This window comes from Rhinopithecus roxellana, chromosome 15 (genome assembly GCF_007565055.1).
Source record: "Rhinopithecus roxellana isolate Shanxi Qingling chromosome 15, ASM756505v1, whole genome shotgun sequence".
Classification (NCBI taxonomy): Eukaryota; Metazoa; Chordata; class Mammalia; order Primates; family Cercopithecidae; genus Rhinopithecus; species Rhinopithecus roxellana.
Genome location: NC_044563.1, coordinates 75,411,369 through 75,988,084, shown reverse-complemented (window position 1 = coordinate 75,988,084; position 576,716 = coordinate 75,411,369). Strand labels below are relative to the sequence as shown.

At 41.5% G+C, this 576,716-nt stretch overlaps 1 protein-coding gene, 1 non-coding gene and 2 pseudogenes across 5 annotated transcripts; all 4 read right to left on the bottom strand.

Annotated features, from left to right (window-relative positions):
* Positions 1 to 90,002: 90,002 nt before the first annotated feature.
* CADM1 (cell adhesion molecule 1) lies at positions 90,003 to 428,765 on the bottom strand. Of its 3 annotated transcripts, XM_010371712.2 has the most exons (11): positions 428,507 to 428,765; positions 161,241 to 161,387; positions 159,466 to 159,618; positions 152,337 to 152,474; positions 150,097 to 150,255; positions 138,769 to 138,868; positions 135,465 to 135,637; positions 130,458 to 130,544; positions 119,367 to 119,399; positions 99,698 to 99,829; positions 94,709 to 97,678 (listed from the first exon to the last, which is right to left on the bottom strand). In XM_010371712.2, the coding sequence occupies exons 1-11, from the start codon at positions 428,634 to 428,636 to the stop codon at positions 97,560 to 97,562; spliced, it is 1,371 nt and encodes a 456-aa protein (XP_010370014.2). In that variant the 5' UTR covers positions 428,637 to 428,765; the 3' UTR covers positions 94,709 to 97,559. The 3 variants fall into 3 exon arrangements, with proteins under 3 accessions (XP_010370015.2, XP_010370014.2, XP_030773816.1); XM_030917956.1 differs by lacking the exon at positions 119,367 to 119,399; XM_010371713.2 differs by lacking the exons at positions 94,709 to 97,678; positions 119,367 to 119,399; positions 130,458 to 130,544 and adding an exon at positions 90,003 to 90,416.
* LOC104668912 lies at positions 280,160 to 281,430 on the bottom strand (annotated as a pseudogene). Its single transcript, XR_004053601.1, has one exon. The product of XR_004053601.1 is annotated as a 60S ribosomal protein L3 pseudogene (transcript).
* Positions 428,766 to 463,239: 34,474 nt separating the features above from the next.
* LOC104668915 lies at positions 463,240 to 464,527 on the bottom strand (annotated as a pseudogene).
* An 87,992-nt stretch (positions 464,528 to 552,519) lies between these two features.
* LOC115893782 lies at positions 552,520 to 552,623 on the bottom strand. Its single transcript, XR_004053836.1, has one exon. It is a non-coding gene; the product is annotated as a small nucleolar RNA U13 (small nucleolar RNA).
* Between the last annotated feature and the right edge of the window lie 24,093 nt (positions 552,624 to 576,716).

Below are 576,716 nucleotides of genomic sequence, written 5' to 3'. Positions count from 1 at the left end.
AGAGATATGAGCCTTAGAGACAGTCTGTGCAGCCCCCACTTGTATCACAAATCAAATTAGTTGAGGACTTGACCTGTTTCAGACATTGCATCACATACCTCATGTATGTTAACTCACTTAATCCCACTCACTGCACAAGGCAGTACTATTAGCATCCTCACACAACAGGTGAGAAGCTGAGGCTTAGGGAGATTAAGCAACTGCCCAGAGTACCACATCTAATTAGTGGCAGAGCTGGGACTCCAAACTTAGGTCTATCTGATGTCAAAACCAAATAGTAGATAGATAGATAGATAGATAGATAGATAGATAGATAGATAGATAGATAGATAGACAGACAGACAGATAGAGATGATAGATAAAATTAAATGAATCTGCTAACATTTCTTGAGAGCCTATTATGAACAAGGAGTGTCCCATGCTTCACGTGTGTTAACCCATGTTATGGGTTCCACCTATGTTATAGGTAGTTCATTGTCTTATTTTACAGATGAGAAAACTCAGGCACAGAGAGTTTAGGTAATTCTCCTAAGGCTTCACAGCTAGCAAAATCAGCATACCCTTGAATTTTGGGGCATCCCTAATATCTAAGAAGCTCAATCAGGGAGGAAAGAAGCAAAGATTCTGGCTGCTCAGATCCTTCTCCCCAGCATGGAAACCACTCTCCACTCAGGACCTAACATTAAAGCTCTGCTGTGCCCCCACCCTGCAAGGATAAGGGTCTGTGACTAACAAAGATCCATCATCTATGGAAAGAGTTTTGTTTTGTACTAACTACTACTACTACCAAGTTGAGTGATTATTTAGAGTTAACATCTTTACTTACCCATTACATCATTTTGTTTGAAAATGGCCATCCAGACCCTTTGTTGAGAGGGCTACAGGTGAATATAGAATTAGCTTAGGTATTGGGAGACTGACAAGTGAATACCTTGTTCCAGTCTATATCATGCAATCATCCCATAATAGTCCCACTATATGGAGAAGAAAGCTGGAGCGCAGAGAGATTAAGAACCTGGCCCAATGTCACGTGACTAGTAAGAAGCAAAGCTGAGATTTGAACTCATCCATGCCCTTTCCATTACATCCTCAGGTGTACAATGGCAAGTATCTCTGAGAGCTCTTAGCACGCTCACCTCAGGAGTAAAGGTATGATGAACTGGGTACAAAACACCAGGGATATGGGCTAGTTCCAAATGCCAGGGGAGACTGAGAAATCTTTAGCAGAACATATTCCTTGCAGAGAAGCATTGCCACTCCCTCTAGGGCAGTGTCTGCCTCCTCTAACGTGTGTGTATGTGTGCTTCTGTACACACACCACACACAGCAAACACAACTACTCCTCTGCAGCCCAGACAGAAAGAATCCACTCCCACGACTCCAAGGGCCCAGCACCTGCTAGCTGCCTCTCCCAGATGTCACCATCAGAGCCATCGATCACCCGCTCAGCTCTCATCCTCCCTGACAGCAGGGCAACACTCTTCACTCACCTCCAGGAGGCCTGTCTCTCTCAATGGACTCTGCTGGACAGATACAAAAAGTGAAGTCCACAGCGAGCCCTTATCCTACTCAAGGATTTCCACTTTCTAAAGAAAACATGTTTTTAATGCAAAAAAGAAGACCACATGGAGCACTGCCCAGGAGAAAATGCACCGCTCCCTAGGCAGGTTGCTGCACCATCCTTCTATCACTAAGGATGTTGTTCAGCCACAGTATCTGGTGAGACATAGGAACAAAGCCATGCATTTAGGACCTAGAGAGCTGGGTTCAAGTTCCAATTCTGCTGTGAGCCCTCAAACAGTCACTTCTCTCTGGGTGCTTTACGTTTCTGCAAAATCAACAGGTTGTACTAAATGTCCCTTTGGGCTATGAGTCTACACCCATGGTCTTCATCAGAGAAGGTCATTCCCCACTGCACTGCATGGAGTGCAAAGGAGCAGTCAGAGCTGATTAGAACAGTCTAGTTCTTTCCTGAAAGCTGGGGCACTGAGATCTTCCCATACTGCAACTCACATCTGCCAGCTCAGGTAACAATGTCAGGCAGCTGTCACACTGACTCGTGATAAATCCAGCCCCCGGCAAAAGCAGCTGGCTCAGAAAAGGTGTTTCATAAGGGTTTGCTGGATGAGTGGATGAGTAAATGAGTAAATGACCAGGCATCTTTGACTTTCTGTTTCCCTCCCTCCCCTATCTTCCGGTCTACTACAAGATGAACACCTCCCAAAGTCCATTTTAGTCCCCACCTGGCCTGGTGGCCCCCACTTGGGTGGTGATTTGCCTACAGTGCTCTGGTTCAGGCTTTGTCCATGCTCTGGTGGATGAATGTCCTCTGTACAATAAGTAACCCTTTATCTGACATGTCATTATCTATAGAGAAAGCCAATTAAAACAGAGACTGTATGAATAAAAGTGTGTAGGTGTGTGTGTGACTACAGAGGTACCATGAATTACGTTAATTTGCAAAGAAAACTCATCTGGTCTGAAGAGCTTGGTTTGCTGCCAGAGAGATGGACACCTCCAGAAAATCGGCCCCTACTCTTCAGGGGAGCCCAGTGGCAGGGAAAAGGCTTAGTGGGGGAAATGCTTGATGTACTTCTTTAATTGACATACCAGTAGGTGGAACATCTGTACAGCTGCCTGCATGATGCCCAAGCAGCCCCTGCAGCACCCATGGAAAGAGGAGACCCCGGCTGCTGTCACTAGGCATTGATTTCTTCAGGCAGGGAGTGAAGGGGAGGAAGTGAGCCTGGGAGAATCTTACCTGGGGATGGGAGGACGCCTGGGATTTTCATTCTGTGCACTGTGCTGAGTGTACCCAGCTGTGCTTTTGAGCTAGACAAGTCCAGTGTTTCTGGGGACTTAGCTAAAATGTCACTTCATCTGGAAATCTCCCCTGGCTGCCTAAGCCAGAGTGAGGAACTCAAAGCACCAATTCTATTTTTAGTTATTAGAAGTAGCTAGTGGTAAAACACAAGCCTGGAGTCAAAGGACCTGGGTTCAAATCCCTGCCTTATATAACTTTAGGCAAGTTACTCAGCAGCTTCACGCCTGGCTGCTGTCTTCTGTAAACTGGGCTGACAGTCTTTCCCTCATACAATTGTTATGAAGATCAAAGGAGATAATGCCTGTAAATCATCTAACAATAGTTTCTGACACACTCGTGCCTTTCATTGTCATCATCTACATTCTCTGTTTGCTTATTAATATCCAGTTTTGAGAAGGCAGGAACCACACACTCTCTGTCATAGCTCCATAAACATTTGCTTAGCGACAAAAGGAAGGACTGGGCAATGTGGCGCCTCCATATCAGCCTCCAGACAGGCTCTGGCAGCCCACACCTTGCAGGAGGTAGGGCCTGCTTCCTTAGCACCAGGCCCCCTTCCTGCCTGCCTCCATGCAGAGCAAGCTCCTTCCTCCCGCACAGGTTATATTTGATGCACTAAAACAAAGTCAGGATGAGAAAGAGAAAAGAATAAACAGCTAAGCATAAATGGCTGGGATTTCTCAGCCTCCCCTGGAGGGTGGGGCTTCTGGGGAGGGCGGCATCAACACCTCCATGTGAGACCCAGGAGGTGCTGGTGACATTAAATGCCGATTACCCCTGGGGCATGTGGTTACTGCGCTGCGGTAACCCACCCCCTGAAGCGCCTGATTGCTTAAGCATCTCTTTGCAAAATGTTTATTTTATTTATTTTTTCCCCATGAATGTTTAATCAGGTACCTTGACGAGGCGCACAGCAGCCCTCTCCAGAGAGCAGGCAGAGATGGCGTGATCAGCCCTATTTGTCACAGAGGGCAGCTTAGAGGGCAGCCACTGCGCATCCACACTCTGCCTCACTGTCCCCAGCCCATGCCCCCAGGATCCCCCACCCCACTGTGCCAAGCCCAGGGTGTCCGGCTCCCCTGGCTGGCAGAAGGACTCTAGATGTGGTCACATTTACCCCATACACTCATTCTGGTAGTGACTGGGGGTCCTCACCCCACCACCTCCATCTGCTGCCTGCAGAGCCAGGCCTCCCTTGCACAAAGGGGAAACAGAGGGCACCTCAGCCAGCCCCCAGCCGAACTCTCTGCTTGGACAACTCTGCTTTTCAGAGCTCAGACTGAAGCAGAAAAAACTCAAGGCTAGCCCATTTGGGAATCCTGGATCAGCTTCTTAATCCTCCTTCTTCCCTGGCCTCCCTTTGATTTTCTTTCTTTCTTCAAAGCCATCTGTATGAACTAAAGGACTCTGTCCTCTCCTCTCCTCCTCTCCTCACCCCACTTCTGGCAAATGCCTTCCCAGGTGATGGCCTCTACATCCGAGGGGTGGGCGGTTGCGGGAGTCTAGAACTCCTCTCCACAGGAGAGCAGCCGTTCCCCATTCCCTGAGCTCTGCGTCAGGCAGCCTGCTGCATTCCACCGCCCTTCACTGAGCCCCAGCCTCCTGGGATTATGGGGAAAGCCATTACCTCAGGATTAAGCTTCAGTTTGATTCTCATCAAAGACTCTGGTCACCGAGTATTTGCTTAACACCAGACCTTTCAGGCCCCATCAAATTTAACAAGGCCTGACAGATTTGGGATTAAACAGAGAAACCCAGACAAATCCATACTTTCATAGGAGCCCCCAGTGACTGCAGCAGGACAAGCCGGATCCTAGGGAAACAGCGACCCTGATGTTAGCTTCTGCGGAATGTGACCACCGCAGGGGCTTTGCCTCCCAGGCTGACACCCCTCACGACTGCCTGGCTGCCCCAAGATAGAATTTGATGCTTTCACGCTCTTGAGTGAGGAAGTTCAGCTCAGACATGGTCAATGAAGCATTGATTCAGGATGCGGAAGCTGTCAGGGGAGAACAAGGGGTGGGCAGTATAGGAAGAGCCCACCCCTCTGAGTTCCTGCTCATCTGCCCCCACCAGGCTTTGCGCTATGCTCAGAGCTTCTGTGATCTCCCCCAAGGCCTCCTTCTGGTTTTCCCACATCTTATCCCTCCAACTGTAGGTGCCCATCATCCCCAACCCAATTCCCAACTCTCAAACAGGCCAGGCATAGGGTAGCAGCAACTACAGCAAGTCTTGGACAGCAGACCCAGCACAGCCTTGCAAATCGATTTCAGAAATCACCGTGTTACCCGTGTAACTGAAGAGACAGCATGATGCGGTGGCAAGCTTGGAGGCTGCAAAGCAGGTGTCAGCTCTGACTTACTGCCATGGACTTGACTTCGGGCCAGCTCTGAAACTCTCAGTTTCCTCATCTGTAATATGGGAGCTGACAGTAACTGCCTTCCTCAGAGAATTGTTAGACAAATGAGAGAAGCTATGTACAATTTTCCAGTGCAGTGCTTGGGAAAGTTGGAAACAGATGCTTTCTTACTTTCTTATTTGTTTATGCAATTTGATTAATTTTAAAAATGATAATAAAATGTCTCTCCCTTCTGCTCCTCCATTTAGTATTTTATCAGAAGCAAGAGCAGTGCACTTTTCCCCTTCCAAGCTCCTAAAAAGTGCAGAGTTGAATGAAAATTATACACAATGAACACCAGAGAAGTAGCAATTGTTGCATTTCTTTGAGGTCTGTTGCCTGATTTCTCTCAGGCTCTCTGCCCAGTTCCTTTTGGCCCTGCCTGGCTGCTAATTTGCACAACTGTCTTTACGCTCCAAGAGCCTGGCTTGGGCTCAAACTTCATCTTTTAGAGCCGGAGAGTTGGGGGAAGGGGACGTGAGAGAGGCTTCACTTTAACTTTTATTATTGATACAAAGAAAAACAATGGCTTGTGTTTACTGAAAATTAATTTTTTGGAAATTACTTTGTCATTTGTTTTACTCTTCTTAATTAAAATTTACTTGGTGAAGAGAACACCCCATGAATTAACTCAAATGCAACAGCAAATTAATTAGCATTTAGTTACTAGACATTACTCACAGACCGGACAAATTGTTTCCAAGCTGTCATCTGCACTTGGCATCAGAGGATGGCGGTGGGGCTGGCAGGGCCCTGGGGGTTATTTTTGCTAGGGCTGTCCCGATAGTCCCTGCCCGGATCCCTGTGTCACCTGTACTTCCAGACAACTCAGGCCACCCTATCATAGGTGCCAGCCAGCCCTTTGTAGTTTCACATGGAAGATACTCACTCCCTCCCTGGAAACAATCAGAAAAAAAGGCGTCATCAGGACAGCAAGGCTGTGCCGAAGGGGATCTTGTCTGGAAGCCAGAAGATGGGCTCAGTGACTTCAGGAAGCCCCTTTTAGCCAAGGGCATCTTGGATTCTATGAAACACAGGCTTAGAGAAACCAATGCTGAGCCTTTTCCATTCTTATTCTTAAGTTATATATTGGACTCCTGTTGAACCCAAAGAAGAACTTCCCAAAGGAAAGAACTGGAATGGTGCAAGGGAGTTAATACAAGGAACAGGCTAGGTTGAACCATTTCTGTTGATGAATGATCCTTACATCTTGCAAAAAAGAGATAGGAGGCTTAGAGCGTGGTGGTGAAGGACCAAATCAGGGTGCCTAGATTTGAATCCCAGCTTGTTTTGTTGCTGTGTGACCTTGGACAAGCTGCTTAACTTCTCTCAGCCTTAGTTTCTTTGGATACCAATAGTTCCTATCCTCTGGGTATGCTGTAAGGATTAAATAAGACAGGCATGCAAAGCCTTGAGAGCGGTGGCAAGGGCTCAGGGTGCCCCAGTGACAGGTGAGCATGCAGCCTCCAGAGCCAGATGCTTGGGCATAAAGTCCAGTCTGGCCACTTACCAGTAACTGAACTTCTCCATCCCTCAGTTTCCTCATCTGCATAGTGGAGACAAAGAGTTCCTGTTTTGAGTAAATGATTTAATACCTGTAAAGTGTTTTGAATAGTGGATTAGTGGCCGGGACATAATAAATGCTCATTTTTAAAGTAGTTAGTTTTTGTTGTTATTTTATCAACATCCATTTGACGTGGTGACAAAGTCAGGGTCATAGAACCATAAATTCAAAAGGGGTCCAGTTCTCTGCAGCCATCCAAGGGGGAGCCAAGCTGCCAGTGCTGAGACAGGCTCTTCCTGGGAAGGTTGGGAAGGACTTATCTTCACAATACACCAGGCCCTGCAAATGAACAAACAAGTCAGCCCAGCCACGACAGCCCGACAGCAGCAATGCCACCGCTAACGCAGCCTGATTCCCTTCTAGCTATGCAAAGCGGCAGCCCATAAATAGTCCCCCTTCCTGACAAACAGGAGGGCCAGCCTGAAATGGACGCTCACTGATAAACGATGATGTATGGCAGGCTTCTTCGGTAAAACAAGTTCACTCCAGCATGCTGGGGCTTCTCAGGGAGGAAGGTGGACGTGGAAGTGACTTGAGTCTGTGATCAGTAGAAGGGTTATTATAAGGAGGCTAAGCCCAGTCTGACCTATCCTGTCCACTCCAGCCACCGAAAGAAGGTCCTCCAGAGGTTGCCCAGGAGCTCTTCCTACAGCCAGGCACCACAGGACGGGAGCAGGTGAAGGCAGGGGCAGCAGAGGCCTCTCGCCAGATAGGCAGTCCCTTCTTCAGTGGCCAGAGGACTGCTAGTGGCAGAGGACAAAGGCCAGGTTGAAGAAGGAGCTTTTCTGGGCACTGTAGTAAATGCAGGAATCTGAACGACAAGGGCTGATTCAAATGCCAGCCCCACCCACTTACACACCAGTGGAGCTCAAAGCAAGTTAGTTAACACCTCTGCGCCTCGGCTTTCTTGCCTGTAAAATAGGAATAATTGCAAAGCCTGACTCACATAATTACTGTGAGCATTATAAAAGTTAATACCTATAAAGTGCTTACATAACCCAACACCAGTAACAGAAGGAGCACTAGGTAAATATCTGCTATCATTATTAAAAGTCCAATTTCTCCTGTAAAATATGTGCCATTCATTCACTTAATGCATTTTTACGGAGCACTTATTATATGGAAAACAGTGTGTTCAGCGCTGGGAAGACGCAAACAAGTGAGAAACAGCCCTGGCACTCAGCAAGGGGTACCTATTACATAGTGAGATGCATCCAAGCATACTCATGTAAATGGTGTTGTCCTCATCAGATCTCTCATTCCTGTCATTTATTTCATTCAACAGATACTTGTGGAGCATCTACAATGTGCCAGGGACTGTAGGAGGCACTGGGGATATAAATGCGTCCACACAGAAATAGACTACAGTCTAATGATAACGATGACAATTACACCATTTGTAAAAGGTACTACTGTTGCCCACTGATCCAGTTGGAATATATGTCCCTGTCAAATCTCATGCTGAATTGTAATCCCCAGTGTTGGAGATGCAGGCTGGTGGGAAGTATTTTGGTTCTAGGGTCAGATCCTTCATGGCTTGGTGCTGTCCTCACCACAATGGTGAGTTCTCATAAGGTCTGCTTGTTTATTATTTATTTATTTATTTAGAGGCAGAGTTTTGCTCTCGTTGCCCAGGCTAGAATGCAACCTCTGCCTCCTAGGTTCAAGCAATTCTCCTGCCTCAGTCTCCCAAGTAGCTGGGATTACAGGTGTATACCACCAAGCCCAGCCAATTTTTTTTTTTTTTTTTTTTTGTATTTTTAGTAGAGATGGGGTTTCACCATGTTGGTCAGGCTGGTCTTGAACTTCTGATCTCAAGTGATCCACCTGCCTCGGCCTCCCAAAGTGCTGGGGTTACAGGTACGAACCACCACACCTGGCCTAGGTCTGGTTGTTTAAAAGTGTGCGGCAGCTCCCCTCACTCTCTCTTGTTTCTGCTCTTGCCATGTGATATGTCTGCTACCACTCCACCTTCCACCACAGTAAAAGCTCCCTGAGGCCGCCCCAGAAGCCGAGCAGATGTTGGTGTCATTCTTGTAGATCCTGCAAAACCATAAGCCAATTAAGCCTCTTTCCTTTATAAATTACCCAGACTCAGGTATTCCTTTATAGCAATGCAAGAATGGCCTAACACACCTACTCAGTGTCCATTCACCTGACTTCATGACAGAGCCTTCATATGAACCAATACCATCCATATGGTCTGGTACTAACCCTGCACCACACTCGTGGGTCTGATGGGTTCAAGGGTCCCTTGCTATTGATTTTTCCAGAAATAGGCCTATGAACCAATTCCTGTAGACTAAGACATGGGAAGAAGGCTGCTAGAGAGTCTGGGGAAAGCTTTTTCTCTCCCAAGAGAGAGCTACAGGGAGAAACAGCCTCTCCCCCTTGTCAGAAGAGTGTTGTGTCTGAGTGATGCCCGAATCTGCAGAGCCGTTTTATTCGACCAGGCTGAAGATAAATCTGATAGCCAGGACGGCAGGACAGAGAGACTAAAAGAGCCTAGGCCCGTGGCGACGCCCCTGAGACCCTGAACCGACCGACCCTGAAGCCTGATCTGCCTTTGGATCTCCAGCTACATGAGAGAATAAACTTCCCTCTTGTTAAGCCAGTTGGACTCCAGGTTTCTGTTCTTTGTTGCTGAAGCATCCTGTGGAATTGTAGGCTAATAATAATATATATTACTATTAATAGTGAACATTAAAACATGCCTGACATTTCAAAATACACTTTCAAGTTTATTATTTTATTTAATCTTCAAACCAATACAGTCAGAAAGGTGTTCTTTTTATCCTTATTTTACAGATGAAGAAGTGAAGGCTCCAGGGGTTAGGGTGACTTGCACAAGGTCGAAGCTGGTTCTGTCCATCCGAACGTGGGTGGGCTGAATCAATTTCTGTTTCCTTGCTCCTGTTCTGACAAGACTGCCATTGCTCCAGCATGTCTGGAACTTCTTTTCTGGAATGAACTGTAACCCATTTCAACAAATAATAAACATCTTCAGAAAGGGACCTCCTATTAACAGGAATCCAGGCAAACTGGCTGGAACCTTAGGAGTTTTCTTTCCACAAGGCTCCAATAAATCTCATCAGAAATATGAAACTTTGGAACTATCAAGAAGGAAGGCAAAGAATCTTAATCTCTTGGACAGCGACCTCCATTGACTTGGGAATTCTCCCAGTGGAAAGATGGAGTCTGATCCATTGGCACTAGTAGATTGTTGAAAAAGTGGGACAATTGGCTGTTGCCCTTAGCCATGATATTTATATTACCTCCCAAGATAGTTCCAGAGGGACTTGGGGCTTAGTGCAGGAAGGCAGACATAAAACAAGGAAGAAGGAGCCACATCAAAGACCTAATCACAGGCACACACTCAGAGAGAAACTGAGGACACAGTGGGGCCAGGGCTGGAGAGAGTCCTGGGGTGCTCATTGTCTGGAGCAGAACTGGATGAAAGGTGGACCAGGGCAGAGGCCAGCACACGACTGTGTCAGGGAGGAATGTGTCAAAAGAGCAAAGACCAAGGACGAGCTCAGAGAACAGGCCAGAGCTAAGATGGGTCTGATGTTGGGGAATCTTAGAATAGTGTAGCAGGTTCCACAGGCACAGCGGAGCTCAGACAAGATGCTGGGTAGCAAGGTGGTCTAACCTAATGTCTCTTGGTCCACACTCGCTACTTGCTTTCTTCCCTGCTTCTTAAAGGAGGTGTGCACAGGTTCTAAAAGTTTTAAAGCAAGGGATATTATAGTTTACCCTCGAATCATTCATCTTTTGGGTGGTTGGGGGAGCTGGAAAGAAGAGAAACTCCACTGTTGGAATGGAGGACTGCCCAGGAAACAGAAGAGCAAACAGAAATGACATTCTCTCAGGGAGAGGTACTGGACCCCCAAAGTAAGATGAAGAAGGGCCATGGCATGATAGCAACTGCAAACACCAAGAGGCTGGGGAGCAGGGAAATTGGCCCCATCACCTTTAAAACCAGCCTTAAATGGTCCCCGGAAAACACCACAGCTCAGTGACAGTGGGAAGAGTAGGAAGGAAAAGGGAAAGAAGGCTGCGAGGAAAGACCACTTTCTTTTAAGGCTGCTGGTGCCCTCCCCTCCATGCTGACGCCCGCTGTGGAGCCTAATCCCCATTCTTGGAGCACAGATTTGGGATCTGCAGAGTCCAAAGTCTTCTGGAGACAATAACAGTGAATAAAGTGGGCAACCAAGGTGGGTAATAGGATATTTTGATTGGTAACCATTTTTTCTTGTTAACTCTGGCCGTTTTCTTTTCTTTTTCTTTTTTTTTTTTTTTGGAGACAGGGTCTCACTCTGTTGCGCAGGCTGGAGTGCAGTGGTACAACCTTGGCTCCCTGCCACCTCTACCTCATGGGTTCCAGCAATTCTCCTGCCTCAGCCTCCTGAGTAGCTGGGATTACAGGTGCCTGCCATCGCTCTCAGCTAATTTCTGTATTTTTTGTAAAGACTGGATTTCACATGTTGACAAGGCTGGCCTTGAACGCGTGACCTCAAGTGATCCGTTTGCCTCAGCCTCCTAGAGTGCTGGGATTACAGGCATGAGCCACCCAGGCTCATTTCCTATAGTTGCCATTTTCTGATCAAAAAGCCTCTGAGACTCAGAAAGAATATGTGACTGCCCAAGATCACATGACAAGTGCACTCTTTACATAGGTTCTCTCAGTAAATCTTTACAGCAGTTGGCATGGTGGAGTGGTGGGCACAATCCTTGAGGTCAAACGATGCTTCTGTCACTTTCTATGTCTTTCTATGAAATAAAAGTATAGATTCCCAGCTCACAGCATTGCTCTGAGAGTATCATAAGATGATGTGTGCAAAGGGCTTGGTCCCAAAGAGACCATACCAATGGCACAAAAGAAATCTGTTCTGTCAACAGTAATGTATTGTACAACATAATGTATTTGTTAAGAGAGTAGATCCCATGTTAAGCGTTCCTACCACAATAGAATTTTTGAAAAATAAAGACAAAAAAAAAAAACAACAATAACCAAAAGAAACAGTAGTTCTCCCTTTTTCTCTATCCTAGAGACTTTCCAGAGCAAGGGGTCACATTTTACTCCTTTTTTACAGCACAAAGTCTCTCAAATGCTTCAGAATTTCTATATGGCAAGCCTGGTCAAGTGTTTGACCTTCTGGAATGAATTCTGAGTGAGTAACGTTACTGATGTCAAAGAAACAAGTCAACATTGTCTTCTGGTCTTGACTAATGCTTTCTGTGGTCTAGGAGATATGGAAATTCTCTGTGACATGCTTGGGCTCTTAGCTTCCAGCTCACAGCAGAAATGGCTACGACAGTGAACATTGACTAGGCACCTGTTCTATGACAGGTACTAAACTATTATTTGCATCTAATCTTATGTAACCCTCGTAGCAGGCCTATGCAATAAGAATTGTAATCTTCATTTTCTAGAGGAGGAAACCGAGGCTCAGGATGTAACTTATTCAAGGTTATCTGGCTAGTAGTGAAAGAGACCAGAGTTAATTCCAGCTCCCTCCGGTGCTAATGTCTATGCTTCTCTTCAATACCACATGCCATCCGAAGTTACCATTTTATTTCAAAATGTATTGTTTCATCTCTCATCCTCCAAAAAAAAAAATCAGACTAAATGCCCAGACTTCATTGTTTCTCTTTATCATTCAGAATGCACAGCGTAAGTTTAATTTAAAAAAAAAAAAAAAAGTACTTTCTGTTCGGATTTCATTCCAGAATGAATCTGTCCCTTTATCTAATTTTAACTCTTCAGTCATCTTTCTATCTGAATGTGTGAAATCTCTGACCTTTTCAATATCTCCACTGGGCCATTGGACAGCTGCTTCATGTATCACTGTGGACAGCTTGACTTTGGTCTCAAAAATGTGGGTGCCTTCCCACAGCCTTGCTTCTGGCATTCCTCCATCTGCATTTTCCACTTTTAACTTGCCAGGGTTCTCACCTGCAGATTTACGCAGCTCTATCTAAAATGCGATTTTAAATTTTTACTTGAAACATCAGCTACTCACTCTTAGCTTCACACAGGACAATACACAATTCTGGTCACCACAGTTATTTCTTTAAAACAGAATGACCTGCTGCTCTATGCCACATTTCAGTTACAACCAAGGATGCTTGGCTTCCACAAACCACTTGAAAACTTCATCTCCACATTCTAGATTCACATCACATAGTGATATTCAGATCTCTTCATAGAATAGTAAGACTCCACTCCCTATCAAAATGCAATCTAATAGTTACCCTTTGACCCAGTAATACCACTTCTAATAATCTACCTTAAAGAAATAATTGAAATACAGATAAAGATTTATGTGCTGCTCACTGCATATTATGTATAATAACCAAAAATTGGAAACCATCTCAATATCAACAATGAGAGGATGGTTAAATAAATTATAGGGCATAACTACAATGGAATATTATGAAGTCTTTAAAGATTATGTTTTCAAAGAATATTTAAAGACATGAAAAAATGTTCATGATATAGAGTTAGATTATTTTAAAAAAGAAAACAACTTTCAAATATGTGAAGGGTTGATGAGTGGAGGAGTGAGTCAACTTATTCCAAGTGGATTTGGGGGAAGAAACAGAAGGAGCACCTAGAAATAAGAGAAAGCTACCCTAGAAACATATTTAAGGAGAATATGAGAAGATGTTTCTAATGGTTACGGTTGCCCAAAATTGTAAAAGATTTCCTGGGTAGGTAATGATCTCCCTGATACATGGGGAATTCAAACCTAGGCTGGGCAGCCACTAAATGGGGATATAGTAAAAGAGACTCAGTCTCCAATATGATATTGAGCCCAAAAACCCTTATAACCCTGACATAATTTTGTGCCAGTAGCTGTTGCATTCTAACCAACTATCTGAGCGTGGCCAGTGTTGGAGAAGTCTGAAAGGAGAAGTATGAAGAATAAAGGCATGGCCAGGGCACGTAGGAAGTCTGACCAGCCATAAAATTACCCGAGTGACAGCAGATGGATCCCCCGAGGTGCTGTCCTGGGCCATGTTTTATTGATGGATGGCTGCCCCTCACTCAGCCCATGTAGGTAAGGCTCTGGCCTAATTTTCAAGTCTTCCAAATGAGATTTTTTTTTTTCTCTTCCTAAGTGGCCTGGGTTTTTGGTTTTATTGTTTTGTTTTTGTTTTTGAAATGGAGTCTCATACTGTCGCCCAGGCTGAGTGCAGTAGCGCAATCTCAGTTCACTGCAACCTCTGCCTCCCAGGTTCAAGAGATTCTCTTGTCTCAGCCTCCTGAGTAGCTGGGATTACAGGCACTCACCACCACACCCGGCTAATTTTTGTATTTTTAGTAGAAATGGGCTTTCATCATGCTGGCCAGGTTGGTCTCGAACTCCTGACCTCAAGTTATCCTCCCACCTCAGCCTCTCAATGTGGTAGGATTACAGGCATGAGCCACCACACCTGGCCCCTAAATGGCCTGTTTTGCATGGGTAATCCTTACACCCACACATCTCTTCCTGTTCACTTGGAGCCCCGTTCACCTTTTCAGTACATAGAGTTATGGTCTTTGGAGAGACATGAGACATAGAGTAAGAGGGACAGAGTGAGCTATGTTGACTGCTGCCCCTCCTCAAGACTAGAGCACAGTGCTGTACCTCATCATTAGCCATAGATCAGGGCTATTCTACCTATGGGAACTTCAGAAAACATTAGGTTGAGAGGCAACTTCAGTTTAATGACAAGCCGCTTGGGAAAGGATGGTGAAGTTACCTTGGAAATGGCTAATGAGAAGAGATTTGTGTGAGACAAAGAAGAACCTAAAGAGTTGAGCTTTCAGAAGGTCTAAGGAGGAATACGTAGTGCTCAGATCTTGGCACTAATCTTTCTAAAGCCATTCTCCAGTAAAAGGAAGCAGGTCTTTAGAGAAACGGCTGATTCTAGGGCTGGGGTAGTGAATACACGAGTCCGGCTCATCTTATAGTGGCAGCAGGTAAGGAAGTGCTCCAAAAATAAAAGGATGGGCATGTCAAAGGGACACAGGAGCCAACTGAAAGTGCCCGCAATGGACAAAGCTGGAACAATTTGAGCGACTGAATAAATACTGCAATATATTATTATAACTCAGAATATAAAAGTAAATATCTATGAATCCATATTAATATAAGTAAATGATTGGATAAATGAATAAATGGAAAAGAAGACACAAATCTCCTGGGCCAAAAAAAGAAATTCCTAATAATTTATGTAGCTATTTTGTCCTCAAGGGGGGGGGAGGGGGCGGGTAAATGTAACTCCTCACATCTTAAGTGTGTGCTGCAAATACTGACTTCCTTCCAAAGACTATAGTATGGGAAGGGAGAAGAGGAGTAACTGCACAGTGGAGAAGCCCAACAAACACTACCTCAGCCAGGCGTTCAAGGTCAGCACCAACTACTAAGTCACATTGATTGCATGTGCCCTTGATAAGACGCAGTGAAAATGGTCCTTTACCTCTGTGGTCTTCCTCCCCAAATCCCATCACCCCAGTCTAACCACAAGACAAATCATAAGATGAAAACATCAGACAAATCCTGAGGCACATTCTATGAAATCCCTGAACAGTGCTTCTCAGCACCGCCACAGTCATCAAAAATAAGGGAAGTCTGAGAAACTGTCACAGTGGTGAGGAGTCTAGGGAGACACCTGGACTCAATGCCATGGGGTGTCCTGAATGGGATTCTGGAACAGAGAAGAAACATGGATAAAAATGAAGGAAATCTGAATAAAGTGTCAACTTTAATTAATAATAATGTGTGAATATTATGGTGTTAATTATGACAAATGTAGCATACTGACATAAAATATTAACAATAGAGGAAATTGGGATGGAGCACGCGGGAACTCTCTGTACTATCTTCTGCTTTTTTCTGTAAATCTGAAACGATCTTATAATAAAAAGGTTTTTTGATTTGGTTTTTTTTTTTTTTTTTTTTTTTTTGAGACATAGTCTCACTCTCTCACTGAGACTGGAGTGCAATGGCACGATCTTGGCTCATTGCAACCTCTACCTCCTGGGTTCAAGCGATTCTCCTGCCTCAGCCTCCTGAGTAGCTGGAATTACAGGCACGCACCACCACACCTGGCTAATTTTTTTTGTATTTTTAGTAGAGATGGGGTTTCACCATGTTGGCCAGGCTGGTCTCAAATTCCTGACCTCAAATGATCTGCCCACCTTGGCCTCCCAAAGTGCTGGGATTACAGGTGTGAGCTCCTGCACCTGGCCTTCAAAGGTTTATTTAAAAAAAAAAAAAAAAAAAAGTCTAAGAAAGAAGCCAGAGAGGCTTTGACCTGCGTTGACCTGTGTAAGCATTTTGTAGAGTTGATTGAGGCTAAATGCTCTGAGAAAGAAGCAAATTGGATGAATTTTCAACATTGGGAAACCAGGAGCAACAACCCAGTAGGCCAGGAGAATTGGGTCTCTTTGGGGAGAGCTAGTTTCATCTTGAACCTGAGGTTCTTGCCGGTTCCTGCCAGAAATGCTCCTGCCAACTCAAGCCTCCAAATCGGAAAGGGATTGTCTGCCTGGTTGAGAGTAAAGCAAGCTGGAGCCAAGATCAGGAGGCTTTGCGTTACGCAAGGCAAAGCTAACCTCTGAAACCCTGCTGCATGCCCACCATTTGAAAGTCATGCTATTTTCTATAGTCTCCAACTCCTGGACTCACTCACCGGGAATAAAGCAGTTCTTTCATTTTTAACAAATAGCTGAGCAAGTTGATGGCTTGTACCCCTTCCAACAGAGTAAATGCAGATACAGACCAAGAGCTGGGAGCAAGGTTGCAGGTCCGTGAGGCCTCATCTGGAGTGCAAACAGGCACATCTTCTTTTCACAATCTTAAATTTGTGTTTCTTGGAAACAGAGCAAGTAGAAGTTAAAGAGGATGGTTTGATGGTGTTGCCGGCTTCTGCCATCTGAGAAAGAGGAGTCCCAGTGACAAACGCAAAGCTGGGAAGCCAAGCACATCCCTTTTTTGAGCAATCAGAAAATTGCACTTAAAAAGGGCAGAGCATTGCTTCTTGTGGCTCGGAACACAGTGTGCTTGGCCCCTGCCTCCTGGGTTCCTGTTGCTCAGGGGTCCAGTTCTGCTTTCCAGCTCTGTAATCTGCCAGGCCTTGGACTTAACTTCCATCCCAAACCTTACTCCTCCCATAGGCTTTTCTGGGGATGTCTGGCTCCTTCAGCCCAGAGGGCGTCCTCAAGCCGTGCCCACTCATTTCCCCCGCTTGCTCACAGCCCAAGGAAAAGTAGTAAAGGAAAAGTTTGGGGGGTCTTATGATTAAAAAATTGGCTGGGTGATGTTTTATGCATGCATCTGTTATGCTAAAATAACCATCCTTTCTAACCAGGCCCACCTGCTGTCTTTTTCAATTTTAAGTATTTCTAAGTAGCAATCAAATCAGTATAATTTGTTCTTTATCTCGGCAAAACCATTGTGAAAGAAAAATGTGACCATTATGTTACATCAGGGAAAAATACAAGCCCTTTATTTGCAGCCTTCTCTATAGTCTATCAGATCGCACAGTTGTCATTATGCCAGTTGTATTTAATGTTGTTCAAATGAACAGAGCTTTCTTTAATCACTACAGCCTTCTTTCCCCTAAATGCTTTTTCCAAGGTTATGGTTTTCAGAGATAAATACATAAATACCAATGTTATGAATACGTTAAGGGTATCCAAGAGACAGCTTTCAGGATTTGTAGCAAGAACCTGCTGTCATTGGAGTTACACAATAGCTGGCTGATGTTTTGAGTATGAAGTTACTGGGTATTAGGAGAAGGCCTGATACCCCGCAAAGAGGCGTAAGGCTATTTTGAGACGATCACAATAGAGCACTCAGCAAATGCTGACTTTATAAATTTGGTGTCTGGATCCTCACTGCTAATAACCAAAGCCAGCAAGTCCAGAGCTGCGGCCACCTGCCATGTGGAGTCAGGTCTTGGCGATCTGTCCTGCAGGTTTCCACACCACACCTGCCGGCAGGGTCTCTCACGCCCACCTGCCACCAAAGGCAGGCAGGCATGAAGACTAAGGTCAGGCTTTTAGAGCTAAGAGAAATCATCTCCTGCAAAATACTGTATTTGCAAATTAGAAACCAGAGGTATAAAGAGGTTAAATGACTTGCCCAAACGCATATGTCCAGTTAGCAGCAGAGCTAGAACAAGAACCTGAGTCTGCTAAAAGTATATTTTTGCTTCACTGCCAATTTGAGTACTCGAGCTCTCTAGCAAACATTACATGGGGTGATTTCAACTTAAAAGAATCCTACATTTATTCACTCAGATGTTCATTTAAGAAATGTTTACTCTTTGCTAAGATGATGAGAATAATAATTGTTGTTATCAACAGCTAATATTGTTGAGTACCTGCCACCATCCTAAGCAATTAATGTAAATTAACTTGTTTATCCCTCAGAGTAAGTCCAAGTTCTAGGCACTGCTAGGATCCCCATTTTACAGATGAGACAAGTAAGGCACAGAGAGGTTAAGTAATGTGCCTGAGGGCACACACTGAAGAAACTAAGATGCATACTCTGAAGTCTGAGTCCAGACTCAGCACTGTGAATCACTACAAAGGAAAAAATGTGCCTGTATCACTGTAAATTCTGAATAAATGTTCGTTGAAGAAAGTATTGTATTTTGCCCCGAGAAGCTTACAATACAGAGAGGAAACATTTATGTAAACAAATAACAGAAATGCAGGATATGATATAATCCATCAAAAGAGAAACATAAACAAGTACTAAGGAGAATGCAGAGGAGGGAGTGAGGAATACCAGCCAAGAGCCTGGGAAGCAAGAGCATAGCACAGGGAAGGGTCCCTGGGCTCGGGCAGAAGAACCGGGACCCCTCTGGCTCAGTCTGTCATCAAGGTGTCTCCGAAAATATCTCTGCCCCTTCTCATATCTAGTAGGAGAATTGCGGTTGTATTTTCTAACTTAAAGGGTATGTAAATGCCGGGCGCGGTGGCTCAACCCTGTAATCCCAGCACTTTGGGAGGCTGAGACGGGCGGATCACGAGGTCAGGAGATCGAGACCATCCTGGCTAACACGGTGAAACCCCGTCTCTACTAAAAAAAAATACAAAAACTAGCCGGGCGAGGTGGCGAGCGCCTGTAGTCCCAGCTACTCCGGAGGCTGAGGCAGGAGAATGGCGTGAACCTGGGAGGCGAAGCTTGCAGTGAGCTGAGATCCGTCCACTGCACTCCAGCCCGGGCGACAGGGCGAGACTCCGTCTCAAAAATAAATAAATAAATAAATAAATAAATAAATAAATAAATAAATAAATAAAGGGTATGTAAAGATTTAAAGGATAGCATAAAGGCAAAAGTAGTCTACAAATCCCCTTATTGTAGAATTACTGGACTGTAACCTCCTTGAGGGCAGAGAAAACATCTTATTCATTTATTGTATAGTCTTGGCTCAGTGCAGTATCTGACATGTAACAAGCACTGTTGGATCATAGAAAGGAGTAGGGGGTGGAGGGAAGAGAGAAAAGACAGAAGGAAGAGATGGGGGAAGAACAAGTCAAGAGGCAAGAAAGGATGCCAGATCAGTCAGGGCTCTCTAAAGAAACAAAACCCATAGGATACATATGTGCATAAAATCATACACACATATACTAAGAGATTTATTTTAAGGAGTTGGTTCATGCAATTGTAGGGGCTGGCAAGTCCCAAATTTGCAGAGCAGACCAGAAGACTAGAAACTTAGGCAAGGGTTAGTGCTGTGATCTTGAAGCAAAATGTCTTTTTGAGAAGGAAACCTTAGTGTTTGCTCTTAATACCTTCGACTGATTGGATGAGTCCCATCTATATTATCAAGTAGTTTCCTTGACTTAAAGCCTAATTGTAGATGTTAACCACAATTACAGAATACCTTCACAGCAACATCTAGATTACTGTCTAAGTAACTGAGTACTATAGCCTAGCCAAGTTGACACATAGAACTAACCATCACAGATGCCATTCCAAGATGGCATGAGAATTCAAAGATGCTGAAAATAATAACTACTCTTAATTAATTACTGTTCAGTAATTATTAATTACTAAAATTGATAGAATAAGGCACAGAGGCAAGGAACAGATCCCAAAGTTAGAAAATTAAACTTGACTTTGGAATTTGGCCAGGGGTCTGGGTGGCAAGAGATCTGACAGACATCACAGTCAGCTGAAGGCAGTTGAAGAAACACTGATGTTATGGGGTTATCTGTTCTTCCATGTGGGGTGGAGCCAAGGAGTTTGTTAAAACTGCTGATTCAGGGACCCCACTCCAAATCTATTTGAAGAGAATATCTAAGGCGGGTCCAGCAATAGGCAACTTTTAAACCTCCCAGGTGATGCTAATAAAACCAGTCAACACAGCTGTATAAATCAGAAATTGGGGAACCACAAGTGCTTTTCTGGAAGAAAAATGACTGAGGAATCTCAAAGACATACCTACAACTCATTAGCTGTGTGCCTTTGAGGAAGTTACTTTCCCATGTCTTGATTTTCCTATCTATAAAATGGGCCTCTTTGTAGTACATCTAGGACTGTTGTGTAAGTGAAATGATTTATGTAAGGACTTAAAATAGTAGCCTTGGGGCAGTTAGTACCTGGTGCTCAGATAAAGAGTGTTAGGAGGCCAAACTGGCCTGACCCAGAACCGCAGCCTGCCAGCTGTTAGCACAGAGAGCATTGGTAATGGGAAGGGATTTGGAGTCCACTGTCACCTTCCTTTGTGCCACTGCTGGTTCAATGGTATAATGTACACCTGGGAAGTGCCAACCCTGCCTTGTGGCTCAGAGATGCTACAGAATTCAGACGTGGTTTCTGAGCTTCCTGAAGGTCACTATTTCTACGGCTGATGTTTGCACGCAATGGTTGTACTTTGCTGCTTCTGCTTTTGCTGTTTTTTTTTTTTTTTTTATTGTACCAAATATGTCAATAATAAGCTTCCTCATCTTCACGCCCAGCATGTTCTGATAACAGCTGTGGGAACTATTGGTTTTTCTATGGCCACCAAGGCCTTGGACAACTAAACCCAAAACTCAAATCTGTCTCCCCCATATCACTTTGGGATTCTAAACAGTCCCTTTTATGTGACCTCCAGGTATTCAATGGCTTTTTAGAAAGTGGCAAAGTGGAATGCAAAAGTATAGCCTTGAGAAACAAAAAAGCTTAGCCTGGTCTTGCTGCTTCCCAGTTCTGATACAGGAAAGTTGCTGAGTCTCTCTGAGTCTCGGTTTTGCTGTACGTAAAATAGAGATGATAATATCTGAGTTAACGGGTTGCAGGGATCAAACGGAATAGCCTGGCACATGGAGGCGCTGGGGGTCCTCCCTTCGGCTCCTCTTTCCTCAGGCTAGTCAGATCCCTGTCTCTGCCGACCGCCCCACATCCTCCCTACTCTTTCTCTGGTCAACATCACTTAGATAGGACAAAACTCATTATACTTAAAAAGTTATTCTCACTCAGCTGTGAATAATCCAATATGTTTAAACATGATACATTTGCAACGTAAAAGAGATACAGCCAGCCGGGCGTGGTGGCTCATGCCTGTAATCCCAGTACTTTGGGAGGCTGAGGCGGGTGAATCACGAGGTCAGGAGTTTGAGACTATCCTGGCCAACATGGTGAAACCCTGTCTCTACTAAAAGTACAACAATTAGCTGGGCGCGGTGGCAGGCGCCTGTAGTCCCAGCTTCTTGGGAGGCTGAGACAGGAGAATGGCATGAACCTGGGAGGCAGAGCTTGCAGTGAGCTGAGATGGCACCACTGTACTCCATCCTGGGCAACAGAGTGACCCTCTATCTCAAAAAAAAAAAAAAAAAAAAAAAGAGAGAGAGAAATACAACCTTGAATACCCAGTCTTCTTTACATACCCCAAACTCAGCCCAACTCCAGCTGAGTCACCTTAGACAAGTCACTTAACATCTCTGAACTTCACATTCTTGATGTATAAAATGGATGTTGTCCTAAGAGAAGCAAACGGGATAATAAGGCATGTGAAACAGCAACCCGACAGCAAATGTTAGTGAAGCCAACTGACTCTTGGGCTGTGGGAGTGTGTGCCCCAAAGGGGCCTTCTCCAAGCTCCAGCCTTTTCTGCTCCTCTGTCCCCAGCAAACTGGGCTGCAAATTGGCACCACTCTTCTCAGAGGCTGGCCTGGCTGCAGGATCCCAGCATCGAGTCGGAGAGTGCTGCCACAGACAGACATCTCAAAGGCCCCTGTCCTGGTCTGTTTTCTGTTGCTATAACTGAATACCTGAGACTGCGGAATTTATAAAGAAAAGACGTTCATTTGGCTCACAATTCTGAAGGCTAGGAAGTATAAGAGCATAGTACCAACATCTGGTGAGGCCTTCATGCTATGCCATAACATAGTGGAGGGCGCCACATGGCAAGAAAGCAAGAGTGTGCGTGTCCACACACACACAAGAAGGTCTCTGTTCCTCTTCTTATAAAGCCACCAGTCCTACCATGGGGGAGCCACGCTGGTGGCCTCATCCGATCCCAGTTTTACCTCCCAGAAACTCCACCTCTAATCGACAGATGCATTTGGGGATTAAGTTTCCAACACATGAAATTTGGGGGATACATTCACACTCTAACGATTCCCAAGCTAAAAAATCCTCAAATAATCAAAACCAATTATCACGAACTAGAAATTATTAGTTTAATAATTCAGCTTGCACACTCCTCGTCCCACACACTCTTACCACACGTGTATATACCTTTTGATTCTCAATTTTCTCAAGGCAGAGGAAAACAGTGAGCTGACAGGTGAGTGCAGGTTTTATTCTGGAATCCATCTTCAAGGCCAGGGTATGCTCAGCTTCAAATCTTCTGCCCTTTCTATTAGCAGGACTGTGCAGTATTTGGAGAGGGGCACTGAGTCATCGAAGAGACAGATAGCCTATTTTGTTTCCAGCCCTACTTGCTAAGGCAGGAAAATGGATTGTACTCTATTTTACAAAGATGTGTGACTGCCCAGGTGAAGACAAAGGGGGTTTTCTCAGTAACACTCAGTTAATCAGAGAATTCAATTCACCACTACAGCCGTTGCCACAAACGTTGTATAATTGAGTTGTTAGGCCAAGTGATTAAACATTGTCTGGGGGTGAAAAAGGGGAGAGTAGTGGGATTTATCTAATTAGATGATTCTCAGGGCTGGGGTGGAATAGCAAAGTCTAATAATAGTTAAGAACAAGAGCCAGTCTTCCCTGAGTCCCTAACCATGGGCCAGGTAGCATGCAAACACTTCGTGGAGTATCACATTGACTTCTGGCAACACATCTAGTTAAGAACTCCCATTTTAAAAATAAGGAAACTGAGGCTCAGAAAGGTGATGTGATTTGTTAAAGTCCTGAAAATGGCAAAGTCGTCTGACCCCAAATTCCCATATTTTATCCATAAAAATGGCAATATCAAAGCAAAATAGCAAATTAAATCCACCTTTATTGGATACCAGTGTTATGTACGAATGAAAAGTTGAATTGCAACTCTTCTACAGTTTATCCTCAGATGCTGTTTCACTGTAAGAAAGCCAGTACCACTACAGCTAAGAGTCCTTTGTCCTAGTCCCTGAGAGAATGACTTGGTACCTGGTAGAGATTAAGGGGAGAAGAGCTAAAGAAGTCCAACTCAGGAATGAGGAGGACAGGGAAGTGGGCAGGTTGCAGAAGAATGGAGGGGACCCTCCTTCCTCTCTTGTTCCCCAATCCCCTACCACACTGCCTCATCCTGCCGCTCCTCCCCATATTATATCTCAGGCCACAGTTCTATGAAAACGCCATCAGAACACCCTGGCAGTAGACGAGGATCTAAGCCAGCTCTGGAGAAAATATAAATCACTAATAAACATACATAATAATGCCCAACTTCATCACTGATGCTGGGAAATGAGAATAAAAATAAAAACAAGAAGCTTTGGAGAGTTTTAAATGGAAGACGGTTATGATCAAAATGCTTTCTAAATAATATATCTTTGTTTGATTAGAAGTTTTAACACAGTGTATTTCTCCCAGTATGTCTCCAGATATGAAATCATTCAGATTTCACATTTTAATACTTTAGAAATAATAGTATTCAGCATTTATTAGAATATAATAGTAATGTACTTTAAATTGTATCTATATTATATAAACATTATACTAGTAGGTAATAGTATAGATAACATAAATTATAACAGTTAAATCCTATTATTTTACTATTATAAAAATAACAGTATTTTGTACCTACAACAATACCGGTACTTTTATACTTAAAAATAGCATAGCACCCATTATGCTGGAATTACCAAAACCAGTAACGCAATCATGAATTGAGTTCTTGTTCTGTGTTACCTCCCATGAGGCCAGCCAATCTTTGTATAGCTTTTCATAAAGACCTTTCTCTGCACATTGCATTTGCTCCTTGCCTCAATGGTGGGAAACAGGAATTATTTTTATACCCATTCTGCAGATAAAAAAAAAAAAAAAGAAAGAAAAACAGAGTCTCAGTGTGACAAGGTCTGGAAGTGTCTGTGCCAGGACCTGAACCCAGGTGCGGAGACTCCAAATCCCAAGTGCTGAAGCTATTTCCTGTGGTGTCTTGTCCTGGAGCTCTCTTCCTGCACATGCACTGAGCCTCGGTTGGAGATGTTTGTATACTAGCTCTTGCTATCCAAAGTGCTCCTTTCCCTCAGCCGAAGAGCTCTTCCTCTCTTGGTGGAAAGGAAAAGCAAGAAAGCAGCCAGCAGCCAGGCCTCGCAGGCACTAGCCCAGGCCTGGCTGGCGTTCCAAACCTGGAGGTTGCTTCCAGCCAAGGCAGAGGGAGATCGCGGTTGCTGCCACGATGGAAAAGTTACAGTCATTTTCCTGGGGAAGGGTAGGGTGATTAATCAAGTACCCAAGTCATCATTTTTCACTCTGGGAAACCTCATGACAAGAACTGGGGAGCAGGAGGCGCACACATGGAGAAGCAGCACATTCTCCCCTCTCTCCACACCCTGCTTCCCAGCTGCACCTGCTTTGAGGGCTGCACCAGTGCAGAAACAAAGCAGCTCTGACAGAGACTACTTCAAGAGGGGCAAGCAGAGGCAGGAGCAGCTGCAGTACCTGCCCCTAGGGATTTGGCCCAGGGGACTCAGGGATGGGAAGACTTGGAGGTCATAGGAAGCCAGGGCCAGGTGACAGTGGGGTCACAGAAGCAGTGCTTAGCAGAGCTGAAGGGCAGGGCCTATTTCATGGACATGTGACCACTGTGGTCACACGTGGTGAGGTCAGCTAACCTGTGGTCTTGACTTCCCACCTCCTGCCTCTCCCAGATGGGTTCTCAGCAGCCTGTTTCCCCAACCCTGCCCCATGACCATTGCCACCCTCCAACGGACTGGGGTGTGGGGGCAGGGGTGGGAGGGTGGCCCCTGGTGATGGTCTGTGCTTGCTGGTAAGGACTGTGATCCCAGGACAGCACACACTATATAGCAAACAAACAAACAAAAAAAAAAAAAAAAAAAGAAGAAGAAGAAGAGAAGAGCGAAAGAAAAGAAACACCATTTTTCCTCCTCCATTTGGACAAGAAGCCCCTCATTTTCATTTTGCACTTGTCCCTGGACATTATGCAGCCGACCCTGCTAAAAGAGGTAGAGATAAAATGGGGAAACTGAGACTCAGAGACACAACATCACTCCCACCAGCTACCTGCCACAGAAGGGAACCTTGTGAAGGATAAGTCATTTGTTCTAGACACCCCCAACTCCTCTGGCCACACACCCCCTCCTCTTTCCCAGGCTTCTCTTTTCTGTTTCTGTTTCTCCCCCTTTCCCCCCATCAAAGCCAGATCTCAGCTGATTCCACACTGAAAGAAAGATATAACAGGTTATTCACACAAAGATGTTGATTATGACTTCAGATTCTTACCCTCCCAGGGAAACTAGAGCATTTTAAAGTAAATGATGTCTTAACTCAAAGGAATGGTTTGCTAGTAAAGGGATTTCAAGTACTTTTAAAAGTGAGTTTGGTTAAAGCTACTAATGATAATCAACAGACATGATTTATTGAATGGCTGTATTTCCAGAAATAGGTAATAAACATTTTCTCTAATCTTTACATCAACTTTGAAAGGAAGATAATATTACCTCTATTTTGCAGAGAAAAAAACTTAGGCTTAGAGAGGCCCCTTGCCTAAAGTGCTACAACCAGCATATTATAAAATGGGATTTGAACATACATTTTTCTGACCCCTGACAGTAATTTTGGGGCAGCATCATTAGCATCCTACTGCCCCTGTGCATAAGGATGGCACTGGATTTCAGGACACCACCAGGGCCTTGATTAAGAGAAATGGCTCTCGTAGGCTTCCAAGCCCAGTGGTCTGTAGGCTGCAGCCCACATCCATTCAAACTGCTTAGGAAGTGAGGGAAGTCTTGGCATTGGAAATCCAAGCTGGCATCATTCATCAAGGGTAATGGGACTGAAAGAAAGCAGCCCGGACTTCCACCCTGGTTCTAAACAAAGTTGAAATTCTCAGGTGACAGAGAATTCATTCATAAAATAATTTTAAAATTATTTTGAAGTCATACTTCATGAAAGCCATGGTGCTAGGCACCAGTGGTCCAGGATAAACAAGATAGACCTGGTCCCAGACCCCATGATATTTACTGTCCTAAGAGGGCTGTGCCCTTCAAAGGCTTTTAACCACAAGCCAAATTAAGAAATACATTTTGCAAGTCATCCCAACACACAGGACTGATCTACACACATATCATGAAACAAAACTTTCACAAAGCATTGCTAGTCCTTACTACATATTAGGAGATCCATTACGGTCTGTTTCATTTTTTTATAATACTGGTCATGAATAACTGAATTGATTTTTAACACTAACTGATGGATCACCAGAAAACCTTGTATCAGGAGACAGAGTAAGTACTAACATGCTAAGAAGTACCAAGTTGATGGAAGCACATGGGATGAAGAATCCTTAACCCAGAAAGCTCAATCAGAGAGGGCTTCCTGGAAGAAATGACCTCTAAGCTGAGATGTGAGTCTGAGAGATAAGCAGGAGCCAGATCATGCAGAGATTTTTAAATCCAGCAGAGAAATTTGGACTTTATTCCACGAGCAATGGAAAGGCACTCACTGACAGCTCTTAAACTGGTATGGTAGTCATTAGAACCATTGGCATATGTGCCAGTTGTCCTTTTAGGAACAGGGTAGCAATGCATTTCCCTCTTCCTTTTCATGTTAGATGCAGCCGTGTGACTTGTTTGGTCCAATGAAATGTGAGTCAAAATATCGTGTGCTTCTTTCTGAGGAAGCTCTAAGTGCCAGTGGACACTGTGCCGTATTTATTTCCTCCTGCCAGAGTGGCTGTGAAGATGGAACAACTGATAGGGCAGAAAGAGACACAGTTTATTAAAGTTAGTGGTGAGTGTTAAAAAAGAAAAAAGGCATAGAAGGGGGATATAAAAGCGAAGAGAGAGACTTCATTCTTCAGCGAAGAATTGAAGATGAAGGGAGGCGCTTGCCACGCAGGTATCTGGAGGAAGAACATACCAACGACAGGGTGAAGCAGGCATGACGACTCCAGACAGGAACATGCCTATCATGTGTGAGGAAGAAGAGAGGGACCATCTTGGCTAGAGTGAGTGGGTAGTATTTCCAGGACCCTAACTTCTTAGTATTTTTTCAAGGAGCACAATTTCTGGGATCGTTGACCACAGAACACTCTTTGAGAAATAAGACCCTAGATTATCTCAGTTTGGAAAAGGGCTGATGAGTGGTTGAGGGACTCTTAGGGGCATATTTCAGAGAGGTTCCTGGAAGCTCACTTGCCAGGATCAAGGCTCTTGGTGACTTCTGCAAAAGTGGGATTACCTCCTATGGCCGGAGAGGACTGTTTTCAAACCTCCTCCTTCAGCTCTCTTCTGAAAAGCAACTGGGTTTAAGCAAGGAAGTGGCACTGAGTTGTGGGATTTTAAATCTTTTCTGGCTAAAAATAAATCTATTGTGGAAAAATCCCAAAAGATGAAGCACACCCCTAACCTCAGGGGGTCGAGCACCCTCCCGCACGTGCGTGGAGCTGGGCTTCCAGCTCTTATCATTAGCAGTAATCTGAGGTCAGGAGGGGTTGCCTGGCTGTTCTCAACTACGTGGGTTGCTTGCTGATTTCCTAGGGCCCTTGAGAGAAAACACAAATTCTGCTTTAGAGCAGTGTCTGTGTTTATTTATCGGTAATAATCCCCTCCTTAAGATTCTTGAATGCACGGTTCTCCCTGTAGTCCTAACACCACCACCTCGCCCTGATCACTCACAATGTCAGTGATGCAGAGCAGCTAGGAAATCACAGTCTTGTTCGCCCCCCTCCCAGCCAGGACCAAAGAAAAACAAAGCTCTTCTTCTCCAGTGTTTCTGGACCAAAAAAGGTCACGAAGCTTCATCTCCCAGAGGCAGTCTGCGGTGACAACGGGGCACAGACCACCAGGGACCACAAGTCATTCCACCCCTGCTCCTGCTGTCCTCCAGCTGAGTGGACATTCCCCATCACACACACACACCGCAGGACCTGCTACCCTGTGTCTGCTCTGCATCTGGCTCCATAGGAAGGGGTGGCATTGTTATCTCTCTCTGCTTCAGAGTCACACACTGATCCCCAGGTGATCCACCAGTCACAGCAGGGACTCGGAGCTGGAGTATAGATGGATTAGAACAACCCCAATCCCAGCACTAGAGAATGAACTCAAGGCACATGCACCACCAACCATTTTAGCCATTTTATCTTCATGTGTAACATCAATTGAGCAGCTGCTGGGTGCTGAAGACCAAATTATGAATAACACATAGTCTCTGCCCACTAGGACAGGTATATACATATAGATATAGATATGCCATATATAGTCCAGTCACGTGTCACTTAACAATGGGGATACGTTCTGAGAAATGTGTCATTGGACAATTTCATTGTCCTGTGAACATCCTAGAGTATACTTACACAAATCTAGATGGCACAGCCTACTACACACCAAGCTGCATGGTGTAGCCTCTTGCTCCTAGGAAACAAACCTGTATAGCATGTTACAGTACTCAATACTGTCAGCAGCTATAATATAACTGTATTTGTGTATCTAAACATAGACAAGGTAAAGTAAAAATATGAGATTACAATATTATAGGACCACTGTCATATATGCAGTCAGGTGTTCACTGAAACTTCATTATGTGTCACATGACTATATATGTGTATGTATGTGTACCTGTGTGTATATATGTGCGTATGTGTATATATATCTATGAATGAATGACTGATAAAGTATGGTTCATGCCATGTGATACATACATGAAAAGCGAAAGGAAGGAAGAGTGACAGGTAAGGGAATGTGCGATGGAGACAGGAAATCAGAAAGTACAAGGACAATAACATTTGATTAGGCCTCAAAGAATGAGTAGCGGAGGGCAGCTCAGATGGGGAGAGCAGCCTGTGCAAAGATGCTGAGATATACCAATCCTTGACCATGTCACTGGACAGCGTGCTCCACATTTCACATAGCCAATTTCAAAGTTCCTGGGAATCAGTTCATTACCTATGGGAATTAGCTCTAACTGCCTAAGTAAGGGTGGCTACTTATTCTGTTCCTGTTCCACAGGACCTCTGTCATCACCACTCAATCACATATACGTCTGATGCCAACCATGTTCAGAGCCTGTGTCAAGCAGAGGGCCTACTAATAGATATAATAATAATAATAACATCAAAAAGGATTTCTTGAACACCTATTATATGTAGGTACCAACGGGGCTCTTTATGCTTAGTCTCTAAGTTATTATCCCAATGAACCCATCGCATGATTGTTATTATTCCCATTTTACAGACGGAGGCACTGAAGCTCACAGACATCATCTCTACTGCAAGAAACTCACACTGAGTTGCAGAAACAGGACACGTGCTCAGAAAAATAAGCAGCAATTAACAGCAATGACTAACTTTCATTGAGCTCTTACTATGTGATAGACATGGTGCCAAGGGCTTTATATACTATGTGATAGACATGGTGCCAAGGGCTTTACATGCATTTTTTTTTTTCGTGAAGCTTTGCAACACCCCTGTGAGGTCAGCACTATTATTACATCAGTTTTACAGAGAAGGAAACTGAAACACAGAGAGATGAAGTATCTGGCCCAAAGTTACACAGCTAGTCCAACTTCAGAGCCCATAGTGTGTGCTATGCTCCATGGGGCAGCAAGGGCAGGTGCTAAGGAACTTAGATGAGGGAGCACACACTGTTGGCCTCACCAGTGACATTGGCTAAGCTGAGCCTCCTAAAAAAGGTAGGCTTTAGATAGGAGAAAGAAGGTGGGGCAGGCCAGGGTAGGGTGTAGACTGGTTTCACTCCAAACTGGCTGTCTCCAGGAGGCTGCTCAGAGAATATCATCCATTCCGTTGGAGAATTCACCCCATCCAGGGTTTAACTGTCAATTTTGCAGGCCAGAACACCTGATTTTCTCAGCTCACCCAGAAAAGAATCATATTACAGAGGCTCTCTGATGCTAACATTTAGCGTATGTAAATGTGGAATGCCAGTTTGTTTCTTTTCATCACGGACTGTGTTGTTCCTGGACAGAGTAGTTCTATTTATTTCACTAGTACATCTCTTCCCAACTCATAATCAAAACAATAAAAACAATAGCAAATATTTTATTGAGTATTACTCTGTGGTACACGCATGAAGCATTATCTGAGCAATGGAAACCAAACAAATGAGTGTAATATGTGCTGGCATCACACTAAGATGAACTGATGTGTCCGTCTTCCCAACAAGGATAGTGTGGCCAGTGAGGCTGAACTACCTGAAATCCATGCCATGATGCCCACTTCCATCACCATAACAGGGCTGGCCATAACATCACGGGTCCGTTGGCCCAAACAACCTCTACTTCATATGGCCACCGCCTCTGTGACTCTTTTCTTTCTGTGTTCTGGCTGAGCAGAGTCACTTCTGATTAACACATGCTTCCTGTAGGTGTGTTAATACATTCAATCAGGTTACTGTCAAATTGTGCCGCTGAGGGAACCATTCTGTCTTCTGAAGGTGACTTTGCATATCTCTGCTCTGTACAGATCTTTTTTTTTTTTTTTTTTTTTTTTTTTTTTTTTTTTTTGAGGCGGAGTCTTGCTCTGTCTCCCAGGCTGGAGTGCAGTGGCCGGATCTCAGCTCACTGCAAGCTCCGCCTCCTGGGTTCCCGCCATTCTCCTGCCTCAGCCTCCCAAGTAGCTGGGACTACAGGCGCCCGCCACCTCGCCCGGCTAGATTTTTGTATTTTTAGTAGAGACGGGGTTTCACTGTGTTCGCCAGGATGGTCTCGATCTCCTGATCTTGTGATCCGCCCGTCTCGGCCTCCCAAAGTGCTGGGATTACAGGCTTGATGTACAGATCTTAAAGTTTAATTCTTAACAGACAATACTAGTTCTCTTATCTACAGATTCTTGGAAGATGCCTCACTGTAGTGCTCTGTACAGGCAACATCAAGAAAAAGATACTAAGCATGCTAGAAAGCAATGAGATTTACTAGGGCAGAAAAAATTGTGCAGGGAAACTAAAAATTGGAGTGGTGGGTTGGACCATGGAGCACTAAATGCCAGAATCATCACTATCAAAATCATCCTGAATCAACTACTGCATTAGATACTGACTGGGGCAAAGCACATACACAAAAACAGTAAATCTATCTATCTATCTAGACACACACACACACGCGGACACACAATTTCCCACCTTTCATGAGCTTTCATTCCAGACCAGACATTACCACATTAGAGATAAGGTCGTAAGTTCATTTTTTTAAATTCATGCATTCATTCAATCATTCTACACATATTTATTCAATGCTTTCTGTGGGTAAAGTGCCATACTCAGAGAGGCATCATCATTCTAACAGTGGTTCTATCTCTTCTCCAAGCCTTACCATCAGACGGGAAAGAGAAGATGGAGGGAGAGGAATTTCTTAGCCCCTACCCAGACCAAGCCTCCCATCTTCACTCCAAAAATGGTACTGAAGAGGAAGGATTATGATAGACAAGACTGTACATTATTTCCCCTCAAAGCCAAAGCCCGGTTAGGATTGAGAAAAACTGATGAAGTTTGAATCTGATTCCGGGTTGGAAGTTTAAATTTGACTGTTTTTCAAGTAAATTAAATATTTCGCCTAAGTTCCAAAAGGCAGAGCATAGTTGAAAGCAGACATTGAAAGATAAGAAATTTAAACCAAGCCCACAGACATTGCGATGGTTTTTTTTAATTGACCCAAGTCTTCCCTACCCCACTGCCTCCACTGTGCTTTGATTCCCTACCGTTCCTCACCAGGACTCCTGCAAAGACCTCCTCACAGGCCCAGCTTCAGCCACTCCTGCCTGAAGCTGCATGATCCAATTCACCTTCCAGACAACAGTCAGTCTGATTTTTGAAAAACCTTCTGCTCATATTAACCCCCTGCTTAAAATCTTCTATTGCACTTCCATTGCTACCAATAAAGACAAATTTCAACAATAAAGTTTCTGGTTAAAAGGACATATTTGGGAACCAGACTCACTGAGTTTAATCCTGGCTTTGCCATTTACTAGTTGTTGGCTGGTAAGGTGTTGGTACTATCTTTGAACCTCAGTTTTCTCGGTAAAAGGGGTTTCTAGTGGAACCACTACCTCACCGGTGGCTGTAAAGATCAAGTGAATAGGTATGTGTGAAGCTCTCAGGATGGTGCCTGGCATGCAATGATCTCTGCCTGGTGCCCCTGTTGTTATTACTTTAGGGCGCTGGATAGCTAAAGCTTTGTTAACAAGGACTAGAGCAGGCTGCCAGGTAAGACTGGAGAGATGGGCTCACTCCTGATTCCTTATTTCCTGGCATAGAGTCCCACAGGTAGGAGTCTGGCACGTAGGAAGTTTTCAATAATTATTTGTTGGATGGATGGATGGATGGATGGATGGATGGATGGATGGATGGATGGATGAATGAGTGAGATAAAATTCTCCTCCTAAACAAAAGCTTTTGGCCTGAGGCCTTGAATACTGCTTGTACAGGACCATGATGCCATCTGTGCATCCCCTTCCTCAGCTCTAACAGCTGTGTGGAAGGGGTTGTGGTAACTTAGCAACAAGGGCTTCTATAGAGATGAAGCTGCAGACAATGAGAGCAGGCACCGGGGCCCACCCTACCTCTTGAGTGCAGAGCATGTGTAAACAGGAACCTGTACCTCTGCCCTGGGCCCCTGCAGGCCTTGACGTTGCTGTTAGGAGCAGGCGTGGCACACATTTACTCAGGGATAAGTGTAAGGAGTATCTTTTTTTTTTTTTTTTTTTTTTTTGGAGGCGGAGTCTCGCTCTGTTGCCCAGGCTGGAGTGCAGTGGCCGGATCTCAGCTCACTGCAAGCTCCGCCTCCCGGGTTCACGCCATTCTCCTGCCTCAGCCTCCCGAGTAGCTGGGACTACAGGCGCCTGCCACCTCGCCCGGCTAGTTTTTTGTATTTTTTTAGTAGAGACGGGGTTTCACCATGTTAGCCAGGATGGTCTCGATCTCCTGACCTCGTGATCCGCCCGTCTCAACCTCCCAAAGTGCTGAGATTACAGGCTTGAGCCACCGTGCCCAGCCAGGAGTATCTTTAATAGGCAAGCTTGGTCTTTCTGGATGCGTGGAAAAGCATAGCATGCTCAGGGAGGTCAGCGGCAGGGTGCCCTTTGGGATGTCCTGCCAGGCCAGGGAGGCCTTCGGTAGTCCCTGCTTAACAGTGAGAAAAAAGCTGAATGTAGGGGAATTATAGGGGTATCCTCAAAAAAACTGTATTCTAGCCACATGTGAGGTCCTAGGCTAGTGCCCAGAGGAGAGCTCAGTTCCTTCACAGACCACAGTGAGACAGACAAGATGAGCTCTTCTCCTGAGAGCTCCGGAGGAGAATGGGAGAGGCTTGTTAGGGTATGAAAGACAGGAACAAGCAAACAAAGACTTTGGACTGAAATACACATAAATGGTGCCCACCCCCAGAGGGCATCGCTCTGGACTAGATGGGAGGAGGCACACATTGCTCCAGGCCTTGAGCTTTCCTTTGTAAAATGAGGAGATACACAAGGTGATTCCCAAGGTCCCTCCCAGAGCTATTGGCCATAAATTCATGCCAATTTCCATCTCACCCGAAAAAGCGATTTGCTCATTTATATTCTGTAAAATCCCAAGTGCTTTTCTGCAGCTCCATTCTTCTCTGACCAACTCAATTTTACCTATAACTTGCTTGGAAGACACGGACATTGGCATATTCTGCCCCCGCTTATCCCAACCACCCGCCCCCCTAGACAGCAAATTCCTAAACTGCTCACCAGAGTGTGAGATGGGTGAAAAATTGGTCTTCTGGAGCACAGGGTGAGGATGTGAGACTGTTAGAACCAGCAGGCATCAAGGTGTCCGGAATCCAAAGGACACTAGGCGGGCCCTTTGAACCAAGTACCTGAAGCAACCATACATGTAAGAGGTGTGGGGATCAGGCTCCAGGAAGGGAATCAAATGTTAAGGAGACTCTTGGTGGCGCCTTGGCCATTGTGATGGAGACAGGAGAAATGAGATGGGGGTCTGTTAAACGGCAGGGCGCAGCTCTAGTGTGACCCACCCAGCCCAATTAGGCATTAGTAAAAGCAGAGATTCAGGGCTTGGTACAGGGCCAAGAGCAAGCAAGGGCAAGCTGGGGTGGGGTGAGGGTGCAGCAGGAAAGTGCAATTTGGCGCCGCTGCCACAGCGGCAGGGCCCAGCGGGCCTGCCTGCTCCCTTCCTGGTGTTAAGAAGCCTGTGCTGGAGAAGAGACCTTCCCAGGGAAAGGCCTGCCAAAAGGTGGTCACCCGTAATGAGGCAATAAATGGGGTAATTACTGGGTAATTGCTGGACCTCCAAGTGTCTGGGAAGCCGCGGGTGAGAGAACTTGGCCAACATAAGGCGTCATGTCTCCCGTGAGCTGGAAGCCCAGCTGAAAATTAGACAGTGTAGATGGACTAGGGAGAGGCTGCTTTGTGAACATGCACTTCACCTTTTCTTTCCTGCTTTTTTCTTTCCCCCTCCTTCTGGCACCAGTTCAAGGCTGTCGGAAAGTGCCCGAGGCCTGCATTTTGGCTGGGAAGCAGAGGCCACAGTGGTCTCCTGGTGTCTTTGAAGCTCACACCCAACCCTGCCACACCTTCATCTTCCCACTCCACCCTGCTCCACCCCACAGAGCCTAGACCTGCACCCGAGAGCTGTGATGGAGGCAACAGTTTACAACAATCCTAAATCTAGGACCAGCACTGAGACAGGCCCCGCACAGCCCAGTCTATACAAGATGTTGATTCCATTGTGCTGCCGCTAGCTAGTGACCTGGGGTCCACATGCAGTTTCTTTACATTGGCCTTCTTCTCCATTCCCCTTTGAACTCCAGGGGTCTAACCCCTTGTAGCTTCCTTCTTCTAGTTAGAGAATATGGACTAGTTAAAAATATGGGAGTGCTTAAACATGCAAAATGAAATAGTTGAATGGATCAAATAAAATGGGTTATTTTGCTTTGACTAAGGGCAGGGTGGAGATTTGGGTGGAATGTGAAAATGAACACAATATATTTTTTAGTATCTTTTATACACTGTATGTCATTTTGTTAGTTTAGGAGCATTAAAAATGTATAACATAGAGCTTGTTCTGCTCATAAAATGATCCACTTTGGCATATTAAAATTTAAAGTATAGTTTATTCAGGCAGTAATTACACTTTTACTAATTGAATTTACTCTTAAATATTTCAAAGTTTTGTAATAAATTGAGCTACAAGATACTGAGCCTCAAGGTATTTGCATTCAATGGTGTTTGACAAATAGGTAAAACCTCTAGAACAGAGGAAATCACCAGTGTTAGAGCAAAATGGAAAGAAGATTTTGTTTTTTGATGTATGCTAGTGCCAAGGAGGACAAGAAGCACAATGTTACCCACGTGATCATCTGCTATTTATAAGGCTCTTCACATACATTACTTTATTTCATTTTCACAATAAAAGTCTAAATAAAAAGAAAGATGTGTGCACTTAAGGAAAATAAAACTCAGAGAAACTAAGTGACTTGCCCAAGGTCACACAGCACCTTGCCCAAGGACACACAGAACTCAGGCATGTCTATGAATCCCAAACCCACTGTCAGAAGATTCCCTGACATTCAGTATGTATATACAATGGAATATAATTCATCCCTAAAAAGGAAGGAAATTCTGACACAGGCTACAACATGGATGCACCTTGAAAACATGATGCTTCGTGAAATAAGCCCAACACAAAAGGACAAATACAGGATGTGTCTACTTATATGAGGTATCTAGAATATGCAAATTCGTAGCAGTGGTTGACAGAGGGTGGGGGAAGGAAGGATGAGGAGTTATTCATGGGTACAAAGTTTCAGGTCTGGAAATGGATAGCACAGATGGTTGCACAGTATTGTGAATATAGTTCATGCCATTGAATTCTACACTTAACAATGATTATGTTGACAAATATTTCAAAGATTATTTGGATGTAATTCTTGCCCCAGGAATCTGTTTTATTTGCTGAGCTACTCCTTTCAGTACTTTCCACTTTTTCTAAATCTTTCATTTCTTTTTATTCACACACTTCTGAGAACCAAAACTCTGCCTTAGTTACTATAAGATTCTCTTCTGTTCTGTACCGACCTGCACCAGTTGGGTTCTTTCTGTAGACAGTTAAACGCGATGCTCTCATTCCCAGTTGGTATGTTACAATAAGAACGAGTTTCAGGCTGTACGCTCCCATGCATACAAATATTAGTAAGCTGGCCCCAAACACATAGCCTATCCAGAACACTCAATGAAATTCTAGCCTTCTGACCTTTTTAGACTATGTGATAGCACATTGCATGAAGATGTAGCAATATTCTAGTGGTGGGTTAGGAGTCAGGCTTTAAAATTCTCTGATTAGTGGCTATAAATAGGACTGGTTTAAAATCTTAGGGCACCATTGCAAAGAGCATCTGTTGCCACTGGACTTGCTAAATTTATATACTTTTCCCATGCAAGGGCAGGGAGAGCTCTTGTATCTGATACTTCTGGCCAATATACACATCTCAAACTACTTGTTTCACCCAAGAAAATTATTTCTAACATCCATTATGCTAATTAGCAAAGCTCTGGTATTGATAGGATATAAAAATAGCTGGAGGTCTTGCAGGAGCTGCCTAGGGAATGTATCTTCTGCTTCGAGTCTTACAAATGTTAACTAACCACCCCTGAAGTGTGTATTCCTGATTAGAATTCTTCACATGTTAACTAATCACTCCCTAGAATTTGGATCAAAAGAATATCTCACAGTTAGGGTTGCCAGATAAAATATATCTAATATTTGGGACATACTAAGAAATTATTTGGTATTTACCTGAAACTCACATTTAACTGTGTTCTGTTTTTTGTTTTTGTTTTTGTTTTGCTAAATTTGGCAAGTCTACTTATAGTCTGTACTGTACTAGGTATTTTAAAATGAACTACAGACAATATAACATATACCTTTTAGAGTAAAAAAAATATTTTTTAAATGGAAATGTCTTTTAGTACAACTTCTTTTTCATCATGTATTTCTTTTTAAATTTTTATTTTAAGTTCAAGGGTACATGTGCAGGATGTGCAGGTTTGTTACATATGTAAACATGTGCCATGGGGGTTTGTTGTATAGACCAGACGAAAATAATACTTTAATTCACTGTTTTCCTGATTTGACTGTGACCATTTCCAAGCATGACTTTTCTCCTGCTGCAGATTTGGACAGTTCTGAGCAGGTGTAACAATAAGCTAGTTGTTTTAACATCCACAGGGATGAATAGATGCTCCTGCCACAATCCATGGTCCATCACTTCCAAAGTTTAGATGCCTACCCACTGACATCGAAATCAGAACTCAGCAAGAGCAGACCCACAAGCAGAACAAGAAGTTCCTGAATCTCGTGTGTGTGTGTGTGTGTGTGTGTGTGTGTGTGTGTGTGTGTGTGAGAGAGAGAGAGAGAGAGAGAGAGAGAGAGAGAGAGAGAGAGAGAGAGAGAGAGAGAGAGAATGGTATTGCCCCTGGATTCAGAAATGTACTTTACTCTTGCATGTGAGAATAATACTGCACTGCTTGTTCCTGGTGGACAGGAATTACAATGATCTGATATTCTAGGTAGTTTCACATTAAAGTCTTTTCCTTGCATAGAGGGATTTAGAATTCACTGGTGGAGGGTGGGAAGAGAGAGGAATAATAAAGACAGGATAATAGCACCTTATCTGAAGGATTTTCGTCATCATCTTAAAATAAAATAAATTTTATTTTCCAGAATTTTTCTAATTTTAATTCTTAACATTGTTCAGAGAGGAAATTCTTAGGGCAAAACTAAAATAACATTGCCCTCCCTCCATTCCCATCCGTACGTATTTGAGGAGGGGAAAAAACAGGAGGGAAACCTTTTCTTTTCTATTTAGTTGGGGATTAAAGAGATCGTCTCAAATGTTCCAGAGAAGGTGAATAGTTAAAAAACATTAAATAAGAAAACAAAAAGGCGGTGTCTGGGACCCACCCCTGTACCCCAGAGCCTCCCAGGAAAGGTCACCAAGCAGGTCAGATCCCCTGCAGTGGGCCCAGGGAGTCCAGGCTCCTGCTGCCTCACTCCCCAGGCTACGGCTTAATAAAGCTTAATAAAAGGTGTGATTACCATGGCAACCTCAGAAACACTTTCAAATAGATGGCCAATTATTATTCACTCATTTACTGTTTATTGTAGCGATGCCAATCACAATGAACTCCAGGGGTACATTAATGGAGATGTGATCTGGGCTTGGGGCCCTTGGGGAATGACATTGTAATGCTTCATTCATTAGCATAGTACGTTCAAGGTGGGTGGGCACACAGTTTCTCCCTTTGGTGCCTTGCCACCCAGTACAGCCAGAGAGAAAAGTACACACATACACACACACACACACACACACGGTGCCCCCAGTACACACCCAGGTCCCCAGACAGGCAGAAGGATAGAAACCTTTGCTCAGCCCTGGCAGGCATTTTAATATTTCTCACCCTTCCCAGTGCACCCTTTCCCCATTTCAAATTCGATAAACAAATATACCGCCTCTTTAAACCTGGGCTCAGCTCCCAAGGGAAGATGTTCCAAGCCTGTTTCCCCTTCCGGAAGGCCTTTGAGGTAGGTGGTTTAGAAGACTGGGAGGGAAGAATATAGTGAGTGTTTCTCCTTTTATTAAAACTCTCAACCCCACTCCCAGCCCTGCCCCTGCTGTTCCTCAAGACCTGGCAACCTAAACACACATTCTCTTCATCCCAGAGAGGAGAGGCGCAGGTAGGATGGCTTATGGAGATGTTCCTGTGTGTCTTATTCCTAAATTTTCTCTCCCTCTTCAAGAAGGCAGCAGGTCACTTACTGAACTGTAAGTGATGGAAAGACAGCTTCCACCTTTGGCTTCTCGGATGGATTGTACCAGGCCTTCCCAGAGAAGCAGAGGAATGGGGACTTTCCAAAGTTAGATGGGGATGGGGGTTTGGGAAGTGGAGGGCTTCAGAGGGAGTCACTCATGGCTCTACCTGAGGAGCCTCAGCAGATTCTTTCCCATCTCCAAGTCTGATGCAAAAGCAACAAACCATCCACTGTCCGGGTTCACGCAGGATGGGAAATGATTATGTCATTGAGGACCAGTGAGGACCCAGGATCAAAGGACTTCTCCAGTGCTGGCTCTGTGCACAACCTGGCCCAAGGGAAGGGGGCGGGTGGGAAAGCATCCCTGACACCTTGGTGGGATGGAACCTCAACACCACATTTCATTTAATTTAATCAAGTAGCATGACATTTCTTGTGTACCAGAATGCATGGTAAAATCCAGACCAACTACTCAGACCAGCAGCTCCAGCTGCCAGGCAGACCCCACCCCAAAGTGGCCTGTTCTTTTGAGGGCAGCTAATTCTTGCCCTGCCCAGCTCATTCTGGGGTCCTGAGGCTCCAGGTCTCTACCCTGTTTCCTGTAGCAAATCCCACTCACTGGTACCAGTCAGGCCCAAAGACAGGTGGGAGTGGGAAGACGTAAGAGTGACTCACTTGTTTTTGCTTGTCTCTGCTGCTGCCCATGCTCAGGATGTGGGGGCAGTGTTAAAGAAAAGATTATCCTGACACTTGCTAAAATGGTAAGGAAGACTTTCTGCAGGACTGTCACCATAGGCAGCAAGACTATTGAAATAGGGGAGAAAGATAGGGCTTGATTGTGAATACAGCAAGGACAGATGGGGATTGATAGCCAGCGAGCAGAATGTGGGGGGTCAGTGGACCAGGGAGAGGAGAATTCTTGCTAAGTCAACTTAATGGGATTCTTGCTGAAGGCAGACCAGGGTGCTCAGATATCAAGGGTGGAAGGATTCCTCCTAAATTAGCTTTCTGGGAATTTTACTAATATTAGACTCTGCAGAGACAGACAAGGAAGACCGAGGCTGAAGACTAGTAGAAAAGAAGGCTCAGAGGAACCAGACTAAAGTTTGGTCAATGAGAGAAGCTTCATCAGTAGTCATTGGAAATGGGCTCTAGGGAAGGAAGAGCAGAACAAGAAATTGCTCTGGGAGGGGGTTGTCTTTGTTTTCTGGCAAAAATCAGACAGCACTCAATGGGCAGCCAGCTGGAAAAGAGTGTGCTTATCAAGCAGAGTTCAGCGAAGCCTGGGTAAGACTATCAGGGAACTGTTTTCCTGCACTGGGTTTAGGCTAGCTGCAGGGACCCTTGCAGCCAGCATGTTAAAAAGTCAAATCATTTGGATATCCAAGAGCTTTTTCTGCCCTAGACCTTTTCTCAGTAGTTAAGTGCTGGCGAGGGAGGGATTCAAATCTTGCCTTTACTAGTTTTGCTCTCTGTTGACCGTGGACACAGATGCAAGGTGTCTGTACACAACCACTTGGGACCTCAGTTTCTTCTCTGAGAAGGTGTGGATGATCATGTTTCCCCCCCCTATTCACTGTAACAATGTTTATAAAGCCCAGGAGAAATGCTCGATCAATGCCAGCTCCCCTGCCTCATTCAATCTGGGAGGACTAGTTGAGGCAAAGGCTCTTCTCCCCATCTCAGAGTCCCAGAGAGAGACCTACAGCTCTCCTAGAGGCACAAAGCCCTGCTCTGTGAATGATCTTCTTCCTCCTGACTTACATCCCACCTGTGAATGGTACTTATTCCATCTGGTCAATTCCTGCCTTATAGGAATTCCTGGGAGCTTAGTCTACCTTCTCCAGCTTTTCCCTTTAATGGTGGTGAGATGCTAGAAGTGGTGGCACTAGGGCCTGAATGTTAGTGCCACCTTCAAATTCATATGCTGAATCCTAAACCCCAAGGTGGCAGTATTAGGAGGTGGAGACTTTGGGAGGTGATGAGGTTATGAGAGTGGGGCCCTCATGAATGGGATGAGTGATTTTCTAAACAGGACCCAGAGAGCTAGCTTGACTTCACCATGCAAGGACATAGCAAGAAGGTGCTCTCTATGGATGAGGAAGCAAGCCCTCACCAGACACCAAATCTGCCGGCAACTTTATCTTGGACTTCCCCGTCTCCAGAACTATAAGAAATAAACATCTGTTGTTTATAAACCGCCCAGTCTGTGGCATTTTGCCATAGCAGCTCAAACTGGTGCAGATAGAGGGGGAGTGGCAGGGCAGCAGGGACCTCAGGAAGCCAGAAACCTGTCTGTGATCCCAGAGTGAGGTGATGGTGGTGCCAAGAGCATGGTATGACTCTTTACTCTCAGTACAAAGATTCTGAAGCCTTGAGACCCAAGAGAGGTTTTGAGGGGGCAGGGGTGGGCAGGGGTCCCACAAAGGACGGTTCTCAGAAAGCAAACCCAGGTGAGGAGCATGTAGGGGGTCGTCTCTGGCAGTTTGGTCTGACTTTCACCAATAACCCTAACTTTAACTCAGCTCAACAAACACTTCTAGAACATTATTTTATGTGCCATATACTGACTGTACAAGACATTAGGAATACGAAGATAAATAAGAGTCATTCTCTGCCTCAAGAAATTTACAGCCTAAGGAGAAATCAGGAATGCAAACAAATAAATTCTAATACTCTCTAGGATAGGTGCTGGAATGGCTGTCTGAGGCTGGTGCTGTGGGACCACAGGATAGGACTGTGGGGTCAGCCTGGAGGGTCAGGGGAGGCTTCACAGAGGAAGTGCAAGTTCATTTCCCCATTCAGAGAATGGAGTAAAAACTGTGTGCAGGGCACAGAGGTGTGGAAACACATGGCCTGCTTGGAGAGGCAAGTGTTTGGAAGGCAATTGTCAGAAGATGAGCTGGAGAGATAAGAGAAGGAAGCCTGAGAAGGTCTTTGAAGGGCCACCTAGGCTGTTGGAATTTTAGAAAGGCCATTTTGATGGTGGCCTAGAGGATGGCTTAGGTGGGGAAGGGTGAGGACGCCCCTGCAGTCGCCTTAGAAAGAGACAAAGTCAGCATGGAGAAGTACAGTTGAATCTTCTCAGCCAGGCTACCTGGGCTTCAGTTCCGGTTCCCACTCACTGTGTGATGCTGGGCAGGATCTTCAGTATCACTGGTCCCCAGGATGCCATGTGTAAAATGAAGATACTAGGGAACACACCTTTGTGATTCTGGTGAGGACTAACAGAGATAATATTATCAGCTGCCTGATATCAGGGGTCCTGGCTCACATTGCAGGCGTTCAATAAACAAAGGGTCACCCTAAGGCAAAATCGCAGGAGGGATGAGTTTGAAGTGAAGCACATAGAATAACGTCTAGCACATAGTAGGCACTCAAATCATATTTGTAGTCTAACAAATTGAATCTAGGAGAAGAGGAAAAAAGGAGTCTAAGATAATTCTGAAAGTTCTAGAATGATCTCTGGATGGTGCTCTGCCAGCCAGGGGGAGGTGCCCGCTCAGGGACGGGTAGATGTAGCTGCCTTAGGATCTTACTCTTCTGGCTCCCATCTTCCACCGCTCATTCTCCCGAGGTCCTGCAGGTGGTTTCATCCCTGATACCACAACCAGACGACTTTCTCCCTGGGGAAGGTGCTGCGTCTAGCTGTATTTAATTTTCTATCCTTTTTTTTTTCTTTTTTTTTTGAGACAGAGTGTCACCTTGTCGCCCAGGCTGGAGTGCAGTGGCGCGATCTGGGTTCACTGCAAGCTCCGCCTCCTGGGTTCACGCCATTCTCCTGCCTCAGCCTCCCCAGTAGCTGTGACTACAGGCACCTGCCACCACGCCCAGCTAATTTTTGTATTTTTAGTAGAGGCGGGGTTTCACTGTGTTAGTCAGGAAGGATGGTCTCGATCTCCTGACCTCGTGATCCGCCAGCCTCGGCCTTCCAAAGTACTGGAATTACAGGCGTAAGCCACCGCGCCCAGCCTCTATCCCATTTTTTAAAGGAAAGAAAAATAGATATTCTTAAAGGTGCAATCCTACAGCTTTCTGTGGGTGGGCAGCCATTCTGATATCTGGTGAAAAGGGATAGAAACAGGAGTCAAGCTCAATAGCAGAAAGGGAGCAAATCCATACTTATTGAGTACCTTCAATGTGCTGAGCTCACAGCATTATTTTATGTAATCCTAGCAATCAGCTTGTGGGTTTTGGAATTATCATCATCCACATTTCACTGAAGGGGAAAATGAGGCCCAGAAAAGTTAAGGAATTATTGTAAGGTCACACAGCTAGTGAGTAGGGAAAACAGTGTCCAACCATATCTACCAGGCTTCAAAAGCCAGGCTTTTTTCCACTGCTCCCCCTCCCTTTTTTTTTTTTTTTTTTTTTTTTTTTTTTTTTTTTTTTTTGAGATGGAGTCTTGCTCTGTTGCCCAGGCTGGAGTGCTGTGGCGCCATCTCAGCTCACTGTAACCTCTTCCTCCCAGGTTAACGCCATTTCCTGCTTCAGCCTCCCGAGTAGCTGGGACTACAGGCGCCCGCCACCACACCCGGCTAATTTTTTTGTATTTTTAGTAGAGACGGGGTCTCACCATGTTAGCCAGGATGGTCTAGATCTCCTGACCTCTGATCCACCCACCTCGGCCTCCCAGAGTGCTGGGATTACAGGCTTGAGCCACCACGCCCAGCCTCCACTGCCTCTTTCTAAAGACCCAGGGGCTGAGATAGTAAAAGGAAAGGATGGTAACACAGACACTAAAAGAAAGTATCAGAGTATGAAAGAATGAAGAGTGGATGGGGTGAGGGCGCCTTCCTGGTGGGTCCCACCCTCCAGCCTTGAATGGGGCAGCACCTCAGGGCTAAAGCTGAGGCACTCTTTCCTTGGATGGCAGCCACAGGCCCAGGTCCTACACTGGGCATCTACCTGGGTCACTCACTGCCCTCTCCTCTTGGATCTCTCTCTCCACCCTCCTCCCTGCCCCAGAGCTTACAGGAAGCTGGCTCTCTTCGCAGAGGCTCTCCTTGTTGCCAGCTCCTCACTTAGAGTCCTAGAGGGACTGAGAACAGCACACCAGGGACTAATCCCCAAAGACAGACTGGACGGTTTAACCCAGACCTCCTCATGCACAGATTTAAACACTGAATGAGCTCCTGGAACCTCAGAGGATAGATTAGGCCCAAAGAAACCCAGTGAAAGAGGCCCCTCTTCTGTGAGGCCCTCCCTGACTGCACCATCTGGAACAATGATTGTTGTTTTTATTGAGGGCTAACTGTGTTCCAGACAGTATGCAGAGTATGTTACATACATTTCCTCATTGGATACTCACAGCAATCAAGGTAGGTATTACTGATCCCATTTTAGAGGTTGGGTAACTGAGGCTTAGATGGGTTAAATAATTTGCCCAAAAGCCCACAGCTAGGAAAGGAGGCAATGACAACATCTGAACCCAGGCCTGCCTAACTCCAAAGCATTATTTATTCTTGTATATTATGATACTCTCCATCTTACAAATATCTCCGTTTCCCCCACAGTGATGAGCCATATGACAGATATTCAACATTATCTCATGAGTGACCAGCTGATGAATAGGGCATGAAGATACTGGAGCAGCACCACCCATAGGAAGGGTGATCGGGTCCCACTAAGGAGGACCTCCTGCGTGGACGGATCTGGGGAGTCCTGCCTGGCCCTGCCCTGCCTTGCCCTCATCTCATTCACTGCTGAGGATGTGAGGAGGAAGGGCAGGCCCTGGAAACAGAACCAGGTGATACCTTTGTTCTTTATCTCGATGGGCTCCCTCCAAGTGTCATCTGAAGCAAGTCACTTCCACTCTCCAAGCCTTACTTTGTTCATCTAAAAAATGAAAATGACAATTCTCTGCATAAGTCACAGGGCTTCCTGGGACTTAATGAAATGATGAATATGAAATGCTTTATAAACTGTAAAGCACCACACAAATGTGAGGCTTTGTGCTTAATTACAGGTGAGTGTGCACATGCCCACACACCCACATCTCTAGGCACCCATGCATTCATTCCCACTCACAGGCTTTTACTCCAAAGACAAATTAGCATCACGATGCAGCCCCTTTGAAAGTCCCATGCTGGGACCTCGCTGCAACCTCCCTCCTCCCTTTGCCATTACCCACTTAGACTGAGTGGGTTTGGGAAGATTGAGGAGGGGCTGAAGAGTTTCAAGGAGAAGCAGGTGGGTCGGGAACACAGACTGCTAGACCCACACCTGCCCGCTTTCCCTGCTGTTTGCGTTTGTTTGAATTTCCTTGACACACAGGCACCTGGGAACCACAGCGGCAGTCCGCTCCCTCAGAGGGTGCTCTGTAGGGCAGGACTAACTCTGCACAGGAGGTTCAAACTCAGCAGCTTCCTTTGGGCGCCTACAGTTCATTCACTCATCCTCCCATTCAACAAAATTTATTGAGCACCTACTATATAGGCACAGAACTGTGCTTCGTGCTGAGAATCCGAAGACAAGGTAGTCAGTCCCTGTCTTTGAAGCTCACAAAGGCAAACAAAGGAGCCGAGGCAATGAGGTGTGGAACAACAGGCACATCCCCAAATGGCAGGAGGCTCCATAGGTTATGGAGTAGATGGGCTAAGCACAGACAGATGATGTGAGACTGAAGAGGTCAAAGGTAGGGCCCCAATCCCAAAAGACCTTCATGCCGCACCCACGAGTTTGGACTTTATCCTTTGTGCAAGACTTTATCCTTTGAAGGAGATTGGGGAAGGGAGTGGCAGGAGCTAAGTGGATTTCCTTTCCTTTTTCATATAATTTTTTCCCTCTCTCTTACTATATTCCTCTCCAAAATTGATAGCAGTTATGTATATGTACTAAAGCCAGTGAAGTAATATAGTAAGTTTTATAAAGAAAACTTTCATAATTTCTCCCACCCTACTTCTAATTGCCCCAGTAACCTCTATGACAGTGGTTCTCAAAGTACGTTCCCTGGAAGAGCAGCATCAGTATCCTCCTGGAGCTTGTTAGAAAGGCAAGTTCTTGTGCCTCACTCCAAATCTATTAAACAGGAAACCTGGGGTGTTCCCAGCAATCTGCTACTGTCCTTCAGGTGATTCTGACGCTTATGAAAGCTTGAGAACCACTGTCCTAGAACACCCTAGGTGCCCAGTGATTCCTCAGGCAAATATGAACATGTAGACATATAGGCCATTTTTAAACTACTAGTTTCTTAGAAAATGGCATCATACCTTTTATTAAGCAATCTGCTTATCTCATGTTGTGATACTCCTAGTCAACAGACACAGAAATATTTTAAAATATATGTATAATTTCCCAGTGTACAGTTGTAGTAACATTTATTTAAACATTTACTGTTGAATATCAAGATTATTTACAATTATGTCAACATCTAAAATAATGCTACAATATCTCACATAACTCATGTAGTCTTACATACCGGTGCTTTTATTTCCATAGGATAGACCATCCCCAAAAAAAGTAGGACTGCTGAATCAAAGGTTATGGTGTTTTGAATTTTAATAGATTGCCATCTTACTATCCCCTAACATTGTAGGAATATACCGTCCCATCAGCAAAACAGAAGATGCCTGTTTCATCACATCCTCACCAACTCTTGATCTTGTAGCTCTTCATGTCTGCATTCTAGAAAGATCACTACAGCAATTCAGTGGAAAACAAATGTGATCCAATGGGGGAGAAGTACCATTGGAGGCCAAAAGACCAGTTAGAGGACTATTGGATTAGCCCAGGTGAGCGATGATGAAGGCCTGGATTAAGAGAGTGGCCGAGGGGATGGAGAGGAGGGGTCAGATCAAGGGAAGCACTTTCACTAACTGATTCATTTCATCTACCTGATAACATGCTTTACCGACGAGGAACCAGGAGAGTTTGTTGTGGAGATCTTGTGACTTGCCTACATGTCCTAGGATTGCTGATCATTTACTAACCCATCTAAAACTCATTCTAAGGGAATCCACCCCACTCCAAGCCCCCTGGGTAGCACATGACTCTGCTTTTCCAGCCACAGATGATTGATGAGGGGCGGGCATGAGACCTAAGAGTAACTGATCCATAGAGAGGCTAGTGACCTATGCTCTTGGAGGCCGAGGAGGAAGATCAGGTTCTTTCTGGTGTTGAACAAAAACATTTAGAGGAAAATGGCCACTGGTGGTTGTATTAGTCTGTTCTCACATTGTTAATAAAGACATGCCCGAGACTGGGTAATTATAAAGGAAAGAGGTTTAATTGACTTACAGTTCCACATGGCTGGGGAGGCCTCACAATCGTGGTGGAAGGCAAGGAGGAGCAAATCACATCTTACGTGGTGGCAGGCAAGCGTGAGCTTGGGCAAGGGAACTCCCTTTTATAAAACCATCAGATCTCATGAGACTTACTATCGTGAGAACAGTGTGGGGGAAATCTCCATGATTCGATTATCTCCAGCTGGCCCCAACCTTGAAACGTGGGGATTATTACAATTCAAAGTGAGATTTGAGTCAGGACACAGCCAAACCGTATCAGTGGTAGTGGATAGTAAAACAGAAAGTTTGTGCAAAGATACGGCTAAGGAGGCTCCTGCCTCCACTGAGACAGGAGCGCGAATAGGTTTAAAAACTAAAAATAACTAACATTTATTGAAATGTTAATAAAGTGAAATTATAAAGTGAAATGTTAATAGAGTGAAATAATTTCACAAATAAAGTGAAATTATTAGGTGAGTAGAAGTGATAAGTAAGCAATGTAAGCTGATAGAATGGAGAGAGAACAGAGCAGATGCACAGAAAAAAGGCCAAAATGCTGAGAGCAAAAACCCAGGCTGCCCAAGGGAGGCAGAGAAGCCGTTCACAGGGGCTACTGTGAAACTTGGCCCGCCTTCTCTTGTCTCCCACAAGGCTCCAGGAGCCACAGCCCTGCACACCAACGAGACTCCACGTCCTTGACAGCCCCTCCCCTCCCCTGACACACACGGGAACATCATTTTAGGGGTCTTTGCTCCTTACAACCCACAGCTCTGGCAAGAACAATAGGGCCACAGGGTTCTTGAGTATTAGAGTTCAGATTTACGAAACCTAAAGTTCTTTTGACTCAAGCTACCCAAAGAAAAAATAGTACCTTGGTATATCATTTACAAAGTGTTTTTATTTACATCATTTATTTTAATATTTTCCCCATGAGGAAACAGAAAGTCAGAGAAATTAAATAACTTCCGCAAGAGAACACAGCTAATAAATGGAGGGGGAAAGACTTGAATCCTGGTCATCTGATTCCACACCCCACCAGCATCCCACTCCCCCGTGTGAGATGGCACCAGGGCCACAGGCCTACTGCTCTCCTCCATGCCACTTCCCCCCTGTGTCCCCGTCATCCCATGTCTGTGGTTCCAAGACCCCCTGCTCTGTGCTTCCGCTGGGGGATGAGAGTTCCAGTTCACACAAGATTTTTCTTTTTTCTTTTTTTTTTTTGAGACGGAGTCTTGCTCTGTCACCCAGGCTGGAGTGCAGTGACACAATCTCAGCTCACTGCAACTTCTGCCTCCCAGGTTCAAGTGATTCTCCTGCCTCAGCCTCCCAAGTAACTGAGATTACAGGCACTCACCACCATGCCTGGCAAATTTTTTTTTTTTTTTTTAGTAGAAATGGGTTTTCACCATGTTGGCCAGGCTGCTCTCAAACTCCTGACCTCAAGCGATCCACCCATCTCAGCCTCCTAAAGTGCTGGGATTATAAGTGTGAGCCAACACACCTGGCTCCAGTTCACATGAAATCTTAACAGATCCAAATGTCCAACTCATGACCCATACCTGGAGCCTGAATGTGCTCTGAGGAGGTCAGAGGGACACCCCCACCACTCTAGGGGGTCCTCCCTAAGTGTGTGACTCAGGGACTAAAGTCTCCATACCTTTCTGTTAAGGCTTTTCCTCAATTAGATCTCTGTAAAAACACACCTATTTTCATGTTGGAGTGAGTCATTAGCCTCCACTGAGACAGGAGCGCGAATAGGTTTAAAAACTAAAAATAACTAACATTTATTGAAAGTTTATTATGCTTTGGGCATTGTGGTAAGTTCTTTACATAAATTCATTTAAAGCTCCCAATAACCCTATGAGGTAAGTATTACTATCCTCACTTCTCCGATAAGGAAACTGAAGCTAAGAGAGGTTAATTAACTTGCTCAGAGATACAGAGCTCATATGCAGTGGAACCCAGATTGGAACCTGAGCAGTGCGGCTTCCCTAAGCCTGGCAGATTAGCGGGATCTTCTTACAGAGTGGGGGCCCTAAGGAGATGGATCGCCATAGAGGGAAGTCTGCTGGTGAACAGCAAGGGATCGGGGACGCCCACAGTGTCTGGATCTCCTTAGGAGATAAGACATGGGCCAGGGTGTTAGGGGTCCTGAGCATCTGGGGGTAGGCCAAGGGCACTAGGTGACCAGCTTGGAGAGGTAGAGCAGAAAGAGGGATGAGATTCCACAAGGAGGAGAAGGAAAGGAAAAAATGGGTCCGATGAGGCAGAAACAACCCATCTCCACACACTATTAGCCGGGGGCCAATTGTCATCCCTCCCAGATCTCAGTCACTCTAAGGCTGCATCAGGACCAGTCTAAGGCACAAACAGGTACCACATCCCCAGCAAAGCCCAGGGGCAAAACAACGCACCTGGCCCCCACCAATTGCTACCCCAGCCCCTTCCCAGGGAAACCCAGCTGTAGGATTCCTGGTCTTTCTTCCCCAGGACTTTGCCAGCATGGCACTTCCTCCTGGCTTGCGGATCAGGAAACCCTGGGTCTTGACTGTTATCTACTACCCGTTTGGCCATATAGCCCGGTGGAAGTCAGTTCTCCTCTCTGGTCTTGAGATGCCCCTTCTGGGAAATGAATGCATTTAATGATGCTGTGATTTGGCTTCAAATGCCCTGAAAAGGGAGAAGATCCTTGGCTCTGGAGATAGGAGAACCTAGGTTCAAGTCTAACCTTGTCACTCACAAGCTGCATGACTTTGGGTGAGTTACAGACTAGCTTAGCACCTCACTTTCCTCTACTGTGCAATGGGGTAAGCTGCTCTGCCTGTATCCTAGGCTTGCTTATAGTGTTGAGAACGTGCTATGAAAACACTGTGAGATCGGTAAAGTTCTCTAGACACACAACCATGAGGACTAGATATCTGTGATTTCCTCCTTCCCCAGCCTCGCCTGAAGTTAGACCTGCCAGGATCTTATACCCCAGCTCCAAAGGAGGCAGAATCCAGAGGATGGGATGGAGCCAGTGTCACCCTGTCCCAGGCCAAGGTCCACTCAGAACTTCACCCAAGGGAGGTGTACTCCCAACACAAGAGGTGACTCTCCTTTGCCACAATTCCCAGAGGACTCTATCCCCCTCTTCATCCCAATGTCACCTCTGAAAGTCAATTCTGGTCCGTGGGCTGTAGTCACCTCCAAGTTGAACTCAGGGCCATGTGGGTTTGTGACAGGAGGTGCCCAGCCCCATCTGTTCTGGAAAGCAGAAAGAGCTCACTGCACAACCATCTCGCAGTTCATTTTTCAAAGTTTGACGTAAATTTGCAGCTTTAGATTGGTTTTTGTTTCTCCGTACTTTGTTTTCTTTTTCGTGATGAATGGTTATTGTCAAGCTGGCTTAGAAGAAGCGATAGGCAGAAGGTGGGGGCTGGGGTGGAGATAGCACAGTGGTGGGTTTCACGGTTGGGTTATTGTTTACATTTCTTTTTTAGGGAAGAAAATGGAGTGGGAGGTACCCGAGGTCACAGCTGGGTCACAAGAGATGGATACCAGGGTCGTGTTGTAGCTGTCTTTCTCCTTCGTCCAGGCCGGGAGACGCTGAGACCTCTGCCCCTTTCCGTCCCCACAAGTACATGCTGGTCTGGGAGACAGGCAGCATGTCACAGCTGCAGCGGCTGATGCTGTCAACTACAGATAAATACAACCAAAACAGACCCAGAAAATTATTTCCTCTTAATGGAAAAATTATCAGGCCCTGAGCAGCCTGATCTAAGGGCTTTTAGAAGTGCACAGAGAAATATACTTGGGCCTTCTCTCAGCACTCTCCTCCCCACTTCCCCTCTGGGTGGTGTCTGCAGACACCACCTCCTCCCAGACTTCTCTGCTGGGGCAGGGCATGCACCACTGGCTTGAAGACAACAGCCTCTCAAAGATCTTGGATTAGGATCATGAAGACTGGCTTTCTTAGAGTCTTCAGAGGTGTGAGTTTAAAAGGACATTGGAAATCTTCCTGTCCATCTCTCTCATGTCCCAGATAATTAAATTGAGGCCCAGAGAGAAGTGACTTGCCAAAGGCCACTTAGCAGCTGGACAAGAAATGAGATTTTTTATTCCCAGTTCTCCCTTTTCATTATCTAAAACAGCCTGGCCAATCCTCCTAGAAGCTCTATGAAGCCTCTGACACCACTCAAACAAACATAGGCCTACAGGGGCCCAGGGTATTGGCTTTTTAGGCAGGTAGTTGTCTTATTAGAGATGGTACCTGTGGCACATTATATGATTTTCCACAGTTCTCCCTTCCTTCTTACCCTGCCATGTCTCCTAGTATGCAGAGGAAACACCTCCACCCTACTGACTTTGGGCTTGTCACTTGCTTTGATTAATGCACTGTTAGTGAATGCACCATGAGCGGAAGCTCCAATGTGTTTGTGTGGCTTGGCTGGGTGGTGTGTGCTTCTGAAGCCTGCTATGAGGCTCCTGACCCCAGAATCAGCAGCACATGGAGCAGATTTGAACACAATTCTCAGTCTAAGTCAACACACAGATTTGTGAATGAGAAATATAAATGCTTGTTGTTCTAAGCCCTAGTTTTGTATCAGTGTTGAAGCAGAAATATAAATAATACAATATTCCAACCCTTCCCCTTGAGGCAGGGTCTGCCTAGGTTTCTTCTTCTAAGTGATTGGGATCTCCTTGGGGTTACAGAAGAAGAGGAAAGAAGGATCAAGAGATATTGGTAGGACTAGAAGTGGACTTACCCTGGAGGAACCTTCACATGCCTTCACTATAGGGGCTGAACGTGGTCCAGGTCTACCTGCTTCTTTTTCTCCTAGGTGTCACCATGACAGGATGCCTATTATATTAGTCACGACAGGCTAACTTCTGTGTCAGGCAATCCCAAAATCTTAGTGACTTGACACAGTACATGTTTTTCTCTCAGTCATGCCACAATCCAATATGGTGGTGGGGCTGGGAAGAAAGGCTGTGCTCCACAGAGTCATTCAGAGCCTGCAGATCCATCTATCTAATGTCTTTGTCATCATTTAGATCCTCCACTAGATCCACTCCATCCAGACAGGTATTGAGCAAAAAGAGATGACATAGAAGACCTCTTAGGGGATTTTGGCATGCATTCCTTTCACCCATATTTGCCAAAACTCAGTTAAATGGCCCCATCTATCAGAAAGGGAAGAGTGAAGTGAATGTAGTCTGTGTGACAGGACTAAGAGGAGAAACACTGGTATTGGTCAGCAACCAATCTTTGTCACATATATAGTGTAATTCAATCTATGGCCACATGTAATTCTATCCATGGTTTCTTTAACCACTTCCTCTTCTCTGCCCAGGGCAGCAGATTACACTATAACTATTCCCTGTGGCTTACTTCTCATCGGCTCATGGAATTCCTCTAGATTTCTCCTTCAATTGAAACTGCCTCTCTTCTAGTCTTCTCAGTGTCCACTGTCCGAAATCCAAATTCATCCTCTGTGCCTAGACTCTTCAAAGCAACTTGTGCAGCCGCAGCCTGACTGACTCTGGTCTAGTTTCCCCCTGGGGAGACTTCTTATTGGATCCACCCAATCTCACCTTCTTCTCCAGGCCCCATAGCCGCTCCTAATCTTGACTGGTCTTCTGAGATACCATACTCTGGCCATGCCAAGGGGAAAAACTTGCATTTAAACAGAAAATTGAAAGCTATTTTGAATTCTTGATCAGGGGAATGAAAGTAGGGTTTTAAGAAGTCATTTAGCTGGATGAACTAGAATGAACTGAAAGGGATTGAGACTGGAGAGTGGGAGAATAAGTCAGAGATCAATGTCATAATCCAGGAGACAGATGTTGAGGGCCTGAACTCAAACTAAGGTTGTGCGTTGGAGAGAAACGAGGCATTCAAGAGATGATTATGGAGCCAGAACCTATGGTTAGAGGTACATTTTGGCTTGGGGGATGGAGGGAGTTGGGAGGCAAGGACACATCCCAGGTTTCCAGCCCTGGGCTGGCTGTGCACTTCCAGCATCTCTAACTGCCTCAGCCCACCTGCTGGCCCCTCCCAACTCAGCTCCACCAACTAGCAAGACTGCCCAGCCCTTCCAATCTACTTGGAAGGAATGTGGAGTTACATTTAATTAAAAGTATCTACACAGAAACGAGATTAATTAAGTCTCTTTTACCCAGGAGCCCTCTCTTTGTGTTCACTTAAATGAGGTTTTAAATGTTGTCTCAATGTTATATCTGGGCAAGATTTCTCCAGACAACACTTCATGTGGTTCCGAGTCTCCTGCTTAGCTGGCTGGAAATTATTTAGTGATGAGAACAATCCAAGGACAGTCTTCTCCCACTCAGTCAGCAGAGCTCAGGCAGGTGGGGAACCTCAGGCCATGGCGAGTGGAATTCTGTAATGAAATGGAGGGAAGTTCTTTCAGACAAGAACTGCCTCCCAAGACCACCTCTCAATGCAGAACAGGTGGTCTGGGATGGTCTCTTGAGTCACGTTTCTGGAGCACTTACCTGATCAAAGTTGTTCTGAATACAAACATGGCCTCCTGTAGTCAAGTGGTGGAGGCAGCACCACCTACAGGCCAGATTCCTCTTGCAGTCAGTGTTTTGCTGGGACAGTGTAGTGCTGACGTTGGGAAAGAGGCTGAGAAAGTGGGAAGTGCCCCAACTACCCTCACCAACCCTTAGGCTCCCGACCTTCACCCTTCACCCATAGATAATTGCCACTATCTATGTGGCAATTCCCTAGAATCTTTTCTTAAAACTAGTTTTCCAGAAAAGTTCATGCAACTGGACCATTTTCAGAAGATTCCAGTGTGGTGCATTATGGAGATTTACCATCATGTAAGCCAAGTGTCAGAACCCACCGCAATGCTAACTGGGAGGGGTGGAGACAGGGCAGGCCCAGCTGCCATCATTACCTTACCCCTCAAGAAGTCTTAGCTAATGACCACCCCTAAGGCCAAAAGAAGCGTGGCAGCTCCCAAGCCTTGAATTCATCCTTGAACTTTTTCAGCCTAATTATGACAACAGTCTGTACATGCCCTTCCATTCCTGCCTGTGATGGTTAATTTTATGTATCTACTTGACTGGGCTGAGGAATGCTCAGATAGCTGGTAAAACACTATTTCTGCAGTGTCTGTGAGGGTATTTCTGAAAGATATTAGCATTTGAATCAGCAGACTGAGTAAGAAGATTGCCCTTACCAATGTGAGTGGGTGTCATCCAATTGGTTGATGGTGTGAATTGAACACAAAGGCAGAGAAAGGGCTAATTTGCTCTCCCGCTTGAGCGTGGACAGACACCCTCTCCTGCCCTTGAACAACAATGCTCCTGCTTCTTGAGCCTTTGGACACAGGGGAATTATACCACTGACTTTCCTGGTTTTCCAGCTTGCAGACAGCAGATCCTGGTACTTCTCGCCCTTCATAGTTTTGATTCCCATAATAATTCTTGTCATAGATAGGGACGTAGTTAGCTAGATAGAGTGACAGAGATATAGTTAGATAGATAGATAGATGGATAGATAGATAGATAGACAGATAGATAGACAGATAGATAATCTTATTGGTTCTGTTTCTCTGGAGAATCCTGACCAACAAACTGCCTCTGGGTTTATCATTAAAAAACAAAGGTAGCCAGGCACGGTGGCTGACACCTATTATCCCAGCACTTTGGAAGGCTGAGGCAGGTGGATCACTTGAGCCCAGGAGCTTGAGACCAGCCTGGGCAACAAGCAAAACCCCGTCTCTACAAAAACTTAGCCAGACATGATGGCACATATCTGTAATCCCAGCTACTTGGGATGCTGAGGGAGGAGAATCACTTGAACCAGGCAGGCGGAGATTGCAGTGAGCTGAGATCACACCACTGCACTCCTACCTGGGTGACAGAATGAAACTCCATCTCAAACACACACACACACACACACACACACACACACACAAAGGTGATCTTCTTTTTTGGATAAGACGGTCCCTTTTGTAGTGACAAACAAATATTCCACTTCATCTGTAGTGCCAAGACTTGAATCATTATTAATTTCATTTGCTAGGCATTTATTGAGCACCAAGAAGCACAAGGCATTGTCAGATGCTACAGTTATAAGGCCCCATGAGACAAAAGCCTCATTCTTGGCCTTAATAAACTTAGGGTCTCCAGAAAAGAAGATGACAACCAGGATGATGGAAGAACAGGATGGGCACTGGGAAAGACTTCCGCTCAGAAGAGATCTCCACACCATAAGAGTAGAGAGGAGGGGGCATAAGCTCAGCCCTGGGGGTGCGGGATCTTGGACAACTTCCCAGAAGAATTGTATGTCAAGCCTTAAAAGATGAGTGGAGATGATCTGGAGAAGGAGGTGCTCCACAAGGCAAAACCTATTCCGCTTCGCCAGAGCAACTGGAGCTGCGTGCTGCAGTGCAAGGCTCCAGACGCGGAGCGTGGCCACCTGCCACTTACAGACCAGCCAGCACTCTGAGCCCCAAGCTCCCTTAACTGCAAAGTGACGGGAATCATTCACAGGTCTTGTGAGTATCAAATGGCACAATTTCTGAGCCTAGCTCACACCAGGCTCTCCAGAAATATGAATTTCCTTCCTTTGCCTCCTGTTCCGTCTGGTAAAACATGTTGTTTAAGTCAGGTGTGTTCGCAATAGAAACCAACTCTGGCAGATCTAAGCAGAAAATGAGTTTATTTAAAAGGGGGCTGGGCGCAGTGGCTCACGCCTGTAATCCCAGCACTTTGGGAGGCTGAGACAGGTGGATCACCTGAGGTTGGGAGTTTGAGACCAGCCTGACCAACATGGAAAAACCCCGTCTCTAATAAAAATACAAAATTAGCCAGGCGTGGTGGGGCATGCCTGTAATCCCAGCTACTCAGGAGGCTGAGGCAGGAGAATTGCTTGAACCTGGGAGGCAGAGGTTGCAGCGAGGCAAGATCGTGCCATTGCACTCCAGCCTGGGCAACAAGAGCGAAACTCTGTCTCAAAAGAAAAAAAAGTGTCTGGTGGTCCCCATTTATGTGGAAGGTAATCAGCAAATCCAGACTTGGAAAACAGGTGGAAGTGAAGAGAGCCTATGAGACCAGGAGTGCACACTACACCTGCCCCCTTCAGATGGTGCCACCAGCCCTGCCAGCACCCATCACAGGGATGAGGCTCCCCCAACCACCAGCATCAGAGAAAACTCTCCCTGGTCCCTGCTGCTTTGCCTCCTGAGTGGGTCAGCTTAGAGTGGAAGGTCAGACTGGCCCAGTCTGGGGCATATGCCAGCCATGCTTGGAAAACAGTAGCGGAAATTTCCTGTTCCTTTAGAGGAAAAGCATGCTCTGCCTCCCACCAAGACTCAAATGATGGGGGAATCCCCATACACACTGGGGAGCTCAGATGCTGTAGATCCCACCCTACAAAAATAACCCAGCAGATGTCCACTGCAGCCCTCTACCCCATGTCCTCTCCTCCACAGCAGCCTTCCCTGTGTTGCCCACAGGACGGTCCGGTGGCAGGTGCTCCTTCCTCTTCCTGAACCTTCTCCCCTGCATTCACCATGGGCCCCTCCGACCCTAGGGTGGCCAAAGCATGGACTCCATGAGGATGAGATTCTCCAGCTCAGAGATTCTACAGCCATGTTGGTGGTGCTGTCCCTGTTTTCTGTTCCCCAGCACACTCCGGAGTCCAGGACCCCATTGATACGGTGAGCACGAGAGCTGCCTGTAACCAAAGATTAATTGGTGGGGGATTGAGAGATTTCTCTTCCTTAACAATGGGCTTTTCTGCTTGTATTAATAAGATGCCAATTAGGATATTTACATTTTGGGTTCAATCTCAAGTTCTGCCCAGTTTCCCAGAGGTGAGCCAGAGGGTGAGGCCCTCCTAACTGGGCTGTCATCAGTATGGACATCACAGTGGCCTCCAGCTGTGAGAGCCCAAGCCCCTCCCTGAGAAACTGGGAAGGCCGCTAGCTCTGGGAAGAAATTCAAATGAATCTGAGCCCCTCACCCCATTTTTTTAGTTAGGTTCCAATTCCTTGGAGTGGCTTCAGACAGTGTCTTATTACATATGCCAAATGTTGTTTCAAAAAATAAAAAGATACAGAGAAAATCTCTATTAGACATGAGAAATCAATTCTGTTTTAATTTATTTTCACTCTCCTCTGTATTTGCACCCCCTGCCCCATCCTTCTCGAGATCACATCTAATGTCATTCTCCCTTCTCCTCCAGTGGAAAATCCCAGCCCAGGAAGTCTGGATATCCTGGCACTCAGTCACTGGTCCTGCCTGGGCATGGCCACTTTCATTCTCAGGACAGGAGCTAAGTGCCTGAGTTATAGAGTACTTTCACACTAATAGTATGCATAAAAGGCAGGGGCTCAGAGGTGCTTGGGGAATACATTATGTCTGCAGTTAGGTCCTCCCCCTGGGCTACCTGCAGAGAAGCCAGAGCACGCTGCAGTCTGTGCTAGAAGACGGACGAACTCAGGAATTATGGTGCACATCTTGCAGGCAGGCACTTCATCACACACTGCGTTGTTCCACTTGCTAACTGAGTCACAGCCAGCCTGTGAGCCTCTTGAGGGCAAGGATCCAGCTTCTAATTCTCCCCTAAGTCCACTGCTTCAAACACCATAGTGAGGACTCAGTCAATACCAAATGGTTGGCTGAACCCAGCAACATCCCCGCCAACCTGATCCTCCTTAGAGGCAGAGGCCCTTCCCCAGGCTGGTAGCTCAGTGAGTTTTAGGGGTGGGGATCTGAGCTTGCTTCCCCACAAACATGGGCTCACTTCCCAGCTCCTGCTCCACTACCTGTGTGAGCTTCTGTGGCTATGGTAACAAAGGACCACCAACTGGGTGACCTACAACAACAGAAATGTATTCTCCTACCACTCTGGAGGACTGAAGTTTGAAACCAATCTTAGGCTGAAATCCCAGGTATCAGCGTGGGCCACATGCCCTCCCGAGGCTGTAGGGGGAACTTGTGCCTTGCTCCCTGCAGCGTCTGGGGGCTTCTGTGATTCATTGGCTGGTGGCAGCTTCATTCTAATCTTCAAGGCCAGCATCTTCACATCTCTCTCTGCTCTGTCCTCAACTCACCTTCGTGTGTGTGTGTGCATCTGTCTGTATGACCTCCCTCTGCCTCTCTTTTCTAAGGACACTCTGAATGTGATGACGTTGAGGCTCTACCTGGATGATTCTCCCCATCTGAATGTGATGACGTCGAGGCTCTACCTGGATGATTCTCCCCATCTGAATGTGATGGCATCGAGGCTCTACCTGGATGATTCTCCCCATCTGAATGTGATGGCATCGAGGCTCTACCTGGATGATTCTCCCCATCTGAATGTGATGGCATCGAGGCTCTACCTGGATGATTCTCCCCATCTGAATGTGATGACGTCGAGGCTCTACCTGGATGATTCTCCCCATCTGAATGTGATGGCGTCGAGGCTCTACCTGGATGATTCTCCCCGTCTGAATGTGATGACATCGAGGCTCTACCTGGATGATTCTCCCCATCTGAATGTGATGGCACTGAGGCTCTACCTGGATGATTCTCTCCATCTGAATGTGATGACGTTGAGGCTCTACCTGGATGATTCTCCCCATCTGAATGTGACGACATTGAGGGTTCACCTAGATAATGCTCCTCATCTGAAGGTCCTTAACTCAATCACATCAGCAAAGTCCCTTTTCCCAAATAAGGTCACTTTCCCAGGCTGCAAAGGCTAGGACCTGATCCCTTTGAAAGGGCGCTACTGAGTGTGCTGCACTGCTCCTCATTGGCTCATCCGATCCTGAACTTCCAGAGAAGCCAGCCCTTCTGCATCTCAGTTATCCCTTCTGTGGTACAGGAATGATCTTCCCTATCTTCCCACTTCTTCGAAGAGTAGCGGTGGAGAGAGGTTTTATATATATACGTATATTGAAAGCATTTTCTGAGCTGTAAAGCCACACTCACATGCATGAAAATATTATTGCACTGGGAGAGTGGCAAGTTCAGTACTTGAGAAAACTATCAGATTTTAAAACATGTGAGGGAATAGGAAAGCAATGTTATTCAAAAACCTCATTTGCACCCCACACCAAAGCCTCCCGCCCTCCCTGTCTCTACTCTCCCCTGTGGCTGGAGGGTTGTGACAAAGGCCTGTCTTGGGGGTGGCTTTGTGGCCTGAAAACAAATCATCCTTCACAGCTTGCTCCCAAGTCCAATAAGCCAGAAGGAATTGGTAGAGAGATTTAACGATATGTATTTCAAGAAAAAGATGAAAATGTGTCTACTTTTAGGAGATGCAGTAAAAATGCATCAGGCCCACAATAAACTTTTCAGTGAAGATGCATAGAGGGGAAACATATAATGCAGTCACGGCAATAAGGTCTCATTTATAGGGAAATCTTCTCGGAGATCTATTAGAATGTGCACCCCCAGCCCATACCTTTAGCACAGCCTCTGCAAACTGTGGGGGCTCACTCCTCTAGATGCCTTCACCCTCTGTGGGAAGCCTGTTGGCTCAAAGGCAGCTTGCCCTCTGACCTCCCTTTGAAGTTCCCATTTGATACATGGGCTCAAACAGTTTGCAGACCAATTACACTAGGTGTGGGCAACTACAGCCCCAAAGACCAAATCCAGACCACCCCCCGTTCTTATAAGTTTTATTGGAATGCAGCCGTATTCATTCTATCTATGGCTCCTTGGTGATACTACAGGAGAGTTCAGTAGTTGTGACTGAGACCACGTGACCTGCAAAGCGTAAGCTGTTTACTATCTGGCCTTTTACAGAAAAAGTTTGCTGGCACCTGAGTTAGACCATTAGATTACAGATTGTCTTTAGGCAAAACTGCTCATAAAATTCACAACAGAGTAATAGCTAACTTTGTTTAGCCTTACTGTGTGCCAGGCACTGTGTCATGCACCCCCTATGAATGCTAGTGGATGTAAGCCTCACAAGCAGGCCTGCAAAGTACTGCAGATGAGAAAACTGAGGCTTGGGGAAGTCAAGGAGCTTTCTCAAGGTCTCAATAGCTAGAAACCTATAGCACTGGGATTCAACCCTGTGTGTGCCTGGCTGCAAAGCCTCACTCTGACCACGGCTCTACTGCTCTAAGACCATCTTTCATGTTTCCAGGTGGGCAACTCCAAAATCCTCTTCCAGGTTTCAGCAGCTTCCGGTTGTCTGGAATATTATTTCCTCTACCCAATTCAGCACTTCCTACATCATAGCCCACATACTGTGTCCCCTCTGCTAAAATGTAGAGAAAGGGAATTCTTCCCCAGCCTGCTTTCTCATCCTTTCCCATCCTCTGCTCCCCACCCAGCTCCCGCCTGATCAGCTGCTGCTTGCTGGCCCAGCTGATTTTGTTGCACATCTCTGCACGATCCTGCGTCCCAGCTGGCCCCCCTGCTGGTCCCACTCCTGGATGCATTTCTGATTCTGTTCTGAAGTCTCCAGTCTGCCCAGAGTGGGCACCAGTAGGGCTGATGGGAAGCGAGGCATTTGCATTCCACTTCCCCAGGCTGTTCAGATCTTACCTGCAATTCTTCTGACAAATCCTTATCAGCGATGCCCATGGCGGAGTCTGTGGTGACTTTGTTCATTCTTATTAGCTCTGCACAGATTAGCTCTTCACAGCGCTTGGCTGGTTCATACCGATTCCTGATAAATGTTTTGACTGATTTTCCTGACTTGGGAACGATGGGGGACTGGGGCTGGGGTGGAGGTGGGGGATGTGAGGAGAGGGGTGCTGGACAGGGGAAGGAGAGGGAAGCTTGGACGGGATTACATCTGGGCTATGAAATATTCATCACATGCCCGCAAGGGCAGGGTCAACACTGCTTCCCAGGAACAGCTTCTCCATCCAGGCAGCGCTTTGAAATGTACCAACCCAGGCAGACTGGGAACACTGCAGTGCAACCCCCTGCCCCGCCTCGACCTGAGAGGCTTCTGAGAGAAGGGGCAGAGGAAGTTAAAAGGAAGAAGGAACAAACCAGCTCACTTGGGCTTTGCTGTCTTCCTTGGTTCCTCCTTTCTTACCTGCTCTTCAAGAAACAGCTTTTGATGGTGGACTGCTGATGTTCCAGGTAAACTGTTGCTTTTCTTTGTTGGGTCCTCTTCTCCCTCTCCACTCCACAAAGCCTCCCGGGAACTCCAGCCCACCTGTCCTCTTTTTTCCACGAGCTCCTCCAGCTCCCCAATTGTAGACAAGCCCTGAAAAGAGTGTTTTGTCGCAGTTTCCTGTATTTCCCCAATTTGACTGGACTCTGCTAACAGACTTACATTCACCACTACACCCAAGTTCCTAGCACAGAACAGGGCACATGGCAAAGATGTTCAAAGCATCTTTGCTGAATTAAATATGCTCTATTTCCTTGGCAGGGTTGGCTAGTAGATGTCACTATGTAAGCTGTACCAATGCAGGCATCAGGAAACGAGTTCTACACTTTCTTCCTAAGCCTAATTGAAGCTCTCTGTTTTGTGTTTCGTTTTTAACACAAGCCTCCAAGAGGCTACTTCCAATCAAATGGAATTGACTAGGAGGTTAAAACCTATTTGTCATCCTGGTTCTTTGGTGTCCCTCTGTAAAATTCCTTGAAAGCAGGGACCACCTTTAAATTCTAAGAGCCTGGTACCGTGCCCAGCAGAAAATCAGTGTTTGATACATATTTGGAGATAAAACAGATGACTATTTCCCTGCCTAAACATACTAGTATGCATTCTAAACTCTTCCTGGGTCTGCAAAGAAAAGCTCTTGCACAGCTTTCCATAAGTATCTGGTCAAGGCCTACTGCCTGAAAATTCCTTCAGCTGTCTACCCCAAATCCTTCCTGCTGCCATGTAGGTGAACTGCTGGGCTTTTCACACATGGCAGATAAAAGCCGTATGTTTTGAGAGGTGGAGATCTTCTTCCCTGTTTGTTCTCCACCGCCAGAAGTCTAAACTCCAGTGCTCAGCCGTCGTAATCTGGAAAAACCCAACTCGTGCCAACCATATGCCCTCTCACTCCAGTCCCCAGAAGATGACCCCCTCCGGGCAACTAGAAGGCCTGGAAAGTCTTGGAGGCCATCTCTTGCTGCAGTCACAGTTCACTCTTTAGCCTTTTGCCAGATTTATCTTCTCCCCGGTAGCCTGTGGGGCTTTGATTTGTCCTCTTGTCACCAGGACTAATGTTGATGGCAGCACCCCCCGGGGGCATCCGACTCTCCAGCCTACTACCAGAGGCCTCAAGGAAAATGGATGAGCAACTGACCTGCAAAATAAATACCAGGCTTCCCGGTTCTGATAAAGATTAAATATTGGAGTAGTCATTTCAAATGAATATTAAAAAGCAAATGGAAGAAGCCTCTTAGACACCACCAGAGTGGAATACAGGCGAACAAAGAGAGATGTCTTTGGAGAAGTTCGGTGGCAGGGAAGTTGGAGTCTCAGGATGCCATGTCTTAACAAATACCCCGGCTTCAGGAAAGGTTCCAGAACCACCATCCCTGCTTCCCTCCCGCGTCCCCACCCAGATCGTGAAGAAGAGAAAGTGCTAAGCTCCAAAAGCCTCGTGCCAGCCTGACGCTGAAGTCAGTTCTGCTGACGCTGGCCCATCCAACCGAGGGAGAAGCCCCATGACTCAACACCATCTGCCTTTAGTGCAGGGCAGCCAAGAGCCAGAATTATTGGCGGGGATGGGGTTCTGAGGCCCCTAAGGAGAGAGATGCTGGGGAAGCGCAAGGTCAGGCATTGCTGAGGCAGAACGGGGAGCGGGGAGAAGTCAGTGTTGGCAGACGGAGCCAGTGCTCCTTGGGCCTGGGGCAGAACTTGGTTCCTTTTCAGAAAGTTATGCGGATTGATTACATATCCAAGAACCCCAATTAACCAGAATGCCATCTCCAGAATCAAAGGATGTCTGAGTTGGAAGGGAACAAACGGGGAGACAGAGTACATGGGAGGAGGAAACCTCAAATTGCCTCCTGCCTGCTATGGGCCTGGCATGTGCTAGTGTCTCCTTTAGTACCCGTGACAGCCCTGGGAGATGGGTATTGTTACCTGCACGGAATGCCCAGGCTAATGGGATTAGTGGCCTCAAGGTGGGGCAGAGAGAGAAAAGAAAAACTACATTGACTGAGCTCTTACTACTGGCTAGGAGATGTGTAGACTCTTTATCCCTTTTTTTAATTTAAAATTGTTAAATTTTAATTTTAATTTCTCTTTAGAGACAAGGTCTCACTTTTCTGCCCAGGCTGGAGTACAGTGGTACAATCATGGCTCACTGTAGCCTCAAACTCCTATGGTCAAGTGATCCTCCCACATGAGCCTCCCAGGTAGCTGGGACTACAGGGGCTCACCACCACACTCTGCTAATTCATTTCTTTTTTTTTTTTTGTAGATACAGTGTCTTGTTTTGTTGCCCAGGTTGGTCTCGAACTCCTGGGCTCAAACCATCCTCCTGCCTCAGCCTCCACATGCTGGGACTACAGGCATGCTTTACCTGTACCTGGCCAGACTCTATTTCCTCTACTCCTTACAACCCTGTGTTGTGGGTAGAGTGACCCCATTTTACAATTAGGCAACTGGGACTCAACTGAGATTGACAGTATGCAGTTTCAAAGCAGTGGTCCCAACTGTGTCTGGTTCCAATTTCCATTCTCTAACAGGGATGATTTGTAGACAGCCTTAGGAAATGGGGAGATATATTAAGTGTCACTGAGTTTTATGTGGAACTTCCAAGTTGGTCTGAGCCATATAAACTAGCTTTAAACGGGTTTGTATATGGAGGAAAATTGTGGGGGGGAATCAAATCTCTTCATCCTCTTCCTCCAGCAATGGCAACAGTACAGCCAGCCTCCAGGGCCCTGACTCTCCTGGCCCAAGTGGTCACCAGGTGGTAGGTCTATAAGCCCAAAGTGTTTTGTAGGCGAGCTCCTCTCACCATAGTCTCCATGTCTTCTCTACTCCACCCAAAACTGGTCTGCCGGACATGCTGGTTGCACAACTCCAGGGACACTGTTCACATAGGACACAAGCTGCAGGGACCACCATGGCTGTCCAGACACAGCCCAGTCCCCTAATATTTCCCCTTCAAGGGTGCCACTCTTTCCTTGGATGTAGAAAAAGGGATCGGGGTTCCCAGTAACAAGGGGCCAGAAGGGCAACTTGCAGTGCATTTCCACCTTTGGGGCTCAGGTGAGACTGTGATGGGCTGGCAGGCAGCAGTCTTGGGGCATGCAGATCAACCAGTTTTGGAGAGCACCACACTCTGTGCTGGCCACTGAGCACACAGAGACCAGCAGGAAAGTCCCTGCCCTCAAGAAACCTCTCACTGTCTGGTGAGGGAGAAAGATGAAGAAAGATCATGGGCAGCATGGTCTGTAATGAAAATAACTTTGTTATCTCTGCAAATCAAATTGCCCTCCCCAGCACACTCTCCCACCCACTTTTCATTCCATTCTCCCAAAGAGTCGATGTTGTTTTTTCCATTTTGAGTCAAGGAAACAAGAAGAGCCTAGCAAGGTTGTGGGACCTGCCTAAAGCTAACTAGAAGCTGGTGACAGAGCTGGGTGAAATCTGGGGACAGTTCTTTCTGACCCTCTGTGGCTCCATCCACTGCACCGGCCATGCCTTTCTCTCTGGCAGACAGCAGGCCTGGTTCCTCCAGAGAGCCCAGAGCCCCCTCTCAGACCCCTGCTGGCCTTGCTGGCTCCAACAAACCAGGTCACTGGTCTGGCAATCACAGCAGAGAGGTTCTATTGAGTCAGGGAAGAATGAAGTGTCCAGACCAATTCCCATCTCCTGGCCTTCACTTCCCTTCATCTTACTGTGCAACTGTTTCCTTGGGCACCAGGGCAATTTAGCAAGTGTATTTTGCATCAGTCCAGCAATTTCTGATATTAACTCTCCCCAGACTTTCTCTGGGCTGCCTCTCCTGCTCTTACATTACCTCTCTTGACTGCAAGAGGCAATGGCGGCGCCACCTGGGGCCAACCCTGCTCTCCTGGGAGCCTGACCCACTTCAAGACGTCTCTTAGGGTGAAGCTGCATGGCTCTGATGGCTGGCTGGGACCCTTGGTAATACAATTGCATTGCTTCAAAGCACTGTTACAGCAGATACAAGCAGGCCCATTTTACAAAGGCAGAAACTGAGTTGCACAAACACTACGTGATCTGCCACACTGAGATGCTGTCTACTGATTTCCACATCCGGTTATGTATTTTTTCCCACTTTTCATTTTCCTGCAAAGGAAAAGCAACCTCCTCCTCCATTTTTCTCCACGCTTTGGCCCAAGGTGATATTCAAAACATTTAACATCTTCTAAGGCAAGGGCACCAACCAAGCAGAGCCAATGCCTTAGGACCCAGCATGGTTCTGAAAAACCCCCTGATGTGCCACGTTAAATCCTTTAGTGTCTACCTTTCCAGATCTATGGGGTCTCAGCAGAGGGACCGGGCAGATGGAGTGGGGGAACTTATGGAGGTGAGTCCATATGTATTTCGATATTTGATCAACTCACACAGTCCTACTGCTGCAATATCAGCTCTACTTGTGAATGCTAACACCACAGCATTCAATTTCAATCACTCTTTCCCTCTCCTTCCCTCCCTCATCTTCCCTGTCTCTCTCACTCTGTCCCGTTTTCTCTTTGGCCCTTTCTCTTTCTTTCCTTTTAATATAAAGACGAAAGTAAGAGGCGGGATCATTTTAATAATTTGTGATGAGGACACGCCAAGATTTTCCGACGAACAAAAGGGAAAGTGAGAAGAGGCTGGAAATTACCGCATGCCTATTAAAAATCAGCCATGCTGAAGTAGTCCTGACTAGCAGGCAGGGCCTGCAGCTCCAGGGAAGTGGTACTTCGGGGAATTTGCAATTAAGAGAAGCTTGGATCCTTGCCACAGATTGCTTCCCTTGCCTTTTTTTATTTAAAAAAGAATCACAAAGCAGGAACGTAAATGGAAGATGACAATAATGTAAGGTGACAGATGCTAGTTTGGCAGGGAACATCGGGAAGACCAAGTCACTTACCTGTAGCATCCATGCTACTGCCACGTGCCCAGCACTCCGTCTCAGTCTGGAAGGCAGCAGCTTGGTGGCTGTCCAGGGACAGCTGTCTAAATTCCTGAGAACCAGGCTCAGCATCCAGGTCCCTCCAGCTCACCCTGGACAAACACGGGCATCTGCAGGCGGGAGCCCCAGCCCCAGCAGGCATGCCTGCTCCAAGAATCCTGCCCACCACAGCTGTCCAGTGGGGTGGGGAGGATGCCACCACCCACGCCAGCCTTTCCAGGGACTTGGCAACCCAGTCTGTCAGGAGGCCCATACATCTTTGGAGAAGGCTCATTTCTGTTTTCAGGAGCAATTGACACCAGGTCCTGGGAGAGACCGTTTAGCACTAAGGGCTGGGACACTCGGCAGAAATAAATGGCCAGCTTTAGGAGCTGGCAGCTGCTCCGTGCGAGAGGCCAGGCCGAACTGGATATCAGCACCACTTGGGGTGCTCAACGAAGCATGGACTTCCAGGACTCACCTTCAGATATCCTGAAAGTCTGGGTGAGACCTGTGGATCTCGCACTCGTACATGAGTGTGCCGGGCAGGCAGGTCTGGGAACCAGGAAGGAGGATTTGGAGGCTTTTTCTTCCTAATGGCCACCCCATGGCTGCCACCACTGCCTCAGTGCCTGCTTCTCTGGTGTGCCACCCTCAGTCATGAATACAAGGGGGGCACTAGGAAACCTTAATTATCCTGGTGGCTCTCACCATGGCATGTGGTTATAACTGGTATTGTTGAGGAAGGGGTGTGTGTGTGTGTGTGTGTGTGGTATGTGTGTGGGATGTGGGGTATATGTGTGGGGTGTGTGCAGTATGGAGTGTGTGTGGGAAGGGTGTTGACATGGTTTGGCTCTGTATCCCCATCCAAATCTCAACGCTTTTTTTTTCTTTTTTTTTTTTGAGATGGAATTTCACTCTTGTCACCCAGACTGGGGTTCAGTGGCACGATCTCTGCTCACTGCAAGCTCCACCTCCCAGGTTCAAGGGATTCTCCTATCTCAGCCTCTGAGTAGGTGGTATTACAGGTGCCTGCCACCACTTATGGCTAATTTTTGTATTTTTAGTAGAGACAGGGTTTCACCATGTTGGCCAGGCTGGCCTCGAACTCCTGACCTCAGGTGATCCACCCTCCTCGGCCTCCCAAAGTGCTGGAATTACAGGTGTGAGCCACCATGCCTAGCCCCAAATCTCATCTCAAATTGTAATCCCTACATGTTGAGCAAGGGACCTGGTGGGAAGTGACCAGATTATGGGGGCAGTTACCCCCACGCTGTTCTCATAATAGTGAGGGAGTTCTCACGAGACTATGGTTTGAAAGTGTGGCACTTCCCCTTTGCTCACTCGCTCTCTCCTTGTAGCAGTGTAAGACATGCTTCATTTCCCCTTCGTCTTCCGCCATGATTGTAAGTTTCCTGAGGTCTCCCCAGCCTGTGGAACTGTGAGTCAATTAAACCTCTTTTCTTCATGAATTACTCAGTCTCAGGTAGTATCTTTATAGCATTGTGCAGACTACCACAGGTGTTAAGTGTGTTTATGTGCAAAGTGTATCCATGTCTCTGTGGTGTGTATATAATCTACGTTCATGTGTGGTGTATGTGAATGTCTGTGTAGTGTGTGTGTGGTCTGTGTGGGGTGTGGAGTGTATGTGTGAAGTGTGTGTATGTGCATGGAGGGAGGAGCGTGTGTGGTGTGCTGTGTGGAGTACATGGGTATGTGTGTGGAGTGTGTGTTTGGTGTGTGCGAAGGGTGGAGAGTGTGTGTGTGTGGTGTGCGTGTGGTATGTGCGGTATGTGTGGGAGGGTGTAGTATGTGTGGGGAGGTTGGTAGGTGGAGTCTGTGTGTGTGAGATGTGTTGGGTGTGGAGTATGGGTGGAAGGGTGGAGACTCTGTGTGTGTGTGATACGTTGTGTGATGTGTGGAGCATGTGTGTGAGCATGTGTATGGAGTTTGGAGTGTGTGTGTGGTGTGTGTCTGTGTGTGAGACAGAGAGAGATAGTGAGAGATGTGTGTGTGGGGTGTGGAGTGTGTATGGGAGAGTGAAGTGTGTGGGGGTGTGGAGTGTGTGTGGGAGGGTGGAGCATGTGTGGGGTGTGGAGTGTGTGTGAAGTGTGGAGTGTATGGGGGAGAGTGGAGTGTGTGTGGGGCGTGGTGTGTGGGGGACAGTGGAGTGTGTGAGGGGTGTGCAGTATGTGTGGGAGTGTGGAGGGTGTGGGAGGGTGGAGTGTGTGTTAGGGGTGTGGAGTGTGTGTGGGGTGTGGAGTATGTGTGGGAGGGTGGAGTGTGTGTGGGAGAGTGGAGTGTGTGGGGGGTGTGGAGTGTGTGTGTGAGGTGTGGAGTGTGTGTAGGAGGGTGGAGTATATGGTACGATATGGAGTGTGTGTGGGAGAGTGAAGTGTGTGTGTGGGTTGGGGAGTGGGAAGGGTGTGGAGTGTGTGGGGTGTGGAGTGTGTGTGGGAGGGTAGAGTGTGGCGGGTGTGGCGTGTGTCTGGGTTGTGGAGTATGTGTGGGGTGTGGAGTGAGTGTGAGGTGTGGAGTGTGTGTGGGTGAGGGTAAAGTGCGTGTGTGGGGTGTGGAGTGTGTGTGTGGGGTGTGGAGTGTGTGTGGGGTGGGAGTGTGTGTGGGGTGTGGAGTGTGTGCAAGGGAGAGTGAAGTGTATGTGGAGTGTGGAGTGTGTGTGTGGGAGGGTGAAGTGTGTGGGGGGTGTGGAGTGTTGGGGGGGGAGGTGGACTGTGTGTGGGAGGGTGGAGTGTGGGGGGGATGTGGAGTATGTGTGGGAGGGTGCAGTATGTGGGAGGTGTGGGGTGTGTGTGGGGGAAGGTGGAGTATATGTGGTAGGGTGGAGTGTGTGTGAGGTGTGGAGTGTTTGTGTGGGGTGTGGAGTGTGTGGGGGTTTGGAGTGTGGGGGGGTGTGCAAGTGTGTGGGGGAGGGTGGAGTGTGTGTGGGGTGTGGAGTATGTGTGAGGTGTGGAGTGTGTGGGGTGTGGAGTGTGTGTGGTAGGGTGGAGTGTGTGTGAGGTGTGGAGTGTGTGAGAGAGGGTGGAGTGTGTGTGGAGTGTGGAGTGTGTGTGGTAGGGTGGAGTGTGTGTGAGGTGTGGAGTGTGGGGGGGTGTGGCGTGTGGGGGTGTGTGAAGTGTGTGGGGGAGGGTGGAGTGTGTGTGATAGGTTGGAGTGTGTATGAGATGTGGAGTGTGCGTAGGAGCGTGGAGTGTGTGTGAGGTGTGGAGTGTGTGTGAGAGGGTGGAGTGTGTGTGGGGTGCGGAGTGTGTGTGAGAGGGTGGAGTGTGTGTGAGGTGTGGAGTGTGTGTGAGGTGTGGAGTGTGTGTGAGGTGTGGAGTGTGTGTGGTAGGGTGGAGTGTGTGTGGGGTGTGGAGTGTGTGTGGTAGGATGGAGTGTGTGTGAGGTGTGGAGTGTGTGTGGTAGGGTGGAGTGTGTGTGAGGTGTGGAGTGTGTGTGGGGTGTGTGTGTGTGTGGGCTGTGGTGTGTATGTAAGGTGTGGAGTATGTGAGGGGTGTGGAGTGTTTGTGGGGGAGGGTGGAGTGTGTGAGGGGAGTCGGGTGTGTGCGGGAGGGTGGAGTGTGTGAGGCGTGTGGGGTGTGTGTGGGAGGATAGTGTGTGCGGGAGGGTGGAGTGTATGAGGCGTGTGGGGTGTGTGTGGGAGGATAGTGTGTGTGGGAGGGTGGAGTGTGTGAGGCGTGTGGGGTGTGTGTGGGAGGATAGTTTTGTGGGGAGGGTGGAGTGTTGTGAGGGGTGTGGGTGTGTGTGGGCGGATAGTGTGTGTGGGAGGGTGGCGTGTGTGCGGGGAGTGGGGGTGTGTGTGGGAGGCTAGTGTGTGCGGGAGGGTGGAGTGTGTGAGGGGTGTGGGGTGTGTGTGGGAGGATAGTGTGTGTGGGAGGGTGGAGTGTGTGAGGGGTGTGGGGTGTGTGTGGGAGGATAGTGTGTGCGGGAGGGTGGAGTGTGTGAGGCGTGTGGGGTGTGTGTGGGAGGATAGTGTGTGTGGGAGGGTGGAGTGTGTGAGGGGAGTGGGGTGTGTGTGGGAGGATAGAGTGTGTGCGGGAGGGTGGAGTGTGTGAGGGGTGTGGGGTGTGTGTGGGAGGATAGTTTGTGTGGGAGGGTGGAGTGTGTGTGGGAGGGTGGAGTGTGTGTGTGGGGTACAGAGTTTGTGTGGGAGAGGTGTGTGTGTGTGACAGAGATATGCTGTGTGTGGGTTGTAGAGCATGTGTGCAAAGTTGGGCAGGGGAAGGGTACTGACCACAGGGATGGAGCCGGGCACCGACCCAAGCTTGCCTCCCACCTCTATGGGAAAGCCTGGCCTCCCTGACATCCTTCATCACCACTTTGTCAGCCTCAGCTGGTCGCCACCCAAGGCAGCTTCCCTGTAGAGCAGGCTTAGTTGTCTCTCTGGTCTTGATCTGTAATATCTAACGGCCTCATATAGCACTTTACGTTAATAAAGTTTAGAAACATCATTCATCTTTATGGCAGCTTGCATATCTTCATCTCCCAGATGAAGAAACAGGTTCAGAAAGGACAGACTTCCCCTGGGGCTCACAACTGGTCAAGATGAGGCAAGGCAGGGCCCCCAGCTTGATCTCAGACTCTAAATTCCACATCTTTTCCAAAGTCCTGTGTAGCATTGGGTGAGCAGGGCTGAGGGTGCCAGCTATGTGCAGGCTGTGGGAGCCTGGGTTTATCTGGGTCAGGCTTGGCATTTATCCCTTAAGTAACCGGAGTAAGATCCTATGCCCTCTTTCAAGAAGACTAAGACTCATAGAACCCTTCATCTCTTGCACTGCTCAGTGGGGAAGGGCTGTTTCTCAGGATCCGTAACCCTGAAAAATGTCCTCAACTTGCCTATTTGTGACCTGAAACCATGGGGGCACACACACCGTGAAAGTGGACACACACACAAGTGCACACAGGCCAGTCTTCTGGGTCACAGACACCAGGCCCCTTCCCTCACCATGCAAGAGCCTCTGCAAAAGCAAAGACACTCCTCCCAAGCAGATGCTCAAAGAGACTCAGGTCGCTGGATTCTCCATGTCCTGGGAACGGGGCCGCTGTCCTGGACAGGTGTAGGAGACTGGTTAAAACATAGTGCAGCTGGCTCCACTGGGAATTCGGGGTCCTGGATTCTGGCTCACTTTTTTTTTTTTTTTTTTTTTTTTTTTTTTTGAGACGGGTTCTCACTCTGTCACCAGGCTGGAGTGCAGTGGTGTCATCTCGGCTCACTGCAACCTCCACCTCCCGGGTTCAAGCGATTCTCCTGCCTCAGCCTCCTGAGTAGCTGGGACTACAGGCACGTGCCACCACATCCGGCTAATTTTTTGTATTTTTAGTAGAGATGGGATTTCACCATATTAGCCAGGATGGATGGTCTCGATCTCCTGACCTTATGATCCACCCGCCTCAGCCTCACAAAGTGCTGGGATTATAGGCGTGAGCCACAGTGCCTGGCCTCTGGCCCACTTTTATAACTAGTGAGCGGAGTGACTTCAGTGCAGCTGCTTAACCTCTTTTTGCTTCTGTTTTCTCAACTGAAAAGTGTCATGGCCACACCAAGTGTCCTTTCAGGTGCAACACTGTGAGTCTGTGATTTCTCCATAGCCTCCTTCTTAAAAGTAGCAGTGAATATTTCTTGAGCCTATACTACGTGCTAAGTGCTTTTTCAAATCATCTCATTTAATGTACATAATAAGAAGCTTTTATTAACCCTAGTTAGTAAACAGAATACAGGTTCAGAGAGGTTAAGCAATTTGCTCAATGTCAAATGCCTATCAAGTGGCAGAGTGTGGACTCCAGTGCCCAGGACTCTCTCAGCCACCTTGTCATACTTTTTTTAGAACCACTTAAGGAAAACATTTCTTTCTTTCTCTTTGAAACAATATTCCACTTCACAGAAATAAAATCATTTCGGGTAAGAAGCAGAAAGATTGTAACATAATGAAATTCAATGCTATCTTTCAACCAGGATTATTGTTGAAATACACAACCAGAATAGTGTCATAGGTGACATCTTGTTATACTTTTGTCCCACAGAGTCTTCTCCTGGAGTATGTAGTGGGTGTTTTTTGCTTTTACTAACGAGCAGCCATTTAGCATTTTGGGGGGTAACAGAACTCCAATTTCTCTCTGGGGAATCACTCTTCCCCCGGCTTTGGAAGCTGTGGGCCCCGTGAGGTGTGGGGGTGATGGGGTGTGTCCTGTGACCCAGGACTGGCCAGTCCTTTTCCTAGTATAGTGATGGCTTCAGGGATGCTCCTGTGATCTAGACAGATCCAAGGAGATGCACAGACATTATTTAAAAAAAAAAAGAAGCAAAAAAAAAAAAAAAAAAAAAAAACTCCTATAGGCCTGTTGAGAACTATTTTCTTTTTTGGTGACATTGGACTTAGCCCTGGCAGGTGTGGGCTTCCCGCTGAGTCAGCCATCTTGCTTCCACCTAAGCCCAGCCTGGGAAAGAAGCTGACTTAGAAGACAGCGGGGCTGGCAGATGAAAATGTCACATACCCTCCACCACCCCACCCACTGCACTCAGCCATTCCTGAAAATCAAGATCTACCCTCTGGAGTTTTCAGTTATATATGCCAGTAAAATCCTCCATTGATTTCAGCCTATTTGGATCCTACGGTCTGTCACTCACAATCAGAAAAGTCCTAATCGATTTATTTTTATTTTTATTTTTTTTTAGCAGAATGAAAAGAGTAAAAGTCCAATTATCTGACTTCAGCCACCCATCCTGGTGGGCGGGTGATTCAAGGTGAGATCTCCATTCAGGAGCAGACCACGCTCTCCTTAGCATTTCTGGAAATTCCTGCTCCTCTGAACTGAGTGGGCATGTGGATTTTATCTGAGAATAGAGGCTGCTTCTGGGGGCTGCCAGAACAAGCTGGCTGCAGAGTACAGAGCCCTGAGTTGGCTGTGGAGAGGTAGCCCTTCTCCCTCCCTTTCTCCCACCCTGGGAAGAGCCAGTGCATCTGCAGTAGTGCCCCCTCTCCCCAAGCCACTGCTCTTTAAGGCCAAGGGCTATGGAACCCTCTGGAAGGATATGTGAAATCAATCAGTACATTTATAAATGAATGCAAAATCATATATACTATGGGTTGAATTGTAACCCTCCAAAAATCTATATGTTGAAGTTCTACCCCTAGTCCTTCATAATGTGGCTGTATTTGGAGATAGACTGTGTTTTAAAGAGATAAAATGAGGTCATTAGGGTGGGTCTCAATCCAATATGACTGGCATCCTTATAAGAAGAGAACATTTGGGGCTGGGTGCGGTGGTTTATGCCTGTAATCCCAGCACTTTGGGAGGCCAAGGCGGGAGGATCACGAGGTCAGGAGATCGAGACCATCCTGACTAACACGGTGAAACCTCGTCTCTACTGAAAATACAAAAAATTAGCCAGGCATGGTGGCAGGCACCTGTAGTCCCAGCTACTTAGGAGGCTAAGGCAGGAGAATGGTGTGAACCCGGGAGGAGGAGCTTGCAGTGAGCCAAGATCACACCACTGCACTCCAGCCTGGGTGACAGAGCGAGACTCTGTCTCAAAAAAAAAAAAAAAAAAAAAGAAGGAAGAGGACATTTGGACAAACATATGCATACAGACAGAAAACGGTGTAAGGGCACATTGGGAAGGCAGCCATCTACAAGCCAAGGAGACAGGGCATGGAAGAAATCAACCCCAGTCGCATCTTGGTCTTCAACTTACGGTCTCCAGGAGCATGAGAAAATACATTTCTGTTGTTTAAGCCACCCAGTCTGTGGTACTTTGTTATGACAGGCTTAACAAATAAATATAATATATGAAATACATTGTACAAATGGCCATACAGGCTGGACATGCCTATGATTTCAGCACTCTGGGAGGCTGAGGCAGGAGGATTGATTGAGGCCAGGACTGATTGATCAGCCTGAGCAACATGGCATGACCCTATCTCTACAAAAGTTAAAAAATTAGCCAGTCATGTCATTGCTTGCCTATAGTCCTAGCTACTCAGGAAACTGGCGTGGGAAGATGGCTTGAGCCTAGGAGTTTGAGGCTGCAGTGAGCCATGATTGTGCCACCGCACTCCAGCCTAAGCAACTAAGCAAGGCCCTGCCTCTAAAAAAAAAAGCTTATATATACTCTTTTTTTTTTAGATAGGGTCTGGCTCTATCACCCAGGCTGGAGAGCAGTGGCATAATTATGGCTCACTGCAGCCTCTGCCTCCCGGGCTCACGCCATCCTCCCGCCTCAGCCTCCCAAGTAGCTGGGATTACAGGTGCACACCACCACACCCACCTAATGTTTTGTAGAGACAGAGTTTTGCCATGTTGCCCAGACTGGTCTCGAACTCCTGAACTCAACCAATCAACCCACCTTGGCCTCCCAAAGTGCTGGGATTACAGGTATGTGCCACTGAACCCAGCAAAACATGCTCTTTCAGTCTATCATATATGTATTTGTGTGAATATATATATGTGTGTGTGTGTGTATGTGTGTGTAGATCTATACCCATCAGATTCATCTATATTCCTACATCTCCATCTCTATCTCTATCTTTGCATGTATATTCTTGCCTGGAAACTTCCAGTGCTTCTTCATTGTCACAGAACAGGATGTGATGCCTGGCGTCTGAGGCCCTACTTTCCTCCTCAGTTCCCGCCACTCCAGTCCAGTACCCTCTTCCCCCAGCGACTGGGCTTCCTCAACACCTGCTCCTCCCCATTTTCCAAAGGGTCCCCTTCTTGGCACAAGCTGTTCCCAGCCAGGGTGCCTTCTCCACCACCCCACCTAATGAACTTCTGCTTACCTTGCAAGGCTGCAGAAACTGCACCCTGTCTGTAAAGCTTTCATCATCTTCCCAAGAGCAGATGAGTCACTTCCTTCTCTGTTCTCTCTGGCATTTTCTACACACCTCTATTAAGACGTTTATTTCATTGTGTGGTAATTATTCGTGTATGGGTTTGTCCCCCAAGCAGCCTGCCAGCTCCTTAAGGAAGGAAGTTGTTCCCCCTCATTTTTGCAGGGTCGGGCACAATGCCTGGCACACGGAGGCAGGATTTCAGGTTGGACGAAGAGGGTACAGAATCCAGGTGGGTGGGAGGGGCGCGGTGGGGGTGCCCGGGCTCCTGAGGCAGCCCGCTTGGGGGTGAAGGGTGCGCTGGGGGACTCAGCCGGCGATTGCCCGCTTCGGCTGTTTTCTCCCACCGCCTCCACCGCAAGGGGAGCCCGGCTGATTGGACAAACAAAATCCTCCAGTTAAACGTCGTTGGCGGGGAGAGAATTGCAGGAGCTCTCGAGAGCAAATTAGGCAGCTAAAGCCAAGCGCGGTGGCTTTCGGAGATTAAATGCATTATAGATTTGCTAAACCAGAGGCAAGCCAAAGAAAAGGTAGACAGATCATTGCTACCCTTCAGGCAGCCGGGGCGGACGGGCTGGGGACGCGCAGCGGCCGTCGTGCAATCACGCCGGCTTGAATGCGAGACACGCGGGCTTAATTTTTCATTTGCAATCAAGACCACAGCCCCCACCTCGGAGTCCCAGAAACACGGTGCTTCCTCGGGTTCCTTTCACAGGCCGCATTGCGGAGGAGAGGGAAAATTATCCAGAGATAATGGCGCTGATTATGGGATGGCAAATGGCCGGGAAGCGCCGCGGGCGCCTGTAGATGAGGAGCCGGGGAGGCCTCGGGCGTGCGCTGGGCAGGAGCATAAGCAAGGCCAGCCCAGTCCCGCGCTCCGTCCCGCGGATTGCAGCCCCTGCTCTGGTGCCTCAGCCCTGAACACTTGGGAGATGGCCCAGTTCGGGAGGCACGTTTAGACTTCTTTGGAAGTTCTTTTTCTTTATTTCAACCCCACCCTTCTTTTCATTCAAGAAAAAGAACAAAGAATTTCAGAATGCGGAGAATTCAGAGAAGGCTGTGGCCCAGAATGTCTAGGTACAGGAGATAGGATTATGGGAGCCAGATTCACACAATCTGAGGACCTGGGTCCTGGTCCCTGTCCCCGAGTCAGACTCTCTTTCTCGCGTCTGGGCCAGACAGGGCCCCTGACCTCTAAGGTCTGGACCTCAGAAGCAGGACCAAGTGAGCACGATCGTTCTCTCTGCTCCACAGCCTGGAGAGGAGAAGGTTAAAGTCCTCGTGCTCCTGAAGAAATACCAGAAGGGGACCGGGTGATTCTCAATCTCTTCTGAAAAGGAGACAAAAGAATATTAACTCCAGTTGCAGCTTGAGGGATTCAGATTCGACCTAAAAAAAGGAATTATCACAGAGGGGAGTTGTTAAAACATGAAATTGGATACAACAGGAGGTTTCAAAACCTCTTTTTCTCTAGAACTTTAAAGAATCACAGCAATGCCTGAGTCCGAGATGGACTATGCATGGGGCCTCCTCAGAGGGTGGATGGACCCCACCAGCTCCCAGCTTCCCGACCTGATTGAATTCTCTCCACTGTTGATGGAGTCCCTTCTGTGGTCCTGGCTCGCGTCCCAGTGCTCTGGGCATGATGTTCCACTTAACCCCTGATTCAGACCTAGCAGGTGGGTGTTGTAGCCTGAAAACGATGGCACAGACGAAGGTCACCAGGCGCTGCACAAGAGCGTTGAGAACAAACCGGAGCCTGGCTGGTTTCAAAAGACACACTCTGTGCAAGCAACACGTCCTCTCTCCTTGGAAAGAGGCAGAAGGGGAGGTGAGGGAGTGTTGTCTCTGAGGGCATTTCTACGCAGCCTCACAGGGGTGACACCCAAGAGGCGAGAGGCGTGATTCACGTGCTTCCTTTGCAGAGGTGGCTGCAGAGCCCCAGGCTGGGGCTATGGACATGAAGAGGGGCCTCATAGGACACTTAGCAGACAGGAAGCGCCCAGCCCTCAGGACTTCAGAGACTGCAGTGCTGACAGCAGCCACCTGTGATCAAATATTCCTTTTGCTCCTTTTTCGGGCTTGGAGATTCACTGCCAGAAGGCCACGTGCTTCCTGACAGCATGGTGGCACAGGTCGTTAAGTCCTGGGATTGAGAGGCAGGGCTGCCACCTCTCAAAGGACAAAGGGGAGGTGGCCTCAGAGCCCCAGTCACAGCCCTGGGAGCTTGAATACTTCAATGGCTTCAAGGACCCAGACCCACACCCTGGCCACTCAGCCCCTGACACAACAGAAGCCCTCCTGGTCATGTGGCTTTCTGAGAAAGGAGCCCAACTGCCTCTGCTTTTCCCAACCCACTGTCCCCATAGGAATAGGAGGCTGAGATGCTCCTGGGTGCTAAATGGGAACCCCAGGCTAAAGGCCTAGAGGCACGGCTGCAGGTAAGTAAGGAGAGAGGAGCCACTAGAACCAGGCACAGGGCGAGCAGCACCCACCAACTTGGGCACAGGGAGCCTTTTTTATCCTCGGTTTTCTCATCTGTAAATGGCAATACCTATGTCAAAGGTATTTAGGAAGGTTAAAGGAGTCAGGGTTTCTAGAGTGTTTGGAACTGTGCTTGCAACGTAAAAAGCACTCTATCGTGTTCACTGTTATTATTACCCCACTATCACTACTAAGACTACCACTATGCAAAGATAAGGAAGAAGCAGTATAAACACAGGAGCAGGAGAAACAAAGAACAGGTCTTCTTTTTTTTTCTTGGTAATATAATCTCTTATCAGAATCCTGTCCCTGGGCTCCTTCTGGGCTGTTAGAACACAGCCTTACTCTAAGGCACAGGCTGCAGGGAGTTGGGACTGAGCCCTCCATAGTCACCAACTGGGCCCAGCCCAGGTTTTAGCAGTGAAAGTCTCCGGTCCCAGGAGCCTCCTTATCCCTAGCAAACTGGGATTGTTGGTCATCCCACATCACCTCTGAGAAGACAGCACTGAGGCCCCACATTCAGTCACTTATGCAGTTGCTTAGTATGCACTGTGCTGGGTTGAACACACTCCCTCCCTCCCTCTCTTCCTCCCTCCTTCTGTCTTCCCCTCCTTCTCTCCTTCCTTCCTTCTCTTATTTTGTTTATTTAGCTTAGGTTCTACTCATCCCCTCTCCCCCTTCATTTGCTGACCAGCAGCACACACATCTACAAAAGCAGAAACCGTGGCCCACTGCTAAGGGATGGGGTTGCTTGGGGAGCCTGCCATATTACCAGGCAGAGTCCAATGTCTGGAAGGGGGCCCAGTCCAGCTCTATGGCTTATTGTCTTAGTCAGTTTGGGCTCCTTTAACAAACACCATGGACTGGCTGGCTTAAACAACAGACATTTATTTCTGACAGTTCTAGAGGCTGAGAAGTCCAAGATCAAGACAATGGCAGATTTTGTTGTTGGTGAGGGCCCTGGTTTAGAGACTGCTGCTTTCTTGCTGTACCCTCACAGGACAGAGAGAATGAGCTCCGTTCCCTTTATCCCCTTATAAGGGCACCACCTCATCATGGGTTCCCTATTCTCATGACCCCATCCAAGTTCAATTACCCACCAAAGTCTCCATCTCCAATGTCATCACACTGGGGATTATGACTTCGATGATGAATTGGGGTAGGGCGGCAAACATTTAGTCTGTAGCACTTATTAATACAAAGGCTTTTGAATATTTTCACCAAGTTCAAACTCTCTCAGGCTGGCCCTGGGGAACTAGCAACTGGATGCCCTTGGCTCCCTGAGGTGGCAGAGAGTAGAGAGTAGCTGCAGCTCCAAGCCTCCAGCCTCGCGTCCCGTTCCTTCCAATGTGGGCTTAAATGGTTGTGAATTTTCTAGGCTTCCTGGCAAGCTGGACAGACTGTGCCTTACTGTCCGGGTGTCTGTGTGTGTTTATTTAAGAGAAAGTGTGGAGGCCAGAGAGCAAGCAAAGGGCCAGAGTGTGGGAGAGAGCAGGCTTGTGTGTGCACAGGCAGGTGGGCAGTTCTGATTGACAAGATCGGAACAGAGCTCCTGGATTCAATCAGTCTCCCTCACCCTGGCAAACAATTCTGAGAGGCAATTAAGTGAGAGTGGAAGGGGGACTGGGGAGGGAAGCCAAGAAGGGGATGCTTGGGGAGGGCTCCCAAGAGATGGTGCCCAGGGCTCTGGCCATAACCCTTCCCTGCTATTCCTGAGATCAGAGATTAGCCTTAGGCTCTGGGGGAAGTTCTTCTGCTAGTGCTTACTCCCTGGAAGTTCTTCTGCTAGTCTGACTCGCTTCCTTCCTACTGCAAGCATGGCTCATTTCCACCAGTGAAGTTCGGCTGAGAAACACACTCATCTGGAGTCCCTTCGGGAAGTGAAGTGAACGTTCCCAGGTGAGGCTGCCGTCCTGGAGCGAGAGTCCTCACCCCTTACTGGAAAGTCGCTGGTAGTAACAAGAACTGCCTCCACTGTACATCTGTCTTGTTTTGCATGGAAGGGGAGGGCGCCTTTAGATTACTTTAGCTATAGATCTCACAATTACGTTCCCTCTCTCTAATTTGGATGTTAATGTATTAGCTGCAGCTTTGCCTTCTAGGCTAGAAATTGTTTTTCCCCCCACCCTGAAATTATACATCCAGATAGAGTAGTGTTCATTAAAGTAAGATTAGGAGAGGATAATATGTGAGAGGTATGTAATCTTTTGCAAATGGTTAGTAAATTGGAACTACCCCAATTACAATCTTGTTCATCACACAGGGCTGAATTATTCTGCCTGGGATGGGAGTCTCAGCCACAGCTCTGCTCAGCTCACATTTCATAAATATTGTATACACATGATATTCTCAGCCATCTGCTTCACTGGTCGCTGGGCACGTTTTCTGACTTTCTGGTTGACTGCAGAGAGTGACAGGGCAGGGCGGCCATCCTGTGTGTTTACCTCAAAGCCCAGTGAGGCTGGCCTTCCCCTGGGGCTCTCCTGACACCATATGCCTCAGGCTCAATGACATGGACACACGTCAGGCTCGATGGCATCCTCTTTGCCCCTACTAAGGCCTTGCTGCAGCCCCCAGGGTCTTCCCAAGCAGTGACCTGGGAGGTGTGCCTTGGGCTGTCCCTGAAGGGCCCATCTCTAGAAGGGACTTGGAGGCCAATAGAGATGACTTAGAGAACATGCATCACTCCCTGGCTCAGGGTGGCTGGAAACTGGGCGGTTCCCTGGGTTGGCTGTGAGGTCCAGCCTCTGCCTCTCATGGGCAGACGGTCTCAGGCAGGTGCGCCCTTCCTCTTACAGGTGTTCTGCTCAGCATCAGTGGCTGAGTCCATCTCTTTCTCCTCCTCCTTGGGTCTGACCAGAGCAGCTCCCTCTGACCACTTTGTTTCCCTAAAATCTCATTTCTTTCCAAGAGACAATGAAAGATAGTGATTAACAGCGAGGACTTTGGACTCAAAGTGTCTGGGTTTAAGTCTCACCCTGCTATTTTTTTTTTTTTTTTTTTTGAGATGGAGTCTTGCTCTGTCGCCCAGGCTGGAGTGCAGTGGCGGGATCTCAGCTCACTGCAAGCTCTGCCTCCCGGGTTCATGCCATTCTCCTGCCTCAGCCTCCTGAGTAGCTGGGACTACAGGCACTCGCCACCATACCCGGCTAATTTTTTGTATTTTTAGTAGAGACGGGGTTTCACCACATTAGCCAGGATGGTCTCAATCTCCTGACCTCGTGATCCACCTGCCTCGGCCTCCCGAAGTGCTGGGATTGCAGGCGTGAGCCCCACCGTGCTATTTACCAGTTGTGTGGTCCTGAGCAAATACCTTAGCTTGTGCTTGGGTTTTCCCATCTGTAAAATGGGTAATAATAGTATCTATCCAATAGGGTTGTGGTGAGTTAATACTTACAACTGTACCTGTCATACTGTAAATGCTCAGTAAAGGTTTGTCGTTATTTCATTACAAAGGTATCTTGGCTTTCTTCCTGCTGATTGCAGCATCCCCGAAAGAGAGCATGCCAGAGAACGCGTGCTAGATGTGAGCTCTAAGCAGGAGGGAACCAGACAAAGAGAAAGAGCTGGATCATTTTAAGTGTTAACCGTGTGCTCAGCACCATGTTTAACAGAGGTTATTTTATCCCATTCTCACAGTTTTTTGAAGCGTATATATTATTATGCCCGCTGCACAGATCAGGAAGGTAAGGCTCAAAGCTTTTTTGAAAAGCAGACTTGCTGCTGCTGCCTTGTTTGAAATTTCCAGTTTGCCATTTGTTTTAGGATAAAATCCCAAATCCTTAACCTGGCCCATAAAATCCTCCATAATCTGATTCTAGCCCACTTCTTGTTCACCCCTGCTCACTCTCGGCACTCCTATCTTATCGGCCTGTTCGTCCACATCCTACACCCTTCCACTTCCAGGCCTTCACAGAGGCTCTTTCTTCTCCTTGAACCTGACTTCTTCCCGTTTTACCTGAACAATTCGTATTCATCCCTCAGGTCTCAACTTAACACTTCTCCAGAGAAGTCTTCCTTGAACTGCCAACCTCCAACACCCCCATCCCCACCTCCTAGATAAGGCTTCACTCATATATGCTTTCACAGTAACCTATGCCTCTTTCATAGCACCTCTTACAACTGTAATGAAATGCTCAACTGTGTATGTTGTTTGTTTTACCAGAAATGCAAGCCCCATCAGGACAGGGTCTGCGTTGGTCAGGAGAGACTGGGCTCTGTGGTGGAAACATAAATCCCAAATATTATGTTTCTCCCCCAAGTAACGTGTCCCATGGGTTTGAGCAAAGGCCTCTGCTCCACCTTGTCACTCAGAGATCCAGGACAGGGGAGGCTTCAGCACCTTGTGGCTGTACCATATGGAACACTGGCATTTTTGGTGGCTGCAGCAAGGCAAGAGAAACATTGGAGAATCATGTATGCATAGGTAAAATGCAGCTACAGCACAGAAAGGAGGCACATACTCTGCCCAACTGCAAGGGGCCTGAGACCTACAGAGGAACAGGTGGATTTTTTGATCTGCCATAGGATTTTAACCAACGCGTTCCCTTGTGTGTTTTCCATGTCTGGCATATTGCTTGGCACATAGTAGGAGTCCCAGAATATCAGTCGAATGAATGAACATGCCAGTGTAAGTCTCTCAAGATCATGCACCCAGCACATGGTGATGGAGGTAGGCTTTGGACCACGAGCCTCCTATTTGCAAAATCTTTGGCCTTTGCACTCTACCTTGTCACACCTGCCTTTTTTTTTCTCCCCGTGTAGAGAACAGAATATCATGCATTTAGCCACTTAATAGATTTGTTTTTCCTGATGAAGGTGATGAAAGTTGCATGTCCTCCAATCAGCCTTGCAATCAGCCATTCATCCACTCACCCAAGACAAGTGGCAATTCAAAAGCAGCTAACATTTCTTAAGTGCCTACTGTGTGCCAAGTGTGTGATTCCAGCTAAGGCACACAAAAGCTCAGTGAGGTGAGTGCTGTGTTTCCTGCTTTGCAAATGAAGACACTGACACTGGGAGTGAAGCCTGGACGCAGATGCAGGTCTGCTGGCTGAAGTCCAGAACTCTTCCCCCAGAGTAGTCAGTGGCTCTTACAGTACAGCAGGCATCAGAATCACCTAGAGAACCAGAGGAAATGCAGATGGCTGGACCTCGCCCTAGTTTTCATTCAATAGAAGTGGGGGAAAGGGTGAGGGGGCTTGAGAATCTGCATTTTTAATGCAGTCTTAGGTGACACCAGGCGGCAGGTCCAGTGCCTCTGTTTGGAGAATGGCTTCCCTGCAGCATGCTGCCTGGAGAGGGTGAGGAGCGTTTCATCTGTTAACTTGGCTCTGGTGTTGTGACTGGAGGAGCTTGGGGGTCAGGAACATAACATCTCGGGTGGCTGGTATTTGGTCCTCCTCTGTGAGGCTGACTGCAATCGAAGTCTGTAAAATGAAGGGGTTGGATGGGATGAGCTCTGGGGTGCTCTGCAGATCTGACAGGCTGTGTTCTGTGATTGGATGAGCTAAACCAAACTACAGATTCCATTTAAGTCTCTTCTTAGGTGGGAAGTGCTACAGACTAAAAATTGTATAACAATAAATACCCAGGGAGGTCAAGGAGTTATCGAGTAGCCACTGTGTGCTCAGCATATTGGAGGGCTGTAGGGAATCCAAGACAAGTGTAAGATATGGACCTGCTACTCCAGGTACCAACAGCCTGGTTGTGGAGACAAAACACACACTTGAAACAATGAGAGAAAAATGCGTCAGTATATAACCAAGTACTAATTGGCGTGAATCTGGTTAGGAACTACCTACGGGGTTTAGGGAGTCCCAGGGGGAAGGTAAGACTCCTGGAACCTAAGAGTTTGAGAATCTATAACTAACATTTGTGTACAGCACAGTATTTTAACTGGTGTGAGCCCCACGGCAAGGCATGAGGTGGACATTTCAAAGAGGAAGAAACAGACTCAGGCACTTGCCCAAAGTCAACTTTTGTTAAGTAAAGAAATTGGGGTTTGAACCCCATCCTGCTGATAACAGAGCCTTTGCTCTGCAAAAGGTGTGGGAGGTGAAGCAAGGGAGAAGGGAGGGACAAGCAAAGACATGCCAGGTGCATCCCATCTAGGCCATGTGCAGAGCCTTGGATGAGATGAGTCGGCAGAGAGGCTGGGTGCGCAAAGTGAATGTCAACTTGGTAGATCTGAAAAGCCGCCCTGGGATCCTTGAGGACAATGAAAATACTAACAATCATGGAATGGGTACAAGGAGTGTTTTATTAGGTTGGTTCAAAAGTAATTGTGGTTTTTGTCATTTAAAAAAAGTAAGGGCAAAAACCGAAACTACTTTTGCATCTAATACATCGCTAACACTTTCGTCTCATCCAGGAATGTTTGTGGGGAGTGGTTAGGGCTCAGATACATCAGTGCACAGCAGCAGAGTTACTCCAGATCCTGGAGGCTCTGAGTCTCCACCACATCTCTCCAGGCACTGATAGTCCAGACATCTTTGTGTGAATTAAAAAAAAAAAAGATATCCCTTCCTCCAAGAAGTTGCAACTCCACGTCAGGACACAAAGCTTAGCTAGATGGTAGGCTGGATCCCTGTCCCCATCCATCCCTATGCACCCCTTTGATCCTACAGCCTGGTCACTTCCTAAGTCTGTACTGCTGTATCTTGTAGGCTTGTGTCCCTACCACCGTGTGTGCATGCACGTCCACACCACACACACACACACGAGTGTGCATAAACCAGTACCCTTTCCTCGCCCCAGGGAATTGTTTACTTGTGGGGTAGGGGATGCCAGAAACCTCTACAACTTCAAGCCGTTTCATTTCCTACTTCCCAGCAGGCTTTTTAACAGAATTTCTTCTAAGAGGGTTTGCTGGCGGGGCTGGAAGCAGCTACAGGAAGGAAATCCACAAGGTCAGGGAGAAGCAGAGCAGGTGATGCGATATCTATTTGACTCTCGGGATACAGTAACAAAGGAGATGGTGCAGGGAGGCACCAAGTCAAGGGCAGAGGAGACTTGGGAGGCTCTCTCCTCCCCCAGCAGACTGTTAACATGGAATACAAAGCTCAAGTCTTTATTACAAAAAAAAAAAAAAAAAAAAACCAAAAAAGTAGCAGCAGGAGGAGTTGGAAGAGTAGGAGCCAGTAAGAGGGGAGAGAAGAGGGAGCCACACGCTGAAATCAATACCGCCCAGGACAAGCATTATCCCATGTGGAACACCTCAAGCCTCTGCCTAGAAAATTTGATTGGATCTTCAGAAAAACCTATTAGTGTGTTGTCAGGACCTTCTGGTGATAACTGACCAGCTCTCGCCAATCGATGCTCTTCACTTGTGAAGCTCCTGATTTTTTAACAGCATAATTGTTTTTTTAATAACGGGCTGGCTCACCCACTCCAGCAAGCAGGGAGTCAAAGTCAGACTCCCAACTTAAAATATAGAGAAACGCGATGCTCCAGCCACTTCTTCCTAATTGCACAATTACTTGATGAAGCACCAGGGATGGAAGGCTGCAGTGGGCGGCGGTGTGGGGGAAGGGTGCAGGTGCGGCTTTTTTTTCAAGTGAAGCGAGGTTGTTAAGAAAAGTCACAGAAGTAATTACACAAGTCAAAATTATTTACTAAATGAAAGCCATTCTTCACCAAGGAGCCTTTATTTATTTTTTATAAAAGAAAAGGGCAAAAATTGGATGATCCCAAGACGGTGAGGACATCATAAAGCAACAATGGAATTAGTGGTCAATGATTACAGCTTTTTAATTTTCAACTCAAAAGAGGGCAACCCATATTTTCCTTAGGGTTTTAAATGCACTATAACAACAGCAGTATTTTTGCTCTTTACTGTGCCTTGGATCTGAGATGTCAAAGTACTTTACAAACAAATAACTCGAAACACTTTGGGATTGAGGCTCTTTACAGATGGAGAGCAGGGCCCAGGGAGGAAGCGATTTGCCCAAGGTCACGGCTGAATCAGAGGCACAGCTGGAAACACTACTCATGAATAATGGCTCCTGGAGTCGGAGCTCATCACCACCAGCCTGCCACCTCCCACACACACCGAGACAAAACCGCAAAGCCGGAAAACAGCGGCGGGAAGATAAGTCACCTGCCCTCCACAACCCAGGGTGTCCACACGGACAATTTGCTGTACACATTGGAAGCTGGGTGTGCAGGTCAGATATCTCTACAGGTTGCCGTTCCTGGTCCCAGGAGAATCAGTCACTAATGAAAGCTGAAAGTGCACTCTGCATATTTGGGCAGATCAGCTTTCCATCCTGAACTCCCACGTGTATGTGTCAGATTCTGGCCTTCCAGGAGGCGTTGATGGTTCATGCGACAGTTTGCTCTGCCCACCTGGCAGGTCTGGTTCTTTTCTGGGGTGGCTCCCTCCAGAGCTTGCTCTATGTGCTCAGAGTTGGAGTGCAAGATTCGGAGAAGAGGGAGTGAGCCAGAGAGAGAGAGAGAGAGAGGAAAAGAAAAGAAGGAAGACAGAAGAGAGACTGTTTTGAAACCCGTGCAGGCCCTAGAACCTCTTTTTATGAAGGCTCCATTCCACACTATGTCACATACATTACAGTCCCACCTTGAATACAGTTTCTGATTATTTACCAGTTACGTTAGGTTGCAGTTTGCTCATGACAACGTTATGGTTTTGTAGATATTTAATTAAACATTTAATACATTCACAGTTTTCTTGCCTTCCATGGATTTTAGAGCTCATATATATATATTTCTTTCCAGTTCTGAAATATGTTCACAGGCTCTTGAAATGTTTCTAGGGCATAGGCACTGTGCTTTCTGACCTTAATGGAGAAAACAGCTTAGAGAGATAGGAGAAAGGAGACGTGGGGAAAAAATGATGTTGACGATGACAGAGCAAGAAACAAAATTTTAAAAACCAAAACCCAAACAAAAATTTAATGAAGCATACAGAGGTAGTTCTCAAAACTTTAAAATTGCTGGTTAGAAAGAAAAAGGAGACCCAGGGCTTACCAAGATATTTCTAGGAAAGAGACAGACACTTGAAAGACCCATCCAACCACGGATGAAAAAATCTCTCTCTTATTATTCAATAATTTATTGAGCACAGGGCCAGATACTGCACTTGGCTTCGGAGATACACAGCTGGATCAGATACAGTCTCTACTCTCAAGAAATTTACTGTTTTTATTGAGGGAGACAGAAAGGTAAACAAACAGTTCAGATATGTGATAAGGACACACATTGAGGTAAGCATGAGGAATTGAAAAAGCACAGAAAAGCAACCCGAAGGATGCAGAGACATTCTTAAAAGGAGGACATCCCCTGAATATTCAAAGGCACAGAGGTGGGATAGGGTAGGGGTCAGGGACCAGGGGCCATGGCAGCAGGGGATCGCAGGGTGACGCTGAAAGGCCAAACTGAGTTGATGGCAGATTGTGAGGATTTGGATTTAGTCTGCAGTCAAAGGTTAACCAAGAGTGGTTTCCTGGCCAGGGAGGGACTGGTGATGGGGCTGGGGGAGGAGGAGGGGAAGCCAGTCCAGAGGCTGCCACATTCCTTTGTTTGAAGGTAAAGGGCCTGGACCAGGTAAGTGATATGGAAATGATGCATTCGGGTCAAGTTTGAGAAGCATTTAGAGGGCAATGGGCAGGAATTGGTAACCACTGGAGGCAAACAACCCAGGTTTCCAGTTTGGGAGACTGATCATGCTATTAACTGAGATGGAATATAAAGGAAGAAGTAGGTTTGGAGGAAGTTTTTCATTTCCCCAAGCCCCAGGATCCTAAAGTGGGTGCCATGCTGGGGGGGGGTGGGTGATGTCCCAAAGATTCCCTTGAAAAGTTGCTGGGGAAACCCAGCAAACATTTAAGGGGTGTAGGGACACAGAGTCCAGATAGGTTACAATTTTCCCTTCAGGTCCCTCTAGCCAAGACAGAAACACAGCTCTAGAGGCCCAACACTGGAAATCTGTTCATTCTGCCTCAGAAGAAAGGGACTTGAAGTGAATAGAGACAGAGAGGGGACGGGATAGATACCGCTAAGGCCACATGGAGCGCAGGGTGGAGGCTCTGCTGTGATTCATGGTTGAAGGGAGTTTATTGAAAGTTAGCTAATAAAAGCTCCCAGCTATACTCAAGCATCTGTGTTCTCCCTGGCTGGCAACACACCCTACATAATAGTTGGTGTGATGGCAGAGTCGAATGGAGACACAAATATCTATCCATCACACCAAATTCATTGGGTTAAACTCCCATCACCCAGAGCTGACCTTTCCTTCTGGAGGAAGTAATGAGCTAGAAATAAGTGCTATCGGAAGCTGAGTCTAAGTAAATCTGCAATCACGGACATTTCAAACGGTAGCTTCCTTCGGTTTGGGCTTTTCAAACAGATGGATACTCTACCATGAAATTGCCAAGATTAAAAAGAGAACGCTAGTTTAACACACATGGCTGGGGAAATGGCCGGGCCCATCTACAGAGCAGGATTCCCGCATCGTGGCCAGAGACTTGCTCGGCATTCATGGGAGGTAAACAGCCCCAAAGAAAAGCAACTGCATTTCTTTCTTGGTCTTCCATGTTGGCAGAGAGAAGACAAACGAGGACACTCTGGTTTGGGGATGGCATGAATGAACCACACATGTCCATAAATAAACCCAGAGCCCTCCAAACACGCTGCTTGTTTGTTCACACAAAAGCCAGCCTGGCAGCCCTCTTGCCGAGCCATGTTCACAGTTGGATCCTTAATGCATTGTGAGTGTTCAATCAAACTTTTAGTGGCGAAACTCTGGGAGCAGAAAGCCAGCTAAGCCCAAATGGTCCCTTTGCTTTTCCATCTTTTGTGGCTGCCTGGCTGTGCTCTTACGGGTTTTGTTGTCAACAAACTCGTGGCTTGCCTTTGAGCACTCCAAATTATTGAAAATGACTACAGCTTAAGACTGGCAGGATGATTGTTAAAAACAGCCCTGGCATTAATCATAGCTTAAGAGCTTTTGGAAAATGATTCTAATTCAGAAGGGGTGGCTTACAAAGAGGCTTGTCGAAAGCGAAGCAGACATCAAATTCTGAAAGGCAAAAAACCTCCTTGGTACCCACACCTGGCTTCTTCTGCAATCCAGCTGGCAGAACTGCATGGGGGGTACGGCTTACCCCACCAGCTAACCCCATCTGAGACCACCTTGGGTTTTCCCCATGAGTCCTGTATCACCCCTACCTCCGATATGGGGACCTTGAGATGGGAGAAACTTGAGGGAGCACCAGCAGTTACAGTCTTCCTGGCAGTCCTGGGACTTAGGAAGAGGTGGCCTTGTTTTCTGTCAACAGTTGGAATGCCTTAGACCAGTGCTAAAATAAGCTGTGTGCATAGAGGCAGCTGCGTAGGCAAACACATGGTCAGCATTTGCAAGGAGCCAGGCAGGGCAACGAGCTAATACTTCTCCCTTTTGCCTGCCTGGCACAACAAAGGAGAATGATTTTTGCCATCAGCATTCTCCCTATCGCAGAATCATTGCACAATTTAGTATGATTAATGGTTTCCATTTAGGAGAAGCTAAGAATGAAAACAGTGGGGGAGTGGTGGCACTCGCTGGGGGTGTCTGCGACTGATACTAGAGTGAAAGGGAGAGAGAACTGGCCGTTGCCTGCCAGCCCGTATCTTCCAACCTTTACTTCCAGGCACGACTGGGGAGACACGGTGGGGCAGAGATATATGGCTTTTGACATGCTTTTGCAGAAACAGTCTGAAAGCTGCAACCTTGTGAGGCACTGTTTGCCGTTTCATTCTTGCATCCTTCCCAATATTTGTGACTGGGAAGCCGCTCCCTTTTACCTGCCAAAGGGAGTGCCAATCCCAGAGGTTCCTAACTAAGGGTTGGGTCTGAGAGGGATCAGGGCACAGTGATGAGGCTAGAGGAACTAACTACACCACTTCTTGACATTCCTCATGGCCACGCGGGGATGCCACACAGGGAGGGAAGGACCCTGCCACCACTGTAGAGGTGGCCTTCAACATAGCCGTCTGTCTCTGGAGCACCCAGCTGATGGTAGACCTAGTCTCAGCTCTCATCGGGGGGCTTTCCTGGGAGCTCTTCTTCTCCCCTCAGTAGCATCCTTTTATTTCCACTTCTGTAGGCATGGCTTCTTTTCAGGTCTTACGGCTGCTGCAGGTGGGTGGTGAGACAAAGGGCGCCATAGCCAGAGACTTGTGGGTGCTGATGGAAACCAACCAGGAAAACACAGAGAATTCAAAAGGGCCTGCATTTTTTTTTTTTTTTTTTTTTTTTAAGCAATAGCCTTTGTAACTGAAGCCAGATAGAGAGAACATTGGTGATCTTGGCTGGGGCTAACGTGATTCAAGGCCCTGCTCGATGCATTGGTGTCTCTGCAAGGAAATCTATTATTTTCCATAAACTGTCTTAAGCATCTCCCGGGCTACATTTCTGGCTGTGTTAAGAATCAAGTCATCAAGAACAGCTGTGAATGTTATAACTTTCAGCAGCAGCAATGGGCTTTGGCAGGGAAGTAGGAGCAAAAAACCCAAGTAGGACATTTCAGTTGTCAGTAATGGCATTTTCCCTTCCTCGTCCAAACGATAAAAGATTCATGTTCCTAATTGCAACACTATAGCTGCCCTCATCACTTTATTCTGGGAGAGGAGGTTAGAGAAAACAGGCCTAGAGAGAGGGAGAGAAAGAGAAAGAGAGAGAGATGGATAGTAATTTCATCACTAGCTAACAGAGACTGATTAGCGCAGAAGATTCCCTTCCATAGCAATACTTTTTAATCAGGTCTGCTGTGTCTGGGCAAACAGCTTTTGTGGATTAGCTAGACTTGAGCTTGCCAGCATCCATTGCAAGTTTAAATGATGAAATACACAACTACAGAGAAAACAAACCAAAAAGAGTAATAAAGTCACACATTTCAATATTCAGCAACCATTAAGGGATTTAAATATTTGCTTGCTATTAAAGGCCTGCATTAGGCTTTTCCAACACCAGCTCTGGAAGACTGAAATATCAATTACGGATCAATTTTCCCCCTAAGTAAACACTAATGCAGGATAAACAGTATTAGAAGATGCAATCGTAACATTGCTGACTTCAGGATGGACTTCCTGCTGGTAACAGCAAGTTTAAGCCTGGTGATTAATTAACCTGAGAAGATAGCACTTAAGAAAGATTTGAGGCGGTCACGTCTGAAATATGACTGTGAACCTGTGCATGTCTGGAGGGCAGCTGAAGTCCCGGGCCCAGAGAACCGGTTGATTTGCCCCTCCGTAGTGGTTCTCACTTTCCCCAGATCAACACTTTGAAGGATTAGGAGGGAGTAAAATGGGAGGCGCAGGTAGGTGTGCGTGCATGAGAGAGAAAAGGCAGTAGACAATGTGAGGTTCCTTGTTGGAATTAATTCTGCATTTCAATAGGCAAGGCTCGAGTTGTATTTCCCAGCACTGACCACCAGGGGCAGTAGACATTTTATGTTTATTTGGTAATGAAAAAATAAAAAAACATAAAAAACAAAACAAAGTTTCCTGTATACCGAAGAGCCTGGAAGCTGAGGATTGGAAGACTTGAAAACAAAGAAGATTCTTGCTTTCAGGTCTCAGTTCAGGGATGCTCACGTGTAATGATGTGAGAGTGCTGGGGGGACACTGAATCCTGCAGTTCCTGTTAGAGGCACATTTCAACATTTTGAGATAAGCACAAATAAGGCAAGGACTATGGTCTGCATTTTAAAAATATGCCATATTGCATTCTGAAGGCTTCTCACAATATATTATAGCAATACTAAGGCTTTGCTTGGCCATTACCCAAAATGATATTCCCTGATACTGTTCCAGTGGGTCCTTGAGAGTGATGGGGCCAATAGGTCTAAACTCAGGACTGGCTGGCTTGTCTCTTCAAGGCCAACCTGAAAGCTACCTGTAATAAGGATGAACATGCAAACATCAAGGTTTGAAATACAGCATCAGTGGCCCATTCAGATTAAGTGTAACGTAAGTCTCACGCAGCCAGGTGCTGGACTATTCTCCCTTTAATCATCTGATACTTGCTGGGTGACTACTGCATGCCTGCCAGGGACTTTAATATGGTATTGACCCACAAGGTCATGGATGATGGCCAAGAGTCCCTTCTTTCTTCTCCTGTACAGGGGGCCAGGACATCCAAGTGGTTCAAAAACTATACATGTATGACTGTGAATACAGATTTCACCCTGAAGGAATTTGGCTGCCAGTTCTTCATGACAAAGGGCTGGGTATTTGGGATCCTGGCAAAATGGCGTGTTAATCTTGGGCATGATTTTATAATAAAACAAAGATACCCTCACTTAAGCAGGGTCTTTCTACTTGTAGCACGGTGGCTGCATGGTTTCTTTGAGGCTCTGGTTGACAGAATCAAAGGAGCATTTCTCCACGGAGTAAGTCCACAGCGGTACAAGAATTACATTTCAAGTAGACAGAGGACAGTGAAAGATTGCACCAATTAACACCCGCATATCACCTCAGGGTTCCAGTTGATGTATTTGGAGAATGCCAGGCCAAAACATTTGTGAAGACTCTCTGGAGGAAACGAGGGCCATTTTCACTCTCCTACACAGTCTTCTCAAATGAAGGAGCCGGCAGCTTATCAAGATCCTTTGAGCGGGGACTGCTTCTAGCACCTTTTCATTTGCATACCCTGTGGAGCTCGAAAGGTAAATGTGCAGCAGTCACCACCTCCTGTTTGCCTCAGCTCAAGGAACTTCTGGGACCCTTTTCTGTAGGGTGCAGCTAAACCTGGAGCCTCATGCTGCAGACAAGAGGGAGAGGGGTGGGGAGACTACACATACTGCATGCCACGTGGCTTGGAATAAGTCTGCTAATGAATGGTGAAGAGAAAAGGGTCATTAAACCTTCTTTTTTTTTTTTTTTGAGATGGAGTCTCGCTCTATCGCCCAGGCTGGAGTGCAGTGGCCGGATCTCAGCTCACTGCAAGCTCTGCCTCCCGGGTTTACGCCATTCTCCTGCCTCAGCCTCCCAAGTAGCTGGGACTACAGGCGCCCGCCACCTCACCCGGCTAGTTTTTTGTATTTTTTAGTAGAGACAGGGTTTCACGGTGTTAGCCAGGATGGTCTCAATCTCCTGACCTCGTGATCCACCTGTCTCGGCCTCCCAAAGTGCTGGGATTACAGGCTTGAGCCACTGCGCCCGGCCTCATTAAACCTTCTAAGTCGTGGTTCGCAAGGGCACGATGTGTCTATATGCACAGGAGCCCACAGAGCTCCCTCTGAGTAGTGACCACTTCTTCATAGTCCTGGGTAACCTTCTACCTTTTTAGTCACCATTTGCCTCTATCCTGTGACTGACATGTAATGAACGCGTAGCGTGTGCCTGCACCTTTTTGGCTGAGCGCTGACTGCGTATCTCACTGATCTCTCCCAACAACCTTCGAGGCTATGGTGATGTCCACCTTGCAGAGCAGGAGACCGAAGCCAGGTAGGCTGGGCTACTCACTGGAGGTTTCACTGCTACATGGTGGGACAGGGATCTGAATGCAGGCAGCCTCACTCTAGTGTGCACTTTTGATCCTTATTCTATCTCTCTGGGTCTTTTTATAGAGATGCAATGAATGAGTACACCCACTGCTCCCTGCCTTCCAGCAGAGGCTGGGAGAGGTCACTGAAGTCTCGACTCCTCTGCCTGGACTTTTTAGTGCAGCCACAAGAGCCATCCCACCCCGCACACAGAACTGCTTTCTTTCTTCTCCTCATACAAATCAGCAGGCTGGCTGGGCTTGTTGCCCTCTGTACTTTTGACTCACATTCCTTCTCCACGAAACCATCCTTTAAGATCCAGCTGGGGTCCCAGCTCCTGCGTGAACCTGTCTGGGGACTCACCAGCCTTCACTGATTTCCCTTCTCCAGAAAATTCCCATAGCACTCTCTGGGCTTCTCTGTGTTCGGTGCGGCACCCATGGCTCAGGGGCACTTCATGTTTTCAGGTGGTGTAGCTGATGCTCCGCTTTGGCCTCCAGAGACCGCCTTATATTTCTCTGCATCCCTCACCATGCTGGACATACAGCAGGTGCTCAATAACTGCATATCTGATTAACTGATTTTTTTTTTTTTTTTTTTTTACAGAGACCAGGCCAGGATGGAAGTGGCCCAAGGGGAGATGCACAGCCTTCAGCCTTTCTGGAGCTTACCTTTGCTTTTCCTATGGAACTTTCCCCATGACATGGCCAAGGGAGAAAAGGGGAACTCAACCATAGCTGGAGGGTGATGGGAAAAGGACACTTTGGGCCTGGCCAGACATTATCTGCGCATTTATAAGATCAGCCACCATGAAGTGTAAGTCATTGCTCACTTCAGCCTGCAAGGCAAGGACGATGACAACAGAGCAAATCCTACTGTCTACCCAGGCCTGGAAGTCTCAGCAACCTAAACAGCAAGTGAGAACAATCTTCTGCAGGCAGCCAAGCCAGTCCGCCACAGCTCACGTCTTCTTTTTATGAAAGGAGAGAGAACTTTAAATGAAGAAGGCAGAATGAATTGTTAAGACACAAACTCCCAAAGTAAGAGACAGGTGGAGCAGCCAACACAGGGAAGTTGGTGAGGGTGGGGGGCGGTGAGAGAGGGGATGAGTGCGGGAGACACATCCACGGGAGCGGCCTGTTCCGGCAGGCCCGCCACGACAGCTCGCACACCTGCACAAATCGCTGAGTTCACGTGGGAGCCCAGACTCAGCCACGACACGGCACCCGGCTCACCTGTCCACTGAGAGTGGGGAAGAGAACAAGGACAGGAAGGATGAGCGGAGAAGGAGAGAGAGTGCGGCCCCCAGCAACCCAGCTGGCAGCATGTCCTAGCATCTACTGCCAGCGTTCCCGGCCCCGCACACGGTCCTAAGGAGGAAGCTGGGACCAGAGGCCCATCTCTTCTCTCACTCGGCGTCCATAAGAAGTCCATAAAGAGATTAAAGGATCACTTTGTAACATTAATTTTTTTATTAAGAAGACAGATATTTTATAGTACTTCTTTTTTTTCTTTTTCTTTTTGTAAAAATGGTATACATGAACCAATACAAAATGCGAATGGGAACATATGGATATGGAGTTTCTTACACTGTAACATTGTCCATGTACACCTTAAAAACAGAACTGGCCTAAAGGGAAAAATAAGACGTCGGTGTGACTAAAGAACAAGCTTATTTGGCATCAATTATACATCCTTCATTATTTTATATTCCTTTAAAAAACACAAAAAACAAGTTTGTTCTTTCTTCACTCTAAAAAAAGTGATCAACCTGTACAAAGTAATACTCAACAATACATTTCAAACAGTGCACTGTATACTTAAGAAAAAAATACATAAACCAATATACAACTAAAATCCATAATTTCCTGTTTTTGCTTTGTTTTATTATTATTTTTTTCCAATGTGTGGGGCCTACACTTTGCAATCTACCTGAGACGGAAAACACCAATCGAAACACAGGAACCTGAGACATGTCAACATTGTAAGCCATAAAGTTACATCAGGAACACTGCACTACTGTACACTTTTCAAAACAGAAAGATGGGAGGTCCCAAAGATGAGATGCCAATTCTGTGAGCAATGGTGTGATTTTTGTTTTTTTTTTTTTTTCTTTTTCTTTTTTCTAAAAAGAACTGAAAAAAGCCTTTCAACAACATGCTAAATGATTCTCACCCTTTGATATGATTATACTATGGTCAGAATGGGTGCTAAGGGCTCGGAATAGAGCTGCAGATGATAAAATTCATTGAAAAAGGGATGTTCATTGTGGCTTTTTGTCTTGGTTAAGTACCTGGGGATAGGAGAGGGATAAATAAAATGCTGCTCGATAATGGATTTTCTTTTACATACCAGTCCGTTCCCAAAAGGCCCCCATATTGCAATGATTCTATCAAAGGTTAAAATAAAGACAAGAAAAATAAACATGTTTTCAAATAACAAAGAGTTGACACTTTTTCCCCCTTAAATAAATCAGCATAAGTTTTCCACATAATGTAACAATAGTAAAAATGCACCTTGCAAAATCCAAAATTACTCACTGAAAATGTAATAGAATATATATTTATATATATATATAGATCTATCTGTTTTGATGCCATCTTTCCATAGGGACTGTTATCTGGAGTCTGGAGCCTTACCAAACATATGGTAAGAGTTTAGTTTCTGTCCTTCAGGACTACTTCTAGATTTCCTAGACGTTTCAGTGAAAATCCCCATACTTCTTTCTTTAAAACATGTAAATGGTAACATGACTCCTCTACCTTTTCCCGAGGCTCCCCATCTAAGATATGTTCAAGGTCACTGATTTTAGTAGCTATGCACTATGGCTGCCATCATGCGAGGATCAGTAATTTTTGGCAGATGGTTCTTAAGGCTGAGGAAAGAGGCCAAGGCTAGTGTATGAAAGGTAAAAAGATAAAAACACTCACATTTGAGTTTTGATTAAGTAACTGAAAATCCGTACATGCTGTTTTTCCACCTCTGCTCTGACCTATCGAGAACTGAGAGCGACAGCAGACCAGTGTGAGAACAATACCGGCCCTTCTTTTGTACCCCCTGCCTTTGTCAAGCCAAATCTGAAGGAATGAAAGTTTCACACAGATTCGAGTTGGAAATCCCAGCATGACAAATATCTGTAATATACAGTACATGCAGGCCACATCCTACTGCCTTCCTAACTAAGCACAAAGGAAAAAAAAAAAAAAAATCAACCCTGTCCCATTCAGTCATTCGCACAACACACGGACTTGCTTTTTCCTACAAATTAGTGAGAAGTAAGGCCGATTGGGAAAGGTGGATGGAATCATTTGGAACAGAAACAACCAGAGCAGAACTATATTTCCCCCCTCCCTACTTCCCCTCCTGTGGCAACTCAAATTTGTCCACTTATATAAAAGGAACAGACCTCACCTGTCAGGTCTGTTTAGGGCATGGAAAAAGGAGGAATTCTTTCCGCCCCAAACCTTTCTGGACAGCGTGGGGTATCTATACTGAGCCGTCTACACATACAGAATTAAAGACAGTGAAATTCAATCTCATTGTGACACACCTCACTTGCAGATAACCCTGTACAGTAATGTAGTTCCACAGCAAACAGAACATTTTCTGAATCACAGTCTAATTTTCTAGTCTTCACTGCTCTAAGTATGTGAAACATGGGCAGCAGCAAAGAGTTTTCATTGTTTGTTCACCCAAATCTTTACGACAACAGAGAAGAATGCATTATGGATACACTAAATTCTGAACTATGAAATCTAAGCTGTGCTGGTTCTCCTTTTATGAAACTGAATTTGGAACAGAAAGCAGTTACCACAAAAATAAACAAAAGAAAGTAAAAACAAGAACAGAAAAGGGAAGGAAAAGAGTCTAAGGAATCCCAGCAGGCAAATTCCAAAATGGGAGATTTTGGAAAAAATCCAAAATTGGGGGGGAGAGGGAAGGAAATAAATGTGCACAAAGGGGGAAAGAAGGAAGGAACGCAACAAACAAACAAAAAACAAGGCACAGAATTTTCTGCAATCTACTGAAACTAAATCCAAGTATCCAAGTTTGACTTGGTAGGAAGAAATAAAAACTAAACAAACAAACAAACGAACAAAAAAAGAGGTGTCAAACAGCAGAATGTACTTTCCAAAGAACATTTTTTTTTTTTTTTTACACAGCAAATCCCAAGCCTTCCCAGTCTCACACCTTTCCACCCATTCATGAAAAAACACACGAATTTCTCGCAAGTTCCAGTATCACTGTCTCTTTATCATCTAAATAGGGCCAGTTGGACACCTCATTGAAACAAAAAGGCTGATCTAGATGAAGTACTCTTTCTTTTCTTCGGAGTTGTTCTGTCCTCCTTCTGCATTGATTATAGCTGTGTCTGCGTCTGCTGCGTCATCGGCTCCTTTGGCTTCATGAGTGAAGTATGTACCTGAAAGATGAAGGGGTAAAGCACCGTGACTGTCTGATGGCCTCTGTGTAAAGTGGTACAGAGATGGCAACTTGCTTTATGGCCATCATCAGCCGAAGTGGTGTGCAGGCAGCAGAGGGGAAAAAACAATTGGAAGAAGAGAGCGGGGCGGGTGAGACAAATGGGGATCCGGGGGTTCCAAAGGCACCACTCCAACTGAACCGCTGCGATATAATTCAGCAAATGAGACATTAGAGCAGTGATTATGACCAGAGGATGTCAGCAGAAGAAGACGTGAGTGGGAGCTAAAAATGCAGAAAGATGGAGAGCTGCTGACTAATGTATAAACAGTAAACACCAATGACCAATGACCAGATATGTGCACATACATGGTTAAAGACCAAAGCAAGGAAGAGCAATTAGCCAATAAATGAATTAGGGCCCTGATGATGCTTCTGTTGTCATCTCAACTCATTTATTTGAACCACAGTCCCCTGTCTATATGAATCGTTATTGCCTACCCATAGGTGAGAATGTGCTTGAACTTGCACAAGTATGTCTGATTTTCCTATGTCTTCCATTTCAGAGTGAGGTTCCAGATTGAGAAAGAATTTGACATTATAATGGCTGAGATCAAGGTTTCAGATCTGTCTTAATGAGCAAGGGAGTCTCTCTCATCATGTAACTCTAGCCTGGACCCGGATTCATGGATTTGCTAATTGGCACAGCCACTTTATAATGACAATAGACGTTACAAAGTTGGGGACACTCTTATCACCAAATCCCAACAGTTTACATGGAGAACGACAAAGACTGCACCTCAGTATGCTATATAGGTAGAACTTAAACTGCCTGCCATAATCAAATACTCTTCCTCCCGATACATACTGTATTCCTGAAGAGTCTTCTATTTAAAAAGATTGAGACATTTGCTATATTTTCAGGTTTTCAAAGTGACAAATCTGAGAAAGCAAGGGGTCAAATGCTTCTCGGTATCCTTTTATCTTGCTGTAGAGTGACACACATGTTCCCCTCCCCTGGTCCTTCACAGCTGCTGCTCAGATGCTGCCCTGCTCTCTGGCCTTACCTCCTGTCTCTATCAAGCTTACCACCGAGAGGCTGCGAGTTCTTGGCCAAACAGACTGCCTCCTGAGTGCGGGCAGAGGGCCGAAGTATGGACAGCTCTGATCGTCCTAAACTGTTTTATGCTTGAGACAGGCACTCTGTATCCTAAAGGTGCTTATGTACCTTAGACCTCCACTGCTGTGCTCAAGGGACCTTCCTGCAAACCCAAGTTCAACAGTCAAGCAGTATGCAAGCACCTAGAAAACCCTGTAAGCTCATTGCACAGTGCTTGAGAAAAATAACTGAGAGAGACAGGGGGCGGACAAAGAAAAGGAAGAATAAATTACCAAGAGGGGAGAAGAGGATCAGAGCAGCATGGGGCAGAGAGGAGGGGCATTGGAAAAGATGATTGCCCATCCAGACTGCACAGTTGATAAGTGTGATGATTAATGGCAATTTAAATCAATTGCACTGATAATTTTAAAAATACATATTTATGCGGCTTTTAAGGCAAAAAAATTGTCTTTTTTTTGGGCACATCAAACTAAGGCAGAGCCATTGTGACCAGCTTACACAGAGTCTGGGGACAGGGACAGGGGGAAATCCTCTGCCTCCCAGAAAACAGGTTATGGATGTGGTTTTTCCATGTTTATCCTATGGGGGTTCATGCCACATCTTGCACACCAGCCTCTACTTTATCATGTTTCATCTATCCCCAATTATGGATGGCAGAATAACAACTCTACAGAGCTTTATATTTAGAGAAAATCCGAATCAAGGAGTGCTACTCATCAACTCCCAGAGTCCTAATCAGCGGCTGCTAAGATTTCTGGTTTTTTTTCTCTTCCAGTTTCAGGAATCAGATAGGCCATGTGGCCACATACATCAAATTGCCTATCAAGGACAACCGTGTAAAGTCCCCAAAGGCAGAAGCTGTGGGGACACGCTGCTCCTGCCTGCTGAAGCCTTGCTTACCTTTATGTCTGGCAAAATAGCGCCCCAGAATGATGAGCAAGCACAGCATGGCAAACACCACCACCGCCACGACGCCACCGATCACGGCATGATCCACTGCCCTGATCGAGCCTTCTTCACCTGCTCGGGAATCTGTTGAAATCAGAAGAGGAATAGGGATGTAGAGTTTATTACAAGGCACCAGAAGCCCTGGCGACACTGTCTCCAGGGTCAGAGGGTCACCTTCTTTTTAATGGAGGAGTCAGAGAGAACAAGCGAGATGGATCAAGTTACACTGAAGTTACACTGAGGGAACAGGCTGACCTGTCCAGTGCTGAATTGATCTGTTCTCCCCACAAGGCAATTTCATGATAAGCAGCATAGGAGGGTTAATGCATGTGGAACAAGGCTTAGGGAGGCAGGGAAGGAAGAAATAGTCTATCCGGCCCTGACCTAGTCTTGGCATTCACTCCATCTGTATCCAGTTGCAGAGCCTAATTAAGGAGGCTGACCTGACTATTTGAGGGTGCTCTGAATGACACCTGTAGGCAACAGGAAGATAAAGCATCTTTCTATAGATGCCCAATGACTTTTATTCCCTGAAAGATCAGGGATATGCATAGGAAAAGTAAGGTGCTCAAAAGCCACAGCTGCCTAGAGATAAAACAAGGATTATAAGACTAAAGACAAATGACAGGCTTGCTACATTTAGGATGTATGAGGGAGTAAGCCTCAATTTAAAACCTAAAAACCTATTTCAAAAGAGACAGCAAGGAATAATTGTCCATTGCCACCAACGGTTTTTATTTTATTTATTTAACACCTTGCAATGCAATTAATTTTCCTTTATAAGCATCACTCCCTCAGGATGTCTTCTTCCGACTGAGGAACGACATGTTTGGCTGGGGAACAACTCCAAAATGAACCCAGAATGAGCTATGGCGATGCAGAATGGATGTATGGCAGTGTAAACAATTTTAATTTAGGAATGTGGCTACATCACCTCTTGCTGAAATCCTAATGGCATCCGAGATTTATAATGCAGTAAAAAACAATTATTCTCCTGTTGATTAATACATTAACATTTTGGAGTGGAAGCTAAACCATTGTCTTTTTTTTATTGAGTCAAGTACGACACCTCCATTAAAATGATTTACTAGCTGTACCTTACAATTTAAGCACAGCAGCAACAGAAACGGTAAAAATCTTTTAACTTTACATGATTTGTGAAGTCATATGTGAAGGATTTACCATTTGAATCTTTCAGTACAAGAAGCACATGGCCTATAAATCTGTCCCCCTTGCAGTTGCTGGACGCCTAAGAGAAATGCATTTCACCAGGAAGACTGAGAGTGCAAATTCAAGTCAATTTTTAAGAAAGATTTATCTCTGTCTCTCTCCAAAGAACAGAGCAAATCTCTGAAGCCTCCACCTCTAATAATATTTGAAGTTTATCGATCAAGTGTACAGATCCGTGACAGCTAAAGGTAATGGTGCTCTTTTGAGCCGAAACCTGATACAACGCTTTCAGCAGGAGGGCATGATTTACACTTTCTATCGATATTTCCAATTCTGCTCTGAGATTAAGTACTGAAGGATGTGGGGAAATAACTCGTGACTGAGGGTTCCATGAAAAGTGCTTTAATTAAAAGAGTTTAAATTTTAAAATGGAGTATTTAAAGTGTTTCATTAAGTTATCTTTGAAAGGACTACAGAAAAACCAAAACCCAAACCCAAACAGAAATGCCAAATCAGAGGCAGCAGCAGGTCGCCTAGGACAACAGGATGATGGGAGTTTAATTGGAGAAGGGAGCTGGGTTGGAGGCAGAGTGCACTGCAGCCAATTAGCCCGCTCCGAGCTGAGCGAGCCCCTCCAGCAACGTGTCTAATAAGCTCAACTTGAAACGTGGTGGAGAGGAATCTCCCTCCTCAGCCAAAAGTGTTGCCGACCGCAGATGCTACAGCCCCCATTGTCTTGAAAGTCATTTCAACAAGGCAGAACTCAGCCAAGGGAAGTTGGTTTTTTTTCTTTCTTTCTTTTTTTTCTTTTTTCTTTTTAGAAACGACAGAGCTCGTTGAAGGGGAGCATTCCCCGTAGGGTGCTGCTGGACACGGGGTGTCTGCTGGAGGAGGGCGCTTGACACACTGGAGATGTTCACTCCAACTGCACACGTGAAAAAGAGTAACAGAAAAGCCAGCAAGTTGTGTTTTTCTTAGGGAGCTGTCAAAATAGGGAATTTTGTGAGAATGAGAATTAACTCATCTCCAATGGCCATAAGCCTCAGACCTATTAAAATTTATGTCTTTCAATGAACTCTGTATGTCTTAAAATTGAAGTGAGACTAGACATTGAGGACAGGGGAATGTTAGGCACAAGAGGCAAGAGGTGAAGAGAGGTTCTAGGAAGACTGAGAACAGAGAAAAGCTTCGAGAAGCTGTCCAGGACAGTTCTAACCCATTTAGGGGAAGGCATGCTCTTGTCCACTCTTAATAAAAAACCACCTCCTCTCCATGCCTAGACAAAGGGATATTCTGGAAGCCTGAGGGAGGAGCGGGGAGGGGAGAGACAGAGAGAGAGAGAGGCTCTGTGACAAAGAAAAACAAAAACCTCCCTGTATCTGTGAGATTAATTTCTTGAGCCAAAACTCCTTACTTGACCTTTGCCCTCCATGAACTTTGAGCTAAATATGCTCAGTGTTGCTATTTTTCCCTGCACTTTGCCCAAATTAAACTAGAACCTTAGATCTTCTGGTTACCTTCCCCACCCTCAAGGACATACATATTTTACAGATACTTATTTATAAGGGTAATCTCTCCAGCTATCTCCTGATACTCACTTTGATCAGAAAGTTTACTACCACCAGTTAATCACCAAGACATTTCTCCTGCCTTCAATTACTGCAGATGGACACAGAAGGTAACTGATGTTTAATTTACAGGGAACACTGCCGGTTAGGAGTGCCTCACGCCTCTTCCCACCCCCACTCCCACCTCCTGGGTTTACGTGGGAGGTGTTAATAGAGTTGTGCCTGTTCACTGAGTGCCTCTGTCTTGGCCTTCCCTATGAAAAGCAAAGCTGTTTCTGGAGTCATCTCAGTCCGTTCTTTTATTTCCACGTGTGGGGAGGGTGGGTGAGTGTTCATAATGCTACGGATTGGCTCAAGGCAGCAGGGCCGGGGTTAGCTGCCTGCACCTGCGGGCTGTGCCTCACTCATGACATAAAGCAGCCCTGCAAGATGCTGCCCAGGAGGGCATTGGGCTACTGGAGTCACATGAAAACCAGAAACAGAAGGAAATACTGAGCACTAAGAGAAGCATGGCTCCGACAAAGTCTGTCAGCTGCTTGACCTTTTCTTCCATTCCCAAGGCAAAGACTCTGACCAATTCCATGATAAATGACTTCTAAGTGGGAAAGCTATGGGTTTCCCCATGAGCCACAGATCCTGGTCCTATAGGGTGCAGACCCCATCATTCAGGTCCCACGAAGTGCTGGCTTTCCTGGGGACATCCTCTTCAGATTCCCGGCTCATTTTCTGAATAGGTTGGGCAAGGAAACCAGAGGCAGATTCTACAGCTGCCCCCAGCTTGTCAATTGAAAAATAAATGTGGGAGTGGAAAGCACTTTTAAACACACCTGATGCTCAGGCACATGGACATCACTTCAGTTTAGAAAGTCATGTTTTCTTGTTCCCTAAGAGGCTACAAGTGTTCCTCTTACAGTAACAGGTGTTTCTGGGCCTAAGTTCTGCCTCATCATCCTGAAAAGTAAAGCCATGTTTTTGCTTGGTGAATGATTACAGCATAAAGGTTATTCCAGCCTCAAAGAACCAAGCATGATTACATAACACAGTTCAACTGGAGTTAAGAATCTCACCCAAATCATTTCACCTGTGACCTCAGGTGAATTAGGCCTAGTCCTTGAATGATTCTGACTTGCAGATGAACCCTGTAACAGTTATTGTGTATCACTCTGTCACCCTTCACTCCTCAGAGGTAGAAAACTTGGTGTCCTTTTGGCAAAGAGACTGAATTTGGACTCTGTGTAGCCGAGGGCTTCAGGGTGGGCAGGCAGCAGTTACAGGGAGGTGTTCCTGACAGCTCACAGTTGTGGTACAACCCTCCCTCCCTGTCCTGTCCCATCCTGCAGTCACTTCCATGGCTCTAAGTGTGACAGATAAATCATGAGCTGTTTAGTATTCGTGAGTTAGCTTTTCTTCTGGCAAAAAGCTGAAACAACTTGGCTCCAGGTGAGAGTTTACAAGCTGCTTGCAGAATGTTAAGTTGGCCACTACTGCTTGGGTCACAGCTTCAATAACCCTGGGCTTGCTTTAGCATCTTAGAAATTGTGGGACAGAAAAATTTCAAAGAAACTCCCAAGAGTGATGCCCCAAACTGCTCAGATTTCTTTACCTTGGGCCAGTTGACCTGGCCCGATCCATTCCTCATGGGCAATATGAAGGGGGAAGTTCTAAAGGCAGTAGTTCCCCAGGGCCTGACAAGAAAGGTGACTGCTAGTGAAACTTCAGTCTCCTTCCCCCTCCTTCTAGGAGACTTTTCTTTCTCTACTTGCTTTCACTCCTCAACCTCCTTGCCAGAGTCGTCTTAAATGCAGCACTCTGGCAGCCATGCTGCCTGTATTCAACAGGGCTCTGCAAGAGATCCTGGTTTCTATGGCTACTTTACCACCTGGCATGAGATGTGTGGCATAAACCGCCATGCAAATGCCATAATCATGGATCTGTGATAAGCCTAGAAGACTCTGCTGCCAAAGCAGGGATCCATGGATAACTGGAGAGTGGCTAGTACATCCTAGACAAGCTTCTGGCAAATAGGGACTTTGGCAGAAGGACTCACTGAGCGGAACCTTCACTGCAACTGCTGCCTGCCCATCCTGAAGTCCTTGGCTACACAGAGTCCAAGGTCAGTCTTTTTGCCAAAAGGACACCAAGCTTTCTGAGGAGGAGTGAAGGGTGACACAGTGATACACAATCAAGTATGCAGCATGAGGCATGACAGCCACACTGCACTGGGTCACCCTCACATCTCCAACATCCCTGGCTCAGACTGTAAGGCACATTTAGCAACATGGTGCTTAAACACACACTTGAACTCTTTTCATAGGTCATAAACTACCTTAGCTCTCATCTTTAACATTTAAGCCATGGGGAGGTTCTAATGATATTAGTCCTCCTACTTCTATTTAGGGACAGTTCAGATGCTTGGCGTTCTGTGCTTCCCCCGTCCGTGGATGACGGGAGGAAAAGAATTGTTGCTGACGTTTTGCAACAGTTTCGTTACGTGGCTCAGTTTTAGTTTCTTTCCTGGGCAGGGATCTTGCTGGGCAAGTCAGTTTAATTAAAAACTCTCAGAACCGGTGTTTGTAATGAAAATGCCGCCTCCAGCTCCTTAGGGTTGTAGGGATTAGTCTATCTCAGAGCTTAGCCACTATGATGTCATTTGTTACTTCTTGCTAGGAAGAAAGAAAAAGCCTGGTAATGGATTCCCCAAATCTGAAGCAAAACCATAATCTGACTTAAAAAAAAATTACACTCAAGAAAACCTGGCACCATCTGAAAAGTGTAGCTACCCATTCTCGTCATCTGTGGTAGCTCTGTCCACGGCAACAAAAATAAGTGTGCATTTTAAAAAGCACAACTTTATTACTGAAGGGGAACAAACTGAATGGCATGCGCTCACAAAATGCCACATTATTTGCTAATCCTAATATGTTATTCTTCTTTAAGATTTGCTTTTCTCAGCACCAATTCAATTATAGATGCTACAAATCCTTCTGACATTTAATTCCCTCTTGTCAGAGAGTAGTAAATGTATACAGTACATGCACAGCTTTCCCATTAAGATGTTAATATATACTGGAGCACACTAGCCTTTATGCAGCATAACCTTTCTTTTCTGTCTTCTTAGAAAGTGGACGAGAAGGAATAAACGTAAAGCAAGAAAATCATGAAGACTCCCATATAGCATCCCAGGCATCTAATACTACACGTCAGCTGCATTCAATTCTAGCAATGTAACTGCATCTATACTAACGTTTCAAAGGAGCTATGTTAAGCTACTTAAAGGAAAACTGCAGTGATCATCCTCATTGTGCCACCCAGAGCTCAGTATGTGTTCATTTAAATTAGAAGTACTGCACACAGACTTTGGCTGTACCTTGTCACTACTCAGTGATCAGGACTCAGGGCTCTCTTAGACTACCACTGGCTACATTGCTTTCCAGAAACAGGCCTGAACAGGGATCCAGCTAGGAGCTCATCTCCTGCATGGCCCACTGGAAAGAGCACTGGACTTGCTGTCATTTCTGGGACAGAACTTGAGATTCGTTACTTTTCTCTGTGACTTCAGGCAGGTCAATCAGGCACTCTGAGCCATTGAGTACAATTACTTACTTCACAGGGTCACTCTGAGAGGCCACTGTTTTCCTGAAAATGGAAGTGCCTATCTGGCTCAGGGCTTGGCATATCATAGGGACTCAGTGTTTGCCAAATTCAAATCTCCTGTATTAGAGCCTAAGGAGGGCTTTTCCAGTTCTTATCACTGACACAAGGCAAATAATTACCAGTTGGTTAGGGGTAAGCGTGGTACTGCATACTCAGCATTACCCACACATGGTAAGATGCCCAATAAACACTTACGGAGTTGAAGTTGCCAAGTTCTTTCATTTATACAGAATTGACAAACTGTGTAACTAACGGCTTAGCTGTCCTTTATGAAGGTCAAGGCTGTGGGCCTGGCAGCTGAAGGCCGTCTGATTCAAGTGGCGATTCAGGTGTACCATTTGAGTATCAGGATATTAAATACTATTGTCAGCTAAATATGAGAACAAGTGTTTTGGGTTTTTTCTTGTTGATTTTTTTCCCCTCTCATATTCCTTGATTTAGTTAATTTAACCATGAGTGGAAATGACTTGATCCAACAGGATGCAAGATTTCTCCCAAGGCATTTAGCATCACCAGAGACACCAAAAGTCATGCTTGAGTCCACTCTGTTCATCTCATGATAGCACAGATTTAGAAATGTGATCGTCTTTTCCACTTTAAGCAACAGGAAGGCACTGAGGATGACACTAGAGTTTCCCTTAAAGGAATATGCGCCTGATAAAGAGGACAATTGTCAAGTATTTCCAAACATACATTTCCCACTAGAATCTCTCTCTGGAGAAAGATGCTTCAGTGGACCTCAAGCATTTGGGGGTGTGAGGAGGATGGATTAATGAATATGGTGAAGTCACCCCAAAGCAGTGTCCAACCTGTAGAACTAGAATTCGCACTTTGCACCGTGGCCTGCCAACGTTTTAACTTTGGAGGAAAAGTTCCCATTGGATGGTCTCCTCCCTTCCCATGGTGGAAACAGGAGCATGTTGGATTATGGGGAAGATCAGCAGCAGAATGCAGTTCAAACACATCGTGGGGAAGTTGCGGGTGAGCTGGCGTGGACCCAATGTGATTTCTTCAGTCTACTGCCTTGTATGAAACTGAATTTTAAAAGGGAATTGACGTGGTTTAACCTTTTCCAGCCATCACTTTCCCATGGCACTTAGGGTCACCTCCCGGGGGAAACTGATCCCATAATTTAGGGGAATCAGTGGGACAATAGCACCGAAGTACCAGAGCAGAGTTCAGGTCTTCTTTAAGGAGAAAGAGCTTGATTTGATGCTGGGAAAAAAAATCTTCCCAGGTTAGGCAGCACATTGCTCTACGCCTGATGGGCTGTAGAGAACCTGACTTTTCCCTCATTTCCCGGATGCGCACACTGAATTCAAAAGGGTCAAGAGGATTACCAAAGGCCCCAGCACACAGCAAGCTGGGGATTTCACAGGGGGAAGGGCGGCCCCTGCAAACCAAACTCCTCTATTTCCTCCAGAGCCAGGAAGACCCATGCTACACTTCTCACCGTCTCCTAAGCAAACCGTTTAACCATTTGGGCCCCAGTTTCCTCATTTATAAATGGAGACAAAGAGCCCTTCCTTAACAGTCTCATGAGATTTTCATGAAAATCTTCTATAACTGCCTCATTCTCATCTATCTGGGTCTTCCTGTCCCAACGGTCTTTCCTGGAGAACTTTTCTAAACCGGCCTCCACCTTCTTCCAGCCCAGCCCTCACTTCCACTTTATCTGGTTTTATTGTTTCACAGAATTTGTCACTGTCCAAGATTAACTTGTGTTTTGAGTCTGTCTCCCTTAGTAATGTGTCGCCGTAGGAGAGCAGGGGCCCTGGCCCCTGGAAGCCACGGCAGCTCCAGCTCCTGTTGGTCTTGTTCACTGCTGCATCCCTGGTGCCCAGCCCAGAGCCCAGCGCAAGGAGCTCAAATAATTTTGTTGAATGAATAAAGAGCAAATGAAGTAATATGTGCAAAAGAGCTTTCTAAGTTACAAAGTATGATACAGATACAAGCCATATCATGCCACACTTTAGATTTATGGGCCATAACTTAAATATATCTATATAGCCCATCTGGTTTTTAGTATTTTATTATCATTATTGTTGTCATTACTCTACCAAGGGAATAAAATAGCCTGTTTGCCAAATCTGGGCCACTCTTTATGTGGGGGTTAGGAAAGAGTTCCCCCTAAATGGTACAGCTACTGACAGTTTCTCACACACATTTCAAGCAAGTTTAGCCAGGACTTAAGACACTCCCAGTAACTGGAAGGCCATATATCCCCACCCCCAGGACTGATAATCTAAATCAAAAGACCTTTAAGTGCTCCTATTATCAAAATGTAGATTTTGTTGTTGTTGTTGTTTGTTTGTTTTTGAGATGGAGTCTCTTTCTGTTGCCCAGGCTGGAGTGCAGTGGCCTCATCTCGGCTTACTGCAACCTCTGCCTCCTTGTTCAAGCAATTCTCCCGAGTCCACCACCCCCAAGTAGCTGGGACTACAGGTGCATGCCACTATGCCTGGCTAATTTTTGTGTTTTTAGTAGAGCTAGGGTTTCGCCATATTGGCCAGGCTGAACTCCTGACCTCAAGTGATCCACCCGCCTCAGCCTCCCAAAGTGCTGGGATTACAGGTGTGAGTCACCGTGCCCAGCTAAATGTAGGCTATATTTTGAAGTCATGTTTCTTGTATAATCCATTTAGGGGACTGGAGTTGGTTCAACTAGATTCCTACTAACACCTAGATGAGGGTTAGCAAAGCCATTTAGAATTGCCCTTTGAGGCTCATGCTTTTTTTTTTTTTTTGGATTGTGAGGGAGATGTTGCAGGAGTTTTCCAGATCACTTTGTTTGTAGGGGAAGAGCTGAAAACATGTTTTGAGAAATCATGACAGCTCTGGAATTTCTTGTCGGTGCCTTTGCTTCCAAAGCAGAAGACTGATGGACTTCTTGAACTGTGCTGGAAGGCCATTTTCTGGCACACTGTATATTTACCACCTCACTCCACTAAACAGTTCCCCAAGGCCCCTCCACTGCTGAAGGGAGAGAGGCAGTTGGAGACATTTTGAAAAAGTTTTAAAATAAAATAGAAGGATAAATATGCTTAAAGCTATTCTATTCCACATGGGTGGCAATCACCACCAGCTGTCACCAGGAAACAGCAGATGTAATTGATAAAACAATTCAAAACTCTTATGGATCCATCATCAATAAAGTTAACACCCAAAAAGTAAATGAACGGGTTCAAAGTAGAACTGGATAAGCTCCCCAGGCCTGCCAATAATTAAATCACTGAACTACACACGAGCATAATTTCTTTATGCAGATTAAAGAGGAGGATCAGCTGGGCAACTTGCTTTGCTGGGTGAGAATGGAGCACCATATGTTGCTTATGATTAACGAAGGTAGCACTGGTGTGTGGGGGAGGTCGGGGCAAAGTGGACAAAAGGAAGAGAGACCATCATTATTTGGATGGAAATTGAGTACATAACATTTATCCATAATATGGAAAGGATGAAATTTCTACCCCGATGCAGCAGGGAATGGATGATGATATTATTCATTACCACAGTTTAGCATTAAATGTGCAACACCTACTCTAATTTATTGATGGACTGTTTAAGACGGGTGTTAACCTGTTTGTCTTGTATTATAATTGAATTCAGTCTCTAGGCTACAGAAATTTGAGAAGTTCATCCTTTCTCAATCAATATGCTCCCCTTCAGTGACCCATTTCAAGACAGCTTCATAAAAATAATGTATTTTGTTTTAATAAATTTAAACACTATGACAGCTGCTCAATTTTTATTGGTTGTTTTTTTTCCCTTCAGATGTCTCTTGGCGGCTGAGTGAAGCCAAGCTCACAATCAATAGTAATTGATTAATCAGCATCCCCTTTGAACAAAGGTGCTAATCAGTTTTTGATTAGTTCATCAAACCAGATGCAAAGGCAGACCGGCCCAGCCTGATAGTTCATCAGTGTTCTACATGACTTACGGCTCCTGAGCAATATATGACTGCAATGTTCCTGGAGGGAGTGGGGGAGGGGACAACATAATTATTAATTTAACCGAATTATTATGAACACAAACAGTTGTTGGTTTATTGCTCCTGACTTGGGTGATTGATAGAACTGCAGCAGGGACCCATCTGACATGGTGCAGTGCTGAGGCCCAGAGTATTCCTAACTGATGATGCTAGTGGAAGGGGTGGATGGCTGATTCAGTCACATTTTCCTAAAGAGGAGAAAAATGACTTTTGCATATCTGAGTGATCCTTGTCTGGCTATTGTGCCAAAGAGGAATTAGGGCCAACACACCCAACAGCTTTCTCAGGATCTTTGAGAAGATCCAATTGCCAGGGCTACTGTGTCTAAGAGAGTTGTTTTCTTTACAATCAATCAGAACTGAGGCTGTCTGTCACCAGAAATGCAAGCAGAAATTGCTTACTTCCAGCATCACATTTTAAGCAGGGAGAAGGACTTATCCACCCTTATTTTAAAAGAAAACTAGGCAAATGTTTTTGCAGCTTCTCCAACTACACCACAAAGAAGTGGCAAAAGTGAAACACTCTCTTGATGGGCCAGCTGTCTTTCTAATCTATTTATTTATCTATACATTGGAATTTGGAAATTCATTCATTCACCCAATAAGTGTCAATTGGGTACTTAGTACATGACAGGTGTATAGCAGTGAACAAAACCAGCATGACCTCCTGGAGCTTCCAGTCTGTAGAAAAATAAATCCAACAGCTAAACTCAAACTACAGGCTACATAATAGCAAAGTGAAGATAAATCTGAAGTTTGTCAGAAGCACGTAGTTGGCAATAAATCTATGGCACTTTGAAAAATTGAGTAGTACTATCTTATTCTCTCACTGGGGTCAGACTTATAGTTAAGGACTGCACCTCAATAGCCAACTATTAAAGGGAGCTTCAGTAAAAGGGCCTCAGGAATCTTTCTTTCCAATAGGCTTGAGTAAGTGTCTACGGTCCTATGACTTAATTTCTCCACTGCAATAACAAGAAGGGGCTTGCTTACTAACTTATTAAGTGACGGATGGAAAGGTTTAAGCTATAGCTGATTGGCAGTTAAGCCCTACAACATCATGGAGGCTCATATAGTTGTTTAGCTCTGACCACTTTAAATCTCCCTCCCTCCCTCCCTCCCTTGTAGGATATGCTTCTTATTCTGGATTAGTAACACCTAAATCCTGGAATCAAGCATGAAACCTACTTTTGCAAGAGCTCAGTGTGCTGTGAAAGAGGTCTGAGGTGGATAATTAGTTTACATAGTGGTGTGTGACAAAACAATTGCTCCCCACTCCTCCCTGCCCTTCCCCACCCCTAACTTTGAAGATAACTACAACATGGCTATTCTAGTCCCCTCCACAGAAGCAGGCAGGCAATGAGTTGCTTGTTTTTTTAAAAAAAAGATCTTGTCACATAATCCAACATCCTTAAATTGCTTTGTAATGCAACAAAATTTCTCCCCACACATTATATATCTAGGACATAAACATTATTTGAAGCCACTGAACAGAGTGGCTTTAGTACAATCCCAAAGATAACTTGTCCTCTCCTGCATTAATTAAATTGTCCCCATTCTGAAATATAAATATCGCTACCACAGAGACAACAGGTGGGTGGGTGACCGGGGAGGAAGACAGTATTGATAAAAATTTGTTTTTTTGTTAGTCTCAAAATCCACACTGATTGCTCAGCAAACCAAATGGCCATTTTGTAGAAGTGGATAGAGCACCCACAGGTTGGACACTGCAGTGCCTTACCTAATGACTAGCCCTTACCTGAGAGGTCCTCACTGTCCAGTTCTTCTGCGGAATTGGGCAACTGAGTAAGGCCTTACAAGTAAAAACAAATCGTTTTTCTTTTCATTCCTCGAGGGACATAAACAAAACACTTAAGAACTGAGGATGAATTTCTTTAAAAACATGAGCCAAATCTCTTGCTATCTATGTTTTTGATAGCATGAATGTATTAATCCATAAGTACATTTCTTCAATTATGTAATTTTGTTATTAAAACACAATTGAGGCAGAAAGATTCCTCAGTCTCCACTGTTCAAAGGACATGAAACATGAAGATGAATGCTTAGAATCACTCGTTCATAACAGCATGCAAAAAGAAAAAGAAAATCAATAAAGCCGTGATTTTCAGCTGTCGGTGTTCTGATATCTCTTAAATACAAACGTATTTAGATGTTACATACTGATGTATGTACGTTTTATTTCGCATTTTACTGTAAATTGAAATCCGCTGCCAATACTGACAAACACAGTTCATTATCAATTTATGATGATCTTGGATCACGTATTTCAAAATGGTACAGCATCTGCTAACTGCAGATTGCAGGTTATGCCTTCATCAGAAAATCTGATTCGCAAAATGATTTCTTTAAAAAAGAGAATTTCATAAATCAATGGTATTCCTGAAAAATAAAACCCTCAAAGCTGAAAAAGCAGTTAGGTCAGGAGGCAATCAAATGGGGGCTTGAAATGCCTGTATCCGAGTCAATTCCAATGCTGGCCAGCTGAGATACTTCTCAGCTAGCTTTGATTTGAATTAAAAGCGGTGAAGAAGGAAGTAGATAAACAATGGGAGGCTCAGATAGGAGATGGTTTCCATTTCCTTTTGCTTTATTCGTGAGCTGATCCTTTAATGAAGTTTATTTAATAACACAGAAAGTTAGGCATTCAAGACGACTTTACTTGTTCTTTGCTGTTCTGCTCAAAGTCCGGTGTAACTGACTGCCTAGGTCCTCTAAGTTGCACAGCAGTTTGCTCATACTTCTCTGGTCAAATCTGTCCCTTTTAAAGATGTCTGTGGACCTCATAAACTGCAAGGTCTTTGAAGAAGCAAGTTGTGTTTATTTTTGCATCCTTCCCTTCTGCTACAGCCACCCCACAAAGTGTATTCTCAGTGAGTATTTGTTGAATTAATGATTTGGGAATAAGGCCCAATCAGCATAAAAGCAACCAAAACAAATGCTTTCGAAACAAGTAATGTCAAACTGATCAGTATTTTTAAAGGCTCAGATGAACCAAAACAGTCATGTGCAAACGATCACTGAAGCCTGCATTTTGTAAGTTGCTTTATAAAGAAGCCAAACGAACACTGATAGCCAGGTCGATTCTTAAAAGGAGGCTGTCACACCATCAGCCCTTGAGGAAGAAGAACTTCCATTATGACCCTTGGGTGCTAATACTCAACGGCAGGTGCTGAGTAAAAATGGGAATATTTTGAGCCCACAGGTATTCCCAGACTGTAGATCTAGGCAACTAAAGGGAAAGCAGTGAGCAATGCAATCAATTATAGAGGCAACTGAGTAGGGATGCTATCCATTTGTTCTGAAATCTGATTGGTTGATAGTATCCCTATTTCTAATTGGCTTGTACATTGTATAAAGACCGATGAATACAATCATTTAAATAACTGTTATAAATGGGCAACATAAAGTACTTCTTTGTAGTTAATTATAAATTTGCAGTTCTCAGAAGGCTAATCTCTCACTTCTACCTGGCTCAACAAATATCAAAGTGTCCTACATACGTGCTTGGTGCCCACTGAACCCCATTAAACAAGGATGTTTCAAGTAGGCAGCTTTACTGCTGAAGGCTTACTTCCTTGGGGAGGGCATTAGAAAGCTAATTAATAAAAACAAAAAGACAAATATGTTTATGAAATATCATTGATATGCAAAGGTTTCCATTAAAAGCAACAGACAGTTGATATACACCTCATTAAAGCAGAAACTGTCATTTTTAATGGCATAAACTTTAAAATAAATCAAGTTATCTGGAATCTACTGCTTGGATTATGTTCTAAAGCAGGAAGCCATTTAGGCTAGTGGCGTTAAATTTGTTCTTGTAGCACCATTATATTGTATGAATCTACAATACTCTGCCATAGCTGGATAATTTCTGAATAAATATAATTAAGAAGAGTTTACTGAAGCACTGGGTGTACAAGTGGGGACACGTAAAATTTATCTCCTAAAACTGATTTGGCTTAGGTATTTTTCTTTCATGCTAAAAATTATACACTTTTCATTTTCTCAAAGAAAAAGACAAAGACGTATTTTATGAAGCAGAGAGCATTCTTCAAAAGGAGACTTCACTCTTTAACAATAAGTGGGAAATTACTTCTTGTGTATTCTCTTGAAACTTTCATATCATCCATTAAAGCCCCTTTCTAGTCACTGCTAATTAAAATGTATTCAACATATGTCTTTAAACTTTGTTAAACAAATGAAAGTTTACTTTTTGTCCATATGGGATTATTTTTGAGCAATTAATAAAGTCCTAAGGATGCAAACATGGTAACTTAATATATGCATGATAGCCATGTCTTCTGCAGAGACGTGTATTTCACTTTTTTGTGGTGCTACAATGTGCTATAACATACCCTTGGCCCTCTCAGGTAATGCTTTTGCAGTTGTGATTCTTCCTTTTCAACAGTAATTGCTGGCTTCGAAAAGAGGTATGATGTGGCAATTTTAAACCAGGGTAAGGAAAACCTCAAAAAATTAGAAACAATAAGAAATTCTAGAGATACTTAAATCAATTCAAGGTCAAATACAATTTAAATGCTTATGGGCTCAGTTTTTCAGGGTATCATTTTTTTTCCAGAAAATTTTAAAATAGAATGATCGAATAAAACCTCCAGAAAACAAAACAGCCCACTGGCCCTAGTACCATTCCCATTATGAAAAACAAAGTAGGCGATGGTCTCTCTCTTACCTAAGCAGCATACATCTGATCACTTGGCCATATTATGGAAACTGTTACTTCCACCACCAGCCATGAGTTCAGACGCCCCCGGTAGTTTTAATCTAAAAACTCAGTCATCCTGTTCTTCCTGCTTTGTCAGCTTTTGTGGAGAGTTTTCCCTTCTTCCCATTAGCAGAAATTTGGTTCACGCCGTTAGACAGTAGCACATTGTTTCCAAACTGCATATCAAGGCTGAAACACAATCTTCAGGTCCTGCAGCCATTCGTAAACCTCTTGAGCTTTGCTCTTGTGTAGAACATACAATGTCTGCAGAGTCCCGTGACTGAATGACAGCCTTTGAATGCCATTGTTATGTGCTCATACAGAGAGATGTACATAGAGGCACATACACAGATGGTGGACATAGCGGTTGTAGTAATGCGCACTGCTGGCTATGTTTCTTTAAAATGGGCTTAAGAACTTCCCCACAACTGAATATAAAGTATAATAAGAAAATTTTATGTGCTTTTAGAATTCGACCATGGTTTGCATTATTTATAAATGAGTCGGGAAAAGGAAGAGCTGCGGGGGCAGTCTCCTAAGGGCAGGGCTCGTAGGGTATGAGCATGTAGCTAGCATAGGCCAAACATTCTGAAACCAAAACTGAAAATGAAAAATTATTCTTCAGAGGGGTTTCCAGTTTGTGTCTTACCACAATTATATACTGAATTAAGAACAATTTAAAAACTCATTGGGGATATGAAAATTCATGAGATCATCAGCCTCTACTGTATTAAGAGGTGAAAAAGCAAGAGGACAGGTAGACTTGAAAATAATATAATGGAGAGGGGAGAGAAGGGGCACAGAGAGAGAGAGAGAGAGAGAGAGACCTCAAACCCAGAGGAAGCCAGCTGACTGCAGTGCCGCAAAAGCACAAGCACTATTCCAGACCATGGGCATGCTGTCACCCGACCCCTCACGTGGGGGAGGAGGGTGGGGAAAGGGAGAGGGGACACACAGGGCAGAAGGAACAAGGCACAAGACACAAAAGCGCCCACATATGAACAAAAACCATCACACGCACCCACACATCAATAACATAAAGACTACATCATCCGTGCGTTAAATCACTCATGCATTTCTCAGACCATGTGGTATCAGGATTTGGCAGAGTGGTTTTCGCATTGCTCAACATGCACACATAACACAGGATTCTTCCTGTCCAGGCCTTAAGGATGAGCTCCAAAAACACAAATGCTCAAGATCCTTATTCAAAGAAGATCCCTTGTGTCAGCCTAGTCTAAAAATCCCACTCTTAACACTCGTTTATCTTTACTATCAATTAAATCCTTAAAAGCACATTGTGGCTAATTGTTGTTTGGTTTTCTTTTTGGAGAAAATCCACTTGATTTTGAATCATGCCCATGCACTTCTAACCTTCCAATACATGCTTATTCCAGTCAGATATTGGTAAGAACAAATGGTCAACATACATCAACAACTGGTATAAACTTCATACATACTCTAGCAACACAAGCTTGAATAAAATATTTTAATGAGTCTTCAAAGGGAAAGCTTTAAAAATTGTTATTTTTTTCTTTTCCTTTTTATGATAAAAACATGGAAATATAGAAGGAAATCCAGTATGAAAACTTTTAAGACCAAATAAGATGGCCATAGCTGATTGACCTAATGTCTTGTCATTTAAGTTGCTAAGTTATCAAACCATTCAACATTTCGAGGCCCAGATCACCATAACAAACATCTCAAGATTATTCTCAAATGAATCTAAGTCAAATGGTTGCTGTAATGAAGAAGTTGTGTTTTCAGCTACAATTCACTAGAATAAAATCACTTCTGTATCCTCATCTCTTTGGAAATCTCAGATGCTGCTCTGTAATTTCCACCATGTTCTATTACCTTTTCTATCCTGACAACTGACCTGGAAGTTCTTCCCCCACATCAAGTAAAATTTTAGATATTATTTGGCTTTCATTACAGCTTCCTTGCTGTGGGTTAAAGAGTATGCTGTTTAAAATAGTGGCTGGAGCCCTTTGTCAAGATGCCACAAGGATTTTGGACAAGGTAAAGAATGTATTTATAAGTGTATTATACAGGGATCAGCCTAGATTATCTATCACTTTTCTATCCCTCTGCCGTTAAGAAGTCAAATTCGAAGTATATATATAAAATACAATAAAACCCTTGGCTCTAGGTATATTCTTCATGCACTGCTAGTCAATAACATCTTACTGAGGTATCACTAACTTGAACATTGTCCCCAAATGAATAGGAAGGCAGTTGCTTCTCACAGTACACAAACATCTCTATTACCTGCCACAGAAATGCTATAATTAAAGTCCCATTCCAAGTGTCTCTTCCTTATGCCACAAAAAGAGATCACCTTCCCTTTCCCTCTCTCCAGGGAAGGACCTGATTAAAACTAGTACTCTAATATCAGGATCAGCCTGTAGGTTAACTTCTTATTTTTCAGATTAGGGGACAAATTTCCTACTTCGAATAGCCTATGCAACTCTGAGACCTACGTCCACTAGAGTCACGTAAGAACATGAATTTTATTGAAGGGACCTAGAAAATAGAATTCTGGAGCTTTAGGAGACAAATGATCAATATTTCTTCAAGGATCTCTCAGAATTTAGGAATCATATGGTTACATTACATCAGGGGTGTCCAATCTCTTGGCTTCCCTGGACCACATTGGAAGAAGAACTGTCTTGGGCCACACATTAAATACACTAACAATGATAGCTGATGAACTAAAAAAAAAAAAAAATCACAAAAAAACTCATACTGTTTTAAGAAAGTTTATGAATTTGTGTTGGGCCGCATTCAAAGTCGTCCTGGGCCGCATGTGGCCCATGGGCTGTGGGTTGGACGAGCTTGCATTTTATCTTGTAGTTAATTATAATAAGCTCAAAACTTAAAAGTATCTTAAAAAGAATACAATAAAATCTCTCTAACTACATTAAAATAACCCTTTGAGAATAATTGATAAAAGTCAGGAGGTGCTCAATTAATGATGAAACCTACAAATAACTGAGCTTAATGGAGTGCAATGCCTGAGATGTAGCAAGCACTATGGGGCATTACCTTAGAAAGTGGAAGTTTTATACCTAATTGATTTCTCATGACTGTCAGCGTACCTGGCCCCTTTAAGTTATTTTATGAACTTGTCCCTTTGCACCAACGACCACAAAGGGAGAAAGAAATAGGAATGGGGTGAGGAAGGATATATTGCTCAGTACCTACGCTTGTTTTGCTTTCTCAGAATAAGTCATAGGAAGTCAAAAGATGGGGTGACCTGCCAAGCATCAAGGCCTGACCTTCAAGGACAGGTCCTACAGAGCTTAGAGATTTTCCAACTGGTGAGTTATCAAATGTAGGACTCTAAGTGAGTCAGTGTGTGCCAGGAAATGTTTCTCTAAAAGTTGAATTAACTTGGCAGGGTTGGCTGATCACCTCTTGTCATTTAAATGATAGATTTCCACCCTGTACAACAACAGGCAAACCGATTAAAGTAGGCCCTTTACCAAATAATTCCCTTGGATTCAATTATTAAAATTCAGCCCAGTTTTAAACTAACATATCTTTTCTAAGCACAATCTTGTCAGGGTTAGATTTGAGCTAAGTAATAAAGTAATATACAGATGAAACATGATTCTCATTTTCTGATTGGAGAGAGAGAGAAAAGTTAATGGACTTATTCCAATCCAGTAAGTCATTGGTGAGATGGGGAAAAAGAGATCATATTTCCTGATGCCCCTCCTGAGCTTTACTCAGTTTTTATCACTTTGTGGTTAAAAACGTATTACTATTTTACCTGCAAGCCACACACACACCACTAACTTATTTAAAGTCCCATTTAATGCTGATAAAATCGACATATGGTATCATTCTTGGTTTGGAGGAGTTTTCTGCCAAATGTGAGCATAAAGTTATATGAACACATAGAGATTAGGAGTGAACCAGTGAGGGGTACTGGGGTAAATATGATTAGCAACATAATTAAAGTCATGACCTTTCTAAAGAAGAGCAATGACCTTCCTCATCATAAGCTCATGATTTTAAACAGGAATCTTCCTCCCTGGTCTACCCTTCCATCTCAACTTTACTAAGTGACACAAATGACTCCTCTTCAAGGTTTACTTGGGACTATGGCCTATATATAAGCAAAGCAACTGAGCCTTTAATTCAGATGTTACCGTTTTAATGCAAATACTCCTTTGTTTGAAGCCCCATGTATTTCAAGGTTTGGTGGAGTTTTGTAAGTAAGGAGGACTCTGTGCAACTGAAACTCCTACAAATTCCAGCCACCCAGTGGGGAGAAGGTCTCATCTCAGATTGCATTCATTGGCTACTGAACTCACAACAGAAATGACAAGACTCAACATCTTTTCAAACCTTAAAAAATTATAGTATATTTATGAGGTCAGTCTACTTGAAACATGATTTCCCTTGAAGACTACATTTCCCTTTTTCCCAGGCTTGCCTTGCCTCTCAGCAGCGCTGAGAAAGTAGATAAACAGTAATGTGATACCAACCGTGAACTGCTGGTTCTGTCGTCGCCGTTGTGTCTACAGACGGGAACAGAGGATTGGAGGAAGGGAAGAAACAGGAGGAACGGCATGCAAAAAAAGGGAAAATGGAAAAAAATGGAACAGATAATATATGAGCAAGCTTTCAAAGAACATCGCGTGACAAGCAATAATAAATGAAAAGCAAAAAGCATTTGAAGTGAGTTGCACTGTTTTAAGACATGCCTTGAGCTCAAAGCTGCGAGCCAGTGAGGAAAACAGTAAATTCTTTGGTTCTGGGGGTCTTGCCAGGACACATATATTTGCTAGTCAATAGTCAGGTGGACATGCAAAGTGATGAGAAACACCAGTGCAAACTCAGTGGCTGGTAGATGGCTCTTAACGCATCAAGGCTCAGGACTGCGACAGAAAAGCTCAGTCGAAAGGCTGGTTAAACAATGGATTCATAACATTCAAACATTGCCTTTGTTTTAACCCAACCCACCCAGGCACGTGGGCTTCTTGACCGCCAATTAGGCATCATTGAATCAATCACACTTTTAGGATCCTCTTACTGCTTATGCTCAGATGCCTGCAGATGAATAGACAGGTTTAAGTTTTCCATCCAGTGTATTATTGCAGCACAGTTTAGCTGGAAAGTTCAATTAACTGGGAGGCCATGGCAATGAACATGTCCAAGGTTTTCACAGATTAATTTCTACACACACACACACACACACACACACACACACACACACACAAAACCATTCTTCACTCTAAAGCTCTTAATGTTAAAATCCAAGAGCAGAAGTCTTTCATGAAAACATCCAAGTTCACACAATCTGCCAAATGCCACTTCTAATCATATGACATTCCAAAAATTTAAGTATCCAGCCACCCTTTCGCTCACAATTCAGAACCATGTTCACCGTTCTGAGGGGCCGGGAGTTCTGCTTTCATGGCTGGATTAGGAGAGAGTGCAGTTTTTTTTCCCCCATTGCTAGATGAACTTGCTGTGGAAGGAAATGTGTTTTGTCTCTTTCTTCTTCTATTTCTGATGCTGTTCAAGTTTTCTCCTTCTTCTACCAGGCTTCTAAGCCAGGCTTGCTGTACTTGCTTCTGTTCACAAGAAATTCCTCCAAGGAGCTCAAGGAATTTTCTTTTTATTTTTGGCTACAGGGGAAGTGGAATAAATATCTAACAAAAGGCAGGGTGACATTCTTTTTCCAGAGTCATTTTCTCACTCTTCTAGTCAACCTCACCCAGGCACGTTCCTTCTACGATTCACTGCTGGCGAAAAGAAATGGTGATACTGAGACACAAGCTAGTCATCTCTAGTCAAATGGTGATGGCTGAAGTAGGATTCTGGGTTAAACTGCAAGCAAGTAGTTCACTGTCCTTTTGTAGAATGCAGCTACTTAGCTGGTAATTGCTTTCATGAGCTGTGGAGACTCCAAAAGACTTTCTGATTCAACACAGGCAATGTTTAAATGCACTGGAACTTCATATGAAACTTTTCTGGGGGGTGCAAATGAGCCTGGTGCTTCTGATTTATCAGTATGACACATGAATTCACACCGGCGTTCCCCTTCAGTTGGCATGCCTTCCTCAGGATCCTACACCATCAAAAATTAGATCCCTTCTAAGGAGCCAGAATTAACCAGAAGTCTGAAAGGCCAATGCAGCTTAATATTACTGATAGCTTAGTTTCTGAAGAATAGATGAAGGAAAGAGAAACATACAATATACCGCATAAGAACAAAATACTTACAAGTCAAGTCTGTGTGCATAAAATAGCAGTAAAAAACAATACAGAACACTGTACAGTTGAAACACACTCTGTCACAGATTCTCCTGACACACATGACACATTTCCTTAGTTGAAACATCCAAGTGCAGCATTAGGTACTTTAAATTTGAGGGGCAGAATCAAATGCCCATTTGTACAGAAACATGGATATGCATGTTAATACATTTTATAGATAGGCATTGGCTCCTTTCCAAAATTACAAAAAAGTAATCAACACTCTGGCTCATTATTTTTGTAGTAGCTCTTCTAATACGCTTTCTTTTCTTTTTCTTTTGGGATGGAGTTTCGCTCTTGTTGCCCAGGCTGGAGTGCAATGGCGTGATCTCGGCTCACCGCAACCTCCGGCTCCTGTGTTCAAGCGATTCTCCTGCCTTAGCCTCTCAAGTAGCTGGGATTACAGGCATGCGCCACCACGCCTGGCTAATTTTGTATTTTTAGTAGAGATGGGGTTTCTCCATGTTGGTCAGGTGGGTCTCAAATTACCGACCTCAGGTGATTCACCCGCCTTGGCCTCCCAAAGTGCTGGGATTATAGGTGTGAGCCACTGCGCCCGGCATATGCTTTATTTTCACCAGGTAAATAATTAAGTACGAATGAAAGAAGGGTGGGGGGTGGAGTAAAACCTAAGGGTTAGAGTCATCAAAAATAATATCTGAGCATTAACCAATGACCCCAATTTACTGTCTTCCTACATCACAACATCATGTCAGCTTTAAGACGAAATTAAACCAAGTAAAGCCAGGCGTCTGCTCCTAGGTGGGTACTAGAAAATAAATGAAGGAAAATCCACAGTGCATCTTGCTTCCCCATTCTGGGGATGGGAAATCCATCAATTGCACCCAAAAGGGGAGGAAAGGGGGATGTTGAGAAGGAAAAACACATTCTGAAACGGTTAACAGCAAACACATGTTCAAGTCAAACACACAATTACTGCAGCTGGAAATGGCAAAACCATGATCAGCAATGGGGTAGGAGACTGCAGCAGAAACACAGGCCGGCTACAAAGTTCAGAGCAAGATTGACGGTGTGTCTGGGGAGTCACTGACTCCATTTCTCTAAGAGCATCTGGAATGCTACTTGAACAGAGGTTATTTTCAAGTAAAGAATTAAGAAAACATTCTTTAGAAGTAACTTTTTGCTCCCTGCAGGAGACCGCTATGACAGAATCTAATTCTCCTTCATAATTGCATTATGACTTCATGCAGAAACCAGACACCCTGGCTCTGAAGTGAGTGCAACTCTGTGAGGCAGGATTTATTAGGGTATCTTAATCAGAAAACCGGAGAAATGTGCAAACATGCCCTGTGAATCAACTTGTGCAGTTACCATATTGTTGGGTAACATTCTAAGTGTAGAGGCAAAATGCAAATAGTAAAATTTCAATATAAGTGATAAATGCTGCAATCAGCTTGAAAAATGAGAAAGTCTAATTGCCCTAACAAAGCCTTTTTAAAACCTCATCTTACTGCTGCCTAAAAAAAAAAAAAAAACCTTTGAGCTAGCTTATGAGAAAAACAGGTCACAAAAAATTGAGCTGGACTTATGGTGGTATTGGGTTATATAGACATTTAAAAGGCCTAGCTGAGCTACTGTCTCTTATTTTAATTTTAATTACAAAGAGAGCAAATTTATTGCATATTTATTTTATATGGCCAAGAAAAAACAATCCCATCTTCTTGAAAACCCAGTAAGTGTGTACGGTCTTAATAGTCACTCTCTGGCTATTTTATGAGTACAATCAAACAAGGTATCCAAGGAAGGGCCCAGCACTCTTATTTGAAAGATGCACATTCTACTCAATATTGACTTCTCTTCTTAGTCTCCTAGTCCTACAGTTTATCAGACCCCATCTTCAATAAATGAAACATCACATACATTTATTGTTGCAGTATATTTACAAAATAAAAAAAGCTCTGACAATGTGTGAAATTAGAGACACTAGCAATTTAAGTAGCAAAAAAAAAAAAAAAAAATTACTGCAGGAGAGGCAGCTGGGCAATATTTAGTTGAAACAGTCATGTGTAAGCTCCACTGTGGCACATTCTAATCCTTTCATATGGATTCTCTCCAACTTAGAATTGTTCATTGAGTGTGACAGACTGGGGGTTTAAAACTAATCCATAAATTGGTCCATGGTCTCAAACACAACGGGTGCCATAAATGAAAATGAAAATCCTAGAACTAAATTAAATTCACAACCTTAAATATTTTTTCCCCCCAATTGATCTGTGGTGCTCCTGCTTTACAATGCACAGACTTGCAAGCCTGCATTTTGGGGTGTGTTTGAGTAAGGTGTATATTAAAAAAAAATGCACAGTGTGATAACCCACAATCTACTCAAAACCAGAGCTTAATTGTAAAAAAATTAAATTCTCTCATTTTTGATTGTCATAAGCCTAAATGAAAGCATACTAAGCAGTTAGACATATTTTAATACACTTTCACCCAGTTTATTTTCTTAACTAAAGTCAATAAGAAGCCAATGGGTTTTCTTAATTGAATTCCCCTTCAGTTTGTGTTATGGAGGTGCTTTAAATCTAGACACTAGGATAGGCAAGGAATTCCCCTGACAATTTTATTTTCATGGTTGTGCTGTGCTGGCCAATATATATTAAATATATGTGTGTTTTTTTTTTTCTCTTTCAAGTTATTTGAACTCGATCGAAAACAAAAATAACTGCCAGAAAATTAAACTCTGGAATTTATTTTCTCCTAGTTTCCTGGCTAATTCTTTCCATCTATGTTATGTTTTAATCAAACTCCCCTGTCTTAGGGATGGGAGAAGTGGATAGGAACAGAACGAAAACTAAAAGGCCCAAATAGGAGAGCCAGGATAAAGCTCTCTTCCTTGTTAAAGTCACCTCCCCTGTGAGTGACGAGATTGTGTGCTACAGAACAGCAGGAACAGGGGACGATTTTTTTTTTTTGGATAAGCAATTTCAAGTTTTGTTAAAAGCTTCTTCAGAATTGTTCACTCGTGCTGTTGTGCCCCTGAGATCTTTTCATTTGCAAACCAGATGTTCTGCAAAATAATAGGAATCTGTATAGTGGTTTCATTTAACAAGAAAAACAATTCCTATATCATGTTGTGTCTGAATGCTCAGTGGAAGGGGGTACAGATAAGAGGAAGGCACAGGGGAGGGAAGGAAAAGAGGGTGTTGCCAGGAGGGTAGTGATGGGGAGAGGAAACAGACTGTCTATAAGCTGTAGCACATTTTTAAGTCTTGGCAAATTTTGTGTTAGGTATGGGAGGGCTGGGTCCTTCAGTCAAGTCTTTTATTTTTCACTACCAAGATAGCTCTAAATATTACTTTTTAATTCTGGGAAACCTGTATTCACAGTATTATTTGTTTGCATTGTTGATAGGTCTTTAGTATGAAAACATGTCACATCTTTATCTCCAGGATTATTTTTAAAATAAAGAGCATAAAATTATTGAAATTATGATAGAGGCATTAAAAACTTTTGTACTCGCATCATATTTCTCATTCATTTTTCTTAAAAATGTGGGGGTCAGGTGGCCTCCATCACTGTAGTATTCAAGTCGTTTCTCATTCCCTCCTAAATCAATATGGTCAAAAGCTGGTTAGCTATGTTGTTATTTGTAACAGGTTTACAATCATCAGAAAAAAAAAATGTAGACACTTAAGACAGTATGAAGAAAAATGGACATACACTTTTTGGAGTAAAAACTTGAAAAGGTGGCTTATTATATAAAAGGTGGCTCATGAGTATTTACTAGTGCTCCCAAAACATTCTTGTCACTAGGCATACTGGCATATCAATAACACTTGATGAATATTCAATAAATGCTGAATGAAAAATAATCTTAATGAAGTAGATGTCAACTCTAGAAAAAAAGGCAATTTAGTAAACATTCTGGGATGAAGATGTGTATTTCCTAGCAAGAGTGGCCTAATCTATGCCTGGAACATAAATACACGCAAAATAAACACACATTGAAGATAGATGCTTGAAGTAACATTGGACCTTCATGCATAACTTCCAAAATGCCATCCTTTCTTATCCACATTTTGTCCCTTCTTTGGTGGCACAGACCAAAGTCCACTGTGACACTCTCCTCAGCGTCTATGGCACCTTCTGCCTGTGCCACTGAATCGCCCCAATTGCACAGTATCTCTTACTGGGTTCCAATGTGTGTAACCTGTTCTCACAACCGTATTATAAGGGGTTTAGGGAGTATTTTGTCTCCATAAGCACTAGCATAGTGCTGTACATATTATGGGCATTCAATATTTGTTGAGTGCATAACTAAAAGCAGACCAGCTCTTGAACCATGCAAATATCAATAGCAAAGAGTAGGAATCATTAGGCTAAGACCCTGGCGAATAGCCAGCTCTATTTGGAGGAAAGCTCTCTATTATCATTTAGATGGTCAAGACATAGACTCAGTCTTAAGGACAGATGTGCTTCTTTGCTTTGTACCTAAGGAACTAAAAACATGTGCTCTGGTGTCAAGTTTCCCAATTGGGCATATTCTATAAATATCACTGAAGGATAAAGGCTATACCCACCTTCTTTATTTGTGTGATCTAATCCACATTACATATAACAAAAGCTCATGATTTCAGACTATGAAAGCCAAAAATAATAATGTGGGCCTGGGGGTAGGAATCATTTGCTACAAGGTATACTGGTTTTTGAGTACTTAGATACCAATAAGAAAAGCCTGGCTATTTTCTTTTCCTAGGAACACAGAATATTTAATTGGGTACATACTTTTAAAAAGAGGAAAACTCATTTAGAAATGACCTACTTCATTCTTATGAAAGGATTTTTTAATATGTTTCAGAATTTGGCCCTATAGCTATTCATTTCTTATTCTAAGGTGGTTTTAATTTTTTAATTTATGACAGTCACACGTATAGTGTGACCTCCAGGTTGAACTCCTCCCGGTCTGAATGTTCTCTGGAAGTTGCTAAGAGTATTTAAAACTGAGTGTGGAGTCCTTTCCATGATATTCCTCATCAAGCATCTAACTCAAGATGCAACCAGGCAGAAACAAAACAGCAGCCACGCTAACTAGGAAGGGAAACGCAACATGTTTTCCTGAGATGATCACAGGAAAAGGCTGATCCAGCTGGAAGACAGGGGCTAACACTATTATAGAAATGGGTAAGTTTATGGACACCTAACACACAAAGTCAACTAATTACAAAGAAAGTTAAAAACAAGACAGAACAAACACTTCCTACTCACCCACACTCCCCCCACCTCCCCCTGCCACCCCAGCATGGCAGTAAGTTTTTCTTCTCTTCCAGTTTTTGACAGGAATCTGTGTGAAGAACTCTTACCCGGGGTAATGGCTGGCTGTCTCCATCTTTTAACAAAGGATTCCAGGGGCAATTTAAATTATGCAATTTATGCTTCCATATGACAGCATATATCTTCATGAATGAAACCACATGGACAATTTGACACAATAAAAAAAAAAAAAAGGAACAGGAGCTTGCCAATAGCAATAGTTGAAACAGAAATATATGGTCAGAATATTAATATACAGGAAAGATAAGAGACTCCAGGGAACCTTGTGGCAAATCATAGTGAGGCTCTGAATGGCTCCCAATCTAAAACTGTTTTATAGTTGGAAAAAAATTTTAATGATACTATAATGGCTTCATGGTTTTAAAGCCACAACAAGTTGATATGGCAAGTTAACATTAAATACAGATGCTCCTTGACTTACGATGGGCCTATGTCCCAGTCAACCCACCCTAAGTTGAAAACATTGTAAGTTGGAAATCCATCTGATACACCTAACCTACCAAACGTCACAGCTTAGCAGAGCCTCCCTTAAACATGCACAGGACACTTACATTAGCCTACAGTTGGGTAAAACCATTTAACACAAAGCCTATTTTATAAGGTGCTGAAGATTTTATGGAATTTATTGAATACTGTACTGAAAGTGAAAGGCTGTATGGGTATGGTTTCTGTTGAATACGTACTGCTTTTGCACCATCCTAAAGTCAAACAATTGTAGGATGAACCATCATAAATCAGGGGCTGTTTGTATTCCTTTCAGTACTTTAGAGACTACAAAAATGTTTCCCTAGATAAGGCCACACTTAGATGCATGCCTTCATGTGTAACTCTCCAGACCTGCTCCGTATAGGGTAAGCAGGAGGCAGAAAACGCCCTGTGCTCCCACCCATGAGGGGTGTGATTCTGGGTGGGCAAAGCAGAGTCAGATTTGGCTTATAATTCTTCTCTTTGAAGGGTCTCCACGACGAAGCTTTAACATGTTTCAAGAAAGTCAGGTGACTCAGAACAGAATGCCAGTCTGCCTTCCTAACAAGGGGAACAATTTGATTATCCTGGTTACGGAAGATAAAAGATAACACTGGAACATTTCCTTTCAGAGAAATCAGAAATCAACTATGACTTCTCAAGTTTAAAAATATTTTTCTATTGCATGTGTACATTTTTCTTGTAATGAAACTCTGACCTAGGGAATGGGTTTCAGTTATTGCATTTGACTGGGAGAAAAGAAATAGATGACTGTGGACTTCTTCTTTTTTTTTTTTTTTTAAAGCTCAGGCTTTATGTTACTGTCACCGAATTTGGCTGTTGCAGCTTTGAAGGCTAATGGTGGCTGTAATGTACCAAACAGTGCAAGAGAGAAGAGGAGTGGACATTAATTTAGCTATCCATTTGTCAGGATTCAGTCTGGAAGATTTTTTAGGAACTAATCTAAATCTAGGGGATAGCCTGGACCTTTAAAATGGGACACAGAATCATTCAGCTGCATAACCTTTAATCTGTTTGGAGAAAGAAGCAAATGTTTAATTCTACAAGTGTACTTTCTGGGCAAGATAAATATATATAAGACTGCTTGTTAAGACACAGTAAGCCTAGAAGATCACATCCATTAAGGCAACGAATTCTACAATGTTGTGTTAGTAGCAATTTTAGTTTAACTACTCTTGGGTGTGCCAGTGAGATTCTGGGCATTCAGTACCACAAATGTATTTTATGTGCAGGGAGGATTCAACTGCTGACATCAAGAGGCTAAAGTGCATCTATGAGATCATCTTACGTTACCTTGAGCTGAGAGGCCAGTAGCAGAGAGACAGAAACAAAGACAAGTTTCTGTTAGCGGTACCTTTGATGTGGACAGAAATAGAGCATTGTTTATTTTTTAAATTTCCTCTTAAATGGAGTCTCTGCAGTTGGAACTGTGATAACAGTGAGTTGTAGCTGTTTGAGGACATAAGATTAGCTTTAGTCTGGAGTGAAGGATTAAGAGCTGTGAACTGAAGCGACTCTGCTGAGTTGCTGAGATTGATTGTGAGGGGGGAGGAGTTCAGCGAGTGTTAAGAAAGGTCTTAAAAAAAGGCATAAGCTAGTGAGAAGGCCAGCCGCAAATGAAAAGTGTTGTTCCATATAAAAGAGAAATGTGGTGTTTATATACAGCATGAATAAGGTCTCGACTGCCTTAAAATGTAAAACCTGGATAGCTACCTAGCTGGCACCTTCTAGAATGAGTGGTAATAAATGCTGGCTCATACCTGGGCAAGTTCTGCAAAGATAAAATAGACTGCTGATATGTTTTCTTAAAGGGTTAACATATGTAGGGCAATGGAGAATTAGGCAATACATTTTATACTAATATCTAAAGGGCCCTTCACAAGAGTACGAGTCTAATTTGGTTTATGAACTGGGTAAGAGGCAAGAAATCTGAAAAGGTAAAAATCTAGTTCTTAGTATGAAAAGCTGATAGCACGGTTACTCTGGAAATCAGAGTTAGGAAGAAGCATCTTTGATATGCTTATGAATGATATAGAAAATGGAAGGAATCAATTCGCTAGACCAACGAACTGAGTTTACTTAAGTTTACAGAGGGAATTAACAAAGAGCCAAAACAGAAACACACACAGACAAGAATCTAGGAAGCAGCCTGGTTGGAGCTGAGTTTAGAGTGAGACATGAAAACCAATTGATGGATTTTCAGAAGATTTTAAATTAAGTGCTGGCACTGATGGTTTTGTGACCAATGTTGAGAAGCACTGGCCTCCTCAAGGGTTCTCTTTGTTCCACTGTCATGGGCAGAAAAGTGAAGAAAACTGAGAGTAGACAATCTATTGTTATATTCCGTCAACTGATGAGGCCTCCTCTTTCTTCGAACACTTTGAATTTTCATCATCTCTATCTTATTGACTCCCACAAAAACTGGAAATGTCTCCAGCATGTCGATGAAAAGGATAGCAATGATATCTAGGGTGCTAAAAAGGAGCTGACCATGAAGGGTGGGGAGTCAAATACTCAGTGTTCATAAAGAAGTCCAGTCCTTGCAGTCTCACCAGTTAACAAAATGCAGTGGAAAAGTTACTCTTTCAAGAGATTTTTCTTTTTTTTCTCACAGAATAATTAATTTCACATGTTTTTGTGGTTAAGTCCCGGTAAACACAGGTGGGGAAGGCCTTATCTATGGAAATCCTTCATGTCAAGTGGACCTAGTATGGCTGGAAGCTTTCCTACTTAGGTAGGCAGAGGAAACCCCATGGCTCCCAGACAAGCCACATCAAGCAGTATGAGAGAGCCACTGGATGCCAGAAGGGCTGGATGGCATGCCACCTCCCTCAGTGACAGAAACAAGAGACAGTAAAACTCATGCTGAATAAGAGTTTCAGATAGTCCAAAAAGATAAAGCCGCAGAGTTAGAACCACAGTGGCTGCCTCTTCTACTCCTCCAATATGTGACCGAGGGCAGGGAGGGGCACGCGAGTGCTCAGCATGGAAAAGACAGTGACTCCCTCTGATCTCTTGTGACTACCTAGGCAACACAAACAGGTAGTAACACTGTCAGCGGGTACTCTCTGGAGCAGGAAGGATGACTATGCATTTAGTAGCATGGCCCAAATAGGCACATTGAAGTTAGGAGTGTGTATTTTCCCTTACAGGGACTGAGATGAAACTAAGACAGAGACAAGATTGAAAGCCACAGTACTTACCATTTCATCAAACATGGCTAAGCAGAAGCTATAGGCGTGTTCTCTAGCAGCCAGCTGCCATTTTCCCTAGCATTTTGCTTTGAATAGTGATGTTTCAAAAAGAATTCTTTTATGCATGAGCTGCAAAATATCTGACGTACTGTTAAATGCTTGGATGTTTCTGAGGTCCTTAAGATTCAACTTAAGAACGTAGTATCTAATGTCACTGGAGTTCCAAAATAAAGGAACAATTAAATTTCAAGGATTTAAAGGGAACTTTTTGGCTTCTTTTTATACATACCAGAAAGACAATATACATTCAGGACATTTTCAATGGTAATGAAGGTACCATACCTGTGATGATGGTAAGGATGGTGGTGGTGGTGGTGGTGGTGGTGGTGGTGGTGGTTGTTGTGGGAGGAGGGATAGTTGTGGGGGGATCTGGATAGAAAAAAAAAGGAAAATCAAACCCACAATGCTGAACACAACAATGACCAGTAATGACAAAACAAAGGCATGAGGACATTGAGATGTTTGTTTGATGGCTTCCCCCTTTAAAACCAAAAGTTCTTTCCCTGCAAGATTTATGTCTTGTAATTATATCCCAAAGCCTTAGTTGGAAGGGCTGAGAAAAGAAGAAAAGAGAATTTTCATTAACGAAGTGAATTAGGGATGAGGAGATGTGAAGAGAGGGGAGGAAAAATCAAAACACACAACACCCCTCTTCCCTACCAGATTTCAAAGGTGAGGTTAAATCAACTCAGTACCAAGAGGGTACAATGGCTGTCACTTCGTTTCAGCTTTTACAGATGGGAGGAAGGAGGAGGAGGCAGTGCTGTTCTATTAGGGGGCTCATACCAGCCAAGGATGAGTGTGCCCCTGCACACTTGCTCTCTGTGACTGTTAACTTCATTATTCTCCATCAATACATCCCAGCAGGAAGTAAAACTACTTCTACACTCATAATAAATACAAAGAAGAGAGAATGTCACCAGTAAATATCAAGTTCCAGGCATGTGAGATTTTACTGAGATTTTATTTTTTAAAAGTCAATAAATTTTACAACTTATAAATATTAATAAGTTGCCTTTGCTCATATTAAAAGCTTGACCTAAGTGGACTACAGTGATAAAACTGAAAGAACGTTTTCCATCTTGTAAACAAGAGAACTAAATATAAATGAGACTCGACCTTCAAAGCCAGGAACCTGATAGGGAACCCTCTGTCAGATATTTGATATACTGTATATTCTTCTATCGTCTCAAAAATTACTTGGAGACAAGGGAAGGGCAAATATGAAAGAGAAAAAAAATTCTAAGACCAAATGATCAAACTGAATGTGTTAAATTGTCAGCAAGACTTTGAACTAAGCAATCATTCTGCTATAATAGAGCATAAGATGATTTGAAAGCTTTTGATTTTAAATTTTATCTAAAGCACATCAACTTTTTCTCCCTGACACATCTGGTGTCCTTTTATCTTCAAGTGAGCTCTCAGATTGTCTAATTAATACATCAAAACTTTAATTATATACTGCACCTTTATTGCGCTTGGTGTAACTTCCCAAAAGTCTATAAAAATATTATTTTGGTGCTTGGTTGCAAAGTCTACTTAAAATGATTCCTACCATTGATCAACAATCTGAGGTTTTAATTTTCTTCACAAACTGCTTCTCTCACACAAACACACTTGGATGAAATTAACAGAGAAGAAGCTACTGTTCTATTCGATGGGAGGCTCCGTTCCTTTAAGTTGGGGATACAAGCAGTTTACATTTTTATTTTAAAGGAGCCTCACAGAAGTCCAAAAAAGGATGTTATTTAAAAATAATCTCATTCTCCTCCAAGAAGTAAAAATGATTAAGTTAGTAATTTTAAACTACCTGTTTAAAAGAAAAGCAGAATGAGAAATGCAGTGATTCAGGCCATATGTTCAGTCTTGCTCCTTCACACTTTTCACGGAGGCCACAGGTGGGGAAGCATTTTGTGAGCTGGAAACTCATTTGGATGCACCTACACACCTGCTGCAGGTGCCAGTGCAGATACAAATGAACCAAGTGCACTGACCCCTGAGCCCAGCACTAAAGACATCCTGCTGCCTCCACTACACAACTAAACTATATCCAGAGAGGTGCCTGCTGCCCTGCACGGGGTCAGTTAATGTGATTTTTCTGTTTTGCTTGAATTACTGTATCTACCACTGAAAAGGAACATTTGTTCCTGGGAGATTTTCCCTGATATACTATAATCCTATTTCTTTTTTTTTTAGATGGAGTCTTGCTCTGTCACCCAGGCTGGAGTGCAGTGGCATGATCTCAGCTCACTGCAACCTCCGCTTCCTGGGTTCAAGTAATTCTTCTGCCTCAGTCTCCTGAGTAGCTGAGACTACAGGCGTGCACCACCACACCCGGCTAATTTTTGTATATTTTTTAGTAGAGACGGGGTTTCACCATATTGGCCAGGCTGGTCTTGAACTCCTGACCTTGTGATCCGCCCACCTCGGCCTCCCAAAGTGCTGAGATTACAGGCATGAGCCACCATGCCTGGCCTATAATCCTATTTCTGCACCTATTCTAAAGTATTGACATAAAGTGTGTGATGTCCACAATACAATAAGAGTAGATCTGAAGGTGATTTGAAAATATGATTATGAACCAAGGGGTAGACCAGACTAATGAAGGCACAGACCTCAGAGAAAGGTCATCAGTCCCTCCCATTTTGTGCAAATCACACACTTTCAATTATCTTTATCACGACTGGGGCAACTGTTGTCCTTCACGTCTGGCTAAAGTGACCTGAAAGAATTAGAGTCCCTTAACAGGTTTAATAACCTCAGTGCCTAGATCATTTCTAGCAATAAGAGCAATGTGAGGCCACTATTTAAGAAAGTACAGAATTGGAGTTAATGAGCTGTGTTTGACATGTAGAGGCTAAAAGAATAAAACCAACTGGGGCTCGGGCACTAACCAGCTAGATTCTTCATGTGTAGAAGTTGCTTCCAGAGAGTTAAACTATATGGAGGCATGCCAACTTTTAGTTCATAAAAGATTTCCAAAATTACGGTAGTAATACAACAAATCAGCTTTGGAAAGAAAATCTACTCAACACCTTCCCAAAATGCTAGAGTATTTTGTTAATAGACTAGTAATACCTTAGGTGAATATTCTAACCTATCATCTCAAGAATTGTTACTAGGACTGACTAGGGGAGGTGGGTAGTATATTACGGATCTAGAAAGTCCTGAGACAAGGATAGGTGTACCATCTTGGATTAGGGAGACATGTATATGTAGCTGTGCCTGCCTTAAACAGGTGGATCCCTATATTTCTTGTCTTTCAAATTATGCACTGTGGCCCAGACAGTTAATTCTAAGGGGATCATCTCATATTGAAGGGGACTGTTCTATTGGAAAGCAGTGAGAATAAGAGAATATACAAAGAAACACAAACTTTGTTGTGGACTTTAGAGCCAAAGTATTTTGGTTCTAAAACACATTTAGAAACCTGGTGAAGTTGGGGAAAACTGTGGGACCTTTCTGAGCTTCAGTTTATCATCTGTAAAATGGGATCATGATAATGCCTGCCTCCTGGTGTTACCGTGGAGATTAAAGGAGACCATGCATGTGAAATCATTACCATAGGGCATGGAATAAAGTGAGCACTAAATAAATACTAGCTATAAACTACTATCCAAAATTATTCAAATATATCTGTCCATCAAACCCACAAAACGTTTCTTCTCTTGAAATGTAGGGGCGGTAAGTACAATAAATCAAACTGTTTTTTCCAGATAACTTAGGGTCTGAATCAAGGAAGCACATGACAGACTAATGGAAATTTGTCACTGCTTTTTATAATCTGCAGATTGTAAAGAGCTGGACTGAAAGCCAGTAAACCTGGGCAATAGCAATGTCGGGGACTCCCATGAGGCGCAGGCCCTTGTGTGAAGAGAGCACATGCAGAAAAAGGGAGGGATGTACTTTTCACCCCCACCGAGCAGTCTGTGGAAAGAGATGGCTCCGCATATCGCCAGCTGAAAACAGGCCATGCTGTGCCCCCTCTCACCTATGCAGAAAAGCTGTTCGCTTCACATGGATTTCCTTAACTACTGGGAGAATTAATGTTATCATGTGTGAACTACAGACAACATTGGTAGCGCATATAGAGAAAACATACTTCAGAAGTCTACAAATAAGGTGATTAGATGTGATCTTTTAATTTTGCATTATGCTAGGAAAAAAATCTCAGGTATAGGCTGAGGATTATATTTTAATATCCACGCAGATATGGTGTAAAGCATGCTTCTATTTGATTAAAAGGACTGCCACTCCTATTTTCTTCATAAGGAAAGTATCCTGGTTTTAAGACACTATGGTGTGGATATTTCATAGGTATAATTTATGTGTATCTAAACATTTATTCACATATACTTATACTTGTAAATTGGATTATTTACACTGCTAACATGAAGAAAAAAATGCCCCTTTCACACACACACCTATTCAAATATTTATAACACATTGAAATGTCGATGCCTCTGGTTACTCATTCTTTGTCATGTCAGTTCATGGCTATTTCTCGGCATATGAGGTTTCAATAGAAAAGAAGAGACTTAATTTGATATTATAAAACTAGAGAGGAGGTGCACACCTCAACTAAATAGAAAATATTCACCATTCGCAAAATCAACAGTAAGTTATAAACAGGAAGTAAGTTTAAGATGCCTGGAATGTAGTAGATGCTCAATAAATATCTGTTGACTAGAGAATAAAATTCATGAGGTTTTAATCATCCTGAAAATTGATATTAACAAAACAGACATTTTTTTTAAAAAGGCTTTTGTTCCGAAGCAGTAGCTACCGGTGGTTTATGTAGCTACAAAGGACCTTGTATTTGTCTGAGTATTTACTGGCTTGCAACATCTTTTCAAATTTAATAGCCTCATGGCTGAAAATAGAATAGTTCTGCTCATCAAAGCAGGAGAAAGGCTAGCCCAGGTATCATAGGAAAATACCACTGGGAGTAAACTTTCTGAGCCGAAAAGCCACTAATTGGTAAGGTTGAATGTTTCAGTTATTACTTCTAACATAATCTCCATGGCTTGTGCCTGAGGACACAGCTTTCCTTCTCAGCATGACCAAAGACTGTAATCTAGTAGAAACCCCCATGATTAGAGGGAGAGAAGAAAGTCACTATCCCAGGTGGAGACACTAGGGTCCACCTCAGGCCAGGCTTCTTTAAGTTCTAGAAGGAAACCAACTGGTTTTTGATTTTCAACTTGACCAAAAGCTTTGGGAGTAAATCACAAGTAGCAGCTCCATGTGACTGACTCTAGCAGAAGAGCATTTTATCTTCTCACGTACCGTATACATACAGCATATAATCCGAGTGAGCTTTCCCCACTATGTTTGAAGCTTCACAGCGGTATGTACCATTATCTGTTTTGTTTAGGTTATTGATGAACAGGTTGGGCCCAGACAGTACGGCGTGCTGAGGCATTTCATCATCGACTCTCACCCAAGTTACCATCACAGGCCTGCAGGGGGAAGGGGAGGAAGACAAGTCACATTATCATTACCCATTAAGATGTCTGCATCAAACTTCTCACCCACGCATTAAATGAATCGCATGCAGGGTGACACAATTAATGAGGACCTACTGGAGATATTTTAAGTTCACAGAATTACAACTGTGAAGTCTCCAAAAATCTGTTTGGTATACAATTTTTTCTTTTAAACATGATCAGGTGTTGAAAAACTTTGAACAGACCACAAGCAGGAGTCTCATTATTTCCAATTCATCTTCGACAAATCAGCAAATAAGTGTGCCCTAGTTTTATGCCCTGCTGTGTTGTTTCACACCAATTCAGGCAGGACAGAGCTCACCCATTGTTAACATCCCATTAATTAGGAAAGAAATCAAGTTCTTGGCTAGTGATACATGCATTCATCTGATGGTTACTAACACACCAAGACTTGCTTAGAAGCCTCTTGTGATATTTAAATGGATTTTGAGTTTCACCAAAAGGAACGGACTTTTATATCTGAATAGTGCTTTTCTTGGGCCTCTGTTTGAAAAACCACCTCTGATTCTGGAAAGACGTAATCATTTCCTCTTCTCCTTAACCTCTCCCCATAACCTGCCTCCCCCTACCCAGAATGCCACCCTGTCTTTGATGCCTTGGTCCACCATGTCTATCTGTTTCTTGGCAAATTGCCTTCTTTCCTGGCTCTCCAAGGCCTGCATATTGCAAGAACTTTCCCTGTGTGTGCACCTGCAGTGCCCCAAGCTTGTGGGTAGGGCTCTCAGGCTAATCACCATGGAATGCATTCCACATGGATCCCTTAGGGCCCAGGGCATCTGCTTACCAGAGACAAGTTTGTTTTAGTGATTTAAAGTACCACACTTGTATCCATCGGGAAAAAGCAAATTTCATAAGATTTGCCAAAGCTAAAAATGCATACACACCAAGTATCTTTTGAAAACTTCCATTCTTCAAGGCGTTTCCCTCAACATCCTATGAAGTTGAGGCTACATTTAGAATTGTGCCTGAAAACTTCCATTTTGAAGGAAGGACAGCAGAGATCCAGCTCAGAAGTTACTTCCTTCCAGTTCCTACGGCTGCCTCTAGGAGCAGCGACACGACAAGAGAACCATGCTTAATGAAGAACGGATCCTCAAGTTAGCCCTGTCAAGTAGCATTCCAGTTTTCAAATGGGATGTGAAGTTCCAATTTTTCTTTAATTACACATGGGTTTGTCATCACAACCCAGTAAATTATTTAAAAATTAGTACTGCATATGTCCTCCTTGTAGGCAATGGCAAATGGGCCTGCCTGGCAATCAGACCTAATGTCCTGCTGCTTGACAGCTGAAACAATCAGTAGGGGTAAGTGCTGAGAATATTCACAACATTTAATGGCAAGTTAAATTACCATTTTTATTGTATGCAATTTCTTGAGAAAATAAATAGGTAATATGCTAGAAGGGGTAGCAGTAGAGTAATGTGAGCTTGCTCACACAACCATATACTAGTTCCTATTTGAAAGGAACAAACAAATCCCTTCTCTGGCATAAATGTCCTGAAGGAAACATGTAATTTACTGTCCCCGTGGCACATTCAATTGAACGCAGTACCTTCTTCAGGGGAAAAAAACAAAAATAAAGTATAGGTTAGCAAGCCATATACAGTAACTGTGGTTAATGTGGCCGAACACAGGTATTGCAAGTGGCAAGAGGCCTCTGAGAATTTTTTTTTTCCTTCCTCTATTGGATTATTTTTCAAGAAAGCTGCTAATTAGGGAATAATTCAAACTGTTTACAAAAAGAAAGATCTGAATCTTTGGCAGTGCTCAAAAGAGAAAAAGATCACTCTGCTGAAGCTTGAAGCATTCAAAACCAAATAACTTGGGAACACCAGAGGGAAAGTGAAACAGAACCAAGACCACTTTCCACCTCCTAAAGGTCATTTAAAACTCCACACGGTTAGCACAGAGGGAAGGAAATTCCAGCACATGGAGCGCTAAGTACAAAGATAGGGAGGGTTGAAATGAGAAGAGAGAACCAACAACAGCTAGAGCCCTCTTTGGCTTTCTGATCTCTTATCATAGATGGTTCCTTAGTTAAAATAGGGAGGCTTCTTTCCAGAGATTTCTGGGGAAGCTTTGTTAAGATGCTCTGAATTCTTTATATGAAAACTGTGATGATGCTGGCTAGCAAAACTCTTTGAGGGAAAAAGAAAATCATACTACGGGGACAGCAGAGGGAGCTCAATGCTGTTTTTTGTTGGGTACCACTCAAGTTTGAGTGCCCTTAGTCCCAACACTGACCTATTAGTTCATTTCATGAATCCTCAACTTGCTTTTTCCCCTAAGAAACAGAAACAGTTAAAAACAATCTTTACTAGAAATACAAAAGAAGTGTCCCCTGCCCACTAAGTAAACTGAATAATAGTTAAAGTGGTACCACTGTGTGGCTTTTTTTGTTGTATTAGTGATGATACATGTAGTTCCTCTAATTCACTTTGGATCATTTCACAGGGCAACTCAAGTGGCTCCTTTATACTTTCAATAAAATAACAGTCTTAGTTGTTTCTTCTTTTTCTCTTATGAAGTGGCACATATGTCCTCCTTAAGAAAAGTTCCTGAGCTTTTCCTTACTAACAAAAATATTTCTGGGAGTCATGTATGAATGATACTTTTCTTTGAGGGAAGAAGATGCAAAATTAAAGGTAGGGCAAATTCATTTGCCTACAGCTGGCCCTAAACATAGCAGCTTAATGTAAGTCTTAAAAACCATCTTTGTAGCAGCTTAGATATTAACACAAAAGGTGGCAGATATATCATTAGATTGGGGGGACACCAAGAATTTATTAGGATTATTCTTGCATGTGAGAGAGAAAATAGTCCTGACAATCATGTTGATGATAATAAAATAGAATTAGCTGAGATTTCAATCTTAGCTGGCATTTAATTTTTCTCCCAGTCCTGACCATTAAGAACTATGGATATTTATTTCCCCTCTCACTGAATATTCTTTAGTTCCTGAAAAACCATCCATCCTTTGCAGCAGGAGACAGGTGACAGGCCAAGGACTGGTGAACGCATACGTCTGTGTTGTGGCATTTACTGTGCACGACCCTCTGCCAACCTTGTCCTTCAGAACTTACTGGGGCTTCCCGATGGCTTCACATGTTAACTCAAGCGCATCCCCTTCCCGGGTTAGGCCTTGTAGAGGATAAGTCATCTGAATATGCACTTGAGGCTTATCTGTGTGACAACAACACAAAGTATAATGTTTAGCAAATGATATCATCAGGCAAAATCAGACTCCCACACTGCCTCAAAACCCACAGTACCAGTCCAGCACTTACTCTCTCCCATCCGATGCCTTCAGTAACACCCTTCTAATTAGTTAGTAATCCTGGCATTTGCTCAAATTAAATTGACTAATAACTCTAAGGAGTGAACAGCAAATAGATAAGAGATTCACAAGCCAACTGCGCCACATCAAACGTTTCCTGTGAAATACAGTTTGTTACACTGAAGTTTATCTCGAAACTCACTCAAGCTAAAGGAAACTCATTTGCCTTCATGCTGAGGTGAAGCCATAGATATTTGTGGTGCTCAGAATTGATACATTTTATCATATATCATATATTACTATGTGACAATATGTTGTGACACTGCATGTTAATAAGTTTGCCTCTTCTATGTTCTTGTTTTCAAATGGGAAAGCAGAACTTCTGAATTCCACTCAAATGACTTTAAGGAAAAAGAACTGGGACATTTTGGGAGCCCTTCCAGGGAAAAGTCTTTGATATCTCATTGCAAACATTAAAAAGAAAAAATACTGACATTTACTCAGGATCTGCTCTCCTAGGACCATCACTGGTGGTAGAATAAGCCTAGTTTTAGGGATGGGAACTCTGGTACCCACAGACTGAAGTAGCTCATCCAAGATCATAGAGAGAGACAGCCCCAGAAGTCTATGTTGGGATAGATTTCTGATTCCCAAGTGCATTTCCAATGGTAATCCATAATTAAAGCCAGGTATAGCTTCCTAATGCATTGAGGTACTTCGGAAGGAGATGTAAGCATTCCTATTTCCACCAGCTACTTAAAACTGTGTTTGTCAGTGTGGGGATATGGCTATGAGAGATGAATAAGGGGAAGTTCAGGGAATAGGGAGGGAAGCTACAGAAGTTGGAATTAACATAGATACATATACAAATACATTAACAAATAAAACCTGAATGGAATTAGGAGATTGTTTTTTTCTGTGCTGAACTAACAAACTATTAATCCCTAAATCAGTTATCTCATTTAATTCTGTGACTCTGTAAATGCATATTTTTGGAAATGTACCCAAGAGTAATAAATGTGAGAGGGCAAGGCATCGGCTGGCTGAAAGGTCAAAACAATTACCATAGTTTTACTTCCTCAGACAATCATACCACCTAAACAACAGCCCCTTGGCCTTTTACAAGCTGTGGTTAGCTCATTAACGTTCATCCTATGGAATAAGGGAGAAGATAGAAATATTATGGCAAGGCTCAACCAATCTCATCCCGTACACAGCTATGTAAGCTGCACAAGGAAGTCCTCACTAGGGATGGCTGCTTTCTAGGTGCATTCTTATGGTCTCTTTCCTATCACGAATCTTTCTCTCATGTCTCTAAAAATTACATGGCATTCAAAACCTTTTCAGAGAGCCCCCTTGTTCACCCACCAGTGTGCACGGCATACTGTGAATTGGTAGTGCTTTCTGAGAAGCTAAGTCGCTTGCCAGAGAACGTAAAGTTAACAAGCCCAGAAACTCCAGCTGACCCTTGCAAGTTACACAGCTCTATTCTTGGACACGTTGGCGAAGAAAATGTTTAAGAGCAAAATGGTGTTGAGGTTTCCAGATACTGATAACTGGGTCGGGAAGGTAGTCATTAAAGAAAAGCAGAAATGCTTGTGAAGAATAAACAGGATGACCTTGAACTAGCACTGGGTGGTTCACGAGCTCCTGGGAACCCCCTTTTAGAGACAGAGGCCACATATTAGGCTAACTACAACTGCTAGGCATCAGGTGTGGGTTTATTGTTTGTGGTCGTGTAACACACACACACACACACACACACGTTGGTGAAGTTCAGTTTTTAAAAAAGATACAAAAAAAAAAAAATGAAAGAAGAAGGTTATGAGGTTATGACACTGGACACACAGAAAACAAAAGACCTGCTACCTCATAGTTCATACCCAGAAACAGCAGCACTTACTAGAGTTCCCAGTTAGGGGACCTCTAGCATTCTTACCCATGAACCATTCTGGGTGAGGCTAAATTTAAAGCCCCAAATTTGGACTGAAATGTAATATTTGCTTATGAGTTAATCTCTGATCTACAGAAAGGCTACATTTTTCATGCACTGCTGACTTTGGCCATTAATTAAGAAGAAGCAGAATGCTTGTTGGCCTGTGGAAGGATTTTGTTTTTCTTCTTTTTTCCTTCATGTAATTTACAAGCAAACAGAGAGGACATATTTTTCAGCACAGTGCACTAAGGATTTTACATGCTCAACTTCCATCAATAATAAAGACAGTGTTAAAAAACTTAACCCACTCTGCCTCTTCAGTCCCACTGAGTTTTAGTTAAATGCTTTTTTTATGTTCCTAATGAGCTGTTTATCAGTTGTCAATTATTCACATAAATTAGGAAGAACAAGCTAAGGATTTGTTATACCTGAAATTTATTTTAAAAACCACTTACTAAATCATAAAAAATACACCTTCAGTTTTGATAACTGATTTTCCCAATTTACTCTTTAAGTTCTGGAGAAATATCTACTATCTACTTATGGCTACAGCTGCCACAGTTACCGTAATAGCTGGCTGAAAAGGTAAGCATTAGTCTTGCTTGCATTATACAGAAAAATGTTCCCCTCTGTTGACACATGCAGTATTTATAGGCATATTATCTGACCATGGGCAGATGAGCTTTCCTCTCGCCCAGTCTAGGAATCAAATATTATAGAAGGTCTATGTGCCAAGATCTATCCCTGGGTGATGGAAACTTAAAAACAAATTCTGTTCCCCTTCCTTTGTCCTGAAAGAGAAACTTAAGCATTCTTAACAGGTGGAATAGAAACCCTGGGATTCCACTGGCACCTCTAGAACTAAGGGACATTAAATTTTCCATTGAAGAGCCTAACTACAATATGAATATGTCAAAATACCTAACAATCCAGATGGCTGACTGAATAGCCCAGAGCTCATCATTTATATTTTAATTATGTTCATAAATCAAATGTTATAACCCACCAAATCTTTTCTGAAACAGAACCAGCTTCCAAGATTTATTTTTAAGTAATGAGGTAAAGCCTAGTACATTTTCTGGGGGATCATTTTATGCCTCGGTTGGTGTCGTAAGGCACAAGGCCAAAAGCCAGATGATACTTTCTACCCAAGTGCAATAACTGCCCAGAAATGTATCACTCAGAATGGCTTAATGTCATTATAAAATGGAACTGCTATATAAAAATAAGAAAAATAGTTAGGTCTGTACACTTAAAGAACATTACAGTTAAAGACATGGCATCACCAACAGCCAATCAATTAGGTCGAGGGATCTGAGGTTTTCATAATACACTGTAAATTTTTTTAAACCCCATAAAAGACATTTAGCAAGACTGCTATAGCAGACAAAATTTGTTCATTAGTCAAAGTTGCACAGAGGGTTAAATACCAGGAGGCTTTAGGTCACACTATAGTAGCAACCAATTAAAAAAATAATATTAGAAAGACATTCTGATTTGATGAGACTTTCTTTAAATGTACTTTGCTCTCTCTATAAAGGGAAAAAACATATAAAAGGAAACTCTTAAAGAGGTTGGAATGGCTTGCTGGCAGATTACAATTGATTTCATGCCAGTCTGACCTTGCACCACATTCTGTGATCTTTTCAGAAGATGAAACTCAAGATTCTGTAATCTGTATTTCAGTTTCCTATGTAAATGAAAAGGCGCAGTCTCCTCTGTAGGTCCAAACACTAATATATCAGGTCTTTGCATTCCTTCTTTTAGTAAAAGGTACTTTGCAGTTTCTTCATGACTGGGATGTCACCCTTCCCGGGTAGCAGAGAGGAGCAGAGCTGAGTCAATGGAAAAGACATCCTCCTCCTGGCAGGAGACAAGCCAGTGGGAGACCTATTGTCCCGGAGATCCCATAACCTTCCCTGTCTTCCTGAGAATTTCTAAATCAGGAAACGCAGGTGTCATATTTTCTTTGATGTGCTCAATGCAACCAGGTCCAGGGACTTGAGTGCAAATCTGTTTCTGTAACTGCATTTGGGACACAGGCTCTTCTTCATGTTTCTTACTTAGATTTCACCCAATATTCTGAAACACCAGGGAGTATGGGATTTGATGTTTGTGGATCAAGTGCTAATTGTTTCAAGTCCTACCAGGGAGAACTCAAGGGCAGCATGAGCACAGATGATATCAGAATGTCTGGGTAGTGGGTCTGGGTCAGCCCCTGTACATTCAAGTGAGGAAGAATTGACTGAAGAGTCTTTGTCAATCATGGAGGATTACTGGAGTTTGGAGTAGAACGACAATGCAAAGATTAACCTGAGATTTGGTGAATGTTAGAGGCTGTCTGAGCTCAAAGCAAGAATCAACCCCTACCATATGGCTGTCTAAATTGTTGGGAGAGGATAGCTTTGCAACTAAAGAAGGACCATGTCTAGCAATGCCAGGTGACTGGGGACTGGTGAATGAACGGAGTCACGCAGAGCTCTCAGAGGAGGTAAAGAGAACATCTTGCAAAAGATTTGCTTTCTATTGTCATAATACATTCATGAATAATTTTCACTGCCATTTATTTTGTTTGTTTGCAAGGTGAAGAACCTCCTGCTGTCACATCTGTTGTTATGAATTGTAGTACTGAAACTGGGCTCTTGAAGAGGCCTGAACTATTGTGAGTGGGATGAGTCAAATCTGATGGGACTGACGTAAGACCAATACCACAGTAGAATGCAATCTTCTCTTGCTGCAACTTTCAGGTAGGTTTGTGGGTATTAGAATTACTGTTTACCCAGAAGAATCAAATTTGATTTCACGGTGTTGTGGCAGAAAGCTTTGTTCCCAGTGCTTTTTAAATGGGGGTACACACTCACAAAATATTCTTCAGTGTCTTGGAAGCAATTTTCATCATTTGTAAGCAAACACTGGGCAAGAAAATCCATATAGCAAGATTTTCTGTACAAGACTGTTCCCTCTGTAACAACAGAGGGTTTTTGTTTTGTTTTGTTTTGCTCTGTTTCTTGAAGTCTTGGTAACTAGAACAGTGCCAGGGACTGGCACACAGTAAGCATTCGAGACACAGTTACTGGATGAGTGAATGAAGGAATAAGTGAATGAGAAAGTGAAGAAATATTGGGGCATGGACTTCTCCTTCTACCTTTACTACTGATTAAAAAATACATACAATCAGATCACGAGTTCCTCTTAGTCCTCATCACAAAATATACTTGCGTTTTTCTTTTGGAAGGTCAATCCAGCTCCCCAAATCGGAGGTTCAGCCCAGGTGTTCTGCTTTACATATTTCCACCTCACTACACATTTATTTAGCACTTCTGGTGTGTGTCTAAGTGGTATCTTACAGGAAATCAGAAAGGATGTTGTTTGACTATTCCTTTTAGATTTTTAGAGGCCAGCTTCACAACTATTTAACCTTCCACAGAATCAAAATTTGACCTTGAGTTAAAAACCATTAAGTGAAGTATGTACATTAGAAGACTGGTTTCACTATGTAAGTATTCGATGTCCACAGCCACATAGACACATCTTTTACAAATACATTAAGGTCAGTGAGATGAGAGGAGGTGGTCCTTAGTAAAACAGGCCTCTTTCTGCAGGGTATGCATTCAAAGGCTTTACACTTAAGGGTTTTTCCAGTCTTGCTCAGGATGTATTTGCCCAACACTCACTCTTTGTATTTTGAATACTGGTTACTCAGCCTCTTGACACTTTTGGTACTGCAGATTGTATCACTATCAATCTATAGTCCTTATAATATCAGGAACTTGGAACCAACACTACTCTGTGTTAACACAAAGAAATAATAAGTTAAAAAATTAGCTTCAATTGGGGTTCTTCATTCCTTGATTATTTCTCATAAGGAATCATAAATACTAAAATAACTTCCCTGAAACTCAATTCACTGCTTTAAAAAAATAAATAAATAAAAGGGAGAGTGGGAGGAAGAGCATATTCTGTTAGAGCGAGAGCGAGAGCGAGAGCGAGAGCGAGAGCGAGAGCGAGAGCGAGAGCGAGACTGAGACTGAGACTGAGACTGGAGATCAGAGAGAAACAGGCCAAATCTGAAAACGCCAGCTATTATGCTTTGAAGAATACAACCTGGAAACAGAATTGATGAAGGAGAGGATTTGATATCGAAGCTGCTCTTGGAAGCTATGTGTTATCCTCCACTCCAAATAGGAAAGATTTTCTGATTTCCAGGTTTTCTTCTCTCCTTCACTGCAGGGCACTATCGATACCCAGAGAAACATTTATTTTGGCACAGATAAAGAACAGGTTTTGATCATCTCCTCAATGCCCAATTTTCCTCCAGTTGAGGGAATGAAAGAAAAAAAAATCTACTCTGGACCTTGGATGAACAGGGCTATGGATTTATAAAATACCTAGCTACACTCAGTCAATAAAACTCATTTTGAAAATGATGCCCACGTATACGATTAACTGTCAGATGATAATCAGAGCAGGCATGGCATTCAAACACCCATTTCTAGAGTCTTTGTTTTCATTCTTCCTTTCAAAACTCACCTCTGATTTTTTTTTCTTTTTTTCAAATATGCACAAACACAAAACCCTCACAAAATGAGGATTTTTGCCAAACATTTTAAAGAGCAAGGCTATGATAGGTGAAAGCAAAAGCCACACAGCAGTCATTCAAGAGCTTCATATTCACCCCAGTCCAGAGGAAGGCTTTCCTCCCTTGCGCAAAGCAATCTGAATTCCATACTGAGGGTCACAGCTTTTCTTTGAATTCCCAGCTTATGTCACTATGTGTTGCCACCTTGATGCTATTTAGACAGTTTTCCCTTAATGCTCAGACAGTGAACTGTTCCCGTTTAAACAGGTTTTTATTTGACAAGAGTACATTCCCTCAGATCTGAAGCTCTACTAACCGTGCTACAATTGTATCACGCTCTGCTATAATCAACCATGTTGTAAATTTGGGCAACACCACCTGTACAGACATTCGCAAGAAAAAAATGCACAGAAAGATTGTAGGGTCATGCAGCTCAGAACATTAAAAAGCAAAACTGTTCTCTGTTCTCTGCATAACATCTAAGGGAAGAGAGCTTTGAGCTCTTCCAGCTTGGGAGCATAATTATTTTCTGTTTTAAACATTTAACTGTGTGCTGCTGCTGTACCCTTGCTGAGTCTCAGAGTGAGAGCTAGAAAACTAAGAGCCCTACTGTATGTTCTTCATTCCCAGCAACGTTCCTATGAGAAAACCTTATTAATGAGCTTGCAAACGAGCACCCAACAGGGAAATGTCACAAACAAGAAGAGCGGCTAATGCCCCAGAAAATCAAATAACTGAACACTTGGCTGATTGTGGTGCCTTTCATATTTATAATAAAAACGGGGGGGCCTTTAATTCACTGATTCTGAAGGGGTCAACACCTTGCTGAACAAAACAACTCATTTATTTATGTTCAGAAATCTCCAGATGATAAATTACATTGATGTTAATCACTTCAATGCATACTACACAATTAATATCTGTACTCAACGAAAACTTAAGGATTATTAAAAGTATGACAGTATACACATCTGGCTGATTTTTCACATAATTGGGCACAACAGTTTCTTCTGGTATCACAAATAACGGTCCTAACAAACAAACACTGCAAAATCCTGGTTCAATTAATTAGGACTTAAATCCGCAAGACAAAAGCAATTCCAAGTTGTAGCTCAAGCTTTGTCTTCTACGCACTATGGTAGCACTCCATTTGAAGGAGAGAAGTGCAACACTTCCTTTCTTTTTATCCCTCCTCTCTTTTTTCCGTCATATTTAAAGTAAGATATTTAATGACATAAATGCAGGTTTTCATTATTTCATTTCCTTTTTAACAGTATTTTTTAAAAAATTACTTCCTGTAGAATTCAAATCCATGATCTGTCATTTAACCCTATTCATGTCCTGGTAAACATCCATTCCTCTTAGGTGGGGATAAAGAGAGGTTTCCATAAACCTTCATGGAGCAAAATCAGCCAGGCTTAAACAAGTGAGCATATTTAATACCAATGATATTAGATAAGATTTGCCCCCAAAGTAGCCTTATTTACTTGGAGCAGACTCTGAGGTCCATGAATGGGATCAATATTTCCTAGTGATAACCTATTGTTTCTCACTGAGAACATAAGAAATCTTTTTAGGTGGCAAAGGAAAGGACATTGAAAAAAATTAGTTGTACATTTATTTTAAAGTTTATTAGACACTATACATAACAAATGAAATGTATAATTTAATACATATTTTTACATAGGCCCTGGTTAGGTTAAAGCAATAAAGTGACTTAAAGAAAAATTCTAAATCAGGTAAAAATACAGATGACACATGAACATGGCAAATTTGTGCAAGTGGTCCTCAAATAACTGAATTTAGGAAAACCCTGAGGGGTGAATGGACTCCTTAGATTGTAAGTAGAATATGGTGAATATGTGATTGTATTCATCTTTTCCAGGTCCATAGCTATCAAAGGGTTTTTAAAGAGGCCAATGATCCCCAGAAGGTTAAGAACTGCTGACTTCAAGGGCATGAGTCAACATGAAAATACAGGTGCAATGTTACTCCTCATAGGCATCCAAAATAATTCAACCTCCCTGCAGACTGGCTACTGAATAAATTATTCTAGGAGTCTCATGTATTCAAGTTGATCTCTTCTTTCCTCATGGTCATCAAAATGTGGTGCTACTTGTCTGCAGAGAAAGGACGGCTGTGGGGGGCACTGGAGTTGAGCCATCAACAGCACTGGGCCATGACTGATCAGACTTCAGGGCCTAGTGACTGAGTGCTTCAGGCATTTGAGGAATGAAGCTTTTTGTTACTGCATAGCCGCTAGTGTTCAAGGAGAGTAAAGCTGGTAGGAAATGATGTAGAGAATTCCAATTGTGTTTGAAGAAGCTACAAAAGGAATTCCTGGCTGACTCTGTAAAGTTCTCAATAGTGCTCTAGGAGTGGAGGGCAGTGAATTTTCTTGAGCACAGAGAACCTTACTTAAGATTATCAAATCAGATGCAAAGTTCCATTCAGGTTAATATAATGCTTTGTAATTCTTAGCTTTCCTTTATATAAAAATGTTTTTTCCTTATGTATATTCCAAAAAGTGGAATAAAGGCTAAAATATTTGTATGATTTTCTTGGATAAAAAAACAGAGTCTCCCACAAAAAGGTGCCATATTAGAGTTTAAAATGATCAGCTGATGCATCCTTATTTTTGGATGGCATTAGAGTCACTTTCCCGCAATTAAAGGCTAGCAGTACTTTGTTAGATTGAAGCCAAATGGATTCAGACGTGGAACCTTATTCCTTTTTCTTAGAAGGACAAACCTCCAGAATCTACACATTATGGAAACCAAGGCTTACAAGGATCATTATCAAGTATTCCAAGGAGTAAGAGGTGTAATGCTTGAAATATTTCGCATTTGGGAGTGAGGGTAATTTGGTAGGTGGGTGGGACTATATTCTATTTAAAAGATATTCTGGGAAAATACTGAAAGAGTTTAGGGGTGGAAACTGGGTGAATATATACTCAGGACATACAAAGGAGCTAATGTATTATTAAAGCTAATGGGCCCCTACAAGGAGAGTTAATGGATATTAAGTTTGCTTAAATGAATTACATATTAACAAAATCACAAGAGATCTACTATCTGCTAATTTAGATAGTATCTGATCATTTCTGTTTTCCCATTATAGGGACATTATACCACAATAGTTTTGGTGATATGAAAATTATAAGCATGATGCCCATAATGAAGCTTTATAATGAAGCAGATGAAATGAATTAATGAGGAAACCCTGCATTATGTAATGTTAAATTGAGCCAAGTTCACAGAATTAAGAAAAGGTTGGAATGGGATGGCCTCTTAGAAGCAACTTTTTATAACTTTTCCTGCCTTCCCATTTTGCTCAGATCATTTAGATAAATAATAGGGCTTGTATGGAGTTGAATGGTGGCCCCCAAAGGTAAGTCCACATTCTAACCCTTGGAATCTGTGACTGTAGCTGAATTTGGAAAAAAAGGTCTTTACAGATGAAGTCAGCTTAAGGATCTCAAGATGAGGCCATTCTGGATTATCTGGGTGAGCCCTACATCCAATGACAAGTGTCCTCATAAAAACATACAGAGGAGAGACCCACAGAGGAGAGGAGAAGGTCATGTGAAAATGAAGGCAGAGAATGGAGTGGTGAAGCCACAAGTTAAGGAGCTCCTGGGACTCCCAGAGCTGGAAAAGTCAATGAATGATCCATCCCTAGATTCCTTTGAGGGGAGGGGGTGTGGTCCTGCCAAAACCTTGATTTTGGACTTCTGGCCTCCAGAGCTGTAAGGAAAGAAATTTCTGCTATTTTAAGCTACCAAGTTTGTGGCAATTTGTTATGGCAGCCCTAGGAAATTAATCCAATGATTCACAAAGGGTAAATAAAGCTTTTCCTTCATCAGACATCCAATCACTGCCATCCCAACCAAACTCTGGTAGCATTTCATTATGCATACTCAAAGATCACCTTGATTTTTCAGAAGCCAAATACAAAGTGAGAAGCTGGCTACTTAGCCACAACCTTGGCATAAGAATGGCTTTGTGCAGAAAAAGACTTTTTCAAACTCTCAAGTAGAAGGGTCCAGAGGAGAAGATGAGGAGACCATATTCAGTCTACAGGGCATGATAAGGAGAAAACCTCACTCACTACGATCTAGCTTTTATTGATAAAGCCATTGAGATTGTGGTAATGATCCCGAAGAGTAGACTTTTCAACTCAATGCTATAATTTAAGCTAAAATAGAGGAAGACATGCCATTTAAAACAAAATACTGACATAGAATGGGAATAAAATACCTGCTATAAAAACTTCGGTACTTATGATGGGATTGAAAAGGGGGGAAAATTGCCCTAGATTTTGCAGTTGGCATAGAAATGATGACAGTCTATATGCAAATAAATTAATTAAGTCATGTGTTAGAGCAGATTGAAATCATTTCAGTTTTACCTTTGGGTTCAATGTAGCATTTTCAAATCCTCGTTGGCACTTTGTAATACGGCAGTACAGTATTTCAATAAAATAATCCTTTATTTGTCTGCCAAAAATAAGAATTCTATGTATACTATATAAAATGAATGCATTGAATAAATGGCTTCTGAAGAGTTTCTATGGAATCGCAACTCTACACCCTCAGAATAAGATACTGGGGTACTCACACTGTACTTCTAGATACCGCTGGGTCTGCAGGTTTCCAGTGACCGCAGGGTGCTCCACCTGGCAGATCACTGGGACCCCATCGTCCTCCTTGTGAACTTTCAGCATCAGCTGACTGGTCACAGTGTACATGTCTGACCACTCTTCCACCTCCGATTTGCCTGGGGAACAGAAAATGTACCAAGACACCAGAGTTGGGTGAATTTCCATCAGTTTGTTTTTATGTCCTCTCCTCTGTCCTCTAACCCCAACATTGCTATTTTAACAAATATGATGGCAGTTACTTGGAATGAGAGTAATCTGTAAATAGTTACCTGATAAAATGTTTATTTCCTTAATTTCTGACTTTTCAACCTGGCAGCATAGTATTTAAGATATATTTCAAGTCCGAATAGCACACACTATTTTTACTGAAATATATTATGTATGGTTCTTCTATTTTAAAATCTCCTGGAAATAGGCAGCTGAAAGTTGAGCCATTTTGACATGTGGCTGCTCAAGGTATTCAGGAAGATAAAAAGAAAAATGTTTTTCACCCCTACAACCATCTGAACTTGAAATATCGACTAGGCTGTCATGCCATTCAGAAATTCTAGGATATTATCCAAATCCCCGAAGTAATTCAAAAAGCAGTAGAGTTACAAACAACCCCCTTTGCCTACTCTCATCATCAACAATTAAGAGAGAAAGTAACTAAATGGATTTACATAATTGAAATTGTAATTGAAATGTTTAAAATCTGAGACTTTTGGAAGACCACAAAAATGCAGTGGCAGTGGGCTAGAGCAAAGTAAGATACAGGGCTTGGGGCCAGATGGGAGACACGTCCAAGAACACCCAGAAAAGGAGGGAGGAGGCTTCCGGATGGAATGAATAGGCCAAGGCAGTCCCTTCCTGAACTCAGCACTCCCAGGAACATGCCACACCATTAACTTTCTTTTAATGTTTTGTACTTATCGGTACACATTTAATGGCTGAATTCACTTAGACAGAAAAGCAGAGAGGAAATGAGAAACTCCTTCCTTCCAAAACTATACCTAGGAAATAGGAGATTAAAACAGAACAAGCTTCTTGAAATTTAAGCTGTTATATATAGATTTATCTGCTTCCAGATATAGATTTCTATATCCTCTTTCTAAAAGGGCTGATTCTTTTCTTTCTCACGCTCTTTATTTATTTAACAAGTATATATACAGCACTTACTTTGGCCCAAGTATTAGCTAAATACTTTATAACTATTCACTCATTTCATCTTCATAAAAATTCCATAAAGTATGTAATATGATTATTCTTGTTTTAGAGGAAACTGAAGCATACCACTAGCATTTCTGTCAAACAATTAGAGGAATTCAGCCCCTAAGACCTTTGTGCAGAATACTACCTGCAGGGTAACTTTGAAAAGGAAGGAATCTGAATGCAGAAATACATGCAGAATTTAAGATAACTGGCAAAAAAATGGTCAAATAGGGTACAGGCTGTCTCCTTTATCTGATGCAACACCTGAGGTGGCAGGCATTTGTGGATCCAGGACCCAAACCCAGGATGGCCCAGTACAGAGGTAAAGATGATCAGAATGGGGCTAAAGGAGCTGCCTTGTACTGTCATCACAAAATCAAAGACTACACAAGAACAGGCTGGTGAACTGGGCAACTGAATCACAAATTTCACAAGACAGGTGGTCCCTGTAAATTCACAATTAAGATGAAATTGTTAGTCCACTTAGTGCAACCACTCTTGTAGGAAAGCATACAGTCAATACAGTTGATAGTGCAATAGATGTCAGAATGACTGGAATTTACCATAGGAAAGACTGTTCAACATTTTTTAAAATAAATACCCTAAAAATGTGGCGTTCTGATCTCCTCTAGGTCTCTGCAAAAGACAGGGCAAAAGCAATTAGAGTTGAAGGTACAGACAGAGACAGCCTGAGCTCAGGAGATAGCCCTCATGAAAATTTTTCCTAGCCTAAACAGTTCTAGTTTACAGTTTTAGTTCTTTCTGGGCATCTGAGTAGAGTGACAGCTATCACCATGAACCCTCAAACAGCAGAATGAGGACATGGATTAGAACAATAAAATGCTTTTATGCTTTGGCCTCAGACATATTTAGTAATTGATTATAAACCATATCTAAATGAATACTTTTGTTTCATGGGCATGTTTTGTATTTGTCCTTGATTTTCACAAAGGCATACCTGCTAGAATAAAGTAACTACTTCAGTGTGGGGCAATCTGCAGCTTACCTTTTAGCTCCGTGTTCCCTTTGAACCACCTGATGGTCGTGGCTGGCTTGCTGGCCATAGCAGTGCAGTTGACTTCAATCTCCTCACCTTCCACCGCAGTGTCTTTCTGGATATCGATCATCAGATTACGTGGTGGGACTACAAATTAAACATATGTGTTTTATAAACACAGAATGCATTTTTGCATTGTTGCTATCAAAAAGGAGAAAAATAGCAGACATTCCTGACGGGAATTTAAATCATTACAAGAAGGGAAAAAGAAATACAAAGTAATCATCAAATAAAGTGAGTTATGCAAAATCAGTTAATTTAGAATTTCTATCCTAAATTTATGTTATAAAATAACCAATGTGGCCGGGCATGATGGCTCACACTTATAATCCCAGAACTTTGGGAGGCCGAGGCGGGCAGATAACCTGAGGTCAGGAGTTTGGGAACAGCCTGACCAACATGGAGAAATCCCGTCGCTATTAAAAATATAAAATTAGCCGGGTATGGCAGCACATGCCTGTAATTCCAGCTACTTGGGAGGCTGAGGCAGGAGAATCGCTTGAACCCCGAAGGCAGAGGTTACAGTGAGCTGAGATTGTGCCGTTGCACTCCAGTCTGGGCAACAAAAGCGAAACTCCGTCTCAATAATAATAATAATAATAATAATAACCAATGTCTCACTCTTATCACTGAGCACATTATATCAATATAGATATTAGTCACCAGTCATTCACAAATTAACCAGAAAGTAGATATAAAAGAGGAGTATATACTATTGAAATGATCATCCTTACCAGAAACCCCCTGAAAGCAGTATTTCTCCTTGAACTCAACTCTTGAATTTCAATCTTCAAATGAAAGATTCCAAAGTCAACGGGGCAAAGAAAAAAATCTTTGAGTCCTTAAAAGAATCACTCACCATAAAATGCACAGAAAAACTGTGCCTCAAACCAGTTCCATGTAATTAAAATGATTCATAGAGATCCAGAATGTAATCATAACCTCTGATGGATAATGTAGTAATAAAATCCTTTGGATATGAAGATGCAGTAATATAAGAAATGCCAATTAGTTTGCAGCAATCTTCCATATTCTGAATTCCAGTGCTCCAGATTTTGGAACCCAAAGACGAAAGAGACTCTTAAGTGCTTATAAGTAGATTTACATATCAGAATTAAAACCACCCTTCTGTAAGCATATTAAATATATATGTGATAAAATGGTCAAAATAACGGATTGGGGAGTTAAAATACTGACTATCAAATCAAGAGTATGTAGTGTGATAGTGATGGGATAGTGACGACGATGATGATGATGACAAAATATGTTATCTTTTATGAAACTGAGTTGACAGTAAAACTTCATATGCAACCTTACCTCAGGACTGAGCCTGTGGAAATAAAATCAGTAAGAATACTGAATTCAGTACAGTGAATCTAAGAATATGTGTCCTGACCACCATGAATAAGCAAAGACTGTTCCGAGACTTATGATTAATAAGTTTCTCAACTCAGAAGAGAAACAAGAAATTAAATATGTATAAACATGCCATCCTGATGATCAAGTTGAATAATAAATTTCTGATACTGCTTCAATAAATTATGGGATTAAACCATGTATTTGGGATTTCCAACTGTTCTAGTCCACAATGTGAAAATTCTGCCCACAGGAAGACTTATCTGGAGCAGTTGAAAATTCCTGTAGAGAATGATAGAAAAGTAAAAGTAAAATGATTTGTTGCACATACTTCCTTAGCAAGATAGTGTTTGGTGCTGTTGGTGGTGGTGGGTGTAATGAGTAGACCCAAAAGATCCCTCTTCTTTGTTTCCTGTGTGCAAGGAAAACAACATATTTGCTCAAAGGGATGTGCTGCTAATATGATACGGCCCAAATGAGTAGTTAAACATGGCAAAGAACTACCCTAGTTTACATTTTAAGAAAAAATAAACAAAAAGATAATTTAACATCCAATTTAGAGTTTCACATCTGCTAGCATTTTATGAAACACAGAAAGGCTGTAACAAAAGAAATGGAATGACTTCAACTAGCTGTATCTTTCACATAGTTTATCCATGCCAGATGATAGTCAGGTAGGTTATAGATTTTCATCACACATACCTAGATGGTAGATAGGGGATACATGGAGAGACTAGATGTTTAGGATTAATAAATATTACTGCATTCTGAGTGCAGTATTATAGGAATTTTTTTACATGCTATTGTTAGATCAAGTGTCAGAGGAAAACCCTAAAGAAAATAAGACCTTAAAGAGTGGTATAAGAAAAAATGAAAACAAAACAACTAAGGTATAACAAATAGAGGAGTGTCTTCTCAACAAATGGAGGAATGAAAGTTAAAAAAAAAATACCTTTCAAGGTCCAGGAAAAAATAAGAGTGATGAAAATAATTTTTCATGTTGAAATATGCCGTGGTTCCTAATGAGAACTGTAATGGAGCAATGTAACTGATGGGATAGCACCTTAGGAAGGTGTCTCTCTTAGTAAATGACAAAGAGGGCAAATGGCTAAAGCCACCAGCAATCCTGGAAATCCCTAGGGAATGGGGCAGATGAGATCCTGCTTTATCTGTGTGACTTCGGGAGAAACACTTTGATGGTCCCTCTGTGGAAACATGGGAATCTTCTTGATGCGACAGTCCAGCAGTTGTTAAAAGACTCCTCTATGCATCTCTCTTGAGTCTTAGTGGAATTTAGCCTCAAACATACTCAGATAGTTGTTTCCTGTGTTCCTGGATATCTTTCCTTTATTATCTCGTTTTCATGCTAAGCCTGGAAACCCCCTGTCTCTGCTTACCCAAAGCTTCTCCTAACCTTCACTACCCGTTCATCTTCAATGGTATCTCTCGGTGGAAAGTCTTTATTGCCTCCATTTGGTTCATAAAGATGAGGGTGGGTTCCTTCCACATTATCAATAATGTCTGCTGGTCCAGAGTAAGGAAATGAAAAGGGGCAGGTACAGATAAGGATCGAGGAAAATTCACCAATGTCTCCTCCAGATTTCATTTGGGGGCTGACAGCCTGACAGGCAGCTAGGTCCTCATCTGGATTATCTGTTGTTTGGCATTATCCAAACAATTGCAACAGATACATTCTATTCTATAACACTTCAGAGTGAGTCCTGAACCAGTGCTAGTTCCTAGGATTATATGCCCAAAGAGCTGACATCATCTTCAACTTTATGGCTAAGGTAAAAATGTGGAAAACTTCAAAAGCACTAGAAAATGTGCCCAGTGTTGCAGTGGCTCATGCCTGTAATCCCAGCACTTTGGGAGGCAGAGGTGGGCGAATCACCTGAGGTCAGGAGTTTGAGACCAGCCTGGCCAACATAGTGAAACCCTGTCTCTACCAAAAATACAAAAATTAGCCAGGTGAGGTGGCAGGCACTTGTAGTTCCAGTTACTTAGGAGGCTGAAGGAGGAGAATCACTTGAACCCAGGAGGCGGAGGCTGCAGTGAGTCGAGATCACGCCACTGCACTCCAGCCTCAGCGACAGAGGTAGACTCCGTCTCAAAAAAGAAAAAAAAAAAATTTGCCCAGTGTAGAAAAATAAAGGGCTTATTTATTGTTGAGATCACCATCCTGTGAAATCACTGAATGATTTTTTTTTAAAGCCCATAAATAGTTTTCTCAAGATTGTGACCAGTATTTCTGATCTTTGCTAGGGTTAGAAGAAGAAATAGGCATTTATACTGGGAGTTGTTTGGGTTATAAAATAAAATCTGATAATGTGAATCGTAATAGTTTATTGATATGTTACAAAGTTGACTTTGCTCAGTTTTTTTTTTTTTTTTTTTTTTTTAAGAGCAGGAAAGCTTTCAAAAATATAAATGAGGTGATTTAAATCTGTTTTTCTGAAAAAAAGGGTTGGACAAGAAAATCTTAAAACTTATTTTGGTCTACTAATTCTACCCTGTTTTTCCCTTAGCTTCATAATGTCTACTCTAATACAAAAGGTTAGTAAAGTATTAAAATCCATTTATAAGAAAAATGAATTAAAACTGCTGCTAACCAGAGAATATACTTACGCATGGTCCACTAAACAAGCACATTTAGTAAAAACTGCCTGCAGCCATTAATGAAAATAACCAAAGCTATTTCTAAGGAGGTGCATATAGATGAAAACCGGAATGAAAATCACATAGCGGGAAATACTAGGAAACAGTAATGAACGTCAAGGTCCTTCTTAGCTACCTCAAATCTACAAGAGTGCTAATTATAAACATGACACCTGCAACATTTAACAAAATCAGCAATATCAAGATGAGTCACATTCATTACAACAAAAGAGGAGTCTTAGAGCTGATCAGCATGTGAAATCTCACTCTAAGACCCTTTAAAATAATTAGGTTCTCCTGTTCCTGGAATCTTAAGAATGAACACTAATCTTAGAAGGACAGGACTGTGATAATATTAGCTACTATTATCAGTAACTATATTAATCTTAAAGAAGTGTATTCTCTGTCTCATTCATCTGCTCTCATGAATAGGAGTATAAAGAGAGTCCTACAGTATGTTTGGAGAAAGAAACAAAATCGTCACAAGTGGAAGGCGTGAATGAATATCCTTAAAGGCACTAAATGCATGCAAACTATCATAGGAGAGTCTTCAGATTTTACATGGATAAGATCATAAGCATAATAGTAACTATAGAATAGCATAGACAACATTAACAAATACCCATCTCCATATCTTATAATTATGCTGAAGTTTTTACTGAATGCGTCAAATAACTAATAGACACATGCACTAAAATGAGCATCTTCAACCTATCAAGAAGTTTGACAGCTGTGTAAGTACACGCGGAGTCCTTTTCAGAGAACTGCAGATAGCAACGAAGATGCTAAAGTCATTCTTCATTCATTATAATATCTGAAAACTCTAAACCTTACGAGAATGGTTTGAATACACGAGTATCAGTGGAAATTGTCAGATTTTGGGAAATAAAAGACTCAAACACTGATGACAACAATTTTACTCTGTCAAGGAATCCTGGAGTAAATTAAATGGCAAGAATATTAAGTGAATGAATAATATCTGCAGAAAGAACATCTACTACTTTTTAGAGTGCTACTTTCGAGTATATTCAAGTTAATGCTTCTATAAAATACAAGTAGGAACCTATTACTTCTAGAATAATCAGACCTCCTAAAGGATTACAGGCACAATGCCTCTCAAAATTCTAGTGCTGGCACACTGGTTCCCAAGCACATGGTATATTCAGAGCCAAACTGATCCATGCAGTGGTTTTGAGAATAAATGTGTCAGGCACCAGAAAATGACAGGCAGTAGCAACTGCTTGCCAATGGCTAGATATGCTCCTAAAAACAGAAGATGTGCGCCTTTTGGGGAAAAAAAAAATCTTAAAACAAAAGCATTCGGTATTTAACTGAAAACAACCTAGACTGGAAGACACCAACGTTGTAATTGTAAGACAGAATTGTAAGGTTTATTCCGAATTCTAAGATTCCTGGTTCTTACTGAGTGCTGTGTAACCTGGGCAAGATGTCTAACGTCTGTTATTATCATTTTACTTCTGTGAAAAACAACATATAAATACGTAAAGGTATATGTAGTAAAATACTCTGAAAATTCAAAATGCCATAAATAGATTTTATTTTATGACTGTCACTTTTGTGGAAATGCCATAAACGATGATGAGTCAAAGGGTGGATGAGTGGATGGTCAATTTGAAGTCTGTGTTGCTAATGACTTACTCCAATAAGCAAAGAGCGTTTTCAAATACTCTGATACAAGTAGACAGACAGAAAACTTCAAATTTATGCTTGTGAATTTGGTACATCTGCAAAATACCAAAATAGTCATCCCAGCAAAACCTCCCATGCTTACTATTTCTACAGGTCTAATCTGGATTAAGACCACAATAGTGACAAATACAAATACCTGAAAGCCATCTATCATTAAACACAGACCAGATTAGAAATTGTATGGACAGGTTTTAAACACAACTTTCTAAAATCAATACTCCTCTTGTCAAAAACATATATGTGAGCATTAGGGTTATGTTTTAGCTTAATGAATAAAAAAATTTTCCCTTCTACAGCTGTGTTGAAGTAAAGTAATGAGGCAGCAGCTCAATATGTACATCCATAAATACATATATGTGCACACATACCAAGCAAAAATGTCCTTCATATTTATCTTTCCTCTTTAATCTTCATATCATTACACTGAAAAGCTGCAGTCTGCCGCCTCAAATAGACTTTGATTCATCATCTTCCCGAAGGTGTAAATCAGAGATCTTGCCTCATGCTATAGTGTATGTCCTTGAAAATTCAGTTTCAAGACTCCAAATCAGCTGGTGTTATGCAGTAGAGTAAGCTTGTCTAAAGGTGACTAATTCAGACCACCTTCAACATAGAAATATCTGCTGACTATATTAAAATATAAACATGGAAACTTGGCTACTGGGATTTTGCTGAAACTCACAATCTGGTGATCATAAATGAAGACACTCAGCTCACTGGAGTTACACCTAGCAGCCTGTCAACAGTTATTTGCTTATTATCAGTAAAAGCGCTCTTAACTCTTTTATGTCCAATGACAGCAATTTGTGGCAAAGTATATGTTCATGGGGTATGATTTTTTTTACAGCATAATCTAGAGTATAAGCAATAAACAAGGCCATAAGTCAAGCCAATGAAAAGGAGATCAACGATATTAAAACGAGGATGTAACTCAGAAGGAAAAATCATTATGTGGATTTCATAACTGAGTTCTGCCATGGGGTATAGATTTGGTAGCCCATCTCCCCTTCCCCTGCACAGAGGGAAGAAAAAAATCCCAGTAGTTAGAAGCAATAACATTTCATGGTGAGTGATTCATTTGAGGGCTCTAAATTCTCTTGATCTTTGCTTCTGAAGCTTGAGGTTTGAAACCCAAGAGCAGGTGGAATCTATAAAGACTGCTGATTGCCATTCCTGAGAGCATTTGGTAAAACAGGCTATTTTTAAAATTCAGCAAGATGGGCGGCGATTCTTCCTGAAACAAGTTTGAACAGGAGAATTCACCATTAACCTTTTCCTTGCTGCTGTAAGCTGTCTGGTAGTAAGGGCCATCCCCATTCCATTTCCCTGGGTAAGCCCCATATGCATTTCTTACCCAGGACTGTGATGGTGGTGTAACTTTCCTGTGGGGGGTCGGTGTAGAGCTGGCAAAAGTATCTTCCTTCATCAGAAATTGAGACGTTTGTCAATGATACTTTGAGTTCACTGCTAGAAAAATTCAGCAACTGAAACCTGCTGTCCTTCAAAGCTGTGAAACAAAACACAGAGTGAGTGATTGTGAGAAGGTGGACGGACAGTCTCTTTTCCTTAATTATGTATTAAATCTTGTTGTATCTGGTACTTCTTGACTTACTATTTTGGGTGTCTGCAGTAACTTCATGTAGACAAATAACCCTGTCCAAAGGAAACTTATGCATATGAGTGCACGTGTGAGTGTATATATACAATCCAAATCCAGCTGATTTGGCTTGCTGAATTTTAAAAATAAAAAAATACATATATGCACACACATCCAGATATGCACCCTTCTACCTTGGCACAATTTCAAATGCTGTCAGTTTTCAGCACTTACTCATACATGTTTTCAAGTTTTCTACCAGAGACAGACAAAAAGAAAACAAAAGGAAAAAGCAGGTCATGAGTTCCCTGAAGCAGGGAGTGCCAGGCCCCCCTAGCCTTTGGGCACTGGAAGTTCAGGGACTAGGGCCTACAGCCTTTTAAAATGCCTCAAAAAGTATAAGTAAGACCTTCAAAAAACAAGGATTTCAAATTATGAAACAGAACTAAAAAGGCCTTCATATTAATTACAAAAGCAAAAGGAAAATTATTTTAAAAACTTATAATCTAATAGCAAAATAAACCTAATTAACTTGGATTCACCTTAACATATTTGATGTGATTTGAGGTGGAGCTGCAAAAAGTGGATGAACTCGAGCCTACGGAGGCCTTAAACTAGTCCTGCGGTTTCCTAAGTACATTTGGCTTCACAGTATGAAACTGATTAGGCATTAAGCAGGAAATCAAAATCACTGCAAAATTCATATATGTGGGCCTCTTATTTATTTCAAATGTTCTCTTTCAAAATCCTTTTTTTAATTTTGGCAAAGACTAACTTAGTATATGACGAAAATTCACTTTAAGAAAAGAAGCTGGCTTATTTCCTTTTATCTTCCCTCAACCTTTTAAATGTTCCTTAGGTTTATCAACATTTTCCACAGGTCATGAATGACCCTGAGGTATTGGGGAGGAAGGGGACAAGCAGCTGGGAAGGGACATGCTTCGCTTTGGTTAGGCACCGACGCTCTCCAATAACAATTTTTTTCAAAAGATTTGATTCTTGCTCTTACTAAGCCCTGACACTCATATGAACCATTTGTATTCTACACAAGTTTGTTGCAATTTTGGTTTTTGTGATACTACATTTGGAAAGATTTCAGCATATGGACACTTCCATATGCCAAAGGCTATGATGAGAGAAGACTTGGTTTTATGCTTATAGGCATGCATTGCCTTGGAAACTTCAATCTTCAAACCAAAGGGATTACCTTTCAGAATGCTGTATTTTCCTTGCCTTACCCTGTTTGAGTTGTTTGTGTCAGCTAAGTATTTGGGACTCAATTGCAATTCACCTTGAATTACTACAATCAATTTCTATTGCAAAGTAAGACTGCCTTACTTTTAAAAGGGGCCATTCAAGGTTTCTATTAAGTAGAAAGATTATGATTGCCTGTCTCTTCTTCCCTCTAAAGAATTGACTAAACTTTAAGCATCTAACATTAAATTTTAAAAAGGTGGCCTTAGCAATCTCTTTATCAAGACTACATGTAGGAAAAAAAGTTGCCGTCTACAACTGTAGGGATGGAAACTTACGCCTGAAGTCCCTGAAATAAATGGTCTGCCTGTTGGGATTCAGTAGCTGAATCACAGAGTCGTCACTCTTATTGACTTGGCAGCTGATGGTCGCAACCTCTCCCTCGATCACTGTCACGTCTTTCGTAAACAGATTCTGTCCATCACCTTAAAAAAAGGGAAGAAAAGGTCAGAGGAAAATTTCCATCAATTAAAACGTTCAATGGGATCTACTAAAGTGGAAACTAGGCATATTAGAAAATGAACACAAGTAGCAACATTTAGCACGGCTCTAATACCTTTCTTTGTAGTCTACAAAACGAGTCTATTAATCCAAGACAGACCTAGGGACAAAATACTAAGCCTGGAATCACCATACTCTCAAAAGCTGTGATACAAAACGTTTCAGCCTCTAGTACTTTGTATAGTTGAGTAGTATACTGAGAAGGTATTGGAAAGGTCAGAGTACCGGCTTTTGTGAATGCTGAAGCTCTCGCAAATGGAGTAGGGAAGATAGATACAGCCAAATTTAGCTTACCCGCCCTTGAGCTAAGCTATTTGGTCAGCCTCACAGAAACTCAAGGAGCCACTTAATAGAAGTAGGTAGGAGGGTTCAATAAATAATCTCGTCTTGTTAGTTGATGTTGACAGTCCCAATGTATAGGCAGTTCATCGTGTGTGAGTGAGGCCTAACTGACTCTTTGGGATCGCAATAAAATCCTGGGAAGATTTAGGGTTCGGAGTTTGTTACTCTGTTCTCCGAAACTCACACCTTCATGACTCACCCAAAGCCCCAGGCATCTCTGAACGGACACCCTTATCTGCAGCTCACCCAGCACCCCCTGCCAGCCATTTAGAAAATCTCCCTTAGAACGTGTCAAAAAGTCCAGGCTTTCAGATTCACTGATATATAAGGCTTATCTCCAGATCTGCCCTAGTTTGTTGCTTCTGAGATTAGTGACAGCAGCCGGCCACCTCATAAATGTCCTAAATGATCCACAGCACAGGTAGGAGGAGAAGTGAGTTCAATTCAGAACCAAAGGATGAAGTAATTGTCCAGTGTTCCATGTCGCACCTGGCATAGTAGGGGATACAGAAGTATATGCTGTCCTGGCCTTTAAGAAGCTGCAATGTGGGTGAAAACCGATACCTTAACCCTACTTACAGAACAAAAAGTGTGGTATAGGCATTAGATGTAAAGATCAGTTGGGAAGGGGAGAGAGACTGCTTTTTAGCTGTGTGATCTCTGGAAAATTAATTAAAGTTCCTGAGCCAGTTTCTCATCTGAAAAATGGGGATAGTAATTAAAAGCTATCCCACAGGGCTGACAGGGGGAAGAAAATGGATAATAAATATATTTAGCACTGTGTCTAGTTTCTCATAAAACTGAATAAATGGCAGCTGCTGCTATCATCATCATCATCATAATCATCATTTCTCTAGACATCAAATACAAAGATTTATTAAGCCATTACGTATTGGGAGTGGTGTGGATCCAAGAATAAAGGCTCCTGCTCTCAAGGACCTCCCTACGTAGCTGTTTTAAACCAACTCAGGGCAGATTATTTGCTCCTTAAAAAATGTTCCCACATAATGAAACAAAGGTCAAAGATAAATACTCATCTAAAGAAAATTTGAGACAGTATAAATAGAGATGCAATTAGAATAAATGGAGGGTTTCCACCTGCTATCATATTTCTGTTGAAGGATCCCTTTTTTTTTTCTTTGCTAGGACACACTGGGAAAGTGTGAGAGGGGTGGCTAAGATAGCTCTAAGCCAAATCCACCTAGAAATAGACCAGCCCCTGGCAGAGGATTAGAAAAGAGGAAACTAAAAGGATAAGGAAAAAAAATTATTAGAACCACAGACAAACAAAAATTTCTGGTGCTTGAGGAGCAGACCAAAATGAAACCCAACCTTGAGCTCTATGATCCAGGGAATTAACCCGGGTGTGACAATGCAGGCCCACAGGGCTTGTGGTGAGTGAGAGGGTAAATTCCCCATAGCTAGATCCAGCAGTGGAAGCTTAGTACGCAGAACAGTGTTACAGAATAACAACAAAGAGAAAAGGTGATCAGAAAAAAAATGAATGGATGTTTTTTTTTCCTTAGTGGATTACTGTGACAAACACAGAATTCAGAACCCAGCTGGAGAGAGAAAGTTTATTTCCAGATTGGAGAAAAGAACAAGGAGAAGAAAATTTCTACCAATCAAGCAAGCTTTTCAAGGTGGTTTTGCTGGCCCTGACGAAAGTGTGTATAGAAAAGCCACCGCTCTCACAGCCTCAGGTAACACGCAATCTAGTAAAATTAAGAAAAAATTTAATTGTGTTATTCAAGTGCTATATCTGTCTTAAGGCGTAGGACTTGCTTTGAGTAGAGTAGAATACCAAACGGGGTCTTACTGGGTTATGGGAGGGATTTCTTCTATCAAAGGAAGTATATTAGCAACACAAATAATCTTCAGTTTACAAAAGGTACACGTGGAACAGCCTGGTGACAGACATTAATCCCTTCAACATAAACCAAGGCCTTACAAATCCTGACTACTATCTTGCAGCCACTGGGACTTAAAAGCAAGTTGCAATTCAATTATGCTTTAATAGAATAGTTCCTGTGGAAATAACTGTATGCTTTAATTTTAGCTCTTTATTGAAATCCTAAGGCTAGTATATTCTGAGAGTAGCATACTACATTCACATTAAGGCTACAAAACATGTATAAAGGGGATGGGAAAAGAGGCGTGTTGTCCATGATTTTGTCTTTTAAGCAATGACAACAATAAATCAGAGTGAGGTTTTGTTTGTTTTCTAGGAAAGTCTAAACATTCTTAATTATCACTTATAATTAAGTCAAACCATTTTAACATGTCACGACTGAGCGAATCATTCAGGTAAAATTTTTCCACCTGCAAATGTTTGCCCTTGCTGTGCTCTGGCACATCATACGCTCTGCAAATCTATGGTGGTATCATCATCATGACTGTATTATTTTCTAAAATTGCTGAGGCTAACCTAAAATCCAGTGTCTCAGGAAATGCCAGTTCCTAGCTATGTTAACATGGTTATAATACTAATGCCAAAAAATTATAAGTGATCATGAAATATTTTGCTGAAAGAGATCAAAGGGCCTTGGCTGATGGTGGTGGCCCACGGATGTCATTCTGTAAAAATCACCAATAAATTATATGGGTCAGCTGGACGGCAGTTATGTTCAACAGAGCTCCACGCTTTAAGGTGCCATAAGATGGCTGCAAAGGAATAATAATGACCTATTTATTTGAGGCAAAGGAAGTGAATGACAGTGATGAAAATACGGTATGTATGTCAGTACTCTTAACTGCCTGAAGCCTTTATGTAAAAATAATTTCTGCTCACATCCTCAAATATTTCTTCCAAACAGAAGGGTGCACTGTGACTTGATAAATTTCCCCTCGAAATAGATATCATGACAATTAGGTTGCTACAAAACACAATGTGATGTGTAGCAGAAGGGTACAAAAAGGCAACTTTAGTGCCCTTCTTCAAGAATCCATTTTTAAAACCTTTCTGATTTTCTAAAACTCAATTAGCAGATATAATGTCAAGGCAGAAACAGCACATGTTCTGGGCAAAAGAAAACAAATAGATACAATATCGTGTAGCCATTAAATAAGGCTGTTAACAGGAAGGTAATTTATTTTAAGGGTGGAACAATATCTGGCATGTATAGACATTTTTGACTGCTAATCGGTGTATATGGGTGAGATTTAGAGGACAAAATCAAACTGGATTTTTATTTGTATCAGCAACTATATTCCCTATAACTCCCTGATTTGCCAGACAATTCCTAAAAATAAAACTATGGCACTGGAGAGTCCCATTCGCTTACAAGCAAACCTCGTGTAGTAAACTAGAAGTTGTTAGGGCATTCATCACAATGAAGAGAAAGCTTATCGTCTAAAGAAAGATAAAATGTATTTTTATGATTAGTAACGACCATGACAGCAGAGTTGTTGGGGTGGGGGTGCAGGGGGCACATAAATCCCCTACTAATTCAATCTTCAATTAACATAGTTTACAGATTCTTTTCTAAAACCTCATTTTGTTATAAACTCCATTTCAGTGACATTACATAAAACACTTGCCTGGATTGGAATCTATTCAGTCAACAATATGGCCACTGTAGGGAGGTGACAGGGCAAATCTTAAACGAGACATGGGGAAGGGAACGAATGTTTATCCAGGGCTGGGCACTGTGCAGGATGCTTTACATACTTTTCTCTCTCAAACTCCTGGAGTTTTCAGTATCCCCGCTTTAGAGATGAAAAATCGGAGACAGAGAGATTTAAATAAGCTGCCTGATGTCATTCAGCTAAGTGGCCAAGCTGGTTCTTGAAGCAGGTTCTGTCAGATTCTCCAGCCCATACAGCTTGCACTTTTTACCAGCCAGCATCAGGCTTTGATGCCAAGGTTCATCCTGGCTCTGCCTTGGAAAATGTACTTGTTTTTAAAGAGGGCTATGTGCCTATGAGCAACTTCTGATTTTTTTATTTCCATATTTTATCCAGAACACAATTACACACTTTAAGATGAGAGAGAAACTGTTCTGAATGTAAAACACCTTGTTTACTACTGCTTCCTTCTTTCAGTGCTCGGCACTCTGCCCCTAGAGAAAGCCTTTATTACCAGTGCATGGCGGCCTTTTGCCAGCACCACAAGCTCTCGCCCCCGCTGCCTGGCTGTTCATAAATAAAGCACTTCATTTACACCGGGGGAGTCTCTCTAGTCAAGACTATAACAAAAGGGCAAGTCATAGTTAAAACAGAATTGAGTTTATACTATGGCAACTACGTAAACTGTTACTGACATAGAGAAGGAGCACCGGCAACTCTTCAAAGGGAAGACAGTTTGCCCAGAGAAAGAGCAAATAAAGTCCCTTGACCTACTCCTTTAGTAGCAAAATCATATTAGGAAAACTAATCATATTAGGAAAACCTTCTGCTCTGTGGAAGACTGAACCTAACATTAAATCAGCACAGTCATATTGTCTAAATAGGAGTCAAACCAAAACTATAGATTGTTAAAAAAAAAAAATCATTCTGCTGACGATCAATGTAGTAAAGTTATTACTTTAAAAACTCCACTATAGTTCTTGAAATTTTACACAAATGAGAGGCTCGGCTTATTAATAAATTCCTACCCTCCTAGGTTTGAAATTTTCAAAGAAGCACGTTTTGGAAATCTTATTTTCTTAGAAGTGTGAGCCTTCGCTGACTTAAACCTTCAAATGCCTTGTCAATTATGCTCATTTCTGTTGGCTACTATTTTTACAACCCTGTTCAGGATGTGCCCAGCTTGGAAGCAGAACCTCTCATCTCTACCCGAAAAAAAAACCGTCACTAGTAGAGGCACTTGCAATTCCTGCTAACGTTTCTGAAAGCTAGTACAGAGTTGAGTACGTTTCAGGAAAAGAATGAAAAAAATTAAGATTCTGCTGAAACCCAGAGGGAAAAATCTTTGTAACTACATATGTTCCCCCAAGTCAACGTAAACACAGTGTTCACTACAAATCATTAACAAAGCCATTAAGATTTGATTTCTATCTAAGCAATTATTGTCAGCATATTTTGTACATTTCCTTTAAAAGACTCAATCCTATCTTTCAATTCATTAAACTGTTCCCTGCATTTACAGAGTTTTATATCAAATCAGAAACCTATTTGAATTAATAAGAATTACAGTAAAAGTAATTTGAAAATAAATTATTCCAAGTTCAAGCCACGAAAGCGTTTGATGAAAGAATTTAGTTCTATTTAAATATTACAGTAACATTTTTAGGCATCCAATGTGCAGACAAGAGACAGTGAGAACCAGTGGCCGAAGAAAGGGGCTCATCAACTGTAGATTTAAGGTAAAAGGTGTGACCTCTTCAAAACAAATGCAATTCTTTATTTCTGAGACAGGCAAATTTCAACCTGCATGAATACTTTAGTATTTATCTAAAATCAAAAGCAATCAATCTGTCTGCTGTTTACAAAGCCCCTCTCGGCCGGGCGCGGTGGCTCAAGCCTGTAATCCCAGCACTTTGGGAGGCCGAGACGGGCGGATCACGAGGTCAGGAGATCGAGACCATCCTGGCTAACACGGTGAAACCCCCGTCTCTACTAAAAAATGCAAAAAAACTAGCCGGGCGAGGTGGTGGGCGCCTGTAGTCTCAGCTACTCGGGAGGCTGAGGCAGGAGAATGGCGTGAACCCGGGAGGCGGAGCTTGCAGTGAGCTGAGATCCGGCCACTGCACTCCAGCCTGGGCGACAGAGCAAGACTCCGTCTCAAAAAAAAAAAAAAAAAAACAAAGCCCCTCTTAACCTTTTTGATCCTCTCCATGTTTTATTACACCAAACAGTTAAGTCAAATATGTTGATTGTCTGCTCCAAAGACTGTCTACTTAATGGTGAAAATAATTATGAATGCCAACCATACAGTCCACAGGCTTAGAGAAAAAATAAACTAAACCAACTCAACAAATAATGGAGTGAACAAGAACATGTGACATTGACGCTTACACTTCATCTGTATCACCTTGTTTTTTATAGAACCCTATGGAATCCGGAATCAATAGAACTGAGTAGAAAGAAACTTGGAGATCAACTCTCTCACTTTAGGCCCAGGGAGGAGATAGGCCTGAAATCATACGGCAAGCATGAGGCCCAGCCACGAGTAGACGCCAGACCTTCTGACCAAGTCATCAAGATATTTCTATTCTTGACTCATTCTGGATAACACCTTCGATTTATTGCTAATTACAAAAGCAATATATATTCAAAGGCTTCTGTTGTTGTTGTTGTTTGGAAAGCTTTATTTTATGTAGCATTTAGAACACTGTATCCTATGGCATGGAGATGGTCAGGATCTCAAAATAATCTTCTGCTATATAATCACTGTTGTGTCACTTGAACTTATGAAAGGAAAAAATATTTTATTTAATTTAATCTCCTTTTGTAATCAGTAAAAGGTGAGGCAAATTTTTGAATGGCAAGTTAAAGAGTAATCCTCCTCTGTGCTGGTTTTTTCTTCAATTAAAATTGTTGATTTCCCCTGAATACAAAACAAAAAATATCATCTGACACAACATTAAGCTATTCATGAATATTCTGTATACACATTCTTGTTTAGTTGACTAATGGCAAATTAACGTTCTCTATTTTTGCTTAAACACATACTATAGGTATGTTTGATTAGCATTGAATTTCAAAAGCTGATTACTATGCATGCTTTGATTATGTAATTACATAATAGAGTATAATGGCTCCTTTGGAGTCATTATGATCTATACGGCAAATATGTTTCAGTTTTGCTATAGTTTAAATACATGTTGAAATGACAGCTCATAACAAGGTTCCACTTTTCAGTCTTATCGGGCATTTTCCCATTCATCCTAACATCTCCTTGACACCAATTAAGGTCTATTGTGTCAAGCTGCACACACTTTTGAGTAATTCCTTTTGTTTTCTTGGCATTCAAAAGAGGACATTAATTTTAAAAGCAGTATTAAGCAAAAGGCCTGGTTTTAAAAAAAGGCTGAAGTTCCATCCTTCATCCACCCTTTGAAAGGTCTGCTGGGAATCACATCTAGTTCATTAATCATTGTTCAGACAACCACAAGGGGGTTAAAGATGGAATTTCACCTTTAAGTCCAAAATGCACATGAAGGGAGAATAGTCAAGAATACTGATGCTTAGGGTGGTGGCTCACCACAAATGCATTCTGCTCAGGGTCTAACTCAACATCAACCACACCAAATAACACAAAGACCCATTTTCTCAACCCTCATGTCTCCTAGTGTCCCTTATATTCTGAAGTTCCTTTGGAGAGAGGCAGCTCTGAAACAGTACAGCAAGATTTCTCCTTCAGAGACCCCAGACTGGGTTTTCCACAGCTGTAAGGCCAACCAAACTTACCTAGTGAATAGATTTCCAACAATTCTACCCTCAACTTAACACACTGGAAAGTAGTCAGGTTTTTAAAAAGTTGTTAGAAAGAATTATGTAAAGTAGGAAAAAAGTTATTGGAAAGAATTATGTAAAGTTGCTTTTGTCCCCATGAAATTCTTTAACGTCAGCTGCAAGAAGAGTTCTTTCTGCTTTTCTCTCCCAAGAGAATGATCTCTTATACCATGCCAAACCAAAGGCGACCAGAGTCTTGATTTTAAAGACTAACATGCATCAAACCATTTCTACCTTTGTGTGTATTGGTTTTTGACATTAAGGCTGAAGAACGGAGGTCAAGCACAGTCCAACTTGTATTTACATACAGGATGGGTATCTCTTGTGAAAGAAAACATTGATTAGATGTGTGAAAACTCTTTTCAAGGAAGACTGTGACAAAAGAAAGTATTTATAGCATCCCTGCCTGTACTATTTCAATTTCAACCATCACATTAGCTGCCTTTCCTGTAAAAGACTGAGCTCAATACGACTTTTTAATCAGGGCCCACACCACTAAAAGGGCCAAACAATTATGATGCTTAAGGTCTGAGCTGTCTGATCCCATAAAAGGAGAGGTGCAATTCCCTCTATAGAATGTTTATGTGGAGTGACACCCATCCACTAAACCTGAAGATCTGAATTAGCTTTTCCATTAAAATTCACTTATCAAAGAAGCTCATGGCAATAAAAGAAATAGGAATATAAAAATAAACCATAAAATACAATAATAATCATTGAATCCTTTTGCTTTTCACACTGGAAGGTGAAAACCCGAGACTTTTTTTTTTTTCCTGTCACTCCTTTTCATAGCTGGATAGGTTGCATGGCCTTTTCGTTCACAAGCAAGATAGCATCTTTTTTGGAGGGAAGATAGGCTAACCCTGAAGAAAAATTCTCTCCAGTGGACAGGTTTTATGAGAATTAAAAGAGAGAGAGAAAAAAATAGAGCCCCCAAAGTAGAAAAGCCACTGTTCCATTTGTTTGTGGATGGCATTGAAATCACCTTGTGGAAGAGTCATTTTAAGCCTGCTAAATCTGCTTAGAGGCTCTTGGGAGAAGGGGGGGCTCTTTAAAAAATATTAATTAAAAAATAACTCCAGCCATCCAACAAACGTGGACTTTGGAGAAGAACAATCTGAAGGCAGAGGCTTCTTATAAAACTAATTGTGTTGGCAAAGCAAGCAGTTTCTTCTCAATGGATTTGATTCTGTGATGCTCATTTATGGCAAAAAAAAAAAAAAGAATAGTTTTAGATTGAGCTGCTTTAGTAGCAGTTCAAAGCTGGGTGGTATTCCAGCGTTTCAAAACATACGAAGTTTCTTTTAGACAAAATGGAGTTGTGCTGAAGGTCAATTGTTGATCTTCTGTATCAACCACTTTGCTAATGAACTTATGATATTATACTTGAGGAAATATTAAATGACTGCTTTCTAGAGTGAAAACCAGTCATACAAAATTCCACTGTCGACAAGCACAGACTATTGAGAAGGAAACTCACGTTCTTTTAAAGGGGATGAACTGTGTAAATAGCAGCTGATAGCTGATGAAGCACAAACCCTCACTTCATCTGGTGTGTTGGTTACAGGCCCCAAAGTTATCTGAAGTCTGGGATAACAGGAAGCGACTGATTTAATTCAATATAGAACTATCTACATTTCCCAAACCACAGGCTATTCACAACTAAAACAAAAGGTTTACTGGATTACAACTCAAAACACATATTTGAAAACCACAAAGGAAGATGCAAATATTAGGTTCTACTGTTCCTATAAAATCTAAGGGAACTTAGATTTCTCTTTTACCCCAGAAGAGATCTTAGTAGCCAAACTACTTATTATATATACTGCGGCAGCCTCTGGTGAGCTCTTATTCTGTAAGAAAATATAACATTGGCTTTCCCTAACCAAATTAAGGAAAAATTTAGGATTTCTAAGCCATGGGGATGGGTGACTCTACTGTGGTCTCTTCTACGTTAATGGATACTTCTCAATTCCCCTGAGTCATAAGTATATCAGAGATGTAGGCTGTTCACAATACTTGCCATTACCAGTTACACTTTTTTTTTTTTTTTTTTTTGAGACAGAGTCTCACTCTGTCACCCAGGCTGGAATGCAGTGGCAGGATCTCAGGTCACTGCAAGCTCTGCCTCCCGGGCTCACGCCATTCTCCTGCCTCAGCCTCCCGAGTAGCTGGGACTACAGGCACCCACCACCACGCCTGGTTAATTTTTTGTATTTTTAGTAGAGATGGGGTTTCACCGTGTTAGCCAGGATGGTCTCGATCTCCTGACCTCGTGATCTGCCTGCCTCGGCCTCCCAAAGTGCTGGGATTACAAGCATGAGCCATTGTGCCCAGCCTTACTAGTTTATTCTCTACAAAATTATTTAAATTGCATTTATTTACAACCCCATCCTCAAGTCTCAATGGAGATAACGCGTATTTCCCTTAGTTTATATACCCTAATTTTAAATACCCAATTTAATATGATTTTCTCTTTGATAAGAGGTACTGTGATTAAACTTGGGTCACTTTTCATTTCAGTTCACTAAAAGCTGGGTTTTTCCCCCTTTACATTTGCCTCCAGGGTGTTAAAAGATTAACAACTAGTGTAAGATGTTTAAAATCCTAAGACTGTAACAGGTAACAATAATTATTACATAAAGAGAAGAAAAGGAAAGCGGCTGCTATTCTTCATATGTATAGAGGCAAGAAAAACAAATTATTTATTTCCACAGCGCTTATTATTAATTTTTCTAATATTAAGAAAACTCTCAATGCTATCTGGAGGAGGGTATTCTTTTTGTCATCTGCATGATAACAATAGCTAATGTATTTTAAAAATGTTTCTCTGCAAGGTGCTATGCTTCTTTTTTTTCCCTTCTTCATATTATCTCATTTAAACCTCACAACAATCTTATATGGTTCAATATCCCATTATCATCCCCATTACACAGACAAGGAAACTAAGAGTTACATATGCTGAATGGAACCAATATTTGAACCTAGGTCTGTTTAATTCTAGATTGAGTGCTATTAACAGTTATACTATATTAATGAGGTAGCTGAAAGGACATTAAGCTTTACGATGCTAAAAGAAGGAAGGCCAACTAATGAAATGAATCTATAGTATCTCATTTTTATAACTTAGGAACAAAACTAAAGTAACATTCTCAGCATATAAAGGAATCTGAAGCCAAACAGCCAATCTATCAGCAACCAGCACGTTCCAATATGTGATACTGATAAAATAAGGTCTATAACAGGGTCTTTAGTATTTAGAGAGGGGATGTCTGTTCTGCCAAATGACCCAAACTTGAAAGGCAGCTCAACTCCAACTTAACGGCATTTACAGTACCTGCTTCAAGGGCATTCATTAGTATTGACAGTCTATGTGGCTGAAATTTGGCTGTAATAGCAGTCTCTCTGTACATCTCCTCGTTCATTTCTCCTGCCAACAAGAGTCATTGAAAACCTTCCAAATTTGAAGCTTAGAGCCGACAGGACAAGCAAGTAAGGATATCAGTTGGAACACATCAGATATGGACTCAGAGTGAATGTCAGTTTCAACTGACATTACTACAGAAACAGAAAATGGGGAAGTGGGAGGGGAGAGGTATTTTATATTCTTATTCTAGAGTGTATTCTGTGAGTGTGTGTAATATGGTTTGTTCAAGAAACAGCTGTAAATGCATGATAATCATCATGCTGAATAACGCTGCAACATTCAACTTATCCACATCTCCTACCAGGAAGCCATGTAGCTTTGGACTATTATATGAAATGACAATCTCTTAGCTGGAAAACTGGGCTCCATGACTAAGGCCCTTACTGCTGAGTTATTCACTCTATCATCTGTCAATCATAAAGCAAGTGCTAGTGGTTTTTTGTTTGTTTGATTATTAGTTTTTAAAACTGGTTGTCCTTGGTTGCTGGTACCATTTCAACCTGGGAAGACCTATACTAGAGGTAGAAAGCTCTTTTAAGCCAGAGTTTGATGAAGAAATTGCATATGGAGAGAAGTCAGTGGACCAAAGAGATTCCAGATTCTACTCTTATGCCTGCTGACTCCCCAGTGCAAAGCCTATGTCAGACAATTATCACAGTAACTATACAAACTGATGCCATTATAACAATAACTTGATTAGTATCATCCAAGTGTGGGTTGCTGATTAATCATCACTGAAATTAGAGATAAGTGAGAATACATTACCTGTGACTTATTTTTCACTAATAGGGGGCAGCTAAGAAGAAATGAGACAATCACACTTGGAAAACAGGAATTTTTGTTGTAGTTCTGAGCTTCCTGCTGGTGAACACAGGAAAAACTCTCAAATTCTGAATGTTTCTGTATTTTAAAATGGATGTTATCTCTCCAAAAGGATTATTATGAGAATTGAGTGGAGCAATGCCTATGAAAGTATTTAAGCTCCAAAAATGCTATAGAGAACTATGACCTTCTCTTCCATATTCTTCATCAGCATCATCACCATCTATGCACTCTCTATTTTATTAGGACCTTCTTATGATCTTCCATAATCTTCTGAAAATTTTTTTTAATTCAGAGGTTTAGCTATAATTGTTTTAATTCTAAGGCTAACTAAAAAGCAGAGAGCAAATTAAAATATCTTTATCAAACATTGATATTGAATTGTAAATTAAAAACCACAAGCATGAAACATATAAGGTAAATAGCAGATAAGCGGAGAGGACCAGACATTTGGAATTGCAATCTATAGCATTAAAAACACGACTTATCATCTGGGTTTCCTCCCTTTCTGTATAAGCCCACAAGTAGTTCAGAGAGCAATCACCATATTCAAAGGGTGTGAAGGGTGCCTAGTGTTAGGCTGATAATGCAATAAACCTTTCTCCCTGTAAAACCTAAAAAAAACTCAGTATTTCAGATACCAAACATCTTGAGGGAATATGGTGTTCCACAAAAGTCAGCTTTCCATATAACTAAACCTCTCTCTAAGACCAAATGAAATAAATGACAAATTGCACGAAAGCTTGCTGTCTTCCCATTTTCTCTGTTCTATGCTTCTATACAGGGAGGATGTCATGAGTTACTAAAATATGTAGGAATACTTGGCCTTCCTCTAAACCAGGAGTGTCCAGTCTTTTGGCTTCCCTCGGCCACACTGGAAAAAGAACTGTCTTGGGTCACACATAAAATACACTAACACTAATGACCTCTGACAAGGTTAAACACACACACACACACACACACACACACACACACACACACACACATCTCATAACGTTTTAAAAAAATTTACTAATTTATGTTAGGCCACATTCAAAGCCGTCCTGGGCTGTATACGGCCTGTGGGCTGCGGGTTGGACAAGCTGGCTCTAAACAGTCTTAGCCTGTTAGGCTTGCACGTGTCCACTGCTGTTTCCCTCGAATGCTGGCTGTCACATCTCACAGGTAATTCCTGCCTTTAGGACTAAGTGCATGAGCTTTGAGAAAGCTATCGGGTGTTGAGAGCTTTCCTGCTTCCTAATGAGTTACTGGGTGTGTCTAAGATGTTTGGGGTCTCTGGAAAGCTAACCTTCACTAAGTGGTTAGCTCCTATGGCATCACAGGACATAATTTTCCCCTTTCATTTGACACTGAACCAAGAAAAGTTGCACAAAATTTAATTAAATAATAATAATTGGTTTAGTTTGATAACTATACAATGACAATAATAGATACTCTTAGGTAAAAATATACCCTTGAATGTAGGAAGCAAATCAATATGTAATTGATACTGACAGTAGTTACTGACATAATTTCTTAATTTATTGCTTGATCAAACCCACCTAATACTAATCTACTCATCAAAGCAGGAAAACTGACCATGGAGGAACTCCTACTTGTCCTGCAGGATTGAGCTCAAAGCCATCAGCTTTCTCCATGAAGACAGCTCTAATGCCAAGTCAAGGTTTCTCGACGTCTAACTCACACAAATCGTATGTGTCTCAGTCTCAGTGCTCATTACATGGATAGTTCTGTGATTATTTGTTTATAGGGTTATTTCGTTCAGTTATTAGGCAGAGCTTGGGAAAGGTAAACTCGAAGTTAAACTCTCTTAAGCCTCAGGTTTCTCACACATAAAACGGGCATGAAATACCTCCCTTGCTAGGTTATCTTGAGAAGCAAATGGGATAATCCACGTATTTGTACAGCTTGTCTTGACACAAAAGCTGTGTGCCAAAAAATATATATTATTTTAATTATTTTTAGTTCCTTGAGAGCAGTCACATTATCTTAATCATCTTTGTATCTCGAAAGCATAATACAGTATTGGCTAAGAGGGCAAATGTTAATAAATGTTTGTTGAATAAAGTTACTAAATGATAGGCTGTTTTAAGACTTCACAGGTGCTAGGAGCTCCCACTTGTTGAAGTAGCTTGTCCAAATAACATCAAGACATATTAAGTAGCATCCATATTCCACACTAAATATAATTTTGAATTAATATTTTCAAAGGGCTTTTGTTTTCAAAATTATTTCCAATTGTATATTTTATTTTGAAGCCAATACTTTTCGACATCTCGGGGATTTTCACAAGGCTCTTGGAAAGAAACAGGCCTTCGTAGTGGACCTAGAGTGCTAATAGAGAAAACAGCCCTACTTTAAGAAGCTCCTAATGCTGCAAGGGAGACAAACACACACACACACAGAGACAACGAACACACACTTGTAAGTCACAAGTTACTAATATGCTATGGGTGCCATAGAAAAGGATGACCAGCTCAGTTGGGACGAGGGTGCAGCTTCTAGAGAGGGGGAAGAAGGAGGAGAAATCTGAATGGAGGATTGTGGCATATTTGAAACAATGTGAAGAATACAGTGTGCTCTGAATACTGAGAAGAAGGAATATTTTCTGGAAAGGTCATTAGGTCCAGATATTGAATGACATTGCATGCCAGGCTAGGGAATTTGCACTTTATCTTGTAATTAACAGGGAGCCATGAAGTGATTTTAATCCAGGGAATGATTATACCTGTATTTTGAAAGATAACTTCTATATAGAGAGGGATGGGAGGCTGAGGAGGAAAAGGGCTGGAGTCAGGCGGATCAGTTAAGAGACTGCCACAGAGTGCTCAGGAGCTGATAAGAGTCAGGGAAAAGAGTATAGAGAGGAGGAATCAGAACTCAGGAGAAGGAAAAAGAGAGTGAGCAGGAGTTGAGAATACTTCAGAGGTCAGGTGCACGGGCTTTGGCATCAGTGTTCCCCTTTTAAAGGAAGAAATGAGCATTACTTGCCTCTATAAACCTCACTTAATGTCTAGCAGCCTTCTAAGGAAAGACCAGCAAAGAGCTAATTTCAGAAGTTAGAAGGCAAAGGACACATACATTTTCCAGTGTGACTCAAGAGGGTTTTCAGTAGCACCCAATTGTACCAAAAATATAATTAGGACACCTGCCCACCGGTCGGTCCCCTCAGAGCTTTACTATGCAGTGTTGTTGACCAGCAATTTTGACAATCCCTGGGAGATTACTAAAAATGCAGAATCTCAAACACACTAGACCTACTAAGTCAAAAAGTGCATTTTAACAAGAGACTCAGATAATTCCTATGCATATTAATTTGAGGAGCGCTGGCCTGGAGTATATTAATTCTAATCACTCTTTTATATCACAGTCATAGACACAAGACTAACAGCTTAACCAAGGGAGATCCTAGAAAGAGAAATATTCCTAGATAACTTGTTTTGAGGAAACTGGTGAATCTCGGTGTGTCATGGGATTAAGAAGATCACGAATCCTAGTCACCAAATGAGGCCAGTTTCCCGGAATAAACATGTTTAAAAACAAATTTTTTAAAAATACAAGGTTGCATGTGGATAAAGTCAATAGGAAACTGGATGTATCGTTCTTCCTTAAGTTGCAAACAACAAGCAATACACAGATGAAAAATAACAACAACCAATGCACAAATTAAAAATCTTCTCCCAAAGCAGCTAGCTGACTGTGACCAATGCATAGATTATTTTGCACTTAGTTGCAAAAATGACTACTTCTAGCCAGTGCTTTCACACTTAGTGGGGTCTGTCGGTTCACAAGCTGTAGCACCCTAGTTAAATTTTTGCTTATTTGGTTTTATTGTTACTGTGTGTTTTGTGTTTGAGTGTTAGGCCAGTGAAGACAAAAACAGCAAATAGGGAAAGAAAGCAAGTGTTCCAAAATGAAAACTGAATCTTTTCAGCTGCAGAGGTTTGTTATAAAAGTGATGAAATTCAGCTACATGATTTGAAGGCAGGAAAAAAATAAAAGCTATCCTACCCATTACAACAGGCCTTTTCACTCTGGCTAGCAGATAAAATTTGCTGCAAAAATATAGGTAACAGCATAAACAGAAGTTTAAGAGAAACAGCAAAAGTCTTAAGCTTGAGGCAGAAAGAATCAGGCTTGGAATGAGCCTCATAGAATGTTCAGGGGAAGAAAAAGTAAACACCAGTTTCATTTCACACAGCCTCTTAATGAATAGCCATGGATCAGCGTGGACTGCTGGCCCTGTTCTCAGTCACTGGAGTCAGTGTGCCTTGTGCCATCCGGACACAGGCTAACAGCAGTGGCTCGCAGGAGGAAGTAACACTTACCTTGAAACCAGAGAATTCACCTCAGAGTGAAAGGCCAGTGTGTGGGAGGTTCCTTCCTATCACTGAAAATTTATATACCTAGGACTTCAATTTGTTTCAGTTTTCTAGTAAACTTTTTTCCTGGTTGGAGGTGGGCAGGGAGAGACAGGGAGCAGCAAAATGGCCACTGCCATGTTCTAGTTCCTATTCTTTGTGTTAACATATGGCAATTGCAATAGGTTCACACTTAACTCCTTCCTCTAAAAAATTGGTTCTTATATGAAAGCTGTTAGCTGTTCTTACCACTGGTATGTCCAGATGCCTTCACTGCAATGGCAGCAGACCTCTGAACAGTTTTCTGCTGGGTTACTGAAGTGCAGTTTCAGAGAGAATAACGTTCTGAATTTCGGTTTCTTTAAAAAGTCGTTAGGTTTATGGGCAGTCATGCTTGTCACATTTAGAGTGTGAATTACGTACTTCATGGAAACCCAGTTAAGCCCTCACAGTTGTGCACAGCCATAATTTCTGCAGAACAAGCACCAACAATTGAGGAACTTTATTACGACTACTTTTCATGTATAAGATGCCAAAATCAACCCTTCCAACATTACATGGTAGTTTTTCTTTTTTAAAAAGTGTTGTTGTTTTTTTTTTTTAATAAAGAAAAAAACAACCTAATGGGTTACTTGCTGTTCTATTCACTTTTTAGATTTGCCAATTTTTGAGTGACTGCCAGCACCAGGGACTCTTTGTAGCACCTTATACTTGGGATATAATAAAAACATGAAATGATTAAAAATACTGTGAGTGGAACTGCAGAAGGAACTATATATTCTGGGCCCCAAGGAAGGCCGTTTCTTTGCAGAATCAGACAGACTCCATTTATGTTATTAAATTGTAGCACTATTCACTGTCCAGGCTAGAAGCTTCCTGACATGTCAAAAGCACTAAATATGTCCAAAGCACACATTAGAACCTTAACCTTTAGAATGCTGGTATTCTCTAGCATTGTAACCAGAGGAGCATAGGAGTTGTGTATCCAGTTCTATGATATCTTTTAAATATCAAAAATGTTTACCTGTCAAAAAATGTTTATTTTTATCACTAATTCACCAGTGAATGAAAAAAGTATGAAGACTGGAGGGCTTGTACACAGAGTAAAGTATTGGTATAAATGACAGGACCAAGTAACATTAATGGTAATAAAAGCAGTAGTTAAATGCTGCTTCTTTGAACCTTAGTTCTATGCCAGGCCACCCCTTTAAGGGTGTTTGTTGGTTGTTTGGCACACATCTGCTTTCTCAAACATTGTCACATGCATCAGCATCACCTGGAGGGCTTGTCTGCTGGGCCCTTCCCAGAGTTTCAAATTCAGCAGGCGTGAGGTGGAGCCCAGGCGCTTCCATGCCTACTAAAGCTCACAGGTGATGCTGATGCTGCTGATCCAGGGTCTATGCTTTGAGAATTGGCATACATAATCTAATTGAACCCTCTACCATCCATCAAAGTATTTGCCCATTTTACAGATGAGGAAACTGAGGCTTACAGCAGGGCTCTTCCACTGACTAACTGGATAAACTTGGGCAGGTTACTGAACTTCTCAGGCCTTTGAGGGTGATCATTTCCATGAGGACTTTTCTCATGGCCAGACTGTGTCCTTTCCATGTAAACGACCCCCTGACTTTATCCGAATGTTAATCCATGTCCCTTTTTTTCTACTGCCCATTACTAGTACCGTATCAGCTCAGATTTATGATCTGCCAGCTGTGTTGTGATTAGATGCCATCCCTGTCTTTCTATTACTCCGATATTGATAGATAAAATTCTGTGGTGATGCATCGCCTGCCCTTTCAAAGGTTACTGCTAGCAGATGCTAGGGATCAATACGGTTCTTATCTGTCACAAACCACAAGAAAAGCATGGTAAACAAGGCTCAATGAAAGGCCTGTGAACAGGTCAAAGAAGGAACTCCGAGATGCACTCTGCCACCAGCTCTGTTTCCCGACCTACTCTAGAACCCAGCTTTGTTGGATCTCAACTGTCTAAGATTTGGGCTCTATAGCTTAGAGCCAGGCCCAGAGTCCAAAACCATCTTTGGTGAATCTTGTCGTGGACACTGGCAGCCAAAACCAACAAGCTAAAGCTCTACTTTTATTATAACGTGTTACCAAGATCAATAAGGTAACTGAGTTCTTTGGAGGCAAGTACCAAAGAAATCTAAGGTTTCCTTTTCTCCCTCTGTCTCTCAAATCTAAGGAGACGTAGTAGTTCACCTATACTTTTCCTTTCCTCCATCCATCTTTCAAATAGGAAGAGTCCTACTTTAGAGGAAAATGAAGATAAGAAGCACAATCATTTTTATTTTTATTTTTTAGATGATTGTAGCTCAAAGCATAAAGAAAAACAAATGGTAGTCATAGGTGCCCTAGAATGCTTTTAATTTTTCTTAAAGAACATGAAAAAAAAAAAAAAAAGAAAAAGAAAAATGTTAACTTTCCAACTGTGTGTTTTTTTTTTTTTTTTTTTTTCTCATGGAGTCTTGATCTGTCACCATGGCTGAAGTACAGTGGCGTGATCTTGGCTCACTGCAACCTCTGCCCCCGAGGCTCAAAGCGATTCTCCTACTTCAGCCTCCCAAGTACCTGGGACTATATGAGCATGCCACCATGCCCAGCTAATTTTTGTAGTTTTAGTGGAGACAGAGTTTCACAATGTTGGCCAGGCTGGTCTCAAACACCTGGCCTCAAGAGATCTGCCCACCTCAGCCTCCCAAAGTGCTGGAATTACAGGCGTGAGCCACCACACCCAGTCTTAACTTTTTTTTTTTTTTTTTTGAGACGGAGTCTTGCTCAACTGCCCAGGCTGGAGTGCAGTGGTGCCATCTTGGCTCACTGCAACCTCTGCCTCCCGGGTTTAAGCAATCCGAACTCCTGAGCTCAAGTGATCCACCTGCCTCGGCTTCCTGAAGTGCTGGGATTACAGGCGTGAGCCACTATGTCCAGCCAACTTTTTGTTTTTTTAAAGGAAAGAGTTGCTTTATCTATAGATCAAAGCAGAGCTAGGGACTCTCCCTATCTGTTAGGAGTCTACCTCCTTAAGGTTCAGTATAGCCCAAGAGGAGCTAAAGAAGGAGTATTCCTCCAAACACTGTCCAAGCAGACACCTTGCCATCTAAAGATCTCATCCCGAACTCTTCAGCATCGTTTCCTTCCTCTGCCACTCCTGGCTGTATGCCCTTCCCGCCTCATTTCACTTTAGTTCTAGCCTCTCCTTTGCTCAGTCCTGTCTCCATCTCTGAGATGATGGCTCTTAACTCTGTTTGTGTTTTTTGTGTTTTTGACAGCGTCTCACTGTATCACCCCAGGTGAAGTGCAGAGGTGCTATCATAGCTCACTGGAGCCTTGAACTCTCTGGGCTCAAGCAATCCTCCTGCCTCAGCCTCCTGAGTAGCTGGGACTATAGGCACATGCCACTATGCCTATTTTTTTTTTTTTCTTTTAATTTCGTTTAGAGACAGGGTCTCTCTATGTTGCCCAGGCTGGTCTCAAACTCCTGGGCTCCAGAGATCCTCCCAGCTTGGCTTCCTGAAGTGTTGGGATTACAGGTGTGAGCCACCATGCCTGGCCACCCTTCTGTTTTAATGTGCTTAGACTGACCTCTCTGGATTAGTCTCAGGACAGTCTCTAATGATCCAATGTGCAGAGAATTAGACAGGTAGAGCTCAACACTCTAAAAATGTTTCCCTTCCCTGGTTTGTATCAGGTAATATGTTGCATCATACATATTGGTTGTAGGCTGGATGTAACAGAAAGAATTCTCAATGGTTGTATCATACTGTATCAGGTAATATGTGGCCAGTGAGCCTCTATCTTTGTGCCTGATGGCCTGAATGGCCGAGGCCTGGTCAGTTTTCAGAATAATGAGGGGGTATAGTTGCTGATAAGACATTAGGTCAAACGGCTACATGAGAATGACCGACACTGATTGATGAGGGGCTGTGCTTGTTGACTGAATCATAACAGATTTTTAGAAAAAGATTTCCAAGTGCTTCTTTATTTTATTTTTATTTATTTATTTTTTTGAGACGGGGTCTTGCTCTGTTGCCCAGGCTGGAGTACAGTGGCACGATCTCAGCTCACTGCAACCTCCGCCTCCCGGGTTCACACCATTCTCCTGCCTCAGCCTCCCGAGTAGCTGGGACTATAGGTGCCTGCCACCACCCCCAGCTAATTTTTTGTGTTCTTTTAGTAGAGACAGGGTTTCACTGTGTTAACCAGGATGGTCTTAATCTTCTGACCTTGTGATCTGCCCGCCTTGGCCTCCCAAAGTGTTGGGATTACAGGCGTGAGCCACCATGCCTGGCCTACCTCCAAGTGCTTTTAATGAGACCATTGGTAGGTACCTTCTTGGGAATTTGCAATTTGCAATGTTTCCACTTGCTACATAGGCCAAGTGCTTCTCAATGCCTGAGACTTACAAGCTGTAAGAGAGAAACCATGACGTAGGCTAAATTTCATGAGGGTACACCTATTATGGGCACAATGTTTCTTCCTATATAAAACCATCAAAAAGTTATTTAAAAACATATTGAGAAATGGTACACAAAAATAATACTAATATGAAATTATTATTTAGCTACACAGGAGGACTTAGACTAGATTTCCTGAGCTCTGATTCTCATTTCAATTAGAACATCTGTTACTGAACCCATACATTAAGAGTCCCAGGACCTCTGCACCACTACTTTTTAGAATTAATACCTCTCTCAAAAATTAACACAAGACAATTTCATTCTAATTATAAAAATTATATACTCATGATAGAAAAAGTAAAACAAAGCAGTATAAACAAAATCCCACAATCCCACAACTCTGAGATATGTATTATTAATATTTTAGTGTATTCCTTTTTCATTTTCATATGTTGAGGGGGTGTATGTGTGTGATGTGCACATCTACATAAATTCTATAATTTTAATTACTGTCTTATGTGTCCATCATATAGGAATACGATTTCAGTGTCTCCTTTTTGTTATATATTTACATTGTTTCTAAGTTTCTTTTTCTGAAAATGTTCCATTGAAAATACTGTTGTAAAAATATTTGTTCTGGTTACAGCCTATTTAGAAAACATCTTTTTAACATCCACAATTTCATGCACTCCAATAAGTATTTTTATTTTTTATTTTTTGAGACGGAGTCTCGCTCTGTCGCCCAGGCTGGAGTTCAGTGGTGCGATCTCAGCTCACTGCAACCTCCGCTTCCCAGGTTCAAGCAATTCTCCTGCCTCAGCCTCCTGAGTAGCTGGGATTACAGACATGTGCCACCACGCCTGGCTAATTTTTTGTATTTTTAGTAGAGATGGGGTTTCACCATGTTAGCCAGGATGGTCTCAATCTCCTGACTTCGTGATCTGCCCACCTCGGCCTCCCAAATTGCTGGGATTACAGGCGTGAGCCACCGAAGATATATTTACTATTCAGTTTTTTAAAATCACAGCAGCATGTATACATTTTGTGTCACATTTTTTTTTTCTTTTTCTTTTCTTTTTTTATTTATTTTTTTGTTGTTGTTGCTAAGGAAAACTCAAAGTAACAAATGATTCCAACCCAAAGGAATTTGAGACCCCTTTACTCCTTATAAAAACTCTGTGTTACCAACTAGGATTTGATGGATACATATAAACAACTTACGCTATTCTTACTTTTAAAGCACTCACTTTTAAGGCATTTAGAATCTACAAGGATGAAATCAACTTCAAAATTTAAGTCACAAGTATGTTTGTCTCATAGAAAACACTGAACACACTTTAAATGAAAGACTAAACAATAGGCTTACTCATATTACAAAGGCTGATCAGGGAGCCTTTTGTGGTCTCCCACAACTAGGTTAAGTGCCTCTCCTGTGTGCTTCCATAAGCACCTCACTTGTCCTGTTTCAGCACTTGTTCAAACCTCTACATGCCACCCCAGGCTGTGATACAGTAAAAGCAAGTGATGAACAAATATCTCCTCTGAACCAGGCCTTGCGTACCAAGCTCTGCAAAGCCATAGTGGCTGCTATTTTCTTTGTTGGTACTGTGTCTGGCAACAAATACTTGTTGAGTGAACAGATGAATGAGTGCATGAACAAATGAATCAATAAATGAATAAGTCGATAAATGAGGATTCATTTTAGGGTTTCTTCACCTAAGCTTTTCTATGCCCTTGATGGGTCTTTTTTTTTTTTCTTTAAATATTTTATTTTGAAATACTTAAAGACTTACAGAAAAGTTGCAAAAAGAATGCAGAAAGTTATCATAAAGCCTTCTTCATCCACCTTCTCCTAATGTTAACATCTTATTTAGCTGTGGTACCATTATGAAAACTAAGAGACGAACGTTGGTACAACACTGCATGATTTTGACAGTTTGAAGAGTACTGGTCAGCTATTTTGTAGACTGTCCCTCAATCTGGGTTTGTTTCATGCTTTCACATGATTAGCTTGAGGTTATGAATTTGGGGAAGAATGCCACAGAGGTGACATGCCTCTTCCTTGCATCGTATCATGAAGTACATGACATCAAACTCTTACTATTGGTGACATTAACCTTGATCCATCGGTTAAGGTGATGTATGCCAGGTTTTTCCACTGAAAAATTAAGACTTTCACCTTTCCAGAGTCAGTTCATTGGAATCGGAGTCACTGAGGTCCAGCCCATCCTCACAAGGAGGGGAATTTAGCCCCATCTCCTAAGAGGGAGCAGTATTAAAGAATTTGTAGATATATGTGTATGTTAAAACCACCAGAGAAATTAATAAATATTTGGGGGAAAATACTTGGAGGCTATGAAACTATCAAGTTTCTCCTTAAACTTTCACTTGTTAATTTTAGCATCCACTAGTGGATCTTGTCTGTAGAAATTACTTCAGTGTTCGTTCAAGTGGTAATATTTTTATTTCTTTCACTCCTTAAATTGCAATTCTTCTGTAAGGAAGACATCTTTCTTTCCTCCTATTTATTTATTTAGTAATTTAATTATATCAGTATGGACTCATGGATATTTATTTTGTTCTCTGGTTTATAATCCAATACTATCATTATTAATATTTTTGTTCAAATTATTTCACCTTTAACCATCGTGAGTTCTTTCTGTTATAACCAGCGTAACAGAATTAGGGAGAACTTAAAACTAAGTTATCAGGAACCACTGTAAACAGAAACAGCAAACAACGAAAAGGGAAGAACAGAAAATGAGTTAACTGAACATTCTATGAACAGATTTTTAGGAAAATATAGAGGAATAGTAGTATGTTGTTTCAAAATAAGAACCACGATAGCAAAAGAGCTGAGAATCTGCTATAGTACTATGTCTATATATATCTTTTCTGATTCCATTGTGACAGTTTACATTCACAGAAGGCAGCTGGGTGGTGAGGTCCCTGTAATAAGGGGAGGAAGATGAGATCGAAAGTCAAATTCTAACAGACAAACAGACTCAGATGCTCCCTGCAGACTGCTGCCTCCACCCCATATGTTTAAATACTACTCAATTAGGATCAACATTCATTTTTTATTAATGCTCTTCTGAGACAACGGCTCTTTTATCTGCATTTTATCTTCCAGCTACATTAAGACCAAGGACACTCTCACAGAAGATCTAAAGGAGGAGACCCTGATGAATTGGGAGTTTAAAATACAAATGGAACTTCCTTTGTCAGTCTTGACTTGTTTTATTAACATCTGAAGGTTGATTTATAACAGATTACCAAGCAGGAGAGAACTGTTTGTCCAATCACTTTACTTAACACCCACAATTAGAAAAAACAAACATTCAAAAATGTTTCCTTTCTACGGGCTAATGGATGGCACATTCAGTTCTAAAATAGTCACTTCCATCTCTGTCATTTATTGTAGCAACCAAGGACAGGCGTACCCTATCTCAAGACTACAGAAAAACATTCTCTGCAAAATGAAGGTTTCAGAGACCTAGTTTTTCCATGAACACAACAAAAGCTCCTGTACAAGGTTTGTGGTAATTATGAGAGCTCTGATGGTGGAATCAGATGGAGCTCAAATCCTGTTTCAACTTGTATATGCTTTGTGACCTTGAGTAAGTTATTTAACCTAAGCCTCCATTTTGTCATCTATAAAAATGGAAATATTAAGAACCACTGGGACTGATGCGAGGATGAAATGAGACAATGAACGTGCTGACTGTCTGACATTATAAGGATTCAATAAACAGCAGCTGTTATATGACAATGATGATGATTTCTCTTACTATCCTTTCCACACCTACACATGAGAACAAGTTGGAATGGGGTGGGAATGGGGAAGGAGAGTCTATTGCCTGACCCCATTTACTAAACAAGGGTGCCATGAAGGTAAGTGAACGACACCACAGTATTTCTCCATCTCTTTGGAGGGACACACACACGCAAACCATTATATCAGGAATGAAAAGTCCGTTAGCATTAAGAAAAATGTAAGGCATTCATTAGACTGTGTTTGCTCTCGAAATACTGTTTACTAGACTGCCTCCCACCTACCACGTGCCCCTCCCCTTCTTGAATATACATACTTACATCAGGAAAACAGTTTTCTGCCTGCCTGTTTTTTTTAAAAAAGGAATCATAACATCTTCCTATTTTAGGAATTCAATACCAATACTGAAATTTCCTCTTTTCTCATGAGGAAAGGAAAGAAGTGACTTTAACCTCTAAGACAGAAGGAACCTGGGTGTTTTGTTTATGGTGCTTTCTCCAGTGCCTAGACCAGTGTCTGGCCCTAGTCTTCCTGGGCCTCTGGCTTCTGGTCTATAAGACATAGGGTATGCCAAATCTGGGAACCCTGGCCAGTGCATTCTTGCTGTTGTATTTCCTTTATGTTCCAGCTTTTCATTCCTCAGCCATTTAGCCCTGCCTCTATCCACACAGAAAATGCTTTTGGTATGTATTCCTTGTATTTTTACATGCTCCAGTGCTCATCTCTCATAAAATCATGGAAAAGTTTCCCTGTCTCCACCACTGAATACACCTACCTGTGTTGTAAACACAAACACTACTCCTACAATACAGGTTGTCTAATCTGTATTTGGGACCGGTAGTTCACTAGGTTAATCCAAAAGAATGACTTATGGGTGGGAAATCATAAGAAAAGATACATATATGCCATAAACATTTTGATTTGAAATGTATGGCTGTACATTCATTTAATCTTTTGGTGTAAAGTCCAGGTCTTTCCTCACCACCCCTCCTCTCTCAGGTCTTTTCTTTGAGGTGGTTTGTAAACCAATGAAATTGATTATTGGTAACCATATAACTCACTTAAGAGGACAGTAGTCCCCAAATGGTCATTCCTGGACCACAGCCTCACATCATGAGGAAGCTTGTTAGAAATGTAAATTCTTGGGTGTCCTTTTATAGATTGAATGCATCAGTAACTATAGAAGTGGGGTCCAACAATGTCTTAATAAGCCTTCCAGATGATTCTGAGGCCTCCTGAAGTTTAAGAACCATCGTGGTAAGAGACGAGTTATACAGATGTGCAAAGGCAGCCTTACCCGCCAGCATTCAGTGTGCTGTGGGCATCAGCCAGTAGGATTTCCAGAGGGGCCGGGCTGCACCAGTTATTCCAGAGAGCTGCTAATTGTGCTTAAAACAAAGATAATATTGCTCAGCCACGTCTTGGTATTAGGTGGCTTTGAACAGATGTTGCTCATAGCAGCGAAATGTAACATTTTGAAGCATAAACTAACATTTACAATGCTCAATTTTTCTAGAATTATATGACTTTTTCAGCTACAATCTCTGTGCAGGACTCCTGTGCTACTGTCTGAGGCCTCCTGGAGTGCCATGTCTGCATTATGTCAGTGAGAACCCCGTGGGAGTGGTGGGCTCACAGGCCATCAGCCACGTGGGACTGAGCCACAGAGGAGGTTCAGTACTTCTCCATGAAGCAATCCAAGATGTACACTGAGTGTTATCTTACACATTTACTAACTTAATGCTTGCTCTATGCCAGCCAACAAATAGCAGTCTTTCTTCTACTACTTAATTTATAGCCACATGAGTATAAGCATTTCCTGGGTTCTTTTATCATTCATAACTCTGTTCTGTCAGTAATATCTGTCATTCCGTATAGCTCAGTAAGTTCTTTCAAATCCAAGGTATCTATATTTCTAAATGGAATCTGAGATGAATTTTGATAAACATGCATCCTGTATCTTAATAAAAAAGGGATTTTCCCCCTTAACTACCTGCATATATAAATGTTTAAAAAGTTTCTGAAACCTGCCTTTGCATTAGGTGAAAATTCAATGTCAATATTAAAAATACACAAAACTAGGAAATTGTTTTAACCGTGATGTGATAAATAATAAATCAGAATACAAGCTACTCTGCGATTATGGGTTTTCTCCATTCTTTAAGCTTCTTGCCTGTTCCACATCAGTAGATCGACAGCCCTTTAACAATTATGCACAGCAGCAATCCTGTTAGGGCTTCATAAAACACTGTCACTGTCTTTGTGCCTGCCATGCAAAGATGCTAGAGTAAAAGCTATCACGTACCAAGTTGCCATGCACTGAGGTGATGTGCCCAAACATGAAAGTTCAAAGCAAAATTCCAATGGGTTGAATATAAGTTTGAGTGCTTGAGGGCAAATGTAGGAGGTACAACCCAAATATCACTTTGTTTGTAGGTGATGCTCCACAATTATAGCTCAGACTAACTTTCAGTTTGTTTGGCTGGCGAGCACACCATGCCCTCTTTTGGATGCTAATGTATTTCAGGTGCTGAGCCTTTTCCAAAAGCCAAGAGCTTCATTTTTAGCAGCTGTATTCTCAGACGAGGCCAGCCAGTGTGCTGTCTCCTTGAGGGATATTTACTTACATATTCAGTTCAAATTTACAGTGCCTGGCTTGCGAATGAAATGCCACTTAGGAAGAGAATGCCATACCATTGTGGGAGATAAATCAAACAACCACTTCTTATTTTAGCACACGCTGGAAATCACACATTTCTAAAGCAGTATGTAGGTTATCTGCACAACAGAAACACGGTCCACCCCTTTGAGTACATTTCCCTGGCTACTACACAAACTAACCTAAAATTGCTTTCTTCGGCAAAAGTCTCTTTACTGAAGAAACCAATTAACCCCTTCAGTTCCTTTAAAAAATATGACGAATATAAGGCAACATGTCTGGGTGGACAGCTTAACCTCTGAGAAGGACACTTGCAAAAGAACTAAGATTCAGGAACAGCCCCCTTGGAGGTCAGAATGATATTTATGACACAGTCACTGGGCTGAATTCAAACCTCAAGGGAATGAAAGTGAGTAAATAGGGTTTGTCTTGTTAGCAAAAGGATTATTTACTTCTGAGAATATATCGTTAGCACATCCGAAGCTCAGAGAAGCGGTGGTTTCACACAGCTGCTCGCTTCTGCTGATGATGGCACTGAATCATCTCCAGTAAGTCTTTACGAAGAATTGTTTTCCCAGTAGTGTTGACGGGTTTGCATTGAATCATTCACACCACTGGCCTTGCAGCCAACAGCCCACATATTTGTGATGCAGCTGGCTTGGGGTAAGAGAGTGCCCAGGATTATTAGCTACAGATAACTGCTAACAATTCAGAGATATTCTGTATCCTTAGAAGAACATTCTTGATTTTTTTACACTTGAGCTTCTCTGGTTTGGCCACTGTGCTAAAATATTTGCAGACTTTGGGATATGCATTTCAGCCTGTGAGGTGGAAAAGTTGCTGGACAATGCTAGAGGCTTGTTTTCGGGTCATCCTTTTCAGGCAAGGAAAAAGCAGTCCTCACCACCACAATCAAGTCTCTATCTATACTCTTCAGACTTCTCCTCACTAATTTGTACTAGGGAAAGGGCCACAAAAGTTCTCAGGCTCTGTGCTCAATAAAAAAAAGCCACAGGTCCTTGAAGCGGGGAAAGGACCGCAGCCCCAGCTCAGTGCTCTGGAAGTGCTATTGAGGGTAACCGGAGCAGGGCCCAGCACTGCCTCCATTTATTGTCTGCAGATTTTCTTCTTTGCTTTCTTGATGAAACTGTCAATCTTCATAATGGTGTTAGCAATCACAGGGATGTGCTGCGAAGCGGCTTTAAAGGCATCTGATAAAGAGAAAACCTGTGCTCTCCCGTTCTGAGCCCCTCTTTAGAGTCAGTTACCAGTGATAAGGTTGGGCATTCTGACTTGTACAGAGTATGAGGAATTTGACTTGGCAAGTCAAACTGCAACCACCTCAACAGAATGAGTGGGGCTGCAGAGCTGCAGTCTTTTCAGTTTCACACACAGGTGGAACTTGACATCACCATATTGCGCCCTTCTGGTTGGCTACGTGGCCAAGCAGGAAGTAAACATGCTTGGGTGTCAGATAGGGACCAATGGGCTTTTTGGATCCCATAGTTCAAAGTATTTCTCTCCTCAGCCATAGCTTCTAGACTGGACTCCCAGGAATAATGGTTTCTATACATGAGTGTGGCCTGGTGCAACTTCAGCGCTCTGCTCCAATCTACGTGTATTATCCACATGCTGGCATTCAAGCAAATCCAAACTAACCCAGTGGTCCACACTCGCTCTTGTGAAAACATGCATGGCAGGATAGAGGCCTCAAGGGGTCATCGGAGTTCCCCAACTCTCTAAATTCCCCCAAACCAACATCAGAGACAAGCTACCGACCTGAGAGGGTCTGCTGTTTCTTCCCAGGGCAATTCCACACCAGCAGCTTACCCAAGCCAAGCGGGCAAATTATCAAACTGCAGCACGCTTCGATGCCCTCTTTGTAGGCCCTCCATTTCCGTTATTCAGGACTCCTAAATTGCAAACCATTCAAGGACAAAGTGAGGTTTATGCTCCCAATTAGTTATTCTTGAAAACTAGGAGCTGTACTACACATTAAAAAAGGAAAACTGCTCAGTACATACTCTGTGGGGGCCTCCAAACGGCAGGTGATTCCATACACCATATGTGATTCAACATTGAAAGGCACTAAGGGGAGTAGAGGACAGGGTTGGAGCTTCAACTCTGACTCCCAACCAGAGAAGCCAGGACATTCAGATCAGAATTGCGAAGTTATATGAGATTTCATATACCATAATACTCATCAAGTCATGTGATGCAAAGCATCTGTCACTAGCCTGATATGCTTTCCCTCTGCAAACTGAAAGAACCTTTAGCCATGCCCATTTGTATACATTTGAATTGGAGCACCAAGAAGGAAAGCTACGTCCCTCTGGATTTGATGAGGCTTTTAAGGAACAACTTCTCTACTCCAGTGTCTTAGGAAGAAAGTTGACTGCACCAAAATAGGTCATTTGTCAAGCGGTTATTTACTGTATTTTTCCTGCTGGAAATTATGCTTCCTGCTGGAAGGTTTAGGCAACGAAGAGGATTTGTGTAAAAGTGTGCAGTCGTCAACTCCCACTATTTCCTTCTCTTCAAATACATCCCAAAAGGGACATGCATTTAAGTAGCACAGCAGGCCAGTATGACCAAAATGACAGTGCTCTTTCCAATTTATACTTCTAAAAGAGAATACGCAGACACACAATAACAAAAGCCTTTAGTCTAGATTTCATATCAGACACTTTGATGAATAGTAGCCTAAAGGGCAACATATTTATAAGTTTTAAGTCTCTCCTGCAACACAAACTGTCCTGATTTATCCCTATGATAAAGGCAGTTCTGAGAGCTACTTTACCATATTTATTATTTTACAGAGGGGGAAAAATGTTGATTCAGCCCTCAATCTGCTACTGTTGGAGTTACAAATGTTGGTAAGAGACCATTGCTGATGTCTATAAATATTAATCTATTCCCCATAAGTTCTGGGCACCCCCTGGTGCCGGAATGTTCTGGAAGAAGATTGTTCTTCTTCCAGAACATTCCCTTCTTATTCTTGCTGCAACTACAGGATTTGCTTTATTGGTGAAAACCTTAAAAGGAAGGAAAGGGTGGCTTCTTTGAAGCCCATTACTGACTGGATAGCTGATGGCCCAGCAAAGCTCCAATTCAATGTTTATTAAAAAGAAAGCTTTACAGACAAATGTTGATACCTCTTCTGTTAAATGATAAACAGGCATTCTTATCTCCCTGTACATATTCCCAATGCTCACCCCTACTCCCAATAAAAACCTTGGTATGGAATACTATCTAAGATTATTAAGTTCCTTTATTTAAAATATCCTTCTTACTTTGGCCCTTGAATTCAAGAGAACATTCCCACTTTCTCTAAAATCCAGTCCACTTGGTTTACAACATGGTTAATAAATCACTTTTGGGATATACCTCAAGTCACTGCTTATTTCAGCTAACTGTGAACCACTGGGAGTTTATTCATTAGCAGTATGAAACACATCTGAACACAACCACCAGATTGTGTTTGTGTACAGTGTCAAAGTGAACTGTTCATTAGCATTTGTAAGAAGCAATCAAGTCACCAAAGGGTATTAAGCCAACCTGGATGAGGGACAGAGGCTTAGGGACTGATGTGTTCATTCACTCTCCTGGATTCAACACCTGAGATAGGTCCTTAGTACAGCTGCATCTTTATCAGGCTAAGTATCAGGTTAGAAATGGATGCCCTCTCAGGAAGTAAAGGGTCAAGATCATTCTTACAGCTATTGCCAAATACTTAAATTGAAGCTCTGTATATAGGATTTTGATCAGTACAGTCAACTAGTACTCTATACTGCCATATAATATTTGTGCCCATTATAGATGAACACAGGTTATAATCTTTTCTATTCCAAGAAGCATTTATTGGAGGTAGAAATTCTCAAGAGACTTTATAATACAAAGAGACTAAGGATTCTCAGGGCAGTTTTCAGAAGTTTCACTGGTACCATTCTTGGCTAAATTTGAAAAATGCTTGGTATAAACACTACATGTGCTTGCTGGATTGGCTGCCAAAGATCCACTGAGATGTGGTATTCCATGTGGATATGCATCTTTAATTAGTCTCAATAGATTTTGTATGTATTCAACATTAATCTAGACCACCTGTCTCAGACTAAAAGCATGAAAATGATTCTTCCTAATCACTCTTACACAGAAAATTACTCTGTTCCTTCTTCCAATAAATTCTACAACCTCTCTGGAAGGTCTTAAATGTTAGTTTAACATTACATTTTCTGGTTCATTATAGTTTTCTTTTTTTTTTTTTAGGAACTTGCAAAGACTATTGCTCTACAATTTTGTTAAAGGCAAAAGAAAGCAGTTCACAAATGCATTATTAAAAGCCTGACCTCAGACACAAGCAAAAGTCTTACTTCTGCATTTTAATTGTGGTCAGTGCATTTCTTGTTTCTACTACGCCTCCTAGCCAAAGGATTATACTCAGCTGCAACATTTCTCCAAATTGTGCATTCAAGTTCAGAAATCAGTGAACACCCTACTCTTTATTTATGAGCTTACTAAGATGAACAGATTTTTTTTTTTTTTTTGCTTATTATCAAATAGTAATGAGTTCCATATTTATTCAGGTATATATAAAAACTGTTTTCATATTTTAAAAGAAAAAAAAATTAATCAGTTAGACCTAACTAGTATACAGCTAGATTATTATGAGTTTAACCTCAAACAAACAAACAAAAACAAACTTTTAACTCTCCACCATTCCATAAGGCTTAGAGTCTCAATAGGATCTAACATCAGCAATTTGAAGAGGACAAACTTCATGTTATTCACAAAAAATTCAGTATTTTTCAGAAGTATGGAGACTCAAAATAAGATTATTTCTATAACCAAACACTTGAGAAGAGACCTATTTCGATCTAGTTTTATTTCCTGTAAAAAGAGCAACGATGTGAAGTTTTTCACCGGGGAAAGGCAGACAGAGACAACAACTTTAACTTCAGATCATTGGTAGGCTGATCAGCGGCCGTCAATGTCAGGGCAGGTAGGGTCAATACCGGGTCAGAAAGATAAACCTACTGCTACAGCAGACTTGTTTCCGAGAAAGCTACTTAGTTGTCTACGCATGAGCACAGTAGATATCCTAACAAGATACTAAAAGCTATATTTCTGACATGAAGACTAAAGAACAAAACTGTTTTGATCTATTAAGTGACCTACTGTATGATGATAAACATTCCAAAATGTCTAAACGGCTAAAAATAAAACCTTGCTTGACCACAACCATGAGGCCTGAGACATCATCACTGTCTGGATAAAGTATGTCTATACTACAGTGGTGGTTTATTATTTTCCCATCATATTAAATTCAGAAACATCTCTTAAATGTTCCTCATTAACTGAACACATTATTCAATTCTGTGCTACCTTTCAAAATAGCTCTTTTAACTAGAAATGAGAAACAAGAAGTCATACTGGATATCAGTTCAATAATTAAATGAGTTCACCAATGTTTCAAAGACAGAGGGAAATAAATGAAACCCAGTGATCTTTGTCACTAGAAGCATCATGATTTTTATCACATATTTAACCAAAGAACTAACCAAAGAACTAGGTACCTTAAATGTCAGTTACAAAAATAAATTGTATTTGGTTCTTAATTAAGTCTTTATCTTTGTGTTAAAAAAAAAAATTAGGCCTGGGGGTTTAGATTGTCATATTATACAAAAGTAAATGGTAAATGCCTTTCTGCATGCAAAGCCATTAGATATAATTATGCAATGGGTAAAGTGTGTATCACACTATAAATGTCATTTGGTTTTACAGTTATAAACTCATCAACATTTATCAAAACATTGCCTGGAGAAAGAATGAGATGGCTATAGCTCATGACAAATTCAATGCCATCTTTGAAAATACATGACAAAGGGATGTCCCAGTAAACACATACTGACATTACATACTAGAGTGTTGGTCTTCATACCCATTAAATAGAAGTTCTGTTCTCTCCAGAAAAGTCCCCCAATCACAGTATATTTTGGTGGATTTCAAGATCTATTTTCCTCCCTGAAAATCACACTTCCTACCCCATGCTTTTCAATATTGACATAAGGTGTGCATAATTCCAGCCAACTTCTGCAGGTAAAGAAGCATGTGAATTCATCTAGATAAGCTTTAGGGTTTGATTTCAATTGCTTATTCAACCATAAATCTTAGTGCTTCTTAGTTAGTAATCTCTTAATGGAGTTCTGTTCAAATGGAAACGCAGAGACTATTCCTGCTAGGTTCTTTTTAGACAACAGGAGTTTGTTTCCTATTTCTTGCTCTGAATCACGGAATGGCACAGGTGCTTAAGCACGAGCACCAGGCTCTGCTAGCACACTGTGTTAACAGTTCTCCTTTCTGAGTGCCATTTCACTATCCCCATCAATCTGGTAGTTATCACCCAGGGAGATTTGTCCCTTGAAAAACAAAATGGCTGGGCTTTAAAAAAGTCTACTTTTTCCCTTGTCCGCATTTCAGTTTCATACAACTCGTTAATACAAAATCTTGACAATGGTCCAGGGTAATAATGCCATTGGCAATGTTTCTGTCAGAGCCACTCCTGGCCTTTGCAGCACAGTGCCTAAAAACTGGGGGAGACAAGATAACAGCAGTAACAAAAACCGGGAGAATGTGCAGTAAAGAGTAGAACCCCAGGGTGAGATTTTGATTTTAGAGAGTCCTCATAGGATTAATACCTTCATTATATCTTTCTTTACAGGCTAGATGCTTCAGACATCTATAAATACTGGTATTTCTTAGGTGGGGTGGCAGCCCAGTGACCCCGCAATGACATCAGAAGTTCAGATCTTGTGTCTTCCCCCAGATCCGTCCTGCTTTCACCATAAGCGCTCTCCTTTTGGCCTGGTCTTGACTCTTGCCCTGGGTCCTCTATGAAGTCCCTTCCCACGAATTTGTCTCAAGGCCCTTGCTGCCATGGTATGTTCAGTTGAGGTAACTGAGGTCTGCAATCAAGATTACATTTCAGCTACTCTAAATGGTCATGCCATTTTCTTAACCAGCACAAGAGAAAGAATGAGCGAGGAAAAACTTGGGGAAACCCACTCCTTGCAATTTCACAAAAAATCCTTCCCCATATTATGCCACTGCCCAGAATCAGGCCCAATAACATCACAGCATGGCCCCTCCCGGTGGGAGCCACATACAGTCATTTCTATATGCCTACCTCCTCTCGCTTACGTCCTCCCACCCATGTCCTCCTCTCGCCCACGTCTTTCTCACCCCTTGGCTGCCCAATCAATTCCAACTCATTTTTCGGATCTCAGCGCAGGTGCTATTTCCTTCAGGAGGCCTTACCTCACTCCAACCTCCCTAGACAGGCTGGGGACTCACGACATCCTGCCCTTCCCCATCTTAGGACACATGAGCTTGTAACATGCTTTACAACGTGACCTTAGGAGACAGATGCTTTAGTGTTTCCCATCTATGAAATAGAGAGAACAATTTCTGTCAATTCCATTTGTATGGCGTATAAGATTGAAGATAAAAGGTGTACACAGTTCTTTGATAGCACAGGGACATATGAATTCAAGGTATAACTGTTGGCTCTTTAATTCTACTCTTGTATTTTGCAAGTAATTTATTAAAGAACAAGTGAAGCATAACTAAAAATAAAGGTGTCTTTGAGAGATTTTAGAGGGGTTGGAGGGGAGGGAGTAGAAAAGTATCTTAGTTAAAGGTTCATTTTAACTACTCTAAGAGGACCCAGTGAGCCTTAATAAGGAGACAAATAAGAATGCATTAGGGGATAATGGTGCACTTGCTACTTAAGGTTCCACGTTTCCTGTTTTCCACTAACAGAGACATATTTTTTTTTTCTTTAAATTCAAGCTGATCCCATTAGCTGCAATTTTCAATTTACCAGTCTTTTCAAATAGCCACAGAACATCCAGAAAACACAAAAATGTGTCTATTCCATGACTAAGGTTAACAGAAGTTTAGTTATTTCCATTACTTGTATTTAATTTCAAGCTTGCCAACTCATAGCTTCAGAAAGAGCAAAGGAGAAAACAGGTTATTTAAAATTGATGTGTTTTATCATTACCCATCATTAAAAAATGATGCTGTTGTACCATTTCAGAAGTAGCAGGCAGTGAATATTTAATGCTTATACTAGTATTTATTAATTTCGCATCTCCACAATTCTTCATAGAATGACTATGTTAAATGACTATGATTTATATTTTTCACAGATGCTCTGGCATTTAATTTCCACTTGCAATGCATTTGTAGTTGTGCTTAAAAAGCTACCCAGTAACACCTATAAATCGAGGAACTGCTTAAAACAATAGGCGCCATCAGGATTAGGAGGGGAAAGTCACATGTGTGGGCATTTGTTAAAGAGACAGCATATGGGAGAAGGAAAAGAGGCTGCAGCATGCCACTCACAAATCTCTTTGTAGAATACATTAGATCAATGAAACAGAGCCAAGCCAACAGACAAAGCGGCGTGGAGACAGATAGAAAAATATACACAAGAATACCTGCATAGATCCTCACAGTGAAAAATAAAATATCGTGTGTAAAACCGTACATATTCGTGGTGAATTGGGGAGCATCAACGTTATTTTTGTGTTCTCATTACATCACAAACCTCTGGAGGGCAAGAACTGTCTTATACAATTAAGTTTCCTTATTTGTCATGTACCTAAAAACTAACTTACAAGTATTTTTATTGACAAATATCTTTCTTTGACAATTAGTTGTTGACTGGAATGCTGCCAAAAGCCCTGTGGGTACAAATAAGCTGTTTCTACCCTAGATGTTCCAATCATCTCTACACGAAGCCAGCATTCTGGTTCTCAGCACCCGAAAACTCTTATTTTCCTGCCCTCATACTGTCATCCGTCCCCTGTTTCTTCCCTGCACCAAGCATCCCACTAGCTCTGCAGAAGCGGAAAAAGAAAAGTCGATCTGTGCTGAACACTAATAAAGACCACATTTTCTCAACAAGATTGCATCCACTAAATTGCGAGCCCGAGGGCAAAATACAGAATGGGGGAGGCTTGTGAGCAACGAAATATCTCACAGTTGGTAGCCAAAAGCCAGCTTGAGTAGACAGGAACATATTGCTGACCAGCAACACAATGCCCCACCACAAAGTAAGCCATAGCAACATCTTTTGCTACTGCAAGTTTCTGTTTTGTTTTGTTTTGCCTATTAGTATTATTATGCAGCATGGACACCCTGAAAGCTCACATCAACCACCAAGCTCTAATGTTGTTACAGAGACTTGATGAAAGCCATGGCCTGACAAAATACACAGGGCTCACAGCTCCCTGAAATGCATGTTAAAGAGTAAGGTATGCTTTCTTCTTTAATAACAACAGAATGTGCAGAACACTATCATTAATAATAACAACAATAATCTACAGTCCACTGAAATTATGGTGGCTACTTCACTAAACGTCAAAATTAAAGCAGATCTTAACTAGCAGAAATGCTAGTTACAAATCCCTTCACTGAATTCAGAGATTAAAACAATACGATTACTAGGGTCGAGTAATTGTGAAAGATGAAAGAAGCTCTTCTATTCTTCCTAAAGTTCCTGCTCCATGAGGATGGTTTTGTATACCATCCTCATGCTTGATTCACATGAAGAAGGCTTCTATTAATGGAGGAGAGACTGCCTTTTGTAATATTTTTATTTTTTTCTCTCATACTCATCATCAAATGACACTGACCAGGCAATTACTATAGACTAAATGCTGAAACTACCAAAAAGAATAAACTGCATTCCCCTTCCTCAAGGACCTTAGGATCTAGCTGTATAGACAGAATAGACAAAAAGAAGAATATGAAGCCATTTGTGCTAAATACTGAGCAAGTGGTCTTTGCAGAACTCCTTTCTCTACTGCTTGCCAATGTACTTAATACAAGATTCATCCTCATCCTCAGTTTCTTCCATCCCTGGTATCATACTTCCAATGACCATGCCCCTCTCTACCTATCCTGTAATTCCCACCTCTCCTCAATCACATTTTCATCCCCTGTAGAGATGCCCATCTCTACAATAAATTCCCTCACCACTATATCCTGTGGATTGCCATGAAACCTTGTCTGATTATGTTGCACAGAAGTGATCATTTCTGCCTCTTTAAATTCCAAGTGCACTGTAATAAATGGAAAGGATAATAATACCTGCCCAGTGAACTAAGATGAGAAAAAAATATGTAAACTCTTAGAACAGTAACTAGCACATAGTAAATGTTCAATAAATGTTAGCTATCATTAGAATTGGTCACAGTTTGTTAGAATTGTATGTGGTGGATATAAGCAAGTAAAAGAAATAGAACTTAACCTCTAGCAACTCAGGATTTAGTAGGATACATAAGAAAGGTCTTCACATAACTAGGATAAGGAACAGGGCATAATAAAGATCATATGAATATTTCAGAAAGGACCGGTAGGAGTTAAGAGAGAGGAAGAAGGACCATATTTTGTCATTACGGTGGAGGGTTCTGAATGCCAGAGCCAGAAATAGAGACTTTATCCTATACATGTTGAAAAGTGACTGAAGGTAGTCAGAGGTTGATGAGTACAGAGACAACAGGGTAGAGAGGTATCACATTCCACACTGTATTCCAGGAAGAACAATTCTACAGAGGTTTGTAAGAAGGACTGAATGTTGTGTGTGTGATAAGGGTGGGAAGCGGGGACCACGCAAGTTAAAAGACTAGCGAAGAGGTTACTGGAGCATTGCCAGGCAAGTCAATGCTGGCCTGAACCAGAGAGGGAGGAGCAGCAGTCACCACAGGAAAGATCAGATCCTAGAATTACAAGGAAGGAGTTTATACAATGTGGTTGATCACAAAATGGTGGTGAGAGAGGATGGAGGGAATAAAGGAAAATGCCAAGATTGAGACTGGAGGGTTAGGACTTATTGATGAGGACGGGAAGCCTGGAGGATGTGGGCAGGGAAAAGCAGATAATGCATTCAACCAGCCGGATGGTGTGTAGAACTACATTTTCTAAGTGAGCTCAAGGGTGAAGCTGCAGATTTGGGAGTCACTCAAATCAAGATGACAGTTGAGTCAGACCTTCAGAGACCACTGGTAAGACGATCCTGTCCCTAAGAATGTCATCCCCTCCAATCCCACATTCCACTAGCCCTTTGTGGACAGACCCTTTAACAACCCACAAGTCAGAAAACTAGACTCACTAGCACTTATTTCTAATTGTAATATATTAAGTAGATATTTCAAGGTTGCAAACATGGATTTGGGGGTATAGTCAATGCCTGCCAATGGGTCGTCAAGTGAAATCAGATACTTAACATTTTTACCCACCTCTTCCCCAGCCAAATATTTCACAAAGACCACCTAAAAGCAAAGTTTCAGGCTAAGAAAGGGGGAGTATCCTGTACTCAGTCCCGATTTTCTCCTGAATATCCAAGATCTACTTTATGCTATAATTGCTTTTCTTTTCTAAATGAAAAACAGTTAAAACCTCAGAGATTTGTACAATAGATTCTGTATTAGATAATGCAAAGAGAATTTTGCTCTTTCATTTTACAAGTTACAGGTGAAAACTGAACTCTTCGCTTAAATAAGGGCCGGGGAAACTGTTACAACTCTTCAGATTGTATTGTGCTATGAAATATCTTTAACTACATAAATCCTCTATGTAACGATATTCAAAACAAAATTCCTCTACGTAATGATATCCAAAACAAAAGCCTTTTTGTCAAGAATGGGATGGGGACCAATTTATAAAAAATACATGTAATTTTTCACACATACCCAAATATATTAAGCACAGATCTTGCCATGGGCACCGAATTCAGTTTAATTAGAACAATATTCCTTCTTACATGTGAAATATTTAGCTCCTACCCAGCTCATCACACTGCAATGTTCCCCTGTCCCCAAATGAAATTACGGCAAGCCAGTACCCTTGGATGAGTGCGTGACTCGCATACTGCACAGTTGTAGAAAGCTAAGCCCCTTCTCATAAAAGGACAGCAGACATGGCCGCACTGCATGCTAACATCAAGCCACTGGATTTAATCCAGTTAAATACACGCCTCAATTAGTAAGACATTTGCTATCCAGTTAAGGATGTGAATCTTAAGTTGATAACCTCTACAGACTATCTTATTTCTGTGTTTCAAAAGTTATAAAGCAAGAGAAACAAAACTGACAGTGTGGTGTGTACAGGAAGTTCATGGATAGTGGAAATATCTTTAACAAATACATCATCTTTTCTTTGACTCTATTGGACAACAGAGACTCATCAGTCACAGCGGGTCATCTCATTCTCCCAGAACTTGGTTTAGGTAGTAGATGTAAACATGGCCACAAAATGGAATGCCTTTTTCACTCTAATGGAATCTGAGCAGTTTTCTTTCTAGAGGGGTTATAAAAATAAGCTTTTTATTGCTTGCATCTCCAAATTGCTTTATTTGGCACAATGATGAAAAACGCTGGAATTTGTATACAATGTAGACACCAGATAAGAACGCAGGAAACAAAAAGAACAGGGGATTAATTATTAGTCCCACCGAATGAACTTTACCCTGATAAGGCAATCCAGTCCCTGTAGGCACAGAAGAAGAAAAAATTACAGCACTCTGAATACACAGACAGCTATTCACATTGTATACAAATCAAAGCAGGCCTCCTGCAACAGCTACGACTCAGATCTTTACAGATCCGTGGTGATTCTCCATCATCAGAATTAAATAAGGCTGTCTGTTCCGAGTGGGCAGCAACATTGCTGACCAGGCTGGCAGACAGGAGGATGTCAAGAAGGTACATTTTCTATCAAGATGTAGCTTTATCAACGAGTTTACTTATTTACCTAGGAGTTTGGTCTTTCAGTGATTAATGATGAGGAATTCTGCCATGACAAGTGACCTATCCTTAATGCGTTCTGCTCAAAAACGGGCAGCTAGAAACTGCACATCTCCCTAGACAGTTTGTCAATTTCAGCTTCTCAATGGAATAGAAATAAGAGCTCACTAATGACAACTGTGAGGGCCATGGCCCCTCTGGCCTTGACCTAATGTTAGCTATAAATGGATTGAACTCCCAGTAGATTGGGAAAATCCACCCAACTACAAGACAGAATCCGTTTCTTTCATTATGGAAAAGGGCTACAGAAAGAACCACACTGTATCATTTTGCCTGAGCATTCCTAAAGCTGTGGGTCCTGGACGATGCCTGACCACAGTTGCGTCAAGCTGTTCTGAACAGACCTAACAAACTTATCCACAGCGTAGGAGGCAGGTTCTTTTGTAGCACAGGGAATGCCCAGGAACTCCCAATAAAAATAATAAATAATGGGAGTATTAATTCAGCCAAAACAGCTTAATTTTAGGGAATCGTCCCCCTCAAGACTTAAGCTTAAAGAGAACATTAAGATAAATGCTATTTTTACATCTTGCAGAAAAATAGATTTTTAGAAGGGGGGCAAAGCCACTTTCTAAACAATTCTCGATTTTTTAACCATTTTTCTATTATAAACTATGCATGAATTTATTTCAAAGTTGTTGAGCTTTTAAAAATTGTGTGATCCAGACTAAGATTCTGAATGGCCACCGCCAGTTTCATCTGCCAAATAATGAAACTTGTTCTTCAAGGAAATCATTTAGTTCTGTGAGAGTTTAAAATGAGTCTGCTAAAAAAAGATGGATCTTCAGATCCAGGGCAAATATGCAGTACAAGGTACACTTTAAGTGGAAATACACAAGCTGTCTATAACTACAGCAGTTTTCAATGAAAAAAAGCTTAGTTCCTAATACAAAAAAAAAAGAATTTACTTTTCAGCTAAACAACTGATGTGCAAATGGTAAGTTAAAAATCATAATACTATATTTAATAGCTAACTGAAAGAAAAAGAACATATGTCACTGACATTTAATCATGGGGTTAAATAAATAACTGGTTCATTTTTTGTTAGATGTCCTTCTGTTTACAACACAATTTAAACTAGCTTTAGAAAGTAAAACATGTATCAAAGACACAAAAGCCGTCCATCTTAGAGTTTTATTGAAAATGTTTGTCTAGATTTAGTAAGATCCTTCCAGTTCCTTGCTTTATTATTTTTTTTTGGTAGACTCTTAATAAAAAGAAGAATTACTGAATATGTCATACTGATTACCATGAACCAAGTACTATGGTGATGTCTTATATGGATTATCTTTTGCTATTGTCACCGTAATCCTATGGGATAGGTTCAGTGAGAAACCTTATTTTGCAGATGAAGAAACTGAGCGGTTATGTAACATACTTAAGGATGCACAGCCAAACTGGTACCCAAGCCAGGATTCAAACCCAGGTGCATCTACCCTATGGCTGGAGCCTTTAACTTCCAGGATATTATCTTGTACTTTTGAAAATATGATGTGATGACCTAGATACATGATTGTGAGTAAATGTAAAGGTCAGACCTCATTATTTAAATGTGAACACAACATAAGAGGCATCTTAAGTTTTGACGACATTATAGTTAGCAACTTGGGTTCACAATCCCCAGTGCATTCTCATCATAACACTATAAAAACAGAGCCCAGAATGCCCACAGCTTTGTTCCCTCATTCATTTCTAGGAAAGTGTTGGTAATTTGCTCTCTGGGGAGCTGTGACGAGAGGACCAATGGTTCTCCTAGGCTGTTGTTAGAGGAGACAGATGACCAAGGGAGCTCTCCATGGAGGCTGCATTTTGGGCTTCTAGTCAACACATCTTCATACACCAATCTCCTTCAATGGTCAAAGTAGCTGAGACAAGAAGGACTATGAATTAGGGAACAGTCAGAATCTTGGCAATTATTTACAGGGGATGGAAGAGGTTATAAATGGGGACACGTTTATATTAAAATGGAAAGGAAAACTAAGTGGGGTTAAGAAAAAATCCAGGGTTTATAGTAAAATAGAGTATTCTACAGAGCGTAGAAATTACTGGCCTTTAACGTACACCAAGGCAAATGGCCCCATGAATCTATCTTTAGCCTCTCTGTGGGCTGAATTATGCTCCACACGATATACTAAAGACAGCCATGAACAGCTTTTATAGCTCTGATGAATGGCTTTTTAGTTTAGGTTGCATTATGAGAACAAAACAAGTGGTTGTGAATCATAACATTTTATGGGTCTGCTGCTTCATATAGTTTTCTAAAATTAAGCCTCTAAATTATATTCCGCCCTCATTAGGAAAACAGTCCCAGAAAGAGGAAAGCATTTTAGAGGCTATGCAAAAAGAGGTGATAGTAGATCTGTGCCTGGAGAGCCTGAAGTATAATGAAATTGATGGGAGCTGAGGAAGAAAGGATAGTTTGGTAGAAGGAAGACATGTTGCTGCCCAAGAACCCAGGGTCAGAAGATGATGACTACTATCTGCTGGAGTTCACGGCCCATAAGCAAACAAGGTTCAGAGGCCAGCCATTTGCAAATTATAGAAGGTATCGGAAGGAATGCAGTGAGGGGAAATCATCCCTGTGTAAAGCCACAGGGGTGGAGGGAAGGGAAGAGGGTCTAAGCAAATCAGTGAGTGTTTACTGAGTATTTACCATCCATTGTGAGTGCTATGTAAGACCCTATAGGGTTTAAAAAGGCAGCATAAAAATAAAACGAAGTCTATTATCCTCAAGGTAGTTACCATCCAGCCAGGGAGATAACAGACAGAAAGAAGACAATGCCAGGCAGCATAAAATTAAGTGCCAACTTCCCTGGAAGCTACTAAAGCCAGGCCAGATATTCAGGGCAAAGTGGGATCGGTGCAGAAGACTAGGTAAGGTCTGGGCAAGGCTCCCACAGTGCCCTGTGCCCCACCTGTCGTAGTGTCTACCATGCTGCTGTAAAGGCCTGGCCTTGCTTACAAATCCCCACTTCACTGTGAGGTCTCTGAGTGCAGAGGCTTGCCCACTTTGTTCAGTGTGGTATCTCCAGTGCTTTACACTCAGCAAATGTCTCTTGAATAGGACTGGATGCAATGGACAAGTGAAGAAAAGCTTTAAGGGATCGGGTCTTAGACTAGCTCCCGAAAAATGATAGAATTATTGAGGCTGAAAGTGGAGTTCCAGGCAGGGGGGCCTGTAAGAACCAGGGTGAAGACCTACAAGCTCAGACTGTGTGTGTCTGTGTGTGTGTGTGTGTGTGTGTGTGTGTGTGTGTGTATGTGTGGTGAGGAGGAAGAGAAAGTGAAGCAGACGTGGGCAGACAGAGAAGTACTTGTAGTTTGAAGACTTTCTGCTCCTAGAAATGGGTCAATTATTTTGTGGCCTAGAGATGATCCAGTATTACATTATTACTAACAGAAATAGATGTGAATTATTTTAATACTACTACTGTCAATGTTGTCTGTTGCTAGCAGAAATAATTCCCACACACAGCACTAGGGAAGGGGACAATAGGCTGGCCAGTCCTTTACTAGAATAATGCTTCCAGCTTCTATTTCTTTTCAATAGATTTTCATGTCAGTTTCGCTGCTCCAGTTTACCAATTATTTAAAGGTTATAGTCAGACAAGATTTGTCTAAAAAAAAAACAGAAAGGAAAAACATAGAGGAAGATAGTTTTCAAAATGGAATAAAGCACATTCATGAAAGTTTAGATACTGTGACCAAACACAATTTGGAATGTCTAGTTTCTCCTTTTCTATTTTTTCTTCACCACTACAACCACCCCAGCATCCAATAAACATGGCCACTCTGATTAATTTTTTTTAAAAAGAAAGAAAACAAAAATTTTCTACTGCTTTAAAGTTACAATTTAGGCTGTGCATTGAAGTCAAAGGTTATGTACTATTTCATGCCCTAATATTTTTGATTTATTTTTAAAGGAGTTTAGCTCAGTAACTAATGTTCTCCTATTTTCAATACGTCTAAGTGGTCAATGCAGGATTTTCTAAGTTCGTTCTTATTAAATGAACTGACCAAAGTCTTTACTTCCTAGCTAAATGGACTCTATCCAAGAATGCCATGGAAGACAAAGAAATACAGCTGGTTGAGTAGCTCAATCCAATGAAGCATTCACCCTCAGCCTCTGACAGCTCAATCTCAATGCTTCCTGACAGTATGAAGGATTGCTAATTTCTTATGCTCTCACTGGTGGTTCTTAAATGCTCACCAATGAACCAAATGTTGATCAGTCAATGCCAAGGAATCAGAAACCAAACTGCCAACCCCCTAATTTATACAGTCGAAGGACTCAGAAGTATGACTTCACCTTTCAGGCTTAAAATCAGATCAAACATTTAGAACTTACTAAAACGTTTTAATAGACAAATTTACACTGAAAACAACTGTGAACACAATTTATAATCTAAAGGAGAAAAACTAACATTATAGCTCATAATACGTAACATTCATTGTGTACCTATTCTGTGTTACAAATTGTTCTAAGTACTTTAGATACATTAGCTCATTTACCCTCAATAAAATCCCAATGAAGTCGTAGTCTTATCCCCATTTTAAGTGAGGAAGCTGAGGCACAGAGAGTTGACTAACTTGCTCAAGGTCACCCGGCTAGTAAGGAGAGATGTCTGGAACCGCTGATGGAGTTTTACAAGTGTGGTGTCTATGATGCATGTTGGTATAAGGAAAGAAGAAAAGACCTGGGCTAGAAATATAAAGAAAAATTTAACACTCACTGAGTGACTGCTATGTGTTTTCACATATTTCATTTAATCTGAAAACAAATACAAAGAGGGTATTCAGTAGCCTAAGTTTGATAGATGAGGTAGAAGAGAAATTAATGTGTCTAAGAGCACACAGGCAGCTGAGGTTACACCTGGAGCTTCTGAGCTCTCAGTGAACCCCTCCCTCTGAGCCACTGTAGCTCTCTCATCACGTGGGTCCTGTTGGGCAGAGCTTGAATCTTAGCATGAATCCTCAGTGCCCAGCCAAGAGCCTGAAACCTTGGCACTCAATATCAGCTTTTTCAGAGTGATGTTACTTTACTTTTCTGAGCCTCAATATTTTCCATCCATAAAATTATCATAGACATGGTTGTTTTGAGGGGAAAAGGAACTAATTTAACAGAAAGCACCATCATACACTCTAAGGCCACAGACACCTGTCAATCGTAAGCGCATAAGTAACAAGAAACATAATCAGCTCTTAGTTCTTCAGTTCTTCTAAAGGAGGTGGTAGTTTAGATATGTGTAAATAAAATTAAATTTTAAAAATGTTTTTATATAATCTTTTTAAATTAGCAAACAAAATTGCTACTTGTTATATGCACACTGAAGTTTACTTTGCAACTACAGCAAATTTGTAGGGCCCATTATCATAAATATTCAACAAGGGCTAATATAATGCTACATTATAATCTTCTTTTCTCCCCCAGATCAACACTCACACACCCACACCCACACTCACACTCCAGAACAAATACACAAAGAGCACCAAAGGAAATTTCATTTTCTTTAGGCCAGGAAACACCTATTAGCCATTCTGTTAAAGCCCAGGGCATTCAGCTTATATACAAAACTGATTACTAGACGCATTTTTAAAGGAGTTTAAATGCAGTGAACTGACAGTGGACACAATAATGAAACAAAAATTCTCATTACCATGCTCTAAGTAATAATATTTTTAAAAATGTAGGCCGGGCGCAGTGGCTCACGCTGTAATCCCAGCAATTTGTGAGGCCAAGGTGGGCGGATCACGAGGTCAAGAGATCGAGACCATCCTGACCAATATAGTGAAACCCCGTCTCTACTAAAAATACAAAAATTAGCTGGGCGTGGTGGCACGTGCCTGTAATCCCAGCTACTCGGGAGGCTGAGGCAGGAGAATTGCTTGAACCCAGGAGGCAAAGGTTGCAGTGAGCTGAGATTACGCCACTGCACTCCAGCTTGGTGACAGAATGAGACGCCGTCTCAAAAAAAAAAAAAAAAAAGTAAGACTCAGTAATATTTTAATTTACAATAAGTGCCTGCTTCAAACCCAGTCCATGGCTGCTTAGGATTTCTAGTTGAAACAGAACCCAACTGGGGTAAAACATACATTCTGGTAGTTCAATTTGTTATGTTCTGGATAGTGCCTGTCTTTGCAGAACTACCTCTCCCCCCAATTAAGGAACAATTTTGCCAATCAGTTTTCCTGGCAACTCAGCCTCACAAAAGAGAGAGGGAAAGGAAGAAGCAGGGGTGTCAGGGAGGTTGCCGCACCTCCTGTCACATCACTACTGAGTAAAGAGGCTCCAAAAGAACAGAAGGAAAGTGCATTTCAAGAACAACAGAACCTTTCAGCAAAACTACATTCGCCTAATTGAAAAGCTACTCGAAGCTGTTATTTTTATACCCCAAAATGCTGAATCATTCTTCAAACAATTTCACAAAATCAATAAAAGAGAAGTAGTTTCTCCCGACCCCTTCTCCCAACTATTGCCTGTTTGAAACACTGCCTTTCCTTTTCTTTCCTGTTTAGATTTAGGGCCAAGCATCCAAGGAAAAGCAGGAACACACTGCATTCTCTCAATTAAGAATGACGTGCTATGCAAGAAAAGGAGCTTGTATATATTGCACTGAAGTTTTTCTTTTGAAGTTTATACACTGATATTCTACAGCACTGAAAACAAGGTTTTGGGGATGGAACTCTAACACCTGCCTCCATGGGGATGATTTCATTATTAGTTGCTGTTATTCTATTGAAAGGTATGATGGACGTAAGGAAGAAAGGGATGGAGGGTGAGGAGAGGGAGCCAGAGGGAGGGAGGCAGGAAAAAAGGCAAGCCCAGATTACCTGGTTTAAAATCAGAAAAACAAGATAGTCCTTTGAGAGCTCCACACTCCTGGCCTCACAGGCACACTGTGCTGCTTCTCCAGCGCACTCGAGTCATCTGCCAGAAGAAGTGTTCAAATACAGTGAATTGTATTTGAACACTACCACACTAGAGACAACCAGGCATCTGACAAACAGCACCAGAGCATCAGTTTTGCTTAACAGTTCTTTGGTGTGGTGAAGATGAGAGTAGCCTCTGAGATTAAGTTACTAAGAATTATTGCGTTACGGATTGCCACAAAACACCCAGTCTCAATTATCTTCACAAAAGGAATAGTGAAACAGATCATCAGAATGGTTAATGTAACCATTTCTTTTGGGATCCATAACATAAATCAAGATAGAAATGATTTGCTCAGTATCTATTTACTGAGAACTACTACATGCCAGGGACTCTTCTAGGTGTTGGGCACATGATGGTATACACGTCCAAGTCCCTGTCTTCAGGGAGCATATATCCTAAAGATGGGAGTCAGGCCATAAATAGACAATAACATCATTATGTCATGTGACGATCAGTGCTTTGAAAACTTCAGGAGAACTGGGGCCATGTGTGGGGAGGCTGATATTTCATACAGGGTGGTCAGCAAGGCCTTGTGATGAAATGACATTCTGTGTGATGAAATGACATTCTAGCAGAATCTGGAGCATGTGAAGGAGATAGCCAAGTGAGTATCTGTGAGGAAGTGTGTTTCATTCTAGGCAAATGGAGCAATAAAACAAGGGCCCTACAGGGAGAATGGGCTTGGTATGTTCCAGAAACAGCAAGGAAGCCAGCATGACCAGGAGTAAGAGACAATGCTGGGGAGAGAATGGGTCATCTAGAATTCTAATAGGACCTCACACTTCACTCCAAATAAAATGCTTTTCTTCCCGAAGACCAGGAGAAAAATTACATTTTACAGCAAATATTTCAAAGGAACGACAGGGTTTTGTTACTTGCAGAATTTTATGACTGCTGATTTTATGCAATCAACAATCACCTTCAGGATTAAAAAAAAAATACCATCACATTTAGGATTAAGAAAAAAAAAAAAATCACCAACCCCTGTTTCTATATAACTTGGCTTTCAAATTAGTTTATGCTAAAGAGGGCTACATCAAGACAAGCAAACTAAAACTACACTTCCCACACAACTTGTGGTCCTTCTCTGATGTACCTTCTCCTATTTCTCTCCCTCGTCCTCACTTCACAGAGCAGTCAGGTACAATGTCTTCCAAGTTCCCACAGTCTCTCATGCATTCCTATATCATGGCACTTATGCTACCCTGTCACTGTTTGATCCTTGTCTCCTTCCACTACAGATAAAAATATTTTATTTACTTCACTGCAATTGCCTCTCAACACCTAAGAGAAGTTTCTGGAAAAAAATGAATGAAAAAGTGAATTGGTACTCAGCTTTTCCACCTTGACCTTCCTCCTTAACCTTCCCATCTTGACCTTCTCCACACTGGAGGCAGATGACTCAGGTAGCTCAGAGGGAGCCTCAATTTCAGCTGCCCTCCTCCCTCCATGTCCTATTCCTGTAAACCTCACACTACCCCCAGGTTGGGATAAGGAACATGTTGATTTTGCTTAGCTGAATGTTCTCAGGAAGAACCAAAGAAGCCAAAAAAGCTTAAACATTTCTGGAGATGAAAAATAAGAGTTATTGCCGGGCTCAGTGACTCACGCCTGTAACCCCAGCACTTTGAGAGACCGAAGTGGGCAGATCACTTAAGGTCAGGAGTTTGAAACCAGCCTGGCCAACATGGTGAAAACCTGTCTCTACTAAAAACACAAAAATTAGCCAGGTGTGGTGGCGTGCGCCTGTAATCCCAGCTACTTGGGAGGCTGAGGCAGGAGAATCACCTCCACCCGCAGGGTGGAGGTTACACGGGTGGAGGTTGCATTGAGCAGAGATTGCACCACTGCACTGCTGCCTGGGCGACAGAGTGAGACTCTGTCTCAAAAAATAAATAAATAAAAATAAATGAATAAATATAGTTATTTATTTACAGACTTTCCTCTGTAATAATTGTTTACCTTTAAGAATGGCAGATGATCTACAGTGACACTGTTTAGTATACCTTTCTGTGATAATGAAAATGTTCTGTATCTGCACTGTCCAATATGGTAGTCACTGAACGTATGTGAGCACTTGAAGTATGGCTACAGCGACTAAGGAACTGATTTTTTTCTTTTTCTTTTTTTAGACGGAGTCTCGCTCTGTCGCCCAGGCTGGAGTGCAGTGGCGCAATCTCGGCTCACTGCAAGCTCCGCCTCCCGGGTTCACGCCATTCTCCTGCCTCAGGCTCCCAAGTAGCTGGGACTACAGGCGTCCGCCACCTCGCCGGGCTAATTTATTGTATTTTTAGTAGAGACGGGGTTTCACCACATTAGCCAGGATGGTCTCAATCTCCTGACCTCGTAATCTGCCCGCCTCGGCCTCCCAAAGTGCTGGGATTACAGGCATGAGCCGTCGCGCCCGGCCCTGAATTTTTAATTGTATTGAATTTTGCTTAACTTAAATTCAATAGTCATATTGGCTGCTTTCTGTGACACACAGTGTGGGTCTAGCGCCTCCTACAAAGGTATCCTCTGTTTCAGATAGGTCAAAATTGATTTGAATGTAGGTTCCACGAGCGCCAGGACCAGTCATGCTCAGAGCCTGGAACAGTGCCTGGGAGGACTTCAGTGAATGTGGAATTACACATGCACATGAAACGGATGGAGGGAAGGGCGGAAAGGTGAGGGCAGCGTTTGCAGAGGCCTGGTGGTTCTGCCTGCAGATAAGCTGGCATTTTCTATACATAGTGGCTCTGCAGTGTTGAGACACTTCTGATGGGAATGTTTATCTACGTGGTCTGTACAACATGCTGCTGGGTTAGTTTTTTTAAGCAGAATATTTTTAAATTAGAGAGGAATTTCTGGTATGTGAAAGCTGGCTCTACAGAGCTGATCACTCTTGCCATAGACAGTGGCAGGAAGTCTGATAGGATGAAGTCAGTCAGCTCACTCCTCTGCTTTCCCTAAACGTTTAAAAAGTCAGGCATACTGTGCGGGAGAAATGCATTTTTTTAACCTCATTTGTGATTTTGAATAGGAAATTAAAACCTGTATACAGGAAAAGAACGAAGGCCTGATGTATTTGATCAGGGGTGCTTTATGAAGAATTTCTTATCAGGTAGGAATATCAAATGAGAAACAGAAACAGCACAGAAGCCCCAATAAAACACCAGCATTTGACAAAATAAAACACACACTGATGGGCTTGAGCTGTTGATGGCCGAGGAGATAAGGAAAATAAAAGGAGGAAATTAGAACAAATAAGATGGATGATGTAATTATGAACAGAAAACAAGTGGAAAGGAAGAGAAATCTGAGCTTGTTGGCTGTGGAAAGGAAGCTATTTCAACCTGTTTAAATCCAAAGTAAGGCACAGTTTAGAGTTCACAAGTGTCATAAAAAACTCCATATTTAAATATCTAAACATCAAATTGGGCCCACAGTGGGCTAAGGGCTTGCGCTGACTGGCATCCCGTCTTCAGCATACCAAAACATCTCCAGATAGAATAGTGCAGATCACCTTCAGCTGCCTGACATTAACTCTATACTGCTCCCCACTCCTTGTTCCCATCTGATTGCCTTCAAGATAGCGCAGTGCCCAACATGAAAGGATTACTATAGCAACACAGGAAGCTCTTTCATCGGCACGGAGGAGGCTCTGTGGAGTGGCGCAGGAAATCCAGAGGCGAGAGCAACGAGGAGTGCCCACTGTCAAGCCTTCCTAGAGATTCTTAACTGGAGGATGTGTGTTCCAGAAAATGATTAATGCTTTGAGGGGAAAAAAAATGTTCTAATTGAACACACAGTAATTCTGAATTTTCTCTTTGTGTGACAGATAAGATATAATCATTGAATTTCTTTCTCCAGAGGCTTTGTAGAAAAAAAATCCTTTGTGGAAGCAATATCTTCAGTGTCTGAAAGATAGTCTTTTTATATGAAACAAATTCTGCATTGGGTTACTAAAAGCATCCACCTGCTTATCAATCTAAAAGCTGCATCTTTAAAGGTCACAAGTGAAGGAAAATCAGATAGACTCATTCTAATTCCTAGCAAACGGGAGCTCATTTCTCACCAATCCACCCCGCAGCGCTCAGTAGCATGACCTTTCACTTACAAAGGGAACAGCAGATTCTGTCTCTCATGTGCTAGCCTTCCTTCCTCTTCAGGAATTAAATGCAGTTTAGATATTATTATTACACACTTCCATAATATTCCACCAGCCAGGCCTATAAATTAGCATTGCTTTGCCAAAACGCCCAGCCAAATCTCTCTCACCCTCACTTGGGCCTGCAAGGGAATATTAATTAATACTATGAAAACAGGGTTTAGTATACAGTACTCTACACAGTCGGAGAAATCTTATAAAACCTGGGACCTGCAGCAATGAGTGACTAAAAAAAAAATTAAAAATGAATATTTAATTGCCTGTTGCTCTTTTAAATTTGGACTGACAAATTCAGCTGGGAAAATAATTCTGAGAGATTGCAGAGCAGCCTTTCTTTGGCATTTCTGAGAATATAGGTGTCTGCATGACATTAGGAAGTAATTGGTATATTGGGAACCTATGGAAACACAACTGGGAGAATTTTTCACACCTAAGAGTAATGAAGACTAGGGGCTTGTCTTCTGTTTCTTACCACCCACTGAAACAACAGCTGGAGGGATCATCCACCTGGTGTGATGGCAAAAACACTTACTTCTGCACAGTTGCTGACAACCTTGTTCAAGTCTAAAGTCAAGGGATTCCAAATACATACAAGTACACCAAGATGGGAGTATTAAATGGATCAGAGGCAGTCATGTTTACATTAAAACTGAAAGTACCTATAAGACTGTATCATTTCATTGTCAGAAGAAATTATTTTTTGTAGCTTCATGCAGTAATTTCAGGCAATGTGAATTTAATTTATACCAAGTATAGTAAGCTCATTAATAATATGCAAGAAGTGATTTCAATAGAAAACAAAAAGCAATCAATTTCATATCTACATACCTCAACTTCCCTAACATGAAAGGGGGGAAGCACAGCACATCCTTATCTGAGGCCAATTTAAATTCTATGTGGAAGCCAGAACAAATCGAGTGCTTAGAACATTTTAAATTGGTAATAATTAATAATTCAGAGATGATAAAGTTTCTCCTGAAATAATAATAATCTACACTTGTATAGCATGTTATGGTATACCAAGTCATTATTGCATTCAGTCCTCCAAGGGAGGACAGACATTAGCATGCCCATTTTGTAGATGAGAAAAATGAAACTAGGGGCGGTAGCTCAAATGACAGGCAGATCTGTCAGTGGGGGACCCAGAACTCAAATCCTATAAAAGTCCTATCAAACCTTGACATCCAGTGTCTTTTCCACTATGCTGAAGCAGGATTAACATTTGTTAGAGATATTGTTTTCTTTTTGAACATGTTGAATCAATATTGATATTCTAATTTAGGAGACAAGGACGCCCCTTGCTATTTGCATACTGTAATAGCCTTCAGGATAATTACTGGATAGATCTTTTGAAAAAAGATGTCATATGTTTACACTACTTCACTGCTTTTAGAAAAGTAGATATATGACGTTTACCAAATGCTGTAGCACAATTAGCCATCATTTAAACTGCTGTGAAGAAATGACATTAAAAGAGGGGAAGAGGCAGAAAACCAAAGTTTCCAATGATTTTTTTATAGCTAAAAGATCCAGTATAACTACTCTGCCCTCAAGAGACCCCAGAAACTCTTTTAAAGATCTCTGAGGTTTCTATCCCTTATTCCACAGCACATGAACCAAAAACCCAACTTGTAATTAAAGTTTCTATCCTACAGTCTCATCTAACCCAAAATCATAAATTTGAAGCAAACATACAAAATGTTATACTGTAAATGCCCTGGAGCCAGTATTATTGAAGGAGACAACCACTAGTTTTCGTCTCATTATTGCTTAATAATATTTATTACTATTGGCTATGATTAGTTGTGTTATTATGCTGCCTAAGCCAAGGATTTAGCAGACTTCTGTTAGTAATCAACATCTGTAATTTAAGTCCCAAATTCAAGCACAGGAACAGAATAAGAAGCAAACTTTTTATTTCTCAGTCATAAGGCCAGTTATTCTATGTAAATAATCTTCAGACTCTATGATTTAGAATCTGAAGGTACTCTAAGGTCTGAACTCATAGGGTTCAGACGCTATGATTTAGAGAGGTTAAGTAAGGAAATTAAAACAACATATCTTAAGCTATTTCACAAGCAAGAATAAGATATTGAGATTCATGATGGTTTCCTGACACCCACCGCTGTTCAGTATGGAGTATCAGGTGGGGAGAAGTATCTCAGCAGTACAGGTAATAAGCAGGGCAATGCTCAGATGGCTACTGGCCAGGAAACATGATCAGGATGAGTCTGCCTCGCCAGATGGAGCCTCTGGTGACCCCTACCACACCCCACTAGACTCTTCACAAGGAACCTAGGCTGCCTTCTCAAGTCATGCATTTGCCAGAGGAGGCCTCTGCTAGCACCACTGAGAAACACAGCCTGTTCTCCAGTGGTGGTGTTTATATACCTACTGCCTCCACTTCCTCACCAAATCCTCCTTCCTTCAGCTCCTACCATTTTAATGCAACTAAAATACTGAAACTACTCTCTTGAAACAACTTCTTCTTAAACATTACACTCAATAGCCCATTCTCATCTACCTCCACTTCTTCTAGTATTTAATACTGTGCTGACCCACTCCCACCGCAGCACTCTCCCCTCAACTGGGGGAAGGGCCTTCCTCCTTCCTCTGGCTTTTTTCATTTTTTTTTGTACCACACCCACCTCCAATTCCTCTTTTTCTTCCTGCCCACTAATGTGGCTATTCTTCTGAGGGTTCTTATAAGGTAATAAAATAGAGAGGGAAGCCTCAGGTGATTATAAAATTTTCACAAAAAATCTCAAAAAGCCGAAATAAAAATTGTACTTGTGATAAGCCTCCTCACTCATACATAGAATTACGTCAGCTCAGCTGGGTGCAGTGGCTCATGCCCGTAATCCCAGTACTTTAGGAGGCAGAGGTGGGCAGATCATCTGACGTTAGGAGTTCAAGACCAGCCTGGCTAACATGGTGAAACCCCGTCTCTACTAAAAAAATACAAAAATTAGCTGGGCATGGTGGCACGTACCTGTAATCCCAGCTACTCAGGAGGCTGAGGCAGGAGAATCGCTTGAACCTGGGAGGCGGAGGTTGCAGTGAGCCGAGATCACGCCACTGCACTCCAGCCTGGGCAACAAGAGTGAAACTCCGTCTTAACAACAACAACAAAAAGTATTATATCAGCTCAATGAGACAGCAATGCTTATTAGTTAATCTAGTTTGCTTGGAGATGTTTTATTAGATGCTATCAGTTCAACCATGCATTGTTTCTGCACTCTGACGCATTTCATCCACTCCCAACTCTATGTTGACAACAGAGTCCTGGGCACTTTCACTAGTATCAAGGAGCATTCAACAAGTCCACGGCAAAATCCATCACATCAGTACATCCACCTACCCTGCCTACTGGCCCCTCTCTAAGTTACTTTCACTCCCTCCTTTGTGATCAATTGCCCTGCCTTTGTACATTCTACATCCTTGAGGTTGGTCTTCATCTCTGTCTCCCATTGCTTCTGCCCTGGTTAAAGTACTCAATACTCCTTGTTGGACTATTACGATCTCTCAGGCTCCACTCTGCCTCTGCAATCCATACTGCATGCTTTGATCAATATAATATATATATATACACACACACACACATATATATATAAATCCTGCTATTTCCCTTCTTAAAGGCTTCAATTGCTTTTACTTCTTGCTTTCTACTGAAGAAAATCCAGTTCCTAACATAATATTCAAATCTCTGAAGGATCTACTATTATCTGCTTTTTCAGCATGATTTCTTGTGGAATTACTCTCTCCATGTTTTTGATCAAACTAGCCTACAACATACTGTTGTCTCACCATGACTTGGGGTTTCCTGTTTCCATGCTTTATCTAATGCTGGTCCTTCTATTCAGAATACCTTCAACTATTAATACTATATTCTTAAAATGCTACAAATCTTCCTCATTTGTCAATGCTCAACTTAAGGGCTCCTCCTTTCATAAAGGCATTTTCTTTCTTTTTTCACATATTTTTAAGAGACAGGGTCTCACTCTGTCACTCAGGCTGGAGTGCAGTGGTGCAACCACAGTTCACTATAACCTGGAACTCCCGGGTACAAGTGATCCTCCTGCCTCGGACTACAGGTGAGTGCAACCATGCCCAGCTAATATTTTTTTAACTTAGTAAGACAGGGTCTCACTACATTGCCCAGGCTGGTCTTAAACTCCTGGAATCAAGCAATCCTCCCACCTCAGACCCCCAAAATGCTGGGATTATAGGCATGAGCAACTGTGCCTGGCCCATAAAGCCATTTTCTATCAGCCCCACTGGAAGTGAGTTCTCCCTCCACTGGAGTACTGCTATGCTGTAAGTTTGTCCCCACCAAAACTCATGTTGAAATCTGATCCCCAGTGTGGTGGGTTTGCGAGGTGAGGCCTAGTAGGAGGTGTCTGGGCTATGCGGGCAGATCCCTCATGAACATCTTGGTGCTGGTTCTTGCTGCTCTTGCTTGCGGTAGTGAGTTCTCACTCTGGTGAGGCTGGATTAGCTCTTGTGGAAATGGATTATTTCCCTAGAGAACGTCTTGGTGCTGGTTCTTGCTGCTCTTGCGGTAGTGAGTTCTCACTCTGGTGAGACTGGATTAGCTCTTGCGGAAATGGATTATTTCCTTAGAGAGTGGGTTGCTATAAAGCCAGGACACTCTTCAGGTTTTCTCCTCTTTGCATGTGTCTGCGTCCCCTTTGATCTTCTCTACCATGTTATGACATAGCATGAAAGCCCTCTCCAGAAGTCAGGGACTTGCCCTTAAACTTCCTAGCCTGCAGAACCATGAACTACATAAATCCCTTTTCTTTATAAATTATCTCACTTCGGGTACTCTGTTTTAGCAAGACAAAACAGACTGAGACAAGTACTACACCACTTTTCGAGTATTTTCTTATAGAAATCAATGTATAATGTTTTTCTTATAATTAATCTACATGAATCTCATCTTTAGAGTGTGGACACTATCTCACTTTCGAATCACACACAGACCCACATAATGGGTTTGTCTTAATAAGTATTTGACAAGTGAATACCTAAATAAATCAGTGAATTAAATTCCTGACTTTCTACTGCCAATGTTTTAAAACAAATCAGTGTTTAGGAGATTGCAGCATCTGTGTAGAACAAGCTCCTTTTGTAACCAGTAAATATAATGCTTCAAGTACTCCTATGGTACATTCCCCACCTTGCTACACAGTATTTGGCTTTGAAGAATAAATTAGCGCAAGGGTTTCACTGGATATGCAACAGAAAATCAACTTCTCATAAAATGGTTCAGTTCAAGTTTATTAGAAAGCTCTCAGTTTTTCTGTTTTGCTTTGTGGGAAATTTTGTGTTAACTATGATCAGAAATGGTGGAAAGCAGAGCTGCATTGACAGACCGTCTAGGATCAGAGAGACCTGGATGATGCAATTAAAAGGTGGACAGACAGGTAGACAGATGTTCAGCTGCATGATCAGGAACAAGATTGTATAAAAAAGGCTTCTTTGATCATTAGAGATACTGCTATAATGAAGCCCTGGATACCTACTCGGTGTTTCTGCCGGCTCTCATCTCCAGCAGGTGTCTTATAGAGAAAATAAGGCAAACACAAACAGATCCACTGCCAGCTAGTCAAAGCTGCTTGGCATTTTTTCCTGTTGATTAAGCCACAAATAAAATCATACATGTTGTGCTTCTGACACAGGCAGAGTATGCAATTCCTGAATCGTTACAGAATACATCTTGCTGAAATATTTCAGCATCCATTACTCTACTGAGATCAAGAAACTAATATATGTTCAATAGATTATCCTATGTGATCCAATGCATCCCTAAGGGCCAAAAACATGACACAAACTGTAAGCACCAAAATGGATTTAAAAGCCAAACACACTACGGGATGGTGAATTTGAGAAATGCAGGTAAACTGTCCATGAGTAGGCAGAACACTGGGGTTTAAGAATAACTAACTCTTGGTTATGTAGAAGAATGGAGAGCTGCACTAATGTGGAACAGCCAAAACGGCAGAGCTAGATGTCATTCATATTTGCCTCTGGACTGCACTGCATGGTCCCTTAGAAGTAACGTTGGCCTCTTATTTCATTTCTGCATAGTGTAAAATTAGAGTGGATTCCCTCATCACACAGAGGCAGACTATGCAGTTTGTGAATTGTTACAGATTCACCACCAACTGACAGGGATGTAGGTGGTAATTAGGGATTCTCATGGGAATAATTGTTGCTGTGAATAATCCACAAAGTAGAGACTTAGACACAAGTCTCGGCAATGCTACTGACACCCTTCTGTGTTGGGCATGCCAATTCATCTCCTTGTCTTGGCTTCCTCATCTGAAACACAGAAACAATTGTAACACTTGTTATTTGTCTGGTAGGGATTTTAGGAACGTAAATAAGATGCTCTAAGAAGCTATGTGACTCACAGTAGCATCATTTCTTACTGAATCTCTTGACTGATTCTGGCTCCAAGGATAGAATGAGGAGAAGAAGAAAGGGAAGGAGGCAGGAAGAGAAAGGCGATGAGACCCAGTCACTAGATCCTGTCTTCATGGCTTGGGGCAGAGGTGAATGCCTCAGTAAATCACACTTTCAAAGACAGATGGTTCTCCTTAACAACTTCTCCTCCTAGTCACCACTTCATCTTGTAAGAGACTTCAGCTCTGTATGCTCATGAATCATTGATCCTGTTACAGTTGTAATGACACAAATCTGAAAGATATGATTACATTTCACCAGCATGGTGAGTTTTTGAGAAAGAGTTGGAAAGATACAACATTTTAAGTTACAGGTCGGAAAATCAGCGAAGACACCATTGTTTTCTGATTTCCTTCTCTACAGTTTACAGTTACAAAGCTCACTCTCAACACACTTTAATTAGCCACTCACTGTCACGTGGTATTTACTAACTATAGAAGGATGAGGAGAATGACTGGCTGCCCTCCTCAGTTACAGTGGTTCTCTCTGCACTAGCTTTCCGTGAGCAGCCCTTTGCACCACCACTTGAAATTTCAATATTATAGCCCAATCTGTGATGTTACCTGAACACTGTCAGGTCAGACTCTCTCGGAATACTAATACCAAGAAGATCACCATGACATCTGCCTACTGTAGGTAACAATGACCAACCATAAAGGTAATCTTAAATTGGGTTCTCTTTCAAGATATCACTAACTCAAATTGCTTTTGTCATAGTTCTTTTCAAAAAAATATTTTCAATTTAGAACTGGAAGGAAACATGAAAGAGTGGGCCTGACTGCGCGTGAAGTTCACCGCTATTGCAGTACTAAATGGGCGCAGACTGGGAAGACAAATGAAATAAGACAAATGCACACTCTCCCTTATGCTCAAGTACAGTATTTAATACAGCTGAACATGGCATTTATTTTTATCTTTGACAGGACCACAAATGGCCACTGACTTTATCTGCAGATGGAATATTCACAAAAATATTTTTTCCTGCCCCACAGGGAGAACAATTTTTTTTCAGTTTATCAGCAGTGAGAATTGGTGAACACAGTGTATGTACTTTTTCTCCTCTTCAACCATCATTCAAGATTAAACATCAGTAACTCAATAAATTCTAGAAATAATAGCTGAAAATGCATGAGAATGGCAAGACCAGACACCAATATGCATCCTGATGGAAAGATGTTTCAAAGGTATGTCCTCTAAATAAGGAGATACTTATACAGTATATGGAATCTCAAAGTTGCACGGCTTTATTATTTTGAAATCCCTTCTTATATTCCTGCAGAGTTCTGCAGTTTGACCTATTTGTCTTAAGGTTGGACTCCATTATACATTCTTAAGAAGCAGAAGCAAGATGGAGATGGCCTTGAAAATCACCATCAACATTGTAATCAGCCTCTTTGATAGAGGTGATACAGAGCACTGACACTTTAGCTGCCATTTTCTCTTAAAATGGTATTCTCATTCATTTGAAGACAGAAGCAGAGGCCCCTGCCTTGAATTTGCAATGTTTAAAAATGGGAGAAATACACTATTTGATTCAATGTTCAGACATTAACAAAGTGCATTCAAGGAATCTAAATCAGAAAAAACGGAAAGAAAACTTAGTTTGTAGTAATCTTTCCATAAAAGCCTCCAAAATTCCTTTCTGATTGAAAACTGTGATTTCAGATTATCTACTCTAAATGTATTATAAAAAGCAAATGCAACAGAACTTTTTTTAGTTGATCCAGCCTAAATTAGGCTACAAAAAGGGAAGTAAAACATTGAAACAAACACAAACATAGATATGTACAACTCTCAGTACTATTAGCTACTCGGTGATGATGTGAAGAACATTCCTAGAGACCTCCTGAAGATGAGAATTTTCAAGGGGCTCCTGCATCTAAATTATGGCAATGATTCCTACCCTCTTTATCATGAATGGTAACCACAAATAGAAGACAGAAACTCTTTTCTTGGCTTTTAGGCTTTAAATACAGCCTCACTTTAAAAATGGACCCCATCATCTGTCTTTAGACAGGAGCGTGTTTTATCACAGGACTGAAGGTCTAAGATGCTGCCTTGAGAAAGATAAAATTAAGGCATCAAAGAATCCAAAATACAATTTTATGTTAATATCGGGCTCCTTTTCTTTCTTTTACACCAATATACAGTGAATCTTACTTCTTAAGCATGTATATCACAGAAAACACGTACTATCCAAATTCTGTCCTGAAGAACTCTTGAAACAAAATTTGCTGGAGTAATATTTCTCAACCTACACAAAGGGAATGCTTGCATCCCTTGTTTACAATGTACCTTAACAGCCTGCGTCTAGCATCATTATAATTAAGAAGCAAAACTATGAGAAGGAAAGACAAGAAGAAAGCGAGCACATGGAGGGCTGCTTCCTCATAGCTTCACCATGATCATCACTGATTATGATCATCCGGAAGAGGTGAATACACTATTTAAAACTGTGAGATATACATGTAGGCTCTGGTCATAAAACTACATTTATCCTAGTAAAGCTCAATTTAAGGTTGGGCTCCAAATTGCAAAAGTTCTCAGGAGAAGGGAGCTTCTCTAACCATCTAGGAAGCACTAGCCTTTCCCTGAGCAAAGCATTTTGCCTTCGCCCCCAGTTCAAATAGAACTTTAGCACCTCCTTTATTGCTCATAGTTTCTTTTGCACTTCGGGGGATTTATACTGAGTGATGGCAGGAGAATCACTAGTCTAAAGCAAAATTCTGTATTGATATTTAGGATGATTTGAGCATCAGCACATTAGAGTGAAGGCGTGGATGAAAGATTGTGGTTATTATTCCTAAAGCTGACTCACCCTCACAGAGGAGCCCACAGCTACTGAAAAGGGTTTTATTTTTTTTTTCAAAAGAGGGATAGGATAGTGTGAGTTGGCCATGGCAAATGAAAAAGCCCAGCTTCCCTTTCTTTGTGTATGACATAGCCCAGGAGGGAAATAGGCATGACAGTAATGAGACTTGGTTGTTGGGAAGTTTAGTTTGAAGAGCAGAGCACTAATGGTTTCCAGTTGAGATGTTCAATTCAGTCCTCTTACTAGTCTTACTTGAAGTCAAAACAAAACAAAATGAACAAACAAAAAATAATCCTAGTCTTTCAGAGTCTTTTGAGAGTGTATCACATAAAAATATCTTGTGATCATCTACAAGGTGCAACATCACATTTATATCATATAAAACTAACATGTAGACCTTTGTACTTTACTGATCATATAGCCCCCAAGCCATGTTCTGTTAGCAGTAATGTGAAATAATGCATAAAAGCTGGAATTCTAGGCTTAGACAGAACTTAGTTCCAAGTTCCAATTCAGGCTTCACTGTTCATTTAGTGTGTGACTTTGGCTTAGTTATTCAATTTCTCTAAGTCTCACCTTCCTCAGCAAAAATTAAAAATAAAACAGTAAAAAAGAGATAACAGAACACACCCCATAACATTATAAGAATTAAACAGCAATCACTCAAAATGCTTATCACAGAGCATGAGGAAGATTTTTGTTGTGACAAAATTGTTCTGTGTCTTGAGAACATATACATTTGTTAAAACTTTAGAACTATACACACACAAAATAAAATGTTACTCTATAATTTTTAAAATGAAGTGAAAATATATATGTATATATAAAAATTATATCAGGTAAAACATTCAGTAAACACACACACACACACACACACACACACACACACACACATTACCACAGTGCCTAGTACATAATTTGAAAATGTTCATTACTACACACAGACACATAGAGGGGAACCACACAGACTGGTGTGGGAAGGGGAAGGGTAGAAGGAGGGAGAGGATCAGGAAAAATGACTAATGAGTATTAGGCTTAACACCGGGGTGATGAAATAGTTTGTACAACAAACCCCCATGACACAAGTCTTCCTGTGTAACAAACCTGCACATGTATTCCTGAACCTAAAGTTCAGAAAAAAGAGAAATGTTTTTTCTAGTAATTATGTGAAACAGAATTTCTCAGATTCCCATGTTTGTAACCCCAAACCTGTAAGAAACCTACAAATAGCAAGTGCATCTTTTAAACTGATATATCAAAGAAACCCGATGGGAGTTTTCCAGATTTTTCCTATAAAAATACAGCGGGAAAGGTATTATAGAGTTATATCAGGCAATTCAAACAATTATATTTTCTAGATTTTGTGAAGTTCATGGTATATGTTAGCTTTCTAAAGTTTGTACTTTGTTGTTATTTATTTTCTCATTCTAAATAAATATTCATTTTCTTATCTAAAAAAAGAAAAAAAGAAAATGTTCATTATTGATATAGTTTTTGCTATTGGGGCTATTGTTATTAGCAAACCTGATAGAACGTATGTAGCCAGGGTGACAAAAATAAAGGAGGCAACTGGTTGGCCCAGGAAAAGTTCTCAATGAAGAGAGATGGAGTGATAGACAAACGGTGATGCACTGGGTCACCACTGGTGACCCAACGGTAGCAGCATTGGATGATAGCCAGGAGCAAGGCTGTGTATGAGTGGGGAAATGTTGCCGTCTCTGTGCTGCTTCCAGGTTAGGAAGAAGACACATTACCGGATGCAATTACAAGATGCCAAAAGAAGAAAGGAAAGTAAAAGAGCAGCTATTTCTGCCGTTAGACATGAAAACAAACCAACTAAGAAAAGTGCTTTGATGAGCAGAGTGTATGCTGCTGGGTGTGTGGGCTGGATTCTACCTCATCCTCCAAAAGGGGAGCAACGAATAATCCCCCAGGTTCAGATGGGTGTGGTACAAAAAAGCTGGCCAGGTATACATTCTATTCTTAATAGCCTGAAATCCTGTTCTCCTTTCTAGTGTCAACATTCAGCATATGAAGCTGGAAAGGGGAACACTTTTAAGGAGGCAAAGTATAAGGGAAACAATTCAATACCAGATTCCAGTATGCATGTAATCACTGAGATTTTCTATGCCTGCATTTTAAAAAATGATGTTTTTTGCCCAAGAGCCAGTAAGCCATTGGCTGCCACAGACCATATAATGTGTTGACGCTCCCCGGTGGGCAAGCAGACAACAGGAAAACACTTATCTGGTTGCGAAAATGCATTCCTTCTCCATATGCAAGTCTATTTTTCTTCCTGCAATAAACGACATTTGTTTGATCCTGTATCTGATAGTTTTATAGTGTTTGTTCACATACTCACTAATTTGCAAGACTTGGTAATTTGCAATGGGTCTCATAGGTCATTAGTGCAAACTAACAGCATTCTGTAAAAGATAAAGCAAGAAAAACTGGCACTTTGTCATAGTGTACAGGTAAACGTCACATCTCAATTTAGGAACTTGACACCCCAAATCTATTCTTTCCTCGGAGAAAAAGCAGATTTTACCCCCCCTCCCCACAACCCTGTGCCCTACCAGGAGATAGGAAGCATTAGTGAAATAGGTTCTAAACTATCTCTTTAATCTCCAGGTTGTGATATATTTTGAGAATATACAACTGTATTAATATCCTGGCACTTGTCCACCCTAAACAGTTTGCCATTTACATTTAAACCTGAAAAGAAGGCACAAAGGCCTCCTTCCTATACAATCGCCTAGGCCTTCTTTTTGGCATGGAAAGCACACACATTTTTGCAAAATTACTCAATGTATACAACTGCATTCTACAGTTTTCATTAAGAATTCAAGAGATAAAAACTGTCGGCTTCCATAGGAAGGTGACCAAATCTACAGGGATATTATGTACAAATAGTCTGGTTAGAATAATAAATGCTGCATGTGCTTTATAATGTTAGACATGTGCAACATGGATTCATTTGTGATCTGAGTCTCAGATTTTAAAAAATGGATCTTCGCCTGCCTTGAGATAAACTTAAGTAAATAATGTTTGCCATCAACTCTAAATGAAGAATGACAGTTAAATTTTATAATCATCTTCACAGCTTCAGGACTTACTTTATATTTTCTCAGGCTCATGACCCAAAGGTTGCCATAGCAACTAGGAAATCCTACCTTATCAAGCGCTTACATTTACATTCCTTGCAGCAGCTCCCCGTTATGAATTAAATCCATCATGGTCTTCTATTCTCAAAATAAAAAGTTCTTAGGATTATCTTGCAGAAACAAGGATCAAATGCTTTGATAGAAAAACACTATGCAAAAGTTAATTCAATGGTAGGTTTTCTTTAGGAAGAGATAGATCTATGGCATAATAAACAGCTTATGTCCAAACTTCCTGGCTTCAAAGAAAACTTAAATAGAGATATTGTGCTAAAAATGACACATTTACTACCTATGCATTTCATCTTAGAATTATCAAAGAAATAATCTGATTGGATATCATACCTCAAACACGTATACACAGAATTAAAATGGTGTAAGATAAAACTCTGCTATATACACATATAAATATTAATAAAATGACAACAAATATGTTAAATTCACAACTCGAATTAAAAAAGGAAACAAATGACAAACTTCACTTTTATCAAGTGCCTATTGTCAGACAGTTTTTGTCCTTGATTTGGGAGTAAATTACCAGGTAATATGGGGTCACTGCCTTTGTGCTTATGGCTGTATGGAATCATTATGTAAACAACGGCAAAAACCTATCAACTGTCCGTCTCTGACAGAAATGAAGGGTAAATTATGACTACTCCTCTTAGTAAGAACTACAATTGAAGATTGCACAGACTGTCTAAACCATGCAAGAAATAGACACCTACACAGGAGACATACAAGCTCAGATGGTGAAATGAGAACTCACTCAACTAAGTGAGGAAACCAACTTCTGAGAGATATACCAAAAACCAAATCACCTGGAGCCCTCAAGTCAAAGCTTGACAAGTACTTAATGGAGATGATGTCGAGATGGAAAAAAATTAGATTCTAGCCTCACCTGCCATGCAACACCCAGAAGGTCACAAGATTATCTGGACTCCCGCCTATGGGCGCCTTCCAGCTCAGACAAGTCTCTGATTATATACACAGACCTCAACCCAGTTCGCATTATCAGAAAGAACTTTCCTCTCTCACTGGTTTTAATATGTATCTATCCAATTCTGTCTTTGAAATTCCTCTGCTTTTCTGTGTTTTCAGTCCTCTGCTTCCTCTAGTCAGTTTTTGCTTTTTTGTCCTTTTGGTCTCTACTGCTTATTCTCTGCACCTTGATTCTCAATCTTTTCTCTCCCCTCTTGCTTGGAGAGTCACAGCACAAGGAGGTAAGGGATAAATAGAGCATTGGCTGGCCACAATGAAAGAGGGATTCTTTAAAGTTCTATTAAAATTGAGTTTATTCTACCAGCACTAGCTCCCTCCTCCCCTTTGTGTTTTCTGCAGCTAATAGGGAAGTAGCATCTTGACTTTAGATTTTTTTTTTAGGATGGGCAACAGCCCAATTCTAAGGCATTCAAAAATGCGAAGCACCAAAATACTTTATTAGTGACTCACGTTAGAGCTAGAAACAGACCAGCCATTCATTCATTTCAGGATATTTAGTTCTGATCAAATTCTGCTACAGTGTAAAAAGAATATGCAATGTAAACTTTCAGGCAGTATAATACATAATTTTGATTATATAGAATTCCTACACATTTTTCTAGATATCAAACTAATTTCAGCAATAAACATTACTTAACTTCAAAATTTTAATTAAGGGATATTTGCAGAGGACATATAACACACACACACACACACACACACACACACACACACACACACACACACAGTCAAGTGCCATGTAACAATGTTTTGGTCAATGATGGACTGCATACAGGATAGTGGTCCCATAAGATTATAATACTGTATTTTTATTGTACCTTTTCTATGTTTAGGTACGTTTAGATACGCAAACACTTACTTACCATTGTGTTACAATTGTTTATAGTATTCAGTGCAGGGACATGTGTACAGGTTTGTAGCCTAGGAACAACAGGCCATACCATAGAGCCTAGGTGTGCAGTAGACTACACCATCTATGTTTATGTAAGTAGACTCAGTGACGTTCACACAATGACAAAATTGCCTAACAACACATTTCTTAGACTGCATCCCCCGTTGTTAAGCAATGCATGACTGTACATCAACTACTAAGATTAATGGTCATCTACTCACTTTTAGCAGTTCTATATTAAAGACATAGATATAACAGAATTCTTCTAAAACATTTTTTTCTTTTCTTTTTGAGACACAGTCTTGCTCTGTTGCCCAGGTTGGAGTGCAGTGGCACGATGGGTTCAACCGATTCTCTTGTCTCAGCCTCCCGAGTAGCTGGGATTACAGGCATGTGCCACCATGCCCGGCTAATTTTGTATTTTTAGTAGAGATAGGGTTTCATACCCCTGCCAGGTAAGTATCTAAAAATTTTCATAGTCATTGGTACAGAACAGAATCTGGGATAACATTTATTTAGTACTGAACACAGTATAAGAGAAAGGCCTTGTTTTCTATGTCTTAGATTTCTGGGTCATTGACAAGTAGGATTATCTAGGACTAGTCTTAAATTAGTAAGCAAGATGAAGTGTCACCGGATTATCTCCCCTGACTAACTTACAAGTTAACCAAAGCTTTAATACAAGGGAAATTTCTGGAAAGCTCTTTGATAAGCATGACTTCACTATCTAGTAAAGAAATTCACAGACATGTCAATGTCCAAACATATAGACATGCAACAGTTTTAATTTGCTTAATGCACTTTCTATTCATTACTGGGCCTCAGTAAAAACCTAGTGTCCAACTTATGGATGCATTGCTTAATTACCCATGCTTCATTATTCAAAATGAGAAGGATTTAAGTTGTCCATCAATATTCCATGCAGGGTAGCATGGAGTGAGTGAGTGATGTAGTCAGAATGTCAAAGAGAGAGCTGACATCATGCCATAGCATTCAAATAGTTACAGTATTTCAGGCCAATCAAATGTACATGATATTTATAACATATATTTAAATGTTTTCATTTCTACTTATCTCAATTTCCATATTTAAGGGCAAGCTTAATTTTCCACATTGCAGAGATACTTGTTATAGATATGCCTCTAACCCATTTAAAAGTATTTGTTAGCCATTCTTGGTAAAATACTTTAAGCAGAAGTCAGCATTTATGATTACAAGAGCCTAAATAATTTTTAGCAATTTTCCTTTGCAAAAAGTAACTTGAAAAATTTTAATGTCCCAGGTATCCAGATCTTGCAAATCAGAAAACATGTTCCTCAAAGGGCCCTATCCTCTCTCAGCAAGAACACCAAAAATGCAGTTACCCTGTTTCCAATGAGACAAGAAGACAAAAAATATAAATAGCAAATTTAAAAATCAGAAGAACATTTTAAAATGAATTTTCAACTAGTTAAGCCAGAAAACATATATATACATATATGTGTGTGTGTGTGTATGTATATATATATATATATATATATATATATATATATATATATACTGAGCCCAATTACTAAAATAGGCTAATGCCAAGGTTGACAGTGATCTTTATGTTTAGCTTCAGCTCTTGAGGATTAACTAGCTCCTAAGTATTCAGGTTATTCTTGTCCTACTGTCGCACATCAGTCTTTGAGTCTATGTAAGGTGAGACTTTAAAACTTTGAAGAAAAATCACTGGAATTTATAGATTTAAAATTTTAAGAGAGGATTACTCTTCATAATAGTTGCCTTTAAGGGTCATATGCTTATTCGAACAATACTGTCATTGGTCCTGCATAGTTTGAGCTACTCCTTATATCCTTCCCTTCGATGACAATTGATGTGTCACTCCTACACCCTAGTGTTTTACAGCTACAACTGGGCTTTCTTTTTTTAAATCCACAACTTCAGTGTCCACCTTAACAGCATGATTCCAAATAACTTTGGGCTGATTCCAAATAAATTATACTAAAAAATAAAGATCTGCTACCTCTGAGACTATTCAAATAATATCCAGATAAAATTCACAAGGAGAAGTAGACAAAGATATTGCTCAACAGCCTCAATAAAATAAGTCTACATGAACTTCTAAAACGATTCTTGTAAGAGACACAAACTATATATATATATGAGAAGGTTTTTGTCCTTAATTGGTGAAAGTTTCCAATATCACAACAGAGTATTTCAGTATTCTGGAGCAAAACACTCCACTGTCAATTGAAGAAACCCAATTCTGCTTTCTAGAAATAATTTTTTGAAAAACTCATGATTGAAGCTCAGACATAAGAAGCGTTAAGTCAAAGACAGTGGTAGATGCTTCATATATACAGAAATTGTAACCACTGTTAATTCCATATCTGTCTTTTTATTCAATAAATATACTAGAAAATATTTAAATGAAGACAATGCAAGATAATTTCCATGTTACGCAAAGCTGATCTATGGCACGTCTGCAAAACAGTAGTGTTAGTGTTTATTTTTCACAAAGTAACCTATTCTATTTTTCACATTTTAGTTTTCTCATAGAAAGGTGTAGATATCTATGGTACCAAAAACTTTTCTGTAAAGTGTAGGTGCTATTTCTGTTACACACAGTATAATAGTAACACAGCAATCTTTTACTTTTTCCTTCCTTCCTTCCCTCCCTCCCTTTTTCCTTTCCTTTTCTTTCCTTCTTTCCCTCCCTCCCTCCCTCCTTCCTCCCTTCCTTCCTTCCCTTTCTTCCTTTCCTTTCCTTCCTTCCTTCCATCCCTCCCTTTCCTTCCTTGATTTATTCATTTATTGAATCAACAAATATTTATTGAAGCACTATGCTAGATATGAATGATGATTTACCTCTCTTAATTTTAAATTATCTATATAGACAATGAGTATTCAGTTAAACTATGTGTCACACAAAAGGTAGAGATTTGCTTCTACAAACTGGCAAGAAACATTTAAGCAAGATGTAAACGGTATTCACAATTTAGAATTAAATCAGAAATGCTCTGCTGAAACCAATAATTTTGGGTTTCAATTTTCTTTTATATTCTTTATTCTCATACAAGCTATAAATCATATCACTACCCATTCATTCTTCCAAGATATGAGAACATTTAAATGAAAAGTTCTGTTTATTCTTTCTCCAAACCAGTGACTAAATTTAAATAAAATGTTCTTAGGGTTAAAGGAACATGCCATTTCTTTTAAAGTTGTCAACACTCCAAAAAAGTTTAGAAAAGGAAAACCAAAAGAAAGATTGTCAATGTATAATTTTAAACATATAAGATTAGCTTTAACCCATAGGCTTTTTAATATACAACCCAAGAATTCTGTCAAAGTAAAAATGAAAAGAATAGGTGAATTGGGGAAAAAAAGTATCACGAAATATTACTGCTTTTAAAATAGTTCATTTTCTTTGAGCTAGGCATTTATGCCAATTCAATCATTCAAAGAAGTTTAATAACGGATTTCAATCAGTCCTTTGTTTTTCTTTTACTTTTTGTCAGTTAGGAAACATGAATCTGTTTTTATGTTATGTAGAACTGAAATGGGAAATCCAGAAATGCTAAGCTTTTCTTGAAGCTAAGCAGTGAGCCTTGCAGCTAGGACAATCAGACACATGGACTAAAGGACCAGCTGGCAAGATATTATTTCTGGTTCTCTCCTCTGGCAGTGTGACTTAAGGCAAGTCACTCAATCTCTGTGAACCTCCACATCCTCACCTATAAATGGGGATAACAACAATATCTATCTCAAATAACTTGCTGTGAGAATTACTGAGCACTTTCTATGTGCATAGCATGGTGCTAAATTCCATTGATACTTGAGAATAATCCCTAGCCTCATGCTTATAAATCCAGTCCTGGAGGGAAAGCAGAGGCTGACACAGCTGGGTTTGCTGTTGTTGGGTATTTGGGATGGGGTAGTTAATGCAGAATGGCGTGCTAAAAACTAAAACTACAAACTTTGGCAAATGTACTATTCAAGACATCTTAAGCTTCTCTACTACCTAAATGTTTATTTTTATCCCTTCGATGGGAAAAAAATAAAGGTAGGAAAGAATCATACATGCACAATGGGGAAAGGCAAGTAAAGGAAACATATTCATAAGTAAAAGGCTATGCCCATGAAACTTCTTAAGTAGGCAGAAATAACAGAGAAAAGGGAAATTTCCAATTTATCTGGAATCATCATGACAGTTTTTAATTAAATTATATTGACGAAAATACTCCAGAAGTTTATAGAGTACCTGCCTTCTTAAACAGAGTGAAAATAAAAAAGGATTTTACCTTTATCGCTGATTCAGGTCAACACTTGCATCCTGCTAAGTGTTATCAATGAATTCTCCATGCTACTTGAGCCTACTTGTATCTAGCAGCACCCCCAACTCTGTACCTCTCAAACCTCACATTTTCTAGTTCCCATGTATGTATGGGGGGGTGGAGAAAAGATAAGTAACAGATAAGATTTTGTACAAGTTCTACAGGATTGTAAAATTAAGACAGATTTGCTGTTGGTGAAACCCTGGGGCTTTTCTTTGAGTAGTGTGCATAGGCCTTAATGCAAAGACTGTGTGACACCTATGGCAGCTCCAGGCCTTTCTGGTTTACTCCTAAGCCACAGTTGTGTTCCAGATAGCTGAGGTTATCTGATACATGGCCTCCAGATAAGTGAGGTGGCACTGCACCTCATCACTAGATCTTAGAAAGAATAGAAAATAAATACCTGCTTCAATAAAAGGTTAGCAGAGAAATGCTTAAATACATTTCAGTGTCTGACCCAGAAATATACACTTAAAAATGAAGGAAAAAGAAGAGTAATATTTGTGGGTAACATTAAAGTCTGTGGCATCTTATCATATCACTGTGTTCTGTGCAAGCTTTCAGAACCATCTGATACCAGGAGATTCTATTTGTTGTTACAGGCATTACATGCTGGATAAACAAACATGTACCACTTTACATAGTTCAGCTACTTCGTGATATGACATCCCTACAAAGAAAGAGAAAGATGATCTTATTATCTCCTGTTTTCCATGACTGTAGAGAGCTATCCTAACTTTCCCTGAGTTCTAGTCATGGTAATGAAAGACACTATTTGATGATTGCTGTCGAAATGAACTATTTAACAGTAAAATCAAGTATAAAAAAAAATCAAGTATAAAAAATAGGTAATAAAAAATTTAAAAGATTTAATAATCATGGAAGACGTCTCAGGAAATGAAAAAAACTACAACAATCCTCATGATTGTCATTACTAACATTTGTTGGGAGCTTACTATGGTGTGGGGCACTGGGCTAAGCCCGCCACAAAATATAATCATCCCTCAGTGTATTCAGGGGATCAGTTCCAGGACCTCTGCATATACCAAAACCCATGCATATTCAAGTGCTGCCGTTGGTCCTGCAGAATGTGAGGATAGGAAAATCTGCCCTTAGTGTAGACCGTGGGTTTCGCATCCCGTAAATACTATTTTTGCCATTCATGTTTGATTGAAAAAAATCCATGTATAAGTGGACCCCTGCAGTTCAAACACATGTTGTTCAAGGGTCAAATATATCTCATTCAGGTCTCCCAACAGTCCCAAAAAGCTAAGTCCCGTTATTCCCCCAGTTTGACAGATGGGAAAACAGGCTGAGCTTGCAGGAAGTCAGACACACCTCAGTGAGGAAAACTCTCTTTTTCATGTTATCATTTGTATCGTTTTAGACCAATATACATGGTGTTTATGTTTTCTTGATTTTTTAAGAAAACTAAGATTAATCAGATGAGCAGTGATGGGCAGCAAAAAGATTCCCTATATCCAGAAATCACAAATACCAAGCTGTTTGTACAAACTTTAAAGGAGTGTCATCAGATTAGTTTTCACCTATCGGCACAAGGATAAGATTTTCCTACTTAATGTATTTAATATGTTTCTTCATCTTTTTAATTTGTTCATCAGCTAGTGACTAGAAGTTCCATGCAAACATGAATACAACACATTCCCTTCCTGCAAGAAGCTCACAGTCTGGTACAGAAGACAGAAATGTAAACAGAGTATTACAGAACAATGTGACGGTGTAGTGACAGCCATAGGAGCTGCTATAATGTGAGCTGGGAAAGGTGGCAATTGGTTAACTATCAGAAAAAGAATGATTAGTTTCTTGCTCCAATGCCACTTTATTTAAATTTCAGGGACTCTATTTTTGGATAACTCAATTTAATATGCCCTAGACATTAAGCACATTCACAAGACAGTGAAAACAGATTAATATCACCACTAGAGAGGTGTGTTTTCTCTCCACCACCTCTAGCAAGCAGTTCTACACTGAAGCATCTCATGTTTTGATTACTGGAGGGTAGGATGCTAAATAAATACACTGCGGGAATGTACTAATCCATTAGTAGTAGCCTCAATATAGCTGAAGTCACAGGACTTACAGTAAATCATACTCAGGAAAAACATCTACTTCTACTTCATGCCATATCAATACTAGAGCAACAAGATAGATCAAGGAAGAGTATATTTAAAATAAAATTATTTTCTACATAAAATAAAGAGCTTAGAAAACACTTCATTTATTTCTTGTCCCCACCTTACCAAAAATAAAACTCCAGGTGATTTGCATTGGCACAAAACCAAAATTAAGTGTCTAGTTGTGCTAACACCCAAAACATCAGATGACTAATAATCTAAATCCTGCCTTAAAAATAGAATCTATTGCATAGCAAGAACTCTGACAACTCTTTGTTTGTGGGAAAGTAGCAGAAGAGACAAAAGCCAGTCCAACCACAGGTTAAAATGTCTCAAAGATGTTGATGTATTTCACCCAAAAGCAGCCAAGAGATGGTTGAGAGTATAATTTCTCTAAACAATGTGAGCAGAAAATCAGACAATGTTTCTGAAATCTAATCAAAGCAGAGGAAAGTATGCTGTAGATGATTTTTTAGATCCTTGGAGGAAAAAAAACTAGAAAAGCAGAAAGCAATAATACTGGTTACGATTTCTCATGTCACCTCAAGAACTACTTCTAAACAAAGATCCTGAAGGGAAACCTAATTTTACATTAGGCAGTGACCATCTGCATATACTATATAATAGTATTTGCAGACAATAGTGATTATGCCTTCTGGGTTTTCCTATAAAATGAATGACTAGCATACCAATAATACATATAATATATTCCCAAATGAAGAAGAAATCACAAATATACAAACATGTCCCTATTCTACCATGTGTCCCAGACATAAAAAAGTGGAAGGAAATGAAACAACCATTCAAATGTTAATTTATCACTTCAAAGGGTAAAAATATGTCTGTGCAAACTACTGAGCCCTTGACATTAACCAGAAGAAGGTAAGCTGTATGCTCTGCCACTTAGTACAATTTATAAATAGCTTGGACCCAAAGAAACCTAAAGGGGGAATAATTATCACAGATAGTACTAGCTATTACTTAAAGTCTAAGATCAACTAGCTTTACAATATAAAGCTGCTGGACAGCTAACTGACTGGGAAAAACCTGAAGTCCAAGAGACTGCTAACTGTCCACTAAATCCATTTTCCCCTTCTTCCATGCTGCCTGGCACAAGGCTGGCCTGCTCCTCTGCATTTCCTGGCCTTCCCTGCAGCGTGGTCAGCCAGGCAACTAAGTTCTTTTCCATGTGAGTGGAAGTGATGTGTGCCATTTCCAGCCTAGTGCCTGGGGTTGATCCTCCTGTACTTTCTTCTTTCTCCTTCTGGGAAGCTGAAACAGTATGACCAGAGTAACTCCAGAAGTGACATGCAAAAGGTGGCAGAGCCGCCATTAACCTAGGTCACCAAACAATTAGGTGGAGTCAACCCATCCATAGACCTGGACCACCCACCCTAGACTAGTAAATGAGGGAAAGAAAATTTCCAAACATTCAAGCTATTGCAAATGTGAAGCTCTCTGTCCTCACTAACACAATCCCAGAGAACTGCTGATAGAGATGCAAGATATTGATAACAATATTATGGATAATGTTCTCAACTGACTAGTCATGAATGACCATGCATCTTCAAGGTCAACAAGTGAGTCCACTGGGGAACTGGTCCCCCAGGATACACCTGTACAACCACCACCACTATGCTCGGTTGGCTGTAGACTTATTAGCAGAGGGAAAGGCCAGAGTAGTAGCCCTTCTCAGGATTCTTCACTCAAAATTCTCATGGGTAAATACTGTGCAAGGGCACTGGGGGAGAGAAGAACAGTCAGGAGCCACTAAACAATTAAGTTAATGAGCTCAGGTCCCTATTACACATCAACACAGTCGCTTTTTCTTCTCATCCCCAGTAAATTATTTCTTCTATGAATATAAAAAGTTCACACACACAAAATAATTGCCCCTGCCCTTCAACTTCAAAGGACATGCTTCACTATAAGTAATACAACTGAGCCTTACTAATTTCTGAGAAACATAAGTAGAGTAGATGAGTGAGCCCTCAGAATCAAGAGTCTATGACTAAGACTACGTAGTATGACTATGTAGAAAATGCTCATTCCCCATTTGTATATGAAAGATTTATTTTAGGTGCCTTTCCAAGGTACCATGCTGGATGTCATGGATACGGTAGTAAACAGAGTGCCCATAATTTCTGTGCTCAGACACTCTTAAAACTGGAATTCTCTGAGCCAGCTTGTATGATAGACATAGCACCAGTGGAAGGCAAATGGTAACAAAAACACCCACCAAGTGTTCGTTCACAAACCCTGCCAGCAGGAATAAAAACTGCAAAGATGATTTTGTTTCACAGGCAAAGTGACCATACAAAAACAAATAACTTCTCAAGCTAAGTCAATTTTGACCATGACATATTGGCATCTAGAACAAATGGTCACTTTCAGCAGAAGCTTGTTTCATAAATTAGGGGAGAAAGTTCATGAAATGTTAACAATTCCAACCAAGCAACTGGGATGTAAATTGTGATCGGATTTGGAGTTGACACGTTAAACAGTTTCATCTAGGTACAGCTCTCAGCAGTGCTAGGCATATGCAAGAGAAACAGATGCCTTGAATCATTTCAAAGCACATTCCTGTCAGAAATGTCCTTTGTGACACTAAAATCAATTTCCTACGCCTTTCCTAACTGTTCTACCAAAAGAAAAAGGGGGGAGGAAGATGAAAAAAAAAAAGGACTCTTTTAATGAAAACGTCTTCCCACTGAGGCAAAATTAAACCCAAACCTATTAAACAGCACAAATTTATGTTCAGTTTTTATAATTAGTGTTTCTTTGATAGAAAAGATGGCAAAAGGACAGGATGGGACACGACACATTTTCATTGTGGAGAACTATAAGGGTTTTGACTTGTCCTGAAGAAATTAGAGAAATCTGACAAGAGCTGTTAATGTATAAAAATGAGATGCCAGCTCCTGTCCAAACTAGCCCAGAAAGCTACATGAGAACAGACGCTGTTTTACTTGGGAATCTCAACTACTTACACAAACTCAGAAACTTTTTTTTCCCCTCTCATTGCAGACTGTGAAATTCACATGGCCACCTCTCCTGAAACCCTGCAGTGAATCTTCATACTTTTTGATGGGTGCCTGTATCACTGCCTTGGAAATTCAATTAAACACGCATCGCATATGTTTAGCCAAAAACAAACAAACAAAACAGGAAAAAAAAAATCAAAACACCACCAAACAAAACAAAAATGGGAACACAAACTGAGTATCTAAATACTACAGCGTGTCATAACTCTCCTGAAAAAGAAGAAAAGTTTCTCAGTCCCACTACCTGAAGCAACACCAATTAAAAACACAATTGTTTCTTTCTTTCCCATTTAGTTATCTTGACCTACCACAAAGCCCTTACTTTTGCTAAAGAGAGAATAAATCATAATACAGTGCAAATTTCATTCAACTGGGAGGGTGTTTTTCTAGTATGCTTCTCTCCTCTTGCTTCCCAATGTTGGTTTAATGTAGAGCATTCCAGCTCCTCCTGTACCCAGGCATCCTGTGAAGAGTCCCTAGAGTCATATCCCACCAAAACCCAAATAATTTGGCCAGCCATGGGCCAGGCGTGGTGGCTCAAGCCTGTAATCCCAGCACTTTGGGAGGCCGAGACGGGCGGATCTCGAGGTCAGGAGATCGAGACCATCCTGGCTAACACGGTGAAACCCCGTCTCTACTAAAAAATACAAAAAACTAGCCGGGCGAGGTGGCGGGCGCCTGTAGTCCCAGCTACTCGGGAGGCTGAGGCAGGAGAATGGCGTGAACCCGGGAGGCGGAGCTTTTAGTGAGCTGAGATCCGGCCACTGCACTCCAGCCTGGGCGACAGAGCGAGACTACGTCTCAAAAAAATAATAATAATAATTTGGTCAGTCATGAACATGCCTGAGAATAATGCCCATTTTCCAAAGGATTTTGTCATTTACTGGACTAAGATAAACAGATTTTTTAAAATGCTCAGTATGTTAGGTTTTTCAAGTTATTTGGCTTTGGGGGACTCACCCCTACTATTTAGGGTCAGCAAGTTACCTTGTATCCTATCATGTTTGATCACAGTCAAGTCTGCTAGAAACATCTCCACAGTGAGTCAGCTATGGCTAATGAGAAAAGTTCATCTTGGGAGAGTGAATGACTCAGTTGCAAAGGAAGCATTTAAACATCTGAACAAGGCTCTGTTCACCTCAGCTTGTTGATAGTATTCATTCTTTCCACAACGGCCAAAGAAGAGAAAAGGAAGGGGCAGAGGTTCGGGCTACAGTGTATGATAGTTCCGAGGTGGAATTCTGATCCTTCCATTTGGCACTTCCTCTTGCTAAAGTCAAGAGGAGACACGGGCACAAAAGTAACAGCAAATGCAGAGAATCGTATCCAGACACAAGCAGCAAAAAATTCATCCTTAAAATGTATAGTGATACCGTGAATAGTCATTTTGAGCTAAAACCCAGAAAACTGTTACGTTCCTTTAGTGAGGATATCTGGTCACCTCTGAGGCAATGATACAAACTCCAACAATCTCTCCTTAAGGCCCTGAGAAAAAGATTCAGCATATCAGACAGCAAGAGAAACCATACTTAAGGAAGAGTTCTACTAACATCTTTTACAAGGAATGAAACTGACTATATAGCAAGATAAACAGAGAAAATGCAACCTGCTATACTGACTTCCTAGTCAGCAAAAGTTAATGAATTGCAGATCACGAGCAACTCAATGTAAAACCACAGTGTGTGCATGTTATGAAATTACTCCACAAAAGATTGCTTAAGCAAATTTACAATGAAAAACAACATCAAAACACCAAGGAAGTGGAATGAATATAAATACGAAGCATACTTAAACACCTAGGATGTTTATTTTAAGAAGAAGGAGGAAAAACAGGCTCCCCAACCTTCAATGACTTTTGCAAACTATAAAGGAAGATCAGAGAAGCACTTAGGTCTTCTTCATAACAATATATATTTTACATAAGCAAGTAAGCCCAGATACAGAAAATTGATCTTCAATTGCCCCTGCAGCCTTGCAGACAGCATGCAAAAATCCATCTGTAGACAGTCTTCAAAGGGTCAGACTGAATACACAACACCTGGAGATGAACACGAAAAATTTAAATAGGGCCTGTGGGTCTCTAAAGAGCAGTTTTTAACTGGCCTATAAGCTAATAAGAGTGGTTATAAACTGTGAACAACCAATGCCCTACACGAAAGAACATTTATCACACTAACATGCCTGTAAAGTGGAGAGGTTCATCCACATGCTCTATGCAGTTTCTATTAGAATGTTAATTGTTCATACTGAAGAAAAGGAGACATAAGGAATGGCTTTTACCATCATGTGTTAAGTTTATTTTTGTTCCTCTGACCAGTTCCCAAGGGGCAGGAGGCTAATGACTGTTCTTCATCATCAACTGCAAAGGATATTTACATCCATCCTGTAACCATGACAGCTGTGTCACTAATTCCCTAACTACCTCCACCACATGAACCAATCATCTGGCATGAAGCTGCAAGACGGAGTGCCCTGCAGTCATTATTCACCAAGCACTTTCATTAACAAACTGCCCTTAATTACAGTGGTAATTGCAAAATTATTTCATAGCAGCAATTATTTTTCTCAGCCAATCCAGGCTATTTAAGTAGGACATTGCCTACGAAAATGGCATAAGGCCAAGTAATCTATGACCAAAGATATGTTTTAATTGTACTACCAACTTATTTCCAAAATACTGCATCAGAGGGCTTTGAAATTACATTATACATCCCATTACACGCTACACACACACACACACACACACACACACACACACAATAAAAGTAAAGCTAACCTTCCCTAGTTTTTAAATTTGAAAGCAAAATGCATACATAACATTCACATTAAGTACCTAAACTAATGCAAAGTAAAAACAATGAGTCTCTAGATCTAAACCTATACTTTCAGAACTGCTGAACAAACTAACCCATCCATTAGAAATGCATCAACTCCCTTCCATCCATTCCTTTTACTTAAAAGCCCTTTGTTCTTTCACATTTGTACATTTAGATACTCAGCTATGATAAGAAATACTGGAATACCTGTCCATCTGTTGTCCTCATAAATAAAATCACAAAGGAGTTTCCAGAAATCACATCCTAATGTTCAAAATTACAGGCTGAAACACATCTATGCTTAGTTGCCTCAAGTTTCAACTTGAAAATTCGTAAAAATTTACCCTGAAGATGAAACTAGAATCATAATGTCCTATTTGGGGAATAGTGAATTTTCAGTGAAGTTAAGAGTACAAGAAATGTGTGATCTGGAGACTAGGGAGATGTGGTGAAATCAAGATTAAGCTTTTAATACTGCAATCAGAGTATATGAAGACATGAACACTATTCTAAGGAGTTTGGATGTGATCCTGTAGATAGTGAAAACGTGTAGAAGGCAAGGAAAGATGGCGGCTTGAATTCAGATCCGGGAATGGAAATGGAGGGACAGATTTGAGAAATCCATGAAGAATTTTGCAGGCAGAATTACGCTTCATGACTTTTAGGTACAGACAGCAATAAAGACATATTCAAAGACTGCTCTGAGGTTTCCAGCCTGTTGGAATAGGTAGGTGGTGAGCTAGGTAATGCAGTAAGAATCTGTAATACACATGAGCATTTTAAGTATCTATAGGACATTAAACTAGAGATATTAAGGAAGTAGCAAGAATAATAATTAACATTTATTGCTTACTTATATGCCAGACACCGTGCTTAATGTATTAGATGCATTAACTCACTTGATACTCAAAACAATAGGATCTTGAATTAGATCCTGTTTTTACAACCATTTTTTATAGACAAGAATGCTGAGGCTCAGCGGGATGAAAGGATCCAAGGTCACTAGGGCAGAGAATGCCAGTTGCCTCGCAAACATCCATTCTTCTCTCTGTCCTTGGTAACAAAACCCCTCTTTCTAAGCTGTGCCTGGCAAAGATAACATTTCCTACCTCCCTCACATCTAGGTCATGAGCTTTAAGTGGAAGTGTTGCGTGGGTTGGAAAAGAAACTGGTTCTGCCAAAAGCAGCTCTTCTTTGTCTTTCCTGATGCCTAACAGGCAGCAGCACTGGCAAAAACTCCATCTTGGACCATGAGATGACCATCAGGAAAAAGTCACCAACTGAGGATGGTGAAGCAGAAAAAAAGAAGGCTGAATTCTTCGAGATTTTTGTGGAAGCACCATACCTGCCCTGGATTGCCTATCTCTCTACATCTTTCTACTTTAAATAATGTTTTTAAAAAACATTCCTATTTTGGTGATTTTGCAGGTAGAATTATATTCCCATTTACTCATTATATAGGTACCCTGCCAATTCTCTGGGAGCCAAGAAGTACTCCTAAAATAAACAGTCACACAGCTAATAAGTAGCATAGTCAGAAACGGAAGGCAATTCTTTGATTCTAAATTCTATGATCTTAACAAAAAGGGCCAGACTGCTCAAGGGAGCAATTGAGGTTACAGGTGCAGATTTTCAATTATTGGTTTATGTACATCCTGACAGATTTCGTTACTTCCTCTAATACAAAAATAATGCAAAATATGCATCATCATTCGAAAAGGAAGGTATTATCATTAGATAAACCATGTAGATGATGAAGAATTAACATCTTACCAATTTTAGAGAACTAAAATAAATAATCCTAACAACCCTAAAATTATCAAGCATAATTTTATCTTCCTGCTGGGGCCTTATTTGGGAATCCTGTAGTGTATTTTTATTAAACAGAGCCACCAAAAAATTGGCAAGTTACCTATATACTCAGTAAATAGGAAACAATCTAGTTCCATCTTTTCTAAATTTTATTTATTTATTCATTCATTCATGTATTTTTTAGAGACAGTATCTCGCTCTGTCACCCAAGCTGGAGTGTAGTAGTGCGATCACAGCTTATTGCAGCCCAAAATCCTGGCCTCAGGCGATCTTCTCACCTCAGGCTCCCGAGTAGCTGGGACTGCCAGTACATGCCACCATGACTGACTAATTTCTTTAAAACTATTTTTTGTAGAGACAAGGTCTCTCTATGTTGCCCAGGCTGGTCTGGAACTCCTGGACTCAAGCAATCCTCCATCTTGGCATCCCAAAGTGCTGGGATTACAGATGTGAGCTACCATGACGAGCGCTTTTCTGAATTTTAATTAGATGAAAATCTAGTTCTGTAAAGAAATGAAATACCAATGATTTTGCAGTAAAGCATGTTTCCATATAAATATAATTTGTAATTTCTTGTGCCAGAATCTTGAAAAATGTATAGGACAAAATCAGTTATTATTTTGAATTTCCTGTGCAGGTAGGTGTTATGGTATTTCCCTATACTGTATTATAAACTAGTATTAACTAAAAGGTTAATAATATTTTATTCCTACAAGAAGAATTGCAAAATTAGTGTTTAGACCTTCAGTTTTATCTTCAATGCTTGAGTATCCTGAAGTTGGTGGGAATCCAGAAAAAAAAAATGTTTCATTTAATTTAAATATAAGTCAGGTCTCCAAGCAGAAGGATGATGTAGTCACATGTTTTGTGATGAAAATTCCCCTAAAAATTGAAGGAAAGAAATTCTGTATGTAATACAGGGGGAAAATCAATATAAAATGTGGGCTTTTCCAAAGAGAATTTATATTCTCTTGTTAAAATATTATTTTTGAATTTCATTATTTTACTAGAATTCCAAATCTACTCTTCCTTTGTAGCAAAGATATGAGACAAATGATTATTCTATCTAAAGCAACCATTGCTATATTTTTTAAAATCCACATAGTTCATACTTTTAACAACATTACAGCCAGTAAGTGAATGTATTTCATTTTGATGATTTCATATATTGCATTAATGAGAAACATTGAGGCATATTATCCTAGGATCTAAAATATTGTGCAATTGTAAGTTTTATGCCAGCCTTCAAGTAATTCAGTTTTTCAACGATAGTAAAGGGAAAAGACTCTGACCTAGGCAGTCTCTCCCTTAACAATGAAAGTAATTCTACTTACCAAGTTGGTTTGCTTCCTAAAGAGTTGCAAGATTGGTAAGAAGTACTGGATTAATTCTACATTCTCTCTCCTTAGGTATGTTTTCAACATTCTATGGAGTAAATATGCTAGCGGTAAGAACACAGTTCTTGGGGAAAAATGCATTTTGTAGGACACTCTAGGCCCTCTGTAGTAACTAAAAGCAAACATAATAAAACAACCTGACACCAATTCAGTATTTCTCCATTTACCGAAACTTCTCTGAGCCCTTTAACACATGCAAATCATATTCTAATGCATTTTTAATGTTTGACCCAGATTACACAAAAGAATACTAGGGTAATAAAAATCTCCATATACTTTATTTGCAAATATTGAAAAGTAAAGATGGGTGGTAAACGGCTACAACCATTATGTCATGGATTCCTCTCCTTAATATCCTAGTTCCAGTAGCTGTTAACTACTAAAACTCCTGTGGTGTTCAGGTCCTTTTGTAAACTGTCCTCCAAGATTTTCTGACTACATTATTACAATGTGTTTGTCTTCCTGGTAATTTTGCAACAGTGGCGTGATACTCCAGGCAAAGCATTCCATAGGGTTAGAGTGCTGCTTGAGGGAACCAGTGGAATGCAATCATCACCCACAAATGCACCATCTGCTGTGTCTTACTGCTTAATTAAACTAAAACTGGTAGGTTCTTAATTCTCACAGCTCATAAAAATAAAGGTCACAACAGAGCACTGGCATCATGCATCATCCACATAACATACAGTTGCTAAAGTACATTTTGCCAACCTATCACTCAAAAGAAAAAAGAAATATACCATCTAGCTGGCATCAAAGCATAGAATGATTCTATCAGACTGACATCAGATCAATGACAGGAGAGCTGAACTGTCAGCCTAAGTGAACAGGAGGACAGAAGCTTTAATTCGTGGCCATTGTTCTTTACCTCTCTCTGGTAGCACTTGCCAAAAAAAATTCTTCCACACACTATAACAAGACCACTCGTGAATGTTTGTTCAATTATCCACTCATTCATTCTTCAACCATTTATCAAAGGCTTACATATGCGATGCATTGTGTTTAGTATTTTGGAAGACACAAAAATGAATCCGATGCAGGCTGTTAAGTATACACAGCTGCCAATGACTTCATAAGATACAGTCTTATGTCAAGTATATATAACACTTTTATTGGTTTTAATTCATATATCACAGAACTCACCTGTTTATAGTGTACAGTTCAATGGCTTTGAATATATTCATAGAGTTGTGCAACTATTACCACTATCTAATTTCAGAACATTGTCTTCATCCCAAAAAGAAACTTTATATCCACTGATAGTCACTTCTGGCTCGTCTTTTACCCCAACCCATGGCAACCACTAATCTACTTTTTGTCTCTACAGCTTTTGACCTTTTCTGGAGATTTCACATAAATGAAATCATATAATATGTGGTCTTTGGGGTTCTTCCACTTAGCATAATGTTTTCAAGGCTTATCTATGTCATAGAATATATCTGTACTTCATTCTGTTTAATGGTTGTGTAATATTCTGTTGTTTGGCTATACCACACATTGTTTGTTCATCATAAATGGATATTGGATATTGTTTCCATTTTTTTGGTTATTATGAATCATGCTGCTTAATAATATAATGCATTATGTTATAAATAATAATATAATATTCATGTACATATTTTGCACAGACACATGTTTTAATTCTCCTGGGTATATAACTAGGAGTGTAATTGTGTGTCATATTGGTAACTCTATGTTTGACACTTTGAGGAACTGTCAAGCTGTTTCCAAATTGGCTGCACCATATTACATTACCCCTAGCAATATATAAGAGCTCCAGTTACTCCATATCCTTGCCAACACTTATTATTGTCTTCTTGTTAAATTCTAGCTGTCCTAGTGGGTCTGAAGTGGTACCTCACTGTGGTTTTGATTTGCATTTCTCCAGTGACTAATGGCACTGAACATCTTTGCATGCTTATTGGTGATGTGTATATCTTCTTTGGATAAATGTACTATATATTTTGAGCAACTTTTAATCAACTATTTGTTAGAAATACATAAAATATTATATCTATAATCTTCCAGCACTGTGTAACATTTCCCAACAAGCCACTAATGTATTTTCTTACCCTAAGTTACTTTTGATGTTTAAATAAAAACTCTAAGATAATACCTAAAACCAGTCTTGAAATTACACAGCATAAACATGGAAGCATGGGGCAGGGAAGTAGGTGGGTGAAATTTCACTTGATTAGATAGCTTTTTCTAACCAACAGCCCATTTCCCAAATCTACTAAACGTCAACTAGTAAGAATTTGATGCGGAAGAGGCTGAGGTACAGAATATTCAAGATGATGAAATGATAATAAGAAGAATAAAGCAACAGATTCAGTTTCAGGTCATGGAAATTCATGAAATGTTACAAAGGTAAAGCAACTTATTTGGACTTAGTAGTAGACAGATGTTGAACTGAGAAAGATAAGTAAGAATTAGTTCCTAGGACAGTGGATGATTATAGTATCACTTGCCCAAAGGAAGAGGGAGGAGGAAAAGGAGAACAAAACAAAACATAAATATTCTGAAGGAGGATTCATTATGTGGCAGTGGTTTCTGTTGCTCTTTTAAGAGAAGAGATATGAAAAAGGAAAAAATAAAGTGGGATTAATCTGATTTGGACCACAATGAACTTGGTCTAGGATATGTAAGTTTCTGTTCCAGGAGAGAGAAGCAGATAGCCATACAAAGAACCCAGAGGGAGTTCAGGAGAGGGCGTGGGTTAAAGATGCTGTGGGAAAAGAAAGAGCCACAGTCATTCATATATCAAGGAGAAAAACCCTGCATTCTTCTTAACTCCTTTCAAGCCAACTCACTCTTGTTTCACACAATGGGGAACAACTTAACTCAGTGATATAGTTATGAGATGTTAATGAATGAAAAGAATTGATCCTAATTATCTCTTCAACATCCTTAATGCACTCATAAAAGTAATCACATGTCTTCCTTTAGACTTCTCTGAACTGCATCATGCATCTTGAACTTTCTTTGCTATGTAGATTTTTAACTACCTAACATTTTTCTCCAAATAATGCAAAAGAAAACAAATAAACAACATCAACAATAAAAATAATGATTTTGGTGCCACGCTCTCTCCAACAAACAAAAGAAGGCAAAATTGTGAACAAGTCAGCACTAGTACTTTTACATGCTATATACTACCGAGCCCCAATCGATAAGTCTGTTCTCTCTTGTTGGTGTGTTGGTGGAAAAGGTACATGACAGCAGAAACAGACAGAGACCTTAAAAAGCAATTAAGGGTGAGGAATCTCCTGCCAAACAGCTAGTGCAGATAGAACCTTTTCTTCCATAGAGCTTAGCCTCATTCCATAGCCAAGAAAAAAGCTTAATAAATACTATATGATGAACAAGTGATGAAATATAAAAACTGCGATGAGGAATGACCAATGGAAGAAACCAGGTGTCACTCAGAGACTGAGTGGGTTATTGTGCTTCCTGTTTCCTGTAGGTGGCGACAAACTCCTTGAAGAGGAAACAGAAAGCAAAGTTAAAAGGCTGGTGTGTGTCTAGATTGAAGCGCTAAAGAATTTGCTTGTGTGAGTTGGCAATTTCTCCTCCAAGGCAGCTCTTCTTCACTGGTGTTGGCAAGCTCTAGATTTCAGAAGTGATTCACCTGCGCCACGTTATTTATGAGCTGCTTTTTCCCCTTTAAGCACCCAGCTTCACATTAACAGTACGACCAGCTTCACTGCAGAGCTCAACCGTGCCTATCACCTAAATGGAAGTTCGTTAGAGCATCTATTAAAAGGATTTTCAAAGGCAAAGTAGCATTTTAAAGCCATTAGCATCCCTTAAGTTAAGTTCTATAGAAAAAATGTTAACCCACCGCTATATAAAACCATCAACCAGAAATGGCCATAGGTCACCAACAATCCCTTGGATTCTCTCCCTAGAGGGTTCTCACACCTCTGTATGCTCCCGATCTTTCAGGCCTTGTAGTGAGAGAGCATCAACGTGACCTCTAGGAGCACGTCCCAGACGTGCATCTCCTGGAGGCAGCCAGGGCTTGGACATCAGTCATCAATAAGGGTCTTTGCTGAAAAGAAGTGGTGGGGGGGAAGCGGTCAAACTGGAATAAAAGCAGGATGAAGAGAAGGGTGTGTCTTGGAGGGCATACACAAGCAAGCAAGAATTAGATCTTATGTCCTAGATTTTCACTATTATTCTCAAGATCCAATTTTTATAACAAATATTTTCTGCCAACCTCCTAAAATTTTTAAACAACAGCAGCCAGGACTGACTTCTACTCGGCACAATTACATAAGACCAAGCAGTGTGTTGCTCTCATTTTTGAAGCTTTGTTTTAAGCTCCCTCATTAATCTTTCAGTCTTTTCCCATCTCTGCCTGACTATAACTGCCCTGAATTTATCCAAGCCTGCAGAATGCCAGACTCACTGGAGTCTAAATCACCAAGAGCTGAATACACATTCTACTCATGGGACTCTACACTTCCATCAGAAAGAACCAATCACAGCTTAGGAGAGGTAAACCTCTTTTTAATTGTATTCTATGATACTAACAGGTATTCATTACACATGGACCTTAAAACAAGATTTGCTCTTGGCTGCTCATAATTGTATTTCTACAGCAGTTTAAACCGTTGGCACCTGCAATTGCTAGCAGGCCTAGGCTAAGAATTTCTATTATCCCAGTTTCAAGGGTTACATTTAAAATAAAACTCAGAGGGGCAAAACATTACATACACACATATTTACACAAATTAAATACTATGCACAAGTCAATACCTTCTGCACACAAAACTACATTAAACTCAATTAGCCCTAAGCAAAACTACAGGAAGCAGGTTTTCTGTGAACCAACAGAGCTGTTCTGTATAATAAAGAATATAAAAGCAGCTAGATTATAGAGTTCTGCCGAACTGTCAATAAATGCTTTTAAAGAAATCACTATCAACACTGATTTCTAAATTAATTAACTTAAAATTAACACAAAACAATCCAACCCAAGGTATTTATACACAAATAACCTCTGGCTTCTGGGTTCTAATAAAGAAGAACTTTTGAAGCATGTACGTATATCTGTGTGTCATTCAGGGCTTTTCCAGAAGGATATTCCTAACTGTAAGTCACAAAGCAGCCACCAGACTAAAGTACAATGTCCTTCTTGTTATGGTTTCCTACTTGATGATGACCAAAATTAAATTATACAAATATTTCACTAAATATCTTCTCAAACCTTATAAATATTAATATGAACTCAATCTCCTATGTGCCCAGCATTTAAAAATCCATTTAAAAATCTTGGAAACTAATTTAAGATTTCCATCTAGAATACAAAATAGCAAGTCCTCTTCCTAGCTCTGTTTTGCTCAGCACCCATATCTGCACATTTAGTACTGAATGTCAGTTGGTAGCACTTAAAGATGATGAATATTAAAAGCATGCTTTTGCCTGCTAACATATTAGAGCTTGGCAACCATTGAATTTGTCATAAGCTGCATTTTCAGTGAACAAACTACTGCCTTTAAAACACCAAAGCATTCGGTAAATTCCCAAATTGTGAAAAGGGTACACAGAGGGTGAAATTTTACTATTAAATATGTTATCTGAGAGGACTGCATAAAACTAAAATCTTTTTTAAAACTTACTACCTTAGGGTACCACTGGGCTATACTTTCTAAGGTACTTACTTGAAGACTGTATCTGGATAATAAATAATAATAATGCCAGCTACTATTAATCAAATATTCATTATGTGTCAGACTCTGAGCTAAGCATTTTACATACAAAGACATACATACTATTTTTATATACATGCTATCTTATCTACTTGCCATCTTTACATGCATACTACCTAGTTTGCATATGTGCAGGCTATCTTTACATATCATATCAGATTCTCTACTCCATGAGATAATAGTGTTGTTATTTTCAGAGGGGTTAGGTGACTTATTTGAGGTAATAAGCAAAGGAAAGGCAGATCGAGAATTTCAACCAAGCCTCTCTCTCCAATCCCCCATACACTACCATGCAGCCAACTTTCCAGCAGATCAAACCTCCTGCAAGGCTGGCACTTGCTGGATGCTGCTCACTCTATTGGGTCCAGGAGACTAATACTTGTTTATTTTAAATCTGCATTAAGAATGCCTTTTCATATACAAATCTTTTTTCTGCAAGGATTCATTCATCCAGAAGACTGAACAAAAGTACACTTTTGATTGGAATACATAAGAGATTATGTTTTTGAGTTAATTAAAATGGCTTGTTAGAATCACCTACTCAGCATTTGGAAAACCAGTTCGGTTATTCCGTCAAACCTCTGCACAACACACCTACTGAGACCCAACTTCATTATTAGAAGGCAGGAGAGTATAGTTGATGTAGGCTGAACTCCAGAACAAGAGTTCAAACTACGGCACTATCTCCTACCAGCCTCATGTGACCAAGCCTCAATGTCCTCATCTGTAAAGTGAAGATTGCATTAGTAACTACTTCACAGATTACTGCAAGATTAAATTAAATTATGCATACAGAGTACCAGATACATTGTAAGTACTCAATAAATGTTAGCACTTGTCTGTCTTTGGGGTGTCAGATTCTATCAAAACAACTTTACGCCTTTCTTTGGAATGCTATATGGTTCTTTAATTTGTCTGTCTATTAAGAACTGTCTTACACTCAGTAAGTATTTTTTTCTACTTAATTTTATGCCATCAGCTCCACAGCTCTACAAAGCATTCTAAATTATCCTTCTGTTTCTCTGGGTTTTGAGAGATTCAAATTCTTTTTTCCAAATTATATACTAAGATCTTCTTTCTGAGTTGATTTTCCTAGCTGCTTAATCACTTCTGTTGACCTCTGATTTTTTTTTTTTTTTTAAAGATTGGCCAAGTCTCTCTGTATGAAGACATCCAGAACAACAATCCGAATTAACCTTTTGAGAACCTAAAAATTAGGACTTATTTAAGTCTCTTCTGATTTCTGCCTTCCCCAGCATTTACTACCATGTTCATTACTGCATGCTAATCTCAACATTTCTTCCATGGCTTACATCATGACAGATGTTTGTCCAGATTTCACAGTAAATTTAATGGGCGAGAAACAGTTCAATTATTTATAAAGCTATTGTTTGTAGATGAAATTACATTTTCCAAGTATACAGCTAGTTAAGTTATATACGTCTTCATTCCTTCAACAGTATTTCTTTAGTGCCTACCATGCACCATGACAGGTGAATCACATACTTTTGCAAAAAGATAAGGCAACATCTTATGTGCTAAATTCTCGTCTGCCTATATCACACAGTTGTTTGAAAGGAATGTTATAATTTTTATGAGTCAAATTAATGATACACTATACACACACTATATATATATATATTTAAAACCCTATCTCTTTAGGGGGGACAAAAGAACTTTTAGTGGGCTAAAAAAGTCCCTATGAAAGTTATCAGTATATCTTATGGGATGTGCTAAGGAGATGTAAATGAGAGACAAAGAAAGGAGAACGATTCTGTTTCTCTGTAGCCGGATGAGATTATGGTGTTTTATTTGATTCTGTTTTCTGTATTAACTTTTATAGGCATCCTGTTTTTTACTTCTATTAGTTATTTTTATAACTTTAATAAACTTTCAATAAATTTTAATGAACTATTAAATTTAAATAAATAAATTTTAATAAACTTTCAACTGCTATTTAACTACTCTCAACATAATCCCAAAAGATCACTTTAGTCTCTTTTAAATGAAGGACAAATAATTTAGCACTTTTATACTTCCTTACTCTACCTGCAAGTTTTCTAGTTAAAAAAAAATCTGAATATTTTTCAGTGTTGATTTATAATGAGAAAGTGTACCTGGAATGTGGTATGGTATATCAGTACCCAAGGTCAGGTCTTTTAGAACTGAAAAATGTCCCTCCAACAGTTATCACAGTGGATTGTTTTGTTGTGTCTTCCACAGTAATCCCCATCAGTTCTAGGTTGGATCTGTGTCTTTCTGGGCTTCTTTGTTGCAGTCTGGGCAATTTTTTGAAGTCTATCCTTGATCAGTATGAAACAAAAGAGTTCCCTGAACCCCCGCACAAGACATGAAACAGGAGTGTGGCTCGTCTGTTGGGCTGCTGCATGCTCGAACACCTTATGGGAGGGGGAGCACACAGATGGGCAGGTGCAGGAGCTGGGTAGAGCACTTTTGGGAGCTGGTCCCACAGTAGCATCTAGGGCTGGGTGCCTGTGACTCCCAAAGCCCCAGTGGGTATGCTACAGTGTTCTTTTAGCTCTGCTGTCCACAGACGGTTTAAGTGTTAACCAGCTCAGTGCCCTCTCGGTACCTGAGATTTTGTCCTGTGTCCAGGAAGAATCAGGTCACACAGAAAAACTGAAGGATGGTAAATGCGGAGGATTTTATTGCTGGATGGAGATGGCTCTCAGCAGAATGGATGGGGAGCTGGAAAGGAGATGGAGCGGGTACATGATCTTCCTCTGGAGTTTGACCATCCCATGGCCCATCTCCTCTCCAGCCATCCCTAGCTGAACTCTTCTCAGTGTTTAGATGTTCCTTCTCTTCTCTCCTTCTCTGCCACGTCCCTCTGCTGCTCTTCTGCTCTTCTGCTCTTCTACTTGTGGAGCCTAGGGTCTGGGGTTTATATGGGTACAGGATAGAGGGGTGCACCAGGCCAAAAGAGAACATTTGGGTGTGAAAACAGGAATGCCTGTTCCCATTTAGGGCCATGGGTTTCTGGGCTTGAGAGCGGGGCCTTTGCCAGGGAACCACCCTCTTTTACCTAGTATTTCCCTGCCTCCTGTCCATATCAACTGGATGAATTTTCTAAGTACAGTCAGCTTTTTATTACAATGAAGACTCATTTTATCTACTATAATTTTCATTTCATTTTATTCTTTTTACAATTCTCATTTACTAGATGTAAACTCTTCAGGTATCTTACTGAGTTTACAAAGCAGAGCTTTTACAACTGTTTCATAAAGCAAAATTGTTTCAGAAAGATATTGCTATAGATCTCTACAATTTCTTTGCTTTGGAGCTGTAGAATTTTGTTTTAATTATTCATCTACAATATGTGATTCATTTCTTTTTTACATCCTTGGGCTTGGTTTGACTTTGGCCTTCAGTGCTTACCATGCTTGAGGACTGCTTTTAAGTCCTTCCCAATGATTGAGTTACATTAATGAGTTTGACGCGTGTCTTCAGTACCCAACATGTGCTAAGTACTATTCTGGGTGTTGCAGATTCAATGAGAAGGAAGCTACTCCCACCCCCATCTTTTCCTTCTCCACCCTCATGGAGCTCAGTCTAATGGAGGAGATAAGAAAATCCACACTAGTGACTGAATGTAGAGGTCTTTGCAGATGCCTTTGTGTTCAAAGTGGAGCCAAAGGATGATTGGAAGCAGGTGCAAATCCTGGTTCTTGACTTTCAAGCACCTAACGTCACAGACCAGCCCAGAACCTGAGTGGGAGCCAGGAGTCAGTTCAATGAGAACCACCTCCACCCCATCCAGAAGCTGCGTAAGTCAAAGAAGGAGCATGTTAGCAGCTGTTACAGAATCAACTAACACTCAGCAGCACTGGACATGAACAAAAGGGAAACGAGCCATATGTGTTGAGCAGGATTCCATGACTAGCGGCTGAAATAGGGAAGTGAGGAGGAGGCATCAGGTTGCAGGTTGGGGCGCCTGGTGAAGTAGCGGCAACTCCATCTGATTTCAACTACAGAAAAGAATGTAAAATTCCTTCCAGAAACTAGAATGGGCTCAATGCCTGACACTCATTGTAGTTACTTCTGGGGATTTGGGGTTTTTTTTAGACAATTTCCTGGGTATTTTAAAGGAAATAAGGAAGACATTGTTCACAGCACTTCCACTCACTGCTATATTCTTGGAAGTCAGTGGTTCAATCTCAAATGAAACTTCTCACTAGCATTATGTTCAGTTATTTATGCTCTCTAAACAATGAGGGTTTTTAGGCAAAGATTTCCTAGTCTTTCCAACTAAACAAAAGAGCCTCCCACACACAGAGATGCACATTTCCATTCTGAAAGCCCTGCAGGCAGATCTGTGAAGCTTGCCATCATAAGACTCATTTAATTTTAAATTAAATTAAGGGCCCAAAAGGTAAGCACATTGTTCAGGTTATTCCAACTAATGTCCTAAACTTACAATTTCAATGATTCTCCATCCAACTGATGACTCCTACTATAATAAAGAATTCATGAACCATGGAAACAACTGACAAAAATAAAATAAATAAATATCACTCATGGCTTAGAAGAAAAAGCATTCACACAGTTCAGTTCCTAACTCAAATAGAGTAAATATGTACAGAAAAATGTTATCAGGATTTTACCAAGTCTATACCTGTAAGGAAAAAAATGGGTACAGAGGCTGATTTTCTAATAGAAATAAAGGTATGAAGGACCCAAATTTCTGACCACTATCAGGTGACACACATACAAATATTCACATAGGCAGAGCTAGTTGAAATGTAATTAAAATGAAATATAGACCTTTTTTTTTTTTTTTTTTTTTTTTTTTTTTTTTTTGAGTTCAACACAGCCCTAGGGTTCCCCTCCCCTGGATGGGGAAAGATCTGATAGATTTCTTTATTCTACATACATTTATTGATCCAATTGTCCCAGTTTTTATGAAATTTACTAACAATGCCCAGGTGCCTGAACATAAGAGCAGGGGGGAAAAAAAAAAAAACAGGAAAAGAACCTGAGTTGGAAATTCTCAAAGAATACTGTGTGAGGAAGTCTGCAGGGTAAGCACAATCATTACTGAACCATCTGATTAGCTGTGGGCTGAGTACGGAAGCAGGGATTCGAAGAGAGTTGCCAGCCTCTTCCCTTCCCTATCTTCCCACACTGGAAAACAAGGACAGAACAAGAAATGGAACGGGAGAAGAGAAGACAGGTTGAGGAGAAACATGGATGGGGCAGGTAGAAGTTAGAAGGCTATTTCAAAGCGAAGACTAATAGAGTTTGAAATATTCAAAGTGGAGCAGATCTATTAGGTGTGGCATGTGTGTGCACAGCCAAAATGAAAGGAAGATGAAGGTCATTTTAGTTGAGGGATTTAAAGAACTATGAGATCTGGGTATTAGTAAAGCCATCAAAAGGAATGCTCTACTTACTGAGGATTCTGCATTGAATCACTGAGGAAAAAGTTAGCTGATCTTGAAGCAACCATGGTCCCAGAAGTGTTATTAGGGAGGTGAGGTGCGGCAGAGGTGGTGAGAGGTATGTAAAGTTGGAATGGTATGGCACTTACATATGCTTGACAATGTGTCAATTTCCACACCTAAGAATGGAGAAGATCATACTGGTTATAGGGGAGTACCCTTAACCCATCCTTTGCTTGATGCCTCCACTGAGTAGAAGGTAGATTAGAGTGGTATGACTGATTTATGTAAATTTCATAAATTTAAAGTCCTTGAGAAATAAAAATGGAAATAATCTGATAGTAAATGAACAAGGTTAAAAAATACATTTAATCCCTATTTGCCAACCCAGGAATAGAGAGAATGGAGTGAAAAAAGTGATGTTCCTTGGCCACTCCTGGATTTCCGTATGCTTCCCTAAGACCATCACTCCAGCCAAACACTAGTTGACATTTTCTCTCCAGAAACTCTTCACTTTTCACTCTATACACCCTGCGCAAGGTCCTCCTCACCTCACCAGTCCCAGACTAGAATTTCCAATTGCTTACTGGTCTTTTCTCCCTGAGGTTCCATCAGTTCTTCAAAATCAAAGCTGTTTAGCAAATTCCTCCCCTCTTTTCCAATCTGACTGCAACAAACTTAAGGCCAACCATCTTTTCTTACCTGATTTTCCCAATGATGTCCTAACTAGCCTCCTACTCCCCTAAAACATCCTCTACGCTACCACCAGAGCAATCTCTCTAAAGGACAATCTGATCAGATCACTTCCTCACTTAAAACCCTCAAAGGCTCCTAGTGCTTACAGGATGAAGCACAAAACCACTTAAGCTCTGAGTCATGCTCTTCTGTTGAGAGACAGAGAGAGAGAAAGGGAGAGAATGCCCAACATGCCTCCCTCAAAATCACTGGGAGGATCAAATAAAAATGTATGGAGAAGCACTTTCAAAACTGTAAAGCTTATCTGGTAGTTCTTAGTCTTTATGAGGTCACATCCCTTTGGAGAGTCTGATAAAAGCTGTGGTGTTTTCTCAAAAAAAAACATACATCCATCTACATGTAAAATTTGGCATTCAATTTCAGAGCATCCATGATTCCTCAAAGACAATCTTGACCAACAACCTTACTTAGGTATTTTATTATCTTCACACTGGTACATAGAATTGGAGTTGGTATCATCCTGATAGCATTTCCAGCCTTACAAACACGCAAGCAGTTCTCCTGTGGGCAGTCACATTATTCATGAAGATGTCTAAAATATTCATCATCGGGGTCACTGGGCACATAGTGAATATAGACAGAAAATTCGTACAGTAGTTAGCATATAGGCTCACAGTCATTTCATCAGAGTGCAGCTGTCCCTACACACAACTGTTAGAAAAGAACAGGTTATTCTGAAAACAATCAGCTGAATTGAGTCAAAAAACTGACCAGTGGGCCTTCATTCTAATTGAATGAAAATTAAGTGAGGTTCCTTCCTTTTCACACAGCTCATCGATGCAAAAACACAAGCTATGCCATAGCATAAATGTTCATTATGCATGAGCCTGTTTCTTGCAGCTGCATCTCTCATGACTTGGCTAAGGCTGTATTTGTCTATATGTCCTTCCACATGTTTGTGCATATTAACACTGTGTATTTTAGTGCTCAAGAAAGCAAAGGCAAGGAACAATGTTTACTCTGCATGTTTGTACAGGACACACATCACCCAGAACTACAGTGATGCAGTATTTAAGGGCAGCAAATTCAAACTCTTTACCAGAGTGTGGACTTAAACTCTACATCATAAAGAATTGATCACATTTCCCTTTAGAAAGAATATTATCAGCCAAGTTTGTGGTACCAACCAATGGCTAAACCTTAAGTCAATCACTAGTGATGTTACACTAATCCCCCCCTCATCTGCAGTTTCACTTTCTATGGTTTCAGTCACCCTAGGCCAGTGGGGGTCTGAAAATTGGTGAGTACAGTACAATAAGATATTTGGAGAGAGAAGCCACATTCATCTAACTTTTATTACAGTATATTGATACAATTGTTTTATTGTTGTTGTTAATCTCTTATTGTGCCTAATTTATAAGTTAAGTTTTATCGTAGGCATGTATGGATAGGGAAAATAGTCTGTATAGGGTTCAATACTATCCTCAGAATCAGACATCCACTGAGGATCTTGGAATACATTCCCTGAGGATAAAGGGGGACCACTGTATGCCACCAGAATATCACCACAAACATTTATCAGTGTTTTGAACAGTAAATACACATTCGAGCAGTCTATAACATCATATACAAAGGGGCTCTGTGTAATAGGAAATACACATACTGAACATAAAAACTAAACGTGTTCTTAACAGAAGACTGGCCCCAAACCAATGTCAGCCCTTTAAAAATACCCATTTAATTAACTGTTTTTTGCTTGCCTTCTGAAAATTAATATTTTTGGCACATATATTTTAAGACATAGCCCTTGGAAATCTGAACTTATATCTTTCTCTTGATACATTTCCAACAAGTAGTCATTAGAAATCACTCCAAGTCCTTAAGGCTGAGCTTTCCAAAAATACCTGCATTTCCCTATTTTGTCACGAGATGGCAATCTCATGCATTGGTAAACCATAAAAATTCATAGGAAAATTTAATTGTACGACATCAGAGGTGTGGTTCTCAAAGTTCATAATGTCAGAACCACTTTAAACTCTTAAAAATAAAACTGATAATTTTTTTAAAGAATCTTATGAATTCACTTAATAAATCCATCACATGTTAACATATTTTTGTGAAAATAACTACATTTTCCACAGCAAAAAATTTTGAAAAGAATTTTGCAAATCTAAAGTTTGGCTAAATAGAGAACAACTGGCTTCTCACATTTGCTTCTCCATTCAATCTGCTGTGATCCATTGTTTGTGTTGAAGTATATGGGAAATAAAATAGCCTCATGTAGATGTATTGTTGTAAAAGGAAAAGTATTTTAATAGTCTTTTCAGATAATTATGGTTATTCTCCTTTGATACTAGACCAAAACTCAACAAGTGGTGGTTTCTTAATGGTTAAATTGGATTGTGGAATCTGAAACCATATCAAAGAACTTCTCATACTCTGTTACATTAAAACTCATTAGTCAATCCTACACTTTGAATGGATCTTTTAGACACTCATGATTTTTTAAAATCATGCAATGGTCATTTGGAAAATATTCGTTCACTGAGTTATGCAGTGCTTTTCCAAATGCTGACACATTTCATTATTCAGTTTCAAAAAAGTCACATTCATTAGTATCACCACCAATATCATACGAAGAGTCAATGGTTCATTAGGAATTTGTCAAGTTCACAGAGGAAGATGCACGTTTTAAAAAAATTCATATTTTCACTTGAAATCTTTAATGTTATCACTGACAACACTGTGCATTGTTTCTCTTAAAATGACAGGCTCACTGCTTTCCAGAAAAAGGTCTGCCAAATACCCAAGTCTGAATAACTATAGTTTAACTCAATCTCCCCAGTCCTCTTCCTTGAGACAAGTAATCGTATGTAGCAAAAATGCTTTATTTGTAATTCCCCTTCACACAGACTATTTTTAAAAACATGTAACTCAAGGTCAAGCGTTCATAAAATTAGTAATTTTTACTGCTTCATCAGGGATATTCTTTTTTACTATATGTGGAGGTGAAGGATACAATGACTTCTAGGACAGCTGAGTGCCACTAACTCGATTCAGGCTAAGGCTCCCACAGCTTTCCCCACCATTGCTTCTGCACCATCAGAGCAAGTGTCAACACACCCAAAAAAGGTAATTACATCTTAGTGTTATGAGAATAGTTTTGATCTCATCGATCCCCCAAAAGGAACTTGGGAGCCTCCAAGGATCCATGGACTGCACTTTGAGAACCAGGCTTCAGAGGTTATAAAAGACTTTCAATTTATGTCAGCATTTAAAAATAAAACTGAGTGTCACATTTGCAGAAAAAGAACAAGTGGGAACTCCCCATACAGTAAAACCTCTATTACTAAAACACATGGTTAATGAGTACCCTTATTTAATTTTCTGATTAACTCTTCAATTGTACCTACTCTTGGTTTCTACCCTTTCTGAAAAAAATTTAATTAATCAGAACCAAAACAAGAAGTCAGGAAACACTAGATTTAAGTTCTTTCCTGATGTGTTTGTTCACAATTTAATCCTTTTAAAAGGATTACTAGTTTTCACAGCCAGAATTAGAAGCGTTGTCATTTCACAGTAGTAAGGTTAAAAATAAGTATGAGTGTGTTTCCAACTTCTTTCTAAAGAAGTGGAACATTAGTTCACATTTTACATGGCATCTCAATATGAAAAAAAATTAAATTGAACTTATTCTGTCTCATTGAAACATACTCTGCTGCTGTTAATATTAGTGACCCTTAAGTAAGTACTCACTATATGTTTTAATTGGTAAGAGCTTTACATAAATTACCCATTTCATTCAATCCTTACACATTTCAAAGGTGCCATCTTCAAATTAATCTTATCACCATTTTACAGATGAGGAAATTGAGGTACAGAGAATTAATTAATGTTTCCACTAATACAACTAGTAAGCAGCTAAACTGAGTTTAAAACCAAGTCTGTCTAAGTTTGGCTGAGTCCAAAGATGAAATTCTTAATTTCCGGCTCTTTCAGGGTTTTTCAGGGCCAGCAGCTCTGATATGCTTCTGCAGCTAGGTCCTCGATGTTCTCCAGTTCGTTAGCTTCTGACTGAGATTTAGCTGGTATTATCAGTGCTTAATACACGTATTAATTTGATAGGTTGTAGACATTAGTTGTTGCAGTTAACAGAATTTTTTTCTTTCCACATAATTGTCTGTCTTCCAAACTTACTACCTTGCTCTCCTATTAGTTCTCAACAGCACCTCTCTTTTCCACTGAGACCAGTTTGCTCATGGTTTCTCTGAAGGCACCACAGATATTCTTCCTCCACCATTCGGCCTGCACCGTTCCTTTCTGCATATTGAGATCCTGCCTTCTATATTTCTATTTCTGCCCCAAAACTCGGGGCAGGCATTCTGTTTCCTTACTCTAACCTCTCTTGGCTCTTTACTAGTGTTTTTTCTTAATGCTGTTTAACGTTTGATACACATTTGTTACGTCTTCCCCGCTAAGTTACATATTTTTTTTCCTTTTTGCCCTCTTTGTATTCCCCATGACTTCTATCACAATACTATAAACAAACTAGAGGGCCACAGATGTGGTTGAATTAATACACCATGGATAGTGATAATAATGCTGTTGTGATAATGGTTTATTAAAAATCCATTTCTCAGGAAACTTTTAATAGATAAAAATGTTATGAGAGGGTCATACTGATGTGTCTAGTAATAAATAAACCTTAGGGATGACCAGAGAAAAACAATGACCATTACTGAACTGAGGTTGAATTTTGAGTCCTGCTTTTAAGTGATTGGTTGGAAATAACCTAGGCACAAAGCTGGAAGCATATTGATTGGCCCTAAGTGGGTATCTCGGGTTGTAAAATACTGGTCAGGAAGACTGGCTCTTCTCAGATGAAGCGAGTAGATAAACTGAGAGATAGTTCACACTTCTACAAATGTTAGCAGAAGGAAAAGGAGAAAGAGGAGGAGGAGGAGAACATCATTATCACCGTCATAACAGCTAACACGTATATAGTGTTACTATATGCTAGAAACGATTCTACGTACTTCACATATGTTAACTCATTTAATATTCACAAAAACCCTAAGAGGTAGAAACCATTGTTAAACGTCTTTTATAGACAAGAAAATTAAGTCGCAAAAAATTCAAATAATTTGCCTAAGGTTACTTACACAGCTAGTAAGTAATAGAGCCAGGATGCAATAAACTCATTTAAACTGTTTAAATATTTGCCTAATACTAAATTACCTAGTGTTCATGTCTCAAATTCTAGAGAAACTACCATTTGGAGAAAGAAAGAACTAATATCTAAGGTACACACCAGTGCACTCTATTTAACCTTGAATTTACTGTCTTTTAAAAATAGATTATAAATCCTTGAACCCAACATGTTTTCAAGCATCATAATCACTTAAGCCTTTGGAAGGCCGCCACTGACCAACGGCAGTTACTCCCACATAGGAACCACACTGTGTCTCCGCCTGCATAACTGGTTATAGCATCCCTACTCTGGTGTGTGCTATGGCTCAACTCTCCTTCAGTATTGGGCAATTACATCTCACACTGCTTTGTCTCCAAATATTCAGATTTCTTAATCCTTCCCAGCATAAAAGTGATAAGAAGAAGGGAGGAGATTGCAAGTGCTATATGATTTGTAAGCTCTTGTACTTTCTATTTTAAAGAGGTCTATTCCACCTTCTTATAAATATCCATCTAAACATGTTGCAATTTAAAAAAAATCAAGCAAATGTAATCATATCTTCATGGAGCTTTTCTCATACCTGCTTCATAGAGGCCACCACTACCTTTTACCTCTTCACTAATTTTACTTAATGCAGAGTTTGGTTTTCATTTTTAACATGTATCCAATTATTTCACAATGTATAGTCATACAAGCAGCTATCTAATATCAAAGTATAGAAAATGAAGAAAAGAACATTAGATCCAAAGCTTAATTACAAATTGGGCAACTTTCAGCAAGTCTCTTCAGAATCACCAATTAAGAGAATGAATTCCCTTTTAATTTATAGCACAGAATAAGTACATCAAAGCTTTGACCAGAGAGCTCGGACACAAACCCTCTTCAATTCACTACCTCTCATGCCCAACTGAGATTCATAGTATTTTAGTTTAAAAGAGGTAGAAAAAAAAAAATTGATCCCTCCAGGTATTCTAAGTTATTCTGTGTTTCCAATAAGATCACTAAAGTACCTAGGATCAGATTTCAAGTCAGTCTGCTCATCAGGTCTACTCTACCATGCCAGACCAGGCATCCAAGTTATAAGGATGAGATTCCAAATTATCCAGCTGCCATAAAGCTAGTGTTCCCATATGTATCCTGAACACTGGCTGACTACATGGTTCATCTGGAGTCCACTCCAATCATGTGTTCCCTCAATGCCTGAAAAATTTGTTTGAGCATAATGACTACCTAAGATTCATATCTGTACATACCCAAAATATTTATTAAATAGAAATAAAGATAAAATAATATGTAGGTTTATGGCTGTATTTTTGCTTTTATGGCATTTGGGTCACTTCTATGATTATCTCTGTTCCATCTTTGATCACAAATGCAAGCTCTACTGTTCCTTTGAGGAAATACAAAATCTTTCATGACAATCAATCTCCTTTAGGATGTGTCTTTCTAGGAACATTCTGAAAAATAACTAGAACTGGCTATGCTAAGAGGTTTTAATAATGAAGCTGACTCAGTTACTGAAATCTATTAAGTGTTTTGGGGTGGGGTTGCGGAAAGAAAAAAAAAACAGGTCATAATATACATCAAATAATGGGATATATTTAAAATCAAATTTCCCCTGGTCTGAGAATGGAGTCACACAATATAATATGTTCTCTTTTCTTTTCTTTTTTTTTTTTTGTCTCGCTCTGTCACCTAGGCTGGAGCGTAGTGGCGTGATTTTGGCTCACTGCAAGCTCCGCCTCCCAGGTTCAAGATATTCTGGTGCCTCAACCTCCCCAGTAACTGGGATTACAAGTATGGGCCACCATGCCCAGCTAATTTTTGTACTTTTAGTAGAGACGGGGATTTCTCAGTGTTGGCTAGGCTGGTCTCCAACTCCTGACCTCAAGTGATCCCAGCCTCCCAAAGTGCTGGGATTACAGGCATGAGCCACTGTGACCAGCCAGAACATAAAAAAACTTTAAATACATGCAAATAGAAGACAATGTTGTTATAAAGTCTTTAAAATGTAATAGATTTCAAAAAGAATGAGTTCCCAGGCCTACTTAAGAACTGATGACATATCGCATTGTAAAAAATTAAATTCATACTAGCTCAAATAGAAAATGTTCAAAGTTACCAACTCAGACTGATGGTAAAATCTGCATATTCTGAACTACTTTGTAAGACTTGCATCCTCCTAGGTCATTATCAGTTTATTCACTTAACAAGTATTTCTTGAGTATATTGCTGTTGCTGGCACTAAGTATATTTCAGGGAGTAGGATAAGTTTATATTCTGATCAATTTAGGTGGGCTCCTCCTGAGCTACAATGAAGCAAAAATAAATAAAAGTTAGTAAACCATCAGTAATGACAACTAACTACCTTTAATTAATAAGATTTGAAAGCTTTAAGTAGGATATTTATTCCACCTGCAGAAATTTTAAAGTTAAGTAGAATATAAAATAAACCACAAGATAACCTCTATATAAACACTGTTCTCCAACAGGGAATGTGAGAACTGGAAAATTCTTTGTTTTGCAATTTTCAGTTTCAGTAAGATAACAGAGTTTACAAAGAAGCACTGTGTTTTTGCTCAGGAGATAAAACATTAATCTAACTGTTGACCTAGAAATAACATATAAAATTATAAATTTGTCACATGAAAGCTTTAGGGAAACAAGCAAACTAAGCAGCTCACAGCATTGGTTAATGGTGGATTTGGGAAGACTATGTATTTACCGGTGTGTGACAGAGAATAATATAAAGATTCTTTTTTTTCTCTGTTTTTGAACAGAAAATAAATAGCAGAACTTCCCCTTTACCTTCTGGAGTTCAAGACTAACACATGCTGAAATAACTGTCAACTCTTATATATGTAACTTAAGTCCCATAGCAATGCAAAATTACCAATACAAACTTTGTGAATTGGGTTGGTCACACATTATTATACAAACTGGATCAGAATACAATTTACTTCTCGCTTGTCAACATAAATGCTTTAACATCTAATCCAATGTCTTAGGCTAAAATTCTATAAATTCATAAAAAATGCATACCCAAAATATAAGATCTCTAGTTATGCCTATCTACAAAGCAAAAATAAATTATGCCAGCCATTTGTCATAACTGTCACTGAAAAATAAGTAACAATTGGAAAGGCTTTAACTTACCTTAAAAATTGCGACTACATTAAAACACATATACTTGTAAAGCCTTGCCATCGGATCATACCAACAGATTAACTTTTCTTCAGAGAAATCAGATTAAAGTAATCATGGAGAACCCAGCAACTGAATTCCAATTTGACCAACTCAAGAGTTGTATGTCTACTCTAGCCTGAATCTGTCTTAAGTAATACAGGATGTACTATCATGTTTCTGAGAGAAACTAGGAAATCCAAACATTGCCTGTGTCCTGAAGAAGATGGAAGGAAGATAAAGAGATTCTAGATGGAGGAACACAGTGAGTGGAGAGAAGAAGATAAGCTCCTTACCAGTCTCTAAGTCTCCAAAGCCAAGGGCTAGTATATGCACTTAAACCCTAAGGCTCCTAAGTGACAGAAATGGCCATATGACAAACCTTGCTATGCCAAGAATATGCTTACCTATCTTCATCTATCAAACACTATGCATCACAGATATCTAATTTTTTCGTCTCTTGGATGAAGTCTTTCCTGATTTCCCTCTGCCAAAATTTCTCTCTTCAATTGTTGTGTTTCCATAGTACTTTGTCCCTTTTCAAAGATATATCTCACATTGCATATTTTACCACAGTTAGTTTCATTTCTTAACTCTCACACTAAATTACAAAGTCAATATAGACAAAGAAATGTTCAACCTTATTTAACCTACTATGTGTTCAACAAAAGCTTGTCTTTTTCAATATACAAAACTTTTTAAAGATTAAAGACCTTGTAGAAAGTCAAGAGGAAGACAGTAATTTCACTTCTAAGAACTTACCCTAAGGAAACATTCATGAAGACATATAAGGGGTTATGTGCATGGATGTTCATTATCATATTATTCTTAATTATAAAGATTATGATGGTAATAATGAAAATGATTATCTTGTATTGTGTCCTTATTTTAAGTCAAGCATTGAGAATGTACTTTATCTGCATTATCTCACTGAGTTCTCAGAGCAGCCCTATAAGGTAGATACTATTATCTAAGCTTAGAAAAATTAAGGTAATTGTCCAAGGTCAAACAACTAGTAAAAGATGGAGTTAGAATTTGAATCCAAAAGGTCAACTCTCAAGGCTATGATCTTACATATATAGAGCTTGCCATGTGCCAAAGACTGTTCTAAGTACTTTACATATCCGCCCTCATTTAACCTTCACAGTAACCCAGTGGGGTAAGCATCATTATCATCCCCATCTTACAAATAAGAGAACTGGAACACAAAGGTAAGAAGCTTATCAAAGATCTCATAGGTAAGAAATGGAAGAGCTCAGATTTAAACCTAAACAGTCTGGTTCACTTACACAGTCTTTTCCCATTCATAAAAGCAAATGACTAGCACTGACCTAAATATTCAGAGACTAGTTTAAATATATTTATGAATATATAAATGAAGCAGCACAATAAAAGGGCAAAAAGCAGGGGACTATCAATATCTGCATTTCTCAAAATTATTCTGTCAGATTATGCACATCATTTATTCTTTATTTCTATAAATAATGTTCAAATCTGTATCATATAGATTCTTAAAAAAAAAAAATAGCATCGAATACAGAAAAAGCACTTAGAAGGAAAATTGCAAGACCTGAGTCTCAGGCCCAACCACGCTACCTATTATCTCTGTGATGTTGGGCAAAATTTTAACCTTTCTGAGTTCTTTTTCTTCTCTAACAGAAGGAGCTACGATTGAGTTTCTTCTTAGTGTCAATATTCTATATAATCTCAAAATATAGCAGAGGAGACACCTGTTGCTCAAGTCAATACTAAAATTTGGTAATTAATAAACAAGGTAATATTTAAGAGTTTAAATAGAGTATCGTGGAGTTTTGTTAAAACTTAAAACTTGTAGATAGAGAACCCCAAACACTCACCTACTTCCAAATGCTTACTATGCTCACTTCACTTCTTGGTCTCCTTACAATGTGACTCAAGCTGTAAAAATGTTCACAATCAGTTCAGCATTGATATGGACACATGAATTCAAGTTGACCTCTACTAATTTACCCCCAGCCCTCTCTGGTTTCCCACCCTCAATCCAAATTGCAAGAGTAAAATCAACTATCTGTTCTATACAAATCACTTTCGATCCAAATCTCTGGTACTAATCTCAGTCCTGAACTTCCATATCATATCTTTTTTGCTGGATATTTCTCCTTTAATTGTCATTTCTCTAAGTCCAGTCTGCCAGGCTTAAATATCAGTAGTCTTTTACATCTTTCATAATTTACTGATTCTCCACATTCAGTTTGTTACGATTCCTAATACTTCTCCCATTAAAATGTGGATTCTACCTACCAGAAGGAACATCTGCACAGAAAAGCTGTCCCCATTCTCCATTGTTTCAACCATGGCAGACATCACTAACTGTTCATAGAACTCCTCCCCTACCTCACCCTCCATTGAGGCCAGACAAAACTTTACAAAATCCTTCCTATCGCAGTGTACTCCAGGGAGCCACCACTGCCACTGACTGGAGTCAGGGTGTGAGATGAGACCCATCCCTCATTCCTGATCTATATATTTTTGCCATGACTACTCCCGACACTCTAATACAAACCATTTCTCATAGCCTGACTAGATTACTACAACAACCCTCTCTAATACAAGTCTCTGATACCCAGATTCTTTGATACACGTCTCCACTCAGTCCATCCTTCACATTGTCTCTCTCCAGCTCAGTCATCCTCAGTGTTTCCCCATTACGTATCTACAGACAAAATAAAAATATATTCCCCTTTGTGAGGTTTCAAGGCACTCTACAATTTGGCTTCAATCTTCCTTTCCAGGCCCATCTCTCACAATTCTCCAACATCACATAGGTTTACATGCATTCTTCAGTGTTAAAACTCACACATCAAACAAAATCTTCGGCAGAATCCCAATAAATTAAACTGACAAAAAGCACCATCTGGGCTGCAACAGGCCTAGGCTGTCCAGGGACAGCAAACAATTCGGTCCTCTTTGTCCCACAGCAGGGGCTGAGGCTCTTCTGCACAACCACAAAGGACTGCCACCACGCTGACCAGAGAACACGAGGAGAAGCTAAATTAGACTCTTAACCAGCACTGGTTTATAAGCACTTCTGAGACTACAAAATAAACCAAGGGCAGAACTAATCAAAAGAGCCCAAACACTTAAAACCAGAGTACAGCAATACACACAGACGTACCCCTTCTCATACATAAATTTAACATGATTTTCCTCTGCTCTGAAAATGTCAGTGCTCAGCAAGGGACAGGACAAGGTTAAGAGAATCTGACAGAAAGAATTGGATGGGGTTGAAAGCTGAAGTCCTGTAAGTTTATCTATACAAGCAGCACAAGTTCTCCTGGCATATTTCCAACTCAGCCCATTGCCCTCCAGCTGCATAATAGCAATAATTTTTTTAAACACCCTCATTCTGTCCTACCACATCTCATAATGTGTACAACTCAGCTGGATAGTGTGTAGGATTTTGTCAAGCTATCTTTAATCTTTAGCTTTACCTACTCCCAACAACTGAGCTGGCAAGTACTTAAGTTGCTGATGTTTACATCCTGCTTGTTTTATTACTCGTTTTCTGAGAAGCACTTTGGGTTGATAGAGGCCAATGGCTAGGGGGACGTTTGTCACAGCCTCACTGTGCTGCTCCACACCCTTCCAAGGACCCTCTTGCTTTACCTCCCAGATGCTCAAGCATTTCTTCACTCAAGTTATGTTTGTTTCAACTTGATTTTTTTAACTCTAAATTTAAAAGGAAAATGTACATGCATCTAAGCAATTATCTGAAAAAATAATAAAGTGAAGTCTTCATTAGGCTTCCAGGATGTCTTTTCTTTGTATCCTCACTATGCCTACCAATTCAGCACATTATCTGTTGATCATCTCTACTGAAACCAGACAACCTCTGATGGGCTCTTCTGCTCATGTGAATCCTATTACTTTAAGAAGCTCCTTTTTCCAGAGACCTTCAGTTTACAAGCTGGACAGGGAGCAAAGTCGGTGCAGCCACCTCTCAAATATCCACATGTGTTTCAGCATCATCCCTGACAGCCTTTTAATCCCAAATGGACTTACCTTGCCACCCACTGCATGGGTTGGCTTGTATTCAAAAGATACGTGCTTAAGGACTGCAAGTAAACGTCAAAGTCAGAATAAGCAAAACAGAATTGGATTAACCTACGAGGTAAAATTTCATAAAACATTACAAAATCAACTGTAAATAACTTCAGGAAGCCATTGTGGGTTTTTGGTTTTTGTTGGTTTGTTTCTATAGAGATGGGGTCTTGCTATGTTGCCCAGGCTGATCTTAAATTCCTGGCCTTAAGCTATCCTCCCCACCTCAGCCTCTCAAAGTGCTGGGAATACAGGCTTGAGCCACCACACCCTGCCTGCTTATTGTTTTGTTTTTTCTTATTTTTTTCTGTTGTTGAGAGACATTTCAAGAAACTTCTTTTCTGTTGGGGTGAATAACGGACAGCTAACGAGCACTTTTTGGATATCAACTTTTCCCAGGCTTCTTTAAAATGAATGAAAGCTGTCAGAGAGAGGCCCGGATGAAGCCAAAGGGTCACCGGCTAACCTCTGGAGTCCCCCAGAATCCATCACGCCTTATGTGGGCTTCCCACAATTCAGTTCCTAAGTTTTTTTTTTTTTTTTTTTTTTTTTTTGTGAGACGGAGTCTGGCTCTGTCGCCCAGGCTGGAGTGCGGTGGCCGGATCTCAGCTCACTGCAAGCTCCGCCTCCCAGGTTCACGCCATTCTCCTGCCTCCGCCTCCCAAGTAGCTGGGACTACAGGCGCCCACCTCGTCGCCCGGCTAGTTTTTTGTATTCTTTAGTAGAGACGGGGTTTCACCGTATTAGCCAGGATGGTCTCGATCTCCTGACCTTGTGATCCGCCCGTCTCGGCCTCCCAAAGTGCTGGGATTACAGGCTTGAGCCACCGCGCCCGGCCCTAAGTTTTTTTTTTGTCTGTTGTTAAATTGTTCTAGTTTAGAGGAGTGATCATTACTAGCAACAAGTGTTCACAAGCAGCCTGAATGACCTTCTTCTACCCAGATCAGACTATGTATAGCCCTACTTACCAAAGAATAATAACACCAAACATTGTCAGAAAAAAAAAAAAAAACCTATTGATTCATCATAAAGGTGAAAGAGACAGAACGAAATTTAAGAGTACCTGAACAAAATAAGCATATAAACACATACTCTCAATGCGACACCAAGAAACTAAGATGTGGGTACAAGCGAATAAAACAATCTTAATTGTCAATACAACTCCCCAGGACAGACTGCTATAAAGAATCTAAACTTCTTTTGCATCCTCAGGTCAAAGGTCATGGATGAACCACAGGGACAAGCAGGCTTCCTGAGCCAAGGACAATCCGTTTACTCATCATGTTGTGGGGTACTAGCCCCCACAACTGCTTCTTGGTGTACGTCTAACTTCCCTCCTTCACCATTATACTCACCCATTCAATAACTTAATGAGACTGACAGAAAGCTGACAGCAGGTGTGTTCAATATGTTGTTTTCATCTCCCCACTTGGAGTTATTAGCACCTCCCATCACTCAATTTGGCAGGTCCATTTTAATATTAGCATCACATACAAGCTGCATCCTTGAGAAAGGAGGCCATTTCAGACTTTTCTGGTGAACTATTGGAACTATTACTTAGATAATAGAACATTTATTTTATGTCATTATAAAATTAAACTTTACCTCTGGGTCTTTAAAGGCTAATAGTTCAACTTCCCTTTTTGACATGCAAGAAGATAAGATTCTCCTGACATGAAAATATAAAAGGGCATTTGTAACCACTGTGACAATTCTGCTAGGCTGCTTAGTACAATGGAATATTTTTTCAACTATATAAAAACATGTACATTAATATACTTTTGAAAACTACACCATGTTACTCATGTAAGGAAAAGTTTAATGCCCTCACTACACTGTCATGTTACAATAGTTTTACATCTCAGTTATGTACATTCGAAGTAGGATTCAGAATCATTCACAATGTCAATCATATATTATGGCACCGCTTTAGCCAACAGTATCCTCCATTACACAATTACAATCTGTTTGAAGAGAAAGAAAAACATGTGACAAAGTGGTGCATGAAAAATAAGGTGAATACATGATATAATGCTCTGCTCCCTTTTACACAATTTTATATATTTTGAGGGAGTGCAGGAAGGCATTCAAAAGAACAGATTATTCATTTTTGGAAGTTAATTACCTATTATTAAGTTCTAAGTACCATGGGAAATCAGTGTGAGCACTTGGGTAGTGCTTGCCTACTGAAAAGAGACACCACACCAAGATTTCTTTGTTAAAGGTAAGGTAGGTTCTTACTAAAGCCACACGCAGGGGTTACTTCTAGATAAACTTTAACTATCAGAATAGAGTTGACGTGAGTGAAAAGATTACTATAAGAAGTTTTCTAAGTTTGCTAATAAAGATGGTAAATTACTAGGCTGAAATCTGTCATTTGTTAATCAAATTTAATAGTAATTTCTTCCTGCAGACACATGCAGAAGACAAATTATCAATTTCTGTAAATCATAATTAGTTCAGAGGCAGATTCCAATTCTCCTAAAGATTAGCTCCGTGTAGTTTAAATTAAAGGCACTCACTTACCATACGAATTGTAGAAAACCTCACCCTTCACTGAGGTACTTGAAATCTTGGGTTATGACCACTTGAAGGTTTGTGGTAATAATTCAAAATGCTTTTACTTTGTTATATTCACCGGTGCCAATTTTCACGAAGTGCACAGGCAAGAGACTGTGTAGAGCAGTATCAAATGCAGCTCTTGTCTGCTATGTTTTCCCCCATGTAGATGGCTTTGCTGCCACTGAGACGCAAGGCCCTTTCCAATCTTTAATTTTCTTTAAGAGTGGATAAGTGCCGTGAGCAAAACTGCTCACCACTGCTCTTGAGGTGCTTATTTAAAAAGAAATAAAACATGATTAATTTCAAGTGCTTTACAATTAAAAATATATGACAGGAGGGTCATCTGGGCAATTTAACTACATCGGGAAGGGTCATGGGCCTCTGAAGTTTGAGAAACCCTGAGCTAGACTCAGTGCATGTATTTATTGTCACTGGTAGCATATTAGATTATTAAAAGGGACATGCTAATGTGACATTTTACTATTACAAAGGAAACTCAGTACTAAAATTAGAGCATAAATCAGGCAGATATGCTTCCAGACATGCAATCAACTCTGTCTTCCACTTATCTTCCTTTACGCATCAAGGGGTTATACTCGATTTCATTTTGTATTTATTTGTAAACTATATGTGTCGCTCCTTTCTAAGTTCAATGTGAGTAACAAAAATTTAGCTGCATCCCAGTAAAACAGATTTAACTTTAATGCAGATAAAGCAAGGTGGTTAGGATGTCAGAAAAATATACTTTAAAAATCAATACTAAAATATAAACCTATTAGTTTTGAATATTTAGCCAGATTACATTTCATATGCAAGATTCTCTTCAATAAAGCTTTCTTCTTTATTACAGGAAAGTATTTCTATGCATAAAATAGTAAGATTTGTCTTTGAAAAGACAACCCAACCAATTCTGTTCCCAAAACAATGGCTAGTTTGGGGGTGTAAAGAGCAGACAACATAAAGTAAATCACTGTCATGAAATAATAATTAGCATTGTAAAAGTAACCTCCACTGCCTCAGCTGACTAATGCACAATGCCTGTTCAAGCCCATATTTCAAATCTGAAAGTCACCAAATGAAATTAGCACTTTCATTCTGAAGTCAGATTCTGTTGGTATTTTTGCCTGGAAGGAAAGGGAAGCCATTTCATACTCTCGCTAATCCAAAATAGCAAAAACTTGTCATCTTTGTTGCTTAAAGGGAAAGCTGTTCAAGGGCTTGACAGACGAGAAGATCCCAGTTCAAATCAGCAGCATTCTCCTTCCTCTCCTCCCTACTTCATTGTTTTAGGTCCCTCCATCAGAGGGATTAATGACTCATATTTTGTTCAGGGTACACATGTCTATGGAACTGTGGGGGAGGTAGTTCATAATAAAAAAGGCCTAAGTCATGGGCTACACCACATGGACCAATTAGTCTTCATTTGTTTCATAGCCTTACCGTATTTTTTTTTTTTTTTTTGAGATGGAGTTTCGCTCTTATGGTCCAGGCTAGAATGCAGTGACACGATCTTGGCTTACTGGGCTTACTGCAACCTCCGCCTCCTGGGTTCAAGCGATTCTCCTACTTCAGCCACCCGAGTAGCTGGAATTACAGGCATGTGCCACAACAACTGGCTAATTTTGTATTTTTAGTAGAGATGGGGTTCTCCATGTTGGTCAGGCTGGTCTCAAACTCCAAATCTTAGGTGATGCACCCACCTCGGCCTCCCAAAGTTCTGGGATTAGAGGCGTGAGCCACCACACCCGGCCAGCCTTACCATCTTTAACACTAAAGATGTATAGCCTAGCCATGCCATGGCAAATGCATGCTATTGGTCAAAAGGGTGATTGAGGAAGTATGTGAAAATGGTTCAGTGGATACTCATTAAAGGGAAGGAGGGAAGAAGGTAGGGAAGGGGAGAGGCGGAAAGCCAGGGATAGAGGAGGTGCCCTGTAGAAATCCTAAAAGTGCTTTGCATCACTATCTGAGAGCCTATGACCATTCTTTTTTTTTTTTTTTTTCCTTTTTTTAAAATAAAAACCACAACCTATTCAGGTCATATATATTTAAACATCAAATAGGAATACATAATAATTAAGAAAATGGCTAGCTGGCTAATTTATTCTGAGTTTGTCCTATACTAACTAAAAAAAAATTAAATCTATATAAAACGAAACAATGCTTATGAATTAAACACAACATTTCATGCCTTAAAAGAACAGCGCATTAGCAATTAGCATTTTCTTTGTTTTGAATTCATTGAATTTATATCATCCTTCAACACTGTTTAGCTAAAGCAAACAAAAACAAGAAAATCACATTATTCTTTCTAAGCCATATAAAAGTGATCTGGAAAGTCACGTTTAAAATCACTATCATGGATTAGCTTAAGGCAATTATTTCACTTGCTGCATTCTTTTACGAGAAGTTAAAAAAAAAAAAAAAAAATCAAGCTTCTTGCCTAACAAGAAAAATGAAATCCCATTAGTTGTGTCTCCAGTGTATATTAACATTCCTTTTGTTTAGAAAGGTTAATATCCCCCAAATAAAGGAGCATACAGTGCCTGTTAAAATAATTACATCATGACATTTTAGAAAGGTTGGCAGATAGACGTGGTTGCAAGCAAGGAAACAAACAAAAGTAAAAGCGAGTAGTTTTTAAATTATCCGTGACTTCAAAAAATGAAAAAGACTGGAAATTCCACCATGTTTGCAATTTCCTGCCAGCTTGTCTGGTCTCTGGTATTTGGCTTTTCTCCCTCTTCTTCAATATCTTTCTGTCACAGAAACTTAGGGAGATGTACCTTCATGCTCTAAATCAGATGATCTACTATCTAAAAAGGAAACGACAAATCTGACAACAAAAGAATTTCACAACAGATAGGCAGTTGATAGCATGAGGCACTAACATTAAATCCAAGTCTTTCCATGGCCACTTGGAGTCCCAGAGTACAGAATTTGGTGTCACGATAAAAGAATAATTTTTGTATTCTAGCAAGCTGATCTAAGGGCCCAACATTAGTAAGACTGAAACCAGCGAGCAATGAAGTCTTCAGATTCTCCCCTATAAGACCTAGAGAAAACACTTCAAACTGTATGCAGACAAAATACAGAACTCTGGCCCTAATGCTTGAGGCAGAGAGAAGCAATTCTCTAGATATGTAAAATAAATTATTAATCTTTTAAACCTCTGGACACACAGCAAACATTTTCTTAATCAAAAATAGGCACAGTAGTAATATAAAACCTAACCAGCATGTTCTTTCTCATTCTCTAGGGCATAGGAGTCCCTCTGCAGCTCTGGAATTGGATGGCCTGTTCCTGCACTGCTCCCAAGAAAGTAGTGAATGAAGTACGCAAGACAAAGATGAGGAGAAAGACAGACAATGGTTTTCCTCACCACCACTTAAACGATAGGAAGCTTCCTCAATTAATGACAGCTCAACCTCTGAACAGCAGGTCAGAGAAGCTAATTGAACAAGTACTTTAGGAGTTTATTAATATTCCCAAAAGTCATAGACTGCTTTACATCAGCAATTCCCAATAATGCCAATAACAAATTGTGCAGATGTAGTGATGAAACCACCACTGCCTTAAGAGTCTAAAAAAAGAATGCAATAAAATCAAATTAAAAGCCCCCAAGTTACCATAACAAAATCTCCGAAATTGTATAAATCAACTAAAGGGAATTCAGTGCAACATCTCACCTGACAGTTTCATAACAAAATTGTGACGGAAAGCCTGTCCCAGTTCTATACAAAAGTGGAGTACTGATCCCTTTGGCAGAGGGCTTGTCAGCATGGAATGACGATTCTAAGTCCCCATCTCATGTAAATACAGCGCCCTGCATTTAAGAAGCAATCCTCACACACTTGTGCAAGAATGAATGAATGAACCAATGCACGGCTTACATGGAATAGTCTTCTAAAACAATCTCTAACACATCTAAACTGACATTTTCATGTAACTGTCACAGGCTATGCAGAGTGCTGGATAAAACAGAGGAAATATTTTCTTTTCCCAGAAGCCAGCTAAGAGCTCATCTCCAGGAAAAAAAAAAATTACAGGATAAGCAAAGTAAATTCCTTTCTCTTCCATATTCAAAGAATATGTGTTTCTTAGTTTAAAAAAAAAAAAAAAAAAAACAGAGAAGACTTAGAAGAGGAGGAGGACAAGGAGGAGGAAGACAAGACAGAAAAAACATAGCATTGCACAGTGCTGGGCACTGTTTTTAGTATTTTTGTGTATTTCATACTAATTAGCTTAATCCTCACCACTGCCATATGAAATAGATATTATTATTATCCCCATCTTGCAGTTGAGATAAGACAGAGATAAGTTTCATTCAGCTAGGCCTGGCACAGCCAGATTTCAAGGCCAGGCAGTACAGCTCCATAGTATTTCATGGTGTATATGTACCACATTTTCTTCATCCAATCTGCCACCGATGGGCATTCAGGCTGATTCCATGTCTTTGCTATTGTGAATAGTGCTGCAGTGAACATATGCATGCATACAAACTTGATTTCTCTTGAGGTAACTTTTGAATTATTTCCTTATCTTTGTGTTCTGGATTGAAAATGCTGAAGGCTTTTCAAGTTTGATAATTTCTATTTATGTCATTCTAGCAAAATAAGCTTCTACAAGATATAGAGGAGTGTTTTTGTTCAAGAAAAAGGGAAATGGGTACAGACAAGATTTCTTGTAACTGGCATGAGTGGACGTATTAGAGATGTTTAGGGAAATCTTCTCTGTAATGTATTGGTGATAAATGACCCACATTACTGTGTTTATAACAGCACTGTCCAATAGAACTTCCTGTGATGGGAATACTTGACATCTGCACTATCCAATACAGACACCACTAGCCACAGGCAGCGATTGAGAATTGCAATGTAGCAAGTGCAACTGCGGAAGTAAAGTTTTAATTTTACTTAATTAAATCTAAATAGCTGCATGTTGCTATTTAAACTTAAGTTTAATTAATTCTATAACATTTTGTTAAAGCTTTCTTTTGGTTCAGTTAATGGAATGCAAGACCTGTTATATATGCCACTCTTTGAAATAAACTCTTAGCAAGCTCCTTCTCTCATGTCCACTTCAATCTTTAGTGCAGTTGGCCAGAAACTAGTAAGATTCCAAGACTGAGATGGAATAGGCAGAGAAGTTGAAGGCATAACTTGAGTTCATACCTCAATCCATAATCCAGTCCAGCTTTTATCAGAGCTCTGACCTGGAGTTCAGGGAGTGGTATTCAGATTCTCATTCTGCTCCTCCTTGCTTTGGGAAAGAAGGGTGGTGAGTGGGTAGACGTGATTGGCAGGATGGGATTTGAGCCTTCCTGAGTCCCTGGATATCATCTCATCCCAATTCCTAACAACTGAGAACTATGAGTATTCAATTTGTAAGGATTGTTACGTATGTGAAAGGAATGGCACAAGATAAGGCTAGAAAAACTAGGTTATGGCCAGACTGACTGTCAACCGAAGCAGTGACAGGCTGTTTTTGTTTGTTTAAAATCATACAGAGGACAGAAAAAACCTAATGTCTAGCATACAGTATAAAATTAATAAATATTTAATCTGGCAGCAATGTCTCTGCTGATCTGGAAGCAGAAGAGACTAAAAAATAGGGAAAACAGTTAACAAGAATCTAACGTGGTGAAAGAGTTTCAAAAATGACTGAAGAAGGTGAACTGATTAAAAGATATGGGAATCTATCATTCACTAAGGACCTACTATGTGACAATCATGCTAGTCATTATTTTAATTAGTTCTCATGATTCTATAAATTAAGCATGATTATTCATGTTTTCAAATTGAGTAACTAAAGCACAAAGAATACGTAATGTTCCGAAGGTCACAGAGTTGATAAGAGACCAAGTGAATACGCAAGCCTAGATCTGTCTGCAGTAGAGGATGAAGCAAGTTCTTTCCACACACATAACCCTGATATTCTTACGACCTGGAAATAAACTGGACAAGGCAGGACAAGGAAGAAGGGTCAAGAAATAGTAGGAAGTTGCTGAGCCTTGATGATGGACTCTTCTAATAGGGTAGCCAACAACTGCTTAAAGCCCTGATGGGAGCATTGGAGATACAAACTTCAATAGGACACAGTCCTTTCCTTGAAGGGATTTACAGGTGGCCCAATAATTACAATATAAAGTGACCTAAGCCCTAAAGAGCAATAGGGAGGTCATTGGAAAAAGCAAGTTTATGTATATCACATGTATCTCTGAAAACTATAGGACTATAATAACTAGAAGTTTTCAAATAACACTGAAATTCAAGATAACCACCTTCAGAGTGATTCTAGATAACTGTCTCTGGAGTGTTTCTCCATATCATTAAAAAAGGACTCCCAACAAATTAGTAATCATTAACTTAATTATAAGATATTATACATTCATTTCATTCATCACCAATACATTATAGAGAGAATTTCCCTAAACATCTCTAACGCACCCACTCATGCCAGTTAAAAGAAATCCTGTCTGTAATCATTTCCCTTCTTCTAGAACAAAAACACTCCTCTACATCTTGTAGAAGCTTAATTTGCTAGAATGAGATTAATAGAAATTATCACTCTAAAAGCCTTTAGCATTTTCAATCCAGAACACAAAGATAAGGAAACCATTCAAAAGTCATCTCAAGAGAAATCAAGTTCACATGCACGCATATGTTCACTGCAGCATTATTCACAATAATAGCAAAGACATGGAATCAACCTAAATACCCATTACAACCTAATGGCAGATTGGATGAAGAAAATGTGGTATATATACATTGTAGAATACTATGCAACTATAAAAAAGAATGGATCATATCCTTGGCAGGAACAAGAATGGAGCTGGAGGTCATTATCCTTAGCAAACTAACACGGGAACAGAAAAAACAAATACTAATTGTTCTCACTTATGAGTGGGAGCAAAGTGATGAGAACACATGGATGCACCGCAAAGAGGAAAACAACAGACACTGGGGCCTACTTGAGGGTAGAGGCTGGGAGGAGGCCGAGGATCAGAAAAAATAACTATTGGGCACTAGGCTTAGTACCTGGGTGATGCAATAATATTTACAACAAATCGCTGTGGAATAAGTTTAACTGTATTACAAACCTGCATATGTACCTCTGACCCTAAAAAAAAAGGTATTAAAAAAAGAGAGCCAGATCAAGTTATAGGCAAACTACCCACAAATCAAAAACTACACAGATTTAGCTCCAGTTTAAATCACTAACACACACACACACACACACATGCACACACACACACAGGCACGAATTCAGAAAGCAAGCTAATTTTACTGAATAGTTCTCTTATATTTTATGCATTTTATTACTCTTTATCTGAGGTAGGTTTTGGGTTTTTTTTTGGTTTTTGTTTTTTGAGGTTTTTTTCGAGACAGAGTCTTGCCCTGTAGCCCAGGCTAGAGTACAAGTGGCATAATCTTGGCTCACTGCAACCTCCGCCTCCCAGGTTCAAGTGATTCTCCTGCCTCAGCTTCCTGAGTAGTTGGGATTACAGGCACGCGCCAACATGCCCAGTTAATTTTTGTATTATTAATAGAGACGGGGTTTCACCATATTGGCCAGGCTGGTCTCGAACTTATGACTTTGTGATCTGCCCACCTCGGCCTCCTAAAGTGCTGGGATTACAGGCGTGAGCCACCATGCCCGGCTGAGGTACATTATTTATAATATAACTCACATAGGATAAGAAGTTACTGACCCATTTTATGAAATTAATATTCTATATTTATTTTCTAAGTATTTCCCATATATTTTATACAAATATAATGAGGACAGTAAGGTCAAATAAGTTTATCTAAATAACCTGTGATTTTGGAAGAACTGAGAAGCAAATATAAAAGTATTAACAATTTGGATACCTCTAATATCTCCAAAAGCAAAACTATAGGAGGAAAGGGGAAGTACACTGCAGTAAAGCAGATGTCACTTATGAACATTTTTCATTGGCCCTCCAGCACCTGACACAGACCATGGCCTTGATAAATATTTTTTGAATGAATTAATAAACAAATAGGGGCATGCCAGTGAATGATGGGTCTAATGGAATCAATGGTATATTCCATATCTTCCATATCCCTATAAGGGATTTTTTTTAATGTGGCTATACAACATTCCAAGTATTTTTTTTTAAAATAGCCCTTTCAACAGGGAAAATAGCAGTCCATGTAAATCCCAGTGTGACCTCTACCTAATAATAAATGAGAAATAACTGTTTGGGAACTACTGCTTTTAAGCTAAACTAAAAAACTTTCATCAGTGTTTGTGTTTAATGTACTACTATAAAATATACACAGACACAAGATAAACTGATGTTGTAATGGCTTTTTTAAGAACACAAAAACACCAATTGCCTGAAAAATATAGATATTATTTTCAGAAATGTAACCATTCTTTGTATTCTACAATTCTTATAAGATAGCATTATAACCAAAAGGGAAGAATAAAGTGTATTCCAGCTGTGTTATAACATTACAATGCAAACATTTTTGTAATCCCTTTTTGGAATTTTAATACTGGCCTACAAAAATCAACTGTCTCTTAGAGGAATCTAACAAATAATACAACTGTGAAGAATATTTAAATACATGCTCTCTTCATCCCCCTCCTGGAACAAAATCTCCAATGTGAGGATGGAGAAGCAATGTCCCTCGGGCCTTTCAGGAACCCCAGCTACATGTGCTGGCAGAAGCCCAGGCTCCCCCAAAGGCCTTCGCTCCTGCTGTACCCCAGCCTGCTTCCCATTCAGGTTTCTGCCAGTATAAACAGAGCCACGTGTAGTAAGACAACGTTGCTCTATTAATACCGGGAAAGTAAACAAAAGGAAAAAGATTTTCCCAGACTTTCAGCACTGGGTTCATTCATTCAGTTTTAAATGTTTACTGAAGTTCCCATTGTGTTGAAAGTGTGGGGCTAGGAAGTGAGTCTTACATCCTTGCAAATTTCCCCGTCACAGCTTTAAAAATCTACACAGGCCATAAGGAGATGCCAAAAGGGTCCAAGTGGAGAGGTTACCACCACAGACTTAAAATCACTCAGCCTTGATTTTAGTGTTGTCCACTTATTAGCTAGTAGTCTAGGGCATGTTACTTAATTGTTCTAAGCTCTGTTTCCTTTTCTGTAAAACGGGGATAACAAAATTGCCTTTCTCAAAAATATGGTTTGTGACGATTCATAACATAATGTATTTTTAGCATAGCACCCAGCATATGGCAAGTGCTCAGCCAATAATAGCTGTCTGTGCTTTAGCTAAATAACATATCTATTTACTTACTCAACTTATTTAATGAGTACTTAATAGGAACATCTCACAGGTTAGACATTGAGAACACAGATAAAACAGAAAAGGCCTGTCTTTTGGGAGTTTACAGTCTAGTACAACAGACACTAGATAATTAGTTGATTATAATGTGGTAATTGCCATAAAATTACATTTTTTTCTAATAGCTTGATTAAGGTTTAATAAATGTATAATAAAGTCCACATATATGAAGTGTACAGTTTAATAAGTTCTGGCACAGCTGTACACAGCTGCAAAACATCACCACAATCAAGAGAAGAAACATATTCATCACTTCTAAAAATTCCCAGTACCCATCTGTCATCCTTCCTTCCTATACCAGCACCATCCACTACCTCTCAAGCAGTCATTGATCCTCCTTGTCTCACTCATAGTCATTTATTTTGAATCTTTAAAATAATTGTATAGAAAAAGAATCATAAAGTATTTATTAGCCCATTTTCACACTGCTGATAAAGACATACTGGAGACTGGGTAAATTATAAAGAAAAAGAGGTTTAATGGACTCACACTTCCACATAGCTGAGGAGGCCTTACAATCATGGCGGAAGGTGAAAGGCACATCTTACATGGCAGCAGACAAGAGAGAATAACAGAACTTGTGCAGGGAAACTCCCCTTTATAAAACCATCAGATCTTGTGAGACTTACTATCATGAGAACAGCACAGCAAAGATCTGCCCCCATGATTCAATTACCTCCTACCAGGTCCCGCCCATGACATGTGGGAATTCAAGATGAGATTTGGGTGTGGACACAGCTGAACCATATCAATTATTATACTCTTTTTATCCAGCTTATTTCACACAGCATAATTATTTTGAGATTAATGTATGTCACATCAGTAATTTTAAAACATATGGCACAATAAGATCACCTAATCTAGTCTACTGTAAGTAGACCTGTACCTCTTCCTTCAAATATCATCACTCCACCTAAATTCATCCCTGTGAACTCTAAGGAGTATAAGTAAATCTCAAGTTAGCCACTTTTCTAAGAGTTTCCTTTGCAAATGCAACATGCTAAATACTATTTCCCTTATCATTCACTGCTTCGCCCACTGAGTATTTCATACAACTACTATTTCTACTGTCAGAACATAAAGATAAATATTTTGTTCTTCCCATATCAAGCAAACAAAACCAAGATGAGGAGTGAGTTTTGAATCAACCCTCAAGGAGACTGTCAGGATAGATTTCTATACATACATGCATTACCATCTTGTTAATATACTACAAAATGAAGGCACATCTGTGTGGCTTCTCATAAGATGGTAGAAATTTTTGAGAAACGGTTCCATTGAGGTTCTAGGATTTAAAACATTGTATGAAGACTGACAATTTTCCAGCTCAGTGGCCAAGTATACGGCTCAAAGGCATGAGCTTCTGATGGGGAATCCATGTAGGGGGAAAGGAGAACTATTCCCTCTAGCAAATTATTAAGTAATTTGGGGACGTAAAAATTAAATTAAAAATTCTCTTTCATTTGAATACGAAATTTCTTGGAATTCTCTCTCTCTCTCTTTTTTTTTTTTCCAGTGGAAAATAACTTTTATTGAGACCCCACCAGCTGCAAAATCTGCTCCTGGCATTAAGCTCCTTCTTCCTTTGCAATTCGGTCTTTCTTGAGTGATCCCATGAATGATTTCTTCTCTTCCATGGTCTGGAAGCGGCCATGGCCAAACTTGGAGGTGGTGTCAATGAACTTAAGGTCAATCTTCTCCAGAGCCTGCCGCTTCGTCTGCACCAGCAAGGACTTGGGGAGGGTGAGCACCCGCTTCTTGGTTCCCACCACACAGCCTTTCAGCATGACAAAGTCATCGGTCACTTCACCATAGTGGACAAAGCCACCCAGAGGGTTGATGCTCTTGTCAGACAGGTCATAGTCAGTGGAGGCATTGTTCTTGATCAGCTTGCCGTCCTTGATAAGGTAGCCCTGGCCAATCTTATAGATCTTCTTATTGATCTCAGTGAGGTGATGGTAGCCTTTCTGCCCAGCATGTGCCACAGAGAAGGCCACAAGAGCAGGATGCCATGCCCCAATGCAGGCCACCTTGCGCAGGCCTCGGTGGGTCTTGCGGGGCAGCTTCTTGGTGTGCCAACGACTGGTGACCCCTTTGTAGCCTTTGCCCTTGGTCACCCCAATGACATCCTGCCCAAACACTTGGTTCACAGGTACCTGCTGCTCGAGCCTCTCGTGGGCCCAGTCCAGCTTCTCGGCCACGGTGCCTCCGTTCACCTGGATCTCCATCAGGTGGGCCTTCTTCTGGCGCAGAGGAAGCAGGCGCATCTGGGTGTGGGCAATGACACGGATGACTTGGCAGTACTTCTTCATGCTGCTGAAGTCCTTCTCCAGCTGCTTCTTGCCATCCTCATCCTGCCATTTCTTGCAGTACTTGGTAAAGGCCTTCTTCTTAGATTTATCCCAGTTCTTATAGAAACGCCTCTTGCATTCATCACTGATGTGCTCAGCGAAGACAGTCTTGAAGGTCCGGAGGCCTCGAGGGGTTTCCACGTAGCCCACAATGCCCACAACCACCATAGGTGGCGTCTCCACAATGGTTACAGCCTCCACCACCTCCTTCTTGTTCACCTTAGATCCTGGCCTGTCTACTTCCCGCACGATGTGGGTCATGGCAGCCTTGTATCCCAGGAAGGCTGTGAGGTGGACCGGCTTAGACGGATCATCCTTAGGGAAGCTCTTAACCTTCCCGCGATGGCTGCTGCTGTGCTTCCGGGGCAGGAAGCCGAGGGACCCATGTCTGGGAGCGGAGAACTTTCTGTGAGACATCACGCCATCAAATCCCACCGGTCTCTTGTAATTCTCACTAGTACAACGTATCAAGATAAGATGATATTGCTCGAGAACCAAGTATAATAGTTGGCATATAGTAGATACCCCAATAAAGCATAGACATGTCAGTAACAACCTTGATAAAAGACCAGCCCAAGGCAAAGAAATGGCACAGTCATATTAGAAACTTCCTTAGAGAAATGGGTCCCTCCGTGATTACAGTGACTCCTACATTCTCAATCGGTCATTCAACAAAATTGAACATGTCTTATATTCAGCACCAAGCTAGTGTGCCAACAAATGTTTACTGAGTGTCTACTATATGCCTGGCACCAAAGAAGGCTTTTTGTAAGGATGAATAAGATAAAATGCTCCTGACTCAGTCTTTGTTGAATGTTTTAAATGTATTTAGTTTAAATGTAAGAGAATGGCACATGCAAACACTCACATATTTGCTTTGTACTGTTCCAAAGACAGTTTCTCTCCTAGTAGGGCTAAGTTTGAGAGCTATGAAAATAATAAGGCGCGTGCTAAATCATGACATTACATAAGCTTCACCCGGTGGTCCTCAGTTACCCTCACAATTGCCTTGATATTTCAATTTCTGGGTATCTTCCTCCAGTCATACGTCGAGAGCCTTGAATAAAAACCACAACAATGGTTATAGCCATTCATTGTCCACCTACTACGTGCTGGGGCCCTGCCAGGTTAAATACTGCAGCCAACCGGCTAAGAGCATTAATCATGTAGCGGAGAAGATAAAGAAGCCTTTCTTTGGAAATAAAATAATACACCTGCTACTTTGACATTTGTATAAGTCACATATCCAAAAGCTGGCGCTGATATCATATTTGTTATTGAAGACACTTAAGAGCAGTGAGGTACAGTAAGTACAACTACAATACAACTGAGCCACCTAAAAACAACGTGCACTTCTGCTGACTTTGTTGGCTGCATCCTAACCAAAAATGCACAGTGAAATTAAATTATACTGCCGATAAGAGTTTTATGTTCCTCGGCATAGATGAAATGAAGCATTTGCCAAAACCTGCTAGCACTGCTTACGTGATTATTAATGAAAACAGGGCCTGTACATGAACAGCATCAAATGGGTTACTCGAGACAGTGACCGGGAAAACTATATACACACACGTTCCGATGAAATCCTAGAATTAAATGCTGACACCCAAAAGGCATGCAGGTTAAGCGACTGCGGCAGATGAAAATATATCAAAGCCAGATACATTTCCTGTTGAAAATTCCTTACATTCCATGACTAAATCCTAACGGCCACAAGCAGCATTGCAATCTCCGATCGTGCTGATGCACAGAAAGGAAACTGTACTCGTGCGGTCGTGCTGTCAGCAGAACCCCTAGACAGAACACAGTTGCAGTCTTAAGGCAAAATAGAAGTGTCTGGAAGGCAATTCACATGTTTTCACACAAGGAGTGACAACTGTGACCTTCAGCCCCTTCTAAAGGTTCTTCTGCCTTAAAATCTTACTAGGTTCTTGTAGCCTACTCATAAAATACAGCAAGAATTTTATTTTATGTTTTTTAAGATTTTCATTGAACACTACAATGAAACTGTCTTGATACACTCGTGGTCTTCATGGCAATCACTATTTACTGACTACAAAGGTACTCAAACTGTGCCTTCAGGGTATTCAAACTGTGTTTTGTTGTTTTGTGTTTTTTTTGTTTTTTTTTTTGAGACGGAGTCTCGCTCTGTCGCCCAGGCTGGAGAGCAGTGGCCAGATCTCAGCTCACTGCAAGCTCCACCTCCCGGGTTCATGCCATTCTCCTGCCTCAGCCTCCCGAGTAGCTGGGACTACAGGCCCCCGCCACCTAGCCCGACTAGTTTTTTGTATTTTTAGTAGAGACGGGGTTTCACCGTGTTAGCCAGGATGGTCTCGATCTCCTGACCTCGTGATCCACCCGTCTCGGCCTCCCAAAGTGCTGGGATTACAGGCTTGAGCCACCGCACCCCGGCCCCAAACTGTGTTTTAAACTATCATTTACATTTTGACTAAGAACCCCCAAAACATTCTATAATGTCTATATGTAATTAATGATAGCCTATTTCTTGATCTCAAATTCTGCAAGAGCGGAGTAGAGAAAGAGGTTGCTAAAGAAATGGAAAACAAAAACTACCCTGAAGCAAAACAACCACTCAGACAACAAACAACATTGAATCACCATCAATATCTAGTGCTTGTCTGTGAAATCTCATTAGCGAATCATCCTTTATAAACTAGAGCTACTGACAGGATTCAGGACATGCAGAGCTGGGTACCTGGCAATTCTCTTGCCAGAAAGAAGTCAGTAGGATTATAACGAAGTATTATCGGAGTTGCAGTTAATCTATAGTCCATAAAGGAAATCAGAATGCATAACTCAGATTCTAGCTATGACTATCCAGCTCTCACTTGAAACATTTTAAGAGTCCCACAGTAGATCCAGCACTGTGACTGCTGGATAAAATTGAGTGACCTGTATTTTGTTGAAGTTGACCCTGAATGGTGTATACAAGCCAGTATTTATGACTGCTTACGATTCTTCACCATATTTTGCATGTGACTGAGAAGAAAGCACTTCTAAGAGCCAAATTTATTTCAAGGAAAATTCATACTACGTCTTCAGATTGCGCATATGTCTGGGCATATGCATACCCCCAATACACCCGTGCATGCCAAAAACACTGCCCCAAATCACACACCCAAACCTTATCTTTTTTTTTTTTTTTTTTTTTTTTTTTTTGGAGACAGGGTCTTACTCTGTACCCCAGGCTGGAGTACAGTGGCACAATCATGCCTCACTGCAGCCTCGACCTTCCGGGCACAAGTGATTCTCTCAACTCACCTGCCCGAGTAGCTGGGACACAAGTGTGCACCACCACACCCGGGTATTTTTTTTTTTATTTTTGGTAGAGATAGAGTCTCTTTCTGTTGCCCAGGCTGATCTCAAACTCCTGGGCTCAAGTGATCCTCCCGCCTTGGCCTCTCAAAGTGCTGGGATTACAGGTGAGAGCCACAGCACCCAGGCCCTAAACCTTATTTTTCCATATTCTGAATAATTTTAAACTCTGTTGAGTTTGGGTACAGGTAGTTTGTTTCATTTAAATACTGGAGTAATATTATTCAAAAACAAGTCCTAACAGTGGCTTGTAATAAACTTTTCACCGAGGTTAATGATGCCTACATCTACAGAATATTGATGAGACAGAATTGCCTAAGAAGCACTTAGCATAAAATAAAATGAAATCAAACCAAGTACCAAAACACAGTCAATTTCCTTTTTCCTATCTTATACCACTGAGAGTTAACTAGATTAGCCATTGGAATGTTGATTCTCAAAAAAATGTCCCTTGGTATCAGAAAACTGACAGTTTGTATTTTACTTTTTAAACCCGACAAGGCATCCTGTTTTCTATCTTATCTTCAAGAGAAAAGGCAGCTAAGGATAATTTCCACAGGCCTCAAGAGCATTGAGACCTAGTCAACAAAACTAGTTTTAATTAACAGATAAGTTTGCAGTTTAAGGCAAGAAATTTACTTAAAACTGTTTTAGGGAAAAGCCTGGAGAATAATAGTATAAAGAGATTATTAGAGAGGTTTTTTTTTAGTATCTCTATTATACAGTCTTCCATATCGAGGCAAATCTTGGCAGAGACAGATGGCCTAAGCCTCTATTTAACAATGAATGATTAAAAGCAAAGGAAAAAAGGCAAGATACTATTTAATCCTTCTTCACAAACAAACATCAATAAAGCAATGAGGTTATTGAGTATTTTTATGCTTATAACCCCAAAGGAAGTACCCCTCACTAATTAAATGTGTACCGGTAACATCATTACTTTTACAAATCCAATGTACATACTAATTCTATTAGAAGTCTACCTAGAAAATGTGTTCAGTTGTTTCTTCGTTCAATAGTCAAGCACCTACTAGGTGCTAGGTGACAGGAATACAGAGCAAAGCTGTTGTCATCTGCTAAGGAATCTGAACTTCATGTTTATCTCATTCACCAATTTCAAGTCCCTACCAACAGAAAAATCACAGATTCGCCCAATCCAGATCAATCTTCCATTAAGAATCAATCTTATAAGCCAAGCGGCTCAGGCTCTTTAGCCTCTTGTCACTATACTCTAAGTTCCTTTGGCCCCACTGAGTGAACCTGGCACCAGTTCCATGACCAGCAGGACGTGGCATAGCTAGTGCCAAAATACCACAAGCATTCAAGCACCAGTGACCTTAAATCGAGGTCATTATTACCATCTCCTACCGTTTTTTTGACAGTTGGCTGCTGTTCTCTGAATGTCAGAATCCTCTAAATTCTACTGCATCATTCAACGTGTGGAACAAGGGTGATTAGGGGTGCTCCAGGTAATGTCTTTTCAATATTAAAGAAAATAGTTCCTTCTCTTCTTGTAAGAAATGGGTTAATGATTCAGAAACTCTGCACAGTGATAGATGTGTTTGTTTGCCCACTCCATTTTAGGCTAATTTTCCATTTTAAGCAGCAATCTGGATGACTAAGTTAAGAATAATAGAAAGAATAAGATGAACGCATACAAAAGCACAATTGAGAAGGCTTAAGATAAACAGAAATTTGTTTCCTTAGATTCAAGGTCCACTGATCATTGCATCAGTTCAACTAGGAAGGCTGAAGAATGCCTTCATTCACTAATGGGAAAGGGTAAGATTCTTGGACTATTTTAGTGTTTCATTGGGGCCTGAATCAAATGACCTTGGGATCGTATGTTCTTATAATTTTAAATACAGTCATACACCACATAACAACTTTCAGTCAACAACGTACAGCTTATACAACAGTGATCCCGTAAGATTATAATGCCATATTTTTACTGGACATTTTCTGTTTAGATATGTTTAGATCACAAATACCACTGTGTTACAATTGCTTACTGTATTCATTACGGTTACACGCTGTACAGGTCTGTAGCCTAAGAGCAATGAGCTGTAGCATACAGCCTAGGTGTGTCATAGGCGATACCATTCAGGTTTGTGTAAATCCACTCTATGATTTTTGCATTATGATGAAATTGCCTAACAACGCATTTCTCAGAACATATTCCCATCGTTAAGCAACACGTGACTGTATATCTGTGATCTTTCTCAGTGAAATTTCAGGCATGTTCATTCTTATTCTGTCTGGCAATGAGTGTGTCTCAGTTTCAAAACCTACAGTTCTTGAATTATTTGCTTCTATAAATCTCTTTTCTAAGGCCAAGTTCTTTCAAATGTGTTCCTAACATTTACATTTATGCCCATCCTTAAGTCTCCTTTACACTTGAAACCCTCCCAATTAACACTCTCTCCTATCCTTTTTCCACTTTTTTGTTTTTCCTTTTTAAGTAATCACTTGCTTAAATCAACTCCTTCCCTGTATTCGCAATGGAAACAACTGGACTTGGTCTTGTAGAAGCACACGTCTATCATGGCCATAAATATCACCATTTAAAAAGTCTTCATGCATTTTCTATAGTGGGGGAAACTATAAAGCACTAGGAAGAAAAAAAAAAAACGTTTTGTTTAACTTGTTTCACTCTGGTCATATTATAGTTGTGACAGCATATTGGTATCTATGATACTTCTTCAGTCCTGTCACTGTCAGTCAGTACTAACACTTAAGTTATTGACAGCTTCACCTCTCCAATTTTATTTCACATTTGGCACATTATCACTCTCTACTCTCGAAAAATTTTAAACAGCTTCACAAAGCAATCAATTAATATACCACATACATAATAAATGTAAAAGTAGTAAAATGAACAATTCAGAACTTATTAATGTTGGCATGTACCTCATTTAAAAACAGTTGCATTCGCATTTACTTAGCTATATCTGGCTTTTCATTTGATAAAGAGAACATAATATTAAAAATTATATTCTTTATCCATATTCACCTATAGCTATTTGTAGATGTTTATGGAAAAACGTGACAGGCTTAATGAAGCAATGATGATGCCCATTCCCTCTGTAGAAAATGCCCTGATGTAAAGGGCACTCTGCAGAGTCATCCTGGTGGACTTCTCTAGTGTACCCCCCGCCATGCATGGCTAGTCCCACCAGCGGAGTCACATATTCACCACAAGTGGACTGGGTTTGGTCCCAAGCCTCTTTACTCCAACTGTATTAATCAAATGGGATGGGAACAGATTATTCCGTATAAATCCATGAAATACGAGTGTAAACAGAAAGTGATTCACTGTTTCTATCAAAATTAAGCAGAATGTTTGAATGGACTTCATCAAGATGAGTCATTTAAAAATACTAAAGCTGATGTAGGTTAGATAACTGAGAAGTTGTGGGGAAATTTAGTAAAAATCTAGGAGGATTCCGTATTTAGATTGTTTCTTAATATCTTTAAATTACCATGCCAATTTAGAGAGACAGAGATTGAAAATCATAGAGATTAGCATTGTGGGTATTGTTTATACAAGGAAGATGTCAGGAAATTTTAACTAGGCCTTGACCTGATATCAAATGTTGGCAAATAAAAAAAGAAAAATACCTGTATATAGATGTAACATTAATATGAAAAGTAGAAGGTGTGTATTTATAATTTGTTATGACTTTTTTGATTAATCAACTACTAGCATCAATAAACCAGACAAGAAGACTTCTACAATAACTTTTTAATTACCTCATATATTAGCTAAGGTGTTCTGAGTGCGGCAAAAAATTCTTTGTTTAAACCCCAAATATATAAATATTTTCAGAAAATCAAACAAACAAAAAAGCTGAAAGGCCCACATTGCTAATCTTGCTTAAACTAAGACTCAATTTTTAGGATAAGAGCATTTAGAAATTCAGGATCATTAACATCGGAAGATTTTACCCAAGTGTCCCACACAGTCACAATTAACACTGGGGCAGTTGTCTACTGATTGGGCATTTGTGGGAACACAGAATAGGTTTTATATATGAGGGCCACTGCCATAAACTGCCAAGATTAATCTGCCCACTGTGTGGTAATATTTTCACTCAAATTAATGGCTCCTTTTTGCCAGGACACATTTATTTCTGTCACTCGGGTCACATGTTATCATCCAGCCTTCCACCGATAGCACTGGCATTTACTATACTCTGCTCTGACCATATAATGCATGCACATTTGGAATCATCAGAAGCAAACATCACATTTCTCCGCAGCACAAAAACAGGTGAACACAAAGACTTGCTAAGCAAATTGCCTGTCTCAGTGCCTCCTTGATAGGAAAAGTCAGGAACCTACTTAAATATTTATTTTTAATTCCTCTGGCTAAGATTCTGACATGCAAAAATACAAAATGCATAGCTTTTTAGTGTCAAGTGATATCCAAAGCAACAGGCAGTGCATTTTACACATAGGTCATCTGTACAGGATTTTGTAAGGTTGTAAAGAGGGTTAGTCTTCTAGTACCTGGGAGTTCATATCCCCTCGGAGATCCTGAAAGGTCTCTTTGTATATGCAGAGAGTTGCTAATATTTTCCTTTCTTCTACTCATCACACAACATGCAAAGAAATACGTCATTTTGTTTCCAAATCTGTGTGATGTAAAAAATGGCATTAGAGAAAGAAAGGAAGAGAAATAGCATCCCAAGGATACATTTGTGTTCAAATTTCTTAGAACATGTATTTCCTCCAAACAGGTCAAGGCAATTTACAAAAACAAAACCAAAAACTTGAGTAATACAGAGGAAATTTGATGTATATGACTTGAGTTACTCAAAGTCAGAGTAAGTCAACACCAAAAAACAGAACAAAAAAGGCCTAAATTACCTTTACCCCTAAAGTAATCTTTCTACATTATTTCACTAGGAATTAATGTGAAATAGTCTGAAAAGTGCTGAGCACATTTAAACAATTTTATGTGTGGTCAATTCTTCCTTTGAGTATCCTAACATCTTGTCAAGTTGGAATTTAAAATATTTCAGACTTTGGGATAGGCCATGCAATGTTACCCAGACATGCTGAACAAAACAAAACTCTTAATAGCTTTTGTAAAGCCGGGTGCAGTGGCCATGTGCCAGCGGTTCCGCTACTCCAGAGGCTGAGGCAGGAGGACAGCATGAGCCCAGGAGTTCGAGGCTGCAGTGAGCTATGACTGCGCCTGTGAATAGCCACCACAATTCAGCCTGGGCCACATAGCAAGGCCCCATCTCTAAAAATAATCATTATATATGTAAGAATTTCCAAGACTTCTATTTTGTATGATATCCTAAATGTTAGAGATTAAAAAACAAACAAGGCGTGCTGGTTAGACAACCCATTTTCTCTGAGAAAGGTACCCAATGCCCACATGGAATTAGTCTTTGTACAAAGAAGTTTTTTCCATTTGCTTAACCTATGAAGGATGAACCTATACATCAAATCAAGAGTTCTCTTTAACACGTGCTTTTTAAGTGTTCGTTTACATTTTCTTTTTATTCTAATTATTAAAATAATGCATATTCATTATAGAAAATGAAACAGAAAATAATAAAGGAGTAACGAGAATATGAATCCCACTGCCCAGTCAACCACTGTTAGCATTTTGTTGCATTTCTTCCACGTTTTTCTTTTCTGTATACTTTTAGCATACTTATATGCATATAAATTTTATATATTTTAACATGATTTTAAGAAATTATTCAGTAGTCTTCTGATTTCACTTTCTGTAGTTTAATAAATTTTAATCAATTCTCTGGAAATGCTTAGAATTTCTTAGAAAAAAAAACAGTAAGGTTATCTCCAGAAGTAGATACTTTATATATCCAAATTCAAGTTTAAGTGAATCCTGAATATAAGATGATCTCTCATTTTCCATATGAGATGATTTCCTCAAAAAATAAGTTTTTTTTTTTTTTTAACAACTTGTTTACATTAACTTTTAAGACTGAGATTGAAATGGTTAAATGTCTAGGTATAGTATTTCCTTCATTTAGTCGTATGCACATTCAAAATCACATGGCATATTATAGAGCATATTTAATTTAGAAAAGCTCCTTGTTTTCTTTCCTCTCACATTTCATTAAGAACTCCCCAGGCACAAAAATGTCTTTATTATCACCAGATTCTTTTTTTTTTTTTTTTTTTTTTTTTTTACTTTCCTGAGCAAATCGTCTTCCCTTCCAGATTGTATGAGATATAGCACTTTTTAAAATTCATGTATGGCACAGTTATCACAAGTACCAATTTGCTAAATAGCAGGACAGTTTGTCATAGATCCTGCAGGGGTATAATTGTGATCTCCATAGCAATGACACTTGTGGTGTTGCTTTATCTGTTCTTAAAAAGGGTTGTTTACAATAATGCGCAACACTTGTAGTTGTGAGGTCATGCCCAGATTACTAAATTTGTGTTAAATTTCTTTCTTCTTTTTAAATCTGATTTTACCACTAACTTCTTCAAGCACCATAAGCAAACATTCATGAAAGCCATTTTGATGTTCAAAATAAAGTACTGTAATTGAAAGATCAGTCAGTAATATGAGAGCCTTTGTAAGAACCTGAATATATATAATGACTTCTTTTTTGAATGATAATGTTCTGTGAGGAAAATCCTAATATTAGGGGCACATACAGTAACAAGAACACCTGAATAGCCCATAATAATTTTCCTTGTAGCGTATTTTTTTTCCTATCCATCCCTTGGTTAACATGACTCTAAGACTAAAAGCACTACTACAACAACTATATTTGTGGTTAAATAAATCTGAATAATAACTTCTAGTACAGTACTGTCCAACAGAAGTTTCTGCAATGTCAGGAATGCTCTATATCTATGCTGTCCAATATGATAGCCACTAGCCACATGTGGCTATTGAGCACTTGTCATGCATCTTGTACTACTAAGGAACTGAACTTTTATTTATTTATTTTTTTTTTTTATTTTTTTTATTCTTTTTTTTTTTTGAGACGGAGTCTTGCTCTTCCGCCCAGGCTGGAGTGCAGTGGCCGGATCTCAGCTCACTACAAGCTCCGCCTCCCGGGTTTACGCCATTCTCCTGCCTCAGCCTCCCGAGTAGCTGGGACTACAGGCGCCCGCCACCTCGCCCGGCTAGTTTTTTGTATTTTTAGTAGAGACGGGGTTTCAACGTGTTAGCCAGGATGGTCTCGATCTCCTGACCTCGTGATCCGCCCGTCTCGGCCTCCCAAAGTGCTGGGATTACAGGCTTGAGCCACCGCGCCCGGCCAGGAACTGAACTTTTAATTAACTTTAAATTGAAATAGCCAAGGTGGCTAGTGGCTACTGGCTACCGTACTAAATTGTAGTGTGGTTCTAGAGGGGAAGAGGTCCTCTTAGTCCTTACAGTTCCCCAGTGCCTAGCAGAGTGAAAAAAATCTTAAAAAAAAAAAAAAGTAAGCATAGGTAAGCAACAACACTTTGTTAGGTGAATCCTAAAAAGGGAAGTCTCTTTCCCTTAATAAAGGCATCAGGGATTCACTGTAAGCAGCAGATTGTTCTAGGTACAGGAAAACTAAAAGCAGCAGATTGTCCTAGGTACAGGAAAACTAAAATGCCCCTAATAACCCAATCTCACTGCAAAGATGCCACTAAAAGAAAGCTAATTTCCACGGCACCTTCTTTGCATATATTTCCAAGGGCACCTTCATATATTTCTTATGGCACCTTCTTTGAAACCTTCGGGCAAATGTGAGAAACACTAAGAAAGCTGTAATTTTATGTTTAAACTCTCCTAGGATTCTGTGGGAGTGGTTAATCGGTTGTTCAGAGCGAGTAATATGAACTGGGCATATAAGATTTTATAATCCTATTTGTCTTAAAAAGCCTGGCAGAGAGTATTGTTTAACTTAACAAAACATAGTCACAGTTTTATTTTTCAATTAAATTTTAAAGCCGGGAAGAAAACTCTCTCTCAGATGTTTAGAGAAAGAATAGCTAACAAATTATAAAGTAAATTAAAATATAAAAGTATAATCCCACATAAAATTCTGAATAAATTTAAAGGCATATTGGCATCCTGGAATCTCTGTAACAAGTAGATTTGCAATCACCTAACATTAACAACAGAAATAAAATTCAACCACCTCACTCATATGAAATTTCTCAATTCATTAATATCTTTACAGGTTTTACCTGTCCACAGCTTTGGTTAGGCTGAAAAAACAGCACCGTGTCTGATCAGGCTTCTGACTCTAATATTAACGGAAGGGAGAGGCAAAAGCAAAAATTGAGCTACAATACATAATTCTGAAATGCTGCCACGGAAAAAAAGACTTAGCACTTTTTCCTTTCATTTCCATTTTCTTTGCAACAAATCTGTCCTTTAAGACTAAGATGTTAAGATATGACTTATCCTTGCTGAAGCCATCTCCTTATAAATGCAGATCTCCCAACAGGCTTCATAGCCCTGATCTCTTCCTTCAAGTTGCTCCTGATTCAAGCTGATAATTTTGCTCTCTTTAAGCCAGTGAAACTAAATAAGTTCTTGACACTTCAAAAAGAATTACGGGAAGAAAAATTCTCTCTCCAGACAAGTACAGGTAAGGTTCTAATCTATTGATGGGTAAAGTGTTCCTTATATTACCATGGAGCTGCCTAGAGGGGTAAGAAAGAGATCAGAGCAGAGGTATGGCTCTGGTCCTTAACCACAAACTGCACAAGTTATAAGGAGAAAGCTTCAGGTTCACAGAACACTATAACTTGTGGCCGCTGATATACACCGAATGTTTGTATCCGCCCAAAATTCATGTTGAAGTCCTAAGCCCTGACGAGCAGGTATTTGGAGTCAGGCCCTTTGCAGGAAATTGGGGTTAGATGAGGTCATAAGGGTGAGGCCCTCATGATGGCATTAGTGCCCTTAAAAAAAGAGCCATCAGAGAGTTTGCTGTGTCTTCCCCTTTCACATGTGCATGTCCAAAGAAGAGGTCACGCAAACAGCCAAGAGAAGAGTCTCAGAATCAAACCAATCTTTCCAAGGCCTTCATCTTGGATGTTCCAGCCTCCAGACTTTGAGAAATACAGTTCCATTGTTTAAGCCACCCACACTATGGTATTTTGATATGGCAGCCCAAGCAGACTAATACAGCTGCACTATCTGGACAGAGGAATACAACCTGAGTTTTATAGTTACCCACCTTGATCCCTATATATCGACCTCTGAAAGAAGTCAGAGGCACCCACACCCACAGTGAAGACTGAATGTCACTACAACTCAGCTATTAAAGAATTCAGCATTAACTACCAACAATTTAACCTACATTTAAAACTAATGAAGACTTCTATTTCTCACCAAAATGAAGTTAACAGGGACAAGAGTTACTGTCCTGCCTGAACAATAACAATTATAAAAAAGGAGAGACGGGTGTAAAATAAAAGAAGCAATACTTCATCGCCAATAGACCCATATTTCAAGCAATGTTAAAGAAAGTTATTAGGCAGAAGGAAAATAATAGAAATATAGGTTGACAGGGAGGAATAAAGTGCACCCAAAAAATGCACTTTATATATAGAAAATATATAAGACTTTTCTGTTATTATTTAAAAGATATTTTAAATTATTTTTAATTTTTAAAAGATAAATGGAATAAACAATAATAACGTATTGTGGGGTTTATAGCATATGCATAAAAGTAAAATGTTTGACAAAAGTAGCAGAAAGGCTGAGAGAGGAAAATAAAAGTACACAGTCATAAGGCTCTTAGACTACATATAAAGTGGTATAACATCATTTGCATAGACTTTGATAAGTTACAGATACATACTATAAGCTCTAAAACAACCATTAAAACAAAGAATTACAACTGATAAACCAACAGAGGAGATAAACTGGAATAATAAACAATACTCAACACAAAATAAGAAAGAAAAAGAAGGAAAGGAGAACAAAGAGCAGATGATACAAATAAAAAAGAAATAGTAAGATAATTTAAAAATTAATCATGGCAGTAAGAACATTAATAGTAAATGATCTAAACACCCAATTAAAAGGCAGAGATTGTCAGATTGGATTTATTTATTTATTTATTTATTTATTTATTTATTTATTTATTTGAGACAGGGTCTCCCTGTTGCCCAGGCTGGAGTGCAGTGGTACGATCTGGGCTCACTATAAGCTCCGCCTCCCGGGTTCAAGTCATTCTCCTTCCTCAGCCTCCCGAGTAGCTGGGACTACAGGTGCCCACCACCACACCCGGCCAATGGATTTTTTTTAAGACCCAACTACATACTTATAATAAGAAAATCACTTTAAACATAAAGACTAACAGGTTAAAAGTAAAATAATGAGAAAAGATACATGGCATCAACACTAAAACCTAGTGTAAATGCTTCACTTAAGCATATATCTTGTACCTTTTTCATCTGACAGCATCATACCTAAAACCTTGGCAATAAGTTCATGTGATAATGGTTAAGAAGAGTATGAAAAATGCTCATTTGAAGTTTACTTTTACATCTTTTACAAAATCAGCAGTGAAGGTATAATTCATTGCTACAAATATCCCCTAGTAGGATCATATAATATATTCTTCAGAGAATTCAATGCCAAAAAAAGTCTGCATTCCATGCAAATTCATGTGCTTTCTTTAATCAGATAAGTATTCTATGAGCCAAAGTTTTCCCTTTATGTCTTGGCTAACAAACAGAAAGCTCAAAGCCAGACTAAATTAACAGAATTCTCACTTCCTTCTTCTAATCATTTTTGACCTTTCCTAAAATTATTTTTCTTACATTGTACTTTTGGAAGCAACTTTGAATTCTTTCTTTTTAAGAGTGTGCTTTATAACAGAAAAAATACCAGGAATCAGATTGAATAGTCGCTCCTCCACTTATAAGATGTGTGACCTAAATCACAGAGGTCAAATAATTGACCTAAAGTTCCATTTTGCACCATAAATTGAGAGTATCTTAGCCTCCCCCTCAAGAACATTGATAAAAATGTGAAAGTTTGCAAATTTAACATAAAACAAAGCTAATATTCAATGAATGTAGAAGATTATCAAAATTAATGTGGTTACATTTTTAACCAAAGTCTGATCTTACGATATAGTCATTTTCAGGCTAATTAACTTCTTTTTCACCTATTATCAATACAAATCAATTAAAAGTTAAATGTTCTGATATAGATCTATAGTCTATTCTAACAGAGAGAAGCGATAAAATGACCAGCTAGAGTCAAATTTTAGAACTCTGATTGCAGAAACAAGAACAAGGAAAACACTGGAACTCTCAGGTGAGCATGGATGAAAGAAGGCATAACCTAAACCAGGCCTAGATCTGCAGAAGTATTAAAGATGGGCCCCAAAGGCTTGTGAATTCAGGTATGCACTTGTTACTCCTTTGATTGTCAATTAACATTTCTGCATAAGAGGAAAGAAAAGGAACAAGGGTACAAGGACATAAATTGCTCTGATATTTTATCAAATGCAGAGTTGCCCTTAAGCAAATCTACTCCAGTACCAGGCATTCTGCTCAAAGCAAGGGGGGTGGGGGGGCGGGGAGGTTCTCTCTCTGGCCTCAGGCAGAGCCTTAGTTGCGAGGTTCACCTGTATTTTAGCATTCCAAGTGGTCAAAGATAACTGCAGCCTGGCTTTCACAGAAGTGAAATAACTAGTCTTTTCTATCAGATGCACAGAGCAACGAGTTAAACAAGAAAAGAATTCAGATTGTACACAGGTGGCTCATCAAGAATATCGTCAATCTTGGCCAGGCGCAGTGGCTCATGCCTGTAATCCCAGCACTTTGGGAGGCTGAGGCAGGTGGATTACTTGAGGTCAGGAGCTCTAGACCAGCCTGGCCAACGTGGCGAAACACCATCTCTTCTAAAAATAAAAAAATTAGCGAGGTGTGGTGGTGAACCCCTGTAGTCTCAGCTACTCAGGAGACTGAGGCATGAGAATTGCATGAACCTGGGAGGCAGAGGTTGCAGTGACCGAGATCATGCCACTGCACTCCAGCCTGGGTGACACAGGAAGACTCTGTCTCAAAAAAAAAAAAAAGAAAAAAGAAAAAAGAATGGACAATGAACAAAGAAAACAGGGTTTCTAAGAAGAAAACGGAGGTTCCATTTAAGTTTTTTTTTTTTTTTTTTGAGACGGAGTCTTGCTCTGTCACCCAGGCTGGAGTGCAGTGACCGGATCTCAGCTCACTGCAAGCTCCGCCTTCCCGGGTTTACGCCATTCTCCTGCCTCAGCCTCCCGAGTAGCTGGGACTACAGGCGCCCGCCACCTCGCCCGGCTAGTTTTTTGCATTTAGTAGAGACAGGGTTTCACCGTGTTAGCCAGGATGGTCTCGATCTCCTGACCTCGTGATCCGCCCGTCTCGGCCGCCCAAAGTGCAGGGATTACAGGCTTGAGCCACCGCGCCCGGCCCCATTTAAGTATCTATAACACAAAATAGTTCATAAAAAATAGATCGGTGGTTCTCATCCTTTGGTGAGTATCAGAATCACCTGTGGAACTTGTTAAAAATGCAGATGCCAAGCTTTACCTCCCAGAAACTACATTACGTGTGTATGATGTATCCCTATTTCAGAATCTCCAATGTTGGTGTCAGGATTTTTCACATGCATGAATGAAAACACAAATGCATGATTTTAAGTGAAAGCTATGTAGTCTTGAATTTGAATGGGAAGAGTCAAAATGGAGTCCTTATACATTTTATCTTTAAGACAACAGCAATACGTTTCCTGGTTCTGTACGCTAAAAAGATCTAAAAATGTGACCTACCCAGTAGGAATAAGCATACCCCAGGGACCAGAGTACAGTTTCTAAATCACACTTCCCACCAAAAGAAATGAGCTTCTAGGAGAAATAGCTGATTCCACGTCTGAGGCAAGAACAAAACAAAATAAAAAACTTTCTAAGATCAGCCTGGAATATCTTCTCACAATCAGAAAAAGATATTAGCAAAGGTTCTGGGATCACAATAAAAGAGTCTTCCACTGGCCAAAAGCAGGATAATTTGAATATCAATAAGAATAATAACTGAATGGATTGAAGCATAAGTATGTTTAATCCTATACATTCAAAATAACACTAAAGCAAAAGAAAACTTTCATAATTACCTTTGAAGGGTGCTGAGAACCAACTAATTATTGTGAAAATCAGTAAATAAAGATAAAGAATCAATCATTTGTCTTGCCATTCTATATATACTGCACCTTAAGTTAAATAAGGGGAAGCTTCTCCGTATGAAGGAATGGCAGAATAAGATCCTCACCATTTTGCGGCCCTCACTAAAAGAATAAATCTACACAATGATCTTCAAATGGTTACTGACACCACATGCATACAAAAAGGTACACTATGAAGTATTCTTGCCCTTTATACTCTCCCATCCCCGCAAAAAAGAAAAGTAAGCTTGAATGTGATAGACTTATTTGACTAACAAGAAATCAAAAAATTTTTAAAAAGCATGTTAAACAACATCAGGAAGACGTAATAAGCAAAATCAGACTGTGGGCAATTATGGGACAAGCAGTCCAGTTTCTGAAACTTCAAGGGAGAAAAAAGGGATGAAGAAGCTATAGGTTAAAAAAAACTTGGCATGCTAATCAAGTAGTTATAACCCATGGACTTTATTTGACTCTTGATTCAACAAATAAAAAATTTTTTTCAAAGTAATAATAATATAAGGCAATTATAGAATTTTAATACTGACTGGATATTGTTGGTATGAAAGTATTTAGGTAAGAAAATATTGTGGTTATCTTTTTTAAAAAGAATCCCTGTCTTTTAGAGATATATACCGAAATCTTTATGGAAAGATAATACAATGTCTATAATTTCCTTTAAAATGACCCATGGCAGGGCGAGTAGGTGAGATTGCAGGTGAAATAACCTTGGTCATGAGTCAATAATTGTTGAAGTTGAGTGATAAGAACATGATATTCAATACACTATGCCCTCTGCTTTTGTATGTTTGACATTTTCAACAATAAGAAGTTTTTAAAATGTCAAAAGCAAAAACAAACAAAAAATGCAAAACTATGGCATTAAAGTTCAAATCTTGGTTATCACTGGGGAGGAAGGAAGAGTAGTAATTTTGAGAGGCCATGAGGAAGACTTCCGAGGTGCTGCTGGCAAAGTTCTGGACCTCAGTAATGGTTACTCAGGTGTTCATTTTGTGACAATTTACTGAGCTGTACATTTACACTATGTGTACCTCCCTGGTGTTATACTTCAACTAAAAAATAGTTAAGAGTAGACTACTATTCATCAATATGAACAAAAAGATGTATTTGCTAGGATGACAGTATTTAATACTTTTTAATGTATAATACTTACATAGTGTTTAAGAAATGTATGGACATTAACCAAATGGAATAAAACAATGTGTTGTTAAAGGTGGAGTCTCTAATTATATTGGAACCAATCCTCAAACACAGACCCATGACAGAATCAAGATATATTACACTTAGGGAGTATGCTAATAATGATAATAATATTAATAGCAAATACTTATGAAGTACCTATCATATGCCACTTGAGTTAAAAGGTGGTTATAATTTCTCTTAATAAGTCTCTTGAATAAGCTATAAATACTCAACTTTGGCTTACAATATTAAATTCACATTTGCTGGTATGCTGTCCAGCATATATTTATTGGTATATTGAACAGCACAAACATGGAATAACAATTCTTTCTATTTAATTATTAAAGGTGGTTGTTATAATTATTAAATAATAAATAAATTGTAAGTTTGCTATACTTTCTCTTTCCAGATAGCAAATTTATAATTTATTTTGAAAAAACAAAAGTGAGTTGAGAAGACATGTTGCTTGGTGGTTACTAATAATATCTCTGGTGTCAGTCAGGATTTGAATCCTGGTTCATCTACAAGCTATGAGACAGTAAGCAAGTACTTAATCTTTCTGTGCTTCAGGTTTCAAATTTGTAAATGGGGAAATAGTGCTATAAGCTCTGGTTACCATGAGGATTAAATGAGATGGAACTCTTAGCTTAATGCCTGGCAAACAATATCTGCACATTAATGTTAATTACTATATATTTATTATTTTTATAATATAAAAGGATAGCCACCTGCAATATCTCCCTTGGTAGCATTTCAAGATAGTCCTCTAAAAGAAATATGATGAGAAAATTTTTAAAAATTAGAGGATGTTTCTATATGGTTTCTACAACAAATGAAAATTTCAAATACAGGGAGAAAACAAATAAAAATAGAGAGAGGTATGGCATAGCACAAACAGAGGGTTAAGAATTTAGAAAGCCAAGATACAAAAAAAGCTAAAATCAAAACATAATTGCTAAATGGTTTCAAGTTGAAAAAATAAAACTGCTTCTAAAGACTTGAAAGTTTACATATCAAAGCAGGTTTAGAAGAAATTATTCAATAGTCATAAAGCACTGATTGACAGAATCATGTCATGTGGTACAAAAACCCATGGGAAACCTACCTGAACCAGAGATCCATGAAAAGTACATTAAGCTCTTCTCTGAAGCAGGTACCACTTACCTGAGTACAAAGAAATAGTGCCAGACACCGGGGATTCTGTCAAGTAATTCCACAGGACACTGGTGGCCTTGGTCTCTCTCTGAGTCTCCATAGCTTCTCAGAGCCCACAGGACTTTTAAGGTACTTAAATATGTGGTATATTTTGACAACAGCATGTTTTATAAGTCATTTGTCATCAGCAAACTTTAGACAAGGTTAATGAAAGTTCTGTCACTTTAATGTCTAGCCGGCTTTAAATTACAAATGTCATGCGCCATGACTAAAGAAAGGGCACCGCAATAATACCATAAACCATCATCTCCAGGGACATACAGGTAATTGCATAGCTCATTAAAAAACTGTTTTAATTATTAATTGACCGTGTCAGAGTTGTCCTTTGAAGTCAATTTTAATTTTTTTTTTCCTTGCAAGCATTATGATTTCAAGCTGACCTACAGAACTTTGTGTATCACCTAAAACATTGGCAAGGGTGGTTAAGAAGAAAGCTCTCCAATACTTGAAATTATTCTCAAGTCACTTGCAAATAATTTGCTTACTGGGAGGAAGGAAACAGCAGAACACTTCTGAGAGGTCCGGTGTGTTCTAATCACCTCAGAGAGAAAAACCACAGGGCCAAAAATAAATGAATAAATAAAAATGCCCAGGAGTTAGAGCAAGTACGCATCTTTTTGTTAAATTTTCTTTCATGATGATGCAAAACAAGGACTAAAAATGTTTGCAAGAAACCACAAGGTGATCTGATCAGAGCTTAGCTAAAATTACAAATCTGACAATGAATAAAATTTCCTACTTAATAAATAATTCTAGAAATAAGCTGATAATAATCGCCAAAGCTCAGCAGCCATTGAAAATGGGCAACAGTAATAACTCATACACCTCGATCTATCTTTAAGTTCCACTATTCAAGAACGAAACTAGTATTCTCACTTTATTTCTTTCTGAATAAATCTAGAAAATACTTTATATATAAGAATATGTCCACTCTTGCAAAAGATGCCAGTGGCAAGCTTCAGTGTGAAACAGACAAGTATCCATAGTGTCAGAAGACAGAGTTGCCACTGATTTATTAGCAAATCGAACCTTTGCTTTAATCTGTATCTGATAAATTAACCCAGTCCGTCATGAACACCATTTCAAAAAGACACTGCCAACCTTAAGTTTGAATGATTCATTGTACTGTAAATATTTGAGGTGATTATGTCTGGCAGCAAGTGTCTGAAACAAGAACCCTCTTGCAACACAACCTAAAAATCAACGGACAATGTATGAGACAGTTAGGGTGCAGTAATGAAGCTGACCTCAGACTATTTCCATCAATACGAGCACTGACAGCAAGTTTGTTCACCAAGTTTTCAGGGCCAACAACTTACAATTCAAACCTGGGATCAATTTATGGACTCTGCTGTTGTTAATGACCACGCAGGGAGAGTAATACCAGAAAACTGACAGCATCCTCAGGATGAACAGATCATTTCCCAGAATGTGAAAATGAGATAAGTCAATTCCACCGCCTTGTCTGCACCTTGAGAATTAAACAGCAACTACCAACTGATATCAGAAATTACTCTCATTGGAGGTTGAACACCTGATTCTCCTTTGCCACATCAAGCAGAGACTGACAGATAAAAGAATGACAGGAAAATTCATTCCGTCCACGTTTCCTGCACTATGGAAAACTGCACGGATACAGAGCAAACCATCAAAGAAGTGTAAGTAAATAAGTACATAAACAAATAAATAAGAAAACAAAAATACAGTAAGAAAGGAAACTCTACAGAATAGGGGTCAGCAAACTAAGGCCTGTGATCAAAATCCAGTTCACCATGTGCTTTTGTAGAGACTGGAAGCTAGGAATAGTATTTGCCAATGGTTGAAAAATTCTTAACAATATATCACAACACCCGAAAAATACATAAAATTCAAATTTTAGTGTCCATAAATAAAGTTTTATTGGAACACAGCCATGCTCATTCGTTTACATATTGTCTACAGCAGCTTTCACACTACAACATCAGAGCTAAGTAGTTGTGAAAGAGACCGTATGGCCCACAAAACCTAACATATTTACTACCTTGCCCTTTACAGAAAAAGTTTGCCAATCTCTGCTATAATAGAATGAGACCTAAATTCCTAACCTTTGATGTCACATTAAGTGAGCTAGCCCCGGCTTCACCCCTTCAAGCAATCCTGATATTTAACAATTTGAAGAGTTTCCCATAATAGGAGATTTCACAATAAATGATAAATGCCTACAGCTAGAGGATGTAGCATGAGTGCTTGCAAACTGATTATAAAGTTTTGTCTCTGGTATACACATATAAGTGCAATGCAATGTATAATATTCTAATTAAATTGAAGAATGGCTGCACAAGCCATGTCTCTATTAGCCAGGTCTTATTTAATTTAGCAGCAGTAATGAATGCTGAATCAGGTTAGGGCTGTTAAGATTATCTGGCTTTGCCAATCTACTAAAATTAGGATAATAAAACTGAAGATATGTAATACTGAAGACATTTAAAAAGAAAACTCATTTATCTTCAATTAAAATATCCACAATACTGACAATAAACTTATTACTCTTCCCCATAGAAAGGTTGGGTTGAGGAAAACAGCACATTAAAAAGAAATCCAGTCCAGCATGGGGACAATGGAGTTACATTTTAGAAGACCAAATATAGTCTGATTTTCTTGTGATACCAACATTTTACACATTTGTGTAAAAAAGCAACAGGGAAAATAAAGAAGCTCAAAATAGTCACTAACTGACAAAGCACTGCACTAGATTTTTCGACTTCAATAAAGCTAAGCCCCTTACATTGAACAGCCAAGGGGTGGTGATTGTGTTTCTTGATATGAGCAAAACCCTGCGTTATGAAGACACGTTAAATTGTTTACTTGTTTGAGTCACTGGGAGGAACTACGTGGTCATGCTTCTGGTCAACTTCGTTTTTTGATAGTAAAAATGAGATTATGACTTATTTCATTCTGCAGATTTTATGAGTTTATTGACATAAACACAGAAAAACAAAAACTCCCTACAGAAATGGTATCAATCATCTAGGTATGTTATAAAATACAGTATCTTTAATAATATTTGTTTTAGCCACCAATTAATTTTATGAGGTAATAGTAAAACTGCAGCCTCTTCCTCCCCCTTCAGTATAGACTATATAATAAAAATCAACAGATATAGGTCAGATCAATGGAGTGAAATAAACTATTTGAAGTCAGTTCTGAAAACGTACTAGTTCCGGTCCTCAAAAGACATTGTATTCCTAGGGTTTACAGCCCCTTCGCGTTTAAAACCAGAGCGTCCAGATGCTATACTCAGAAAGGAAGAAATACAGTTCCTCTATTTCCTTATTTCCATAATTTCAAAGATGTAAAGTGAATTTGCAATATAAGTCAAACAGGAAACCAAGAAAAATATAATCGGGGGAAAGAAAAGAAGTATAAAATGGTCAGTTGGCAGCCAAAGAGAACTTACACAAAACTGCACTTACACTAGCTCTGATTTTGAACTCAAGCAATTCTCAGCCCTCACATGCCAGTCCTGATTATTCTCTTAAAAGTGCTACTGTGTGCTATCTTCAAAATATTAAACCATCCATCAGTGTAAGTGATCCCATTAAACAATCTCTGGGTACGCTATCCAGCTGAATGAAAATGAAACCCTAATGATTATCTGAGATGGAAACCAAGTGATTTAAGGGGAAATAGAAAATGTTTTCTGAATTTATCAAAAGGCAAACAATATTTTTACAACTTTTTCTATTCTCTACCACCAAAATAAATAAATTGATTAAGCAAACATTAGGCCCTCTTTCAACTTTTAAATACTAGGATATTAGTATTAAAAGACTATGGCTGTCGATGCCCTCTTTCATTTTTTAGTAATAGTTAAAGAGGAGACAGTGAGAACACCATAATTAGAGGTAATCAAGCAACAGTTAGATGATCATATGTGTAGGCTGCAAATGAAACTCAGGCACTCATTTTGGATGAGAATCAAATCATCTCCAGGTTTTATCTCTGATGATTTAGGTTACATAAAATGAAAAACAACTGCAGAGAGAGAAGCTACCTCTAACTTAAATAAGAAGCTTAATATTTGTCTAAACTCTTAATTAGCGATACTTTTTAAAAATCCAAAACAAACATATTCCTCTCAATAGTGCGAAGAGGCTCCCTTTCATACAAACCTTAAAAAGAAGGTGGTAACAGGCCAGGCAAGGTGGCTCACGCCTGAATCCCACTTTGGGATTCCGAGGCGGGTGGATCACAAGGTCAGGAGTTTGAGACCAGCCTGGCCAAGATGGTAAAACCCCCATCTCTACTAAAAATACAAAAAAATTAGGTGGGCACGGTGGCGGCCACCTGTAATCCCAGCTCGGGAGGCTGAGGCAGGAGAATCCCTTGAACCTAGGGGGTGGAGGTTGTAGTGAGATCGTGCCACTGCACTCTAGCCTGGGCAACAGAGTGAGACTCCATCTCAAAAAAAAAAAAAAAAAAAAAAGAAGGTGGTAACGACAACTTTCAAGACCATGCAAAATGCAATTCCAGAAGAAAATGACAAACCGTAAATACCATTCAGTGTCAACTCTATTCTAACCACAGAGGAGTAACAACAGGAAAGCAGACAGTAATGCACAAGGTTAACCCACTAATTACTGGGAGTCCACAACATATAGCAAAAACAGTACAAGCTTTGAAATCAGATAAACCTAGATTCATAGCTCAGCTCTAATTTTTACTAAACTATTTGACCTTGGGAAAGTCATTTAGCCTTTCTGAGCCTCACTTTCCTTATGTATAAAATGGAGACATCTTCTCATTTCGTTGTTATAGGGATTAACAGAGAAACCACAGGTAAACTATTGAAAGCAATATTTGACACACTAAATACATGAATCTTATTCCCTCCCCTCCACAATTAAACAAATAGTGACTGAACGTGAGAATGTGCAAGGCTACGCTAGGGCACCATTCCTCAAGTGTGATGCATGACATGACTTTAAGTGGTACACAAATAAAAATTTATAAGTTCTAATAATAGGATTTTTTTTATTTTATTTTATTTATTTATTTTTTTTGAGACAGAAGTCTTGCTCTGTCACCTATGTTTGAGTGCAGTAGCCCGATCAAGTGATCCACTCGCCTCAGCCTCCCAAAGTGCTGGGATTACAGGCGTGAGCTCGCGTGTGGCAATAATTAGGATTTTAATGTAAATATTAATATGTATTAAAAGAAGATACAGCCCAACAGACCTGTAATTTCATGGCTAATACTGATTTGGATGAGGTTGGGTAAAAAGGTAAACCAATTTAAAGAGAAATACTATGTAAATAATAATACTGTTAATATAAAGATACGGGGGAAAGTCATACAAGAAAAAAAAATACATTCTAGGAATATAAAATCCATGAGAGGTTTCCTGTCCTCAAAAAGCTTACAGCTTAAGGGCTGTGCAGATCAAGAATGAGCAAACAAATGAAATACCTCAAGTAAGAGTTCAGAAACGTATATGTTATATTCAAGAAGAACAGTGCTAAAAGTCCAGCTCTTGGCTCTTTTAACATGTATCACATACAAAAGCTCTTTAAAAATAAATGAGTTTACCAATTGTCATGCTGAGTTGTAACATAAGCTGATTTGCAAGTCCTTGTATAGTGGCATGTTAGGGATTTGTATGTTAAATCTTCTCTTTGAATTTTCCAGGAAATCATTATTTTCTCACCTTTATTTCCTTTATAGGAAACTAAGAAAACAAAGGTTTCTGCTGGCTTAATAGCCAAATCACTCAAGACACTTGGAGCAAAACAAGGAACAATCTACTTAAAACTGTGAGATCCAGGAACGCTAAATAGTTTTAGACTTCAGCAAGTACCATCCTTAGAGATGGTGATGTGACAAGAATAAGCTGAATTTGCATTTGAAAACAGAGTGACACAAACCAAGTCTCCCTTTAAAGGGAAATGGTAGCAAAATAGAGAAGAAAAAGAAAAGGACTTTACATGTATTCCCAAGGAAAATCACAGACTCTTTAAAAGCTCTCACAACAGGCTGGCCCTTTTTAAAACTCTGTCATATCTTAAAACAAAAGTCTTATTATCATCTCCTAATTCACGCAATGTATTAACTTTTGCTTCTTTAATCTATTTTAAAGTTGACTTCCTGCATGATTCCTCTATAACATTTTAACAGTAAACCTGCATCGTGTCAAAATTTATCTGTACCTAGTATTAGTTTAGATAAATAAACATGTAGATAGCTACAGGCAACTGAAGCTATGTTGAAAGGGATCCAATGCTATCCATGCCCAGGGAGCATACAGCTCTATTTCAGAAATGTACAAAAGGAGAATATTCAATGCGAAAGGAAATATATAAAACAGAATAAGTGAAAAGGTAACCAGCAGTTACATTCTCTGAAGTACAGTAAGATATGCTTCTATAGTTTGGACCATACAAGGTGAGAGCATGTTAATGGCTAATTAGGATCCTGTATTAGCTAATAGACAAGAAGAATAAAGCTTCAAGACCATATCACAAAAATCACTCTGTCATACTGACATTCATTCCAAGTGTCGCTACAGCATCGATTTTCTTAGAAGCTTTATGATTCAGCTGCCTTTGAACCACAGAGCAATGCCCACCTGCATCAGCGGCTAAGTACAGCTGTAGAACAGACAGACGTGGCAGACTTTAAAAATTACCTTTTTCCCCTATGACTTGCTTAGAAAATATGCACAGTGCAAAAAGTTTATAAAAATTGGGTTGGAATTTTAGAGTCTCTAATAGAGTTTCTTAGGAATTTTTGAAATATAGATTTTATTAAAATCCTCTGTTTTCTTTAAAAAGCAATATTAACCCAAACAGCTGATCCTTATTCTGGTTCTTTTGCATCTGAATTTTTAAGTTAATCATCCTTAATTACCTTTCATAGCAAGAGCCAATAGCAAAGGACTGAAAGAAACAGGTTGGAAGCTCAGTAGATCCCAAGGTTTCCCTAAGAGCTCCTGGAAAAAAAAAAAAAAAAATTGCAACTAATCTTCATCTATGTAGAGAAACACAAATCCCAGGGTCACTGCCACTAAATCGGCAGACCAATGTGATGAGCACTGCCGTCAATATGGCTATTCTACCTTGACTTTTGAATGTCAAAAATAATATGGACAGAATTGACTAAGCAGTCTCCGAGGTACTGCCTTTAAAATTTTTAACTTTATGGCCATTAAATATTGAACAGATAATTGGATTTATCCCCTTCAGTGCTTTATGGATGTACAAAGTACCTACCTTCTCCTGTTTTATTCAAATTAATGGTGCTCTTTTAAAGTGTCTGCCCTGAGTGCACACTATAGCCGACTCATTAAAAGGATCCTTCATCCTCTGCTTACCAACTCTTTTCTCCATTTGCAGTGAGAGGGCAAAAACCACACTCAAACCCACATTGACAGTCAAGGGCAAATCCATTGAGAGTCACCCTTAAACCTAGACTTTTCCCTCCCAAAACTCAAGTACACAGTGTGATTTGGCAGTCGATTGGCTGTTATCACAGAAAACCACAACACAGAATCCATTTATTCTGTTTTTAATTAAAACATTTACAAATGCTTCTTTGCAACCGGGTAGCTTACTGCTACATTTTAAAATCAAGTCTGAAGAACATAGGGATGCCAGTACCTCTCTAGAGGATTAGCCAAATGAAACCCTGGATTGTGTATTGGACAGGGAAAAAATACATACTCATGGAAAGGCTGTGTAATTCACACTTGTGATAAGGAATTTCTATCAAGTATGACTAACACCTAAAAACTACAGTCTGAAAATAACACTGGTGGAGGTGTTAGTGGAAAGGGGTTAATGGAAATAATGTTTTCATTTTAAACAATATAAATCCACAACTGGCATTCCGTTGGCCCGTGACCTCCCCTTACCCAATCCTTGTTCAAGTCATTTGCTAGTGTAATTGAAACCTTCTTTGAGAGTCTTTAGATTCCATTTCATGTTTTGGGGACAATGCAGCTAAAAGACATTTACCATCCATCTTTCTTAACATTCCTAATCTAAATAGAAGACTCAAATCTAAGACTGTGCTTTTGATGGATCACTCGCCTCCCTATACAGTAGAGCTTAAAGAGATCCTATTATTGCTTTCAGAACCCTTACAGAAAATATACATTCATACTCATTTTAGTTTTTACCACCTAGCCACCTAGCTGAACATCATATATTTATTTTTAAAATGTGCTTTCAAAAAAAAAAACAGATTTTCAATTAAAAATTTCAAAAGAACAAGTTAGAAACAACTGACCCATTAAATGCAGATGGGAAAAAAGGCTTAACAACATAACATGTTAACAAATACACAAAATTGTGGAAATAGGATTTGCTGCTCCTGAGTAAAATGCTAAAGATATTCCAAAGCTTTTCCTATGTGTGAGTACTTCTAATACAGGTCTCCATCTGTTCACTTCTGTCAGAGTTGAAACAGGCAATAAAACAATGCCTCCAGCCAGCCAGCCAGCAAATGCCTTTACTATGACTCTACTAAGGGACATGCATCTGAGAATCATCTCAATTATTCTATTATATACTTGAAAATATGATTTTTACTTTATGTTTGCCTTGGAATGTATACAAAGTCTATCTAATAAGAAGTGGACCAATTTGTAATTGTTTATAGCAAGAAAATGCAAAGGATTAAAGAAAACAAAAAAAGAGCCCACCTCAGGTACATACTAAACTGGAGCTAACTTAATCAAGATTTTGCAATCTGCCAGAAAATCCCTCCCAAATATAAGTAGATAAAGCCTTAATTTCATCACTCAAATTGACTGCCCAGACCAGCTAATTGACTGCACAAAGGCAGCCTCCCTTCATCTTCATTTCTAAGTTCCTTGACTTAACAAAAGTCACAACTGACCAGTATCAAAAATACAAGCAAAGCTTCCTGACAGCTCCCTAGACTCTACCTTTCTAGAGTATCTTTGGTGTTCAAGCTACTTTATTTCTTCCCTGCACTGGGATTTCCTATATAAGAACAGGATAAAACTGAACACATTCAGATATTAAGATTACATGAGTTACCTCCAACAAAATTACCTGCTGGAATGAAAGGAGCAATTTTGAAGTTTGTTGCCAGCCTTAATTCTACAAATCAAGATCTGTCCTGGAACAAACACCATTTCACCTTAACCTGTCTGGCAGTTCATTAAGTCATTCAGGATTAACTGTTGTGAGTCCACCATTCCACAAACTCCAGTTGTAATTTTGAAAAAGAAAAGGACATGAGACTATTGCATGGGCAAACATTAAAAAAGAAAGCCTATTTACCCGACCACAACCCTAAGTGGGAGGAACACTTATATCCTATGCAGAGCTGGAATATATGTCAGCCTTTATATTAAATGTATTTTTAAATCTTATTGTTTAAAAAAAAAGACATGTATCTTAGTCTATTTTCTGTTGTTTATAACAGAATACCAGAAACTGGGTAATTTATAAAGAAAAGAAATTAATTTCTTGTAGTTATGGAGGCTGAAAAGTACAGGGTCAAGGAGCCACATCTGGTGAGAGCCTTCTTGTTTGAAGGAACTCTCTGCAGAGTCTCAGGCTGGCACAGGGCATCACATGGTGAAGGGGCTGAGTCTGCTAGCTCAGATCTCTCTTCCGCTTCTTATAAAGCCCCCAGTCCGGCCGGGAGAGGTGGCTCACGCCTGTAATCCCAGCACTTTAGGAGGCTGAGGGGGGTGGATCACGAGGTCAGGAAATGGAGACCATCCTGGCTAACACGGTGAAACCCTGTCTCTACTAAAAATACAAAAAATTATCCGGGCGTGGTGGCGGGCACCTGTTGTCCCAGCTACTCAGGAGGCTGAGGCAGGAGAATGGCGTGAACCCGGGAGGTGGAGCTTGCAGTGAGCCGAGATCGCACCACTGCACTCCAGCCTGGGCGACAGAGCAAAACTCTGTCTCAAAAATAAATAAATAAAGCCACCAGTTCTACACTTCTATAACCCATTAATCTATAACTCGTTAATCCATTAACCCATGAATAGATTAATCCATTCATGGGGGCAGTCACCTCTTAAAGGCTCTACCTCTCAATACTGCCATACTGGGAACTAAATTTCAACATGAGTTTTAGAGGAGACAAATATCCAATCAAAGCAACATGTAATTAAGAGTTTAACCCTTGAAAAATGTACATACTTGATATATCCACCATTCAAAGATGTTTTCAAAGTTAAACTAGAACAGTGGGAACTAATTAAATTTATCACCAGTAAGCTAGCATCAAAGAGGTAAAATTTAAAAACAGCAACAACAACCAGGTAGCAACAGTGTATGGAAGCAGGGAACATAACCTATAGCACAAAGACAAAGGGGCTAAGCAAGCCTCCGTCATGAAGTGCCTGTCACTTGCCTTATCTGTGAACCAAACATTTCTTATTTTCTACTATACAAAAAGCTAAGGCTGGTCACAAGAACCAAGGGTTGCTTTTGTTCCCTTTGAATGTCTAATAAGTATGCTTGATTAAAAAATAAAAGAAAAGAATAAAGGTGATCATTTTAAGCTCGAAGAGATGAACCCCATTTGCTATAAATAAATGACCAACTTCTATCAGTAATACATGTCTCAGTATACCTTTATACAGAGTTTTGAATTTGGAAAGCACATTAGTGTTCCACATATTCAAAAAATAAAATTAATAAACAAAGATGGGAAAGATAAAAACCTAAAATTGAAAGCAAAATGAAGCAAAGGGAAATGGATGTACTTCAAATCAAAAACATAACCACTATGATGACAGGTGAGAAAAAGAATAATATAAGTTATGATCTCAAAATTTTACTATCTACCCTATTCTAAGAAAGTGTGGAGGGAAAACATGTCCTGAACTTTGTTAGTAGGTCTTTTTCTGTACTAGTATGGGTGACATAATTTGAGTCTATTTTTAGATGTATTAGAGGACTGAGTAAATGAACACATGTGTTTGGAGGCGGGGTTTTCACTGTGGAAGAATAATACATTATAGAATGGAGATAAGCATTCTCTGTGAAAATGGTTTGAATTTGGAAGTATTAGTGTGAACTCAGAATTCCTAAAATATGTGCTTGTGTATGCATACATGCATGTGTGTGTATATTATTTTTCCTGTCTCCTAAAAAAGGCCTAGAATCAAATCTACCCTGTTAGTAAGTAGCATACCTAGTACCCCAATATTGGTTTCTAATACCTTTCTCCTCTTAAAAAAAAAAAAAAAAAAAAAACAGAAGTCATCAGAGAAATGGTTGCTTACAGGGCTAGGGCAGAGAAAGGACAAGATAAAGCTAGCACATCTCACACCAGAAAAAGTTAGTGCTGAGAAATGATAGGAGCATATTAGAAGAACACAAGAGACAATCTAAAGGGGTCCCCACCAATTAAATCTAGGATAAATTTGAGCACCAAAATAATTAAGAAAAGTAATGAACTACATACACCATTTAAAAAGGGAGTCTATAAGTCAATATGACTGATAGGCAAACAGACAAGATAGATAGACAGATAGATAGATAGATAGATAGATAGATAGATAGATAGGATAATGAAAGGATGGATGGATGGATGGATGGATGGATGGATGGATGGATAGAAAAATTATTTATAGGAGAATGCTAACTACTAACTGGTAAAAGTTGATGAAGTGTTATAGTTGGAAAATCACCATAGAAAAGACTGGTTCAAGCAAGGATCATCAATAGATGTTAAATCTAAGGGGCGAGTTTTGAAGAGGAACAAGATATTTGCATGCGCTTAAAGTGCCTTCCCATGGATTGCTTATTAGTTGTAAGGGTTAATATAGTAACTATACAGTAGAAAAACAAGCAATGCCGTGATCAGATAACCAAAATTACTATCACCAACAAAGGGTAGAAGGACATTGGGTATTACATTGGATATCTCTGGATGTAATAGTGTAATCTCCAGAATAACACTGAAGGACATGTTACTTCAATATTATTCTGGTTGGGAATACACAGCCTTAATCTCCTCATGACAAAACATCAGACAAACTCAAATAAAAACTTTTTTACTTAAAAGATAAAAGAGGTGGGGGACTTCTGTATATTTTTTAATGTCAGTGTCACAAAAGACAAAGAAAGCCTGAAGAACTGTTCCCCATTAAAGGAGACTGAAGAGACATAACAGCTAGATTCAATATGTAATCCTGGACTGGATCTTGCACTGTAGGGAGGAAAACTGCTATAAAGTGTATCATTAGATCAATTGACCAAACTGAAATATGGAGAATGCTGACAGAAGATTAGATAAAAGTATTATGTCAATGTTAAATTTCCTGAAGCTAATAATTATACCATAATTACATAAGAAAATCTTATTCTTTGGAAATGTATTCTGATGTATTTTGAGGCAAAAGGACACGGAGTATGCAACTTACCCTAGAATGGTGCAGAAAAAAATGCACAGAGAAAGATGGAAGGGAAAAAGAAAAAGAAGGAAGGAGTGAAAAAGACAGTGTTCACAGACACAAATGATAAAGCAAATGGAATAAAATGTCAATAAGAGGTGAATCCATGTAAAATGAATACGGTGTACTTTGTACTATTTTTGCAAATTTTCAGGAAGTTTGAAACGATTTCCAAATAAGAAATGTAAACAACAACAAACAAAACAATGTCTTCACTCACACAGCCTTGTGAATTTAAAATAACATACACGGTGTTCCTAATCTCATAACTTTATTTCTGGAAATATCACCTCAATGTGGAAAAAGTCATATGTGCAAAGATATTTGTCAATGCATTGTTTATAAAAACAAACAACTTGAAAATACCACATGTAGTTTTCAAAAACAGAATGGTTAATTAAATTATGCTATGCAAATTCCAAAGAACACTATGCAGTATTTAAATGTTTACAAAAGTTTACAACAATTGGAAACACATGACATGATATTAAGTGCAAACAACAGGACTAAAGATGATACATATAGCACGATCACAACTAAGTAAAACAGGCAGATAAAAGGAAAAACCTTAGACAAAAATGCCTAGAAAGAAATCCAAGAAACTGTCAACACTGGTCATCTGTTCCTAGGAGATGGTTCATGGATGATTTTTTTCCTTTCTACTAATAATTAATTAGATATATAGCCTAATAATTATATAATACAAGAGAAGCTTTATTCTTTAAATAATTTAATAAAAGTTAATAGGAATAAGTTATATTTATGTAAGTTCTTCAGGAACACCTGTTATGTAAGTAAATGATACTGTGGATGTGCGACTATCAAAATTGAATCTGAGCTACTTGTAGTCTCAAAGATGGGAAATGAAACAGAGAAGTCATACTAGGAAGAGATGATCATACTAGGGATGACTAGTATGACAAGCAGTACTTTAGTTGTGCATCTACACATTCATGAGCCAGTGATGCCTCTTTTCTCCTTATTCTGAGCCATCAGAGGATTGTGGGATTACTGTCTACCCTCTCATCCCACCTCCCCCCATCTCACAGGAGAAAAAAGGAAAAGCAGTGGTGCTTACAAAGATGGAGCATGTGACAGTGGCTTCACTGATTTCCAGCTATTAATTTTTTAGCTAAACAGTCACATTTCTTACTACTCCTGCTCAGAGTATACGTTCAAGATGAAATTCTCCAATATTCTACAAGTAGAACTGGACAAGCCCAATTATATTGGGAAATGGTGATATTCACTGAGAGAGAGGGAGGGGGGAAAGGGTTGGGGGACAGGGAGGAGAGGGAGGAAGGGAGGTGAGAGAGAGAAGGAGAGAGGAAGTGTAGAGGAATAAAGGAAGGAGAGAAGTAGGGGACAGAGGGAGAGAAAAAGGAGAAAAGCAGGGCAGAGACTGAGGCAGAGAAAGAAGGGTAAGAGAAAACACCTGTGCTTTGAAATACTAGGTGACAATGATCAGATGTAAATGTTTAGTTAACTGAAACGCTGAAAGGAAAATTGAAACAGCACCACCATTCATTTTCTAATAGGTTCCTGGAGTCACCAGCAAAAGGTTAGGCTACTCTTTTAAAAAAAAAAAAAAAAAGGTTGGGAGAGCGGTTGGGAGTATTAAGAGAACAGTGTATGACAAAACAAAAGAGGAAGTTTCTACATTAAACAATTATTACAGCTCAGTTCCTGTTTAAGACCGTCACATTTGTGAGCATTTAATTATATTTATTTCTTAATGAACCCTGGTTTGAGTAATCTTGAACTATAAATCTCATAAACTCAGCCAATGAAATAATTAAAATTCTTTTGCCAAGTTGATGTGTATGAAAAAGTCAAACACTTCATTCAAAATTTATGTGAGGCACATTCATAAGAATACACTAATTTCTCATTCAGATTTCAAATTGAATCCATTTAATGACTGCCGATAGCAAAGCAATAGGAATGCATAAAAGAATAGTTATACAATCGACAATTACCCAAAGTTCCTCTCATGTTTTATGAATCAACAATTGTCTCCTAACTTGTCAAAGAAATCAGTGTGAATTAGCGTCTAGAATCTTATAACCTGTCTGCATTAAACTATAAAAAAAAAGTACAATTAGACATACAATTTAAAGAATTCATCAATTTAAATGAACAAAAATAAAGAACTTCTCTGTGATCCCATGTTCCTTTTCAAGACAACACACTCTCAGGGCTGTCTGGTTTACCACTATTTCTTCTTCACATTCATGCTCTTTATCAGCAAAACGATTACAATGGTCTTTCAGACTTGAGTGATGAATGACAAAACAACACAGTTCCATTCTAAAATATGAATGGCTTTGGAGCACAGCTCCAAAAATGAACTGCAATGGTTATGCCAGAGAATAAATAACACCCAGCAACAGAATCAAATTCTAAAATTAAGCAAGAAAAAGAAGTAGAAATAAAAGGAGAAGGAGGAAAAGGCAAAAGAGAAGCAGAGGAGGATGGGGGAGGGAGAGAGGGATCCAGAAATTTCAACACCTGCATCATGAAAATTGTTTTTTCCTTTTTCCCCTGAAACAAAACATAACACTAGCACTTACTGCAAGATAGATTAAATTATTTCTCACCAGGCGGTGAAGAAATCTCACTCCACCCTCAAATTCACATTGACAAAACTCCTCTTACAGCTATGCACATTCTGACACACAGCAGCCACAAACTCAGTGCTCTGGTGCTGCAGCAGGTGGAGCTTGATTAAAGGCAGAGTTCCTGCCCGTACATGGGGACAGGAAGATCAACTTACAAACCCCTTCAACAGTGTACAGCAGGGCTCTGGACCAAGGTGATTCATTTTAGCTACCCTAAAAAGGAGATCACCCACAGAGCACAGAATTAAACCGTGTTATTAAAAAACAAAATAGCAGGCCCACACTAACAATATCACCACAAAGAACAAATATTTCTAGACAAGAAAAACAACAAGTCAATTTTGTTCCTATGTCATATTCTCACTATGGCCAGTCCCAATCATTCCATTTAAAATTGTAACCCTTTCCCTAGTACTCCTACTCCTTCTTATCCTGATTATTTTTTTCCACAGTTGCTGTCATTCTTAAAATGCTACACAATTTGTTCATTTATTGTGTTAATTGTTTATTTCTTACTCCACACTCCAATATATGTTCCATACAGGGGGAGATATTTGTCTATTTACTCCAGTACCTGGCACATAATAGATACTAAATAAGTGTCTGTTAAATAAATGAGTCATTCATTAAGTTCAATGATTTCTTAAAGCTTTTCTTATTCAAGCAGAAAAGGCAAAAATTAGGCAGAGAATTTTTAAAGAGTTATAATAGGACATATAAGGGTTTATTATCTCTACTCTAAAAAGCCTATTTACATTGATTAAATACCACACAGACACACATATACATACACATTAAACACTGATTCAGAAATGGGCTAAAGAACCTAAAACACTACTGAAAAGAAAAGCAAATGGTTAATAAAATTTTGGAGGAAAACAACCTCACTGACAGCAAATAAACACAAATTAAAACAAAATTATATTTTTCCTCTGCATAATGTATCAGATACTTTAAAAACTTAACATTCACATTCCCAAACACAAGTGACCATGCAGTAAGATGGTCATTTCCAGCCAGGAGGAATGAAATCAAAACAACCATTATCTGACCCAGGAATTTCAATTGTGAAACCTGCAAAGAAACACTATAAAATATAGGCAAAGACCAAATACAAAGATGTTCATGAAAGCAGTATTTACAGTAGCAAAATTCCAGAAAAATCTAGAGGATTAAAAGTGGTGAAACAAGCCAGGCACAGTAGTACACCTGCAATCCCATCTGCTCAGGAGGCTGAGGCTCCTGGGCCCAGGGAGGATCTCTTGGGCCAGGAGCTCAGGACTGTAGTATGCTATGCTTGCACCTATGAATAGCCACTACAAACCAGCCTGGGCAACACAGTGAGACCCCAACTCTTCCAAAAAAAAAAAAAGGAGAAATAGCCCATTCAATTATGATACATCCACAAAATTAATTATTATATAGTCTTTAAAATGTATGCTTGAAGAATATTTATAAAGACAAAAGACTGCAAATAATAGTAAATAAATAAAAACAAGAAGAGTCTAATCTGAACGAGGCATGGCAATATGCATGGAAAGTGAAAAATATTAATATCAAGAATATTTTTCTCTGAGTGGTAGGATTATAGCTGAATTTTGTCCTCTCTACTTTTATGGATTCTCTTTTTTCATCAACATAAAGATTCTACCTTTAGAATTACAAAAAAAATTTTAAATGAAACAGATTTCATAGAAGACTGAAGGAAAGAAAGATTTAACAGAAAAGTTGGGATAAAATATACTTTTAAGGGTTGTCATTAAGCAAATAGAAGAATAAAGTCTTAGGAAATAAAGTATTAGAAAAACTGACCAAATGTTAACAGTATCTGAAAAAAAAAAATAGAGGTTGCATTTTAAAAAAATAGAATGCATTCTTATTTCCCTATTTAAAAAAAAAAAATCCACAGCTCTGAATAACCTTATAGGGTCCATTCATTCCAAAATTATCTCATCAAAATTTGTATCTTAAAATTCAATCTGAAATTTGAAAGGGGATCTTTTCAGTTTTAGTTCCTAATCCACATAGCTATGAAACAGGAACAAACCTGAAAAAAAATGAGAAAATACAAAGTATTATGGCATTAGCACTGTTCTTAACATGAATATAAACTAAATTTATTGATAATAAATGAACTTTTCAATAAATCAGCCAAATACAGAGTCACCGACCACAGTAATAAATCATCTGCTAGGAAAAGGCTGAATTTATTGAAGAAAAAAAAGAAAAAGAAAAAAAAAAATCTTTCTGGATGGTCAGAAGAAAAAACTACCCAAGCTCTTAGGGAAGCCCTTTTTCATAATATGTACAGGTAGAGTAATCATTTTGACTATCTAAAACAAATTCAAACATTTAAAACAAAGACAATGGTTGTGCTTACAGATCTAGATCTACAGACTTAACATCTGCACATGCTCTTTGGAAGTCTACAAAAACAGTGTCAACAGAAACATTAACATCCTTTGCAGTCATCTGACAGCACTGCTTCATAAAATTATATCAGATCTCTATCTAAAGCAAGTATTAGGGCTATCCATACATGCAGTAAAAGAGAATGTGAAGGAAAAGTAAGTAAATTCAAGCAAACCTATTACTTTTCTTTTAAGCTCAAATATATTTCTTAAGGCTAAACATCAGAAGCAAGATGCTTGGATAACAACACTTTCCTTTATGACTTTAGCTTTCTATCTAGCTCCAGAGGGAAAATCATGTTTACAAGAACCACGAGACATGTGAAAAGCAATAACCAAGATAAATGAAAAAAAAAAAAAATGCCAGGTTAAGTTTTAGTCAGAACTTTATTGCAAAGGTACTTTGTTTTATGAGATGAAGAAATATACTTCTCGTCTTCTCTAGCATTACATATTGAAAAACAAAAACATGATTAAACCATTCTTTTAATGTCATCTTATCATTTATAAAGAGCTTAAGGAAAACAATTTGCATGCAGACTGAGCACACTATAGAGATGGTGCATAGTGTGCAACTCAATGTCAAAAACTAAAGTTCAATTTCCAGTGCTAATCAAGTTTCTACAACAGGAGCCCTGTTGATTTCCCTATGAGCCACATGATTTTTTGTTTTATAGTCTTGATGCAAAATTTTCTAAAATTTTGAAGCCAATTTTTTTAAAAAGTAGAAAATAAAAAACAAAACACTAGAGATAATTAATGTTCATCCATTATTCCTTCCAAAAGAAAGGGAAAAATTCATGGTCAGAGATTGATTACTTGTATAGTATGTTCTTATAACAGAGGAAATGAGACTTTGCATAAAGTAGGAAGGGATGCAACAGATTTATAAAAATTAAGTACATGTGTGATATTTAGACTTGCCTTTGATCAATTTTCAGCTATTCATATATAGAAAGCAGAAAGCAAACTTGTCTGTATATCAGAATCACTTAAAGATATTTTTAACCACACCCCCAAACAATTAGATCACAGTCTTTGGGGGTGATAGCAGGCATTCAGGATTTCTTGATGCTCTCCAAGTTTGGGAATCATTGACGTAAAGTACAGAAAACAAACAAATTCTTCTGCCTTCTTTGAGATTTATCATCAGAATTATCCCAGAGAATTGAAGGGGGAAAAAAGATAAAGAAAAGGAAAAGGAAAAAGTTGGGGGAAAATACCAAACCAATGCATTAATCTACATCTGCTTTTTAAAGCAAATCATTTACACACATACTGCTATTTCTGAAGCTGGCTCAACAAAATGCTGAAAAAAAATCATTATAGAGGTACATGGCATATTATGCTGACATGAGTTTCTACAGCACAGCCCCAGTCCTTTAAGAAAGATGCTGATTTGGGTGAGAGAGCAAAAGAGAGGTTATTCTCATAAACACAAAAAAAGGTATGCAGATTCCAAGGTGACTACCACAGCTTTCTAGTGACAAATCACCAGCAATCAGAGATGTTTGAAATGTGAACTTGCTTAACCTTGCCTACTTTAATGGTTTATTTTAATAATAGGGGAAGGATATTAAAACTCTCTATTAAGTTCAAACATGGAAGAAGAGGGCAAGAAAAAAATCTCAAACCCTATAATTCCAACTTTTTTAAAAAAAAGACTCACTATAGCTAATTTTCTAATTTTACATAGTATTTAAACATAGCCCAAAAGATTTTATTTGTTACGTAGCATTTTATTCTCCTTCTATCCCATATTTCTTTTTTACAGAAATCATTTAAGGTACATGCATTCCATTTGTACTATTGGTTCATGACATTCAAAGACTTCATCATGCACACAGGATCACCTGTGTGCTTAGCTTAACTCTGTGGAAATCTCTCATCCCTAGGAAAGAATCTAGATTATTTTTATGCCATCCAAATGGGGGATTGTCCCAGATACCAGATGATGAAGGGGCCCCTGAGGAACCATAATGCTAATGTGCTATGAGCACTACACAATTTGACTTCAAAGATGTCTCTCAGTTTGGCAGGGCCTCCACATATGTCCTGTGAATAATAAAGATGTGGTTGTCACTGGCGGTGGAAGCAAAGGGTGCATGTCCTTGTGAATGTGACCACATTAGATTTAAGATAGAAGAAAGTCCTTTACAAGAAAACCAGAAAAAATGGTGTATCAATTTATGTGCTACAGACATGGTTGTGCTTCATTACTGTAGCATAGGATTAAAAACATAAATCTTGACCACTCTTCAGAGAGCTAGGGTTGAGCTACGTAACATTTTTTCCTTAGTGGTGGCTTTTGGCATTTTGGTCATTTCAACAATATTCATTGGCCAACCTTCAACAAGTCACCACTTAACTAACTTTATTTATTTATTTATTTTTAAGGAGCACATAAAGATGAAGGGAATACTTCTTTTCCAAAACAGATATGCTGGAGATTAACTTTAGAGTTATTCTATATCATCCTAAATTTTCCACTGCTTCTGTCCTGCAGTGAAGTCACAATACATCTGTGACAGAATAACTCCCATGGCAACAGGCTGACATCATAAACACCAGATTAAGACTTGGCTGCAAAGCCAAAGGAGATGATAGGCTGGGAAGGAAGAGGCTATAATTCAAACAAATCTCTTCCATAATAGCTATGGGAATACTAAACATTACTGGCCAAGTAAATTGCTTTCTGTAAAAGTGTTCTCTTTTTTTGAAGTTTGCCCCAGTGTGAAAGTCTCTCTGTAAGTCAGAACCTTAGCATTATTTTAATGTACTGTTCTGTATTTAATAATCTTATGCTTCAGACATTAGTCTGTTACCATGGGAATGACAGCAGCACAAATACAGGATTATGGCTATCAAGCAGGAGAAAAGAAATTATGAATAAGCCTCGTTATGTTCAATAATTAGCAGCTACATGGAAAAAAACAAAACCATGAATTTAGGTTGATGCATTTATCTCAGTGTTTGAATACAACTCTGAGTGTGTTATTGCTTTAAATGAGATTCTAACAAACTGCCAAAAACTTCATGACTAGCAGTTGTTACTCAGTGCTATAATTTAAAAATTCATCCTGTCCATCTCTTTTTTCTCCTATTTATATTCTTTCCCTGCAGAAGATTGGTAACTAATGGGTTATACACAACATTCCAAGATAGATTCTGGTATCTTGAGCCAACATATCAGGAGAACGGCACAGAAAAACTGAACATTACCAGCCCCTCTACCTTAGCTAACTGCAAAATGAACAACTTCCAAGGAGCTGCTGCTACTCTCCCACAAAATGAAAAGTCTATGTATCAAGATGTAGAATAGTACAGCTAAGCACAAGGCTCCTCCCCAATCAAACAGAAGCAGAGTGAAGATCACTATCAGTAAAAGCACTGGCCTAGAGTTCTATCAATAAATTGATATGTAACCCAAGGCAGGTCTTCTTTCTTTGAGTTTCAGTTTCATCATCTTTGAAGTGAGAATAACAGAGCATAAAAGTCAAACTCAAGACAACACATGATCTGTATAGCTCATTTTTTTTATTATCAGTTGACAATAAGAGACATTGTACTCTATCATGTTTACGTTAATGACTAAGGAAGTGTACCATACAGTTAGAACTCTGTCTCAAAAAAAAAAAAAAAAAAAAAACAAAAAGAGTCTCGCTCTGCTGCCCAGGCTGGAGTGCTGTGGCCGGATTTCAGCTCACTGCAAGCTCCGCCTCCCAGGTTCACGCCATTCTCCTGCCTCAGCCTCCCGAGTAGCTGGGACTACAGGCGCCCGCCACCTCACCCGGCTAATTTTTTTTTGTATTTTTTAGTAGAGACGGGGTTTCACCGTGTTAGCCAGGATGGTCTCGATCTCCTGACCTCGTGATCCACCCGTCTCGGCCTCCCAAAGTGCTGGGATTACAGGCTTGAGCCACCGCGCCCGGCCACAGTTAGAACTCTTAACAAGGCATGCACCCCTTTGTTAATTGTAGAACAGATGAACAAAATGGTAAATAAAAATTTTGAGACTACCAAAGATGGTTAAAACAATACCTCCTAAACTCAAAGACTACATCCAAATATTGAAGAAAGTACTACAGCAATGCCGCAGCATCAAGTCTTCCCTGAATATTTGGGGAAATGGGCACATTGCTATACTTTTGGCATCCTGTGGAATCACTCACCCTCTCTACAAGAGTATCATTACTCATTATACCATCCAAATCAGATGTCAAGAATGAAATCTTAATCTACTCATAAATCAGTAAACACTTAACTAAGATCAACAGCTCCTTGGTACTTTCAAATTTCCTTAATCCCCTCTTCCATGAGGTTTCTGCATTCAATGGCAATGGTACAACACATCATTGGGGGAAAGTAATTTTAGAACGTGCCATCCAAATTAACTGGTCGTGAATAGGCTCTGATTAAAATATAAAGGGCTTTTAAAATAATTTAAAATGATTCACTGGAACTAATTTGGAGATATTTTAATCTCTGAATGTGCAATGAACTGTAGTCTCCCTTGGCCCCAGCATCTCCTTAGAGAGGAACATTTCTAGTCAGGCCTTATGCCACTGGATAAGAGGTATTTGAGCCATATGAACTAAAATGCCCATGCCTGAATTTCCCCCTGACTTTTCTCACTTGTGTCTCTCCAACTTAGGCATGGTTCTCTTCCACTTTCCAAACCAAATTTGATATACTTTCCCTTCTCAGTGAATATTGCTTATCTGTTTACTAGGCCAGATAGCTAGATAATTCTAAACACAACAATGTGACAATTATTTAAAGAATCACGTGAGATCAAACAATCTCAGTTTACATTCTTTAGTCATTTGTATAAATTCCATTTTAGATTAAACAAAATAATATTTTCCCAACTTAATATTCTAACATATTTATTTACAGGGATTCCACTAAGGCCACTTGTGAAACAGTATCTAAGCCACATTTAACTAGGCTCTTTTAAAGTGACTGTGACATTCAAGAAGATGGCTCAGGCTTTGAAAAGTGCCTACTTAGACCCACTACAGATTCCTTTACAAAATCCTTTGGTGCCTGGTCTCCAAGATTTCCTGAATCTCAGCCAAAGACCCTTCAGATAACAGGAGAGGAGAGTTAGTCTCTATTTTTCTACATTCTAGATGTTGCTGTTTCTTTCTGAGCCATGGGATAGAGCTGGAAAGAAGAAATGAGCAACAAAACCTATATATTGGAGCACTGTGATAAGGATAGATATTCCCTGATTTAATCTTCCCAACAATCTGATATGTAGTTATTATTATACCTACAGAGTAAATGAGGAAGGAGAAGAAAAAGATATCCAACTGAGTTATCACACAGTAATGAAACAGTGAAATTCAAACCTAATACAACTCTAAAACCCAAGTTCTTTCTGTTGTATCCTTATTAAAATCCAGTCTTCTTGAAAGTTGGAAGCTGGTCCTTTCATTCTTCTGTGTAATCTCAGAGACTACACATACAAATAGTTCTTAACAAAACATGTATATCAAGTAAAAAAGGCAAAGTGTTTACAAGAAATTATCTAGTTTCTTTTGTCAAGCCAATCCCCTGGCCCAGACCAGACCAGACCAGAGCACACGTGAGGAGTATGACTTACTACTACAGCATCAGAGAAGAGGAAGGAAACCCTCAAAATCCATCCATTTTGAAGCTGACGTATCCGAGCATAAGATTGTCACTTACCTAAAAGAAATATGAGAGAAAACACCATTATTGTAAACGTAGACATTTACCTCTTAGAAACTTTACCTACTAATATATTAAAATATCCTTTAATTTTATAGTCAGTGTATCCTGAGCACAATAGTATAAAAAGAGCTGTTTTTTCATCTTTCAATTTTTCAAAGCCATCCTCATTATTTTTTTACAGAGTATTTAATTTCAGTCTTTTTCTCACGTTTACCTGGGACAGTCTTTTTGTGATGATAAAACATCTTTAAAAGATTGATATATCTTCTCTCCAGAAAAATCACATGTAGAAACCTCTTTTATACAGTATTAGCCAGTTCACAGTCCACCTGCGGTCTACCCACTGACCTATATGATGAGCATGATAATGAGAACAGGCTGTAGGATATCCCTGAATCTTACGCATGCTTCATAATTTGCTTCAGAAGCCCACAAAAACTTTAAATTTCCAGAAACATGTGATGTACGTACAAAATTCTGCACCCAGCCTATATAAAATGCTCATTCTTTTTCAGAATAAATGTCCTATCAACAAAGAATTGGTCAATACTAGGTGGCAAAGAAAGTCTCTAGAAATAGCAAAGAAATGTCAGCTACTTAGATGCCAACTAGGTCTGTTGGCTATAAAAACTTAAATAAATTAAAAACAAACCAACCAAATAATTACCAAGAAAACATAAAAAAGAAAAACAGTGTATGTGTGTGTGTTCTACATCGGGATAGGGAAGAGGCAGGCACTACCAGATATTTTAAAATATTATAAAGCTTCTACAAGTGAAAAAGAGTGTGGTTTTGTTGCATGAAGAAACAGAACAATAGAACAAAAAGCTCAGAAAGCGAAAAAAAGTACACACAGAAAATTGTATATGATGAGAGGTCACACCTCCGATCAATGTGGGAAAAGATGGCCTTTTTAATAAATGATGTTTGGACAAGTGGACAGCCAATGGAAAAAAATTAAACTGCATTCATACTTCACATTATATATCAGAATACTCTCAAAATCAGACCCTCATATATATATGGTGGTGATATATATATATATATCTTATATATATATCATATATATCTTTTTTTTTTTTTTTGAGACGGAGTCTCACTCTGTCACCTAGGCTGGAGTGCAGTGGCGCGATCTCGGCTCACTGCAAGCTCCGCCTCCTAGGTTCACGTCATTCTCCTGCCTGAGCCTCCCGAGTAGCTGGGACTACAGGCGCCGCCACCATGCCTATCTAATTTTTTGTATTTTCAGTAGAGACGAGGTTTCACCGTGTTAGCCAGGATGGTCTCGATCTCCTGACCTTGTGATCCGCCCGCCTTGGCCTCCCAAAGTGCTGGGATTACAGGTGTGAGCCTCCGTGCCCAGCCTATCATATATATCTTATATATATCATATATATCATATATATATATATATATGCTTATTTGCTGGTGATATATATAAGCATACAAAAAGATGCTCCACATCGTATTTCATCAGGGAAATGCAAATTAAACAATGACGTATCACTATACACCTATTAGAATGGCCAAAATCCAAAAAAACCGACAACACCAAATGCTGGGGAGGGTGTGGAGCAGCAGGAACGTTCAGTTATTACTGGCAGGAAGGCAAAATGGTACAGCCACTTTTGACAACAGTTTGGCAGTTTCTTACAAAAATAAACATACTCTTACCATACAATTCAGCAATCATGCTCCTTGGTATTTACCCAAGAGTTGAAAACTTATGTCCACACAAAAACCCGCACGCAGATGTTTATAACAGCTTTATTCATAATTGCCAAAACTTGTAGGCAATAAAAACGTCCTTCACTAGGTGAATCAATAAACAAACTGTGGTATATACAGACAATGGAACAGTATTCAGTGCTAAAAAGAAATGAGCTATCAAGCCATGAAAAGACATAGAGGAATCTTAAATTCATATTAATAAATGAAGAAGCCAAACTGAAAAAGCAACCATACTGTATGATTCTAGCTATATAGCATCCTGGAAAATACAAAACTATGGAGACAGTAAAAAGATTAGGGGTTGGCCAGGTGCGGTGGTTCACACCTGTAATCCCAGCACTTTGGGAGGCCGAGGCGGGTGGATCATGAGGTCAGAAGTTTGAGACCAGCCTGGCCAACACGGTGAAACCCCGTCTCTACTAAAAACACAAAAATTTAGCCAGCATGGTGGCGCATGGCTGTAGTCCCAGCTACTCAAGAGGCTGAGGCAGAAGAATCGCTTGAACCCGGGAGGCAGAGGTTGCAGTGAGCCAAGATTGTGCCACTGTAGCCTGGGTGACAGAGCAAGACTCCATCTCCCAAAAAAAAAAAAAAAAGATCAGGGTTGCCAGGCATATAAGGGAGGACGGAATGAACTGGCAGAAGGCAGAGGATGTTTAGGGCAGTGAAAACACTGTATAATGATGAATATGTGTCATTATACAGTTGTTGAAACCCGCAGAATGGACAGCACCAAGTGTGAACCCTAACGTATACCATGGACGTTGGGTGGTGACAGTGTGTCAGTGTAGGTTCATCAACTGTAACGAACATACTACGCTGGTAGGGGATGTTGATAACGGGGAAGGCTATGCATGTGTGGGGACAAGGAAATCTCTGTACCTTCTTTTTAATTTTGCTGTGAATTTAAAACTGCTACGAAAAAATTAAGTCTTTTTTTACAAAAAGCCCAACACCCCCACAAAAAAATCCCACGTAACTTTTGAAAGAAAACCTGCATGAAGTCTGTTATAAAGATAGAGAAAAGGCAAATCCAGAAATAATAAAAAAAACCTTGTGCATAGCAAAACAAAACAAAATGCCATCAGCCAAAAGACAAATGATATACTTGGAAAAACAATGTTTGCAACCTATCACAGACAAGGGAATTATAATGCCTCACATAAGAAGCTCCTAAGGCCAGGTGTGGTGGCTCACACCTGTAATAACAGCACTTTGGGAGGCCGAGGTGGGCAGATCATGAGGTCTGGAGTTCGAGACCAGCCTAGCCAATATGGTGAAACCCTGTCTCTACTGCAAATACAAAACTTAGCTGGGCATGGTGGTGCGTGCCTGTAGTTGCAGCTACTTAGGAGGCTGAGGCAGTAGAATAGCTTGAACCTGGGAGGCAGAGGTTGCAGTGAGCTGAGATCATGCCACTGCCCTCCAGCCCGGGCGATAGAGTGAGATTGTCATACAAAAGGAAAAAAAAAGCTTCTAAGAAATCTAAAAGAAAAATACCAGCATTCCCATAGAAAGATAGGCAAAGGACATAAATAGGGAGTATACAGAAGAATAAGCAAAAATGGCCCAAAACATATGAACCAATGCTCAACTTTATTCATAATAAGAGACATACATTTTTTTTTTCACTGATCAGACTGGCAAAACTCCAAGTTTGACTGTATACTCCGTTTATGAGGCTGAGGGGAAATAGTACCTTTGTATGCTGCTCGTGAGAAGGCAAAAGGGTATAAAACCCTAAAGGTAGGGAGTCAGCAGGTGCTAGCAGAGATGTGGAAGTAGATTTATAAATCAGTACAGAGGTAAACATATAACTCCCTAGAGAAACGATGGACTCTTCAATAAATGGTACTATGATAGAACTCCAACTAACAAATATGGAAAGGATGATGGGAATAGAAAATCATTTAGCAAACACCACAGGAAAGAATGCATGCTAAAATTACAAAGGGAAAAACAGTAACTTCACTGTGGAGAAACGTGGCAGACACCACCTTAGCCAAATGATCGAAGTTAACGTTGCCAATAACAGGATAAATGGGCATTATAGACTTCCTCATATGTTACACTGAGGACACAAATCGCATTCTTGCAAACAAATGCATACCAAATTCAACCATGAAGAAAATATCATAAAAATCCAAACTGCGGGACATTCTTCAAAATATCTGGCCAGTACTCTTCAAAACTATCAAGGTCAGAAAAGACAAAGGTGGACTGAAAAAAACAGTCACAGATTGATTAAAGAAACATCACAAGTCAATGCAATGTGTAATCCTGAATCAAATCCTGGAGCAGCAAAAGGTTGTTAGTGAGAACAACCAGGAAAATTTGAATGAAGTCTGGAGATTAGATAATAGTATTGAACCACTGCAAACTTTCTGATCTTGATGGTTCTATGGTGGTTATGTAAGATGTTAACATTTGGAGAATCTAGATGAAACAGCTATAGGAATTTTTGGCATTGTTTTTGCAATTTTTTTTTTTTTTTTGGTAAGTCTGAAAATAGTTTTTTATTTTTTTTTTTGTTTTTTTTTTTTTGAGACGAAGTCTCTCTCTGTCATGCAGTCTGGAGTTCAGTGGCACTATCTCAGCTCACTGTAACCTCCGCCTCCTGGGTTCAAGCAATTCTCCTGCCTCAGCCTCCCAAGTAGCTAGGACTACAGGTGTGTGCCACCACACCTGGCTAATTTTTGTATTTAGTAGAGACAGGGTTTCACCATGTTGGCCAGGCTGGTCTTGAACTCCTGACCTCAAGTGATCTGCCCTCCACAGCCTCCCATAGTGCTGGGATTACAGACATGAGACATCGTGCCTGGCCTGAAATTAGTTTTTTAAAGTTCAAATTGGTTTTAAAATTCCAAAAACAAAACTCAGTTCTTAGAGAAAAAAAAAAAAATGTATTTTTTTGTGTGTGTTTTGCAAAGCAGCACGGAAACAACCAGATACCCTCATAGAAAAAAATAAAATTAGGCTGGGCACGGTTGCTCACACCTGTAATCCCAACACCCAGGGAGGCTGAGGCGGGCAGATCACTTGAGATCAGGGGTTCAAGACCAGCCTGGCCAACATGGCGAAACCTTGTCTCTATGAAAAATACAAAAATTAGCTGGGCGTGGTGGTGCACACTTGTACTCCCATATACTTGGAAAGCTGAGGCAGGAGAATCGCTTGAACCCGGGAGGTGGAGGTTGCAGTGAGCCATGATCATGCCACTGCACTCCCGCCTGGGTGACACAGCAAGACTCTGTCTCAGAAAAAAAAAAGAAATTAGGCCCCTGTTGCATATCATACACAAAAATTCCAGATAGGTTAACAAAAGTAAAATGCAAAACTCTGAAACTTTTAGAAGAAAAAAAGAGAAAGGGAGAGAAAGTACCTTGTTATGACCTCAGAAGTAGGAAAGGCTTTTTAAATAAGCAAAAAGCAAAACCATAAAGGAAAAGACTGAGTTTGTCTGCATTAAAATTAATTTAAAAGTTTTATAAAACAAACAAAAAATAAAAATAAAAATAAAAAACAAGCCACATACTTAAATGCATATAACAGACAAGGATTAATATTCAGAACATAAAGAATTTCCACATTTCCACATTATCAAGAAGAAAGGCCAGACACTGTGGTGCACACCTGTGGTCTCAGTTATTTGGGAGGCTGAGGTAGGGGGATCACTTGAGCCCAGGAGGTCAAGACTGCAGTGAGACACTCTAGCCTGGGCAACAGAACAAGACCCTGATCAGAAAACAAAACAAAACAAAAAGACAAAACAAAATAATCCAATAGAAAAAAAGGCAAAGGACTGAGCATTAGGAAACTGACAAAGAGAAAACCCAACAGGCCAATAAATGTGAAATGATACTCAACCTTACAAGTCAGTGAAATGCAGATTTTTGCTGTTGTTGTTAAAGAGTCAGTGCCTCACTATGCTTCCCAGGTTGGTCTCGAACTCCTAGGCTCAAGCAATCCTCTCACCTCAGTTTCTCAAGTAGCTTGGACTACAGGCATGTAATCCTGGCTAATTTATTTTTATTTTTTTAAAGACGGGGTCTTGCTTTGTTGCCCAGGTGGGTCTCAAACTCCTGGCCTCAAGCCATCCTCCTCCCTCAGCTTCCTAAGTAGCTGGGACTACAGGTGCAAGCCAGTATGTCCAGCAGAAATGCAGATTAAAACAAGAAGATATGTTTTCACTACCATCCAATCAATGAAAATCTTATTTTCTGGCAATACCAGTATTGGAACTGAAGAAGATACAAAGCTATGGGAGTTCTCTCACAGCACCTATGCTACCAGTCATGAGCACAAACACGTGGGAGAGGGATGGTTTTATCCAAGAAAGCCAAAGATGTCCAAAGCAACTCCACTTCCAGGTGTTACCCTAGAGAAATTCCTACCCACATTCAAAAGTAGAAGGCACACAGAAACACACGCATAAGAATGGTCAACCTTTCACTGGAGGTAACAGTCTACTGGAAACAAGCAAGAATCCATCAATAGGAAAATAAATAAATAAACAGTGGTATTCACAAAACATAAAATATATATAGCAGCGAAAATAAGTGTACCAGAGCCACATGCATCAAGATGAATCTCACAAATGAGTGTGAAGGTAAAAAGCAAATTTCAGAATACAACAGCGTAACAGTATTTATATCATTATGTTTAATATTGTATCTAAAACATGCAAAAAATACTACACCCTATACATAGACAAACATGTTTGTAGGAAGATGACCGAAATGGACACGGGATTGATAAATAGTAAATTCAGGATTATAGTTTAATCCTAGGAGGAAGGATAAGGAGTGAGGTGAGGGAGGGGCAGACACAAGAGAGGACGCTCAAACATGGCACAGGGTTAAGATGTGACAAAGCCAGGTGTGGTTCTATAAGCTTTTCTATACATGTGAAATATACAACTTTAAAAAGCATCTGCATCATCAAATATAGGCCTTTACTCTTCAATGACTCTTCAGTTAGATTTTGCTTAATTTTGACTGGTTTTTTCAGTTTTCTCATGGGGATATTTCTTTTCTCCTTGATTTTATATTGTATAAAAATGTAAATGGTATCTTCAGACCCCGTTTGCTAAAATTAGGGTGGCCTTTTTGTTTCCTTAAAAATATCCAAATACTTCCTCCCTCATTATTCATATATTCACTTGCTTCCTTCAGGATTTCTATTCAGAAAAATTTTAACCAAATCCCTCTGGAGTATGTTAGACCCCAGCATATGTAAAAGATGTTAAGATGTTTTAAAGAGGTTTGATTTTTAAAACAAAACAATTTTTAAAAATCCAGATCATTTAAGATGACTGTAAAGATTCAACTAACAAAATCCTATTTTCCATAATATAAAGAATAAATACATGTGACATATACACCTGTAAAAGGCATCTGCATCATAAAATATTTATAAATATCATATATTACATTTATATATTATAATTATATAACATTATAATTATATAATTACATATATATACATCATTATAATAAATAATAAAATATTTATAAAGAATAAATATTAGGTTATATATTACTAAGAAATTTGTATGTTAAGAAGTGATATGGCCTGGCGCTGTGGCTTCCGCCTGTAATCCCGGCACTTTGGGAGGTCGAGGCGGGTGGATCTCCTGAGGTCAGGAGTTCAAGACCAGCCTAGCCAACATGGTGAAACCCCGTCCCAACTAAAAATACAAAAAAATTAGCTGGGCGTGGTGGCAGGCGCCTGTAATCCCAGCTACTTCAGGAGGCTGAGGCAGGACAATCACTTGAACCTAGGAGGCGGAGGTTGCAGTGAGCCATGATCGTGCCATTGCACTCCAACCTGGGCAACAAGAGTGAAACTGTGTCAAAAAAAAAAAAAAAAAGAAGTGCTATATAGTGATAAAATGCCCCCACAGTTGAAGCATGGTAAAATGTAATCATCTAGTGTCGGGTATATGTACAAGAGAGCCACTTTCCCATATCACACTAAAGTATTAAGTGCGACTGCTGCTGAATTTCGCCATGGGAAACCGTAATGATTCACTACCTGGAAGATCAACATACTCGAGCCTTAGATGTGCTACAGAGGTTTGGGTGAAGGCTAAAAAAGACCCCATTCACCTCTTCGCTGAACTTTTCCGAGACTGCAGGTGCTATTGGTTGACAATGTTAACAATGAAGCCAGAGACCTGAATCCATTTCTCTCAAATATTAATTTCACAAGGCAACATATGTAGTTCTATGGTTCCCTAATCTTGGCTTATGGTCTTTCAAGCTGAACCACTGGATGAGTTCAATGCAAATCTACCATGACCATAAGGAAAAAGCACCGAAGCACAGGTATGGCATGTGGGTCAGCATCTTGGTATAGAAAGGCTGGAGCATTTGTTTTCATTAAGTGCTGCTGAAATGCCTAGATATGCACCCAACAATCTGATATTCCACATTAGGACGGTTTCAAAAATCCAGCCAAGAGGACCACTTTTATTTCAAATTTAACTTTGAAAGGGTGAGCTATCTTGTAAAGGCAGAGTTGGCCAGGAACAGTGGCTTATGCCTGTAATCCCAACACTTTGGGACCCAGAGGCACGAAGATTGCCTGAGCAACATAGTGAGACCCTGTCTCTAGAGATAATTTAAAAATTAGCTGGGCAGGGTGGTGTGTGCCCTTTGGTCCCAGCAACTTGGGAAGCCAAGGTAGGAGGGTCACCTGAGCCTGGGGGGTTCGAGGCTGCAGTGAGCCATACCATCGCACTCCAGCCTGGGTGACAGAAGGAAAGCAAGACCCTGTCAAAAAAAAAAAAAAAAAGAGGCAGAGTTGAGTTTAGTTTTTGTGTAATGAAGAAAGGTAAGCAATTTTAAATGCCAAAAAAGCTCCTTAATTATCAAATTCCTAAAAAGTATTCTTGTTCTAAAAGGGCTGGGTGTTGGGGGGTGGTAGTAATTTGCCTCTAGGCTCAGAAACTAAATGACAAGTTTCAGCCCTAAGCAAATTTTCAGTCAAACGGAGCCCTTCTAAAAAAAACTCTAAAGGAGGTAGTAAATGTTGGTATTGGCAACAGCTTAAACAAAAGCCCCACTGTTTCTTATTTTTACATGTGAACACTGGAAATGAGAATGGAGTGATGGCCCCCTTAAAAAATAGTAACACTCCAATGTATTAACTTTCCTCTGCCTAAAGGAAATGTGTCAATTTTAGTTCTTCAAACAACAATTTTTTCCCCCAAGCACAACAGCTCATTTCTTTATACTACAGCTAGTTGACTGTCCCTGATCAGTTTAAAACCCTGCACAGTTCAAGATCTGGGACTGAAACCAAAAGGAATAAATCAATGAAGGCCTGGATTTCTATCCCACTATGCAGGCCAGCACTCTTCAAAGATGAGGAGCGGCCAAAAGCTGTGGGGAAGGTCCCAACTGTGTTGGTTACTGACCTAAAATCATATGACATAGGAAGGATATGCCCCCATCCCAATCCTGAGAAATCTCATTTAGTCCTGCTTTTACTATATGCCATATTACATCACAAAGGTTCCACATAGCCCCTCCTCCTAGCACTTATTCATAATCAACTCTAGTCCAAGAAAATTAGTAAAGACATCCATTTCTTATGTGAAAGGGCTCCTAAATAGTCCAAATCTTGAGCTAAAAGAAGCCAATGTTATTTCATCACACAGAAGCCAGGGGCGGGCGGGGAGATGTTGGCCAGAAAATACTTATTCCAAGAGAAAAGTTACATTTTTGACAGTGTTCCAAAAAGAGAATATTGGCAGGAACCTCAAGATTTTGTGCTTTCTGCTGCTACTGGAATGAAATAGATTTTCATTTTAATCCGGTAATATGAAATAAACCAAAGGCATACAGATTGGCAAATACCAACTCTAGTTGCACAGTGTCACACATCATCAGCCCAAGGAGGTCAAAAAGGGAGCCCAGGCAGCTATAACATATATGAAGAGATGAACAATGAACATTTTTAAAATCCTGATCTAGTGAGAAGGCATAAAAGAATCCACCTGTGCAGAAGACTTCAAAAGCCAGATAAGAAAGAAGGAAGAAAGGGGCTTAAATGGAAAACTCATCAACAAGTCAAGAATATAATAAAGCAAAACTCCAATTTCTACAAGAACACTGGCGTTTCAGGTACTCAAAGAAGACATCACAACACCTCTCTACATAGCACACAGACAATGTAAAATCCATGCAGCAGAGTCACTTTAGCAACTGCCAGGTAGCGCTAATCCTCAAAGGAGATTTTTTAAGAAATGCGGTTCTTCACTTTATCCCTTTTTTTGTTTCTCGGTTTTTTGTTTTGTCTTTCTTTTCTTTCACTGTTAAATATTAGCATACCAAAGAAAGGAATCTTGAGAAACAATCTTCATTCATTCACTCAAGGGGCTGAATCTAGTCCTCTTGAATCCAAGTGGCCCACCAAGACAAAAGACACAGGAATTGTGGGTTTTTAATGAAGCAATAACCCAACTAAGTAACTGGAGAAAAGTATAGGAAAGGTGCTGAAATCTGACCTCAACCCTCAAGACGATCTTCCTCAACAAATGCGTCCAAAAGCGTACAGAAAAGAAAAAAAAAAAAAAAATTCCACTGCCTGCTCCCAGATATATAACATTAGGGCAGGGATAAATTTCAAGCTGGCAAAAGTCCAAACCCAACAGTTGCAGCTGGAGTAGCTGCCTTGTTTACAAAGCAATTCAGGAAGCTTTTAGAGGGCAGAGTGCACCAGACAGAAGGGGGTCTGTACGCAAAACATGGATGGATCCCAATGCATTCAGAACAGACAACACATCTGTTCCCAGGTCCCCCTTGGAAACATGCCGCATACGAATCCAAGTCAACCTTTACTGCTCATGTTTTTTCAGGAAAACATACCTACTTAAGCACTCAAATCAAAATTATACACTGGTAGCTATTGGGCCCTTGGGCCATCCCCAGCATCCTAAGCAAAACACTGAATACAACATGCTGCACAATGTTTTAAGCAGACTCAAATCAACTATGACCTGAACTTCTCTGCACATTAAGGATGCTAAGCCTAAGTGTGTCTTCTATTACCCTTTTAAGACTCTTACAAATTGTGCTTCTTAGCTTCTCTCTGATAACGTCTATGTCTCAGACAATTATTTGGGTAAAGGACACATCTGAAAATTAACCTGGGTTATCCTCATTATTCCCTCACATCGAGATTTCAATAACCTAACTTACTTCTATTCCCCTTTAGTCCTTTACAGTGTTGTACCCTTGCCATTTTCATTTTCTTGCCATAGTTTAATTTAGAATTCCTTTCTAAGAAAAAGAAACAAAGTCTAGAGGGGGGGAAGAGCAACAGAATAAATGCCAAAAAGAAAGCAGAGGGTGCATTATGTCTGTTTACAGAGCTTTAAAAAATGTGAAATGATGAGATGGACAAGGATAGGACATACGGATGATCGCAAAAAAAAAAAAAAAAAAAAAAAAAGCAGAAAGGTGCTCTTCAATGTTTTAAAAAAAGGGAAATTTAGCTAAGAAGGAAAGTAACCAGACACATAAGAGACAGAAGAGAAAAAGGCTATTTAACAGATGAGTTTAACATGGAGCTTAACACATGTAATAAAGAAACAAACAAATGAGTAAAATCTGTGCCTTCCAGGGTGTGGCTGGCATAAAGCACACTGTTGCTCGCACACACGGAACCATGACATCACACCAAACTTTTCTTCTATGGGTTCTCTGAGTGGAGTATTTGATACAGCCACAGTAAAAAACAATCATAATCCAGTTGCTGTCATGACCATAAAAAGGATTCTCCTGAACTTAAATGAAAAAGCATATATACCCTGGTGACAAAACACTGCAGATTTACAGTGTGAGAAAATGTTCAGCATAAAATCCTAACTGTGTCTTTGTGCATGCAGCACCTATACAGTAAATCAGCATAGAGCCCAGCTCTGCCATGACTCTCACTATGTAATTACACATATTAATTACATGTTTAATCACATATATGAATAACACCCAGTTTATAATTGCAAAGTATTCATGTAAACCTAATCAAGGAAAACTAGAGGATTTGCATAAAACTTGTAATGAAAAATATAATGACTACACTAACAAGATGGGGAGATGAATGCATATCTGTGACAAACTGTTTGTGTCAAGAAGAACAGAAAGTGATTCTCTTTCCTGAACATTATTTCAGGCCCATTTAACACAATCTGTATCACTCAATGAATGTGCAGTACCCTACACACATCAAATCAGATTTGGATAATGTTCCTGACTTCAGATAAAATTTCATTACTATATTTAGTTATGGAATGATAGGAAAGGCTTAAATTTTTAAACTTAATAAAAACTGGAAATATGTTAAGAATTAGAAGAGCCTTACTACAATCTGCCATGTGAAATCTAAACAGCAAAAGAAGCTCTACCCAGTAGGGACCCCATAGAGTCTCTGACTGAATTTCACCCTTAAAATAAACAACTAAGAAAAAAAGTACAATTCTTAGTGGCCAAAGAAAGTGGAAATTCTCTTTTATTTATTTATTTATTTACTTATTTATATTTATTTTTGAGATGGAGTTTCACTCTTGTTGCCCAGGCTGGAGTGCAATGGCACGATCTCGGCTCACTGCAACCTCTGCCTCCCGGGTTCAAGCAATTCTCCTGCCTCAGCCTACCAAGTAGCTGGGATTACAGGCACCCGCCACCACACCCAGCTAATTTTTATATTTTCAGTAGAGACAGAGTTTTACCATGTTGGCCAGGCTGGTCTCCAACTCCTGACCTCAGGTGATCCGCCCATCTAGGCCTCCCAAAGTGATGGAATTACAGGCGTGAGCCACCGCGCCTAGCTGGAAATTCTATTTTAAAACAGTTTCACAAGAGAAAGTTATCAATGATTTGGGGTCTCTAATTTCAAATACCCTCACTGGTGAGCTGCAACTCCCTAAGTCAGTGGTTTTATTTCTCCAAATAGGACCGGAGTTTGATAAAAACAAATACAAAGTAAATTAAAACACAGAAAAGGCTTTGAACTCAAATAACTTAGGACTGAAATTCTCTTCATTCTAATTGCCTGGTTTTTATGAAGCACCTCTTGACAAGACTAAAAACAGAAATTTTTACCAAACCACTAATAACAGACTTCAAGATTTCTTTTTTACACATAAAGCTTGAAAATATGCTAGTTCACTTTTAGCAATATATGCTTTCTACTCTCAAAACTAAATTAAGTTGATGTGAGAAAGCATAGAAACAGCTTTATAATGCAAACTTAAGCAATTAAAAAATGAATCCTGAATCTGCTTTTACAAACAGCTTTATGAAGCAAACTTAAGCATTTTTAAAAAATTATTTTGAATCTGCTTTTCTTTGGGAACAGAATTTCACTCTGTTGCCCAGGTTGGAGTGCAGTGGCACAATCATGGCTCACTGCAGCCTCTACCTCCCTGGTCTCAGGTGATCCTCCCACCTCAACCTCCCAAGTAGCTGGGACTAGAGGCAAGCACCACCGCGCCCAGCCAATTTTTAAAAATTTTTTAGAGATAGGATCTTGCTATGTTGCACAGGCTAGCCTTGAACTCTTCGGCTCAAGTGAAAGTCTCAACCTCCCAAAGTGTTGGAATTACAGGCATGAGCCACTGTGCCCAGCCCCTGAAACTGCTTTTTTAAAGTGATTCAAAATTACCTGTCTATATGAAAGAAAACAATGCAACCTTCCAACCAATTCTAAAACAAAGAACTTAGTATAAGACAAATGTTAGCAGTAAGACTGTACTTCTCTCTTGCCCTGAGAGATAATAACCCACAGGAGGGCTGCGCCACTTATGTGCTGACTACCTCACTGGAGTTACAAATGCAATGTGGTTGTCAATCCAGTGAGGTCTCTAATCATTTACCATTAATCTATCCTAAGCCAATTTAAAACCACAGGTGTTTTACAAGCATCAAGGGTCCTTCCCCCACTAAAGATAGCTAATAAACAACTGTGCACTATAATGGAAGAATGCAATATTTTCCACAAGAAATGGTATCATTTATCTTTTCCAAAATTTTATTCACACCTCAATTACTGTTCATCTGTCACCATCACTCCTAAAACCTGAAGCAAGTAATCAACTGAAAGATAAATTCTCACTGCAATTTCACTGTATTTACACTTGAGAAAAGACATTTAAAATACCATTTCATTCAGCCATTAAACTAGTCACTTTCAGATTTCTTTGTAAAAACCTAAAGAAATATCTGGTTTATTTACCCACAGGAGTGGGGCTTGGAATAAAGAGATATAGGAGGGAAGAGAAGGTGTGCATAAGGAGCATTTAATACACTTAAATGGTTAGAAGACCTAAACATATTTGCTCAAAAACATGAGTCTTTTATATATCATTCAACAGCAAACGTAGGTTTTCCTTCAACAAATATTTCTGAGATTATTACTTTGTTGCCAACAACAATAAAAGACCTAACATTCTCATGCCAACTTAAAGCAGTTTTCTTTAGATCTCCTTCTCCTGCAAAAACCCTATAATATTCATAATAATCTTAAACAAAAATCAAATCACAATAACTCCAAACATTTACTGAGTGCTTACTATGTGTCTGGCACTGTTCTAGACACTTTGTACATTCAAATCTTGAAACAACTCTATGAGGAAGATATAATAACTGTCTCCATTATCAACAGAAGAAAATTCTGGCATGGAGAGATTACAAAATTTGAACATGATCACATAGTTAGTAAAGGGTGAAGACAGAACAGAATCCCAGGGAGTGTGGTTGCAGTTCAGGTCTTTTTTTTTTTTTTTCCTGAGACAGAGTCTTGCTCTGTCGCCCAGACTGGAGTGCAGTGGTGCAATCTCAGCTCACTGCAATCTCTGCTTCCCGGGTTTAGGCGATTCTCTTGCCTCAGCCTGTGGAGTAGCTGGGATTACAGGTGCATGCCACCATGCCCAGCTAATTTTTGTATTTTTAGTAGAGATGGGGTTTCACCATGTTGGCCAGGCTGCTCTCAAACTCCTGACCTCGTGATCTGCCCACCTCGGCCTCCCAAAATGCTGGGATTACAGGTGTGAGCCACCACACCCGGCTCTGGTTCAGTTCTTAACCATTATGCTAAAATTAATCTCAAGCTGATTTCCACCATCAGTCTCATGATATCATACTTACAGTGAATTCCTTATGCAGATACTACTTAAATAAGTATATACACATACACACAAAGCATATAATTGTTAATCTGTTAAGTAATGCAAATGTTGCCTTAAAATGAAGCCCTCTTCTAAACCATTTGCTTATTTAATGTTATGTCAATTATATTTAGCCCAATGGACTTTTATTTTCATGAAAGTAGATAATTGGGGAGTAGGAAAAAAACACCCAACACTTCAACTATGTAAAGAACATGATTATGATATTTTTATTAGTTTGGGGAGTCCTAGTTATCTTAATATTCATCATTCAAGCCCCCATAGTTAGTCAGAAGGCAAAAGTCATCATAACATATAAGTAACACAGAAACCACTTATAAAATTAATCCCCACCCAAATTAACACAACAGTCTATCTCTGTCCACAGAATCATATTCTTTGTAGGTCTCTGAAAGATTCTATACCGCATATACAAAGAAAACAGACTGCAATATAAAAGTGTAACTCTCAAAAAAATAAAAATAATAAATAATAAATTTATAAATCTCATCAAAGGAACAGAATTTGGTAAAATCAACGAAAGTGACAATAAGACAGCTTGAATAACAAGCAAAATCATGAGCCAATGAGTTTCTAGTAAAGTTAGACCAAAGAACCACTAAAACGGAAAAGTCACAAGAATGAATTCAGGCTAAACACTTACATAAAGAGAAGGACATTGTGGCATTTTATCATACACTTTTGTCGGAAAAATTGCCCTGGAAAACAATCAACACTTCATTCTTTGCTCATTCTAAGAAATAGCATAGATGCAATTATAGTTTAAATGTTGTTAAATATAAAATGGTATTCCTCATTATTAGTTTCACTTCCACAATAAAGTTCAACCAAATCTCTTTATCTCTATTTACGGTGAAATTCTGGTGCCTAATTTAAGCAGATTCACTTAGGTGACCTTTTCTAGGCATCAATTATCCCCTAATAAGGAGGATCTCCTGTACACTAGCAGCATTTTAAAAGGATCTACAACTTTAGACTTGGATGAGGAAGAACTAGCATATCTTCTAGCAGAGTGGTCTAATGAGAGAAAAGTTTTGAGCTTGAAAAATTGGCTTCAAATCCCAGTTAAATCATGGAGTGGTTGCAGTGACTTTGGGAAAATCTCTTAACCTCTGACAGTTTTCATACCTGGAAAGTGAACTATTCCCTACCTCATACTACTATTATGAGATAAAACACATGAGAGCAAATGAGGTAACACATACAAGAGCAATTTCTAATCTATAAATGGCTACTCAAATGTTGGCTATTCTTAAATTTATCATCCTTTCTCTATAAATTGACAGTTAATTTCACCAAGTGGTCATCACTCATATGTTATATACTGATTATTTGTTGCACCTGTTAGATCCTATGGCAGGTAGCCAAAACCTTAAAAAAAAAAAAAAAATGTTTTAAAGAGTCTGCTTGAGTTACAAGTTTACAAAAGTTAAGAGAAGACATATGCAAAGCAAATAAGGAATATGACAGAAGAGTTATAAAGACAAGGAATGATTAAAATTTTTAAAAAGGCTTTGATTCTGGCCGAGCCCAGTGGCTCACATCTGTAATCCCAACACTTTGGGAGGCCAAGGCACATGGATCACCTGAGGTCAAGAGTTCGAGACCAGCCTGCCAGCCTGGCCAACATGGCAAAACCCCGTCTCTACTAAAAATACAACATTTAGCCAGGCTTGGTGATGTGTACCTGTAGTTCCAGCTACTCAAGTGGCTGAGGCAGGAGAATCGGTTGAACCTGGGAGGCAGAGTTGAGATTACTCCGCTGCACTCCAGCTCAGGCAACAGAGTGAGACTCTTGTCTCAAAAAAAAAAAAAAAAAAAAATTTAAAGTTTGATTCTAACTGGGATAATCAGAGTAGCTTTCCTGGAAGAAGCTGCATGAAAGAAAAGACCAAGGTGATCTTAGGGTGGAAAGACCTTATATCTGTCTCACTATAGTTGGTGCATCCTACTCCTTTTGTGTTCACACAAAAGGAGCCCCCAAAACAAACAATGGTGAGAAAACACCACGAGGCTTGTGAAAACTTCAATTCATTATTATCTACAGTACCAGCTGCCATGTCTGGCATGCAATTTAAATACTGTAGTGGCATAGCTCTTCTGCTGATAATGCCAAGTCAAACCATTAATATACGACTCCACAGAAGACACTGACAGAAAATTTTAGCTCCAGGTCATGCATTTATGAAGAGATAATCAAAGACACACTTTTGTGAAAACCAGGAATCATATTCAAAGCTGTGCATCTTTGGCCAATTGTCCACCACTTTCTTATATTAAATCTCCAGAGTGAAAAAAAAATATGAAACAATGTATTTCTATTTTTGCCCATCAGAATCACTAAACCCTGATATGAAGTGAACTGTTCAGATTGTAAACATGGAAAGAATAAATCTGCTGGGTAACAGTAAACTCAAGTAGCACAAATCACATCTAGTATTCTTGTAGACTCTCCTTATCAGTATTTAAGCAGCACAGACAGTTAGAACCAACAACCACAGATAAAGCACACTACACCATTTAAATTCATCTGGCATCCTGGTATCCTAGTATTCTGTCCTACACAAACCTAGATGGCTTATTTTCGGACTCAGCATACAGTCACAGCACTAACTTGTTGAGTTTATCATCGAAGACTGTAGCCACAAACCCCCTTTATGCTGATCAGTTGTAAGGATTACATACACACACACACACACACACACACACACTGATAGATTTTGTACTCACAGTGTAAAAACTCAGGCATGCAACAAGATGTGGCCAGCTAGTGAAAAAGGAAAATTAGAAAATGCTCTAAATAATATTTTGACTTTTTCAAACTATTGATATAATTATTGTTTAGACTGAATCAAATCAGCCACAGGGCACTGAATTTAATTAACAGTAGAGATTAAACAGAGGGAAAAGTTTCTAAAACAATACAGTAAAAGCATTTTCAGTAAGTTGAGGGACTTTTGAGATGAATATTTATTAAATGTAAACAAAGATTTTACAATAATTCAATATGGAAGTGTAGGTGTGTTTAAGAAACACAGGAGAGGAGGAGGCATTTAAGAAGAAATGTGGTCCAATAGATACCTTTCTTTAACCGTCCAAGGGAAAATAGATTTCAACTCACTTGAAAACTGGCTGGGGACTACACAATTTTCCACAGTAGCTCATTAAATTGTTATATCACCTTGACAGTCAATTCCTGCAAAGTTAAATGCAAATCAAAACATTTTTAATTGAATCATGCATTACATGACTAAGGGAGCTCACTGTTTATGGGAAACTTGGGGTGAATCTTTACAAACTAATTCATGACTATGCTAAAGTAACTAACTACAGTAGTCCCCCTTATCCTCAGGGGATAACTTCCAAGACCCCCATTGGATGCCTGAAACCCCGGATATACCAAACCCTATATATTCTATGTCTTTTCCTATACATCATACCTAAGATAAAGCTTAACTTACAAATGAGGCACAATAATAGACTGACAATACTAACTAATAATAAAATAGAATAAGTAAAATGAAGGTGACCTGAGCACAAGCACTACAATACCTCCCGGTCAACTTGATAACCAAGACGGGTAGCAAGAGACCACCAGGCAAGTGGCGTACACAGTGTGGAGATGCTGGACAAGGGGATGATTCACAACCCAGCGGGACGGAGTGGCATGGCTTGAGGTTTCATTATGCTTCTCAGAACAGCGAGCCATTTAAAATGTATAAATTGTTTATTTCTGGAATTTTATATTTAATCTTTTTGGACCATGTTTACCACGGGTAACTGAAACCAACAAAAGTGAAACCATGGGTAAGGCGGACTAGTACGGATCAACCTGACAGATTTAATTCAGATTTTAACATACAAGTCGTTCTAAAGCAAAGGGCACCGGTAGTGGGTAGTGAAGATGCTGTATTTATCCTTTTTATATTATAGTGTGGATCTGATTACCTCACATTATGGTTTGGGTCTGACCGTATAACATCTAATTCAGATGCAGAGAAGAAGCAATGTTAATGAATAACAAAATAATTCAACTTGACATGAAGAAAAATGTTATTCTCCTTCCTCTTTTACCTTTCGCACATTAAAAGAAGTCTTTCTTCAACAAAGTATGATCTTACAAACACACTAAGAGAGAGAATATTTGCCTTACCCATCCTGGAATGCAAAAGTCACTTGTGGCTCAGTGGTTATGCTCTGTATATTCTGATAATCCAAAAAAGAAAATGAAACTTCTTTAATAGTATAGCCCGAGGGTATAAGGGGAGTGGAATACGCAAGTAGTTAAGATTATTATACTTAACAAGAACGGACAGTCTACTAGTCTATTGCTTCATGTAATCTATTTAGAGTCAAGATGGCTATATTTAGAAAAATCCTATAGTACATGAGAACTGAGAGATAAATATCAAACTACTACCCTTACAGGCTTCCAAAAAAATTCTATTAGCCTCAGGAAAGCATGAGCCATTGGGGGTTTGCTTCAGCTAAGCTCTACAGCAGAATCTGAACCAGAAATACTATTTCATATTATACACTTAAAAAAAAATTCCTGCTGCAAATTGCATTCAGTGTAACACTTTAAAAGGTTCCATATTTGAGATCAGAGTTTATACATATTAATGTCAAAGAGCCTATAGCCCAAACCCCAATGTTTGTCACTACCTGAAAAGTTAAATTAAATATACCACATTACAGGACAAACCAAATTCTATCTCCATTACACCCAAGCCAAGAGTGAGGCCTTGACTATAGGACTGAAGAGATTAGGGTTTAATTTAAACAGAATGACTGCAATAAAACAATTCAAATGTGAGACTTTACAACAGCAAGTACTTAAAGCACCTCAAGACAAATATTTACATAAACTATATAACATCATAGTCTAATAAAGATAAAAGATTCAGGAGTCCATTGAATCATAACTTAGAATACAAATACTACAGAAGAAAGGAAAAGGAGTCTGAACTGTTAGTTGGGTCCCATAAATGAATGCACACTGAAGGTTTTTTTGAAGACAGGTGATGATCAAGAAGGGGTGAAAATGTAAATGTATTCACAAAAACTAAAATGGGTCTCTAATTTTGCTATGGTCTGCTACAGAAGCATATGCTACTTCCCAGAAAGACCACTCAAAAGTTTTTATACTTAGAATTTCCTTCCTCTTTCAACCCATCTTTATGCTGTTCACAATTACACAAATTTTGCTTTTCTCTGGTTCCTAATAACTTCTAACCATTTGCTTCTGATAGACTGCCCCTCTTTTTGGGTCACCTCTCCACATTCCCTTCTCACAACAGTGTTCAATCCATCATACTCTGAAGTACACAAGTAACTTTTGAAAACATTTCTTCCTTTTCCCCTCTTTTTCAATCCCAGCAGAAGATTTTTTTAAAAATCCAAAAAGTTTGTTGGCGACTCCTTTTGATGCCCCTCCCCTGCCTTTAAGAAACATACCATAAAGAGACATATTCCTTTTGAATCTTTAAGTTCAAACTACATTTAACAATTATTACAAATTACAACCATCAGAGATTTCCAGTTTGCAAAAGTCTCTCAGTTAGTGAAAGCCATGTTTTCAGGTTCATAAAGCCAGTACCCCATCTGGTCTTTTAAAGTAGGAAATTAACTGAATCCTCTAGAGAATTAAGAAGTCTTTGACCATGAACCTGAAAATGAGCCCTTGAGACTCAATAATCTGATTAGTTAAACTGGGTGAACACAATGACAGAATGGACCTTAAATGGGAAAATCCAGAGTTGGGAACAGATGCTAAAATCAGGAAGTGGCTGATATCCAAACCCAAAGTCAGTGGCCTTTCTACAGAGATTAATCAAGGGGACACATTTTTGTCCTTAGCTACTTTCATCTTGACTGTGCCCAAGCTCTGAATGATGTTTATCTGCATAATGAGTTGATTTCTTGATCAATAAATTCAGGTCGAGCCTTCTGATGACCTGGTCCAGAACCTCATGCTCTCCTCCACTATTAACTTGAGACACATGGGAGATTATTTCTCAACCAGGTGTGTATATCAAAATTACCTGGAGTGCTTTTTAAAATATGCACATGCCCAGGGTCCCACAACTACTGAATTAGATTCTCCAGGCAAAAGCCCTTAAAAGCAGGCATATTTCTTAAGCTCCTTTTCTCCTTCAGCTCCTCTGAAACATACCACTGGTGAAGAACCAATGACTTAGAATTTAGAAACATGTGTATAGTGTTACAAGGAAAGACGTGGCCACACAGGAGATCACCACACAAGCAAGGGGACAAGTTACAGCAGAAAACTTGGAACTGACTTGCTCCCGATGACTGTGAACTTCCTCCTGCTCCTCAGCTGGTGAAAAGCTGTCAGCCAAGCTCTGGCCCCATGGGCAAAGGACACATCCAATAGCCCTGGCACTCTTCTGCAGTATTCAACAGGTTGCTCCAAGGGGTATGGACTTTGAAAGTTGCCATTATACTACTGAAGCTGGCATCCCGGGGTGTCACAGGTGTATTGATAATTGACTCAGTCTGTTTTGTTTACAATTTTCTGCCCAACAAATTGCATGTTTCTGCAGATGTCTAACAAATTCAGGACATTTAGTTCCTCAGCTGCCACTATCCTGCTGTTTCCACCCTCCTCATCCATTGGTTACGACGGTGTCCAAAGACACATTCACCAGCATTAGAAAAGGTCATTAAAAAGCTCTTACAACCATCTGTACCCAGATGGACAGGTCTCCAGCCAAAACGGGAGAGGTTCCTGCTCAAAGAGGCCCAGAGGACCTGACTACATGCAGTGCCGCAGTTGGTTTTTTAATTATTGTTTGTGGGTCCTGAATTATTTACATTTGAGCTGTAAATCTTAATGACCCATGCCGTGTTCTTCTTGGCTTACTGATGATGAACAAAGCCAAGGCTGTTTCATTCACCTGATTCAATGTTGCTGTAGGATGGGGGCCAAAGAAAAGTGCATCTTCCTAAATCGTCTTACACTGGTTCTTGGAACAAATCATTCTTGCTTGGATCCTTGGCTAGGTCATTTGCCATACACTTACCAGTTAATTCCCTACTGCTTTCATACTCTGTCATCCAGTGGAGCATTTTCTATGCAAATGACTCACTTGTGCAGGGTTTTTTCTTTTTTTTAATGCCTTTTTCCTTGACCTTTGCATTGCATACAGAAAAAATTTAACTTAATGGTAAAACAAACTGCAATGATTTTCTACAGTGGGCCTATAACATGTTGCAAATTATTCAATTTGGTGGCACCAGCTTCCAGAGCAAAGGGTTTGAAGACCAGAATGTGCCCTGGCAAAGTTTGGCAGGATCTTTGCAACTAAAACCAAAAGCACAGAAACCGGGTGTCAAACAGCTTTGCTAAAACAGTCTTGCCTGGAGAAATCAAAGCAATCCAGTGTTTCAGCTAACCTTAACCAAATGAATGAGGGAGGAAATGATTCTTTTGCTTACAACTACTTGACAAGTGGGAGATCTCGCTCCTAAGTACTGACCTTCAAAGCGCTAGGAAAAATGAATTCTGAATTCTCGACCTGTCGCATCTCAACCGAGCAGCTCAGCCACACCTTTTCACAGTAGCTGCAGTGCTTCACTACACTATTTCTGCCTGCCCTTCAGAACTCAAAGCAGACGCGCTCACCAGCGGTGCCAAACTGTTAGACTCATCAAGTTTATGAACACTGCATACAAAATGCAAACATTTTCTTCCATTTGGGCAAACATTGGCACAGGAAACTTTCTTTCCAATGTTAACAGCAGGGAGCTTAAATAAAAGTTCAGTTTCTAGAAGGGTGGGGGAGAGAAAAAGCTAATTCTAAAAATATGTCATCAGCAGCCATGCCATTGCCAGAGAAAATTGTACATGTTTCTCTCAAGCACAGTTCACTCAAATGAACTTGACAGCTTTGGAGATCACTTAAAAGAAAGGAAATTTGTTGCATGAGGCCTGCCAGATATAAAAGGGATCACGTCTCAACAGATAAGACTTGATAGATTCCCGTCTTAAATATTTCAGTACAATGATTACATAAACTCCAAATCAGGGCTTTGTCACAGATCCACACACAGGCTTATGCCCTACGGGTATGCTTCCAGCCCATTCATGGGACTTGCCCTTGAATCTGGCAATTAACTTTAAAATCTTGCTACTGTTATTAGGTCCCCAGAAAATAAATTAAAGGACATCTGAGCAAACAAGTAAAATTACGCAGCTGAACTTAAAATCAGCAGCTTTCTTCTTGTCCACAGGTGTGTCCAGGCAAGATACACGATTTTAACTGGGTTACAAATTACAGGTGTCAGTGCCTTCTCTTAGATCCACCAAATGCTGGAAAACGGTGCTCTCAGACAGACTATTTCCTAAAAGGGGACTATTCAGGATAGTTTTCCATTTAAACATAATACTCAAGTTGCTGAAAAAAATACTGTAAAAATCAGGTGTGAATATGTTCGTTTGACCCGAAGCTGCAGCTCTCAAACATCTGATTAAAAGGAAAAACAGGCAGGCATTACAACTCCCCAGAAAGCCACAAAAATAAAAGGCTCCATCTTCAAGAAGATGATCCCCAATTACAACACTATGCTGGTTTGAAGAAATGCCTGATGCAGCGGTGAGCTGTAATATACCAATCAGAAAGCTTTCCCATCCCAACAGGGACAACATGGCCACTAAACTATCAAGTCACTTGGAGAGGCTGAACACAGCTATTTGTTTTCTCATCCTCTTAGCCATAACCTACATTTCTGGATCCTGGTCTAAATTAAAAAGACCCTTTTACAAGTACAACTCTTTGGAACAGCACAGATAGTTCGCTGTGCCCTTTGAAAAGATAAGAGAGAAACTATAATCTGATCTTTAACATTAAATACTTAATGTGTTTTTAACACATCAGTCCTTTAGATTTAATTCTAGACTTAATGTACCTGTCAGGAAGCTGACTGCTATGATTTTATTGAAACTGTACATTTTTCTGACACTCGGTAACGGAAGATTTTCAAGATTCTGTTTGCCAGAAGACCCCAAGCAAAGTTCAGTTTAACTGTTTTTAAAATATATACCTGGAAAACACTTTCTCCTACAACAAAAAATGAAAAGAAAATTACTAAATACAGTAAAATATAAAACTAGAAAATGCTACGGCCTGTTTTTTTTAAATGTTTGTACATTTTTAATAGAACAAAGACAAAAGTCTAGGCCTTAGTGCCAAATGGATAAAATTTAAGTGAGTTTTGATTGACGTACCCATCAACCTTCAACGTTCAGGCGAACACCTAAGGAGGACAATTGTAATGTTAGTTTGATGCCGGAAATCCTACATTTCCATTAAGTGACAAAATCACAGAACAGGCCTACATGATGTGACCATATTTACAAACCACAGTAATTTTATTTGAGTTTCCCCCCTCCAGAAAGATAATCCTCAACTGTGTGCTTTTAACATTCATCTCTATGGATTGTACCTGCACCTAGATAAACTTAAAACACCCATTACTTAACAAGGAGAAACGGAAAAGAACCACTTAGACCTAACAAAACCCAGAACTAACTTTCTCCTTACTATGCATGGTGACAGAGAAGGCTGCAAAGAAGAGGGCACATAATTTACATTAATACATTATGAGCATTTCCAGGAGGGGCAACAATTTTAAAAATAGACTGTAATATATCCCCCTTTTTTTTAAATTTGAAAGAGAATATGCTTTCTTTATCCTTGCGTCATAGTTCTTATTTTATCAAGAGTCTAATGGTAAGCTCACTTTGAACCTTATTAGCTAATATTGATTTAAGTAGACAGGAATTCTTGAAGTTTTTACTCATCTGAAATGCAGAACACATACATGTTTTACCAAAAGGTTTACTATGCATATTAATCTTTTATGCATTTTATTTCTCCAAGCGTGAAAAGAAACAAGTTGAGGTAATAGAGGTTGCCAGGTGTTGGTGGCACCCATTCCACTGTAATGACAGCCATGACTTAAGGTTTTGTCTCGCTCTATTCTTCCTATGAATTGCAAATCTTCAGGTTGCCACAGCAACTCTATATACTGACAAGTAAGCTTCAGGAAGCATCCTGGTCATCGTTTCCATCTTGTTCGCTCTGCCTCATAGCACTTTAAACTCCCTGTTGAATGGGAGCACCAGGGGATGGTTCCCCTTAGAGTTATTCTAGTGCACTGTCCAGTTGCAGCAATTAATCATTCCTGCTTCTTGAGCTGACATATCGAGGTGGGGAAACGACATCCTAAATGAGCAGAGCTGATTACCTGGGAAAGCAATTCTTCAAGATAGCACAGCTAACTAATAGCTCCATCTGCTACACATAAACACATTCCAAAGCCCCAGAAGTAATGTCAGAATACAGCTAACAGAGTTGGGTCGTGTATGCCAGATTTCTGTGTGTCATCACAGGTCTCTGACAAGCACAGAGAGTACTTAAACTTTTCTTCATCTCTAGGATAATGGGTGCTATATCATGTTAGGATCACAGGCCACCCAGAGAGAATATTTTGGTAGAATTCTCAGTTTGACCTTGTTTTTAATGTAGTGAAATTAGACTTCCATATGAAGCTACATACACTATATATAAAAAAGTAAGTAGTAAGACAAACCTGTAGGAAAACACACTTTTCTTTTTTTGTTGTTTTGTTTTTTGGGTTTTTTTGAGATGGAGGCTCACACTGTCTCCCAGGCTGGAGAGCAGTGGCAGGATCTCTGTTCACTGCACCCTCTGCCTCCCAGGTTCAACGATTTTCCAGCCTCAGCCTCCCAAGTGTCTGGGATTACAGATGTGCACCACCATGCCTGGCTAATTTTTGTATTTTTAGTAGAGAGGGGGTTTCAACATATTGGCTGGGCTGGTTTTGAACTCCTGACCTCAAATGATCCGCCCGCCTCGACCTCCCAAAGTGCTGGGATTTCAGGCGTGAGCCACCACGCCCAGCCAGAAAACACGCTTTTCTAACATACAAACAACAACAACAACAAAACCCATGATCCAGTAAGGATAAGAAGACTTTCTATTCCCATCTAAATAAACATCAGTATATAGTATAAAAGATGTGCAGCTAGTTTTAATGTGACTAGACAAAAAGAGAACCTTTAAAGATCATGACAATGCACCCCGGTTCGGCAAATTAAACAAACTGAAGAAGACGGTGGTTAGAATTCAGTAAGCTCAGCAGATAAAGGCAATTTGGCTACAAGAAACAGGGCCGTACTAAGCTATTATTATAGATGAAACTATAAATGGCTCCCTGAATGTTTTTAAAAATCTAAATAACTGGCTGCTTCTTAAGTCACCACTACAGATTCTGTCTGCTCTTTTATTAATAAGTCTTTGATAATATAAATCAAACTCTAACATCTCAATGTTGGGTGCTTAAGGACGCTGCAAGTTTCTATTTTCCTAACCAAAGTATTGGCATTTTACAGTAGCAGCATTTAACACTGCTTCTATATCAAATGAGAACAGGCTCCAGTTCTTTCCACATTAGCTGTGATTTTAATAACATGCCAAGCCAAACAGGCTATCGTAATAAGTTTCATTGCACCCACTTCAACAACAGATAAGCACCTCATTTTCATACAGTTTCCACTTGTTGCTAGGTAACCGCACCGTAACGAGACATCTCTAGGTATTATGCAGAATGCATCCTCTTCACCCAAATTTAATGTGCTTTGGGCATTAAATACTGTTATTTTAACCATACCTATCACTCAAACAGTTTAAGCTTTGCGTCAGATTGCAACATAGGTTTGTGGGACTGTTGTTTCTGAGGGGATTTTGATGTGCCGAGTTTCTAAAAGATAAGCCACAGTAATAAGTACCTCTCTTCCAAACCCACTGCATTATCCAGTGAATTAATAGCTTGATACTTCATAGAAAGACAAAGTAAACCCTCTCAAAAGATGTCCACACTATGCCCTCTTAACAGTAGACAATGTCAATTAAAAACTTCCTTACTGCTTTATGTGACCATGAAGGGAACTTTGTAAGCAGGGGTCTGTGTGGAGTTGGCCTTCACCTGCGGGCTTCAAACAGAAACCCTTTAACTAGGCGCATCTAGGCCAAAGCGGGAACCCCATCTGTCAGCCAAACAAACCAGCTTTCTGCTGGAGGAAGGGAAAGCTCTGCGGGAACAGATGCAGCCCAACCTAAGACACTGAAGGACTCAGGCGACAAGAAGGCAGGAGGGCTACCTGCAGGAAAGGCAGCAGACACTGACATTTTAAAAAGAAAATAAATCTTAGCAGCAGCACTAGGCATCTCCCAAACATGAATTTTCTTTTGAGTTTCAGGAATATTTTATCCTACATGATTAGTGGATGCTACAAAAATGTTATATCACCTCTTGCCAGTGGGTTAAAATGATCTCTCTCACAGATGATATAAAATTGAAGAAACTAATTACAATTAGTAGTAGTAACAAGACACAGGACCAGACTCTGACCCCTAGTCCCTTCTTCACCCAGACTTTTGATTTCTGTCACTTCCACGTCACCCAAAGTAGGGCTGCCCCATCTCTTCAGAGGGTAGGGGAAGTGGGGTGCACACTGTAGCTTGACCACTGGCCTTAACTAAGTCTTAGCCTGCCAAGAAAGCCTTTCCCCTTTTATTTTTACCCCTGTGCTCTGAGAAGAAAGAGTTCAAAGGATTTTGCCTCTAGATCCTCTTGTAGGTGTACTTAGCGCAGAAGCACCTGTGGCTGGAGAATCGCCCTTTACTCTCTTTCCGTTAGGACAAGGTCACTGCATCCTCTGCTGCACCAGTTGAGTTTCATCTATAATACTCTCTTCTTCACCCACCCTCCCCTGCTTCCCCCCTTTACCCTCTGGGCCCCTCCACAACTCGGATGGTTTAGCTCATTTTCGTTCTTTTTAAAATTTGGATAATTCCCATTAAAATGACAGGACTGGGTCTCTGCCATTCACAGGGATGAACTAAGATGAAGCAGGAAGAGGCAAGTGATGGGTAAGACAAGAGCCAGGGACAGGTTGCTGTGTTTCCTGGCATGCATATTAACAAATTTCACTTAATCTGTTCTAAAACTCCATGAAAGGTGAGGATAGGAATGCCACAGGAATACAGGAGGATATAATGAAACAATCTTTAGTTTTGTTCCGTAGGAGAACATTACTTGGCTCAACTCTGTTCACTTAAAAAAAGCAAAAACCTAGTTCTCGAAAGAAAGTTTAAAATGACCAGCAGCCAAGCATAGCAGATATAAATTAAAATTTAAAAAGTGCATCCTCTATGGCCCAGCAATGCCATTTCTGAGTGTGTATCCTAAAGAAACTCTCACACATGTGCACATGGAGACATGCAAAAGAATCTTCACTGAAGAACAGTTTACATGAGGAAAAATCTTCAGACAACCCATATGTCTATCAATTAGGGAATCGCTAAATAAACAGAGGTATATGTGTGCTGAGGGAAAAACAAGGCAGCATTTAAATGGAACAAGCAAAATCAGCATGTAGCAACATGGCCAGGCTTTTAGGACACTGCTGGCTGTAGACAGCAGCTGCAGAATGATGAGGACTGAATGATACTACGTGCGCTGTCCCACAGGGTTTCTATGGATTTTACGTTTATGCCTCTATCTAGAAGGAGAGATGATAGATAGATGGTTAGATGATAGATGACAGACAAGATGATAGATGTGGGGGTGAATATAGAAGAAAACAGAAGTTAGCTAACATGGATAAGGGGTCATCAGTGGAGACTTTAGCATTATCTGAAACATTTTGTAAAGGGGTATTAATTGACAGACAGAAATTAAAGAAAAAGAAAATGTATTAATAATGAAGTACAATGTAATTAAAGGGCCAGGCGCCGTGGCTCACGCTTGTAATCCCAGCACTTTGGGAGGCCTAGGCGGGTGGATCACGACATCAGGAGATCAAGACCATCCTGGCTAACACAGTGAAACGCTACCTCTACTAAAAATACAATCAGTTAGCCGGGCATAGTGGCATGTGCCTGCAGTCCCAGCTACTCGGAAAGCTGAGGCAGGAGAATCCTTGAGCCCGGGAGGTGGAGCTTGCAGTGAGCCAAGATGGCGCCACCGCACTCCAGCCTAGGCGACAGAGCGAGACTCCGTCTCAAAAAAAAAAAAAAAAGGAATGTAATTAAAGGGGATGTCCAGAACTAAAGAAAATAGTCTGAGTCTTCCAAATTTTAGCAAAGGTCTATTAGATGAACCTGTTCTACCTCCTCTGAAAGAGTTAATTTTGAAAAGCAAAGACAAATGTACAAATATTTATGAAAAAAAAAATCACTAGATTGTAATCTTATATAAGTTTAAAATATCTAGACATTTCCGGGTTCCTATCTAGTAAATTATGGGTTCCTTTAGAAAAAAGTCAACTTTACCAATGTAACTACCCTACTACCATGTGGCAATACATCCACTAAATGGAAAAATAATAATAAAATAATAATTCTTATAATGCCTTCAGGATAATTGGCCATGGGAGGAAATATATAAATGGGACTCATTTATATAAAAGAGAATTCATTAAGAAAGGCAAGAATCCTTGCATCTGGTGAATTTTTTTTAAGAGTTTGGAATGATGCCTAGAAGTCATCAGATTTGTTGCTCATGAACCCCCATCTGTCATAGCTTGCATCTAAACTATATATAGCTCTTATTCCCCAAATCAATATGTTGTGTGTTCATGTACTCTAGCATCCAGTCTAGAAGCCTTGCAATTGTCTATAAGCTCCTCAATTCTTATTTTCACTATTCCTTGCCTTGTTATAATTCTTAATATACCACTGACAGAATGTAGAGATGTCATTTTAAAGGTTTCACTCACTAAAGCTTAGCTATAGAGAAAAAAAAAACTAGCAGTGTGTGTATGTGTGTGTACGTGTGTGCGCATATAAGCAGACTAGGAAATCCAGAAAGGATAAAATTATAAAACATCATACTACGTTGTAATAAAAAGGTTACTGCCTCAAAGGATTTCACAGGAAAATATTTTGGACAAGATAGTTTCAGTAACATCTCATCTATGTGGCCCAGTACCTGGCCAGCCCAATTCTCCAGGGTCAGAGAAGCTACAAAGGAGTGTCTAAGTCATTCAAATGTCATGGTTCTACGTAAGTGCTACTGAAGTCATGGGAAAGGATGATGAGCTGTCACCATTTACTCTCTTAACATACTTTTCACACACTTCTAATAATCTTGGTTACCTGGATTTCCAAACTACAATAAAATCAAATTTTTAAAAAGGGAAAAACCAGAGAGCAAAGAAACAAAAAAAAAAATGATTTATTAAAAATTGCTGAGAAATCAAAAAAAAAAAATAGCATTCTCTCTGAATGTAGAATGAACAAAACAACCAACCCATATAACAGTCTATATGCAACATATACTATTATTCTAAAAGATCTTGGCTGGGCCTATAATTCCAGCACTTTGGGAGGCTGAGGTGGGTGGATCACCTGGGTCAGGAGTTCGAGAGCAGTCTGACTAACACGTTGAAACCCCATCTCTACTACAGAAATACAAAAAATTAGCTGGGCATGGTGGCGGGCACCTGTAATCCCAGCTACTCAGGAGGCTAAGGCAGGAGAATTGCTTGAGCCTGGGAAGCGGAGGTTGAGTTGAGATCGTGCCATTGCGCTCCAGCCTGGGCACAAGAGCAGGAAAAAAAAAAAAAAAAAAACCCAAGTCATTTATTTAAGTAACACTGAAATCAAACATTGTTTTTCAAAGGCAGAGAATTGTGTATTATATTTTAGAATAATTTTCTTCAAACAGCATGCACTAAGTTTGTTGAGCTCTACTGAGTTAACAATGCCATGAGGTTACAAAAAGTAATAAAAAATTAGAAGTAGATAATGTGATTTTAGGTGGTCCTGGTAATAATAGTCCAAAGCAGGGATGTCCATGAGAAAACTCGGTGTGGTTTGTTGCCTGCTTACTTCCCCCACACCCGGAGCAGTGTCTGCCATGCACTCCTCTTGAAAGGATGAATGTTATAAACGAGATGAGGGTGTGAGGTGGGAAGAAATTTATGTATCAGCAAACTGGAAAAAGAAATGAACCCAGGATTTCTCCACACTCTACAGTCCTATAGTTCAAATTAAATGTCAAAAAAAATTCACACCTACTAGGGTAACATTTGGAAAAATAACTTGTAAGGAACCCCACAAATGAAACATTATGAAAAGAAGGCAACGTCAAGTAAATTTAGAAAGAGGAGAAGATACAAAAAAGTAATGTCTTTAAATGCATGACTTATTCATAAGGCTCTATAGCTTCCACATCTTCTCTCTTCACTTTGTCGTTCTCCTCCAGCCTTTTCTCCAGCTAAAGGTGGAGCAACTATCCTATAGAGATAGCTAATGTTGGGTGTTTGGAGATCCTGACAACCTATTTACTTAAGATTTACCTCAAAACTTCATTTGTAACTTTGAAAGGTTTTCTTCCTCTAACGTGTTTCAAAAATAAATTCCATCAACATTAAATCACATCTTCTTGAATTATAAACCTATCAAGCTTGGAGAATTAGCCTTAAGCTGCCAACATCAAAGCGAAAGAGTCCTGCCTTAGTGAGAACCACCTACCTGATTTATAGCTCTGTCCGCTGCATTCAAAGTCATGCTAAGTAAAAAACAAAAGGGTTATCAAATTTCAGTAATTAATATGAGTAAACATGAGTTGAGCTAACAAAAGCAATTACTTGGAATTTTAGCACTATTATCTCAACATTTCATGTTTTGCCTTTTTCAATGGAAAGCAGAGATTAAAAATGAATGCCACAGGACCAGAGATTTGGTCATTTCATTCAAAAGTTACCATCCACCTGTATGGCATGGTTGACAGCTAATTTAATACTCTCCTCCAGATAAAATAAATTACTCTGACTTCAGTTTATAAAGAATAAAAGACTCCCTAGTATTTTAACTCATTTTCGATATGAGAAAAATCATTTAAATTTTCTGAATTAAAATCGACAGAGAAGGTAGGAGGCAGCAAATGTTTGTTTCCAATGTTATCTCTACATTTTTTCTGATATTGCTGGAAATATTTTAGCTTGATATTATCTTCTGGCTTGGACCTGCTTCTTTTTGCCCTTCTTATTAGAGTTGCAACTGAGTACTTTCACCACCTTAATTACATTAATAAGGAGAAAAAAGGGTAAGAACTACAATGTCCTTCCTAAATGGCACTAAAAAGTACCAGAAAAATTGGAAAACAGATTGACAACTACTGTAAAATATATACAAAGTTTAATTTTGAAGACGCAAAATAAGGATTATTTCGTGTTATTTAATGTCGGTATAAAATGTCATTATATAGTCTCATAACTATATTGTCCTTATCTTCTTAACAGCCCATACCCAGTCCATCACCAAGCTTGTAGATTTAACCTCCTAAATAAGACTTTTCAATTCCACCTACCTCTCCATGCCTACACCCAAACCCACCACCACCCTAATATAAGCCACTGCCACTTCTTGTCCAGACAGTAGTTCTTTGTACCTGTCTGCAGCCACTCAAGCCCCTCTACAAGGTAACCACAGTGATTTTTTTCCAGAAAACATCTAGGGTCATGTTACCCTTCATGAACTGCTTCAGACCCTCAAAGGCTTCTTATAATATGGCCCCCAATCCTTCACACAGCCTGCAGGGCTTTAAGCAGTCTGAACCTTCCTACCTCCTCTCTCTTCTCTGCCCCAGCTCTTTGACTCCAGCCAATGGCTTTCTTTCAATTCCTTTAAGGCACCCTGTTCCTTCTGGAAAGCTCTTCCTATCCTTTTTAACCTGGTCACACCAGCCCTTCAGATCTCAGCTCAATCTTCACTTCCTCCACGAAGCCCCTCCCTGGCCTACCTGATCAGATCAAATGCTCTTGGTGCATGATTTCATTGTACCATGGGCTTCTCCTCCATGACACTTGGATCATTTATAATTGTACATTTGTGTGACTGTTTGGTTAATAAATATTATACCAAATATCTATATATCTATATCTATATCTATATCTATATCTATATCTATATTTTTTTGAGACAGAGTCTCACTCTGTCGCCAGACAGGAGTGCAGTGGCGTGATCTTGACTCACTGCAACTTCTGCCCCTCCTGGGTTTAAGTGATTCTTCCACCTCAGCCTCCCTAGTAGCTGGGACTACAGGCACCCGCCACCACACCTGGCTAATTTTTGTATTTTTAGTAGAGATGGGGTTTCACCATGCTGGCCAGGATGGTCTCGATCTCCTGACCTCATGATCCACTTGCCTAGGCCTCCCAAAGTGCTGGGATTACAGGCGTGAGCCACTGCATCCAGCCCTAAATACATTTAATAACTGATCTTGATCGTAAGGAGCATGAGGACCAAGTCTTCTTTTGCTCACCATTGTCCCTTTCTCCCCATCCCTCAAGTCTTTCCCTCCCCAATGCCCAGCATCTAGCACATACTAAATAAATAAAAATCTCTTAATGAACGTATGCATTGTAATTATCCATGTGGGATCAGCATTCCTCAGTGTACTATGAGGTCAGGGATTCTCTCTTTTTCCCACTTGGCATCTCAGCATCTAGCCTACAGCCTGGCTGTAGACTGCTGATCAATAAATGTTTAATGAGCACCTAAGAATAATAAACAGATTTTTTAAAAATATAAAAGTAGTAGCTCTGCCCATCACTTGGAATGATTAAGAATTTCAATATTTGTATTGCTCAGGAGAATCAATTACCCAAACTTCCTGCACGGTTGTTTTATGAAAAGGGATTTGTTGAAATGGTGGTTCTGATAGCCTACGGGTATTACACATCCACCTACTTAAAACTGCTCCCTTTAGACAAATGCAACACGCCCAGCTCACGCATGACAAACGAAAATCTGTCCATACAAATTTGTATTTAAACAAGAGTCTATCTGCTTAGAAAGAAAAAGAAATTAACTTTTATGTACTTCTGAGAGTTTGGTTTCCTCTCTTGGATTCACAGAGCACAGTTACTCAAATGATCAAGGCCTATCTTCCCAGTCACAACCAGGTGAACAAAAAGAACGTTCATATTTAAATAGCATTCCAAATCATGGTTACCAACACCCAACTTGTCAAGTTCAAGATCCCTTTAATGGATCTGTAGGTCACACAGGCTTACAATACAGCCACATAGCTGTTTGGAGTTTTGCTGATGGGGGAAGACACAGACCACCCCCCCACCCCGCCCCGCCCGCCCAAACATCACACACACTATCAGACTTCCTCTGTTGATTGCTGTACAGTGACTTTTCTTCTTCTTCTTCTACAAAGCCATGCAGATAATATTTCAACAATAACCACACATTTCTCCCTGTGGTATAGACACATACAAAATGCATTAGGAAAAATGCCAATAACTGAAATGCTTTTCTCAGTAGCTCTATTCAAGTGAGTGTCTCACAGGTGCCACAGAAGTGCACAGCTTTCTGAATTTGGTTCCAAAGGGAGCTCAAAGTCAATAAGCCTCCTCAGCTATCATCCAGCATGACTAAATCACTCCAAGGGCAAACCTTTTTGAGTTATGTGACCATTTCTTTCACAGAGTTTTACCGAAAACGGCATGCCATGAACCAATTTAATTCAAGGTAACCCAAGCTGCTGGATGAAAGGGAGCCCAAGAAATGAACAGAAGGAAGCAAACGCACATGTTTCAAGTTACACAGGATCCTCAATCACATACAGAAATGAGCACAGACCAAGAAGGTTCCCAGGACCTATAAGGTATCACTCCAGATATAATCCCCACTTCCCATTATTAGAATAAACTTGCCATTATGTTGGGATTTCAGCTTTTTAAAGTGGAAGAGCTGAGGAAATTCTTTGGGAAAGAGAATTACACTGTGCAAACACGTCAGTTGGTTCAATGATGTTCAGAGGACATTTTAGGATGCCTTTTATGTTGTTCTCTTGTGAGCCTTGGACAGGAGGACAAGGGAATTCTCCACTCAGAAAATACTCAATTATTTTAATAGGATTCCATTTTAGATTGACAATGCTTCAAATAGCCCCCTGAATTTATTAGCCTGCCAGCACTTCAAATAAGTAATTTTAATGCTCAGATCTTTTAAGTTTAAGTAAATGATTGGCAATAAGTCAAAAAAATTTCCTCTAGTCTTCTGAAACATGACACTCTGGCCATCAAGGGGATGTTCATGAGCTCAGTAGTAAGGACTTTCACACTGGCTTCCCCACATCTATGACTTGGCACGTTTTTAACTGTGTGAGTTTCTCTGACCTTTTATTTTTTTTTAGCACTCCTCTTTGGTTCATATTCAAGCATATGCTGGCTTGATAAGACATAGGTTGACTACAAGATCCAACTGAAACTCTAACAAAGGTATCATAGTATTTTGTCCCTAATCCTTTAATACTACTTCACCCCACCCCTCCCTCTCGCTACAAAACAGTAACACATACATAGGAACTACCATATACAAGGCACCAAGTTAAGTACTGTTAACCAACCAAGGGACTTACATTGCCCTACGCTGACTACACACCTTGCAGGGTCAGAGAGCCTAGGTTGGAATGTAGGCTCTGCCATTTACTATGCTATCGTCAACAAGTTTCTTAACCCACCAGGAATGGTTTCTTCATTTAGAAAACAGAGATGAGAACAGTTCTCCCTTCATAGAAATCTTGTGAGGACTAAGGGAGATAAACTGGGTACAGTCCCTACCCCAGCATCAGGGTGTGGCAGGCATTCAGCGAGGCCTTGGTCACCATTGGCCCTTCCTGTTACTGGTTTTCACCTCTCCCCCTTGCCAGTCTTCAGGCCACTGAGAATTCCTACCCCAGCCCCAAACAAAATGGAATGAACTATACTCTCTGTAGGAGTTTTTCTGGAGAGTTGAATTCTGACAATTGTATCGGTTCTCTAAGGTTTTTTTGTTTTGTTTTGTTTTTTTCTTTTTTTTAAGACAGAGTCTCACTCTGTCATCCAGGCTAGAGTGCAATGGCGCAGTCTTGGCTCAACACAACCTCCGCTTCCCGGGTTCAAGCGATTCTCCTGCCTCAGCCTCCAGAGTAGCTGGGATTACAAGCGTGTACCACCACGCCCAGCTAATTTTAGTATTTTTAGTAAAGACAGCGTTTCTCCATGTTGGCCAGGCTGGTCTTAAAGTCCTGACCTCAGGTGATCCGCCCACCTTGGCCTCCCAAAGTGCTGGGATTACAGGCGTGAGCCACTGTGCCTGGCCCTCTTAGGATTATTATAAATGCTTCACTTTCTCACACAGTTACTACCAAATTTAATTATGATATGGTAAAGCTTCCAATTAAGCAACAATATGGCTTAGAAAGTATAAACAGTAAAGGGTCTGGAACTGGAGTTGGCAACTATGGCCTACAGGTCAAAGCCAGCCCAAAAGCTAGGAATGGTTTTCACATTTTTTAATGCTTGATCAAATCAAAAGAATAATATTTCATGACACATAAAAATTATACTAAATTCAAATTTTCAGTGTCCATAATAAAAGTTGTATTGGGACCGGGCGTGGTGGCTCACACTTGTAATCCCAGCACTTTGGGAGGCCGAGGCAGGCAAATCACTTGAGGTCAGGAGTTCGAGACCAGCCTGACCAACATGGTGAAACGCCCTCTCTACTAAAAATACAAAAATTAGCTGGGCGTGATGGCCAGTGCCTATAGTCCCAGCTTCTCGGGAGGCTGAGGCAGAAGAAGCATTTGAACCTGGGAGGCGGAGGTTGCAGTGAGCCGAGATTGTACCACTGCACTCTAGGCTGGGCCACAGGGTGAGTGAGACTCCATCTCAAAAAATAAATAAAATAAAATAAAATAAAATAAGTTGTACTGGAACAGAGCCAAGCTTTTATATATTTCCTATGGCTGTTTTTGCATTACAACAACAGACTTGAGTGATTTTGCTGGAGATTATATGGTCTACAAGACCTAACATATTTACTATCTGGCCCTTTGAAGAAAAAGTTTGGCCGTATCTGGCCTAGATCAATGTTTTTTTGGCTTGGAAAAAGCTTAGCACATGATGGTAAACATCTAAGAAAACTACAAAATCTCTGCAAAACTACACATGGTATTACCTGAGTATCTCTACAAAGACATTCTGCAAGAGGGCTTAGACTAACCTACACCATGGTGACAGGGGCTTTAATTGACAAAGATAATTACTGTTCTACATCTTACTCACTGACCCACTCCACCCTATTAAAATAAATTAGAATATATAAATACACACATACATACATACTCCCCACATAAAGTAATGCTCACTTTATGTGCAACATAGGATGTAAAGAAGCAAAAGGATCCCAAGTTCTCCATTTTTTTCTAATTCTGGTATCCTTTATAGATTTTTATTTAAGTAAATATTTTTAGAGATTTTTCCAAAAGTGTTCCTGAAAACACAATTCACCTTCTTGAGTTTCTTTGCTGCTTTGCTCTCAGATAATAATTGCAACTCTCATATTCAACTCCCCCTCCCCATTTACTGGATTTTGTTTTGTGGGGACCCACCTGGCATTCTCTTCCTGACTCTGCTCTATGTTCCAAGTTCCCTTGTCATGAACTGTGATTCTTTTGTACAAAAATACAGCTAAGGTAATAACAATTACAACAAAATATGTGGTTAACCCTGTCCACTTAATTCTCAGTGGACATGTTAGGTTTTCTCTCCCATGATTTGGCAATTTATGCACTTAGCTATCAGGAGAATCAACTAAGAGAATGAGGACAGACACATGCAAATTCATCCTCTGTTGTACCTCAATGTATGGTATGGGAGCTGTGCCTTCTATGTGCATAAGTTTCTGGAAGGGTGGGGCTTTGACATACTAATCTGCAATCCTCTTCCACTTGTAACATAGAGCCTGGAATGCAGCAATAGTGTATTTAATTTTTGTTGAAAAAAGGCATCTTTCAGTGGTCAGTAAATAAATGAAAGCTGCTACAGAAGGTACTTAATCTGATTTGAACTCTGTTCATTTTACTGATGAAGCTGACAAGAATAAAGTGAACAAAGTTCTGTGAAAAGCATTGGCAATATAGATAGGAAAGAACAACAGAATCCAAGGAATTCTTTTTGTAAGTGAGTAAAACGTCTGTTAGAGAAATCTGAGCAGCATCAAGAATTATATAGACTAATATACACAAAATCCACCAGAGTAATAAGTTCTAAGAGAACTTACATGCTTGGATGAAATGTTTCTTCTCACTTAGAGGTATTTCTATTACAAAAGATAGGGTAATGGTAAGAAACGCAAGACCTGCCCCAGAGGTGGAATAAAAAACTCTATCACATTACTGAATACATAATTCTGAGCTTGTTCAATCCTTTCTTGTCTGAAAAGGAAAGGCTTTTTCTTTTCCTGTTTTAGGGAGAAAGCGGGGAAGAAAGCTGGGTCCAGATAGACAAGACGTGAGTCCAATTCTCACTGGACTTAAGAAACTAACACCATTTAAAATTACACTCCCAAACCACATCAGCCAAAAACTGCCAGTTGTTTCCCTCTGATTAATTTGGGATATTTCTACAAAAACAAGTCAGCACAGGAAGACATTTTCTCACTATGGCATGCTATCCTAATTCATCCAAAAGACGTTAGGTAACCAGCAGTTTCACAGAAGCAGAAGAAACAGAAAGATACCAAAGCGACAGGCAAATCAACATCCCTTAAATTATCTTTCATCACAAAACATTTAACTCCCAGATCTTCACCAGACCAAAATTAAAATTCCAAAGTTGGACTACAGAGGAGCTAAAAAAAAGAACATGCTTCTTGCTGGTTTGCTTTTCTTCACGACCATTTTCCTACCACAGATTTTATGTATTGCCATACAAATGATACCTGTAACGGAAAGTTATGGTGTAGACTTTACACCCAGCTCATTATCAAGGCAGAGGAAAGGGGAGAATTTGAGGAAGTGTTTCTATTCTCAACCAAAAGTGGTACATATGTAATAGAGAAAGAACTACAAACCAGAGAATCTCAGCTAACAATACGTAGCTTTAAGCTCCACATGAAAGAAAACAGAACTCCAGGAGCATCGTGAAATGCCTGCTCGCTGAGTGAATGTATTTTAGCATACTAGTTGTCAACAGCAAGTCAGTGGGATTTGAGAGCACATTTCTGTTTTGACATCTGGCCCATAACAAAATTACTATTGATCTGTTGTGAGCTTCCAGCAAAACAGTATAACCTAGTCTCAGAACAAAGAGTTATCCACTAAATAACAGGCAATAATCATCCTATATTTGTGCCTTTAGTTCAAAATCACCTCTTTGCTGGTGTTCTGCTTGGTCCATTTTGGGATAAGCATCCTATTCCCGAATAGGGTTTCCAGATCTTTTTTCATTTTTAATGAATCTTACCAGCCCAGGATTAATTCTGCCTTTCAGTAGCCTGGTGGCAGCAGCAGTATAATGCTGACATCTACCTTGTGCACACACTTTGGTTTGCTGCTGATTCTGGAAACTGACAGGACAAGCATTATTTTCCAACAGATGTTCTACAGGCAGTGGAAGGCAACGATGAAACAAATCAGACAGTCAGAGCTGTTCACGGAGCTTTGGGAAATGTAAAAAAAAATAAAGGAAAGAAAAACCATTGGCCTTGTGTCTAACTTATTTTCATATAGCTCTAGAAAAATTTATAGGCAAGTGCCACTCACAAATGACACAGCTTTCATTAAAATGATCATTTAGAATTTTTAGTAGGCTACATGTTCTAATGATACTAATAAACTATTAGAAAACTTTTACATAATATGGTTTGATCAAAAAAAAAAAAAAAAACAGAAACAAAAAATAAACTCCATTTATAGAACAGTTTAGTTGGATATTGACTATATGTTGTCCCGACTGGTAAGTATCCACTGGTAAGTCATGAATGTACCTCATTTCAGGCCTTGGCCATATGCATCCCCAAATATATCACTGCCTCATTTTCAGAACAAAGCTGTATTAACTGAGAAGCTATCTAATGGTTTCTTTTGCCTGCATCAGTCAGGAAAAAAAAAAAAAAAGACAAACAATATAGATCAAGTGCATCTGTGCGCTAGACTGCATTGATTTGTTGCATGTGTGGTTAAATCCTGTCAAGCAATCTTAAAGGTGAAGCATTATCATCCGAGAACCCACTCTGGGAGGGGTGCACTGGGTCTTCTACCTGCCATGCACAGCAGCTACGAAACTTCACCCAAAGCAAAAAGATTTTTCAAACATGCGATCTGAGCCCCCAGACCTACTTCCAGCAAAGGGCTTTTAGTAAAACGATGTCGTAAGTAAAGACTAACCAGGTATCCATTACCACCAAAGAGAAAACTGGCCCAAAATGTAAAAGGATAAGTGGAGGCAAAGATAATATCATGGACATACAGAAGAAATTCTTGTTCCTAAAGGTTTTATGTCATGGCATTTCAAGAAAAGCCTAGATAGGTGTCCATATCAGATGGTTTGGGTATAGTCTTGACTGCAGGGAGGAGGTATACTAGCTATCCCACCCTGTTTTAGCAACTGTTTTATTACTTCAAACATCTTTGCCTCCTAGTTCCTCTACCCTGCCCTTGTTGGCCCATGAGTCACCAATTTGCATAGATGAATACACTGAAGCATTGCAAGTATTTTCTCGTGGCCTCAAAGGATGTGTTCTGTTGACAGACTGCAGCTGAAAAGGACCAATTACTTAACTAATGTTTTGCAGAGATGTCCACATGCTGACCACAGCAATATTAAAGGCACAAATTATTATGCAAAGTCATGAATGTACATCCATTTCAGAGTTATCTACGGGAAATTGTCAGGTCGACTTTAGTGACAAAGCACAGCCAAGTGGTGCTTTGAGAGAGAGAATCCATAACACTCCAGTAGCACAGAAGGTCTTTTAATAATATCTGCACTGAGAACATGAACAATTGCTCATTTTTCCTGGTTTATTTTTTCCCATCAAAACATTGGAGTAGGGCTCAGAATTTCTAAAGTAAATCAGACTTTTAATAAATTCTGTTATGCCTTTATTATATGCTAATAAATTTCTTTTTAAAATCTGTTCCCTGAATTAACAGCTCCATAAATTCAGCTCTACAAGTGGCAGAAACCAGAAAGCACAGCAAACATTTATCCAGGATTTGCCAGGGCAGGCTTGATTTCAAATATTCTACCCGTTTATACTCATAAATTACTTAAATGTCCCAGAAATTCATATATTTTAATGTCCAAACTATATCTTCAAAATTTCCATCCACACATGGTCTTGGCAAAAAATTAGTTGGCATAATCACCTCTTTTTTTGGCATTATCTTTTGTGCTCTAATTTAGGCTCAGAATACATAATCACTGTATGGATATGCTAAACAGCAAACATTTCATCTCCTGACAGAGGCTTTCCCTATCCTTACTTACCACACATCATAAACTGTAATTGTTTCATTGCCTGTATTCCCACTCGATGCTAAGCTCTTGAACAGGGATCCTATCTGTCTTGTGAACCATTATTTGCCAATATCCAGCATTGTGCATAGCACATGATAGGTGGTCAATAAATACTTCCTGAAATATTGAATGAGGAAATGAATCAAATTCAAAGGAAGAAATTGTAACCTGGAGTTTACCAGATAGATCTCAAAGTCATTAAACAAATGCAATAAGATGCTTTACTACTTCAGAGATAAGAACTGTTCCTCCTCATATGTAAGTATTCATGTATTAACTACACACAGACAGCTAAGGGGAGTTTGGAGGAACATCACTGAATCCACAGAGAGAGGCATTAGATTCAACAAGACCCATAGGCCACCATTTGAATAATCACCCAACTCATCCTTGTTCTTGACATTTTCCTTCTGAGTATCTGAGAAAACTGTGGATACTCAGTCGCCCTTTGGCTTTCATTCATTTTTATTTTTATTTTCTTAAGATAGGGTCTCACTCTGTTGCCCATGCTAGCATGCACTGGCATGAACATGAGTCATTGCAGCCTCAACCTCCTGGGCTCAAACAATCCTCCCGCCTTGGCCTCCAGAGTAGCTGGGACCACAGGTGCACATCACCACACACCTAATTTTTTTTTAATTTTGTGTGGAGACAGGTCCTCATTATGTCACCCAGGCTGGTCTCAAACTCCTGGATTCAGGCAATCCTACCACCTCTTCTTCAAGTACAGAAACCTATGTCAAGTTTAGTTCAAGATTTTATGAATCACTGATTTTAGCAATATGGACATGGTATCTTTTCTTCTTCTGGAAAAAAAAAAAAAGTAAAACTAATGACAAGTGCCAAAGGAGTGAAGTCCTGCCTGCTCGTGCTTGTGCCTGTAGGCTTAGAAATCATATACATGCTGGCTGAGGGCTTCTCCCATTCCATGAAATGGGTGGGGTGTGTTGTATCTCACAGAAATGATGGGAAATACCAATGAAAATGAGGACTTAATAGCCTTGAAGGTTTAACCATTCAAATACAAAATGTGTAAAGCTTGTAGAGATATTGAATATAAGACAAACACAAGATTTCAAAAGCAAAAAACCAGAATGCTGTTTCGCCTCTACCCAAGACATTTAATAATGATAATTGTAGGAACTGCAGTTCCTATGTGGAACCGCAAAAACACTGAAGAAAAGATTAAGCTCACTGCTTGGAAACAGTAGGTGATTTTCCATCATGATATGAAGATACGTGGAGGGATTTTTGTGTGAGAAATTACTATGCTATTAAATTTGTGAACATGATCAAACTTTACAGAAAATGAGCAACGTACTGACTCTTATTCAGGCCAATCACTTGGATGTTACAGGCTAATATTCAGATAGAAATGTGGACTCTGAAATCAATGAGAAGTTGTTCTGGGACACCTCTAGCCCCTTCCATTATTTTACAATTCCCCAAACCCTGCATCAGGCAACTCTGACATCCCTGAGAGTTTCAATTGATCTTAAGTTCAATGGTCAATGTGTAATCAGGCATCCTAACAGCTACACCTACAGGAAAAACAAACAAACAAAAACAAAAACAAAAACCCACGATAGTTCTATTTTAAGCTGATGAGAACAATACACATTCAATAATGTATATTATTGAGGACTGGGCTTTGTACTAGGCACCAAAATTCTATGATGCATTACAATCTGATCCCTACCTTCACATAATTCAGTCCAGCATGGAGCCAAGTGAACACCAAGGAAATGTAATATGGTATACAAAAAGTACAGGAAGATAAAAGGCATGTGCTAAGTGGTGGGAGGGCAGGCCAGGTTGAGTCAAGGACATGCACAGTCAAGGATGTCACACTAGATGGATGGTGACAAACAAGGATTAGACCCTGGGAAGGAAGGCAAGGGACCAATGAGTGAACATCACAGAGAATAGTAAATACAATCATAATATATGAAAAAGCATTCTAATATTACAGCTACCCAAAATGAAAGGGCTCACTCTAAAGCTTTGGGATGTTGTACCATACTGAGTCCAATCCCTAAGGTCCCTTCTAACTCTGCAATTCTATGACTGACCAATCCCAAATCCCAACACTCCACCCCCAACAAAATGGCACAAGAGAAGTTCTCATTTATATCACAAGCGAATAGACAGAAAATCATCATCTCTCCATCAGTGCAGGCACATTAGCCAAATCCGAGGGCTCTTCTCCCACTGGAAGACCTAATGTAGCCTTAAAAATAGATACCTACCACAAGGAATGATTTATGATAGATCAGCAATTACGTGTGTTTATTTCATTGAGTTTACTCTTCCTATCCCTCCTGGGAAAGAAACTAGGAAAACCATTTGCCAACTGCTAGGGTTTTTTGCTGTTTGCCAAGCTAGACTATATGTTAATATTCCCAATAAAGAGTTGACTAAGAGTAACTCTTGATATTATAACAACTCTTACAAAAGCCTATTTGCTTCTTCTGAAACAGGAGTCTACGGTCATTAATAAGGATAAGCGCAGCTGTTTAGTCCACCACCCCTGAGGACAAGATACATGATTTAACACCTTTTATTTAACAAGGTTCTCAGCCAAAAGAATCCTTTCATCAGCATGTTTATCAGCTTACTTGCATATTCTAATGGTAACAGTACCAGATGACAGTTTTATAAGTAGATACAAGAGGGTATCATTTCTCCTCTAAGCATATGTCAAGGCATACATCTGAAGAAAATGTTGCCTTATTGTTTATAATGTACTTCAGTACCTCTTTTATTGAAAATTAGGTTTATTCTGAAGCTAAAGTTGAGTAGATACAAATATTCTCAGGCTCGGAGCCAAAGGCTCCTGTGAATTACTAATTAGGTGAATGAAGGGAAAAGGATTTGAACACCAAGGGGAAAAAAATCTGTACGTCGATCTACACAGCTAATAGACCTCATCCATTAAGCAGCTTCTCCAAAACCAAAACAACCAATCTTCTGACCATCATCCTCACCACCACTCTCTATATTAATTATGCACCAAAAATAAATCAGTGACAAGTTTTGGCAATAAAAGTAATGGCAGATTGTACAATCTGAGCAGAAAGACCCAAAGCTGTGTAGCTTGGGGAGAAAAAAGGGCTTGGAACCCAGAAGTCAATGGTTCCAATCACAGCATTGCCTCTCTCTGGAGTTCTTAATATCATTAGTAACCTTTGATCTCAATTTTTCCCACCTGGAAAATTCCCTGCATGTAAAATTTTTATATATTGAATAAATAAAACCACACACATAATTGTAAAGGGTTTTAGCATCCTCAGAAGAGACTAGATTTCAATATTGTTAAATAATTTTTAATTACAAATAGTCCCAAAAGGAAATAAAAAAGCATTGAATTGGTCCATTCAAAGAACATTTTTTGCATACCCAGTATGTGCCAAGCAGTCTGCTAAGTTTGTGGATGCAAAAATAACTCAGCCAATTAGAAAGGTATCCACAGAACCAAGATTTCAAATTACTGGGGAACATGAAGATGAAATCCGGCAAATTACTACATGACCTATTAGAATAATGGACAAACTGCTTTCGGAGCACACCTTTCAGGGATACTCAACTTTTTAAGTATCACTTTAAAGCAGGAGACAAAAGGTGGTTGGTTGGGTCTTTTTGTGTGTACTATATTTCTAATAAATTACATTTTGAAGTCCAAATTAACATAGTCTGTAATCAACATTAAGACCACTAATATAACTTCAGTTGGAATTAAAGAAATACGGCTCCATGCAATTCTAGTAATCCAAAAAAAAAAAAAAAAATTAAAGAAGAAAATGAGTATAGCTTCCAGACAAGAAAAAAGTAAACCCCAACCAACACTCAGTGATAAAAAGAAAAAAAGCAATTCATTTGGAAAAATGCATTCCAGAAGAAATCAGTAAAGAGTTAATAAAGCCTTCTGCAAACTTAAGAGAAAAATATCTCTATAAAAACGTACATGTAATAAGGCTACAGATCATTGGTTAGCTGCCAGAAAAAATGATGGAATATGGTATAGTTTACTTATTTCTTTTTAATGGCTCCAACATTCCACCTGAAAAATTGGTCCTGGAGCTGTATAATTGGGGATAAAAATTAAATGACAGTTTCCATTTGTCATGATGAAAGCCGATCACTTGTGCTTTTTCATTTATCCACACTGACTAAAGTGGTTCCTAACGTCTACCAAGCCAATCTTTTTCCTAACAGTGAAAATAATGTTGTTACTAAACTAAAGGTAGAAATGGAATAATCTGTTGGCATCTGAACATACACTTCATTCAGGTTCCATAGTTCTCTGGTCTCTATGTCCACAACGACTGGAGATAGGGGCCGGAGGACAACTTCTGGGAACTCATTAATGTAATCTGAGACTAGGCCATTGGTCCCATTTTCTTATTTACAAATATTGTGAAATTAAATCGCTAATTTTTCACATTATTAGTAGAAAATCAATTCACCGCTCTTCCTCATGTTTAAAAGTCAGCTTAAATAGCAAAGAAAGTCAGTAAGCAGATTAGGAACACTAGAGGGAGAAATCAACCATAGCTTCTATGTAAGGAAGATGGGAAGTACAAAGCTAGTTTGTTGATGCTGTGACATATTTGCAGGGGGCAGGCATGTGGAAGAGTGAGGAGAGGCTATGTCTGAGGCACAGTAGGGGACTAATGACTATAACATAGTGACAAACACAGTTTTAATCTCAAAACATAAAAAATATGTGTTTGGCTTTTGCTCATCCTGATCTCAGAACTTATTTGGAAGGGGGAAAGCAATCCTCAAAATATATTTAAATAACTAAAAATAGATTTATGTCAACCTGTCTTGAAGTATATGCCTTCCCTTTCATTCTAGACTCAGGCTGATTTGGGTGTGACTGGGTTTTCATCAGTAACCTCTATCTGGTAAAGTGTCTGAAAACTAGAGTTGAACTAAGCAATATAACATAGCAGTGATAAGCAGTGGGCTTGGGGACAGACCACTACTTCCCCACTGACAGTTCAGGACCGTGAGCCAGTTACTTAACTGGTTGGTGCCTCCGTTTCTTATCTAGACAATGGAGGTAATGAGAATGCTATGAATATTAAAGAAATTAGTAAGTATAAATTGCCTGGAATAATGACTAGCACATAGTAAATCCATAATAACGTTATACCATCACTATTATGCCACGCAATCATGGTTTTAAAAAAAAAAAATCAAAGAACTGTGTAGTCCAAAAATTACTAGCAAGAAATTTAAGGGGCCAGTCTCAGTGTCTCAGGCCTGTAATCCCAGCACTTTGGGAGGCTGAGGCAGATGGATTCCCTGAGGCCAGGAGTTTGAGACCAGCGTGGTCAACATGGCAAAACCCTGTCTCTACAAAAAATTTAAAAATTAGCTGGGCGTGGTAATGTGCACCTGTAGTCCCAGCTACTCGGGAGGCTGAGGTAGAAGAATCACCTGAGCCCAGGAAGGCAGAGGCTGCAGCGAGCCGAGATTGCGCCACTGCACTCCAGCCTAGGTGACGAAGTGAGACCCTGTCAAAAAAGAAAAAAATGAGAGAGAGAGAGAGAGAGAGAGAGAGAGAGAGAGAGAGAGAGAGAGAGAGAGATGTAATACAATTATAACAATGTACTGCTTTTAAGAGAGAAGAATATGTGCAATCCAAGCTTATCAAATAGATAAACCCCAGGGTGATTATTTACATAAAAAGTATTTACTTTATAAAGATTCAACTTGGAAAGGACTTTCCTTCAGTTCAAAAGGGTGATATTACTAACCGCCTGTTAGATATCTAGTATTACCAGTAATTTAAGGTTTACTAAGACAGAGTCCCTGCCTTCAAGGAGCTTACAATTTCATGGGGAATAATAGTATCTGTCACTTATAAAACATCTACTATGTGCCAGCAAGTGTGCAAAGTGCTTTACATATATCATTTCCCTTCCCCCTCAGCAGAATACCATGGGCCGGGCATTGTTGTTCTCATTTCACAAAGGAAAAGGCTAAGACACAGAAAAATGAATTATTCACCTAAGGCCTCATAACTACTAAGTTGTGAGGTGCTAAGATTCCAACCCTTTTAGGTCTGTGTTCACAGTCACATTCTCACTAGCACATCACACTGCCTTCCATTTATTTGTAATCCATCAACTACTTGCCAGGAACAGGATCAGCAACTGAAGGCTCACGTGTTTGGAACTGCTGCCAAAAGATGTTACACTAGAAATAGCCACTGAGTGTTTTTAAGATGAGAGGAGCTTTGGAAAGGCCATTCCCCTTTATAGATTAAAGAATGGATAAGAGAACTAAGTCCCAGAGAGGTTAAGTAACTCACCCAAAGTCAAGTGATAAAGGAGTTCTAAAAAATTATAGTGTACATCAGTATGAAAATGATACTTTTACAAAAATTTGAGGTATGAATCTATTTCGCAAAAGTGAGATAAACCTATGTAGCCTAATAGGGCCACTGCTGTTCCAAAAGAGCAAGACTGTACCCTCAGCCTCAACTAGGAGACAACCAAGGGTTGCATGCCTGGAGGGGTATCCCTGGGGAGAGAAGCTGGGTTGAGAAAAAATAACATCTCAAATAAAAAACCAAGAGCCATCATCTTCTGCCCCTACCCTCCAGGCAACCCAAGTTGAGACCACTGGGAGCTGCCAAATGAGCAAACAGGTATGAATCCTGAACTGTAACTGATAAGAACACAGTTAAGGTACAGGTAGAAAAAAAGAGGTTTCAGGGACTCCACTAAAGTAGGTACAAACTATTCCTTTAAGTTTCAGAATCTGATATACGGTACAAACGTAACAGGTACTCACCTGCATAACTCCCCTCATCTGTAAGACCAGCTGGAAGTGAACTAAATAATGAATAAATAGTGATCTCTAGTATAATACCTAGACAAGAACATATGGCACAACTGCCAGTTTCTAGACTTGTTAGTATCTGTACTCCAAAAAGGCTGATGGAAAGTCATGGGCCTTAGAAAATAAAATAGCAAATCTAATTTTGAAATGTGAACCTGCCATTTATTAACTATATGACCCTGAACAAGTCACTTAATCTCTCTAAGCTTAAAGAAATCTTTTCACCTGTAAAATGGGATATATAATCCCATTTCACTACTTCTAATCTCTTTAGGATTAAAAAAGTGGCAGCATAGACTTCTGTGCCCATCATCAGTTTATTGCCTCTCAGCTTCAAAATCACCTTTTTTGTCTGCTCTGTGAAAATGGATCTGGGCCCTTTAAATGTTTTTCCTTTACCCTCCAACACAAGGTTAATCTTTATCAGTAGATGGCGCTGGCGGCGTCTCTAGTATCTGTCTCCAGGTACACACAGAACTGAGCTTCTCTAGTTTCCATCTCCCGGTACACACAGATTCCCCAGTGCCTGGATCCCGCAGAACAGAGCATCCAGGAGGAAACGGTGGCTGGTAGCTTTGCTGGCACCCTCCTCAGACAATTTTGTATCAGAGTGCCTCCAACGAGACACCTTCTCACGAATGGTTTTCCCCAGCATATTAGAGGGTGGAATTCCAGCAAGTTCCACAGCACCACAGCAACTTCTCTGCCACAGTGAGGCATAACTGTGTCCTCTCCAACACAACCTGGATCTCAGCTTAGGAAAGGTGTTCTTTCTTGGGTGCTCTTTCTTAGCACAGGGTAATGGTTGCTCATTAGATCTGTTATTTCTATATTCTTTACAATTCTCTTTACTTCTTACCAGCAAGTCCCTTGTTATTTGAATACCTTGTTACAGTTAACAGGTCACCATAAGCTTTCCCTATTCAAATTACTGTGTGGTTCCCTCTCTTGATTGGACACAGATTAATCCAGTTTTCTGGACCAGTGCCTGGCATATAGTATTCCATAAACAGCACATATCATAAGAATAACTATAAATGATTGAGTACCTCTCATCCCTATTCTTAAAAGGCAGTTGTTTCCCTTTCTCATTCTATTTTGGTTAGAATATGGACCTATTTTGACTATAAAAATTCCTATATGGTATAAATGGAATATGAATAAGTTAGGGAAAAGGGTGAATAAGTTAGTCCCAATAGTTTCTAAAATAAATCTGATTAGAAAAAACATGAGGGCTGCCTCAGAATTAATTGTCTCCTTATTCAACACGCAGCTTAGAAAATCCTTTCTGCAACTTGCTTGTCTGACCTAAAGACAATGCCACAATGTATGAAAATGCCTGCTTTTTCTTGCCAGGGATATTCCCAAAATGATCTAAAGAATCAAATTGATTAATATAAAAAAACTTTAAAAAAATTAAGTAGTAATCATTTTATTTTCTCATTTTTTCAACTCATAAACTGCAACATTTTGAAAAATTATAGAAAACATAGAACATTTCCTAGCCAAGAATAACCCATGAATGTGTGCTGGGGGGGTAAGATGGGGTGGGGTGGGGTGCAGCACCACTCCCAGGGAAAGAAAGAAAAAGAATGGGGTTACTAGCAATTTACTAGCAATATCACAAAGTCAACGTGTATTTCCTCCTCTTGCAAATGTACCAGCTTAATTCTTGGGTAAAGGAGTATAAAAATACATTATTCAAGGTGTCATGTATTATGGCACATATTGTGAAATAAAATTACTATAAAAATATAGAAGATCTCAAATGTATTAAGTTTCTGTCTTCAAATTCTTTATTTCAATCCTCGGGATTATTCTTCCCATGAAAGGAAAGCTATCACCTTAGACACAATCCCATGTCATCTGTATTTTTACTTCTGTCTAAAAGTCTCGCCTAATTACCAATTTAACAAGGAGGAGAGACCAAGAGGGAAAACATATCTCATCATCTTTTATGCAGGCACCTTGTCCAATTTCAAGAGCTAACCCCCATCTTAAAACACCCCAAAATAGATACTGCAAGCCACCAGCAGGACCCCAGTATAAAGCAAAGCTCCTCATTAAAAGTTGGAATGGAACCTGCCAGGTATGCCTGCAGGGGTGCTCAACAATAGCAGTTTATATCCCATGCCTTTTTCAACCTAGATTAAATTACTGACAAAATGGACAGACTACCCAAAACTGTGAGCAATACGCTTTGCCAATGAAAATAATGATTGTGCTTGGTACAGCACACATGCTCTCTGCTCAGCTTGTCAGCATTTTCAGCTGAGGGGCTCAATGGTCTTACCAGACAGCCCTTTCTCTGCCAAAACCAGTAAGTTACCTTCATTTCTTAAGCCCCCTCAGGGCTTTGAATTACTATCCATTTTGCACTTAAGGTCAGTCCTGTAAAACTGTGTTTTCCCCCTAGAAGAGTCATAATCAGAAGCAGCTCCAGCCTAACACCAGCCTACTTAAAACTCGGATGGAGAAAATTCAAGAATATGTAAACTTCTTGTAATTTTCCCCTGTCAGTTTTTCACATTTGCATTCTTAAAAGTTGCATCTACTGCTTAAGAAGGCAAGGTGCACTTCCCAGCAATGCCATCACTAAATGCTCTTGGTGTTTTAGATGAAAACATGTATTTCCCTAAGCCAATGTCTAACAGAGCAATATTTCAAAACAGCTGAACTTTATAGTTCCAAGCATTCTAGAGAGTTCAACAATCTCATTATATATTATAGTGACATATACACACATGCACACACATCCCTTAAGTATGCATTTTGCTAGACTTTATTTTTCATTTTATGCAAGGGAAAACACAATTATGCCATATCTCTTTATAGGAAATAAAACCTTTCCAAGATAAACAAACCTGGTCATTTATTTTTTTCATCCATTCATTCCATTCATTCACTCATGGAATAACTCCCCACTCTAAAAAGCTGCTAAAAACGCTGAATGGAAAAAAAGCTGCTTTCACCCCACCCTATGTCTTTCCATACAACATGAGAACCAGGCAGAGTGATTCTGTTTGACCCAGCAAGTTCAACCACCAATAATAAGGTCCTTTGCCTTAAGGAGGGGTGTGACAGATGGCTAGTTTCAAGAAATAACTTTCAGCCTTCAGTGGAAGATACTGACAAAAGCACCAATCTTATAAAATACTGGTCAGCACAGGCCCATCTTTCTGTTTCCTTCACTTGCATCCAAGCCTGAGTTTCCAGCCACAGTCACTCCTACTTATCTTTCTACTTCCAGGCCTCCCACAATTTTTAACTTCATTCATAGCCTTTATTCCTAGTTCTAAACTGTGCTTCTATCCTAGTAATATGGTAGGAGGAAACCTGCTAAATGCATCCTTGATGCTGATGTGATCTTTCCAGTTATTGAATGTTTCATTGAATTTTACACTATACAACTTCAAATGCAGAAAGCAGCCAATTCATTTTGTTAACTGTTGTTCAGTATAGATAGCCAGCTCCATAACTATACACTTTGATTTGGTACATGAGAAAACGTATTTTTCATTACATCCCTTATCCTCCTAATGACATTTCCAAACAGGATTTTAAGAACTGTGAAGCAGAAATAAAATTATGCTCAAGTTCCAAATTGATCTCATGGAATAGGAAAATGGCTATCATTGCCAGTGAGTATTAACGGGATTCAAAGCTTGCAAGTTTCTAGTTCAGAAACATTTCTCAAATAAAGATCATCTTTCAAATGCTCCTTACGTTACCAATCACAACAGAAATTCTATAAAAGAACGTAAGGGACTATGGTGAGATCCTTCCCCCACAACCCGATTCCTTTATCCTGTACCCAGAGCTCACCATCAGCTTTGGTGTACCTCCTTCCTTTTTAATCATCAATCAAGGCTAACATTTCAGTTATCTGAACTTACACAAAAACCTAAAGGAGCCATGAAATTGCTTCTGTAAAGCTCATTCTGTGGTGACTTTTAAATAGCTTTAAGAATAATCTGGAAATAAAAATACTGCTGTAGCAAGTTTTATGTCTTCTACACACATATGCTAGAGCAATTTCTTTCTCCCAGAGATAGAAGGGAAGAAAATGTCTAAACTTCATAATAAGCAGCCAATTATAGCCGACTGTCATCTTGGTTGTATTAATTATCTGCCTTGCCTAAGTTATCAAGACCTGAAAGAAGCCTAACAGCCACTTATTTTATATTACGGTTGTTCCAGTGTGGAAAGGGCTGTAATTTTTTTGAGGGCCTTTCTGCATTGACACAGGTATGTAAGAATTCAGCACAATCCCAGGGTTTTACCCGTGTAGCCATTTGAAGATACCTGTTACAGCCACAAGGCTAATTTCCCCCTCTTGATTATCCTGCATTTGCTGAGGGCTCACAAAGTAGGAGGTCCCAGGCAAAAAAAGGATATAGGTGGCGATTTGCACACAAGTCCTAAACTTCAGGAAGTTGTATGAAACAAAAACATTATGGCATTATTAAAGTAGTAGCAGCAACTATTGTTACTTATTCAAATATCCCCTACAAGTCACTTAACAGGTGTAGTATAGTCACTGGCTTCAGTTTAAGACATGAGCAATCCCCACGAAGAGATTCTTCTTGAAGTAGAGATACCATGACCATGGAAACGTGGGAAACACCTTTCCTTGCTAATTTAGGAATAAAAGGAGATTCCTAACCAGCCTGGACTTCTTTCCTAACTACAGGGAAACAATCAGAGGAGTCAATGTGTATAAAACACTGGTGGAATCAGGATTACAATCTGGAAACCATCAAAAGCCAGTCCCCTAAAGAGTCCTGGAAAGAGTCAGGAGAGCATCTGGGGCTGGAGGGGAAAAAAAATTTTTGGAAATTTCCTCAAGGCAAGAATGGAGGACCCAAAGCTGGCTGTAACTTCTGGAAGAGAAACCAAGGGAGATCCATTCAAGGAATGAATATGGATTAACTTACAAGATATGTCCTCCTAGGTCTAGAAGGTACTCCATTTGCTTGTTAACTATCTTAACCACATTAATTTCTTTTTTAAAATGTCTAAGGTTTGGCGTCGGGGGTGGGAATCATCCACAAAGACAAGCTCACTTAAATAAGAAATAAAGTGAAAATCACTGGCTTTGACGCCCACTTGTTCAGATGACCCAAGATTTCCTCTGATTATGTGAACCAGACTTTTGTTCCAGTCTCCTAGCCCAGAACCTATGAAATCCATTCGAATTACAGCTCACCAACTGCACTTTAACCCGGAAACTAGAGGTGAAAGTCAAGTGCTTTATCTACTCAGACAAGCAGCTTCTCCCCAGATCAGAAGCGTTTTAATGAAATGAGACTTAAGTGAATTGTTGACATAGGCATTAAATGTTGTCATTTAATATCAACAGTATGTTTGATTTGTACACAGTTATGAAATGTCATTCGGACCAGAGAGTTATATTGAGGTTTACCACATTATAGGGATGGATTTCCAGAGGGAAGTGAGCTTATCTGTCTCAAAATAAAATGTGTTTACATTAACACTTGGGGGAAACAGGCAGCCCTGCAAACAGAGATGGAGAGATAAAAATAAGACCAGCACAAAACTCAACTTGGAAGAATAATAGAATAAAATATAATCTCTAGGCCCTGTGCATATGCAATATTTTACTATACTTTGTTTCCACCTTTTAAAAGATAAAGTACAAAGTTTACATTGGTGAGAAATATCACTTCTGGGTAAAATCTATTATACTTTGGTCTCCAAAATAATTTTTAAGGAGAAAGGGTGGGAGTGATTGACATGAGGATGGAAGAAATGATTCAGGAAGTATCATTACTTTCTCGAAAGAAAAGCCAAACCTACAAGCATGTAATGCTTTGCAGTATAAATTTATAGAGTTAATTAGATAAATTTTATTTAATTAACCAGGTAGATAAAATTATATTACTAGTTAGTCTAGGTTTGATGGAAACATTCTGGCCTTACAGAAAAGGAAGCACTCGACCAGGTACAGTGGCTCATTCCTATAATCCCAGCACTTTGGGAGACTGAGGTGGGCAGACTGCTTGAGCCCAGGAGTATGAGACCAACCTAGGCAACATGATAAAACTGCATCTCTACAAAAAATACAAAAATTAGTCGGGTGTGGTGGTACATGCCTGTAGTCTCAGCTACTTGGGAGATGGACTGCATGAGCCAGGGAGCTTAAGGCTGCAGTGAGCCAAGATCAAGCCAAGATCAAGGCTGCAGTCCAGCCTGAGTCACAAGAGTGAGACCCTATCCCCCCAACCCCCCCACAAAAAAAAAAAAAGAAAAGAAACAGCAGCACTTATCACGGGCCTATGTGCCTTGAACTGTTTTCTCCAGAGGTGGTTATGACTTAGGCCAAATAACGTACTTCTTGCTGTTGTTTTTGTTTTTGAGACAGAGTCTTGCTCTGTTACCCAGGCTGGAGTGCAATGGCACGATCTCAGCTCACTGAAACCTCTGCCTCCCAGGATCAAGCAATTCTCTTGCCTCGGCCTCCAGAGTAGCTGGAACTATAGGCGTGCCCCAACACACCCAGCTAATTTTTGTATTTTTAGTAGACATGGGGTTTTGCCATGTTGGCCAGGCTGGGCTCAAACTCCTGAGCTCAAGTGATCTGCCCACCTCGCCCTCCCAAAACTTACTTTCTTATCACAAATCCAAGTCAAAGAGGTAAAGCCTCATCAAGTATTTCCTGCCACGCTACAACCTAAACGATGACATTTAAACACTGTAATTCCTTAGTGTCAAGATTAACTGACTCAGCTAAACAAGCACTGGCACTTTTGGGAATGGATTAACTTATAAGATATGTCCTCCTAGGTCTAGAAGTTTCTCTATTTGCTTTTATTTTTTTTATACCTTATCACTTGACATGGGAATAGAGATGACAGAGAAGTTCATTTATTGGTCATTTCTTCTAAAATGTTCTAAAACAAACAAACAAAAAGGCCTTGCCTCTCCATGGATATGGAAGCAAAATTAACAAAGTTCTCTCTTTTGGAGAGTCTAAGTCTAAGCAATTAAAGTTGACTCAAAGGAAAACTTGAAGGAAGCTCTTGCAGCACAAAAAAAAAAAAAAAAAAAAAAAAAAGTTGCGATGAGCTTTTGTTTACAACAGATCTTAATTCTTTATCTTTCACTTGAGGAAGCTGTAAGGTCTTTGGCACTTGGCTAAAAATAGCAGAAGTAAAACAGGTGACAAAGATGAATAGCTCCCGGAGACACAATTCAAAGCAGAGGAATTTAAGAAAAACTTCAGCAGTGCCTGCAAAAGATACTTTCCTGCCAGGTAAATCAAAATGGAAGTAAATTCCTCCTCTTGGGACAGAATCACAATTTGCCAGACAGATATTTCTCTTTCAACATTTCATGTTTACTGTTGGACTAAATTTTTGAAAATATGTTCATACTCTAAAAAGCTGGTTTTGCTACAGGGTCAAAAGAGTTTCATTGCAATCTCATAAAATGTGAAGACCCTACATCATATCACTTTCCAAATTCCTTGAAAGCTACTGGCAAAATGATAAACCAAAAAATACACTAAGTTTCAGTCCGAGATGGACTTAACATACATACCTGCTGTCTCTGACTAAAGGCCAGGATTCTCCCATCCATGGGCAAGGTCCCATCTTCTCTTGGTGCAGCCAATAAGGCTTTGGTCTTTCCAGGAGTTCATTTTAGGTCAGGCACACAAGATACGGTCAAAGATCAATCCTTCAGTCAAGTTCAACCTAAAAGATGTGCCTCGTACGGGAGCTTATATTGTGTATCTGTCCATCCGTCTTAAGCGACAAGTGTGGCACCCTATCTTCTGGAATTTTAGAAAGAAATCATTTCCCTTTCTCTCCCAGTTTCCTTGCCAGCCCATAAAATAAGAAGTTTCACCATCTTGGAAGTGCTGGACAGGAAATTTCTAAGCCTTCCTTCAATCCATAATGATAAAGTGAATAACTTCTCTAATAGGTGAGACTGGAAAAAGCCCCAAAGGAGTGGCAGTGAACCCTTTCTGGACTCTTTTTTAGATAAGATTCTTTTCTTTTTTCAGATTCTTATTATTAATATGGCAAGTTCTTGTTGGATCTCATCAGCTACTAGCTTCAAGTTTCCTTCATTTCCAACCAATTGCAAAATCAAAACAGAAACTTAAAAGGCCACATACAAGATGCTTTAAAAATCACGTGCAACTCCCATTGAAAAGTTCATGTATTTCTTTCGATGTCTTCAGTGAGTTTTGGGAGAAAAGAAAAAAAAAGTGGAGGGTTGGGGGCAAGAGTATCTCTAAGAAAAGAGGTACTTCAAAGGCAAAAATAAAAATAAAAAATATATATAGAGAGGAAAATATTGGTCTCTGGTGGAAAATGCCCATATATATCTCTAAATAGTAATGTACTAAGAACTCAAAATGTAGATGAAGCCCCTAGAATGTTCAATGACAATTACAACCGTGGAAAAGATTCCAGTAGAGTCAAGTTTCTTAAGAAATTATCTGAATATGCCAGGAAAGTCACACATGTTCTGTGGCCAGAGTAGCCAACACTCACATCTGATGAGCTTCACCCCTAACTAAACAACTTTAAAATAACTTCCCTACAAAAAAAAAAAAGAGAGACAGTGCCTTCAAAAGCTCCTCCTCCTAAGAGGAAAGAACCTGTTAATTTGCTATGTGCCCAACATGGTGAAGTACTTCACAGATCGCTGGTTCATTAGCATTTCTATCCACAACTTTGTATTCAAAGATCAAGTTGACAGCAGCGTATTGCACGCTCTGCATTCTTATTTGGAAATACCAATAACTGGTGGGATCCAAAAGCAACTCCAGGGTTCAATTAAGTTCCCTCTGAGAAGTGGAGCCGTTCATGCTGAACATCCTACAACTGGCATAGTGGCAAAAAGAATGGAAGTTGATGTCCTGAGGTGATTAGTTTCTCACCTGAGCACTTACTTTTTAAAATTAATGATGGCAAAAGAACCATAATCTTAATAGTTCCAGCAAGGATCCAATATGTTTGAATCAAGTATGGTAAAACAAATATGGGCCCTTAAAGATAATATATCCAAAGATGCATTATTGCCATCAAAGGAGATAAACAGTAAGAACTGGGTAGATGAGGCAATTAATTACATACTTAAGCAAATATGAATATATATAAAAGTATGTGATTTATCCATTCTGTAAGACATTTTAAAAGACACTGATACAAAAAAAAAACTGCATATAAAGTAAAATTAGGAGGTAACATTTAGATTCTACATACTTGACGGGGTCAGGGAGGAGAATAACTACACTTTAATTTTTTTTTAATTACAGTCACGAGTGACATATATACAGAGGCTAAAGTACAACCTCAATTTGATTTTATATAATTTTATCTTAGGTCAGATGAGTTTGAGTAAAAATGTTTAAGTAAAAAGAACATTATAAAAGTCTCATTAAATTATCATTAAAGGCTTAGCACTTGTGTATATAGATAAGACATAGGACTAGTTGAATGTTACAGTAGAAAGAGCACTGGATAGGAAATGCAAAAACCTGGACTTTAATCCTGGCTCTTCCACTAGCTGTGTGATTTTGGGTAAATCACTAAAATCCCTTATAAAATAGAGACAGTAATCCCTGTCTGCCACATAGGGTTTTTCCAAGGATCAAGTGAAATAATATATGTCATGTGTATTATAAACCTCAAAAACACCATATCAATGTAATATTTCCAATTATATTAATGTTAAGATTAGGAACACTGGAACATTAACAGGTTCCCAAATAACCAAGGACTTTCTTGATTTCAAACCTACCACTGATCATGCTGTTCCCTCTGCTTAAAATGCTTTGCCACTGCCAGACTATCAGCTCAGTAAGGACAGGAACCTCTGTCTTATCCACCTGTACATTCCTGATCGTTAACATAGTACCTAGTGCAGCCTTCATAGTTACCACATACTGAGTACCTACTAATTGCCAGGTACTATATATTAAGGGCTTCTACATACATTCCCTTAATCTCCACAACCTTAAGAGGTGGCTTACAGAAGAGAAAACTGATCCTTAGAAAGGGTAAATAACTGTGCAAAGGTGACAAAGCCACATAAGTGGCAGAGTCAGAATCCAAATCCAGTCTTTCAAATTCCAAAACTGTATTCTTTCCACTCTGCTATTTTCCCCTGCACATTACAGGTGGTCGATAAGTCGAATCTGGTAGAAGCGTGCATTTTAACCATAATGTACATAAAAAGACATTATTCAAAGTAAGTATTTGGATACAATCTAAAATTTCAAACTTGACTTTTAAAATCCATGGACTTAGCCAGGGTAAGAACTCCAAAAGATGTCCCTGGATTTGCAGATATATCAAAACACAAATGAGAAATTCATTCTTAGCCAGGACAAAAAGGGACTGAAAATTCTGAGTGAGGGGTAGAAGAGAAAATCCAGAACCTTTTGCCTTGCCAGAAAACCCTTAAATAATTCAGTTCCCATTTATTTAAATAATTAAGCAATTGCAACTTTATTTAAAGAGCACTTACATGAATCTAAATGTCTAGGCTGCCAAGAAAAGTGGAACAGACTTTAAAACCTCCCCCCATACCTCCTTTCTGAGCAGAAAACCAGCCTAAGGAGTTTCAGCCTGATAGGTAATTGTTTTGTAAAATTAAAAGTCAAAGAAAATTGGAGTTTAGAATGGGAAAATGTCATCTCAACCGTAACACTAATAAAAACAGCTAATGAATAAGTGCATTCTGACAAGAATGTATAAAAACTGCAAAGCCCAATGTGGACAGTATGGAATACAGAAGGAATCCATGTGAGTAAACATCAAATGAGGGATTATCCTTATTTGTGAAGAATCCATTCCAGCAGGAAATTGAACTAGAGACCTTTTGCATCCAAGAGCAGCAGAACTACCTGTGGCTTTACAGGTAGTTTACAGAAAATATTTATGGGTGTACTCTTCTCTTTCCCCTGTGGGTCTCAGCTATGGAAGCAATAAGCTGATGTTTGGAGGATACTAACGTCTCTCCCTCTTTCTCTCTCTCTCTCCAATTACACTGAGCTCTGATTAATTTTCAGAAGTATAAACGCTTATATGTAGTGAGGAACAACGTTAACTATAATTATAAAGGCTTTAAAACAACAAGCTATGCTTTACCAATATGTTCTACAGCAAACAGCAGAAGTGAAAAGCAACTGAGATCATCATATCCCAGCTTTGTTAGGTGTAATGATCTTCAAACAAGAAAATGTTGTAATCTATCCAAGGCTCAGTTTCCTCATCAGTAAAATGAAGGTAATGGTAAACACTAGAATAGTGGTGAGAATTAGATAAGAAGATAAATGTAAAATGTTTACTTAGCAGGGTGCTTGGCAGGCAGTAGGTATTCCTAAATGTTAGCTGTAACTATTATTATTATATTTCACCCTGCCCCTATTCCATGCATGCATTTTATCTTTCAAGCTAGACAAAAGTCCCTGGAATCCACTGGAAAGTCCTATATAAGGGGAGGGTGTTTTCCCCCATCCACATTTAGCATTGATCTCATTTCTAGGGGTTCAGTAACCACATACCTCTTCAGGAATACCACTTCTGCAGCTTGTAATCTAATGCATGTACCAATAACATCCCACTAGACATAATTTCCATTAACAGGTCCTCTGGAATCAGATAAAAGACTAGCCTAGATATCAAACTCAACTGACATTTCCATTTACATATTTCTAAGTTAAGGTATACATCCTCGCAAAGATCTAATAGATTTTTTAAAATTAATCAAAGCCCTTCAAAGCTAGAACAGAGTAGATACCCCTTTTCACTTCATCTTTGCGTATGACGCATAGCAAGGCTCCACAATTCGGTTAATCACTCATCATGTAAACAAAGAAACCTCTCGAGAGCCAAAGAGCAACATGTGCATGGATTCATGATGCATAAGGGTTTTTAAAACAGGAACAATGCAATCTATTCACCAGAGAAGAGTACACCGTGCCAATTAAATATGTTGGGTTCCATAATTATAACTGCAATAATGAATGGAAAGGAGTGTTATTGCTGCACAATGCACTTCTGTATTCCGGTCAGTGATCTGTCTCTGGTCTGATTCCTTTAGATTCTTCCTCTGATTAGATCTTACTGCAGATTACTCTCTACTATCAATGTATTACATGTATTCTCCCCACCCAACAAAAGGCCTAACTTTCACAAATAACTAAGGCAAAAATATTCTATTCCCTTGATAGAGTTTTATACTTTTTAAACATTGAATTTATAGCTACAATGTCACAATTACATTTTCCAAAGAGAAATGAAAAAGCTATGAATAAATTTTCATTCAGACCTGCCTTTCTCTCAAGAAAAGAAATGTAGAGATCTTCACCCATTCCCTTTGCTTCCCAGAGAGAGAGAGAGAAAGAAGAGAGAGAAGAAAGAGAAAAAAGGGAGAGAGAGCACACTCTGGGCACGGATAAGGAGGCTCTTACTTCCCTCCTGGCAGTCCAGTCTAATGGCGGCATGGACCAGTTGATTGTTTCTACCACTAGTGAACCTGAAGAGACTAAACTGGAAGGATTGAAGTTAATTCAAAATGGTTTAGCCACTACTTGCAACCATCTCAGAAATCTGAAGAATTTCATTCTGGACCATATGTGCATATGGTTTTCTCTTATCCTCACACACTTATGCTTCAGTGGGTTCAATAAATTTTAAAAATAAATTACCTCCTAGTACTTCATCATAACACTCAGACTTTCTGGCCTTTCCATACTCAGGCTAAACTATTTCTGTGTGTTTATATATAATTTGTTTAACCTTCTATTAAACCCTCTACTGATTTCCCACAAACAGGATTTAAATTTTGGAATTGAAAATGTACTTAGGTGCTTTGGAACCTGCAAAGCAGATCTGAACACCTAGCACCCTTTTTCTCCAGTTGGCAGGTAGACTCACAAAAAAGATTCTGTTTCTAGAGAAAGCCTCCCCACCTTCCAAATCCCACCTCCTGAGGTTTAAGCTTTTGTAAGCTTCTCAATCTTACTTCTGGGCAGTGCCGCACAGTTAGTCTACACAAGGGTTGAAGGACACCGCACACCCATCCTTTTATTTCAGTTTGCTAACGCAAACCTTTTCCCTTTGGTCATGGGTATTGGTTCACACAATGTGAACATCTCTTAAAATCAGTCCCAAAGGCCAGGCTTTTCAGGTGCTAGAAGTATGTCACACAATACAATATTTACAAATAGCCCAAAACAATACAACTCAACTACACACAGCTTTACTAGCTTGACAAAATCCTCTCCCACAAGTAACCAAGGGCTATAGAAATACTTGGGCCAAAAACCATGCATTAACCTTTCGCTTCTGGATTTACATAATTTTCTCTGGAGATCTCTAAATGCACTGTCACAAGAATTGTTTTAAGTGGCAATAAATAATGGAACTAGAAATGATAATAACAGCCCTAATAATAACAAAGTTATTTATTGAGTAATTCACATGGTCAAGCATCATGCTTTCTTTCTCTAATGTACCTCTTACTCTCCCTTTTCTCAGCTCTGGTGACAGTACTGCCATGATTCTGGCCTGGGTCACTGGAGGTAAAAGTAACTTTATACTGCCTATGCCCAAAAAAAACAAAACAGCAAGCACTTATATCAACTGGACACTGGCTCAATGTTTCCCATTTTTCTTTTCCTGAAATCCATATACAGCCACAGCCTTGTTCCTTTCAAGTACAGATTAATTTATTTCAGGTTCTGGGCCTATGAACCCATGCTAATTTGCATGGCTAAGTAGAAAGGCTCCAAAAACAATTAGCAAAAGATCTTTAATAGGAAGCGATCTTCTAAGCCTGCTAACCAACCTGAAGTAAAATTTCAGTGTAGGTGTTCATTCATTCAATACAGATTTACTGGGTTCCTAACATGTCCATGGTACTGTGCGATGGAAATGGAAACACACAAACACACATATATTGTATATATAATAAGTATATATAATAAAGCTCCCACTCTGTCAATATTTGTGGTTTAGTAGGGTGATTTAAAACTCTAAACATAATCGGATATTATAAATCTCACAAAGAATAATAATGTAGTTGAGATAAAGCAAAGGTGGTCAGGGAAGGCATCATCTTCATATAGGAAGGTAAAGGGTGAATAATACCTCAAAGAATGGATATGGGAGAAGATAAATGCTGAATAAAATTCTTAAAGGTGAGAAACTGCAAACTGTGGAGAATCGCAAGTTAGGAAAACAGGTGAGCAGCTGTCGAGGAATGGTTTAGACCACAGCCATGGGGGAATGAGAAACTGACCCTGAGCAAAGCAAAAGGAAGTCAGGATGTAGGCAATGTTTTATTACCAAGGTCAGGAGGACCTGGCAACTACTAGCACATGAAGCACGAAAAGAAGATGAAGATGTCTGCAGAGATTTAGGTTGGGGCTGCCTAGGTGAACGGTGGTAAGCTATGAAAGGAAAAAGAAATGAACATGGATGAACCTGTTGAGGGACTTGCTTTTTGGTGATGGCTACAGGGGCAGCCTTTCTAATTTGGGGTTTTGTCTTTGGGGTGTATTTGTATATTTGCTTGGGAGGTACAATAGTGAATCGTTGGAGGTAAGCTCTGTTTTAAACAGGAGAAGTTTGAGAGGGCAGGGGGACTCCCAGGAGTAGCGGGAACAGCAGGTAGTTGACAATGCAGTTCAGGAATTTAAAAAAAGAAAAGAAAAAAGTGAGGCTGTAGGGAAAAGCAACACTTGAAGTTGTGAGGGGGAATAAGATCTAGAACACCAAAGAGAACCCATGGAAAAAGGGAAGCGAATAACCGAGGACAAAACACTGGGAAACATTTAGCCAGTAGAGGAAGAAAAGAGAGCTAGCCCAAGTGCTGCCAAATAATGCTAACCAAAAAGGTACAGGCAGTGCCGCAGAACGAATGGAGGAATTTTTAAATGGAAACAGAAGTTAATGGTGCCAAATACTGTGGGGCGGGCAAAGAAGATAATGCTTAACTAAGGGCCACTGATGCTTGGTGACCTTCGAAAGTTTCATTTCAGTGCAGCGGAGGCAGCAGCAATTAAATTGTGATCCATTTCAGAAAGCTGACTGCTTCCGCCGGACAAATGAATGGCTGAAAAGCAGTCCAGGAAGACGCGAGAGTTAAACCGGAAAGGAACCGCCTTGCATATCACCTGCGCTACATCCAGGGCTAAGTGTGAGCACTTCGGATTATCCGTGAGTTCTACCACTCCACAGAGTGAGGCTCCTTTTGCTGAACCACCCAATTTGGCTTGCAGGCCACCGTGACCTGTGCTCAGTAAGGTGTACCAACATCATCAGCGGCCTCTACTGACAAGTGCCTCATCTCATCTCACACAGAATTAAAACAGGTAACACCAGAGCAGAGCCCCATGAACCTATTAAATATTCTACAAGTAATTTATTTTTGGTGTGTAGGAGGAGGAGGGAGGAAAGTAAGGGACATTAGAAAACAATCATATTGAAAAGTATCTGAATATCAATGAGGTAAGGGTTATAATCACAACAAAACTTAATTGTTCTGTCCAGGCAGAAGCTGGGAGCCTATTTCCCTGACTTTCAAGGCAGGAAGGTTTCAGGGAGGCCCTTCCAGTTTGTGTGGCAGTCTATGTTGCTAGCACCTAGACCATCCTCTTTTAAAGGGTTCACACATAAGAAAGGCAGTGGGGTAAAGAATAGAAAGAGGAGAAGGAAGGAAAGCGGATGAAGCAGGATGAAGAGGGATGAAGCAGTAGGTGTCCACTAGGGAAGGGGATGGTGACTGGGAAGAAAGGGGAGAAATAAATTGAGCTAGAGCTCATGTGCACCTGTAAAATAGGCACTTGGAGATAGCTGGCAGAAGGAGCTTTATTTCAGCATGGTCTCTTTACCCCTTTAAGAATCTAGTTTTAACACAGACTCTCCCAAAAAAAAATGCATGCAAAATATTGCATGTTATTTCTGGGGACTCACCAACCTCCTGAAGGCTATTGATTGATCCCGTGGACCCCACTCTGGGAGTCCTCTGCTTTAACTCACCAAACTTATTTTTTCAGCACCTAGACACCTCTGACCACAGTTCTTGAAACAATTCTATCCCCACCTCAGTTTACTAATGTCTTTCCTCCAGAAAAAAGAACAGCTCAGACTAGCTCCCAATGTCAACATTTGTTAAAACATATAATATTTTTATATCCTGATTTAAATAATTGCTTAGATGCCATTAACCTTCTCTGGTTTAAAGAAAAAATCAATTCAAGCAAAAACTGATGTCACTGTGAGAATTACTTTTCACCTGCACACAGCGGCCAAAAAAACCTCAAAAGAGAATGAGATATATATGTACATTCCTGTTTCAGAATTGTATTATAGGAAACAATACAGATTTGCCTTCCTTTCCTTTGTAAAAATCCAGGTATCTGACATTTCACTGCCATTGGGTACTCCTATGAAAGGTTATGTTTTCATAATGGAAAAATTCTCACTGACCCAGCGGGGTTTCTACTTCCTTACTCATCAATTAAAATCATCTGCAAATTTCAGCTTGCTTTAGTGAAGTATAGCTAAGTGTTTTAACGCTCCCAACATGCAAAGGAGATAAGACCAGTAAAATGTCACATCCATTTTGTCATCTTTCAATCTACACCTGAAGGCTGAAAACAAAAAGTTTTTTCTGGTAGGGTGAGGGATGGGGGGCAGGCAGCCAAATTTTCTGTAGAAATAAATACTCAGCTTTCCAGCTCCCAGGTGCAAATTAATTTTTCTCCCAATTTTGGCCCAATCACCACTTGCAAGAAATGCTATATTATCCCATAGGCCTCTAAGTCCCTGAGATGAAACATTTTCAATTCAGACTTTCCAGTCTTGTCTGCTCAAGTCTGCTGACAGAGACTGGAGGCAATGTGCATCTATTCCCTTTTCCTTTACATTGAATCAATTAGCAATGTTAAATATTTAACACATTAGTTTTATTTCACTGAACAAAACAATCCACAAGCAGCCTAGGTAGTGGCAATGCAAGACAGGAAATGGATCAGATGTGGAGAAAACTGAAGGAAAGGAAAAGTATGTTATAGGTGAATGTGTATTTTAAAAAATAAAAAAATCTATTCACAATTCACTGAAGACGGATTGCTTGTTTCTTTCCTACTGCTGATAGGTCCTGAATCTTTATGGAGAACATTAAATTCAAGCGCATAATAGGTTTATGTAGCGTACTGCGCATTGGAGACATTAGTCATGTCCCTCAAGCATTTTTCTCATTTTCTAAGCCTGACTTAAGCCCCATTTCCCCATTGATGAGGGAAGGCCACACTAACCCACAATCCGCATCTGCAGTCTGGTGTGCCATTTTTTACATGTGTCAACAGAGGCTGTGTCCTGCACTCAAAGCCCTCACAGATTATTATATTTCTGGCACAGTTTACAGAAACCACAGTAAAGCTAATAGGGTCATTCAAGTGGAACTTTTTTTGTTTTTCACTCTTCCCTCTTCAAAACACACTGTGGCATTAAGGGGGAATAGAAAGAGAAAAAGAAAACAATTCACAATTGTCTTGCAGAACCCTGACTGAAGAGATGAGTAGGACAATTTCTACTCAACCACATAGGCCAAATTTATATGTAATACAGCTAGAAGCTTTGAACTAACAATACTAGGTCACTTAAAAGATGTTGTTCAGGCATTCTAGAACATTCTATGCCAGTATCAGCATCCTTTATCGATCTCCTAATCTGGTACCATGTTTTCAAGAAATTTCCAGGAGGCACTCCTATCTACTGGGCATCAAGTTTACAGCATTGTTGGGCTGACCCAGAGGAATGCTATTTAAAATACACACAAACTGTACAACCACTTATCTGGGCATCTAGGCAAATCTGATGCTAATGAGGAAGCTGAAAAGAACAGGTTGCTGGCCATGTAGCTAGATTTCATTAGCATTATACAGACTCCTGCATCATATTATTTTTACTGTGAAGTAATTAGAGCCGTTGATCTCTGCCTGTGAGTGCTACTACCTCAGCATACTACATCTGGGCTTGAAGAAAAAGACATTTTGATAATACCCAAAGACAAAAACAAGATTACTGCACCAAGTTTACCCAATAACTTACTGCATGAATTTGGGCTAGTCTCATTATATCCTAGATTCAAAAAGTTCCACATGATGAACTTACTAGTTCTAGATAGCTGAGTTCTGAGTGACATGAGAGTTGTTTAGTAAACTTACAATCAGTAGAAATAAGATGTCTAGTGAATGTCTTGGCATATGACACCCACAGCCTTTCCTCAGGTATTAAAAGAAGGAAATAAATGTATTTAGGTTATAATAGCTAACACTAATAGAGCCTTTACCAAGTAACTTCTACTATGATAAGCATATAGATATAAAGATATTCCCATGACCTCATGGATAGGTATTATTATCCCCATTTTACAGACAAGAAAACGAAGGCTCAGGCAGGTTAGGTTACTTGCACAAAGTTACATGGTCGATATCAGAAAAAGACAGGTTTTAATCCTGAAAAGACTTACTTCAGAATCTGCCTCCCTTAGATTTTTTTCCCAAGCATTCAATTTTGATGAAACAGCCTCTATAACTTTTTACAGGCATGAAAAGCAGAACCAGTGTTGTAAGTTTTAACCTGGGAATTTGGAATGCCTTTGCCTAGGTTTTTCTTAATGTTTTGATGAGCACCATTGGCTTTAATTCTGTAATAGACTTCTGCTAAAATGGATAACAGACTTCTAGTTCAGAGTGAGCAACAAACATGACTTCCATGTATTCAACCCATAATGGATTGTAAGACTCCAGCAATGTGACTTTGATTTTCAGAGAATGTTCATTTAGCCATACAGGTAATTAGTAATTTGTGTTATTTATTTTCTGGTAAAGACACGATGAGCCAAAAAAGCTAAAAAAAATTTTCTACCATTTCCCCCACCCTGTGGCACCCCAAAATCAAAACTGCAATGACTTGTAGCACCCTAAGTCTGCAACAGTTCCTGTCCACCAGAGTGAGTGAAGGCAGAACTAGTTTGACATTTCCTGCTGACTGTGATTAGAGCATCTTTTAATGAAGCTCACTTCAAATCATTTTAAATCCATTTGCTCATGTCAACATCAATGTACTCAGCATTATCTACCAATTAGTAAACCGGAAAATATTCTTTAGATAATCTGAAATCTCAGTAAAATATTCAGCATGCCATTCATTTACTATAAACTGCCCTGTAAAAACAAATTAGCAAAACCAGCTGTCACAGGACAACATAAACATCCATTAATACAACCCAACTACTTCAGTTGCTGGCTAAGGTTTTTCAGGAAAGAGAAAATGTGGTGGAAATATAAATCAACAAGAATTTCAAATGTTTAGCATGTGTCTTCAGAATAATATGTTGCACCAATATTAAGGTGTGCATTTACCTTCCCCGTGTGAGATCAAATTTGGAGTAGGAAGACAAGGGTTAAATGAAACACTCTTCACAAGTCTTTCAATTAGGATCTCGAGTTTTTGTGCTGCAATAAGTCTAGAAGGCCAAAAGAGTTCTAACATTTGTCATGCTTCATAAAGATCAGAAATATCAAAGTGCATGAAAGCTGACCAAATATGAATATGATTATGATTATGCAAAGGAAAATCAATTCAATCGTAGGACTCAGATTTTGCACAACCCACTTATATACACTGCGGAAAGCACCACCCAAACTTACAGGAAACCTGTGAGCACATCACTTACCAGCCAACATTGACTCGTCCTTTCCACAAATCAGCCTGACAAAATTCTATAATTTAAATATGGCAATATTTCAATAGCTGCCTTCCACTTAGGACCCTTTCAGTATTTTTCATTTTGATGCAATGGTTATAAATAAACGGCGGCAGCACCTGTTAAGAGGGATTAAAAAATGCTTTTATATTATGAGAGACCGGGTGAGAGCTTGTTCTCTGATGAAGACACTCATGATATGCACAAGACGTCTGTAGTGGAGGAGCAGTATTCTTCAACAATGATTTCAATTTAAGAATCTAAATTAGGCTTCAGTCACTGATGACTACTTCGACCTTCTAAACGATAGGGAACACTTCAGAGTGGGTATCTAACACGAAAACTGCCAATCACAAACTGGAATGAGCTCAAATATGCAAACCCAACTGATTGACGATAGAAAGGCTTGAAGGTGCAAGGCTGCTCTTTCCTTAGAAGAGCTATGATCCCAAAATGATGGACGAAAGTACCAGAACCAGTACACAAGGTGCCCACAAACAGTTTCACAAAGTATTTCCTAAATACTCATGGGGCCACCCAACTATGAAGCTGTTCAATTTCTAGGACATTTCCATTCTGAGATGCACTAGGCATATTAAGGCATAAAGAAATAAATACACTTGAAAACGGGTGGCTCGTCCCTGAGCCCCTCCTCAAAGGCTGTGTTGAGCATGGAAAAGAGAGAAGCCATAACAGGGACCACTTAGGCTAAGACCATTATAATTTTAAAATTGTCTCAAAGGAGAAAAGAAATCTATAATACTCTCATCTGATTCTGAGTGAATGAGCTTACAGGGTTTTCTCCTTCCTCTTCAGCAAGCCAAGGCAAACACCTAAGGACTTTAAACAAAAGAAAAAAAAAAATCCAAGGAACTTTAAAAAATTTTTCAAATCACAAACCCAGTCACAGTCACATCCATACATCCTCTGGAGAGAAGTCATACAGTTGTCAAAAGTTTACATTTCTCTTCTTAACATTAATTATTAAGAAAAGCATTTCATCTTGATTTAGCCACCAATAAATTAAAAGTGAATATATTCTATTAAGTACTTAATTTCATAACCAGGTGTCACACTCAGCTTACGGTTTACATATAGAAAAAGATGTAATAAAACAAATGCATTCTGTATCTGGTAACTATAAGAAAGATAAGTAAACTGTAGTAATAATTTACAATTTTGCACATTTTAATTTCCTACTTCCAGTATTTACCAAAATATTATTTAACAGTAAAACAGATACATGTTCATTGGGGAAGAAAATCAAGTCACAGAAAATTACAAAGAAGAAAAACTGTAAGCATAACAATCTCGGTCTTATATTCCCAGCACCACATGACATGAGATGAGACAGGTACACTGGAAAGAAAAAAGCTTGAAGATAGTAGATTTGAAGCCTTCTCCAAAATAATGAAGGCTCTCCTAGAACAGGTGAGTTGTGAAATCAAGAAGAACAGACATAACTTCATGAATAGGATATTTGTTAAAATCCTAAAAGACTTCAATTTTAAAGAAAGGAATTAACAATAGTTATCATGAAAATGGTCAAGGTACCTTATATCTTACAAGGGTGTGTCTGTGTGAGTGGTGTGCATGTGTTTTTTCAGAAAGGCAAAAGGGTCTGTGGATAATGGAGGGGGGACAGCAGCTTATTGTAGTTATGTGGGTTTTGAGTTTTTAGAAACAGCAATCATACGGGTGTGCTCCAAATTTTCATGTATCCCAAGGTTAGTAAATGAACGTAAGTCTACAGAAAAACCTAGACTAGGGCATGATAGCTGTATCAGTCTGTTCTTATGCTGCTAATAAAGACCTACCTGAGACTAGGTAATTTAGAAAGAAAAAGAGGTATAATGGACTCACAGCTCCACATGGTTGGGGAGGCCTCACAATCATGGCAGAAGGCAAAGGAGGAGCAAAGTTACATCCTACATGGCAGCAGGCAAGAGGGCATGTGCAGGCAAACTCCCCTTTATAAAACCATCAGATGTCATGAGACGTATTCACTATTAAAAGAACAGTACAGAAAAAAAACCCACCCCCATGATTAAATTACCTCCCACCGGGTCCCTCCCACAACCCGTGGGAATTATGGGAGCTATAGTTCAAGATGAGATTTAGGTGGGGACACAGCCACAACCACATCAATACCTAAGATGCAAAATATAAATTCTGCACTACTGAACAAGATCTTATAGAAGCTCTGACTTCTACTTCTCTAAGTATGGCTAAGTATACTCACCTCTCGTATAAGGCACTTCAGCCATTCCTCTATAAAAAATAATAATAGCTGACACTTACCTACTTACCTAGTACCTTCTAGGTCCCAGCCATTGTTCTAACAGTTTTACATATATTAACTCATTTTAATACAACAACTCTATGAGGTGGATGCCATTGTCCTCCCCCATTTTATAAATGGAAAGACTGAGGCTCAAAGGCATTGAACAACCTGACTGAGATCACATAGAAAGGAAGTGGCAGAGTCAAGGTGTGAGATCAGGTGGTCTGTCTCTTCTTCCACATAAATAAGCTGTAGGAGGCAGTGCTTTAGGATAACATGAAACTGTAAGTTGTCTGCATGCATTAAACCACTTCAAACTACTCTGCTACTTGGTTCTTTATTTGGTTTTTATTCTTTTCCTAATAATGAAGAAGTGAAACTTTCACATAACCACACTATCCGCAACTTCTGGGTTTTTTTTTTTTCTTTTCTTCTTCTTTTTTTTTTGAGACAGAGTCTCTGTTGCCCAAGCTCGAATGCACTGGTGCAATCTTGGCTCACTGCAACCTCCACCTCCCAGGTTCAAGAGATTCTCCTGCCTCAGCCTCCCAAGAAGCTGGGATTACAGGCACCTGCCACTATGCTCGGCTAATTTTTGTATTTTTAGTAGAGACAGGGTTTCGCCATGTTGGCCAGGCTGGTCTTGAACTCCTGACCTCAGGTCATCTGCCCGCCTTGGCCTCCCAAAGTGCTGGGATTACAGGTGTGCACCACTGCACCCAGCCCTGGGGCTTTTATTTTACCTTCTGCTTCCATGACCTTGGTCATTAAGCAGAGCAGCAGTTTTCTAATTAGCAAAATAAAAATAATAGTAATACCTACTTTACATGACACTGTGAGATATGATACAATGCATGTTAAAGTACTCTGTAAACTATAAAATGCCAGACAAATGTTAGCTGCTAATATAATGATTAAACTTTTCATAATGTCATCTTCTCTCCTTCTCCATGTTAGACCACTGGACAGTTCCATTAATTAGATGTGTTAGGAAAAGAATAAAAACTAAATAAAGAACCAAGTAGCAGAGTAGTTTGAAACTGTCTTCAATAATACTGATTAAACTAGCCATTGACAATGAAACAACATTCTTGGAAGGGCATTGTGTCAAAAAGCCCATTTAACCAGCCTAATTTATTCTACTGGAAAAAAAAAACCACAAAAACCTTTCAGATACTATTAGAAAGTAAGCTATCATCCATTAAAACTAAAGTTGAATGGAAAATTTTTAAGAAATGCAATAGATTTGTCAAAAAGTCAAGTAATATTTCTTACCATTCATTAACGATTATAAAGCACTAAAACTTGAAGCCCTGTACAAATTAGGACATCTGCACAGACCAGAACCATGAAATGCCATATATATATCATTCAATACATTTACTAAGGGCCTACTATGCAGCGAATAGAACTGCTTCTGTGGAATGATTGTTTTCTTTAAGTGTGCTGTCCTGGTGAAATTAATAAAAGGTACCATTTATAGAGCACCTAATGTAGGACAGGGATTGTATAAGGACATTACCTATCAAATCTCACTTAATCCTTACAATATAACAATCATATGAAGTAGACAGTTTTATCCCAATTTTTTATCAGGAAACTAAGGTCAAACAATGGGAATCAATCACTGAAAGAAGTGAAGGACCCTGAAGTCAAAACTGGTCCCCCTCTCTGCAGTACGTGCTCCCCTTCCTCGTGTCAGCAGGGGTGCCCCAGACTTTTTAACGAGGACACCTTCTAACATCAGAGGAGAGGGAATTAATGAATATCCTGAGTGGCCTAAGACATAGCCAAAAGTTGCCCGAGCACAAACATCTTCATCCTTGGGTATTCATGTACGTTTTTCTTTCTACTCAGAAACATATTTACTGTGTTGACAGTTAAATTTTTTTTTTCTCCAACCTATTAGTGAAATTGACAGACCAAAAATTTGTACCAAATATACCCTGTACCAGTTTGGGGGAACAAATGTCTGCCGAAAGGACAGAACATGCATACAACAGTCAACCAAAGTCCTTACAGAGAAATATGATCAACAAGGAGAAATGAGCAGAATATAAACCAAGCACCTATTGCTCAAACAGTGAACTGAGACTGCCTCGAGGAAGTGAATTTTGGGACTTTTTTTTTTACATATATACTTTAAGTTCTAGGGTACATGTGCACAACCTGCAGGTTTGTTACATATGTATGCCATGTTGGTGTGCTGCACCCATTAACTCGTCATTTACATTAGGCATATCTCCTAAAGCTATCCCTCCCCCCTCCCCCCTCCCCACAATAGGACCCAGTGTGTGATGTTCCCCTTTCTGTGTCCAAGTGATCTCATTGTTCAATTCCCACCTATGAGTGAGAACATGTGGTATTTGGTTTTCTGTTCTTGCGACAGTTTGCTGAGAATGATGGTTTCCAGCTTCATCCATGTCCCTACAAAGGACAAGAACTCATCCTTTTTTATGGCTACATAGTATTCCATGGTGTATATGTGCCACATTTTCCTAATCCAGTCTGTCACTGATGGACATGTGGGTTGATTCCAAGTCTTTGCTATTGTGAATAGTGCCACAAGAAACATATGTGTGCATGTGTCTTTATAGCAGCATGACTTACAATCCTTTGGGTGTATCCCCAGTCATGGGATGGCTGGGTCAAATGGTATTTCTAGTTCTAGATCCTTGAGGAATCACCACACTGTTTTCCACAATGGTTGAACTAGTTTACAGTCCCACCAACAGTGTAAAAGTGTTCCTATTTCTCCACATCATCTCCAGGACCTGTTGTTTCCTGATTTTTTAATGATTGCCATTCTAACTGGTGTGAGATGGTATCTCATTGTGGTTTTGATTTGCATTTCTCTGATGGCCAGTAATGATGAGCATTTTTCATGTGTCTGTTGGCTGCATAAATGTCTTCTTTTGAGAAGTGTCTGTTCATATCCTTTGCCCACTTTTTGATGGGAGGACTGACATTTTAAATGAGGAATTAGAAGTGGCTAAGGGGATGCAGGTATTCAAAATGAAAAAGCTCACAGAGGCTGAGCAATGGAAATGGGCTAAAGAGAGGTAAGGTTACTCAGCCTTTGGCACTGAGTATGTGAATCTGGGTTTACACAGTAGACTGGTTCTCAAACATTAGCTGGTGTCAGAATGACCCCAAGGGCTTGTTACACACCGATTTCTAGGCTCCAACCCCAGAGTTTCTGACTCAGCAGGTCTGGGGTGGGGCATTCTAACATGTTCCCAGATTCTGTTGATGCTGCTGGCCTGGGCACAATGCAGGCTGAGATCGGAGGAGGGAGGGAGCTTGTTGACTGGAGTGGACTGGAGCATTTCAAACATGAGATGGCAGCGAGCTATGCTTTAGCTTTCAATCTGCAGAGATAGCGGGGGAGAAGGAAGACACCATGGATGGAATGAGTAGCAAGACCAGTGGTCATAAAATAAGAAAGATTGGGTTGGGTATGCAAAGAGTTCATGTACAGAAACTAGCAGGCATCAAAAAGGTGGTCATAAATCAAGGGAGGAAGAAGAGGGCAAGGGGCCATGGCAGGCACTGCAAGGCGTAAGAGGAGCTAGGTCCAAACCAACCAGGCACAATCAGCAGAAATTGACTACAGATTTGGCCACACCAGGGTCCCAGAAAGAGAGGGTCAAAAATGATTCTGAGGTTTCAAAGAGCAAGTCTATCTTAAAGAAAATAAAGGGGAAACTGAGAATGGTTGTTTATTTGTGAGGATGAGGAGAAATGGAACTCAGTTTTATGTATAAGTTTCCAACATCAAAAGGTCATCCTAGTAGTTGTATCCTATAGCTAAGTAGATTTCAGAGCCCAGGGAGGGAAATTAAGTTTAACAGTGGATCACAACACAGATACGGGTTTGGAGTCATTTGCCTTTCGAAGAAAGCTGGATCTGTGACAGTAAATGGGTTCTAAGAAGGAAAAGTATATGTTAGAACAGAGTACCCAGGCTGAAGTCATTAAAGATGTCCCTCAAAAAACATATATATGTATATAGGGGTGTATGTGTGTGTGTGTGTGAGTGCAAACATGCGTACACATGCATGCCTAGTTATTAACAAATCAACGTACAGGCTTAGTTTGTAATAATCAGAAATTAACTAAATATGACATTTTTCAAAATTCTCCAGTTTGCCAATATTGAAATGTTAATTTATTATTCACTACCATATTAGTGTCACTCTGTAACCTCTTACCAAGTTCCTTGCACGAGCCCTCTGGATGCAAATCACTCTTAATCCATCTGTGTTCTCATATTCACAAACCCTAACACCCTTTCCTTGCTGTACAAGGAACATATATTTATGTTGCTCTATTTAAAATAAAGAAAAATGACATACAGCTACCTTGGATTTAGAAAAGAATATTATACCTTGTTAAAGATATTGAAAATTAATTATGTCTGGTAATTAATGGCCTAGAAAGCAGAAAAAAAAACTTAGATCTCTTATTTCAGATAATTTTCTGTGATCTACTTGTCATAAGGACTCTTCCAAAAACACACTGTTCAGTTTCGTAAAACCAAACATTTCAACCAGAAGCAAAGTAACTACGGTAAGAACAGGTGCTAACATAGCTTCCAGTGCAAGTTTCACAGTCAGAAAACTCGCCCTAGTTTAAGTATTAATTAAATCATTTGCTAGCTGAATCATCTTAGGCAAGATACTTAATTTGACTAAGACTCCTTTTCCTCATCAGTAATCTGAGGCTTAAAAAGTAAGTAGGCCGGGCATGATGGCTCACGTGTATAATCCCAACACTTTGGGAGGCCAAGGCAGAAGGACTGCTTGAGGGCAGGAGTTTGAGACCAGCCTGGGCAACATAGCAAGGCCCCATATCTACAAAATTTTACAAAATTCACCAGGTATGGTGGCACACACATGTAGTCCCAGCTACTCGGGAGGCAAAGGCGGGAGAATCACTTGGGCCCAGGAGTTCCAGGTTGCAGTGAGTCATTATGCCACCACTGTACTCCAGCCTGGATGACACAGTGAGATCCCATCTCAAAAAGAAAAGTAACTATCTCAATTGGCAAAAAGATAGACAAGCTTTAATCAGAAAGAATCCAAATACAGAACTACACAAGTATGGTCAATTGATTTCTGACACAGGTGCAAAGTCAGTTAAAAGGAGTAAGAATAGTCTTTTCAACAAATGCTTCTGAAACAAATGAACATTTATAGGCAGAAAAGATAAATTTCAATCTATACCTAATACTTTATACAAAAAGTAACTCAAGATAAATCACAGACCAAAATGCAAAATCTCAAACTATAAAACTTTTAGGAAAAAAAAAAACATGACAAAATATTCACGACTTTGGGTTAGGCAATAAGTTCTTAGTTACCTCATCAAAAACACGATCCATAAAATATAAAATTAATAAACTGGACTTTATAAAAATTAAGAACCAGCAAAAGACACTATTAAGAGACTGGAAAAAAAACCCCAGTCTATGAGAATACATATGCAAATCATGTATCTCACAAATGGCTTATATCCAGTACTCTCAATACCTGACAATAAGAAAACGGCCCAGTTTTTTAAAAATAGGCAAAATATGGACGGGCACAGTGGCTCATGCCTGTAATCCCAGCACTTTGGGAGGCCGAGGCGGGCGGATCACGAGGTCAGGAGATGGAGACCATCCTGGCTAACATGGTGAAACCCCGTCTCTACTAAAATTACAAAAAATTAGCCGGTTGCGGTGGTGGGCACCTGTAGTCCTAGCTAATTGGGAGGCTGAAGTAGGAGAATGGTGTGAGGCGTGAACCCGGGAGGCGGAGCTTGCAGTGAGCAGAAATCGCACCACTGCACTCCAGCCTGGGCGACAGAGCGAGATTCCACCTCAAAAAAAAAAAAAAAAAATAGGCAAAATATCTGAATACACACTTCACCAAAGATATTCATATAGTAAATAAGCATGTGAAAACATGCTCAACAACAGTAGTCATTACGGAACTACAACTTAAAACCATAATGAAATATCTCTACATACTTACTAGAATGACTACAACACACACACACACACACACACATATACTGACAATATGTAAGTGTTGACAAGGATGCAGAGAAACTGGAATTTCTATATATTGTGGTGGAAAAGCAAAATGGTACAGTCATTCTAAAATATAGTTTGGCAGTTTCTTAAACATGTATAGTTGTCCCTCAGTATACCTAGGAGACTGGTTCCAGGACCCCTTCACACACCCAAATCCTCAGATGCTCAAGTCGCTTATATGAAATGGTGTACTATTTGCATAGAACCTGCCCATACTCTCCTGTATGCTTTAAATCATCTCTAGATTACTTATAATACCTAACAGAATGTAAATGCTATATAGTTGTTATACTACATTTTTATTTGTATCATTTTTATTGTTGTATATTTTAATTTTATTTTTTATTTTTTTCCTCTCTACCTTAGGCTAAGAATTTTTATTTTTTCACATATTTTCTATCTGAAGCTGGTTGAATACATAGATGCAGAACCTTTGGATATGGAGAGCCAACTATACTTATCAAATGACCTGGCAATCTACTCCTAGGCATTTAGCCAGTAGAAATGAAAACTTAATGGCCCACAAAAAACCTGCACCCAGATATACAGCCACATTACTCATATTGCCAGAAACTGTCAACAGCCTAAATGTCCTTCAGCGATTGAAGGGATAGACTATAGTACATCCATACACCAATGGAATACTACTTGGCAATAAAAAGAAATGAACAACTGATAGATAGGTACATATAGTAACATTAATGAATTTCAGATGCAATATATTAAGTAAAAGAAGCTACATTCAAAAATTACATTCAGTATGATTCCACGTATATGACATTCTGGAAAAAGCAAAACTATAGGAATGGCAAACAGATCAGTAGGGCTGCCAAAGGTTAGCGGTTGGAGGGAAGTTTGACTAGAGAGAGACAGCATGAGGGGATTTGGGTGGGTGAGGAAACTGTATATTGACTGTGGTAATCATACCACTGTAAAATAGATACACAATTCTATGCATGTGTCAAAATTCACAGAACTCTACCCAAAAGAAGTAAATTTCAGTTTATGTAAATTTAAAAATAAATCCTTAAAAGTGTAAATTAAAATTACTGCTAGCAAAAAGGTTCACTCTTACAAAATAGTAGTGGGAACTCAATGAAATGATGAATATAACTTGCTCATAGTAAGCACTTAGCAAAATTTTTAATTATTATACTATTACCAAAGTCTCAGTATTTAATATGCAATTCACATTCAAATTAAATCAATACATGTATCAAGAATCAATTATGTCCTGGCACAGAGTTGGCTTCTACAATATACACAAGACATATATAGTATCTGTACTCTCAAGAGTCTCAAGAATATAACTTATGTTCTGATTTTGTAATATAAAAACAAAGGCTAAAATTCAGTTATAAAATTATCTTGGTCAAAGTCAATACTAAATTATCTAAACTAAAAGATGACCAAGACCAGATAATCCACAATCATTTCCATGTGGTTTTTAAGTATACTAGAGTGATTGGTGATTTGTTTGTTTGTTTTTCCTCTGAGGCAGGTTTATCTTAACTTAGAGGCGGAGGCCCTGTGTTACTTAGTCCAGTGTTACAATGGGTTTGCATGCTCTCTGCATGCATCAGGAGATGGCAGCAGGAGGGGGCCAGGAGCATGCTGGGTGGTAGGAGAACATGATCCTAGAATTAAACATTCTGTAGGGCATAATTTACACCGAGAAAATGCAGACCTTATTAGCATCACCGGATACACAGACTACTCAACATTTACACAATGATAAGAGAATCAGGGTGATAAAGACTTCCTAGTTAAAAACTCTCCTGGAAGAACGATAACTTAAAAATGGACAACCGTATATATCTCATAATGAGACACTTAACTTTGTCATCCTACTATGCCAGCAAACAAGCCATGGGGCACACATAATAACTGAAAGTTAACAGCATGCTGACGTCCATTGAAAGAGACAGATGACACTTAAGAAATACATAACATCCAAGCCCTTTGGTAATTTTATTTATTATAATCTGCCACCTTCATATCAATGATTTTCAAATGGTAAATCTTAAAATAAATGTAATGGGCCCCATTCAGCATTTCTTTAAAAAACAAAAGAAAAGAAATAGGCTAGAAATGAAGAGTACAGAACAGAGTCGGGCAGGATAGCATAGGGTCAACAGGATAGGATGGTGCACAGATTAAGGTGGACAGGATATACTGGATAGGTTTGGACTGATAGGAAAGGGAAAGGAAAGGAAATATGAGAGCACAATGAAGAAAAAAAATCAAGGTACGTAGAATGCAGTAAAGGATAAATACATCATGTAAATTTATTGTGCATACACTTACATGGGTCATGGTAAAAAAATAAATAAATAAACACTGCCTTAAATCTTATCCAAGGTATAATAACATCTTATCCAAAACTTCGTTAAAGGCTATTTGCATTCTCTTCGCAAGGACAAGAATCCAATGGTTATTTCCAAGAAAAGGAATTGCCTATCCAGCTTCATGTAACCAAAGCAGACAGGAAGAAAATTAAAAATGTAAGGCTGTTTTCTAAACTTGCATTAAGTCAACAGATCCATAAAATATATTCACAATGTCAACACTGTGACCTAAAGTCTACCTCACTTTGTAGCTTTCTCCTAACAGACATCATCACCGTATTGAAACAGTAAACTTCACAGCAAGGGTCTGGAATAGTGATTTCTGCTCCACTCTGTGCTAACAAACTAAACTTATACATTGAAAATGGCAATAAACGGCTGGACCATGTGCATTTTCTTCCTAATCCTATTTGCATTGATGACTCCTCTGCAAAAAGACAAACTGGCTGTACTAGAGAACTGTCTTCTCCAGATTGCTGCTGCAGCTGGGGTCCAGGCAGAGCCTGGGACCAAACACGTACAAACACAAGAACATTTTACATTCAGTACAATGGAGGCAGAATCTAGAAAATTGCATCCAGATGAAATCCTGCAGAACACAGATTCCATTCTATTCTTGGCCTTGGGAAAAGGGTGGAAACATGCTTTTAAAGAGGTTTTGGATAAGAGGTTCAATTCTACTCAAAATTAATTGCATAGGAATTAAGTCAAAAAGATAGTAAGTTAATACATTCCTGATCATTAACCAGAAAGTATCCTTTGTTCAAATTCTACATTAAAATATTCCAGTTTTAAGAAATTTCATGTATCCCAATAATTATTCAAATACTCTTAAACTATAAATTATACATAAATTTCCTATATCCTCTGGCATTGTATATGGTGCTCATATAATTTTAAAATAAAACAAATGTAGTAATCGGGCCAGCAATAATGCTTTAAACAAAAGGCAAAGTCCATCAAAGTATACTCAACAGCAACTAAAATGTAAATAAAACAGGTTACCTTGCAAAGTGATAATCTAAAGTAAAGGATATATTCAGAAAATAACTGAAATGTGAGAAAAAAAAACAGGTGGTAAATATCTAGAAAAGAATTAAAAATCTGTCAGTATGTTTCAAAAGACACAAATATAAATACTTCTTTAAACTCCTGTGTATCTAGACAAAAACAAAGAGTAACAAAAACAAAGAGTAAATAAAAGATTACCGTGAAGCCTAATGTATTTACATACCACACCCAGTTCAACTGATCTTTCTAGACCCTTTAAATATAGCTTTGTAACTTCTCTCTTTCTCTAATTACCAAGGTAGCCCAAATTCATTACAGAAATTTTAAACAATATGCAAATTCAACTTAGAAAGTAAAAGTCCTTCATAATCTCACTCTCCAGAGATAGCATTGTTAAGAGCTTTCTGTTGATTCTTCACATTTTAAACGAATATGCCAATTAGATAGTATATATTATAGATTAATTATATGTAAAATACTTACACAATATTCTGCAGTATGCTTTTTCTCACCTACTGATACATCCTGGAAGTCTTCTCTTGTCAGTAGACATAGATCTACATCACTCTTTTTAATGGCTACCAAGTATTCCATTGTATGGACAGATCATAATTTACTTAACCAGTCACTTGCTGATGGACATTTGGATTGCTTCCAGTTTTTTGCTATTAAAATCAGTGCAGCAGTTACATCTTTCTATGTATATATTTGTGCACTTGAAAAACTATTTCTGTAGACTGAAGTGATTTTGTGTGGGGGTCAAATACAATAAACGTATAAAAAATTATTCACTTAGCTTTAATTCACACTACCATAAATCATCTAGAAGGTGGCAATTGCTCTAATTGCTTAATTATTTTGATTTTTATCTTTAATACTTTTTCGAGAATAATTTATTCTACTCAAAATTAACAGAACAGGAATTAAGTCAAAATATAATAAGTTAACACATTCCTGATCATTGATCAGAAAGTATCCTATGTTCAAATTCTACATTAAAATACTCATTTTAAGAAATTTCATGTATGCCCAAAATGATTCAAATACTCTTAAATCCCACTTTAGACTTGGAAATTCATCTTAAACTTAAATAGATTCACTGTAATCACAGTTTCCTATTTGTCTTCCAAAAAAAGAAAAACACACAAGGATCCCCATCACACATAGAGCTTCAGAACCCAACCCAAAAAAACTACAAAATTGTCGCTCCTAAATGAGTACATAAGAAATTCAAATACAAAAAGTCATGACATTCAGAGTCTGATTTCCAGTAAATCACCCTGGACACATTTCATGGCAAACAAAATACTTGCTGAGAAATATAGTTACCAGGGCAACCATAACTGACCTTTTATGTTTTATTTATCAATTGTGTTGCTGAACTATTCTCATTCTTGGAAACAAAGGAGAAAAATGTATTATAAACAGTGATAATTAATTAAGGTTCCCCTGCTCCAAACTAAATCACTCCTACCAAATCTGTGTTTATCCAACAGACATTCTATTATCTGCTTCTTAGTCCTTGTCTAGGCTAAGGACATGGATGGCAGATCCCAAAGAAGCATTCACAAGTTACCAATATTAACCTTGCCACTCTAGATGGAGTGAATATTAATATAATCAATTCTCAACAGACAACAGGACAGATATGGAAATTCTTTGCTGTGGCATCACCACAACTCCTGCCACCTAGTAAATCCTCTTGAAATATGGAATGAAAGAATTTTAAAATGTGTGAATAAATCTACTTATCTTTAAAATTATAAAGTATTTTTAGCATCCTAGAATACTGTTATACTTGCTTGAACTAGGCAAAGAAGAAAAACAAAACAAAACAAAAAACTGGAAGAGAAAGACATGGTGTAGAGTTCCCAGTGTACAAAATGGGAAACAAAGAGCATTTATAATGAGTGGGATTTACTAATAATCCTTATCAAGGTAGTAGCAAGGGCACAACAAAGAATACCCTGAGCTGCAAGTCAGCCCTGGGCTTAGCCCTGGCCTTGGATCCACTTGAATAAGTCATTCACTTTTTTGAGCTGATCTCCTCATTTACAAGATGAGGGAGTTCTGTGTGATCTCGGAAGTCCCCTTCAGCTCTAAATTTCCATGATACAGTGACCTGCCTTCCCTCTGAAAGGGAAGGAAGATATCAAGGACATCTCAGAAGGGTCTCTGGGAAGAGTGACATTCAGTCTGCTGCTCAGACAAGGACAATCAACACCCAAGCGGCCTTGGGTCACTACAACGTGACGTTTCCAGCCTCAGCTGGGTGCTCCCTAGAATTTCTGAGCTCCCCAGGAGGGAGAATATTTCAGACCTTCCCAGTTTCTCACCCTGCACAGCTCCATCTCACCATCAACAGGTTTAGCATGGGATCCTACTTTCCCAAGAAGGTTCTCCCTCCCTCTGGTCCTCAGCCTTGTGGGGTGCAATCTTATCTACACCCACCCTCCTTCTTAAAGCCTTACCCATTATCTCCACCTCAGAAGAAAACGATGGTCTCTTCACCCCACTCCTCTCAGCAAATGCCTCCTCCTGAGCCTCATCATGGCCCTTGATGGTCAGTGATCAACTCTCACTTCCCTATTTTTCATCTCCCTCTGTAATATCTCTTATTTTATGATATATATAAACTTTCTCACACCTCTCTAATTCAAAAAAATACATACTTTAAAATTTATCTAAGTTCTACATCTCCTTATTTCCAGTCCCCTTCTCCCTCACCTTACTTTCACCAGTCAAGCCTCTTAAAACACGTGTCTACAGTCGTGCTTCCTATTTTGCACTTCCATTTGCTCCACGCACTGCCATCTGGTTTCCACACTCACTGCCGCACTGAAATTGTAAGGCAGAGGGCCCCTATGAATACCTAAGTGCTACAGCCATGATGGCCTCCCTTATCTTATTTGACCTCCCTATAGCATTTGATACTGGCTCACTCACCTTCTTAGATGCCGAAACAAAAGGCTTTCCTGGCTTTCCTCAAAGTCTCGGACAGCCCCTTCTTCACTCCTCTCACTAGTTGATCTTGTTCTGCATACCTTTAATTGTTGACGTTCCTGACATTCTGTCCTTAGCTTCTCTTCCTCTTTCGTTATACATTCTTCTTAGGAGATCTCATCCACGGCCATGTCTCCAAATGAGTGCCACAGAGTGCTGAATGTGCCTCCAACTCAACCTCTGCACAGTCAGGCACATCCTCTTTAACCCCATCACTGTCTACCTTCTAAACTTCCTATCTTAGTTACTACACCCATCACCTACTTAGGCAGCCAAGCCAGAACCTGACCATTAACCTAGACTCCTCCTCTTCCCACTCTCTCAATCAGTTATGAAATTCTTCTTTCCTAAACATACCCTGAAACCAACTTCCTCCCAAGCTGCATAGCAAGTACCTGGGTTCTGGCCCTCAAAATTTCAGCAGGCCTTCCACAGCTGCTCCCTAACTGCTCTCCTAGCTGAGGTCTCTAATCCTCCAGATTCATTCTGCACCCTTCCTGTTCCCCTCATTGACATTCTCCATGGAATAAAGCCCAGACTTCTCATTATTACCAAGTTGGTCCTGTATGATTTGACAATTGTGTACCCTCTCCAGCTTCACATTTTGGTGCTGCTTCAAAGGCTACTCTCCTCAGTCATAGCAAACTATCTGCAGTTCCCAGAATCCCCCATGCTTTTGTATTTCCGCCCATTATCTGTCTACCTGGAAAAACTCCTCTAATACCGTCTATCTGGCTATCTCCTACCTAGCTTTCAAGACTCAACTCAAGAGACCCCCAGAGGTCTTTCCTGACTCTTAGTCTCCATATTGAGTTAGACATTCTTCTTCTATGCTTCCACAGCACTCCCAAACTATATCTATTATGCTGCTTGGCACATAGTATTGTTATTTTTACTGTGTCCTGAAAAAAAAAAAATCTAAAATATAAGTTCCTTGAGGGAAGAGAGCCTATATAATTCATCTTTGTAAACCTAGTGCTTACCAGTGTCTAGCACATAGTAGGTGATACACACATACACACAAACACACACACTTAGCCATGCACACAGACATGAATGCATTTTCTCAAAAGGATGAGGACAAAATTTAGTCACATTAATTTTAACTCTTAAACAGTATTTCCTGAAGCTTCTCTATATTCACTGTAGCCCAAAGCCTTCATGAGTTGAGTCACAAGATGATTTCATTTGTCATTGGAAGTAGAGGTGGAAGACCTTATAACCGTGTTTCTCTTATAAGATGGTTAATTCCGCTTGGAAAATACTTGCTGTGCACTAGAATCATGGAGTCCCCTAAAGAGTCAGCGCCTTTAAGGAGCTGACAATCTCACAGAATCTGGAAGATATATGTCAAGAAAAAGGCTGTAGTGAAGTTGTGGCATATATGCATTTCTGTGCATTAATATTTTTTAAAATATAATAAAACGAATAGGACTACACATGAAAATTTTGTTTTCAAAGAAAATACTCATTCCTTGTATTAAGATTTGGAAGTTAATTCAAACGTCCTGCCACCTCTCAGTTTTGTTAGTTATTAGGCTTCAAATCACTGTCATTGGGCAAGCAGCGAACACGGAATAATTATTTCATACTTTTCCCTCTCCTTCTCTATCATCTTTAAATCCACAATATCTCAATCCAACTGATGTCAGTAAATCCAGTCTGTCCCAACTTTTCTCTAAAACTCTTAAAACTATTTGAATGAGGTGTTGAGCAGCTGTCAGTTATGGATTTGAAAATAAAAAAGAGCCTGAAAATTGTACGTTCAGTATAAAAAGATTAGGTGAAGCAATTCAGAATGTTTAAGAACTTTAAATCAAGTTAAAAGCAGTTACTATGGCCAGACCTCATGAAGCTCTGCTTAAGAGTCGCTTTAACCTGGCAGTCAAAACTATTTAAAATGAATAATTTTTTTTTTCACATTTCACTCACTTTCAGCATCACACACACACAAAAATAACAATGTGAATTGGCATATGGCAGTAGAGTCACGTAACAGTAACCTTCAAGATTTAGCTTCCTAAGGACAAAGCTAGAACTATTAATCTATGCACTAGATGAGCTACACCCATCTAAGGCCAAAAGGGATAATTCTTCAAATGAGGAAACCACTATTAAGATATTCCAAAGGCTTTTAGACATGAAAAGCAAGAGGAGAGTCAAGAAAAATTCACAAGCCCACAATAACTCAGTCCAATGTTCAATAAAAACCTACTAAATTTAGAGTGAATATCAACATAACTCAACCCTCTTCCAACCTCCTCTCACTAGTTAAAAATACCGATGAGCATGAGAATTTGGCTTTTTAAATGGTTTTTAGTCTAGAGCTATGCTGCCCTATACGATAGCTGATAACCACACATGGCTACTTACCTATGAATTAATTTAATTAAACAAGATTAAAAATTCAGCCCCTTAGTCACACTAGCCACATTTCAGATACTAAATAGTCACATGTGACCAGTGGTTACTATACTGAACAGCACAGATACGAACTATTTCCATCATCACAAAAGTTCTATTAGACAGCACTGGAGGCATAGCCAGAAAAAGGATGCCAGACTAGCCAGCCCAGGTTCCAGAGCTTTACTGATCAACTGAGCACTTTTTGGTCATCCTACCCATAAGAGATCAGTCATCTCCTAAAGGTAATATGCAAAATGTCCACAAGGATGTGTCCTTTACATAAAGGAGTTAAGAAAATGCAGACTACAACTCAGCATGTTTCCACATTAGGCCTGAGCTACACTGTCTCTACTCAACTGTGAATCAAAAGGCTCCCACATATCAATTTCATTCATGACCCCCTACTAACTAATATGTGCTAAGGAACCATGCATAGTCTTTCTGGATGTCCTAGAGCATGCTGAAAACCAGGGGGCAAACATTAATCTACCTAAAGAATAGAAGTTGCCATTAAGCTGACCTAGATTCTTCCTGCCATCCGAAAAGTGCTCCCTGTGCTACACTAGGATTTGTTTTTGTTCTCTGGTGGTACTTGTTAAAAGCAGCACATGTCCAGAAAAACAGCTTCCATCTATCCTCCCTCCATGCTTAAGCCTGACAAAGCTGCCACGGATCACGTGAAATACAAGGATAGTTGTGAGGTTTATTAATTTTCTCTGTATTCAACAACTTCAAGTATCTTAATTAAACATTTTAAGTAATATGGACAGGCTGAACTGGTTCTCTCTGGTTCCCTATACCATGGTAAAGACACAATTTGGCATACTGGTATGCTACAGAGAGAAATGGACTCCAATATAAAAACTTGGGCCAGGCGCGGTGGCTCATGCCTGTAATCCCAGCACTTTGGGAGGTCAAGGTGGGCAGATCACGAGGTCAGGAGATTGAGACCATCCTGGCTAACACGGTGAAACCCCATCTCTACTAAAAATACAAAAAATTAGCCGGGCAACGTGGTGGGCGCCTGTAGTCCCAGCTACTCAGGAGGTTGAGGCAGGAGAATGGCGTGGAACCGGGAGGCAGAGCTTGCAGTGAGCCGAGACTGCACCACTGCACTCCAGCCTCGGCAACAGAGCGAGACTCTGTCTCAAAAAAAAAAAAAAACCAAACACCTGGAATCTGGTTCTGGTGTTGCCATATCCTAGCTTTGTGACTGGCTAAATCACTTTTAAGTCGAATCCATTTGCTTAAATAACCTCCTCCCCAGAGTTCATTCACTTTCAAGACAATACTCTCACCTTCAATGACTCTTCTGCACCTTGGTTAACAGGCTTTCACCCCACACCAATCCTGCCCATCTTCCACCTGGTACTGACTCCCTCCTTCTTCCACAACTTTAACTTCCAGTCCTCTGACTAGTCCTTTTTGGGCATTCATCACAGGCTCTTTATCTCGTTACCAACACACCTTCCTTAAGATTCGACCTCTCTGCAGTACCCCTTAAGGATCTCTCATACACTTTTGCCTGTCTTCAGCACCTAATACAATGATTGGCACACACTGGGTCTTTCAATAAATGTGCATGGAACAAGTAACTGAATAAAAGCATAATGTAAAACTTTTGCTATCATCTTGATGTGGTTTGGCTGTGTCGCCACCCAAATTTCATCTTGAACTATAGTTACCATAATTCCCATGTGTTGTGGGAGGGACCCGGTGGGAGACAATTGAATCATGGGGGCGGTTTCCCCCATACTGTTTGCTTGTCAGTGAATAAGTCTCACAAAATCTGGTGGTTTACAAGGGGAAACCCCTTTCACTTGGCTCTCATTCTATCTCTTCTCTGCTGCAATGTAAGATGTGCCTTTTGTCTTCTGCCATGATTGTGAGGCCTCCCCAGCCGCATGGAATCCATTAAACCTCTTTTTCTTTATATAAACTACCCAGTCTCAGGTATGTCTTTACCAGCAGTGTGAGAACGACTAAGACACATCTCTTTGCAGATGACTTTCAAATCTGTATCTGTAGCGCTACTCTCAACCTTTCTACTAAACTCTTATTTCAAACTGCTTTCTAAACATTTCTACCTGAATGTTCCAGTGATTCCTCAAGTTTAACATATCCAAATCCAAGTTCATTGCATTCCCTTACTAAACCCACACATAACATTTACATTTTTGTTCATTAGAGTAGCCATTCTCTTAGTCACTGAAGTCCAAAATCAAAGCACATCTTCATTTCTATTATTTGTTTTCCCTCAATCCCCATTCTCCAGTCAGCCATCAATGGAGGCTCCATTCTACCTCCTATTCTTCCTTCACTGCCCTAATTCAACTTTTTGTTGTCTTACTTGAACTATTATACCCCTAACCAATCTTTCCATTTCTAATGGAAGATCCTCTCAATGTCTAATCATTGTAGGACTCATTAACCTCTCAATTTCTTATCATTGTAGGATTCATATTCCTAAAGAATCAACCTGTTACTTCACTGTTCAAAAAATTTAAGACTCCCCAGTGACCTCTTGAATTTATTTATTTATTTGTTTATGTATTTATTTTTTGAGACAGGGTCTCACTCTGTTGCCTAGGCTAGAGTGCAGTGGTGCAATCACAGCTCACTATAGCCCCCACCTCCCAGGTTCAAGCAGTCCTCCCACCTCAGCCTCCCAAGTAACTAGGACTATAGTTGTACACCATTAGGCATTTTTAAAAATTTCTTGTAGAGACGGCATCTCACTATGTTGCCCAGGCTGGTCTCAAGCTCCTGGGCTCAAGCAATCCTCCCACCTAGGCCTCCCAAAGTGCTGGGATTATAGGCATGAGTCATAGTACCTGGCCTTGAATTTAATTTAAACCTGACATTCAAAGTTTTTCCACAATCTGGCCCCAAGCTATCTGTTGCTTATCTCATCTCCCACTAGCCATTTTAGTTTTCCTACCTGTAAGCGTTTATTCACATGGTTCTCCTCAACATGGAATGCCCTTCCTTCTCACCTCTTTCTCAATAGCAATCATTCCCATATTTTCAAGACTTTGTTTAAATGGAAAGCCTTCTAGGCATCCCAACTCCAGGCTAGCTCCCTCCTTTATATCCCTCTAATGGAAAGACAGAGGTGCCTGTGATCGGAAATCTCAGCTCCTGAACCAGTTCTCTGCTGTGGCCACAACCACACCTTCCAGAACCCCAACGAGAATACAAACAGAGGAAAGGTCAGGCAAATAGCTATTCTTTGATACTGCCTATGACTTTGGCCTTAGCCCTGATGTGCTCTCCCAGTAAACCAGGCTTCATTTGCTCCAGCCTTGTTGTTTGGAACTTGAAAGACTCATTCTGTTAAGGCCACCAGTGGTTTTTGAACCTTTTTTTAAAAAAGTAAAACACTTTTTTCAAAGAGAGTCTTATGGGGGAGATCCACTATATAAACATGGAGTTTCTCTTGTTGAAATGGTAGAGTGCTTTGGGAACTAGCACCAGATAAATGTTATCAAATGAATTTAACTTCGATCAGTTATTCCATTATAAGTACATTAGATATTCATATTTTTAAAAAATTTATCCTTTTCTTGCTCCTTTAGTTCATGAAAAGTTCAGGTCAAAATCTTGAAGGTGATGACCTCATTTTAAAAAAATCCCAAAACCTTGAAAAATATTCCATTAAAACATAACTCTATGCACTCACCTTGTGAATCAAGGATAAAGAGATGTAATCACAGGTAAATTAATATGAAAATGGGAGATCATTTTTAGTTTAAAAAAGGTGAAAAAAATTCTGCTACTACCTTAGTCTGAAATTCTAACTTTCTAGATCTGATTCATGCTGTTGCATGAATGGAATATAATGTTTGAGGAATAATAATTCAAAAGGAAAAGAAAACTGAACAGTGGTTATTTAAAGAATCATCAACTTGTTTTCATGCAAATGACCAGAATAATGAAATTAAGCAATCCTGCCGACAGGACCGACATGTAATTGTTTTTAAATAGGATGCTTGAAGCATTAGCCACCTAATTCTAGAAGAAATTGATTAATCTTTTCTTCTTCTTAGATAATACCAATCATACACTATACATTAAGACACTAACAAAAATGTGTATTTCAAAGATATAATTTTTCTTGAATATTGCCATCAAATCATTATTTACTTGACATTAGGTCATGCCGAAAAATATATATCTGCTGAGAGATAATATATATGGAAAGAAAGGTTAATGCCTCTAACTTAAAAGGTCTTTTAAAAGGCAATCCCTGAAAAAAAAAAAAAAAATCTACCAAGAAAGAGAACATGGCATTTGGTAGAAATCAAGGAAGACATAGCATTCCTCTCAAAACTTCAACTAATTGCAAGAATCCATTCACAATGCCTAAGAAATGCAAGCTGTGTAACCTAAGACAATGTAGAGCTATACAGCTACAAGGGAAGCATCGATAAAATACTACAGTTCTCCATAATTCAAAGCATTTAAAGTACCAAACACAGACTAGGCTGGATGCAAGCCTTAGGCAGGGAAAAGGGAAGTCTAAATGGATGGATGTGACTATGAAGGGAACACTTAAGAACTAAGCCATACAACAAGTTATGAGAGGCCCTCCTCCACCTCTCAATACTGTCAGGAAGTTAGAGTTATTGAGTAGGCATCACTCATGACAGTGAGAAAAAGGGCTTGCCACCCCTCCTCTCAAAAACTCCTTCACAAGGTCACAGATCTATCAGTGTTACAAATGCATTTAAAAAATAATACAGCAATAAACTCTGGTTAGAGTGGTTCCACCTCTATATTCACAGGAAAGAACAAACTCCAAACTTCTCCTAAATTAAAAGGTAATGTTAGCAAACACATACTCTCTCTGCCTACACATGAAATCTCTCCCCTCTTCCACACAAGACCAAAAGGGAACCTACTTTCTGTTTAAAGCTAGATCCGTTGTAGGCAATTAACTTTATAAGCTTAACTTTTCCAGTCCTATTTCACACTGACTGTATAGTCACACAAATAGTGGAAGCATCACCGCAAAACAGACTGCCTTACCCATGTCATTTTTTTAAACACAGCAACAAGCCATTTCTCAGGTTTGATCCGATTACTGTGATCTATTTTTTGATCCTGTAGCCACTGACTCCACATACATCTTTATTACTGTAAAAGGAAAACTGCTACCCTGAGGTTTAAATTTCCCTATGTTCACCATGCCTCTTCTAAGAATATATATATCTCAGTTTTAAGACAAGCTTCTCATGAAAGCTGAGGTGAAGAGGAACAGATGACCTCAGAGATAAGTTTCTCGGTTTGTTGCTTCAACTCTAAAGTGACGATATAGCCTCAGCAATGACTCAAAGTTCAGGTATCCCAGGACTGTGAAGTGATTAAATAAATGGAAAGAGATTCTCTTATCTGGGCTGCTAGACTAAATCTCTCTAATGACTGCCCAACAGCCAAGTATGAACAAACACACTAGAAGTCATTCCTTCAAGATACAAAAGAGTCAGGCAGGTTGATAGCTCTTCATTCATTATGGGAGAACAAACAACTTCAACTAAGAATTATAGCCCTAAAAAAGCTGATAATATGACCACCACTAAATTAAATTCATAGACACTAAGGCCTTGGCATATTCTGTATCCCAACAACCAGTATTTATAACAAATGAAAAGGATAGGATATATACATATTAAAAATCAAATTGTGTAAAAAATGTTAAATGTCATGAAATAGTTAGAGAAGTTGTAATAGAAGTTGAAAGGAAAACATACTCAAGCTGGGAAATTATGTAAAGACTGGACTTCTGTCTTTACATATGCATGGGATTTAAATATGCCTACATGGAAGGTATGAGGATAGGACATTTCTTTCCGTGGAAACAAGTTGGGCAAAATGTGTAGCAGGCACATAGAAGAGACTCAGGCCATTCAGAGAAGTTTGTTTGATAGGAAGGAAGAAGATAAGTTAGGAGTAGCCCTTAGGGAAGTATAGAAGAAGGGTTCAAAGAAAGGATACCTAACCAGCCTGAGTAATCACAAAAGTTTCCTTGCAGAATGCAGTGCTTGAGGTGAATCCTGAGAGACACGTAGGAACTAGCCATATAGATTAAGGTGCTTCAGGTAGGGGAGGTAGCGTATAAAAAGCAGAGAGGCATGGGAGAGCATGGTGCATCTAGGACACATTTACTCTGGTAGTCCTAAAGCAAGAACAATGGTGTGGAAAGCCAGCAAGAAATGAGCTTGAGAGGTAGAGGCCAAGCATGAAGGACACTGCAGGACACACTGAAAGAGGGTAAGCCTCACCTTTAAGGTGCCAAGAAAAACATTTAAAGTTTTGAGCAAGAAAGTGACATCTACAGTGCATTTTAGGAAGATTCTTCAGAAGCAGTATTAAGCATGCATTACAAGGAATGAGGCTAGCAGTAAATGAAACAATTAAGAGGCTGTTAAACCATTGTAAGTCTACTTCCCTCATCTGTAAAATGAAGACAGGCAGGACCTAGAGCTAATACAGGGGGAAATGACAGGAAAAGAGGGAATTCTCTATGAGGACTCCTAGGTTTATTTAACTCATTGGATGGATGGTGGTACCCTTCATCAGGATAGGAAACATGGAATACAGGGAGATGTGGGAAGAACAGATTTTTGTTTTGTTTTGTTTTGTTTTGTTTTGTTTTGTTTTGTTTTTGAGACAGAGTTTTGCTCTGCTGCCCAGGCTGGGGTGCAGTGGTGCGATCTCAGCTCACTGCAACCCCCGCCTCCCAAGTTGAAGCGATTTGCCTGCCTCAGCCTCCCGAGTAGCTGGGACTACAGGCGCCCACCACCACGCCCGGCTAATTTTTGTATTTTTCAGTAGAGATAGGGTTTCACCATATTGGCCAGGCTGGTCCCGAACTCCTGACCTTGTGACCCACCTGCCTCAGCCTCCCAAAGCGCTGGGATTATAGGCGAGAGCCACCATGCCCGGCCAGAACAGATGTGAAGTTCAGTTTTAGACATCTTGAATTTTAGGAAAATACAGTTCAGTGTTTAAAACTATGAGTTTTGAACATAGATATAGTTCAGATCCTGGTTCTGATACTTACCATTTGTGTTTCTTGGACGAGGGACCTATTACTGTCCTCTCCTCTTCCTCTTCTGTAAAATGGGGCAACGGTAGTAACTATAGGGTGACAGTGAGGATTAAATGAGATCATGAATACAGACACTAAATATAACTGCTGTTTTGTCATTCGTATTATTTGAGAAAACTGGAACATCTGGACTGAGATGTCCAAGACCCACTTTTAGAACACAGTCTGAAGTTTAAATGCAAAAGACATCCTGGCTGTGCACTTAAAAGTACATTATACTGCAATTTAAAAAGAAAAGTGGGAAGAATTGGGGTTTGAGACATTTATTTGCCAACTTATTGGATGACAAGAAGGCTTAAAAAAAGATAGCTGATCAGAAGCAAGGTAAGTCATGGTTATTAAATTTCAGAGACACACATTATATTGTAAGAAAAGGGCAGTCCTTATTTTCTTGCAAGTAACTTGATGAATTAAAAGAAAAAAATGAATTCTTTCCACTATCCAAGTAAAACTATGAACTTCGAAGGAAGAAATGGGAGAAAAGTGAAAATAGTAACTTGGAACCAACCGAACCTTGGAATAAAACTTGGAACCAACCCAAATGTCCATCAATGGTAGACTAGATTAAGAAAATGTGGCACATATATACCATGGAATACTATGCAGCCATTAAAAAAGATGAGATCATGTCCTTTGCAGGGACATGGATGAAGCTGGAAACCATCATTTGGAGCAAACTATCACAAGGACAGAAAACCAAACACTGCATGTTCTCACTCATAGGTGTGAATTGAACAATCAGAACACTTGGACACGGGGCGGGGAACGTCACACACCTGTTGTGGGGTGGGGGACAGGGGGAGGGACAGCATTAGGAGAAATACCTAATGTAAATGACAAGTTAATGAGTACAGCAAACCAACATGGCACATGTATACCTATGTAACAAACCTGCACGTTGTGCACATGTACCCTAGAACTTAAAGTAAATAAAAATAAATAAATAAAAACAAAAGGCTTCTAAAGCAAAATACAGCCAAATGAGGAGGAAGGTCATCATAACAAATACGAGAACCTAGGATTTGTCAAATAAGAATACATACTATAGGCAGATATCAACACAGGCTGTTTGAAAGTTTAAAAGAATAGAACACTACTCATTATATTTTCAAAAGGAAAAATTGAAAGAATATACAAGAAATGTATGAAATTGGCAACTATAGGAAGTTGGGTGGGAATGGGACAAAAAACATAGAGAATGAAATGAGAACAGATAGTTTTGATTTTGAGCCACGTTAATGATTTATATGTTTCAATTATAAATCAGCAATGATAGGGAAGAAATTAAAACAGAATATAAACAGAAATAAATGATCCTAACTATATATCTATTGATACACACACACACACACACACACACACACACACACAACTAATCTGTAAATTTGTGAACATGGTACTCATCTACCCTCAGTGGGATCTATTTTAAAGACAGAAAGAATGGCAAAAAATCCTGTGCTTGCTTGCAGTGAGCCGAGATCGTGCCACTGCACTCCAGCCTGGGCAACAGAGCGAGACTCGATCTCAAAAAAAAAAAAAAAAATCCTACGCTTTACTCGGTAGATTTGCTGTCTACAATGGTCTTGGTGGAGTAATTCCAAAACTATTTTGTACTAAAAAGACGTTGCTGTCACTGGGAAACAGAGTTTTCACCATGGGAGAAAGAAAACACAAATAAGGAATGGGAGATGGAGATAAAGTACTCTGGGATGTTAGGCTGGAATTGAATGTATTAGCATGACATTGTGATTTAAATGAATAAATATTTTTAAAATACACTCACACAGTTGACCCTTGAACACAGGGCCCACACCCCATGCAGCTGAAAATTCACATGTAACTTTTTTTGAGACAAAGGATATTTTATACGCGCGTGCACACACACACACACACACACACACACATATGCTTGTTTCCTCACTGAAAAGTTTAGAAGCAATGACAAGTCGGTAGCAATGAGCACAATTCTTAGATATCCGCTATCTAAATATCATTCTTTGACTAAAAGGAATCAGGACTCCTTGGAGAAATAACTGATTCCAGGTATGGGGGCAGGGAAAATACAATGTAAACACAGATATCTTCTTGTGACATGAAATACAAAAGAGCTTAAAAATTAATGAGAATATATTAAAAGGATACAGGAGCCACTCTGAAGGGGTTCCCACTGGCCAAATCACACCACACTGAACCCATTGTAATTTTCTTTAAAAAAAATAAATAAATAAAAAGAGAGAGAGAAGAGTAGGGAAGGCAAGCTCCTCTTTATTCAGAAATGCCTCTACCCAAGTAGAGGAATAAGAGAATTAGAAAATCACAGTTTTGTAACCACTGACATAATATTTGATTCAAACAAGGTTTATCAATGCTGCTCAATTCATTAAGTAAAGCGCCATTAGAGAACAAGATCTTCAGGCTTGAAACTAAAGAAGACAGAGGGCTCTTCACAACAAAGTTTGTTCACAAGATATATATGCACAAGGTTACTTATGAATTATAAAGGGACAAATATGGAGAACTCTATAAATTCACCTACATTCAGTAACTAAATGTATATCTTGAACCAAGGGATCAAACTAGTAATAGGGCAATCTGATATTATGTCCCTCTTGAGGCAGTGTTACAAGAAAGTTGGCAGTATCAGCTATGCAGGGTTCTTGCAAAAGATGTTTAATCTGAACTGAACCATGAGGAAATGATCAAACAATTTGTAGAACTGCAGAACATTCTACAAAACAGCAGGTGGATTCATCAAAATGTCAATGCCATAAAAGATACCCCTTAAAAACTCCTTAAAGAAAAAACAGGTGGCAAGCAGGGTAATGGTTCTAGATTAAAAGAGACTAGAGACCATATGCAGTGTGTGATCTCTGATAGATTCTGCAGCAGAGAGAACAAAGTAATTGGGGAAATTTGAACATGGACTAGATAATTTTAATGTAATAATGGTATTGCGTGTGCCCAGGAAAATGTCTTTATTCTTAGGAGCTACATGCTGAAGTATTCATCATGATGCAATGTGCTTTCATGTGGCTTAGGGAAGAAAAAAGATGAGTATGAGTGTATACATTATGTAGAAGAGAGAGAGAGAAAGCAAATGGGGAAAATGTTAACAGTTGATGGATCTAGGTAAAGTTAATACAAGTATTCATTGTACTCTTCTTTCAAGTTGCCTGTGGTTTTGAAATTTTTTGAAATCAAGGTTGAGGGAAAAATAGACTAGAACCTTCCGAAAGACAAAGATGAACCTAACACAGTGCCTGATATAAAAGCAGATACTCAATTTTAAAGTCATTTTTCAATGTTCATTTTTCTACCAAATGTCTTATGGGTTAGCTACAGAAACACCATTTCTTTATTAAACATAGTATATAAAATATAGAAAACTGCATAAAACAATAATGTCCTTTCTGTGTTAGAAGACCCAGCAATTAGAGATTATAATCATTGTCAGCTTCTCCAAGATTACAAGATAATTCCATTCACTTATCAAAAAAACATTCAACTCCAGGTGGGATCTTGCTGTCACAGTATTCTTCAGTTTCACCTTAGAGATGACTGAGTACATCCTGAATTAATCCTTTTTACACAGTATTTTTTTCAGTATTCCCTAACATGTGTAAGATTTACAAAAGTTATTATTATTAGCTGTAGCCAGAGATATAACACCCACCTCTAGGTATTGCTGCTTTAATAAAAGTGATTGATAAACAGAGATAGGTAAATAGGTAGAAAACACTTCCTACTTAAGAGTGTTCATATATATTATTTTATTTTATTTTTGCCATCTTGTAAAGTAAGCAGTTTGATTAAAGTACTTGGTTTTACTATCCTGTAACCTTAACTGGGTATTACCCTTGCAAACCTGGCCCAGAGATGGAGAGATTTGCTTCAGGAAAGGGAAATCAACAGCAACTAACAATTATGTGATTACTAACAAAACTAAAGAAGACAGAGGGCTCTTCACAATGAAGTTTGCTCACAAGATATGTACGCACAAGGAAAAGTGAAATTCAGTGTTATTTAAGCTAATCTCTACTTGAACCTTTTAAAAGATAAAACCATTTGAGCAGTAATTTAGTACTAAATTAACTTGTTTTTTTTCTCCCTATCTTTGAAGTTTTCATTGTTTAAATAAGGGTTTCTGCAAGAAAAATGAAGCAATGCCTCCTTTCTAATTCAAAAGAAGAAATCAATGGGATGCCTTGTAACATCTAGGAGACTGGATTTATACAAGCATATTCAGCAAAGAGCCAAATAAATAAATACCAGTTTGACATACAACCTATTCCCCAAAACTGTCCCAAAATACTTCAAGATAATCAACTTTTTAAATCACTGTATTATCATGCCACCTAGCCTTTTTCTACTAGCAAGAACTGAACTCTGAAGGGAAGGGTGCCAGGCCAGGAAAAAAGGAAGGGAAGAACTCTGGCAGAAATTGTTCCCAGATAAAGGCTTTGAAAAGATCCTTACGATAACAAATTTAGCATGTAGACTGAGAAAGAAAGGTTTCATTTTTTTGTTTCTTGAGCCAGTGATAATCCACCCTCTATGTTATCTACCAAAATGCAAAATGCAACCAAATTCCTAGACTTGCCCAGACCCTGGCCTGGCAGTGACTGACGGTGGTAACTTCGTTTAGTTAGGCAGCTCTGCTCCAAAGTCAAACGTGTTGAAAACGCTAGCCAGTAAAGGCCTGGGTTTTAAAGCACTTCCCTTCCATTTCTCTGGGTAGATTTTTTAGGATTTATTTTATTTTATTGTATTTATTTATTTTTTTCCAGTAACTAGGTAACTACACGCACCAGACACAAGCACCAAATACTCCTCTAAGGTGGTGGTATCTCTTGGATCATCTTCAGAGGAGCCAATCTCATTCACCCAAGTCAGCAGTTCCACATGAGGCCCTCTGACTGTGACCCTTAAAAAGTCTTCCCACTTCTAAAGGACTTCACTTTTTGTCTCAAAGTCTTACATTGACAGCTTGTAATTTGTTTAGTCAATTATCCCATTTTTATGTTGTAGTAAATCCCCATATTCAAATACAAACTACCAAATGAAGACAATGCATTTTCAACAATCTAAAGTTTTAAATTTTCATGAAAAGCATAGCCATAATATCAACACATTTTGGCTTAGTCTCAAGAAACATAATCATGTATAGACCTGTGAAGTCAAAAAAGAAACGTGTGGGTTGAGGTACATTTTAGGTAAGTATGTGTTAGTTAAAATGAAAGATGTAAAAGGAAAGGGTTTATTCTCAATGTAGGCAAAGAGAAATCAGCCATCCTACACCTACAAACCAAGATAGACAGTTAAGGGAAAGAAGATAAAGAGAGTATTTTATGCAAAGGTAACCAGCTGAATGCTGATAGGCAGAACCACTTTCTTCCTCAGTTTCACTGGAGAATCATCAGTCTTCCAGTCCCATCAGGATTAAGCTGAAAAGTAATAAGAAATGAGGGCAATTAGAGAGGGAGTGGGAGAGCAATTGAGGAAGAACAACCTAAAGACAAAACAGTGTGCACTCTGAATCTGATGCAAGAAGTAAGAATTTGAGATTAGGTTTCTGAACGGGAAATGTTAGATCCTGTCCTGAAAAGAATTAGAATGGCAGTAGCTAGCAGAGGACTCAGGTAGGAGGAACTGACTAGGAGTCTCCTGTTAGCAAAACACAGTTTGGAGAGAGCACTGATGTTTCCAGAGAATATCACTTAGAAACAATCAGCCCCATTTTATTTCAGTGCAAGCAGGAAAGCTAAGGAGGGGAAAAAAAGACTCCAAATTTAGAGGCCTTGGAGACCAGGATGCCGATGGTGTCATTTGTAATAATGGAGACTTTGAGAAAAGTTGATACCTACTGCAAAAAGATAAAAAAGGTTCAAATTTTTTAAACGTTAACTTTTAGGTTAATCCCAGCCAAGTGGAGATATGGCACAGACAATGGGAGTCAGGGAACTGGAGAACCCTTTGTTTTCAGGCAGATTCTTCCCACCTCCTCTAGGGACAGCATAACTTAATTCCAACTAGACACAGCAGTCCAGTGCTGGACAGCCGACGAGGAATCAGAGCACCTACCTTCCCAAGGAAGTCTGCCAAGAGCCAGATACTTATTCTAGGCATTTTTAAAAGTCTATGTCACTGGAATATCAACTTCAAACACTGAGTAGCATTTAAATATATATCACGGCACTTTCATTTCAAGCCTATTTAACATTTCTGAAATACCTAGATCAAAATGTTGGGTCAAATGTCTATATTCCAGTAAAACATCTACTAAAAGAAAAAATTTCTCCCACCTTATCTCCCTTAAGATAATCACCTCAGTCAAGACACCTGTCAGTCATAACAGGTTTTTCTCAGTGCTGAGCTTTTCTCAACCTTAACACCAAGTTTCTTTGAGTAATAACAAAGGCCACACGTCATCTGAGCTGTGCATGTGTATGAATACCTACATCACCCTTTTTTCTAACCCTAGTTCAAGGCCAACTACACCAAAGCTTTTGAGAATCAGCACTGGAAGGATCTTCAAAGAGAAACTGCCCATTAACCACAACAGCAGCTGCTGGCTACAGCCTGCAATTTAAATCTCTGAAAAAGAAACTGTGGCTTCTGAAATTTAAACAAGGAGGTGCCACTTGTAATTACAAACATTCCAGTGGGTTCCTTCCTTCATTGATGGTTTCCAAGCTAAGGCTTTTTATTTGATTTTGGTGGCGCTCCCCAAACCGTGAATGTAGGCATTCCTTTGTGCTTTTCTTGTGCCCTGGTCAACTCAGAGGGGACGGTGCAGGGGGCAGGTTTTCACCTGGCCAGGGCCATTCGGACCCCTCAAAATCATCTCATGCATAATTCCCTGTTTGTCTGGAAACAAAAAAACCAAATATTAAATGCTTCAGATTTATAGTCCACATTTAATGAAATTTTTGAGGAAGAGTCTCAAAAAAAAAAAAAAAACCTCACATTTCATGAACCTCAGAAAATGGAACAATTTTCAGAAAAACCAAAGACTTTTAGAAATTAACACTGAAGCATTCCAACATTTCTAGCTGAAATTAAAAATTCACATTTTAAATCAATGGAGCAAATATTTAGAAGGAAAGGTAGTAACGTTTTCTCTCCCCACCATCCTTCACCACCATCCCACAAAAATAAGGCCCGCATACTTACAGCTTGATGTATGAGTTTCCCACACCAAAGAAGGCATTTTGTGATCACTTCAGTTACAGAATAGCAGGCTGAAATTCGCACTTAGCCAGTTCGCAATGGGAAGAGACATTTTTATTTTAAGCAATATATCCACAAAATGCAAAGGTATTTATACCATGGAGGCCTTTAAAGATAAATATACGAATGGGATATCTCACAGTCATCAAACTAACATGAGCCTTTCCTGCAGAAGTCCTCACATGGAGGGTATTCATTACGGGAACAAATGGAAGTGGCCAGTCTCGCCAAGGGTGCTTTCCAGCACATACCACAGTTGAAGGACTAGCTACAATTACTGCATATTTACACAACTGTATTTGCACAACAGTAAAACTCATCTTATCCGATCCAAACAAAATCTTGCTCAAAATAAACCAAACCATATGAGAAGGTCTCCTCAGTGGAAGCAATAATCGTGCTCTAGCTTCTCTGGTCTCTGCCTCTGCTTTCACCAACTCCAACAAACCTTCATTCTCTCTTCCTCAGTAAGGTAAAGCAAAAATTCGGTGCATCCAGGTGAGAATACTATGCGTACGGTCAGATAATAATACTGGGATGAGGAGTGGAAAAAGAGGGGCTGTATCTTAGAAATCATTCTAAAAGTAATTATGGAAGAAATGACGGGATATTCAGGATTTATTTAAAGTAATCTGAGGAAAGGAGGATGCACAGAGGGAACAGAGTGACCAGGGGTGGATAATTATTGAAACTGGGTGATTTGCATGATGGTTAAATATGGTATTCTTTCCACTTTGTTTATATTTAAAATTTTCCATAATAAAATGGGAAAGAAAAATCTGATCAATGTAAAAAAAAAAAAGTCATCCTTCAAAAATAAAACATTTTTTTTCTTTAAAAAACAACAAAAAAATATTCTCAGCTTTTTCTTGGCTTCATGAAAAGAGGCAAGTGCCTGGCAAGAAAATCAAGCTATGTTCTTGTTCTTGACTTAAAAATATTTCCCTTTTTCCTTAGTTATACAGAACCAGTTCTACTGCTAATATTAATCCTTGAAAAGACAACTAAAAAACTGTAAGAATCTAAATCTGAGCCTTCCGAAGCCTAGTTTTTGCGTATCAGACTTATTCCAATGACACAAATCCAGATTTCTCCCCTGTGAAGGTGCTTTGGATGACATTTCTGTTGCGGCTGCCAAATAAATTCCAGAGGTTTCGGGATCATTTGTCAACACCAAAGACAACATTACCAAGAACTGGTCCTTTCTTCCCAGAGGTCACTCCTCTGATCCATGGGTTTATTACCTAGAGCAACAATTAATCTTGCTGCCTTCAAAATACAAAATATTTTTAGCCAAGATAGTGTCTATTCATGATCCGTATCTCTGACCAGGCATCCTTGCCAGGAGGCGGAACAGAAGGTCCACTGCCTGGACATCAAGGGACCTGTCCCCATCCAGGATCCGTCGCTAACCTAGCCTCAGTTCAACTGCAGAGTAATGTTCTTCCCTCCCTGGCCTTCGGCTACTTTACTTCAAAATGGGATTTCACCAGATGATTTCTAATATCTTTCCCTTCCCCAAAATTCCATGATTATAAGAATCTCTAATTCCTCAAAAGGTAGTATTTCTAAAAACAGCTTTAGTCCCAAAACGTTACATTTTCTATGAAATAATTTTTAATGTGAATATGAATATTGTATGTGGGCAAGTTTTTGTATACTGTACATATATATGTATACATAAATATGTATATGTATGTATTTGTATCAGTGCTTATACACACACACACACACACACACTGATACCATTAGGTGCTTATATGGGACTAATTGCTTCCAACTCAAAGCAGCAAATTTTCAATTCTGCAACAGATGTCGCTGTGTGATTTCTCCTTTCTGTGCTGGATTTTCAGTTAAAAATGCCCAGCATAATGGTCAGAACTATTCTTCCCAAGAAAAATAGACAGCATTTGAATCCTTTTTGAATTGAATTCATTTTGAATTTTCTTCATCTGCTGGTAAATTTCTATTCAAATTATAGTATTGATTAGTTTGGCCCAATTTAAGAGATTCCCCGCATTAAAATGCACCTTTTGCTAAAAACATACACACACGCACGCACAATCATTTTTAAAATGTAAATTCTAAGTGACCAATTAGGCATTAAAACGTCATGTACAGAAACCCCAAGAGAATGAGACAGTTTATATTCATAGCAATCTTATCAATTTTTAAAGCCTAAAAAATCATTTAGCAATATAGGCCAAGGGATAATAAAAATTCACTTATGTATGAGACTAAAATGTACCAGATGTGCGAAAAAGTCACTAAAAAGTCCAAGAGCACCATCAGTAAGAATATAACTTTTGGATGTTGGTTTTAACAGCATTTCTTTCCAAATAAATAGTAAGGCTAATGTTATAATTGCAAGACATCTTACCAATCTGACATTCACTATCAACCACTTCTTGACACATGTCATAGAAAAGTGACATCTCTTTCCCTTCAACCAATATATCCTCCAACGACATCAACCTCAACAGGTAGCTAGCATTGTCTTCTGTTGAAATTTAGAGCTGGGAGAAAGGATTTCACAATCTCTCTTTGAGACCCAGGAACCCGTTACCTTCTGGGATTTTAGAGTGTGGAGAGAGATGAGCAGGCAGTGAGCCGGGGACCAACTCCGATAAGAATACGAAGTCAGGAAGTGAGAGAGGAAACGAAAGTGTCCTGCCTGTTGGAGTCTTCCCTGTCCCACTCCCCTTTACCAGGAGGGCCATTGGGGAAAACTGGATAAAGCATGTACAACATCCATATGAATAAAGCTCTTTGTTCCAGAGGACTGCCTGCTCTTTTATTCCCCCCTTTTTCGTATTTGTTCATTTCAAAAGATTGCTCAATGGGTCTCTTGTTCCTCCAAAACGTCCCAGGCAAATAATGCAAGCTTGTCTCGTCACACAAGTCACTAAATGAAGCCTTGTGCGTCTCCAGTGACACACTGTAAATATAAAGTGGCATTAATGAGGGATATTTTATCAAATCTATCACAGACAAGTGCAAGTCCCTCCTGCGGCTATTCAATTTGATGCAGGGAAAGGCAACAATAACAGGGCGGCACTTTTGTAAAGTCTCTATCCCGGGTTTGCAAGCCTCAACAGGCCATAGCAAGCAAAACTCAGCCCCCCTCCTTCCCATCACCACCATAAAACCCCCACCCACCAGCCATCTTCTCTAATCCTGAAAATGATAAGAGGCGGGTGATCAGCTACTGGTTCACTCGCGAACAAAAACAACATCATGCATGCACCTTAACGTAACAGGCGTGATTAACACTGTGGAGTGAGCTTAAGCAAACCCATTTTTGCTGCATTTCATTAACATCCATTTCATCCAAACATCACAGGAGAAATGAGAGGAGATTTTCTGCGGGGGATGGATGGCTTGTTACAGGAGAAAACAGAACCAGGACCCACGCACGATGGTCCTAATTCGCTTTCCCAGCAAGGATGTAAATCAAACAAGCCTAATGAAGTTAGATGCACCAACAGGTTTCTTTAACCCTGGGAGTGGGAACTGGAGGCCTCTGAGAAAGCTTAAACTAACAGAACTGAGGAGGAACAGTCCCTTAGTGCCCACCTGAAATTTACCCTTGGGGTATGGGACCCCGCAATGAGCCAAGACCTCCTCTCAAACTCACCACGAAATATATATGCATTAAGAGAAAAAAAATTAAGAAAGTCATCTCATCCCCTCACTACAAATCAAACCCAATTACTTTCTAATTTGAACACAATCTGATAACCAGCATACAAACAGGGATGTACACAAGAGCAAGAAGCTGCTTCCATGGTAACTGGCAACAGAATTTTCATGTAGCTTTGACATGCACGGTTGAGTTCCAGACCGCTTCTAAGTCAGCATATATCCCTCGCAGGGAAGGCAACTTCTCACCGCGAGATAGTTACAAATATAGTACCGTTGCTACTATCCGATGCCTTCAATGAGCAGTCTTGACAGGGGAGGCATAATCTAATCCTACTCCGTTGCCAAGCGTCATTGCACGACTCCCATTTTTAGTCAAAAGGCAATATCCCCGACCACAGCTTTCCCCCCACCACCCCCCCCTTTTTTTTTTTGTGCAGCCAATACAAGTCTATTGTTGCCTCTATTATGCGCCAGTTACCGAGCCTTTACTCACGCTCACGTTTAACTGACACTGGCGCTTTTTACAATGCAGCAGCACGAGGGATCTCTTTCAGGAACATTTTATTGAACCCATCCAGTCAGAGGCATCACCCGAAATGAAGTTGTAACCACACCGGCATCGGCTGAACCCAATTATCTCGTAACTCATAAATTAAGAATTCACAGAGGAAAAATACATAAACAACACCCGGAGACAGTGGCATGGAAGAAAAAATCGTCAGCGCTGGAATTGACGCTGCTGCCAGACGCCCCCCAATAGGTTCCCCAAGCCGAGCTCCTTTCCAAGCCTATTTGGGGGCAAGCAGCCAACCTGGCGTCCCCCAAATCTCAAGCTAGCACCCCCACACATCCCCCGTCTCCTACAGCGTGTCTCCTGCGGTGTTTACATAACTGTGTGTCCTCTAGCGTGTAAACAAAAGGCACAGCCCAAGCGGACAGGCGCCCCCGAAGCTGCACGGTGGCCCCAACGCTGTGCCCGTCCGGGCCTGGGGCTCCGCAGGTGGGGGTTGAGCTCTCGGCGTCCTCCGCCACTTGTTGCTCCCGGGTCCTGCAGCTCTGGAGCTGCAAGGAGGGGCTTTGCAGGCTCAGAGCCCTGCTGCATCCCCTCCTGCATCGCCGCTCGCCCCCGCGGCCCCGTGCCACTCGGTCCTGGCGCCCGCCTGGAGCCTGCAGCAGGGGCCAGGGGACACCGCGCGGCTGCCGAGCGCGGCGAGGTGGCGGGAAGGGAGGCTGGGTGCAGCACGGCCGGCCTCTCCGCTGGGGAAGAGCTCCGGCTCCCTTTTGTTAGCAAAAGCAAACACTGCCCTCTTCTTTCCCGACCGCGCCAACGCGCCCGGCACACGGGCAGCCACACATAGGGCTCCAGCTGAGTGCTCGGCGTCTTCAGGGAAGGCACCGGGCGTGCAGAGCCGCCCCTGGGCAAATTCCCAAGACTGCTCTTCACGCAGGGGGCGCGGAGGCCCGCAGGGTGCCCGCTTGGCCGCAGAGGCCGCGACGCCCCCTCCGCCACCCTCGGGCCGCGGAAAGAACGGGCAGCCGGGAAATCCCGTGTCCCCACTCGTGGCAGAGGACGCTGTGGGGCGGGCGGGCTGCAGGCTCCCAGTGCCTTCCCGCAGAGGCGGCGACAGCGGCCGCCCCCCCGCGGGGCCGGGCCGGGGAACTTTCCCCTCCTGGAGCCAGGCCAAAAAGACCCGCAGCGGAGCCGAGCGGGCGGAGGGCTGTTGATCCGCCGGAGGGAAACACGAGAGGCGTGCAATTTGGGGACAGGGGAGAAAGGCAGAGCGCGTGGGGGGAAGGGGCAAGGGAGATCAGAGAAGTCTGGGGATGTCCTGGGGACCGGGGAGAAATCACGCCGCCGGCGGCTGGGAGTCAGCCACCGGGAGGCTTCGGGGATGGAGAACTAGGGGGGGCCCTTTGGAGAGGTGGGGGCGAATGGGCAGCCCTGGGAGGTGGGAGGACCTGCAAGTTACGGGGACAACGGCGAGTTTAGAAGGGTCCGGAAGGGTTGAGGTTGTCTGCGGTTCATCCCCTTCCCCCATGCTTAACAGCCCCCGGGCCCCCCATTCTCACTCCACGCTGCACCCCGCGCAAAGCCGGGTAGAGAAGGTGTGGGTGCAGCCATCCCTGGGGACTCTCATTCACACTCAGCCGGGCAGGGGAGAAGGTGCTCACAGATCCCCTCAGCCCCTTCCCTCTCAGCCCTGAGTTTCCTCTCTACACTCCCTCCGCTTCGGATTTAGGAAGTGGGGGGAGGTTGTCATGGAAACGTTTCCCCCCTCTGTGGCTACGGCTACTGGGGTGCCTTGGGAGATTCAGGGGCCAACCGGCCGGTGCCCACACCTACCTGTGGGGATCAGTGCCGCGGCGGAGAAGAGCAACAGCAGAAGCCGGAGCCGGAGCCCGGGAGGCGCCGCCGCCGCCACCGCCGCTGCCGCCGCACACTGGGATCCGCTCGGCAGCACTGCACTCGCCATGTCGGGCACCTGCCTCAGACTGGCGGCGTTGGCTGCCTCCGGAGCCCGAGCGGACAGCTAATGATATGCTAATGACATGCGCTGGAGGCGGAGTCCGGGTATACCAATCACAGCACCGCGAGCCCAACCCGGCTCTCAGAGGGCCTCGCCCCCTCCCCCACCCCGCCCCCTGGCGTTGGCGTTCGGCGGCGCTCCCGCGCCACCTAGGGGCGGGGCCAAGGGGAGGGGCGTATGCAAATATGTTTATGTTAAAATTCGGTTTTGCTTTCCCCGGATCAAGGAAAAAGTGTTCTCCCGGGCGCCTGGCGTGCGAGGACTCGGGCTCCAGGGGGCGGGTCTAGCTCCTTGTACACCTTTATTAGGAGTGTTGATAGCAATCGCTGTATCAGACCGGCGACTGGAGAATCTCCCTTAGAGGGTCCTCTGTCCCGCACACCGAGTGCATCTGGCCTGCGAACCAGACGTTGCAAATTTCCGTCACTCACCTTGCACCGAAGGAATAGATCTTTGGGAACGGGGGCTGTGCGGGAGTGGAGAGTAAGAAGGCAGGTCCCCGGATTGACAAAACAATCTGGGAGAAGTGCATGCGTGCTTTGCACGTCCGGCGGAGCGGGAGAGCCCGCTCAACAGCCTAGCGGTAGACTGGGGGATAGTTGGAGAAGGCAGCCGTAGAGTCGGGTTCTGAGATTTTCCAGTCGGTCTCTTTGCGGCAGAACCTCGGGAAAGGTAGATCGAGGGGGGTATGCTCAGGTTCCCCCGCTTGCAGAGGGTCTCCTCCCTGGTTTTAATATATAGGCATGTGTTGAATATATGTATGAACTATTTGTAATTTTAGATATTTAAGATTACACAACAACGGAAAAAATTATTCAGTCAAGGCTTCAGGTGAAGAGCGGGGGTCGTGGGAGTTGGGGACAGGGAGTGTGGTGAAGGCAGGGTCTGCCGTGTTCCTCCTTAGGGGCTCAAACCCTCTCACTCCTCCTCTGCGCCCTCAGCCCTTCCTAGAAAGGAAGCCGGGGACCAACAGGTGCTCAGAGCTTCCCGTGTCTCTGGGAAAGCCTCTCCTGCTACGGCGACTTGCATCTCCGAACTCACTCTCCCTCCCTGAAATTCTCTTTGCTTTCTTTTCAACCAGGCAGCTGGCTCTCTTGTTTGTCTGCTTTTTAATTACTTATTTTCTTCCCCTCTAGAAGATCGTGTGCGCTCTGACCCTCTGTTGCTCAAGCATCAAATTGAAGGACGAGCCATATTAAGTGTAAAGGTTTATAATAATTTAAGTATTCATAGAATGCAGAACAATAAGATGTAGGAAATACAATTTGCATAATAAATATCAATATCACAACAACTAAAACAAACCATGACAAATTATCTGTGGCTAAATGACCAAGAGATTACTGAATGTAAATTGCTAAGTCTGAGCTATAGTCTAGAAGAGCTGTGCCAAATGACTTCCCTAGCCTTCTGTCCTCATCTTGCTAAAAAATAAATAAATAATACATATCAAAAAGGAAGTCATGATCTGCCAACCCACCAAATGAGTTACACTTAAAAACAGCCTCCTATTATCCATTATGCATAAACTAATTTCGAGGCTGCCCGGTATTCACAGCCCTGGATATTCTGCTCTGTAATTACAGGCCCTGATGCATGAACTGCAGGCAGTCCTTTAGAAGTGGGGAAAGCTCCAACAGGAGAATAGCACTACAGGAGACAGGAAACCATCACCACGTGGGTGCCAGGATAATGCCCAGTCTGCAAAGTTCTACCTGATCTTATTACCTCTGGCAGTAAGGTACCTGGGTCAGACCAAATAGAGAGCAAAATTCCCCCAAAATTGGAATAAAAAATTTAAGGCCGGCCGGGCGCGCTGGCTCATGCCTGTAATCCCAGCACTTTGGGAGGCTGAGGCAGGTGGATCACTTGAGGTCAGGAGTTCGAGACCAGCCTGGCCAACATGGTGAAACCCTGTCTCTAATAAAAATACAAAAATTAGCCAGGCATGATGGCATGCACCTGAAATCCCAGCTACTCAGCAGGCTGAGGCAGGAGGATCACTTGAACCCAGGAGGCGGAAGTTGCAGTGAGCTGAGATCACGTCATTGCACTCAAGCCCGGGTGACAAGAGTGAAACTACATCTCAAAAAAAAAAAAAAGTAAGACCATATGTATGCTGAAAGTGATATGTAAACTATAAAGGCAGGTCCTATATGGCAAGAATGCTAACACAGAGCCTGGCACATAGTTATATTATTATCTGCCATTACTATTATTACTACTCTTGCATTCATTGAATTCTTCTTAAGTATTCTACATGCAAAATCTCATTTAATCCTTGGAACAATCCCCAAGGTGCATACTATTATTATCTTTCATTTTATATTTTTTAAACATGATTAGAAAGATTAAGTAACGGCCCTAAGATTACAGTCTCCAACTTGCAGAAAGAGCCTATGCAATTAACCACTGTGCCTTTCTAAATATCTGTTAAGTGAATGAATAAATTTCACATTACAATGTATGAATAATAAGCAAAGGATAGCTACATTTTTAACATAAGGTGAAAATATGCCAGCAACCCAGAAACTTAAAAAAAAAATTAAAATAACAGAATTGCAGTATACTCCTAAGGAAAAGCATTCCTCATGAAGCTGAATCTCCAGGAGAATCTAGCCAGGCCCCAGTCCTCCCACACTCAGAACACAGTATGGGGACATTGGAAGATGTGGGGTGTTTTCATCTCCCTTCATTCTCTTGGCACATCAAATGAACACCTACTCAAATTTCCAGTTGGCAAAGAACAACATGGGACATTTCTGTAGGAAATGCTAATGTCATATGATTTACCTCACTAGAGGAATGCAAATAGCTTTAGAAATTTCCACCAAAATGCCACCTGTGCCATAAGGTTAAGGAATTTGCACATACAATTCCCCAGGTAAAGAAACTGAGTCCTGGGGCACCTTTAGCACTGGGTGTACATGGCAAGAAGCATAGCAGAGAATTTGGGATTAAGCTGTTTCTAGTCTATCCACTAGCCACACGCTTCTCCCACCCCCAGCTCCTTCACACTGAAGATCTCGCCAAGCAATTTAACATATGGAACATGTGAAGAACGCATCAAATTCCCGCAGCCGCTAAGTACAAGTTATGACTACTCTGGCTTTCTCATAGTAAAGCTCGTCATTTTCTGCTTCATGGACTAGAACTCCTCGCCAACTAGAAGTTCCAAAATTTTCCCCTTTGCTACATGGATTTAACCAATTTTTAAAAACCAGATGGTGTTTTTGCCATTTATAACTGATAATCAATTGTTTTGTGAATTTAATTTTTCAAGAAAGAACTGAAATACTTATCAGAATTACAATCTGGGTGCTACTTGTGTTTGAATATAATTGCCAGAAGCACCAAGAGCCCAGGTTTTTCTTTTCTTTTTTTTTTTTCCTTTTGTTGTCGTGAGAAACTTTAAAGAGCAAGAGCGAGCGAGAGAGAGAGCTTATATTGTTTGCTTTCACTAAAACGGTTAAGAAACATGGATAAACATATATGAAAAATAATCATTGAAAGATGATTCATGTTTTGAGGAATACATCAGAGACAATCAATGAGAAGTAGCAGCATCTCGATTTGTAAAAAACTAATTATTTGAGTACCTATGTATAAAAAGCAACAAAGACAAATTATTACGGAAAAGAAAACAGTATTTGGAGTCAGCATTTGCCTGGCGGGTAGATTATTTAAGTACCTATAGAAAAGTGATTTAATCTCTGTTATGGACTAAATGTTTGTGTCTCCCCAAATATTGAAGCTTAACCCCCTGCCATGTGATGGTATTTAGGGATGGGATCTTTGGGAGGTAATTAGATTTAGATGAGATTATGAAGGTGGGCCTCCATAATGGGATCAATGTCCTTATAAGAAGAGCGAGAGATACCAGCGTTCTGTCTTGCCTTGAGCATGCACCAAGGAAAGGCCAGGTGATCACACAGCGAGAAGGCAGCCCTGTGCCAGCCAGGAAGGGGGCCCTCATCAGAACCCAATGATGCCTTCCAGCCCCTAGAACAGCACAAAACTAAATTTCTGTTTTTCAAGCCACCCAGTCTACAGTATTTTCTTATATCCTCCTGAGCAGACTAAAGCAATCACTAAGCCTCAGTTGCCATTTTCAAAAGGTGCATTAAAAGTATCATAAATGTCAGCTTTTGATAGAAAAGTATTCCATGCATTAAAGTAAGTTAGCAGTATATTAGAATATTGGACTAGATAGACTATTGGTCTTATTTAGTAGACAGCTCTTATATACTTCAATTAAGACTAAGAAGCTCATCTTTAGGAGTATCAGTCTATGAATCTTTGTGAAATATGAAACCAGCTAAATACATACTTCTAAATGTGTAAACAGTTTACCCAAAGGTTTATTCTTCTAGGATCAGAGAGTTGACTGTACACTCTCGAATATCACAAGTCAAATACCAATTTGAAGGAAAGTACTGAAGCAGGTTGCAGAAAACTACACATGAACTGGATCAAGGAGCAACTCCAATTCCCATGGAAGGGAACTTTCCATAGGGACTCAAGTCATAGTGTTTTCCAATCAAATATCTAGGAATATATCCAGATATATGTGGCTGGTCCAAATATGTATTCAGTAAAAGAAAAAAACATTGTGGTGTACTTTCACTGAGCAGTCACTGTTAAATTTTGGGAATACAAAGGCAAATGAAAAACTGTAGGTACTGCCAAGGGACTCTTCCCTAGCTATCTAGCGAAGGCAACGTGTACCACAATTATTATATGTAATAAATGTTTTCACAATATGTGCACACAGCTCTATGTGAACACGAAAAGGAGGCACCTACTCAGGAGATAAGTATGAATATGTGTGTCTCGCAGAAAATTTTCACACAGGAGAAGTTCTTGAGCCAAGTCTTAGAATTTAAGTAAGAGTCCACAGGGTAGAGAGGGATACTATTGGGGCAGGGGGGAGGTGTGATGAGAGGGGAAGTCATTTACAAGGCCCAAAAGCTTGGGAGAGCATCATGTATATTTGGGAAATTACAAATAGAATGGCTGGATGGCAGATTGTCAGAGGATGAGTGGCATGAAAGGAAGCTGGAAAAAATATACAGGGACTAGAGAATGTCTTGATTAACATGCTAAAAAGTTTCAATAGTTATAGGTAATTAGAACCCATTGGTTTGGATGCAGTAGTTCACACCTGTAATCCCAGCGCTTTGGGAAGTTGAGGCCAGTGGATCACTTGAGGTCAGGAGTTCGAGACCAGCCTGGCCAATATAGTGAAACCTGTCTCTACTGAAAATACAAAAATTAGCCGAGCATGGTGACACGTGCCTGTAATCCCACCTATTGGGGAAGCTGAGGCACGAGAATTGAGACTTGCTTGAACCTGAGAAGCAGAGGTTGCAGTGAGCCAAGATCATACCACTACACTCCAGCCTAGCAGCCTGGGCTACAGAGTGAGACTGTCTCAAAAAAAAAAAAAAATTGTACTTGCAGCATTGGAGTAGATGTTGGTGTCATTCATCCAAGACAGGTATGGGCACATGGAAAAGGTTGGTTTGATTGTCTATTGTCTGTTTGGGGGATGGGTGCTGGAGAAAAGATAATTTTAACTTGGGGCGTGGAGGCTTTGAGATGCCTTTGAAATATTCATCCAGACAACTTAGTTGGGAGTTAAGAGCATGTAGGTAGAAATTGAAGTTATGGACTTGAAGGAGGGGAGGAGAGTTTCACTCAGAGAGGATATATTGAAGGACTTTAAAGAAAATAAGCTAGGGGTACCACTATGATGAACACCGACTATTTAAGGAGTGGACGGAGCTTGAGAAGGAGTGTCATGGGGATAGGAAAAGAATGAAAAGAGCAAGGAAGCCAAAGAGGGAAGAGGCAAAGATTAACTATGCCAACTGCTCACAGAGAAGTCTAATGAATATATTTCACAAAGATGATCAAAGGTTAGCATTAGAGATAAGATCTTCTTATGCTAAGGTCTAGTATGTGATCACCTCACAGTCTATATAAACAGTTTGATTGAAGTTTGACAAAACAAGGAGAGGGATATGTGCTAATTTTGCTTATCTTGCCAGTATGGCAGGAAGATGTGTTTGCCAGTGATTTTCTAATATGGAAGAAATAGCTTTAGAGTTTTTCAATTTGACATTCAATTTCATTGACACTGACAGACAGCCTTGGGTGGGATAGAGGGATTGTGGCAACTGAGGTAACTCAACTAATTATCACATATAGACCTTAGTTTTTATTTCCAAACTAAAATATGATTGGTCATGATACTGTAAAAGTTTTCTTCCATACTTTAAAAGTAATATTTTCCTGATATGATATCATAATTGTCAGATGAGGCTTTGTGATAATTCCATAGCAGTACTGCACAACTTCCCAGGCAGCAGGATTTCAGTAAGATCCATTAAAAAACAGATATTGATATCTATAGATTTTCATAAAGCTGCAAATATAAAATAGCCATATTATGAACATGAGATTGTATCACTCATGCTGCTAAAAGATGACAATGGTAATATAACTTTTGTAATATGGGTTGTAAACAGGACAAGTTCTGAATAGAAATTGTCTAGATAATTTATCTTGCAGTCCCAAACAGGAATACTTTTTAGGAGAATGTTCTCAAAATCCCATCGTTGGGGTCTTATGATGGCCCTGTCCAACTTTTCATGTTCCTCTGGTTTCAAATGAAACTTAAATTTTTCAACTGCATTTTGAACTGGAGATTCTACTTTTGTTTTTTCCTTCTTTCTGGTTGTCCCTGCCTGATTAGTGGGCAACTTAAAGATTGGTATTTTTGCCCCAAAGTGTCTATAGTTATTCATTCTTCAAACTCTGTCAATATAAATCAAATTATTGTCTGACTCTGTAATGAACAACAAACCCTGCATTTCCAAAGGACTGCATGTAGTTTAGCAATGCAACTCACATTAAAATCAATGCCTCGCTAAATCCCATGTAACTCTTTGAAAATGTAGGGGTTTGTCAAAAGGGTTCCAGAAGAGGAATAATCATCTTACTCTTTTGCAAATTTAAGTATTGCAAGTTTTGTCTTTTTCTTTTTTACAAGTTACCTCAGCTCTCCAAGGATACCTCTCTATCAGCCAGCAGGAACCCCATGTGGTGCTTTGAATATCTTCTTTTACCTGTCCCCAGACTGTGAAGAACTGAAGTTCAGTTTGTTTAAAGATCATGTTTTGAAGAAAAGCAAGGCTTAATTTCAGTCTTTCATGTTCACTGACAGCATTGTCACTTGCTAAGCTATTTCCCTAAGACTTTGGTTACAGTACTATATCTTTCTATATATTTTATTTATGTGGCTTGGTCTGTAATGAATAACACATCTATGCAAAAATCTCAATATATCTACAAGATGCCAATAAACAGAATGGGCATACTCTCCTATAGTGCAGTTAATAAAATACAGTAAATAGCATATAGTTTCAGAGGTAATTAGTACAGTTCGTGACTCCAATTACAAAAGAAAAAGCCCTTATGATTTCTAATAATTGTTATTTATCTTTCCTCTGAAGTGTTCCTCTTGTATGTGTCAGCTGTGGCCTAGAAATAGCATTATCAGTGGGGAAGGTATATAGTGACTGCTCACCACACTAGGATGAGAAAGAGAAATTGAGGATCAGGACCCTAGAGCTAACTACTCTTCTTGGAGAGCTACTCCATGGGACTTTGGATTGATCTTATTCTGCTCTGCCATCCACTCTTGTCCTCCCACCAGAGTCAATTACCTGGCTTCCCAGTTCATACAGCCAACCTGAACAGTATATTTTGCTTGCTAATGTGAAGGAGAGAAAATCTCACGAAGTCAATTCAAACTTAGAAAGGGTTAGCAATTCCAAGTTGGTAAGGTGTCTGGCATATTAGTCTTCTAAAGATGCATTTTGTAAAGCATGATCATCTTAGCACCAGGTGCCACCAACTCACTTCATGCTGGTTTAATACCTGCTTGATCATGAAACAAGCCCAAGGGAGGCTCCCAGGTCATTTGTCCACTGTTCTGTCTCAGAACAGTGCCAATGGATCAATGCTCTGCTCCTACAGGATCTCCTAAGGAGGCTAAGATTTGATAGCCACAGAACCCAGGAACATTGTGCATACTTGATATTTAAATGACTCTGCCCCTCTTCTCAAACTTACAAGGCATCCATCACACTTATATTCAGGGTAACAATGTTAGGCTGGTAAATTACATGTGTTCAGCATCTACTGCAAATAGAATTTCTGATTTACAATTTACAAAATTATCTCTTCACCCTCTGGGTTTGCATTGTGGCTCATCCAGGGGCTTTTATTCAATATGTGTTTTGTTATGAAGATGAAAAAGAAAAATGAAAAGCCCCCCTCTTTTCTTTTCCCCCTCCTCCATCGAATGCACTAATAAAGCAAAGTCTTTTGATTTAGACGAAATCCTATTGAGGGCCTAAAGGGGTGTCATCACAGTAACATCACTTCTTCATTATCTGATTCTTTTTCCAATTGGCAATGCTTTACAGAGAGCCACATTCTTTAAAAACCAATGATAATGGGGTATTTGGAACAAACAGAAGAGCCCCTAGTCAATGAATACCTCAGATTGCCATGGATTGTGACTTTTAAAGCCAGTTCCAAGGAACTCAGCCTTTTTATCTTCAAATGTTCAAAATTAATTTGCTGAGCCATACAGACGGGTTTTCTCCCTTCACTAAAATTGTCTTTAAAATCAGTGAAGTTTAGACTGTGCTTTCCATACAGAAGCAGAGGGGCGGTTATTTCTAATGATTTCTTCTTCGTTTTTTATGATATCATTGATTTATTTATATTAAATAATTGAGAAAAAGAGATGTTTTTTGCAGAGGGCAAGAGGGCTGAAGCTAATGTACAACCATCTAGTACACAACACCAGTCCAACTCAATTATCTGGGGTCTGGGGAGACTCCAACCTGCCCGTTTCTGCTTCTCAGAGGCAGGCTAAAAATCACCCAAATGGAACTGGTTTGCTGAATCAGGTTACAATGGCCAATTCCATATTCTCATCATTTTCAAAAGATTGCTGTTCAACTCTGAAAGGCATTGCAAATAGACACACAAAAAAGAAAAAAAATTACAATTTCTCCCCGGAAAGACACAACCTTAAGGTAGCTTAGCACTTAGACTGTGGCCTTTCCTGCAGAGTTCGAAAACTCAGAATCCCTGAAGGGACACTCAGAGACACCTAGAAGTCACAGTAGAAAGACTATGGCCATAGCCCCCTACTCACTAATAAACAGTGTTTTTATTTCAGGAATTTTATTGGATGTCTTTTTAGGTGTCTAGACCACTATAAAATCCATCATTTATAAACATTTTGCATTTCAGTTAAACCCTCTACTCTTGAAGGAATTATCATTTTTCTGAAGGTTAGTAGCTCATTGTCTTCACAATTAAGCTTATTTATTATTAACGGGAAAAAAAAGGAGAACAGGAATAAATTAATATTTTTAGAAACTGTGTGGCCACGAAATGTGTTAGCTTGCCTTAAATGCACAATGTTTTTTTTTTTTTAAGAAGCTCTCCCTTTTCTTCCCTCATTGATAGGTGTATCGTATAAAAGGCCCTTTCTGGTAGAAAAATTTGAAATAGGCTGATTCCGATTCTAAAAATGGTTAAAGGGACATTATTTGAATTTTTGCTGAAGGGATCAAGATTGTCAGACTACTTCACTGGATAAAAGGAATAATAGAGATAGGATCTGTATTCAAACTCTATATTACTGTTTTTTCTTCATTAGTTTAGAATGCATTTTGACAAAGGTATACAAATTTTAATCAGAGCCGAGAAGTATGGAATAAGAGAGAGAAGCATCAATATCTCCCTCAAGGTTTAAGATATTCTTTTCCCAATATCTCTCTTCCTGAAGATCAAATGTTCAATGGACCTGCCTTCATCTTTCTTCACAATTGCCTTCCTGGGTATTTTAAAATTAATCAGTCAAGCAAATATCTATTGACCAATATACAATGTTAGGCACCAAGAAAGATACAAAGATGTAAAGACATGATCTCTTATCTCAAAGAATTTATAATCAAGTTAAAGAGGCAAGATCTGTGAAAAGTTAACTTAGAGCTCAAGGCCGTATATGAGAAGCTTCTAATAGGTACAGGAAAAAGCTATGCAAATACATTACAATCCCCTTAAAACAATTCCTCATGGTACAGATTTAATTACATCAAGAGTCGGCTTATGTACCTTATACTAACAAAATAAAAAGATCTTATATGACATAATTGACAATAAATACAAATAAATCTCAAAAAACAAGACTACCCGTATACATCCAAACAATACACCTACTTATATTGCTGCCTTGTTATTCTGAGTTGTCAACCTGAAAAAAAAAAAAAAAAAACAGATGCTAAATTTGCATGTAATTTCACTTCATATAGAAAGGTATCTTCTTGTTTCCTGCCTTTTCCTCACTTCTTACCTGCCATTGAAAACTCAAAGGTCACGCACAGTGGCAGGCTGAATAATGCTCTTTACCCCCCCCCCCCACCAAAAAAATTCAGTTTTTAATTCCTGGCCCCTGTGAATGTCACCTTGTATGGAAAAGGAGTTTTTGCAGATGTGATTAAGGTAAGGATCTTGCGATGGGCTATCCATGCCAACACAATTATCTTTATGAGAAGGAGGCAGAGGAAGACTCGATATACACACAGACACAGAAGAGATGGTGAAGATGGAGCAGAGATTTAAAGATGCTGGCCTTGAAGATTGGAATGACACGGCCACAGACCAAGAAATATCAGCAGCCATGAGAGGCTGGAAGAGGCAAAGAGCAAATTCTCCCATAGAGCCTCTGGAGGCTGGGCAGTTCTGCTGACACCTTGATTTTGGCCCAGTGGTGCTGATTTCAGATTTTTGGTCTCCAGAACTGCAAAAGAATAAACTTCTCTTGTTGTAAGCCACCAACTTTGTGGTGTTTGATACAGCAGCCTTAAGAAAGCAAATATAGACACTAATGTTTACTGAGTGTTCACTATGAACTATTCTATATGAAACATCTCATTTAAGTCTTGTGACAACTATTATTAGGATGAGGAAATTGCAGCTCAAAAAGGTGAAAGCAACTTGCAAAGCTCTATCTCACTTCAAACAAAGCCCATGCCCTTTACACAGTGCTGTATTTTCTCAACACCTTTTTCCTTGATTGTCTGTTATTCTCACGTCAGGTTAAGATAACCCAGGCTAATGTGAAGTATAACCAGCTTCAACATGTATGTGTATGGATTTCTTTCTTTTTTGTGTGCTCCACAGGTTCCATTCTAATCCAACAGATACTCTCAGAACCTTAGTTTAAAACAAAGCAAAACACCATTGCCCTCTTGCTGTGGAAACTGGCAGTCATTTGTCCCTAAGGGTCACCCTTTGGAACATGCCCTAATAGCTTCACCCCTACTTGCCTGGAGAAGTCATATCTCAGCCCTAGATTGAAAATGTCTTCCTGTCTATTGCTGCAAACACACAAATCTGATCACAGTGTGTGCTGCTAGTTAGCATTTTGGCAATGGAGGCTTTCTCATGAAGAAGAGGGATAGGGAGAGGTAGGGAGGGAGAAAGTTAATCTTGTCTGTCTTTCCTCTTCCACTCTTTGATGGCTGCCCTGGCCTTTGAAGTTGGGTAAATACACAGCATGGTGGGAGGGGATGCCAGCTGCCCAGACACCACTGGCAGAAGACTGAGGAGTTGTTGCCTTCCCTCCCCAGCCTGGGAGGTGTGCCCTATTGCAGCATTTTTTCCCTGGGGTATTCCACATTGAGAGCTGCCAAGTAATGAATCCCCACCCCGTATCCTGGTGGTGAGGCCTTAAGCAGGATCACCTCTGGACAAGGGTTTTATGACTCTTAGCACTGTCTTCTCACCCGATATTCCCCTCTCTAGGTCATTATCTGTGATGAAAAAAAAAAAAACTGGGAAAGGCCATCTGTCTCTTTCTTTTTGTTTCTTTACACCCTCTTATCTGTGTCACTTCCTTTCCAAATTCTTTTGCAATTTCAGGGGCTGACCTCTCTACCTCTTCTTTTTTCTTTTATATTAAAATGTTAACATTCTACATGACCTAGTCAAGCCACAAGCATTCATTAAGCACCTACAGTGTACAATGCACTAGAGTTTGTGCTGTAATAAGGCTTAGCTTGGTGCCAGAGAAGTGAGCCACAGCAGCTGCATGGAAAGGGCAACGAGCAAGTAGCAAAGTGCTGTGAGTAGAATCCAGCTCAGCCTTTCCTTCAGAAAAAAGAAAAATCTTTCAGAGGATAACTGTCTACTGAAGCAGACATGCATAGATGCGGTCAAAAGAATCCCAAAGGCTGCAAAAAAGATCCCAGGAGATCTTACTGACCAAATGATTGGAAACAGCCAAAGCTGGAGATCAGAAAGTGGAGACAAAACAAAATTCGAAAGAGGTAGCTTTGAAAAGGAGAAAGAAATGGAGACTCTAGCAAGGCAATTAGTTATGACTCTATGAAGGACTAAGGAAGGGGCCATGCTTAGCAAGCCACAAGATTAGGAGGAAACAATTACTAAAAAGAGGTCTTCTCACAAAGAAGGCAAGCATCAGCCATGAACAAGCTCAAGTGAAAACTTCTGAGGCTGTTTTTGGATTCTATTAGGTACTGCCTTCCTCTCCTTGGGGACTCACCTGAAAACTCATCTTTATTTATTTATTTATTTATTTATTTATTTATTTATTTATTTATTTATTTATTTTAAAGGGACAGGGTCTAGTTCTATTGCCCAGACTGGAGTAAAGAGGCACGATCACAGCTCACTGCAGCCTCGACCTCCTGGCTGCAAACTATTCTCCTGCCCCAGCCTCCTGTGTAGCTGGGACTATAGGTCTATGACACCATGCCCAGCTTATTTTTAAACTGTTTTGTAGAGATAGGGTGTAGCTATGTTGCCCAGGGTGGTCTTGAACTTCTGGCCTCAAGCCATCTTCCTACCTCAGCCTCCCAAAGCACTAGGATTATAGGCACAAGCCATTATACCCAGCCTGAAAACTCATTTTTTTGAAGAAGCTTTCCTAGTTTAAGGAAGCAGTATCAATATGGCTACTATGTATATTGATAATAATTAAAATTTATTGAACAATTACCATGTACGTGATAGGGTTTATGCTAAGTGCTGTATCAAAATAATACTCTCTGTACTAGGGTTATACTATTCTTACCCACATTCCCCAGATAAGGAAACTGGAGGTTGGGAATATTAAGTAGTTTGCCCAAGGTAACCATTAGGAAGTGGTGGATCCAACCAGAAACCAACTAGGAACTTGGACTGATTCTGAAGTCCATGTTATATGCCAAAGATATGGTAAGTAATATGGCTACGTGCCCACATGCGTGCATACACACGCACACCTTCTAGCATCGTGTCTATGGTAGGGTTCTCTGTAATACCTCTTCGGTTTTCTTCAAATCCCCATGCCATGACATGTCTTCAACCAATGTCTTTCTGCTATTCTTTCTAGAAATGCTGGTCAATTGTCCTGGGATGCATTAATGCTTACCATGCCCTCCATAACATAAAATTATCAACTCATCTGTAATTCCCAGTTTTCTGGACCATTTCTTTGAACACCCCTTGATTTTCTGGGAAGACTTTGTTTTAATACTCATCCTCTGTTGCCCTGGGTGAAAGCCGGCATATTACATGCACGATTTTTTTAGTCATTGAGAGTCAAAACCAGTTGCCAGAACACAAAATGAAATAACAAGAAGAGAAACTATAGGTTTCTTTATATGACAATGAAGAGCTCAATGGCTGAGTGCACTGCAGTCTGGTGCCTTTATAGTTCCTGGATGAGAATGGACTGTCTACCATGTAGCTCAACAGTGCTCAGTGGCTTTCAAACATGAACATGCATCAGAATCATCCAGAGGGCTTGCTAAAGCCCAGATGACTGGAGCTTCTAGATAGCCAAACATGTGGAGGTTCCTGGCGGGTGGTGCACCAAGGGAGGACATGGAAGCTCGGCACCCCTTCCCTCCACTACCCCCACAAAATACCAGAATACTGAGTCTCACTCCCTGAGTTCTTGATTCAGTAATGTGGGGTGGGGCCCCAGAATCTGCATTTCTGATCTACCAAGTCCCCAAGTGATGCCGAGACTGACTGCTGACCTCGGTGACACATTTTAAAATCCACTGGTGTCAAGAAATGGATTTAGAACTAGATAATGTTAGAACTAATCTGGGTTGCATGGGACAGTGCTAAATGGGGGCCTATGTATATATCTATATATCCATATATCTATATATATCTCATATACCTACATTTATATATACATATGTGCATATATCACAATATATGTGAATATGAATTTATAACTGTTCAAAGCAATGCTTAGCCAGATCATTTCTCCTTATCCAGATAATTTCCTCCATGGAGTAGCATTCATTATGACATTGTATGTCTGAGACAGTGGACTCTGGGGTCAGATAGGCCTTAGTTGACGTAACCAAACTTCCAGTTACTAGTTGTGCTACTTTGGACAACTCACTTTAAGCTCTCTAAGATTCATTTCTTCATTTCTAAAATTGAAAAATAAGAGTGCATATTTCATGGTGGTGGCATGACGATTAATGGTGATAATGCAGGAAAAGTGCCTCACATGCTGACATTTGATCTCACATGCTGACATTTGATAAATATCCCACGAACACAGGTGCAATTGTTCTAGTTCTACCTATGAGGCACCAAAAGAATAAGGGACTTGCACAAAGACCCCCACCAGCTGGGGGCAAAGCTGAGCTTCCTGATCTAGAACCTCTTCATTTGCAGGCCTGGACTCCCACTTGAATAATTCCAGTGCATTGCAGATTCTATAGACAGCTTTGGGGATGGTGGTACCTCGGTTAATGAAGCCTCTGGGAATGAAGCTCTTTTATTCCACATTTTAAAAGCAAACAAAAAACCCTTCATAAATCATTTGAAGAAAAGCTGCATGTATTCACAGCTGCCCATGACAAAAATACCTCTGAGCACAGCCTCTGTTTGTCCCCTCCCAGGTGAATGTAAATAGGGCTCATCGCAGGCAAACCTGTAAAGACGAAGACGATTCCTTTATTCCACCTCAGTGGCAAATGTCAGGTGTTCTCTTTCCTCCTTTTCCTTTTCAAAATAAGAAAGTGCCTGCTATCAGTCATTTGCTCTTATTGGTAGACTGACTTTAGCATGAATGAGCTTCAGTGTACAATCACATCTGTATTTTAAGTCTTTCATATTTAATTATGGGAACCAAAACTTTTTCTTCATTAGCATAAATTTCAGGCATTAACTGCCAGACAGAGAGAAATGAGGGAAGTTAAGAGAATCCTGGGATATCTTCTGTTTCCCCGAGATATTAGACGAATGAGCTGGGAACTGTCAAATTCTTTCTTCCAGACAAGTGGCTTAGTGGGGTGTCGGATAGGATGAGGTGGGTGTGGGAGGCTCCCAGAATCTCCACGAACAGCCTCTCAATTTCCCCAGCTAAAAATATAGGTAAAATCAATGTGCTTTCCTTGCAAATAGAATTTGAGGACAGTCCTCAAACTCCACCCAGCCAGATTGCCATGACTGCAGCCCCTCTATAGAAATTTTGAAACAATCAGGGTTCCAGACTTTTCTCTGCCCCCTCCCCTCCCTTTCTTACCTGACTCGAGGCTGGGCTCCTTCTTCCAATCTAGCATATGAACTTGGACAAATACTTGGCCTTTCTGTGTCTTGGGTTCCTGGATTTTGAGATAGAAATAATATGTTCCTCACTGGAAACAGTGAAAATGATAAGCGATATTATAAATAAGGCTCTTAGGACAGATCCTGTACTTCATGGACACTTAATAAATGCTTATTTATTCATTTCATTTGTCAGTCTGTCATTTGGTCAGTGGTTCAGGTAAACATTTTTGTGTGTATAATATGAGTCAGGGACTACACTGGCCGCTGGAGATACCACTTGGGCAAGGCATTGTTCTCGTCATTTAACATACCATCTAATGCAGTAGTTCCCAGCCGTGGATGTGCAGCGCCACACCTGGTGGGATGAGTTTCCCTGGATCCCACTCCAGAGCTGACTCAGAGCCTCTGGGAAGGAAACTGTTTCCTTAAAAGCTCCACTGATGCTTTTGAGGCATAACCAACATTGAGAACCACTCTGAGGGTTAAGTCGCTTCCCTTCCCTTCCCTTCCCTTCCCTTCCCTTCCCTTCCCTTCCCTTCCCTTCCCTTCCCTTCCCTCCCTCCCCTCCCCTCCCTCCCCTCCCCCTCCCCTCCCCTCCCCTCCCTCCCTCCCTCCTCCCTTCCCTTCCCTTCCCTTCCCTTCCCTTCCCTTCACTTCCTTTCCCTTCCCTTCTCTTCTCTTCTGCCAATCCTCCCACAACATTAATCTGGCTCTTCCCCTTCCTTCTGTTTTTCCCAGGGAGACAAGACAGTTTAAGTTTCCTGATGCCTTCTTTAGTTATTTTAGTTACCATTTTATATTTTGACTACTATTTAATACTGTTTTAGTCATAACCCTTTTTGCCTACAATCTTGGCATACACCTTCTACTGCCCATGTATTTCTATGTCGAGTAATGATTTTTTTTTTTTTTTTTTTTTTTTTAGACCAAGTCTCACTCTGTTGTCAGGCTGGAGTGCAAGGGTATGATCTTGGCTTACTGCAAGCTCTGCCTCCCAGGTTCAAGCTATTCTTGTGTTTCAGCCTCCTGAGTAGCTGAGATTACACATGGGTGCCACCACACCCAGCTAAATGTTTTGTATGTTTAGTAGAGACAGGGTTTCACCGTATTGGCCAGGCTGGTCTCAAACTCCTGACCTCAGGTGATCCATCTGCCTCGGGCTTCCAAAGTGCTGGGATTACAGGCGTGAGCCACCGTGCCCAGCCCTGGTAATGATGTTTATCACACAGAAGTGATGGGATGTGTCGTTTTTGTTAATAGAGATTACACCTGTAGACTTACCTGTGCTAACTGGGTTGGGGTTACTATCTCTAGAGCACTCATATTCATTCTTCGTCCTTTGCTCTCCATCTTCAGGCTCCTCCTTCAGCTCATATTAAAGTAACAAATTGTGGTAGTTTGAAGCTCAAGTTTCCCATTCATATCAAGATAGTTACTGGTTGGCAAAAAGACATCTTTGGGTGCCAGAGGCCTTATGATTACTAAGTTCATACCAAGTGCTGTAATTATTATGATGATTTACCACTCAAAAGCCCCTCAATAGTACAACCAAGTCCTTCAAAGATCTATCCAATTTAGCTTTGAATCAATACCAAATGTTATCCAAAAGTCAAGTTCTGTTGTAAGACACTAGACCCATGACTAATCAATAGACAGATAGACAGATATGCAGGATGTAGGCTGGTCAGTTATAATTCTAAGCTGCCAGTTAAAAAAGAAAAAGAACAGAAAATAAAGGAAGAGAAAGGTTAAAATCCCTAGATTGGATGGAATGAGCTGAAGTGTTTTCAAATGGATTTGAGAAACTGAACTGTTCCCAGGCGGAAAGATAAAATGTGAAACTGCAGTCAGTCTGGCTTTCTGGCTCGCCTAACCTTTTTACTGCTGGATAATGAGGAATCAGCTATAATTTAGACACAGTATTCTTTTCGCAGATTATATTGAAGTTGGGGGGAGAAAGGGGAAGGGAGAGAGCCTCACTTTATAGTCTTGCATCATCTCTCTCCAGCAGACGAGACTCGAATGCCCTCCCCAAGAGGCACATCAGGGGAGCATTGCCCTCTGTGTGTTGTTGTGACGAATTTCAAGTCAAGAGGGTGCTTGAATTGGATTTATTACAATTGGAAGAAAAGAAATTGTAATCTTTATGAGCCAACGACATGAAGCCTTATAATAAGAGAATGAAGGATCATTTCAAATTTAAAGCAAATTAGATTACTGGGGTCAAATCCTTCAGCAGAGACATCGTGCCTTCAGAGCATTGCTCAGCTATTTGACATCTTTCTTCCACCCCAGGTTTTGCATTAACATTTAAGTTTTTTTTTTTTTTTTTTTTTTTTTTGTAAAAAATACATTTAATACTTTCGTGGAGGGAAAGTGTCCTAAAACTCCAAATGACGAATGGATGGAACAAGAGGCACCTACCAAAAGAATTCACTGATCTGTATGCAAAGCCAAGATTCACCTTTATTTACTCTAGACCTGCAAGGAACCTCACCAGGTTATCTGGCAAAGTATTAAGGCTCTACGGAGTAGCATATACAAATCACACAGGAAAGGGTATCTCACTTCCACATTTTTTGTAGGAGATTTTCTAGCTCTTTCAGTTGCTTGTTCTGGTATTCAATCTCTGAACAAGACCAATAATCTCTGCCTATGTCTTACCCAACTCTTCTCTTACAATTTAAGACTTTGTCTCTAGTCTGTCCTTTTTATTTACTGCTACTCTTTCAAAATCACCCATCACTAACATTGTTCTAAACTGGGATATTGCCTATAATTAAGTTTCATTCCCAACCAAAGATCTTTTCCTCATCATTTAGGCCTGCTTTAAGGAAATGTATGAGGCTGGGCATGGTGGCTCATGTCTGTAATCCCAGCACTTTGGGAGGCCAAAGAGGGTGGATAGCTTGAGTACATAAGTTTGAAACCAGCCTGGGCAACATGGCGAAACCCTGTCTCTACAAAAAAATACAAAACTTAGCTGGGCATGGTGGTGCGCACCTGTAGTCCCAGCTACTCAGGAGGCTGAGGTGGGAAGATGGCTAGAGCCCAGGAAGTGGAGTTTGCAGTGAGCCGAGATCATGCCACTGTATTCCAGCCTGGGAAACAGAGCTAGACTGTAAGAAAGAAAGAAAGAAAGACAGAGAGAGAGAAAGAGAGAAGAAGGAAGGGAGAAAGAAATGAAAGAGAAAGAAAAAAGAAAGAAAACATGAATTGACATATATAAGCATTATAATACCTATATAATAATTGACATCTATAAGCATTATAATAATTACAATACACATCCATCTTTCTATGGATTAGTTTTTTTTTTGTTGTTGTTCCTCCCCTAACCAGGAGCCAGTATTGCTCCTTTCCTTCAACCCCATGTCTAGCTCTGCATCCCCACCCCTGTATTTTAGTTCATGATCCCGAGCTCCTTGGGGTCTATCCACTTCTTTCTACTTTCCATTTCTTATCTCTCTCAAGGAATTGGTAAAGTAAAGTAACAAGAAAAAGATTCTAGTTCTAATCTAGTTTTGGACTGTGACTCATTGAAGGTTAAAACAAGGAATGTGAACCCTATTCTGGAATTTAGGTTTGGGAGTCCAAAGATTAAGTAAATAGATGACGTTTTCCATTCTTTCGAAGTTTCAGCATTAGAACAATGAGTGCCTGGAACTTTAACGCTTTTTCTCTTCTATCTCTGTCAAGTCTGTGAGTATAAATGATATTTGTCTTCTATCCAATGATCTCAACACACCTTGTTAACATATTTCAATAATTACCCCCATTGCAGAGGCAGAGAGTGAGAGAGAATAATTAGGAATTGGGCCAAGTTGTTCTCGGCAGTGGTGGCCAGAATTAGAGTCAAGGCTTTTTATCCCCTAGACTATTTACTGTTCAGCCAATTCATCCCAAAGAGACCTCCTTTGCCCCTTTCACCAGCATCTCCCTTGAAACACAAATGGGCCAAGAAGACTCACAGCTCTGGAATAGTAATTTCTCTGCTCTGAAGAAAGTTCTCTCTGGAGATCCTTTGTGCTAAGTGGAGGTTTAGATGATCCAAACATTTAAGTGCATATTGATTGCAGTCAGATACTGTACCCTGACCTGCATCACAAGTTCTGGACTGTATTTCTTTGGAATACCAGCTTTTTATGTAATAACCTTCCACCACCTCCCCGTGGAACGGAGTGCAGGCCAAAATCAAAGGCCTGGGTAGGGGTCAAAGTTTTACCTATTAAGCCGTGCAGGAGCATGACCTTGAGAACCAAGTTTTGCATTAACTTAATATTGCTACAGATTATTTAAAGAATCTAAATAATTGGGCCACCATTCTGCCTAACTCACTCTTGTGTTGTCGTTCTTTTGTTGTTGTTGTTGTTTCAAATCAAGACTAAGATTAAAAACAAAACAAAAGACACCAGAAGTGCAGCTCTCTCTGTTTATCCAAGTTGTGAGGTTATGATTTGCTCGTGTATCCAACTCTCATTGTGAGGAGGATCGGGATGTTTAAGGAACCCCAAACTCTAGAGACATAAGGAAGAAAGGAACTTTAGAGATGCAGAGGAGTGAAAGAGTGTGTTCAGGTATCACAGAATCATAAATCTTTGAGCTGCAAGAGACATTAAAAATCATCTGGTTCAACTGCCTGTATTCAGACATAGAAAGGCATTAGAGTTTCTCTTTATCTAGGGGAAACTGAGATTCAGATGAGATAACTGGTTAAGTGATTTGGCCAAGGTCACACAGTTAGCAAGTGTCAGAATTGGGACTCAGCCCTGGTGCCCTGCTTCCAAGCACAGCGCTGGCAAAGGAGAGCCCAACTCATCCACAGAAGGGTTGTAAATGTTCCTTCATCAGAAACAAACTAACTTCAGGCCAGATGGCTAGAGTTATAAAATTAATATTAGTTTTTTTTTTTTTCCAAAAAACTCTCTTAAAATGGAGAATGGATCAGTGTAATCAAAAACTCTGTCCAAGAAACATGAGATGCACATAGGATATGATGCTGTCAAGGACAGGCTGGCAAGAGGCGCTCCAGAAGCTTCATGGACTTCAAACCAAATTATTACAGTGATTTCAATCAGCAGATGAGATTCTGCAAACAATAACATTTGCAAGGTAATCTGCATTCAAAGTAATTGCCATTTCCCAAGGGCCAATTGGTGGGAAAGAGTATTACCATCCCAGGGAAGATGTACCTGCTTCTGAATATCTTTCTTGCCTTCAGTTAGTTTTTGGTTAAACATAAGCACATAACATATTCTTGAATTTACCTGCATACACACAGATAAACACATATTATGAACATGTAAACACAGGGAGCTCAAAAGCTCGTAAGATCGTTCTGTAGGATCTTAATCATCATATGTGTAAGTTTCAGACTTGCTCTACCAATAGTAAAGAGCAAAACAGTGCTGGGCAGTGGTGTTCCCATATCAAAGAACAAAGTTGAAACTCCCATACAATTATGTTTGATCACAGTAGAAGGTGAAATCATTAGATATTAGTGAGGTGCAGTGGAATAAAAATGATGTGTTAGCGGGGGTTCATTACACTGTATTTTCAGAGCCAAGAAGATCAATGCGTTCATGCATCATGAATTAGGCTCCGGCTTTAGCCTTCCCTGCTCTCCGGAAACCCAACATGATCTATCACCAGCCATATATCACCGTTTCAGGATTGCACATTAACAAGAAAGCTGCAGTTTCCGCCTGTCAAGCTGACCAGCTGCCTCTTTCTCTGCAGAAGGGGAAATATTTCTGGTTCAGGATTTTACTTTTAAAATAAAAAGGGGCATCAGAGGTCACTATCAGCTGGACAGTCACATGGTGTAATCTTTGTGTTGTCCCAGTGCTCCGATTGATGGTCCTATCCTTCCTGGTCTCTGACCATCCTGGATTCAGGCCTGCAGGACTCACTGCTATAGCTTAGATGTTAGATAAGGACATGGCCCATGTGACACACCTCAGGTCTCCTCCATGGAGCACACCTTCTCCCCACCTCCCCACCTCCCCACCCCAGAATTTGCCTAACATCATTGAGTATATTTAGACGTCTCAGAGGGAGGTCCATATGTTAAATGTCTGCCTTTTCTATACCCACTACCCCTCTATCTCCCGGTCCACACTCCCTCCCACCTTTTTCCTTTATAGAGGCTATTTTACTACCCAGCAGTTTGCCACTAACACTTTCCCTTCATTTATTCGCAGTCCACCTCACTTCCCCCCTGCCTGACCCTACACCTGCTAGTGCGGCCCCTCTTCCCTGCTGGTGCTCAGATACCCGCAGACAGTTCTGATCGCTGCTTTTAATCGGCGTTTAGCCAGTCTGTCCATATTTAGTTCTTTTAATCTTTCCTCATCATTCAATCCCTCCAGCCTCTTCATCATCTTTTTTTTTTTTTTTTTTTTTTTTTGGTGTGTTACTCTTTCCTGAGTTTTATCCAATTTGTCTATATCATCCTTCTGGCTGTGACATGCCCACCGGCTCTGAACTCCATAACCACAGGAGGAATGGCTATTAAGGCTTCGCTCCACCTTTGTCTTCTCCTCTACCACTTACTCGGGCCTCTTCTTCACTTACAGAATAAGCAAGAGAAGTTTGTAGGTAAATTTTGGCTGAGCAAGGCCTGCCCCTTTGCTGTCCAGCTCATGGCTGAAACACAAGTAAGAGCAATAGAAAGAGTGATATTAGAACAAAAGAAAGTAAAGTCAAGTACACAGAAGAACTTCCCAACAATTGTTCTTTGGGGAACAGAAGAGACCTTGACCTCGTGTGCCTGGACTCTGGGAGAAGAAGGCTGTCTGAGGAGTTCCCTCTGCTCACCCAGTTTTAGCCAACAGGGCTTGCAGGGAGCATCATGGTTGATGACTTGGTGGCTGTGATTGCCTCTGGGAAACCAGCCTCCCTCAGTTAACATATGGTATAGGATGAAACAGCACCTGGAAAGGGGTTTCTAGTTCCATCTGTGAATATGAGTAAGAACTGGCTGGAGGCACTGGAGGGCCTCAGTTTGGTGGATTGCAGCTTTATAAGGAAGCTTGAACTCAGTAGGAGAAATTTTGGACCATGGGCTTGTTTATAGGAAGACATTTACAGAAGGGGGCATATTGTTGAGATGGGCAGACAGCAAGATCCCAGGTCCAGGTGACTTGTAATCCAGAACCACTGAAGGAAGCTCTTTAGGAAGAGAATTTGGTTAAAGCTGGTTAGAAGAGGAGAGATTTTTTTTTTTTTTTTATTTGAATCAGTAAAAGAAAGAGCCGTATCTTAGTGATAGACTTTCTGTTTGTTAGGAGTTTCGAATTCATTCTTTCACTTCATTCATACCACTTCTCAGATGTTACCTCCTTAGAAAGAACTTCCTTGAAAACACCATCTAAAATGGTACCCTACTTGGCTTTCTGTCCACTTCCCTGCATCTATATATGTTTTATTTGTTTAACACTTGATTATTAAATACTCCTACCAGAATGTAAGCCACCTGAGAGCAGGGGATTTTCACAAAGCAGCAATAGCAGTGCCACACACTGGCCCTGTGTTTGAGTGTGAGCTAACTAATGGCTATCTTGCTTTGTTTTTTGTGTGTTTTGTGTTTTTGTTGTTTTCTCCAGAAATATGGAGTATGCAGATCCCAGTACAGACTCACAGGATCTGGTTCACGCATAAATTGGCAAGGTTTAAGTCAGCCCGGTTCTCCCGGGATTCTTAATCAAAGTTTTGCTGAGCCCAGGGTAGGGAGGATGAGTTGGGAAAAACTACCCCCTCCATATTGTTTCCTTTTTAACAGCTTGAAGTGAGAGAATAGGAGTCAATTGTAGAAAGAAGGTAGTGGAAGGCTCAATGCCCCCTCTGCCTCCCACAGGCTGCCATCAAACCTGTTTATCCTGTTTAACTTTTAAAGCCCTGTTCTAAAGAGAGCTCTGTCATTGGCTCTTTCCCCTGTGGAATCACAGCTGCTGTGTTTTCAAATACCACCCTGGTTTTCTGAATGGCTTAAAGCTCATTAAGAGATAGAGAAAGAGTTTCTGATTCTCTCTAAAGGACTACTTCCTTACTCCATGCCTAGCTCTGAAGGCTAGTGGGCTCCCCGCTGTCACTCCGCTAATGCCGGTAATCTGCTCATAAATTCCCAAAACCTAAATCCAGGAGCCCTGAAACTTGTGTTCATATTACAAAAATACACTTTGTATATTTTAGAGTTGCTTTATCTGTAGCTACACAATTATACTTTTTTGTTTTCTTTTTCATTTTCCACCAGTGGCAGGACAGTTCTCCAGGTGGCCTCAGACTGACCCAGTTCTTCTCCTTTCTTCCTTGCAGTTCTCAAGACTAACTGTAGGATGTTCTGGGACTGCAACATCCTGAGATAAGGAGGGAATGACAAGAGCAGCCTGGGCCCTGTTCCAGTTCCCCCTTAGAAACAGGATGTCCTTCAGTGCTTTAGCCCAGCATGTCATGCAGCCCCTGGGAATAAAACCCAGGGTGGGCTGCTTTCCGGAATCTCTTAGCTGCCGTGCAAGTGGGGCACGTGCTGATGAGACTCCATCCATCCACGGCAGCTTTCCTGAGCCTGGAGGGACCAGCTGGCAATGAATCGTAGGCTTTTGTTGTTCCTTGCTGCCTGTCTGGAAGTCATAAATCCACTTCATATAATTCGCTGCATATGAGTGTTTTCTGTCTCACCGGACTCAGACAAGTTGGTAACCAGCTCACAGTGAGCCTGCTTTACATCAACCACTGGACACTCCGTGAGAACCTGAAACTTTACTGACTAGCTCACTGCATCTTAGACTCTATGGCTGGTGCATAGTAGGTGGTCAATAACTACTTGTTGAGTGAATGAACAAATACATTTCTACATCATCTGGTCCCCTTCTCTTAGATCAGCTACTCCTAACCCTGGATATGCATTAGAGTCATCTGGGGCACTTTGAAAATTCTCCCCTACCTGGACCCCACTCCAGACCATTAAAGTCAGAATCTCTGGGGTTGTGGTCTAGGAATCAGTATTTTTAAAAAGGTTTCCTGGTGATTCTAATGTGCAGCCAGGTTAGCATGCTCCCCGGGTGATTACAAAGTACAGAACTTTCACTCCAGTATCTGTGTGTTTTATACATCATCTCCTGGGCTAGGAAGGACCATGTTTGTGTTTCAGAAATAGCACTCACTATAATTGTGATATCTTGAGATTCTGTGGCCATGCTTAATTACTCAGGTGTCAAGGGTAAGGGAGATGAGGTAGTACCAGTACTACCTCCTATCTGGAATTTTTGATAGGGAAGCCAACATATTTGCAAGTATGGCAGGATAATGGTCTTTTCAGTTGTAGTGCAGATATGAAGTTGGTAACAGGGGATCCATGGGAAAGTTGCAAACTTACCTGCCAGAAGGGAGAATAATATGGTAAAAGTAAATTGGAATGAGGGTGTTTAGAAGTTCAGACAGATGAGCGGTGGATATCAGTGTGGTCTCTTTGCAGGCTCTCAGGGCCCCAGGCAGTGGGATGGAGTTTAGGTTGGAACCATTGACCTTGGGTGGTTAGAAAAGGACTTATTAGTACAAAAGCAGAGACTTCCAGGACAACAGACATTGGTCAGGCTGGTGCAATAGGAACTTGGGGAGGAGATTAAAACAGAGACCTCTCTACCTGAATCAGGCACTACCAGGGAGCCTGGACTCAGAAATAAAGTTGGAGCTATCTAGTTCTGTGGTCAGCATTAGGACAGTAAACCTAGATAATAACCTACAGGCATACTCGATGCTAAAACTATCAGATGCTTGAAAGGAGATTTAAGCTACTTAAACAATTCCTGCCATGTCTATTCTCTTCATCAGTGCCTAGCAGAGTACCTGGCAAGGAAACGTTCTCAATAAATGAGAAAGAAAGAAGCTGGAACAGACTTGTGCCTGTGACTGAGGATTGTTAGTAGACTTGTTTTTTGGTGTTTTTAATAGCTTTATTGATATATAATTCACACACCATACAATTTATTAATTTAAAGTGTACAATTCAATGATTTTGGTACATTACATTATTATCAAGTTTTTAAATTATAGTGCAATGTAGATAACATAAAATTTGCCATTGTAACCAATTTTATATGTATTCTTTGTGATATTCACTATATTCACAATGTTATACAGCCATGGCCATTATCCATTTCCAAAACTTTTTAATTACCTCAAACAGAAACTCTAGCAAGCAACAACTCCCTTACTCTCTTTCCCCCAAGCTCCTGGTAACCTCTAATCTACTGTCTGTCTCTATAAACTTGCATATTCTAGATAACTTATATAAATGGAATCATGCCATATTTGTCCTTTTGTGTCTAGCTTGTTTCACTTAGCGAACCTAGCTTTGAGGTCCTGGAAGGGTAGTGGAATGATGGGGAAGTGGAAAAATGGACCAGTGCATGTTTTTATATTGGTGGTAGTAATGATCTGGTTGCTGCTTCTGCTCATAAGAAACATAGGTCCTGTGATTTTTGCTTTGGTTTACCAATGCTCTGAGGGATAATATCAGCCCCTATCACCTACTCCCTACCCCAATCACTTTAGACACAGTTGGATTTTTCCTTCAGAGTTGCTTTTCAAGCTGGTAATAGAGCAAGTATTAAGAAGCTGTTGTAGCCTCATGATTAATATACATCTCCATAATAATTAGTTGAAAGGATGCTTTGAAATCCTGAGATACAGCACAGAAATCATTCTCTTTCTGAAGGCAAGGCTGGGACTTCCTCTGCATTCGCAGCCCAGAGAGAGGGTTGTTTTCAGCTTGGACAATCAGCTCATCCCAGGTTGCTCCTTCTTGAGGGGAGGAGGAATAGCAAGAACACTTCCCATTGACTGTCTCCCTCCAAACTCCTCTCTGCTATTTTCTCCCATCCCCTCAGCTCTCTCTATCTCTTAGGACAGCAGCCAAGCTCTCACACTGCGGCTGGGGGCACAGCTAGTGGCTCTGGGGTTCACACTGGGCCCTTTGATGAGGAAGTATTCTCGTAGCAGATACAGAGACCTTGCCAGGGAGGAGAGACCATCATGAATGATTATTGCAGCAGGTCAGGGTCCTTCATGGTAGAAAGGTGCACCCACTCCATCAGTCCAAGTGGATGAGGACATACTCAGGTGATAGACACAGCCTGGTGGCCCAGGTTCTTTCTTTCTGGAGTCTCTAGACAAAGAGAACCAAGGGCTTGTGATAAAGAAGAGGATGCAGGGGGAGAGGAGAAAGAGAGTCTGAGAGATGGGGCTGGCTGGGGAAAGAATGGAGAGCAAGATGAGGGAAGCAAGGGTGGAGAGGTGGCTTTGCCTGAATCTAGATAACACCCATTAATCCCACTGCACGATTCACATTTATTGATCAGGCACAACTGGAATTCCATGAGGGTTACTTGTTGAGGAAGAACCTTGATAGTCTGGAGATGGTCTCTAATAAATGATAAAATATATGCACACACTTGCAGAATAAATCCTTGTTGGGTTTTCATTCATTTAGAGGACTGCGGATTTGATCTCACCGCTCTGGGACAAAATCAACTAGACTGTGATTTATAGCCAGGGTCTATTGGTTCAGGTATCAGCCTTGAATGATATCTGATGGAATTAACTGTAGACACACCCCAAGCAGGCTATTATATTTAATGTGGTTCTAGCTCCAGTTTCTTTCTCACTAAGAATTTAAAAATTTTAGCCAAGCAGTTCCTGTTTCTGTTTGAATTCTTTTCTCATCTTCTTGGTTCTGTATCTTTCACTATATCCCCTGCTGTTTAGCCAGACCACCTACTTTTGAATGGTTGCTTCCTTTTATACCAGTTGTAAAAAGATATTCTCAGTCTCTTTGGCAGCAGTTTCTTAAAGTTTTCCCTCTAAGTACAAAATCTCCATTAACTGTATTTCTGTAGCTGTAGCTACTGATGTTTATAATAGCTACTACACACGTCCATGTAATACTGAACCATTTGGGTATTCATTCTATGAATTTTCCATGAAATTACCTATAATTCTAACAACATTATCTTTTTATAAACCTTAGCTTTACTCTGTCTTTCTGCTTCGTGTGTTCTCTGAGCCATTGTGAGGCATTGCCAGGGATTTTTCAGTCTCTGACTTATTTTTTTGTAAGAAGAGAATAACTCCTCATCTTAGTAATAACTGGAAAAGTTTTTTTCACCATATAAAACTCATTGACTATATATTATTTCTTGTGTTACTTCATTTCTAGGTGCTTTTTACTAAACAACTTCATGCTCATATCCACGTGAAGATATGAACTTTTATGTGTAGTGAGAACACAGAATTAAGTGATTGAGTCAGTTGCATATTTCAGTGAGAGGTTTTATTTTTAATTCCATAAACTGGGCATCAAAACAAGCAATACCAAATGTTCCAAAAGAGGTCTTGAGACTCTCTCCATGGGTGGACCTGTGTTCTTCCAGTAGGAGACCTTCATTCAGAGAGAGGCATTTTCTGCGCTATCTTGCTTCCCCTCACTGGACCTGAGACTTCGCTCGGCGTAGGTTAAGTTTCTTTTCTGGGCCTTTTGGAATGAGTTTGCTGAAGGTGGGGCTAAGGAAGCTGCATGCAGTTGTCCCATGAACTACACAGTTTTTAACTGTGTGGCCCATTACACGTGGATTTTTTTTTTTTTTTCAATACGAAGATTATTCCTGAGATGTGAAACCTGCATGTACAGAAAGCTGGGATTTCCTACAGGTAGTTCTGCAGAGCTGACTGGTGGACTTGAGCATGTGTGGCCTTGAGTATACCCAGGGGTCCTGGAACCAATCTCCCATGTATATCGAGGGACGGCTATAACTGTTAGAATAAACAAGGCTATCCGCTACAGCAGATAAACCCCTACACCTCAGTCAGTGGCTCAGCAACAGAAGTCGATTAGTCACTCACATTATATTTCAGTGAAGCTGGTCCTAGTCTCATGGCTTTCCATGTGGCCATTCAGGGACAAAAGGCTTGTCCATCTTGTGGTCTACCCCTCTCCAGACCCTCAGACTCCTCTTCATTCAACTGGAAGAGGAGAAAGGAGATCTGGGATTACACGAGAGAAGTTTTTTTTTTTTTCAGAGACGAAGTCTTGCTCTGTCACCTGGGCTGGAGTGCGGTGGCACAATCTCAGCTCACTGCAACCTCTGCCTCCTGGGTTCAAACAATTCTCCTGCCTCAGCCTCCCGATTACCTGGGATTACAAGCACATGACACCACATCTGGCTAATTTTTGTATTTTTAGTAGAGACGGGGTTTCACCATGTTGGTCAGGCTGGTCTCAAATTCCTGACTTTGTGATCTGCCCACCTTGGCCTCCCAAAGTTCTGGGATTACAGGCATGGGCCACCGCACCCAGCAGGAGAGATTTCATGGGCCAGACCTATAAGAGGAGTACATCTCTTTTGCCACCATTTCATTGTTCGGAACTCAGTCACCTGGTGACACTTACTCTCAGGGAGGCTGGGAGATGGCATCTACCTGTCTGCCTAGGAGAAAAACATGGCTCTGTCGAGTATATCACACTCTCTGCTGCAGGCTGGGACCACTTTCTGGCTTCACTGCTTCCCTCTGGTTGCCCCATATGTTTGGGCTCCTTCTCTCCCTATCGCTCCAACATGAGGAGAGGAGAGCAGCCAACGTGTCCTTTAGGCCGGTTAAATCATACCATGATCCTCATGCAAGGGGCAACATCTGTGCGCTGAGAATCCATTATGTGTCAGACACTGTGCCAGGGAATGTGGACAGTGGGACACAGTGTCCCGAGGAGGATTTAGGAACATCTCGGTGAAACAGAAAGATCCTGTGGGAAGAATCCATGGGGTTGGGGTTGGGTGCGGTGGCTCACGCCTGTAATCCCAGCACCTTGGGAGGACCACGACAGGTGGATCACCTTAGGTCAGGAGTTCAAGACCAGCCTGGCCAACATGGTGAAACCCTGTCTCTATAAAAATACAAAAATTAGCCAGTTGTGGTGGGCACCTGTAATCCCAGCTACTTGGGAGACTGAGGCAGGAGAATCACTTGAATCTGGGAGGTGGAGATTGCAGTGAGCCAAGATCGCACCACTGCACTCCAGCACTCCAGCCTAGGCAACAGAACAAGACTCGCTCACACGCGTGCAAACACACACACACACACACACACAAAAGGAATCAATGAGGAAATAGAGATTATTCCAGAACATACTCCCCTTCTTAAAACTCTTCAATTACTGCTTCCCACCTTCCCTCATTCCCATCCCAACATTGACAAAATGAGAAATCTAAATTTCTTGAGCTGATTTATGAGATTATTCGTGATCAAGGCTCCACTCACCGTTCACTTCTCACCACTCTCTCTTTCACACCCCAACCAGGCTGAAGTCCCTGTAGTTTCCTAAATGCTCCATGCTTTCTTTTAGCTCCAGGTTGTGGGGCACATTATTACTTCCCCCGCTTTTGAATTCTCTCCCTTCCCTCTTTGCTTATTTAGCTCTCAACCTGGATGCCATTTCTTCTAGGAAGCCTTCCTTGCCCTCGCTTCACTCTGTCAGGTTGAGATAAGTGCTCCTGCTTTGTGTGTCCACGGAACTATTAAAGTTCTTATCTTAGTGTTTGCCCTTTTAGTGTCTGTACTCTCCAAACACTGAGTCTCCCTTGTTCATGATAATATCTTTAGCACCCGATACAGTGCTGGACCACAGTAGGTACTCAGCCAACAGGTGAAGCTCTGCCAGAGCTGTGTTCCCCTATAACAGCCTCCATTACTACTACCTACTGTCTTTCCAACCCATTTGTAATTTACACCCATGAGAGAAATCAATGAATTTCCATCACTAACCCTGATTTTCTGTTTTGCTCTTGTTACTTTTTGCTTTTTTGGAACATTTCACTTAAAGTGGTGACTTCCCCTGCCAGAGCTGCGTGGATTGTTCTTGAATCGTTCCTGGGTTCCTCACCCAGGATCCCGAATGCCAGCACATCCTGCACGTCGCCTGGACGTGGATATCCATGAATTGCCAGTCCTTCCCAGTTGGTCAGGGCTTCTCTTCAGCTGCTTCAGATTCTCACAAACACACATGGACTGTCCCAACTCAAACTTGCCAGGGAGGACACAGTCTGAAGACACGTGGACATGGGAGCCTAACCTTGGTTTGGGCTTTACTCCCCTCAGTTAAAGAGTCAGTAGATGGGTTTGTTGTAGAGACCAGCACTCCTGGACCTATGAGGGTGATTGGGGTCCAGGCATCTCCCAGGCAACGTGGAACAAGGTTTTCTTTCATGAGTCCTGAGAAGTAGCCTGCATGATAACTGCAGAACCATGCGTCACTTCATTGATTCCTTCATGCATGTATGCATTCATTTACTCAGCCAATACTTATTGGGTTCCAACTATTACAAACATTGAGGATACAGAGGTGAACAAGATAGAAAAAGCCCTTGCTCTTTTTCTCATGAGGAAGAGAGAAACTAAGCAAATACACAGAGTAAAAAAAAAACCACATATAAAGTGATTTCATACAGCAGGACATGCTTTCCCAGTCTTCTTGGAGGGGCCATATTGTTGTTATGAACGGAGGACTGAAGCCCCTCTTCTTCATTTGAATTAAGGTTCTCCTCTCAGTTGATTAAGATACCCATGCCCCCTCAAGACACTCAGAGTGCTCTGCAAATCTGCAACCACACACCTCCTCTCCCCCACTCCTCGCAAGAAGCAGCTGCTCTCCAAGGCCATGTCAGCCCATTCTTCATCCTTCCTGAACCTATGAGCAAGAAGTCAAGCTATCAAAAACAGCTGGAGCAGAACTGGGCATCATTTGTGTTCCATCTGTCAGGCTTTACCTGGTTCCCAGGCTTTGCGCCTCTCTTCTCCCTGAGCTGAATCTACTTGGCTGCCAGATCTGCAGGCTCAGCTCTGCCCCAGGCTCTAGGATCAATTCTGACTTCAGGCAGGAAGAATTTAAGCTGCTGCAGTCCAACTGTGTTGATTTGGTCTTGTCACCCTAGCGGCTTGCTTCTTTTCCCTAATCTTGTGTCTCATTCTGACAAGTGAATCGTCTGACATATGCCTTTGTCCCCAAGTCCTTCCTTGGTTATTTTCCTTCTACTCAGATCATCAGAATCTGAGGACATTCATTCCTCAGACAAGTGTCCTGCCATGGCCTCCAGTCTCCTCGGGGATTATATCTTGTCCTTTTAGCTTGCTTCCTATAAACAGACATCCCCAAAGGTGTCTTCCTGCCTGCTGGGACTTCTGTGTGTTGCCTGTATTTGACTTATTTCTTGTGTGCATCTCTGCCCATCTACCTAGCTGGTGACCCCTAATATTTCCTGCTGAAGCCCCAGAGCTAATATCTGGTCCCAACTCTCATGTGGCCCCTGGATTGATGGCTATGCTCTCCCTGTGGGGCTTGCCACACCTGAGTAGATGTCTAATTCCTGATCTCAGAACACCTGCTGTCTTTCCTGGCACAATGCAATTAATCAGACCACACCCAGCTGTGTTCTAAGATAGGACTCTGCCTTCAACTTGGGACACACCATCCTTCTTCCATCTTTTAAGTTCCCCCAGAGGTCTCAACTGAATAATCAAGACAACCCAGGGTATCCGATAATCAGATGACCAGGTAATGGAGATAGAAGCTAATGGAGTTCCCTTAGCTATAGCTGCAGGCAGGGGGTTGGGGGGAGCCTGGGGGGTGAGGGAGGGGGAACGAAGCTAAAACAAACAAACAAACAAACAAAAACAAAAAACAACAAACAAACAATAACAAAAAAAAAAAAACAAACCCAACAGAAGATCAGGGCAGCTGTAAGTGAGATATGGCAACCTTGCTAAGTAGGGATCTCAGGTCCCTGTGGTCTGAGGACAGATGTCCCATAAACCCGTGTACAGCCTCATTTATATTGGGTGGTTCATTCTGCCATAGGAAGGTTATCTTGTTTGTGCTGGAAACCAGGGGAGCTCAAGTGGGAGTCCTCCTCTCTAAAGCTTGCCCCATGCCCAGGAAAGGAGCCCCACACCTCACCTCAAGGGGACGCTGTTGAAATCCCGCATTTGCAAGCCTTGTCTTCACAGTCTTGACCTTGCTGCTTCTGTACCTGGTCTGTACCTGACCCTTGGCTTTGCCCGTCTGGTTTTCTGTTTGCTCCAGCCAAACCTCTATCTTTGGTGCCTTAGTTTCTGCTTCTCCTGCTTCCAGTTACCTTTTTCTTCTTTTTATGACTTATGGCATTCATTCATTTATTCATTCAAGTTCCCTGATCCTAAGGAACTTGTAGTCTAGAGAGAAAGCAATTGCACAAACGGTTATTGGTTATGGTTATGAAAAATGTTACACAGGAAAGCCTGAAGATGCTATGGAAAGGTGCCCAACTTCCTCTGGTGGATCTGGGAATGCTTTCTGAAGGAAGGGAGTTTTAAGCTGTCCTTTAAACGCAAGAAGAAGGGACTCTGGGGGGCTGGGATGAGGAGGCAGGGGGGACATGAAGAGCCCTTCAGTGTCAAAGGAACAGCACGGACAAGGGCCCTGAGGCAGGCAGGGCTTATCTGTGTCTCTCCTCCCGGCTCAGCATGACCCACCCTGTCTACACAGGAACCAACAGCTGTCTTCCTTGGCCTGAGAACTTTCCCTTTTGTACTGTCGTGGAAGCCATGTGCACACATCCTGGAATTCCCAGGATCCTGCCCAGTCTTGGCTTTTGATGTGAGCATTGAAGCGACAGTTGTAGGGAGTGCATCCAGGGAATTTGATATCTTTATTCTCTACACTGGGCCTGCTTGAATGGGGAGTGAGCATTTGTGGCCTTGGAGAATTCATCCCAGGCCCTGGTGTTCCTTATGTTCCCCAACCCTGACTCTTTGAGCCCAACCTTCTCTGCATGGGCTTCCGAGGCAAGCATCTGCATCTAGCGCAGTGCCTGGCTCACAGTAAGCCCTCCACAAATGCTAGCTGATTTGATTAGATTTGATCTGGGTCAATGTAAATAGGTGCAGGAGGAGAAACAGAAGAGAGAAATCAAAGGATGATGACTGTAAGGGGAGCCGTGATGTAATTTTGACCTGAAAATTGTCTGTAAATAGTCTGCACAGTTTATTCAAACCTCAGTCTTTCATAATCTAATTATATGCAAATGCCCCTGTGGTCTTCCTTACCATCTTGAATACCCGGATAGAGCATTTTGGAGAACCAGAGCAGAGCTCCTTGAGGTAAGAAAACAAAAAAGACAAGGAATTCAGGATCTTTGAGTTGAAAGACAACAGCAGTCGTTTAATACGAAGTGGAGGCTGGGTGCAGTGACTCACACCTATAAATCCCAGCATTTTGGGTAGCCAACACAGGAGGATCCCTTAAGTCCAGGAGTTCGAGACTAGCCTGGGCAATATAACAAGACCCTGTCTCTACAAAGATAAAAATTAGCCAGCCATGGTGGCACTCATCTGTGGTCCCAGCTACTTGGAAGGCTGAGGTAGGAGGATCACTTGAGCCTGGGAGGTCGAGGCTGCAGTGAGCCATGATGGTGCCACTGCACTCAACCTGGGCAGCAGTATGGAACCTGGTCACAAAAAAATTTTATATAATAGAAAGTGGTCACTTCTCCAGTGGAGACTGTCTTCAAACCTCCTTACACATCTGGACAGGTTACAAGCATTGCCTTATTCCAGTTTTGGAAATTGCCAGCTAGTAGAAACACCTAATGTTGGGGCAAAGTTGTCCTCTCTCTCTTTCTCTTTTTACTGCAAAAAGTTTTGTTTCCACTTGGTCCAAGGCTTGAGAAGAAGCTCCAAGGTGGTTAAAAAGCTGCCTAGAGGCTGGAGGGAGAGGCTCAAGCAGAAGCCCTGACACTTTGAGGGGGATCCTTCAGAAGTTGTTGGGCTCAGTAGGCTCCTAGTCATGCTTGAGGGTGAGCCTTCGGAAGAGGAATTTGCCCAGCCTGGCCTGCGGGCCAGCCAGCCTATCAAAGTTGGTCAGGTGGTTGTCCACCTTCTTGATGAGTTTCACTTCCTCATTGAGGAAGTAGCTTTCCAGGAAGTCAAAATATGGAGGTCTGTGTGGGCAGAACCCAGGGCATGAAGATCTAAAAGAGCCTGGTTCAGCTTCTTCTCCAAGGCCATGGCGGCTCCCATGGCATCCAGGGTTTTACCCCACTCATCTTAAGGTGACTTATGGATGTCCTGGAATAGAGCACTGCCACACTCGTTTTGTATCTTCAAGAGATGCTCAGAGCCCTGCACTTCTCCTTGGCCAATTCATAGAAGGGGCCCACAGCTTCCAGAGCCCCATCATCATGATGGAAACCTAGCGAGAAGTGGCCTAGCGAGAGTGGGTGGAGGAGGCTCACCAATGCAAATTGACCAGGAGGTTGGTGGCTGCCTCCACATCAGTGGAATAATTCTAATGAATCTTGGAGCTCCTCATTGGTTGGCAAGAAGGAGCTAACCACAACAACTGTGTGGGCTGATCCCAGAAGCAGGAGATAGCCGAGAAGATGATCCTGGAGTTTGCAAGTGAAGAGGAGATTGGAGGATGCTCGGAGGCTAGAAGAGAGGGAGTCCCCGGGTCTGTTCTGTCCAAACACTGTTGAAGAAAAAACATATCCATGGGACTACTGAACACTCTGCCAGTCATTTCTCTTTTTGCTGTGAGTTCTGTTTTTTGAAACCCTTTCAAGTAACTCTGATTCTTTTTCTATATGATTTCCATTTGAATGTTGGAAGATGGCCATTGAGCCTCCCCAAGAGGGAGAACCGCTCATGTTTCCTACCACGCTGTGGAGCCCTGTCCTGCTGGCTCAGCTCTGCACAGTCTCTGGGACCATGGGACGGAACATTGAGGGCCCTGAATTGCAGGCACCCCTGGCCAATACTTCCAACCCCATCACTAGGCCACATCTGGTCATGAGGACCAAGTCATGTAGTCTAGCCCCTATGACTGTATTTATTCTCTAACTCCCAGATTTCCATTTTGTCTCCCTGCCTGGGATCCATTACCTTGGACTGGGGCCCTGTCTTACCTCACAAGGCCTCCCTAGGAGTAGAGCCAAACCTCTGTCCCTGTAGGTGAGTCCCCAGCAGTTGATGCCAAGTTCTTCTGCCTGCCTTCTCCTTGGCCCCTTGCCTGCCACCGGACTCCACTGGTCCTTTCTGGTCCTGTCTTTGACATGAACTTCCTGCATGGCCTTGGATTCCTTGTTTTCTAGCCAGCAAATGGAATGACTTTTAATGCATTGGTGGATTTAAAAACTAGCCCCATCTAAGAATTACCTGGGGGCAACTTTACAGAGTGCCAGTGTCCAGAGCTGGAACTGGGATGAGAAGTGAAAGGCGCCTACCACGCAAAATGTAAAGTGCATCTCTCTCTGGTGCCAACCCTGCACTGGCAGGGCCCTGAGAGTGACTGTCTCCTTACATTAGCTCCCCTAGGAGCCAGGCTCGCTTCGCCCTGGTCCCAGCCCTGCCATTACCAGGGCAATAGCACCAGAGATTATGATCTATGTGGTCCAGGAAGAAGTCCCGATAATGGTATTTTGAAAAACTAGGCAGAGGTTAATGTGTGGAGACAGGATAGGGAATCGCTGGAATAGGTGGTCTCTCAGGGGTCTGTCACCCAGCAGGGTGCTCCAAGACCCTGGGACTCCTAACTGTATTCTTCTACCCATGCTTGGCCTTGGGAATTTGCTAGTAGCTTGTGATGTCCTCTTGTTTCCTGGAGAGTATGTCTCATTTCCAAACTCCAGCCAGGCTCAGTCAAGCCCATCCCACCCCCAAGAACCCCAGGCTAACCAGGCCTTTGTTCTGACCAACGTCTTCTCCATTTCCAAGCAAAGCCTCTCTTAGATAATCAACGTTCCAAACCCTCCATTCTGTTGGCTCTCCTTTGGATATGTTCCAGCTGCCTGTGCTCCTTCTACATGATGGGATGTGGAGACTTTACAATACTGAAGTATTCTGGTACATTCATATTCATTCATTCAACAAGCACGTGCTGAGGACCTGTCCTGTGCCCTGCACTGTGCTATTTGCTGAAGAGCACAAAGATAGAGTGATATATTCACGCCTAGGGTAGCTTATGATACATCGGCATTTCCCCAAATGTGCTGAGTGTCAATGGATGTTATACAAAAGCAAAGCAAAGCAAAACAAAAAAACAAAAAAACATTTCCTGGTAAAATGATTTAGGAAGACCTGAGTTCAAACAAACAGATTTCTTTATTGCAGGACTTCTCAGAATATTTAGTTTGCTAATATATACTGTGTATCTCCATAAGAGAAGCTCACGATAATACAATTCCTAAATATATTTGACCATCCACTTAACATGAAATATTCCAAAAGGCACTTTGGATAATGCTGTCATAGAATGATAAATCTGGAATCAACCGTAATTCCAGATATGAGAGCTCTAGTAATGTGATCCAAGGTTGCGTTAGCTCTTTAAGCAGCCACATCGCTCTGTTGACTTCTCAGGAGCTGTAGGCTGGCTAAAATGATTGGGTCTTTTTTCACACAACAATCCTTACGTAGGTCTTTCTCTTTCACTACTTGGGCTATTGACTTTTTGGAAGTGGAATATAAGGTCTATCAAGTTTAACTTTATTGGTTCTGAGCCAATAAAGTTAAAGGAGTTACAGAGGTTGAGACCTTTTTTATCTGAATCCTGCCCACCAACGTATCAGCTAGGTTTCCCTGCTATGTGTTGCCTACAATGTAAGTGGGCAGGCCTTCTTTATCTTCATCCAAGCCTCCGAAGAATGTGGTGAATGAGACAGATCTCTGTATCGCAACATTAGAAATCTTCCTTGTAATTGGCATTGATCCTTTCACCTACACTGCAGTCATGAGCGGTGCAGCAATGTTTTGGTCACCATGGACCACATGTGTGACAGTGGTCCCATGAGACTATAATCTCATATATTTATTGTGCCTTTTCTATGTTTAGTTATATTTACGTATACAAATACTTATCAATGTGTTACAATTGCCCACAGTATTCAGTATAGTAACATGCCGTACAGGTTTGTAGCTTAGGAGAAATAGGCTAAACCCTATAACCTAGGTATGTAGTAGGCTATGTAACCCAGGGTTGTGTAAGTTGACTCTATGATGTTCGCATAATGACATAATCACCTAATAACCCATTTCTCAGGACGTATCCCCACTGTTATCGATGCATGACAGAACTGCTGTGCAGTCATTCAACGAATTCACCTAGCTGAGCCATAACCCTTAACTGGACTCATGGCCCTCCATCTGGGTCAAAGGATAACATGACAGTTTTTAGGAAATCCCTCATGGAAATCCACATTCCCTTAGTCTACCAGTCTGGTAATACTTCCAAAAAGAAGAAAATTAGGCTTTGTCATGAGTAAGTCAAAGGTTATTTTAGTTTTGTGATTATAAAAGTAACCTATGCTCATTAATAGAAAATGTGGAAAATATAGGCATTTTTAATATTAATTATTATGAAGAAAATTAAAACTGCCCAGTATCAAACCACCTAGAGATAGTCACAGTTAACTTTTGCTATGTCTCCTTCTTTGTTTTTTGAGACAGAGTCTCACTGTCACCCAGGCTGGAGTGCAGTGGGACCATCTCAGCTCACTGCAACCTCCTACTTACTGAGTGTCTTCCATGCGTCAGGTATAGTTCTAGGTGCAAAAGTAAACAAAAAACACTCCTCCCTCAAATTCCTGCTCTTATGGAGTTTGTATTCTAGTCGAGGCTTATAAATAAATAAATAAGTAAATAAACACAGACTCCCAGGATTCAAAAATATCCTGCTGTTTTTTTCTCCCAACTTGACCTTATATTAGAACTATTCCTGGCCGGGCGCGGTGGCTCAAGCCTGTAATCCCAGCACTTTGGGAGGCCGAGACGGGCGGATCACGAGGTCAGGAGATCGAGACCATCCTGGCTAACACGGTGAAACCCCGTCTCTACTAAAAAAAAATACAAAAATCTAGCCGGGCGAGGTGGCGGGTGCCTGTAGTCCCAGCTACTGCGGAGGCTGAGGCAGGAGAATGGCGTAAACCCGGGAGGCAGAGCTTGCAGTGAGCTGAGATCCGGCCACTGCACTCCAGCCCGGGCGACAGCAAGACTCCGTCTCAAAAAAAAAAAAAAAAAACTATTCCTATAATGACTTTGTGTTAATGAACCCAGGTCAGCTTCTGATGATTCCTGTATTCTTTACTAAATGTCTGCAACCATCTCTTTAATGCAGCAATCTTTGATTTTTCTCTTTTTTTTTTTGGCAGGGTCTCATTCTGCCACATGGGCTGGAGTACAATGGTGTGATCTTGACTCACTGCAGCCTCAAACTCCCAGGTTCAAGGATCTTCCCACTTCAACCTTCCAAGTAGCTGGGACTACAGATGCGTACCACCACGCCTGGCTAACTCTTTTTGATATTTTTGTAAAGATGAGGTTTCTCCATGCGCCTAGGCTGGTCTTGAACTCCTGAGCTCTTGAGTTGGAGAGGAGTTCCATCTTGGCCTCCTAAAGTACTGAGATTACAGGTGTGCGTCACTGTACCTGGCTGTTTTCTTTTTTAAGAGATAGGGTCTTGCTATGTTGCCCAGGCTGGACTCAAACTCTTGGGCTCAAGTGATATTCCTGGCCTCAGCCTCCCAAGTAGCTGGGACTATAGGTGTGCACCACTGCACCCACCTAATAGTGCAATCTAGAATTTTGTGGAGGGTTGATATGATACTTACCAAGTCACAGTCTCCAGAATGCAACTTTTACCTCTCTTCAAAAATGGGGACAAATGTGCATATCTCCAGTGACTGGATACCTCGTCTTTTTCACTATTTCTCCAAGATTACAGATTGTAGTTCCATGGTTTTACCTTTCTGGGATGCAATTTGTCTAGGCTTTAAGACTCAAGCTCATTTACAGGTATTCTTTTATTATCTCTCCACCCGTCATGAGCTTGTCTATTCCTGAGTTTGTTCTGTTCTTCCAAGATTGAAGATTAGTCTTCTCAGTAGACAAGGTAGAAGTAAAACGAGTTGCAAAGTTCTGTTCTCTCTCCGCTATTGATTAGCATTATGTCACCTGCCCCAGGTAGTGATCTCTTCTCTGCTTCTTGCACTCATCTTGAAGGAGGAAAGGCTATGGGGAATCTGGAGTAAAACTCTTTTATTTTTCATTAGTCTATTAACTCTCATGAAAAAAAATTCCTGACAGTATTTTTGTAGGACTGAGTTATTGTGCTGCTCTTTTGTATTTGCTTACTCCCTCATTTTACAAATAAGAAAACTGAGTATTATGTTCAGTAAAGGGCATTGCATAAATCGGACCCTAAACTAGAATTATAGTATTTGAGTCAACCTTGCAGTATCTGAGAGATTAGAAAAACCTTGCAAGAAATAGATCACTATGGGAGAAAAAGGACCTCAGGAGAAATTTAATTGAGAACCCCTCTCATGGGGAGAGGACAATGGATTTCACTGAATGAGCCCCAGACTGTAGCAAGTTTTCCCTGGTTGCATACATCTCACAGGGACCATTTCGGTCTGTTCTGCTTGGGGGAATGGCAGCAGCCCACTCCCTTTGCCTTCAGCGTAGGGCTCCAACATAGGAAGCCAAACAGCTGGCTCTTCTCCATAGGCAGCCACCCCAGCCCCATCTCTTCATTAACCGAAACCCTTCCTCGGGGGAGCAGCGACAGCTCCCTGTGAATTGGCTATTGGCAGTCATGCTGAGGCTTCTAAGCAGCTCCTTGTTAACCTTGAAAGATGACTATTTTAGTTTTCTGGAGTCTCTGTCACCACCTGCAGACAGAAGCAGATGATTTAAGAGGTGAGCAGGTAGGAATTATGTGACCTTCAAACAGAGATATCCCCAGAATCAGTGGACACAGTCAAATCACTACATGACTGTCTGTCTTTGTGTCCTGGCTCTGTCCCCAGTCCATTGTGTTAGATAAGAGGTTTTGTGTTACCCTCTGAAGGGCTGGGATTACTAGGCAAGCTCAGAAGGCAACTACAACACTATCTCTCTGTAAACAGCCTTTGCAAATGCTATGTTAGTAACAGACCTAGGTGGATGCCATTTTGGCATTGAAAGTGCCATCTTTTAGGGCAAAGGCAGTGTGGGTAGGCACATAAAACATAAAATCCAGTTAATTTAGTCTATTTAAATGTATAAATAAATAAAGCTATTCCACTAGTGCATTTTCTAAACCCAAACAAGGAAACATAAAATTCTCTGTAGTAAATAATAAAATGCAAACTTTGTTTCATTTTATAGCCAGAAGAGTCAGAAGAAGGCCAAGAAAAAGGAGAAAAAATGAGGAAAAAAAGAAAAGAAAAGAAAGGAGTTTAGAGATGAGAGCAGGAAAGGAAGAGAAGGAAAGGACAGGCACCATCTCTGAGGGTGCTGCCTCCTTGACCTTCTGTCTCTGAGATCATACCCATCTGCTTGTTAATACTTGAGTGGATTCTTGACTCTAAACTCTACAGGGAGAGCAACAAGATGGATTAGTTCAAGACTTACCTGACTTCCTGGAATGAACAATATGGTTTATTTATAGTTAACTGCTGCATCTAGGAGATCTGTAGAACCCTGGTTGGGTCCTGTCCCCTTAGCCAGTTTGGTCTGATATTCTTTGAACCCTCTTGCTGTCCTGCTGGATCAGCGTTGACCACAAGTCTCCTTCTGCAGCTCCTGCCAGTATAATTTGGACCCGTCACATTCTTGCAGTAGAGCTGATAGGCCAACTGCAGAACCGTAGTCTGCCTCCAACTGTTCACTCTAGAGTATACAGATGTCTCCCTGTGTTTCTTCTACTTTAGCTATTTCGGCTATTTGCTATCACACATATTCATGCAAATGCAGGAATTTCACGAGGTACAATTCCCTTCCAATGTAAACCTGTTCTATGAATGCCTTCTGCAATAAAATCACTCTACAGAATGTCTGTGGATGTCTGTGAATGTCTTTCCCAGCTGTTGCAGAAGGGGTTTTATCGTCTTCCATGGGTTTAGACAGGAAAAGAGTAACTTTTGGGTGAAGAGCTGCCTGGAAGACTTCCCCCTTCCATTAGCTGCTCTTTCCTGTATGGTTGCATCCTGAGTCCAACCAGCAAATGGCCCTCAGCCACAGCAGCTGTGGCTAAAGTTAGTTTTATTCTAATTAACTATTTCCTTCTTATTTACACAGAGCCTGTGCTTTTCTACTTTCCCTTGATTCCTGACCTTGTTTGCCACCATCCATCGTTGGTCCTACCCAGCCTGTCATGCCTTCCATCCAAACAGCATCCATTCTCAATGCCAGTCCAAGCCTCAAGATCTTGGCTTCCTTTGTACTTAGTGCACTGGCCAAGTTTCCATCACCTCTAATTTTCATCTAGGTCCCTTTAGTACTCTGAGGCCTAGATCATCCCAGTACTTCCAGATTCTAGGATTTTAACCAACACCCACCTGGACCATGTTAATTAAATCAGTTTGTTCTAACAATTTTTTTTCACTCCCTTCCTAGTACCTGTGACTAATAGCAGGCCCAGTGTCCTCATTAACTATAAATGCTTGGGGTTAGGTTAACACCACAGATGAAACCATTCTCTTTCTTTCTCTCCCACTTCCCACCAAAATCAACTGCTGAACATTTACCAACATCATTAATAGCTGTGTCTCCTTTGAGCTGTTTAGGATAAAGCCTTCTCTACACAGTAGAGGATGCATGCATGCAATCATATTTATTGATTTTAATCTCCATGGGGTGCAGGTGAGGGGAGAGGTGTATTTCCAAAAATTTAGAGGTGTTCCAGAGGAAATAAAATCATTAGGATTCTATGAAGTTTGGCTAGATAATCTGATCCCCTTGCCCATTATAAAAACAGTCTTAGACGAATACTTCTCAAACTTTAATGTGCAGAAAAATTACCTGGAGGTCTCATTAACATGCAGCTTCTGATTCAGTAGGTGTATGGGAGAGTCTCAGAACAAGCCTCCATGTACTGCCAATACCACTGGTCCCACCATTCTATGGACAAGCCATGAGTATTAAAGAGCTAGTGCTCCTCCCCCACTGGGCTCCAGACTTGTTCACATCCCAGGTTCCTCTTACCTACCTGAGATTTACCATTTGTGACATGACAATATTGAACTGCCTGATCTCTTATCCCCGCACAATGCTAAAATGCAAGGTTCTATATAAAGTACTACAGCCTTCTCACCTCACATGTCACCTCTTCTGTGAAATCTTCCCCAGTTATCCAGTGGAAATTCCCATCCTGAGTTCCATACTTCAATTCAATTCCATTTAGAACAGTTCGACTCAATACAGAAGCCTTCACTGAACATTTTTTATGTACCAGGTGTTTTCTTTCTTTGAGACTGAGTTGATGAGGATGCTATTAACCAAAGTGGAAAGCTGAGTTATATAGATGGAAGAGGAGACTGGGGAAGAAAGTAGCCAAGTTCGTATTTGCCAAAATAGGTGTCGTATTCCTGTAATTTATACAAGTGGAGAGGTAATATGGCATGGTAGCCTCTAGAGGCAGACCATGCATGTTTAGAACTTACCCCTACTGTTCATAAGCTGTGTGATCTTGTAGTTAGGTAACCCCTCTATGCCCCCATTTCCTGATTTTAAGATGAGGATAATAATGGCACCCACCTCATGGAGTTGTTACTTGTTAAGAGTAAATGACGGCTGGGCGCGGTGGCTCACGTTTGAGCACTTTAGGAGGCCGAGGCGGGTGGGTCACGAGGTCAGGAGATTGAGACCATCCTGGCTAACATGGTGAAACCCCATCTCTACTAAAAATACAAAAAATTAGCCGGGTGTGGGGGTGGGCACCTGTAGTTCCAGCTACTCGGGAGGCTGAGGCAGTAGAATGGTGAGAAACCAGGAAGTGGAGCTTGCAATGAGCAGAGATTGTGCCACTGCACTCCAAACTGGGCAACAGAGCAAGACTCCATCTCAAAAAAAAAAAAAAAAAGAAAGAAAGAAAGAAAAGAAAAAAGAATAAATGAGGGTTAATATTTGTAAAGCACATAGATTATTATTGGTACGTGGCATACCAAAGAAGTGTTTTTCCAACAAATACATGTTCTGGAGATGCCATTTAGAAAAAGTCCAGGTAGGAGGTAGGGGTTTGGGAGCTGTCTGTATTTAGGAGCAAAAGATATTTTGCAGAGAGAATGTAAGCTGCAAATTGAGTAGCAAAGAAGGAAGAAATGGATTCTTTAGGGGATACCGGTATTTAAGGGGCAAGCAGAGGAAGAAGATGCAATGAAGGAGACTCAGGTGTGGTCTCAGAAGTAAAGATGACTCAGGAGAAAATGAAACCAGAAGCTCAGTAACTAGAGAATTTCAAGAAAGAGGTAGCAGTCAACAATGGCCAGCACGAGTAAGATCAGGAATAAAACAAAGCTATTTGTTCAGATGGCTAAGAAGGCAAGTGTTAGACCACATATAATTTTTATTTATGTCTGTCTTCACCCCTAAGCCATGAGTCCTCAATGTAAGGGGTCAAGTTTGTTATTCAGCCTTGTATATCCAGAGGCTAACACATGCCTACAGCATAGCAGGACGTTCTCAGTGTGGTCAAAACATTATTTTTGTTATGAGACTCTCTAATGACTCCTGTTCCTTCGAGGTCCACTTCACCCTGCTTGTGTATTGAATAATGAGACAGTAAACAAAATTGAGAGAATCTCATTTCCTGTCCTGTCCTTTTTTCTTGGGGGGGCCCCAAGTAGAAGATGAGGCCAGTATTTCTTGGTACTGGACATCTTTTAAACATGAGACTGGACGATTGCAGGAGTTGAGATTAGGTTATATGAGGGCTGGGATCGGGGGCAGCTGTCAGGTAAAAATCTCAGGGGAGATCATCTTCTTGGGGTTCCCAGCAACTTTCTTTCAGCCTAATGTGAACCAGCGAGGTCCCACAGCTTGTGCGCTGGGCTGGGTCCCCAGGTGGGTCTGTTTCCAAGGCTCTATGGTAATAACCATCTTCACTCTGAGGAGACCAAATGCCCATGTGTTGTTGGTGCTGTGGGAGAAACTCCTCTGTTGGGTAGTAGTTGGGCTAGACCCTTCCCCAGATTCTAGGAGCCTGGGTGACCACTTAAGGCAATGGTGACAGCAGAGCCCAAGCTTCTGGTGGTGGGGTTCAGGTGAGGGCAGAGTGGAAAGTCCTGGGCACATAGTTCTATGCTTGTTTAGGCATCTGCAGGCTTGTGGGATAAATTGAGAATGGCAGGAAGAGGAGATGATGAGCCAGAGGAAGGAGGGGGAGTGTGTGGGTTACAGGACTGCAGAGCCCCCTGCTGAGAAATTGTAATTCTGACCCTGTGGACCAGGTAAGAGGGAGGAAGTAAGAGGGGGTGGTGGGCTGGGAAGGTGGATGGGGCGGGGGGAGCATGGAGGGGGGTTGGAGAGTGGGCGGTGGGGAGCTCTGACTCATTCTAGTGTTGACAAATAGGCTGGATTCCTTTCACTCAGCTGGACTTTGCCCTTTCAGGATGTACAGCCAGCGTCAGCACACTGCTAATGGGGCTTTGAGAGTCTCCGTTTGATGAGTATGTCCCAGAAAGCAGGTATTAGCCATTTCTGCTGGGGAGGCAATGAAGGCATTTGCAGCTGAAATCGGCTTTCCTGACTGCCCTAATAAAGCAGAGACTTTCAAAGCCCCATTAGCAGTGTGCTGACTGCAGCTTTACATCTGGACTAGCCCAGTTTAGGAGGGGAGCGCTGGGCACTCATATCCTGAACCCCAAGGAACAAACTATCTCTGACCAAAGCCAGCTTCTTTTTCATTGGTAGACTGTGGATGCCATAGGAGAGAAACCCTGCCTCCCTATCCCTGGGACGTAGCTTGGTGCCTGGCACAAAATAGACTCCCAATAAACGTTGATGAAATTGATAAATGAGTTTGGAGGGGGGTCAGCTACTAAAAGGACCTGGAGCACCTCATTATGGACAGCTCCAGGCCCTTGGTGAGTGCTTAATATACATTTATGAGATGGATGACCGACAGGTAGGACAAAAAGTGTGTTGGGAAGTGAAGGGAAAGGATGATGTGAGAGAAAAGGAAAAGTAGCTCCTCCTTCTGTCCCCCACCTGTACAAGTATGAGACTTCACAGCCTTCCATATCTCCCCAGAGAGAAGCCAGAAGAACTTTTAGGCCCCAGAGGTGAGGAAAGGCATGGAGGAAGGAGGGCCCCTGATTGCCAGGCTCTTTTGCAAGTTCTTTATGCTGAAAAATCAACATAGATGGGAATGATTTTCACTTTCTAGGTGATGTAATTGTGTCTCCCATAAGTAGGTGCCTTTTTCAGGTCCACAAAGGTATGAATGATAGAGCCAGAGTTCCAGTCCAAGTCTGTCTGCCTTCCGGGCTCGCAGTCTTTCTCCCCAGCCACCTCCCGTTTTCCCTCTGACCACAAAAGATTGTCATTCTGAATATCCACTGCCTCGGCCGGGCGTGGTGGCTCAAGCCTGTAATCCCAGCACTTTGGGAGGCCGAGACGGGCGGATCACGAGGTCAGGAGTTCGAGACCATCCTGGCTAACACGGTGAAACCCCGTCTCTACTAAAAAATACAAAAAAAAAAACTAGCTGGGCGCGGTGGTGGGCGCCTGTAGTCCCAGCTACTCGGGAGGCTGAGGCAGGAGAATGGCGTGAACCCGGGAGGCGGAGCTTGCAGTGAGCTGAGATCCAGCCACTGCACTCCAGCCTGGGCGACAGAGCGAGACTCCGTCTCAAAAAACAACAACAACAACTGAATATCCACTGCCTCTAGACAGACGGTCTTTTCCACCTGTTCTACAGGCATGCACATGCCCTTCATCAGAAAGCAGTCTAGAAGTGGTTCATCTCCACTTTCCATCATCTTCTTTCTCTTGCATGACCCAAAGCACATTTCTGGAGGATGGGTGGATGGACCAGCACGAAAACTAGCTGTTAGTTGCCAATTTCCATCAGAACAGATAATGTTTCTCCAGGTGGATGGGCCTTCCCCACCTCTCCTCCTATCTTTCTGAATACTTTTTGGTCTGGTTTTAGACCAGATCTTGCAAGAAGCTCTGTAAAGGAAAATACACAACAAATAATAAGTGGAATGAAATGGATAAATGCATAAAGAGCTAGCTGGCCAGAGCGACCTGCCCTCATGGGTTTATCTCACGTACCTGTCTTACTCATACTCTTCCTGGTCTCAGGGAGACCCTCTAAGTCACTGGTGTGTGACTGGGGCTCTTTGCCCAGCCGTTCTGCCATTTGAAAATTTCCAGTCAAGATTTAGTCACTGCACATTTTTGAGAGTCCTCTAATCGGAGAAATTAACTCTCATCAGACACAGGAATTAATCTTTGTTAGTGTTGTTGTCAGTCTAACTTTGCCTTCCTCAGTGCCAGACGTGGAGAGAGGGACACCCTCACAGGGAGCTGCCACCACCACTGGCAGAGACCTCAGGGATGCAGGCAGGGCTTCACTGAAAGAATGGGGGGTGGCCTCTGCTTCTCCCTGAGTTGAAGGGTGTGTGGAATCCCTGAGGAACTCTCTGGTGTTCAGCCCTGGGCTGAGCTATATGCAGGGCTCTAAAAATGCTGACTGACTTGAATGTGTGAATACGGTTATGGCAGGGAGGGGGGGGAGGTGCTTTGGGAAGGATACCACAGCAAAGTGGCAACCAGCTAAGAATCAGATGACAGCACACGATGAGGGGCGGCAGGGAGAGGGTTCTTTACTGGTTCACCAGTTTGTTAAAAATACAGGCCTGTTTTATTTATTTTATTTTATTTTTTGACAGGTCTTGCTTTGTTGCCAATGCTGGGGTACAGTGGCACAATTTTAGCGCATGGCAACCTTTGCCTCCTGGGCTCAAGTGATCCTCCAGGTAAGGAGGTTACCTTAGCTCCTGGCTAATTCTTGTATTTTTTGTAGAGACAAGGTTTTCCCATGTTCCTTAGGCTGTTAGCAAACTCCTAGACTCAAGCGATCTGCACGCCTTGGCCTCCCAAAGTGCTGAGGTTACAGGCGTGAGCCACCACGCCTGGCCCAGACCTCTCTTTTGAAGTCATCTTTCAATGGGTGTGGGTGTGGGGTGTGTGGCAGTGAGGGTGAGGACAGACCCTCAGGTGCATTTGTGGAAGTTTGGGGCCAACTTCAAGATTCAGAGAATCATAGCCATTTTGGTTGTAGAGAGACTGTAATGCTCAGAGAATCAGATTGCTGCAGAGTAAATAAACGTGATGTTAACACCATCATCCATAATATATATTTCATATCCTCTCATTTGCTCATGAAAAATATATTATGTAGACTTGTCTATTATCATCATATTCATTCACCCACAGCACTTGATTTTGTTAGTGTCAAGCTATCTCTATATTCAAGTCAGTAGTCCTCAGCTATTGTCATCAGCATTCTAGAACATCTTTTCATTTTAAGTTACATTTTCTTATATACATGTTTCTTTTGCAGGATTAGAAAATTTGGGGGCCTTTGTTTCTGAGTGAGGAGTAGTAAGGAAAGCACTGGAAATCAGGAGAGATGACTCCCGTCTTGTCTTCTCATGGCGTACTCTGTGACCTTGGGACATTCACATCCTCTCTCTGGTCAGTTTCTCCATCTGTAAAATGTGGGTATTAGACAAGACAATCTCTAAGGTCTCTTCTAATCTTTACTTTGTCTGTGAGTTGTTACTGAGAAAGTAGAGCAGGAAAGTGGGCTTAGATATCTATGGCCAAGAAGGCGATCACAGTGTCTGGATAATTTTGGACACAGTGGCCAGCATATAAGTTGCTCCGTGGCCACACTTCAGAGCCGCAGGAGGATCCCACCTGGATAGGGCTGCGTTTCATACTCTCCATTTCTTGGATGATTGCTTTCTTTGCTACTGGGATTAAAAAAAAAGAAAAAACCTCCAAAACAAGTCACTTTCTTATTGGCCTGTGACATGCTACATGAACCATCTATATTATGGATGCAACCAGGGATGCCGCCAACGTTGATTCATACCTTGGCAACCTCATGGATCACTGACAGCCATGCCACCTGGCAGGCTGCCTGGCATTCACCGGGGCCTGTCAGAAGCCCCAGCTGCACCTCCATTTTGCAGGCAACCACAGGCCTGGCTTTCTACCCTTGGGTTTCAAGCCTACTATTATCAGTCTAACGAACAATCACATCCTCAAATCAAAAGTCAGGAATTCTAAGAGGAGCAATGCTGCTCACGGAACTGAGTGGTGACTTGCAGAAGTACAATGAGATAACAAAGTCTCTTTCAGACATCTTTTCATAATCCAAAGCCCTAGGTAGCCGATAAACAATGCACCGCCAGCCAGGCTGAGTTCTTGCTATCTTGTTGACTGAAGCATTCATTGTGAGGCTTCCTGGGCATCCTATTATAGGGGAAAGGAGGACTCTGACGATTTCTGCATAGTGTAGATTAATCTGAGGGCTGCATGACACCTTTACTTCACGGTCTTTGTCTCATCGGGTGTCACGAGGGAGGGAGAGTTGCTCTTTCTGGTTTTGGACACTTGCTTTTTGATCTTTTTGCTGCCTTTGATTTTTTCTTTTGGGTCGAGGGAAGGTGGGTTGTCCTGGATAGAGCCTTGGGCCTGGCTTAGCGTGTCGTGTGCTGGAGGAGCATAACACTGAACATTCACCAGTGGGTCCAGGGCCAAGGTTAACAGATCGCCTTTCCTGGCCTTTATACTAAATGATCTCATCGGACCGAACTAGGCACACAGCTACAAAATACGCCCCCAAAACACAACCACCTCCACCACTGCAGTTCTAAAACTCCTCCCACAAATCAAGTTGCAAGAGATTGAGGAAGGATTAAGGGGAGAGGTGACTGAGTAATAAAGGTCAATGTCATTTTCTGAGAACACTAGCACTTAGAGAATATTTGGCACCTGATAAAGTGACCATTTCCCAGACTTATAAATTGATCCCTATGTAGGGCCTGAGTCTTAAAAGAGATAATACCACATGCTTCAAATATAATAGACAATGGGACTAAAATAAATTTAAATAAGCTTTCTCTTTTTGTATTTTTTCTATGGTTTTATGAGAGTCAGCAAGCAAGGCTACAGAGAAAAAAGCAGTAGTTTTGAAATCAGACTGGAATTTTAGTTGCCATCATTTCTATGTTCCTGTTTACAAATCTCTAGAGTGGGGCTGAGTCAGGTGGCTCGTGCCTGTAGTCTCAGTTACTTGGGAAGCTGAGGTGGGAGGATCACTTGAGTCCAGGAGTTTGAGTCCAGCCTTAGCAATATAGTGAAACCTTTTCTTCCCAACCACCTCCACCTCTGAAAAAAAAAAATTATAAAGTGGGGAATAACAGTACTTTCTTCATTATTATTGTGAGGTTCAGGGTGTATGTAAAGGGCATGGCACATAATAGGTGCTCAGCAAGTAGAAGTGTTACTTATTCAGGAGTTGTATATATATATATTTGAGATGGAGTCTTGCTCTGTCGCCCAGGCTGGAGTGCAGTGGTATGATCTTGGCTCACTGCAACCTCTGCCTGCCGGGTTCAAGCAATTCTCCTGCCTCAGCCTCTCGAGTACTTGGGATTACAGGCACCTGCCCCCAAACCCAGCTAATTTTTGTATTTTTGATAGAAACAGGGTTTCACCATGTTGGCTAGGCTGGTCTCGAACTCTTGACCTCAAGTGAGCCCCCCGCCTCGGCCTCCCAAAGTGCTGGGATTACAGGCATGAGCCACCACGCCTGGCCTTGAATTGCTTTTGTTGCCCAACTTTCTGTCCAGATTTGCCAAGAATCAACTACCTAGGTGTAGTAAGAAATTGAGTCTCTGAATGGCAAAAGGGGCTAATTTTGCTACCTGGGGGTTGGGAGTCTTTATGATTTGTTGTGGAGATGGGCAACTGCCTCACAGCCAGGAGGGAATGAACTGTTTTTGTATATTCCTAGGTAGGAAGGAACAGCAGTGGTTTGGGCCCTGCATCTGGCTTAAAGAGGAATGCTGACCAACCTTTAACAAACTCTCTTAGGACCCGATATGTTTAAGAATTCAGAATTTTTCAGATTTTGAAAAAGTAATATGGGCTGGGCATGGTGGATGCCTATAATCCCATTACTTTAGGAGGCTGAGGCGGGAGTAACACTTGAGGGCAGGAGTTTGAGAACAGCCTGGACAATGCAACGAAACCCCGTCTCTATTAAAAATAGGAAAATTAGCCAAAAGTAGTGGCAAACACCTGTAATCCCAGCTACTTGGGAAGCTAAGGCAGGAGAATCGCTTGAACCCGGGAGGCGGAGGTTGCAGTGAGCTGAGATTGCACCACTGCGCTCCAGCCTGGGCGACAGAGTGAGACTCTCAAAAAATAAAAAATAAAAAAAGGTAATATGGTGCAGTTAGTGTATATTATGTAAGAACTACAGTAGAGTTTGGGGCAATAACTTCTGAGCAAAAACCATTCAGATTTCTGTAACAAATATTTATCTTAAGTGGGATAAATGAAGCCTACAAAGAAATTCAGGTCAGGTCAGGTTTTGCTGCCAAATGAGTTATGAAAAATCTTTTAGTATTCAGAGGTTTTTGGATTTCAAAATTGCATTTTGTTGATTTATGGTAATAATAGAGATGATGATAAATAATAACAGCAGTTGCATTTAATAAATGTTTTCATTGTGTTGGGGTCTCTAAGTGCTTGGCATCTATTTTCTTACTTGTTCTATAACAGTCTTGTGAGGTTGGTAGTATTGTTTTCCTTTTAGTGATGAAGAAAATGAAGCTCAGAGATATTAAGAAATTTTCCTCAGAGGACACAGCCATTAAATGGCAAACCTAGGATGTGAACCTATATCCATCTGATTGCAAAGCCTATGCTGGCAAAAATCAGTCACTGTTTTTCCCCGCATAGTAGAGGTTGCCTTACCTTGGAGTCAGAGACTTTGTCTTGTGGATGATAGAACATTTGCTAGGCTATTTTCACCCCATGATTTGAGCTGGGCTGGAGGTGTCCTAAACTGACGAGTAGTTGTGCCATATAAAGGGATAAGAGGTCAGTGGGAGTGGATGATGGATGGCATAAACCTGGTCATTGCACTATGGGCATGCTGGCTATATTGATGCAAGACTGACGCAGACAGACTTTGACCTTGGTTTGATCTCCCACCACTCAAGAAAAGCTTCCTTCAGCTTCAAATGGCCTTACTTGGAGCTCAGCTGTGCAGAAAGGGTAAGTGAGCTGCCCAGACTCAGACCAGGCCTCATCTCTCTGTGTGTGACCTCTATTGTTTGGGTATAGTACTACAGAAAAAAAAAAAAAAAAAATCCTAATAAGCCTTAATATGGGAGGAAATGGCCATCCTAAAAATAACGCCAGGCCCTGTGGAGTAATGACATCATTAGGCAACTCCAGCCTAGAGGGATTCTAAGCACTTTTGAGTAGACATTTTATTGTAGCACAAGATGTATCAAGTGGATCTATTATGCTTGTCAGTCCAAGCCAGGGTTGCAAGGCAAGAATTAAGTGAAAGGCTTGTGTGAAGGACCATGACACTTCCTTTAATCACATTTTACATAATTGAAATAGTTGCTGTTTCCAAATCTTTGGCTGGGCAGTCTTCATGACCACAACAAAACAGATCTGGGAAGAGAAGAAATTCTATCATCTGGAGAGGACCTGACATTTTAACTTAATTCTAAGTCTTGGGGAGGAGAAGAGGCCTGGGGAACTGGATTAACCAAGAGCTGCTGACAAAGACGGAAGTAGATGTCATGGAGAATTCCTCGGCTCTGGGATTATCCTCCTCTTTTTGGCTGACAAGTGAGCAGAAGGTTTTCTTCTTCCCATGGTTTTTTTTCCCCTAACAGGTTCCTAGGATCATGCATGAAATAACAAGGGCTTTATCATCTTGTTTAACTTTCTCTACTTGGCCATGAGCTCAGGGAGGCCAGGATTGGATTTATCCATTCCTTCCTCCCCAGCACTCATCATAGTGCCTGATGCATATTGCAATGCTCAATAAAAATGTGTTGAATTACTTTGGGAGGTCATGGCAGGAGGATTGCTTGAGCCCAGAAGTTCAAGACCAGCCTGACAACACAGTGAGACCCCCATCTCAACTAAAATACTATATAGATCTAGACTTAGATTGTATATATATATATATATGAATTTAGATAAAATGCCCATGAATTTAGTTTTGTAAATGGTGAGGGACGATTTTGTATGTCTCTGTTCACTTGCAAGAGGTTATTGTTAATGTAGCCTAACCCCAAGAATAGAAGGGGAAGCCAGTCCTTCTCCATCGGAACAGTGAAATGTGCATTGGACTAGGGGCAAAGAGACCTGCATGCCATGACTTTAGTCAAGTGGTTCTAACAACTCAGGGTCCTCTTCATGTAAAGTGATGATAAAAACTCTTAGTATCTCCTAGCTTCACAGAGGGACCACCAGAATACCTGATGTTAAACCTGACTGTAGCATGGAGACAAATCAGCCTGCTATTAAAACTCAGGCCTGAAGGTTCTTTCCCTTTTCCATTGCACTGGTCCTGGACCTCTCATGGGTTCATCTCCCTGAGGAAGCAGGGAAAGTGAGGGGTGACCACTCTTCATGTGGTCTGGCCACATGCCTGGCCATGCACTTGTTTTTCCCCAGAACAAAATGTCTGTTTCAGCTCTCTGGTTCCCTCCCTCCCTTCTCTGCCCTCCTTTCCCACTTGCAGTCCTCACTCAGCCTTCCCCTCTCTTTGCTCTGGGCCCCTGGGGCCTGTCATAATTAGAAAAGGAGGAAAGGGGGGAGCCATCCTAGCCCACCAGGGTTTTAGAGGGAGTTGGGACTGTGTGCTAGGGACCCGAGCTGCAAAGGTTTCAACGTCTTTCTTCCCTTTTAACCTGTGACTTTAGCAGGCCCTGTGCTAAAGTCTGGGAAGGTCCAAGGCCAGGAACACATGGCTTTGCATGTAAATATGTATATAGCAAAATGTGAGTATGCGCACATGTGTGTAAAGATGTGCATGGATGTGGGTATGGATTAATTATGTGTTGCGCTTCTGAAGGGAGAGCAATGCAGAAAATGATTCTTTTTAATCCAGAAACTTTAATCCATGTCATCTTTGGGGTACAAATTCTCTGGGGAATCTTTTTGTACTTACCTCTCTTTCTTTCCTCACCTCATTGCCCCCAGGCTCTCCATTCTACCTTAACAAAAGGAAAGCAATGGTTGGAGTAGATGGGGGAGGACTCCCAATCCTTTCTCCCTCCCTCCAAACCAGGTGTTGGCTTGAGATGGCAACATAATCGCTCGCAGGGGGTGGATGCTGGCTTCCCACCTTCTGCGGAGCCACAGTCTCGCGCCTGTGCTGGCATTTTCCTGAGCAATGCTGAGGGGATCATTAATCTGTCTCTTTGCTATTTTTCTGTCCAGCCCAAGGGACGACTCTGGCCTATAAATCAGCTCGGTATGAAGTGGGAAAATCAAGAAAGGGATACAGTTAGAAGGAAAATAGCCATTCAGAAGCATACAGATCTGAGGTGTGAGACCCAGAAAGTGAGGGAAGAAGGAAGAACGCTCTTTTGAGGAAATAACATGGAGAAAAAATTATACTAACATGGCAGGGCCAGATCTGGGACAAAGGAGATCTTGAATCTGGTCTTCAAGATGTTATTCTAAGCTTCTTGCTTTAGCTAATCTCTCTGGGCTACAACTAGGCCATCTGTTAAGGTGGGATCCCACCACACTCACTCAGCTTTGTGCATTCCTGGAAACGAGCATGTGCAAAGAAACAAAACAAATTCGTACATGCAAATTATTAAAACCCTACATATTTTCTTATGCAAATTAATTAATACGACATACTCATGGTGAAGATTTCTAAGCAGCCCTGTAGGAACTGGGAGGCAGTGCAGTCAGCGGGAAGGACATGTGGCTGGAATCAGGCCTCATAAGGATTCTCTCCAAGTCTCTGTCCAGTCCGTTAACTGTTGGCCAGCACCTCAGTTTCCTCATTCTTTAAAGTAAGTCTGAACACCAAACTCCTGCACTGATGGAAGTGGTCACCACAGTGATATGAAGCACTCTTATTCCTCTCAGTGAAGCTTCCACATCTTGGCAATCATTCACAGGCACCTCAGCTCGAAGGGAGAAAGGGTTGCCTCAGTGTGGGCCATCACTGTGGGTCCCAGCTGTAGCCCATTGCTTTCCAGACCACATGGGCTTGACCAGTCCCTTCTGGGACAAAGTCTGCTCTAGGGGCATTGATATTTGCAGAGGCAGTTTGGTGGCTTAAAGAAGAGGTCCCCAACCCCCAGTCTGTAGCCTGTTGGGAAAAAGGTTGTACAGCAGGAGGTGAGCGGCTGGTGAAGCTTCATCTCTACTTATGGCCACTCCCCATTGCTTGCATTACCCCCTGAGCTCCACCTCCCGTCAGATTAGTCATGGCATTAGATTCTCATAGGACCATGAACCCTATTGTGAACTGTGCATGTGAGGGATCTAGGTTGCGAGCTCCTTATGAGAATCTAATGCCTGATGATCTGTCACTGTCTTCCGTCACCCTCAGATGAGACCATCTAGTTACAGGAAAACAAGCTCAGGGCTCCCACTGGTTCTACATTATGGTGAGTTGTATAACTATTTCATTACATATTACAATGTAATCATAATATAAATTAAGTGCAAAATAAATGTAATGTGGTTGAATCATCCCCAAACCCTCCCCTGCACCTCCAGTCTGTGGAAAAATTATCTTCCACGAAAATGGTCCCTGGTGCCAAAAAGGTTGGTGACCACTGGCTTAAAGAGCTCAGACTCCAGAAACAGATGGGCTTGGTAAGTTTAAAGCCACTGGTGAACTATGTTGCCTCTGGGAAGATCCTGAGCCTGTCCTGAGGCCCTATAACCACATCTGTGTAATGGAACCACAACACCTGTCTTTCCTTGTGAGCATTAGAGATAGTGTATGGAGAGCACACAGGATAATTCCTGAAGAACAGAGACACTCAGTGAAGGACAACACTTACTATTATTGGACCACTGGAGTTGAAGACTGGAAAAGAGGATGAATGGGAATGAATATAGCCCTCAGGCAGACATCTCACAGGGCAGGTAAAGTGTGTGTGCTTACTTTTTTTTTCTTTTGAGACAGGGTTTCACTCTCTCACCCAGGCTGGAGTGCAGTGGCATGATCTCGGCTCACTGCAATCTCTGCCTCCCAGGCTCAAGCAATTCTCCTGCCTCAGCCTCCCAAGTAGCTGGGATTACAGGTGCATGCCATTGCCACCCGGCTAATTTTTGTATTTTTAGTAGAGACGGGGTTTTACCATGTTGGCCAGGCTGGTCTCAAACTCCTGACCTCAAATGATCCACCCGCCTCGGCCTCTTAAAGTGCTGGGTTTACAGGTGTGAGCCACCGCACCTGGCCTGTGTGTGCTAACTTTGTAAGTGTGTGCACATATGTGTACATGTGCATGGACCTGGCTGATATGTTAAGTGTGTGTGAAATAAGTGCATATGTGTGTAAGAATGTGTGATAATATGTGCACATGTGAGTGTGTACATGTGTGCATACACATGTAGTTGTGAATGAGTGTGTGCATTGATGTGTTGGGGTACCCACACTGACTAGTGCTCCAAATAGATGCTGGCTTTATTCATGCTTCTCTCTCCACCTGAAATGTTCTTCTCTCCTTTCCTATCCTGTAAACTCCTTTTAATTTATCAAGATTCAACTCATATCATCTCTCAAGCCATCCTTGAGCTCTTTGGGAAGAGTTGATCATTCTCCCTTGTGTTTTCCTCTGCCTTTACTCTAATTAGAGTAAGCTGCAATGGAGACATTAACTGTATGAGCTCTAGACTCAGATGTTATAGGTTTAAATCTTGGCTCTTCAACTTGTAGCTGAGTGATCCCAGATGAGTTATCTGACCTTTGGAAGCCTTAACTTTCTTATCTATAATATGGAAATAATGGTGTCATGCTCATAGGGTTGATAGGTTTAAATAATATAATATGTAGAGCATTTCACATGGCACCTGGTTTGTAATAAGTGCTCAGACTATATTAATTATCATCATTACTCTTACTAGAGTATTTGCCACATAGTATTAAAATATTAGAGAGTGGCTGGGCGCAGTGGCTCACACCTGTAATCTCAGCACTTTGGGAAGACAAGTTGGGTGGATCATTTAAGGTCAGGAGTTCAAGACCAGCCTGGCCAACATAACAAAACCCTGTCTCTACTAAAAATACAAAAATTAGCCAGGTGTGGTGGCGGGTGCCTGTAATGCCAGTTGCTCTGGAAGCTGAGGCAGGAGATTTGCTTGAGCCTGGGAGGCACAGGTCACAATGAGCGAGATCATGCCACTGCACTCCAGACTGGGTGACAGAGCAAGACTGCATCTCTCTCTCTCTCTCTCTCTCTCTCTCTCTCTCTGTGTGTGTGTGTGTGTGTATACACACTCTCCAGACTCTTTTATGCTACCATCAGAAGGAAAACTTGAAGGCTAGAGAACAGCCTCATTCCCATACAAAAGACATCCTCAAGCAACACATAAAGATCCACACTGTATCTATATTTGGCAGGCATTTGGCTTAGGTTTATTACATCACCAAGGCTATTTTTTCCTGCAGTTGTATTCAATGGCCTCAATTGAAACACTAGAAAGCCTCTTCTGGCCCATCAATGAGTTCAAGGTCAAAACTTCTGGTAGGACAACACCCTACTGTTGCTGCTCCATAGAAAGCACCCTCAGCCACCCTGGTCTACTCATTTCCCAAACATGCAACAAAACCAGGTCCAGAAAGAGAAAAGGCCAGCTTGCCACACAAAACTGACCCCCAGAAGCCACAGGACAAAATACATACAAATAAATCATTGTATAGGACACAGGCTATCAGCCTCTTCAACTTGTTATCCTGCCTTTGTTTTCTCCCATCCCTCCTTTTCCCGAAGGGAAGCCGAACTGGAGGCTCAGGCACATCCTAGTTTCTAAGGCAGTCTTGAATGAGGCAGGGACTTCAGTGCAACCATCTGGTGAGGATGAGAACTAAGTTATGTTCTCTGAGACTCAGGATTTGATGTGCTTGGATGAGCACTGGGTACCCAAGAAACCTCCTAGTCGGGCATTTCCTGTGCTTCTACTATTATTCAATCCATAGGCCAAGACTTCTGCTTTGATGCACCACTCTGTAATTTTCTCCCACTCTATAATTTTCTGGGCTCTCTGTCTGGTATTACTAATCCCCTGGCAGCTGGGACCGCTGCTCTGAAACTCATCAATGATGGGGTCTCTGGGAGGCCGTCTGCTTCTTATTTGTCTTTCTTCCTAGGATTGGTTGCATCTCTACACCCCTTTGCCCATTGCAAGGGGCTTCCTGTATATAGATGGAGCATGGATGCTGTATCCCCTTCCATTTGGCCTCACCTAATCTCATCTTTTGAACTTCTCAGACGTGTATTTGGCTTTGCCCAATTTGGTATAAGCAACAAGCATATACATACTGGACTCATCGGGCCTGCCCCAAGGTCCTAGCCAGTAAAGATTTTGCTAATTGCTCCCAGAGCACTGAGGACTACATGAAGTAGTGTAAAAGCTGTATGGCTGTCTACATTGTTCCTTGTGAGGATAGGTTAAGGTGCCATTCCTAAGCAGGAGGTTTGGCTGGGCATGCATTCACGCTGGGAAGGGAAGAGATGTGAAAGGTGGTAGTGAAGAGCAATGTAGACTATAGGGAGGCCTGGTGTATTAGTCAGGGTTCTCCAGAGAAGCAGAACCCATAGGATATATGGAGAGATATAAGAGGAGATTTATTATGGGAATGGGCTGACACAATTATGGAAGCAAGAAGTCCTACAACCTGCCAGCTGTGAGCTGGAGAACCAGGAAAACTGGTGGTGTCATTCAGTCTGAGTCTGAAGGCCTGTAAACCAGCAGCTCCTGTATTTGAGGGCAGGAGGATACACATGAGTGTGTATTCATGCACATGAGTGTGAAAGAGAGTTGAAGAGAAATTCAGTTTGAGATGTGTTCAAAGTGAGGTGCTTATAGAGTATACCCAGGGAGTTTCTAGGAGGAGATTAGATCTACAGTGATAGAACTCAAGGGAAAAACCTGGGTTACAGACATAGACTTGGAAATCATCGAGACACCTAAGGTCATTGAATCCATGAGTCTGCCAGGGAATATAGTGCAGAATGAGAAGGGGGAGCTGAGTCTTGAGCCTGGAAGATTCCCAACATTTATGCTATAGACAGTGGAAAATGAGCTGCCATGGAGTCTGAGAAGGAGAAGTACAAAGAGAATCTGAGAAATGTAGCCTTTCCAAAGCCAAGGGAGGAAAGAATTTCAAGAAAGAGAAATGATGAGTAGGACAAAGGCTGAAAAGTGTCCATGGGCTTTAGTCACAGACATCACTGGTGACTTAGGAAAGAGATGTTTCAGTCTGGGGCAAAAGTCAAACTGGTGTGGGCTTTGGAGTAAGAAGGTGAGGACATTTTTAAAAAGCTGACTGGGAAGGGAAGAGGTGTGGCAGGTTGTAGCTAAAAAGCAAGGTAGCCTACAGGGAGGCCTGGTGTATTAGTCAGGGTTCTACAGAGAAGCAGAACCAATAGATATATAGAGAGATGTAAGATGAGATTTCTTATGGGAATGGGCTGACACAATTATGAAAGCAGGAAGTCCCACAACCTGCCATCTGTGAACTGGAGAACCAGGAAAACTGGTGGTGTAATTCAGTCTGAGTCTGAAGGTCTGCGAACCAGGAGCTCCTCTATTTGGGGGCAGGAGAAGATGGCTGTCCCAACTCAAGAAGAGAGAGAGAATTGACCCTTTCTCTGCCTTTTTTTATTGTTGTTCTATTTGGACCCTCAACAGATTAAATGGTGCCTGCTCACCATTTAACATTTAATGTTGGTGAGGACAGATCTTTACTCAGTCTAATGATTCAAATGCTAACCTCCTTTGGAAACACCCTCACCCAGAGTAATGTTTTACCAGCTATCTGGGCATCCCTTAATCCAGTCGAATTGGTACAAAATTTACCATCACAGTCTGCTTGATTGTTTTCTTTTTAATGGAAGAGACTTTCGTGTATGTGATTCTTCAAGGAAAGTAGACAGGGCGAGTTAAGTATCGAGGTTAGAGAGGGGATTCATGATAAAGAGAAATTCCTTTTTTTCTTTTTGGAGATAAAGATCTCACTGTGTTGCTCAGCCTGGAGTGCGGTGGTGCAATCAGCTCTCTGCAGCCTCAAACTCCTAGGTTCAAGTCATCCTCCTGTCTCAGCCTCCCAAGTAGATCTACCACAAACATATGACACCATACTAATCTAATTTTTTTTTTTTTTTAATTTCTAGAGATGGGGTCTCTCCATGTTACCCAGGCTGGTCTCAAACTCCCGGACTCAAGCAATCCTTCTGCCTCAGTCTCCCAAGAAGCTGGTATTACAAGCACATGCCATTATGCCTGGCTAATGAAGAGAAATGGGATGCTGAGCACAGGTGGAAACATGAACTTTCAACAGGAGAGGGACCCCTTTTCACCTTTAGAACAGATCTAGCAACCACCTATTAGACAGAGAGAATGACCAGAAGGATGTCAGGTGGCAGATCAGTGGCCTACACTCTTAATGTTTGGCAGAGGTAATCCACACAGACAAATTAGAGTTGCCTGAACTTGAAATATCTAAAATAATAAAACTCTCAAAGTGGCATTTCAGGGACTCTGACACACATCCGCAATGACCCATGATGGTACAGGAGGGGTTGCCAGTGACCCTGAAATGATACTGTGTGGTGCCTGCCTAGTGCTAATGGGAGATGGAACTCTTGCCTGGAGAACAGGCCCACTGGGGAGGTGCTGCCCACCCAGGGGTGCTGGGCAGGGGTCTTCCCTTTGGGGACTGATTGCAAGGTTCCTCTGACAGGGCCTTTCCTTGCCCACTACCATTTTTCTTCATTATTTCTGCTATGTCACCCGTCATGTTGTCAGTTTCCTCTCAGAACGGCGATAAATGGCGCCTCTCATGTGCTGTCCTTAGGGGACACCTGTTATTTATTTCCATGATGGGCAAGATGCCATGGCTAATTAAGAAAAATTGTGGGCTGTCCACCGCCAATCCATAGTGGCTTGTCAGCTCAGTCCTACAGTCCTTCACCCCGCATTGGAGCCATTTTCCCCACTGAGAGCTTTTGGGGATCAGGAGATGAGAAACAATGGGCCCCCCTCCCTTCCTTCATCCCTGAAGAATTCCACACCCTACTTTCCGCTAAAGTACAGGGGAGTCGTAGGCCTATGCTGGAGGCCTCTTCCAAGCCTCAGGTCCCTGAGGGCAGGGGGAAGTCAATCAGGGCCTTCCTTTCTGTTCACCCTAAGAACCCTGGAGACACAGCCAGCAGAGGAGTGTTCCCTCCCTCGTGTCCTGGCAGGGAACGAAAGGCAGGTTTCTGACCAGGGCCACACGGACACAAAGACCTAGAAAAATGAAATGACACCTTGCTCCTGCCTGGGCTCCCTGACTCAGTCTAGTCTCAGCTTCTCTAAACAATAGATGTTGCTCGCTGCACCTTCTGGAGTCCCCAGATTTCCAGGCCCTGTAAAAGGTGGAAGAAAGCTGGTGTGTGGGGATCGGGGAGACCCTACTCAGGAGAGGCAGCTCCTGGCCTCTGGTGGCAAATGGTGGGGAAGTGACTCAAGATGAAATGGGGCAGGGCATGGTGGCTCACATCTGTAATCTCAGCACTTTGGGAGACCGAGGCAGGTGGATCACTTAAGGCCAGGGTTCGAGACCAGCCTGGCCAACATGGTGAAACCCCATCTCTACTAAAAACAGAAAAAAGTAGCCAGATGTGGTGGCAGGCACCCATAATTCCAGCTACTCGGGAGGCTGAGGTGAGAGGATCGCTTGAATCCAGGAGGTAGAGGTTGCAGTGAGCCGAGATTGCACCACGGCCCTCAAACCTGGGCAACAGAGTGAGGCTCAAAAAAAAAAAAAAAAAAAAAAAAAAAAAAAAAAAAAAAAAAAAAAAGAAATGGGAAGGATGCTGTGGGGTTTGGTGGAGATTAGAATGGGGCACAGAGGGATGTAGATGAGTCTTTCTCTCAAGCCTTTTTTTTTTTTTTTTGAGTTGCAGTTTCACTCTGTGGCTCAGGCTGGAGTGCAGTGGTACCATTATGGCTTGTTGTAGCCTCGACTTTCCAGGGTCAAGCAATCTTCCCACCTCAGCCTCCCAAGTAGCTGGGACTACAGATGCACACTACCATTCCTGGCTAATTTTTTAATTTTTTGCAGAGATGGGGGTCTCACTATGTTCCCCAGGCTGGTCTTGAACTTTTGGTCTCAAGCAATCCTCCTGCCCTGGACTCCCAAAGTGCTGGGATTATGGGAGTGAGCCATGTGCCTGGCCTGAAGGGTTTCATACCTAAGGGGTTGTCGTACTTCTGGGAGGATATGAGTGGAGGCTTGCCCAGGACAGGAGAATTGCCTGGATATTTCCTGTGCTCTTGAGACCCTGGATATTTTGAAATTCTTTGCAGGAATTTTCTTATAAACTTCAGATGCCCAGGTGGTATTCTTTACAGTCCTGACAAAAGAGGCAAAAGGCAAGGGGGAAGGGAGGGAGGAAGGTGTGACTGGCCTTGGGAAAGCTTTGACTGAAGGTTGGGTCAGCGATTTGTGCCCCAAATGAAGGCTGGGGAAACCTGAGCCCGGTGCCTGGAACTGCGATATCACTCATCATGACTTCTGCGTCTGTCTGGCGTGCACGACTTCCAGCCCTCCCTGCTGGTCAGGCTATCAGAGCACTGCCCGAGAAGAAATTACATTGTACTCGGAGACGCGATAACTTCAGAGCAGGCTGTTTTCTTCACACTGGGACACAGTGCAGCCTCCCCCTTCTGTCTCCTCACATTGTACCTGTTTTAACACACAGCCAGGACAAAAGTCCACTATGTGTGACTCCCTCCCCCAGCTCACCCTCTGGTGCTGCTCCCTGCCCGCATCAGCAGAGATAGGCACACCCTGCAGTGATGTGATCTGGGGTTGGCATCCTAAGGACTCGACTGCTTCAGGAATTGCAAATGTTCCGATGAAAACCAGCAGGGTTAATCTGAGCACAAGTTGCTGTAATGCTGAAGGAAATAACAGTTTGCTGGATTTCTCTGACTCCCCAGGTCCAGGAAAGAAAACATTTACAGAGAGGAAAGGAACAAAGAAGAGAAAGGAAAGGAAGTCTACACACATGGCTGTGTGGTTTCGGCCCTAATTTCACCCAGATGAGGCCAGTGGCGATTGCGTACTGTTTTCTGCACAACCATACCTGCACCTAGTCTTATAACTGCACTGTTTTGTGGGCAGACACAACTTTTAGACATCACTGGGAAACCACAGGAAGAACCTTGTGTTCTAGATCCATCTGGGAGATGAGGGTTACCCCCAGCCACGTCAAACTAGCCCGGGTTCTGTTGTCTCGCGTGGAGGGTCCTACGGGCCAAGGGAGGATGCTCAGGGAAAGACAGATGGGAAAGAAGCCCTTTATCATCCCTGGATGTCTAGACCTTTTGAAATGTTCGGTCACTATATTTTGTTATGTTTTAAGGCAACGCTGTCTCTGAGTATTGCCCAGTTCTTGAAAGGTCGGTTGTTAGGGTGAGCAGGATTTGCAGAAAACAAAGGGAAGGAGGTATACTAAAGAAAACAATACAGAGTCTCACCATACCTTGAAAACTCTAGGAATCTGCAACTCATCTGGCAGACTTGAGACTGTGACTCTCGTCATGAAGAATTTATGGCAGAGCAAATGCAGAGTGCGGTGGGATGGGGAAGGGGGACATAGTAGAGTCCCTTGCAGCTCCCATCCAGTCCAGAGTGAGCAACCGCGGCTCACCCAGGCTGTAGAGTGAGCCCCATGGGATGACTGCAGTTCTGCTTGGCTCTGCCATGGTCTGAGCCCTTGGGATCCCAGCTGCCTGTTCCAGCCACTCCACTCATAGACAGCTCTGACAATAGCTTTTCCCACAGGATCAACCCCCATCAGAGATGACTTCTCAGTCTCTATGAGGACTTGTGTGTGTTAAAGAGCACACAGTCTGTAATCTAGGTATAAATGCAGCATCTACTTTGGCAGAGTTTTTCTGAATCTCCATAAATCCGGATACATTTTCTCCAGGATTGGGATTCTCCATCCAGGTCTCTCATTACTTCTGTCTTGAAATCTGTATTCTTCTTTTCTCAATGCAGTCCATTTCAGAGAGCAGATGATATTTAAACTGGGCCTTAACATGTGTCTAAGAGTTCACCAGGCAGATGGTATTTGCCGTTGCATTCACTCAGAAGCATTCGTGCCTGCTTCTGAATGCCAAGCACGGTGCAAGCATTGGGTTTACAAAGACGAGGTCACTGACTTCAAGGAAGATACAATTTAATGCAGGAGACAGACGTAGAAATAATTAACTATGACAGAAAGCTGAATGGAATAAGGGCTAAATAGCAGCATTTGAAATGACTTCTGCCTTGAGATTCAATCTGCTACTGTCTGAGTCTAGGCTGAGCCCCTGGCTATCTGAGAAGTATGTCTATTGTCCTCTACCTCTTCTGAACTAACTCAATATAAGTCAACCTTTTATTCCTTCCTCTGAATGTCTGCCCTATTCCTCCTGCGAAGAGTGCCTTGATGTAGACTTCTTTCAACCAAATGACAATAATGATCAATTTCTGAATGCCCAGTGATTCACAAATATCTTTGGGCCTTGGAGAAGTCATTGTATTGATAAGTGGGAGAACCTGGATTTACACCCCAGTGTGTGGAATCTTAAGTGCTCTTACTACTACATCATCATGTTACCATATAAGTTGAATTTGGGGTTGAATTGAACTACTCAGCACCACTTTGGAATGAGATGGGGTATACATATATTTTTTAAAATCTCATTTAATCCTTGCAGCAATCTTATGAGTTCAAGATGATAGATACTTTCTTGGAAGTATAGAGACTTATCTTGTTTAAAATTAAGAGTGATAGTAATACTGGACAATTCCATAGTGCTTTAAATTTTCCAAAGAGCTTGCACACACATTATATCATCTCATCCACTTAACCACTTACATATACAGTCAGATGGCACCAACATTAGTTACCTCAAATATATCATCTATTCAAATAACTCATTCATGGCAGGCATTCTTCTAAGTGCTTTACGTATATTAATTCATGAGACCCTACAAGAAGTCATGGTTGGCCAGGCGTGGCAGCTCATGCCTGTAATCCCAGCACTTTGGGAGGCCAAGGCAGGTGGATTGCCTGAGCTCAGGAGTTCAAGATCAGCCTGGGCAACACAGTGAAACCCTGTCTCTACTAAAATACAAAAAATTAGCAGGGCATGGCAACATGTACCTGTAATCTCAGCTACTTGGGAGGTAGAGACAGGAGAATCGCTTGAACTTGAGAGGCAGAGATTGCAGTGAACTGAGATTGTCCCTCTGTTCTCCAGCCTGGGTGACACAGTGAGACTCCATCTCAAATTTTAAAAAAAGAAGTCATTCTTATGACTAAAAATTTTTTTAAAAAGAAGTCATTCTTATGATTACCATTTTAAAGATGAGTAAACTGAAACACAGAAGGGGTAAGTAACTTGCCCTGGACTGCAGAATCAGTAAGTGCAAAACTGGAATTTGAACCCAGGCAGTCTGTCTCTTAAGTGTTGTGCTATACTAAGAAGGATTCCTTCTGCTACTTTTTGAGCCAGGTTTCCTAGCTATAAGGAGTCAACTTTTTATCCCACTTTCTAGCTAGCTGAAAAATCCAAAGCTTGTATGTTTGACTTATTTCTTGGGCGTTTCTAGGGGCAAGATGTGCTGTAAGTTTTGAGCAGTGACCAGGTAGCTCTAGGAAAAAATGTATATATTAGGCATGAAGTTGTATAAGAGCATGACATTTTGCGGGGAGCAGCATTCAGCAGGCTTGGCTGTGGGTGCATAGGCTAGAATAATGTAAATGAATGTGGAAGGTAACGTGGTACCAGATTGTGCAGGGTCTCATACGCCATGCTAAGAAATGATCACATTATGCTGCAAGTGATGGGGATCCATGGAAGAACTTTAAGGAGAAGATTATAACTAACAGATTTTTTCTTTAGAAAAATTATGCTGGGTGCAGTGGCTCACACCTGTAATCCCAGCATTTTGGGAGGCTGAAGCAGGTGGATAGCTTAAGCCCGGGAGTTTGAGACCAGCCTGGGCAACATGGAGAAACCCTATCTCAAAAAATCTAGCCAGATGTGGTGGCACTTCCTGTAGTCCCAGCTACTTGGAAGGCTGAGGCAGGAGGATCACCTGAGCCCTGGAGGGGAGGCTGCAGTGAGCTGAGATTGCACCACTGTACTCCAGCCCAGGCAACAGAGCAAGACTCTGTCTCAAAAAAAAACACGTTCTTGTATCAGTATGGAGGATGAAATAGAGGGAGAGGAGGCCAGATACCACAAAGAGCCTTTTGTAATGGTTCAAACAAGAGTCAATGAGATTAGACAAGCTGTGAAGGGGTGACTACCACCAAGCTAAGGCACTAGCATGGAGAATAGAGAAGATGGGATAGGCTTGAGGGCTATTTGAGAGAAAGAGGCAAAACTTTGTAAATGGGTTAAAGAGAAGGAGAGGGAGGATATGTGATTATTTCTCACATTTTTGTCTTGACTAACTTGGGAGATGGTGATACTATTAACTAAGGGAATATGAGCGTAATAGGTTTTTATGGGGGAGATGATCAGTTTGGTTTTGAAAACTTGATCTTGAAGTGCTCTGGGGAATCTAGTTATAGGTACTTAGAAATAGTAGGTGTTTCTTACAAATCAATAAATAAAAGAACATCTTTATAGAATAAAATGGACAAAGAAAACAAAACCACAATTTTCAAAGGGAGAAATACAAGGAACAATAAACAAAAAATTAACAAATAAAAATTGAAATTCTTTTGAAATAATGATAAAATAATGGACAAAATGAAAAACAATGCTATTATCTATTCTTGGTAAGGGTTTGGGAAAACTGATATTCTCATCCATTGTTGGTGAAGAACATACATTGGTATAATCATTTTCTTGAGGATAATTTGACCAAATGCATGAGCAACTTTTTATTTTTATTTTTATTTTTTTATAAAGGCAGGGTCTCGCTATGTTGTCTAGCCTGGTCTCGAACTCCTGGGCTCAAGTGATCCTCCTGGTTTGGCCCATCCCAAAGTTCTGGGATTACAGACATGAGCCACCATGCCTGGCCTTGTTTATGAGCCACTTTAAAAAGGTTTGTATGTTTGAACACAGCAATTTAGCCACAAGAAAGGCATCACCATATTGTTTATGATAATGTAAAATATCGGACGAGGCTAATGTATAAAAATTAGAAGAAAAGTTTAAAAGAATTTTGATAGTCATATCATGAAATACTATGCAGTTATTAAAATGATGGTGTAGGAATATACTTAGTCATCTGGGAAGACTACAACAAAAAATAATCACCAAGCAATGTGTAATTATGTCAGTATTTGGTCAATATGTATGACCAATATTTTAGCAAAAAAAAAGATAGATTTTTATACCAAATATTTAATATATTGCGTAAAAATGTTTATAAAGTTAGATATACATCAAATTATTAGTAGTGATTATTTCTGCAAGTTGGAATTTCAGGTTTTTGCCTTTTGGATTTTCTTTGTTTACTTGCATTTCCCAATTCTCTGTAGAAATCGTGTATTATGGGCCAGGCACAGTGCTCACGCTTGTAATTCCAGCACTTTGGGAGGCTGAGGCAGGCGGATCACCTGAGGGCAGGAGCTCAAGACCAGCCTGGCCAATATGGTGAAACCCCGTCTCTACTAAAAATATAAAAATTAGCCAGGAGTGGTGGCGGGCACCTGTAATTACAGCTACTTGGGAGTCTGAGGCAGGAGAATTGCTTAAACCCAGGAGACAGAGGCTGCAGTGAACTGAGATCATGCCACCACACTTCAGCCTGGGCAACAGAGCAAGACTGTCTCAAAAACAATAACAATAACAACAACAAAATCATGTATTACTTGTGGAATCTTAAACAGTAACTTAAAAGTCTAAAGTATTCAGTAATAAAGATTACTTTTACAGAAGAAATGAACCTGAAGCTTAGTAGGTGATGAGTACTAAAAGTGAAGAACTGGGAGTCACTGACTTTTAGATGAGAGTGGATGAAACAACCCAGGGACAGCAGGCAGAGAGTGAAAGCAAAACCTAAGCTGAACGCTGTGGCTCAAGCCTATAATCCCAGCACTTTGGGAGACTGAGGTGGGTGGATCCCTTGAGACCAGGAGTTTGAGACCAGCCTGGCCAACATAGTGAGACCCTGTATCTACAAAAATTAAACAAAAAAACTTAGCCACACATGGTGGTGCACAGTTGTAGTCCCAGCTACTGGGGAGGTTGAGGTAAGAAGATCGCTTGAGCCCAAGAGGTCGAGGCTGCAGTGAGTTGTGATTGCACCACTACACTCCAGCCTAGGTGACAGAGTTAGACCCTGAAAAAAAAAAAAAGAAAGAAAGGAAGGAAAGAAAAGAAAGAGAGAAAGAGAAAGGAAAGGAAGGAAGGAAGGAAGGAATGAAGGAAGGAAGGAAGGAAGGAAGGGAAAGAAAGAAAGAGGGACATGGGTGCAGCTGGAAACCATCATTCTCAGCAAACTTTCGCAAGAACAGAAAACCAAACACCGCATGTTCTCACTCATAGGTGGGAATTGAACAATGAGATCACTTGGACATGGGAAGGGGAACATCACACACCAGGGCCGATTATGGGGAGGGGGGAGGGGGAGGGATGGCATTGAGAGTTATACCTGATGTAAATGACGAGTTGATGGGTGCTGACGAGTTGATGGGTGCAGCACACCAACATGGCACATGTATACATATGTAACAAACCTGCACGTTGTGCACATGTACACTAGAACTTAAAGTATAATAAAAAAAGAAAGAAAAAAAGAAAGAAAGAACAAAAGAAAGAGAAGAAAGAAAGAAAGAAAGAAAGAAAGAAAGAAAGAAAGAAAGAAAGAAAGAAAGAAAGAAAGGAAGGAAGGAAGGAAGGAAGGAAGGAAGGAAGGAAGGAAGGAAGGAAGGAAGGAAGGAAGGAAGGAAGAGAAAGAAAGAAAAGAGAAAAAAGTGAGCCCTGGAGATTAACAAGATTTATGGAGTTATTGAAGGGAAATTCATTAAGATTTCCTGAGAAAGAATACTAGGAGGAATGGTGGTTGATCAAAAGCAAGTCATGCTCTGTGATAAAGATCAAAGAAGGAGGTTTCTTAAAGAATGAAGTGATCACTGTGGTGGGCAACAAAGAGGTCCAGTAGATTGAAGGCTGAAGGGTGGTTGTCAGGAAAAAAAAAAAAAAAGAGCAGGTCGGAGAACTCTCAGATGACTCTGGTCTGGGCTGGGTGTTGCTGCACAGTGAAACATTGGAGATGGCAAGTGGAGTTTACTCTTTGAGGGATCTTTGTGGATAGGAAAGCAAGAGGACATGGCTTTTGTGGGGGAAGCAGAGTTGAATAATGGGATGTTTTTAACAGAAAAGACTTGGATATGTAATTAGGTTGAGTAGAAGGAGCCATTATTAGTGAAGAAATTGAAGAGATGAGGGGAAGTGGGGATGAATAATGGACAAAATTGGAGAGATGTGGGAGAGGAAGACATAAGCGTACACGTGAGTGGATTGGCCTGGAACTGAGAGAGCGGTTAGTTCTGGAAGAGGGAGGACTCGCCCTTTCTGCGAGGTAAGAGGGAAGGCATCCTGAATGCTGAGCTGAGCTGCCCACATCCACACTTCAGGACTGTAGGCTGTGTTGTCCCAGGTGCTGGGTATTCCTTTCTTCTTTGAGAATGGCCTCAGTTGAAGAGCCGCCTTAAGCAAGGCCACAGCTCTTCCTGGGGCATCCCACATCTTGCTCTCAGAAGGGTCTTCTGCCTGATTAAAAGCTCTGCTGAGACTAACTTGAAATTCTCAGTGATTTTATCTTTGAATTTGTGTTTCATTAATCTGATGGGACAATGGAGCACACGTGTGAACAGAAGGAAAACAGCCCAGGTGCATGCCCCTCATTTCTTGCTGCCTCCTTTGGATACAGCATTCAGGATCACTGTGCAGCTTCCATCACATGCTTAATTTGTACTCACTTTGAGTCTCGCTGAGCTCTCATGCATCGTGGCTTCACAGAATTCTGTGCTCATGCTTCATATCAACAGGTCTATAACTGAGTAAGCAAGATACTTGCAACCCACCAGGCCATACTTCCCATTCATCCAGAACTTGCTTTGAACTCAGAAAGAAGGCAGTGGCATTCTAAGAAGCACAAACAACCAAGAAACCCTATCATATCCCTTTCTATGTGCATTACTTTCCTGTATTAGCCAACCACTTATGCTGAAAATGATGACATATGAGGAAAGCGAAAAACAGAGCAACACGTATTTCCTTTCCCTTTCAGTCTTTGTTTATTCACCAGTGAGCCGAGGGTAAGAAGTATTGATAGAATGTGTGCATACCAAGAAGTGAAACAAAACCAGGTTTGAGCAGCATTTCCACTATTCTGGTAAGAACAAGATACAAATATGTGCCCAAGGTATGAAATTCCAGTGAAGTGATTCTGTATGTGTGTATGTGTGTGTGTGTGTGTGTTCTTATATTTGCATCTAAAACTGGCATTGCACAACATAAAGATGAACAGTAAAATTTATGCTAATGGTTTAAAATTTTAACTTTACTTACCTCTCATGTTTTATAAGTAATATAGTATTTTCAAAGCAAAAAGCTAATAGCAAAGATGTGGAATCAACCCAAACACCCATCAATGATAGACTGGATAAAGAATATGTGTTACATATATACCCTGGAATACTATGCAGCCATAAAAAGAAATGAGATTATATCCTTTTCAGGGACATGGGTGGAGCTGGAAGCCATTATCCTCAGCAAACTAATGAAGGAACAGAAAACCAAACATGGCATGTTCTCGCTTATAAGTGGGAGCTAAATGATGAGAACACATGGACATATAGGGGGGAACAACACATTCTGGGGCCTATGGGGGAATGGGGGAGGGAGAGCATCAGGAGGAACAGCTAATGGATGCTGGGTTTAATACCTAGGTGATGAGTTGATCTGTGCAGCAAACCACCACGGCATACCTATGTAACAAACCTGCACATCCTGCACATGTACTCTGGAACTTAAAAGTCAGGAAAAAAAATAATAAAAATAAATAAACAAATAAATAAATAAGAAAGAAAAAAGCTTTGGCCAGGTGTGGTGGCTCACACCTGTAATCCTTGCACTTTGGGAGGCCGAGGCAGGAGGATTGCTTGAGTCAGAAGTTTGATATCAGCCTGGCATCACAATGAGACCCCATCTCTACAAAAATTCTTTAAAAATTTAAAAAAGAGAGAAAAGAAAGTAAAAGGCTTTATAGGCAAGTATTTTAAAGGGTACTTTTCCCTCCCTGCTTTTTGAACAAGGGGTCCCGAATTTTCACTTCACACTGGGTCCACAGATTATGCAGCTGGCCCTGGCTGGGAGCCTTGGGCAAATTACTCAACCTTAGTTTCTTTAGCTGCAAACGGATGAAAAAGATGAAGACAGTTCATATATATAAAGGGCTTTCCATACGGCCCAGCAAAAGTCATGCTATGTGTTTGCCACTGTTATCAGAGAAGTAACTATGTGGCTGAATCTGGAGGTCAAGGAAGGACCAGAGGGCTGGTGGAGAGAAGATGGGAAGAGTTTGAAAGACTAGAGGTCTGGAAAGGGAGATGCATGGTTCTAAAGAAGCCACAAGTAGAAAGATAAGAAGTTGGCTTTAGGGACTGGGCTTTTTAAACTTAAGGGTTTGCTAATGAAACAGTTCTAGGTGATGACAAGATCCAGGGTGTTGCCATGGAAGTGGGTCACTTAAATTAAATGAAGGTGAAATGTGTTGGTCGCAAAGGAAATCAAGAAACTGCGAGTTCAAGTTATTAGATGAGTCACCTGCTTGGAGACTGAAGCCATTTGGGATGATGACAGAGATTTGGGTGGGAAGAAGACTTAAGTGCTAGCGGTGGAAGGTCTGTAGGAATCTGCGAGAGTGACTGAGGTCAGCAAATGGCTTCAGTGGGACTGCGAAGAGTGTGGCAAGAGGAAGAGCAGTTGGATGTTGGAGCTCAAAAGAGGAAGAACAATTGAATGGAGTTGTTTGTTTCAATATGAGGTTTTGCTCCAAAAGGCTGAAAACAGTAGCAGCCAAAATTTAATATAGAAAATACCAAAAGCATATCCTTGATCCTAAAGGTAAGCAAAATGAAGCCCAGGACTAATAGGAAAACACTAAGACCTAATTGGGAAGTATTAGGATCACAGACACAAATGTGAGCCAAAGATCAAAGAACAGCAAACCAGAGGAAGCACTGGAACACAGGGAGTCGGGGAATAAGTGGGGAGAAGTCCAGTCATTGGATGAGGCCATCAGACTATAAGGGATCCAGCTAAATATCTGGTCATCCTGCTGGCTACAGACATTGTACACAGCCTCTGGGAGCCTGGAGTAGCTGCGGAAAGTCCATTTTACCTCTGCCCCACAGAAGGCATCCCTTGCTGCCAAGTTCTCTGAAGGGCAGCAGCCCACCTCCCATCAATGAAATGGTGAGCATGTGATAAAATATGTCCAGAACATTTTTTTATTACAGCTGGTCTGAGTGCTTGCTTCAGCAGCATATCCACTAAAACTAGAATAATACAGAAAAGATTAGCCAAAAAAAGAAGTATAACTGGTCTGACACCCCTGAGGTTGCCAATGTCTGCATGTTTCCAGAATATTCTCACATTAAAAACAAAAACAAACAAAAAACCAGCAACAACAAAATTTGGGCTTCTCAGGTCTCAGAAGGTGGAGGTGAAGTGTCCTCTGTCTGGTCCTCAGTCTATGATGCTCTTGGCTGTGCTCATCATCCAGGTCCACACAGGTGAACTGATACCATGGAGAGTCCTAAGGCCATGGCCTGGGTGCTCAGTCCTCACAGATACCCACGGAGCCCTCCAGAGCCACCTGATCCTCCCTCCTCAGAGGATCTGCATTCCCTGGGGCTCAGATATCTGCCTTGATGGCAACCGCAGGCCTCTTCCTTCTCCTTTCTCTTCCTGAGGATCTGGCTATCCTCTCCAGGATCAGAGGTAGGCCCTCCTCCTCAGCCAGCCATTTTCATTTCAAACCCCACACTACACACCCACCAGGTTTCTCCCCTATATGTCAAATCGCATTTAATCGCTTGATCATTCTCAAGTTTTAGCAAAAATAATGGCATCTGGCAACTTCTCCTTTGTGCTATGAAGCAGAGGTAAATGTTATTAACCGAATAAAAAAACTTAGACCTCAAGGACACAAAAGCCTGGAAGAGAGATAGAAGGAGGGGTGGGGAGGAGGAAAGGAAATACCTTTCGTGCCTTTGTGTTGAGCCTACTGCAGAGAAAAACAAGACACAGGTAATTTCTGAGTCAGTTATTCTGCTCCATTAAAGTCTCAATAAATTGCCTTGCTATAATGCAAATTCTCTGGAATGTGAGCATGGTCTTTGGTAGATTCAGGATTTACCCCTGGAGGGGAGCATAATGAAGACATGAAACTAGTTAGGTGTCCCAGAGGCCTGTCATGGTGGCTGGGGGAAGGTGTCTGAGCCTGAGACAGGAGCTGACCGGGTCTTGGGCATCTGATGCCCCAGAGGAGCCAAGTTCTCACTGTGCCCAGTGACCTTCCCGCAGTTCCCCAGAAAATGACATTAAGCCTAATCACATGTGTTCAGGCATACAAATGGATATCAGAAAGCATTTGCCTGAGGTTGGGGGTGAAAAAGAGAATGTATTTCTGAGCCAAATACAATAAGCAAAGTGCGCAAACCTTCTCAGGATTACTTATTAGCCAAGGGAAAAGGGAGTTGGGGAGAGGGATTGGGGAGGGAGACGAGGCTGGGAGTCCTGCAGCCACAGAATCTGAGCAGATCCCGGTCTTTGCTCTCATTTCAGGTAACAAGATGGAAAAGTTAAGAGTCCTTTTATTTATTTATTTTTTAAATGAAGAAAACAGCCCTCTTGGGTCTCTCACTCCCAGTTAACACCCACCACACTACCTGAGCTCTTAACTCAGGGCCAGGGTCAGGGAGAGACTCTGAAAATAATAGCAATGGCCGCATTTTGCTCAGAAACCACATCTTTTTTCTTTGTGCTTTCCCTGTTTTCACCTCATTCATTTCCAGAAGTGGTAGCAGGTCCATGCTTTTTGTTTTCTCTCTCTCTCTCTCTCTCTCTCTCTCTCTCTCTCTCTCTCTCTCTCTCTCTCTCTCTCTCTCTCTCTATCTCTGTGTGTGTGTGTGTATGTGTGCGTGTGTGTCTGTGTGTGTCTTACAACCCTGGCAAGGGGAGTAAGTAAGAAAATCAATATTTGTTTCAAATGTGAAATTTACAGGAAGGGCCTGGGGGAGGAGAGAGAAGTTGAGGCAGATGACTGGAATGCTCAGGAAAGAGGGGCCTTCTTGGAGGATGGCCAGCCATTCCCTGAGAGGAGCCCACCCCTGAGGGAGGGGCTGTCCTCTGGCTGCTCAGGTAACAGACTGAGGCCTTACTCGGGGAATGGCTTCGTGGAGGGCCAGGCTGAGACTGTGGTGCAGGGGACGACAGGCAGGAGGGGAAGCTAGGAATGGGTTGGTAGGTGGACTGGGTGGGCCTAAAGGATTTCTTTTGGGGAAATGGTGGGGACAGCTGTCCTAAATCCACTGCCCTGGAAATATCGCTTTTGAAGAGATTGTTAACATTGCTTGACAGATGCACTACCAGTCTTTAGCCAGAGAATTCTCTGGAACCATAAAAGATACCCTGGGGACTGTCCAGTCTGTGGGCTGCAGTGTTGACGGCTGCCACCCTCATGACATCATACACAATATCGATGGCGGCTCAGAGGAGCGCCCAGCTGGTTAAAAAGCACAAAGGAAAATATTTCAATAAAGGACCATTTGACAACTAGTAAAATAAATAAATAATAAATAAATAAATAAACAAACAAATAAACCCACTCCCCAAGGAATAAAGTCACACTAGTGCCAGGGCAGGCCCGACAGCCAAAGCTGGACCTTACAGACCATGGAGATTCTTAACTTCAGTTAGGAGGCAGGGCTTTGCTTCAGGGAGGTTCCTATACTTTGTCACAGGACCTCCTGTAGTGACTCAGCTACAGAGATGGCTACAGTCCTTGAGGGAGAGGCAGAGAAAGCTGGCAAGAGTTATGGAAGATGATGAAACCCTGGCCATGTGGTCGAAGATTCAGGGCCATTCTCTAGCCCCAGACTCTAGCAGGGAACCAAAGTAGGAGCCCACTGTGCTGTCTGGGCCATCATGAGTGCAGCCATCTGAACCTTGGTGAGCACCTAGGTCACCCAAGGCCACTAGATGCTGAATTGAAGATAGCAAAATTCAGACCATGCCTCCTGGTACAGATGGAGCTGTCACATGCCCATGCTGGGGTCAGCTTCTACTCAAAGTCTAGGAGAGTGTCAGCCTGCAGACGAAAGGTCCTCGGGGCCTACAATGGAAAGGGACTGAAAGCTGGCAGGGGCTGATAGACCCAGGGAGAAAGAAGGACGGGGAAACCAGCATGCAGTGGCTCTTTCCATGAAGAAATGGCAGGAGCCCAAGCTGCCTCTGCAAGTGGAGAAGAGTATGGAGCAGAGCCACAGCAATGCAGAGCTCTACTGCCAGCTGACAGTGGGATCCTCCAGAAATAACCCAACCTCCGTGCACCCTAGTTTCTTTATCTTGGGGAAAACATATTTTATAGATAGAAATCTAATCTACAATGTAGGTTTATAAGAACTACTCTAAACATTTCTTTAAATCAACTGGAACCCATTCTAGGTTCCTATTCTTCTAAGCAAGTGGATAATTATTTAGTCTTAGTCATTGAGGAGACTCCCTGCCCTAGGGCTGTGCAAAGGTCCCGGGATCTTACGCAGTGCAGAGACATCTGGAAGTCTTTTATTCATCCAGTGACTACTTTTTGACATCTGCTTGAACCAAACACTGTTCCCGGCACAGAATGTATGAGCAAAAGAGACAGAGTGTCTGTTCTCAAGAAGTTTACGTTCTGTAGGGGATGGTAAGAAAGGGGAGGTGTGTGTCCATGTGGTATGTGTCGGTTGAGGGTAAGGCAAAAGATGTGTAAATAGATGAATCAGCCAATAAATATAATGATTTCAGGGAGAGGCAAATGTGGTTTTGCAGAGTCCAATATATAATATACCTGTTCCCAGCCTGTGTTCTGAACCGTTGGAGAGACAGATATGTGAGTCAGACAGTGGAGACCCAAGCACCATGGCTAATCATAGCTAGGTTGGAGGATGTGGCTCCAGCCCATGGTTGGAGTGCAGCAACCATGGCCTTCATGGCGCTGTACCCTGGAATTAGGCAGATTTGCACATCCAGTTTTAGGCAGTGATGGTTGACCACAGGCCTCCATCTGCAAGGGCAGAGCCTCTACCCCAAAGCCTACTTCCCCATAGCCGGTCAGCACTCATGTTCTCTGCCTGAAGTTTGTCCCAACAAGAAAGGGGGGGGCCATGTAGTCCCAGGAACTTCTCCGAATTTGCCAACCAGGTAAGACACACCACCTGCTCTGCAGAGGAATGGGTAAGGGCTGGGGAGACCATCAGACTGTCTGATGGAAAGTCCTTCCCATGGAAGGGAACCTTGGAAGCTTGTACCCTCCTAATGCTATGGGGTAAACAGTGTAGAATGATAGGCTGGAGAGTGAGGGGTGGGGGAACACGGTGATTACTTTAGCCTGAATGGTTAGGAAAGGCACTCTGAGGAGGTGACATTTGATTAGAGACCCAGATGATGGGAATGAGCCACTATGTGAATATTTGGAAAGGAGCTCTCAAGACGTGGGGGTGGGGGTGGGGGAAGTACAGGGAGTGGGTGGAGGCTCCAAAGAGGGAGGGAATTTGGTATGTTCAAGGAGCAGAAAGCACAAGCCAGTGCTGCTGGAGTGAGTAACAAAACAGGCAACGATGGAGGCTAAAGTCAGTAAGATAGCAGAGGCTGGCCCTCTGCTTTGTCCTAGTCTAATGGCAAATCGCAGCTTCTGGAGTTTTCTAAGTGCAAACCAATTCAGCACCGGGCAAGAGTCATCCTTCCAGAGAGCTCACCTCTCTTGATTCCTAGACTCATGTTTTTTCTGTTATCATGTGCGGTCTCTTCCCAGAAACAGAAGGATTTGTTATCCCTGCCCTATCTTCCTCAAACAGTTGTGCTGAAGATGAAAACTGTAGAGCCTGTGACAAAGCTCTGAAGAATCACAAGTGCGGTTAACCAACTCCTGACTAAGCTGTAACCCTCCGCTCTTGCCCTGCGGCTACAGGGTTGTGGCTAGAGGCTCAACTTGGGGTTGGGCAGCCTAGGAAACTGAAAAAGGAGTAGGATATCCAGAGATGACAGAATCCAACCTCCCCACTTTTAGACGAGTTCAGATCAGCAAGGAGAGGCATCCTGGTCGGGTAGCAGAAGAAGTGGGGTACACCCCAGGACTTTGGGTCCCTAGAGTTCTTTCCATTGCCCTTTGTGAAGATAATGCCCTTGTTTTCCTAACATAGGTTCCTTTCTTAAGTGCCAAGAATGAATGAATAAATAAGCATTCGGGGAGCCTCTATTATGTTTAAAGACTTTCTCTTTGTCCTGGTTCCACATTCAGTACCTCACTTATTTTTTTTCTCTCCCCTCTGTCTCCCTCTTCCCCTCCCTTTCTCCCTCTTTTAATCTACTGTGATCTTGAGCCTCCCTGATACTGTTTTCCCTTCTATATCCAGGCCAATCATAATTGCCCTCCCTATGGTACAGGGTGATTGTGATATTTCAGTGAGATAACAAATGCAAAACACTTTGTAAACTGTAAGGTTTTACTAAGCTGTAAGGAGAAATGTTTTTATCATTAGCTGAGGGAAGGTAAGAGCCCTTCAGGGTGGGTGAGCAGCCCCTACTTGATGCAACGTCCCCTGCTCTTGCTTCCCTGGACTCCCCCTGCCCTCCCACCAGTTCCCTGGCCTGTAGTTTATCTTCCTGCGACTGTTTTCCTCCCCCCACCCACTCTGCTTCCACCCCCAAGGGGAACTCAGCCCAGACACAGCAGCTGATAGTTAGCAAAGTGCCTGCTTTTTAACCTAATTACCTCAATGGGCTTGCTTGGGGCACAGGGGGTCAGGGTACGGATGGGAGGTCACATCACAAGCCTCCAGGTCCCCTGGGAGTAGGCGGCTCCTCTGGCAGCCTCCCAGCACTCTGGCTGGCCACACCCTACACAAGAGTTCAAATCCAAGCTGGCCAGGAAGAGAAAATAAAAACTCAGAGGAGTAGGTTCACAGCAAGGTTTCTCAACCTGCTCTCATTTGGGCCAGACAATGCTTTGTTCTGGAGTGTTCTGAGCAGTGTAGCATATTTAGCAAGATGGCAACCGAAACTGTGATAAACAGTGACGCGAACACAGACGCTCAACTTTTTCATTATTTTAGTGTTAATCTATGGGTCTATTCTCTAAATGCTGCCATTTTGCTCTTGATGTACTCTGTGTGTGTGTGTGTGTGTGTGTGTGTGTGTGTACACGTGTGCACATGTGCGCCATGGCAAATGACTGGAGGAGCTGTCCGCAATGACATGTATAGTGGCTCCAATGTGATTGATATACTGAACAATATGAGCATAAAGCAGATTTCACGTTTGCTCATGCACAATGCTGTCCTCCAGAAATGCTAGGTGAACACAGAAAACTGAACCAGCTGCAGTGAATACACAAAACACACGCACATACATCAAACATCTTCAAAAAGAGGGAGCGTGAGCAAGCCAGCACACTTCCCTTGTCAAACTCCTGCACTTTTCCTTTTTTGCCCAGTAGATGGGGACGGGGTGGACAAGAGCTGGTCTGGAGGTGAGGAGGCTGTGTGGAGTTGAGTTACAGCACCAGGAGCACCCTGGACTATTAGGGAACTAGAATGAAGTTGTTAGCAGCAGCGAATCTGCATGGGTCTGCAGCAACCTCAGTTCTCCTCAGAAGAAAGAATTTGACCGAGGGGCATAAGGCAGAAGGAGACACCCAGGCAAGCTTCAGAGAAAGAGTGGACGTTTATTAAAAAGCTTTAGAGCAAGAATGAAAGAAAAGTACACTTGGAAGAGAGCCAAGCGGGTGACTTGAGAGATCAAGTGCGTGGTTTGACCTTTGATTTGTTTTTTTGTTTTGTTTTTTGTGTTTTTTTAGATGGAGTTTCCGCTCTTGTTGCCCAGGGCGTGATCTCAGCTCACTGCAACCTCCGCCTCCCGGATTCAAGCAATTCTCCTGCCTCAGCCTCCCGAGTAGCTGGGCTCACAGGCACCCGCCACCACACCCAGCTAATTTTTTGTATTTTTAGTAGAGATGGGATTCCACCACCTTAGCCAGGATGGTCTCCATCTCCTGACCTCAGATGATCCACCTGCCTCGGCCTCCTTAAGTGTTGGAGTTGTAGGTGGGAGCCACTGCGCCCGGCCTGATTTGGGGTTTTATACATTGGCATACTTCTGGGGTCTTAGATTACTTCTCCCCGATTCTTCCCTTGGGGTGGGATGACCACGTACTCAGTGGCCTGCCAGCGCTTGGGAGGGGAGCTTGCACAGTGTGTTTACTGGAGTTGCAGGCGTTCTTCCTAGTCCAGTGTTCCTAAAGGAAGGTCAAATACCAGTTAAATGCTGCCATTTTGCCTCTTGGCATGCATGCCTGTGCCCACTCACCCAACTCCTGAGATCCTGTTGGGTAGCTTTGCTGATCACCAGTTTCAGGCATTTTCTTTTCTTTTCTTTTCTTTTTTTTTTTTTTTTGAGACAGTTTTTCCTTTTTCTTTTTTTTTTTTTTTTTTTTTTTTTTTTGAGACGGAGTCTCACTCTGTCGCCCAGGCTGGAGTGCAGTGGCTGGATCTCAGCTCACTGCAAGCTCCGCCTCCCGGGTTTACGCCATTCTCCTGCCTCAGCCTCCCGAGTAGCGCCCGGCTAGTTTTTTGTATTTTTTAGTAGAGACGGGGTTTCACCGTGTTAGCCAGGATGGTCTCGATCTCCTGACCTCGTGATCCGCCCGTCTCAGCCTCCCAAAGTGCCGGGTTTACAGGCTTGAGCCACCGCGCCTGGCCTTGAGACAGTTTTGTGCTGTCACCCAGGCTGGAGTGCAGTGGTATGATCTTGGCTTATTACAACCTCCACCTCCTGGGTTCAAGCGATTCTCCTTCCTCAGCTTCCTGAGTAGCTGGGATTACAGACACCCGTCACCACGCCGGGCTAATTTTACACTTTTAGTAAAGATGGGATTTCACCATGTTGACCAGGCTGGTCTCGAACTTCTGACCTCAGGCAATGCGTCTGGCTCGGCCTCCCAAAGTGCTGGGATTATAGGCATGAGCCACTGTGCCTGGCCCCAGTTTCAGGTTTTTTCTATCTATTGAGAAACTGCCTTTCCCTGGCATTGGCTGTAACCAATTATTACTTTAGACAGCTAACAACTACCTGACCATCACCTGATGGTCACCTGACATTCCTGGTGGTAGGGGGCTCTCTCCCGCCCTGCTCATGCCTAACTACCTACTGTAACAAAGTGATGAAGGAGCTAGGAGGAGGTAAAAATGGATAATTTGAACCAGTGGGTAGAAATAAGAGAGCCAAGTCAATGAGAGAAGGATTTTGTAACAATCAGGGCAATCATGGAATGGATTGGTTGAGTGTTTCTCATTCCTGAATGAATTTAAGAGGAGGATGTGTTGTGGAAGGGAAGACAACAATGGGTAGGTGTTTTGACTCAAAGACCCACATGTTTTTTTTCTGACTTTGAGGTTCCATAATGTTGTGAAAACTGCTGTAGGAAATGCCAGTTTTGAACAAGGAAGTGAGTTCCTAGAATGGGCGTGTTAAGATAATTAATCTGGAAGTTCTGAGAGACCCATTGAAAGAGGTAGAAAGGCTCCCAGAGGAAAGGCCTCCTTGTGGAGACCGCATCATAAAATCATGGAGACCTAAATGTATGTGCTGAGGCAGAGACAGAAAGAATGAGGGTGAATGGGTTTTAAGGAATAGGAATGTAAGGATCAAGGGAGAGCTTTTTCCTGGGTCCTCTGAAGGTTCTCTGAAAAATCAACTCACCAAAGGTAGAATAATTAGAAGGCATACCAATTTATTTAATGTAGGCACAGAGTATTCACAGGAAGAATCACCGAATAATTACCCACCCCTCAAGGTAGATCAGAAGCTTATACAACATCCTGGCAAAATAGGTTATAAGAGAGAGGAGAGAGAAGAATTCTGTGGAGGGGATTACTAAATGAACGGGTCAGGGAGCAGAGATCAACTTGTACGTAATCTTGAGAAAGGGTCTGTTCAGGTGCGGTGATATTCTTGGTCTTAGAGGGAGGGGAAGAAAAAAACTATTGCTACTTTTGATGGGTCTGGGCCTTAGATAAAGGCTTTGGGAGAGACGATTGGGGCTAGTGGTCGGGGGAAGGTCAGAAAGACCTTGAGCCTTCTTCAGTTTGTTATGACAAAGTACCATATTTTGTGGTATCAGTTTCTGAGCCCCCACAGGAACTAGCAGGATTTGGAATTGATCAGATTTGGGGGAAAGCATGGAGAAGAGGAAGAAGTAATGGGGGGGGGACCCCCCACTGTCATAAACATGGATGACTAAAATGATTGTTAACTGTGGGGGAAGATGATGAGTGTGGTTTTATACTATGCTATTTTTAAGAAGGTACGTGCTGTAATCTGTTTAATGATAGGTTTTATGCAGGAATCATCATTGTACTCTAGAAGCATCTAGCACGGTGCTGGGCACAGAACAGGCAGTACATGATAATGGGTTGACTATTAGTTGCAAGGGTCCTGGTGACAAATCCAGGCCCTAATACCTCAGGCAGTGTGTGTGTATGTGAACATTCTCTTCTCAGAGCTCTCAATGACTCATTTGGTGGGATAAACAAATTCATGTGCCATTCTGATAGGGACCGGGTTGGGGTGGGGGTGTAGAACAATGGGAGAGGTATTTTATAGTTCATCAGGATATTGGTATCCAAGCTCATTTTGTACATAAGTATTAATAGCACTTCCAGGATCTAGACACATTAAATGCTGAGTGACAGTGAGGCATTCAAGTAGAAAAGCCCAGAAGGCAGTTGGAGACACTCAACTGGAGCTAAGGAAGGAAGTCAGGGCTATTGCTTGAGACATGAGAGATGTCACACTTCAAGGAAGAAGATGTGAAGGCTGGAGAAGCAAGTGACCCACCTGAGCCTCAGGCAGGCCCAGTGAGGAAAAGGAGTGAGGGAATAGGGAGTGGGGATTGGGAAGGCCAGTGAAGAATGCAGCCCAGTGTGTCCAGGAGGAGGCGGAGGGAGGAGAGAATGCTGTAAAATGTTGCAGGGGATGAGGCAGAAGAGCTCTGAAAAATGTATTTAATCTGGCACAGAGGTAGGGCTGTAGGTAACAGTGAGAATGTAGCTCTAATGGAGTGGTGACGATGGAGTTCGTATCACAGGGTGTCACCAAATAACTGGGCAGGAAGGAGACGGGAGTAGGGGTATAAATGGACAATTTTGTCTGTGAATGGAAAGTGAAGTTTAGAGATGTGTGGTCAGCCAGGCGCGGTGGCTCATGCCTGTAATCCTAGCACTTTCATAGGCCGAGGCCGGTGAATCACGAGGTCAGGAGATCGAGACCATCCTGGCTAACATGGTGAAACCCCGTCTCTACTAAAAATACAAAAAATTAGCTGGGAGTGGTGGCAGGCGCCTGTGGTCCCAGCTACTCGGGAGGCTGAGGCAGGAGAATGGTGTGAGCCTGGGAGGCGGAGCTTGCAGTTAGACAAGACTGTGCCACTGCACTCGAGTCTGGGTGGCAGAGGAAGACTCCATCTCAAAAAATAAAATAAAAATAAAAATAGAAATAAAATAAAACAGAGATGTGTGATTAAAATAAGTGGTTCAGAATGTAAGACCTTGAAGAATACAAAAAAGAGTTAAGAAGATGTCTTAAAGGACATTGAATTTGAGTTGGGTCCTAAAAAATGGGTGAGCTCTGGCTGGGTGGAGAGCAGTGAATGGAAGTTTCAGGCAGGCATTTGCCTCATGGTAACATTCTGGAAATCCCCAGGGTAGTAAACTGAGTTTGAGAGGCAGAGAGCACTTTGAACCGAATACAGTTCACGTCAAGGGAGAGTGGAACCTGGTGCTGTTTGCCTGCAGGGTCCTCTGATAGTTGGAAGAAAGTTAAATAATAGGTAGCAACTATCAGCTTATGACATGCAGATTGTTGAGGAGGTTGAAAGCTTAGGCCTTGGGGTCAGAGACACAAACCTCTGAACGTGGAACCTCTGAACGTGGAACACTTAGGTTGCTAGGAGTGTGACCTTGAGCTTCTTACTTTGAAGTAGTACCTCCTTCAAAGCGACGTTGTAGGGGTTAATGCGTTTAACACAAATGGCCCAGCTAACCATCTTTTGTACCAGGAGAAAACTGATGTTCAGTGTTTTTGTTGTTGTTGTTTTGACGGAGTTTCACTCTCTCACCCAGGCTGGAGTGCAATGAGTGGTGCCATCTCGGCTCACTGCAACCTCCACCTCTTCGGTTCAAGTGATTCTCCTGCCTCAGCCTTCTGAGTAGCTCGGACTATAGTTGTGTGCCACCATGACTGGCTAATTTTTGTATTTTTAGTAGAGATGAAGTTTCACCATATTGGCCAGGCTGGTCTCGAACACCTGACTGAGGTTAAGTTTTAACCAAGGTTGCTCAACCAGTATGGAGTGGGATGAAATCAAACCTAGTTCTCCAATGCCAGAGACTGTCCTCTTTCACTTGCTTTCCTTCTCCCTTCTAAACATTTGTTAACTACTTTTTAAAGGCTGGAGTCTAAGGTGTGCATGCATGTCTCTCTCTCTCTTTCTCTCCTATACGTTTAATCACATGTGGTGGGAGTGGGGTGGAGAGAAGGGTACAAGGATAAATAAGTTATAGATTCTGTCCTTGAAGTGCCCATGGTCCAGGCTACTGGGGAAGGTACTATGCAGACAGGCAATTAAAATAAAATGTGATAAGCACAAAAATAGACTATAAACAGAGTGTTGTGGCAGCCCAGGAGTGAGACACACTCTTCCTGGGAAAGCTGGGAAAGGCTGCATAGAACAGGTGATGCTCATCTTGGATCCTGAAGAATAAATCAGCATTTGTCAGATAGAGATCAAAGAAAAGGCATTGCAGGAGACAAGAACACAATGCAAAGGCCTGGACTCCTGTGGCAGCCACAGCATGGTGTGTTCAGGAACAGAGCAAGCTCAAAAGCTCTGCATTTGGGGTACATGGTAAGAAGAGAGGAAGATGAGGCTGAAAAACGGGTTGGGGCCAAATTGTCAAGGGACAGTTTCGTGGCGGGCCAAGGAGCTTGGGCTTTATTTTTGGGTGATGAGAAACCAGCAGAAACCTTTGGTAGGGGAATGAGCAGGTTTAATTTTTTTTTTCTTTTTGGGGGTACCAGTTTCATTGAGATATAATTCACAATTCACCTATTTAAAATGTAGAATTAAGTGGTTTTTACTATACTCACTGAATTGTTCAACCATCACTACAATCAATTTTAGAACATTTTCATCACTCCCAAAAGGCATTTCATACCCTTTAATGGTAAGCACACCCACCCCCTCTTCCCCCAATCTCTCTCCAGCTCTAGGTAACTAACGGTTACAGTCTCGCCTGTGCACCATGATGTAGCAGTCTCTCATTGTGAGGTATCACCCGGAGTTCTTTGTCTCACGACCAGGAGCATGGACACCAAAAAGTGAGGTTGAGGTGAAAGTTTCAGAAGTGAAAGAAAGCTCTCTGCTTCTGAGAAGGGACCTGGAAGGGGGTTGCCATTTTTACAGTTGAATGCAAAGGCTTTTAAAGGAAACCGATGAGGGATTGATGCCTCATTTGCATAAGGTACAAATTTCTGGTAGCTCCATCCCATCCTCCTAATGCACATGCCGGCCCTTAGCTAGAGTTACTCCATATTGCTTTGTTCCCCTTACCACGCATGTGTCAGGGGATGGAATTTTCTATTGTGGGCATTTCCAGGCAAGTCACCTGTGTAGCCTTTCTTATCTGTGCAGCTGTGGACATGTCTTAAGCAAGCCCTCCTGTGCAAGTTCCCTTATCTGTGCCTGCAGGCTGTTTTTTTGTTTGAAAATATTCAACTGAGGACCCACCCTAACTGCCTGCCTGCTTTTTTTCTTTCTCCTCTCTCATAACCACTTATCTACTTTCTGTCTCTATAGCTTTACCTATTTTGTATATTTCTTGTAAATGAAAGCACATTTACAATATGTGGCCTGTTGTGACTGCCCTCTTTCACTTAACATAATTATTTCTCCATGTTTTAACTGTGCTTCATTCCTTTTTATTGCCAAATAATATTCCATTGTTTTTGGATATGCCACATTTTGTTTATCCGTTCATCAGTTGATGAACATTTAGTTTCTTTCCACTTTCTGGCTAGTGTGAATAAGGTTGCTATTAATATTCATATACAAGTTTTAGTGTGGACCTAGGTTTTCATTTCTTTTGGGTATATACCTAGGAGTAGAATTGCTGTATCATATGGTAATTCTATGTTTAACAATCTTATGAGAAATTGATGGACTGTTTTCTAAAACAGCTGCACCGTTGTACACTCTCACCAGCAATGTATAAAGGTTCTAATTTCATTACATCTTTGCCAACTCTTGTTATTATCTGTCCTATTTGTTTTACAAGAGGCTTGCTAGGGCATCAGTTTGAAGGGTAGACAGGTGTAGACCCCTTAGGAGGCCGTTTCAGTGACCCACGTGAGAGATGATAGCAGAATAGGCTGCCAATCTGGCTAATATTGTTACTGACTGTATAGACTTCTTGATCCAACTTCTCTCTTCTGGATCTACAAATGCGGACATGAGCATTCTGCTGTGAGGAAGAAGTCTCCTCTCCCCTTCCGTGGGGTTCCATTGAAGCCAGCAGGAAAGAATTTCAATCCAAGAAGAAATACACTTCTGGTGTTTACTGCTACTGTTCTCTTCGGTTCGTGGTAGTCGTGAGGGCTTTTCTAGCTCAGCTATGTGACAGAGATTAAGGAATTTTGCCTTGTTCTCACAGGGAGGTACTCAAAATAGACAAAAACGTCTTTGGGCAGAGAATGAGATGGAACAACAATCATTAACTCTGGAAAGCAGGATAATGAGTTCCTTCTTATGGGATTGAATCCAATGGATAAAATTCTCTAGGCCAGCCTAGTCAAGACTCCAAACCAGCACCACCTTCCAATATACGAAGCTCAGCTAACGAAAACACTTTCTGACATGACAGTTTCAAGAATGTCATTTTTCCATTTAAGTCCTTGCCACACTACCAGTATTCTCCAAGGTCCTGCGTTAGTCCCAGTCTCGTCTCTGGGTAGTGGCCGCATGATGGTTTTCGGTTTTCTGAGGAAGGCCAAGGCTCACCTATAGATTCCTCTTGCCCTGAAGAGAGAGCAGAGGCCCAGGAGACTTGGAGCGGTAACACTCAGTGTCAGTGAGCCTTCTTTCATTCAATGAATATTTATTGATTCTCAACCACACGCTGTGCTCTGTGCCAAGTTCTCTTGAACACTGAACAAGACAAACAAAACCCCTACCTTCAGGCAACTTTCAGTTCAGGCAGAACCTCCATAAAGGAAGAGAAACACACACAGACACACACAGACACACACACACACACACACACACACGACATTGAGAAAGAATATGTGTATGTGAGAATTTAAGCTTTAGTTAGAATGCAGTCACTTGCCCTTGAATGAGTTAGAATTGTTTGGCACAACAGTACTCCTATCAGCATGAAAAGACTGTAGGGCTATAGGGCAGACTCCCCTCTCCTGAAACAAAATGGAAGGGCTTGCAGGTGTATGCGTGTGTGTCCATGCGTGTGTGTCTGTGTGTGTGTGTGTCTGTGTGTGCTTGCGTACACATGCATGAGAGGGGGTTCCTCGAGGCAGGAAAACCCAGAGGGTCCTAAAGCCTCTCCTCTTCAGTCTCCAACCCCCACCCTCCCACCTCAAAATATCTAGATAGTTACAGGGCAAAAGGAGAGGAAATTGTGGGTCAGCAAAATCCCAAGTTTATAAAATAAAGCCCACACCAATGCAATAAAGTGTGTAAGACAAAGACTTTCCTTTAGAAGTGGGAGCTTGAAAGTGCAGGGGATCACAAAAAAACAAGGAAGCGATGCTTCGCTCCCAATTATTGTGCACTCTCAGCTGTATTTTGTTGACCTCGCTGATTTCAATCAGCTTTCAGCACATCCAGCCTTCACCTGCTATGAATCAAAACCTAGAGGGCTCTCTGTTCTCTGTGCTCAGAAAAAAACCCTTTGATAAGGTTGTTATGGATGCAAGGCAGAGCGGGTTGGGCTGGGTGCTTTTCTTAGCCTGGCATTACACATTTATGATGCAAACCAATGAAAAAGCAAGGGCTCGGAGTGCAGGATCTGGAGAGGGGGGCCTGAGGCGCAGGTGGGGTGGGGTTTGCCTTAGGGGAGTAGCTCACCCCTGTTTGTCTTTCATTGTTGGAACAAAAGGCTGATGAGGGAAGGGCAGGTGCTGGATGGATGTGACCACAGGTCTCCTTTGAGGAGCTCAGGACTGTGAAGCTCAATTTAGGACTTCTGTCATGATCTCTGGGATCCTCCATGGATTGACTTTTCTCTTAGGAAGGTGAATGGACTGACAATTTTGAGCACTAGAAACCTCTTTGGCAGAACATAATCTCCATGAAGGCAGGGATTTTTTTTGTCTGCTTTGTTCACTCGTCTGTTCTGATGTCTAGAAAAGCACTTGGCATACAATAGGCATTCAATTAAGTATTTGTAGAATTAATGAATGGCTAGGCATCCTTGTTTTTAGGGCCACCTTGACAAGGGTACGTAGAGTACAAGATCATTTCTTCTCGGCTTTGGTGAATTTAGGAGCTATTCTGGGCTCCAGGCTGCTATAGTGACTGCTGCTGGGGGTGGATGGGGAGGATGATAGTGAGAGTGGGAGACAGATGGTGGAGGAAAATCAGGTGGTTCAATTAGCTTGTACTAAAAAATACAGATGCTCATATACATATCACCCACCCTGTAACCTTCTACTGTTACCAAGGTAAAGAGCGCAACCCTGCTTTTCTGCTTTCTCCCACTATTAAACCCCCAAGCGTATGATTTTTTTTTTTTTTTAAACTTCCTGTCTTCTTCAAGGCTACCCATAACATTACTTATTCCTATTTGGATGCTGGCTATTTATGTAACTTTGATTTTTCACCTCTAATATATCAGTTTTCTCATTTGCAAAATGGGCTTCATAAAATTGATCTCATCAAGTGGTCAAGAAAATGGATCAATGTATGATCAAGCCCCTAGCACTTAAGGGCTGCCCCATGTATGTTACCATTGCATGCCACACGGCTTCTACCACTAAAACTAATTATTGCCGCTCAACACAATGTGAGTCTAAGATTGCTCTGTGTGATTGAGGCCTGAGGCTGGAAGAGGAAGGGTAAGACAGCTGTTTGTGACTGGGACCATATTTCCTGAGGGCTGGTCTCCCTCTTCTGATAACAGCTTCCCTACCAGTCCTTTCTCAAGGCCCAGACTGATCAAGAGCCACCATTGGGTTTCTCCAAATGGTGGTGCCCAGGGCACAGGCTGTTTTCAGTATTTATTATTATTATTTTTTGAGATGAAGTCTCACTCTGACACCCAGGCTGGAGTGCAGTGGTGCGTTCTCAGCTCACTGCAACCTCAGCCTCCTAGGTTCCAGTGATTCTCCTACTGCAGCCTCCTGAATAGCTGGGGTTACAGGCACGTGCCACCATTTCCAGCTAATTTTTGTACTGTTAGTAGAGATGGGGTTTCTCCGTCTTGGCCAGGCTGATCTCGAGCTCGTGACCTCAAGTGATCCGCCCCTCTTGACCTCCCAAAGTGCTAGGATTACAGGCATGAGCCACTGCTCCGGCCCTGTTTTCAGTATCCTCCAGTGAGACCCCTTACTTCTCTCTGGGAGTGGGGTCTCACCACTTAGTGCTTCTTTAACTCTCCCAGCATCCCCTGCCATGTTTTGCATGTAGTACAGTGTTATATTTCAAATTTGACATTGGATCGCATAATCTAATGAAAGATTTGGGGTTGCTTTCAGGTGGGAAGGCCAATATGGGAGCCTTGGGGAAGCAATAGGATGAGGTTTCTGTACTGGGTAGTGATAGCAGGCAAGTGGCAGGGGCAGTTAGCCTGGGCTCACCTTCCTGCCCCACCCCTCATCAGCTGTGTGATGCCAAACATGTTATGAAACCTCTCTGTGGGTCAGTTTTCTAGTCTAGAAAGCAGCAGTGATGATCTACTCAACAAATATTTAGTAATCACTTCCGTGCGCCAGGTACAGTTTACTAAAGGCATTGACATCACAGGTCAATAGATGAGGCTCTGCATGGAATAGACGAGATAATGTATGAATTGCAGTCAGCTAGAAAGCATGAAACACATGTTAGCTATTGTCATTATTTCATATGGTTTAGATGCCAACATTTTGGAATATCCAGGACTTGTCATTGGTTCTCTTTGTTAGAGAGAATGTATGGAATTGGAATTGTCTAGAAAAATGAGGTTATATGGTCAGTGAATCTGTCCAATATATGCTTCCCTGCAACTTTTTGCACCTAAGCACCTTGAAGGTACAACAATTGTGGCTTGGGTCTTCCATTATTACAGCTGTAATATGTACCTAACTCATCCCCACTGAATCTTCCTCTCTGCATTTTTAGGTAAAACCTCATTAACGTAACTGCAGCAATGAAGATATTACCTAGTAAGTATGTTGTACTGAAATCTGTTTTGCAAATGCTTTTAAGATACAGTACCTCACTGGCTCCAGTGCCCAGGAATGCCCATGCCTGATCGGAATGTGGATAAAGGTGACACTAAGCCCCTGAGAACTGTCATAACCACATTGTGTTTCAAGTTTGGGAGCGTAGTGGTTTATCCTTTGTCATCATCTACAGCATCTATGCTCTTTGCCTAGAAGAGTTTGTAAGACTCCCCCTCCCCAACCCCTGCAGCCCCACATTGTAGACAAAAAGGTTGTAATAGACTGTGTGTGAGTTTGGGGATCAAACAAATAAGCATTCAATTCCAGGTATATTACTTGAGGAAAAGGCCTGATAGCTTACTGATCTCAGGTTTTTCCAAGAGAAAATAGGGCAACAATATATATTCCAAAGAGTTGTATGAGAATTACGTAAGTGTCTATAGTAAGACGTGTAGCATGCCTCTGTAAATATTCCTTCACTTTCCTCTTCTCACCCTCCTCCTCCCCACAACACGACCTTTCCTGTGTGTCCCTAATGTTCTCTGGGGTTGATCATCCCCCCTTATCTCCACTATGCCCCGAGTTGTGGAGTGTGTGTGTGTGTGTGTGTGTGTTTTGTGTGCGTGGTAGTGGAAGGGGGTGGGGAGCGACAACATGGCGCCTGGCTCCTTCTCTGATCTGTCCTGCGGGAGGAACTTAGCACACCAGCCCCACGCGGCTCACATAACACCGTAAGTAAAACACAAACAAAGCAGAGGTTGTTCTGCTTGTCAGCCTCCAAGACCATATGGAGCTGAGACATGATTGTATTACCTCTGCTATATTGCAGTCGAGCTAAACAGAAAAGCCATAATAAACTATTCTGGGAGGTCCCTGAGCGCCACACACAGAACACAAACAGATAAACAAGAGGGTGGCTGTTTTTTTGTTTTGTTTTTTGTTTTGGAAGAAGCACCAGAGAAACAAGGGAGAGAGTGAGAAAAAAAAAAAAAAGAAAATGGAGGGGCTGGGCACGGTGGCTCACACCTGTAATCCCAGCACTTTGGGAGGCCAAGGCAGGCAGATCACCTGAGGTCAGGAGTTCGAGACCAGCCTGGCCAACATGGTGAATCCCCATCTCTACTAAAAATACAAAAATTAGCCAGGCATGGTTGCAGGTGCCTGTAATCCCGGCTACTGGGGAGGCTGAGGCAGAAGAATTGCTTGAACCTGAGAGGCAGATGTTGCAGTGAGCCGAGATAGCGCCTTTGTACTCCAGCCTGGGCAAGAGTGGAACTCTGGGAAGAAAAAAAAAAAAGGAAGAAGAAGAAAAAGGAAAAAAGAGAAGGGGAGAAAGTAGGAAAGAGGGCTATGGTTCAGGACCATTTTAGTGGAACTGGATCAATGGAGCATTGCTCCTGAAAAGATTTATAGCCTCTGGGGGACTCGTGGTTTCACCTAGGCAGAGAGTAAAATCTGATGGTAATTTAACTTCTCTATGGTGGATGTCTATGTTTGTAGAGGAGTTGGGAGAATTGAAGAGGAAAAGATGCAAAACAGCATTGAGGAATATTTGGAACACCTTTAAGTCTACCCATATCTCCTTTCCTTTTTCCCCCTCCTTGTGTCCCTCATCCTCATGATTCCAGTCCAAATGGGATGATGAGACTCATATTTTGTGACACGGACTAGACTCTTTTCTTCAGCAGGGTTGGAGCTGTGGGCTGAGAGAGAGAGAGTGTGTGTGTATATGAATGTGTGTGTGTGTGTGTGTATGTATGTGTGGATAGGTATGTGCAAGGAGTGGGGGTCAATGGATGGAAGGGTATACGTTCAGATAGAAGCTATATTGTCCCTGGGGTTGGCAGGCTATATGCCCACTGGGAGTCTTCCCAGACCTCAGGAACAACTAGAGAAAATAAATAAGGAAGAAAGACAAAATAAACAAAAGCAAAATAAAACAAAACAAAACCCCACAGCCACAGCCACCCAATTCCCAAAGTGTCAACAAACCCACATGGAAATGTCTGCAAAATTAAAAAAAAAACAAATTCCCTGTTTGAATGTTGTTTCTCCCAGGTGTGAAGGCAGGTCCCAGCACTTTGAGAACTGTTGTCTGTTTTGAAAGTGTGTATAAGGATAGAGTTCAAATGCAATGCAGCCATCAGCAGTAATTACTTTTATGTAGAACTACGTCCTGCTCAAACATTATAGCCACTTTTTCAAATTCTTAACTTATAAAAGCCATATACGATGGCAGTTGAGGATGAGGAATTTTGATTTAGACAAACTTGGGTTCAAATCTCAGGTCTGATACAATGGTGTGGGGCCTTGGGGCATCTAGTGTAGAAAGATGGTATAAACCGTCTTGGGGAAGCAGCCTGCTTCTAGCCTCAAGAGCAAAATGTAGAATTCTACTCTGCGGAGGATCATGAGGAGAAAAGAAGTGAATAGATTATCTGATGAATACAAATGTTTTACAAATTATTGCTAGGCGATAGATCAATTGGAGTATTTGTTAGTGGTGGTGAGGAGTCCATTTGACCCTTGAACAACAGAGGTTTGAGCTCCACAGTCTATTTGTACACAGGTATTTTTTCCAACTAAATGTTGGTTGAAAATACAGTATTTGCAGGATGTGAAGCCTGTGTACATGGAGGGTCGACTTTTCATACAGGCAGGTTGCTCAGGGCTGACTATGGGACTTGGATATGCGTGAATTTGGACAACCTGGCTCAGCAGAGAGCAATACTTAACACAGTCATCTTAATATAAACACAGATGATTGATTCAACCCCAAATGTGATATAATTACACTAGAAGGATAGGGGAGAGACAGTAGGAAGAAGGTGGCAGTGTATTAGAGAACAAAATTCTCAATTGCAATGAAAGGAATTTAGTAGAAACTGTCTAAAATGGATAACTTGAGAAATAGCAATATGAATATGTTATTTAAAATGTTAAAGGTAAATGCCAGTAGAAATTGCTAAGAGTTGAGAGAGGTTACCTATGTGGGACTGAGGAAGTAAGGAGTAGACCTATTGGTTGATATGAGTCTTTTAGTATGACTTAATTTGTAAAACCATGTATATAGATTACTCTGATAAAAACAAAATTAATTTAGAAAGGTAGTACATACAAAGTGCTTAGCATGGTGCTTGGCACATATTAAAGTCTTCATAAACATTAACCATCATTATTGGCTGGGCATGGTGGCTCACACCTGTAATCCTAGCACTCTGGGAGGCCGAGGCAGGTGGATCACTTGAGGTCAGAAGTTCGAGACTAGCCTGGCCAACATGGTGAAACCCTTTCTCTACTAAAAATACAAAAATTAGCTGGGTGTGAAGTGTGCCTGTAATTCCAGCTACTTGGGAGTTGTGGAATGTGTCTACAATTCTAGCTAGTTGGGAGGCTGAGGTAGGATAATTGTTTGAACCCTAGAGACAGATGTTGCAGTGAGCCAAGATGGCACCACTGCATTCCAGTCTGGGTGACAGAGTTAGACTGAGTCAAAAAATAATAAATAAATAAACAAACATTAACCATCATTATAGAACTAGAGTGTGTAGGAAAAGATAATTTTGTCCATTCCCCTGCCTTTAGTCAGGCCAACAGCTAAACTCCCCCACAGGGCTGGTGATATCATTGGGTAAATCCAGTAACTCTGCCAGCATCAACCATCTGTGTGACTTCGGTAAGGCCTTCTCCCATAGTTTATAATAACCTCAGCAAGGTTAAACGTCAAAGCCAGTCCTGGGCACAACTGCCACATAGGTAAAGTTGCTGTAATAGGCCTTCTGTCCTTGTAGAAGGTTGAATAATGGTTCTACAAATATGCCCATGTCTTAGTCCCCAGAACCTGTGAATGTCATCGGGTATTTGGCAAAAGGGTATTTGCAGATGTGATTAAATTAGGGATCTTGAGATAGGGAAATTATTATCTTGTTATCTTCATGGGTCCAGTATAAATAAAACAGTCTTTGTAAGAGGAGAGCAGAGGAGTCAGAATCAAAGATACTAGGAGATAGGACAACAGAAGGAAGAAACTGGAATGATGAGCTTTGAAGATGGAGGAAAGGGTCATAAGCCAAGGAATATAGGCTGCCATTGGAATCTGAAAATGTCAAGGAAACAGATTCTCCCCTCAGGGCCTCCAGAAGTATCAGTCCTACTGACCTCTTGACTGTAGCCAGGTGAAACTGACTTCAGACTTCTGACCTTCAGTCCCGAAGAAAGTATGTGTTGTCTTAAGCCACTAAGTTTGTGATAATCTGTTACAGCAGCAACAGGAAACCAAATAGAGTCCTAAGTCCCCCAAATTTCCCTCCCTTTCTCTTCAGCTTCTACCATCCAACCAATATATACCAAGTCTGGTAACCAGGGCCTGCCTGGGAAATGGGAAAATTTGTTTGCATTAAAGTGTTATGAGTTGTTGTATAGCTTTCAAAGAAATTTTACATCATGAAAAAAAGATTTCAGGAAGACAGCCTGAAGAACAGAAGTGTTTTCATTCACATTTGTATTTCTAGTATAGTCGACCCCCCATATCCACAGGTTCCACATTCCTGGATTTGGCTAATTACAGATCAAAAATATTTGGAAAAAAAAAAAACAATAAAATTAAAAATACAACAATAAAAAATAATACAAATGAAAAATACAGTATAGCAACTATTTATACAGTGTGTATATTGCATTAGGTATTATAGTAATCTAGAGATGATTTAAAGTACATGGAAGGATGTGAGTAGATTATATGCAAATACTATACTGTTTTATATAAGGGACTTGAGCATCTGTGGATTTTGGTATCTAGGGCTGGGGGTCCTGGAACAAATCCCCTGCAGAAACCAAGGGATAGCTGTACCTACCACAGTGCCTGGCCAATAAACGATTGCTGAAAGAGTGAATGAGTAAGTAGCTAAATACATAAAAGAATAAATCCCTGAATAAGGACCCTAGACTTAAAGAAGCATTCCATCACTGTTCATTAATCAAAGATATTTAATACTTCTTACTGTTGAGAAAGCCTTCTTGCTGCCTAATTGAAATCCCCCAAGCTGAATTTTAAGTGCTGTCTTTTTTATCCTCAGTGGATTTAGTGAACATCTGGTGACCAACCAACATCTATTAAATCACTCATAGTTTTCTTTTCTCTGACTAAATAATCTCCATTCAATGAACTATTCATATCAGTCTTCTCTTGTCATGGTCAGAGCAGGCCAGTTTCAATGGTGGGCTTTGCTGTGGGCTCTCTGGCTAAAAGGAACTACAATGGGATGGGGCTTCTATTGTATTCTAGTTCTCTAACCTTTGCACACTTTTGTTTAGGGGCTATGGACAGAGAGATTCTCCTGTCTTTGTTGTCAGCATTGTGCTTACAGAAAGTAGAACAATCTGAGTCACATGTGTCAGTGGCCTATTTCTGTAACCTGTGGAGGCACCACATTGAGAAGTTAAGAGTATGGATTTTAGCCTCTGATAAACCTGAGTTCAGGCATGGTTCTCTTACTATCTGTGTAGTGTCGGGCAGATCACTGAAGCTCTCTAAACTTGATTACTATAATCTCTAATACATAATCTCTAAAACAGGAAGCTTGTAATGTTGTTGTGAAGATTAAATTAGATAATATAATTAGCACTCTTAATTGTGCCTGGCCCTTAGTAAAGTGCTTACTAAATGTTAACTATTAATGGTGAAGAAATCGGGAAAGGGTGTGGCAAAACTTGCTTTTCTCCTTCTGGGACATTCAGGGCCATTCACGGGGTTGAGTGGGGTGGGGGATTAAGGTCAGGTTATCTTGGGCATAATTCATTTATTCATCCATTCATCCATTGCATAAGCTTTTATTTTGTGCCCTCAAGGCATCCTCAATGAAGTAGGGAACCAAACAGAAAAATACACTGTGAGGCCCTGTGCTAAGGGGTTCTGCAGTGGCTTCTAGAGAAGGAGATGTTTGAATGAGTTCTAGAAGATGAATAGGTGCTCCTAGGAAGAGATATTGGCATTCCAAACAGAAGATGAAACAGAACATACAAAGCCATCAAATATGTAACAGCACAATGGGTCCAGGGGATGTAAGAGGGAAGTAATAAAAGTTATTTATCCTATTTCAAGTTTTCTACTTTCTTTTCTTTCTTTTCTTTTTGAGACAGCCTCACTCTGTTGCCCAGGCTGGAGTGCAGTGGCACCATCTTGGCTCACTACAATTTCTGCATCCCAGGTTCAAGCAATTCTCATGCCTCACCCTCCTGAGCGTGTCACCATGCCTGACTAATTTTTTGTATTTTTTGGTAGAGACAGGGTTTCATCATGTTAGCAAGGCTGGTCTCAAACTCCTGACCTCAAGTGATCCAGCCACCTTGGCCTCCCAAAGTGTAAGGATTACAGGTGTGAGCCACTGAGGCTGGCCCAGTTTTCTACTTTCTAAGTATTGTTGGTGATATGGTTTGGCTCTGTGTCCCCACCCAAAACTCATGTTGAATTGCGATCCCCAGTGTTGGATGTGGCACCTAGTGGGAGGTGATTGAATCATGGAGGTGGTTTCTAAAGGTTTAGCATCATCCCCCTGGTTCTGTCTTGTGATAGAGTTCTCATGATATCTGGTTGTTTGAAAGTGTGTAGCACCTCCCTCTTTGCTCTTTCTCCCTCCTGTCGTGCAGGATGTGCTGGCTTCCTCTTTGCCTTCCTCCATGATGTAAGTTTCCTGAGGCCTCCCTAGCCATGCTTCCTGTACAGCCTATAGAACTGTGAGCCAATTAAACCTTTTTTCTTTATAAATTACCCAGTCTCAGGCTTGTACTTCTTGCCCTCCTTAGAGTTGGGTTCCACTCTATGGCCATGTGACAATGAGTAGTAAGCAGAAGTCACATGTGCTTGGGCATTTTATTATTGACATGAAAACTTTCCAAACTCTCTTTTCTTTTATTACAGTGACTGGTAATGTTTAATATGGCAGCTGTTCTCTTAGAGTAGGTGTGGAGGGAGGAGACACAGAAGAGATTCCCTAGTTCTGTTCTATTCCGTATTGTATTGTTTACAGAATAATACCTCTTACTGCTACAAGTCAGCAAGACTTTGAGGTCGTTTGTGACTGCAACATAACCTACTCTATCCTGACTTATCAAGTAAATATAGCTTAAAGAAATAGCAATATGTGGTTTTCTTTTCCCCCCTTCTCAGACCCACCCTCACTCTCAAGACATAGGGCAGAGTTAAAGAATTTCAAAGGCAGCCTTGAATGAGAAATGTCAAAAATGAAGCCTGTCCATATGTGTGCAGTTGGAGTCCCACCCAACGCTTTGCCTTTGGGGAGGGAAGGTATTGTTCAGGGATTGGCTGTAAGCATGGTGCTTTGGGTTTCCCTGGCAGCAGTTGCCTCCCTGAGCCAGTGCCCAGCACCAGTGTGTGGGTTCCTCCAAATGGGTCCCACGGTGACTCCACAATAATGATGCCACTTTCCTTTGCACAGTTTTCTACCCAGGGTAATGTGCTTTCACATATTTTACTTCTCTGACACATCACAACAACTAGTGAGGTCGGTGTTATAATTAATCTCATTTCACAAGTGAAAAAACGAGGTCAGAAAGGTTATGTGACTTGTGCAAGATCACACAATTAGTAAATTTTAGAAACATGTTTCAATCTGGGGACTGCTGATACCAGCTTATGAATTCTTTCTGCTCAATGTTTTCTGCCTCCCCTACCCTTTTTTTTTTTTTTTTTTGCCCTGAGGATGGTTCAGCCTGCCTTTCTAAATACACCCAGAAACAGAGTTTTCAATTTATAATAGTGATGGCTTCAGGGACAAAGTGAAAAAAAACAAAAACAACAACAACAACAACAACAAAAAACTCGTAGGAAGTTTCTTTCTAGCTATTCACCATTTTCCCATCAGAAAAAAATGTAAGAGGTATCGTTATGATCTTCCAAATCCTTTTATAAATATGCAATGTCTATTTTTCCATCTGTACACAGACCCAGATTTTAGCTTTGAGGAGCTTAGTCTTTTCTGAATCTATTCTACTACAGAGCTTTGGCTCATTCTAGAGTGTTTTAGACCGTAGCATCCTATTTATTTATTTATTTATTTATTTATTTATTTATTTATTTATTTTTGAGATCCCAGGTTGGAGTGCAGTGGCATGTTCTCGGCTCACTATAACTTGTGCCTTCCGGGTTCAGGTGATTCTCTTGCCTCAACCTCCTGAGTAGCTGGGATTACAGGCGAGTGCCACCACGGCTAATTTTTAAATATTTTTAGTAGAGATAGGGTTTTACTACGTTGGTCAGGCTGGTCTCAAATTCCTGACCTCAAATGATCTGCCCATCTCAGCCTCCCAAAGTGCTGTGATTACAGGCGTGACTCACCGCACCCTGCCTGTAGCATTCCTTCTCCACCGAGCCTTTCCTGATAACCCCAAATCTATTCTGGTTTGGTTCTTATCATGTAATGTCTTCTATTATGCCTGGCTGTAAACATGTCTAACTTCCTCACTAAAATATAAGCTCTTGGTGAATCGGGACTGTGACATACACATTTTGGAGGGGGCTGGTGTAATAGATTAGAAGGCCCTGGGTTTTAGCATTAGCTCTGTCATTTGCTAAAGTCTGTAGCCTTTGACAAACCACGTCACTTCTCTAGGCCTCAGTTTTCTTTTTTGTAAAATATGAGTGTTGGGATAAAGGCTTCAAAGGCCTATGATCTCTAAAATCACATGCAAACATTTATATCTATGTGCAATTTCTTTAGAAATGATTCAAGATATTTATCAGATTCTTAAAGGGATCTGTAATCTAAGAAAGTTTACAAAACAATAAAGAATATTTGTTTCCTTCAAGCTCTAACATTCCAAGACTGTTTTAAAAAAATCCATCAATCAATGGAGCAAAACAGAAAGCCCAGAAATAGACCTACACTTATATAGTCATCTGATTTTTGACAAAAGTGCAAAAGCCATAAAGAGGGGGAAAAAAAAGTCTTTCAGCAATTTTTTTTTTTTTTTTCTTGAGACAGACTCTCTTTCTGTCACTAAGCAATCCTCCTACCTTAGCCTCTTGAGTACCTGGGACCACAGGTACATGCCACCATGTGCAGCTAATTTTTTTTCGTTTTTTGTAGAGTCTGGGTCTTGCTGTGTTGTCCAGACTGGTCTTAAACCCCTGGCTTCAAGCAGTCCTCCTGCTTCACCCTCCTAAAATTCTGGGATGACAGGCGTGAGCCACCATGCTGGCAACAATTTTTACTGAAAACAACTAGATATTTATAAGGAAAAAAATTTTTCCTTGTTCCCTACCATATATGAAAATTAATTTGGGATGGATTACAGACCTGAAGTAAAAGCTAAAACTATAAAGTTTCTAGGCCAGGTGTGGTGGCTCACAACTGTAATCCTAGCACTTTGGGAGGCTGAGGTGGGCAGTTCACTTAGTCCTGGAGTTTCAGACCAGCCTGGGCAACACGGCAAAACCCTGTGTCTACAAAATATACAAAAATTATCCAGGTCTGGTGGCAAGCGCCTGTAGTCCCAGCTACTAGGGAGGCTGAGGTGGGAGAATTACTTGAGCCTGGAAGGTCGATGCTTCAGTGAGCCATGATCGTGTCACTGCACTTCAGTCTGTGTGACAGAGTGAGACCTTGTCCTAAAAAAAACAAAGTGTGGTGGCTCAAGCCTGTAATCCCAGCACTTTGGGAGGCCGAGGCAGGTGGATTACTTGAGGTTAGGCATTTGAGACCAACCTGGACAACATGGCGAAACCCTGTCTCTACTAAAAAAATACAAAAATTAGCTGAGCGTCATGGCACACACCTGTGGTTCCAGCTACTTGGGAGGCTGAGGCATGAGAATTGCTTGAACCTAGGAGGCAGACGTTGCAGTGAGGAGATATTGAGCCACTGCACTCCAGCCTGGGCAACAGAGCGAAGCTATCTCAAACAAAACAAAACAAAACAAAACAAAAAGGCCGGGTGCTAAAACCAGCCTGGCCAACATGGTGAAGCCCCATCTCTACAAAAAATGCCAAAAAATCAGCCAAGCGTGGTAGCATGTGCCTATAGTCCCAACTACTTGGGAGGCTGAGGCAGGAGAATCTCTTGAACCTGGACAGGTGGAGGTTGCAGTGAGCCGAGATTGTGCAATTGCACTCCAGCCTGGGTGACAGAGCAAGACTCCATCTCAAAATGTAAATAAATAAATAAATACATAAATAAAAATAGAAAAGAACTGGCACAACACAGTAATGAAAAGACAAACAACATTAACAAGAAATGGGCAAAAGATTGAACAGATACTTCACTAAAGAAAGTTTACAAATGGCCAATAAGTACATGAAAATATACTCAACAATAAAATACCACTACATATCCATGAGAATGGCTAAAATATAAATGACAGCCAACATCAAATGTTGGCAAAGATGAGGATTAACTGTAACTCTCATACATTATGAGTTGCAGTACACAGACACTTTTGAAGCTGGTCTGGTAGTTTTTTTTTTAAAACTAAGCATACACCTATCTTATGATCCAGCAATACAACTCCTAGTTATTTATCCAAGAAAAGTAAAGACAGGCATCCATAAAGTGACTTGTAGAAGATTCATAGCAACTCGATTGATTAAAGTCCCAACCTGAAAACAGCCCAGGTGTACATCAACAGGAGAATGGATACAAACAAAAGAATACCCCTCAGCAGTAAAAGGGAACAAACTACTGATACATGCCTCAATACAGATGAATCTCAAAAACGTTGGGCCTTACATTGTGAAGGAAGACTGGCACCAAGAGTACACACTGAATTATTTAATTTATATGAACTTCTATAATAGGCAAAAGTAATATAAAGTGAAAAAATCATAACAGTGGTGTCTTCTGGAGGGCAGGAGTGGGGTTTAATTGGGAGGATCATGAGGCAAACTTCTGGGGTTGATGGTCATGTTTTACACCTTGATAGGATTTTGGGTTGCACAAAGTTATGCATTTATCAAAGCTCATTGAATGTTACACTTAAGATTTTTTTCTTCTTTTTGAGACAGGATCTCACTCTGTTGCCCAGGCTGGAGTGTGGTTGAGCAATCTTGACTCACTGCAACCTCCACCTCCTGAGTGATTCTTCCACTTTAGCCTCCCGAGTAGCTGAAACTACAGGTACACACCACCACGCCCAGCTAATTTTTGTATTTTTTGGTAGAGATGGGTTTTTGCCACGTTGGCCAGGCTGGTCTCAAACTCCTGACCTCAAGTGATCCACCAAAGTGCTGGGATTATAGGCGTGACCCACCACACTCAGCCGATACACTTAAGATTTGTGCATTTCATGGTATGTAAATTTTTCTTCAACAAAAATAACCATAAGCAAATATTGAAGACTCATGATTTGCATGCTGAAGTGTTTCAGGGTGAACTGCACTGATGTCTGCAATTTACTTTGAAAAGCATCCAAAAACATAAGAGATTGATGGGGGATATGAGAGATGGCTAGATGGTCGATGGACAGCTATGTGATAAATATAGAAAAATGATAATTGGCGAATCTAGGAGGCGAGTATATGGGTGCTCACTATACAGTTCTTTCAACTTTTTTTTGCTATGCTTTAAAACTTACATAATAAAATGTTGGGAAAAATATCTGTTGATCTGCAACCAATAACTGACCAACCAAATGACCAAATAGCTAACCAATCAATTAGTAAGTCAGCTAAAACAGTGTTCCCCAAACTTTACTCATTTGAATACTCCCCATATCATTATTTATTTAATAGTGTATCTGAATGTGACTCATTTTTATTTTATTTTATTTTTTTGAGACAGAACTTTGCTTTTGTTGCCCAGGCTGGAGTGCAATGGCATGATCTCAGCTCACTGCAACCTCCGCCTCCTAGGTTCAACAATTCTCCTGCCTCAGCCTCCAAAGTAGCTGAGATTACAGGCGTGTGCCATCACACCCAGCTAATTTTTGTATTTTCAGTAGAGACAGGGTTTCACCATGTTGGTCAGGCTGGTGTTGATCTCCTGACCTCCCAAAGTGCTGGGATTAGAGGCATGAGCCACTGCACCCAGCCACGTAACTCATTTTTAAACTTATGTTCTACCTTAGCCTTATCCTGAGTAATAATATCTGTGAAATTAAGCGTCTTACATTAGTTATATTTATATAATACAATACACTTAATATATCTAAACGTTAACTTAAAAATGTTCGCACATATGCCATGTACAATTATTTCACTTACCCTCTAATATATGCATATGACACTTTAGAAGTTCTGATCTGTGTTTGGTGCTGTGGGGGAATTAGAAGTGAATCATGTGGTTCTCTGACCTCAAAGGACTCCATCGTGCATCCCATCAATCTGCAGAAGGAGAGGACAGACTGCAAAAATGGGACCAGCTTCACAGACTGCAAAAATGGGACCAGCTTCGGGGCTGGACACAAGTGGCTGGGAAATGTCCACAGCAGGTCTCATTCCCCGGGAGGCGAGGATGAAAATTACTGGTGACACATGGGTCAATGGCCCGTCTCCTGACTCAAGACACACAAGAAAGAGACTCTCTGAAGCCTCAGGAGCAGACTCTTAATTGGATAGTTCCTGGAATTTGAAGGTCTGCCATAGACTCTGAAGAGAAAGGGAAAATACACGCAAACCACCCAATCACAGGGGCCCCTGTGGCTCCTCACCCACCCTCCACCCTCCACCTTCCACCTATTCCACTCCTCTCAATTGTCAATTAAAATAAACAGCCTTGTATTCCACGGCCTGGCTTCAATCTATCTTGGCTGGGAGGATACGCATGGATTTGTGGCAGTGCCTGAAAGTCCTTGCTCAACCTTTTTAATATCTGAACAAAGCAATCAAACCCGGTAAGATCTAGCGAAGGCAAGATCACTCTTCTGTCCCTGGGATGGAAGCTTATTAGTCTGTGGCCCACATCATCAGAGTTATTGTGCCATGTTAAATTTATTGGTACTATCTCACCTCATTAAATACTTAAATAGACCTGACAGGACAGAAAAAACGGGCTTCTTAATTTTTTTCCTCTCTCCAAAGGGAGCTGGTATTTCCCATGTCCCAGTTCACCTCTGCTGCAGCTGTTGGCAAAGAAACGAGAAAGCCTGGCCCTGCGCAGAAGGTTTGGGTTGGCTGCGTGGCAGCTCCCAGGGTCCTCCTGACCCTGACCTGCCTTGGGCCAGAAGAAGAAAGCACCTTGGAATGTGTGTCCATGTCCACGAGAAGGAGGTGAAGAGGGCAACCATGGAATTTATTCTCTTTGCCGAGTTACCCAAATCTCTGTAGCTTTTTACATTTTCTGAGAGAAGTCTTGTCAGTCATTTAGCCAGGACAATTGCCAGAAATAAAGGTCAGGGTCACTGAGGAGAAAGGAAATAGGGAGTGTGTAGGGGAGGGTGGAAGTGGAGTGGGGGTGAGTTCACAGCAGCTCCCTGTCCATCCCTCAGCACTGGGGATTGTGGTCTTTATTTAGCAGATAGCCCTGGTATCCAGGGTTAGATTCTAGCCAAGGCTAGGATTTCCCCAGATTCTGAGCTAGAGAACTTGGCAGGCTGGTGAAGCCTTGCAGAGAGCCACTAGCCTGAAGGTTTCAAACAAATTACAAATGATGAGAGGTGGAAGTCAATGAATGCGAATGTTGCTTGGTCCTATTTCTTTCCCCAGACCCCCTTATGACCATCCCCCAATTGTGTTTGTGTGTGTGCGTGCATGTGTGTGCGTGTGTGTGTGTGTTCGGAGGGCAGAGTGCAAATTCAGGAACTGGAGAAACTTTGCAACCTAGAAAATATTCCTTAAATGGTTTCATCAGAAGTTGATTTTTTTTTTTTTTCTCATTTATCAAGCCAATTTTCTTCTCAGCCAAGGTGATTTGGGACACAGCCTCCCTGCATCCCCTTCTTCTCCTTATGTCTCTACCTGCAGAGAAGGTCTCTTTTCTCCAGCTGTTTCCCTCTCCCAGCCGAGGTCCTCGTTTGCACCTTATTAATAAGGTGGGCAAAGGGCCAGGAAGCAGCTCTGAGGTGCCTTCCGTTCCTAATGTCCTAAATGGCCATGACACTGTGCTTAATTTCCGTTTTAGTGCAATGGCTGGTGGGACATCAGCAGGCTGGGACCCGGGTCCTGTGACAGTATCTTCAACCACGGCCATCAGCCGCCCTGTAATTAGAAGCCACGTGGAGCCCGCTGTCCTGCAGTGCCAGAGCTCCGTGGACTTATGTAACTGTCCCCCTGTTCAGAGCACAGTCTTTACAAGCTCTGAGTCTCCCAGCGTTAAAACAGCTATAATCCCTTGCCCACCCTGGGAGGGAAAGCAGGCCATGACCAGATGGGTTATCTATGTTATCAGCTTAGAATAGTGTGGGGCACGTAAAACCCTGCGCTTGTGCAGAAAACCTAGATGGTTGACATTTACCAACTGGGGAGTGTCACTCTTTATCTTTTTTGGAATGTTCCATAGTAGACTTGGGGAAGTGAGATGGTCAGAAGCCCTGGGTGGGGGCTGTTGCTTTCAATGCACATCAAAAAATGTTAAGTGGGGAACAAAATGGAATGTTAAGCATTGTGGCTGAGCTATGTTGGTAATGAAAGACTGCCAATGATGACAAGGGTTTTGGGAGAACTGGAAGTCTGCCTGAACATGTGGATATAAAGACCCAGTTTGGTCTGAACCAAAGGGGGGTTTGGGTGGTGGGTGGGGGAGGGTGGAGGAGGTGATTAATTACCGCCTGGGTGGCAGTATTTCTTCATTTAGAAGTTGCAGCCTCAATTATCTTTAATTACTTCCCCGGTGGCCTTAACTCAAGGGTGAGTCCAGAATGGGGGTCAGCTGCTGGGGTATGTGTCTCGGGTGGGCTGGCAAAAGGTGGGTGAGGGGTTAGAGGGTCACTTTTGGGCACACGTGGATGGGGCTATTTCAGACCAGCCCTTCCTTCCAGGACTCAGTGATAGAACTGACAATAATCAAAACCTGAATTACGACTACCCCAGACACACAGAGCATCTCAGAGGAGTGCAGTGCCTTTTCTGAGTCATTGCTTTCTGTTTGTCTTCACTGACCCATTAGGGAGGCCAGAAGGTGTGAGTGGGGACTCTCTTTCCCATTTTATGGACGGACAAAAGGAACCGTGTATATCTATGCAGCAGGTAGGAAGCCATGCTTCTCTCCTTTGGTCTGAGCAATCTCCTCTCCCAAACCCATGGATAGGAATCACCTAAGATGCTCGTTAAATATACAGATTCCCACACCAGATATATGGAATAGATGTGTGGAATCAGAATTCTCAGGAGTGGTCAAGGTTTTCAATATTTTTAACAGGCTTCCCAAGTCCCCCTTACGGGACTGGCATTTGGGAATCACTGCACCAGGCATGTCCTTACATTCTAAGCAGCGGGGAGACCAACTCCTTACCTCCTGGAAGCCTCCTCATCCCTGTGCCTTCCTCCTCATTCTGCAAGTTTTCAAACTTGTCAGGGCTGGAGATGGTATTTTCAAAATCCAGGTCTCATTTGCCAGGCAATAAAAAAAAGAGAAAAAAGTGATCTGAAATGTGGCAGGCTTTTCTTTAACATCTGCCTACTTGCCTGGGGGAGGATGAACGTGGGAGGTGTGAACTTATAGAGCACTATGGAAAGGGAGGTGAGCTCAGGTACAGACGTTCACTCTCCCATCCCGGAGCTTGAGTCGCCTTCTCGGTAAGATAGGGGGATCGGTCAGGGCGATCGCTAAAAGCCCTTCCTTCTTAGAATTCTAGGATTCTCCAGTCTTCAGGCCAAACATTCCCCCATGGCCTAATATCAGGGAAGAACTTTTCAGCTTCTAGGTGTGGAAAAGAAGTTGGAGCACCCTATGTTTCACTCACAGCATAGCCTGTTGCCTCCTCAGCACAACAGGAGTCTCTCTGGCCTCTCTTCCATCTCTGTCTCTCACTTCATCTCTCACTCCATCCCCATTAAAAAAGATGGGGTCCCAAAGCAGATCACCCCACCCCTTGTCCAAATAAAGCCCCTGAAAATCATCTACTGATCTACTCTGTGTTGTTCAGGACATCTGGGCCATTTTCTGCTTTCGTATAGTCCTTTCTTCCCAGACTGGAGAATTTCTTCTAGCTTCCTACTCCATACTTGAGTGTTGGATCCCCCGGGTGGCCCTTCTTAATTTATTGAATATAAATTATGCTCTCAGAGACAACTATCTCTTCCCTTCCTGCTTCTTATGATCTTATTGCCCCCAGATCAAAATGCAGGACACTTTCTCTCAATGGAATCTTACGCATCCAAGTTCTCAGCTACTTCAAGTCATTAGGAAGAGTTAATTGGCAAGTTGCTGTTGTCTCTTTTAGCCTGGTTCCAATGCCAGGGGAATTTATGAGTTTTATCCCAGGCAGACCTCAAGGATGACTCCCGGGTATTTGGCCTTAAACAATAGAATTGCTATTCACAATTGACCATTGATCAGCATTTGCTGTAGCTTCATAAAATATGGTCTTTGGGAGAAAAGCTGGAAATCTTGACATGACTACTTTGTTGTTGTTGTTTTTATATATATACTTTAAGTTCTAGGGTACATGTGTACCACATGCACGTCTGATACATAGGTACACATGTGCCATGTTGGTGTGCTGCACCCATCAACTCATCATTTACATTAGGTATCTCTCCTAATGCTACCCCTCCCCCTGCCCCCCACCCACAGGCCCCAGTGTGTAATGTTCCCTGTCCTGTGTCCAAGTGATCTCGTTGTTCAACTCCCACCTATGAGTGAGAACATGCAGTGTTTGGTTTTCTGTCCTTGTGATAGTTTGCTGAGAATGATGGTTTCAAGCTTCATCCATGACCCTGCAAAAGACAAGAACTTATCCTTTTTTTTTTTTTTTTTTTTGAGACAGAGTCTCGCTTTGTCACCCAGGCTGGAGTGCAGTGGCGTGATCTCGGCTCACTGCAAGCTCCGCCTCCCGGGTTCATGCCATTCTCCTCTCTCAACCTCCCGAGTAGCTAGGACTACAGGCGCCCGCCACCATGCCCAGCTAATTTTTTATATGTTAGCCAGGATGGTTTCGATCTCCTGACCTCGTGATCTGCCCGCCTCGGCCTCCCAAAGTGCTGGGATTACAGGTGTAAGCCACCACGCCCAGCTGAACTCATCCTTTTTTATAGCTGCCTAGTATTCCATGGTGTATATGTGCCACATTTTCTTAAACTAGTCTATCACTGATGGACATTTGGGTTGGTTCCAAGTCTTTGCTATTGTGAATAGTCCCGCAATAAATATACATGTACATGTGTCTTTATAGTAGCATGATTTATAATCCTTTGGATATATACCCAGTAATGGGACTGCTGGGTCAAATCATATTTCTAGTTCTAGATCCTTGAGGGATTGCCACACTGGACGTGACTACTTTGAATTCAATTGAAGAGGCATCTACTGATGGCCACCATGTTTCCACCACAGTCCTGGCCACTACAGATGCAGGAAGACATCAAGAGGAAGAAGACATAGACCCTGCCCAGTTAGTAGTGATAGGGTGCAGGGTAGTTGTACCTGAAACATTCAGAGAAGCAAAGCACAGTTAAAAAGACCTTCAAAAGTTGCAACACTGAAAGTTTAACCCTGCCCTTTGGCAGGGTTAAGCTACAAGCATGCAGTGTCTGCTTTGAACTCAGTATATTAGAAAATATTTCCTTTCCTCCCTTAAGAAAATTGGTTTCTACTTCCTAATACTTATGCACAAAGGACTCAATAGGGTAGGGGGTCTCTCCAGTATTTTCATAAGTACATAGCGAGATGCAGGCTTTTGACAGTGGTGAGTTCTTTTCTTTCTTTTTTTTAATGGAGGATACTGACCTTTGTCAATACACAAAGATATAGAGGTCTGTGTGCTAAAGCAGGAGGTTAAGAAATCTGAGAATTTATGCCAGATTCACTGATTCCCCAATTCATTCCCTGATTCATGTATTGATTCTTTGATATACTGTCTGATAGATTAATGATTAATTCATTTATTTATTCAATAAACATCATTGGATTTCTTTATACAAGCCCTTATCCAAGAAAATCAAGCTGAATGTTTTTCTTCCTTCTGGTATCTCTTTTCTTGGTTTTCTTCCAAAGCAATTAAGAGAAGGTAGAGAGAGGGGAAGATATCGAATTTGACTCCTCTGGGATACATACCCTTCCCGACGCCAATCCCCAGGGAAAGAGAGGGCCTTGAATGTGGAGAGAGAGAGAAGCATCTTCTTGGCATCTGAATTCCTCTCCTTTCCTTTGTCTTCTTCTCCAGCCCTCTCCGCCTTTGCTTGTTCCTTTGTTTCCTGAGTTTTTCAGCCTGGGGCTGGGTGGTCTGGAGGGATCAGCTGCTCCGTTTGCCCTGTAGGTTCCCCAGTCTTGCTATCCTGCCTTCTTCCGCAACAGTCCGGGGAGTTGGAAGCATCTGGTGCTCCTGTCTCCTGAGAGCCTTTTTAATATTATTTCATTTCTTTTAACCTTTATTAAGACAAACATTGAGCAGAGAACAGTCTATACTCCCACTAGAGACACTCTCCATTTTGATATTAAAAAACAAAACAAAACAAAACCTAAACCCACCCAACCTAAGGCCTGGAGGAGAGAGAGAGGAGATTAAAAAAAAAAAAAAAAAAAAAAAAAAAAGAAAGAAAGAAAGAAAAAGAAATATCCTAGAGATATTTTTACCTTCAAAGATCCATCACTCATTACTGCATATCACAGACACGTCTACAATCTCATCTTCTTACAATTCTCCGTGAAATAAGTGTAAATGGAAAATAATACCCCATTTTGAAAGTTCAACAAAATGTCTTTATCCACCAAATGTAGCCCCAGCTGTCTCATTTTCAGAAACAAAGCCTGATTTTAAATAGCAGCTCACCACCCAAATAAACACCGGCAGCTCCATCCAGCTCCACACGACAGAGGCTGTAATTGCCTTCCCAGGCTACATGGAATGGCCTTCTGTAGTGGCCAAATGCCCCAGCTCCAGCAGGTCTTGGGGGCTTTCCCTTTGTAGTGGGAGAAACGATAGACTTTTGTAAACATTTAAAGCTGTCTCTTCCTCACCACTTGGAGAGAGTCTCCTAGGTTACCAGCCCCCTTGAACTCCCCTTCCCACTGCAGACCTTAGCATGCATACACTGTCACCCCAAGCAAGGGACGAGGATGTGAAGAGAAGGCTCTTCACTCTGGAGCCAGTGCCTGATTTACTTTGATAGACAAATGGTGCGTGACTGTAGATTGGGTTCCCCACGGTGAATGGAAAAGGTGCTTAGAAACACAAAAGGGGGAAAAGCTCCTACCTAGAAGGTTGAATCTCCTTTTCCTAACTGGCTCTATGACACTGAGCAAATATTTGAGATTCTTGGCTCCTCAGTTTCTTCCAAGCTCCTATCTCTGTGACTCAGATGTTCCATGGGAAGTTCAGTGTGTCCCAAACCAAACTCCTGCTCTTCTTCTGATCTTCCCCACTTCAGTTAGAAGCAACTCTGTCCATCCAGTTGCTTGAATCCTCTCTACTCCACCCATATCTGATCTGACAGCAAAACCTATTGCTTTTACCTGTAAAGAGAGCCAGAATCTGATCCATTCTCTCCACTACCGCCACCTTTTCCTAGACCCCTATCATGGCTACTAATTGCCTTCATCTTTGCCCTGATTGAGCTGCAGAGTAGGGTGGGAAAAGCGCAGTATCTGGAGCTAAACTGCCTCCATTCAAAACCTGACTCTGTGGCTGACTAGCTGTGTGACCTAGGCAAGTTACTTATAACCTCTCTGTGCTTTCCTTTTCTCGGTGTAAAATGGGAACAATGCTAGGACCTACGTCTTAAGAGTTGATGTGAGGATTAAATGATTTAATATGCAGAAGGGACTTAAAATGGTACCTGGCACATAGGAAGTGCTATGTAAGCATTAGATTTTATTACTGTTGGTATTATTCCTAGCACAGCCTCAGAGTGAACCTGTTGACACATAAATCAGGCCATGTTACTCCTCTGTTCAAAACCTCCAGTATCTCTCTTGGGATACAATCCAAAGTTGGAAAGGCAACAAGGCCCTAGGTGAGCTGACCTCTGGTACTTCCTCTGTTTTTATTCTGTTCCAGCCTCGTGGGCCTTCTCACTTTTCTTGGTACACACCAGGCAATTCCTTCCTTAGGATCTTTTCACTTGTCATTTCCTCTGCCTGGAACACATTTCCCCAGAGAGCCTCATGGCTTGCTCTCTGACCTCCTTCAGATCTATTCCAAGATCACCTTCTCAGGGAGGCCATCTCTGACTACCCTATTTAAAATTAAACCCAAATCATCTCCCTTCCTTTTATTCTGATGTAGTTTCCTCCTTAGCACCTATCACCATCTAATATACTATCTATTTTACTTATTTATTTAGTTTGCTCTCTGTCTCTTCTCATAAAGGTTGTAAGCCACATGAGTGTAAGATATTTTTGTCTGTTTGTTGACTGATATATTCCCAAAGCTGGAATGGTTTTTGGTACATAATAGACACTCAGTAAGTGTTTGTTCAATGAATAAATATAAAGACAGTTAAACCTGATGATCTTGAAGACCTCTTCTCTTTACTGGTATATCTTCTTATGTGTGAAGTAGAGATGTTTGCAGTTGTCCCATCTAACAGAGGTTAAATGACTTTTTAGGAGGTGCAGGAATGCTGGTAGCAGAAACAGTTCCGGAACCTGGATCTTGTGATGATGATTTCAGTCTGCTCCCTTTCTCTTTTAGCCTCTGCTAGCCCTGGATTGATTCATGTTTGCTAGAAGGATGGACTTCCCTCATCCTTGGGAAGTGGGTAGGAGACAGTAAAATGAGGCTGGTCTGAGGAGGAGCCTAGAGTCTGTTTGACAAGTGTGAGGCTGATGCAGCGCCCAGCATGGTTGAAAGGGTTCATCGGTGCTTATGCTGGCCATGAATCACCCAGATGATTCAGACACTGGGAGGCCTGTCAGGGGAATCTCAGATGGAATTGATGTATCAAGGTGTCGCTGTCTCTGAGCTATTTATCAGAAGTGACACCGAGGGAGATTGACAGGCAGTCACTGGACAAATAGGTAGATCATAGGCTCACAGAGACTCCCTGTGGCACGTGTTGTGTGAGATGGGAGCAAGCCTCCACAGCAGCTCTTGCAAACTTGGCCAGCAGGCCCATTGCAACAGCAGGCAGGGGTAGTGTTGGGTGAACAGAAGTGATCCAGCCTCAGGACCTCATGGCCCCTGGGGGTGGGCGATGTTCTTATTTGTTTTTGTCTTCAGCTTTATTTCTTTTTGCCCTATGAGAAAGCCAACTGGACCACTCCGCATCATCCCCTGAGGTCACCATTAAAGGGGGGGGCCCAATGGCTACACAGAGAATGTGGGTAGACCAGAACTCAATGGGGTCACTGAGCTGGGGATATGGGGTCCATTACATCTTCTCAGACCTGCACCAACCTGTTCACCTCCCACCAATGCAGTAATGATGGCTAATGGTTATTGAGCATTTACTTCATTTCTGTTCAGCCCTTAACATGACTTAGATTATTTTGCCTTCCCAACAGCCAAATGAGGTAGGTTATAGTCCCCATATTTGAAGCTAAAGACATGAGCCACTCAAGGTTAAGTTACATGGCTAAACACTGACAGTGGCTGAGCCAGGATTGCAATGTAGGTTTCTATTTCTCAAGAACTCAGTGTTGACCCCTAAGCTTCACTCCATAGAAAGTCAGAGCCAGGCCTCGTCCCACTACTCAGCCAAGCCTTCCAAGTGCACCCATGAGGCATTTTTCCATTACTTTCCATTACTCCCAACACATGTTTAACCAAGCCCAACCCCATATTCCTTATAATCTCCTTTCTCAAAGGCTTTTTTTTTTTTTTTTTTTTTGTCGAGCATAGTGACTGTCTCACAGTCAACATTAGATGAATGTTTGTTGAATAAAGAAATGACTTGGCTGGGCATGGTTGCTCACATCTATAATCCTTGCACTTTGGGAGGCTGAGGTGGTAGGATAGCTTGAGGCCAGGAGTTCAAGACCAGTTTCGGCAACATAGTGAGACCCTGTCTCTCTATAAAAAATTAATAATAAAGAAATGACTTGTTTAGACCACATCTTGTACCTGTTTTCCCTATCCCAAGTTTGTCTCCATACCTGTTTTCCAATCCACATCTCTCCCCACTTTTGTAGCCTAATTTATTTGTATTTGAGACAGCCTGTTGCCCAGGATGGAGTACAGTGGCGCGATCACGACTCACTGCAACCTCGGCTACCTGGGTTCAAGCGATTCTCACGCCTCAGCCTCCCAAGTAGCTGGGACTACTGATTTTTGTAGTTTTGGTAGAGACGGGGTTTCACTATGTTGGCCAGGCTGGTCTTAAACTCCTGGCCTCAAGCGATCTGCCGGCCTTGGCCTCCCAGTGCTAGGATTATAGGTATGAGCCACCATGCCTGGCCTCGAAGCCTAATTTAAATCTTCACATTCTTCATTTGATTATATAAGTGTACCTTGGTGCAAAATGTAAGGGACGACTTGACAGAGGATAATAAATGCCTTAAGAAATATGTTTATCCTTTGGCTCAGTGCTTTTATTTCTAGGAACTTATCCTAAAGAAATAATCATACATGTGCATAAAGAGCTAAGCACCAGAATGTTCACTGAAGCATTGTTTAAGGTGCCACAAACTGGAAATCTCTGAAATGTCCAATAACAGAGGACTGGCAAAATTCATACACATTCTCTTTTACATCCATGCAAGAGAATTCTTGGCAGTCATTAAAAATAATGAAGATATATATCTATTGACACAAGAAATTAAGTGAAATAAGTAGGTTATAAAATAGTACACCCAGAATAATTTGATTTTTATTAATATTGTATGAATATAAATACGTGTATCGAAAAATGTCTGGAAGGGCATAGATCAACCTGTAGAGAGTGGTTATCCTCAGGTAGGGATTATGGGTGATTTTTATTTTCTTCTTTTTACGTATTCATTTTCTAATTTTCTGCAAAACACTTGTTTAAAAAAGAAAGAAAAAGGGAATGTTATCTAAGAAATATTTCCTGATTACCTCTCGCCTTCCTTAACCCTTCCTAGATTTGATGCTCCCACTGCCTGGCCCTGTTTTAGCATGCGTGCTGTAGGCTCAATTGTAAGGGCCTAAGACTGTTCCCATAGGTGTTTTTCATTCCTTTATAAACTTCTCCAGGGCTGGGGTCCTCCCTTTAATTTTTTTTAATTGATGCAACTCAGTAATTTTTATTGCAACTGGAAGACAATACATCACAGAAACTGTACGGTAGGTCTGGAGAAAAGTGTTATTTACAAAAAATGATGAAATAGTTGTTGTTGTTGTTGTTGTTGTTGTTTTTTATGGAGTCTCATTCTGTCACCCAGGCTGGAGTGCAGTAGCACAATCTCAGCTCACTGCAACCTTCACCTCCCAGGTTCAAGTGATTCTCATGCCTCAGCCTCCCGAGTAGCTGGGATTACAGGCTCCCGCCACCACGCCCAGCTAATTTTTGTATTTTTAGGAGAGGTAGGGTTTTGCCATGTAGGCCAGCCTGCTCTCGAACTCCTGACCCCAAACGATCTGCCCACCTTGGACTCCCAAAGTGCTGGGATTATAGGCATAAACCACTGCACCTGGCCCAATTTTTTTTTTTTAACTGCAGAATTTAGTATAGGACGTTGTAGGTGGGAGTGCTTACATTTTTTCTCCCCTCCCCGCCAGGCCCCATCTTTTATTCCTGTGAGGTAGACAATAAAGGGAGTTGAATTCACCTTGCCCTTGGGGAAGAAAAAAGATGAAGCCATTTCCCCCGGGCTGGGCAAAGGCCCAAATTAGCCCATGAGGCCAAAGGCAATAAATAATGCCCGGACCTCTGAGGTCAGGGACCCTGCCTCCTCCGCAGCCACCCTGACCTGCATAATGGGACCACAGGCAGTTATGATTCATGCACACGCTGCCTGGGCTCCTGCCAGCCTGGTCTGAAGAAACTCCACAGTTGGAACTGGATAGGCCTAAAAATATGGCCCCCCAGGGAAAGCTTGGGCCATGCTCTGGGGAGCCTGGTGGGGCCAGAGGCCTGGAGAGAGTTCTTAGAATCAGGACTGGAAATACAGGGCTGATTTAGCCTTCTCCTGTCTGTGCAGCTGGTGCCCCAGGGAGAAATCAACAGCCATAACCCAACCAGACAGAGCAAAAAGAAATGAGTTTAAAGCACCAGAAGGAAGACTTAGATAATAATAATGCAGTGAGTGGCTTGGGCAGCAACTGTTGCAATAATATTACCTCCCATTTGTACAGGACTTTACTGTGCACAAAATGCTCTTACATATATTATTGTATTTGACCCTCACAACAACCCTGTGAAATAGACAATCTTTGCCCGGATTTTCAAATGAGAGAGTTTGGAACTCAGAGAGATTAATCAATTCACCAGAAGTCACACAGCTAGTGAGAGGCCAGGTCTTTTGACTTTACAATGCTAAAAGGAGATCTACCTGAATGAACCAGAGGACGTGCAGAGCTAAAGGATAAAGAAATATCATAGTCATCTTTTAAGAATAGAAGACTCCCCACTATGCTTGGGGGAAGTTCAGATAGAGAATCTGACTGGGAAGGAAATAAAATGACTCCCCAAAGCCTCAAGCTTATACCAGGGCAGGTGGGAGGGCAGAAGGGCTGTGCCCATGAACACCAGAGTGTATGTTTTGCCTTCAAACACATAACCTCCTAGTACAGTGACAATAGAGACTTGGCTTCTATTTTTAGACACCAGGGGATGTGGAGGATGGGGTCAACGATGGAATTCTCAGCTCAGGCTTTAGACAAGACCCCCCATGGTGCAGTATGTGCATGAGCAGAGGACGTAAGGAACTAGGGTGCAGGGAGAGTCAGATTAGTACTTATGAGATCTCAGGAAACTAGAAAGAAAAGTAAATCTCTGAGTTTGTTTTTGTGAGCTCCAGAGGGGGATGGCAAGAGACTCAGCTAGGGAAAGCCAGCCAGGAAAACAGCTGCTCTGCCCATTCTATGAATGAAGAGGATGCATCCCAAGGGTCTATTTCCTCGTTCTAGAGAGTTTCCAAGGCAAGGCCTGAGTGAGGGTTTTCTGTTGTTGTTGTTTGTTTGTTTTGAGACAGGGTCTTGCTCTGTGACCCAGACTGGAGTGCAGTGGCATGACAGTGGCTCACTGCAGCCTCGACCTCCCAGGCTCAAGTGGTCCTCCTGCCTCAGCCTTCCAAAGTGCTGGCTGGGACTGCAGGTGTGAGCCACCATGTCTGGCCCTGAGTGGATTTTCTCCTTGCCTCACCTTTCATTTTCTTCCCAGTGGAGTGAGGAGGATTCTCCAGGTTTCTCAGCCACCACGGTTGGTATCCTTACCTCCATTTGAATTATTCCTGCCTTGTGAGGTGGTGAACTGGCTTGATGGGCCTCTCTTCCTGAGCTTTGTGAACCTCAGGAGTGCTACCCAGCCAGGCCCAAGTCCTGGCCTGTATCATCTTTGCCTTAAGGAGGACGGTGCAATCCTCCATCCCTTGGCCCCAAGTGCTCATACAACTTTGTTTCAAGGAGCATATTCTGTTCATAGTACGGTCAGAAAAACAGAAACCACTCTAGGCATTTCAACAGAAAAGATTTTATACAGGGGATTGGTTAAATGGAAGGAAGCAGTTCTTACCTAGGTCTGGATGAATAATAAGGAGAACCTAGAAGCCCCAAGGAGGAACCCTGCAGAGCTTGGAGCTACACCTTAAAGCTGGGGGTGCTGCCTGGGTGCTGCTGCTGCCTCTGAAGCTTGAAGGAGGGGCCCCAAGGCTCAGAGTTCTGAGGTGTGACCCAGTTGCTGCTAATACCTTAGGAGCTTGGGAAGGGGCTCTGTGGAGTGAGGACTCAGACATCCAAGGAGGGGGCACTGCCTGGCTGGTGCTGTGACCTCTTGGGGGGCGTGCAGTGAGGCTGGTACTGGGAGAGCCAACGACAGCCAAGCTGTCGGTTGGAAGCAATTGCTGCTGTGGGGGCACAGTGCTTCTCTGCGGGCACGACACTGGCAGAAGCACCAGGCAAATAGGGAGCAACAAATCCTTTCTCGTCTCCTCCAGCTTTCTAATCTCCTCTAGCTCCCACTAGATGCAGAATCAAGCAGGAGCTAACTGGCAAAGGAGAAATACAATTTGTAGAGTTCCAGAGCCTGTGTCCCAAAGCAGAACAGAGAAAGGTGGGGGCATCCTCTGATTCCCAGAGGATGTATTCATTGGGGGGATGTTTTCCAGACAAGCATAAGGAACCTCAGAAGGTAGTTTGGACTCTCTTTCAGCCCATGCACTTGGCCATCTGTTTGAGTCTCTATTGTCTGATCTGTCAGTTCTTCGTTTTCTACGACAGGTCCTGGGGTTTTCATACATTGCTTTTATTTATTTTTTTAAAATGCAAAGTTGGGACCACATCTCATTTTTATCCCTCTGGGGATTATCTTGATCCTCTGCCCCTTGCCCCGAACTGCGCAAAGCCCACTTCCAAGTGATAGGAAAAAGGGAGATTCAAGTGTCAAACAATAATAGCAAGATATTATCAATGTAGGTCTGTGATTGTGTCATATAAAAAATAAAATACACACCAGTTAATCAAAGCACTACAGACACTTTTAAGTAATCCCACTTTGGCTTTGCATAACTCCATACACTGCCGGCAGCGCTCTTGTCTACCACCAGAGACCATAATATACATCAAAAATTCTCCTTTAAATTTATTTTCAGTAAAGATTGGTCTTTTGAACTGCGGCAGTGGAGGCTTAAGGGTACAAAATCTCTCTCGCCTTTTTCTCTTTTCTTTTTCTGTCTCCCCCATCTTTCTCTGGTGGGGCGGTGACTCTGGGGCAGGGGAAGGGAGCAGCAGTGGGTTCCACACATCCTGTTGAACCTTCTGTCCTTTGCATGCATCAGTTCCTCTCATCTGCCCCTTGATTAAGTCATTAAAGCAGGAAGGTGAAGAAAGGTTGAGCTGCAGTAAAAGGAAGAGAGAGACAATTTCCTCCATTTTCTTGGGAGAATACCTCCAATTGCTGGGCCCAAGGATGGTCTTGAGCTACCCCAGCTGGGATGACACAAACTTAGGGCTTTCTTAGAATCCTAGATTCTGTGACATGTACAACATTGGGTGCTTAGGGGCACTAATGACAACCCCACACCACCATGGAATCCTTTCTTGCTGCCCTCACCAATGGGACAGTGAATGAGATAGGCTTCCCAAATCATAGGGGACTGTGGCGGGTCAGTTTGTCGTGAGAGACAGTACATTTTGGTGACTAAACCTTACTCCTAGGTTTGAATTGGAATTTATTACTTAATAGCTGTACAACTTGATGTCAGGGATTTTCAAAATTGTGGTTAAATATACGTAACAAAATTTACCATTCTTTTTTTTTTCGAGACAGGGTCTCACTTTGTCCCCCAGGCTGGAGTGCAGTGGTACGATCACGGTCATTGCTGCCTTGGTCTCCCGGGCTCAAATGATCCTCCCACCTCAGCTACTCAGGCACTTGCTACCATACCCAGCTAATTTTTGTTGTTGTTGTGTTTTTTATAGAGACAAAGTTTCTCCATGTTACCCAGATTGGTCTCAAACTCCTGAGCTCAAGTAATCCACCTGCCTCAGCCTCCCAAAGTGTAGCGATTACAAGCATAAGCCTCCGTGCCCGGCCAATTTTCACAATTTTTAAGTGTGCAGCTCACTGGCATTAGGTATATTCAGATTGTTGTGCACTCATCACCGCCACCCATCTCCAGAACTTTTTTAGCTTCTTGAATTGAAACGTTATACCCATTAAACACTAATTCTTCATCCCACTCCCCATAGCCCCTGGAAACCACCATTCTACTTTCTGCCTCTACGTCTTTGTCCATTCTAGGTATGTCACAGAAGGAGAATCATACAGCATTTGTCTTTTTGTGCCTCACTTGTTTCACTTAGCATAATGTCCTCAGGGTTTGTCTGTGTTGCAGCGTGTGTCCTTGATGTCAGTCTTTGCTCTAAGTAGACTGAGAGTTGCCAGCTCATGTACTCTGCTCCCTTGCCCTGCCTCAAAATGAAGAGTGGGCTAAGTGAAACCTGTAGGGGGAAAAATGAGAATATATCCACAGACTCTTACAGCTGAAGGGGATCTTAAATGTCATCTGATTCTACCTCCCACCACTGGGGGACATCCTCACTGTCAGCTCTGAGCGGGAAGGTGGACTGATAAGAGTGGTAATCCTCCATATTTTTTAAGTAATTCACATTTTTTCCTGAGATGTTTGTATCTATGATTTCACTGGATCCTAACAACAATTCTTTTTTTTTTTTTTTTTTTTTTTTTTTTTTTGAGACGGAGTCTCGCTCTGTCGCCCGGGCTGGAGTGCAGTGGCCGGATCTCAGCTCACTGCAAGCTCCGCCTCCCGGGTTTACCGCCATTCTCCTGCCTCAGCCTCCGAGTAGCTGGGACTACAGGCGCCCGCCACCTCGCCCGGCTAGTTTTTTGTATTTTTTTAGTAGAGACGGGGTTTCACAGTGTTAGCCAGGATGGTCTCGATCTCCTGACCTCGTGATCCGCCCGTCTCGGCCTCCCAAAGTGCTGGGATTACAGGCTTGAGCCACCGCGCCCGGCCCCTAACAACAATTCTAACGTAGGTCCAGGTAGGTCTTATTTCCTGTTTTACTGAGAGGGAAACCAAAACCCAGAGGTAGAGTCGAATTTGCTTCTGAGCAATTGTGATGGAGTCTCTTGTTTTTTAGTCTTCCATCCTTTCCCACAGTAGCCCAGGTTTGTAGACCTGTTTCTATTTCATTCATTTTTTTTTTTTTTTTTTTTTTTTTCTGAGACAGAGTCTCACTTAGTCATCCAGACTGGAGTGCGGTAGCATGATCTCAGCTCACTGCAACCTCTGCCTCCCAGGTTCAAGAGATTCTCCTGCCTCAGCCTCCAGAGTAGCTGGGACTACAGGCACGTGCCATCAGGCGTGGCTAATTTTTGTATTTTTAGTACAGATGGGGTTTTACCAGGTTGGCCAGGCTTGTCTTGAACTCCTGACCTCAAGTGATGCACCTGCCTCAGCCTCCCAAAGTTCTGGGATTATAGGCATGAGCCACGGCACTCAGCCTCTATTTCATTCTTTAGCCAAGGTACACTTAACTCTTTCCTAATTTTCTTGGAGTTATCACTGCAAAACCCCAAGTCAGCTATATGAACCTTCTAGATCATGTCCCAGAAAAGGAAAGGTGCTGCTTAGGAATTGTCAGATTTGAGCTGGGGTGAAGCTAAGAGCTCAGAACAGGGGGACCCACTGCACTAGAGATTTCACAGCTTCATGAAGGCCACCATCTTCGGAGTTGGGAGATGCTTCTGGCATCTGAACTAAGTCCCTTCTACAATAATAATAATTGTATTCCCTATTATCCTGAGATCAACGGGAGCAGAGAGGAATGGCTGCTGTCAATTATGCTACACCTAAACAAGACACATTTCTCACCCAACCTCTTTGCCTTTGGCTGAGTCATCCAATCCTGAACTTCCATGGAGAAGAGAGAAGTCCATGGACAGGGATTTTCTTCATCAGCTGCTCCTGACCACAGTGTTGGGGTTTGAGTACTTAAGGTGCCCCCAAGGAACCATCCCAAAGGTATTTTCCCTAGAGGTCTCTAAGAGTTGGGTGAAATTTAAGAAGAGCAAGCTGCCTTCCATCTGCTATCCCTGGGGTCATGTGCCCCCAGATGGTTCAGGATGAGTGGGGGCAAAGGGCAGGGGGAAGTATGTCAACTGGAACATCACAGAAGTCTAAATAAGGACTGTTCTGATTGCCATCCATGTCTTATTTTTTGATCTCACTAAAGGAATACAACCCTACAATAAACACTCCAGCCTTACATAAATAAGCACCAGCTTGCAACTGCCTCTGTAGCCAGCTCACTGGATTCCTGAGATTAAGAACAGAGGTCTAGCCCTTAGAAGGTGTCACAGCTAGGAACTATAAAAGTCATCCACAATGAAAGCGATGAGATACTTGGGTGGGCAGGCAAATGGTGTTGGAGTGGGGTCGGAAATGGGGTAAATGCTACAGAAACAGCTTCCCTGGGGATAAGAAAGCCTAGGAGAAATGCTGGTTTCTAAACAGTCCAGAGGTAAGAACAGATGAAACAATCTTATCTGGGCTTGAGCAGCCAAAAGACTTCTTGGAAATCCAGGTCTGAGCCTCTGGAGCTTTCTTTTCAGCTGCCCCAGCTGCACATTCCTGAAAAGCCGGCACTTGTGCGAGGCATCTCCCAACTCAGACATGAGTCATGCCAGCTTATTTTAAGTCCTGACCTCTTCCTGGGAAGGGACTCCGACATGGAAAGCCACGTGCTGTGAAGCAACCATGGACCCTGGCCAAGAGAAACAGAGGCCCCCCCCCACCCCCCGCTTCCTGACAGCGTCCTTCCCAGAAGCCCAGTGTGAGCAAGGGCCAGGAGCAGCTGTGGGCACTCATGCCCCTCTCCCTTGCCAGGGTGGAACAGTGGGCCACACCACACCAGCAGCTCTTGCGCCCACTGTGATGCCACTGATGGCTGGGGCAGGGGTGCCAGGCAGGGAGAGGAAGGCCTGTGTTCTCCTCTTTCCAGGACTCTTGCCTTGGTTTTCCAGTCCACAGCAGATTGTCCTGAAAGGCTACTGCAGTCCTTTGGGGATAAATGGACAGAGGGAGTATGAAGCCCATGCTCTCTCAGCCAAGTGTATTTAAGCCTTTTAATAATTCATATCCCCATTTCCATACACAGCCCCACTTAAAGAGGGATCCCAGGGAAACCTAAAAGCTTTTCTGATTGCACCAGCTTATCCAGCATCTTCATAAAAGGTTCTCAACTGGCCTCTCAGAATCGACGGCAGCAATGCTTATGAAGAAAAACTAATAGTTCCAGCTGGTAGTCATTGAAAAGTCACTTAATATTTCTCTGTGCAAGGAGCTCGACTTAATGGGACACAATGTTTTTTCCCTAAGCAGTTGGGAAAAAAAAAATCCCTTGACATCATATTAATAATGTCAAGTTTTATTGGCTCTCTCATTTGACATGATATTAAACTTTTCAGACTCTATCTCGACTGAGGTACAAGGTTGTTAAAATGTGGACAGATTGGAGCACTACGAAAATGTGGCATGGAAGAAATGCCTGTCCAGGTGAGTAGAGAGAGATGGAAAGCCGGTGACATGGGGCTTGATAGACAAATCTACTTTGTAGAAAAACTCTTAGTACGTCACCTCCTTCCGCACACTGCCTTCTTTCTGAGACTGGTGATACAGGCACCTTAGTGGAAGATGGGGCTCCAGAACTCTACGGCATAGGGTTGTTCATTGTCCTCTGCAAGTCTAGTTTTCTGGACAGAATAAAGTGAAGACATCATGTTAGGGCAGATTACAGTTTATGAGCATAGCTTTGCTCCATAGCACCTCCTTGGGACAGAAAATTCCTTGGGTTTCTCTCTTTTTTTTTTTGTTTTTTTTCAGAAGGAGTCTCACTCTGTCGCCCAGGCTGGAGTGTAGTGGCGCGATCTTGGTTCACTGCAACCTCTGCCTCCCGGGTTCTAGCAATTCTCGTGCCTAAGCCTCTCCAGTAGCTGGGATTACAGCATGCACCACAACGCCCAGCTAATTTTTGTATTTTTAGTAGAGAGATGAGGTTTCCCCATGTTGGCTAGGCTGGTCTCAAACTCCTGACCTCACGTGATCCGCTCGCCTTGGCCTCCCAAAGTGCTGGATTACAGACGTGAGCCACCATGCCCTGCAACTCCCTGGGTTTCTAATACTAACAACAATAGCTAACTAACATGACCTGGTGCAACCATGTGGGCTGACACCATGCTAAGTGCTTTCCCATGTTTGCCCCTGTTGGATCCTCACAAAAACCAAATGAGTTAGATGTTATTGTTGTCACCATTGTCCCCATTTTAAGAAAGAAAACTGAATGAAAGAATCATTGTGTGATTTTCTAAGTCTGATGGCTAGTAACAGACCTGGGAATCCTATAGCCTGAAATTATGTGCTTACCACCCTTCAATACAATGGGAGCCATTATGAAGATGACAAATGTCACATGGGCAAAGTCTAGGGACCCCAGTCTGGCCCCTGGACCTCTCCCTACCCTGGGCACCTGTCCTCTTTCACCATCTTCACTGCTGGGGACTGACAGGCAACCAAGAGGGAGGGTTTTCCAGCAGGCAGTCAGCACTGACTTCGCCTGTCAAGCACAACACCATAAATAACATATTTTAAGCAAAGAACACCCCAGCAACCCAAAAATGCATGTCTAAAGCCATTTTGACGTTGCAGAGCTACAGTAATACTTTTATGCTTTGTTTAAAGAAATTGTTTGCAGCATATTTGTAGTGAAATCACTCCAAAGAGTTTATTTTGGATGATTGATTTATAGGAATCCAGCTCCCATACCCAGAGGATGACACTTAAATCATATCTTCTTTTCATTTATAATAAGGAACAAAATGATCATATTTTGACAAGTCTGATCATTTTGGGGGTTGAGCAGGTTCCCTCAGTGGGCTCAGTCTATAGCTCACAGAACTGATAGAATATTATTATGTCTCATTAAAATCAGCTGCAGCTGCTTCAGATGGCTGCCCCAAAGAAAACAAAGCTCTTGGTGGTTTATCCTAGAGTAGTCAGTCTACCTACTGATTTTTAAGAAGGGGACAGGTGGAAATCTTTCTACTTGTGCTTGCCAAAGCCCATCTACCCTGGGTTTGAACTTAGAACATCTCCTTAAAACAGACCGGCCTCACCTAGGACTGACATCACAAGTCTTTCTGTGTCCTCTCTTCCCCCTTGATGCTGCGACGCTGCTGCAGCCTCTGGCCTTCTGACCCCACAGAGGCGGTATCCCATTTCCAGGACTAATGGGAATCTTAATTGCCCAGGCTTAACGGGGAGGGTGACATTTGCTGTTTTGGCACCTGCCCTCTCGCTAAGCCAAACAAGCCGGTTTTGGAGCTCTCATTTGTTTCTAGATTCGCAGCCGGGGCAGAAGCCGCCTGTGCCACATCCCCAGAATCTGTGCTATCATTTCCATATTTGTGTTCATCTCCTGAGGCTGAACTTTGGGTCATGCTGAGCAAAGTCTGCCTTCTGCCCTGTCTGAAAGTCTCCTTTCGCTCACCTACAAACGATGGCAGGACTCCTCTGCTGTTCTCCCCATCAGGCTGGGGGCCAGCCCTGTACCGCTCCCACTTCTTGAGAAGTGAGTTCAGTCTGTGACAGCCACACAGTGAAAAGACCAGAAAAGTTCTCCTGGAACAAAACCTCCCCAAGTTCTCGGGGTCCGTGGCAGTCTGTGTAAGAGTAGTACAGTGAAAGAGCTTCCTTCTCTCATCTCCCTCTTTCATCTTCCCTAATCCCCTCCCCTCGACTTATCTTTTTTTTTCTCTCTGCCTCCAGCCCCCCTCCTCTTTCTATTCACTATCAAGAACAGCCAATTTAGCGGGCGGCCATACAGTTCCAGCAGAAGGCCCCGGGATCAGTGGCTATGGGGAATGGCACAGCCAGGAGGAGAAATCAAAGATGAAATGAGCATTTGGATCTTGCTGAAACTGAAGCTTAGCACCCTCTATGCATTATTCATGTGTGACATTGTCATCCTCTTGTCTACACTCTCCACTGAGCTACAACAGAGCCCTGAATCCTCATGGCTTTGAAATAATTTGCACGACGACACTGATCTCTCTTCAACCTTGCAAATGCCCCACACAGTGCCAAGTTCTGGTCCAGCTCAGGTACAGCTGCAGGTCATGTCAGCAGGAAACCACAATCATACCCTTTTGGCAAGACACTTCAAGGAATTGGGTAACGATTTGCATTTGGTATTTGGTTCTTGATACCTGTACCAAAAGGTCAAAATCCTAAGCAAGCAACTGGTCTTGATTGGATTGTTTAAAAATATGAATTATTGACCTTGGGCAAATCATTAGATTTCCCTGAGCTTTGACGTTCCATCCCCCAAACTTGGAGTCCATAATGACTTCCTTACAGGGATGCTGTGAGGACCGAATTAGTTAATACGTATATGTGGACACGCTTTGTAAACTATAAAATGCTGAATGAGTATAAAAGCAATTTAAAAAGGCCGAAGTGTATTAGGCATTCACGATGTGCTTGCCATTATGCAATTGGCACTTACTTGCTCATTTAATCTTCTCAGAAATCCCCGTGAGGTTGATACTATTATTCCCCCTCCCCCGCTTTTTCTTTCGTGTCAGGCCAGTAATGTGCTGACTTTGTAACAAGGTTTGAAGGAGGCACATCTCACACATGTGCCTGAACACCCAATCATCTCGCTTATGAACTACAAAAGGACCTCCCCTTTCTTAAGAAGAGGAAATTCAGGACACTCAGTGAGGTGGTTAAGGGAAGTCCAGAGCTGAGATTCTAGTCTAGGCTGTCTCTTCCCTCCCACTCTGCAGGTACCCATTCCAGACTGAGGAGCAGGTAACTCTCCTGGTTTTGTGCAGAAACACAAATATTGATTTACCAACATGTCAAATATTTCCCCCTCCTTGGAATGCTCCTAAACTGGAGGCAGTTGGACATCTTGGGTCTCCGCTACTTCATTTGCACTGGTTTTCCATTGACCTGAATGGGTGGGCCAGTGACTATTTGCAAGGTTGGTTGGGAAGGGTTAGCTCTCAGCTTGGGATTCCTGGAACAGGTGCACTTGGGGATCTCCTCCTGGCCTCCACCTCTGCAGATCCCAGGGCCAATCTTTTGTCCCAAACCATTTTCTCAAGAACTCATCATCTAAGGTAGCTACCCACTGGCGGGAGTAAGCTACCATCTCCAAGAGCCAGCACAGAACTTCGGGAGTGCTAAATGTGAAGAGAAGGGGGTGTTATGAGAGATCATCCCAGAGGATTACAGGGATAGGACACTTAACCCTCCTCACAGGCACGAGTTTGGAATAATTACCCAGGGCAGACTCTCTGAAAGAGGAGGTAAGCTGGCTAAGGCTCTTAGGAGGCAGGCCTGATGACATTGTTATGTATCAGTCCAGGGCTCAGGACGCGACGGGGTCAGGTATTAGCTGATTATCTGATTCTGTCAGCAGAGAGCTTTCAGTGAGTCCACAGAGCCAGCCCCCTGATTTCCTCAGAGAAACGCTAAGCTTAGACACCTGCAAAGGAGTCCTCGTGTGAAGTTCTGCCCCTGGAAAGTGTCCTGGGTACTTACAGTATCAGCACTGGAGGCAGATCCTGCAGCTCCGAAACACGCTCCAAGCTTCACGTTGCCACATGGTTCTGGGAGATTAGGCCATGGCAAACTGTGGCTTCCCTTACTTCTGAACTTGAGCCTCTGATTCCCTCTCCTGTTGGAGTCTTTAACACGGTCAGTCTACAGACACTAGTTTTGGCTGTTGAAAAGCTTTCCAACTCCAACCTTGCTGGGGGTGGAAGAGAAGGACAGGAGGGGTGAGGAAGAGCCACTTCTGTGACAGAAATCAAGGCCAAGGCAGGCAGACATGTAGGTGGATTTGAGTGGCAAGGCTTTTCAATCAGGAGAGGCCCAAATGACAGGAGGAGGCATTAAGTGTAGACATAAAGAAGAACTTACTTGGTTTTGAAGGTTAGCCAGGATACCTCTAATAATTGTGTTATAATAACTATAATTTTATTATTTATTATATTTACTGTTCTATCAACTTTTTTTGTCTTCCTTTCTTTCTTCTTTTTGAAACAGAGTCTGACTCTGTGGCCAGGCTGGAGGGCAGTGGCGCCATCTTGGCTCACTACAGCCTCCGCCTCCTGGGTTCAAGCGATTCTCCTGCCTCAGCCTCTAGAGTAGCTGGGATTAAAGGTAAGTGCCACCATGCCTGGCTAATTTTTGTATTTTTGGTAGAGACAAGGTTTCACCATGTTGGCCAGGCTGGTCTCGAACTCCTGACCTCAGATGATCTGCCCACCTTGGCCTCCCAATGAACTTTTTAATATTATGTCACTTAATCCTTCCAACTACCCTGTAAGAGAGGTATGATCATTAGATTTCTATTTTACATCTGAGAAAGCTGAGATCCACGTAATTTTTTTTTTTTTTTTTTTTTTTTTTGAGATGAAGTCTTGCTCTGTTGCCCAGGCTAGCATGCGGTGGTGCAGTCTAGAGGCAGTGGAACAGCCTCTGCCTCCCGTGTTCAAGCAATTCTTCTGCCTCAGCTTCCTGAGTAGCTGAGGTTACATGTGCCACCACACCTGGCTAATTTTTTTTTTTTTTTTTTTTTTTTTTTTTTTGTATTTTTAGTAGAGATGTGGTTTTGCCATGTTGGCTTCCCAAAGTGCTGGGATTACAGGTGTGAGCCACCACGTCCAGCCAGGTCCAAATAATTGAAATAACTCATCTAAGGTCAGCAGTTTGAAAGAGACAGAATCGGAATGTAGACCCAGGCAATCTGATGCCAGAGTATAGGCTCCTGACTGCAGGTTTCCAGGTGCCTCCGTAGAAAGAGTGAAGAAATGCTGGGGAGAGCTCCATCTGGCCTGGTTGGGTACATATCCAGGAGACAGAGGACTTCATGGAGGGCGTTCAGGCTGTGAGGATCTGTGAATATGGCATTGTCACTGATGTGGCTCCTTCCTTTTTTCCCTTCCCACCCAATTTATCCATGTAGCACCCCCTCCCCTCCACAAGCTAGCGGGAGGGTGGAAGTGAAGATGAAGGATCCTTGCAGGAAGCTGAGTCCAGCTCAGGATGCCTCTGCCCACTTCTGCTCTGCTCTCAGCACAGCTGCCTGGCTCCCACCTGTTGAATTACAGGCCACTGACTTCCAAGTCAGGCCAGAAGGTCAGTCATCTTTTCCACTGATCCTCTGCCTTGAGCTGAGTTATCTCACACAAGTGGTACCCACTGGACCCGGCAGCTCTGGCCCTGCTGAAACTCCCTCACAGTTTAGCAGGGGTTTTAAATCTGGCCCATGAGGCCTTGTCAGTTTCAAGTGCCCCCCGCTCCCCGACCTTTTAATAAACATTTCCTTTGTTATCAGAATTATTTCCTAATTCATTCCCTTCTGTCCCTGAAAATCTAAATCCTATTTAAGTTAATGCCCTTCATTTTCATTTATAAAGACAGATACAAAATAATTATTTCCTATCTCCGTGGTTTCCTTATCTCCCGTCCTAATAATGCCTTCGGCAGATGAACATTCCCCGTCAGTTGAAACAGTTGGAGTGTTTGTTTTTTTCACTCTTTAAAGAAGAAAAATAAAATGCCTTCTCGGGCTTTGTCTCTTCTCTTCTCCTCTCTCCTCTTTTCTCTTTCTGCCTTTCTCGGCTCTTTTCTTCTCACTATCTGCTTTTCTCCCTGGGCGCCCCCTCTCCCTCTTCTGATCCCTACAGTGCCTCTTTCTCTCCCTCTCCTGCGCCCTCTCCTGCTGTCCTGGCCCTTGCCCAGCCCAGCATTGCTGGGCGCCTCTCATTTTCCTGTCCATGGTGCAAGCTCTCTGCGACCTCACATCTGAATTTCATCAGCCCCTGGGCCTGCCTTTGAGCTCAAGTCCCCCCAGCTAGTAAAATTGGTTTGGATGAGCAGACACAGTCTCGAAAAGAAACATTCTTTGGTTTCCTCTCATGTAAACTAGTGAGCAGAGAATTCACAGTTCCCTTCTCCGGGCACCTCTTTGAAGTGTTTGATTGAAAGGAGAGGGGATGGAAAGGGATGGGGTGATGGGGGTTGGTAATGGCGGGAACAAGGATTCCAGCTTTAATTAGCAACTCTGAAACCAGTCAGTGACCCAGACTTCCAGGGACCCTCTCTGTTCCTTGCGCATCTGGGTAGGGGCAATGCTGACTGTGATTTTTGGCTGTCTGCAACAGATCCAGTCTTCCACCCTCCTCTCTTTTGTTTTCCAGTAAAACTGAACACACAATTTAAATCCAGGGTTTGGGAGAAAGTCATTAATGGAAGTAGGCTGATTTTAAGGGAACTGGTTTTGTTCTCAGAAAGCAGTTGTTCAAATCCTAACCATTAGCGCATGCTGAATGCCTTCTATATGCCAGCTATGTAAATTATTTCATTTACTTCTCATGATCACCCTGTGACCTAGGAGCTACTATTTCTCCATTGTATGGATGAGGAAACTGAGGCTCAGAAAGGCTGGGAAACTTGCTCACAGCCCTCGACCAGCAGGGCTACAGCCAGGCCTTGAATCCAGGTTTTGCTTCATATCCCTCACTCTCTGACATCCAGGCCTTCAAGAGAAAGGATTTCTGTCACTTCTCTGGCTTTAAAGTCTTTGTCAAGGCCAAGAAGGAACTATGAAGAGCTCTTCTATGACGGTATCTAACAGGTGATCTCTGAGCTCTTTTATCTTTGGTAGAGAATGCAGATGACCAGACACCAAAAATTTTTAAAAACCCACAAGAGAAAAATGTTTGAAAGCATAGTGCTATGAAGAGGTCAAGGACTAATGGATGGGGAATGGAATGTACCTACATCAAGTCCCTTCATTTTATAGTCAGGGAAACTGAGGCCTAGCAAGGAGCTGGGTCTTACTCTTGCCTTCACTTGGCTCAACACTAAGACTTGCTGAACCTGCAGAGATCTTTCCTTCATGATCTGGAGGGAGATGTGGAAGCCACCTAGGGGTTACCCCAGGGTGGCCAGGAGACTTAGGGTAAAGAAGGGGCGTAGGATGGCCAGCAATGGCCAGAGGCTTCAGGATAAATGAGCAGTCATGAGGTAACACTTCTAGACTCCTAAACTCTGAAAGGGTAAGAGTCCCCATGGCCTCAAGTCCTAAAAGAGGTACCCATTTTTGGTCAGTGGATAGGGCCGGTTAGCAAGTACCACCCTTCTTTTGGCTCCCTGGCCTGGGGTACCTGATCAGATCTTGGGGAGCAGATGACCTGGTTGCTTATAGCATTTGGGCTCAGTGACATGCACAGGACCTTATAAATACCATCAATGCAACGTTTGTGCAACTCAGGCTGGAGGGCAGGAAGGATCATGTCAGCAAGGAGGTCTCATAGCTGAAGACTGTTTGCAAAGCAGTGTAGATCAAACAACTCTTTCATAAGAGTGGGACACAGGGACCCAAAACATTGGCAGTTGAAAGAACATCTCCCAGTTTCGTGTTTGAAAGGTGATAAGAAGCCTTCCTGTCTCCTTGTCGTCCTGTGATGCCACCATTAGAAACATTTTCTTGATTCTAGGAAGCAGCTCTAAAAATACATATATGTAACTATTCATAGTAAAGAAAAGCATGCTAAGCCATGGGTGTAACTGGTTTGATACGGAGCCATGAAGGACTGGGGCTCCAGGACAAGCATGGTTTGGTAGGTGCGTGATCGCCACAGGGCAGAGGGTAGATATTGAAATTATCTGAGCATAAGTTCGTTCCTTCAGTGGGGAATCAGGACCTTGGAGAAGGAGAGGAATGGGCGAGGGCTTGGGGAAGGGAAAGGCCATCCTACAGTGTGTCTTTCTACACACAAAAGAGGGGTGGCCAATCTCACATTGTTTATGACCACTGCTCTGGGGTAAAGGGAGATGTTGCATAGTGCAGAGAAAAGCAAAAATGGTCCGGGAATGACCAGAGCTGGGTTCTGGTGCCACGGCTGTTTCTCAGAGCTTCAGTTTCTGGTCCCATAAAAAGAGGGTGTACAGTTATCAGAATTTTCCAAACCCCAATTTATTCACACACTATTTTCATAAGTTTCATCAGAGCTTCAAATATTTCTTTTTTCAGTTGGCTTACTTTTTTTTTTTTTTTTTTGAGATGGAGTTTCACTCTTGTTGTCCAGGCTGGAGTGCAGTGGCACAATCTTGGCTCCCTACAAGCTCCGTCTCCCGAGTTCAATCAATCCTCATGCCTCAGCCTCCCAAGTAGCTGAGATTATAGGCATGCACCACCACGCCCAGCTAATTTTGTATTTTTAGTAGAGATGTGGCTTCACCATGTTGGTCAGGCTGGTCTCGAACTCCTGACCTCAAGTGATCCACCTGCCTTGGCCTCCCAAAGTGCTGGGATTACAGGTGTGAGCCACTATGCGCAGCCTCAATTGGTTTACTTTTAAAATTTGTCCTCACTCTGAACATACTAATGGGTTTGCTGTGGAAGTCATACTTTCTCTAATGTATATTGAAACAAACTATTAAGTTCATTTAAGGCTCATCTGTGGGCCACCTAAAATTCTGTTTTGTGTTGCCCATTCAGGAACTCTGGGCCAAGTGATCGTGGTCCACTCCTCCCCCATCTCTGTGATTCTATGATGTTTTACACAGAGGAATACCTTCTTTTTCCTTTCTAAATGGAGGACAGGATTTGCAGAAGCTCTGAGTCCCTGCTGGGAAAGAGAAGAAGATCTGCATGTTTCATGGACGCTGAAGCCAGATTCTGAGAGGAATGACAAAGTCATTGCTAATTGCAGCCAATTACTCTATCGGGTGGTACTGGTAGGGAAAATGACTTTAAGTCTAGAGTTGCCTCGGAAAGAATTACCATACTGGTTAGTAATTTTGACTCGAGTAATTTTTAATGCTAAAATTTGCTACACGTACTTCGAGAATTTAAAAAAAAAGGCCATGCCTTCATTAGAGCATAATCAGACAGTTTTGTAATTAATAAGCTACTAGTCACACCTGTAATTTGGGGTATGAAGAAGAAATGTTTACTATGTGTTCTTTATTTGTTTCTCCTTTTTCTGAAGAGTGGAATTATTTTCTTTCAGTTTCCCAGGGCCTGAGAAAAGCCACTGGAAGGTGCCCTACGTTTTCCAGGAGACCTCACTTTTTCTTCATCCCTTAGTCTAAAGGCACAAACATCCACTGAAAAGGAATGAGACCGTGTATCTTCAACTGGGGCTTCTAATTCCTCCTGTGTCTTCTCCCAGCCGTGAGAGAGTGGCTGGTTTCTTCTGTTTTCTCTGTGCCTCAGTTTCATCATCTATAAAATGAATATGAAGTGAAACGGCCTGCCTGAACACTGTGTGCGTGTGTGTGTGTGTCTGTGTGTGTGTGTAAACTCTAAGCTGCTGCTACGTGTTTTTTTTGTTTGTTTTTTGTTTTTTGATGGAGTCTTGCTCTGTCGCCCAGGCTGGAGTGCAGTGGGGCGATCTCGGCTCACTGCAACCTCCACCTCCTGGGTTCAAGCAGTTCTCCTATCTCAGCCTCCTGAGTAGCTAGGATTACAGGCTTAGGCCACCAAGACTGGCTAATTTTTGTATTTTTAGTAGAAATGGGGTTTTGCCATGTTGGCCAGGCTAATCTTGAACTCCTGACCTCAGGTGATCTGCCCACCTGGGCCTCCCAAAGTCTGGGATTACAGGTATAAGCCATCGCGCCTGGCTGCTGCTAAGGCTTAAGCAAATATAGACATGATATAATTTAATGAGTTTATCATTTTGTATTCTCACTCATTAAGTACCTAGTAAACACTATCACTCAGTCCTTCAGTCCATCCATCTATCCATTGATTCACATTTTCAACAAATATTTATCAAGTATCTCTTATGTGCTGGATGCTGAAGGAGATACAAAAGAAGTGTAAGGGAGAATTCCTGCCCTCCAAGACCTTATGATCTTTTTTTTTTTTTTTTAATAAAAAACGATGTTGGCATATGATAGTTAACTAGCAACATGATTTAGCAGGAGCCAATTACACCATGAATGATGCAGAGGATAAACATTCTGAGAAGTAACTGTTTATATTATATAGTTTCAAATAGCTAGAAGGATATTGAATGTTCCCAAGACAAAGAAGTAATAAATGTTCAAGATGATGGATATGCTAATTACCCTGATCACTATACATAACATATATATCAAAACATCACTATGTGCCCTTGAATATGTACAATGATTATATGTCAATTATAAAAGAGAAAATAAAAAACAAGGGAAAAAGAAAAAATGCTTTGAAAAATAATTTAGAGAAGGAGAGAAAGATGTTTGTGGGGGATAGATTAAGAAACAATTGGGCAAGAGGGGACTTGAGCAGGGTATTGAAGGATGAATTCCATTTGTGTTGGCAGAGAAAATGATAAAGGTTAAGAATTGGGCATTTTCAGCCAGGCGCAGTGGCTTACTCCTGTAATCCCAGTACTTTGGGAGGCTGAGGCAGGTGGATCACCTGGGGTCAGGAGTTCAAGACCAGCCTGACCAATATGGTAAAACTCCGTCTCTTCTGAAAAATACAAAAATTAGCAGGGTGTGGTGGCAGGCACCTGTAATCCCAACTACTCAGGAGGCTGAGGCAGGAGAATCGCTTGAACCTGGGAGGCGAAGGTTGCAGTGAGCTGAGATCGCTCCACTGCACTCCAGCCTGGATAACAAGGGTGAAACTCCGTCTCAAAAAAAAAAAAATTTGCATTTTCGGTAGAGTATCAGCTCTGCCGTCTAGCTGCTGTGGGACTTTTGGCAAAACTGTTAACCTCTCTTATCCTCAATGCTTTCTTCTGTAGAATGGGAGTTGGCCTGGTTGCTGTAAAACTTTATGATCCAGCGAAAAGATAATCTAGACACGGGAAGAGCATTCTAGACACGGGAAGAGCATGAGTGATTTTAGTACAGAGGCAGGGGAAAGACAATGACCTTCGAATGACCTTTCCTAATACGCCCAGAGTGACTGTTCCGCATCACGAAGCCTGGGCTATGTATGAATTGAGGGCCATAGCCTGGAGGTCTGATCCGAATTCCCTTTCCCTGGACTGGAAGAAACACAGTCTCACTATCTTGCCAACAACTGCCTGTGGCAAATTCAGTACCCGGCTTGATGTAGCATTTGGAGGAAATTTTTCCATGAAAACAAAAGTTTTTGCTTAATTATTCAGCACACTCATGCATTTAAAAATACTGTCCACTCTCTAACTAGCTGTCTTTTTAACAAAGCTTCTTGTCTCCCAAGGAGCTCAGCTCCCATTGTCTAAGGCTTCTTTATAAAGAACTCTGGGCCAGGCATAATCCCAGCTGTCCCTGGGTTTAGAGTGAAGCTTCCCCAGGCAGAGTGAAGTGTCTGAACTGCGTTTCCACAGAGATACGAGGAAGGCACTTCTAAGCTCCCTAGGGGCTAGTGTAGGCAGAGTGTGGATGGCCGTTTGACAACGAGACAAGGTCATTTGCCCCTAGTGTGGTTGGTGAGTTTAAGGGGATCAGGAGAGTCTTTCTCCCTACTGTTTCTTGATCCAGTTTTATGTATCCATTCATCTGACATCTACTCATCTGGCCATCCATCCAACACATAGTCGTTGCCTACTGTGTACCCAACACTGTTCTATGTCCTGAGACCATCTGTACAGAGAAGAATCCAATGTAGAACAATTTTCAGAGGAAACTGGGAATTTTTCTAATGGCTTAGAGGAGACCTTGTAATTTTTGCCTTTCCCCAGTGTATTATCTGATTTCTTTGGAACTTTCTTGATGCACAGCATTTGAGAGACCTGGCTCCACTGATGGAGATGATCTCGTCACGAGGAGGGGGTTAGACCTCAGCTCCCAGAGGGCAGAACCGTGTCTGTCTTGCTGATTTCATGCACAGTTCATCTCAGTACTAGCTCAGCAGAAGGTGGATAACTGAAGGATCTGGATGGTTAAATGCTATTTATCAAAACAGCAGCCCACTTAGATGCCAGAGTTGCCACATTTAATGCAGTCACCAACCTACGTGTCCCCTTAATATTCTAGCCTACTTCCCGAGTCTCCTTGCTGAGGATGCCAGGAACAGCAACATCAAAGAAAGAGAAAGTGCCTGAAGTTGGAATAGTGAGTCATTCTGGAGTGAAGCCAGAGAATTGGGAGGGGCTGTCACTTTGTCCATGATCCTGCCAGAGGGTCTTTCTGCCACCATTTACCTTTTCTGAGGCACTGACTTCTTTCTAGCTGGGGTGGAGATGTGGGTTGGGTGGTGATGGTTTGAGGAGCGGAGTTTGCAGTCATCTCCAACTCTGGGCCACAGAAGGCAGAGGTTTACCAATCATTTGCTTTCCACAACTAAACAGAGGACAGTGAGAGGAAAGTGGCATTCAGAAAGAATTTAGGTAGACATTTGGGAGGACTTCCTGACTCTAAGGTCCCAAAGAGACTGAAAAGTTAATGAATTAGCCATGACCGTTGGTTCCTTCATCTGTTAAATTGCGATAAATACCTATCTTGAAGGTGGCTATAATGACAGGATTTAAAGAGATAATGGATCTGAGGGCCCCAAGCACAGTGGTTGACACATAATAAGCACTTAATACTTGTTGAATCTCGAATTTGAATATGATTCCTGGAGAGGAAAGGGAGGCTTCTTAGAGAAGGCAGCTTCTAAGCTGGACCATGTACGTTCCTAAGAATATTTTGGCCAATAGGATACTACTTTTTAAGGATTTCCTCCATGGACAGTCCATCTTGCAAATGACTCTTCTGATACTGACTTTAAAAATAAAATTATTATCCTGAGCCTCTTTTGGAAACATGAAAAACAAAGTGCAAAGAGATCTTTCTGAGAATCTTTTCTCAGATTCTGTGATTTGCCCATGCCAAGAGTCAGGAGATCTTTCTGAGAATCTTTTCTCAGATTCTGTGATTTGCCCATGCCAAGAGTCAGGAGGTCTCCAGAGCCATTGCACTGAGGCCTGAACATAACCTATGGTTTCTGAGCAGGTAGAAGAAAATAAAACTCCAGCATTTTGTCAATAGTGCCTTAACTCTGTATTGCTAAGCTTATTATTTCCAATTCTCTATTCTTTTCTTACATCAAAAGTTAAAAGAGTAGGGATTCACTACTTTGTCCCACTAAAGACAATAGAGTAGATAATAGGATGGCATTACAGCAGTACAGATTTATAGTAGACATTGGCAAGAACTTTGGGATAGAAAAGAAGGGATTAAAATTGGACTGGATAGCCAGAGCTAGCCTGAGATTCTTTTTCAGACGTCTTCAAGAATGGGAGAGGCTACTAACTACTGTCTACCTAATGCAGGTGCCTCATAAGATTACCTTGTAAGATTTCTTCCAGATCCAAGATTCTCCAGAGACAAGGCTGAGAAACAGTTGTCATGCTTAACTTCAGAAGCTGCTGAGTGTGGCCAGGGTCAGAAGTGGTCCCTTCAAAGTGTATGTTTTGTTTCTGCTGCCATTTGGTAAACGGAGGCACTGGGCTGGGAGAATCGTTTGACAAGTGAGGTCAGGGAAATGGCATTTGTTGATCCCGGGTGGCGAGAAAGCCTCCCAGTGAAGGTAAACAGAAGTGGAGATAGATCAAGGGGTGAGGGGTCACTCCATTCGAAGGTTGACACGGCCAGCTGTCTTCTGGAGTGTCTGGAGGGCGGGGTGCTGGTGTGATTGACCTCAGTCTTGGGATGGGAGCAGGAGGGGGGCAAAGGACGAGAGTAGCAGGATGGAGGAAAGAGACCACAGCAAGAGTGAGAAAGGGGCATTTCCAGCCCGTTTTCTGCACGTGGATACTGCTAGCTTTGGGCAGGTAAGCCTTGTGCTGCAATTGTGCCAAGTGGACTTGAGAGGCTGGCTTAAAACACACACACACACACACACACACACACACACACACACACCCTCCAAACTGCTTACTCATTTGCATGTGGTATTTGCATCTCATTTGCATATATTCACTTAATGTCAGATGTGCACAACTTTCCAGCTTCTGCTTTTTCGCCTCCCCAACCCCCACCTAGTGCCTTCGTCTCCTTCCTTTCTCAACACCTCTTCCTCCACCCCATGAGTTTTTTCTCCTTATTGTGTGCTCTTTGTCCTACAAAGTAGTATGAAGAGCACAGCTTTGGTTCTGGGTAGAACTGCACTTTTGTCCAAGCTCCTCCATGTAGCTGTCTTTCGATTCTCAACAAAACTGTGGTCTCTCATATGCTCATCTGTAAAATGGGAACAATAATATCTATGTCTCAGAGTTGTTGTAAAGAATAAACTAAATTAAATTAGCATAAAGCACCTGGCCCTGCAGTAGGAACTTGACAAATTGTGCCAGTTCTGGTCCCAGCTCTCTTTTCATGCCTTCTATATCAGTTTAGGGAAACTGCGGAGCTGGAGTTGGTATTTTTCCTGGAACTGATGGATAAGCCAGTTGATTCTTTAAATCGTCATCTTTCTTGGTCATGTGTCCAAGCTGCATTTACAACCAGGAGAAGGGCAGGAGAAGCAGTGTGAGCAGCAGTGTTCCTTTTGGAGATCTTCCAGTGTCCTCTAACTGAGGGCTTTTCTCATGCCTCTTCCCCAGTGTCTGAAGCCTGAGGATGCCCTGGTTCTTAATTCCAGGGCAGGGCAGGCTGCTTTTTCTGCGGCTTCCAGCTTCAGAGAAGCCTGATCTCCAAAGCCTGGGGCACATCCCCAAATCCCTGGCTCCACCACTGTCCCTGATGAAGATGCCTGGGTCAGCTTCCGAGAACCTCTTGCTTCTCTATCCAAACAGCATCCTGGCATCTCTCCAGGCACTGGCTTCAGAGTTTGTATTTTGGGAGATGTATAGCAAGCAGAAAATCGTTAAATCTCTACTCTGCATCCTGAAAAGTAACTTCTGTGAAACTCTCCTCCCATCTCCTCATCCATTTCAGTCAACCATTTTTGTTTTCTCTTTGTCTCTGAAGCAAGGGCAAGGAGCTGTATTGTAAAATGATAGTAGCTAATGCTAGAGCAGCATTTACTATGTGCCACTTACTGTTCTAAGCACCCTATGTATATGATTTCATTTAATTCTCATGACAGTCTTATGAAGTAGATATCCCCATTTTACAGATCAGACTAAGAAGTTTAAAAACTTGTCCAAGGTTTCACAGCTAGGAAGGGCGGAGACAGAATTTTAATCTAGCCAGTCAGCTCCAAAATCGATTTTCTTAACCACTTGTCACAGTGGATTAATGTAGGTAAGATGTGTCCTGAATGAAAAGTAATGAAGGTTTCCAAGTTTGAGATAAGAAATAAGAGTCATGTTGTAGTAAGTGGGATTAGGTGAGACATCAGGTAGAACTTTTTACTTACAAGAATTGATAGCAGGGCTAGTAGCATCATGTGATACCCTGGTAGCAAATGGTGGCTCTCTTAGAGTCTGCAAAAACCACATGTCCCTCTGTGTGGAGGAAAGGCGATGTCTATAGGTGAGGAGCTGGGACTGGGAAGAGGATTAAAGACTTCTGGAAAGTGATCAGAGAATCGATCAATCAATCAATATTTGTTGAGTATTATGAATAGGGTACTTAAATAGGAATTTGCTGAGTTTTTTTTATGGGCAAGGCCTTATGCCAGGCACCAAGAAAGGATGAGCCAGGTCACCTCCTTGGGCTCTTTCCAGGTTCAGAAGACCTTAAAGCCTCATAGTATGGGCAGGTGGAGGGCAGATTGATGGCCTCTACTTTTCCCTCTTGTTTCTGCCATGTGTGGTCCATATCTCAAAGTCTATGCCTTCTGAGGTCCAGGAGCCCTTGCCCCTGGACTGGGACAGCCCCACAATCTCTGGACTCAATCCAGACTTGGTTCCAGACCTCCTTCCCAAGTGGGCTTGAGAAGAACAATGTCCCCGATCAGTAGATCTGTGAGGCTGTCTTCCCCATTTCCCTCTAAAGGCTCATTTGAACCTTATCTACTCAGTTTTTAAGAGGGTTTAGTTTCAGTTCTTTTTGACCTATCATCTGGTCATCAATTTATAGGAGAGTCATTTAGTCACTTAGTTATTGGTTCATTTATTCTCTTAACAGTTATTAATAGTCTTATATGTGACAAACCCTGTGCTTAAGCCCAGGGATGTAGAGATCAAAGAGTTCTGTCTGTTCTGCTCTCAAAGGTCCACTGTCTACTGGTAGAGACAGACAACTTCAGAACAGGTTGTACTATGTCCCCAAAACCATACTGTCTTAGGGGGACAATCTAGATAATCTGTCTCTTGATCAGGGCCCCCTACTGATCCTGTATTTTTTAGTATGGCTGCATTTGCCATCCATGGTCTCAATTAATTAATTAATTGCTTTTTATTTTATATTCTGGGAGTTTTGGTGTTTTGCAGGAATGCAAATGTATGCAAATAAGCACACAAATTTATGCAAAGACAACATGGAAATGTGTCCCAAGATTTCCTGGGAAAAAAAGATCTGGAGGCCTCAGTCAGTCCCTCAGCAGGCTGCCTGTTCCCAGGCCTGTCCTGTCTTCCCTTTTGTTTGGGTTCTTAATCTGTGCTGGGCTTCCTGCCTGGCCACTCTGAGGTCAGTAATGCAGGTGGGCAGGTGGCAGCCTGGCCATCCATTATCCTGAAACCTCTCAGCTTCCCGAGCCACCAGAAAACTCCCTCACTCCCTATAATCGGCTTTCATTGGAAACAATCAAGAGATTTCCTACCACTTTCCCTATGACCAGGTTTCAGAAAACACCCAGATGGTGAGTTTCAGGTTTGGAACTTGACTTGGACAAAGGGACTTAATAGAGGAGGTTGGCAATGTCTGCTTGTGGTTATTGAAAAATAAATCCAGACCAATGCAGTGAGCATCTTCTGTGTGCACAGCCTTGGTTCCCCAGAGAGCTGGGAGACAACTGCGAGGGCTGGGGAAGCGAGGGCTGGGAGGATGGCAGAAACTCTGTGGCTCTGCAAGGTTAGGCTGCCCAGCAGGTGTCATGGTGATAAACAGCCTGTCTCCTACTCTGGACAGGAAACCTCATGGAAGCTGCGTGGTGGAAGGAGGGGCTGTGAGGACAGAGGCTGACAGAGAGGGCACGAGAAGGGGATCAGCCTCATCAACCTGCGGGGTGTCATCATTGGGTAGTCCATGGCTTTGCAGAGTCAGAGAGCAAGGGGAGGAGGGCAAAGCTTGGGCTTCAATTGGAGAGGAAATGACAGCAGAAGGAAGGGCTGACCTGAGGGAGGAACTGACTACCTGCTTCCAGAACCTCCTCTGGCCAGGAGAGCACTGTGTCCAGGGCTGCACTTAGGCGTATGGTACACAGGGACCATCAAGTTGCCAAGTGTGGCCAGTCCCTCATGAAATGTGGAAGCTGAAGGCTGCCTGAGAGATTTGATTTAGGCTGGATGCAAAGAACTTCCGGAAGGTGGGCGTTGTGAGATACCAGAACAGGTGACTAAGAGAGGATGCAAAATCTCCTTCCTTTGGAGAGTCGTTGAAACACATTTGAAATCCATTTGTTGTGTGGGAGAGGAGACATAGTTCTGTCTGGAGGCAGAGGGATGGACTAGATGACTTCTGGGAGTTCACAGAGACTAAGGATAGATCTCCCCAAGTAGGTGTACAGCATCAATCTGCCTGCTCATGTGTGGCCCTGTCCAAAGATCCTGAGTTTGGTGTTTCTTGCTCTCTTTCCCTCCCTCCTTCTGATGAGAGTCTCAACGGATCACGGGTCCAGCCATCCCCTCCAGTGTGAAATGGATCTCTCTTTCATTGGGCCACTCATGCCCTCTCCCTTCCCTTGTGGTTGCAGAGCTTCTCCACATCTCTGGGGGAGCTCCCCTCCAGGCCAGCAGCACTGGACAGCCTCGTTGCCATTCTGGCCAGAGCCTGGAGCTCAGCCCTCTGGAGGGGCACAGGGCAGCGTTCTGGCAAGCAAGCATGTCAGAGCGGCTCTGGCGTTTCCCTAGAACAATTCAAATTGCTTTTTTTACACCTCACTGCACTATGCCAACCCTGATTCACATTATTTGTGCACTCGCTAAGTGTACATTATCTGATCCGTCACCCTGTAAAACGCTGCAAGAAGAATCCGTGGCTCCTGTCTGCTGCTGACTGTGGGTCAGGCGCAGAAGTCTCTGTACAAATATTTTTGCAAAATGGGACAGAAGGAATAAACCCAAAGCCACCTTCAACAATAGCCCACCATGGCTGTGAGCTGGGAGAGAAAGTCCAGGCCTCCTGCCCCAGGAACTCAGGCTCTCTTGGAAAAGACAGTTCAACCAGAAAGCTCCAGCACCTTTTCTTCCCATGGCCTCCTTTCTGTGTCACATTATTTAACAGGAAGAGACAAGCAGGAGGGGAAATAAGTCTTTGAACCCAGCTATGCAGATTTCCTCTGACTGACGCTAAGGTCTAGAGAGAGCTGGAGGCAAGAAGGAGCGGGGATTGAGAGAGAGCAGGAGAGATGATACTCTGTCCTGTGAATATCTCAGCTTCTCTAGGGGTGAACAGGGCTCCCTGTTCTGCTCTGCCCAAGGTACTCTGAAAATTGATCAAAGACCCTGGAATCCTTCCATTCTGGGTCAACTGGGAGCTCTGCTAACTGGCAGCTCCCCATACCAAACCCTAGAAATAGCTTATCTGTAGGAAACCCAAGTTTTCTAAAGTTATTAGAAAATTGCTGGCTCTTACTTTTGACCAGATATCATTCTGCCTTCCGTTTCTCTCTTCTATAAATCTGGGTAAATGGGACACTTTTGTTCTTAGAGATCTCCCTCTATCCCAGATGGTCACTGAAATATTGACAATTCATCCTATTGAAGATCAGGAGCTTATTTCTAAATGGAAACTGCCAGGATCTTCTGCAGATTGGATGAAAGCCCCTGTCCATATTTGAAAGTGGATCCCGCTCTCTGCAGGGAAAGCTTCAGATTCATCCTCACGTTGAAGACAAGTGACTTTCCCTGCAAGCGTCCAGGTTTCCTGCACCATCTTAGCTCTGTGTTTAATGCGCTGCATGCGTATGGAGAACACACAGGGTACGCGAGCCTATCCCAGGGCCTGTGCATTGGAGAAAGTAGAACAAGAAAAAGACCTGGTTCCTGCCCTAGGGTTGCTTATGATCTGGTTGGATTGACAAATAGCTCTCTTTCCCAGCTGTTCCTGATTTGGCTCCAGCCCCAGGGCTCCTGAAGGGCATTTTGCAGCAGTGAAGCCCAGGGGTCGCCCAGCTGAGAACCACATTTCCTTTCTTTTGGCAGGAGCCGGCAGCTTCCACATGGGAGCTCAAATCTCAATGAAAACAAGAAATCTGATGCCTCACTGACAGCTCATTTTCTCAACCTTCATTCTGGGGAGAGGCGACTTTGTGTTCCAGCTGCCATATTGTAGCTGCAACCCCTGATGCACCATCAATTAAAAACAGCAATAATTATGCATGGGAAAAAGCCACAGATAATAGGCTTCCATTAGATTAAGTAGTTATATGAATAAAAAAAATACAACCTATACTTCGGCTAATTAAACCCACTCACCATCTGATTAAGATGTGTTGTGAGACCATGGAAAACTACCAACCACTAACTGTAAGTAATCCGGCACAGATGGGAATTAATAGTACATTCCCTGGTTTAGAGATAATGGATCTCCATAGAGGTTGATCAGAATCAGTAATAAGCATCGACAGGATGGACAGTACCCAACAGCTGGTGCCTAATGTTGGGGTGGGGCAGGTCATGGCGACTTAATTCTGCTCCACCTACTGAGATGAGCCGGAAGAGGGATAGATGTGCTGAGACACCATCAGAGCTGAGGTTTTACTGGAGTTCTGGACTTGCTGCCTGGGCACAAGGGAGCTGAAAAGGAATCGGGACCCAACCAAAGGATGGGAGTTGGTCCCGTTTCTCGGCTTTGCAAGGATCTACGTACTCCAAGGGTAGCTAGAACCAAAGCCTCCGCTCTCCGAGAAGGCAGCCTGCCCATTACCCAGAGAGGCTGTCTCCTAGGGGCGTGGCTTGGGTTACCATGGGAACCAGGCCTGGTTGATATAGCCTAAGGCTGCCGTTCTGGGGACTGAGAATCCAGGGCTAGCCCCGGAAGTAACGCCTGGGAGCAGCAGCTATGGGAAGAGATACGAGCGTGTCCGCTGCGTGGGGAGTGCGGCGGGGATCCGAGGGAGGTGCCCGGCCAGAGCGCCCTGGGACAGAGTGTATCCAATGTCCGTTTAGAGCTACTCTCCAGCCTCCGGCTTCTGTCCTTAGGAGCAGCTGCGAGGAGAGCACCGGGGCCCTGCCTTCTAATTACCACTAATTAGTAAATGCGGAGACGCCTCTCTCTCCCTCCCCCAACCTACAAAGGCAACTGAGAGACACAGAGAGAGGTCACACACAGCCGTTTCCAAATGGAGACAGGCAAGGGTGATGTGGCCTGAATACCAAGCAGCCGCTGCCCAAGGGAAGGGGAGCGGGGACAGGGCAGGAGGCTTCTGAGCGTGTGGCCCCTAGCTAGGGAGGCACCGAGGCAGGAGAGGGAGCTCAGGCCACTTTCCCAACCTGGGTTCCTGGCTCCCCCGCCTTGGCTGTGCAGGGCTGTCTGGTTGAGGAGGGAAGTCCTAGATCAGTCCCCAGTCCTCGGAAGTTTGCTTCTTCCGGAAGTCCTTGGTTCAGGATCCTTGGACTCGTCTGTGGGTTTGGTTCTTCTCCTGGTTGTCTGGATGGGAGGGGAGGGGCCTAGGCTTGCTGGGGCTGTGTGTAGGATCAAAGGCACTGTGGATCCCAACGGAGAACCTCAGGGCGAAACAACAGTACCGGCACACCCCTGGAGGTGGTGCGGATTCGGTTCCAGACCATAGCAAAGCAAATATAGCAATAAAGCAAGTCACACAAGTTTTTTGGTTTCCCAGTGTGTATAAAAGTTATGTTTGCACTATAGTTGATTAGGTGTGCAATGGCATTAAGTCTAAAAGAGTATATACCTTAATTTTAAAATATTTTATTGATAAAAATGCTAACACAGAGACATGAAGTGAGCGCGTGCTGTTGGAAAATGGTACTGATAGACCTGCTCAATGCTGGGTTGCCACAAACATTCAATTTGTAAAACAATCTAATCTGCAGAGCATAATAAAGCAAAGTGCCGTAAAGGGAGGTCTGCCTGTAGTTTTTCATCTTTTCCTTGGGCTGTGCGTGGGGGCCGATACCTGTCCCTGAGACAGGTATAGAAGTTCACCTGTTTTAAGTTTGAGGCAATACATTGATTTAAAAGCGTTTTGTTTTTGTTTTCTTCATTTTTATTTTTAATAGGTATCACTTCCTTATCTTACCCCTAACCTCATAAAGCTGGTGGTATAAAGGGAATGGTCGTCCCATTTTTCAGATGAAACACACTAAGGCTGGCTGATATCATCTTGCAGAGGTCAGCCCACACTCCCCTCTCTGAGAATGTAAAAAAACAAAACAACACAAAACAAAACTGAGGCCAAGAGTGGGGATGTGGCTGGGTGCTGCTTCTTTTGTTTTTTTTTTTTTCTTTGAGACAAGGTCTCACTCTGTCAGGCTGGAGTGCAGTGGTGTGATTGTGGCTCACAGCAGCCTCAATTCCTGGGCTTAAGCCATCCTCCTGCCTCAGCCTCCCTAGTAGCTGGGACTACCAGCACTTGCTACCACACCTGGCTAATTTTTGTATTTTGGGTGGAAATAGAGTTTCACCATGTTGCCTAGACTGCTCTTGAACTCCTGGGTTCAAGTGATCTTCCGACCTCGGCTTCCCAAAGGATTACAGGTGTGAGCCACCACGCCCAGCCTTGTTCATTTTGACATCATAGTCAAGGCAAAAACCCAAAGTATCGGAAGTTCTAGGCAATCTACTAATACTCCATAGTGTTCAGAGAGATATTGCCTTTTTTTTTTTTGAGATGGAGTTTCGCTCTTGTCACCTATGCTGGAGTGCAGTGGCGCAATCTCAACTCACTGCAACATCCACCTCCCAGCTTCAAGCTATTCTCTTGCCTCAGCCTCTCAAGTACCTAGGATTACAGGCATACACCACCATGCCTGGCTAATTTTTGTATTTTTAGTAGAGATGGGGTTTCACCATGTTGGCCAGGCTGGTCTCAAACTCCTGACCTCAGGTGACCCACCCACATTGGCCTCCCAAAGTGCTGGGATTACAGGCGTGAGCCACTGCACCCGATCTTGCTTTAGTTTTAAGTTGTGGGAGGAAAACATGTTTGTTTTTTGGTTTGTTTGTTTTTAAATATTCAATTATTACAGAAGAGTTTAAGGTAAAAAGTCTTTGGAAAATGTTCCATGTTTGTACAAGCACATATGCTTATCTATATGTCTTTTCCTCAAGACGTATACATTATAGTATTTCTAAGAAAACTATAATGCTGCTTTACAACTTCACTTTTTCATTTGTCTATTATACTTCTATTATTCATTACAGTTTACAAAATGCTTTAATTCTCACATTAACCCATCAAGGTAAGTGGGATGGGCATTATTTTTATTTATTTACTTTTATTTTTATCTGAGACAAGGTCTCATTCTGTCACCCAGGCTGAGTGCAGTGGCGGGATCATGATCCACTGCAGACTCAACCTCCTGGGCTTAAGCGTCCTCTAGCTTCAGCCTCCCTATTAGCTGGGACTATAGGCTTGCCCCCACACCCAGCTTTTTTTTTTTTTTTTTTTTTTTTTTTTAAGAGACAGGATCTCACTATGTTGCCTAGGCTAGTCTTGAACTCCTGGACTCAATTGATTTGCACACCTTGGCCTCCCAAAGTGCTAGGACTACAGGTGTGAGCCACTGCAGCTAGCCAGAATGGGCATTAGTATCTCTAGTTTTCAGGCAATGAAACAGATTCAGAAAGGTGAAGTCATTTGTCTACTGTTACACAACTGTTTACTGCTAGAGTCAGAACTCAAATCTGGGTATTTTGGATTCAAGTCCAATACCCTGTGTTACCTCGTTGAATCCCCACAACAACTCTATGGAATGAGCACTATTATTTCCCTCCTCAATTCACAGGTGAGGAAACTGAGTGACAGACACCTTAAATAACTTGCTCAGGGTCACACTGCTAGGAATGATAGGTGCTGGGGTTCAAACCTGAGTCTGCCTCCAGAGTCTTCAATCTTCACTTCTATACCACACCGTCACTTCCTCTGTGCCAGGAACTACTAGACGCTCTTCATGTATGTTTAGCTCATTTGATCCTCATGACAACCCTGTATCAGGTACTAATGACAACATTGCACCACAGGCTCCTTCACCAATGTCCCAAGCTCAGAAAGAAGGCATCTCCCCACAGTGCTGGGAGGACTTCCAAGGCCCCAGGACCTACTGGGATATGGAACAAATTAATGAGTGGCTCAAAAGGAACATCCAGGCAAATCTTAGTAATAATAACACTAAAGATGCTGCTACTACTAATACTACTAATAATACAAGCTATCAATAAGTTAGTGCTTACATACCAGGTCTGGGCTAAAGACTTCACATAGTATACCTCTTTGTTTCATTTTTGTAACAACCCTGTGATGGAAGGATTGTCATCCTCATATTATAGAAGGAGAACCTAAGGCTCAGAGAGGTTCAGTGTCATTCCTTAGGTCATGTAGGTTTTGAGTGGAAGAGCCAAGATTGGCCCCAGGCCTATCCCATCCTGAAGCCTGACTTCGTTTCTGCCCAGCCTGTATCTTGTTTTTCCAGACCAGATGGGGCATCAGCATCTTCTTTCTTTTTTAATTCCAAGGCTTGGGACAGCTTCAGCTGCCTGCCTGGGGAGGAGTGGTCAGTCTATGGCGATAGACTCTTCCGTTTCAGAAGAATAATGGTTCCTGTCAGGGATCCAATCTGCTCCCAACGCTCCTGTAAAAGCAGCCCCCTAGGCTATTTGCGTTTATAGGCTGGCTTGGCTGGAGATGTTACCAGGATTGGAGCATCTTGCTCCCTCCACCCCGCCTTGAACTCTTACAGCATTTGAGATGCATCTCTTGGCACTTTGAGCCTTCCCCTTATTACAGTTAGTTGGGTTCTTGTCAGTTGACCTCCTAGGGTATAGGCACCACTAAAAACCCCAAAGCAGGTAGTCTAGAGCTTGCAAATAATAGGTGCTAGACAAATAAGCTCTACAGTATCACATTGACTGGAGTTTTTAGAGTCAGGCTTTCCTGGCAGGAGCTCCATGTGTGAAACATTCTTCACAATCAGCCTGCATTTGAGGCTCCATCCTCAAATGTCCTTCCCCCTCACGGCTTGTGCTGGAGAAGGGAAGCTGAATTCCTGCCAACCCTCTCTCCCTGGTGCTTCTGCATAGGGGGCTTGCTTGGTTCCCCCCAGCACCTTGGCTATCCACTGCAGGGTTGTAGAGGATGTCCGTGAGAGAGTCCTGGTAAAAATTCAAGGTTCAGGCCAAGGAAGGTGCTGCCATTTTGGTTTCCCAGCATTCTCAGGGGCCAAAGGGCATGAGGCGTTCAAAACCAAACAGCCCAGAAATGCAGTCTGCAAGTTGACAAACAGCTGTGCATTTGTGCAAGTCCAGAAACAAACCTGTATGTATGTATATATCTCCCAAATGCTGTTCTGTAAGGTAGAGGCCAGATGCAACTTTTCCTTGGTTATATGGGGAAGGGGAGAGCTGGAATGGAGTTTAATTCCACTTTGGGGTGCTAAATGCGGTGTGATGACTTGAGACCTCATGGTCTGTAATTGTTGGGGAGGGGCAGACTGCTACACTCCTCCCGGTCCCTACCATCCACCCTCCCCCTCCCCCTGTAACCCCTCCCCCTCCCGCCCCCAGGGAACCTTCCTGATTGCCCCAGGCCCAATTAGCAAGCCTTTCTGCTCTTTCCCAGTGCAGCCTGGCACACATCTGTCAGTACACAGAATGACAATGTACTCTTTTAGGATGTGTTTCTCCAACAGACAAGGGTCAAGTCCTGCTCATTTTCCTCCTCCAGGCAGGGAACCTCAGTGAATGCTGTTAATGAACAATGACTTAGATCTGGATTCCAATCCAGACTCTGCTACTAACCAGTGTGACCTTGTGCAACTTAATCGACCTCTCTGAGTCTTAGCTGCTTTAGGTTTAAGGTCATAACAGTGGTTCCTACATCACAGGGTTGCCATGGGGAGTTCATGAATATTACAAGTGTAACTGTTAGTCATTTCCTTCTCCCTGTTCACTCCCTGCAGCTCAGGGGAGATGCTATCTGAATGATCCCTACCCCTTTTATCTATCCTGATCTCCAAGCCCCTAGCACCTTGCTCTGTAAAGTTTTGACCAGCTTGGTACAGGTACCAGTTCCTAGAAAATGCTGCCACTAAAATCTAGACATGCCCTACTCCAAATAGTTTTTTCTGGCTGGGTCCACTGGCTTACACCTGTAATCCTAGCACTTTGGGAGGCCAAGGCAGGAGGATTGCTTGGGGGCAGGAGTTTGAGACCAACCTGGGCAATATAGCCAGACCCTGTCTCTACAAAAACATACAACAACAAAAAAAAGCCAGGTATGGTGGTAGACGCCTGTAATCCCAGCTACTTGGGAGGCTAGGATGGGAGGATCTCTTGAGCCCAGGAGTTCAAGTATGCAGCGAACTATGATTGCGCCACTGTACTCCAGCCTGGGTAACAGAGTGAGACTCACTCCCCACCCTCAAAAAAAAAAAAAAAAAAAAAAACAGAGAGAGAAAAAAAAAGAAACAAATAGTTTTTCACATAGTCCCAGTGACTAACCCTCTAGTTTTGTTCTCCTGCTCTCAAAACTTCCTCTCTCCATGAAAAGCAAGCAGGCCCAGGGAGCAAACAGTGCTTACTCCAGCTCTTCAAGTGACCCCCACACCCTCTAAGACCTGAGACACATAGGTGAAAATCATTTTTCATTCTTAAAAATTGTGGCATAATACATATCTCATAAAATTTCCCATCTTACCCATTAAAAAATAAAAATAAAAAAAATCAACCAGGTGTGGTGGTATATGCCTGCAATGCCAGCTTGCAAGGCTAGGGTGAGAGGATCTCTTGAGCCCAGGAATTCAAGGATGCAGCGAACTATGATTGCACCACTGTACTCCAGCCTGGGTAACAGAGTGAGACTCCCTCCCCACCATCAGAAAAAAAAAAGAGAGAGAGAAAAAGTGTTTTTAAGTGTACAGTGCCGTAGCGTTAAGTGCATATTGTTGTGCAACCATCACCACCATCGGTTTCCAGAACTCTTCATCTTGCAAAACTAAAATTCTGTACTCATGAAATACCAACTCCCCATTACTCCCTTCCTCCAGCTCCTGGCAACTGCCTTCTACCTTCTATCTCTGAATTTGATTACTGTAGGTACCTCACATAAGTGGAATTACATAATGTTTGTCTGTTGGTGACTGGCTTATTTCATTTAGCACAAGTTCCTCCAGTTTCATCCATATTGCAGCATGTGTCAGAATATTCTTCCTCTTTAAGCCTGAATAATATTACATTGTATGCTATTTACCACATTTTGCTTATCCAGGCATCTGTGGATGGAGACGTAGGGGAAGTTTTAAGTTCCACGTTGGTGTAGCTTTCCTTCCTTTCCACAGGTAAAGTGGAATTGACTGTTTATCGGTTCATGTGTTGTTACATTCAGTGAAGGCAAAAATATAGCATCTCCAGTTTACTAAGCTCTGTGATAAGCTTTGTAGATGATGAGAGAAATAAAACAGTACTCCTGCTCTCAAAATGCTCTCAGACCTAGCGGGGAGCTAGTTTTTTAATTAGGACTCAAGGAGGGCTGTGCAGAGGAGGGGTGGTGGATTTCTACGGCAGGGGAGATGGGGGTGTGTACCAGGAAAGACTTCCTAGAGGAGGTGACATTTGA

Coding starts and splice junctions, on each gene's coding strand:
- CADM1 (XM_010371712.2), bottom strand. CDS start 428,636: ATGGCGAGTGCAGTGCTGCCGAGCGGATCCCAGTGTGCGGCGGCAGCG. Junction 138,869..150,096: donor GCGGTATCTAGAAGTACAGT/GTGAGTACCCCA, acceptor GTTGTCACACAG/ATAAGCCTCAAGTGCATATT. Junction 97,679..99,697: donor CTATTTTGCCAGACATAAAG/GTAAGCAAGGCT, acceptor TTCATCTTTCAG/GTACATACTTCACTCATGAA.